This window comes from Tachypleus tridentatus, chromosome 10 (assembly GCF_004210375.1).
Source record: "Tachypleus tridentatus isolate NWPU-2018 chromosome 10, ASM421037v1, whole genome shotgun sequence".
Lineage (NCBI taxonomy): Eukaryota > Metazoa > Arthropoda > Merostomata > Xiphosura > Limulidae > Tachypleus > Tachypleus tridentatus.
This window is the reverse complement of record NC_134834.1, coordinates 40,387,822-40,810,815: the sequence shown is the minus strand read 5'-3', so window position 1 is coordinate 40,810,815 and position 422,994 is coordinate 40,387,822. Positions and strand designations below refer to the sequence as shown.

General features: G+C 32.8%; 4 protein-coding genes and 1 long non-coding RNA gene across 14 annotated transcripts; 2 read left to right on the top strand and 3 right to left on the bottom strand.

The window, feature by feature from the left end:
- Positions 1 to 6,838: 6,838 nt before the first annotated feature.
- Positions 6,839 to 80,103, bottom strand: LOC143229123 (mushroom body large-type Kenyon cell-specific protein 1-like). Of its 3 annotated transcripts, none has more exons than XM_076460979.1 (7): positions 79,992 to 80,103; positions 61,372 to 61,440; positions 46,208 to 46,287; positions 38,184 to 38,262; positions 25,940 to 26,150; positions 16,182 to 16,671; positions 6,839 to 14,178 (listed from the first exon to the last, which is right to left on the bottom strand). In XM_076460979.1, the coding sequence occupies exons 1-7, from the start codon at positions 80,083 to 80,085 to the stop codon at positions 13,009 to 13,011; spliced, it is 2,193 nt and encodes a 730-aa protein (XP_076317094.1). In that variant the 5' UTR covers positions 80,086 to 80,103; the 3' UTR covers positions 6,839 to 13,008. The 3 variants fall into 3 exon arrangements, with proteins under 3 accessions (XP_076317094.1, XP_076317095.1, XP_076317096.1); XM_076460980.1 differs by lacking the exon at positions 79,992 to 80,103 and adding an exon at positions 79,710 to 79,960; XM_076460981.1 differs by lacking the exon at positions 79,992 to 80,103 and adding an exon at positions 75,755 to 76,308.
- Positions 80,104 to 81,830: 1,727 nt separating this feature from the next.
- Fnta (farnesyl transferase alpha) lies at positions 81,831 to 114,626 on the top strand. 3 transcript variants are annotated; one of them, XM_076460985.1, is made up of 8 exons: positions 81,831 to 82,140; positions 90,148 to 90,262; positions 100,677 to 100,781; positions 102,585 to 102,695; positions 104,737 to 104,904; positions 106,643 to 106,705; positions 109,435 to 109,606; positions 111,865 to 114,626. In XM_076460985.1, the coding sequence occupies exons 1-8, from the start codon at positions 82,008 to 82,010 to the stop codon at positions 111,973 to 111,975; spliced, it is 978 nt and encodes a 325-aa protein (XP_076317100.1). In that variant the 5' UTR covers positions 81,831 to 82,007; the 3' UTR covers positions 111,976 to 114,626. The 3 variants fall into 3 exon arrangements, with proteins under 3 accessions (XP_076317100.1, XP_076317101.1, XP_076317102.1); XM_076460987.1 differs by lacking the exon at positions 81,831 to 82,140 and adding an exon at positions 87,665 to 87,709; XM_076460986.1 differs by lacking the exon at positions 106,643 to 106,705 and having other exon boundaries at positions 81,834 to 82,140.
- A 17,428-nt stretch (positions 114,627 to 132,054) lies between these two features.
- mbc (dedicator of cytokinesis protein myoblast city) lies at positions 132,055 to 371,764 on the bottom strand. 5 transcript variants are annotated; one of them, XM_076460973.1, is made up of 42 exons: positions 371,562 to 371,764; positions 360,596 to 360,679; positions 354,362 to 354,458; positions 342,014 to 342,110; positions 336,176 to 336,265; positions 327,975 to 328,030; positions 319,376 to 319,505; positions 318,829 to 318,974; positions 307,049 to 307,130; positions 300,053 to 300,116; positions 295,316 to 295,408; positions 289,710 to 289,785; positions 287,227 to 287,438; positions 281,084 to 281,208; positions 269,749 to 269,847; positions 268,440 to 268,512; positions 263,050 to 263,153; positions 261,696 to 261,912; positions 245,384 to 245,481; positions 244,577 to 244,666; positions 230,192 to 230,292; positions 226,178 to 226,306; positions 215,729 to 215,908; positions 210,379 to 210,485; positions 205,489 to 205,721; positions 203,575 to 203,768; positions 199,303 to 199,375; positions 195,855 to 195,955; positions 194,810 to 194,868; positions 186,734 to 186,939; positions 181,352 to 181,437; positions 179,430 to 179,586; positions 177,503 to 178,522; positions 175,337 to 175,426; positions 172,411 to 172,542; positions 171,979 to 172,100; positions 170,604 to 170,630; positions 164,857 to 164,913; positions 163,597 to 163,843; positions 144,837 to 144,933; positions 142,890 to 143,074; positions 132,055 to 134,340 (listed from the first exon to the last, which is right to left on the bottom strand). In XM_076460973.1, the coding sequence occupies exons 1-42, from the start codon at positions 371,620 to 371,622 to the stop codon at positions 134,197 to 134,199; spliced, it is 5,841 nt and encodes a 1,946-aa protein (XP_076317088.1). In that variant the 5' UTR covers positions 371,623 to 371,764; the 3' UTR covers positions 132,055 to 134,196. The 5 variants fall into 5 exon arrangements, with proteins under 5 accessions (XP_076317088.1, XP_076317091.1, XP_076317089.1 ...); XM_076460976.1 differs by lacking the exon at positions 371,562 to 371,764 and adding an exon at positions 361,286 to 361,354; XM_076460974.1 differs by lacking the exon at positions 164,857 to 164,913.
- On the top strand, positions 146,181 to 148,127 carry LOC143229122 (uncharacterized). The gene is made up of 2 exons (XR_013015675.1): positions 146,181 to 147,613; positions 147,675 to 148,127. It is a non-coding gene; the product is annotated as an uncharacterized LOC143229122 (long non-coding RNA).
- A 9,476-nt stretch (positions 371,765 to 381,240) lies between the features above and the next one.
- LOC143229120 (uncharacterized) lies at positions 381,241 to 415,627 on the bottom strand. Of its 2 annotated transcripts, none has more exons than XM_076460972.1 (2): positions 415,468 to 415,627; positions 381,241 to 383,788 (listed from the first exon to the last, which is right to left on the bottom strand). In XM_076460972.1, the coding sequence occupies exon 2, from the start codon at positions 383,560 to 383,562 to the stop codon at positions 381,733 to 381,735; it is 1,830 nt and encodes a 609-aa protein (XP_076317087.1). In that variant the 5' UTR covers positions 383,563 to 383,788; positions 415,468 to 415,627; the 3' UTR covers positions 381,241 to 381,732. The 2 variants fall into 2 exon arrangements, with proteins under 2 accessions (XP_076317087.1, XP_076317086.1); XM_076460971.1 differs by lacking the exon at positions 415,468 to 415,627 and adding an exon at positions 404,851 to 405,172.
- Positions 415,628 to 422,994: the final 7,367 nt, after the last annotated feature.

Here is a 422,994-nt window from a genome sequence, read left to right as displayed (position 1 = left end):
TAAAACCCCAGGCTTGACAGAAACATACCATAATCACGGTGGACTAACTAGTCCCGCTATTTGGATTAGTATCACAGTGCACGTCTATACAAACAAGCCAAATTCGCCTTTGTACTCCCACTTGTGTAAGTCCAAATGGAATAAATGCAAAGTATTGTAATATTGTTAAGCATAGGTGCTGTATAGAACACACCAAAGTTAAGAAAAACATACGACATCAATACCTATAAAAATTAAATTTAAAACCTTTTTAAGGCCTCAAGGTTAAACCCATGAATTTAAAACTTTTTAACAGCTTTAACAAATACACGATCCATTTAAGACATTTTAAGGATTGCTGATTGCTAAGAACTCTGTTAAGAAAAAGTCAAGAGTTTGAAATTTGGCATAACATGCGAATTTCAATCATTTAGTATTTGTTTTGTTTGTTTGTTTTTGAATTTCGCACAAAGCTACTCGAGGGCTATCTGTGCTAGTCGTCCCTAATTTTGCAGTGTAAGACTAGAGGGAAGGCAGCTAGTCATCACCACCCACCGCCAACTCTTGGGCTTCTCTTTTACCAACGAATAGTTGGATTGACCGTCACATTATAACACCCCCACGGCTGAAAGGGCAAGCATGTTTGGCGCGACGGGGATGCGAACCCGCGACCCTCAGATTACGAGTCGCACGCTTTAATACGCTTGGCCATGCCGGGCCGCCAATCATTTAGTAAAAGTAGGAAAATATGCAGGCTACAGCATAGTTTAAACATTTAGCCGACGATCAAAATTAAAGTACTGTATTTTCAGCAGTTCTATGCTGCAATTACCAGGAGTAAAAGCTTCTCAAGAGGGTAGTTTTATAAAGGACATATTAAGCTCACTGCAATTTATGAGGGTAGTACAAGTATCATACATAAGAAGTCAATATTTCTTTCTAGAACTGTGCCTCCTCATCGGCTAAACCTTCATCTCTATCTAACAAACAATTATTAAAGTGACAATGCCAAATTTTTATTGATTATCTAATATTCATGAAAGGTTTGTTTTTTTCCTTTTTCAATTTGTAAGGATTGTGAACTCTTAAAGGAAGGGAGAGAATGAGAGGAAATTCGAAGAGAGGTATGAAAATTGGCTGGTGGTTAGAATTTAAGAAAACTGTGTAACCTTTGTTAGAAAAATCAACTGGATAGTCATCATTATTGTTGTGCAATATGTCTATTATCCCGTGTTTCTTACTTTATCCTTCCGTTAACCACTTCTCTTAAAACTAGTTAAACTGGTGATTGTGTCATTACAGCTTGTTATTAATGTTCATACCACGATTATCAAATTACACTGATAGAATTAGTTTATTCCTTAATGTTCGAACTTTGTAAACAAAATGTTATGTTTTATCAAGCGTCTTTATTTTCATTATGAGGATTTAGCATATTTTCACTATATTTTTTACCTTTATGTTTATTAGAACGATATTCCCAATTACGTTTAATTTGATTAATATATTTCTCTTGCAATCCCATCTATTTTTACATATATAACCTTTTGATCCCCCAAAATAAAATTATTTTTGAATTTCGCGCAAAGCTACACGAGGGCTATTTGCACTAGGCGTCCCTGATTCAGCAGTGCAAGATTAGAGGGAAAGCAGCTGCTCATCACCACCCACCACCAAGTTGGGTAACTCTTGTATCAACGTATAGCGTCACCACGGCTGAAAGGGCGAGCATATTTGGTGCGAAGGGGATTCGAATCCACGACCCTCAGACTACGAGTTGAACTCCTTAACCACTCGACCTTATCCTTAGTACTATGAAATATAATAATATGAACTTTAATATTATTACATACTTAAAAATAGGAATATCATCGTGTTTGCTGAATACAACGGTGAATTTAACTTGTTACATCTTAGACACAGTTTAATAAATATTGATTTTATAAATTTTTTTTTATAATACGTTCAATGATTTCAACCTTTTATCCTCTATCATTGGTTATGCCTTCTACACAATTCAATTCGTTTTTTTCATATTTGTAGAATCAAAACAAATTTTAAATTTTCTTTCAGTATAAATATGAAAAATGAGTGGTCTTTGATGTGGTGATATAGGGACTGAATATCGTTTCCAATAAACAGTTGTGAAAATAGTTCCATTACTGTTTTTCTTAAATACATTAAAAAAGATAAATATATTTCTTATTCAGTCTCATATGTAAACTGCATAGATTGAAAAGAACTAACATTATGTTATCAGTTTTTTAACTCGATTTTATTACGTCGCCAAACCAAGAATGTGACATCCACAAATCTTGTCCAACAATAAGGTTTAAAAGAAGCGTTATCAAGAGTCGTAAGACAGATAAAATCCATGGCTAATCCAATATTTTGCTCACATTACTTTTCACTACGCATTTTTAACATACACTCTAGATAAATAATGTCAACAATTTGGAAAAGTTGCTGTAATTTAATGTAGTTTCGTTGTTTATTTCAATAAATTTTATATATTTATGTAAGTCTCTTTAAATTGTGGCCCGGCATGGCCTAGCGCGTAAGGCGTGCGACTCGTAATCCGAGGGTCGCGGGTTCGCGCCCGCTAAACATGCTCGCCCTCCCAGCCGTGGGGGTGTATAATGTGACGGTCAATCCCACTATTCGTTGTTAAAGAGTAGCCCAAGAGTTGGCGGTGGGTGGTGATGACTAGCTGCCTTCCCTCTAGTCTTACACTGCTAAATTAGGGACGGCTAGCACAGATAGCCCTCGAGTAGCTTTGTGCGAAATTTCCAAACAAACAAACTCTTTAAATTGTAATAAATAAATAATAATAAAGTCAATAATTTGGAAAAATTACAGCAACTTATTTATTCTTACTGTTCAAACACCACTGAGCAATATACTTTGAACATACTGAAACGAAATGTCTTGCTGGATACAATAAGTCTAAAACTAATGGATAAAATTTAGAGAGACTTGTATAAATATATAAAACTTATTAAAATACCCAACGATCAACGTTGTATAATACAGAATTAAAATTTTATTTACAAACTGACAACGGTCGTAAAAAGGCATTGCATATTTCGGCCTCAGGAGTGTGAAAAACAAATGCTGCGCACCGTATAAATATAAAAAAGGAATAGTCATGCATAAGTTGATATAAAAACAAAACAAAAAAAACACGCATCATCTACTTACTTCTTGATTTTGTTGACCTTCATCCTCATTTATGATTAATTTTACCGTGTTTTATTATTTCCATGGTTTCTCTAATATTTCTAGCTATTTTATTATCAGGTGGAGCCAAAATAACTTTTTTTTTAGCCAATCCTATAACACGACCAGCGTAATTTGCAGTTCTCACTTTTGATTTTACGTGCCTTTTTACGACCGTTGATCAGTTATTTAAATAGAATTTTAATTGTATGTTATATAACGTTAATCATTCAATATTTTAATATAGTCTACGGCTAGTGTTTAAGTCAATAAACTTATAAAAACGGGATAGTTCAAAATAGGAACTTTTTCAGAGTTCAGGCAACAAATTTATACAATGGTCAACATTTTTAAAACCAAATCACGAAATTTTGTTCTTGGATTTCTAAAAGAAACATACGAACCAAAAATAACTTTCATAAAATAACAGATACAAGTTGGTCATGTTTGAAAAGAAACTAGAACCCATTGAAATATCCTTATTTGCTTATGTACTTCTATTTTAATCCAGCAAGTGTATGATAAAAAATCTGGCATTTCGATGTGTGCAAATTTCTTTGAACATGGCCAACTTATTTTGTTCTATGAAATTTCATTTTTAAATTGGTATTAATCTGTGTATGTATATTTTTCCTTATGTAGATTATTTAATCTTTATCAATAACATGAATTTTAATTCAAAATTAATTTATCCAAAAGAGCTTATAACAGAAAGAAGCAATAACAGTGACACTCAACAACACTACTTAAATATTAATTTTATAGAAGGCAAAGTACAGATGGTCATTTCTTTACTGTGACTTGGCAGCTCATAGATGTTGTGTTTTTGTTTTCTGAAGTGGAAATCTTTAGCCCACAGCATCATCTCTTGACCAAGTTGAGGTCTAATTACAGTTGCAGCTATTGAGAATTCCCTATTGTTGGTAAAAGAAGGGAATTTGATTTTCCCATCCTTGATTTACCTACCCTTAACAGCGTTGTTACATTTATACCACTAAAAAAAATTATTATCTCTGAATTAGAGATTTTTAACAATGGTATTTTTTTTATAGATAATGTTCAATTATTCTTAAATTCAAAATTAATTCTTATAACGACTGGCACGAAAATGTTTCTACGTCTTTATAATAAATGAAAAAATTATATTAAAAAGTAAACTCTTGATTACAGAAACTACTTTGTGGAGAACTAAGTGGCCATTACTCAAGATCATCCTTGGCTTATAAGTAACTAACTAAATATATTTAGGTATTTTGTTCAGTATACTACAGCAGAAAGACCAACTTCAGGTAGCTAGACTTGTCTCAGCTCATTTCGGTTGTACTTGAACAAATTAGGGTAATGGTTTTATTTCTGTTTAATATTATTTTGCAGTTATTGAATAAAAGGGTGGAGGTTTGGAGTCTTGTAGAAATATAGTGTGGTTTACTTCAACTGTGACAATATTTTTGCCTTTTTGTGAATCTCATCAGTAAAAGGGTGAAGGTTGAGTTTTACATTGTAGAAATTTGTAATTTACGACTACATAAATATTAAGGATGACTGCCTCCCCAAAACTAGTAGCAGACAGCAAAAGACAGTAGGAGATGAAACATTGTAGGTCCAAATACTTGCCTCGTAGCATTTCACTGATTTTCCTTAGTTGTTGGCTAGTCTGACATCAGATCTGGATCTTGTCTGATAGATGGAATATCCCCAACATATTTGTGTGCCATGAACAGACATTATCTATTACGAATTTTAATGATGATGAGATCTAGTAAAGCAAGCTAAAATGCTGATTATTGAATCTCTTTGTAATCTTTATGATTTATGCTAATTTCATTATTATAGTGTTATAGTGCTGATTAAAAAAATTGCCTATTACTGTTTTGGTAACTAGAACTAATTTATTAAATACACAAAACAAAAACACTTTAATGAGACTACAAAAAATCTTCTTTCATTACAAGTCCTCATTGTTAAATCATTGAAAGATAATTCCTGTGGCATAGAACTCAAACATGTTGGGATATTCAGAGTATCACAAAAGATCCAAGAGGCATTGTTAAACAAGCTAACAACTAAAGAGAAGTAGTTAAGGGTTAGATAATGACTGCTTGAACACACAATGTCTCAATTCCTATTGCCTTTCACTATCTGCAGCCAGTTTTGGAAAAGCATTAACCCTTAATATTTAGATATAACCTAACAGTATAATTAAACCACCTTAAAGTTCTACAATATAACCCCACTCCCTACTCCTACCCCTTTTTTTATGAGATGTACAAAAACACAAAACATATTCTAATACTTTAAAAAGACCACCTTACATTTCTATAAGACTCCCAACCTCCACCCTTTTATTTAAAAGTTTAACATCACTTTGCAATTAAACTGGAAAACTTTGTATTAATAGTTCCCGAGTCCTCATTTTCCTTCCTTTGACAATTTTTTCAAGTATAAAGCAGGTGAGTTCAGGTACCCAAAGTTGGTCTTTTTATCCCTATATACTGAATAAATACCTAAATAAATATATATATAGCTGCACATAATAACAGGAATAAGGTGAAGGAGCATTTTCTTTGAGATGTTCTAACATTCCTCTATCCAATTTTTAATAACCTCAGGTTGACCAACAATGAATGGATGGAACATACCTATGAATATCAATCTGCTTACAATGAAATCCAATAATTAAGACTCATACCCTTGTACACTACAACATCAAAGAACTGAAACATATATAGATATTGTATAACATGCAGAAGTAGGAGTAATATGTCATTTTTGTAACTCACTACTGAAATAGTAATACTTTTTTGATTAATGAGATATAATGAGTACCAGTTCAGTTACTTCCTGCATAAATGAAACAAAATTGTCTTGTTACCTTATCTGTTACACATCAACATTAGTTTTTCTCTTTTTTAAAGTCAAGTGAATGTCAGTTTCTAAATTCTAAGCAAATACCTGAAGAACACGATAGATATAATTTTTCTTTGAGATAGTGTCAAGACCAATTTTTAGGAATTAGCTCAAAAAGTGTAATAATCACAATAACTGTTTCACTGGACAAAAGTGAAAAAAGTATCAAATAACATGTAAGGAGTAATGTAACATATTATTCTTTTATTCAATAATATATATATATAAGGATAGTATATTACTTTTTTAAGTACTCTCAGTTTTCCCTGAAGAAGAAAGGTACACCTTTTGAAAGCACTCAGGTTATAGTTTGTTGGGTTTTGTTTTTAACTTCATATTACTTTTTCTGAAATCTAATAGCTAGTAATGAGATACTTATTTTTTCTAATGTGCCCAACACAGATAATGTGTATATAATCAACAAAAATTAGCTGTTGTTTTTTGTACTTCTAGCCTGCGGTGTGCTATAACACCTGAACAGTTTTTTTACATGTATCATTAAAATTAATTAAATAATGTACTTCTTTATTAAGTTATGTGTAATTCTAAGATACTATGCTATTTTTCATGTACTTGTGTTAGTGTACACACAATGTGACATAAAATAGAACCTATATATTACTACGTGAGTAATGATTTTTTTGGCAAAGTTCTTTATTTCACTATATCTTTGCCACTTATAGAATGACATGAAAACCATTGGCTCTTTCTCAAAAAAAAACTAATCTTCTATAGAAATTAAATGATTACAGCATCCAAGATTCTTTTATTTTTTACATGGTGAAAACAAAACCACTGTATTCTAGTTTTCCAAGTACATATATACCCGTAGGCATAAAAAGGTTAACTGCATAAGTTTAAAATTTAATGTAAAAGTGCCATTTTAATCTATTGTTAGGATCATTTGGAAATATCAGTAAAAATAGATTAATTTGTTTATTTCATTTACTACTAGTACAAACATTCCATGTGTGCAGATGAGTTTTATGTATTTACATGAAGTCAACTCCATTTCAATAACAAGCTGAGATACAAAAGTGGAGATCGTATAACATTTCATAGGTCTCTTACACTGTAAAAGCTAGTTTTTCACATCAATAATGGACAATAGGATGATGAAGTCACTGAAATAATGGGAGGTCCCATGTAACCATTTTTACAATAAAAAATTATCGTGAATATGTTGATAAACTCGTGGAATAGATACCTTGTATGAAATTTACATTGGATAATAGCAACAAAAGATTTATATCATACTGGAAATCAATTTTCATACCGTAAGCTATGTTGTCGTTTTTCTGTGTTTTTTTTGTCAAGACACACCTGACATGGTCCTCAAACTTAATCCTTACTTTAGATACCACTCATAACCTTTTAATCTTTGTGAGAAAGAATATTATACAGTTAATTTCAAACAGTAGGGGAGGCATATTCAATTATATTAAATGAATTTGTAAATAATTTATACATTCTGAACTTCACTTAGAGAACCTTGTATAATATAAACTATCATGTCACAATGAGAAAAACTTTCTAATATCAAAAGAGCAATTGGCTTTTAATTATTTACCATGATTACCAAAAATGCAAGTACGTAAATGACACAAGTTAACTTAAAAATAATGAAAGTTTAAATGCATTTGATGTACTAATCAAACATTACACAATTTGCAAAAAGCAAGTATTTTACAATGTCTGCTTAGTATGAATTATTACCCAAAAATATTCAGTTTAGTTTCTAGAACATGTAAATTAAATTTAAGGATTAAAAAAAAAACCTCAAATTTTTATAAAAAATAAAATTAATGTTATTTCAAAGCACTGATTCTTATCATCAAAACACACATATATACACATTGTTTTGAGATGTCATAATTCACACAACAGTTCTATATTTATATAGGAATTTTAAGCAGCATCGGTGATATTAATTTACTCTTGTAAATTATTCTGCTAGACAAGCTGTTTAAAATGTGAAGCCCAGTCTGTTATTCAGTTTACCACTACTCACCGAATTATATTGGTTTTGTTGTGAGAAGTCTATTCTTTTGACTTTCCCATGTCTAGGGTGGACAAGATGAAATTCCTGGAAAGCTGTTTAATTTAGTGACAAGTGATAAACAGAATAATATATTTGGCTGCACATTTAATTTTTAATTCTTAAAAAATGAATATACTTGAGACTAAAGTTTTTGAAATTAAATTATTATAGATACCCCTGTTTCTTGAAATATCCTTTTTTTGATATTCTGAATGTTAAAGTAATGTAGATCTCACAATGAAAGCAGACAAATTAGTTCAAAATGGAATAGGGGGACCAAATTCAAATAATTATTGTAGAAGGGTGCCTTGGTATCTGAAATTCCCAAAGCATCAAAATTCTTAGATGCTGCTAATAAAGCACAGTGATTTTTTGTTATATAACAAAAATGTTTTGGTTGTTTTGTGTACATTTTCTTGTGGTATTTTTCACTTCTCCACTACGAAATTCCCCATCAGTAAGGGTAGTGACCAAGGCAAAAAGTAAAACAACAGAAAGAATGACTGTAGCTTTGAAGTCATTAAACAAACAAAAACTTACACCAAGAAGGTTAAGACAACTGCACATTAGTATGGGCATTCTACATGAAATAAAACCATTGGAAAAAGTCTAAATTAAATATCCAGAAGTTCTAGTAAAAAAAAAAAAAAGAGTTGCAAGTTTAAAGTAAGAAGCTGATGATATGATACTGAGATTTTGCAAGGGTAACAGAAGATCAATTCATATGACTCAATTTTCCATCAAGACATTTTTTTTTTTTATAATGGAGATTCCAAGTATGAATGAACTGATAAATAAAAGAAGTAAAAACAGTGGAAAAAAGTATAATCAATCACTTATCCAGTAAGCTCAATATGAGATAGTAACAAACAAATGAACATTCCATGGGGAAAAAAAAAAAGATAAAATATGTATCCTTGAGAAAATGGCGTGTGCTCCATGCTAAGAACCCAGAAAAACCTAAAAGAGATAGAATAATGAAAAAGGCATAGACTACAAGAAAAAAAAAAAAGCTAAATATTCATGGCAATAAAGACAATTACAGATACAGGTAGAGAAAGAGCATAATAGTTGAAGAAATATCACACTGATTGGTGACTAATGGCAAAGACTATCTAAAATAAACATATTCCATGTGTAAAACAGAAGAGAGAGCATTTTTCTTGGAAGGCAAGGGGTGAAACTTTACACTAGGGATATGTTTATTTACTCTTGTAAATTATTCTGCTAGACAAGCTGTTTAAAATGTGAAGCCCAGTCTGTTATTCAGTTTACCACTACTCACCGAATTATATTGGTTTTGTTGTGAGAAGTCTATTCTTTTGACTTTCCCATGTACAGGTTGGACAAGATGAAATTCCTGGAAAGCTGTTTAATTTAGTGACAAGTGATAAACAGAATAAGATATTTGGCTGCACATTTAATTTTTAATTCTTAAAAAATGAATATACTTGAGACTAAAGTTTTTGAAATTAAATTATTATAGATACCCCATCAGTAAGGGTAGTGACCAAGGCAAAAAGTAAAACGACAGAAAGAATGACTGTAGCTTTGAAGTCATTAAACAAACAAAAACTTACACCAAGAAGGTTAAGACAGCTGCACATTAGTATGGGCATTCTACATGAAATAAAACCATTGGAAAAAGTCTAAATTAAATATCCAGAAGTTCTAGTAAAAAAAAAAAAGAGTTGCAAGTTTAAAGTAAGAAGCTGATGATATGATACTGAGATTTTGCAAGGGTAACAGAAGATCAATTCATATGACTCAATTTTCCATCAAGACATTTTTTTTTTTATAATGGAGATTCCAAGTATGAATGAACTGATAAATAAAAGAAGTAAAAACAGTGGAAAAAAGTATAATCAATCACTTATCCAGTAAGCTCAATATGAGATAGTAACAAACAAATGGACATTCCATGGGGAAAAAAAAAAAAGATAAAATATGTATCCTTGAGAAAATGGCGTGTGCTCCATGCTAAGAACCCAGAAAAACCGAAAAGAGATAGAATAATGAAAAAGGCATAGTCTACAAGAAAAAAAAAAAGCTAAATATTCATGGCAATAAAGACAATTACAGATACAGGTAGAGAAAGAGCATAATAGTTGAAGAAATATCACACTGATTGGTGACTAATGGCAAAGACTATCTAAAATAAACCTATTCCATGTGTAAAACAGATGAGAGAGCATTTTTCTTGGAAGGCAAGGGGTGAAACTTTACACTAGGAAGACAGAGCCAAGGCTATGTTGGTTTAAAAGAAGGGTACCAAACAAAAATATAATTTTTGTAAATCAGTGAGAACCCTTAATAAACAGATAGAAAAATAAATATATAATGGTGAAATATGAAAAAAATATGTTTAAAATGACTCATATTGAGAAACCATAAGTGTGGTATCAGAAACTGAAATAGGGAAATTATGACTGTGGCATTTTGAAAGGGATTACTAAAGAAGTCTCCATGGTACCTAAAATTCAAAATTTGTGATAATCTATTTTGTTTGTTTTGTTATGCACAAAGCTACACAAAGGGATACCTGTGCTCTGTCCACCACGAGTATCAAAACCCAGTTTCTACCTGTGCAAGTCCTCAGAGGTGATAATCTAATCTCAATATGAGAAATCCATGAAACCTAGCTTAAAAACATCTCCAAATGAAGTGAAAGGTTCTGTACTCAAAAAGAAAAAAATCTAGCATTTGAAAATAGAGAACACTGAATAAATATTTTTCAAATATTAAAAGTACATAATGACAAGAAAATTATCAAGATTATTAAGATGAACACCACTTAAAAAAAAAAAAAAAGAGTGTACCAAACATGAAAAAGACTACCTAAAATCACATCTGCTGCAAAAGTAATGAAAGAAAGTTAAAGCATCATTCTGGAATTGAGTCTTTAAATGATAGATTTTAGTTTCAGAGGTAAACACACTATATGACACATCCTTTACTGACACAATGAAATAAGAATAAATGGAATTTAACATCCTCAAAGACACAGAATGTACTGAGCAAAACCTGAGGAATGAAAGAGTCTTATCAACAGAAAACACAGAGGGAAATACTTGAGAGGGAGGAGCTTCCAATCAATCACAAAAAGAAGTTCACAAAATGTCCTAAAGGAAAAGTCAAGCACTAAAAAGGAATTAAAAAAAACAACCAAAGCCAACACCAACAGTAGTTCTATGAAGTATTTCATCAGACCTAATGTCTCCTCCTGACAATGCCAAAGAGAGGGACACATCTCTGTAAAGTGGGAATGAAAATACAGAATATTAATTCAAGCTCCAATACCCAAAATAATAATTTCAACTGTCAATCTTTGGCCAATATCAAAATGGAGCAGATTATGTAACAGACAAAACCTGTTCTTAAAAAGGTTTAAGAATTGAACCGACTTAAAGAAGACACCCAAAACCAATGTAAATAGTAACAATAATCATGGTTAAATCAGTGAGAAGAAAACATTTTAATTCTTTGAAACAATGAAGCATGAATGTCAGAAATATATGCATGAGGAGCAAAAAGAAACTGAAGGAGAAGATTCTGTAAAAAGCTATTACTAATGATTCTTGGGAGCTCAATTATAATCACCAGATATACAAGCTAACAATCATGTGAATGCCTTAACACAAACATTTGAGTAAAGTTTAGGATTTAATAGGAAGAAAAAACCATTATCAGAAAACAGACAAAAATATAGGATGAAGGAAAAATTAAATATGCTCTTCCATTCCCAAATGTAAATATCAAAGGAAAGCATATGCATAAGAATGGATCAAATGATTCAAACATGACACAGGAAGTTCCCTTCAAGAGCTTAAACCCAAGTCTCTTCTGCAGGGCATCAAAATCAAAAACAATATGCAGGTTAGTCAAAAAGAAACAAAAAAATTCAACTAAAAATTCAACAAAAACGAATATGTTAGTTGTGATGAAGTCCATGTAGTTTGCTACAAACATTAATGCTAGCAACATAAACCAAAGTATTATTCAGAAAAGGGGACTATAGGAATGCAATCCAAGCACATGTGATCTGCAACAAGAAAAAAATAGGCACAAACAGACCACAAAAGAAAAGAATGTACAAAGCAATAAGACTGGTAAACAGCACTTTCAGAAACAGAATGGAGGTGTGAGGAGTTACAAATACATGACAAGTTTGTGAACTTGTTTGGGTGAAGTGTCATGAAGAAAAATGTGGATATTATATAATAAAGTGATATATTGGAAAGATGGAGGACAGGCTTTGTATAACAACAATCAAAACATCAGAAAAAGGTACTTCATTACAAAGATGTGAGTTTATGCATTTAAAATATAGTTTACTTATTCTGAAGTTCAGCCAAATATTAGAATGAATATACTTTTAGAAAATCTATTTTTTTTCAAACTGGAATGCTAAATAACTTTTGGAATGATCACACAAAAGGAAATATCTGTGGAATGATTTTACTATAAAGAATGGGAATAACTTTAAAACCAAAATCAATATCACAGTTAAAGTTGATTAATAAAAGTCTTGCCAATGCTGTTTGCTAGAATAACAATAATAATAAAAATAATAAGAATAAACTTAGCAATTTAAAATTCATAAAAAAAAGCAACAGTAATGTGAAAATCCACATGATTATAGATTACAATAAAGTAAATAACTTTTACTTCCATCACAGCTGAGACTAGGTTGATCTTCAAATGGTAAATAAGACAAGACAACTAAAAAGGCACCAAGTGCACCACTTACACACACACAGACAACAGAAGATAAACATTTACAAAGGATTCTACTTCACATTAGAGTGCTTCAGCACTGCTTCCACAATATGACTGGGAAAAAGAAGATAAATTAAGTTATACTATTTTCTCTTTATATTTGTATCACTTTCTTTAGTACTAGAAAAGATCAAAGATGAGGTGCTTTTCTCTTCCAAAGAAACTGACTTTTCAAGAGTCTTCTTAATCAGGTTTTCCAGAATGCCTACTTCTTGCTGTTGTTCTCCTCTATCCCCTTCCTGCCTTTGAGCATTAGCCTGCAATTTGCGCATCATCTGTGAGGCAAAAAAGTTACCAGAGCTAGAATTCAGCCCAGGAAAGTCCACAGAAAAAAATGGCATAGTTTGCCAAAGTGAAATTTGGGACGGTAAGGAAATCTGCTGTGAAGGTGAATCTTCTAACTTACCTGGAGACACTGTTAGCTCATTTCCTTTTGCATTTGTCCCTCCAGAAAGTTTCTTTAAACTCTGGTTGCTGTCACTATTCTTAGGAGACGTCCAACTTTCTGAAGATTTTTGAGGATAGTTTATTTTCTTCTTGGTACGTAATAGATGTCGCTCTTTAACTTTATATTCTAATGTGGAGTGGGGTACACCATAGTAAGTTCCAGCACGATGAACACTCATTTCACCACTCTGTACTGCACGCACAGCCAATGTTAAGCTATTATGATCATAATTCCTATAACGTCCACGTTTAGGACGTATTTGTTTTCTTTCTTTTTTAGGCAATTCACCAACTTGAGAAGAGTTTGGACAGGAGTCTTGACTAGCAGATTTTAATATCAACCTACTTTTCAAGTTGTTCCAGACTTTCTCTTCTTTTCCTACCACCTGACTGTTAATTAAGGTGTCTTCCTTACTTACGCACACATCAGATTTTCCAACCCTCTGGGTAATACTTTTAGCAATCAGTTCTTTCAAAGACACAGATATACCTTTACTTCCCAGATGACTAGATGACAGAGCACTAGTTGTGCCACTTTTGTTCAGGTTTGTCTGAGAGCCTGGTCTAAAGGACGGAACTTTAAGTATCACATTGGATAAGCACTCAGACATTTCGTTCTCTTGTTTACTTGTTCCTTCATTAAGCTGTTTACTTCGATCACATTCAACAAGGAGTCGCTCTTCTGCAAGATGATGAATGAGGTGTGGCAGTACTGGTAGCTGGCTAATGTCTGTCAGGGATTGATCTAGCATGCTGTGACCACAAGTTGGTTTCTTTAAAGCTAAGGCTTCTATTCCTGCTAACATCTTTTATAAAAGAAAGTAAGATCATTACATCAACACACAGTTTATTACAAAATTTTAGTAATATAACATTTTTATTTAATAATCTACAAAGAGGCATCTAAGAGTCTTTACTACATTATTAAACTTGTATAAATTGTTTGAAATTAAAATACAATAACAGCCACTAACAGAAAAATGCATGTTGTTGATAACCTTCATTACATACACACACTTCCAAAGTGAATAACAGTAAAAATGTAACACCTCATAAATACATTTCAAAAATTTTTCAGTAAAATTTGATAGTTTATCTGTTATTTTCTCCAACCTAAGTCAAAAGTGTATCACTAAATCTGACTGACCTTGTAACCCCCCCAAAATAAACCTAAATATATATCATTTTTCTTTCTATAATGACTTCATATTCTAATGTAAAACCACATTCATTTATCTTAATTAGCTTTAAGTTCATAATTGTACACATCTATTTATAATTAAGTTTTATTGTTGTAATGCCCTTTGAACCATGACTAACTACTGTCCATATGCTTATAAGTTGTAAATCACTGGGGAAAGTGCAGCCCATGTTACGCTATCCAATTATATTACCCACGAGTTACTAGAATTAGTACAAGCAGCTCACATTTGTGTGCCTTGTGAAACAATTTTAATTTTATTATTATTCATTTTACTTAATCTAATCTTAACTAACCTAAAAATATTGTTTTTACATTTTAGTTGCTTTTATAATTATACATAAAGAATAAACATGAAAAACAAGAAATAAAATATCATTAACTCTAATTTCTTATACTACTCATAGTATTGTAATTAATAATTTTTATCTAATTAAATAATGGTCCAAACAATATAGACTAATGGCATACAAAAAGTTGACAAATAACTTTACCTCTCAAACATTTTCTGGCTCTCTAGCTATGTGACAACAGCCATTACAAATTCATCCCAGCTAGTCATTAATTTTCTCATGGGAACAATGTTCATATTCTGAGTGAAATTTACATTTAACCATTCACAACATAACGTTATACAACAAGTCATTTGATAGCTAAAACCACTGAGTTTCTACTGGTTCTAAGTAATATATAATTAAGCATAAGAGAGGATGTGACAGGATGAGTCTGATTTTTCTATTTGATAGCTCTGTAACCAAACAAAGCTAAAAACCATAATAAATGTGGTTTATCTGATCAATGACAATTTTGTAGTAAGTAATTTACATTTAATTTCATACTTTTTCAAGGAGTGATGGACAAACTATGGATGATGACTGCTAAGAGAAAATGTGTCATACGTCTTTGGAGAAATTTAGAATTTTTTAAAATATTGTCTTGTAGAATTAAGAACTTATACACTATTAAAATATGGATTATATGCTTAAATTTTATGTTATATTAATTGGTATTACATAAACAAAAAGTTGTCTGTACACTAAAACTGTATCACGCATAGTACAAATACCTGGGTGGATAAAGTGAATCAATAATGTAAGGATATTCTGTTAACAGCCTATAAGTTAATCAAAGAAAGATAAATATTTTACAGATTCATGCTTGTGAACTTACAACTGACTCCTTGCTGTTACTATTTATTAACAAGACTCACAATCTAATCCTGGTTCCTGCCATCACATAAATTACCAGGGCTTCACTGAAGGTGGCACTAGACTAACAGTCAAAATGCAGGATAAAAACTAATTAGTAACTAAAATTAAATCTAATTAAAAATAATTAATATTTAGAGTTGGGTGATGACAAGAATAGAAATATTAAAATACTTAAAAACAAAATCTGAATTATGTACAGTTAAGTCTTAACATAAATCAAATATTATGATCAAAACAAAAGAATAAGAAATATTTATAGAAATAACAGAAGAAACAGTGAATAAAAAGTAAATTAAAAACTGTTAGAAAAGACATAAAATTGTGAAATAAAGAAAATCAAGCAAAAGATAAGTATATTTTATGAGATCATATCACACATGAGGGTTTAGTTACTCACCTGAGATATGAGGGGAGCAACAGCATGGCTGTACTCAAGACTATTTACTAAACGATGAATGCTTAGATGATCACTTGTGTAGAAATCAGGACTAATAAATGGCCACATATTTGAAGGTTCACTTATTTTATTCTGTTCACTTGGTGAGATTGTTTTGGTCTTCTGTGTCTTGTGTGTTATGGTCATCTTTAACAACTGTCGCAGAGATTCACTCCCAACATCTGAGCTGTCATCTTCTGTCTTTTTTGGCTGAATGTCATCAATAAAAGATTGCTTAATTTTGTCAGCTTTTAGAGAAGTTCCTTTATGTTTATTTTTTCTTTCCAGTGTCAATTTATAAACTTTATTCCTTAATGTTGATCGTGGAATACCATAAATAACAGCTGCACGACGTGTACCTAACTTTCCCGTCTGAATATCTCGTAGTGCTGCTTGTAGTTCATCTTCAGTATAGGCTCGCTTGTAACCAGTGTCAAGTCGACGCTTTTGCCTGAGGAGGAATATACAGTTATTTATGAATATAAATTTATTATAAGTCATTCTAATAAAATTCAAAGAATATAAACAAGGACATACATCTAATATCTAACTATAGATAAAAAGCTTTTATATGTCTTTACTAAGCATATAAAACAGTATAAAAAGTTATTTGCACTCTAAAGGTGTTGGCAACAACTTGGAATCCAACTGGTCATACAGGTGAGAAATAGTGGTCAGATGAATCATAAAAACAGAGTTCATTACATAATCATACAAGACATATTTGAATATAGACATATCTAACAACAATAACAATGTGAATGAATCATAATTTAACCTTTCTCCTGTACAATTTGATTTTCCCAAATTCGTACCTCTCAAAATATGCCCTAATAGAGAAAAGGGTATTGAGAAAGTAAAATGATTTTGATAGGATTTTATATAATTATCATATAAAGTCCAGTCTTTCAAGAAATGAGCAGTAAGCTATAAATGAGTGACAAGTACAAAGGCTTTACTTTAATGAATACATCCAATTATACAGGAGACTAAAGTTTATCTTGAAAGATACAAACAGTCAGGAACCACTAAAATCAAACCCCTACAAAAGAACTGAAAAGTATTGCAATCTCAGACCATCTTATTAAAATCTCCCTAAACTGTATGGAATATCCAGAGATCATAAATCTGACACCCCTCTAAGTCACATAGTCTGCATAAGCAACACTGTTAGCATCTGAATTACACACAGAAACTACTTAACTCTCTCCTCAACAAAAACCCTTCACAAAAAATAGCACCAATTTCAACTCTGTCCTATCACTCCTGAAGTTGTTTCTATATATGTAGAAGTATAAGCTTGGTTACAAATCTTATTAGATCAGCTACCCTTTCTACTACCTATGATACCACCATAAAACTCAGTGAAATTTTTGTCAAATTTTTCTTTAACAATTTATTTTAAATTCAATTCAGCTCTCTGTATGCAAACCAAAGTATCACTATTGGCAACAATATTGTTGTCATTTTAGCCTTTATTTTTATGCATTTCTTGAAATTATCAGCTTTTACTCAGTGGATGTTTGAAATATAACAGTTAGGTGGTACATATATCCCAACGAAATTTTCAGTATATGGAATCATGAGCTATATTCTCTTTTCAAACTTGTTGAATTCCTCAATAATCAACACATAGACATAAAACTTAAACTTACTCATACTGATAATAGCTAGAATTTTGTACCTTTTCTTAATGCCATGGTCATGACTGAAAACAGCAAACTTATAACTACCATACATTCCAAACCATGTGTTAAATTAATTATTCTACACTCAAACTCCCACCAGCCACCATACGGAGTGTCATTATAAGTCAATTAAGTTTAAAAATCTGCAACATCACAGGTAGTAAGAAAAACTATGATGAAACTCCCAAAGCTACTGTTGTCTAATGGCTATCTATAAAGTTACATTACTAAGGCATTCCACAATACTGACTCACCAAGTTTTAACAAACAAGAGTAAAATAAGAAACTATCACCTCAAAATTTTGTTTCATGTATTATGCCCTTTATGGATAAATGTTTCATCACTCCTCTTCATCAAGTAAATAAAAAAATCTGGTTTGGATATCATAAGAAAAGTAAAAAACTAAAGGATATACTTACTTATTCAGCCTTCAATAACAACAATCTATGTAAGTCTAAATAATACTTTGCTGTAACCAATGGTTTAGAAAAATCCTGAATAGTTAAAGACACCTTTAGTGAAATAGTGTACACAGTGTTCAGCTATATATGTACTGGTGTAAGATTGTTTAACCTTATTGCAACAGATTATGGGTCAAATTCCATGTCATCTTCACAGTTGACATGCACTCAAAATGTTATTGAATTACTATTTTATTACGTTAATAAACTGGGTATTGAACTGTAGATTATAATTAAGATTTTAGTAATATACAGTATTCAAGTTCCTAATTTAAAAGTAATATTAATAAAACTTAAACACCAATTTTTGTGTGTCAAGTGGTATGTTAAATGCCACATTGGTTCAAATTAGATTTTTGTGAAGTCAGAGTACAAAGTCTCTAGTTTTGTATGAATTGGAAACTCAAATTAGTGATATTAACAAGCTAGAAATAAGAACCTCCTATCTTCTATATTTGCTGAGATATTGCTCATGTACTGAATCAAACAGTGGATACCCACATCTGCCCATTTTTTTTAAATGATCCTTATATCCGTATATGACATGTGAATAACTAATCAAAAGCTCAGAGTATATCTATTCCTTGTGGCTTTCTCAGCCATTTTCATGTGTTGTTTCAAAATAAGATTTCAAGGAGGTAGAATGTGCTTTTTTGTCTTCCCAAAATTTCCTTGCTCAGCATTGGAATTAGAAAGACGTGGTCCCTAAATCCCATGTTAGTGTTTAAGGCATTTGGGCCACAAAACATATACATACAAGTAGATTTTGACCTATAGCTACTGAGTGCTGTGTTAAAAGCAACTGAAATCATGAGTAGGTAATTAAAATGAAGCAGACAAATCCTCTTCTCAACTTAAAGAAACAACCCATCTGGTTTGGAATTATAAGCTCTTATACTTACTCCACAACTGTGGGCAAGAAGCAAACCATGCTCAAAAAAGGACCAAGTATAAGACTGCTATGTATTCAGAATTACAAGGACACAATGGATCTTCTTCCATGAAAAGTATACTGAACCAATATTGATAAAAAAAGGGAAAAACTCAACCCAACTTGATAGACAAATAATAATTTTGAACCTGTATTACAAGTAAACCCCCCATGAAGGTTGGTGCTTCTCCTACCAACATCTGGGAGAAAAAAAAAATTCAAGATCCCAAATAGGAAATCCCCTGACTTTGCTCTTTTCTCCAAGAGAGGAGGAAAGTCACTTAAACACTTTGGAAATATAACCTGTCCACCATCTCAGTGACTGGAAAATGTGTGTGATAAGGACTACCTAGATTCACTAGTAGAATATGGGAGAGGTAATGCATGTTGAGGAGTCCTGAGGAACAAAACTCTGGAAGAAGTGAACCAAGTTTACTACATATTTAAAAGCAAACTGACCCCAATTTATTCAACCCAATGATTGGCAAGAACCAGCAGACTAACCTTATACTTTAGTCATAATAGTCTAGAAGTGGTGGTGCAGCACAGTACAGTAATATCATTCAATCTGCCTCTAGATGGTCTTATGGAACATCTAATTTCTACAGTGCCTGTTGCAACCTAGAAAAGGTATACTGAGTTGATTATTGCGAGTGCAAAACTGGTTGGATAAAAGCACAGCTGCCAGACAATACTCTCTTAAAAAGAGGTAAGGGGCCTGGAAAGTGGAAAAGGAACATTATTAGTAAATAAAATACTTACACCTACTTATAATTTAGTGGATGTTGCTAAGAGACAGCTATGGGGAGTAGTCATAAACCCTCAGTCATAAACATCATACAAATAATGTGAGATAAAAGTATTGGAGGAAGTCCACATACAAACCAACAGAATGTCCTCCAATGGGTAATTCAATCAAGCTTTGTTGGACATAGAAATGTGACAAACTTCATGAAATGTGGCTTGCAGAGTTTCCTGAACTCAAAATAAAGTTCAGAATAAGTGATAGGATCAGGTTTTGTACCCATCTTGACAAAGAAACCATGGATAAATCTCAGAAATTTCAAGGATTCCAAAGTATAAAAAGTTATTTGCACTCTAAAGGTGTTGGCAACATAATATTTCAAGGCCCTTACTGACAACAACTTGGAATCCAACTGGTCATACAGGTGAGAAATAGTGGTCAGATGAATCAGTGAAAAGGATTTATCCTCTTCTCTGGGTGCCAGTCTCTTAGGTAAGAATGGCCTGTCTGGGTATGGGAGGATGCAGGTAGAATGATAGAGAATCCTGTGTAAACAGAGCACAAACAAATTCAACAACATCCACAGGCCAGCAGCAACAAAAAAAACAAACCTTAAGGGAAAGGGCTTAAGTGATTGTTTAGAAAGAGCATGTACTACCCTTTTAATAGCCCAGTTAGATAACTGAGATAGTCAATTAGGATTATAAATACAAAATAACTTAAGGAGGATGAAGATGGCTGAACCCAATCTAAAGCTGACCAAAAAAAATGAAGTAAGGTACAGAAAAGAGGAAACTTTTTCTCCTGAATGTTCAGGATCTTCCATAATTCCAGCTTCAAAATCCCTGGAAAAATACCACTGGGGTGAATATTTGTCTCTATCTCACTCTGAATAAGATAACAGACAGCCTCAGTGAAAGTCCAAGAATTTGATAAGCCTGAAGGGCTACAAACATTTCCAGAATGTCATATTTCTAGCTAAATAATGGTCAAATAGTGTAAATTAATATCAAATAGTTATGTGTATATATATATATATATATATATATATTTATTTTTAAATCTTAAATGTAGCTTTTCAAAAATAAACCATTAACCTTCTTACTTCAGGTTTTCTTATGGTGAAGGGTGAAAGGGCACATCATCATGTTTATATTCAAATATACATCAAACGACAATTTTATGAATGTATGCCAATAAGTTGGTATCACAATGTAAATTATAATTCATATTTTAGTATTATACAATAATTAATTTCTTAATTTAAAATTAAACAAAAATAAAATTCTTAAATATCAATTTTTTTTGTGTCACATGGTGTGTTGAATGCAGCTTTGCTTTAAATTAGATGCTTGTGATGTTCATGTACATTGTGTGAGTCAAAGACTATGAGCCCCATTCCACCTCTTTACTTTTTGGAAATAGTTACTTACATAATCTACTTCTTCCTAGAACATGTGAATGACCAACTAGTAGCTCAGAATGTCTCCATTTGTGATATTCACATCCTCTAGAAAAAAAGGGGTAAGTGAAAATGTCCAAAAAATAGACATTTTTTACTAAATTACAGTTTAGCTAGTAAGCTTGATAAGTTAGAGGAATTCTGGAACACTGATAAAGTAATTTATAATAGTTAGTTATTTCAAAACACATAAATAATACCTAAAAACTTACTTTGTTCTATATTCTCCACTTGTGATATTTGATAAGTTGTAGCAAATTATGGCAAGTCGGCAAATTAATATGAAATTTGTAAATGGAAAAACAAATAATTGTTTTCTGTATTGCTTTATTTACTATTCTATGTTTTAATAAAAATAATTTACAAACTTATTTGTAAACAGTAATAATATACAGTAAAACCTGTCTTAGGTGGAATTGTACGTGACCAAGTAAAACTTCTGGCTTAAGCAGGTTTTCTGGCTTAAACACTGTGAACATGCATATCCTTAATTACATATAATTTTTGAGTGAAACATTATACTTGCTTAACTCAAGGGAATTAACACATTTGTGAATAAAGGTATTATACTGTTTATGCTATATTTATTAGAATAAGAACAAAAACTGACATTCAAAATATATATAAGTACACAAAATCTTAATCAAATGTATTTAAAGAAAGTGTCCAATTTCAACTGTTTCATTTTTTTTTTAATGAGCTTTCTCATGCGATTAAAAGAGAATGCCAATTCTACGGCCTTTTCATGAAGTTCATTTTCTCCCTCCATTTTTGCATACAATTTGATAGCATTAATATAACTTAACACTTGTGATGAAGTAGCAATTTCTATTTCCTCCCTATCTTTTCCATTTTGTTCACCTTCTGAATCTCTCACAATGTTACCATCTTGCAATACTATTATAGATTTTAAATCAATTTTATCAGTTTCTGTTAAAACATTCTTGTCAACATTCAAGCAAGACTTTCCGCATTCACAGAATCATCTGTACCAATCTTCTCAATCAGAGTTTGAATTTCACTAGAATTGTCATAACAAACAACTTCTCCATAATATCTGCCATTATCAAGAATAAATCCACAGTTTCAAAGCACTTTCTTACATATTCATGTTTTACGCATTTGATTGAATGACTTAAAAATGCAATAGAATCTAACACATCAATTTTCGTGGTCTTTTCAGATGCTCTCTTACAATCATCCATGTTTGCAATAATATGCTGAAGCATCAGTTTTCTGTATTTATATATAATTTTATACACTGTATGATTCCATTATCTAGTGGCTGTAGATCTGATGTTGTACATGGAGGTAGAAAGAATAAACGAACATTTGAAAGTTGAATTTTTGGGTGACAAGTTGCATTATCTAGGAAAAGTAGGATATTCCTGTTTTCTTGTTCCATTCTTTTGTTTAATTTGTTCAAAAATTCCTCGAATATAGCACTTGTCATCCATGCTTTATTATTCGGTTTCCATTCCACAGGAAGTTGATTCTTCCTTAAAGTTTTGAAACAGTGCAGATTTTCACTTTTACCTATTGCCCATGGTTTTTCTAGTTTTCCATCACCAAATGCAACCAAAAGTACAGTCAATCGTTCTGTCGAATAGCGACCTCCAGAACACTTTTCTCCTTTCATCTGCAATGTTTTATTGGAAAGAGCTCTGAAAAACAAAGCTGTTTCATCTGCATTTGCAATATCTTTTGGGCTGTAATGACGAATAATTTCTTTTAACTTTTCGTGCCAGTTTTCCACTGCATTTTTGTCAACATCATCTGCTTCCCCACAAGAAACATTAAATGTAATTCCATGTCTTCTCTTAAAACATTCCAACCAACCATTTGATGCAGAGAAGCCATCTAAATGAAGGATCTCTGCAGTTTCCTTTGCTTTTTCTTGCAGAATTGGACCAGATATATGGAAGTTCTTTGCTTTTGCAGCTGAAAACCACTCAAACACAATGCGATTTAGCTCATGATACTTAGTATCTTTTTCTCTTCTTTTTCCCTAATCGATTTTGTTGCTCGTTAAATATTTTTCCATTATTTTATTCTTTTCCTTAATAATGTTGTAAATCTGTGTCTTTCCACATTTGAAATGAGCAATGACTTCTCGAATGCTCTTTTTTTCCTCACAGGCCATTTTAATGGCATAAAACTTTTCCTTGAGATTTAAGATTTTGAATTTCTTCTCCCTGGGCCTGAAAAATAAAACATATTCAAAATAAAACCACTACTTCATTTATTATTATTTTCTTTTTTCCTACTTTTACCAGCAGCCTATTATTAAAATTAGAATTATAAATTTTAGGGGCAAGGAACCTAGTACCCTCATTTTCTAAAATTCTACTAAATACCCTAATTTTTTATTACAATTCTACTAAATTCCCTATTTTTTTTAAAAAAAAAGTTACTAAATGCCCTCATTTTATTTAAAATACCCTACTAAATACCTCATTTTTATAAATACATGCTTAAGTCCTATGTTTTATATAAAAATTAATTCACGACTTATATTTATTCCAAAGTAATCCTTTAATGAAATAAAAATAATTTGAATATCCAACATAATTTATCAAAAGCTTTATCCAATTGAATATCAAACCCCCCTAATCCTAAATTCATTAAAAGACTACATGCATATTTAATAGATTTTTTTTTTTAAAAAGGGTATTGAGACGCTTTTTTTTAAAAATGAGGGTATTAAGTAAATTTCCCTAAATTTTTAAAATTAGAGAAGATAGGAATTTATTTTTTCATGAGAATTATTTAAAGAGTAGAATTTTGTACTTAAAAGATAAATATATTCCTACAAATCATAAATCTAATTTAATTGCAGAAATAAAGATGGCAGAAAAAATAGAATATATTTAACCAATACTTAACTGTAACAAAATATCTGAGGATTTATTAATATTTAAAGAAATTATTAATTAAACAAGAATTTATTAATATTTAAATAAATTATTAATTAAATAAGAAATTAATATTTAATCAAAAACATTTTTTCTGCCTTACTCAGGTTCTAATCCTACTTGTTGATAGATGAGGTAGGTGAAAGATAGTTTTCTGTCCGCATTATGCAGGTTCCGCCATATAGAGGGCCTTTTATAAAAGAAATCTTATGATAATGTTGCAAAATTTTGATATTTCCAGCTTGTACAGGTTTCCACCCTATGCAGTTTCCGGCTAAGACAGGTTTTACTGTATATACATATGCAATGTGTGACAGTATTTTACAAAACACTGATTTCCCTAGGACAAACTGAAGACTGGTCACTTTGTAAAGTCAAGTTTTTAATACTATCTATGGTAGCAGAAGTGCATGTGCAAAACATTATTGCAACTCCTGTAATGTTAGCTAGACATGGCTGAAAGGTCAATAAAATAATATAAATATATATATAGTGAACTTAAATAATTACATTTAAATGAGGTTAAATAAGTAAACAAAACCATAAGGAAGAACTGCATTAAAAACAGCAAATCCCAACCTATGATTAATTATAACCATAAATTTTTAAGCAAAAACAAAAAATGTAAAAATTGAACAAAATATGCTGCATTTTTTATAAAATGATTCTAGGGTACAAGCTACATTGTGGGATTATAACATGTATCCTAGGTTTTGGAGGTAACCTGTATTGTACGTCCCACATTGCAGTGGCGATACACCGACTATCAGCCTTAACCACAAATGTGTAAGCCTCATATAAGACAATTAGAAATCAGGAGAGCGAAAATTGGGTGCTAAAGCTCACAAAGTCACACATCTATATCACCCTTCACTGCCTGCAGACAGTTGAGGGAAGATGACTGCTCTCTCTCTCTATGTGTGTGTGTGTGTGTGTGTGTGAATATATAATGTTATGAGATTTAAGCTATTTAGACTAAACATTTGTTGTTTCCAGTTGTAATCTGTAGTCATTCTAGAATGAGAAAAAGAGTAATTTAAACGTATTTCCTAACTTTTTATGCTCGTTATGAGGTTGGTCAAATTGAATAAACCTATACAGAGATACAATAGTGACAATAACAGATAAAATATAAAGTCTGTTCTGAAAAAACCTTTAGAACCTTACAATTCATCATGAAATATATGTTAATGCTCCACTATTTATGGTATTTAATACAGACTTTACAATATTTAAACATACGACCAGTGCTTGCCTACTATTAAAAATTAGTGATCAAGTGACTAGTCACTTAATGTTATTTGCCCAACTTGCCAACCCATGAACAACAAATTATGGTCATGATGATATCACTGAATTGTAATTAGTTCAGCCCAGTAATTATGGAAACACAGTATTACAGTTACCATGAAGAAACCTAAGAGGTAAAAAGAAATACTTAAGAGAACTGTGATTACTTATAATTTATCAGGTGATTGTTAAAAAAAACATAAGTTTATTCATTATTTAAACTTACCCAAGCTTTGATGATGGAAGTGGAACTTTCAAAACAGAACTGGCTGAATTGCTATCTTCTTCTTCTTCCTTTTCTGTTGTTTTAAATATCCTATTGGAGTGCACACTTAAATCAAGTGGTTCCTCCCCACACGGCGATGGAGATCGAGATCCACCAACAGAGCCATCAGACCAGCAATGCATATGAAAGTTGTTTGTTTGACACAAATTTCCTGTAAAATATATTAGGTTGAGGAATAATTCGTGAGCGTTTTTAAATAATTTCATTCAAGCATTACATGCAAGACTATACAATACTTCAATGCATGAACACATTACACCCAAAACATTTATTATGATACTTTATTTCATGTAATACCTAGGTATATAGTGTGCATTGTTTTAAACGAAATTGCAAGAAATTAAATGCGAAAAGCAGATGGTGTCGAAAATGCTCGATTTTGTCCATTTGACGGTCCATTTAATGAGCTGAAAATGAAAGCAAAAATTAAAGACATATGAAAATCAAACACACCGTCTATTAGAGCAAAAAATTATCTACCAAATGACATGAAATATTTTGCGAAAGCGTTTCATTTATGAATATATTTGTGTAACTTGAGAAAACGCTCACGAATTATTCCTCAACCCAATACAACATTTAAGACATTTTTAAAAATCAAAAGAAATTAGTTCTTAACCAATTCTACCCAAAAATGCTGATTTAAATATTGAAATGTTCCTTACCATAAAAACTCATGTACTTGCTGTAAAGCTGTAAATTGTAATAAAAGAAAACACTGTTACAAGTGAAAGACAAGAAGGAACAGATTATTCCAACTCTGATATAAGGAATTCCCTGCCAGTGAGAATATATTTTGAACTGGGACCTAGTAGAACAAAAGAAGATAATATATACAAAAGAAATTTATATTTCATATGGTTTTACAACTCACCCCCCATTGTAACCCAATCATAATGTGTTTTTTAAATATTTTGTTTCACTGAACTAAAGTTCATTTTACTTGTCAATCATTTCAGTATTCAGACAAAGTGTACTACTTGTTTCCTTGGAAATACCCTTATTAACCTCAAAATATTTGCTTGTATGATGCATTCTGTTTCATTAAAAAATGTGCCAGCCTCTAAAAAACTGCATTTTCAATAGCAGCACATACTTCTTCACATTATATCAAAATTATTACTCTCCAAAACAACATTATTTCAGATGATGTTAACAAGCAAATGTTATGTGTCACAGTACAAAATGCCAAAACATTGTATGGGGATAGCAGTATAATGAATATTGAATATCTCAAAGTTACATGTTAAGCTTGTGCATTGTTGAATATTTAGAAACAATGAAAGATTTATTACAAAAAACAAAATAACTGTAAGTATTTATTATTAACATTCCTCTTAATTAGTCTAATGTAATTCAAAATCAGGTGCTGTATGTGTGATAAAAATTTTTCAGATCTTTTCATTCAATACCAAATCACAACAGTTGGAATGGATGTTAGGATATGAAAGATTCTCTGAAATGCTGTTTATATATGCCAGTAGAATAACCACAGGAAGCAAACACTCCTGAAACTGAAGATAAAGAAAGAAACTAAAGGTAAGATAGCAAAACAAGATGTAGATTCATCCCCATGGCAGTCTGAAAGGTGTCTGCTAAATGGAACAGTAAGAGAGCAGAAGTGTCCACCTCTCAGTGCCTGTCTCATGTAGAAAGGTTTTGTCAGGACACAAGTAAAGCCTTCTAGAAATATATATATATATAAAAAATTATCAATGACAAAAATGTTGATTATTTCCTCCCAGAAGTTACTACAAAATGTGTCTTCAGGGAGAGATAGTGGAGTGAAGAAATTGCAAATGAAAAGTTAAGTTGCTTAAGAACAGGCTTAAATTCTAATAAAGACAATGCCTTGGTACTCATATGTTGATTGTTTAGTGTTTTATGGTGCATGCCACTAGGCTATCAGCACAAAACAACCAATAAAAAACATAGAAGCAAAATTATTGTACAAACAAACAAAGTTGAAATGATGTTTATAATTTAGATAAGTTTGCCAATTACACTGTCCAACATTAAAGGTTAACCCCCAGAAAAAACATGTCTAAAATGGTGCTATCATAATGATACCACAACAGTAAAACAGATAAAAGAAAATAATCAGTTAAAAATCTGTAACCAATGCATATGCATGCCCTAACTAAGACAATTTCCTCCTTCCAATCATTACAGAAACAAGATGGCCAAAAAACAACAGAAGGTTGATCTGGAAAAGCTTGTTATGGTTGTGCTCACTCCAAGTTGACTGCCAACCTGCACAAAGGCCAAGCCATCAATACAGTACTGTTGTCCATACATTGGATAAGCACGGCTGTGATGGCAACAGAGCAGGAGGAATTAGCTGTAGTGTTAGCAAACTTGTTCCTGCAAATACCGATGTGGCCAGGTATCCAGAAAAACTGGATACAAATAGAAGATAAAGAAAAATTGACCAGTCATTCACAGATATCAATGAGAACAAGGTGAGAGCTAACACTATGCAATTTCAGGGCCAGTAGAGAACTAACTGTGTTAACAGCACAATCTGTGTACTGCATAGCTTCTACATGATCCAAGGAAAGAGAAATGGCATACAAGTCAGCAAATGAACACAGAAACTCTAGAAGGGATCCTGTGAGCAACCACAAAGTGACAACAAACCATGGAAGATCACACGTAATCATCTGACTTTGTATCATCCATACAAACTGGTATGGAAGAATGGTTAAAAAATATTCAGCAAAGAAAAGACGGTACTTCTAACTGGGAGTATTTGCCTTCCTCAGATGACCCAAAGGGAGGTCACAGGTGAGTACAGTAATAAGCCATGGCAGAATGGGCTGATCAATGAGAACAGCAATGTCATCCAGTGACACACATAACTGTGTTTGGATACTAGGGCCAAAGGGAACAATGGCAGACCATCTACTCCAAAAGAGCATATCCCACTAAGGAAGAAAGACAAAGCCCCACACGAGACGTTGTGGTAAGGATTGGAGTTTAATGACATACAGCAAAGAAAGCTGCAAATAGTGGAGCTGAAGAGGGAGTTCAATTGAAGAAGTGTAGAAAGCCCCAAGCAGACTCAAAGCCCCAGGTGGTGAATGGAATCCGACATTTTCAAAACTGAGGTCCTGGCAGAACCATAGACCTGAAGCCCATAGTCCACTTTGAAGTGAATAAGGGCATGGTAAGTCCTGAGCATGGAATAGCAATCTGCTCCTGAAGAGGTGGAGGAGAGAACATGGAGAATGTTCAGTGCCCTCATATAATTGACACATAACTATTTGATGCGACAAATAAAAGTCAGCTTATTATCAAAGATAAGTCCCAAGAATGCTGCCTAAGGGACCACAAGAAGAACATCACCAAGATGGAGCATGTGATCAGGGTTTATAACCCTTTGACAACAAAAGTACACATAGGTGGTTTTGGAGAAAGAAAATGTAAAACAATTTGCTTTGATCCATTTGATTGAGGGTAATCTGAAGCTGCTGCTCAATAAACCTAACGTTTGATGACCAACACAAGATATAGAAGTCATCAACACAGAGCCTGTTTGCAACAACAGGAGAAAGTTGTGCAGTGATAGGATTAATTTTGATACTGAAAAGTATGAAGAAAAACATTCTCCTGTCAGACCCAGTTAGAAACAGCCACAAGAATAGTAAAAGAGACAGAAGAGAGATGGTGCGACATCTCATAGTGAACATCATAAGGTCTGACTCGTACTGCCAGACTGATGAAGACCATGCTTTATTTCCACCAGAGTAAAGAGGAAATTACAGTCATAGAGATAATTGATCTAAAAGAAAAGAGGCAATCTCTCTGCCTGAGACTTGATGGCCATAAAGGCAGAAAATGAAACAGAATCTTTGCATATAATAATGGAAAAATATACAAAACTGGAAGATGTAGAGAAAAAAAAAAAAGGAAAACACAACAGAAAATTTACAATGGATTATACTAGAAATTCTAATGAACAGTAAGTTGGAGGACAGAATCCATAAATAAGCACAATCCATGTGAGTTGTCACATCATAAAGAGAAGCCATTATTGTTCTCAAATTAAAAAGGATGTGTTTGAATAACGGAGAAGTACATTTAGCTACAACTCAAGGAAGAGCAAAGCCAAGAGAGACCATTGAATAGTTCACAGGATAATGTTTTTAAATCTCAGATGATATTGAGCAGAAATAAAGCAAGATTTGGACTCATGAACAATCCATCCTAAAGAAAAAGTAAATTGTGAGATCTATTTCAGTTTAATGCAAACAAAGAGTGAGAATCCACTAAACATCAATGTAATGATTACAACTGATATTAAGATAATGTAAAATGTGATCAAATGATTTGACTACAAAAACAGATCAACAAAGAGATGGAAACTGATCAACCACCCCACAATGTAAAAAACGATGTAGATAAAAAGATGGTAAAATTGAAAGTTATAAATAAACATATATTTTTAAAATAATATATATGTAATACATCAGCTGGATAAGATAGTGTGAAAGGTGAACTTATCAAAAGAACATGAGGCACGTCGAAGTAGAAACAATATCAATGAGGCTTAAAAAGACAAAGATAGGAGAGACCCTAATTAAAAATAACTCCTAATAATGATGCAAAATGGTTTCTCAAAACAAGATCAATCATAGCATACAAGGCAACAGACTTATGAAGGATCAAAGTAAAAACCACATGGAAGACCCTCACTCACCCAATTACCACGCTGAGGGTCAAAAACTAGAGAACAGCAAGTTAAATGAAAATATGAAATGTATGAATATGAACTAGTTTTAATACATCTTCAACTTCAATGTCAGCAGAAGGTGAGGAAATTAGAAGATTCAAATGCTAAAATCATTTCATCTGTTACAAATTGTAATGGAAATAGATTCAATATTGGAAATACACCTTGAAGGAAAAAATGAGAAGAACAGCAGAGATGTTCTAGAGTTAGCAATTCAGCAAATAAATCCAGCTCTGAAAGCAATTAGTGCATCAAAAACAAAAACAATTGTCTATTAACCCTTTTGCAACAGGCTTGGTATAATATGCACAGGTTCACATACACATTTGCACTCATTAAGTATTTACCCTATAACTTTTGATACAGTACGTGTACCTTCACAAAATTTGGCACTTAGTAAATATTACAAGTTTTCTGTATATAGAAATTCAGATATTGTAATGAAATATTTTTACTAAACATTTGTTTGTGAATATAGTCTGTTTTGTTTCTAGTATGAATATGAAATGATCTCATGTTATGATTGAAAACTATTCTTCATCCCAAAAATCTCAAATACTATTTTTGAATCTCTAAAACCTCCTAAATACATTTCAAATGTTTGTTTCAGAGAGACATTATTTTTTAGGTTATTTTTTATACTCTAGCTATACCCTATGTGGGATTTGTCAAGTGACCAACCATGTAACTATCATAAAAATATTAGGAAATAAATATAAATTGTTTTCTTTTCATGCTATAATGACTACATATTATAACACAAAAATACAAATCTTTAGTCTAAGTAGCTTAAGTCTCATAAAGTTATAAATTCATTATATTGACCTTCTAATTGTGCCTAGCTACCATTACGTAACTCACACTGATGAGGTGCATGTCCATTCATGCTACCATATTCATTAATATAAAAATTATTCAGTCTTGGCAGAGTTTTAGTGGACTAGTATTTTGTACTATACAGCAACATTTAAATTATTATACATCATATAGGTATACAGATTATTACTATTTAGAAATAAGTTATGAAACTTATTTTCTGAAAATATAGAACAATAAATAAAGAAGTGAAGAAAACAATTATCTCTTCTAGCTGTGGCCAATGAACACAGTTGCTGTTGCACATAGTTTGCTAAGCCTTTTAAAATTTTGCACATGGAAGATATAAATTTTTTTTTTAGGTTTATATATACAGTTGAGTAACCAAAAAATCATAAATAACTATACTGATACCACAAAATTCTACTATAATTTATTAAGCTTAGGAACTATGTTTATTTATATTTTAAAAAATATGAAACCGTGAGGAGACTAAAGACACAACCTACCTCCTTGAAAACTTGGATCAAAAGAATGTGGTAGCCTTTTCACAAATTAAAATGGCTGAAAAAACCACTCTGGAGACATTCTAAACTGTTGATTGGTTATTCACATGTCACATATTGAAATAAAAGTATATAAGGGACCATTTCTAAAAATGGAAAGAAGTGAACAGGGCCACTGAGTTTGGTTCAGTATATAAACCATATCTTGGCAAAATAAAAAGATGTGAGGTTCTTATTTTATATTCTAGCCTATCAATATTAGTAATTTAAGTTCATAATTTGTAGAAAATTACAGAATTAGTATTTTGACATCACAAACATCTAATTTTAACCAGTGTTGCATTCAACATATGACGTGACTTACTAAAATCTATATTTAGGTGGGTTCTTTTAATATTTACTTTTAAATTAAGAAATTATTTCATGTATGATATTAAAGTTTGAATTATAATCTACAGTTTGATTCCAAACTTATTGACATAAATTAAAAAAATATTAGTTCAATAAAATTATGAACACAAATCAACAAACATGATGACATGCCTTTTTACCCATAACCCATCAAAAAAGGGCTAAGCAAATTAAGCATACACATAATCATGACACTCACTGGGAATACCAGTATACAATATAAAAAACAAATACACTGAATAATTACAGATGACAATGCTCAAAGAATTTTACCCTGTATACTACAGACAAATTGTAGAACTAAGGCCTCCAAATTATGTAAATTACTCTGACACTTGCACAATAACTTACAAGGAAGATGGGAAAATGAAGAATTATGGGTAAGTAGTTCATGCCCTGCATTGCTTTGGAAAATTTTGAGTCTTATGTTTGGTCTACAACATAAGTTCAAACCAGGAAGGGAAGAATTTGTGTTCAGAAGACACTAAAGAGGTAGCCAGATCTGACAAGACTTAACTGCCACATAGGTCTTTTACTTGAGAAAGTGTAATAAGTTACTATGAGACCTAATTGAAAGATCAGACTGTGCAAACCAGGAAATGAGCAAACACTTCTTTAATGCTGGGTTTTTCCATGATAGTCCACAGAAAGTATAGTCAGAAATAGTCAATTAAACATACAAACATATTAAACACATAAAAACAAAGTTAGAACACCCTCAGGTGAAAGAGGGACATCTGAGGTTGTAACTAATGGTATACAGACAGAAAGAAATGAGAGTACTCCTAATAAGGGTATTCATAGCCAGAGGAGCTGGATAAGATATTGGGAACCAGAAGAGCAGATTGGAAATGAGAAAAGTGACCAAAGTATTAATCATTTACATGCTCAGTGGGAAATGGATCCAAACAAAGATTTGAAGATGATGTAACCAGACAGGATTCTTCCAAAGGAGTGGCTACACCAGCTTCAAAAGAAAGAGAAAGAATCTGCCACTATGTTCAAAGCCTCAAGAAGATTATAGGCAGCTAAATGAACCCAAAACAGAAAGTCCAACATGCAGGAGCAATGTCTCTGGCACAATGACAAATGATATGGGAGACAGCTGTAAAACCAAGTGTATCACAGTAAAGTGATCAAGTCATGGTAGGAAATAAGAACATGCCTGATGGGCAGCCAAAAGTTTTAAAGCACTGATGTGGAAAGTATACTCTACATGAGACCAAACACCTTGAGGCCATGAAACTGTCAAGAGACATATCCCAAGTCATAAGAGATGTGTCAATGAAAAATTTAAGATTTAAATGTGGGGATAGCAGTGGAATGCAGACTGTTGTGTAAGCCTGATACAGACACTAGGACAAACCCTTGAAAATAGAAAGCAGTACAAGAGGATAGAGAATCATGGGGGATTTTACAGTAAATACTCAAAGTTCACTGAAGGAGGAGCTTGGCCAAGATATTCATGAGATGCAATAGTCCCTGAAAGTGCTAAATGGAACTACTTAAAAGGTTTGACCAGCCAATCCAGATTAGCAGATTTGTCACAACACTCCTCCACCAAGAAGAAAGCATCCTAAGATGAAGTAAGGATAGGCCAGTCAACCATGTAATAATTAAAATGTCTAAGACTGTGGACAAGGCAAGCAAATGCTCATAACTATATAGAAGATATAAAAGAGCCAAAGGACAGAGCCTGAAACTGGTACACCTAATTCAGTGAAGAAATCAAAGAAAACTGTTGGGAGGATTTTACTACCAAATATATATACAGAAAGACACCTGAGACATTAACATTGGTCATCCCATGTCGGGGAAGGGGGGGGAGTAATAACAAATAGAAAAAAACCTCCAATTTTCAACTGAAGGATCACTAGCAAATGGATGGGAGAAGAAACATTGATGGTGGCACAACAGTACCTATATTTTGGGGGACAGCATAAAGATGAGAATACAATCTTGGAGAGAGCCGTCTTGACCAAAGGATTCAATACCACAGCTTCAAGAGGCAGAAGAATATGATAATTGGAAGAAGAAAGAGAAGGAATTTTTATAATTGAATTAAAAAAAATGGAAATACACTCTCAGTGTAGAAACAGGAAGATAAGGTAATGAAAACATTAATGAACAAAAAGCATGTTGAACAATGGCAGGAATGTCCTCCACAGCTAATGATCTTCCACCAGCCACAGACGAAGTAGGATTAGTGTTAGCTACATTGCAGAACCCCATAAAGTAGTAGTAGTCACTGTCACTCAAGAATTCATTGCAATTAAAAACATTCTACAGATCTTTCTTAATCATATGCAGTAACTTTCAGTTATGTACATTGAAATCAAACCAAATAAAATGGACAAATGTTAGCACTAGAATAAAGGTTGTACAAGTCTCACTTCAACGAACAAAGTTTAAGCTTCATGAAATATGTTCATTCACAATAGTTCTGATTAAAAGAATGAAGCTAATTTCTATTGTAATTGTTAATGGAAATCTACTATATATAGTAGTTACATCCTCCTCCTATTCGTGGAGAGTTATGTTGTTGTTGCATTTTTATTACATTACACAGTAATGCAGTTCACAATAAAAAATGTCTTAAGTGTGAAATAGGTCAAGGCAAAATCTTGAAGGCAGATGCTAAAAGTGTAACTAATGTGTGCAGAAGGTACAGATATCATTTTAGAATCTTTCAATACTGATATGTTATATTTTTCAAGGATTTTGCTTTTTATAAAAATTATGGAAAAAAATGGTCTTGGTGTACATATATTTTCCAAAAGTTTTTGATATAGTGCCAGATAAAAGGGAGCTAAACAATCACATCAGTAGGAAATGGAAAAAGAATAGTTATTCAGAATGTAGAGTTGCTGGATTTTACTGATGGAGAGCCTCAGGGGTGGTTCATGCTTTGGTCTTTGCCTTTTCTCATTTAAATTATTGCTACTGATGGAAGTAATGTTTGCTGATAACATTAAACTTTTCGGTATTTCTAGCTTTATTGAGAATACTGATATGTTACAGAGTGATTTGAAACAGTTTGTAAATTGAACAAATATTTGGTAAATAACATTTAATTAAAGTGAGTTCAAAGTTATATATTTGGATTATCATCAGTTGAATCACACATTTTATTAGATGGTAGCCCACTCCTTGTCTGGCAGAAGAAAAAGATCTTGTCACAGTGGTGTGGGTGAGCCACTCAATCTACAGTTCACTCTTACTAGTAGTAAACTTAGAATATTTGGGTGTATTTATAGACATATTGATTACAAAGTATGAACAGGATTTTACCTCTTGAAAGAAGAATCCTGTCTGGTTCTAGAAACAGAACCTACCACCATTTTCAAAGTCCCAGTGAGAGGACAGGCAACTAAATGAACCCAAAACAAAAAGTCCAACATGCAAAAGCAAAAGTGCTTGGAATGCGTCCCACAGTAATAATTGATACAGGAAACAGCTGTAAAATTGTCTGAGTAAAAAATAACCAAGTGATCCATAAGTCAAGGCAGGAAATAAGAACATGCCTGATGGATGGCCAAGAGTTCCAAAACATGATGTGGAAAATATACTCCACATGACACCAAACCCCCTGATGTCTTGAAACTGCCAAGAAACACAACCCATTTTACAAAAGATGCAACAATGAAGAAATAAAGATTTACATATAGGAATGGCACTGGAATGCATATTGTTATCTAATCATAAAATAGACACCTAGACAGTATAGGTAGGGAGCCTTTTTTTTTATACTACAAAAATAGGGTAGATAAGTAGGTGGGGTATTGGGCTGATTGGATTTTGTTGTTGTATCCTTTGCTTTAATTGGTACTTTTAATTTCTGCAGGGCATTTTAGTTTAAGCTTTGTGAAATTCAATACATTTGGCACTGATTTTGTCTTCTAATTACTCTATCTTACCATTGAAGCATCACCCAATTCAACATGTGTTGATATCTATTCATAATCATAATTAAAATCTAGATTAGATGGTATAACCTGTATACGTCTTTGACTGTTCTAGTAAACTGTTACATGTCTTTTCTCTTGTTTTAAGCTAACATGTGGGCATATATTAAAGACAACAGCCAATATTCTATCTACTAGAATGAAATGCTATACACTTGCCTGAATGGAAGTTCAACCATAACTGGCTGAAAGCATTAACACATCACACCAACTAACAAATCATACACATGGTTTCTTATGGCCTTTGACTTGCAAAATATGGTAGTAGACTGATACAATAATTTAATGGAAGAGATTTAGAGGGGAGATACTAGGATAATTCAGGAGTTGTAAGGGTTCTTTTAAAGAGAGAAATTAACACAACTTATTTTGTCTTTGGAAAAAAAGGTAATAAGTGATCTTATTGAAGTTTGTGAAATAACTGAAAGATTGATAAGATAAATTCATTTTGTTTCTTTTTGCTATATTCTGAAAATGATAAGACATAAAGACACAAAGTTAACTTTCTACTAAGATCAATAAAAGAACATAAAACAATAAAAAGCACAGCTAATTAAAAATACTGTTCTTACACTCTTAGTACAAAGATTAGAATGTATTATTTCATTAACTGTATACCCTCATTGGTAATTACATTACTGGCTGTAAACCCAATGATATATCATGAAGTTTAACCAGCATAGAAAGTCAACATCAGTCCTAAATCCATATACTAACACAGCAATATACACTAATCTCTGTAATACAAGATAACAATATGCTAAACATTCTAATCAATGTGTTAATGAAATAAAACATTCAACAAAGAACAGAGTATACCTAACTTATTGATTGCATATTTATTGCTTGTTGGCTTTAAGTACTGAAAACTGACTTTCAAATTTAGTTAGGTGTTGGAAAATGATACTATTTTTCATGTTTTAAATCACAAATATATTGTTTTGACATTTTAACTAGCTGTACAAATAAAGAAAAGGTTGATTTTTTTTTACATATGAACTAATTTTTTAAAACAAAAATGAACATTTTGCTCTAATTTGAAAAGGAATGATGAACCAATAAAAAAATGTGTTCTTCTAACCTCATATTCAGTCCAAAAGCTACCTAGCTGCAAATACAGCTTCTCAGATCAACAATATTTTATTATGTATCAATTCTGCATTAGATACAGGCCTTTGTTAAAAAGCATATGCTTTACATGAATCATAATTTTTTAAAATTCCTATCACAGTATTACCAATTGGACCTATTTCAATTTCTCGTATTTAGAACCATCATTGTTTCATTTACATTTGATGCAAAAGTGGATCTTTTTACGATACATTTTTCAAATGAACATAAATTTCACAAGTTCTTACTTCAACTATTTCACCCTTTACTTTGAAAATACTGATCTAACCTGAAAAGATTAAGCACAAAACTGGCAACTTTAGCACACAAAGGTTTATTTTTCTTCTTATTCTTTACAGTTTCTCCATCAATATTGCGATTTTTATCTCAGGAACACACATGATGAGAGGTACAAAGTTTCCTAGATTTAAATCTTTGCGAGTTAAAATATTTAGCTACAAAATTAATGCTGTTATTATTTCAAGTTCAGAGGTATTTCCAAAGTTTAGCCACTGAAGTTACATACCTAAGCCAAACCCATTACTCATAATTCATGTAACCTTATTAAGGTCATAATTCAATGACAGCAAAAATTACATACACAAAAATAAGAAAGATAGAAAAAAAAAATTATAAATTACCTTTCTCAAGGTCACTTTTAAGGGTGCCTTTTTCTTCCTTACTTGCTTCTATTGAATGAACTATACCATCAGCTGGATCCTGAAGTGATAGGATTTCATAAATCAAAGAAAGCAACATTTCAATGTAACATCATAAAATTACATCTCTAATGCAATTAACCAAGATACTTTTATTTTTCATTGTCATCCAAATTTACTGAGTATTTTTTTAATGTTAACATTTTCAATATATACCAGAGTTTATTAAAGAATTTTCTACAAATAAGCATCATTCAAAGTACAACATGTATACATGCTAGTACAAGCTCAGCTATAGTAAATGAAATGTCTTTGTAAAGCAACACTGGTTCATAACTACTAAATAGTCAATATATCCACTTTGCACACACATGCACTTCATAGGTAATATGGGAAAATTAATGGACTTTAAAGTTTATTTGTCAGTTGGCTGCTGTAATTCTTGTTCAGTCCTACCTGAAAAAACTAATTCAGTATTTTAATTTATAAAATGCATTTTATAAAATATCCTACATGAACTGATGCTAAGTACAAGTCACCAAACATTTAATGTGATCTAAAGACCTAAATGGTGGTAAGTGGGTTTTTGAAAGTAAAGAGAGCATAGAAATATAAAATATGTCATAATATAGTTACAATCAGTATCCATTAAGAAGCTTTCTTCTGCTTATAATAATTTGTAACAACACACTGAAGATGAAAGAAAAAAAAGAGAATACAATAAATAATTTTATCTAATGTTTCTATTAAGAATATTCTTCATCATATTCCCATGAGTCAATTTTCCACAATGTCTTTTATTTAACACTCTTCTAATTCTTCTTTATGATTGCTAATGAATACATTTATGCCAAGCCACCAATCTTTATTACACCATCATCTATCATACATATGAAGGAAGTTTAATTTGCACCAACAATTGCTATTTTATCGTTAGGCATTACTAAATTTAAAGTTATTTTCAAATGTACAATTGCCACACAATTACCTGAAACTAAGAACAAGATATATGTATGTGATAATTTGTTACAAGCAAAAACCCTAATTTTCAAGCAACCAGATTTTTAGAATTAAAATGAATTTGAAACTGGTACTGACTTCTTCAATACAAAAAGCCTTTTCTGTTGCTTTCATGTAGTCAAACCATATGACTTGAAGTTCTGAGTGTTTTTTACATTTTGTAACACTTACTTACAATTCAGCTCTCACTCACCTTCTGTGAGATTTATTGTGCATGTGTTACATCTTACATAAGCTCTGCATTCACATCATAATTCAGATTTTTTTGTAAATTGTAGTTGTGATGGAAAACCATATACATTGTTATGATATAAGTGCCTTTTTGAAGCTGGCAAAACATGATTATAGTAAATTTACTTGTCTTCAAATATTAGTATTAGTCCTATTTTATTTATAACTCTGTATTGTTCTTTATCCAATCCCTTGGGATTTTGAAGAATCAGAGGAGTGTAGGATAAATCTTGAAAGTCCTTAAGGAATTTGTGCCATTGATAGTTTTGTGCTGTTTTTTTTATGAAAACTCTCAATTTCTTATCATGACAAGACCTTCCTACCAAAATACTGGGCTGTGAGAGAAACTAATAAGTAATTTTCATCAATTTTGTTACTTATTCTGACTGATCCACTTAGTCATTCTGAGAAATATTTTCTATGCCCTATCATGGCAGTATGTTGCTATAATGCTCAAACAGAATCTTTTAAAAGGACTCAAAATAAGCTGTTTGTACTTTATGATCAATTGCAATCTACAGATGTTGCTCCAATCACATTAATAATTTAGTAAGAACAGCATTCACTTCACTTGTTTTCAAAATAATATATATATATATATTTGGAACCTTGTTAAACATATGTACAACAAATTATTTACACTTCATAGGTTAAAGGAATATCATAAAGGCAAAGTACTTTTCTTCTTGCAAGAAGTCCACTTAGGCATATTCAATAGCTTTAAAATGTGTTTGACAAGCCAAACTATTTTTTTCTGTTATTATTACCAAACTATCCAAATATAGTCCACTCACTTCAAGACTTAATTACCACAGTTGTAATCTATATTTTTGAAATTGTCTACTCCTATTTCTTCTTTTGTATTTCCAAGAATTGTCTGTCTGTTAAAGTTCACTGAGGTTAGTTCAATCAGGTTAGAAGTCTCTTTGATGAAATAAGCTATTCATCTTATCTGTTTTTTTTTCCACTGTTATTAACATTAAGCCTTCTCCTCCTAAGTCAGTTAACTTTACATTGGCCGAGATCCTTCTTGTAACTTCATTTTCTCATCTACTCTGTCTTTGTACATCTTTTCCCCACTCATCTCATACTATTCATATGTTTATTATTTAACCATCTCTTCAACATATTCTCAACATCAATTCCTTACAAATATATCTCCCAATAATCATCTGCTTTTAATTCTCTTATAATAAAAAATAAACAAACTATACAACCATAAATAATTTATTTACAAAATAAACTGATTAATAAGCCTACACTAAACAGTCTATTGTATCATGGCAAAGGTGGAGTATAAGAAAAAAGTAGGAGAACACAAAACTCCATGAACTGTAAAGCAAGGAAACAACAGAAAGTTATTTGCAAACTGTTTATCCAAATTTCCAAATGCACAAGATATTGACAATAAAAAGCTGAGACTTGGCCTCTTCATTACATTATTATCTATCATACATCAATTGATTCTTTCAGACCATCATATATTAAAAACTGAAAACATAATCTCACAAAGAATACATTACAAAAGGATTTCCAATGCTAACAAATGCAATTTTATTGTTAGGCATTACATGAAGGGTGAAGAAAGTAACAAGAAAAAGAAGCTAAAGAAGAAGTGGGCAATACAGAAGTATAGCTAGTATTGAAAAATAAGATAACAACCAGAAGGAATGTGAAAAGTCAGAACCCTAGTGACTTTCTGCTGACAAATAAATTAGGAATATGATAAGTGGGTGAATGAGTAGTATGTGTCAACTGAAGGGATGACTGAACAAGGATAAACCAGTTGTCCATGTGATGATGAAAATATAAGGGGCTGAAGCTGGAACAAAAGTGGCAGTCCTGGATTGAGAAACCATTATCCTACAGTGAAAGCAAACTTCACCGATAAAAGCAGATGAATCAGTGAAGTAAATAAACCTTTAAAATAATTATTTTCATTATTTGAAAACCAAGATGAAAGAATTTATGCAAGTCTCTTATGTTTTCCATCTTGAATGGTGTAATGTCCAGATGATAACTGGTATAGGAAAGAACTATTATCTGACACCAACTTTGTTTTCTTTGGCACTGTAAAAAGACAAAAATAAAAACACGAAAACTAAACCCCTCAAAATTAACAGAAACATACAGCAAAGCAATCAGAAATGTTATGTCATTTTAGGATAAATCACAAGTACAATGATGAAAAGAATGACTTTATAAGAAAACAAAATTCATACAATTTCTTTTCCTTTAATACAAATTTTTCATTTCTTAATTTTAAGAGGATGCTTGCCTTGTATCCTGCTTATGTATTAGATGAATCTTTCAGTAAAAGAATCTCTTTATAATGGGCAATACATTAGCTGCAGTATTATCTTCATTAATAAAGTCATGTCTTCTTTTTTTTTTTCAGCCATGCATATTATGTCATTATATCAATGACTGAACAGTGTAGATTAGTTCAACAACCCATTTCTGTGATGGGTTTAAACATAACAGATCCAGAATGTGAATACAGGCTTGACAGAAAAGACCATTCAGATCTGACTGAAAGTAAGAATGGCAAGAAATAAAATGATACAAAGAATATTCTACATGAGCCCTTAAAGTGTAAATTTGTAAAATTGATAAAAAAAAAAAAGATGTTAAGCCAAAACACACAGACTAGATTTGTACTGGCTAAAAAGAAACAATTAGAAAGTTCTGACCCAGCATAACCTGGATGATCAAAATCGCCTTGGGAACGAAAAAAACTAAAATTACAAATTGGATCTAATTCTGTCTGACCATCTCAATGCCAGGTCAAGTGGATAATGAGCTGAAAACCAAAAACAAAATGTAACTTGGAATCAAGAAAGGAGATGTACACTTACATGGAGGAGTCCACTCCATGGAAAGTACAACCACCAAAAATTTGAGGACTGAGAAGTCACTTCTTGGGGGAAAATATGTTGGGACTGACTGTAAAGGCAATTTGCAATAAGTATAAAGCATCTGAAACATAACACAACAGGAGACATACATCAAATGTGTGGGTTAAAAAGAGGAAAAACTGCTGTTTACTAAGAAGGTAATAATAATGAGTGTCTCCTTGGCAAGTGATACAAGCCACCACCATCAAATAGTTAGATTGAAATATAATTAGTCAAATACAGACAAGAAGAAAGTGAACTAAAGCATATCGGACTGCCAGAAGAGCCACAGGGTTAATATATAACACTTTTCATGCAGTGTCTAATGAAAATATCATATGCCAGCTTCAAAAGGAGAAGTGCTTCCATAGAAGCCAGATCCTCCAAAAGCATTAAAATCTTACTACCAGTAAGACAGTGAAACATAATGGTATGGATAACAGAAAGCTCCACGAATGCATTTGAAGAAGAGAAGGGATGGATCTGAAAGAGATGGATGTTTAAAAAGACACTTCCTAAATAGCCAAGATTGTTCAGTAAGTAACAACAAAAAACTTAACCAACTGGAAAATCCAACCACTCAAGCTGTTTATGTAAGAAGCAGACAAGTATATTATGACCAACCACATTCGGAAGGAACTAACCAAAGCCAGACAACCATATCAAGCATTAGTAATATCCCCTAAAATGTGAAAGTTTGATTAAATACAAACCACCAGACAAAGGTTGTAGAGAACCAAAACAAGTTCAAAGGACAAGGCATGAAACTACTACTGAATCACATAGTGAAAAAAACCCTGAGCTAGCATCCCAAGAAAAGAAAAACAGGAATTTTTATCATGAGCAGTCCTGTAGAAATTTCTCTCCTGACTGTGATCAAAAACTACATATAACTACACATTAAAAAGAGGAACGAATCATGAAATGATTGAAGCAGAAACAATTTATATTTAAAATTTTATTACATTATTTTATATCTATCAGAATAACACATATTCATAGCTAATAATCCATATTTTAATAGCATACAAGATCTTAATTTTGTAAAACAGTATTTAAGAATCCTGAACTTACCCTCATTTGAGGAATGTTGCACATTTTCTCCAGGCATCTCCTACTCTATTTTATTTACCACTCTTCCAACATGTACAAAATTTAATGTAAATCATCATACAATTATAATTGTTCAGACAAACCATAATTTTTATAGCCTTCAATTTTGTTTGATTACAGAGTTATCAATAGAGAAAATCAGACCCCTCTTGCCACACCCACCTGTCACATCTTCTCTTTTAGGATTTGTTAATAGTTCTCTTTTATATTTAATTCTATATTATCTACAACCAATAGAAAGTCAAAGTTTCCATCTATCAAAATATCTATTACACTGTGATGTTTTTGTACCAGATAATTTTCATTGTTAGTACAAGCTTCATTCACATGGAAGAGTTAATAATTAGCTTAAATTTGTAACAGCTCTTGTCATGTAATCAGATAGTGAGAAAAACTGTAATAATTAGGGAAAATTGTCTACTTTGCACATTATTATTCTATTTTTTGGTGAATTATTTATTTGAATAAAAAATTATTTAGTGCATTATAACCAATGCTATTAAAAATTAGGGTTAAATGTCATTGACAGATAAAAAAGAAGAAAGCCTGGGTAAATACTTTACTTGTTTTTCATGTTTATTCTTTATTATCATAAAAATTAATTAAAATGTAAAAACAGGGATCTCTTTAGGTTAGTTACAGTTAGATTAGGTAAAATAAATAATAATATAATAAAAAGGTTTCTTGAGTCATGCATGTGAACAACTCATGGGTAAAAAACACACTTCAGTAGCAGAGCATTAGGTTCATGTTCCCCGAATAATTTACAACTTATAATGGCGTGAATTTAGGCAGACATAGTTCAAAGGGCAATAAAGTAATAAAAATTATATATATATACACATACATACTATTATAAGTTTAAAGTTACTTAGGATAAATGGGTGTAGTTTCATATTACAATTTGAAAACAGACTAGAAAATAAAAAAGTAATTTAGATTTATTTTGATTTTTTGTGTCTTTGGTGACAAGGGTTAAATTTGAGATTTTTAAAATGAAGAAAACTATTTTCAATCTTAACATGAAAAACATTTTCTAACAGACTATTCAAAACAAATACTCAGTATATCCATGGAAATATTTTTTTTTAGTTTAATGAAAGTCTGCCAAATCTTGTGAAAATATGCACACCATATTAAACATTAGTAGTATCAAAATTATAGACTTTAATTGAGTACAAAGACATGTGGTTGGTCAAATTGGCCAAACCCTTGTTAATAGAGTTAAACTACTTTATTATCTTTGTATAAAAATAAACTTGGCACTCAAACATTGACGAAAGATCAAATTTTAATGATATATATATATATATAATTTCGTAACTTTATAAGGAAATATTCTAAAAATCATTAATTTCCCTTAATATGAGAATTTATATTTGATCTGTAAATCTTCCTTCTTTTCCAATTTACTTACCACCTCTCTGAGAAGTACAAAATTTAAAATAAATTGCTCATTATAATTGCTTCACTCAGGCAAGGCACAATTTTTATAGCCTTCAATCTTACATATTTATGCAGCCATAAACTAGAAAATCAGATTAACTTGCCACATCTACCTGTCACATTTTATTTTTCATAAATTACCAATGATTCTCTCAAGTTTCATATTATATCATTCATACCCAATAGAAAGACAAAGCTTTAACCAATTGAATAGAATATAATGCTATGTTGTTTTTCGTAAAGAATATTAAGTATTCACCTTCTGTTTGTAAGATTATTTTGCAGTATCTAGATTGAGTTGCTAAGTCAAGTGAGTTACAGCTTGTATTGCAAGTTTATTAGTTAGGCATTGCTCAAAGAGAAATAAAGTAATAAGATTAAGTAGAGACAAATGAAGACTGATATAAACCTTTATGTTATTTAAGATAAACAACTGTAGTTTTTGTTATATTCTAGAAACAAAAAAGGGGGTAACTTAGTTCATATTTTTATGGTGATTACAATGTTGGTAAAATCAGCCCAGTCCTTATAAAGTTAAGGTTAAAAAAAACACAAAATATAAAGTTTTAATAAAAAATTGATATTTATATATAAGGTTTTACAGGTTAAGCAAATGAAGTTTGAAAATTTTCAAATAAAAAAAAGTATTTTTTCCTAGGATAAATATTATCTTGCATTTACAGTAGTCAACATTCAAATCCATTTATTTACAGACACACTTTTATTAAAAATTCCCAATCTGTTGTGCATAAAATACTTGTAATGTTTACTGAAAGCGTGTGAAATTTTGTAAAGATAAATATACTACAGTAAAAGTTATAGTATAGAAACTCTAAAGATTAATTTGTGATTACATGGCAAGTCCATAAACAAACCTCACACAAAAAGAATTAATGTACAGGTTGGAATAACTTCACATTTAAAAATCATAATTCAGTAAAAATTTAAATCTATAGTTTCTGTGGACAATATAATGTATATGAATGTACTTTTAGTAACCATATGTTTTTCTGATAAAAGCAACAAGACAAAATTTAAATGCCAAAACCATGCATCAAACTATTCATACAAAGCTTAATATATATGGCTCATTAATGTAGAATAAAACAAAAAACAGGATGTTCCCACAGTGTGAAAAAAATATATATGGAACTGCAATTGTATTCTATTCATTTCCTTTGAATACATAATTCAACTATTTTCCACTGAATATTTTGGCATAAGGATTGAAGTCTATGGCTATGCCAAAAAAGAAAAAAAGAGTGCTTACACATGTTTCTCAGAAAACTGTATACTTACATACGGTGGTTGCTTCTTTGCACAACAAAAACAACACATCTCTTCTGGTGACCAATCTTCAGGATTAGTGTTCTCTAAGTCTTAAAAATACAATGATGACATTGAATGAGAGACATTCGTATTCATAAGTTTATGTACCAAAATATTTACTTTCCCATTAAGCCATTTTACAAAAATACTACAAATAAACTTCACTATATGTAATTAATTGGTTCATTAAATGTTTCACTACATGATTTTCTCAGCTGCAAAACTTGACTAAATTTTAAATTTAGAACTTTTGACCAAGTTAAAACTTTTGACATTAAAACATGTGACATTATATATGTGTAAAGTTTGTCACATGTCAAAAATTACTCTACAAAACTTCAAAACAACATATTTTTGGCACACACAGACTGCAAATACTTCTTTAGAACTGAAAATTATTAATAACAAATGTAATGTGATTTTGCAAAGAGGAAACATGAAACTTGGAAGATTGTAGAAAATGAACAAATTAAAGCTTTCATGCTTGTAACACTTTTTTATACCACTGCTGTGCTGCATTCAGGTTTATAACATTTCAAAAAAATAATTGTGCAAACTTATTCAATGAATTAATTTATTAGTAATGTCATTACAAGTAATATGATATAATCATTCTAATATTATTAAATAACTGACTCATAAATGTAAATTCTATATGTGTAAATACATATATTTATATGAATTACACAATAGGTGTAAAAGATTACATTCCTGAGAATCAGAGTCACCTAAAGATACTTTATGAACTCTACAGGTACAGTATGATACATCTTAAAATGTAATATACTTATCACAAGCGAGTCTATCTAATTATAAAGTACAACCACTTATTTGAGAGTTTGTTGACTTCTAATCTGATGAAGCCTGGTATGAATCAGCACCAATCACCAACATCACTCCTCTTAAATGTGCCAAGTGTAAGAAAACAAAATTTATTTTAGTGTACAAGATATTTTCAACCCAGTTAGTATTTTCTTCTTTATATGAGACTGAAAATGTCATGAGGTTGTGGGAAGTTATTTCAATACCAAGAATCTTAAAAATATCCTATACTGCTATGGAAGATGTACTGGTTGTGGAAAGCATGCAAGTATCAGAAAGTTATAACATCATTACTCAGCATTTTTATTAAAACTATATGTAAAGCTACTACAAATCATGTCTCACACATTTGTAAAACTGGTATCCAAAAACTCCAAAATACTTTGGGCAAAAAGAAAAACTGGCTTGCTTATTAAATAGGAACAATGTTAACAAAGTTTGGATTTTGTTTTCTTTGTTCAATGAAGATAGTTATGCTAACTGAAAAAGAGCACATTTTTATCAAGTTTTAAACAAAATGCCTTTTCTTAAATGAAAAATAAAAAAAATTGAACTTTTGCCTTGCTTATACAAACCCTAAATTCACTTGGTAACTATATAAATTATGCTCAAACCATGATGAAATTAAAAAGCAACTATCAGAAATTGTATTTTGTGCCAACTTTTATAATGGATATTTTTTTTGCAGATTGGATCTCTTTTTTTTTTATCTGAAATCCACAAGAATAAAAAGATATTGCTAATACAGAATACAGAAATTCTTTCTCACAGAATCCCATTCTAGTAAATTTTGACTAAACAAGTTTTGTGGACATTTCATGTCTGAACTTGAGGATAAAAAGGAGTTCAAATCCTATAATTATAATGAATATCATAAGGTGGGATGTCTTATCAAACTCAAAAAAGACATTGTTAGTAGTAAAAATTAATTTGAATGTAATTAGGAATTTTTTGCAATATCAAACAAATAGCAGTAAAGAATCACCATGGAAGAGTTAATAACAGTAAGTATGTAAACACAAAATAAAATACATTCCTGCCTTAAAGGCTGATATTTATACATAAAAACTAAAAAACTCAGGTATCACGAAGCCTACAAGTATAACATATTATGAAACTTTTTTTCAAACACGAAACATAATATTCAACTTCAAAAAGTCTTTAAACTTACATCAGCTGATAAAAATAAGTGTTATTTTAATTGTTTTAAAGGGAACCTTATTATGGAAGAAAAAATTATTAAAGTACTGATAATGTAGTTGGCATTGCTTTTTTGTAATGAGAGTTGAAGAAAAATTCCAAGTTAAACAATTCTTTTACAAGTGTTTAAGATTTTTTTAAAATTTTATTTACATTGGAAAATTAGCTGTTCTGGAGAAGCTACTACAGGCAAACCACTACTGGCTTTAATTGGAATGAAAAAAGTTTCACAAAGAGTTAATGAAACCTTTATTTAATTAGAGTAATATCGTGATGTTGTATTCATCTTTTATATTTTTTGTTAATTTTATTGTGTACTCGCATTTTTTGTTGAATTTGTTTACACATTATACCAGATCTAATCTCACTAGAATTAACACAATAAAACAAAATGGCTAACAGTGGGCTTTGCCAAGGTTTTATCATAAAATAGGTTAGTATTATTGGAAATAAATTTTCAATTTAGGAAAATGTTAACATACAATATCCAGAACATACTTATGCTTACCATTTGCCAATACTATAGCTCGAATCCCACACTGAGAAGGTAGAGGGGCTGGTGAGGGTTTCATAATATGAAAGACTATTTAATATAGATATTATTTCATTCTGTGAATGAACAGCCGACAATATGGCTGCCGGCCATGTACTGAACAAGTCTCAGTATCTCAACGAGCTCACTCAGACATCATCTATTTCACTTCGCTCGAAAACATTTTCTCAGATGCAAACTACACAAGTTACCTATTCAGACAAGTCATCCGTAACAGACAAGCTATCTACCATCTCTCAAGCTATTCAAACTAGATTGCCCAGAAGAAATAAATTTTCTCAGACATTTGAGGAATACCCGGAAAACTTACCTATACAAGTTCAGACACTACACCCACTGAAACCAAGATCATCACAAGCCTGTGCAATTGATCAAGACTACAATTCAATATGTGAAGCATTACAACAGACCCCTATGGCAAAAATGGTTCGTTCGAGACTTGCCGAGATAGAAAGATTAGAGAACCAAAGATGCTTGCTGGTACTGAGAAAGTTATCTTCTAGGCTCCAACAAGCACAGTCTCTCTCCAATGAAAATTGGCCATATCTAACCCCTTCATAATTACTTGATGTAAATTCCCAAGCTATCCAGGGCATGGTCAGGGTAGATTATTCTGTGCCCTAATGATGAAAGTGGGTTTTCTCGGGGTACTCCTGTTTCCCCCACAGCAAAATTTTGGGTATTTCTTTACCCAGGCCCTGAAAAGGTGATCCGTTACCCTGTGCCTTCTCTTAATTTCAAGCAGAATCTAAGTTTATACATTTCCCTACTCTACCCTACCTACCTACCCCTGCTTGTTACATTAGTTTTGTTATTTTTTCCTTACTTCAAGTTAGCTCTCTCCTCCGACTTTCTGGCCTTCATTACAACTACACCCTAATGACCCCAAGTCAACCAGGAAAAATCTACCAAGTCGCTGAGCCACCAAGTGTTTATCCTACAATTCCTGATGACTTTAAACTTCTTTCATGTGCAGGGCTGAAAAGAAACATAAACTTCTGAGTGCCCCAGGTTTGCCTTTGAGATCTCCCCAAAGGTCTTTAAAACCTAAACGCCTACCCAGTTTAAAATAAATTCTGTGAATGAATATTTTATGATTGTTTTTATCATAAGGAGTTAAAAGCAAATGATTATTGGAAGTTGTGTTTGTAACTTACTGACATTAAGAATGTAGCAAGCAGATGATTTAGTAATAAACACATAAATAGTACGAGATGAGTGGAAAATGGCAGCCAGACAGACAATAGCAGAAAAGATTCACAGCCAAAGAAAAAGTTTGATGTGAAGTTAACTTCAATAAAAGTGACAGGTCTAACAATTAACATAGGCCTTTAGTTCAATATGTTAAGAGTAAGACTAACAGTAGGTAAAGAGAAAAAAAGAATAATAATTTATCTGCCAAAGCATGATTCCAAAGTAACTGAATTAACTTAAGTACAATCTGACAAAAGGAACAGAAGATATTCTAACAATTACTACCAGAGCAGTATACAGCTGAGGTAGCTCATGATACAATTGTGAATATTAATGTGATAGAAACAGTGAAAAGTAGCTCAGCTTGTCAACTGAATAGGTCTAAGTGGACTTTTTACAAGAAGAGAATTATAGTGTTTATGATATCTTTATGATTGCTACAGAGGAAAGAATTTGTTGCACATACATTTAATTAGATTCAATTGTGTGTATATATATATATGCTCACACACACACTATTTTTGAAAAAAAGTGGACTGCATGCTGTTCATTTATCATTGAATTTATTGCCAACAAGTCACAGACACCTACTGTAGGAGAAGCTTAAGCTCAACAACAGCATGATACATATTTATCCTATAAAGATGTACAAGTAAAGACCTACAAGTGACAATTGGCAAACACAACTTCAACATCTGATAGAGGGCATTACCCATACAGAAAGCATCTGCACAACATCCAAAACAAGTATGCTCTTCACTTAGAGCACAGATGTTGCATCAAGGATGGAAACAGAATATGAGTGATTATCACTACAGGCCACCTTAACCAGATAGCCAAGGTTCCACTACTCAGGGTTGGAATTAAAGTATCTTGGTCAAAAATGAAAAAAAAAAAATCTATAAATAAGTTATCATGGTGAAATCCTACTGAAAACCCACTGTAGCAAAATAATAGTTAACTTTATAGGAAAAACATCATTTTAATCCAATCACAATGGGCATCCTTTATTGCACATCATAATGGTTTTAGTGGCTTACGTTCAAAATTTATTATTAATCTATTTTTTATGTTATATTAATTGGTAAAACATAAATCTTAGCTTATAATCCATATTTTAATAAAAGTTTTAAGTTCACAATTTTATAAGGAAAAAATAAAATACTGAATTTCCCCAAGTGTGACACATTTTTTCTTGACATCTGTTTTTCTCTATTTTATCCCCCACCTCTCCAATATGTACAAAATCCAATGTAAATTAGTATAAAATCATCATTGCTCAGACAAACTAATTTTTATAATCTTCAATTTTGTTTGATTACACAGCCACAAAGTAGAAAATCAGACCCCTCTTGTCATACCCATCTGTCATGTGCTTTCTTTCAGGATTTATTAATAGTTTTCTCACTACATTTACTTCTATATTACCTTAAACTAATAGAAAACTAAGGTCTTCATTTATCAAATGATGTATTGAATAATATTTTCTGTATAAACTAGTCACTTTTTCTGTTAGTATAAGCTTCATTCCCAGGGAAAAAATAACAGCTAGCTTGGATGACTTCGTAGCGGTTCCTATCGCATAATAAGAAAGCCAGAAAAATTTTATGAGTTAGGGGAAATTGTCTACTTTTCACACATTATTATTCTACATTCTCTGGTGCATTGTTTGATTAAAGAAAAAAACATTTAATGTATTACTACCATTAGTTTTTAAAATGTAGGATTAAGTGTCATCAACAATCGACAGGAAGAAAATATTTGGATAAGCACTATACAGTTATGACAGAAAGTGTTCGTACCCCTGCATTGTGAGTAGTTTTTTCCTCATAACTTAAAAAGTATCATGATTAGGATAATGAAAGTAAATTATATTATACATATCATATCAACACACATCTACATAAATTTTTAAGTAAATTGAACAACAAATACACTGTTTATAAACAAATAACCAAACATAGGAGGGGCAGAAAGTGTTTGTACATCTACTTTAATGGTCAGTTGTGTAGCCTTTCAGGTGAATTACTTTGCACAATCTCCACTCATAGCCCTCCATGATCATTTGACAGTACTCAATTGGTATTTTCTTCCATTCTTCTTTACAGAAGGCCTCCAACTCTTGCAAGTTTTACGAATGACGCTGATGAAACCTGGTCTTTAACTCATGCCAAACTTTTTCAATTGGGTTGAGATCAGGTGACTCCAATGGTCACTTCAGTTTGCTTATATGGTTCCTCTGCAGCCAGGATTGCACTTATTTCTGTGTGTGCTTAGGGTCATTGTCGTGCTATACCAACTTACTCTTCTTTTTTCATTATTCCATTGATGCAGTGAATGCTGCCTACAGCAGAAGAGCTGAAGGAACCCCATACCATGATCGAGCCACCTCTGTGTTTAACTATAGGGACGGTGTTCTTTGGAACATTTCATTCTCTCTTCTTACAGAAAATGTAGCAAACAGCTTTGTGGCCGAAAAGCTCAATTTTAGTCTCGTCTGACCAAAGAATACTCTTCCAAAAGGTAAAAGGTTTATCTACATGCTTCTAAATCGTGCTTCTAAATGAACAGGATTTAAGTATGGAGTTCTACGAGGACGGCATGCTTTGAATCCAGAAGATCGTAACATGTTTGTAACTGTAGAGGTGCTTACTTCAACCCCAGTTTCCCTTACCAGTTTCTGTATGTCATTACGTGTTAAATGAGGGTTCCTACTAACTTCTCTGAGAACTTTCTTCTTGGTTCTCTCTGGAATTTTGGTGGGGCGTCCGGAATGAGAGAGGTTAGCAGTTGATCCTATAAGCTTAAACTTGGCAATTATGCTTTGAACAGTAGATTTTGGCACATTAAGTTGTGTAGCAATACCGGAAAAAGACAAACAAGACTCGTATTTTACAATAATTCGGTTTTTTGAATCACTGGACAGTTGTTTCCTATTTGCCATGATGACCAAGCAGATAATGACGGAGACGGCATTAAATTGCCAGAAGTAATTTTTTGCTGGCTAAATTCCAATAATTATGAGACCAGTGTCTAGTTCTGGAATGGTATAATGTAGTTTTTTTCACCAAACTAAACAAGATGTTTATGGAAATATCAGTTTTTTTCACATGTTCTGAACTGTATGAACACTTTCTGCTCCTCCTATTTTTGGTTATTTGTTTATAAACAGTTTACTTATCCCTTACTTTACATAAAAATTTGTAGATGTGTGTTAGTACAAATTTTATAACATATAATATACTTCTAGTAGCCTACTAGTGATAATTTTTACATTATGAGCAAAAAACCACTCAGGAAGCAGGGGTACGAACACTTTTTGTTGTAACTGTATTTTTTGTTTTTAATGTTTATTCTTCATTCATTATCCTAAAGGTAATTAAAGTGTAAAAACATGAATCTCTTTAGGTTCAATTACTTAAAGAATATTAATAACAATGTCAAAATGTTTCATGGGGTATGCACATTGTAAGTGATTTACAATTTATTACAGTGAGAATAGTGATTAAACATGGTTGAAAGGGCAATAAAACAATAACATAAATTTAATTATAAACAGATGTACACTTTAAAAGTTCAAAGCTATTTAGGATAAAGAAATGTAGTTTTATGTTACAGTCTGGGATCATTCAAGAAAGAAAAAGGGCAATTTCAATTTTGTTTTTCTTAGTGGTTACAAAGTTGGTCAAACTAACCAACCTTGTATAGAATTAGGGTTTAGAAAATAACAGAGAAAATATAAAGTTTTTAGTAAAACAATCACTTGAAATGTATTTAGATTTTAGAAATCACACAATTAAAATCTGAGATTCAAAAGATGGAGAAAAGTATTTTTAATCTTAATATGAAAATCATTCTGAACATGAACAAACTGAAACAAATACTTGATATATTCATAAACAATATTTTTTATTCAGAATACTTCAAAAAAATACAATTTTTTTGTATGTGAAAGACTTATAATGTCAACTAAAAGACTGCCAAATCTTGTGAAAATATACACACTATATTAAAAGCTATAGCATTAAATCGATAAAGATTTATACGAGTACAAAGAGAACACATTTTTGGTGAAACTGGCCAAGCCTGTATTGAAAGAGTTAATAAGATCAAATAAAATAATACATTTAACTATTTTGTAGCAACAAAAATCCAGTTATAGAATATTTTAATGTTTTTTGTATATTATTAAGTTGCTTTCAAAATTTAATAAAACAATTTTACTATGTGTTTTAATGAAATTACTATTATCATCAAATATGTTATTATTCAAATTTTGGTATACCTATGTGTACACTTTCATTTTGAAACAGGATAAAATGAATTGTTTGCTCAAGTTGTATGTTGTGTCTGACAAGTTTCTTAGTTTGGTAAGACATGTTGCATTTATGTTTTACATTTATATTTTAATTAATTATGTATTATTTGTGTTTTGAAATGCTTATTTGAAAGGTTTAATGATTTTTTTATACATTTAATTTGTTATATCTTGGATTGTGAAAGTTTAAAAAAAGATGGCAACATGTGCTTGTGTGAGTATTAGATAAAAAGTCTGTGCACAGTAGTAGCCATATAATACTAATGAAGTCCCATGAGGAACAATTTACATATCAGCACACATCACAAAAGACAAAGAACTGAAAAGGAAAATTCAAAATTAACTACAAGTTAAAAGATAGACATGAAATCTTGCAAATAAGAAAAAAAAAAAAAAGACTATTCTAGATTTCTACAAAGAGTTGCTATTGATCTTAAACAATTCATTGCACTGTACAATGATAATAGATAGGTTTAGTGATGAAGTAGAGAAAATGGAAAGTAAAATATAAATATTTATCTCAAATAAACTTTTGGTATTCATTTACAAGGTTCAAGAAATTATGCAAATTAAGTGTGAAAACTATAAGATAATAAGATAGATAGATAGATACTATAAGATAGTAATTTTATACCTAAAATGAAAAATAACATGTAAGGGAACTATTCTGTGTCCAAGTGAAATAACTACATTAAATAATGAATTTTTTATTAAAAATAACATTAAATTAAAACACTATTTGTCTGAAACTACATACTTTTCAGAACATTAAAATCAAATTTCAAACAATTTCATCCACTAATTTGATTTGTATAAAGTTTCACCGTAGTTACATAACATACTTGCAAACAAGTAGGTCATCATCATAGGGGGTAAATTAAATCTGCTTCATATTCAAAAAATAAATGAAAACATGAAGAGGGCACATCCGAAAAATGTCTGCACTTGATCACCAACTTATGGGAAGTAAAAGTTTGGTAGAACCAAACAAAGTGAGTAATGTGCATTAGGAGGGTGGATATGTTGCACTCCAACTGGCGGAGAGTTGTCATATGATGTTTCTTGTGAACACACTGATCTTGGAATATACAAGTTCAAGATTTATAGTATGTGAAAAAAATCACACATACTGAGAAACAATCAACAAAAATAGCATCATACTGAAAACTCAAATGCAAAAATATTAAATGAAAATTTCCTGTGATACTTAATTTTTATAGCTATCAAACAATCATTCAACACAATTATGGAGTGTTTGTAACTTGACTGTTTGTTTTCAAAAACTGTATAACTACGATAAATGGACTTTCACATACTTTGAGGTGGTCTAAGTGCAACTGTAAAGCAAGAAAACTAAATAAACCCAGATTTCAAAACTCTATAAGCTTTATCTGTAAGAATAAACACTGCATTCATTCTCAAATTTAAATGAAAGATGTAATTTAGATCTATTTTGTATTTTTCAACTTTTCATTTTACCATAAATAGCTGACTTCACCACAGTTAGTGTTTGGATTAAGAAAGTAACAGATGAAATATCCATTTTTTTTAAAAAAAGAAAAGAAAAAAAAGACATCATATTCATTTAGTAGGTTTTAGTTATTTATGGAGACAGTGATGGGAGTTTTGTGAACTCAAGGTTGTCATTTCAGAAAATTAGAAAATAATCTCTTACAGCAATTAGTAGACCAATCAACTAAAAGTAATGAGTTTTTGATACTTTAATACATGTAGGTAAAAGTATGAATGCCACAATATTTTACAGAGGTATATTCTAAATTTAATTAAACTACTTTATCATCATTGTATACAAATAAAATTGCAATGTAAACAGTTTATAAAATCAGGTTTTAACACTATATAAATTTTAAGATTTGAATTTTATAATGAAATATCTTAAAAATCCTCAATCTACTTTGTATGAGAATTGTGACATTTGATATCTAGGTCTTCCCTCATCTCTAATTTTCTTTTACCACCCCTCCTTATAGTATAAATATTACTCAGGCAAAGCATAATTTTTATAGTCTTCAATCTCGTTTGTCTACAGAGCCATAAACTAGAAAAATATATACACTTGCCTTGCCCACCTGTCACATCCTCTCTTTGAAAATTTGCCAATAGTTCTCTCTGACATTTTATATTGCATTATTTATAATCATTAGCAACCCAACATTTCAATCTATCATATAACATATTATATTACATTGTCTTCTATATAAAAAACTGTCTATTAATCAACCAAATAACATATTACATTACACTATCTTCTATACAAAGAACTATTTAACTTCCAGTTCAAAATTTGTTTTCATGGAGTTTTCATTAAAATAATTCAAAATAATAAGCTGAATTTTTGAAGGCTTTTATTGGATAGTTAGAACACTAAATTATGATAGTTACAGAACACTGTTTGCTTTGTGTATGGTATGAATTTTTAGTGTAGTAGTACCATTAGTATCAAAACATAAGCTTAGGTTCCACAGCTGACATCAAAAGAATAAGAGGACCCAAATACAGTGAAACCCCTCTAAGTAGCCACCCCTCAGATTCGGTCACCTCTTGAAAGTGGTCATTCAACCACAGTCCCTTTTTTTGTTTACATAATCCCTAATTATGTACAGTGGAACCCCTCTAATAAGAACAGTTTGTCTCAGTCCTGAAGGTGGCTGCTTCAGAGGGGTTCCACTGTAAGCATTATATTTCTAGCTTTTCTAGCTTTTAATATTACTGAAGTTGCTAAAATATAAAAATTAAAAACTGATCAGGCTAGACAGGATTAGATTAAGTAAGGTTATGTGAAATAAAAATAAAAACTTTTCACAAGGTATGTTCATGAGCAGCTCATGAATTATATAATTTGATATACAGTAAAGCCAGAAATATCAAAATTTTGCAGCATTATCTTAAGACTTCTTGTATAAAAGGCCCTTGTAGAACCTGCGTAACGGGAACAGAAAACTATCTTTCACCTACCTCATTTATCAACAAGTAGGATTAGAACCCGAGTAAGTCGGAAAAAATGTTTTTAATTAAATATTAATAAATTCTTCTTTAATTAATAATTTGTTTAAATAGTAATAAATTCAGACATTTTGTTACAGTAAATATTGGTTAAATATATTCTGTTCTTTTTTCCACTGTCATTATTCAAGAGGTTGCTTTCAAAGGAATGACTGATTGTACTTTTGGTTACTTTTGCTGATGAAAAACCAGAGAAACCATGGGTAATAAGTAAAAGTGAAAATCCACACAGTTTCAAAACAAAAAATAAACTTCTTGTGGAATGGAAAGTGAATAATAAAGTGTGGATGACAAGTGCTATATTCGAGGAATTTTTGAACAAATTAAATAAGAATGGAACAGGAAAATAGGAATATTCTACTTTAACTAGATAATGCAACTTGTCACCTAAAAGTTCAACTTTCAAATGCTCATTTAGTCTTTCTACCTCCATGTACAACATCAGTTCTACAGCCACTAGATAATGAAATCATGCAGTGTATAAAACTGAAATACAGAAAATTGATGCTTCAGCATATTATTGTAAATATGGACGACTGTAAGAGAGCATCTGAAATGACCATGAAAACTGATGTGTTAGATGCATTTGCATTTTTAAGTCATTCAATCAAATGCGTAAAAGATGAATGCGTAATAAAGCGCTTACAAAACTGTAGATTTATTCTTGATAATGGCAGAGATTGTGGAGAAGTTGTTTGTTATGACAATTCTAGTGAAATCCAAGCTCTGATTGAGGAGATTGATGCAGATGATTCTGTGAATGCAGAAAGTTTTGTGAATGTTGACAAGAATGTTTTAACAGAAACTGATGAAATTGATTTAAAATCTATAATAGTATTGCAAGATGGTAACATTGTGAGAGATTCAGAAGGTGAACAAAATGGAAAAGATAGTGAGGAAATAGAAATTCCTACTTCATCGCAAGTACTAAGTTATATTAACACTATTAAACTGTATGCAAAGGTGAAGGGGAAAAATTAACTTTATGAAAAGGCCGTAGAATTGACATTCTCTTTTAACTGCATGAGAAAGCCCATAAAAAAATGGAACAGTTGAAATTGGACACTTACTTCAAATAAAATTTATTTGATTAAGATTTTGCATTGTTATGTATAGTTTGAATATATATTTTTGTTCTTATTCTAATAAATATAGCATAAACAGTATAATAACTTTATTCACAAATGTCTTACTTCCCTTGTGTCAAAAATGTATAATCTTCCAGTCAAACATTATATACATAATTAAAAAAATGCATATTCACTGTCTAAGCTGGAAAACCTGCTTAAGCCTGAAATTTTACTCGTTTTTTATGTGATTCTGCTTTAGAAATTACTGTAGTAATGTGAGTTGCATGTTTGCCACATGATTTACAATTTGTGCAATGAGTTTCTTTATTATATATAGTTCAGACAGCAATAAAACAATAAAATGATAAGCTATTAGGTTGTTAAAAAATAATGGTAGGTTTTAAATTTTAACTTTAATAAGAAATAAAAAAATTCAACTGCAACTTTATTAACTAAAATAGAAACCTAGTAAATCTATACACTTTTGCCAACAAGAAACAAGATTACTTATGCCATTCTATGCTACTGCTCTGTTGTCGAATCTTTTGTCCTGTAAAAAGTTGTCCAAATGCTTGAAAAAGCAGCAGTCAGTGGACTACTGGTCTGGGGTGTAAGGAGGATAAAGTGTCATTTGAGCAAAGTATGGCTGACCATTATCATGAAGCAAGATTGGTCCTCTTTATTTTATGCTGGCATTTTTTTATGTAACTTTGTATGCATTACTTCCAATTCTTGGTAATAAATCTCTGCAGTGATTTTACAGTCCTGGTTGAGCAAGCTGTAGTGGATAATACAGACCACAGACCACCCTAAGTAACTACAATCTTCTGTTGGTGAAACATTGGCTTTGGGAAGTGTTTTAAAGCCTTGTTACAACTGAGCCATTGCAAAGATCACTTTCTGTTGTTATAAAGGATTCACTTTTTGTCGTAGGTGACAATTCCATCTAGAAATGGGCCATTTCTTTTGTGCAAAATTATCATAGAGTACAGTTCAAAATGATTTTTCTTATTCTCACTGAGCTAGTGTGAGACCAATTTATGGAGCTTTCTCACTTTTTCACTTTGCTTGAGATGGTCCAAAATTGTGAAATGCCAATACCCAATTCTTGAGCCATTTCTCAAACAGTTTGGCACAGGTTTCTTTCCATTAATGCTGTCAACTGTTTTTTTCAACAGCAGAAAGACTTTCTCTGCCCTCCCTATCTTCAAGACTCACATCTCAATTACAAAACTTTTGGAACCAACATTGTATTGTACTTTAGGTGGTGGTTCTTTCACCCCACGCTTGGTTAATATTGTGAGCTGTTTGTGATGCATTATGATCAAGTTTGAATTCATGCAAAAAATAAATGATGCACAACTTTTTTTCCCCATCATTAATTGTAAGGGTCTGAAATATTGGAAATAAAGTTTTGGAAATGAATAAAAGCATTAACAAATAGAAGAAAGCTTTAGTTTTTCAATGGTATATATGAAGTCGTAACAAAATATAGGTTTCTTACTCTATAAATGACTAAAACTTCACTGTAAAACTCCATTATATTTGAACAACCTAATATTTAGTTTCAGGTGAAAATTTTTCATCATTCTAAAAAGAAAAAGAGGTAATTTAGAATTATTTCCCAATTTTTAATGGCTGATACAAGGCCAGTCAAAGTGATTGATCCCACATAAAGAGTTACGGTAGAGAGAAAAATGTATTATGTATAACACATTGAAGGTTTCAAAAACTGGTCAAATGAAATTTTACAATTCTCAAGAGAAGTATTTTTAATTTAACCCTTTTGTGTTGGACTCTGTATAAAATACAAATGTTCATATACACATTTGCACACATTAAGTATTTACACAATAAATATAAATCATGCTTTCTTCATCCTAAAATGACTACAAAAGTACAAATGTTTAGTCTAAATAGCTTAAATCACAAAACATTGTACATTCATATATATTTATACTTTTTTCATACTGACCTTTCCAGCCAAGCCTGGATAACACTACATAAGTTTCAATGATGTGGTGTGCTTACATTATGTTACAATATTCAAGTACAAAAACTATCCTTTACAAAGTAATCTGTGTTGGCTGTACTTTAATGGACTAGTATTTTCTAAAATACAGTCACATTTCAGTTGTATATGTACATACATCATTACTATTTACAAATAAGTTGCTTAACTTATTAGAGTTGATGGCTGATACTTCCAACCAGTTGCTTTCCCCCTCAAGTCAGCATTTCAGAATTAGTTACAGTGGCAGTTAATTATTTTTATAACAATCAATTTCATCATAACTTCAAATGATTTATTAAAATCATCAAAAATTAATAACTGAAAACATTAATTTAGATTAGATAACTATTTTTGTGACATAAATTGACTTAATAATCTTTTCAATTAACTGATTAATTTAAAATGACACTAGTGAAACTAATTGATGTAATCACTATGTAGACAACTGATTAACTTGCCCATCCATATGTTCAATTGTATTTTATTTGGACTTTTGTAACTAGTTGTTGGAATTTTGTGTGTTAACCATTCTTGTTTTTGTTGAAACACTAATGTTTATATGTCTTCTTGCTGGTAAAGGATTTAGCATCATCCTACTCATTAAGATCTATAATTTAATGATAATTAACATTACAAGCTGGAAAATACATGTTAATAATGTAGAGGTGGGAGTTTCATTCACAGCTGAGCACATGCTAAAAAGTCTTTCTGCAGTAGCATGAGGTAACAGCTGTCTGTCCTGTGAAGAACTGAGTACAATTTATAAAAAGTTATGAGATTAGAGGTGAAGTGAATATTTCCAAATGTACTTGAGTCCAACTCCTTACACTTTTGGGCATATTTTAGTCTTTTATTAGTATACATAAATACATATACACACACACACACAGTAACGTAAAGTGCAAGTATGAAAAACACAAGATAGTCATAAAAAATTACCATTAAATGGAGTCATCAGTTTCCTCCAGTTCTCATGGCCTACAATCTCTTCAGCTATTCTTTCCAAGCCTATAAAAAACAAATTAATGACATTTATTTTTCAAACCTCTCAAACATGCTGGAATTTTGAAAACATAGCAATGTTTCCACAAAATACATATACCTACTTCTCTGGTGCAAAAGTGTTTTATTCAAAACAAAAATACATATAAATTGTCACATATAACATGGTTCAAAATTTTTTATTTAAAGCTGGACATGTCCAATAAAAACTCAAGTTTGACCAGCACTTTCCCATCTATCACCAGACATCGTGACCAGTGGTCATATTCCTAACATATCAGACACAAATACATCACCCTCAAAAATAAGTGAGGCAAAAGCTGTGCATGCACAGCCCAAAGATTTTGCTTAAAAGTATATTCTATAATGAGTGAAAATAACTTGCAAAATTTAAGATTTAATTTAAGACAAAAAAAAAGGAAATTTTAAAAAACGGTCCTGAACACTCACAAAATGTGCTTTTTAGATCGACTTATTCGTGCTGTCCTGGATAGTCACGTAACTGCCAAACATTCACGACGATCTGACCATGGCGTTCGATAATAAGAAAATGGGAAAGTCTCATGATCTATTTCAGTTTGGCTTCACAAGCAAGACTAATGAATCAGAAGACAATACTATGGAACCCCGAGTAAATAAACCCCAAGCTTGTTGACCCAAGCCCAAGTGTTAAAGCAAAAACTGTTACTGCTAGTACTGGTGCTAAGCCTACTCATCATTTCCAGGATGAATGGAATAAAGGCCGACCATGGCTGGAGTATAATAATGCTACTGGATTGATGTTTTGCTCAATTTGTCAGGAATATGACCAAAGTGGTGGAAGGTAGAAGAACACCTTCATAACAGGATCTTCCAACCTGAGAGCAAGTGCTGTTAAGGAGCATGAAAACAGTTGTGCCCACAGTCTAAGTTGTCAAGCTAAGACAGCAAAAGAAACACCTGATTTAACTCCCATGATGAAAGAATTGAGCAAACTTAACCAAACTGAGAAAGATCATTTGCTTGTGCTGTTCAGGACTGCCCTTTATATGGCTTTGAAAGCCAAACCATTCAGCGATTTTCAAGAGCTTCTGTTGCTGCAGGAGCACAACTTTGGTATGAACTTAACAAAACATTATGCCATTGATAAACAAGCAGTTATCTTTATGAAGTATATTGCAGAAACAATTAAAATTAATGTCAGATCTTGTCTGCACACCTCATTATTCTTTGGCATTAAGACTGACGGCTCAATAGACACTGCCAACTTTGAGCAGGAGATAGTCTGTGTAAGATACTTAGACAGTGACTGTTACCCAATAACCCACTTACTGTGTCTGCAATCAGTTGAGAAGGCTGATTCTGAACATTTGCTACAGGACTTAGTTCAGGTAAAGGTTTCTTAATGACCTGGTATGAGAATTTTCTGGATTTATCCTGAATTCCTAATTAAGAAAAATTAAAATGGACAATATTTCATGTACATTTGTGTTTTATTTCAGGTTTACATAGTCATTCCATTATTAATATACATCAGTAAAAACTAAAGCATTTTTCAATTGATTTAAACCAAGAAGAACCATGTATTGACCACTGACAGAATTGGAGTTTTGACCTAGTACAACTAGCGTAATAGATAATGGAGCAACTGAATTTTCCAAAGTACAAATTTACATTTTTTTTTTTTTTTTTTTACAGAAAGTAACTAATATCGGGTACTAATTTTTTGTACTTGCAGCATTGTCCATATATAGCAAGTTTCCCGACTGGCTTGAATCAATTGTATGACTGACAGCTGATGAGGCAGCTGTCAATTTTGGCACAAATAAAGGACTTGTAAACAGATTGAAGGCACAAAAACCTTAGTTGATAGGGATCCACTGTGTTAGTCATAGATTGGAACTTGCAATTAAGAAGACCATCAAGGACATCCCTTACCTTGATAGTATCCAAATCTTTTTAGAAAACCTATGGAAGTTTTACAGCAATTTGCCACAGAACTGGGCTGGCCTCAAAGAAGCTGATAAAGCCAACAAAAGGGACAAGAACCCAATGGGTGGCCTACAAAGAGCATGCTCTGGCATCAGTTTCTCATAACTGACCAGCTTTAGCAGAGCATTTGTATCAAGTAAAGCTGCATGACAAATAGGAACGTGGACAGAAAGCTGCAGGATTATACAATACTTTGACAAGCCTTAAATTCATCCTGTACATGGACATACTCTGACAGTTCTGCCTGTTTTGATATCTCTTAGTCTCAAAATGCAAGACAATTCTGCTACTGTGAACATCATTTCTGACAAACTCGCTGTTTGCAAAGAGAAGCTGGACAATCTGAATCATGTTGAGAGATCCCAGAAAATTGTTAAAGAGCTCACAACATGTGAACAAACTGGCAAGAGATTACAGAGAGAAAAGGTGATTGCTATTAGTGGTCAGACAAGGGCCAGAGGCTCAAAAAGTGCCACAAAAGAGACAGTTGCTCAATCCATGGCTGAAGAAAATGCCATCTGCATAGGTAAAATTGTCACATATCTGAATGAGAGATTTGAAAAATTTGATAACAATTTTATTGGCACCTTTTAAATTTTTGAACCAAGCAACTAGCCTAAAAGCAAGGAAGCATTGTCATCTTATGGCCATAATGAACTCCAGACAATACTGGACCACTTTGGTGCTCTGTTAGAAGCTAAGGGTTTCAACATTGCAGCCGATATTTGCCAAGATGAGTTACACGAGACACTGCTCAAAGCCACAAGACTTGCCAAATCAGATGAGTCCCTGGCTAGCAGTACAAGTGGATTGTGGCCCCACATGTTAAATCAAATTACTGTTAAGGACAGTAAACCATTCCCTGAATCAACAGTGTTGGCCTTGGTATGCCTCACGCAGGAGATTTCCGTGTCATCTGCTGAACCAGAACATGGATTTTCCCAGATGGCAGTTATTAAGGATGATTTGTGGTCCAAACTAATAAATGATTCTCTTAATGACTTGATGACAATAAAATTAGCTAAGAATAAGACCTGTGATCTTGCAAGCACAGAATTACTGTGCAAGTCAGTAGAATCCTGGTAGAAGGACAGTAAAAGAACCAGACGATTTGCGAGTCCACATAGAACTCACACATGTAGAGACAATAGAGATACTGAGTCTACATCAGCTGATGTCTTAGTGCTGGATGACTAAATCTACCAGTTTGATTGATGTGTCATTTTTAATGGATACAAGGCTTGTTGCCACTTGCTTTGAAATAATGTTTCAGTCCCATAAATAAAATGATTCTGTTTTATATAATAATTGTCTCTACTTGATTTCCTGTTTTTGGTAATGTCCAGTGACAATTTTGAGGTGTCCTGCTAAAATTTCAAATGCCCGGCAAGTTTCACTGTCCAGCAGGACACGTGTCCTGCTGAAAATTTAGAATATTTCTACCCCTGTATAATAATTGCCAACAACAATTGTCATTTAAGATGATGTTCAACAAAAATACTCAAAGATCGATTAGGCCAGTCATCCAAGATGAAACTTCCTCTGAATAGACCATTTATTCAAAACAGCATTTCAGTCTATTGTACATTCATCTATGCCCACATTACAAACATGTTGACTCCAATCCTCAATCAAAATTATTGGTAAATTCTGTGTAATGCACAAATTTGAACCACCACAAAAATATCTTTTGATCTATTTTTTGTTAAAAAAAATTGTACTTTGTACAAAAGAAATGTTAGTACAATCCAGTAAAAAGGGCTGGAAACATTAAGAAAAGTCTGCTTTTGTGAATGGCTAATAATAATGCTTTAGTTGCTAAACTTTCTATTGTGAACAAGCTGCATCTCTGTGCTGTTTTATGCATGTGAAGTTTACATGGAGTTTGACCGAGTTTTAACCCTTAACCAGCAGGAATGTTGTAGATAGCAGCATCAACTGACTATGGCTGCCATTTAAGGGTTAAAGATTGTGTGTAGTAATCCAGTACAGTTTATATAGCTCAGGGTGGGAATTTGCAATGAAAATTAAAGTGAAAACAGAAACATTTAATAAGATTAATTTCCAGTATAGATGCTTATGACAACAAAATTAACACTGTTCCAATAAAACTTTGGTAAGAAATAAAGTTATCAAACTTATAAAATAAAACACAGTTTTCTTTGTTAACATTACAGTTGAAACACAGATTCCTTTCAATTATGTACGTACAGGCCTAAGGTTAATGTTAGACAAACATGAACAATTAAGTCTAGGAAAAACACAAGGCCTAGCTACCATAAGAAAAGCAGTCAAATCTGTTAAACAGAACACAATAATGATAACTGCAAGCAAAATTTCATGAAAGTTGATCAGTGCAAAGCAGAATAACAGTAAATTATATAAGGTTTGTTTTGCCTCTTTCCAGGCCAATATAAACTACAAATATGAACAACAATACATTTCAATGATGTGTGTGTACACATATAGCACTCAGACATTGTGTATGTATTACGGTATAGCAGCATGGGGGAGAGTTCCAATGTAAACCGTGTCTTACTACAGGCTGTACTTTGCTATATTTGGCAGACAGGCCAAGTTTGTTAGAATGAAAACACTAAATATCATTAGACAAGATCACTGTTATGTTTGAGTTTTACAGTTCAATGACTTATTTGCTTCCTTAAAATACTATGCAACATTAGCATGGCTCAGACTTATCTTTTCCCAATGTAAGAAAACTTCCAGGAAATAAAGCATCAAAATTTGTTCAATAAAGATGCAAAATTGCCAACTAAACCTTAATTGTGCTTTTTGAAATATATACACACACACACACACACACACATACTCATCAAAATTCTTGTAATTAAGTGTTGTTTTTTTTAGTCTTTGTATATCAATATTGTCATAAGTGGATCTTTTTTTGAAAGTCTATGTTTTTGGTGTTATTTTGTTTTTTCTACACAGTCAGGTTGACCAAAATATAACCTAGAATTTTACTCGATATCAAGCCATCATACTGAATATAAATAAAATAGTCTTTTAATAACTATTATAATAAAGATATATACAACTGAATTTGTCTTCTCATTCATTTTTACTCTAATTTAAACATTCATCTCTTTCTGTCAAATGTTAAGATTGTCAAAATATCATATCGTAGTAATATATATGTCAGAAGATATAGTGTACATATATCCAACATTCAAAAACCAACATCCTCAACTGCCTTATACCATTTGACCTTTAAGATTGAAATGAGTCTACGAGTTAAATATTTCTATTGAAATATAATTTGCAACTATTGAACCCTATCATTAGAAAATAATACAAACATGGAATAGAGGGTTTCAACAGTCTAAAAGTAACAACAAAAACAAACAAAAAAAAAGATCCATTTAATCATTTAAAAGGATAAAATTTGATCAAGACCAATCAAGCACCATACACAAGAGGTCAGTAAACTGAGAAGTATAGTGTAGAATGTGATCAATCAGACCATACAGTGCATCTTTCACCTCAATTCAACTGGACAAGGTCATATTGTAAAAGAAGGACATACAAAATGCTTCAGAGCAACCTGCACTACAAAGACAGTGTTATCACTGCCTTACTCCCAACCAGCAAGGAACTCTCAAAGGTACACCACCCTAGTGGCTATAAATTTGTAAATGCCAAGAATCTCCTATGCTCCACTTGAAGTAGGAAAGGTGAATTTGTGGTGAGGAAACCTGAAGAAATGACCAGACTGCACTGAATGTTTGCTAGAAAGGGTGTTTGTTTTTGGTTTTTTTACTGGAGACAATGCAATGGGTGACTAGGAAACCTTACTTTTAAAAGATAACAAATATAAGTCAAAAGACACATCCCTTGGTTAGTTTTTCCATGGCAATCCATAGCATGGTACAGTCTTAATGGGGCAATTATGTTATTTAATACCACGAATATACTTATAGTGATCTTGCAAAACCCTATATCAACAATTGGCACTGGTAGATCCAGAACAGATGAGTTGAGCACTTTCCACTAATGCTGGCCTGATTTTGGGAAATAAGCATACCCTGGGAAAGAACACTAGCCATCTCACAAGATCCTGTAAAAAAAAAAAAAAATGTATATACCCTTATCAGAGATATCATTTAGTTTGATTAAAGATCAGCAACTGAAAGGAGTCTAAATCTCTCAGAATCTTAAAATACCAAATGATGAAATAATTGGTGACAAATGTGTGTAGATTCATCCATATGCCAGCCTGAAGGATCCTGTTCAAAGGTCAGTGAAAGTGTAAGACAGAGTAAGACAGCTGACGAATCTGATGCAACAAAAAGTGAAAGAATGATCACATTCCTAAGCAGCCATAATTTAATAAAAAAGGCCTAATCTGAATAGAGAAGGAAGTATAGTGAAAGAGTGCAGAAAACATTAATGAAATAGAAAACCAAACTATAGTGACTACTAGGGAGAAGGAAACGAAAATATAGAGAAAGAAGGTATAATGAACATGAAGACAGCAGCTCAAACAGAGCATGATGTGTGAAACAATGTGAAAACCCTAATCAAGCATGAAAATAAGACAAGAGGTTTAGTGAAGAAAAAGGATTGACACAAAGTAACCAGATTGGCAAAATGTAATTGATAAGGCCATATGAGAAACAGCAATTGTGAAAACCAAAATCCATGGTCAAATGACCATGTGAAAAGGAGCAAAAAGTAGGTCACAAAAGTATGGCCAAGGAGAGGCCAACAGACCAACATAAAAACCCACCACTTTTGTTTAAAGATCAACAAAATTGAAAGATGAAAGGAATGTAATAAGAAAAAGGCTTCATAATCAGGGATCCAACCCTTTAACAAATGAATTGAACAAATCCTCCTTGTGAAGATGAAAGGATAAGGAGTAGTTGAAGTAAGAGTGTGTGGAAATGGGGCAGAGGTAGCCCAAACATCAACTGGCAAAGGAGATGAAATCATAGTTGTGCTGGCCAAAGAGCCACTAACAACAGGGCCTGAAAAAAGAGTGTCACAAGGGAGAAGAAGAACAAGAGGAAAGGCATACATAAAAATTTAAAACCAGGCCTGTCTGAGAGTATCAATTGCTAGACTGAAGAATGAAGAGCTGGGTACCCAAAGCAGAGAAGGCTTGTGTTAAATCAATGAAAGACTAGCCCAACTAAGTAAACCCAACAAAATAACCTGAGGGTGAACAGACTATTTTGTGGTCACAAGCCTGTGCAACCAAAAGAGACAATCCAATACAAAGTTCAGAGCCACTAGCATATAACAGTTTGTAAGACGACTGAGAATAAGCTCAAAATAGATGGTCCAATGTAAGGAAGTAGAGAGTCCTAGAACAGGTATCCACCTAAAGATTAACTCTTTTTGCCACAGGTATCCTTTACTATGCATGACAAAAAGTGTTAGTGTATTACATTCAAAATTCATATTCTAACTGTATATAAGTCATGTATCTAGTTCAACTGGGCAATATTTTTAAAAAATCTGAACTTCTCCTAGTGTGACACATCTAAAGTTTTCTCTAGACATCTTGTTTTCACTATTTTATCCACTACCCCTTTAAAAAGGAAGAAGTTAAAACATAAATTACTCACTAAAAATTGTTATTGCTCAGGCAAACCATAATTTGTATAGCCTTCAATTTTGTTTGGTTATATGGCTATCAAATAAAAAAATTACTGTTCCTGATACACCCACCTGTCACATCCTCTTCTTTCAAGTTTTGTTAAATCTCTTACATTCAATTATATATTACATAAAACCAACAAAAAGTCAAGGTTTTTACATGTCAAATGATGTATTTCATAATGCTTCATCCTGAACACATAACAATCCATTTCATTGAGAGTACAAGCAATGTTCTAGTGAGAAACTTAAGAACTAGCTTGGATGATTTTATAATGACTATTGTCACATAGTTAAAAAGCCAAAAAAACTGTGAAAGTTAGGGTAATTGTCTACTTTTTACACGTTATTTGTCCATGTTCTTTGATGCATTAATTAAATAAAAATGATTTAGTACATTACTACTAATATAAAAAGTAGACTTAAATTTCTCAATGATCAACGACAAGAAAAAGAAGATTGTACAAATACTTTATTTCTTGTTTTTTGTGCTTATTCTTTATTTATTATCATAGAGGTAATTAATATGTAATAATATGGATATTTTTAGGCAAGTTAAGATTAGATTAGGTCAAATAAATGGTATAATAAAAATTTTACTAGGCAAGTATATGTGTAATGTAATTTAATTGTGTAACATGAGCTACACATGCACCGAGAGATTACAACATATAAAGGAATGGATAGTATTTAGACAAGTTCAAAGAACAATAAAATTTAAACTGATATACAATGTTATGAGCTTAAAGCTACTTAAGATAAGCAAATGTAGTTTCATGTTACAATTTGAAGTCATTCTAGAAAGAAGTAAAGTTAAGATTTATTTATCTCTCTCTTTTTTTCTTTTTTTTTTTTTGTCACAAGGTAAGTCAAATTTACCAATCTCATTTTTAGTTAGGGCAGAGAAAATAACAGATAAAATATAAAGTTTTAATGAAAAACTGAAATGTATGTAGAACATTTTAGGGATTACACAAAGCAAACTTGAGATTACTGAAATAAGGGAAAGTATTTTTAATCTTACCATTATAATCCCTTTACACATTGGCTATTCAAAACAGATACTCAATATACTGATGAGCAAATCTTTATTTTAGTCTATTAAAAGTACTTTACTAAAAAAATATGATTTTTTGTGTATGTGAAAGACTTATGTTAACTGAAAAGCTACCAAATTTTGTGAAGATATACACACTACATTGAAAGTTGGAAGTATTAAATTTATAAACACTTCAAACAAGTTCAAAGAAGTCATGTAGTTGGTCAAATTAACTATGCCTGTGTTGAAAGAGTTAATGTACAAAATTTCTGTAGAATTATTAGAGTATATCATAGCTAACCAAACTTCAAAAAGAAAATATCTGATGGGTAGAAAGATGTTCTATGATACTGAAATGCAGGAAACGAGTCCCTATGCCCAAAGTCAGGTAGCTGTTCAGCTCAAGAGAGTCATCTGTGAAAAGATGAAGATGTGGTTAAGGATGGCAAATGGATGCCCATCATGGTGTTGACATGGTTAAGACAAATCCTTGAAAAGAAGGGAGACACACATTTGAGGAAGACAGACCTCATAAAAAACGTTAATGGTTCCACACTGTCAACAAGAAGAAACTCAATGAGTGATTCATATGAAGATAGATGTCAAGAAAAAAAACCTTTTAGCAGTAAAAGACTAGAAGGAAGACAGCTAGTCATTACCACCCACTGCCAACTCTTGGGTTACTCTTTTACCACCAAATAGTTGGATTAACTGTCACATTATAATGGCCCCACAACTGAAAAGGTAAGCACGTTTGGTGGAACAGGAATTCAAAGCTGCAACAAATTAAGCACCCTAACCTCCAGCCATGCCAGGCCATGAGGTGAAAAGAAAGACCAAATTTACTAAATATAGGGGTAATTCAAGAAAATATGTGAAGGCTTGATAAACTAGTCCAGCTGAGATGCTACTTACATAAAAATGCAGGTTTGAGGGAAGGAGCCTTCTCAGGAAAGAGTGAAAATAAGCCAATCATCCATATAATAATGGAATTTCAGCCCCAGTAAAAAGACCTACCTGAGAGAAAAGAAATCCTTCATACAAAACTAGAAGATGATAAAGAAACAGTTGAAAGACAACAAGTCAGTAACAGGATGCAAGACTCCAAGCTTCTTGGAAGAGACCACAAAAGGACCAGAGTAATAATCAGTTGTAGAGGGTAAATACCCCCCTCAGTGGGCAAGAGATCCAAGACCACATCCTTTAGACATTGAAAATAAAGAGCAACAGAGGGAGGAGGAAAGAAAACAGACAAGGGGATAAGGTAAAAAAAAGGTGGAAAGACAGTCTGTGTAAGAACCTGAAGAAATTTTCTGTCAAACAAAAATGGAAAACAAAAGCTGGTGAAGAGAGACAGACTGACGAGATAAGTGACAACCTTGACATCAGGAAGTAGGAGGTTGGAAAGTATAAAAAGAAACTGGATTCTGCAGGCTTAAGAACAGAATGGCAAAGTTTGGAAAGATGAGAAACCACAGTAAAGAATAAGGACTGATGCCAAGCTGTCCCAATATGGGTCTCCAGCAAGTCATGAACACCCCTGAACACCAATGAAGAGATTAAACCCAATAAAAGTCAGGGAAATGAGCATAAGAAAGGCATACATTAGCTAGGAAAGCATCCCATTCCAATACGTTACAACACTGGAGAAACTAAATAAGAAGTATGAGCCAGTGTATGAAAAAATAATGCAGGAGGTTGGTAAGACAGAAACAAAAAACATGAAAATTGGGCACTAGAAAGGGAAATAAAAGCTTAGGGTAACCCATCCATCCAAAAAGAAAAAAAGAGAGAGAGAAATGAGATTCCAAAAACTAGGAATTTCAGAAACAAATAGAAAGATGACAGTACGCCAGGACAAAAAGAGTTGAACAGATAAGGTGTACAAGGCATGTTAGTACAGGAGTAAAGGTGTTTAAAAAAAGTAGTCTACATAGATTAGGTGAAGGAAAGAAAACAAAGTTATCTAGAGTATGGGTTTCATGTAGTAAAGCAAAAGACAAAGATAAAACAGAAAGAATATACTTGCAAAATCAAGAAAGTAAAAGTGTTAAGAATTTTTCTCAACAGATAAAGCTGTACTAGGGCAAACCATGCCATTATCCCAGTCATGTTCAAATGGAAAGAAGGAACAGAATGGATGAGAAGAGGAAGCCAGTGTGCATGAAGGAACCTATAACATGTCATGTCATCCTTAGACAATAAGCCCCAGTAGTCAAAATAATCACAGAATATTGTCACTATCACACCATTAGAAACAGTTTCACTTTTGTACGGTGAAGCAGAATTTGTCCATAATTTGAGAATTCATAATAGATAAGAAGGAAAAAAATATGGCTTTCCTTAGTTATAAAAGAAAGCTGTGAAACCTGGACAAAACTTAACTTCTATAAACTACTGGAAATTTCATGCAAGTGATTAAGAATTTTAAAAACACATCTGTTTTAGACAATGTTGATAAAAAGAGTGAAAATATTTTAAGCATAAGTGCTTAAGGAGAGTTACTGTGCAAAGAAGTCATGTAACCCTCTTACTGATAAAGGGCTATCATCACACGATAATGTCATCATACAAATCCTGTATGCCAATTCATAAGAGATCAAGCTGTTTTGTATGTGGAGGTGAGGTATTGTCTTGAAAATGTAATTGCTCTCCATTTTTGATAATAAATTTAACAGGCATTAAAACACAGTTTACAATTTCCATGAAAATACTTTATATTACAAATAATAAAACACCTATAAACAAGGGTGGTGTGTTTCATTTTACAGATACAGCATGCATATTCTTCAACCCCTCAGCAGGGGTAGGTCAAAGTGTACTACTTTTAACTACTTCAATACAGGTTCAGTCTTATGGACTGACCTCACAATCATTTTGTGCTCATTATAGTTTTCATGTTATAACTTCTAAATAAGTAAATGTATCATCACAAAATGTGACAGATTATCAGTAAACTTTACAAGGCTTTTGTATGCAAATATAAGATTTTTTTTTAAATTAAGTTTCAAGATTTTAAGATTAAGAATACTTTTATGCATCAAAAACTTTTCAAATTTCACACTGAAATATTTATATTATTCAGATACTTATCAAACATTTATTGTAAAAAACTTTATATTTTACATTTACTTACATTATCACTTCTCTGTACAAATTTGGTTAATTTGACTAATCTTGTAACCACCATAAAAAATTAGGAAATAATTATAAATTATGAGCTTTTTTCTGAGGTGCACATGCACTCATGAATGTACAAATGTCCTTTACAAAGTTATCTCTATTGGCTGTGTTTTAGTGGACTAGCATTTTGTAAAATACAGTCACATTTCTGTTATATTGCATATGCATACATATTATTACTATTTCCAACTAAATTTATAAAAACTTATTTTTCTTAAAACACAGAAATGTAAATAAAAAATATAGCATAAAATTACCTCTTTGTACTCATTTGCTACTTGCTGTAGGTTGCTAAACCTTAACAAATTTTGCACTTGGAGGTATGAACCAAAAGAATTTCCTTAGGTTTTATATTTACATTTTGAAACAACCAAAAATAACACATATCAACACTACAGAGTTCCACTATAATTTATCAAGCTAAATATTGGTGTAAAATAGATAAAATTTTAAAATCACTAGTCTTGCTTCACCAACTTAGAATCTCACATAAAAAGAACAAATTTGAGGCCTAAGTGTTTCAAATATGCTGAGAAAGCCACTAGGGGAATGCTGAGCTTTTGATTGGTTATCCATACATCATAGACAGAAGATGTATGTAAGCATGTCTTTTTCAAAAATAAAAAAAGAGATGAGTGAAGACACCGTGTTTGATTCAGTATACGTAGCAGTACCTCAACAAACAGAAAATAGGAGGTTCTTAGTTTATATTCTACCATGTAATCACCAGTAACTTGAGTTTCTAATTCCTAGAAACTACAAACTTTGTATTTGAACCAATTGCAGCATTCAACATACCATGTGATACACAAAAATCAATATTCAGGTGTATATTTTTAATATTTACTTTTAAATTAAGAAATTAACTAATGTACAACACTAAAATTTAAATTATAACCTACAATTTGATACCAAGCTTACCAGCAGAAATACATAACATAGTAGTTGAATACATTTTCAAATGCAAGTTAACAATTTCAACTACATGGCCTTTGACCAGTGTGAACGAAATTAAAGAGTGACATTTAAAATTTAAACTACTTTATTATTGATGTATAGCAATACATTTTCCATTGAATCTTATAGTTCAAATATTATACAAGTTTCTTTACTGTAAAAGAAAATTTTTAAATAAATACTCAATTTCTTCATTTCCTCTACCATGTAACACTTCTTCAATCCAAACTAAATATTTCCAAATCTTCCACTAGATCTATATGGCCTTATAACTTTCTGTGGAAATTCCCACTCGAACTATACAGATTGCCTAGCTAAACCATCTAGTTATAGAGAGAAAATAGTTTGCTTTATGGAGGCATTTTGGTATCATTTTCCTTGTGTGCCACTGTTAGACTGCTTGACCAGGTATGGAAATCATTCTAAACCATTTCTAGCATAGTTGGATAACCAAATAAGTAATACAAGTTTTAAGATCTTCTATCCTATATGTGTGGGAACATTTTATATTCTGAACTGGATATTTGAATTTTTAAAAAATATATTTTTGAGATCACATTATCATTACTTTGAATCAAATTTTTGCTTTAGTGTCAACTTGGATCATACTAGAATAAAATGTTGAAGAACATAAGATTTAAGATTAAATATTAAATTTTTCTTTCATTTTCAATTATAAAATTTATTAAAATGCTAAAACCAGAAAAATTATATTAAATAATTTTAAATGAAATAAACAAAATACTCTTCACAAATAACAGAATGACATCTGCATGCTCAGTTGTGCAATTCAACATGCTTGCTGGTAACTGGATCAATGTTCACACATAAGCTGTTTAGCATAATAAATAGCTATCAACATAGTTTGAGAGGATCAAAGTTCAACTGTAAATAAAAACTAAAGAAAAACTATTGGCTTAGGTTGTGAAAAATACTGTGTACAACTGTCTGTTACAATGTGCAGACATTCCAGAATGAAATAAAAAGGATAATTTAGGATGTGTTTATATATATAGTGATTAAGTACAGAAAGTAACAAAATAGTTTTACAGATAAAAAACATCTGATTTTAATTTTGAAGTTCTATAAGTTAGGCAAATTAAATTTGAAAACACAAGAGGAAAAAAGTGTTTTTAATCTTAATATTAAAATCACTTTGTACTTTTGCTTTAATCAGACAATCATAGACAAATCTTCAGTAAAACCAAAAAAAAATTGATTTTTTTCTGTATACAATACTTGAAATGTTTATTGAAAATTTTACAAATTTGGTATACATACACTTACTACATCAGAAGTTATATGTACACTTTCATGTCATTTGTTGGTTACATGACAGGCACAAAATTGGTCATTTTGACTGATGACATATCAATATGGTTAATTACTGTCATGGTTTGTAGCCAAAAGAATAACTTAATTTACAGCTAATAATTAATAATGTTTACACACACACACACACACACACACACATATATATATATATATATATGTGTATGTATGTGTATAACTAGAAACTAGTTACTAACTACTATTATTTTCTCCTACATTTCAGCAATAATCTGGTGCTGTCTTCAAAGAAGTCTTGTTAGTAGGTGGCATTCAATCCTAATTTTTCTTGACAGAAGTTTGGCACATTATTCACTCAATTGGGGTCTCCCCCATTAGAAGATGAATCAAATACTTAAATGTTTGGAAGAGAGGTTTCAAAATCAACAACAAAATATTGGTACATGAGCTGTTAATTGATAATTGAATGTTACATAATAATCTCTAAAAAATCCTTCATCTTGTACTACTTTAGAACTTCATCTTGTTAAAGTGTAATTACTGTCCATTTGGTTACAAGTAAATTGAATGACATTTGCCATTCATTTGACCAGTTTACCAAATGATGCAAATTATTTTTTAAAATGCATTGGAAGAGCAGATTCTCCTCTCTATAATGCCTATTATAGTTGTTTCAATATATTTATATGTATAATGTTTAGAATAATTTCTTTGTCTGTGATAACTGTTATCTTATTTCAAACAGGTAGTAGAATTTCTTAATCTATTACTAGGTTAGTTAAAAAGCTAAATATTGTTCAAAGCAAACAGGTGTGAAAGATTAACAGTGTAAATTATGAAGGTAAGTAATATGAATATCTTGAGAAAATTAGCCGATGCAATTAAAGAAGGTAAAAGGTATTATTCATTTTATTTCATAATTTAAAACTTTTCAGTATATTTAAATCATGATTGTAAGAAAACAAATTAAAAAAAAAAATCAGCTGAGGACAAAAATACTAAACCATATAACTCTTTCAAAAAATGGATCTTTTTTCATCAGGAGCAAAATTGGAGTTCTTGGGTTGCAGGTTATATATTTTCACTACAGTTAATGTAAGGGTGGATAAAAGCAGATGAATATATATTTATTTTTAATGAAAAATATGGTATGCATTTAGGAGACCTTAAGGATTATATTAAGAAAATGAAAAACTGTGAGGTTAAAATAAATGTATTAATTATGAATATGAAAATTACCTTTTATTCCATAGTCAATGAAGGTTGTGAAGATTCAAACAAATTGTCAGTAAAATTACATTATTGAAACAAATTTTTGTCTACCATGGTCTACTGAAAGCATACCAAATACCATGAAGATACACCACCTAGTAAATTAAAAAATTATTTGTATATATGAGTGTGTATATAAATGTATAAATATAGCTTCAACATTTCTGAAGTCAGTCTAGGAAACCAACTAGTATGCACATGGTTAAACCTTTTGCTATGGACTTAGCATAATATACACAAGTTTACCTACACATTTGCACACATTAAATTGTTGCACTATAAATTTTGATACAGCATGTGTATTTTCACACAATTTGGTATAGTTTTGAAAAAGATTACAAGTTTTATTATACATACAAAAATCACATTTTTAGTGAAATATTCTTACTAAACATCTGTTTGTGAAAATAGAATCTGTTTCATTACTAGTCTGAATGCAAAGTGATTTCATGTTATGATTAAGAAAACTATTCTTTGTCCCAAAAAATCTCAAATATTATTTGTGTAATCTCTACAATCTCCTAAATACATTTCAAGTGCATGTTTTCTATAAGACTTTATATTTCATGTTATTTTCTATACTCTAGCTATGTGGATGTGTCACTCAACTGACCTCACTACCATCATGAAAAAAATTAGGAAATCAAATATAAAATATGCTTTGATTGTACTAGAATGACTATATACTATAACACGAAAATACAAATAGTCTAAGTAGCTTAAGTCTCATAATGCTATATATTTCCATACAGATTTATTATTGTTTACTATATTGAACTTCTATTCATCTCTAGCTAACATTATGTAACTTGCATTGACACAGGCATGTGCACTCATGTTATGTACCCAGTAATATAAAATTGACCTTTAGTTTTCTGTCTTAGTTGTGTTTTAGGACACTAGTATTTTGTAATATGTAGTCACATTTCAATTATTATACATTATATACATATTATTACTATTTAAAAATAAATTATTAAACTTATTCTTTTTTAAATATACAACAATAAATCAAGAAGTAAAGCGAACAATTATCTCCTCTTGCTACGATCTTTGTACTCGGTTCCTGCTGGATGTAGGTTGTTACACCTTAAAATTTTGTAAGTGGAAGATATCAAAGAAATATATATATAAACATACAGTTGAATAACTAAAAACTCATAAATAACTACACTGATACCATAAATTCCACTATAATTTATTAAGCTTAGTAACTCAAGTATATTTAGATTTAACAAAATGCAAGCCTTCAAGCAGACTAAAGACATAACCTACCTCCTTGAGCTCTTAGATCAAAATAATGTGGTAGGCTTTTCACAGATAAAAATGGCTGAGAAAACCACTCTGGAGGCATTCTAAACTGTCAATTGTTCATTCATATCACATATTGAAGTAAGTGTATATAATGGACCATTTCTAAAAGTGGAAAGAAGTGAACAGGGCCACTGTGTTTGGTATAGATTTAGTATTTTGATGTCACAAACATCTAATTTTAAACAGCACTATATTCAACATAACTCAACTCACTAAAATGTATATTTAGATATATTTTAATATATACTTTTAAATTAAGGAATTAACTCATACATAATATTAAAGTTTGAATTGTAATGTACAATTTGATCTCAAACTTATTGACATCAATCGTAATATAGTACTTAATAAAAATTTGAATGCAAATCAACTAATGGGATGACATACATGATCCATTGCTAAAGGGTTAATTATGCTAAATCAGTCTTACGGCTTTCAATTAATGTGTTGTTGCTAGTGAGAATGCAGATGAGATGCTGATTTGTATCTACAGAAATATTGAATAATACTCAAAGTTATTGTATCTTTGTTACATTTCTGGTTATGTCTCATTTAGCATCTTGTGTTTAGTACTAGGCATCTTACACAGAGTTGCTGAAAAAGGCTCAAAGGAGAACTAATAGGATGATTTCTTGGATTAAATAGTTTTTCTGTGAAGATAGTTTACAATCATTAAAATTATTTTCTTTTGAGAAAAAATGGGTAAGAAGGGATCTGTTTAAAAATATAAGGAGAATAAACAGAATGATACATCTTTTCCTTGTGCGTTTCATGGTAAGAGTAGTAAGGATAGGTGACACAGTTTTAAGATTTGGCAGGATAGAGGCCATCTGCAAATTAGGCCATGTTATTTTTTGAACAGGGTGACCAGCCTTTGGAATAAGTTTCCTTCAAATACAATGGATGCAACAGCCTTGGAAGAGCACTTTATCAATAACCAGGAAATCAAGGCTAGATATAGGTAATTGGTTGTTTGATAAAGTTAATGGGACAGACCCTGAATGTTTTTATGGCAAACTTGTATAGCAGCTTAAAAACCTGATGCACAGTGGCCCTTCTACTAACATCTGACAGGAAAAATTAAGAGGAAGAGTTATGACAGTATGCCTGGAAATTATGTCATACCTTACAGGTCCATATAAATATGCTTTTCCTATTAGTTAATGTAGAAGAGATTTCCTTCGATATGTGTTATGCTCAACAATTCATAGTTGTACAATAACTAAAGTAACAATGGGCTGCAAAAAAAAAATGAAAAAAAGAATTAATAAACATAAATAAATTCTACAAGAATGAAACCATGACGATGGCAATCACCTGTTCATTTTGATCTTATGTTAAGCCCTTATTCAGTACCTTATATTACCACTAGAAAAAGTTAATAACCAAATAAAATCAGGATTATATTAGCCCATATCCTTTGGCTGTATCCTGGGCTTTGATCTTGAAGGACTCTAGCTCAAAACATTTGTATTACTATAGTCAACGATGTATGAAATTTCTGCATATAAATTTTGTTACCATAACCTCTACACTTTATTATGCTATTACTTTTACCATTATTAATATTATTCTAGTAGTCTTAGTATTATTACTATTAGCATCATAGTTACTGCTATATACCTACTAAAAAATTGTCGTCGTTCTTTTGTTTGCTGACAAACGTAAACTCCATCCTCTATGCTTCATTCACTTATTTTACTTTCACTCTTGTTTTATCATTCACTGACTGTATTTGTCAAAAGTTACTTTTAGGCTTAACGTGGGAATTTTTACTGTTTCCATCCAGCCCACTTTGTCGTTAAATTATTATTCACATTACGCTCAGTCTTATCTTGCAAGTTGGAGCAGAATGTTAAACAGCTTGAAATACTGTACATAGTAATAAAAACTAAATAGCAATACATACCGACAAGTAATAAAACATCTTTGTTCCACCTTTGAAGCTCCTTACGAAATAAAATTCGTTTCTTGGCACATTGAGACGTATAGCATTCCGCCATTTTAAAACCTTCATAAAAAAACATACAGGTATGTATATACAATATATATATATTATTTTGTAAGTGATTTTCTGTTGTTTTTTTTTACATATTACTTGGTGTCACTAGTTTTGACAGATAAAAAATTTTCCATAGTTATCAATAAAAATGTTATATTATTTAAATATAACGCTCTCTATAGTGTCTTCTATATGTGAAAGAAATCAAGTGTAGGTATGTTTTTATTACGTTAAAAACTTTAAAATACATTAACAAGTGAAGAACATTTAGAAATGAGAGTTAGCTTTCGGTGTGTGATGGCTTTTAAGCCCGAAAATTGTTTTATACAATGTTTTGGTAGGCCTCGTAGTTCTAATTTCTTTTAATTTGTTTATTGCGATGCTTGGGATTAGAGGAGAAGCATCTTGAACATTGGTATTTTGTTAAACAATAGAGTGTACTGTGTGATTTTTATATGTTTATGAAATTATGTGTCTGTGTCTGCTTCTCTAACATTCATTTGGTTTTAATGTTTAGTATATATATATATATCATATGTAATTGCACTGGGGTCAATATTCTCTTTTTGCGCCACTTCTCCCAGGTTAGAATTTACATCAAGCCCGAAAACTGACAAAACACCTTTTTCACAACAGAATCTCTTCACATCTTTTAATTATTTTTCTAAATACACTGCACAAAGTAATTGTATTGAAGCGTGTTCGTAGCAGTTTACTCATCGTCTGTAACATTCTGCTACCTGAAGGATGATGTTATTTCATAATGTGGTAAGTTACATTGCAAATTTCCCTTGGAAATGATATTGTCTTTAAGAATAAAATCAGTGTATACCTCCCATGGTGATTTCTTCTTGGCAGTTTCAACTACTTCATGTAGAACCTACAAATGTGCATGGACAAATTCCGCAGGAGTTTTCTTGAGATTTTCATGACGACTTACCCAAGAAGCTTAGTAGTTTGTCTATCCGTGAGAGACGTTTTACACAATCATCATTTCTCTTCAATATAGTGTAGTAACGAAAATTTCACCTATAGCCAGTTGTATATCTATTAGTACCCACATCTGGGTTACAAAATACTTATACTCCCCATGTCTACGGTTAAAAAAATAATGTGCTCAACATTCAACAATTAATAAGAATACATAGTAAATGCTCCTAAAACTGAAAAAAAAAGATACATATTACCATGTGTTACATACATATTGCACTGTATAAAAGTAAATTCAAATAAAATAAAAAATTAGTCAAAGCTATTTGCGACCATACTTTGATTTTGCTTATATTATTTTGTAGTGGAAGATAAAGGTTAGGTATGAAATCAGACGGCATATTTAAGTGCAGTTGTGAATATTTGCTGAGGGGTGTCTTCACTTGAAATGTGTAAAATATATTTAGTTTGTTTTGTTTTGAATTTCTCCAAAGCTACTCGAGAGCTATCTGCGTTAGCCGTCCTTAATTTAGCAGTGTAAGACCAGAAGGAAGGCAGCTAGTCATCACTACTCACCGCCAACTCTTGGGCTAGTTTTTTACCAACGAATATTGGGTTTGACCGTCACATTATAACGTCCCAACGGCTGAAAGGGCGAGCATTTGAACGAGGCGAAGGAAGATTTCTTAGTCTTTGAGCACTCCTGATGACTAATCATTCTCTCGAAATTTTTAATTTTCTTCAAAATAACTGCCAGATATTTTATTTTAGTTAATTTGGCCACGATCAAAGAAATCTTAGGCAATAAACATTTTTAGAGCGCTATTGCTGTATATTGTGGTCGGCATCATGGGATGTGTATAGTTTCTCGTTGACGCTATTACAGTGAGATTTTATCAATAATGATGAGCACAGCTCATGCCATCATTTAGTTATATTTTGTAGGCTAGCTTATTTACAATAAAATATCTGTATATAACCTCAGTATCAGTAATGAATCAAGATACCCTTTTTAGAGAAAGTAGTTGGGTATTGTACAGAGACCGACCATCATGGAAAGATATTGAGCCGCTACCACAAAATGATGGGAGTTCTGCTATTGTTCAAATAGCCTATTCTGAAAAATGTAGGCCTAACGTCCTGACATAAGTTTCGATATTAGTTTACATAGTTGTACTTAGAACTAGAAGTTAGTTAGAATCTAGCATAGTAAACTAGTATTATTATTAATTACATTCTCGTTATTAAACATTACTTTGCAGCAGTAAAGTTGGTTAAATTTAAAGGATTGATGTTGTACTAATTTTTTTTTTCTATAGATATTTCAGATTAATTCTCCAGTCCAGAGTGTAGTTTGAAGATGTTCTCATTTCCTATAGTATAAAGAAATTAGAACTCAAAGACGTGAAAATTTGAATTGTTTTCATATTTACATGTGGAAAGAGAAGACTGTTTGGTTAAAATATTTGTTACAATTCATCTTTTTGGATTTAACGGCCAAATTTAAAATGAATATTTATGAATATTGTAACTGTAAAATAAGATATATTTTTCTTAGTATTTTTCATGTTGGCCATGTAGTTGTGGGTACAAATGCAGAACAAATGAATTAAATACAGGATAATTTATTATAAAAGATCCTAGCAGTTTATCAAACAGGAGGTCTCAGAGGTTTATACATTTTGATTTTCAGGGCTGTCATATAAACTTACATTTGGTCAGTTGAACATAAATGTGTCATCAGATTTGATAAGCAATGTAGACAATCTCTTGCTATTTGCAGTTAATTACATCTAAAACAACTATTGAATATTAGGGTAAAGTTTACTTTATAGTTTCATTTATGGATAGAAGCATGCTGTAGAGAACTAATTAAATTAGAATGTTGTCAAATACACTTCTATACATCATTAATTGAAAAATGAAGTACCAAGCTGAATAGTTATTCTTGAATCCTTAATCATAAGAGTGTCAAATAACATAACCATTTAATAATTGGACCATGTTTTATCCTCAGAATGTTAATATAATTCATCCTCTCAAATTTATTCTCCCATTAACCATGTACTTGCTGTCAATCTTGATATTGTGGCTAAAAAAGAGTTAAGACTAATAAAGAGTATGGTCCAGAGTTCTCAGAATTTTCAAAAATGTAATAGTACAATAATTACTAAAGCTTTACATGAGTGGAGTAAAAATAATAACTTAAAAATAATCCTATTTAGAAATTGGGTAATTAAAATTGAAATAATCAAAGAATGCCTTATTTTCATAAAGAAATTCATTATTAACAACATTAAACATGTTATGGGTAAGAAAAAAGTTATTGTTTATTTACCTAATAAATATCTTTTATCTCCCACAGGTGTAAAGTAGTTAGTTTTTTATTTTCATTTAAGAAACGTTTTACAATTTTATATCAAGACTTAGGTTTTAATTTCAGTGAATTAAAACTTGTGTAACAAGGTTTATAAGCATGTGAAAACAGACATTAAATTTTGTAGTTTTACAAGAAGGAATTGACAGCCTATTGTTATAGTTCTGTTGCCCTTGAACCAATTTCTTGTCTTATCTCATTTCACATGGAATGTTTGCTTGATCTGAGATAGGTGATCTCTCAGGTCGTGGATGACTAAGTTAATGTTTTGAATGCTTATTTGAATATATATTATGGTTCACTTGACCATCTATTGCTTCCATTATTCATAAGTCTCAGTTGAATTTTTTAGCTTGTGGTCCTTCCTGTTGAGTAAGTTACAGCCCTCTTTTTTGTTAACCAGGTCTTGGGGGTTTTCACATAGAGGATGCTGTTACTGGGTTTGCATTTCCACTGTTGTAGGCAGTGGAATTCTTGCTTCCTTGTGGAAGACTTCTTTTAAAGTGATCTCTCTTTTTCTTTGGGAGTCATCTTGTTGATATTAGCTGGTATAACTTACCAAGTTAACATTGACCCTCACTGGATGTTTATTTTACTTGATGGTTTGTATTAGCTTGTTTGTCAGAAAGACTTAGTCATCTTATTTAAATTTTAGAAATGGAGCTTTTGGTTACAGAGTTCTCATTTCTCTTTCTTTTCTTGTGCAAAAGGTTTGGTCTCCTTGGAGAGCCTTTGCATTCTCTTCACTGAATATGTTCAGAGGACCACTGACATTTCATGTTTCTTTCTCCATCTGTTTACCTCTTTCTGTTGTGATGGGTTTATTATTCCAACATGACCTTGGACATTCCTCTTTCTTCACCTTGCCTCTACTTACAGCATTTTACAGATGCCTATTTTGGGATGCTGTTGTGTTTTTGATGCTAAAATCAGGGGTTTGATTCCCCTTGGTGGGCACAGCAGATAGCCCCATGTGGCTTTGCTATAAGAAAACATGCACATATGCTCCTTTGTTCCATGCAGGCAGTAAGATGTTCCTTATCCTCATAGCTCTTTTTAGAGGCAATCAAAATCATCTTTTCTTACCATAAAATTCCTATTTTTCATGAGGTTTATCTCCTTCCACTGGGTGAGTTAACTCACTTAACCTATTCATCCCTCCATGAGAGATCACACTTATCATCTTCCATCAAATTATTCATCTCCTGACTTTTCTTGTATGTAACTATTGATATTTTCTGAATGAAATCCTGCAGGTGGGAAAGTTGGAAGACCCAAGGTGCCTTTGCTTCAATGTTACTGAAATTACATTGTGGTTGTATTAGTCTATAGATCAGTGGTTTTTAATCTTGTTGGAAGTACTGAACCCCGGAAGTTTCATACTTGCATTCACTGAACCCTTCATAATTGGAAAAATAAAATATGATTTTTTCAGATTCAAAACATAAGTAGATATTTTATTAGTGCATAAAATGAACTATGTATCAGTTGCACACAATATCGCTTTGTTCAAAGAACAAAACCAACAAAACATGAATTTCACACAAAAACAAAAACATAACTCAATGAATATTTACTGCAAATCAATGTGACTTGCTGTTGCCTTTCAGAGACAAGTTCAGAAATGCATGGCTTTACTTTGGCAAGTGCTACTCTCATATCATTTTTGCAACAAAGTCTGTTCTTTTTCTTAGTTTTTATGTCTACCATCCTTGAAAAGAATTGCTCCCAAAGATACATTGTAACAAACAGTATGAGTATCTCAAGTGCTTTCTTAGCAAAAAGAGGGTACCCTACGATTTGTGACACCAAAACATTCAGAGCGTTGTTCTGAAAAGTTGCTGTTGAACCTGACTCTGCTGAAGTTCAATGATTTTGTTGAGGTATTCATCATTGACATCTGCTGTTGCAACACTAAACGTGAACGGCTGTCTCACTCAATCTGGGTATGACTCTCTGGCGGGGAAGTTTCCATCAAGAGATTTTGTGAGCTCATCTAAGTGCATAACAATTGCTTGCTTCAGTTCCCCGGGTACAGAAATGTCTCCGATTTCAGAGACATCTTCGATCTTACTTACAGAGTCGTCCAGCAGGGGTAAGGTTGCAAAGTTATCATTCTCTGTTTGTCGTTTTCATAACAGTAGCTTTTTTTGAAAAGCCTTCAGGTTTTCTTCTGCTTCAATGATGTTGACTCCACTGCCCTGCATCTGTTGATTGAGATAATTGAGAGCATTGAAGATATCAGCCATGTATGCCAAAATGAGAATGAACTCAAATTTTTCGAAGCAATCTGCATGACAATGTTGGTGCTCTCACAAAAACAGGGCTAATTCCACATGCATGGCAAAAACATGATTCAGCACCTTTTCCTGGGATAACCACCAAATGTTAGAATGGTACAGAAGTACCTCGAATTAAGATCCCATTTCATTACACAGCTCTTTGAAGATGCGGTGCTTCAGGATACTATTTCGCACAAAGTTCACACATTCCACTACAATTTTTAATACTTCTGCTAGTTTTGAAGGCAAGGTTTTTGTTGCCAATGCATGCCTGTGCAGAACACAGTGTGTTACAATGATGTGTGGTGCATCGGCTTTCACCAGCACACCAAAACCAGAGTTTCATCCCAGCATGACTGGAGCTCCGTCCAAACAAACTGCAGAAATCATATCCCACGAAAGATCGTTGTCTCTGAAGAAGTCATCCACAAATTTCTTCACATCGGCTGCCTTAGTTGTTGTTGTAAGAGGCTTACAAAATAAAAAATCTGCTGAATTTTGCTGGGCTTGAAATAATATCTGCAACTACGTGAGCCAAGATGTCATCGCTCATGTCATCTATTCTGCTGCTGATGGTGTCATTTGAAAGAGGAATTTGAGATAACTTATTTTCAACAGCTTTTCCCAGCATGATATTCACCATCTTCAATGCAGCTGGTTTTATGATGCTTCACCAATAATGTGTGGTTTGCTCTGCTTTGCATGTTTACAATGCTGTGAGGATTGGTTTGTCGATGGGTACAAAGCTGAGAACAGGCAAAGTAGCCTTTTCATCGAACCTGGCCCTCTTTACCTTGAATTCAGCAAGCGTTGTGTTCTTGTATTTCCCATCTCCATGCAGCTTTAGGGAGTGATCTCTTAGTTTTGCCAGTGCTAGACTAGAATTGCTCAACTTAGCATTGCAAATCGTACATTGAGGATGCTGACTCCCATCATGTTCCGTTATACATGTGAATCCATATTGTACGTATTCATCTGACCACTTTCTGTTTTTGCTCGACATAGTATGAAAGGATTGAAAGATTAGGAAAACATCACAAATTATGCATGATTACTACTGTCACAAGTTGACTGCTAAGCGCATGAAGTTCCCTACAACACAGATATTAAGGCCAAGTGGTGTGACGTGATCAGCCGCAGCCAATGATGGCCAAGTGGAGCATGATGTCACGAGTCATATGAGTGGGGTGAACGGAATGGACACACACATAGTATATTTTTTTTTTACCTCCGCTGAACCCCTGGGGTGCGATTGAACCCAGGATAAGAACCACTGCTCTAGATTTTGTTTCCATGAGTAGGTGAGATGTTCTTAAAAGGAAGGGAAAACAAACCAACAGACAAAAAAGACAGAACCTACCAAATGGTTAAATGGTTGATGATGCTTCAAAGGGAATACTTCTTTTTTTCCAAAATTCACACTGAGCTAGAGGTAAAGAAACAGCTTTAAACCATTCTTCTCTGATGTAGTGCTTACTTTTTGAAATGGGTTTCTTCAAGAATACTTCAGCAGTATATATATATAATTTATTTTTGAAGCCCTACTGTACCAATAATAAAAAAACAACAACAACTAAATAAATACTCAACAAGACAGCTATTGGTGTACGTGCTTGTGGTAATCCATTTTATTGTATTTTAGTTTGGGACCTTATGTAAATGTGATTATTTCTGTCCATTCCTTTCTCAAGTTTTCTCTCCTGTGTCACTCTCTTCCAACTGAGCAGGATAACTTTTACTTCCATAGTGCAAAGCCAAGTGGTGTCAGTAAAGAGAGTCTACCCTCATGTCTTTTCCAATTTTGTGGTATAGTCTCAAAAAGAATCTTGTCATTTTACTTCATTTTTTTCATATTTACACTGGTTTTTTCCAGTCTTTTCAATGTGAGATTTTAGCTAACTGTTCTGAAAAGGAAAAGAGGTTAATAGAATGTTCTGAAGATAACATTTTCTCTACCTTAAAATGTAATTCAGATGATTAATTTTCCACAGAACCCACCATGTCTTGCCACTTCGAGGAGGGGTATGGAATATTGAGTAAGTAGATAATGTCAGCCTCCAGTTAGAGGAGGGGTATAATCTGATATTGATTACATCATAAACTAGCACATTACATGTTAGTACGTGAATGAGTACGAAGTTTATGTTTACAGAAGTTCAGTAGCTTTATTACAATACTCTTTTGGAACCTTGTATGGGTAGGGGGACACGGAAAGCTATTAATCATATTTTCAGCTTGTTATAGGTTTTGCACCTCCCCTGTGTGTATGATACATTTTAATTTATAACATTTTAGGATTAAAGAAGTAACTTCATTCTAAATTATTGTTTTTGCAAACAGGGTCTCTTCTAGCTTTATGTATTTTTTAGTCAAATGAATTTTTTGCCACAAACTTTTAGACTCAAAGTATGTTATAATTGATATTTTATTACTTTTTTAACATTTATTTGGTGTAATGCATGAAGAAAAATGATTAAAATGTTCAAATTATCATTTCTGCGTAGCCTTCAGGAGTTTTTGTCTGCAACAAAATATCAGTTTTTAAATTTATATGTTCATTCCAAGGAATACATTTACCTTTGTCAAAAACCTATAACTTTTTGAGAGTACATTGATCACTTTTTGATTTTTTAAAAATTTTCATTTTATTTTTGTGCTTAGATTTTGTACAAATCTTGATTGTTATATTTTTATGATGTCATATCAAGTGTTTTGATCATTAAGTAATGAAACACAACTTTTTTAAGAAAATGGCTACAGTATTTGCTGATGTGTAAGATAATCCTGGATTTTGTAACCGAATAGATGTACTTCTTTAAAGTTCAGTGTATAGAAAGGCCTCTGTTGTCAAGGGAATCTATGGTATTATATTTGTATATTTTAAAACAAACAGAATGATGACAGCTTGCCAAATAGTGAATATTAAGATTGTCTTAAAAATTGTGTCAGAATGTTTTGCCAGTTTTTCTTGTGTGAGAATAATGAATTAAATCTAATTGTTTAATGAGCCTAACAATTAACTGATGAGCAAGTTCCACTAGTTGGACAGCTTTATTACCCTTTAACATACATCTAGGACAAAGTCAGTGTATTTGAAGTTAATTGAAGTAAAATGTTAATTTTAAGTAGATACTTAGCTCTAGTTATACATTGTCTCCTTTTCTGTTTATTTCCTGACTTAATTTCTTGTATCATTCTGTGTACTTGAAAATAGTTTGAAAGACAGATGGATGAGAGTCTAAAAAACAAAAATCTTTGTATGTCTCGGCAAAATGGGAACAATGTTAGTGAATTAGATAAGCTAAATATATATTTAGAATGAGGTTGAAATTAATTATTTAAAATGCTAGCTTTCTGTAACTTAAGAACCTAAAGTATTGTTTTATTGCTAATTTTTGGTAAATTAACACAAATAGTGAAAGTGTTGAGTTAAAGACTTTTATTTAAACAAAGATCATTGTAATTATGTATTTTTTTGTAGTTAAAAAAAAATTGCTAAGTCAACTAGGCCATGTACAGTGTCCTACTACTTGGATGTGCATGTCTGGTATTTCCTGGAACATCTGTGAGGAAACAAGTGTTTGCTCATCAACCCCAGAAACAAAATTATCTGAGAAGATACAATAAAATGTGTTGGAGAATGATTTCTTAAGAAAGTTTTTTTCACTTCAAACCAAAGTTTTTAACTTAGTTGAGTAGTTATAGTGATGACCATTATTGAATGATAGATATAATTGTTGCAATTGTTATTCTTTGGGGATAATATCAAACTTCCAAGATCTCTGTATCTTTAGTAAAAACAAAGCAAAAGGCTTCTCGGATCAAATTCTGTAGATTTCTGTGTTTTGTTTCAGCTTTTATAGATCTTGTGTGAATTTTAATTTGTGACCAAAATTACAGGGTTGGTCTATTTAAGTCAGAGATTTGTTATTAAGTCAGATTAAGTACTTCCAAACATGTTAAAGAAGTGCAGGTTCCTCTGTTATGTTTAAACACTGGCAATATCATCCATCAAGACTAGTAAAGATCAGTTAATTCATAAACTAAAGAGAAATTAAATCATCATACATAAAATAGCTAAATATATTTTTTAATTATTCTCTTTCATCATCAACTGGTAAAAGTCTTGCAGTTGTTACTTTGAAGAAGTGTATTGTACATGAGGCATATTTACATAAATTATCCATGTTCTTTTATTGCATTACCATTAAAATGTTATATATTATTTATTGTTAGAATAAAAGTTTTTTAACAAACAGTATCACTTATCTGAGATGTTTCTGACATATGAACTAATCAGTATTATTTATTTTCGAAAGAACAAATAATATATACATAAAAGGAATTGTCTACACATTTTAGTAAATTTTGCACAATTGGTTTCATCTGTTACAGAACAATTATGTATGATATTATCAACAGCTAGTTTTTTAAAGTATATATTCTAATTGATTAAATTATTTTGTTGTTGCAGTTAGAGATGTCTTTGACTACTTTAGAGCTGTTCTGTTCAAAGATGAAAAGAGTGAAAGATCTTTCATGTTGACTGAAGATGCCATTTCATTAAATCCTTCAAATTATACAGTCTGGTAAGAACTCACAAATTTTTAGTTTCCAAAATGGATGAAGATTTAAGATACAGACTACAATGAACTGTATGGTTCTTTGGTGCTGTCCTTTCACACACATTCTTAACAAAAAATAATAATCTAAAAAAAACCTTTTTTTTCCACAAAATAATTGGTTATTTTCTTAAACTTGTATAAATTGATTGCCTCCACTAATGCCAAATTCAACTCGTTCTATAAATTAGTGCCTCATAAATCAATAAAACTATCTAAACTGGAGCTTAGTTTGTGTTTTCCTCAAAATTATGAATACAGTACAAACAAATCAGTAGTCTTATATCAGGTCTGAATAAATATATTCAGATCTAGGACCCAGCTTAAAAACTCAGGAATCAGGTATACATAATATAACTTTGCTATTGTTTGTACTAGAAAATGGGGGCTGCACTAGTGCCTGAGTTAGCTGCGACTTGATTATCCTTGGTTATTTCTTTCCTCCAGACAATAATTTGTATGTTTTGGAGAAACTGTCACTTAGAAATTAATTTTACTTGCAAAAGTTTGGGTGTTGCATGATATCCATGGTTTTTTGCATGTATTCAAATCATGAGTTGGTCATTTAAATCCTGGTTTTGCATCTCTTTATTTTTAGCTGTTAAAACAGGGATACAAAATATTTGTAGCTTGGCTAACTTCACTTTATTATTGATTGAAATCACATTAAGATTTCTTAAAGATTTCACTCAACTTCATTTGTCATCTGTTGTACACTAGTGCCTCAATTATCAGTTTTTTTCTTTCCCCCAGAAAAGTGCAGATAATTGAAGCACCAGTGTATGTTTGTTTATTTTCACAGCAATGAGTGAATTCTCACAATCACAAGATATCAATGACCACCTGATAATATTGGCTGAACTGAAAGAAAGAATAAAAACAAAGTGGTTTGAAGTTATTAATGTGTTGTGCAACTGCAATGATTCATTCTTGAAAAAACATAAGTGCAGACTACCATTAAAATCCTAGAAACAAAGTTTGATTTGAGACTTAAAGCATGCAAAAACCAGGCAAGAGTCTAGGACTATTCTAGATTTGAGTTCTATTTGACACAGTCCTATACATGAATAAAATGAAAAAAACATCAGGTGCCATGATAAAATTTTTAGTCATTGTGCTGATATGGGTCCTGGCATTTGTTGAAGCCTGCTTTACATGATATTGTATGATTTCAAGAAATACAGAGTTTTGTTTTCTGATTATCAAATGCTGTCATTAATCTTTACTTTAAACATACCCTTATTTATAAGACAATAATTTTCATTGCCTATTTGAATTACTCACTGGGTTTGAAAAATGAAGTGCTAAATGCCTAGAAGTATAATTCTAAGTCTAAAGCTTACATATCTTCAGAATTCATCAGTTGGGGTGAATCACAAGGTTCTTGGGCATTGAATTAGAAGTAAACAAAAGTTATACCTTAAATGCTCTGATTTTGAGCCTCAGTGAAGGAATTAAGAGGAGTGTGTGTAAATTAATATAAAACTGCTTAAAACTTGTATATATTAAAAAAACCTTCTAATTAACAGTATAAAAGTTTGTTATTAAAAAAAAGTTACTTTTATTGTATGCCTGGGATTGTGAACATAGTGGTGTTGCATGTGATGCTTTTCAAGTTCTAAAAAGGATAAAATATACAGTTATAAAGTAAAAACTTTAGAGGAAAGGTAAACATTTTGATTGTTTTATAAAGAAACACCACAATGAACAGTTTTGAAATTTCAAAGCTGTAGATTCCTATACATTTTCACATGTATGGGTGATTTTATTTGCAGAAGCTACATAATCAATAGAATATTGTTTTAAATGTCAAATTATGTCATTTACATAATAAAACAATCATACAGAAGGTATTCCAAAATGCTTTAGCTGGGTGAGGTGGAGTTAAAGTACTACGTGTATGTTAACCTGTCATTGTTGTTTGTGGTCTATAACTTGGCATATGTTAACTGCATCTTGTCATTTAATATGTAGTTTTGAACTTTTTTTTTTTCCAAAACCTATTCAATATGAATAAAATATCTTTTATTACCTCAATTTTGAATATCTTTCTCTCTCTCTTTTTTTTTTTTTCCCCATAATATTAACTGGAAACATCACAATTGGAATTTTTTTTTGTTTCTTACATATTTTAAAGAGAAATTTGGAGATATTTTCCTCAATCTACTCTTCATTGTAATCTTTAATTTTTCAACTGATTTTATTTATTCAGTTAGACTTCAATCTATAGCAGTAACTTGTCTTGTAATCTGTATGGATTGTTATACGTTTATGACATTCACCAGTGTGAGTTATTTTGGTATTTCTGTAATTACTGGTTCTGTTTCATTCTTTTCTGTTTAATATTCCATTTGTCATGATTAATATTCACATATTTTTTAATTATAAGTTTCATTTCTTGTTCACTTGGCCATTTGTTTTTCAGTTTATATCAATAAAAACTTTTTTCTTTGACAAATTTTTTATTCTCGTTTTTATTTTGTTATTGATCTACATTATTGAAAATAATTATAGACCTGCCCATCTAATTTTATATTATAATTCTTTTAAACAGAATGTTTTTTTTTTTTTTAGTATTGGTGCCTTTATGTATTTTTATTGCACTTTTAAATGATTATTATGTTGAGAACAAAATATTAGAAGCACAATTTCCTATGCTTTGTTACAAACAAGCTATTTCACTTGTCAATCAGACAGCTAGTAGTGACATACAACATCCACAATGCATCTAAATTAACTGTGTCAGTGGTATTCACAAAAATGAAGGTATTCTGAATGCTGACAGATACAGGTAGATTTCATCCATTATGCCATTTCCTCAGTAATGCTTTTTATTGGGTGAAGATTTGTCTTCAAGTAAAACAATGATCATAACATACAGCAAATGTAGTGAGATGATATCTTTGACTGAAAAGAGACGAATGTAACATTCACTAAATAATCATGGCTTGGTCTGCACAGTGTTCTGATATGAACATTTGTGAAACTGTGTATGGACTTGTGTAAAAACTGAGATGTTCATAAGGTGATCAAACAACTTTTGGGAGATGTGTGGAATGTTTGAACAATATTCCACAATCATACATTAAGAAACTGTAGCAACATGGAAGTGAAGTCTAGCGTTCTGTGTAAAGCAAAGGAATTGTATTAAAGAATTGTACAATATATTCTTTTTTCATTTGTGTTTTATGGAATAATGTTTTGTATAATTAATAGATTCATCGTGTAATTATAGTTACTCATTGTTTGTGATTCATGTGTATGTAAATGTTTGTTCCCATAAATTTCTGCTGTAGTTGAGTTTTATTTGCTACTTGAGCTTGCTTCCATTAAGTTTTCAAGGTTGTTTAACTATCCAATTGTGATCCTTAAGAAACTTAAAAATTATCATTATAATAATATTAATGCTGTCTGTAGTTAGTCTATTTTAATGTCATTACTTGTTAATAAAGGTTACATTCGCTTAACTTGTATCTATTAAAAATGCATTATAGTTATTGCTGTCAAAACTAAACAATATTGCATAGCCAATATTACATTTTATCAGAATTGTTTTTTTTTCCTCTCGGTGTGGATTCCTGTACATGGTAAGGGGAGATCCCAGGGAAGGTTCTGTTTTTTAAGTTTACCTCCTCTGAGTTCTAAACATCTACCCACATGTTTGGCGTGCGTCGCGACCCATGAAGGGGAGGAGAGGATCCTGGTGGTTGAGGAGTCCAACCCTAACACACCACTTTGGCCTTGAATTCTTGTAGATGGGCAGCCTTGGGGTGGCCCCACTTGGGTCAGTTGGCTGGTCCACTTGGGCTAGGTTCAACCAAATACCAGTGTTGGATGTTCTCAACAGGTGTTGTGGACATTGTATCTGATGCTGGTGTTTTGGTATAGTGCTCACAAAACTCTGGTATTGCTGCAGTGTCCTTGTTTGACATTGTAGTGCATCCCCTCATAGGGCTTCATGGTAGTAGGGTCATTGGGCACCGAAATATTATTTTTTTTGTTTTGGATCCTCCAAATATAAATTTAAATAAAATAGTGAAAAATTAGTCCTTAGGTAAATGACCACGTCTTGAAGATTTTGAATAGCAATCTTCAACATCTGTAACACCTGTTGTACCTCACTCTTTCATCCTACGTTCTCTTTCAGACAAACCTATAGGGCAAATGTCTCCCTTTTTCATTCAGAAGGGACTAGAGTGACTTGCTGGCTCTCCAAAGTCAGTAAAGAAGCTTTGCTCTGGTGACATATTGGAGGAAACATCCACATATCAACACAGTGAACTCCTCTTGCATTCAAAGGCGATTGGGAATATACCTATTGATGTTACACCTCATACTACTTTGAATTCATCACGAGGAGTTATTGTTGAGAGGGATTTGAAGAACATCCCCAGGTCAGAGATTCTTGCTGGTTTCTCGACTCAAGGAGTTTCTGCAGTGAGGCGCATCTTCACTTGCAAAGATAGAGTTACACTGCCAACAGATATCCTCGTTTTGACATTTACATCACCATGTGTACCTGCCACTATCAAGGCAGGTTATCTAAATTGTAGGGTATGGCCATACATTCCAAACCCTCTCTGATGTTTCCAGTGTCAGCGGTTCAGTCACTCAAAGATGTCATGTTGTGGTTCCTTGGCATGTGCTCGTTGCGGTGGCAAGGACCATGATGCCTATGAGTGTGTGACGGACCCTCATTGAGTCAATTGCAATGGCTCTCACTCCTACTACTTTTGTTCTAGCCCTAAATGGTTGGGAGAGGTGCAGTATTTGAAAATGATTCATAACATTACTTATCCTGAGGCTCGAAAGTTGCTGTCCACCACTTCATTTCAGACGTATGCTGCTGCACTTCATTCCACAGCTACAGTGGGAGTGCAGACAGATCTCTCTATGCCTCCCAAAGAATTGTTCTCAAAACAAATGAATAGTCTTTTGGCCTCTATGGTTAAAAAAGCTGATGACTCAACTTCAACACCCATCTCTGTCCCTTACATATTTTCCAACAAATCCCAAGATTCACTTCCTTTGGTTCTCGGTACAACAGGCATTTCTTTGGTTGCATCTTTTTCTCCCACCCCAAGATGCAAAATGATCATTTGTTCACATCCTCATTCACTGGAATCCTCTTGCAACAGGAAAGACCTGCCCAATTGACCCAGTGCAGGACCCATGGAGTTCAATAGACCTCCCTTGAATAAGGATAGGAAGGGAAAAAGACGGGGTCATAAACAGAAGGTTTCTCCACCAAATTTTCTTACATGTAAATAAAAATGGCCACCTTGATACAATGGAATTGTCAAGGTTTACATTCTAATCTGGATGACATCAAACCACTGATTGCTTCCTACCATCCTGTATGTCTTTCCTTATAGGAAGCATTTCTGAAACCTTCCAGTACAGTCACCTTTTGGTGCTTTTCTTTGTACAGAAATGACAGGCTGTGTGATGGACAAGTGCATGGAGGGGTGGCATTGTTGGTCAGCATGTGCCCACCATGTCTTTACCACTCAACACATCTTGGAGGCTGTAGACATCCATGTTTCCTTGGGTCATACCATCACTGTTTATTTTCTCTACCTGGTGCCTGGAGAGACCTATGATCAATCAGACTTTGATGCTCTCATTGAACAGTTATTGTCTCCCCTTTTAATCCTGGGGGACTTTAACGGACATCATCCTCTCCGGGGAATTGCTGATATTGAGAGTAGGGGTTGCTGTGTAGAGCATATGCTCTTTGATCACAACCTTTCTCTTTTCAATACTGGTTTTTCTTCTTATTTTCATGCACCTAGTCAATCCTTTACTGCTGTTAATCACTCAATTTGCTCCCCTTCACTATACTCCCATTTGTTTGGAGAGTTGACAATAATCCATGAGGCAGTGATCATTTTCCTATAATTTTGAGAGAGACTGACTTTAGTCTATGCCACCCGACCCGTGTGCCCTGGTGGAAACTGGCTCGCACAAGCTGGTCCTCTTTTACTACTTTTGTAGAACTTGATCCTGCCATCTTCTGTAAGCCATCAATAGACGACTGTGTTGCAGCAGTAACTGACTGTATTATACAAGCAGCTGCTCAATGTATTCTTAAAACCTCGACAAGTTTTCCACGATGCCTTTGTCTATGGTGGAATCCTGCCTGCCACATGGCACGGAAGGCTCAAAAATGGGCTTGGGATACTTTCCATAGATATCCCACATGCTTGATGGGTAAGAAGTCAAAGCCAGAAGGAATCTTGGATTAAGTTTACAACCAGCATATCTTCAACCACCAGTTCCAAAGTCACATGGGACAAGATTTGAAAGGTCAGTGGGCAATATAATTCTCTTGATCTTGCTCTCCGATGGCCAGGAAGTAGCTGATACCCGGAGTATCACCGATAGTCGAGGTCAAAGCTTTTGCTGGGTATCTAGCATTTCTGCTTCTTCCTCCACCTTCAAGACTCGGGGAGAGCAATCACCCCTTTCCTTTCTAGCTGATTGCCTCTATGACTATAATCGTCCTTTTACACTGGTGGAACTCAAACTGGCCATTCATTGGTCTGGCAGTACATCGATTGGACCTGATGATGTATACTACAAAATGTTGCACTGTCTGTCTCATGCTTCTCTTGCTATTGTTCTGATTGTTTTTAACCAGATCTGGTAGGAGAATTCTTTTTTTGATGCCTTGTGCCAGGCTATTGTCCTACCTTTCTCTAAGCATGGGAAGGATCCCAAGATTCCTTCAAACTACTGTTCCATTGCTTTGATGAGCTGTCTTTGTAAGACCTTAGGGAAGATGGTTAATGCTTGTATTGTTTGGTTCCTTGAATCAAACAAACTCCTCTTGCCCACTCAGTGTGGGTTTCAATGACAGCTCTCCACCATAGACCACCTGATTCAACTTGAAACGTCAATCAGAGAAGCCTTTCTCAAAGGACAACGTCTTGTACCAATATTCTTTGATCTCGAGGAGGCTTAAGATACAACATGGAGCTATGGCATTTTGCGAGATCTCCATATATATGGGTTATGTGGCTGTTTGCCCATTTGTATTTAATATTTTTTTATGGACAGGAGATTCCAAGTTTATGTGGGTTTGACACTTTCCCGTTCTTTTCTACGGGAACTTGGTGTCCCTTGGGCCTGTGTTCTGAGTGTCACACTTTTCAGTATAAAGATTAATGCCATCACTGAACAACTCCCTCTCACTTTTGCAAACGGGCTCTATGTCGACGACTTTCACATCTACAGGCTGCCCTCAGTCATTTACTGAAGTGGACCACAGCAAACAGCTTCAACTTCTCTCTCTGTAAAACTGTTTGCATGCACGTTTAGTGCCAACAGGGTATTCACCCTGATCCTAAACTTTGTATTAGTGAAGTTGTGCTGCCTGTGGTCCCTGAGACAAAGTTCTTGGGGCTTATCTTTGACTGTAAGCTGACCTTTATACCACACATCAAGCAGCTACAGGTTAAATGTACAAGAGCACTGAACATTCTTTGTATCCTCTCTTTCACCACTTGGGGAGTGGATCGATGTTCTGTGCCATAGATATATTGTGCTCTTATTCGATTGAAACTCGACTATGGATCACTGGTTTATGGCTCTGCCAGAACCTCGTTCTTAAAGATGCTTCACAATTCATCATCAAAGACTTTGGCTCTGTACTGGGGTTTTCTGTACTTCCCCAGTTCAGAGCTTATACGCAGAGTCTCATGAATTTTCTTTGCACCTCTGCTGCTTGCAACTGTCTTTACTGTATGCTTCAAAACTTCGTTCCTTACCAAAGCATCCCACCTGGGATTGTGTTTTCCTCCTTGGTTGAGCCATACTTTTTCAGAATAGGTGATCTGCCATTGCTCCTTTTGGCCTTTGCATCCAGGTGCAGTTGGATGAATTGGATCTGTTCTTGGATAACATTACTGTATCTACTGGTCAACCCATTCTTTCATGGCTTCTTATAGTTCACAAATATGATCTGTCTTGAAGCCATCTGAGAAAAGCAGACACTTCTGATTGGAAATACTATCTATTATTTGCTGATGAACTTTTGAACTATCCTTCCATTCATATTTATACAGATGGTTCGAAATCAGGTGACTGTGTGGGCTCTGCCATTGTTTGTTGTGGTTTGGTGGTTGCATGCAGAGTCCCCTCTACAGCTCACTGTATTCACTGCTGAACTTTATGCCATTTCTCTTGCCCAGGATCATATAGAAGCTAAGCAGTACTCAAACTGCACTATTTATACTGACTCGCTTAGTTCTCTGGCCCTGGAATCACTTGACATTGGTTCACACCCTGTTCTCTCCAATATTCAAAACTGACTGGCCCATTTCTCTTTAACATCTACTTCTATCCAGTTTTTCTGGATACTGGGCCATGTTGCTATTTGCGGGAAGGAGCTTGCTGACACTGCAGCTAAATCTATCTGCTCTGGCATTATCACTGCTGTACCTGTCCCATACATGGACTATGGTCCTGTATTCAAGGCTTGGCTCCATGTCAGCTGGCAGTCGATTTGGAGTGAGCAACACAAAAACAAGCTTTTCCAAATATAACCCTATATTGGACTTTGACCGTCTTGTTCTCGCTATTATCGGAAAGAGGAAGTTGTTCTGACTAGACTATGCATTAGTCACAGTTTTGTAACTCATTGTTTTCTTTTATCTGGAACTGATGCACCAGTGTGTAGTTTGTGTAACACTCAGATCACAATAAGCCACATTTTACTTTCTTGTCATTGTTATGATTCACAATGACGGCACCATTTTAAGTATGTTCTGTCCCAAGGTTTGTCCATAATGTTAGACAGTGTTATTGATGATGGTGACACTGTCCACCTTGGTAATGTATTTAGTTTTTTAAAGGCCATTAATCTTTTTAATGCCATTTAATTTTTTTTAATATTTACTTTACACCTTTTTAGTGTGGCTCCCTTTTAAAAATCACAGTTCATCTAGTTCAATTTAAGTAACTCAAAACCAGATCTGAAAAGGTCAACTTCAGGTGACTAATGGTGGTTTTTGTACTTACCTGTTAGTCTTCCTGGTGAGTTATGATAGTTACAATTATGCTATAGAAAGTTCTTTACAACTTGAATTACTGTAGTTTTTCTCTTAATGTTGTAGACTAGATGTAAACATTGGTTTTATGCTATTTATGATTTTTTTAAACCTTGTTTTGTTTTTACCTTAATTATCTTTTATGAATTTTATTAAATATCCTTTACTTTTAACTTTTTACCAGATGTTTGGCACAGATAGCCTAGCTGCTTTGTGCCATAAAACACTAAATCAACCAACCAACCAATTTTTTTTTTTAAATTTATTCTTAAAACAGAGTGAAAGTAAAATTATTTTAAAGAAGTATGGAATACATAATATGGTGATTGGAAAGTGCAAATTTAGTAACTTTCATTCTGATATGATATTGAAAGATAAACATGGCCATAATCATGTAAACCTGATAAGTATGCCACCAGTGTAGCATGTCCTTAAGTGTGGATATAGATCATTTAATGGCCCCAGAAATGAGTGATTATGTTCTTTGTACAATTGTGAAGGGATGGTTAGTGCATACTTGAGTCTTGTGTATTAATGATTTAGAATTATTAGCCCATCAGGCAAATGCTGTTGTAAAATTTGAAATCAAACTAGATATTTTATGAATATGAACCTTAGATTGTATAAAAGTACTCCATGAAACTTCTACTTGAACAAAACATAGCAGTATAATGAAGATAATTATTAGACAGGTTTAATAATATTTTAAACTAATAGAATAAATAAATTGGTTCATACATCATTATATAATCTCCACTTCACCTACAATAAAAGCGAGTCTTTGGTGGTTTGTGGTTTTGTTAGTGATGTTAAAGTTATTGAAAGAGTGTCTTACTGACAAGAACTAGGGGTTTAACTGTTTAGATCAGTTTTTATAATTTCTGATGTGCAAGAAATCTTGAGTTCAAATATGGGCCAAGGAATTAATAATTGAAATTAATACAAGAAAATCTAGTACCCAGTATAAGGCTTTGTTTAGGATAGTGGAAGAATGATAGATTTAAAGAAAAGGGAGGGCTTATTAGGAATTTTGCCAGTGGACCAATTCTAAATGTGGTTATAGTGTGTGCAGCTTCAGCTTTTTATTCTTCATGTGGGAGATGCAGAAATTAATTATGGAGAAGTCTGTCTTTTAAAATTACTCTTCCTGTTAGCTTGGACAAGGATCAAGAATATTCATATCAACTTATTCTTTTGGCTAGTGAATAATTTTCAATGCTGATTAAAAGACTAAAATATCTTTCTTACATCTAGATACTCAAAATGTACTTTTAATAAAGAATTTTGGTGATACTAATGTAGTACAATAATTGTTTTTATCTTATTAGGTACTTCAGAAGGGTTCTGCTTCAAGCTCTGAAGAAGGATTTACATAAAGAATTAATCTATGTTCAGTCTGTAATTGAAGATAATCCAAAAAATTACCAAGTGTGGTAGGTGAAGTTTTTCTTAATTCTGTAGAACCATGTTTATTTACAACTTTGTTTATTGTAAACTTCTGATCTCTCCAATGCTATGGCAGTCAGTGTTCTGATATAAATAGCCAAAAATGTGTTTCTATAATTACTTATAATGTTTGTATATGAAATTGAAGTAAAACAAATCATAAACTAAGCAGTACTTGCTGCATTGTACTTTTAGGTTTATACATTTATATTTTTTCTGAAAAACAAAGCTATTGCTTTAGATATTGTCACGAAGTTTAATAGCTTTTTGTCACTATATTTAATTGACCAGCACCAGCTCCTCCATCATGTTTAATGTGAGATTCTTGGTCTTCATGCAGAGTGATAAGCAACATTTCTAAAGTTACCATTTTGCTTACTTGGAAATGTATTTTAGCTAGATTGTTAACTTTCTCGACCATATCTCACCATCCCTTTCTACCTTTTTCACTTCTGGTGCATATTATTTGCTTCATCAAGAATGAGCCTACAGTCATGCTAGTGCTCATGAGGATTACGGTGTATGGAAGTTGTGTCATTATCCTATTGGTGGGGAGCTACAGTATCATGGTAATTATGCTATAGGCTAATACATTACACATTAATATTTAGATGTGGGAATTTGTTCAATGATTGTAGTATATGCAGGAAATTCCATTACAGTTATAGCTCTTGATGATGCAGAGAGGTAAATGGCTGTAAGGAGTACATTTTCAAATAATAATTCTAAAATAATATATAAAGTATAATTAATGTGTTTTTGTTTGTTTTCTTAAGTGTAAGAAATAATGGAAAAGCAAATCAAATTATGATGGTTTTAAATCCAGTACTAGATACTATTTGTGAACTTTTACGTTTATGAAAATTGGTTAGGTGTTTTCATTGTGAGAGAGATGGAAATCAGGGGACATCACCAACTCCCACACCACCAGTCAGGACAAGGTTACAATATAAATTCATATATTTCTCTTTAAAATAGTCAGTACTACCAGTTAAAAGCCTTGAACTAATAATAAATGATAGTTGAAAGACATGTTATTTTACTTGAATTAATTGATGATTGTTGTATTTATTTCAAAGTTTTTAGCAGGTCTTGTTGTGCTATTTCAGTAACAAGCTGATGAATGTATCTTGGTTTTATTTATTGATTACTGTAAATCACTGAAGTGAAGAAAGCTGTGTACTATGTTAAGTTTTTATACTAAAAGTGTGATTGTATTTTATTGTAAGAATTATAATTTTTAATTTGGCCATATAACTGTTTAGTAAACAAGTATGGCAGTTAGGTGAGTATGTTTTAATTATTTAATTGGGGACTCTAGAATTTGAATACGCTTAAAGCTTAGGTGAAAGTTTAACAAACTGGGTTCATTTCAGAATAAATCTTTGATATTTGAAATAACCTAAATATGTAAGGTAAATACCTAAATAACTAGGACACAAAAAAGAACAAAAATATTTTTGTTGTAAAGAAATGTAAAGGATCAGATGCTTTGTAGATTTGCTTAGATAATCTTTGTATAACTTTGGACAGATATTTGAAGCAAACTGGAAATATATATCGTGTACATATTTAGTATAGTAGAAAGTGGTTAAAGCTGTATTTACATTGTGTTAGGTGCTCATTTAATTTAAAACACCATGATAATACTTGTGATATTGCTGTTTGGAATTGTTTGGTCTTAAAACTTTGTTTCTTGAAGATTGTAAAACATACCTATAAAATTAAAGTTGCATATATTTCTGCAGTAAGCTGTTGTTGAAGTAATGTTTGGAAAATATTTTTTAAAGGCATCATCGTCAAGTTATTGTTGACTGGCTACGTGACGGTAGTCAAGAGAAACAGTTGACTGAGGCTGTGTTAAAAGTAGATCCAAAGAACTATCATGCTTGGCAGCATAGGTAAGATACTGCATTTTGGTTTAAGCTGTTTTTCTGCTCTATTACTGTTAAAAAAATAATGGTTATTGTCCAGTTTTTCAGTTTTTATGCAAAAGTAAATACAATAGTTTCTGGTGAATACGACCCCTCCCAATAAAACTTCCATTCAAATATGACTTTGCTGTGTATGGAAAGATTTTATACTGATCTGCCCTCCATAAACAACATACTGACTTTAAACTTTATATTAACTTGTGAAGTTGATTTGTGTTGTTTTGAGTTTCATTTTTATGTTCAATTATTGCAGAGAAAAATGTTTGATTATCTTGTTCACTAATTGGAATAAGAAGATCTAAGAAGCTACAGTATTTGCACAACACTTTTGAGAATATGTAACTAAAATCATGCAAAGTTCAGGTGTTTAAGAAAGCCAGTGTTAAAACCAGGATTTAAGATCTCATTTGAACAGATGCCATTAAATGCATTCTAAAAACATTTTAAATATTTCCCTGTTATTTAATAAAAGATATGACAAATTAGTAACATTTTCCCAGGGGATCCACTTTTTGTTTTGTCCATCAAGCAGCCAACCTGACTGTAGTCAATTTCAAAATAACTGCTGTTAAAGTATAAAATTACCTCTTTTCAGTTTCTATATGCATATTGGTGGTAGCTGTAAGGAGTTGAAAAAAATTGCTTGTTTCAACTCTGTTTCATTCAGAGAATTTTAAAATGAACGAGTCAGAAGGTAATCTAAGCATCTTATTGTTTAGATGCACTTCTACAGTATTTAAAGTATTACTGTTGTATTATTGAAAATAAAGAGTGCCAAAATAGAGCATTTTCATAGCTCATTGGTTATGTGGCAATGTTTCTGAAGTTTTTTAAGTAGGTTTTTAAAGACTTGAAGGTTTATTTTGAGATAAGGAACCTGAAACTTTTGATAAAATTAAACCTTGAATTATAACATACATTATAATATTAATTTCTTCTGAATACATTGATATTAAAAATGTGCAGTAGAATTTTAAATGTAAGACAATGACTTAATCAAAAAGCATTTAAAGAAGATTTCATTGTGAGAGGGTCAATGTTTAAAAGCTAACACATTTATAAACAAATTTAACATGTATTTTAATCAGTGCACCTATTATATTCATACATAGTTAAAAATTAGTTTCCTGAGGATGTACACATGATGTTAATGCAAGTGAGAAATTACAGTTTTGAAATTCTCCCCTATTTTTAACATAAGGACTCTTTGTGAAGTCACTTCAAAAGATGATGGAGTTGCTTGAAAATAGTTGCTTAATTATGTTATATTTAGCCTGAAATCTAATAATACACATCTTCCATTCAGTTTAAGAACAACTGAAAATTTACTAGCAGGATTCTTAATAAAAAGTTATTAAAACAAAAAGAATGCACTTGTAATCCAAAAATATTGCTGGACCTGGACGTTTACAAATTACAAGCTTAAAACTAGGGAAAATGTTAACTCCACAAAAGAACCTGTCTTGAAGTCACACTGAAGTTCTTCTTAACAATGCAAGATAGATGAAATCTGCATGCAAGATATTGTGAGGATTAATGAATACTTTGAACGAGAATGACAGAAACCATTCTGAACTTCTTTTTTTTCATAGTTTTTGAAACACCCTTTATGATAACCAACTTTTCTGAATAAAACTTGTGATTACTAGTGTGCTTGTGGTGAAGTTTTGTTCCTAAATTATAAGTGCATTTTTAAATGTTTATGGAGTTTTTTGTATAGTCATCATGTATGCATAATTGTTTGTGTAAGTACAACTTCAGTGAAAGGAATATAACAGTTGTGCATTAAATGAAAGAGCATAACATAAAACATATTTATACCTTGGGTGATATAATTTCATATTATGTGATATGTGTTTTTTTGCTAAACTTCTCAGCAATGTTTTTCTTAATAACTGTTGTTATATAAAAAAAGAAAGATAAGAAAAAAAGCACCAACTCCTGCACAACTTACTCCTGTCTGAGTCTGATTAATATTTTATAAGGTTTCTTTGTACTTTTTCTTCAGGCAGTGGGTTTTGGAAGAATTTGGTATTTGGGAAGGTGAAATAGAATTTGTTGAACAATTATTGGAAGATGATATTCGTAACAATTCTGCATGGAATCATCGTTGGTTTTGTATTTCTCGTACTAGCTCTGGAGAGTTAATGGAAGACGTACTCATGAAAGAGTTGAGGTAAATTCTTAATAAGTAACCATTATTATTATACTTCACAAAGCTTGTTCTGGCAATAACTTCAGAAGAAAACAATATCAAACCTTGATAGATATGTATTGTATTTCTCTAAATTTACTTACATTTACTAAGCTTTCTTTAACTTATGTTCTTGGGAGGAAAGAACAAATCATTTTGTTCTGATTCAATGAACAAAAGGAAAAGGAGCTGAAATATGTTTCAACTGTAATTTAAAATTTAATAAATCTGCAGATTGAACATGTATATTGTATCATCTGGTGCTGAAAAAATAATGGTTTACAACTACATGATGTTTGGGGTACAATTTATTAAAGTACATTTTTCATATATTGAAAAATAAAACAAACTTAGTTTAAGGTACCATTAAAAGCTGTTAGCATTTAATCTCATTGAATACAACAGAAAAGCTTTTGTTGTAGTACCTTTTAATGTATAGTAGTAGTTTGGTGCTTTTATTTTTTTTGTATTTTGCAGACAATGCAAGAGAAAGTTGTGGCTTAGAAGTTAGTAATCAGTCACATGCTGCACTGCATTGTATAACAAACATGCTGCAAGTTGTTTTATTAAATTTTAAATGTAACATTGTAATAGGTCATGATGTTGGAAAGAGTTAAAATTATTTTTAAAACTCAAATCAGTGAATCACATGACAACCACAGTTAATATGACATTGCAGTGGAACACCATTTATTACAACAAGTTCACATTGTGTGCTGTTTTATGGGTAACCACTAAAACTTGACCATTTTTGGGAAGGATATGTAACACCTTTTTCCAATGCAAGATGTTCATTCATAAGATCTTAAAGATTTGTTCTGATTGTGGTATACTTTGCACTTAATGATATGGTAAAACATATGAATGTGGATGAACTTGAGGAATTAGAACCATCTATAAAGAGAATGTCCCCACCCCCACCCAAGTGGCACAGGAGTATATCTTTGAACTTGCAACACATTTAAGGAGAATATACATCTAGAAAAGCAAAACATCTGTTTACACACCTTTGATTTTGAATCTAAAATAGAGAAGGAAGTTTCAAGTTTAATATAATGTACAAAGACCTCTATTTTGGAAGTGAGCATTCTGGTACAGTATGTTTTAAGGTAATTATCTATTTAAAGCTTTCTACATTAAACTTTTGTCATTGATAACACTATATTAATAACTTTTTAGGCTCTAGAATATACATATTGGTTGTATTTCCTGACAGGGCCCGGCATGGCCAAGCGTGTTAAGGCGTGCGACTCGTAACCTGAGGGTCGTGGATTTGCATCAAACATGCTCGCCCTTTCAGCTGTGGGGGCGTTATAATGTGACAGTCAATCCCACTATTCGTTGGTAAAAGAGTAGCCCAAGAGTTGGTGGTGATGACTAGTTGCCTTCCCTCTAGTCTTACACTGCTAAATTAGGGACGGCTAGCACAGATAGCCCTCGAGTAGCTTTGTGCGAAATTCAAAAACAAATGAGTATTTCCTGACAGAGTTGTCACAGATCATGTTGTGTTTCTTTAAGCAAAAAAGTTCTGATTACTTGAAGAATAAGTCAATGAAAACTCACAATAGTATTGTTTTATATGCAGTTTTACATTCATGATTCTGCAAAGAAAATGTTTTTTTTTCAGAACATAAATTTTTCATTGTAAACTTGTGTGAGGTTTGTGAAAATTGTTGAGAGTTACCTAATATATTGTTCTTTTTTGTTTGCTTTTTAACAGATATGTAATGGATTGTATTAAAAAAGTTCCTTCCAATGAAAGTTCTTGGAATTATCTCCAGGGGTAAGAATTACTTGAAAATAATTAAAACTTTTATATCTTTTAGATTCCTTTGTGTATTGTAATCTGTATTGAAAGAAGAGCAGTTATTATTAATAAATGATTTACCATTGAACATCGATTTTCTCTTTTTTTATCATTAATATCTTGTCACAGATAGGTCAAAGAGGGCAGGTTATGACATTTTAAGAGTTACATTCAAAATTTAAGCTGTTTTGTAATCAGTGTATACAAATAAACTTGGTGTCAAAATGTAGTTAATAAATCAAATTTGAATGATATATCAGTTTCAGTTGTAAAAGAAAATATTCAAATAAATATTGTTGCCTTTGCTAGTACAATGGTAAGTCTACGAATTTACAATGCTAAAATCAGGGGTTCGATTCTCCTCATTGGGCTCAGCAGATAGCCTGATGTGACTTTACTATAAGAAAGCACAAACACATAAATCTTGTTTCCACTTGTGTGAGAATTGTAGCATTTGTTTGCTCTATCTTTCCATCTTTTACTTTGTTGTTGTGCCTCTAATGTTCCAAATTGAATGTGAATTACTCATTATAATATAGATATTACTAAGAAAAAGTAATTTTTATAGTCTTCAACAAAGTCAGATTCACTTACTGTGCCCTCACGTGTCACACACTCTATTTCACAAATTGCCAGTAATTCTTTTTAACATTTTCTATGACATCATGTATAATCACTAGAAAGACAAAGTGTTACTCTGCTGAATAATTTATAATGTCTTAGTTAGAAAGCCAATTAATTTATAACAATTAGTATGACATGCTTGCTTTTTGCACATTACTTTTTTGTCTTTTGTGCATATTTGAAATATTTAATATACTACTGCCATCATATAAAATGGCTCTCGTGTTAACATTGGAAGTCAGTATTGAGGTTTCTGTATTGAAGCATTTAACCATATTTTGCAAAAGTATGCAATTAAAATTTAAATGATGTACTAGCTTTGAACTTGCACTGAACATTTCAGGTGAAATATTTTTATTCTGTGTGATTTTGTCACAATTATTATGAACGCAATGTCATGTTTGACAGTTCTTGGATTGTGTGTTCATGTTGCTTCCCTCTTTGACCAAAATCAAATTAATATTGACAAACCTATGTAATGTATTTACTTGCAAGATGGTAAGTTTTCAAAATTGTTGTCTTAATTTTATGAAAAGAATATTATAGATGACGTTTCATGTATTTCAGTGTTCTGAATTTATAATGACTTTGTTTTAAGCATTACCTATTTCTGTTGTGAGGTGCTGTGGAACATCTAAAGCTGATTGAATCTTTCCAGTATGGTACGTTACCTCTACTCACATAAACTGCTATTCTTGTTCAGTGCTGCCTGCTATATGAAATTTGTTTTGCATACAACAGTCCTTGATCTCCCACAACTTGGTTCAACTGAGTCTCATGTGCAAATCATCATGCAACAACCTTTCACCAGTAGGAATGCAGCTCATCCTCTTGATGCATGTTTGATTCTACTGAACTATCACTTTTCACTTGGCTGTTTTTGTTTTTGCTTTCTTTCCATGTTATTCTTTTCAAATATAGGAAGTGGAGGTATTTTCAGTTTTTTCTACTTCACTCTACCTAGTTTAAAGGATAACTTACCTTTATTGCTCCTCTTTTTTTTCTTTTTTTTTACTACATGGGTCATAATGAGTTGGTTGACCTTGTTAGGGATTTAGTGCCTCACTTTTTGGGTAAGCTGACTTTGGACAAATAATCTGTTATACTGTTATAATTTGTTGAATATATTAATATCATTATTTATAGTTATGCGTTTCACTAATCTATGTTTAGATTTTTGTGTATATCTTGTAAGGGTAAAGTTTTTAAATTAATGTTTAGTGGTATCTTTTTGTACTATAACATCAGTTTAGGCCTACCTTCCATTCATCTTACAGATAAATTGCGAATTAGGTTCAATTTACTGCTTCTTCAGTAAATACCATATAGTTATGTAATTTTAAAATATGATGACATTTTCACAATTAATTTTATACTTTTTTGCAGTTAATTTCATTGCTGAGGACCTTTGTGTCCAAGGTCTGCCCAGCCTTCTGCAAATATTGTTCCCCTTCCTCTAACTGCAAAACTCATTCAGAACAATCTTTGTTTTGACGGTTTTCCTCCACCTGATTGTGAATTGATATTCCTGGGCCTATACTGCAGAACCTGATAGGCCTATCTCACCCTTTTTATACACAGTTCACAGTTGTTTTTTCCCCCCCTTTTCTAAACATTTATAGTTCCTGTTGAGCCTTTTATATCACTTTTGAAAGACAGTGCTGGCATTAGCATGCCTTGCTGTCCAGTGTAGATGACAGGATGTTTTCCAATTTGATGTTCCCTATCTGTATTGGTTTATTTATGGGGATGTTGTAGATTTGAATGAGTAGTCATAAATACAGCACTCCTTTGATTGAGAATCCCTCATCCTGTCATGGATATCGTTTTCCACTGACTGGGATTTGGTAGAATTGCATAGAGGGATTGACATGCTTCAGGAGGGTGTGTTACACAATGATTTGCATATTAGATTCAGTTGAACCAAGTTGATTTTTGGATATGTGGGGGGGCTCAAGGCATGCAAAAAAAATTGCATATAGAGGACAGTACTGAACAAAAATTGCTATTTATGGGAGAGCTGATAAGTACCTATCATAAATACATCTTGAGTATAGGAAAATTATAACTTCTTCCTGTAGTATCCTGGAAGAGAGAGGCTTGACCAAATATCCTTTTATTTGGGAATTCTGTGAAGAACTTTACTCTGAAGGATACAGATCACCTTATCTTCTGGCATTTATGGTGGACTATTTGCAGGCTAAAGGGGAAGAAAATGCTGATAGTCTTGCATCAGTTCAAAGAGCCATAGAGGTATCTATGTTTTTTGTTTTTGTATTTGTTAGTACAAAACTTGGATATATTTTATCCTTTTCTTTGTTTTTGTTTGTACAAACTTGAGGTGTTTTCATTCTGATTGAAGCAATATAAATAATATTGCATTATTAATCCTTACCCTAAATATCTGGTTTTTAGACATTTGAAATAAAGCTAATAATACAAAGAAGTCACCAATTAAACTAGTTTTGCAACATAACGTTTATTATTCATGGGAACTTTTGATATAAATAGTGACTGTCTGTGGTATCCTGGTTGGCCTGATGAGCTCTAATATTGGGCAAAAGGCATCATTGAGATCAGGTATTGCAGATGTAGTGTATTTCATGTATTATGTAATATTTTTTTGTTTTTACTTAATTTCTTGGAATGCAGAAAGTTTATTTTGTTCATTATCTTTTTTTATCATTCCAAAATGATACACCCTGTTAAAAATCGAACAAGTTATTCTCCATATTTTACCCATTTTTACACGTGTTTTTTTTTTCTGTTTAAATACAGTAAAGTTTTGTCATTGCAGGCCTCAAACACTCATCTGAAAGAGTTTGTGTATAATCTGGTGGACTCTTGAAGACCTTTTTATTTTTTTTACATTGTTTTGTTAATAGTAATTTCATAGTTTTGATGTTTCCTTTTTTACTTTAAATCAATTTGGACCATAGTAAAAGTATTTATGAACCAAAATGTCTGTTTAAATGTTGAATACATTTGATATTCCTATATTGGTGATACTAATTAATATTTATGTACTTTTGCTTCTGGAATGTAAAATATGTTTATTGTGCAAATATATCTCTTATGTAAGAGATGTTGCTTATAACATCTGATGAAAATACTTTATTTTCATCATAAAATGAATTGTATGTAACAGATATATTATAACAAAATTGAAGCACAAAAATGCATTATCCTGAGACATTCAGAGTATTAGAAGAACTTGACGTTCTTAGAAAGTAAGTGTGGGGTAATTAATATGAAATGGAAACAGAGTTTTTCAGAACTGACAAAAGGTATGTTATGAAGTTAATACAAATCAGACACAGCCATTCAGAGCAAATTGAAACAACTTGAAATTAATAGATGTTGGAATAAGTTGGCTCTTCGAGACAGGCAGAAAACATAGATTTATAGACATTCTGTATTTTTTAAGATTTGATAGTGCTGTCCCATTATTTGGTGCACAAGCATATCAGGTAATTATTAAATACAATAATTATAACTGCTTTTATTTTTAGTGTATTTGGTTCATTAGTGTTGGTACTGTACTTTTTAATTCAATTTTTTGATTTATGCAGCCATCATATACTATTTGTTATTTTTAACAATGTTAAAGACCTCTGCTTTAGTGCATTAGGATCACAATATGTGTGTAGCACACTTAGTCATTAATTTTACAAATTGTCTAATAACAAAAGGTGTATACATTTATGTATATATTAATTGATGGAAGTTGTTTGAATCATGAACTTTGGAGAATGATTTTTCCTGCCTTAAACATATTCTTTTTTACATAATTTTTAAATATAGGATATATGTGTGGTATACGTAAAGTTTATAAGTTTATTTTTTGCATTAACACTAAATAAAACAGTTTGTTAATTTTCTGTAAAATTATCTTTTCCTAAAATTGAAAGCTCTTATACAATTATCTTAAATTATTCCTATTATTTTGGAAAGAGACCCTTCTCAGCTTGCCACAAACATTCTAAATGAACTATGATTTTCTACTGTTTTGATTAGAAATTCAATGGCTTTATAGCTTAATTGAATTTTTCATTCATTAACTTTTTGAAGTTAGTTTGGTTTTGTGTTGCAGATTGTTAGTAGTGTACCATCATGTGGCATTTGACTTTTCATATTGCATAGTCTGTTTCCATTAGTTAGTGTTTGACATTTAACTTCTGTACTGATGTGCACTTATTCTTTAGGTAAATTTATCTTAATATTTATAATATCTCAAACACTGCTTAAGAGTTGAAGTACAGTTTGAAAAGTAATGTAGTGGAAATTTTAACAATATATTTCTGCTTTTGATATTAATTTTTAAGAATTGTATAATGCTTATTAAAATTATATTACATTTTATCATCTTTGAAATGTAAAGTTATTTTTAGATAGCCTTTATTGTTAGTGACAGTTAAAATTGATTTTCTGTGAACAGAATGTATGTATAATACGTTTTTATAAAGTTATGAATTTTGTAAATTAACTAACAAAAGCCTTAATTTTTGTAGATTTGTAATGCATTAGCTACACAACATGATAAGATCCGAGCAGAGTACTGGAAGTTCATGGCTCGAAAACTTGGTAAGAACCATGAAGTGAGTCCTAATTCTTGTGACTGAGTCAAGATATGTATTTCAGAAAGTACAAGTCGCATGTATGGTACTTGTTTCAGATGTACTCATAGAATTGTAATTCATTCTTACAGAGAATATAATGGTGAATAAAGTTTTTGATGAAACAGTTGTTTTTAAAACATAAAAATGAATAAGTGTGTGAAATGTTATAAAACTAAAAGATAATGTACTCAATAGATAGCAAATACCCCCCTACCTTCTTTTATACATTGCTAAGTAACATATCATAAGGTTTTGTGTGGTGTTTTCACAAGAAAATGATTGTTACTAAAACCTACAGTTTTGAAGGGGTGAGATGTAGAAAGTTTTTGCTTCACTTAGTAGTTTGTTGTATTTGTTTGTTTTAATACTGTCTCAGTGTTGTGGTGATAGGTTAACAGACCACGTATTCTCAGTTAGTGATGTGATGACTCAATTCTGTCTAATAAGTGTGGCCAACCATACCTCACTATAACACTGTGTTGATCCTTTGGACCAACCTCACATCTGGAAAATTTAATTATACTATTGTTTACAATAATTCTGAATTTACTATATGAAACTTAACTAAATAAGGCAAGTTTTTAGACAAAAAAAATTCATTTTTTTAATAAGGTTTTTGTGTTAAAGATTTGTCTGTTAAATTATAGACTTTAATGACACAGCTTCTTGACTATTCCAAGTGTAAGGTAATTTTCATGTTATGAATACAAGTACTTTTTCTTTATTTTACACTTTTCATATTTAATTTTCATAACTACGAGAAAAACACCAAAATGAAATTAATTTTATTTTTCAGTGAAACTTTATCTGTTTTTTTCACTACCCATACATTAACTTTAGAACAACCGTCATGTATGGTGAAATTAAAATTTGAAAATTATGAAATAAAGTGAACATGCCTTTTTCTTTTTTGAATAATTAATTGTTTTAATTGTTGGTAATTTTTCACATTCCTTCCTGCCCCCATTTAAATTATTATATTTTGTACCAAATGATGCATTAATTCTTCCACCCAGGGCAGCAAATCACATTGAGAAAATCATAAGTCACATATGGTAAATATCATGAGCAAAGAGTGTTGAGAGCTTTCCAAATGAAAACTATAGTATTACATCACACTTATTATTTTTTAACTAAGTTGATTTTTCAAGTTCAAATATGCATTTGATAATATAACATGTCATGCACTAGAATATAATGTCCAAAAACTTACTATAATTTAACTGGCTTATTAACCTTTTTAACTAAGCCATAAATAGGTTTAAAAAATTCCATTAGCTGCTTAGAGTTCCATAGCAACTGCCACACTTTAAGCAAAATACTATTGAAATTTTATTATAAACATGCCTATCAAGTCTGGGCATGTAATTGTGATATATTCTTTCAAAGCTAAGCCAGGCAGGTAAAGCTTCACCTGTGGGTTGAACTTACTTATTTGTATCTTAGCAGATCAAGAAGACAGGAGTTTCTAATTTTGAATTTTGATATATGTAAGTTGTTTCTTATTGGTTGCTCATGTTGGGAGGAAATTAAAGCTAAACATGACCTTTTAAAGATGTGTCAGATGATGTAGAGGTGAAGGTTGAAAGCCTTTATAATATTTCCTTTTGAAATCAAAAGTTAAAACTAAGATAATATGAAAACCTGAATTATAAACTACATTTTGATTTCAAGTTTACTGATATATATGTACAATAAAGTGAAGTTTTGAATATAACTGTAAATGATCATGACATGCACACTTTGACCAAGCCAATCACTTAAGGGTAACATATATTTTGAGCATTTTATATTTTTTGAATCTATATTGAACTCATCCTTAGATCTCAATCTTATTATGTAAATGTTTTAGGTTATAATCATTAAAGAGTATTAATTTTAAAAAACAAATAAAATCTTAAATGTTTTCTGATGGCAGATATGTTGAAGATTGTCTAGTAAGATGGCAAACACCGTTTGTTTTAATGAAAATGAAGAAAAGCACCATTTCCACACAATATTTAACAAAAATCAAACAGACCTTCAAGTAGTATATTATATTTTTAGAGGTAGGTATTTGAGATGTATGGAAGATTTTTTTTTCAGTTTGGAGGATAGTTTTTACACTACTGCAGGAGTGTGTCTTAATAAAGATTGAAGCATAATTAATAAACTTAAATTTGTATATATTTTCAAACTCTTTCAGCTGTAAGTCTTTAAGAAAGTTTTGATGTAGCTTCTTGTGTTTAAATACAAATCAAAATTAATGGGACATCTTACTACTTAAACACAGGTATGTCTATACATTCTCATTTCTAATTTAAGTTTGTCAGTTACTGCTCGTAATTTGTTAATGAAAAAGAGAGAAAAGTAAATCTAAATGGCAACAGTTATAATAGAATGAGTTTCATAAGTCTAACAGCTGTGTATGAAATAGTATACTTGCCATGTAGGAAACAACATGTCAGCTTGTAAGATTAAGTCACCCATTATTCATACAGCACCTAGTCTGGGATATTTTGACATTTACAGTCACATTATTAAATACTTCATGCTATCTTCTGCTGCTGTAGGAAAACTTGACTGTATACATTTTATTGTGATATATCTTATCAGTATGTTTTTTCGTATGTGTTCTTTTTTATTTCAGGTCTAAAATAAAATTCTTAAACCAGTTTCTGATTTATTTGTAATGATTGCACCTTGTAACTGATACACATGATGATATCTTTGACAAAAAATTATGCAGACATGTAGTTTAAAATTGTATTTAACTGTGGATAAGATTTAGTGTAAAATAAAACTTGAAGGCTGAACACAACGAAAACATTATACAACTCATGGTTTTCTCCCACACAATTTCATTCTATCATTGTTAAACATTTTTTCACTTTACTGCTGCAACAAAGGGAGTGGTCTAAATAATAGTATGATTCTGAATTTGTGCTTTGTTGACATGATGTTTGTGAAGTATGTTCAGCAGCTAATCAGGTATAATATGACTTGTTCTGTTGGCAAGTTGAAACAGTATGTTTAATAAATATCAGTTGATTTTAGTTAGCATGTCAAAAGGAGTTTTCAGCTCTGGACAAATAACAGTATTTGAGGTAAAAGACACAAGGCTGTACCACGTGTTAAACTTAAATTGGAAGCAGTTGAAGTAGACTTTTGGATTGTAAATGATGAAAATGTTTTGCTGATACTTAGTAAGCTTAGCCAGTTTTTTTGCATGTATCTCTCATCTTCACATCACAGTTCTGCCTTCAGTCTCCGATTTTCTTAGTAATTTTTTTTATAGAAGTTGTGTCCAGTCTCTAACAAAGTTAATATAAATATTTCTATTGCTTTCTCCTTGCTGTGGTGGCATCAGTTTGTTAATATAGATCTTGTTTCTAGTCTTGAAGTTAAAATAATTATTCTCATGACCTCTCTCCTGCAATAGCATTAGTTAAAGGATAGCATTAACATCTAATTCTAAATACTGATTAAAATGTATTTTTGGTTTATTTTTGACATACTTTTCCTTTTGTGATCAAGTGCCTTTAAAGCATTAGTTAATTCTGCACAATATTTTGTCATATGAATGTGTGCTATACACAAACTTTTTTTGTAACATATATTTTTCGCTTCTTGAAACATTGAAAATCCACATTTTAATATTGTTTGTTGTAAGAAGCCTCAGACAAACACTTATAGTTTATATGCTCGTGGAATAACATTTAGTTTTAAAAGAAGATTTGCACTGATACATTTGTCTAAAAAAAACCATTGCTATTACTAATCTGTTGGTAGTTCAGCTATTTTATTTTGTATTATCTAACACTTAACATGACCAAGGTTCTGGTAAGTGAAACCAGTTAGATGTTAGAACTTCATACTTTTTTGTTACAAATTTGTGAGGAAATTTGATTTGTGCAATTCATTTTCCACACTTTCATTTAAATAACAAAAATTCGTACTTGCTTTTTTTAGGTTTTTGGAGCAAACTATACAGTGTTGTCTTACATTTTTATTATTTCCATCTTTCTCTATCATTAAGATATTAATATTACTATTGTTTTGATTGTCTGTTCTTTTTAAATAATTTTCATCAAATTCTTAGCTATCCATCTCTGAAAGTCTTTATAATTTCCAATACTATTTCATCTTTCTTTGAAGAGTTGTTGTATGGGATGACACCTGGTCCAATATAACTATACCAGTTTCCCAGTATTATATATCATCACTGCTTTTGGTTTCTTTTTGCTTTGTTGTCTGTTTTGAACTCTTAAATAGTTGACTGGCTTGACGTGTGGATGGTGCATCGAGTTTTTGTTCATTTCCATTTTATGTATCATTAATTGAGCTTTGAGTTTCCTTTCTATAAATATCTATCATGCTTTCTTGATAACCTTTGAATATGTGTGCCTTTCCATTTTAACTACTACAATTTAATTCTTTTATTGTTGTAAAGTTCATGTCATGACTAACGGGACTGTTGTTCACATTCTCACCTATCCTATCCAAATGTATCATGACTGAAAGAATTTCTTGATTTCATCACTGTCAGTATATTTTGATGTCTTTATTCTGACTTATCTGCTTATAGCTGTAGTATTTATAACCAGTTCTGCATATCTGTTTCATCAATGGTAAGGTTTGTAACTTCATCATCAGCAAACAATAAATATGCTTTATAAGGAATTATGCCTTTCAATACTCTTTCTTTTCCAGTAAAGGGACATTTTTTATTCCTTGAGGAAAGTTACCCCACATTTTCCTCTTCCAACATGCATCCTTCTCCCTCATCTCTCATTTTCAGCTTCTTCGATATTCATGGCTTTTTTTTTATATACAAGATTATTTGACATTTTTGTTTTACCAAAGCTATCATCAGAAGATTTATTTGCACAAAGAGTTTTCCAGTATGAATCAAAATTCACATCATCATAGCCTGAGGCTTCAAGTATTTCATCTTCAAGATATGTCTTGGCCTTTCTTTTTTCTCTTTTAAAAAGTGCTTATCACAGTTGTTGCCAGCAAGTGATCTGTAGTGTCTTAATTGTTTATTACTATATGGTTATATGTATCTAACAGTTCTATACTGAGTCATAACATAATGTTTAAGGACAACACAAGGCCTATTGGTTCATCTATGTTTTCTCATCCTCTAAATTAAACCTATTAAAACCTCAAAGTCAATCCTTATTCAGTCATGCCATTCTCAAGCTTTATCTCAAAATCATTTAAATTTACTGTTCTCATAACATCCAAATGCAAACCACTCTATTAGAAAAATAAAAATTTTTCAGCTGAAGTTGGCTGTTACTTTGCCAGAATATGTTTTTGTGTTCATTAGTCCTACCATTCTAACTGTTAAGTACAAAAAATTACACATCAACATTATCAATTCCCTTAATAATCTAGATCTCCTCTAACTTTTCTTTTTTTCAAGAGAAAACAACTTCAGAGATTTTAACCTCTCCTTGTGTAATAACCTTTCCATTCTACGCACAATTCTAGTAGCCCTCCTCAAAACTCTTTTCAACAATTCAATATCTTTCCTTGGGTAAGGATCACTAGAGTGAACACAATACTCCAAATGTGAACTAACTAGTGACCTGTACAATGAAATTATATTCTTGTTTTGACTTGCATTCAGTATTGCTGTAGATGTGACCTAAAGTCCTAGTTATTCTACCACTAGTAACAGCACACTGATTGGATGGGCTTAAGAAACTGATCAACCATTACACCAAGATCCTTTTCTTTTACAACTCTGTTAAGGTTATTCCAATCACAACAACTTACATAAATTATAATTAAAATTTATTTGCAATGTAGTTGCCTATCCAACTAAATGATCTGAATTATTTTGTAAAGCATCAATATCCTCCTAACAGCACCCAAGACTTTGTATAAGTAGTAAATTTAAGTAATTTATTCACCATTTTCCATCTATGTCATTAATGTGAATCAAAAACAGCAAATGTCTTAACATTGGCCTTGAGGTACCCTACTTATGACATAAAGTTTGAATGAACTCCATTTATAGCAATCTTTTTTTTTCCACTCTGACACTCTTCTCTCCAATCATATAACTCATCTCCCACACCTATAAATAATGTTTACTAGCCTTTTTATGTGGCACCTTGTCAAATGCGTTCTGAAAATTCAGAAATACTAAATCTACACTTTTGCTCTCATCTACAAGCAGTAATTTTTTCAAAGAATGTCAAAAGATTTATAAAGCAAGATTTTCCCTTAGTGAACTATCCTGACTATCTAATAAAATTCTAAACTTTGTTAAATGATTTTGAAAAACTTTTTCCTTCAGTTTTTTCAAAATTGCTGTGACAATTTTTATCACTTCTTTTGACAAGAGGAGTAACATTAGCCAATATCTAATATGCTGGAATCTGCTCACTATTTAAGAACTTACAAACAAACAAACAAAAAAGCAGCAATTGACTTACAACTTACACACATAATTCTTAATCTTCTTCAAAATCCATGGGGAATATTATCTAACCCATTATGGTTTTTTAAATTTCTCATGTTTTAAGAAGCTCTGAATTTATGTAATTATCTTTTTTGATCATGTTTCAGTCTCTCAGCTATTTATGATGCTAATTGCTTAAATCTTCATTAGTAAATACTAAAAAAAAAGTAGAATTTAATAACCCAAACATGTCATAATCATCATCCTTCTGTAACATCCTTAAAAGATCTAACCCCCATCCTAATGTTTGTGTATCCTTAATGTACATAAAGAAATCCTTACTGTTAACTTTTACATTTTCAATCAAGCTTATTTCATGTATCCTTTTTGTTGTCTTAATCTCCCATTTAACTAAATTTCTTGATCTTCTATAATTTTCTAAATCTGCCATTATGTCAGTCAATTTAAATTTCTTAATGTTGTGATGCCTTTCTTTAATTTTATCCCTTATAACCCCGATGGGCCAATCTAGTTTTTATATACAGCCACTCTTTTGCTTTCTATAAAGAAAAAGTATCTTTAAAAATATGTCCACATTTGGTCAGTGTTTCCAAATAACTCAGCTGCTCAATTCACAACAGCTAATTCTTGTTGCACCCTTTCAAATTTTCCTGTTTTAAAGAAAACAAACTTGTAGTTAATGTATCATTAGACTTGATCTCCAGAGGCAGCAAAACAACAAACCTAATAGAGCAATGGTCACTAGCAAAAGAATGTTCCACAATTTACACCCTCTCAACCATTTCTATTTTAAAAATTAACAATAAATCTAAAATAGCATTGTTTCTAGGTGATATCTTCAGCAATAGGTGAATACAACGATCTTTAAAATTTGCCCGAGACCATTTTATCTTATGATTTGACTAACATTCTCTCATATATATGCCTGAATAATATAATCTATAATTATAACATAATTTACTGCAAAAATCTTAATCTCACTGTAAACGTTCTCATTAATTACTATTCTACAGTACTATCTGGTGATTTGTAAGCCTTTTCGCTTTATATCTCCTAATAGAAACCCAAATGGATTCAATCTCCTTGCATAGCCAGATGGATAGGATACTTGACTCATAATCTGTGAGTTTGAAACACCGTACCATGAAACATGCATACCTTTTTTACCTCTGCAAGCATTATAAAGTGAGGTTAGATCTCACTATTCATTGGTACCAGAATATCCCGAGTTAGTGGTGGATGGTGATGACTAGTTTCTGTTCCTCTAGCCTTTAATTGCTAAATTAGAAATGACTAGAGCAAATAGCCCTTGTGAGCTTTGTGCAAAATTCAAAACAAACCAATCTTCTTGGTTCAATCCTCAGCTTCAACAGGATGCAACCATCATTTTACATATAAAGCTACTCTTCCTCATCTGTTTAATACTTTATTCCTATAAAATAATCTCTAACCTTGTATTTCAAATAAATTTCTGTCCTGAACATTGTATAGCTTTAACCATGTTTTAGTTATTCCCATTACCTCAAAATCCTCCATTTCTACTAGCTCTCCAAAGTCACTTATAAAATTTCTTATACTTCTGGCTTTACAATAGTTACAACTAAGTCTACCTTTAGGATTATTTCTATACTCTTTTTACTATGCTGAATTTTTCTCTACATCTTATTTTTATATTTAGTTTACCCAGAACCCTTCTTACCCTCTAGTCCGAGTTTAAAACCTCCCTTACAGCTGCGTTTATAGCACTTAAAAACAAGCCAACTTCTGACTTATTTAACTGTAAAACTTATTTCCCCAAAGCTTCCTTTTCACATTCAACTGGTCCCATTAGTTTAATCTGCTAACCCTTATGTATTAACTTAAGCCTAGCATTCAACACTTATGACTTACTTGTACTTTAATCTGCACAATTAATTTTCAGCAGTAACCCAAACGTAATTAAGTCACTGCCATTTTATTTAAATGTTTTTATCAACCCCTTGTTCTTATAAATTAACTACTCTTGTCAACATTTCCCTACCTCATTAGTCCCTGCGTGCACAACAAAATGTGCATCATAGCTAGTTCCCTTTATTACATATCTTGATCTGTTAGTTATATCCTTCTCTTGTAACCCTGAGTAGCATAATCTAATTCCTTTCTCCCTATTTACCTCACAAACTGTCATATTCATATATCTTTCAAATAATCATTTTTTACTATAACCTAAAGTTTATAATTTACACCATGTTCTGTCCATTTTGTTCTCCTTCCAATTTTTTCTTGTCTACACAAGCCAAGGCCTGAAATCTGTTGCTCAGTAGAAATGCTCATGATAACTAAATTCACTACTTTTAACCCTAATAGTCATTGTTAACTGATGTATCCCTTGCATGTAAAAGCTTATACTCCTCGTGAAATCCTGCTGTCATTTTCATACACTCCACACTTTTCTTTAATCTATTGCTTCTTCTTTAATTAGAACAGCCTCAAACTTCTCCTTCAATCTGCAAACTCTACAAAATTGCATAACACAGCTAGCTTTCTTAGCAGTCCCGAATTGCTGTATAAAACCCACTCATCACAACCTAATAATCTGGGAACACTTAACTCCTACATTAGTCTCAACCACACACTTTATCTTCACACTAAAGTAAATCTATATTAACTGAATAAAACTAGTCTTTACCATAATTAATATTTGTGTAATACAACATATTTAGTCCCCTGTGATATAACATGCATTCAATATTAAATATCCAATATCGAGTGGAAAGATATGCAGAGAATAAACTTGAAAATATAACAAATACAGCAAAATTATACAAGTATGTTCTAAGAATGCAAAATCTGAGTGCCGTGCCATCCTATACTTGTTGACTCTGAGGGAAGTAGAAATTGATTTTTTTCCTTCCAGAAATACTTCAAGCAGCAGTAGTCAGACGCCCACCGGGAACAGTAAATGGGAGTGTAAAATGAAATGATTGCATGAGAAGAAATATTACTGTTGATGACAAGAATAAAAAGTAATATTCCAGGTTAATGAAATATCACGTTATTACTGGGACTAGTCAAAGACAACAAAAAATCAAAGTCTTGTCCCTCGTAGTGCAAATTATGAGTACCATAATGCAAAATATAGAGATTGTTTTTCAGTCAAAACGTAAAACTTTGAAATGAAAAAATAACACTTAAACCTCGGAGAAGAGAATATTAGAGATAGAATTATATTTCAATTGTTTTCATGTACAAGTGTAAAGACAGAATAACTACTTACTTGAGTACCCATTCACTTCTTGATTTGTTGATGACAATTGGAAAGCAGTAGTTTAGTTTACATTGCAATTAAAATAAATATATATTGACAAGGAAAGTTTAGTGAATTTTGTAGGTAGTTAAGCTGAACATTTAAAATAGGATGGGCCTGTGGTCAGATTTTTAAATTAACAGTTTGTTTGTTTTTGAATTTTGCACAAAGCTACTCAAGGGCTATCTGCACTAGCCATCCCTAATTTTGCAGTGTAAGACTAGAGGGAAGGCAGCTAGTCATCACAACCCACTGCCAATCTTGGGTTACTCTTTTACCAACGAATAGTGGAATTGACCATCACATTATAACGCCGCCACAGCTGAAAGGGTGAGCATGTTAGGTGCAACAGGATTCGAACGCCTTAACTCACCTGACAAATGGCGGGCCTAGCCAAAATGATGTAGATGTTGGCCTAATTATATTTGATATGTTGTGAAATAAAATATACACCTAGCATAAAAGTATATGTAAAATAGAAATACAAAAAAGGTATGTGTATAATGTTATGAAGTTTAAGCCATTTAGTAATAAACAATTGTGGTTTCACATTATAACTTGTTGTCACTTTAGTACAAATTAGTTCCTTATTTTTATAGTGGTTACAATGTTGGTCAAATGGACCAAATTCATACAGAGATAAAATTATGAAAATAACAGAATACAAACTTTTCTAAAAAAGTGATATTTATGTGGAAGTTATTAGGAGATTATAGAGATTTTCATGTAAAATTTGACAATTTTCTGATAAAAATATTTTTTTAAATCTAAAATCTATATTAAAAAAGAAACAAGAGAGGATCCCCAATAGTAGCAGCACGTAAAATTATTTTAGGCAGGATTAGGGTAAATTGATCAATGAGACCATTTTTTTCATTTTTATTCAATCTATTTTTATGTGCAAACAATACCAAGCATGGGGCATGCATATACCCAGTTCTATTTTATTATTCATCAGGATATTTACCATCCTATGCTCAAATGAAAATTCTTTTAGACAGAATTAAACTGAAGTAATCTATGTGACCTTTAGTTTGATCAATCTTAAAGAGTATGATCTCCTGAATCGTAAAATTGTAATTACTCAAGAGGTGGCAGAACTATGACCTACAATTTTGAACTTAAAAAGCTTGGAGCTATTCTATGAGCTATTAAAAATGCACAAGCAAAACATTAATTAAAAAATCAGACATTTTGGGTTTGAAATCTTAGTAAATTAATGTTTTCTAATAATCTGCAAAATTTCATGAATACAGATGCACATTTTATAAAGTTACAGTATATTTACTTTGGGAGGATACTTTGGTGTACTTCACCTAGATCTTAGTAAAAAGGTTAATGCAAATCTTGTAGAAAGGAATTTTTATTTAATTTTTAGTACTTTGTGACATAATCAAATGCTATTAGGTAGCAGAAGTCAAAATCATTTTCTGGATAATGAATTGAAAATGCTTGAATTTAGAGATCAACACTATACTTGGTATGTATTTGCAGGTAATATGTCCAACTGGTTGAACGTTTACACCAACAAAGCAGTAGCAGTAGTTAGAGCAAGACAACAAGATCTGGACACAGGCTGGCAAACAGAAGATTCAGTATTGGCCATGTGTTGTTGAGATTAAGAACTATGTGACAATCTCAAGAATACCAGAACTGAAGTTAATAAGTGATACACCAGATCATAATAAGGCTGTATGTTTATAAAGTGGCATGTTAATGGAAATTCAACATGAAGAAAAGTGGAATAATCATCTGCTTATGCTGTTTAGGATATTCTAACCGACATCAAGCGCGTTGCTCATACGTAAAGGCCAACTCGTGATGGTCACCAGAAAGTCTGTGAAGATGATGAAAATATCAAGAAACCTCCTAATTCAAATGTTGCTCATGATCACAGTAATTATGGTGATGATTATGTTTGAAATGATGCCACCAAATAAATCTGACGACTTGAAGAGTTTATTAAATTCAAGAGCTTATAATGATCATAATGATGCTATTATATCTCCTTCAAAACTCTATGATAATAACAATTTTGATGGTGTAAAAAGATATGCAATTCACAAGTCCATGATAATATGACAAACTCAATTGTTATAGTGATGATGACATCAAGAAATCATGTGATGATATGAAAAAAGTGATCCAAAAATCTATGATAATACAAAAACAATGCATGACTCAAAAGTGTGATAATCAGCTTTGATAAAAACATTGATAATGATGGCAAATCAAATACAACAATGATGGCCATATTGATCAACATATTCTTTCAGATATCAAGTCTGATAAAAATTATGGTAATAATAACTCAACACTATATAGTTTATGTTGGAAACCATATGACATCCCTACCAATGGTTTTCTGGTATCTTTGCAAGTAATGACTTCACTTCTCCTATGTGAATTACAAACAAAAGCAGTAAAGGTTATCCATGTGCATATCCTATTCATGATGCCAAAAAGCAAGTGTGTGTTTCTGTTAATGATGTTCCAGAAAATACTCAAAGAATACCAAAAATGGCTAGACATTAAAAATCACGTTTACTTCTCAAAAAAGAAAGGAAATTCTACCTTCATCTAAGAAGAATCTGATGGCTATGTATTGCATTTTGCTATTTAAATCACAGCACATCACAACATTGAGTCGTTGTAAGAAAACCTCACAATATTAGAGAATTGTTGCTATATGCAAATTTAACGTTTGTTACCACTATGCTTTTATTAAAGAAGAACCCCAAAGGACTTGGGTATAGTGTTTAAAGTGAAGAAAGAAGGGGTGTCTGTCACTCCAGTACTGAAGTTTATAAGTGACACACCAGAGCAAAACCCTGAACACTAAGTGGCCAAATTTTATCAAACTATGGTGCTCTTTAGTATTATTCAATACAATGCTAAGAACTTTACATTGAGTAAATAGTAGGAGAAAACATTTCAAAACCAAATATATGTTACATGTTTTGAACAAAATAAGGTCAGAATGGAAACTTGAGGAAATCTTAATACTGACAATTTTCCAGAATTGAAAATTTTACAATAAACATTCATGACTATCAACTTCCTGGGTTAATACGCTTGTTTTCCTTCCATCCTTTTGTCATTTACATGGTAAATAAATGCCTAATCAGAAATCACCACTAATGCTCCATTTACTCCAATAAAAGGAAGGATGGACATATCAGTAGCAGAGTTGTTAACAATTTTTAATATTCGTATGCTACATTTTAGATAGATTGTGTAGTGCATTGAAAGAATTAATTTCCTTTTTCACTCAAAGAGTAGAAACTGAATTTTCCTCAGCAATTCTTTAAGCAGTAAAGGGTGCATTAAAAACAACAGTATCATAACCTACCTTGACTGGACATGGTCTTTTATCAGCACAGATGATGAAAATCTTCACTAGAATATTAAAGGAGAAGCTTGAAAAAAAGAGGTCCCTTTTGTAAGACATTATCTTGCTGTTCTATTGATGTCAACTTCCCTGTCAGTAGCAAAAGTAATTTTTGAGAACATATCTTTTGTTTTAGTATCTCGAACAAAATAGAAGGAAATGAAATATTACCTGAAGCATCCACAAGAAAATATTCTTGGAACAAAATATAATATTCAACTGAGTTTTAGGAAGAAGGGTTGGACGAATCTAAGGACACAAGCTCTCCAGTGAAAATAAAGAATACTATCATCTCAAACTCATTTTGACCATAATTAAATATTTGGGTATATATTTCTTATATGTCAATGGTAGAATAGAAGTTGATGATGTAAACGTTAAAGCAATCAACTACTTTGTTGAAAACTATATTGGTGGCTGATTTTGATCTTTTCTGGTAACTTGAGAAAGTTCATTACTTGAAGTGAAATAGCAATGGCACATTTGGCAACAATGTCTTCAACTCACCTACTGGTACAATATGCAACTGGAAACACAGCAAATCTGTTCACATTTATGAAGTCACTTCTTGTAGATGAATCATTGAAGATCTGCTCTAAAACTTAGAAAGATGGTGTCTACAGTCCAACCAGATGCAACTGCACCTCTGTGGAATGTTGGTTGGACAGTTGGTTGCTAGTGCCAGTATAAAAAAGTATGAAAAGTCTGGATGTTCTTCTCTCCTCTGAAACAGGAATCCTTCATATGTTTTGAGATTTATGTGTGGCCCATCCATTCCAAGTTGTATTAAGTTCTGTGGATTCATTTCTTCAATTACATTTTGTAACGAATCTGAGTAGTCCCTTGCTCTGGTATGTCGAAGTAGCTGAGATCACAGATACTTGGTAGCTACAAGATGTGATTTTTCATTCCAAAATTGGATCACCATCTCCACCTGCTATTTTTGAAAATTGTATTCATGCCTTCATGAAATCAATCAACAAATGAGAAACATTAGAAACTGAAGCAGACTTGACAGTATCACAAGAAAATGTTTTAGAAATTAAATTGTATGGAAATATTGCAGAAAACAATTGACTGTTGTACCTAGAATCATTAAATAACACATTTTTTGACTACTTCTAAAGTCCACATAATTTCAGCTTTCAGAGCAGATTCAGAGAGAACATGACAGTTACTTGCAGGAATATTTTCTGGTACAATGTCACTACTACAGGAGTCAAAATTCCTGTATTCTCTGCTGTTGTAGAGCTGATTTTGAATGACTGAAGAAATATAATAATGGTTTGCTCTTAGTCTCTAGAGATGTTTTCTTATGTTTTGTTCCTTGCATATGGTTCTTTAAGGCAGTCACATCAATGCTGGAAACATCAAAGTTCCTGTTGCAGACTTTCCAGTGCACTGAACTACTGTAAGTTTTGAACTCATAAAACAAGTTTATAAAATTAAGGTTGATTAGTTAACTACACAGCTCTAAAAGTGCACTTTCTGGTCCCACTCATTATAACAAATTAAACAAAAACAAAACTTAAAAGTAGTCAAATGAGAAAACAACAAACACATTACTAGTAATAATAAATTTAACCTTTCAGCATTTGAATATTCATTTCCAATTTTGAAAACAGTATACCAATTTCAGTTAAAATGAATTTTTCAAGTTCAATTTAAAAACTTAATGGGTCTTATTTTCTATAAATGTAAGAAAATTCACTCAATAGTGCCTGAAAGGTGCAGATTGTCCATACATCTTTATCAGCCATCCACTACAATTTAGCAGAAGATCGTGCTACAAATTTGAAAGAATGAAGATGAATTCCCAAAATTCCAAGAGATAAAAGTTGATAAAGACATCATGGTGGGAGAATTTTTTTCCATCAAAACTGTAGGAATTTCATGACATTTTCAGCAGTGATAAAAATATTAAAAAATTCTAGGTTTTCCAGGATGCCTATAGACTTTGTACAATATAAGTGAAAATTAAGGTGGATGAATTAACTATTGCATGATGTCATATGTCTATGTCTGAACTTTGCAAACAAACAAACCTCATTTTTCTTTCAATGGAAAGGTTTATGAACATCTAGCTGCAGTTCTTTACCATTTTTGAGGATCAGAATAATGTAGAAATTCTCACTTAATATATAGCATTGTAATATTAACTTTACAGTAGAATACCATCATCATTTTCATACAACTAATGACAATGATGTTTTTTCAAGATGTGCCGTGCCATAAGCCAACCTTTATGAGACTGTTTACTCACTGTAAGGTAAACCTAATGAAAATGCTTAAATTGAGATTGCAGTATTATTAAAAATAGAGATGTGGAACTAAGAACCATTTTAAATTAGATTATCTGTATAAGAGTTCTTCCCCACTCAACCTGGTTGACAAAGTGGTAAAAACCCATATAAACAAACTTGACCATCCCATCAACAGGAACTTATAATGTATCCAAAAAGAAGCTGACCCTAGTTATCTAATCTAGGAAGTATGTTGTTCTTAATAAAAAAGAAAATCAAGAAATTAATAACATACCTTATTTCCAAATTAAATCAAAACATGTTTTGAGATCCCAATTTAAACTAAACATCTTTTCATTCAAAGACTGAATCAACTATTTACATAATTCTGTGGTTATAAACAACTGTGTATGGGATTGACAACCAGAAGACAAAGGAACAAACCAATAAGTACCTAAGATACAGAAGTGTAAACTCAACACAAAGAGCAAAACATTTACTATACTCTTAAAACAGCCCAAACAACCACCACTTCAAGATCTTTCTAAGGTCACAGAATGACAATCTTTGTGCTTTTGACATCCTCGATTAACAGTTTGGAACAAATGCTTCTAATTTTGCTAAAACTCAAAATTAGCTTTGTTGTTGGTTTCCCTCAGTGAACAAATTGCCTAGATCAAAACTAAGTTCTTTACTATCCATAAAAAAAACTTAAGAACAAAAACCAACAAGCAAACTTCTCAACACGTTATCTTATTAAATTCCCTGTTCCTTAAATAAATAACTTAAAAATTACCTTAAGCTAATAAATAGTTTAGCCATAGCAGAATAGTACTGGTGCCACTGGCCATCTAAGTTACTATAAATGTTATAAACCCATCAGTAAAGCAGATAAAAAGCAGAAGACAAAATCAGTGATGTCGAGAAACCCACTTGTTGAGAAATATATAGAAAGGTCGAAACGTTGTTCGCTCTTCTATGTAAAATATTTTCTCAACCCAAACGAGCCGTTTTTGCATATATGGAAGACAAAATAATCAACTTGTAAGAATCAGAAATGCAAAACTTTTTCAGATATTTCAGATTAAGTATCAAAAATATTTGTTCTGTCACAGAACTGCAACAGGATAATATTTAATCTCCCCACAACCATAAACACTATCAACAAATAAATATATCTGTTCAGGTGAGGTCTCAGTTGGTTCCAGGTATTAAAAAAAAAACCCCACAGCAAAGCTGGTCTATACTAGCTCTTTTGAATAGATTTTACTTTGAAAAGTAAATCTCCCATGTTTTTTTTTTATTTAGTGCATTACAAAGTTGTGCAATTAGTAATTTAATAATCAATTAAATTCACCTAATTGATTATCTTCATACAAGACTTGGATAGTTGCATTTATTGAAAACAGTTTTCATTAATTGATTACTTCTGATATTAATCAATTTAATCATAATTTTGATTCATCAGTTATATCTCTTAATTACCCAGATGTAGTGGATTACAAATTTACTCAAATAATGCTGAAATATAAACATTTACTTTCAACAGGAAATCAACAATATACACTTCTAGTGTTACAATGAGACTTTAAGTTTCAAACTGGACACTATTTACTTTAGGTCACTTTTATTTATTTATTATATGACTAAATAAAGACAATAAGGTTAGTGAAAATTTGTGACACATATTCTTTAACAAAATAATAAATATTGTTGAAAGAATACTGGGCAACCTTTTATGAATAAAAAATAAGTGAATTATAAACTACCAAATTCATATAGTGTTAGGCATGAAGTAACACTGCCTATGAGGGATGGCTTGGATTGTTTATTAAAATGGGATTTTAAATATCTCTTCAATAATTTATCAAAACTTAACAATACTACACATTGTTTCTTTTTGTAACAATACTTATATAAAATCTGAGTCACAAGTTCTGGGAATGTCTGTAAACATTGCAAAAATTTGAATTTATTCTTTTTTCTTCTGGACTTTTTTTTATTATGTGATAACTGAAAAACCAAAACAATGGTGTCAACCAATTTCAATGAGGAGAGACAGTTTCAGACTATGCACTTTTATAAGTATTATCAATTAGTAGTAATTAAAAAAAAAAGAAGAGATAATTCTGGTGTAAATGATGTTATCATTACCTCTTGAAGTTAGCTTTCTTACAGAAATTTGATGTTTCTTCAAAAAGTACATGTACAAGGTGAAATTGGAATTACCAGCCAATAATAGATAAACAATAAATATTACAGTTAGAATCTCATATGCCTGTTGAAACATACTACATTAAAAGAAAAACAAAGAAGTAAAGAAACAATTTCCAAAAAGAAAGTAAATGTAAGGATGGCTAATACGAATCCTTCAAAAATAAGGCAGTAGGGATGGCATCTGTATCATTTCTACATACTAGAATAAGCAGGAATTAACATACTGGAATATGTGTATCTATTCAATCACAGATGAGTTTAACTTCTAATTTTTGCCTGCTAACATTCTACTACACTGTGTGTTTGTGTTATTGTGTAGGGATGGTGCAAGTTCCATCACTACTATCACGTTTGCATTGTTTTTGATGGATTGATATTAGCAATCCCTACATTTACTTCTTTTTGAAATTTTTTTTCTTTATTTGTACCAATTATGACTGGCTTGTGTAATAACTTTCTATATGGTTGGTTTGTATGTACTGATCAAGAGTGAACTTACACTATGGATAAGTGTAATGATATAGTATGATTGGCCATTTAGTGTTTAAAAGTATGTACAAATAAATATCCAAACTCCAGTACATTGAATTGTTTCACTGACACATTAACAGTGAGCTGATAAGTATGTCACATTTTAAATAATTGGAAGAGTGAAAATGTAGTCATTAAACATATACAATAATCACAAAAATTAAAGGATAATGAGGTTTTAATATATATTATTTTCAAAACTAGAAGGAAAAAACAGTAAAATATCAAATATTGGCAAAATTTGCTTATTACAGGTAAACACCACCCAGCAAGTGGTCCTCCTCCATTGTATATGACTTGCTGGGGCAATATACAGTTCATTCCTGGATGAGGGCAGCTCTGAGCTCCTGGACAGTCATAGAAAATGACTGTCTCTAACTGCTCTCCATAGCAAGTTCTACATATTATCAATCAAATTTAAGTCTGATGACTTATCGGACTAGTTCAGAACCTCTATCATTTCATCCTGAAATAAACTGCAAGGTGATACATACAAGCATTATCCTGTTGATACACAAATTCATCTCTAACAGCACTAGCAAAAGGCCAAACAATGGGTAGCAAGATCTCATACACATATCTTGCTGCCAGAGATCCTCCATCTACCATGTAGAAGTCGGTATGCCTCCACATGAAAATATCACCCCAAAAGGTATCATGTCGACCACTTGTAGACACACAGAACCTGTTTTCATTTCTGAACAGTACAGGGGTCCATTGTTGAAGGGTCCAACTGACATGTTCCTAGGCTAATTCCTGCCAGGCTATTTGCTTTCTTGGGGTTTGTACAGAATTTCTAACCAGTATCCTGGATCTCAGCCCAGCCTCACGGAGACTGTTCCTGACCATTGAATATGATACACATACCCTAGTGTCTTGCAGCAGCTTTTTCCTGTAGTTTCTAGTGCTGAAGATGCAATTTATAAAGGCCAAATGCTGCAGGTATTGGTCATCTATTGCACCTGCAGCCCTTTGGTGACCCTGGTCTCCTAGTGTGGCCCAATATCTGTTTCACAATCTACTGACCAAAGATTATGACATTCCCATGGGTCACCTCAGTCTGGGTGCAGCCCTCACTCCTGTAGCAGTGTGACAGCTTTGGAAACTTTGGTTTCTAATAATGTGCATGCTCTTTGTAAAAGTCAATAACAACAAAAACAATCAACACAACTAATGTTATCTCGACAGGAAACATCTTTCTTAATCAATTCAAACTAGCTTATTGCTTTGCAGAATTTAGTTCATTTTTCATAAAGACCTATTTCATAAACAATCATTGGTGCATAAACTTGAAAGTCTAAAATAAGATTAGTGTAATCAGTAATTAATATAAAAAAGCATGCTACATTTGAAAAAAAATGATATTCTAAAAATATACAGAAGAAAACAAACCTTATTATCCTTTAACTTTTGTGAAAGATGTATATACCAAGATTCCTTATTTCATACTGTATTTGCTAAATATATACAAAATAAAAATTTTCATAAACCTGATTTTCAGAAGGAGTACAAAAGAATTGATTGTGTTTTAACAAGAACTTATAAAATATATATAGAAGAAAAATTATCACTTTAAGTTTTCCAGTTAAAAGGAATTATACATAGCTATTGCAAGTTGCAATAGTTTAAAAAAATTTCACTGGATGCTCCAATGTTTTGCTAGTTGAATGTCTTTAAATTATAACTCCAAAGTACAATTTGAAATGCTTATATTACTCATTATTATTAAATAACTTTGGAGTTAGTAAGCAAATGACCTAGTCAAAATTAAAAATTGGACCAAATATTATGGGAGACAGAAAAAGTTTTAATTGGAAACTAGGAACAACATATAAATTAAGATATCTGACAGTTCTAACACTGACATATCCTTTAACTTGTATCAACTATTGAAAACAGCTGCAAAGAACATCATCATATTGCTGCTATCAGGTACAGTTACTATTCCTTTAGCTTAGATTATTAAAAAAATTAATTTTAGTCAGCACAACACTACTATTAGGAATAGTTTATTCAGACAAAATTATGCACATACAAAAGTCTGAAATCAGCAAACATAATACACTATGATATCTGTATCAGAAGTATATGCAGTTCTGGATATTTAGAAAACAAATTATGAATGGTGATTCATGTAGATCCCAATTCTAAAATGCATACTTATAATATAAATTTAACTAATTCATACTACCATAGATAGTAGTAAATGGATTTACAATAAGTGGGGAAGGGACAAGACACGTTTATATGACACAAACAAACATTAGGATTGTTTAAAATCTGGTTTAAAAAATATTTTTGCCTGGTGAATACTAAAACATAATAATGTTCAACAGGAAAACAAAAATCCATTCTTAGCATCATTACAGGGAAGACAGTTTTAAATTTCAAACAGAACTATTTAATTAGTATAAGTTTGTGAAATAAACATTTTAGTGTAACCATATAATAAATATTGATGAAAGAAGTACATGCACATTTTTATATATAAAAAAAGAGTGAATTATAAACTACCAAATGCATACATTCTACCAGTAATAATGTTCTTGTGAAGTAATAAACTTTTTGTGCTTTTTCTTCAATTCAACTTAAGACAGTGGATTACAAGTTCTTACAGGTGTAAAAGGTAACAACAATATATAGTGCAGGATGTGTTACATATAAAAACAAAAAGACTGCTATACACATTAAAATATACAAAATGGTCCTTTATGTGTCATTAGTTACATCTTCATACACTCAACTAGATTCATTTCTCGTATAAAAATAGAACAGCTCTCATTAACTTTGATATAATATGGGTAGTCAAAACAAGTAACTTGTCTTGATTGTTTACTGTCAGAATTTTTTTCCAGCCATAATACAAGTTTTATTTCATAAACGACATTTTTATAAAATATTATTCATGGTCAAAGTCACATTTATATTTTGACAGACTGCTTCAACTGTACATGCAGGTATGCTAAATGTAACTATTATAGCATTTTTACTAATTAAAAAAACTTATGAAAAGCATAAACATTACAAACAAATAACAATTATGCATAGCTCATCTAACTTATAGTAAATATTAGTTTTCTCCTCATATTTCTAATAATGAGCTTTAATGGAAGTTCTAAAACATTTGAAGTGGATATACTTCTATCCCTTCACCTCATGCCATATTGTTATAGTATAATTTTTCCATTGTGAAACTAATTTACAAACTGTAAGGCTTAAATATGTATATCCACAAATACATTTTTGATAATGATATTAAAATTTTGGTGTAGGAGTGTCCAGAAAGTTTGAAGAAGTTTTAATAAACTTATATCTGCTTAACAAATATGTAATACCTATAATAACAAATCAACAGAAGTACAAATAACTAATGATTAATTCATGATAAGCTCACCAAAACAAATGTGAATTAAAAAAGAAAAGCTTCAGTGAATTTCATTAACATCAGAACCACAATCATCCAAAAACATTACTTAATCCATGACTAGTTGACTAATACCACGTGTTTCTAATTCAACTAAACAGTCAAATATACCAATGAACTTTGTAATACTTGACTTTTGTACAGTTTTGTATGAATCATTGCACAGACACTTTTTTCACTTGGCTTTGATTATTATATCTATATGTGAAATAAAACTACAAACTTCAGGTATTATTATTATTATAAAATAAGGGAATGTTCCCTCAATTTTTTATGTTGAAGTGTGCAAAGGTCTTGAGGCACTAAACACTTTAGTGAATCAAGTAGTTTCTGATAATATTAGTGATGAATATATTACATAGACATCAATTCTTATTACATCTAGTTCCTTGAAAGATTAGCTGTGTAAAAACAAACAAAGTATTTATAATTAAGATTATATAAAAATAGTATAAAAAAGTTACTTAATCAAGCTGGTTATATTTGTGATACTGAGACATTTCCATACTTTTCTTTATTGGAGAACAATAATATTCTGTTTTTCATTTTTTGAAATACTAAACCCTTTAAGAGTTTATCAGTCTGAAGTTCCAAATATAATATATAACATGGTTCCTTAATAAAACTATCCAAAATATAATAATTAGACATTTGAAGTTACTAAAAGTTAATGTCAAAACTTGACAGTTGAAGGCACTAAACTTAGGAATTTCAGCTTTCTGATACATCAGACACCTGTTGCAATTTTTTTGGAAGCTCAACTGTTTCAGACATTGGAGCATCAGGAAGTGGACGCTTAGGTTTTCTTGGAACTGCTGGTGGCGTTCCTGCTTTAACAGGTAGTGGTGGTGGAGGCTGTAAGATTCATATATATATATATATATGGGATTAATATCATTTGGTAACAATGTGAAATTGTAAAATTTTATTAAGCTAAAAAAAATTAGTATTCAATTTACAAATGTATATCACTAAAATGGTTCAGTGATATAACTGAATATGAACTGTTTGTTCTTTAATTTTGTCACTGCCATAGGAATACATGCCCCCCTCTACAATACTGCTGTGGGACAGTCCTTGTATACAGCACTGTTATGAGAATGTTTCTCTCTACAGTAATGCTACGGGATAGTCCTTGTATACAGCACTGTTATGTGAATATTCTATATGGTACTGTAATGTGAATGTCATATACAGCACTGCTATGTGAATGTCCTATACAGCATTGTTATGGGAATTTTTAAACTGTGTGAAACAAGGTGTTTACCTGTTTCAAGTAATGAAATATTAAAACGTATTTTTACTGTGTATTTAAAAATAAATCTGGCACTGCTATAAACATAGCAGTGAAAGAGATAACTAGTTCTAAATCTTAACACTTTAACCCTTTTGCAATGGGTCAAAACCATGTCATCATGTTTGTTGACTTGCATTCAAAATTTTATTGAACTAACCATTTTGCAATGGGTCAAAGGCCATGTCATTGTGTTTGTTTACTTGCATTCAAAATTTTATTGAACTACTATTTTATGAATTTATGTCAATAAGTTTGGAATCAAATTGTAAATTGTAATTCAATCTTTAATGCTATATACGAGTTAATTTATTAATTTGAAAGTTAATATCAAAAGAACAACCTGAATATTGGTTTCAGTTAATCACATAGTATGTTGAATGCAGCACTGTTTAGAATTACATGTTTGTGATATCAAAATACTAAGTCCATAGTTTCATAAAAATTAAAGAGTTCCAGTTGCTAATACTGATAAACTAGAATATAAAATAAGAACCTCATATCTTTTTACTTTGCTGAGATATGGCTTATGTACTGAATCAAACGTCATGGCCCCATTCAACTCTTTCCATTTTTAGAAATGGTCCCTTATATACTTTTACTTCAATATGTGACATGTGGATAACCAATCAACAGCTTAGAATGTCCCCAGAGTAGTTTTCTCAGCCATTTTAATTTGTGAAAAAACTACCACATTCTTTTGATCCAAGTTTTCAAGGAGGTAGGGTTGTATCTTTAGTCTGCTCAAGGTTTCATATTTTGTAAAATCTAAATAAACGTAGTTACTAAGCTTAATAAATTATAGTGGAATTCTATGGTATCAGTATAATTATTTAATATTTCTTGGTTATTCAACTGTGTGTGTGTACATATATATATAAGACCTAAAAAAATTTTGTGATATCCTCCACGTGTGAAATTTTAAAAGGTTTAGCAACCTATGACCAGCAACAACCAAGTACAAAGGTCCCAGCAAGTAGAGATAATTGTTTGCTTTATTTCTTGATTTATCTTTCTATATTTTAAGAAAAATAAATTTAATAATTGATTTCTAAATAGTAATAATCTATATAGACATATGTATCGTATAATAATTGAAGCGTGAATGTATATTACAAAATACTAGTCCACTAAAACACACTTAAAACCGGGAAGACTAAAGGTCAGTTTTTATATTACTGGATACGTGACCTGAGTGCATGTGCACTGCATGAATATAAGTTATGTAATGTTAGGTGACATGACTGTAAGATCAATATAATAACAAATAATAAATATATATATGTTCATATGTATCATTATGAGACTTAAGCTACTCAGACTAAACATTCGTATTTTCATGGCATATTTTCTAGCATGAAAAAAGCATAATTTATATTTCTTTCTTTTTTTCTTTGATGATGGTTATGGGGTTTGTTAAGTGACATACACAACATAGTTATAGAAAATGACATAAAATATAAAGTCTTATTGAAAACAAATGTTTGAAACGTATTTAAGAGGTTTTAGAGATTACATAAATAATAATTGAGATTTTAGGATGAAGAATAGTTTTTTTAATCATAACCTGAAATCACTTTGCACTCAGACTAAGAATAAAATAGACTCTATTTTCACAAACAAATCTTTAGTAAAAATATTTCATTAAAAAAATCTGATTTTCTGTATACAAAATATTTGTATTATTTAATAAAAGTCTACAATATTTTGTGAACATACACATAATGTGTCAAAGGTTATAGTACAAATACTTAATGCATGCAAATGTGTAGACAAATTCATTTACATTATACAAAACCTGTAGTGAAAGGTTTAATTTGTAATTCCTTTTTTTACCTTACTTGAATGTCATTAACTACAATTTCATGATATTGGGAAAACACACAAGTTCAATAAATTAATTTAACTCCAAAATACAAATCTCTGATTTATTATGATTTGTTTTTGTTTATTTTTAATTTTGTGCAAAGCTGCTTGAGACTATTTGCACTAGCCATCCTTATTTTTGAAAAGATATACTAGATGGAAGACATCTAGTCAATACCACACACACTGCTAACACTTGGGCTACTCTTTACCAATGAATAGTGGAAGCTATCACATTACAACTTTCCAATAGTGTGTTTGGAGATGGGATTTGAATCTAACACTCCCATGTTGTGAGTTCAGTGCCCTAACCACCAGGCCATGCAAGGGCAATTTGTCATGAATGATTAATTCTTAAAGAGTGCATTAGTCATTGTTTCTATATTAGGTCTAACAGTACAACAGAGCACCTTGCAAGTGTGGGGTGTTCATCAGTACACTGAATTTAAAATTTTATATAAAAATAATAACTCTATATCAACAATTTATTTGGAAAAAGTATTTTTTGAATGAATACTTTGTCATTTTGTAACATTTAGTTAGTGCAATTCTTAAAGAAAAATATGAAAAATGTTGAAATCTTGATTTATGTGCAGCTCCAAAGAGCCCAACTTGTAAACAATGTACTTGTAATTTTTTTGTACAACCCAGAGCGTAGATTTATATTTGCTAGAGAAATATCATCTTTTGAAAGTTAATATTTTCCTAAATTGAAAAAGTATTTCCTATAATACTTACCTCCATTGACACCATAGCTAGCTGTTCCTTGATCTTCTCTTTTCCCATCGAAGCATTGATTTCATTTCCTCCAATTTTTATATCCCACTTAAATAACCTTAGAAAATTTTAACTTTGTGACACTCTTCACCTACATCAATGTGTCATCTATCCTGGTTCTCTATATAAGCACCTCATTCAGATAATGTAACCACTTTTTTGAGACTTATACCATCCCAGTCACTAACACCAGCTCTTAATGAGGAAGAAGGGTGGGACAGTGTCAGTGAAGGTAACTATTATTGGAAATATATTTTCAATTTAGGAAAATGTTAACTTCCAAAATATACTTACCATCCACTGATATTTACAGAGGCCTGTGAGGGCATTACCCATACAAAAAGCATCTGCAGAGAATTGAAGTATACTAAGATAAAAGTGGTACATACCACATCCAGCTCAAGTATACTCTTCACCAAGAATTAGTTCCTGTAGCAAGGGTGGAATAGTACAAGAGTAAACATCATTATAGGGCAGCCTGAGCTTGGGTAATTGGACAGTAATATTAAATATATAGATATACTTTTGAATGAATCCCAACCTGTAGTCATAAAGTGATGTGTTCCAAACCATTAGAATCACAATGAGAAAGTAAGTAACACTGAAGTAGACAAACTTTCTCTTCCACCTGAAGAAGTCCTAAAGGCAACATCTCAGGCTCAAAATGATAGTATTGTGTATGCCTTACTCAACCAAAAGAACAGAAATCGTCTGGTGTGAAATTATAAACATTCATTCCCACTCCCTAACCAAGTGGGCAAAGAGCACCCTCAACAAAGATCCTACGATGGAATTATTCTTCGTTCAGAATTACGAGGAAATAGTGGATCTCCTTCCACAAGAAAATATAATAAATCAACATTAATAAAAAAGGAGGGCCATGCACACCCCAAACATATAACTTAAGCATCATACCTGAAGTGATATTAGGAGTAGGCTCCCACTGAGACTGGTGCTTCTCCTACTGATATCTTGGAAAATCATCCAGGGACCCAAGCAAGAAGGTCCCTAACTTTGTTCTCTTCAACAAGAGTGGAGAAATTCAATTATTTGGAGAAAAAGCCTCTATCCACTACCCCAGTGACTGGAAACTGAGCAATAAGGGAAATGTGCACTGGGGAACTCTGAGGGATACTGTAATTGGTGAATCATGTTCTCTAAATTTTTAAAAGCAAACGTGTTTCAATTTATTTAATTTGATGATTGGCAAGCATGGGCAGGATCCCATTTACATTTATTCATGATAGTCCATGAGTGGTGATAGAGTAGAATATGGAACATCTCATTTCTACATCACTAGTGTGGAATTAGGCTTAAAAAAGTACACATTTCTGGGCAACACTCACAACAGAGTCATACCCAATGAAAAAAAAAAAAGGTAAGGGACCCTAAAAAGGAAGGAGAGAAGGACAAAAATACTCATTCTTACTTTTAATCCAGAAGATATTGTTAAAACAGACACAAAGGTTAGTCAAAAACCCTCAGAAGAAGAAACTGCCAGATGCATAGAGAATGTGAGGGAAAGGTATTGGAAGAAGACCATATATAAGCCCATATGATGATGTCCAGTGGTAACTGAAATGGACTTCAAAAGACATACAAATGTGACGAATCTGATGAGACATGACTCTCATAAGTTTCTTGGCCTGTAAAGATAGTCCACAATAAGCAACATTAACATGAGCAAATCCATCTCAAAGTAATTGAGATTCCAATGAATACGAAGCCGAGTACCATCACTTTGAAAGAAGTTATTACAAATCACATACTGGCTCAGGGTTCTACCAGGACACAGCAAATTATCAATAACTGGCAAAAACACTGATGAGCAGAATGTTTCCCCTTCCCTGACTGCCAGAGATTTAAGCAGAAAGAAACTAATAGGGTAGAGCAGGACCAAAGTGAAGAGATAAAGTCCTGTACACATGTTGTTCAAACAACCCTAACCTTTGACATTCACAAGCCAACGATAACAAAAATAACCATTAAATCTTTCAACATGGGGCTGATCTTCATGACAGACCACAGGATCCTCTTTGTAAAGTTTAAAATCTTCGTAGATTTAATACTTCTAACTTTCAATATAGTGTGTATATTGTCACATAATTTGTCAGTATTTCACTTAATATTATAAGAGTTTAACACAAAAAGCCATATTTGAAATGTTTGGGTGAAGTGGAATCAAACTCCTTGTGAGGCACATACAAGTCAATTTTAGAAGTTAAATCTAAATAAACTTGGGAAAGTTTGGGTGAATAATACTGGACTGAGGTTGCTTTAACAGAGATAGCCAAAGTGGAAAAGGCAGATGTGAATCCTTCTAAAGATACTGTGGAAGACAAAACCATGGTTAGGTCCTCCAATCTGGGATTATGAACAGCTCTCAAGTTAAGAACTGAATCATAGCCAGAAGACTAAGTAACATATGAATTGAACAAAAGGTACAAAGGTGAAATCCCATCCAATCTGGACTAAATGGGAATATGTTAGAAAATCTTGCAATGAAGAACCCATTCAGTTAGAAGAATTGAATGGACCAAGACAGGTGAACTGCTATGAAATTGCAAGAAGTGGTTGATCTGAATTGGCCACATAAAAAGCTGACTTGATAAAATAAAATGCTGGAAAAATAGAGTCCATATTTCCCCAGAATGTCCTGGATTATAAAAAAAAAACAGGCTCATAATCCCCAAGAGAAACACTTCAAGGCTGAATATATGTCTCCATCTCTTAATAGAGCAAATCATGAACAAATCAACTATATGTTGAGAGATACTAGATAACAGAGGAGGAACAGGGGAAGCCTGATAAACCTCTGCACTGACAACAGTAACATGGGAAATCATGCCTGAGAGCAGTGTTAATCTTTTTTTTTTTTAAAGGATATCCACAAGGTGATGCAAAATCAGAAACCAAAACATAATGAAGCAGGTAACTTCATCAGAAAAACTGTGACCAATGATTATATGAGTGAGGTGTTTATATACAGCAAATTGAAATATGTGGAGGGTGTCACAAAATCAAAAATTGCCAAGGGTATTTAAATAAGATATCAAAGACTGGAGCAAGGAAGACCAATTCTTAGAAGGGCAGAAAGAATACTGAGAAATAGCTAGCTATGAGTGTCAGCAGAAGGTAAGTATGTTTTAAAAACATAGTTATCCATATCTTCTATCAAACATGATTTCCTTTCTCTTTAGCTGATTTTATTATTTCAGACTTTCACTTTCATCCTTTTCTAATGCCACACTAAGTGATATAAACTAATATTTTTCAACCACTAGTTAATCACAACTACCTTGCCAATCTGTGTAATTTCACAAAAACAAATAACCAAACAAGGAAGCTAATACACATAAATTGTAATTGTTTTTCAGTGTGGCTTCATAGTTTAGGAGGGCAGCAAGCTGGTCCCTCAGTTGATCAATTCAGCCTAACACCCACCACTATACTGGTATAGATATGTTGAGGATACAATTGCTGGATTCACATCTACAGAACACACAGAGTTTTTTTCAACACAATGTTAACCCCAACATTAAGTTCAACTGTGAACACGAAAAAACTAACCAAATAGCATTTCTCAACCTCAAGATCACAAGTACCAAAACACAATTCACCCATACTAGACTATACATTCCCTGAGACTGACCACATGAAACAAAACAAAAATTCAACATATTAAGAAACTGAAAAAACACTACCACAAACTATGCTCACTTGATAAAATTAATGAATAAAATCAACAAAATAAAACAACACTTCATCAACATCAACAAATTTCTTAAAAAACTGTTGAAAAAATTATACACGCACACACACACACACACCTGGATCAACAACAAACAAACAATAATAAATCCCATGAAACTACAAATCTTTACACTGCTGCATACCATATATTCCTAATATCAGCAAAAAAATAAATAACCAATATTTAAAAAAAACTTGTACCAAAACAAAACATTCCAGTAAACACCAAATTTATTTAAAAAAAAGGTACAAAACTAAAGCTCATACTATATAAAAACTACACTGATAAACACAACACCAACATAATTTATAAAATACAATGCAGCAATTGCCATGACTTCTATATTTGAGAAACAAGTAGAAAAATGGAAACTGGATTTAAAGAACATAAAAAACATCTTCACATGTTTTTGAACACTGCAAATAAAAAACATAACCATAGAAAACACCCAGATACTAAGTAGGAAAATAAATGTAAACAAACACAAAATCAAAGAAGTTCTACTTACAGAACAATTCAAACCAAAATTAATAACTTATCATACACTGCAATGCACCCTGCAATTCCATACCCATTTACACTCTTGTCCCTAAGACATGTGCCTGGCAACAGTGACTTGCAAACTCTCTTTCTTAACCTGAAGATGACCTAAGAAGATCAAAATATTGTTTTCTACTTTATTTTGATAAAAGTTTTAATACCCGTACCAGCCATCTTGAAATACATTTTTATTTCAAGTGGATTTCTCGATATCATGATTTTTTTTTTTTAAAACAAGTTTTAAGTATGGAGTTTTTCTGTTGGTACAATCATTTATTAAATATTAGAAATAATATATTTGTTAAGTAACATTTCAGTTAATTTTGTTTAATATTTTTAAGTGGTCTTAAAAGTATTTCTATTCAAAACCTACTTTTCTACTTAAACAGTGTATCTGTAATAGTACAATACTCTATTACATATCTAAAAGAAATACAAACTAGGTCAAGAAAATTATCAATTGGTTTATGATACACCACAATATACTTGATTCCAGTAAATACAAAAATGAAAAAAAAAAAACACAACAAAAACTCAATCTTTCGGATAAGAAGGAACATCAACACAAAAACTTCACCAAGGAAAACGGAATATGCTTTTGTTACTTTCACAAAGACAACTCAACTCAGAGCCTACCAACAACTAAAAACTACTATTTGACAAAAATGTAATCTATAAAGGCACAGGTTGTTATTGTTTATTACAGGGTTGGTTTTGCCACAGGGCCTTCATGCACAACTTTTGTTTACAATGTTTCATTTAAATGCTCCTGATAAACAGAAAAAAATAGGAGAATTGCATTAGAGAAGGAAACACATACAGAATTTCAAGCATGCCCAATTATGCTTTAGTAATTGACATCTTTCCTATGCAGAACAAATTTTTTATAATATCTAATATATATATAAAAAAAAAATTTTTTACTAAAATTTCAGACTAGTTAAATATAAACAAAATGAAAATAAGTCATTACTTTATTTCTTGTGAGCTGCTTGAAGAGCATTATATTTGATCTAAAACTATGTACAAAAATATTTTATTTTACACCATTCACATGCTAAAGTTTCTAAGAAATAAAGCTCTTTAACTTTACACTCATGAACCAAAATGCTGGATGTAATGCTTATTCCAATTTTCACTTCCAACTATAAATGTAATATAAAATCAGTTTACCTTATTTTTTAACCTTGCAGATGAAAAGAGTGAGCTCTTCCTGGGTGACATATGCATATCATCAGTAATATTGGTATAATCTGCATAGGCTTGTTTTTGGGGCAGAGGTGGTGGTTTATCATCTACTTCTTCTGGTGGCAAATGGGGTGACAGTGAAGAGGAACATGGAGGAGGTGTACTAAAGCCTATTGTGAAAACCAAATAAGCAATATAATATAATAAGTAAATATTATAAAAATTATGAATATTAGAAAAGGAAAATATTGACAGATCATACAGCCCTACAACCTTCAATAATCTGGCCATAAAGCCAAATAAAATTATAAAAAACTTAATTAGTAAATAAAGATATTGGTTGTAATAAACTGATATAATTTCTAACCCTTAACATAATTTTGCTACCAACATAAATATTTAGGTTTTTTTATTTACAGTTAAAAATTAGAATAACTTTTAAAATGTGTATAATATTTTCTTTGTTAAAACAGTAGAATGTTGAAAATTAACATTTTCCAAAACTAAAAATGTATTTCCAATACATACTTCCTTTCACAAAAATGTTACAGAAGAGGTGAGGATGTCACTGAAGAAACAGACTAGGGAATCACATATAGCCTCAGAGAGCCCTGATTACATTAAAAAGAGATGGTTGGGATCAGAACAATTATAAAGGTAGTAAAAGGAGGGAATAAAATGGGATTGTGAAAGAATGGGAGAGATAAATGGAAGAAGAAAACCAGATGTGTTGATATGACTTTCAGAACCCATGGATAAACCCACAAAACTGGGCACATTGAAGGAGTCCGACCCCATCAATCCCTATCCTAAAAGAGTGGTCAGGGTAAGAAAATTATGGGAATATGTATTAGGGTCTGGTACTCAATAAAAGAGAAGTGACACCAAACACTGCAAGCCTAAATAAAAGAAGATGGAATGATGATAATGAAAAGCATGACTAACTACAGTACTTGGCAGTTAAGGCATAATGATCCTTGAAAATATCTTCCCTCCAAATGACTCACATGAACCCCAGTAACTGGGAGAGGAGGAAACACTAAATAATGACCCAAAGGCTCATCACCAAAAAGAGCAGGGTTTGAACATAGGAAATGGGATGTTAGTAACAAATCAACACCTTAATTACAAATCTGTCAAGGCATATTCAGGTGAGGAAAAAAAAAACTGTCTGTATCAGAAACTAAAAAAAAATCACCAAAAACCTTGTGAAGACAATCACTGGTGTGTTCTGATTATTGCATGAAACTGGTTAACTCTTTACGTACCAGAGTTGTCATTTCATGGGTAGAAAATTGTAGTTTTGATCCATCAGACATGGTTGGTAATTCAACTGCTGCAGTAAGGGCAGTTGTAGCAATGACAACCTAAAACCATGAGTGCATAATTCCCAAAATTGTGAGAGAAGATAAATCATACCTCTCCAAGAAACAGAACAAAAATTAAAATAACAAATTAACTGCAGTACAAAAAAAAAAAAGTGTGTGTGGATAGTTTAATTAAACTGTGAGCAAAAAGCATGCCTAATCAGTAAGGCTACCAATCTCAAAGTAATTACCATGTGCATGATTAGAGAGTAAGTGTTAGTTACAATAGGGGTAGTGTTGTACATCAATTGATGGATGCTGCCACATGACCATTTGCATGTTAGTATGCAGTAAGAAGTTGAAGATGCAAGGTTAGTTGTGAGTGAAAATTTGCCCAATAGAGGTCAGTACAAGTCAATAAAGTTTTTTGTAAGATGAGGTACGATATCATAATTGGACAATGAGTTAAGATGGATTCAAAGGGTGATTATTTTGAAAAAGATACTCAAAAAGTGTTTTTTTTTACAAACCAGGGATTTAACATTTCTTTTCTTTATAAATAAACAGAATTATAGATAAAACAACAAAAAACTGAAATGTTCATGAAAATACATAGAAACCTTACCTATTTGTGATTGTGGAGTTTTAGATCTAAAGTGCCCACTGGAAGGTCGACTGAGTCTCTTGTCTGCTTCTGACCGTAGTGGACGATGAGGTGTTAACTAAAAGTGGTTTTAGTTTAAAGAATTAGAGCAGATAAACAACACTGATTAGCCTGGTTTAGTTTTTATTTATATGAATACACATATTTTTATATTTTCATTAGAGAGCAAAATTCTAAGACTGCACAGTTTTCAAATGATATATAACAATCAGGTTTTCTAAGACTGTACAGTTTTCAAATGATATATAACAATCAGGTTTTCTTCAACCCATGTATGCTACAATATTAATGCAGTTATGAAATTTCATACAGTGAAGCTTTACATGTTGTTAGTGAGTTGTCAGTAGTGTTTTACAGTCACATGGAATTATCTGTTTTCAACACAAAAGACAGTTGGATATGTCAGCTTCTCAATGCTAATCATGGTATGGGCTTTTAAATTTATATTTTATTAATATTTTTCACTTTAAAGTAATTAATTTGTTATTCACACCTGTCTTAAACCAACAATCATCAGTATTTAAAATCAGAAATATTAAGCATGTAAGGCCACAAATTCAAGCTACTCTGCTAATACATAGATTCTTCCTTCACTGTTGTCTACTGAATCTAGCACATACATTGTTTGAGAAACTGCTGGAAATCATCTTATACTATACAAAAAATTTGGAAAAACATACAAATTTATTATTTTTTTAAAATAAATAAATTAATAATGATGCCCCCCACAAACAAGCTTAAAGTTTAGTTAAAAGAAGTGTTTTCAAGTCCTGATATAAAGGTGCTTGATTGTCATTTCTTTTTAAACTAAGAATTAGATATTGATAAATATCTCAATACAACATTAGACAGTTGCAAAAACTGTATTAATTAATGCCTGATTGATACATGTAGTTGACAAATTCAAGGCAACTGACAAGTTGAGCTTTTGTTAATAGATATTGTTAAGGCAAAAATATGCATATTTCAGAAGAAATAGCAACTTTAGATGGTCTAAACTTCTTTAATGTTTTTATATTAGCTAATTTATGCAAAATCTTGCTGATTCTTATACATAAACCATTGAAGTGAGTTGAAAATGGCCATATTATTTTTCAAAACATATTGGAATAGTTTTTAATGTTTGTAAAATAGTAATAATAATTAGGTGATTAAAATTATTATATTCTATTTATGGAGAAAAAATAACCCCATTATTGTAATAATTTTTATTGCAATAAAATACAGTAATGGTTTGAAGAGTAAGACACTATGTGCTTAACTGTTCAAAGTTTTCTAGTAAACAAATGCAAAAACAACAGAAATAACCTTCTGTAGTTCATTTTATTTGAAAAAAACAACAACTTTGCTTCATCTACATTAACCACATTCAAATTCTGAAAACAGGAATGTTCTAAGCAGTCAAACTAAGAGATTAATTATGGTTTGAATTTTACACAAAGCTACACAAGGGCTATAGGCTCTAGCTGTCCCTAATTTTAGCAGTGTAAGACCAGAGGAAAGGCAGCTAATCATCACCACCTGCTGTCAACTCTTGGGCTACTCTTTTGTCAATGAACAGTGGGATTGCCTGTCACATTATAATGCCCCCACAGTTGAAAGTGCAAGCATGTTTGGTGTGATGGGAATTCGAACCCACGACCCTAAGATTATGAGTCAAGCGCTGTAATTGTTGGGCAATTAATTACATAGTTAAGGTCTAGAAGTAAATTATATAACTGCTATATGACATCAAAAAAAGAAATTTATCAGTAAACAAAGTTGTTTTAATATCTAATTAATTTTGATTTAAAAAATCAGTTGTAGCCTATTGGGTAAATGTGGAAATGAAATGTGCTACTCAGGTACACCAATATTTTACAGAAAAGTAACAAGCATCTGCAAAATGTAACTTATATAAATACTATACAGAGAACAAACATAAAGAGGAAAGAAAAAAACAGGTAACATAACTGAACAACTTGAAATTTTTATCATAATTAAATATATGTGTAAACTGTCACTTACTGAGTGGCTTTAGATTTTTAGTATAACTTTGACTGGCTCTTAGAGCAGAGTAATTTTCCATAATGCATAACAAGATGAAAACAGGGTCAAAAGAGAGACTTAGAATAAGAGAGAGAGAAAAAATCATGTGAATATCCCACTCATAAGTCAGATTAGTGTGGTTCTTCCTGAATCTTTAAATTACCTACTTCAATGATCAAAAACACACAAAAAAAAACTGAGCTCAGTAAATTTAAAATACATTAAATAAAATTTAACTGAATACAAGATTCAAATGTAGAATCATAATACAGAATCACAGCAAAACTAAGATAATGCAAAATCAAATCCATATAAATGAAATAACACAAGTGAATTGAAAACACAGACTGAACAAAACTGAATAGCAAATTTGTCACAAGAGAGAACACAAAAATACTCAAAGCTTGAAATATTTATATATATATATATTTTTTTTTACTATGCAGAATGCTTTTCCACTTATTCAAAAGCTTGCAGGTGCAAGTTCTTCCTAGGAATTTGCAGCATTTTACAGGGTGTCCAATTCAGCCATTAGTATGCCATCTTCCATAATATGGTTTGTAGCATCTTCAGGCTCTGGCTACTGGTGAGGATTCAAAGTATGATAACTAGTAGTTAAGAATCCTGTTTTCATACAGCAGAAATTAAGATTAAGAAATCTCAAGTCAGTGTAACCTGTGACAGGTCAGAAGTTAAAGTAGCAAGGTAAGGTTAAGAAATCTCAAGTCAGTGTAACCTGTGACAGGTCAGAAGTTAAAGTAGCAAGGTAAGATTAAGTGTCATAAACCAATCCTTTGCCAGACTGTAATAAATGCAATAATAAATACACTTAAAGAAGAATTTTGTTCAAATTCTAGAAAATATACAAGTAGCAACTATTGAGCAATGCACACACAATTACCTTACATAGACCCTAGGCAATGGTCTTGCTAGTCAGCAAATAGACAACCATCTCCCAAATAAGTGAGTTCTTGCACATCTCCTGTTCCATGCATTTTAGTGATGATGTTTTGATGAAATTATGGGTTTATCTCATACTGTAAGTTAATACTTGACATCAAAAATAAACCAACTATTTCACAAGCAGTAATTAAAATTTCTAATCTTGAAAGTTTCATAAAGTTCATTTTCACAACTCCAACAGGCTTACTGATACAAATTAAACATGAGGCAATCTAGCAAAAACTGACATAGAAAAGAAGTGGTTCCTTATATAATAGCTTCTAATATAAAGAAAAACCAGTGGATTTTGATAACAATGCATTTCAACAGTTGCTTTTATGGCATGTTTCTCAGCAACAAAAAATATACTAGATATACTTTTATGATAAAATGGGTTCAGAATATACACACTACCAACTTAATAATCCAAGAGAAGCTGGGTACTTTTGTTAGTTTGAAAAATAGAGGCAGTTAAAATTTGATTTCAAAAATCAATCGAGTGATACTAATGCAATAAATACAAAAATAATATTACAACACTACAACCAAAAGTAGTTAACACTATATACAACATATATAATGACTGCTGTTTTCATAAACAATATCCAGATAAAGCATTTTGTAATATTCACAAAGTTTGGTAAAAGACAAATCAAATATATTTCTCAATCAAATTGCTTCAAAAACAAATACAATTTCACCTTCAAAAACTAAGTCACATAATCTAAGAACATCTTAACTGCTTTAAGTGCAATACAAGACATTCCTTTACCAACACCAAAGAAACCAATATTACAAGCCATATAATTAATTTACCTGAAAGGTTTTGCATATGTATATACTACACATGCATGCATAATTAAATATATTCAAACCAGTTCATCTCACAAAATATTTTTTGTATGACAAGAAATTCTATGTACTACTGCATGCACACACACACACATTTAGCTCATTGTTATGTATTAATTAATGCAAATTACTGTATGCAGCACCATCATTCACTGGTTAGCCCATAGCAACTGACATCAGCATCACATGAGCTTCTCGTTTGTGGTGAAGCATATATGCAACTCCAGGCACCAATTATAGAGACAACTACTTCAACCAAATTTATGTCACAAAAGTAAAAGTAATTAAAAGACAGAAATGGTCCTTTCTGATACTGTCATCAATCCAAATACCATCATTTAGAATATACATTTCTACACAGACATTCCAACACAGTAGGGTCAGATATGTCTTTTCATTACTGCCATCTGGAGGTTCTGAATAACACTATACATCAGATGAACAACAACATGATTCTATCAATGTAAGAACCTACAAATAACTTCCAGAGTTTTTGCAAAACAGCAGGTTTTCCTCTCAGGACAATAAATATTTTATAATGGCTACATCACTGCTATACTATATCTTGATATGAATTTGGCCAGAATGTTTATCAAACATTACTTGTATTGTATGGAGTTTAGCATCCAAATAAACCATGTGCTAATAAATTTCAGAAATTTGAAAGTATGATTGTGCACTGTATGATACTTGAGTCTGTTCTTTACTGCTGTTATTTCTACAAAATCAATGTACACTATCCCAACCTACTATATGACCTTTAAACTCTATTCTCATATACAGGACCACACATTTTTCGTAGTTTCTATTTCAAGCTCATATCTTTGATGTAATGAGCTATCTTTTTTAGGATCTCAGCAATACCTGAAATGGCTGAACAGACACTAGTATGTTGTCCACATAGATGAGACATTTCTTCCACTTGCACTACTCTCAGCGGAAGCTCATTCACCTTCTCAAAAGTGGCAGGTGCATTACACAAAACAAATATGCAGAATTCATACTATCATTCACAAGTGCTGAAAGCAGTTCTTGGTATACTTTCATCACTCAGTTTATTTTGTGAATAACCAAAATACATTTTAATGAACTAATGGTAATATTCAATGTATCACAAGCAGTAAATGATTTTATTCAGTCTCTCCCATAAAGTTTTAGTGTTATGTTTTGTGAATGAGTTTCATTTTCAGGCTAAATTCAGTCAGGTAATATCACTTGACTAATAAGTAAGAGCAATAATTCACGAAAAAATTATTCATAGAAATTTTCTATAAAATTAATGAAGCACTAAAAACATTAAGTAATTTGATGTATTACATTTTCAATGTATTTACCACATCCAAAATTAGATCATGAGAACTAAATTTGCTGAAAAAGATGTTTTAGTAATTGAGGCAAATCTCTCTTTCTCTAAATTTCATGCTTACAGGTTTTATAGCTCTTGAACTCTTTAACTAATAATTAAAAACAAAAATATATTTTGCCTCATGCTTACCAGTAATGAGGCTTTTGAAACAGCAAAATTTATATGTTCATCTTTCTAATGCTAGCAAAATGAAATTAAAAGCTCCAATTATAAAACTTCTTTTATTTTAAAGATAGTATACATTGAAATAGCTGTAACTGAATTTTCACTTCAAAAATATTTTAGGTTCCTAATAAAACTAATAGAGAGATGTGCATTTTTGTTAATAATAGCCATGACAAAGAGGGGAGGCATATCAGATTTTTGTGAACCTGACTGAGTTCCAAAGTTATTAATGATAAGACCAATAGGTAATGTGATTAATTTATGTGTTAAGTGAAAATTAAAGTGACATTTTCTGCTCATGTTAATAGCAATGCCAAAAATGTGATGCAGCACAAAAAGTGTGTATACAACTATCACTTACTGAATACAAAATATTTTTCTTTAATGAAAAATTGTTCATTTATCATTACATAGAGATTTAAAAGATGTAAAGCCAAAAATGTTATTTACAGAGCTCCTGAGTATATGCAGTTTCTAAGTATTTACAGATTTTACAAATAAATATGTTAAAATAACCTTTACAAAAAATACCACAATATGATTAATTGATAAACAATGTGTTAAAATGATTTTAGAAGAATTTAGCTGCAATTTTTGATAATTATAACCAGTTAATTACAGAATGAAATAATTATTTAAGTAACGTATAATACATACATACTTACAGATGATACATAACATGATTAATATCAGTTGATTAAGAATGGACAAATTAACTGATACACGTTAATAACAGATAGTATTTGACAAAATTAATACCAGTTGAAATTGTTAAACAGAGCTAATTCTAGTTCATTAAAGAATGAAAGTACCAGTTTAGAATAAATTAATGTATGTACAAGCAATTTTATAACACTAACAAAACTAACACCAGTTAAGAATAGATTAGAAACATCAGTTAAGAAATACAGATCAACATATTCTGACAGATGATATTTAACAGAATTAATAACAGTTGATTAAAAAGTGCAAGGATTAAGTAACACAAGAATTAATGGAAGTAGTGGAAGATTTAGTTACATAACACAAATTACATTGTTACAATGGTTACTAATATTCAACTTAATACCAGTTGATCAATGAATAGAAAGATAAGTTTTAACACAAACTATTATATGTAAAGACATTTGACAAAATTATTACCAGTTGATTACAGGATGGAAGGATCAATTTTAAAAGAAATTAGTATATGTGATGACATTTTTTCAGAATTAATATCAGTTGATTAAATAATGAGAGATTCAGTTTTAATAAAAACTAATATGTGTAAAGATCATTCTATTTAATAATATTTTTCAAATTAATATCAGTTTTAACATAAACTAGTATACACACTGACATTCCATAAAATTAATACCATTTGATTAAAAGAATGGAAGGATCAGTTTTTAACACAAATTAGTATATGTAATGACCTTTTATAGGTTCACAATGTTTAACATTACTAATACCAGTTTACTGAAAAAATCAAAGGATCATTTAGTAACACTGTTAGCTACTGAAAAGTGATGAAAAAATGGAAAGAAATTAAGATATACTTACAGTTGATGACAGTTAACATTACTGACAGGACTTGTACAGAATGAAAGAAACAATTAAGTATTGCAAATAACACCTAGCAACAACTGAAGACATTTAATAGTTAATGCAGCTGATGTATTTAGACAAAACTGATAACAGGGAGGTATAAGGAAACAAAATCATTAATTAATTTCCTTGTTACAGACTCAGTCAATATGAAGAGTTCATAACCCCCAGGTGTATATTAAAATTACAAAGAATGATGTCATCCACCTGAAAAAATTTCCTCATCTCTGTGACAAAACTGAGAACTCTACTGTGCTGAATGTACATGTTGCATTGAAATCCAAATATTTGGCCAACAGTACATTGCAAACAATCTCCTTTGCTCAAAAACAAATTCAATGCAGTTTTCTTATTGAGATAAAACATGTAATGACAAAATAAAGTTGTAAATGACCTATTAAACAACAATATTGCATATATGCTCTCTTCCAAAGAAATAGACTGATTGCCACTTTATATTTATTCATTGCTATTTTTAAGAAAACTACCTCTGAATTGTTTCACTGGGCATCTGCTATAGTAGTATAGAATGTCTTAAAGACCTATTAGCAACTTGTGAAACAGAAGATGTTGCAGGTGGTTGCAAGAAGTAGGTCTGATTTTTAAGTTTATGGTTTTGTAAACAAATAAGATATGAAATTATGCTTTGCCTGAGTAATATTTATATTATAATAAATAATTTATGTTAAATTCTGTACTTCTCAGAGAGGTGGTAAATAAATTAGACATGACAGAAGACATAAAAAGCAAATATATATGTTAAAACGGCTGGTATGGGTAGAAAAAGCTCTATATAGAAGAGCAACAAATGTTTTGACCTTCTTCGGTCATTGTCAGGTTCACAAAGAAAGAAAGAGGTAACTGACCGACAGCTGACCATATATTTCAAGGCAGTTGTGTAATTGAGTGTAGGAATGTAGAGGGCATGCTTAGCTGTTTGATTATATTTATTAATATAGGTATAAAGGTGTTCCTTTGTATTGGTTTATTTTGGGCTTGAGTTGCTGTATAAGTAAGGCTTCTTTAATTTTGTGTTCGTTTATGTTTGTTTCTTTATTTAGTATTTGAGTGTTTTCTATGGTTATGTTGTGTTTATTTGACTTGCAGTGTTCGAAAATGTGTGAAGGTGACTTTTTATGTTCTTTGAATCTGGTTTCCATTTTTCTACTTGTTTCTCCAATATAGAAGTCATGGCAGTTATCACATTGTATTTTATAAATGTTGGTGTGGTGTTTGTCAGTGTAGTTTTTACATAGTATAGACCTCAGTTTTGTGCCTGGTTTTTGAATAACTTTGGTATTAACTGGAATGTCATATTTGGTTATTAGTTTTTGCCAAATGTTGGTTATTTTTCTGCTGATGTTGGGAATATATAGTATGCAGCAGTATATGGTTTCGTGATTTTTTAAATTGTTGGGTATACTTACTTTTGTTAGTTGATTTTGTTTTTTGTCTAGGTATGTGCGTATAATGTTTTCCACATATGAATCATTTAATTACAATCTTGGTAAATACATAGCATGGGCATTCTCCAAATATGTAACATCAGCTAGCTCATTCATCAAAGACTCTTTTAATTTCAAGTCCAATCTTAATCAACTTAATCATAAAGCCTCAATGGCCAGTTTCAATGTTATATCCCTCTTTACAGAAGTCCCAATGTCTGAAGCCTGCAAGATAGCCTCAGAACTCTATATCCGAGACCTTAACCCATCAATAGACATTCCCAGCAACCAATTAGCAATCCTCATAGAATTCACCCGATGAAGACAAACTTCATGTTCGAAAACCACAACTATATACAAACAAATGGCCTAAGCATGGGCAACCCAGTATCACTAGTTCTAGCCAATATTTTTATGACACAAGTTGAAACACAAGAATAACACAGCATTACATCCACCACTATACTGGTACAGATATGTAGACGACACAATTGCAGAATTCACATCTACAGAACACACACTTAATTTTTTTAATCACATTAAATCTATACATCCAAACCAATAAACACAGCCATAAAACTATGCTCACCAGATAAAATTCATGACAAATTAGACAAAATAAAACAATACTTTATCAACATCAACAAGCTTCCTCCACAAACCAAAGAAAACATTATACGCACATACCTAGACAAAAAGCAAAATCAACTAACAAAAGTAAATATACCTCACGATTTAAAAAATCACAAAAACCATATACTGCTGCATACCATATATTCCTGACATCAGCAGAAAAATAACCAACATTTGGCAAAAACTAATAACCAAATATGACATTCCAGTTAATACCAAAGTTATTCAAAAACCAGGCTCAAAACTGAGGTCTATACTATGTAAAAACTACACTGACAAACACCACACCAACATTATTTATAAAATACAATGTGATAACTGCCATGACTTCTATATTGGAGAAACAAGTAGAAAAATGGAAACCAGATTCAAAGAACATAAAAAGTCACCTTCACACGTTTTTGAACACTGCAAATCAAATAAACACAACATAACCATAGAAAACACTCAAATACTAAATAAAAAACAAACACAAACAAATGTAAAATTAAAGAAGCCTTACTTATACAACAACTCAAGCCCAAAATATACCAATAGAAAGGAACACCTTTATACTTATATTAATAAATATAATCAAACATCTAAGCATGCCCTCTACATTCCTACACTCAATTACACAACCACCTTCAAATATATGGTCAGTTACCTCTTTCTTTCTTTGTGAACCTGACGATGACCAAAGAAGGTCGAAACTTTGTTCACTCCTCTACATAGAGCTTTCTCTACCCATACCAGCCGTTTTTACATATATATTTTTCTCTACTAGTGGGCTTTCTCGTCATCATGGATAAAGAGCAAATGTCACAATTTTCACACTAAAGGAGACTGAGGATGTTTTAGAATATATCTTTATAAAATTAAGAACTTAATATTAAAATTTAATTTATTTAGAATGTTTTGGTGCCAAGTTTATTCTTATAAAATGTTAGTAAAATAGTTTAACTTTTGAATGTAACTCTCTAAAAAGTCATGAAATGTAAACTTTGACCTGCCCATAGCAAGAGTTTTACAGAAGACAAATTAACCCCTTAGCTGCAGAACATGCCATATGGTGCAACTGTAAACTGACGAGCAATTGTGGAACACACTATGTAGTGCACTTTAATTTCAAGAAACAGCCTGAGGAACAGAATTGATTACTAAATTTTGATTGGTTGATAATTTATTTCATAAAACTCTCCAACTTAGGGATTAATATATACTAAAAGTTGATGACATGTTGGAGAATTAACACCAGGTGATTATACAAAATAATAGGATAAATTCAGTTATTGTAGTTAACATACCTACTAACAGTTGATTGTGTTTGACAGAATTAATAACAACTGATTAACTCTTTCCATATGGACATCATTTTCTGCACAAATCATTACAATGTTTTACTGAATTGTATTTAAAATTTAATACACTTTATTTTATTATCATGGTATATGAATAAACTTAGCCTGAAAATGTATTTAATAATCCAAATACTAAAGTTACATAAGTTTCAAACTCTTAATTTCATAAAGCAATATTTTGAAAAATTCGTCTTAATATGAAAATTGTTACATTTGGTTCTCGGTATCCTCTCAACTCTAATTTACCACCCATTTAAGAAGTAACGATTTTAACATAAATTACTCATTATGATAATTTTATTACTCAAGTAAAGCATAATTTTAGTAGCATTCAATCTTATTTTGTTACAGAGTCATTAAATAGAAAAATCAGACCCCTCTTGCCATGCCCATCTGTCACATTCTCTCTTTCACAAATCACTAATAATTCACTGTGGTGTTTAATATTTTATTACTCATAACCAATAGAAAGCCAAAGTCTCAATATATCAAATAATGCATTATATTACTTTGTTTCCTGTACAGAGAACTGCTTGTTTCATTTCCACTTCAAAACAAATTTACTACCAAGGGAAACACATTAGCAAGTTTAGCTAAACTTCTAAAAGCTCTTATCACAGAAAGCTAGAAAAATTAAGATACTTATAGACATTGTTTGTTTTTATTTGTTTATGAGTTTTTATTCTATTAAGTTTTGCCAATAGTCAACTGCATAAAAAAAAAGAAGACCCAGGTAATCAATATTTCTTGTTTTTCCTGTGTATTCTTTACTCATTATCATAAAAGTTACTAAAATGTAAAAAACAGGTATGTTTCAGGTTAGATAACATTAGGTTAGGTAAAACATATATTAATAACAATAAAAAATTTTCCCAAAATATGCTCATGAGTACCCCATGCATTATGTAATTTGATAAGGTAACACAAGTGCGACATTTCCCAAGTGACTTGCAACTTGTGTTCACACCTAAACAGTAAAATATAAGGAGAAACAGATTACATGTTTTAAGTTATTTAGAATAAACAAATGTAGTTTCCTGTTATAATTTGAAGTAACTCTAAAAGATAAAAAAAATAATAATAAAATTTATTTTGTATCTCTTTTTTTAGTGGTTATGAGATCTGTCCCATTCACCAATTCTGTACAGAGTTAGAGGACAGAAAATAACAGGTAAATCATAAAGTTCACTGAAAAAAATGCAGCTGAAATTTAATTACGAGGTTTCATCCTGAAAAAACCAAAAACAAACAGAAAAAGGGCAGCTATCAAACATAACAGATTACAAGAAAATTGGTAACAATTTTAGATAAAATCCTATTTACTTGTTGAAATTGGATTTCTGATAAGAAGTGTGTATAATGCTCTTTCATTTAAATTTCATCGGTTGTACATCACTGCCAATAATGTCTTAATTCTGTACCAGAGCTCATCATGGAAGGTTGGTTACAGAACTGGTTAAATGGATATTTGTGCTATTTCTATACCTTATCAACAAAAGCATATAACAGGTAGTATTGCTGAAAGATATGATATATTTTTCTTACCAGAAACCCAGTCTTGCTGTATAATATTATTACATCTGTTACAAACTATGGGCCATACTTTGCCAGTTTATGCATTATACATCATAATCCAGATTATTAAAAATACAAATTTTTATTTCATTTCTCTTCTCACTCCTTGTTAAATAACAAATTCCACAAAAAGGTATCATTCTTTAAAATTTTAACGACAATTAGATTTCTCTTTGTGCATAGATTTACTGTTGAGAGTTAATCACGTTATAAGAATATTTCATATCCAGTTCTGCACTTGGAACTACTTCCTACATTGCATTTTGTGCTTAATCTGATGACTATGATTACATACAAATGTTACCACTACACTTTCCATTGTTACAGACTTAGTGAAAGGATGATGACATCACTTTCATATATTGCATCTAAACACTTTTCCACAAAGCATATTTACAACACTCAAAGGCAAGAATGTCTCTAAGAGCTGCATCAAGGACCTCGATAACAACTCTTTCAACTACCTTTCAAAAACAGTTGCTGAGTTCAAGTTCTGATTGGACGTTTATGAACTTTTAGCTTGTCAGTTTCATATATTTTGAATCCTGGTTTATAGTTTTTATTAATTGTATTTGAAAGTATGACCTATTTCTTCACAATGGTATTTTGGATTAGAGGGTTATTTTTCACAATCACAGCCTTAACTTGGTAGATGAAGGCATTGTTCAAGATTGGAAAGGAGTGTACTTTTTAAAAATGCACGGCTTTGCAAGTTTTTTTGCTTTCATGAAAAACACTAGAGTATCTTTTCTAAATAATGTCCTTTGGTTCTACATCAATTAATGACCTCACTATATAAATATTTTTCCTGATAAACACAGAGTCACCAGTCTACCTGTGGTGGTATTGTTTGTTACAAACTATGTGTGTATGAGCATGCATGCATGTATACATACAGATACGACAGAAAGTCTTCGTACCCCTGCGTTCCGAGTAGATTTTTGCTCATAACATAAAAAGTATCACATTTAGGCTAATAGACGTATATTATAAATATTAAACTAACACACATCTACATAAATTTTTATGTAAATTAAATGACAAATAAACTGTTTATAAACAAATAACCAAAAACAGGAGGAGCAGAAAGTATTCGTACATTTCAGAATGTGTGAAAAAACTGATATTCCCATAAACATTTTGTTTAGTTTGGCAAATAAACTACATTATACCATTCTAGAACGAGACACTTGGTTCATAATTATTGGAATTTAGCCAGCAAAAAATTTACTTCCTGCAATTTAGCGCCGTCTCCGTCATTATCTGCTTGGTCATCATGGCAAACAGGAAACAACTGTCCAGTGATTTAAAAAAAACAAATTATTGTAAAATATAAGTCTTGTGTGTCTCTTTCCGGCATTGCTACACAACTTATGTGCCAAAATCTACTGTTCAAAGCATAATTGCCAGGTTTAAGCTTACAGGATCAACTGCTAATCTCCCTTGCTCCGGATACCCCACCAAAATTCCAGAGAGAATCAAAAAGAAGGTTCTCAGAGAAGTTAGTAGGAACCCTCGTTTAACACGTAATGACATACAGAAACTGGTAAGGGAAACTGGGGTTGAAGTAAGCACTTCTACAGTTATGAACATGTTACGCTCTTCTGGATTCAAAGCATGCTGTCCTCGTAGAACTCCATATTTAAAGCCTGTTCATTTAGAAGCATGATTAAGGTATGCAAGAAAGCATGTAGATAAACCCTTTACCTATTGGAAGAGTATTCTTTGGCCAGACAAGACTAAAATTGAGCTTTTCCGCCACAATGATGTTTGCAACATTTTCCGTAAAAAGGGGGAACAAAATCTTCCGTCCCTACAGTTAAACATGGAGATGGCTCAATCATGCTGTGGGGTTCCTTCAGCTCTTCTAGTGTAGGCAATCTTCACTGCATCAATGGAATCATGAAAAAAGAAGAGTACGTTGATATATTAGGCACTTATATCAAGAATGATGCTCAGAACTTGCGGCTTGGGCGTCGTTGGATCTTCCAGCATGACAACGACCCTAAGCACACATTGAAATATGTGCAATCCTGGTTGCAGAGGAACCATATAAGCATTCTGGAGTGGCCATTTCAGTCACCCGATCTCAACCCAATTGAAAATATTTGGCATGAGTTGAAGACCAGGGTTCATCAGCGTCATTCGTAAAACTTGCAAGAGTTGGAGGCCTTCTGTAAAGAAGAATGGAAGAAAATACCAGTCAAGTACTGTCAAATGATCATGGATGGCTATGAGGAGAGATTGCACCAAGTAATTCACCTGAAAGGCTACACAACTGACCATTAAAGTAGATGTACAAACACTTTCTGCCCCTCCTATGTTTGGTTATTTGTTTATAAACAGTTTATTTGTCATTCAATGTACATAAAAATTTATGTAGATGTGTGTTAGTATAATATTTATAACATACTATACTTTCATTATCCTAATCATGATACTTATTGAATTATGAGGAAAAAACTACTCACGACACAGGGGTACAAACACTTTCTGTTATAACTGTAAGAGCTAAAGATGTTGCCTGGAACATCACATTTCATATCAATAATAATGTCATTGTATGCACAAACTGATTTTATAAAGTGCAATCAACCTTCTGAATTTTGCCTGTGGTGTTTTGGAAATGATTTTAGTTTAAAGGATTTTCATTTATTTTAACTTTTTCTTTTCATTGTATTCTCATAATATGAAATTAATACATGCTCAATGAGATGATTGCAATGAAAAAGCCCAATAAGTATTTTCATAGTAATATCTTGTTTAACCATTTATATATGATGGCAATTAGTTATCCTAAATAGCTCAAAACTCATAACAGTATACATTTATTTATATTTAATTTTATTGTTTTATTAACCTTTGAACTGTATCTGACTAATAATCCTACCACACAAATTGTAAATAACTCGGCACACATGCAACTCACCTAACAGTATCAAACATAATGCATATGCTGCTCATGAGTATATCTTGAAGAGTTTTTTTATTACAATTACTGATTTTAATTATCTTATCAAATATAACCTAACAAGTTCCTAATTGTTACATTTCAGCTACTTTTATAGTAATAAATAAAGTATATACATGAAAATTATAATTTTCTCATACTGAGTATGTATTTCTGAGAGGTGCATACCTCTTCTCACAGAATTAGCTATTTTTGTTCAGTGCTGCTCTGTGTATGCAAATTTTTTCCATATTTACATCATAAGTCTTCTGTTTTCCCTACTGGAGTTGAGAGATTCCAACATGTTTCTCATACAAATCATCACGCATCACTTTTTACTAATAGGAGCATGACATGCTCAGAGGATGTATTCATGACTCCCTCTGTCAAACCATCACTTTAAAACTTGGCAGTATAGAAAAATTAACACTTCTTATAGTATTTACTTCCTTTCACAAAATTAGCTAAAATCCGACATTGAACAAGAGGAAGGATAAGTGTGAAGGAATGATAGATGTATCCTTGAAAGTATCCAAAGGACACCTTTAGAAAGGAAAGAGTCATATCCAAAGATAAAATGAGGGGAACTGACTATTTCTGAACAAGGTATACTTTTAGTCCCACTATGAAATATGGAGAAGATAAAGGTGGTAAAAGAGAGGAGCACACCTACGTGGGTGAGAATAGTGTCAGGGTTGTGTTCTAAATCATATAAAATAAATATAACTTGATCCCACCAATAGAAAAGTGGGTAACACAATGGATGTGCTTTCAGGTATAGAGTGGCTAGGGCATGACAGATTGTACTTGGTAAGTCAACTACATCCAAAATCCCTGCCACTGGTAATCAACATCCACATTTCAAACCCAAAAGACCAGGGGATTGAGAATCACTCTGTATCTCAAGCATGTCATGAGGTATTGAAAGGATGTCTATCACATGCAGTCAACTTCCCCATATAAAGATGGGATGAAGGAGTCAAAAGAATAGGGCCATAACAATCACACATGCCACTTCTGTGACCCACAATACTGATGGAGTTTAAACAAATGTTCTCACCTGAAACAGTGTAATGGATGACTATGAAATTTTGAAAAGCAGACCACATCAAGCTATTCACTACAGGCATGGCAGGAATGGGCAGTTTTCCCCTTCTGCTTTAGGCATGCAGTCCATGAGCAGTACAATCTAGGATATGATATTTTGCTTTTAAACATGCACAAGTTTATTCACCTACAAGTAAATTTGTAGAATACCTTATCTCAATGGTGAGCATTGCAAAGCTGTGGAATATAAAGCACAAATTAATATGGCTGTACAGTGCAAATTTCAAGTTAAAGAATACCTGGTCAGGTACAACTTCACCAAAGAACGGGATTCATATAATAATGAATAAAGAAAAGGCCCCTGAGAAGAAAGAATGAACAGAAACTTATCAGTCAGAGTCAGATCAAAGTCTGAAAAATGGTCACATGTGGAAAACAAAATCCCCAGAAAGGAGAAACTGCAATATTATGTAGATATCACGACTGTATTGGCCATGGTCCACATGCACGATTGTAGAATTTCCTCAAATTGACGGTAAAAACAAAAAGTGAGGAAAAAAAAAGAGGCATCTCACCTGATGAGAAGGTGCCCTGAACAAATTTCAGAAGAATGGGATCTCGTATGGGTACAACTGAGAGGTACATCACCAAAAGCAATAGAGGCAAGAAGAAAATAGAGTTAAGGGTTGGAAATAGGAAAGGACTAGAAATGGTAAAGGTGTCATATGGAGTTCCATCCAAGACAAATGTGCAGCAATATTGGTAAAGGCAGATTGTTGTTGGACTAATGCCACCTGTGGCTGTAGTGCTTCTGGGATTGTGTCAAAAATGTACTGCTGCAGAAATGGGACCTCAAATAAATTCTGAAAATAAATCAATGGTAACTGAACCCAAATTAAAAATCACAGCATGACACAGAACATCCCAACAACATAGAAATCATGTGTGCAAAATCCACACCAAGACAACAAATGAGCTACTGAGAAGAAAAGAAGAGAAAAAGCATCACCAGAAAGCCACTCAGGATTTCTTTGGAGAGCCTCAGAGAAGAGGTGTACAGAAGAAGGATACCATAAAAATAGGAGCAAAGCATGTGAATTCCATTGTTTAATTGTGAGGCACATTGGTCAGCAAAAAACAAATAATAGGAGAGGGAGTAAAACCAAAAGGGGTGGGAAAATTCATCTTGGAGTGAGGAAGGACATGGCTCATAAGAAAGAGAAGAAATTGTTAAACTGGTAAATACCTGAGAAACAAAATAAAAAGACCACATTATATCTAACTAGTTCTTATGGCAAAGATGATAAAGTACAGAAAAATGATGAAGCAGAAATAGACAATCAAAGTCCTCATCAGTCTTAACAGGCTCTGCCTATTTGGAAGGAGCTAGAGCAAGGTCTAGAGACAAAGACTGTCCATTGTAACATTCAATCTCCTGGCAGATACACACAATTAAATCCAATGTCAGATCATCTGCACCTGAGGTCTGAGAAAGAACACCTGTTGATGTGATCCCCAAAGTGGTGACATGAACTTCAGAATTCATAGTGAAGAACAGTCCACTAACTTTGAGTGGTGAATAAGAATAATGCAACTGGATCTAAATGATAAAATTTTAAAGTGAAAACCTGTTTGAATGAAAATTAAATAAAGTAACCCCCCCAAAAAAAAAAAACAACACTTTATTAAGAAACTTAAACCAAATTTGAATTGTTAAATAAACAACAGCATGTCCAGATACAAGCACTGACAAATGAGAAGTGATGGTTTGGTAGAGAAATATAGAGGAAGTCACATATATCAACTGAGAATGTCATGCTTCTATTGGTAGAAAAGTGACACATGACAATTTACATGAGAGAGATGTTGGAACATTTCAATTCCAATAAAGGAAAGCAGAAAGCTTCTCGCATGTGTTTCGAAAACATTTGCACATATAAGGCAGCAATGAATGAAAATAGCTAATTTTGTAAGAAAAGATAAATACCACACTGGAAGAAGAAGAAAAAAAGTAATAACCTGGGCATTTTCTTCTTTTTTTTTTTGCTGTTGATTGTCAGTGAAACTCAAGCCTACTTTTTATACTAATTGTATTACAACACTAAACAATTTTTCAATTCATTAAAATACTGCACCTAAACACACAGAAGAATAACATGCAAAAAGCAAACAATGTCTTATAAGTATCATAATTCTTCTGGTTTTCTAACTCTGCAAAACCTCATTTAAAAACTCAGCTAAAATCACTGATGTAATTTCCATGAGAACAGACTAAAATTGAATGATGAAACAGACAATGCCCACGACATAACCTGTCATTTGATAGATGAAATTGTGGCTATCCACTGGTTATAAGTAATACAGTAGAGGGCATCAGAGAGAACTATTGAAAATTTGTGAATGAGAATGTGATAGGTGGTTGGGAGAAGTGGGTCTGATTTTCTAGTTTATGGCTCCACAAACAAATAAGATTGATTATGCTTTCCTTGAGTAATACCTATATTATAATGAATAATTTATTAATGTTAAGGTCAAAACTTCTCAGAGGGGTGATAGATAAATTAGAGAAAAAGATGATAGATAAATTAGAGAAAAAGAAAGTTCTAGACAGAAAAAGCCACAATACTCATACTGTAAATTTAGGATTTTAAAAAAATATGTTAAATTTATTCATATGAAATTAAGCAGTTTATTTAAATTTTTAATGTAATTCTGTTAAAGGTTGTGACATGCACACTTTGACCTAAATGTTGCAAAAGGGTTAAAACCAAATACTCTAAACTGAACTAACTTGTTCACTAAGCTCTATCACAGGTCCATCTGTTTTGTTCCCTGTTGTGTCGTACCAAAGGGAATGTGAATGGTTTTCAGATGGACATGTTACACTAGCACCTGAGCTTCTTCTCAAAGTTATAGTGGTACTTTCTCTATTCTTTTTTCCATGCATCTTAGTAGGAGATGGGGAACCAGGTTTCACCCACACAGACTGAGCACGACTGGTTAGAGTAGCAGCCATCTTGTTTGTGGAGCTGGCAGAGCTTAAATAAAAAATAAAAAAAATATAAAAAGGAAACTCATTAAATTCAGAAGCACCTATCTTCTATAAAACTATTTCAAACAGATTCATTATGCTATGATAACCTAAAATAAAGAACCATTTGGTAATTCAAAAATTTTCCTTGCACGCTTGTTCTCGAGAAAAGTAAAAATATACACTCATCTTTTATTTTGCAGAAACTCACTGATTCTCCTATTAAACACATATTAAGTGCGAGCTTGCATTTCTCCTGATAACAAGATTATAAATCACTCCACTAGCCAATTAACCTGTTAGAAAATTTAAATGCCTTAACTGTAGCCTAGCCTGTCTTTTTTAAACCTTTAACTTGTATTCTAACATTCTGTTGTCTTCAGAACACATCACAAAAAAATTACAAGCCTTTTTGTCAATCCCATTACAGAATCTTGCAGACCAATAAAATAACATTTTATGCTTCTTTTCTCAAGAAAAAATAAGAAGTGTTAACTATCTATCTCTGGAATCATCTTAGTAGCCTTCTTCTAGACCACTTTCCAACAAGTCAATATCCTTTCTCAGGAAAACAAAACTGTATACAATATTCCAAGTGATGCCTAAGTAGTTATTTCTTTACAGATAAATACCTTTTTTGACTTGTAATCAGTATGTCTACAAATACACCCTCAAATTCTATTAGCTTTACTACTAACTACCAACAGTGACTTATCTATCATTATGTCAAAATCTTTTTCTACCTTCACACTACTGTGTGGATTCCCACCTATATCAAACTAATTATCTAAATTATAACTAAAATGCATTAACTTGCAATCACTATAATCAGTTTATTTGCTAAATATTTAGCAAATTTTTTAAAATTAATCCAAATCATTTTTTTAAAGATGTCAGCATCATCAAAACAGATGAATTACCCAAGAACATACATTCAATAGCAAATTTTAATAATTTTCTAATTATGCCCCTAAGAATATCATTACATATGTTAGAAAAAATAAAAGTTCAAGCACTGACCCCAGAGGCACTCCATTAGAAAAAGGTGTCCAGTTTGCCTTCTCACATCCAACCAACCTATGATACAATTAAATATTCCTTCTTGAACCCTATCAATATGATTTTCTTAATCAGTCTTTTGTATGGAATTTTATCAGACAATTTCTCAACATCTAAGCATGCCAAGTTCACTCTCTCTTCATCATTCAGATAAGTGACATCCTTGAGCAAGAATAAAGATAAGAGACTAGTATGGGAAGGTTTCCCTGTGATAAACTTGTGATACCTTTCATTCATATTTGACTATAGGAATATGTACAGATATTTTTTATTAGATCCTTTAGAAGTTTCACCACTACAAAAGTAAGATAAACAAGACTGTAACTTCTTGGACAATTCTTATAAAACAGGAGTAAACTACCCAAAAGACAGGTTCTTACGTATGATCTTAAAATCATAAAAAAACTTTTGCTGGCTTTGTTACTTTATCTCTCTTAATCTTTCAGTATTTCTAATTATCAGTAAAAGATTAATATCTAAATAACCAAGGCCATTTCCAATACTTCCCATACACTGGTCAGGAATGTTGCTATTATCTTCTCTTGTACACACAGAACATTTAAAACCCCAGCTATCATATCTTTCCATTTCAGTCCTTTTAAAGACCATATCCATATTTTAATATTGGACTTACATTTAACATACTTATTATCAGTTTTAACATTATCAACCATCTGCTTATCATAAGCCTTTTGGATCTCCTAATTTCTTTTTAAACCAAAATCTTAGCTTTCCCATACTTCTGTCAATCTCCAGCTAATGTGCCAAGTTAAATCTCTTAAACTCATTCCACTTATGCTTGATTGTCTTTATAATGTCTTTAATAAGTCAATTAGGTCTGACTTTTCTGTTACTATTTTCCTCTTTTTAGGAACATGCCTCTCTTGATTCAACTTGTTTTTGAAAATTAACCATATCTTTTCCACATTATTATTAAGCACATTATTATAAATTAATAAGAATAAATATGGCCTCATATTTATAATTGGCTTGTTTAAAATTAGAAAATACAGTTGCATTTTTATCTCAACATGTAGTAAAAAATCAAACTTAATTATGCAATAATCATTGTTTCCTACATGTTCCCTCCTTTTCTTTTGCAACCATGTTCTCATTAAAATGGTTACCAATAAATTTAAAATGGTATCCCACTCTGTTGGCTCTCTGACAATTTGCTATAGAAAACTTTAATTATTATAATAAATGCAATAATAGAGTTTTATACACAATTCTTTTCAAGTGGAAAATATCAGCCAAAACTAAATATTATATATTTTTCTAATAACTAGCTGTCAGATACATAAAACTTTGGTTTTGTTGGTTGGTTGATTGATATAGTGTTTTATGGCACAAAGCAGCTAGGCTATCTGAGCCAAATATCTGGTAAAAAGGTAAAAATAAAGTAAATGTAGTAAAATTCATAAAAGGAGATGAAGGTAAAACAAAACAGCATTTAAAAACATAAATAGCATAAAACCAATGTTGACATCTAGTCTACAATGTTAATAGAGAAACTACAGTAAGAGAAGTTGTAAAGGACTTTCTGTAGCATAATAGTAATTATCATAACCTGCCAGGAAGACTAACAGGTAAGTTGTAAATGACTTTCTGTAGCATAATGGTAATTATCATAACCTGTCAGGAAGACTAAGAGGTAAGAACAAGAACCACCGTCAGTCACCAGAAGTTGGCCTTTCTTGTCCTAAATTGTGTGTCATTATGGCCATTATCAAAAAGTAAAGTAATAAAACTTTTAAAAGACATGCAGCAAAATTGTAATAATAACTTGCCAGGATGACTAATGGATAGTTTAAATGAACAGTTCAAACAGTAGCGCTAGTCACCTGAAGTTGGCCTTTCCAGTCCTAGTGTCGAGTTATTTAATGTTATGGCCATTTTCAAACAGCAGCGTTAGTCACCTGAAGTTGGCCTTTCCAGTCCTGGTGTTGAGTTATTTAATGTTACGGCCATTTTCTAATTTCAGATCAAACTAGAGAGATTGTGTTTCTTAAAAGGGAACCACAATAAAAAAGGTTTGATGAAAAAATATAAAACACTTAAATGACATTAAAAAGATTAATGGCCTTTAAAAAACTAACATCTTTATCAAGGTGGACAGTGTCACCATCACCAATAACACTGTCTAATGTTATGGACAAACCATGGGACAGAACATGTTTAAAATGGTGCCATTGTTGAGAATCATAACAATGACAAGAAAGTAAAATGTGGCATATAGTGATTTGAGTGTTAGATAGAATACAAACTGGTGCATCAGTTTTGGATAAAAGAAAACGATGAGTTAAAAAACTGTGACCAATGAGTAGTCTAGTTAGAACAACTTCCTCCTTCCAATCCTTATGGAAGCAAGACAGCCAAAGTTCAATAGAGGGTTTTATTTGGAAAAGCTCGTTTTCACGTTGCTCACTCCAAGTCAAGTGCTAGCTGGCATGGAGCCGAGCTTTGAATACAGGATCATAGACCATGTATGGAATAGGCACTGCAGTGATAGTGCCAGAGCAGATAGATTTAGCTGCTGTGTCTGCAAGCTCATTCTTGCAAATACCAACGTGGACTGGTATCCAGAAAAACTGGATAGAAGTAGATGTTAATGAGAAACGGGCCAGTCGGTTTTGAATATCAGAGAGAACAGGGTGTGAACCCATGTGAAGCGATTCCAGAACCAGTAGAGAACTAAGCGAGTCAGTATAAATAATGCAGTTGGAGTACTGCTTAGCTTCAATATGATCCAGGGCAAGAGAAACGGCATACAGTTCAGCAGTGAACACAGAAACTGCAGAGAGGGTTCTGCATGCAACTACCAAACCACAACAAACCATGGCAGAGCCCACAGAGTCACCTGATTTGGAACCATCTGTATAAATTGGAATGTAAAGATTGTTCGAAAGATGTTTAGTGAATAAAAGACGGTACTTCCAATTGGGAGTATCTGCTCTTTTCAGATGACTTAAGGAAAGGTCACATATGGGGAATGTAATAAGACATGGTGGGATGAGCTGACCAGTGGATACAGCAATGCTATCCAAGGACAGACCTAAATCATCCAACTGCACCTGGATGTGAAGACCCAAAGGAGCAATGGCAGATCGTCTGTTCTGAAAAAGTATGGCCCACCAAGGAAGGAAATCACAACCCTAGATGGGATGCTTTGGTAAGGAATGAAGTTTCGAAGAATACAGTAAAGACAGTTGCAGACGGCTATGCAAAAAAGGTTGATGAGACTCTATGTATAAGCTCTGAACTGGGGAGGTGTGGAAAGCCCCAGTGCAAGGCTGAAGTCCTTAATGATGAATGAGGTCCAGTATCTTTAAGGCCAAGAGTCTGGCAGAGCCATAGGCCAGTGATCCATAGTTGAGTTTCGATTGAATAAGAGTACGATATATCTTTAACATAGAACATCGATCTGCTCCTTAACTGGTGGTAAAGAGGACATAAAGGATGTTCAATGCTCTTGTACATTTGACCCATAGCTGCTTAATGTGTTGTATAAAGGTCAGCTTATTGTTAAAGATAAGCTCCTAGAACTTCATCTCAGGTACCACAGGCAGCAAAACTTCACTGATACAGAGTTAAGGATCAGGGTGAATACCCCCTTGGCAGCAAAAGTGCATGCAAACGGTTTTAGAGAGAGAGAAATTAAAGCCGTCTGCTATATTCCAATTCAGTATACGATCGAGGGCAGTTTGTAGTTGCCGTTCAATATACCTGATGTTCGACGACCGACATGAAATGTGAAAGTCGTCGACATAGAGCCTGTTTGAAACAGTGAGTGGGAGTTGTTCCATGACGGCATTAATCTTTATATTGAAAAGTGTGAGACTCAAAACACAGCCCTGAGGGACTCCAAGTTCCTATAAAAAAGAACGGGAAAGTGTCAAACCCACATGTACTTGGAATCTCCTGTCCATTAAAAACATTTTAATAAAAATGGGTAAATGATCATGTAACCAATATGTATGGAGGTCTCGCAAAATGCCATACCTCCATGTTGTGTTATAAGCCTTCCCAATGTCAAAGAATATTGATACCAGATATTGTCGATTAAGAAAGGCTTCTCTGATTGACGTTTCAAGTCGAATCAGGTGGTCCATGGTGGAGTGCTATCGTTGGAACCCACATTGGGTGGGTGAGATGAGGTTGTTTGATTCGAGGAACCAAACTAGACGAGCATTAAGCATCCTCTCTAAGGTCTTACAGATACAGTTCGTCAAAGCAATTGGACGGTAGTTTGAAGGAATCTTGGGATCTTTCCCAGCCTTAGAGAAAGGTAAGATAATAGCCTGGCATTAGGAAAAACATTCTCTTGCCAGCATGTCATAATGTGCATTATCTGGTCCAACAGATGTATTACCAGACCAATGAATGGCCAGTTTCAGTTCCACCAGTGTAAAGGGACGATTATAGTCACAGAGAAAGTCAGTTCAAAAGGAAAGAGGTGAATGCTCTGCCCGATTCTTGATGGTCGAGGAACAAGCAGAAGTGCTAGATACCTGGCAAAAGCTTTCACCTAGAGTATTGGCAATGCTCCAGATATCAGCTACCTCTTGGCCATCACAGAATAAGATCAAGAGGGGGACAGAATTGTAGTGCCCACTGACCTTTCAAACCCTGTCCCATATGACTTTGGAACTGGTGGTAGAAGATATGCCAGTTGTGAACTTAATCCAAGATTCCTTCTGGCTTTGATGTCTTACCCACGGCATGTGCACGGGCCTGCTGGAAAGCATTGCAATTTGACAGTGTGGGATATCTACAGAAAGTATCCCAAGCCCGTTTTTGAGCTTTACGTGCCATGTGGCAGGCAAGATTCCACCACGGACAAAGATATAGTGGAAAATGTGTTGAGGTTTTAGGAATACATTGAGCAGCTGCTTGTACAATACAATCAGTAACTGCTGCAACACAAAGCGACCCCTCCTATCAATAACAGCACTTCCCCAGAAGGGATGATGTCCATTAAAGTTCCCCAGGATTAGAAAGGGAGTCGGCAACTGTTCAATGAGAGCATCAAGGTCTGATTGATCATAGGTCTCTCCAGGTGACAAGTATAGAGAACAAACAGTGATGGTATGACCCAAGGAAACACGGATGGCTAAGGCCTCCAAGGGTGTGCTGAGTGACAAAGACAGGATGGGCACATGCTGATCAATCAACAGTGCCATCCCTCCATGTACTCGTCCATCACACAGCCTGTGACAGCCTAAGGATTAAAGTGATGGTGTTTATGGTCAGACACATTCTGTTCCTCTAGAACATGCAATTAAATACAGAAATCTGTACTGAAATGCTAAACAAGTTTTTAATTAAAGACTCATTCATAGACTAATAATAGAAAGACTTAATTACATTTCTTATATATAAGATAGGCATGTTTTTTTAAAAATATTCATAAAATTTCTTTTACTTCAGTATGAATGAAAAAAAATATGTTTATCATTTTTAAGCAGTTAAATAGTATTTCACTTCCAAACTCATGCATGCTATTTTGGTAATTATGTTTCAAAAATTTTTATAACTTTTCAGCCAAAATATGTACATTTTTCTCAAATTGATACACAGCCTGGTGATATGTTCAGTTCTCCTCAGAAGTAGAAGTAAAACTGCTTATAAATAAATATCTCTACTGCTTGGTAATTTATATTAGGTTTTTTAAATATTAAGTCATAAAGAAAAGAAACAATACATACCTAATTGATGACAGAGTCTTTCTGCTTCTATGGTTAAGGAAGAAAAAAATTAACAAAATTAAATTCTTAAAAAACAGAAGAACAATAAAAACAGCTAGTGAATCATTATGTAAAGTTTATTCATACTAACATAATAATGCTTCTCTGAATCTTGCTTAAAGCTGTTGTTCCTTCCACTTCACACAAAATCCAGGCTTTCAATCTACATAATTATTACGTTTTTAATTCTTAGAAGAAAAAGAAAGGAATTTCAGACACACACACACACATACATACATATGTATGTACGTGTCCTTGGGGTGTCCTTATTTATATGGCATAGCCTCCTTTTAAGGGGGAACCAATATGAGCAAAAATAAGTGTGGTAGATTTTAAGTATCTCTGAATCTGAGTTGAACATCAGATTTTATGTTCCTGCCTTCTTCATGTTTGAGCTATATTAGCACTTGAATCACAAGCTATTGGGATCAAACATGGCACACATGCTCAGACATCAAAACAGGTATTTTAAAAGTGCTTGTGGTACATAATCCCATTGGGAGTAGCTAAAGAAGTAAATAGGAATAATAGAGGAACTTGGTCAGTACATTTATACCTCTGTGAATCACAAGAGAATCTCTGAACCCTGCAGCAGAGCATAAATATTTTATGTCTGTTGTTTTCATTTTGCTAATTATTTACGCTTTAGATTATTTTACATTTTATGTAGAATCAATTATTCCATCTTTAAAATAAAAATTACCATAGGTTGTTCACACATACAACTTACTTTCTGAACTAAAATGGAAGATTATCATATCAATAATGCACTAACCCTTACATCCAAATGACTTCATGACAAGTTGAAGGTATTGAAGTAAACATGAATTATAATTATCTTTCCCAAAATTATTCATTGGATTCATAACATTATTTGAGAATTTCACTCTATGGAAATGACTGAGCATGGATTGAATCAAAATTATATTTTTAGTAAGCCAATGAGAAAAGAAAAATATATTTTTAGTATGTGTGTGTGTGTGTTTTCTTATAGCAAAAGCTGCATTGGGCTATCTGCTGGGTCCACTGAGGGGAATATATTTCAAGTAAGCCAATGACAAAAGAAAAATTACCTGTTAACAGAGTAAAGGGTAGAATTTTTTAAATAAAACTCTGGCTAATGGTGACTAAATACATTCTAAATCTGTTAATTACTTACACTAAGAATTACACAGGAAACTTTCAAAAATCCATCAAAATATGCTTTTGAACTTTTCCAAACAAGTGAGAACCAACATTAAAAACTGACAGTAAAAATAACATTTTTGGATTGAAACATCATACGCTCACACCTAATAAAGTGTAGAGATAAAGTATCAAAACAGAAATTACTAACGGTTCAGAAGAATTAAGACTGACATCTGATGAACGATTACTGTTAGAAGGGACCTGAGAAACTGATGGTTTCTTGCGTCTCATAGTAACAGCTATCCTCTCATGTAGTTCTGTTGGTGACGACTATAAAAAACAAATAGGGATATAAGCAATCATGTGTTTCAACACATCTTTATTTTTTGAAAATTGGAGTTTTTGTATCAAAAATACCTCAGATAAAATATTGCAAATTTTGCTGATTAAATAGCCCTATAGAAACATGTGGTTAATGTAATTTTTATCTCTTTATGGAAAATTACACAGGAGTAAATTATTAATAAAACAGTAAAGGCTTTAAAGATATACTAAAAACACAAAACTGTGTATATCAAAGTTTGTAAAGCTTGCTACTGATTGTATTACACTCCAGCACAAATTCACCAAACTGGCTTACCCGTTTTCCATATTTTTCTTCAACGTGTTTCCGTAAATTGTTGAAAGCCTCCTCCATATGGTCATGAAATGGTTGTAAACTTTCAGGGGCTTTTTGTCCATGAAGTGCTATACCAGCTTCTAACAATGGAATCTAAAAAAAATCACAAAACAATGAGAAATGTAACAATCAAGAAACAAAAGAAGCTGGAATATGAAGGAAATATTCTGATTAATGTATTATGTATAGAAAAACAAACTGGGTATTAAACGGATAAGGAAGAAGTAATGCAGAGATGAATGGGTGGTATTCATCAACAACAGGAGGTATATGAAGAGCAGGTGAGCCAGGTAGTAATACATGGTGTCAATGCCTGATTCATCAGTAATCAATGTACTGATGACTGGTAGACCTGTCTAACCTAAATGAGTATCAAAAGAAAGAACTTTGTGCTGATGAAGATATATTCCTAAAGTATAAGAGCAAGTACAAACAAACAAAAATAATTAAGTGATGAATCAGTTTTATATCTGCAAAATCTGAGAGTACATGAGAAAAAGTAATGTGTGATGAATGTGATATACACTGCTGGCCAAAATCTTAAGGCCAAAGAACATAAAGAAAAAATATGCTATTTGCTATGTTACACTCAACCACTTATTTGATTAGTTTCTAAAGATGAAAATAAGAAAAGGGAAAATAAAATAAACTTTTTTGGCATTTAATATGGAAAAATGTGAACACTATGAAATTAGCCTAAATAGAGTAATTTACAGGTGAATGAGTTACATTTGCCAAATATTACTGTATATAAAAAATACTGTAAGTATACAGAAAAATAGAAATTTATAGATTTGTGATATATATTAAACCTGAGAATATATAAAGGAAAAATAATATACTGATAAATGTGGGATAAATGCTAAATCTGAAAGTACATGGAGAAAAATAATGTTCTGATAAATGTGTGATGTATTTTAAGTTGAGTGTACCTAAAAAATATACTCTTCAAAAAAAGAAATGCAAAAGGCAAAATATGAGACAAATTGTTAACAAGTTTATTCCTGGTAGTTCTGTATGACATGTGCGAAACTTCGCACATTCACTGCTGAACATCCAATGTCTGCATGGCGAAGTCCACGCTCACTAGTTGAAGTTTAACGTCACTCAACGTCAATAACGAGTATGCCCCCCGTGAGCATCAATAACTGCTTGGCATCTCCTGCCCATGGAAGCGATGAGATGACGAATCACATCCTGTGGAATGGATGTCCACTCAGCCTGTAAAGCTGCTGCAAGCTGAAGTAGAATCTGCGGTTGAGGTTGTCGCCATCCCAGACGTCGGTCCAGCTCGTCCCAAAGATCTTCGATGGGGTTTAAATCTGGTGATCTGGAGGGCCAGGGAAGAACGTTGATGTTGTGGTGTCTCAAGAAGACAGTCGGGCTGTGTGAGGACAGGCATTGTCATGTTGAGAAACGTCGTTGACGTTCACCATGATGGGTTGCACATGGGGCCTAAGAATCTCGTCGATGGTTGCGTACGGTCTGATCAGAAATCCTACGCAGCCCTGGTATGGTTGAGGCAGTAGACGTCGCAGTGGTGGTCCTATCCCGAAGGTGACGTAACCGGATGTAACAATCTTGTGCGGGCGTAGTCACACGAGGTCTGCCAGATCGTGGATGGTCACAAGTTGATTCATGTTGTTGGTGACGATTCCATAGCCTTGTGATGGTGCTTGGGTGGACATTCACAGCTCTAGCAACATCTGATTGTGATTTGCCTGCTTCCAAGCTACCAATGGCGTTGTTGCGTTGTACTTCAGTCAGTCTTGGCGTAACTGTATTGCGTGTCGGTGACTTAACACTGAGCTATGGAAACCGAGAACCCGTCACTTTTATAGGGATTTTGCACATGTTGCACTTGCAGAACATGCAGATCTCTCAAACAAATTTATTGGACACGAATGCGTTTTGGCGAAAAATCCGTTGTTTTCCTCTGTTTTCAAAGTGCACAACTTTTATTGTCATTTTGGTCTGACAATCAGTGCCTTAACACGTGTAACATCACATACTCTGAGCTTGTATCATTATTACATATATTTCTCTTTAAAATAAAAAAAAATATCCCTTTTGCGTTTCTTTTTTTGAAGAGTATATTAACCAGAGTACATGAAGAGTGTAATGTGCAGATGTGTGATATTTACCAAATTTATGTGCATGTAAAGAAGGAGTAATGAAAGTACACTGTGAGAGTATACTGGTGAATGAAGTACGTATACATCATTAAATGAAAAGTAGCCAAATCCATGGGTAATTAAGAAACAACATTAGTTGTTTTTTACAAATCTATTTCAATCAAATTAAACCAAGATAGAGCTTCATATGTCATACTTGCTTACAGTGTTCCAAAATGCAAAATTACGGTATTGTGCACACATAATGACAGGCAGTATCATAGTTTATGCAGTCTAATACAACAGGTTCTTGAATGTCTTTCTTGTTGTGTACATTTCTACAAAGTTTACAAACTATAACTGAAAGGAAAAAAGTTTTACAACACACATACTAACACTGAGGCAGAAGAGATACACTGGACTTTTTTACTCTAAAGTGTGCTGACTCTTATGTGGTTACTTTAACATGTAAAGTTGTTCATAATGTTATTCTTTAACCTGTTGACTGCCAAGTATTTCAGCTGCTACAATACAACACTAATGCTTCTTCATTTTGTAATTTTTTCGTGACGCCATTTTGGATCGAAAGTGAAACAATTTGTAAGTAGGTCAAATGCATGTATGGTGCTGACATCTAGCGTTCAAGTTAGGTATTATTGAGAACGAATCAACTCGTCCGTGGCACTGTGTTACCAATCGGCTTGGACAAGTTATCTCGTCTACGGCACTGAACAGGTTAAACAAAATTTACACAATATTATATAAAGGATTACCTGACAAGCTATTAAGTCTTTCAATTTCTGTATTCCTTCTTTACCTCTTCTAGTTGGGTTTTTCTCCAAATATTCATCAATGAAAAATGCCTATGAAAACAAACATATTGAAAACAAAAACAGAGCTTTTTACTAGAAACATGTAAAGTTGCAGTAACTGTAATTTGGATTCACATGAAGGAAATGATTACTTTTTACATACTTCAGCAATCTGTTTTTTAATTTGAGCATGATATACTTTAGATAATATAGTACAGGTATTTACTATGTATAATTTGTATGAAAATGTATACAAGAACTCTGACAGAAAAACACTCATTTGAATAATACTAGACAACCACTTAAAACTTTCTACATTCTACATCCATGCTACCTTCCTCAAAAGTTGTTGATGATGTTTCAATTTCCCTAGAAGCTTCAGTTCTTAAATACTTTCTATTACAAAATATGCATACAGCTTCTCAAGTCTATGGAATAACTCAAGGTAGATATTAATGATTGCTCATATGAATGCAAAATGCAAAGATATTTAGTAACCAACATTTTACAAGAACCCTAACCTATGCCAAAGAGAACCAAAGCTGAAAAAGTTTAACTCTCATATTGGTTAACAATGTTACTAAAAATACACATCAATTGATAATCAAGCATCTCAGAATGGCTGGTATGGGTATTAACACTTTTACTAATACCAGCTGTTCTGAGATACAAATGATAATCAACATGATTGATGATGTGACTAACATCAGATCAAATACATAATCAAAAAAGAAACCATGCTGCTGTTCTTATGCTTTGATAATTTTGCTGTTACTTCTACTCTTCTTTTAATATATATTACAACTGCCATTACAAATGGTTTCTAAAACTTCTCAAAAATCACTATGATCCAATGCTTAATCAAGCTCATGAATATTTTGAGTCTTTGGAAGCTAGCCACTTGTTAAAAATTGGGTTCCCTTATATGTACATGGAAGAAAAAGGGAGATTCCTTATATTCTAATACAAAGCAAAAAAGGATTATATTTTTTACTTTTTTATCATTCATTACTTATTAACTGTAGTAACATCTGAACATTTTCTCCACTACATTGTTTTTCTCATGATGTGCACCTTGCTTTTCCCACCATATAGTTCTCTTCATCAGCTAGTATATAATTTTGAAGACAGATGGTGCTCATTCAAGTCACAGGTCCATAAAATGGGACAGAACATTTTGTCCAAAACATCACAGGAAACAGAATGGATGTTAGTTTTGTCAAATCAAACCAAGATGTAGAAAAATGATCTTACTTTTATTGAAAAGTATATTACAGTCAACAGCTTTAAAAGTGCAATATCAAGGTAATTTAGTCTATATAACCAGAATGCATTATAAAGTAATTTTCTTCATCCCTGATGTTAAAACTTGTGCATTTATGCATATAAAGTGAACTAATAAGAACACTATGAATTTCTTCATAATGAAAATTTTTACCACTCAAGAAAGAATAACTTTTTAAGACAAAATAGTACATAGTACCTAAGAAAAGACAATTCAATCATCATACCTACAGTTGCTAAAGACAGGACTTTCTGTTAGTTTGGAAAAAGAGAACCACTTTCACACATTACAGAAACTAATTAAGAATAAAAGAACAGAAACTCACAAAGCATTCAAACCTGGAATATTAAAAACTACAAACAATTTGTCAAAAATTATAATTTTCTTGGGGTAAATTTGGATGTTTGTAAATTTATATCACATTGACTAAAATAGCTATAGCTGTATGAATTAAGACACAAAACTCAGGGAACCATAAACATTAAAGAATCCACCCACATATGGAAATAAAACAGACCTTGTATTATAAGTCAGCAGCCAATGGATAAGATTTAAACAAAAACATAACCAACCCAACCACTGAAGTAAACGTTTCTATATTAACAGTACTTTATTTTCATGGTTCACTAATTCTTTCAACTCTAGTTACATGTGGAGAAAAATTATTATTTTGATTTATGGTAGATATTGTTAGATTACACTATAACAGAGAGACTTCAGGTGTAAATCTATAAACTAAAAACCAAAGTATAAATAGGCCTCTCACTAATATAATATTATTAGTGAAACCACAAATACTTGTAACTAATGCTTGATTTTAGAACACAAATGACTTAACTTACCTTTTCATAGTTAACAATTCCACCCATAACAGCTGCATCAACTACTCCATTTAACAACATGCTAAGAGGGTTAATAGGGAGAGCTGAATCAGCATGGTGCTGGACAATCATATCCCTAATTCGACGGTTGGTGGTTTCCATGGTCTCAATTGCATTTTCTAATGGACTGATCTCCATATCTTCAGAGTTAGTAACTGGAAACCAGCAAAGAATACCTGGTAAAGGGTAAGATGTTAATAAATAAGTTCTTTTTAGCCACATAGTGGCAAATTCGTTATCAGAATCCTTCTCTCCTCTCCGAACAGGTCGAGAATAGGTAAATTTTTGCACCTCATTCACCTTGTAGTACTTCAAGATTTGGTCATGGACAAGTTTTCCATGAAATCGATCCTGTTCATGCATTACAGGGTCAATTTTGTTGATCTGCAAGTACTGCAGTGTAGATTCTGATATTTCTTCTCCTGGAGAATCCAGTTTATTCATTATTTGTGCATTTGGAAACTGATTCAATAATCGATTGCTGAAGTCAGACAATCGTTCATATTCTTTTCCACGGTACACAAAAACTTTGTTTTGTAGAAATGCAGGAAAACCTCGTCCAAAGTAGGCTACACGAAAATATTCTGGCTCAGGCCGAACCTGTTTCATAATATTATCATAAAATGTAGCCATTTGCTTCAAAAGATCACTAAGTTGGTTGTAATCAAACATTTCATTCTCGTACTGCTGGGCCAACTCCTTGCAAAGTGTTAAACCTGCCTCCCAGAGCTTTCCTTTATCAAAATAGTTTATAATATCACAATAAAGCCGTTCTTTTAGCTCTCGATGGGTCTCACAGAAAGGGTATTCTTCATTTCTTAGAATATGAGGCAGTGGCTCATCATACCAGTTTAACAACTCAGCATGTAATTTTAAAGTAAATGCTGCTTCAATATAATTTTCACACTCCAGGTGTTGATTACACAACTTGTATAAATAACGTATATACATCTCTTTGCGGTTGATTTCATTGTAGAACTCCTAAGGGACAAAAATCAAAACAAATACAACTCAATATGTAAATATATGTGAGATATCAAGGAAATTCCAATAAAATAAACAGAATGTTAAAAAGCAAACCAAATGAAGAATAATACCACAAACACATGAAACACGTAAACATTATAATTAAAAAATAACAGCATTAAACATAGTTATTATTTTAATACTAATAAGTAACATTCCTAAAAAACCAATAGCACAGAAAAAAATAAATTAGTGTAAATCAATGGGAATAATTTATCAAAACATTTTAATGATCGAAAATAATATACTGTATATGACATGTTTTGTAATATAACCATGAACTCAAAATACATTTGACTACCCCTAAAAATATATAATTTTATTCTGGAGATAAAAATAGGAAAAGCTGGAAGAAAAATTAGTTTGAAAATGTTAGAGACATCATTTATTTACCTTGATGATTATAAGCCCACTTCCTGAAAGCACTTGCATTAATGAATTTGTTTTTTAATGTGACATCATTCATATATAATACACATTTAAATGGTTTCACAACATCCATTTTATCTTATTTTTTTCTTTGCCTTTTCCTGTGTGTTTAAATCTATAGATTCATGTTAATATGAATGGTGGGTAGAGGACAGTAAATACTTTTTTTTATTGATATAATAGAATAGACAACTGTGGTTCATTTTTCTAGTTCAAATTCAATAACAGCATCATATTAAAATAAGTATTATCTCCTTTTGTCCTGAAAAACAAAGATTTTTTTTTTCTTCTCTTATTTGTTTGTTAGTGAGCTGTTTGTCTGGTTTTGAGGACTTCACTGCCTAACAAATATAAGGTTATTTACATGAAATGTGCTTACAGATTACTATTATATTAGTTGAACAATGGAAATATTTGAGAAATATTAGGTTACCAAAAGATTGAGAATACAGATCATTCTGTTTTCTTTGTTCTCATCACTTATGACATCTCTGTACTCTAACAGTCTTTTCATCAGCCTTACAACTGTCTTCACAAACTTGATACCTTGTTCATTCATTGTTGAATGGTTCTCACAGAGCCCACCAATTCTGAAAGACAAGTATGATACATTTGAAGCACATCTAACACAAACTGTTATTGTTTTATCTCTGCATGTTTAATATATGTTATGTTTTTATCAACACAAATATTATTAAAGAGCAATGAGACAAGTATAAGAGATCATCAGCTCAATGATAAGCATAACCATGCATCATGGTGGAAATTTGTCTCAAGAAACATTTCTTTTCAAGATGACAAGAAACCCACTTGAAATAAAAATGTATCTCAGAATGGCTGGTATGGGTATTAACACTTTTATTGATACAGAGAGAACAACATTTCAACCCTCCTAGGTCATCTTTAGGTTAACAAAGAGACTTTATAAGTGACTGTTGTCAGACACATCTTAGTGACAAGTATAAACGAGTACAGAATTGTAGGTGGCATTGCAGTTGGATGTTAGGTTATTAATTAGTGTAGGTATAAAGATGTTCTTTTATATCAATTTAATTTTGGTTTTAGTTGCTGTATACGTAGGGTTTCTTTAATTTTCTGTTGTTTTTTTTTAATATTTGTTTCCCTACTTAGTATCTGGAAGTTTTCTATGACTATGTTGTGTTTATTTGATTTGCAGTGTTCAAAAATGTGTGAAGGTGTTTTTTTGTGTTCTTTGAATCTAGTTTCCATTTTTCTGCTTGTTTCTCCAATACAGAAGTCGTGGCAGTTGTTGCATTGTGTTTTGTAAATTATGTTGATGTTGTGTTTGTCAATGTAGTTTTTACATACTATGGACTTCAGTTTTGTACCTGGTTTCTGAATAAATTTGGTGTTTACTGGAATGTTGCATTTTGTTATAAGTTTTTTTTTGAAATGGTGTTTATTTTTTCGCTGATGTTGGGAACATAAGATATGCAGCAGTATAAAGTTTTGTAGTTTGTTGTATCTTGGGATTTATTGTTGTTTGTTTGTTGTTGGTCAAGGTGTGTGCATATAATTTTTTTCCATGTTTTTTGCAGATGTTGATGAAGTTTTGTTTCATTTTGTCGATTTCATTGTTAATTTTATCTGGTAAGCATGTATAGTTTTACGGCTGTGTTTATACCAATTAATAACCTAACATCCAACTGCAACACCCCCTACAATCCCATATTTGTTTATATTCTTGTCCCTAAGATTTGTCCTGCAACAATCACTTGCAAATTCTCTGTGTTAATGTGAAGATGACCTAAGAAGGTCAAAATGTTCTCTGCTTATCAATAAAAGTGTAAATCCCCACACCAGCTGTTCTGAGATACATTTCAAGATATTTTCTATACTAAAAATTTGCATTGTGTATTTGTTTTATACACAACTGCAACACCCCCTACAATCCCGTATTTGTTTATATTCTTGTCCCTAAGACTTGTCCTGCAACAATCACTTGCAAATTCTCTGTGTTAATGTGAAGATGACCTAGGAAGGTCAAAATGTTCTCTGCTTATCAATAAAAGTGTAAATCCCCACACCAGCTGTTCTGAGATACATTTCAAGATATTTTCTATACTAAAAATTTGCATTGTGTATTTGTTTTATAAAGTTTATTTTGATTTTGAATGTTCACAATAATCTGATGGTACTTTGTTTTTATTACTGAAATATATACATATTTTATAGCTTTGGAGTATGAATCTTTAATTCCTTTAAATACCCCTGAATTTTTCACATAAAAATTGTTTTCAAAATGCTCTTCATCAGTTTGCAGAAAACAGTATTATTAATTATCAAACTGTGGTAATAAACAGTCAAAACAAAAACAAAGAATTTGTTACTTACAGTTCAAAAAAAAGTTGTTTGTACTGTTCATCTCCTCTTCCTCCTCCAACAAGCATGTCCAACTTTGTAATCATTTCATTCTCAAACTGGATATAAAGAACAATCTGTTTATAGAATATCTAACTATTTTTTACATGTTATGTATTATAATTTATTTTGGATGAGTTTCCAATTTATTGTGTTATATATTATTATTCCAAATAAGCAGAAATTTGAATTTGAATTTAGAGTCATTCCAACCATATAGTGCTACAGGTGTATTAAAGAAAGAGATAGGCCATTTTTTAAATGTTTTAAGCAGGTAACTTCTTGGAATAGCTGTTCTAAGGCAAAGCAGTTCAACATCTGATCCTGAGCTCAGACAGTCTAGCTTTGTATACCCATCTATGATTTGGATGAAGGAAAACTAGAAGACTACTCTGAAGTTTTGATAATATGGAAGAGAACCCACCAAGAGTCTGGCCACTTACTTAGATAATTCACACAGTTTATGAAGAAAAGTTTTATCTGATTGTTTCAGCAGATAATGAAGACAATTTGGTAAACAAGTTCATTGGGAGATTTCTTGGCAGGAAAAATGAATCACCAGTTTTGTGATTACCATTTACTCATCTTAATAATTTATAATGTGATCAACTATAAAGTGGTAATTTCAAGCAGGTTGTAGGAGAGGAAGAAACCTAAAGTGGCAGTTGCTATGGTTATACCTCAGTAGTACCTTCCTACTAAGGTGCCTGGCATGACAAGGGTTAACCAATCATCCAAATATTAAAGAACTGTGATGCAACCACACTCGTTTGCAGTGAATGGGCAGGGTTATGTAGATCTGGCCATAGTATATGCACTACAGCCTATGCTTGGATGAATGAAGAACTTGCTTCTCATGTGATATGTGAAGTTACTGGTGACTGATTTGCCTGTACTTGGAGGAGAAGTACCAAAATTAGCAAGCCACTGATTCCAAAAGATGGTTCAGCAGATGCTGGAGAGTCAGTGACATCCATACTTTTCCAAGCAGCAGAGTAGGTAATGGCTATTGGTATGGAATGAGACATCAACAGGTCCATGGTATCTAATAGTAAGCAGCATATGTTGCTGCTACAGCTCGTTGATACAAACAAAGTTCAAGTCATGTGTAACTACTGTCCTGGGAGAGCACAGCAGCTAGTTTACACTGAAAAGTTTGGTTATCAGCTTAGCTCTTTCAAGGCTAGGTGGAACTTGGTACCTAGGAAGATACAAGGGCAACAGATTGAGTTCCTGGTTGAATTAGGTGCAGCCAAAATCTATTTCTCTAAATCAGACCACCACTGTGACCAGAAATACAGTTTGTTTTTGGCAAGTGGTGATAGCCTAGATGTTAGTGGCTTCATCTGAGAGATGTTGCTTACAGATAGAAAGTAGTAATTTCTGACCTCAGTTCTTATAAAGACATTCTTAAAGTTTGATGTACTGCAGAAATTATTGGCCATTTTTCTTGTGTCAATGGTGAATTTGATCAATAAGTAAAACATACAGTTCTTGTGCAAAATATTTTAAATAAATTAATAAAATAAAACATCAAAGTTGTTTACTTACACAATAATGTATTTATAAAGTTTAAAAACATAAGTTTAGAGAAAAACTCTACCTGTTTCACTGGAAGTAGTTCCACCATCTTATGGAAAATAAACCACAAAGTACACACAAAATTATTTGTAAACCTAATGTACGTGTATAATTAGAATATTTATTCTCCCAAAGATGGTGGAATTATTTTCACTCAAACTTGTAGTTTTAAAAGTTGTTTCTTTAACTAATATTTTTAAATGGTAAAAATTTATATTTTATGTTTTATTTTCACTAATGTATTTCTCTATGGGTTTGGTCAATTTAACCGACCTCATAATCTGTATAAAAATTAAGAAAAAGATGCTAGTCTAGTACATCCACAACATGAAATGTGGTTTTAGAATTCATGAATGAAATGAACTGTTTCCTGTCCACAAAACAAGCAGCATTAGCTCAGACAATTATTTATCTCAGAAAGAATGATGTCCTGGTGTTGTTTTGCAATTATGGAAGATGATATATCCAGTTTATAGCTAGAAGATATTGGTGTAGTACAAGAAGTGGAAGTAACTAAGGCTAAAGTTGCATCCACAATGCACCATGTCCAAAAGAAAGAACAAGGCTATAAAACACATTTGAGAGTGTTGGTTGAGGACTGTGCAAACAATCTAAACTCATCACAGGAAAAGTAACTCAGTGACATGTTGGTTGAGCATGTCGGTGTATTTGTGGAGCCAGCTGGGTAATGGGTTAGTGATTCACTATAACATAGACACAAACATATACATCAGATCAAGTCACAGCCATTCTGGCTTCCCTGGTGCATGACAAATGTATTCAGAATGTGGATGTTGAAGGTTGTAATCATTCAACCTTCTGAGAGTACTTGCTACAATTCTGTGTTAATTTTTGACAGGTAAACAGAGTAATTTGCTTTAATGCACAAACAGATAGATGTCTGGATTTGTTAGAAGGTTCCTGTTGGTCCAACAATTAACTCCTGGCAACCAGACACTCTCAATTAATGCTGAAGTTTGAAGCAGAAACCAGGAAAATCTGTGCTTATGTGCACACAGGTGGAATTCATAGGTTATATCAAAGGTAGAAATAAAGTCTTTACAGATACTGTTAAGATAACAGTAGTAAGAGACTGGCATTAGCCTGTAACAAAATGAGAGGTACACAGTTCTTTTGGACTTACATATTATTGACAGTCTGTGGCCAACACCTCTCAGATGGGAGAACCAAGTCTGCTCTCACAAACACTAAGATACACATTGAATGAAGTAAAAAATGTAAACAAACATTACAATGCCTAAACCATACTTTGGTGGAGGCTATCAAGCTGGCATGTCCATGACAAGAAAGTAAATCCCTATTAGACACTGATGCCAGCAATAAGAGAACCAGAAGAGTATTTTCACAAATACAGAATGTAGCAAAATGTATCACTGTGGAAACTAGCCATATTGTCATGACTCTTGAATATAGATACCGTAAGGTGAAGGAATAGCTAGTTACAGTTGTATTTGTAAAATACCATTGCCACTACCAATATTTTAGGTGGATATTTTTACACTTAGATCAAATTTATAATAAATTTACTACAAATATAACTATGTTTAGGTCACTTACATAATCTTTAGTTGACATAATACTTAATAAGTAATACTGGAAAGAAAAAAACAATGTCAAAGTGTATACACAAAAGAAATACTATCCAGAAATGACACACTATTTAGCCTGTTATCCATTTATATACTAGTGGTGTATTTCTCAAGGGATCTATAATTAGCAAATTTTTTTACAAAAAGCTTTATATTTTATCTTTTATTTTCACTAATGTATTTCTCTTTGGATTTGGTCAATTTGACTGACCTCGTAATCTGTATAAAAATTAAGAAAAAGATATGTTATGCTTTTCTATTCTAGAACAACTACAAATTATAACACAGAACCTCAAATATTAAATCTTATAACAATGTGCATCTATATATATATATATATATTTATTATTTTGATTTTACTAATGTTTCAGCAGTGTCCAACTAACATAATAGCAATTGCAACGAAATGGCACAAATGCACTATGTTACGTACCTAACAGTAGAGAACTGGCCTTTACAGAGTGACCTGTCTTGTCTTTGTTCTTACAAACAAGTATTTTGTAAAATACAGTCACATTTCAGTTATAATGTTATTTCATTTATTTTTCTTTATGAATAGAACAGCAAGTAAAAAAATACAGAAAACAATTTTTTCTTCTTACAAACTTTGTACTAATTTATTTTGAACATGAAAGACATGAAACAAAATGAAAACAAAACAAGTTTTTTAGGTTCTATTTATACATAGTGAAATAGCCAAATATTACAAATTACTTTATTAATATTGCAGTATTTCACTGTAATTTACCAAGTTTACTAACTAAGCTGTGTTTGTGTAAAAATAAAATACTTTTTTCATATTACATTTTCATTTACCCCATCCTTCACAATATTCAAGACAAAGAAATAATCCTGAGAGCTTACCACCTTCTTATGGCCAGAAAAACCACGACAGGTATTCAGAGCTTTTGATTGGTTATTACTATGTCATAGACAAAAATAGATGTACGGAAGCAAGTATTTCCAAAGATGTGGGCAGAGCCCACTGTGTTTGATTCAATAAATATAGTGATATCACAACAAATAGAAAAGAGATTCTCACCTTATATTCTAGCTTGTAAATATTGGTAATTTGAGTTTCATAAAAAACTACAGACCAAAGCTGCATTCAACACACCACTTGACACACAAAAATTATTTAGAAATTTTATTTAACATGTTGGTTATCAAGCCCATTTCACTGATACTTTCCAGGGTCCCATTAGTAATTTTACAGTTACTTTTTTAGGAAGAGTGTATGTTCAGCCATTGTGTCCCAGCCAATAAGTGGCCCTTTAAAGAGAAAACAGAGCACGACTCACCTGTGAGTCATGTGGGAGCCAACATATTAATATTTACTTTTAAATTAAGAAATTAATTAATGTATAATACTAAAATTTGAATTATAATTTAAATTGTGATACCAAACTTACTAGCATATGTCCATAAAATAACAAATCAATATAAATTTTAATGTAAGTCTATAAATGTAATGACTACTGATCATAGGAAAACCAGTAGCAAGAGGGTTAAAGGGCACTTTGTGTATGATTACCGAATATGTTTCAATGTTAAACATAATTTTAATGTGTTGCTGTGAAAGTTTCTTTAAACTGGTTAACAAACACACTATTTTTCTTTGTTGGAAGAGATTTTGTTTTAATGCTCATTTCATAATTTCCAGTCAACATCAATATAATGAATGTATACTTTTATCAATCTCTTGCGACTGTTTTCAATATGAATAAAGTCTTATATTAAAATACACTGATTTTCTACTTACATACAAATTTCTGATACATTTGTACTATTTTCACTGATTGTATCAAAAAATAAAGATTTTATACTGAAAATGCAAGTTCTGTGGTAAATTCGTTTTGAGTCAAAAAGAAGAATTTAAAGCTTCAAATAAGTAGCAATGATTAATGACTCGTGATTACTCATGCGATAAGTGGTAACAAATTAATCTGACTAAAAAAGGTAAATAAGACAAAAAATCAATAAACCTTGGACAGAATTTAAATGCTTTTTAACATATAGCTTACTTTAAACTAGAGGCACCACAACATCACCAAAGTTTCTCTGACTGCATAACCCATTACAGAAAGTTTAAATATGGAGAAATAAAATTATTACTTGCAAATAAACTACAATTTATGATTTTCAAATGAAAATAAAGTAATACCTCATGGAAGTTGCCTTTTATGCCACGATTATGGATATGAATGTCATCATGGTATGAAAGGGTGGTAACACGGGGCAAGTAAAACTCACACTGCATCATGTCAAAGAAAATTGGAATAGTAGCTTTTCGTAATTCTATTTCAGGAATGAGAGTCATTTCCAGAAAAGGTCCAACCATTTCAGGGACAAAACGAATCTTGTGCTGACCTATGAGTAAAAACATGCATAAAAAAATCTCTCTTTAAGAAAATTATAAAGACAAATTGATCATTTGCTATGAATTTCCTGTCCACTGGAACAAAGTTAAAAATAAAACTTAGTAATGAAAAATGACTCTTCAGCTTCCATCTTAGGAAATACAAAATATTATGTAGCTGCATATGATGAATCAATTTTTAAGGGAAAACTACATGTACCAGTTCTTGACACTATTACTAAAACTAATAACATTAGCTATAAAAAAAGAAGTATTATAATAATCCACACACAGATACATACAAAATGCCTGCTCTGCTATGTAATGTGTTATAAAAGAAATATGTAGTGTGCCACCACAGGATCTGAGCCTTGACTTTTAAATTATGAGCAGAATGAACATTCATAATTCTTCATATCAGGTTCCCAAATGAATATCAGCAAAAATGGTTGGTACTCATGGAAATTTGTCATCTTCATCCAACTTGCTATCTACAATACTGTGCAAAAGTGTTAGGATAAAGTCAAAAATTAGATTTCACACTACTTTCAAAGAACAATGGAAGGTAAATTACAGATGAAACATCAAACTTTTCTTTAACTTCATATTTAGTACAACAGAAACCAAGTTCAAGTGCTTGAGTTCAGCAAACAGTTAATATTTTGTGTGACCCCTTTTGCTTTAGTAACTGCAAAAAGTATTTAAGGCATCGATACAACATATTTATTCAAAATGTTCTTTGGGGTTTTATTCCACATGTCTCCAATACACTCCCATGAAATTTCTTTGGAAGTAACTTCTAATTTATTGTGTTTTTAATCCATCACATTTAAGATTTGCTCAATTGGGTTGAGATTGAGGCTCTGTGGAGGCCATTACATCACTTGAATGACTCCAGCAGTTTTGTTCTTAGTTAAGGAATTTATGAATACCTTGGATGAGTATTTGGGGTCATTACCAAGAAAGTATACAATGACAGATCAGTATTTGATGGTACTTGTGGTAGTCAATTATTCAAACTATTTTGCACATATCTTATGTTGCCTCAGCAGAATCTTTCTCCCAAATCATCACACTGCCAACCCCATATTCACTGTAGGTGGTATGCATTGAGGTATGTGTCTTTCATTCTTCTTCTGCTGAATGTATAGCCTACACTTTCAACCAGATATTTCAAACTTGGACTCATCGATCCACAACTCCTCTTTCCAATCACCCGTTTTTGTACTTTTTATCACATTTCAGTATGTTGATAATATTTGGAGATTGAAGTAAATCTTCTGAACTACTACATGACCAAATATTTCATTCTGATTCAGTCTTCTAGATACTGTATATCTGGACATTTTCTGTCATTTTGTACATGGTTGTTCATCTCATACTTGAGATCAGTGACAGTCTTTCTTCTGTACCGAAAGCTGCATAAACAAAGATACTTAATATCAAAATCACTGCGTTTAAGTGTTCTGCCTCTTCCTTTCCTCTTTTCAAATTTATCTGTCTTGATCTCATGATCCAGATTGTACTTTGCAGTACTTGGGGATAATTTCAAGTCTGCAACAATTGGTTGGAGAGTCCAAATAGCATCATGTAAAGCTTTTATATGAGCTCTTTGCTCTACTGACAATTCTCTATGCATTTTAGCCTTCAGCACGATAACAAAACTTAATATGTAGTGTTAAACACTGTTTTTACTGAGGTTTATTTGTGGAGTGTTATTAAGTTGAATTCTTCTACCACATACCTGTACCATATGCTAACTTCTTTCTATATAGTTAAAGCACTGCATGGGTTACCATGAGAGTTATTTCATACCTTAAATTTGACAAGTAAGTTCATTCAAGCAGAACCCTTACAACATGCCCTTGTTACACGTATATAGGAATTTAAGTGTCAACAGGAATCTAGGAAGATTTATCATAGTGTTGAAATTCATGTTCTATAATGGCATGGAAGAATTAGTCCCATAAAATGGAAAGAATGATAAAAAAATATATTCTTTTGTCATAACACTTATACACAACACTTTAGTTCCACAGGTTTTTTTAAAATGCAAAATTAAAAAAAAAAAAAACTTGAGTTTTTCCTGGTGTGAAAAATGTGCTATTTTATCTCTAAGCATCCTCTATTTAATTTATTCACAATACCTTCAATATAATTTGACAGCATAATGTGATTTAAAACTTACATTGGCACAAACAGTAGTCAGACAGTTCAGAGGGCAATAAAAGAATAAAATTTAAGAAACACATGTATACTGTTAAGAGTTTAAAGCTATATAGGATAAACAAATGTAGTTTCACTTACAACTTGAAATCATTCTAGAGAGAAAAAAGTGTTATTTAGATTTTTTTTACAGTTACAAGGTTAGTCAAATTGACCAACCTTGTACAGAGATAGGGTAAATAAAATATACAGTTTTAGTGAAAAAAAACCATTTGGAATGTATTTAAGGGCTTTTAGAAATTATGTGAATAAAATTTGATATTTCTAAGATGAAAAAGTACTTTTAATAAGAAAATCATTTTGCATTTGGACTAGTAAAAAAAGAAAAAGAAAAAAGACTAGATATATTCATGGACAAATCTATTTTGTTTCTTTACTTTATTACAAATACTTCATTAAAAATATTAAAATTTTCCTACATTGAAAATATATTTCTGACAGGTACTTACTTCTACTCACATACATAGTTACTCTTGTTCAGTGTTGGTCTCTTTTTAAAAATGTTTTTTTCACACATCACAAACCTTTCACTCATATGAACCACTTAGTTCAAGTGGTTTAACTGATTCATGTATATTATATATGTAAGTGCATCATGTGGATTGGTTCAGTTCCAAATCTAAAACTCAACTGTCAGGAACAGACATCTATGTGAGAGTAATTTAAGGGATACCTATTACACTACATGCGTGAGGACATGATGCTGATAGGTTCAGCTCTAGATCCAAGACTCAACTTCCAGAAACTGACATTCATACAGGGATAGGGTGAGGGATCCCAATCATGTCTACACCAACAGAACATCATCGCCCTATTCTCAACTGAATCGAGATATTATTGTTTATATTGTATATTTCTTATTGAGGAAGATAGTTAAATGGTTCACCACCTCAATGGCTTGGAAATGGAAAGTGGTAAGGACTCTCTTATTCACTGGAAGAATTGAGGGTAAAAAACATGGTGGAGAGTCTGATGGAATGTTTGTACTGGAGAAAGTGCAATGGGTGGCTATGAAACCTGATACAGGAAAGCAGACCAAACCCAATTTATTCAGTCTAAGGAAAAGCAAGGACGGAAAGCCATGCCCTTCTGCTTTACCTATGAACTCCATAGGTGAGTTCAATCCAGAATGGGCACATTTATGAAGTAAATTATATAACCTAAGGAACAACCTACAAATGATCTTGTGGAACATCCCATTTCTGGTACAAGGAAAAATACAGAACAGTATGCATTTAGTGTCCATGGAAGTATGCAAATTAAATCAACATGATCTTTTGTAAATTTGTGTACAAATCTAAGTGAATTAAGTATATCTGACTGGGTAACACTTCCCACAGAGCATGATCCAGATCAAAACACAGGACCATTGAAAGTCTGAAGAATAGCAAAAGGTGGAAGTTGATAACCAACAAGGAAAAAAACAGAAACATGATGCAGATGGTGAGAGATGAAAGTATGCAGAGTGGTACATGTGCCTAATTGAAGAATTTCCTTCAATGGATGATGCAGATGAGATTCCAAGGTATAGTGAGGTGCCTAATCTGATGGAAATGCACCTAGAAAATTGATGGAAAAAAGAAGACAAGGAAGAATAAGCCAATCAAATTAAAAGCTGAACCCTACTAGTATGGGGTGGAAGGAGAGAAATCATGAACATAGGATGATTGCTAAGAAATGAATAGATGAGAACACTTATGATGGAAGTAAACTGTGCAGGCAATATAACAATGAAGATTATAAATGAGACATATAGGTCAATCTGAATTAGACCAAATATGGGAAATACAAGAAAGAGAAACTGGTGAGGAGGAGGAATTACCCTCACGTGCTGCTGAATTCTTGGTAAAAAAAACTGATCAGGGTAAAAGAAAAGATGAGAGAAATGATACAGATTACATGAAATGTTAATGGCAAACAAATCCAACCAATAACATCCAGAGGAAGAGGAAATACACTTTAAGAGAAAAATGAAACATGGAACAAAAGAAAGGTTCAAACAAAGATAAAATAAGGCAATAAAGCACCACATTGACATCCCAATATGGAAGGGCTGCATGCCATGGAGAGAGATTAATCCAGAAGGAACATTACAGGAGTGACAAGGTATGGGAGAGGATACCAAAGACCCTTGATGAAATAACAAAGTAAGGAAATCCATAATAATAGGAACAGCAGGATAAAGCATGAGATGACCCCCAGCTTAAAGACCAATGGTGGAAGATGCACCACTGATGTTGATAAACCTCCATGGAAGAAAGTCAAACTGAACTTGCCAGAAATGCAGCTACTCACCATGATAAACTGGATTTCCTTGCCATGGACTGGATAAGAACCAGGCATAATGACAAAGGGAGGAATGGAAAGATAAACTACCTGAGACAAAGGCTGCTGCAGAAAGGATGAAGTGCTGAAAAGTGTTGAACAAAACATTAACATGGATAAGATAATGGATAGGAGCAAGGAGGGATTTCACAACAAAAGACATATTCTGCTGTTGCAAGCCTGAAAGGAAGAGCACGAAATTGATAAACCATGCAGTGATGAACAAACTAAAAACAGTGTCTCAAATGTTTTGATATGGGAACATAGAAATAAGCATTTAAAATGCTGACCTTGATCATTCTTAAACCTAGAGAAAAAAAACCTACATAAGAGTGAGAAACGACTCAATGGTGAAGAAGTGATTGGGGCATGAGAGATATCTCATGCAAACAGCCTGGAATTAAACCCCTAGAGAAGGGTGCACCACAGGTTCAATGGTATGCTGAGAGAGTTTATGTACAATCTTATACAAGTGCTAACACTTGGTAGGATCCACAAGTAATGAAAAGAAAATGGAAATCTGAGACAACAGAGGAGGGGAGAGGAAATGGATGACAAATCCCTCTGATAAAACCTGAAGGACCCATAGATCCCTGGTAAAATCTTGCCATAGATGAAAGATCCCTTACCAGACTAGAACCAAGGGTAGTCACCAACATTGTTGATATCATGACATTCTGCATCAAAGAAAACAATGAAAAGAAGATTCAAGTGTGGAAGGAATAGGTAAGAGGTGGGAAGGATTAGGACAGGGAACAAAAGTCTCTGAGTGAGACAAATCATCAACCAATGAGGAAGGAGTCAACTGCTCTCTCATAGATTCCACTCAAGATTTCAAAGTCACCAGACACTGACCAATGAAGAAATGAGATGAGGTATAATTCCCAAACATAAAGAAATGGCAAACAAATGTAAGACAAAACCATGTTTCTCTCTGAACAATCCCAATAACAATGTTGCCATATGTGCCAACAAGGATGTAATTAGAATCCCTCGAAAAACCCTCAGAATCACAGTGGATTACTTTGGATAGTAGATGGATGGTGAACACCTACCACAGAATAGATGTGATGGATGGTAAGATGAAGGAGAGAAAACTGGACATGGGACAAAAGAACAGGAAAATCAGGATTTGCTCCCCAAATGCACTTTATGGATTATATTTCCTGCAAATCCAAGAACAAAAAATCAGCCTGATGGTAGGGTAAAGCAAACTGGTCTGAAACCCTTAGAGGACTAAGCATCCTTGTCCTCCATGTAGCTGAGATACAGAATGCTCAGCATAAGTTCCAACATCCTGTAACAAGAAAGGTAGAAGATTGTAAGAAAGAGGAGAAATGGATAAAATAGAACATACCTACATGAAGTGGGAAATAGAATCCTGCTACTAGAAAACAAATTTTGATTGTGACGGTACACCCTTGTGCCATTTTAGCATCTTTGAAGTATGCATTAATTATTCCAGCTGCACGTATGTACCTATGAACCATTTATGTGATCTCCTGATAATAAGCACTTTATCTATGCTGAGCTACTGGAAGACAGAATTCAATGGAAAAATCAATTAATACATTTTAAATTGTTGTCAGTGTTAATAAAAAATGTAGAATGAATATGTATATATATATTTTAACAAAAATAATTACATTTCAATGAAGTTAAATAGTAAAATAAGTAAAGTCATCAGTCTCACATAAAGAAATAAAAAATAGCAATAGATACAGAATTATGTGGTAAGGTGTACATTCACATAAAGTAGTGCCAAGTTGTTAAATGACTTTATTCTTCATTAAAAATAGTTATTAGGAATTTTAAGTAACTGAAACATATAAAGACTTGTTTAGAACATGACAGTCACACTAGACTTGATGAATGGGTAGTGGTTTGTAGCTATACTAGTTTGAACAGCTGGATGGGACACTTCATGCTGGTATAGTTCATTTGTTGTGGTGTCAATTAGTGCCTTTCTACCATATTGGGGGCTGGAATGCTAACATCAAAAAGTAAGTTTTTATCTTACTTACCCCCAAATGGTAATACCTTATTTCTTTATTTTTATTTCAATTAATTCTTTACTTGGGGGAGCAGTCATCTTTCCACAACTGTCTGTAGGCAGTGAAGGGTGATATAAATGTGGGACGTTGTGGGCTTGAGCACTCACATCTCGCTCTCCTAATTTCTATTTTTATACTTCTTATGTGAGATTGGCGAATGGTGGTTAAGATTGATAGACAGTGTATCCTCACTGCTATGTGGGTCCTACTTTCACAGTCACTTCCAAAACTGAGGGTACTTTTTACAATTCCACATTGTAGCTTGTACCCTCGGATCTTTTGAGTTGATGCACCATTTTTTGTCTGTTTTGGTGTGTTTTTGACTTAAGATAACAAATAATACATATATTTATTATAAAACAGTGGAAATTATTTCATGATTGAATATGTACATTGTATTTACTATTTGTGATGTGGAAAAGCCATGGACATTCAAAAATACACTTTTTTTCATAGTTATTAATAACTGGTAGCAATTCAGTGTATAGTTTACTCTTTGGGCATAGAAATATTTTCAAACAAAATAAATTTAAAAATTCCAAGAGCTAATGCCCTTTCAAAACCTTTTCTTCATTGATATTAGTTCTTCTATGACTGCACTTGACTGGAGTTTCGATGTAGATGATGTATTAATATTTTCGCCAATATCTTCAACAGGACTTGAAGATTCATGAATACTGCAGTCATTAAAAGATTCAATACCAGTACTACCTACTTTTCCAAATCTATATTTTAAAACAAATTTATTTCTTTAAACATGTGAAACCTGTTATACCTTTACCATTTCATTACAGAGGATTATCCAGCAGTACCCATCACCAATTTTTGGGCATCTCTTTGTCTTATCAAAAACTGAGATTTGACTGTCACTCTAAAAGTACACCCACAACATAAAAGTGAGAGTCATGCTTTTGCACAAACAAGTCACAAACCATGAATTCACAGTTTAGCTATGCAAACCAACAGGCCATAACCACTCTTGAGGAATAAGAATAGTCATACTTAGGAAAATGCAGACATGTACTCTAATGATCACAAATCATGTTCATTACTAATAAATAGTAGTTTTGCTTTGGTCTATTGTGTAGCTATCATATAAAACCCTTTCTTTGAAGAGAATTAGTTAATACAAACTGACTTATTTTAAAACCAATTCACCTGCTTAAAATTAAGTATAAATGCAAGCTGAAAAAAGAAAACTTAAAACAATATTTTTGATAAAATTTATTACTATGAGAAATAAGCAAATTAAACAATACATCCTTTTTGTACTTACCAAGGTTAAACCACATTGAACGAATTTCAAATCCAGTTTCTCTTCTCATATCTTTATACCTAGTCAACAATATATCATGATACTAATAAAAAAAATGTGTACAACTAACAACAGTACATTACCAACAAGCTACTGTCAGGTGTAAGTTGCCAGTGATAATTTATTCTGACAATATTGTTAGTATAATTCACTTATGCAACAAACATTTTATAATATTTGAAAAAAATTAGCAAACTTGTATTTAAAGACAAAAATCTAAAAAGTAACAGTCATACTAAAAAGATTGGTGATCTCATAATATTTAACTAAAACATGGTATGAACACTGGCAATAGACTCATGCTGGTGAAATTGAAGTCTAATAATAAAGATGAAGGTGATGTATAAGATGAAAAATATGTTTTACTTAAAAGTTTTAAAAATGTCAGAATACACCTATTAAATCTTCAAGAAAATCAGAATATTATTACACACTTATATTTATTAGAATTCCCACGTCAACAAAAAAATTGTTTGGAACAATATTCTGGATAACTTCCATTTGCTCTCAATGAAGAAATGGGGTAAAGGAAATAGTGACATCATCAAGAGAGCAGAAGAAGTGAACCAAATCTGTATATGCTTAAAATATTTTGCCAGAATGGAAAATATATTTTGTGAAAAAGATTTATTCATGTTTTTTAAGAACAGTATTGGACACATAATAATTAATCATTTCCACCACTACTTTCCTCAATGTAAGCATCAAATTTATCTCAGAATAAAAACAAGGGGGGGGGGGTCTTATTGCACTTTCTGCTACACTGGAAGTTGTAACTTTCTTTTATTGTTCACTTGATTCATATACTGGAAAAGAATATTCAGGATATGTTCCAGATCAGCAAGTCAAGCATACTGCTGATGTTTAACAGTTTTCTTACACACTGAATATTATTTTTATAAAAGAAAATAAAGCACATTTATAATTAAATTTCACTTTGAATTTAAAGTTGTGAATGCAAATTTTAGTGCACTGAAAACTATCAAAAAAATGTAAAATAACTCACCTTGAAATTATTTTATTTCTTTTATTTGGAAAGAAATTTTCTAGCTGTAATGCATCTTGGGTTAAGAATGAGATTGCACAATGAAAGAAATTGTTCCACACCTACCAAGAGAAGAATTATAAGTTTTATCATTAAATCTAATTTAAAAGATATAAAGTTCTTACCTTGTAAAGATGAGAGCTGAAATTTAAATAATTTTAATGACCTAAAACTCATATCCAAACTCTAATGCTTTCATGATTTGAATAAAACTTTTTAAGTTGAAATTTCTGAATCAAAATGACATATCTTAAACTGCAAAATCTAGGTCAATTATCTCAAATATGACTTTAATTAAAATTTTTGCACAAGACTATTTTCTAAGATATCTTTTGTTTCTAAATGCAGAAGAATGCAACCTGTATGTGTCTAAATGAAATATGTTTCATTTATTAATGTGACATATGCAAAATCTTCACAAAAGCAGCTTATAACAAAAATCCTTTCTAGAACTAACCATGAATATGCAGCTCTTATAATACAAGATAGATTAATTCTATTATATAGTGTAATATCAAAATAAACTTTTATTTAAACTCTAAAATATACACATTATAAACATATAGATAACAAAACTAGTGTATAAGAGAGTGAGGGTATTTCCTTTGTTTTAATACAAAGTGATATAATGGGCTACCTGTAATTTGTCTGCCACAGAGAAGCAAACCCTGAGCTTTAGTATTCTAAGTCAGCAAACTTACTGCTGACCCATATGGGAAGAAATGAAATGAATACATTGTTCCTTAGCTATCTTCAACACAAGGTGGGAAGTAAGAGTATAATAAAAGAAGAAAAAAGAACTACACTACCATAGGGAGCTTAAAACACTTTTCTTTGAAACAGGATTGAAAACTGAAGAGAGAATTACTACACAGCATATAAGGAACATTGTGTTGTAATTTCAAATCAAATTAAAAACAGGAGCAGAAGAAATAAATATCACAGAACTGTATGAATAATATTATAATATCATCTCTTAATACCAGATTAAGAAAGTGAAAGGAAGAAAACTACATAACAGTAAGAAATCTATTCTCATACTTCTTAACATGAGGTTGAATTAATGCAAAAGAAAAATTACCATAAAACATGAGATATTTACTAAAATATTTATTCACACAAGCCTGAAAAAGAAATTATGATACTGTTAGTAGAGATACTAAAATACATTTTTAAACATAAGATTGACAAACAAGGATAAAGTAGAGAGAAAGACTACATATTTTACTCTCCATAGTTTGTATTTCCTACTTTAAAATGTTTCTGAGTTCTAATTCTGGAACATAATAAATCTGGTTGAGTTCAATGTGCACAACACAGCCCAACATATTACTTTCTTTAATAGGTGCAGCAGTAAAGCATTAAACATAGTTGTGTTGTATTCTTCTTTAACAGCTACTTCCCTATTACTGTGTCAATCATTCTGATTGGTCAGCTACAGAGAAGTGTTTTGTGAATACAATTCAGTTATGAAATTCTTTCTAACCTCGTAGAAGAAAAAAAAATGTTTTTATTTTGAAGGAGTCAAAACATTTGGTAAAACATTTTTACTTTTGTTCAGCCAGCTGAAAGTGTATCATTCAGTTACTTTTGATTTATCTTTACTCACAACATAATAGTCTTACAGTTCAATAATTAGCTACATTCTTCAATGAACGTGTCGTTATGTTTAGTTTAATATATTTTACATTCATCTTACAGCCACACCATATTTTCTCTTTCAATCCACCTGTGATGAATGATTACATACATCCTTTCACATACTACATTCTCAAACCTCTAGTTTTTATGGAGATCAGATTGCGAGAAAAGATGAACCTTGAGATCACTCCTCTAATTTGCTAAAGATCAGTCGGGGAATCTAATAAAGTATTTTTAAAAAAAGATTGAGAAACTGTACAGCAGAGAGTCTAACATTGTTACTATCCAAAAATGATTAATAAACTGAAACATAAAAAGTGAAAACTGCTACATTGTAGGAGGAATCCTAATATATTTACTTTTCATATAAGATATAGAAAATTAAGTATAAAAGTTTATTTGTTGAATTTTGAGGTACAGCTATTTGAGGGCTATGTGCACCAGTCATCCCTAATTTGAAAACTACAGACTAAATGGAAGGAAACTAATCAATACTGTTCACCACCAACTATTGGATTACTCTAATCAAATAGTGGCATTTAATCATCAATCTTATAAGACATCTACAATTGTAAAGTGAGGATACAAGTATTTGTTGTTGGTAACTATAGATCCACAATCCAGCATGCTTAACCATCTAGCTATGCTTTGTCCATGGAAAAAAGGAAAGTCAAAATTTAATATATTTACTTTCCATACAGAATTCAAAAACTGAAGCATGAAACAGAAAATTTTAATAGAGCATCTGGTACAGTATATTTTCCTAAAAAAAACAGAAACATGGAGCTTGAACAGGGAAAATTACTACAATACTATAGTGGGTCTGATACAAATATTGTCATTCAAGTTTTAAACTTAAAGCATGTGAAGAGAAGTGAAAATTATATAAGTATGGAAACTACTATACCCATTTCAAAACATATTTACTAATGACTAAAGAAAGTTTGACTCCAGATGTCATAAAAGTTTTTTGATAAAAGCTGTGAGGATATTAATAAACAACAAAGGTACCAACAAGGTCCAACACATGAGGAAGCAACAGAGATATTAATTAATACAGTGTATATACCTTATTTATTTTGATAACATTTTGAGCCAAAAACACTTCATTTGGTAATACCCGATAAAAGATTTAAAAGGATATTCAATTACAATGAAACTATTTTCCATACAATGTTTTACCTTCTTGAAAGAATAAGTTTGTTAGACTTTGTGTTCATCTTATTATGTATTCTATCCTTCAAATGATTCTAACAACTTCACACACAAATCAATAAAAGTTATTACATCTGTTGGAGAGTCCAAACTTTGTGCAATTATGAAAAATGCTGGGGACTTCAGCTTTTACAGCAAACACTAACAAGTTAATCAATACCTTGAAATCTACAAAGTGCAAAAAGGTGTATATTAAATAACATTTAAATGATTCCCATTGAAGTATATTATCTTTCCACATCTTTTACTAACAAATTACAATGCTCTCAGTATCATCTGAGGACAAATATTCTTTATTAATTCTTTTTAAAGGTCTGTTTAAATTTATAATTATAGTGTAAAGACATTTTTATGATGTTATTCTTATTTTACATATAAAACTTTATAAGCACTTTTGACAAACCAGAAAAATGAAGCCCCCCTAACAGGAAAAATGGGATTTGATTTATAATAAAAACTATAACAAATATGGATAAGATTAGATCTTGCACATGTATTATTTTAATGCTTTTTTACTTTTAACTGTTTACTAGTGATCTATAAATGAACTCACCTGATACTCAAATGGGTTTGTTAAATAGTCACGCAACGTGTGGGAAAAATATCTTAGAGCTTTCAAAATAATGCTGGGAAAAAAATTAAATGAGTTAATAAAAAGTTCTCTCTACAAAGGATAAAAATGCATTTTACTATTGCAATAATCCCTTGAAAACATCAAATAATTTGATGAAAATCACTTGTTACTTTAACATACTATTAATACAAAAACACAAAATTAGAATTTAATTATCACTTTTTCCTTAAATAATTCTTAAAATGTACGGAAAACCTGACCAAAAACCTACACAAATACATCTACATTTTTTATTTGGTTTAAAACATTTTACAAACAAGTTCAACCAATTGAATACATACCAGGTTAAACTTTTATGTTTATGAATTTGAGAAAACAGAATAACAATTATTGTGGGAAAAAAACTAGAAATTTATAGAAATTTAAAATGTTTTAAAATTTTATTGTTATCTAAATTGTGTCTGTCAAATTTTGCTCACTACTATTTGAAGGTTATCTGCCATAGCCTTCCCTAATTTAGTAGTAACTGATTATAAGACAACTAGTCAACATTTGGGTTATTCTTGTTTACCAACAAAAAGTGGATTTACTTTCACATTATAATGCTCCTATGGATGAAATGGTGAGCATATTTGGTCATGAAATTTAAACTCCCAACCTGCAGACTGCAGGATGCCCAAACCCCCAGGACATAAAGTCTTTACACAGTTTACAATCCTAAAAGATTATTATCAGTTCAACTAAAAGGTCCATGGTTTGTACTGAATTGCAAAGACCAATTTTAAACACTTTTCAAGGACATTCTAAGCATTTTTTTTTAGCTAAAATCAACATCAATTGGATTACACTGAAATTTTATAAAATTTCTATTTATTTGTTCAACATGTAGATTTTGAAAAAAAAAGAATTTGTTGTGTTTAACTCTACAACATGCATTAAAGTTAGATATAATGGTATATTTTTCTATTATAATATTTTCAAGTAATTTTTGTGAACACAGCCCTCCTTTTCAAGCACTTCTAGTTTTTGAAATTCCATTCTCATGAGAACTGGTAGGGAAGATAAGCTTTCATACAAAAATGTGCCTTCACTTGTGAGCATTTCCAACCCAACTAATACATGATCCACCATGAAGAAACATTCAGGAAATGGTGGGAAGGTGGAAAGCCCTGACTGGACAACATCTCAAGTCCAAATGCTGCTGGCATTGGGTACGTTTTTCCAGTCCATGAGAAGGAGGAGAATACCTGATCATACACAAGTACGAATACATGAGATGTGTCCAGCTATGACCAAAATCAAATCTGTTAGGAACCAACATTCAGCAGACAGTAAGAAGAGTGACAACAAACCTGGGATGCATCTCCAGTAGGAAGAAGGACACCTTACCTTGTAGCCAGATAACAATACATACTCTTCAAAAAAAGAAACGCAAAAGGCAAAATTTGAGACATATTGTTAACAAGTTTATTCCGGGTAGTTCTGTATGACATGTGTGAAACTTCGCACATTCACTGCTGAACACCCAAAGTCTGCATGGCGAAGTCCACGCTCACTAGTTGAAGTTTAACGTCACTCAACGTCAATAACGAGTATGCCCCCCGTGAGCATCAATAACTGCTTGGCATCTCCTGCCCATGGAAGCAATGAGATGATGAATCACATCCTGTGGAATGGATGTCCACTCAGCCTGCAAAGCTGCTGCAAGCTGAAGTAGAGTCTGCGGTTGAGGTTGTCGCCATCCCAGACGTCGGTCCAACTCGTCACAAAGATCTTCGATGGGGTTTAAATCTGGTGATCTGGAGAGCCAGGGAAGAACGTTGATGTTGTGGTGTCTCAAGAAGACAGTCGGGCTGTGTGAGGACGGGCGTTGTCATGTTGAAAAACGTCGTTGACGTTCACCATGATGGGTTGCACATGGGGCCTAAGAATCTCGTCGACGGTTGCGTACGGTCTGATCAGAAATCCTACACAGCCCTGGTATGGTTGAGGCAGTAGACATCGCAGTGGTGGTCCTATCCCGAAGGTGACGTAACCGGATGTAACAATCTTGTGCGGGCGTAGTCACACGAGGTCTGCCAGATCGTGGATGGTCACGAGTTGATTCATGTTGTTGGTGACGATTCCATAGCCTTGTGATGGTGCTTGGGTGGACATTCACAGCTCTAGCAACATCTGATTGTGATTTGCCTGCTTCCAAGCGACCAATGGCGTTGTTGCGTCGTGCTTCAGTCAGTCTTGGCGTAACTGTATTGCGTGTCGGTGGCTTAACACTGAACTATGGAAACCGAGAACCCGTCACTTTTATAGGGATTTTGCACATGTTGCACTTGCAGAACATGCAGATCTCTCAAACAAATTTATTGGACACGAATGCGTTTGGGCGAAAAATCCGATGTTTTCCTCCGTTTTCAAAGTGCACAACTTTTATTGTCATTTTGGTCTGACAATCAGTGTCTTAAAACGTGTAACATCACATACTCTGAGCTTGTAACGTTATTACATATATTTCTCTTTACAATAACAAAAATATCCCTTTTGTGTTTCTTTTTTTGAAGAGTATATTTATTTGGAACCAGACACAACCCTATTTTCACACAAGAATGTGTTGTATATTTTGGTTGTAGAAGTAAAGTTAGCAGATACAATCACTGAATAGTATCATTAATGTCATACACTATAGGGATGACAACCTCAAACTCTTTGTATGGTTACATGATGACATAATTTGCCTGCCTTCAGCTTAATGGATGAAGATGATGCCCATCTTTATCATATCAAACTAGTGAATAACTTCACTGGTAAAGAAAGAAATTGACCAAATAGTGATCTTCATGCTCACATGATTTCAAGATCATCAAGGAAGTATAAGATACTCTTAGGAAACACATTACACTCCTACAAGTTACTAGACTCTCTGGAACACAGATGTTTCAGAGTTACTCATGATGTGATCAATGCTAATGTTAGACATGCACTGTAAGTTACAGGCTGCTTTTGCTTTTTTGTGTAACAATACTGCATATTAGAGTGAAATGTCATAATCTGTAAAGAAAAAGCCATCTACACTAAATGTTAACTCATGGGTACAAGTTGAATGACCTATCATTTACATTTCACATCAAATAAGAGATCATAAGATGCTTAATTTGTGTGGAGAATTAAGTAAGGGTCTTGAGCAGTTTGTTTAGGCTTGTTTGTCTAAAACGTAAACAAAAATAACAAAATACGAGGTCTGTTCACAAAATACGCGGACTGACGTCATAAAACAAAATGTACTTTATTTAGAAGTTACAGGTCTGGGACCCCTTCAAAGTACTCTCCTCCCCAACGCACACACTTATCCCAACGGTATTTCCACTTGTTGAAACAGTCCTGGTACACTTCTTTTGTAATGTCCTCCAGCTCCTTCGTCGCATTTGCCTTAATCTCGGGAATCGTCTCAAATCTTCTTCCTTTCAAGGGTCTTTTGAGTTTGGGGAACAAGAAAAAATCGCAAGAAGCAAGGTCAGGTGAGTAGGGGGGATGGGGAAGAACAGTGATCGAGTGTTTGGCCAAAAACTCACGAGTTCTGAGGGCTGAATTTCGCAACAACGTGGTGCATCTTCAATTTTTTGGTCAAAATCTTGTAACAAGATCCAACTGATATCCCACACTCTTCAGCAAGCTCCCTAACAGTCAGGCGTCGATTTGCCCGCACCAAAATGTTGATTTTGTCGATGTGTGGGTCGTCAGTTGACGTGGAAAGATGTCCAGGACGCTCATCATCTTCAATGGACTGTCGACCATCCTTAAAACGTTCATGCCACTTGAAACATGCCGTACGCTTCATAGCAACATTACCATAAGCCGTGTTAAACATAGCAAAAGTTTCAGTTTCCAAGTTTAACACAAAATTTCACAGCAAGTCGTTGCTCCTTCAGGTCATTCATTCTGAAATCCGCCAAACGAAAAAATCGCACTTCACTTAAAACCGCGTAGCTAATACAAAAATGAAGATATCTGCAATGGCGTCGTAATTAGCTGATCTGTGCAAACCTAGCGACACCAAGCGGATTTCCCTGGAACCAACTGGAGCCATGCAATTCAAACAGTCCGTGTATTTTTTTAACAGCCCTCGTATGTTATTTTGAAGTTACACAACTTCAGACTTTGCACATATATTGTAAGTCAATAAATTTATATATTTTCTATTTAAGATGCAAAAAAAGTGGGATTGGTTACTTTATCTACCCATAGGAAAAAATGTACCTGTTTTGCAGCATGATCATTTCATTCCAGTCTTTTTGGTATACATTCTTGCTAACCAAGTCACGGAAGACAAGTAAAATTTCCATGAGGAAATCAATAAGATCTGTGCGTGTGACAAAATGGTTGATATACTGATTGTAGTGTGCTGGTGTCATCTGTCTTAGGATTGCTAGCATTACTGCTACCAAGTTACCCTGGTAAGAGAGAAAAGTGTTCAATATTTACAATTAATATTATATCTAATGCTTCATATTTAAGAAGTCATAGAACACAAATAGAAAATGAAGCATCTATACAAAATTGAATAAAACCCCTGTAGGGTTATAGAATTTTTATTCATTTCTATTAAGACTTCCTGAACCTATATGTTTTTATAACATGATTAAATGAAACACCTGTGAATGAATATTAAGTATAAGGTATGTAAATGATTATCATTACTCTAAGCATTCTATACTTGAGAAATTCAGCAGATAGTATTCAAACGTTTCAGCACTTTTAGCAATAACATTTTTAAACACAATGTGTTTTCCCTACCAGCTGGTTTTTCCGTTAATGACAAAGAATGTACTATGTCACAATAAACTTAGATCATATTTCATTTTGTCAATGTTTTAACACACTCTTATAAACTATATTTCCAGTGTTATAGTTTAGCTGTTTACTAAAAGGAGCTGCTAACCATGATGATTTAATGATCAATAACCTCTAATTTCTATTGACCAGGACACATTATTTATATATAGGAGTATTCATTTAGTGAAGTTAATGAAAATCATATTCAGTAAAGTGTTTAATACAAGAGTTTGGTTCAGTTATTCAGTGGGAATTACCTCAGATATTCAGTTACTTGATCAAATAGTTATAGAATTTTACAAATTGAAGTTTTTTAAATTAGGTGTACCATCAATGAGGATTTCTATAAAAACGTTATTTGTGAATTTAGGCTTACAACTTGTTCCAAAGTAATGTAGCATGTAGAAACATTAAAGAAAATTAGATGAAATAAACTAATTTGTTATTGTTATATGGAATGGACTTTGCATTAATTTTTTTAAATAATATAACATGCCCAATAATAGAACACATCATAAAAACATTATCAGAAGTAAAAATAAAAATGTTACACAATTTTTTTGAGCAACTGCCTTAGTTGGCAATGGTGCATATATCTCATTTATTTAATCTATAGTTGACGTATGATTACCAAAATTGTACTGAGATTTAGTAGGCAAATTTCATCCTAATGCATTGTTTTCAGATTCAATACAATAACAACTCTCTGAAAAAATGTAACTATCATTTAACTGTTAAAATAATGATTATTTATATGGCTTAATGTGTAGATCTTTTTTATTTAAAAAAAGAATGAAAACCACATTACCTCATTTTATGAGTTTGAATGCAGAAAAGCATTTAAAATCAGAAATTGTCTTTTAATTCTAAATAAACCAATCACACAATCAAAATCAATACTTTCATCATCCAATATGTATATACACCACTAACATATAGACTGCCAGAGCATAGTACAGTTAACAATAAATCTTTAAATAGAGAATGGATAAAATTCAAAAGCAACATATTAGGAAACACAACTACAAATAATTTCTGGATAATATGCAGGTTAAAAATGTTAATTATGACTACTACTAAAGCCAATTAAATGTATTCAGGAAAATAGTTCTGAGTTGTAAATACTTAGGAGTGGGGTAAAAGGTATGCTCCTTGACACTACATAAAAATTAACATACCAACTGGTCACTCTGTATAAAAGATAATTTAGAATAATATGTTAAAATCTAGGATTGATAAAAAAAAACCAAAAACAAATGCTTAGAATTACAGAAGCACTCTACCTTTTAGTTTAAAACTAAGGTTAAATTGTTACAAAAATGTGCATTTGGATCTTACAACTAATGACTGGTCCCGCTCCATTGCAATGACACTTTGAATTACTGTCCGCAGGACTGAGAGCATGAGATCAGCTATATCCTGATAAGTCTCTTCTACACCACGTTTATGTAATACTGTTAATATGTCACTCAAAATTTTGACACAAATATCTGTTTCTTCCTTCTTTTCTTGCTTTTCCAAGAGTCGACATACATGATCATTAATGATGGGCAACAGAATTTTGCGACATTCTAGAGTACATAAAACAAAACATGTACAAATACATATATATAATTTAATCAACTAACATACATGATGATTAATGATTAGCAACAGAATTTTGTGACATTATAGAGTACATAAAACAAAACATACACAAATACATATATGTGTGTGTAGGTATGTAGGTATATAGATAAAGAAGATTTATTGTTAGTTCACCTTCCAAACACACAGCTGAGCACATTATATCTAAAAAATAGAGAGAAGTTACAAAGTCCTTCTTTTAAACATTTCTCTAACTTCCTTCATCTGAAAGCAAGCTATAATATTATATTTGTTTGTGTATTAAAGTATATTTAAGTTCTAGTTTGATGTACTTTACTGATGCATTAATTAAACACGCATCTTACAAATGTTGAAAAATATCAATAAATTACAAAGATGTATAAAATCAATGGTTACAATTGCAGTACAAATCTACTTGATGAAAATTCTTGTCTCCTAATGTTATGGATTACATTTGTGGTGTTGGAAGAAACAAGTTGCTGCCAAATAATGTTTCAAAGCTAAGTTAATTAATTTGTACTGTGTCAGAAATTTTAAGTGAAATTTCCATTCAAAATAAAGCAGTGCTACAAAATAAGTTCATATTACTGGATTAAGAAAAGGTGTTAATAGAGAAGAGTATACTTGAAAGGTGTTATTAATGAATTGCATGTGTCTAAGAAGTTCCTTGAATTAGATTTTTAGCTGTTAGTATTGATCTCATTCATTTTCACAAAAACCTGCTCCAGCAGCTTGAAATGTTATCTAAAAAAACTTTCAAAACAGATGCAGACCATTAACAATGCTTTTCAAATGTATACTACTGTATGTTGTTTTAGATGGACAAACATAATTGAACTTTAATAATCCATGTCAAATACATAAGTACAAACTATCTAAAAGGTCATTATTCTAGGATTCTAGGATGTGTAGAGGATTATTTAACCAATTACTGAACCATGAGATATTGTTTGTAATTATATTCTGTATGCACATGCTACTTTACAAGAAGTTCCTTTATAGGTATTTATTTTTCTCTCCAACGTAAGAGAAAGAAAACCAAGCTTTGACATCAGTGTAACTTAAGAATGTGTTACCCTTAAATTGTTTAATCAAAGCTAGTAATTAAATGAGATTACCAATCTGTACTGTCTTGAGGTCAACTCTTTAAAACTTTATGAATAAAATGTGATTAACAAACACACAGAAAAATTAACTTATAGCAATTCTTCCCACACATAAAGAAAGCATAAGAATTATAATTGACACTTTAGACTACAAGAAAAATTAAATGTAGCATACCACCTTGTAGGGCTGAACAACAAAAAGTGTTTTCTTTACAACTAGAGTTAAGTAAATAATCTTATATATCATTAATATAACTTTTCCTTAACAATTTCATTTACTAATTAAAAATTGCATTTAAGTTTGTATTAACTGATTGCTTTTATATGTTTTTTCATGTTTGCAACATGAGCAACAGAAATTGATGGCTTTGTGTTCCAATTCAGACCAACTTTAGATGAGCAGATAAAAAAGTTTCCATTCTTTAGAATGATGTACAGTAGTTAATTCTTTCATTAATGCATCAACATTTGTACAGAAAAACCAAGTATCTTGTATGCTGTAGTGAGAAGCAAGGGAACTTTGGTAAACTGAAATTCTTGTTTCTGGAGCTAATAAATTCCACTGCTGTAAATGAAATCCAAGGAGCCTCCCATGCTGCTTTAATGGAAACAAGCCGCAATTCATATCATTTAGCTCTTGCTGTGTGATCAGGTGATACAATTCATGTTGAGTTGCTACAGAAACAGAATTGCTTGATGAAGAGGATGAAAATGACTCACTGCCATCTTCACAGGATAATTCTTCTGTTTCCCAACTTGCTGTTTCATGTCGTATTGGAAGACAATTCCCATGAGGTATTGATTTCATTGCAGATGCAATATCTGAATAATTATCCACTGTTTAGTTTTACCCAAATATTTAGAAACATTAGTCATGCAAAAATAGCAGTAAGCTAGATGATCTTTAGGCTCACACTGTATCATGGGAACTGCAAGTGGGATACTTGCTATATTTTTATTCAGCCAAAAGTGTAAACTGTACAAAAACATGTGTGGAGCTCATTGTTTCTCTTGGTCAGCAATTTTACACCAAAAATAATGGTTGTAGTAAGTTACCTTTACCTTTATGTGATGTTTTCTCATTGTGAAACTGTAATATGTTTTCCACAAACGTACCAGATATTGCTTATGTGATTTTTGCAATTTCAGACTCTACTTGAACTGGAGGTAACCGAATTTTCAAATGATTTTCTAAACAGCATAAAATAATTTATGTTTACAGAACTACATTTTTAAAGATTTAAAAACAAAGTTTTGCAGAATTTGATTATATCACAGGCATGATACGAGGAAGAAGACTGGACTTTGTACTGGTTGTGCATGGAGTCATGTGAGGTGATCGACAGGCAACTGACAGAGAGGTATCTAAAATCACTTTTATTACACTCAGTTGGGAGACTTCTTGAACATTCTAGCAAACTGAGCACACAACAGTTTTTCAATAATTCCAAAGTAAGTGTCCGAATGAAGCAAAAATGGTGCAATTTGTTACAATTATATCAACAACAAATATCATATATGAACAATACAGTCAATGTTATTAAAAATGTATGTCTTTTACCTATTAAACTGTACAAGTAAACTTAATTTCACAATACAAATCTTTTGTTGTAGATTGATTATATCATATTTCACGTATTGTTGATAAAATACTGAGATATTACAGTAACTCAACATCTAGAGGTGATAAACAATTACAGCTACATTTTTGAAATCAGCACCATCAAATTACCCTGAATCACTTGGGTTTTCTCTTGTCACAAGTGTTTTGTTGTCTATATAGTATATTTAAATCTAAACCAATTAACAAAATAAAGTATCAGCAAAATTATTAATGATTTCAAACCAAACAAATCCAACAAACTTATCCTAGAGTAGCCAATAATCTCAACTTTACGGGTTTCCTATAATACACAATTCTGAAATTTCATTATAAATACCATACCTAGTCTTTGTTACAGCTAATGTGCAAAACTTATAACTTTTAGGTTATGGATGAGAAATTTGTATATTACAATTTAAACTTTTTATGAAGTTCAACCTGATATGTAGCTGTTTACAAATATATATATTTTATCCCAAGTAAACAGATCTTCCTACTCTTGAAAATAGTTTAAGATGATCATACTTCAGCATTAATTAGTGAATATTCTCATGTCTCACAGACACACAGTAACTTTTAAATAAATTATCTATAGCGCTTACTTTTCTCAAGAAAACTGCTGCTTATCTCAGCAACTTTTAGCATAAACTCTTTTATGTGATACAATTTGTACCTTCTGTATAAAATGACATACATATATAGTTAAAATAGTAAATAATTAAACAGATCAGAATGAAAATTGGTTTAAATTTGTCATAAAAAATTTACAACCATTATTTAAAAGATTAATATTCCTATAGACACATAATTTCTGAGAAGTTAACATTTATTCTACAATATTTCTATTCTTAAAAAATTATGTTAATATCACATTGACCCTTTATTTGTTACAGAAAATCATTTCAACAAAACTCAAAAATATAATCAAAAACAATTTTCAGAACATTAACTTTCGTAAGTATATGCATAACAAATATAAGATTGCTAACTTCATAATCATATCGGCCTGGCATGGCCAAACGCGTAAGGCGTGCGACTCGTAATCCGAGGGTTGCGGGTACGAGCCCGAGTCGCGCCAAACATGCTCGCCCTCCCAGCCATGGGGGCGTTATAATGTGACGTTCAATCCCACTATTCGTTGGTAAAAGAGTAGCCCAAGAGTTGGCGGTGGGTGGTGATGACTAGCTGCCTTCCCTCTAGTCTTACACTGCAAAATTAGGGACGGCTAGCACAGATAGCCCTCGAGTAACTTTGTGCGAAATTCCAAAAAACCAAATAAACCATAATCATATTATTCAAAGTTATTTAACTTATGTACCATACAAGTAATAAAAATATTTCAGAATAAATTTACAGTTGATGACAATAAAACAAGTGCAGCATGACAGAACACTGTCAACTGTGCCCACTTGAAAATGAATGAAGAATTATCTTGAAAAATTAACAGCACACAAGTTAATCAACAAAATTACTTGAATGCACAATGCCATCAATACACTGGCTTGCTTAAGATTAAACTATCATGTTAAACCTCTTGAAATTATATTTGTATGTACATAACTGTATTTATCTATGATTTTATTTTTCTACTTCTAAATTAATTTGAGGTTTAATATAGCCAACTTCTATGTTCTTATTATCCTTACAACTTTACAGCAACAGAAATTTAACTTAGGCACTTTGATAACTGTTAGGGCTACTTTACAACTGACTAATGGTCTGATTGAACTAAGAAAGAGGTAAAATAAAGAATTATGATAAACATGTTTGATATCACACATAACGTTTTTAGTTGTTTTTCATTATTCGTTTTATGTGACAGTTTTGATTCATTATTCTTAAATTCAATTTATATAAATATATTGCTACAGTTTCATCAGCTTATGTTCATAATTTGTTAATATAACTAACCTGGAATCTTGAAAAGATCACTGAAAATGATGTCATTAACACAATTCATCTTCTGAGGGGTAAGTCGATCAAGAGCAATGTTGCTTATCAAAGATACCATAATGTAGCTATAAAAAGGAAGTAAAAATTATATAATTAAGTATATCAAAGGTGTGAGTCTAAAAATAAGCATTTATGAGTTTCAACTAACATAATTCAGTATTTTGTTTAAATTCACTACTAACTTAACATCAAAAACCAAATAAAAAATTACAATTGTTAAAGTTTCAAAGATTACAATCTTGTGATGTTTCTTCCCATTTTAGGGTAGTCATGAAACAGAATCTGAATGTTATTCAATTCTTATGCATTTTGCAAAATCTTTCAATATGATAATGTATACTTATCAAAATATTACAAAAGCCAAACTTTGTGAGTAAATAAGGAAAAGAATACTCTTTACAGATGAAAGTTTTTTAACACACCTCATATGAGCCAAAGGGGATCTTGTTATTGATCAAGTAATACTAACCTATTTGTAGCTTTTTTGTTTCTTGCTATAACTCTGTAATAATTCCAGATGTGGTCATGTAGCATTACTTTTACTGAACTGACAATTCTGTTAATGGCCATGTCAAGAAAAGTGTGGTAGGAAACAGTAAGGGATCTCTCCTGGAGTGTTTAACACAGAAATGCAAGCATCACATTGTGGAATATACTTCAAACGTAGCCATGTGGTTGTTCGTGGGAAAGATCTCTTGCAGTAAAAATATCTCAAGCATGTGGTGGGATGCAGCCAATGAATCCTCTGGTAATTCATAAATGGACACAAAAAGTAAATCAAGTTCAAGTTACTTTGTTGAGGGATTTACTCTTAGTTACTTCTACCACACAGTAAAATGTATGGCCAAAAGTAAACAGATCAATTCAAGAATGATATTACTGACATATTCAAGAAATGTCTCAAGGATGAGTGATATAAAATTGGCTTCAAAAGAATGTTTGTATAATTGTGATCTACGTATTCTAAACAATATGATATAACATCCAACATGGGGATTCATCAATGTATCATATCTCTGACAGAATAATACAAAAAACATGGTACTCTTGACATTACTTCTTCCAGAGTAATACAGCAAACTTACAGAGACACACTGGTGCCCACTGTGTATGAACTGAACTACACCATTACACCTAAAGCTGTGGCATAAAGAAGATGTTCACAATGACGATTTCCCAAGAGACAGTCAACTGAAAATGTTAGCTTTTTAAGTACAGTCACAGTAAAAGATGAAGAGACCAACAGTTATCATCCTATAGTAATTTTATTACCATGCCTATATGCTTTACTATGCACATCCACTTGGAAACAAAGTGCTATACATTTTTAAGTATTTAATTTGTGTACAAAAGTGCTGTAAGAGTTTCTTAGTTCAAAATACATATCTGCACTGGAAAATGTTTGGTAACTAACATCACCATAGTAAACAGACCACCATCTGTCAATACAACATGTGTTAATTAATTTTAAACAGCATATTTTTTTGCTGTAAAACCACAAAGTACTTCAAATCCATATACTTAACCAGGCTAAGGTTATTATTCTGCCACATGAGTTTTTCACCTAAGATTTCAGACTTCAGATTTTAAAATTAGCAAATATTCTTTGAGTCATATTTCATGCACTTCTGTTCTGTCATTACCTCAAACTACCCAAAACACTGGAAAACCTTTGATTACATTCCAAATTTGAGATTTAATAATTCTGACAAATATAATTTTTTCTGAGAAAGATCTTTAAATAGATAATGAAATCAAACAACCAAATTTCCTTTTTTGTTGGCTACAAATAGCTTCAACATATACTTCTGCAGAAAACCATACAAGTAAACTTTAACCTGTTGACTGCCAAGTATTTCATCTGCTATGGCAGCTCCTATGCTGTTTTTTTTTTTTCAGCAAGATTGAGTACTTTTTAAAACAAAGGAAATAAGCAACAAATACTATTTCTTCTTTAAGCCAAACTTATAGTAGTACACAAAATGAAGAAATATGTACAAAACATGAAAAAATAATGCATAAAATGCCATTTTTGGGTATTGAAATACATGACACATTTAAAAATTCACTTTCGTGTGAAATGTTTTGAAGCAAGGATCAACATAAAGAGCCACTTTGCAATTAGTACATTCATATCTGCTTTCCCTCCTTGTGGATTTGTCAGAGCACACTTTACACTTTCTAGTGGGGTACTTTTTCTTTTCTGTTTGAGGAATAAGTGTTGGGAAGTGATGTTCTGTGAGGCGAAGGGGGTTTTCCAAGGAAGGCTAGACTCTGGTGGATTTTGGGGGCTGGGTGTGGTAATCTTCAATCAGGGTACGGATGACACCGAGTCTAAACTCCAGGAGAGACAGGTTGTTTCCCAGTGATTTGTAAATTACCAAAGCATTGTACACTACTATATCCATCATGTGAAAAAAAACTTTTTTGTACCACTTGACAGCCTTGCACATACTCGGATAAGCATGCAACACACTGCCATATAAGTCAACCCCTCCCATATAATGATTGTAATCAATGACACATTTTATTTTTACAATAGCTGCACCAGTAGCATGGTTGATCTTTCCAGTGTTTTGCATGGTATTGTCATGTATTGTACTCAACATGAAAATGTCCCTCTTATCCTTCCAGAGAAAAACACCAATGCTGTCTTTTTGTGCCACTTCCATTTCTCCCCTTTGGATATTTGTGAAACATTTCAACATCCCAATTCGATTTTTCATTACTGTCCCACACTAATAGGTGTCACAACCAAGCAATGACTTCACTAAAATGGGACTTGTAAAAAAACATTCCAAATAGAGCTTATAATTTTGTCCAAACGATGGTTCCATCAATGTGCATACAACACGTTCACCCTGTCTGCCCTCTTTAGTGCTGTACTGTGTCGTAGCACCAGTGTAGATGAAAAAGTCCCAAACATAGCCTGTTACACTTTAACATAGCTCATAACTTTTGACTCCAAACTTAACCCTTTTAGATGGAATGTACTGTCGAAATCCCAGATACTATTCCATAGTATCAAAGATTTGTCAGTACAAACATGTTCGTTTGGTACATATGAAGTTCTAAATTTTTTCTAAATGGTCAATAATTGGCTGTATCTTGTGCTGTCGTTGATCAACAATATTTTCCTGGGTATTGTCAGCAAAGTGTAGTATCGATAGCAGCAAAAGAAACTGGTTTTTTGACATGCACTGACCAAAAATGGCAAGCAAAAGGTCAGTACTGAAGTACATAGAAATAGTTGGTTTTCTTTCTATGCCCATTAGCATCATCAGACTCATAAATTCATAAATTTCCTTCTCATTAGTTGGCTTCCATGATTTTACTCTAGAATGTTCCTTCAAATCAGCACAGGCCATCATAGTTTCTGCATATTTATGGGTCTCTGTTACAATATGATTGACAATTGTGGGAGGGAAGAACTTTTGAAAACAATGAAAGGGCTTTGAGTCTTGGCTCAAATCATCATACTGGACACCATGATTTCCTAAAAAGGGATTTATAACTGGAGCAGCAAAGGATTCAGCATTCCAATTGTTGTCATTAGGGCACTTTTTCTTGGAACTGTTCTTACCACAACTTGCAATTTTATGTTTACTACCTGGTGTTATTGCCCTTTTACCAGTGCTGGTTGATGGCCAGTTATCATCATCTTCACTAACATCTGAGCCTTGTATTTCCGTATTTTTCAAAGAATCTTCTGAATCGCCACTGCTATCTTCAACCTCTGAACCAAGTTCAAAATACAACTCTAATGTTTTTCATTTTGTAACCTTTTTTTCGTGATAACATTTTGGATCGAAAGTAAAACAATTGGTAAGTACCGTGTTTCTCCGAAAATAAGACAGGGCTTATATTAATTTTCACTCCAAAATATAACACTAGGGCTTATTTTCGGGGGATGTCTTATTTTGATATATTAAAAAAATGAAGTTACAAAGTAAAACTATTAAACTAACCATTTAAAATAAACTATTATTAAACTATTAAACTAACTGATTAATACTGAAACAAACTAATTAACTAACTATTAAACTAATTAATAAATTAATTTTTTTTATTTCTTTCCTCTTCCTGCCACTCTTAACTAGGGCTTATTTTAAGGGTAGGGCTTATATTAAAATTATCCCCAAAAATCACACTAGGTCTTATTTTATGGGTAGGTCTTATTATCGGAGAAACACGGTAGGTCAAGTGCATGTATGGTGCTGACATCTAGCGTTAAAGTTAGGTATTATTGAGAAGGAATTAACTCGTCCGTGGCACTGTGTTACCAATCAGCTTGGACGAGTTATCTCGTCTAGAGCACTGAACAGGTTAAGCTTCTTCGTAGGATATATGAAAGTTCATGAAATATTTAAACAGAAAATAAAGTAGTCAAAAGAAAACCCTCAGTTGAATATAAAAAGCTCAAATTATTGGCTGATTATATAAACAGAAAACAACTGAAAAACCCAGTTGAATATTAAAGCTGAAAAATCTAACTTAATATTAAAACTGAAAAAAAAAACCTCAGCTGAATATAAAAACTGAATCCAAAACAAATATAAAAACTTAAAACTTAAACTGAATACAAAACCTAAAAATGTTGAAAAAAAAATCCAGGAGGATGTAAAAGCTGAAATCCTCTGTATTCAGTATGAAAATAGAAAATCTTAGCTGATTTCTAAAATTCAAAACCCTAATTGAACATTAAAACTGAAAACACTAGTTTTATATGAACAATTCAACAATTCTTGTTTTTTGTCAACTTGCGTATTAAATGTTCTATTCATTCTGATAATTTAACTGATATAACTACATGAAAATATAAGCAAATAAAACCCACTAAATTTTTTTTTTTAGTAGCAAAACATCTTCTCACTATTTTCCTAGAGCAAAGAAAATTACTGTACTTTCAGAACCTATAATAATAACTACCACTGGAAGATCCAGAGAAGGGTTAAAACCCTCTCCTTTGTTAAGGTGCCTTTAGACCTAATAAAAATCCTTGGAAACCCCCTCTTTCTTATAAACTACCAAGCTGGAGCTTAGACCTAAGAAAGAAATTGAATGTTTTCAAAATATTTCATGACCTGGGGAAAGAACATTCTCCTCAACATCACAAATCCAGGATTCACCCAATTATTTTCTACTGAGTTAATTTACCTCAAAGGAAGACATTACTCTATTTCTTTTTGTCAAAAACAAAATCTTATGGTAATATTGTAACTTCAGCTAGATACTAAAATGCTGATTGTTAAGAAAAGTTTCATTTTTACACCAGAATTTAGTGCAAAGCACTACAGTAATACTTGACCTGAGTTCCTCAGCATCATACACCAGAAGCATATCTGTGATTGTGCAGGGAATGTACTTCAGACAGGCTGCTTGAACAGTTAAAGTTTTATCTGTGTCATAAGTCATCATGGCAGTAATAGATGTTAACAATTGTTGTAAAATTAGTTCAAACTGTTCCTTTCCTCTACCTTCATTGAGTCTAAAAAAAAACAACAAAAAAAACTATTATCCTTCTACTCACAAGTGAAACTGTTTACCAAAGGCTTTGAACACAATATCTAACAAGTTGATTTCTAAATCAGTGAATAACAAATTATCAAACCAAAAACAATTTTAATTGGTGTTTACATCTGATGTTACATCAAGTAACATCTGAAACAAAATTAACAGTAAACATTTTGCAATCTCTGATTACTTGCAGTGCTAAATCATCTTCTTATTTGAAGCTGACTATGCATGTACCTGCACACAAGGAAAAAAAGTTGTTTCTACTGGATTGCATTTAGCTCCACAACTTTTTTCTCTCATGACAGACTTAAGTGGAAATAAACATCGTGGTCTTAAAGTATATCTTTAGTTGAAGAGCTACAGTAGAACTCAACTAATAAAGTGCATCTAATTTCAACAAAAAAACTCTGATTCTTTGTCAACTCAACAGTCACCACATCAACTGTGGCTTCTCATAGTTTTGGTTAGTTGTAACATTCATACAACATCAACTCCATCAGAAAAGATATTATAGTCATTAATCTTTGGATTTGGATAGTATAAGATGGCTGTTCAAAAAATACATGGCTGTTTGAATTGCGCGGTTCCAGTTGGTTCCAGGGGAATCCGCTTGTTGTCGCTAGGTTCGCACAGATCAGCTGATTATGACGCCATTTCCCGATTGCAGATATCTTTATTTGTGTATTAGCTACGCGGTTTTAAGTGAAGTGCGATTTTTTCGTTTGGCGGATTTTAGAATGAATGACCTGAAGGAGCAACGACTTGCTGTGAAATTTTGTGTTAAACTTGGAACATCTGCGACTGAAACTTTTGCTATGCTTAACACGGCTTACGGTGATGTTGCTATAAAACGTACAGCATGTTTCAAGTGGCATGAACGTTTTAAGGATGGTCGACAGTCCATTGAAGATGATGAGCGTCCTGGACGTCCTTCCACGTCAACTGACGACCCACACGTCGACAAAATCAACACCCTGGTGCGGGTAAGTCAACGTCTGACTGTCAGGGAGCTTGCTGAAGAGTGTGGGATATCAGTTGGATCTTGTTACGAGATTTTAACCGAAAAATTGAAGATGCACTGCGTTGCTGCGAAATTCAGCCCTCAGAACTCGTCGCGTTTTGGCCAAACACTTGATCACTGTTCTTCCCCACCCCCCCTACTCACCTGACCTTGCTCCTTGCGATTTTTCCTTGTTCCCCAAACTCAAAAGACCCTTGAAAGGAAGAAGATTTGAGACGATTCCCGAGATTAAGGCAAATGCAACGAAGGAGCTGGAGGACATTACAAAAGAAGCGTACCAGGACTGTTTCAACAAGTGGAAACACCGTTGGGATAAGTGTGTGCGTTGGGGAGGAGAGTACTTTGAAGGGGTCCCAGACCTGTAACTTCTAAATAAAGTACATTTTGTTTTATGACGTCAGTCCGTGTATTTTTTTAGCAGCCCTCGTACATGTATGTTATTTCAATATCCTCTTAAACAGAACAAAAATTATCTATTATAAAGAACAGCAAACTCAATTACTTTCTGGATCACAATTTTATGCAAAAATTTCATTCAAGCAAAATAAATGAAAAAAAGGAACTTTTAGAAATTCATATATAACTAAAGCAGACAGCAAACATCGTTTGTCCATACATCACAATATTTCTAACTTTAATGACCATTTATCCACATATGGAACAAATTTTGACATTAAAAACTCGTATATTCTAGGAAAAGCTATCCATAATTTTGAAGTGCTGAACAAATGAAAAGCAGTCAGTTCATTGCACCTCTAGCCACAAGGGTTTTGAACAATATTATTGATTTTCATTCTTATAATGCATCTTATAAAATTGAAAGTGTGGAGTATTTTAGCAGCACTGCAGTGTGCACTTTGGAACTTCTGAACCATGACCTAGCATTATAACTGCCAGGATGTACCAGGTCAAATTATAAAGAAAAAAAAACACATCTAAAATGATTACATTATGTAACACAAATTTTGTTCCTGGGTAGTATGTGTTATTTCTTAATTACTTATGTTGTAAAAGTACAGAAAATGGCCAATATTCCCTTCAAACTTTGCTTCTGTGACCTGGATAATGAAATTTAGAAATTAACCTATTTTCTATGTAAAAATGGACAAATTTGCTCATTTTCATTCACATAAGGTCTGAATAAAATAACATATGAATCAAGATTTACATGTATTTATACTAAAGTTATACAAAAATGTTTAGAAGTGAGTAGTTTTTCGAGATTTGCGACTGTAATGTAAATCACTTTTACGTATCAGCCCCCATATATAGTCTCCCATCATGTTTTCATTATATGCTCCTTGGTAGTGGCATTCAAAGTCCAGTATATCTTAGTGGAAGTGCTCGCCTTGCTCCTCTGAGTATGCTCCCATGTTCTCTTTGAATTTATCAAGATGAGCATCAAGGATATGGACTTTCAGGGACATCCTGCAGCCCATTTTGCCATAGTTCTTCACAAGAGCCTCAACCAGTTCCACATAATTTTGGCCTTGTGATTGCCCAAGAAGCCTCAAACCACTGCAACAAAGCTGCCCAAGCTTTTTCTTTCCTTCCTACTGAACGTCTTTGGGAATTCTGTGCACTCCAGGATCTTCTTTATTTGTGGTCCAATGAAGACACCAGCTTTAACTTTGCCTCAGACAACTTAGGGAAGAAGTCTCAAAGGTACTTGAAGGCTGAAGACTCCTTATCAAGAGCTGTGATAAATTGTTTCATAAGATCCAATTTTATGTGCAATGGTGGGAACAACACCTTCTGGAGGTCCACTAGTAGCTCACATTTGACATTGTGCCCACCCACAGAGAACTCGGTTGGTTATGGCCAGTGCTTCCTTTGTAGTGCTCTGTGGTGTCCCTGCTGTCCCAAAGGCGAAGATAACAGGAAAACTTGGTAAAGCCTCCTTGGAGACCCATCAAGAATGTCACAAAGTTGAAGTCTCCAATAACCTCTCAGATATACTCATCATACTTCCAGGCTTCTAACAAGGTCTTTATGCTGTTGTATTCCTCTTTGATGTGCATTGAATGAGCCAAGGAAAGAGAAAGATACTTATTCCCATTATGGAGCAGCCCAGCTTTGAGGCTTCTGGATGAGCTATCAATCAAAAGACACCACTCGTTCAGGTTACAGGCAATTCCAATTGCCTCAATACTGAATCTATTTGGAATGTTCTGGAAAATGGGTAAATTTGAAAATTTCATTACTAAGGTCACAAAAACAAAGTTTGAAGAGAAAAATAATAGGTCTTTTCCATTTACGTTAGGCATAAGCAATTGGGAAATAACACTTGCTGCCCAGAAAATATCAGATTTTTTATATAAAGTTTTGAGAAATGGTTTACTCATGCTTCTTTTCTTGGTGAATGTTGATGTTGATTATCCAAAATGGATATATATTTTTTTAAGATTAAATATACTTTTATGTATTAGAATATTGTCAAATTTCTTATACAAAATCTCTATAACCTCCAACTAATTATTAAGCACTTTAAAAAAAACAACCTTATATTTTATTTGTTACTTTCACTACTGTATTTCTGTATGGGTTTGGTTGATTTGGCCAATTTAGTAATCAACATGAAAAATTACAAAATATATATAAATTATATGCTTTTGGCATTCTAAAATGACTACAAATTACAGCACAAAACCAAAAGTGTTTAGCTTAAATCTCACAATATTATACATCTATATATACTTATTATTTTTATTTTATTTACTTAAGCAATGCCTGACTAATATTACAGAAGTTGCAAAGAAAAGGCACACATGCACTCACGTTATCATATCCAACAGTATAAAATTGGCCTTTACAAAATGAACTGTTCTGGCTTTGTTTTACTGGACAAGAATTTTGTAAAATACAGTCACCTATTTGTTACATTACATTTGTGTGTGTGTGTATATATGTTATTTCTATTTATGAATAACTTCTTACATATTATTTATTTTTTCATAAAACATAGAAGAGTAAATAAATATTGCTTTCTGAACAACATTTTCACTTACCCCTTCCTTCTGAGTTTGAAAGTAAAACAAATAATCCTGGTAAGTTTTCATCTTCAAAATGCTGTGAAAACCACATTAGGGAAATTCTGTTCTGATTGTTTATACACATGATAGAGAGAAGTGGATTATATAAACATGAATTTCCCAAAACAGAAGATGTGGTTGGGGCCACTTTGTTTGATTTGCTGAATATAGCGATATTCCAGCAAGTAGAAAAGATAATAGGTTCTTATTTTATATTCTAGTTTGTAAATATTGGTAATTTGAATTCCTAATCATACAAAACTACAGATTTAGTATTTTGACATCACAAGCATCTAATTTGAACCATTGTTGCATTCAGCATACCATGTGAAATTATAATACTAAAATATGAATTACAAACATCAGTTAGATATAAAACTTACTGACATATATTCATAAAATACTAGTTCAATAAAAGTTTGAATACAAGTCTAAAAATGTAAAGGCATGCCCTTTTCCCTCTGACCATAGGAAAGCCATAACAACAGAGTTTAAGAAAAAAAATCCTTTAACATTAGTTTCAAAAACAAAAATGTTGAAGCTAAAGACCATTACACACTTAAAAAAATTGAACCATTTTATTATTTTCAGTATTAATTTAATTGGTTATTTCTACGCATTTATGAATTATGATGCAAATATTTATTTTAGATATATGCAAGAGGAAATAACTTTTTACTTCCATGTACATAAAAGCAATACAGTTCCACATTCGTTTTTCTACTTTTACAAACTACATCTTAAACTTAGTCCATTTTTGTGTTAACCCTTTTCACCTTTAGAAGTTTACTGTGAATTTTTAAGGATTAACTAATTTTTTTTCATCTTTTCAAGCTATGCTACAAACAAATATAAAAGGTCCAATAACCACTCATAATTAAAGCTGGTTAATTAATGGTACCTGCTAACTGAAAATCAAGAATGAGTAATATGATCCCTAGGGATGATATACTCTTACCAAAATAAAAGTTATTCTAAAACAAATCAACAAGTTGTTTTCTATAAAAAGAGAATTTTTCCAGCTGTGCAGAAATGAAAATATGAATTATTTTCTTCATAAGTTACAGGAATTGAATACCAGAAAATGACAACATATCATAATTAAACTTGTTGAAATACATGTAGAATCAATATTTCAAATTTACTATAAAATTTGTCTCAAAAGATTTTATGAAATAGCAAAAAAAATATGAAAAGTTTCAAATAGCAGTTCAATATCTTCAGTTTTCAGGTTCTTTAATGTAGTAATCCCTTGGTTCATCATTTATTCATAGATGGATAATGTATCCTCTCTAGTTTTAACTGGTTTCAATGCCTCATTGACCTTTTTTTGAGGGGGAATATTTTTTATGAATAACTAAACAGTGTTTCATTAATTCAAATGAACAGATTTGACTATCTGCTACATATCACATGTGAAAATATTCAACAGCATACATAAATCAGCCTCTTCATAGTTAACACAATGTTATGTGTTGTAACATGGCTGTTTATAACTAAATTATTTGAAGAAAGAGTATTTGACGTAGAGAGAGTACGAAAAAAAAATTGTGACAATGAAAAAAAATCTTCCTTGGAAGTATGCAATGTTATAGTCAATAGTACAGACTACTTAAAATATCCAGGACTGCCAGCCTGTAGGCTGGACTGTTACCAACATTGAAGCAATGCTCATCAACCAGTTGATAGTTAAGTAACTTTGAGGTTATGATGCAGAATGTTCACTAGTGTTTGGTTATACATTACAGAATCCTAGTACCACTGAGTGTGAGAAGAACATTGAAGGAAAGGACTCCATAAGTTGAAATGGAACACTACTAGTAGCTTCACAAGTATCTGCTAATTGCTTCTACTTCTGTGTTTGGCAAAGTATTCAAGCTTAGTACAACTTAATAAAGCAAAGTAATACCAACCACAGATCACTTGCATACCTCAAGCTACACAAAAAGTTCAGAGTAACTGTTCTAACTATAACTTGTACAAAACTATAAGTGAAACAAATTCAGTAAAATTGGTAGCTTCAAAAATTTTACTTATTTCGTTACATCATACATAAATGCAGAGATACGTCATACTTTCAGTATAGTATCAAGCTTGACACAACAGTTTTGCACTTCACTAGACGAAGTCCCAGACTTAAGAATAATTCAGTTACCCTGAACATATTCTTCAACATTAATAAAACATAAGAGGTCACCACATGTTCTTACAACGTGATATGAACTAACAGTAACACTTACTTCATTGCTGCAAACAGAAAGCAATTCCAACATCAGGTATTTCAAAACTTTCTTTATATGTTATATATATATAGACATGTGACTCTTCCAAACATGAGTCTTACCAGATATTTCACTAAAACACACTTGCTTACAAAATATTTCAACTGTGTACATTGACATATATATATCCTACTCTATGAACATCAAAAACATCATATTTTCATTCACCATAACATAACCAGGGGACATATTTCATTTAATATATAACACTACAGTGTGTGTGTATGTCTTCTTATGGCAAAGCTACATCAGACTATCTGCTGAGTCCACTGAGGGGAATCGAACCCCTAATTTTAGCATTGTAAATTTATACACCTACAGTGTGGAATGGATCAAATTTCAATGATTTGCTAGCCCATAGGAATATCACATTTACTTTTGTTCACCAACTATCTACTTAACAGGTGGACAGCAAAAGAGAGTAATAGCATTCAAACTCACAAACACAGTTTCATAATAGAATAAAAAATGATGCATTCAGGTCCAGTCAAGTAAAACTGAGGTTTCACAGTAATGTCTCAAAGTTTATATTGTATCACTTCTCAGCCTATTCAATAAAATATACATTATTAAACACACAAGCCAACACAACAAGAGTTAGTGGTGAAGCTACATTCACCAAACACAGTGGTATATCTAGCAATAACCATGGCATCCTTGTCACATTGCCATCTATGAAACAAGAGTCCCATTGCTCTTGACAACATGATAAAATTAACAAAAGCAAGAAATCTAGCAGAAAAATTAACTTCTTCACCATGATTTCAATTAACTTCAATTACCTCACATACCATTCAGAGCACAACTACTATCACTGAACAGAATATATGCAGGATATTCAAAACAAAAAAGGTATGTTCTAGCATGTGAACACGATCCCAAAACTGCTTACACAAAAGCTATTGATCAACTATTTTTATTGAATGTACAGACAGGTGTCTGATGTATAAGGTTCCTAAATTTGATTTCCAGCTACACCAGTTGTTAATAAACTAAGAACCATAACAAACATCAACAGATATTTTAGTAGTGATACCAGTTTCTCAGATGAGCTTTTGGAAATAAATCTATTAAAAAATTACACTCTATAGCTCAGAAACTCAGAACTGTGAGATTTGAAAGCCAAAAGAACTTAGCAGATTTTATCATCACTCTAACTGTTGTGACCTGGTGGTTCTCAGGTGACTTGCTCTAAGGATCATCACATAATTAAACTTTATGGCTTGAAATGCAAGGTTACTAATCTTCTTTTGATTTTCAAGCTTCCTCAGTCACACACAGCTGTAAAATATGGTTGTAGATCCATCTTAATAACTGAGGCTTAGTGAACCTCAAATGACATACAATGCCAATCCCAAACTCTACATATCAGACCACAATTTGTTTAAATTGTTTATAGGTCTGATCCAGAACTTTGATTGTCCATCTGAATATCAGTAGATTAATCTATTTTGCACTGATGCTGGATCACTGCAAGATTGCAAACAGAGACTAATGGTTACTATCTGGGTGCTACTTATTGAGGTTTCACCTAATACTAGGTGCTAATAAAAATCCATACAAACACTTGCTACATGCTCTGGATCTTCAGCAGTCCACCTATCACAGTATTTTTCAAGTGCACCAGCAGTAACGCTTTTACCATGAAATGCGTTTTAGTTCACCTTGGGGAAAAGCTCAGGTTTGTGAACAATGTCTGCATCTTTTTTTCTACAGCAGTGACTCCAGCCAGGTGTTAATCATATCCTTATCTGCACCCCCCGATATTTTTTTTCAGTAGTGACTCCAACCATCATCGGTGATAACAATTTCTTTAACTGCATTTCCTATGTTTTCTTCAGTGACAACTACAACTATCATGGGTTCTTGAGAACACTGACTGGTGAACACACGAATACACTAGAAATACCTCTCTTAGATGACCTTAGAGTACTTGAGCCAAATTTAATTTTATTTCTTATGATGTCTGAAGCTTTGTAGAAAGTTTATTAGCAGCCTAAGGATGGATTAGACCACATTTCAACTCTTTCAACAAGTGTGAAACAAGAAAATGTAAGATCTTGTTGTACTTATTGTATATTTCAACTTCAAGCTTCAAATACCTCCTAGAATTCCTGACATGGAACTAAGCAACATTAAGAACATTTGTGTCTATTCATACAAAGTGCCCAAACTTGATCACTTCCAAGAACAATTTAAAGAGGATGCCAACCAGAAACCATGTGTGAAGACACAAATACTTCCAAATTGACCATCATTTAAGATAAAGGAATCCACAAGACCATGCTTAATACAGATTGTAGCTGAAGATCTGATTCAATGGGAATTTCTAACATAGTGCAAAACACCTTCAAAACATTTCCAAGAATAAATATAAGTTTGTTATATACGTCATGAAAATGATAGAGCTATAAGGTTTGTATATCACATGTTATAATTTCCTTGCATTGTTTTTAAAGTCAAATAATATTAGCTCATGATGTATGTGGTGACAAGCAAATAAATAACTTGTTTCATTTATTCATGGTTCTTATGATGAAAATAGTATAATTTCATAAATTGATTTTGATGTTTATGAATCATAAGTGTATATTATCAAATATAAAAGTACAGATAAGAGAACTAATGGTTATACAGACACATTCTTCAGATTAACAGATTCATAAAAGTTTTCTCCAAGAGCAGCCTCTACTTACTTGTTTTGTTTCTATTCAAAATTGTGCAAAACTACAGAAAAAATATATGTACATAATTATCCATAACTTTGGACTGAAAGACTAGAAGGCAGCTAGTCAAAAGCTTCTACTGCCAACTTTTGTGTTACTGTTATCTGTTTTAATACTGGGACCTAATTATCACTCTTACTGTGCATCCATGTTTATGACAATGGGATGTAAAACTTGAATCCCAAAAACACTAACCACTAGGACATGCTCAGTTTGTATACGCAACTCTTCAAATAATGTTATTTTAAATGAAAAAAATACAGATTTTAATATAAATATCAGGTGTAAGCTATAATGACAATATATCATCTATTTTAATAATAAATATATAACATATTCAGTGTATCACCACCTTAATTACTGAAAGGGAATTTTTAAAACATAAAATGGCAAGCAAGTATGATAAAATGTCACCATGCAAGATAAAAACAAATAATATTTATAGAAAGTTTGAAATATTCTTTATCTTATAAAATAGAAAATCATGCATTCAAATAACATGTGGTCAAACTTCTTAATTCCTTAGAAAATGTATTGTGTTTGTAGGATAGTATTTAACTTTTAATACTTTTCCAGAATAGAAGTAATCAATCTTTTAAACTCTGCTTGTAGTAAATAATAAACATTGTACAGCTATTGCATGTAATAAAATAGTTTGGCTCCTTATACATTAGGGATATAATGTATGAAGCTAAAATTTACTTTCTAGTTTTAGGATAACTTTTGAAAAATATATTGCTTATGCATTCTGAAATGATAATGCTATAGCTTTTTTATTTAAACAGTCATTACATAAAGATTCCTTCAGGTGTCTACATATATGATACTGAAATGTGCACAAGCTTCTATAGCTGGGTTATTAACAGATAATGTGTAAATGGACACACATTAGACATGGCATACAACTGGTTTTTTTTTTTCTGTTGTTTTTAGAACTGCAGAATAGAAGACTTCTGGTATATTAAGGATTTTTATAGTATGTTTCAAACCTAAAACTGCAAGTCTTTAAAATCATATTTTTGTGAGTTACCGATAATATTTTTGAAGAATAAAACTACATGATATCATATAATATTCTTGCATATAATACACATTAAAATATGACAAAATACAATCAACAAATTAATTTTTCCTAAAAATTTTTGAAGAAAATTAAAAAAAAATGATAAAAATGCTTACTTTGCAAACAGTACTCTGGACCTAACAATGAACTTGAAGATGTATTCAATGGCTTTCATTGTTTCTAGTAAGAACTCCGTGGATTCCATGGCTTTATCTACATAGCTTTTCAGTACAACTGTCAGTTTACTAAATTATAAAAAAGTGTTATATAGCCATTAATAGTTTGAAATAAGAAGTACATATACCAGACATTGTACAATATTTTATTCCATTACTTAAAGTAGTAAATAACACAGGCCTGTGAAAGTTTTACTGTCTTGAAATTTTGACATGTTCTACAGCAATTCCTGTACACTGAATTCACACAGATATTTCAAAAAACATCATACGTGAATAATTTTCTTTAAAATTGGATCATATTTTGTTATGCTTAAAATGTTGACCAATCATGATGTGAAAGTCTTATGGAACATTTTAGAATACATGAAAAGTACACTGCTAGTATATAAATAGTTAATACGTTGCATGACATGTCATTTCTGGATAGTATTTATTTGTGTATGCACTTTGACATTACGTTTCTTCTTTTGAATATTACTTATTCATCACTATGGCAACAAGAGGTTGTACAGATGAGCCAAAAATATTCTAATTGTGGTAAATTTGACTCAAGTCAAATTTTTTCAAGCTTCAAAAACTCAAGCTTTTTTCTTCCTAATTTGTAAATAATCCTTACATCATAGAAATAAATGAATATTATTTTTGAAATCTGTGTAGATGAATTATGAAAAATTCATTATTAAAACAAAAATAACTTTTAAGAAACTTAAATTTGCAGGCTTCTGTTATTTTTGTGTGTTTTCAGAAAAAAATGATGTCAAGGTACAAAGTATTATGTAGCAATTTGTATGGAAAAGCAAACCACACAAATTCAGAAACTACGTATTTCAACTTTTATGTTTCTGTTCTTTGATGTTTGCATTTTACCATTTCAACAACAACAAAGTAAATAAATAAAAACATTTATTGTATCAAAAATGAAAGTACTATTATATTATTGTTAATATAATTCATTAATTATTCTGAAGGTAGTCTTTTACATTTTCTGGAGATCTTCTATGAGTTCTAGTATCAATGTAAATATCTGAGTAAACTGTTTGAGAAAAAAACTAATAGAATTTTATTTTCATATTACTTCTAGAGAAAAAAGAGTCAGTAGGCAGAAACAATTGAAAACAATTTTAAGAGATCATCCATTAAAACAATTTGGGCAAAATTTGAGGGTAGAAAGTAAAAACTGACAACAAAGCAAAGTTTATTTTACAGTTCCACCAAATGTGGCAAATTTACTTCTATTTGTTGAAACTGTACTAATATTAAGTGAATTAATGTTCATAACATTACTGTATTTTAACAAATTTTATAAAATTACTAGCAAACACTCTTTCTGGTATGAAACTTTGCTAAAATCCATTGAGATCTGAAATATAATTATATTTAAGTAATTGAGAAAGACTTTCTAGGCTAAAATACTGAGGGCTGATTTTAAAGTAGACCACTGACATCACAAAAAAATGATCATTAAAAAGTACATGAATTTTCACCTCAAAGGTATAAAAGATTAAACATACTAAAAGTGCCCCATCATGAGGATCAATTGAATTTCTTCTGAAGATTTGAAAAAAATTAAACAAACAAACCTGCATCTCCAAACCTTTTGCCAGAACTTAGTGGCATTTTTCAATTGGCTTCAAATAAATTAATGCTATCTCAAGTTATTAAATGTAATACTGAAATAAATATATTTTTAATTTTCAAAAGTTAGGAAAACTAATATATAATGGTATAAGAAGCCCCAGGAAGAAAAGGAAAATGATCCACAAAGACGAAAAATATGATGAAACACTGAACAGCCTAGAAAACAGCCAAGAGCATCCATTCAGCTTACTTTAGTTTGGTTTGTTTTAAATTTCATGCAAAGCTACTCGAGGGCTATCTGCTCTAGCTGTCCCTAATTTAGCAGTGCAAGACTAGAAGGAAGGCAGCTGGTCATTACTACTCACTCCTGGGCTACTCTCTTACCAATGAATAGTGAGATTGACAATCACATTATAATGCCCCCAGGGCTGAAAGAGCAAGCATGTTTGGTGTGAGGGTGATTCAAACTGTGACCCTCAAATTATGAGTTGAGTGCCTTAACCACCTGTCCAGATTAGTAGTAACACATATTAAGATGTAATAAACAAGAACTACACATTAACATGTAAAAAGTAAGGAAAACTAACAGTTATATATACATGGTAAAGCATATTTAACTAAGTAGTTTAATACTTGTGAAGAAGTAAGAAGCTAGATGGAAACATTACCTTTTGTGTGAACATATTAAGGAGCAATAACCAGAATGAAATATCAGTGTTAAAGAGCAACTAACTGTAACTAAACATTAATGTCTATATTTAAATGGCAATAAATAAATAAACAGGACCAATCATTAACTTTTATAGATCCATGTGAAGGAGCAAGTAACAATGATTAAAAATTATAGTCTATGTAATACAAGTTAAAGAGCATTGAACTAAATCTAAGTGACATAACGTATGTGAACATATTAAAGAGTAATAAACAATGTCTAACAATTGACCCCTGTGAGTTGTGTGCCAAATAAGAATAAACTATAATTAAATAGTAATTTCAATGTGTTATTTGATAAGGCAGAAATAACAAAGCATTAAACAGCATGAGCAAATTTAAACCCAAAGAAAATGCTGGGTATAGCACTAAGATGTCAAGGAGAAGAAAGGAAATCACAGTGAGAAGGTACATGGTAAAAAGGGCAGGTAAAGTAAAGATATTCACTAGGTGGAGAAATATTGGGTGGAAAAAGTCACCCTATTTCATTTATCTTCAAAATGTTGGGAAGATAAATGTCTGGCATGGATATAATAAGAAGGTGGCAACAAAAACCCAACCACACAGTGAATGATAGCTGTCACAATTTTAATCAAGCAAAGGACTTCATACATTTTTAGTCATTTTGAGTGATATTTGTGCTCAAGTCAGCAGAAAATGAATTCACTTTAATTTGTGAATTCATAATGAAAGGTTAAAAATACAAATTAAAGTTGCTGAAGCAATTCACTTCAGTATGTCTCAGCAAAATTAAACAAATCTTAGTACAATTATGCTAAGAAAATGAATGAAGATTTTCAAGTATGACAGGAGAAGCACTTGCTCAAGGAAATGTGTTGCACCCCTATTAATAGAGGATTTTGCTGCATCATACATCACCACACAGTTGCACAATTTTATGTTTTTATGTAAATTTTAGGTGGAAGTTTTACATGCAAGTCTCTAAGGCAGAACAGTGAGAATTCAAGAGGAAAAATAGTTTATCTTTGGATGGATGTGAGTCATAATGTTAGAATTCTTGACTAGTTCCTTAAAGTACAGATTGTTAACTGAAAGACTGATTTTTGTTGCTGACTAGCTACTTCAAGTACTGGTAATTAATTTAAGGCCTGATTTTTTTCTAACGTGTTTCTAACTCTTAAGGGGAAAAAAATTAAACTTATGGAAATCACTCTGAGAACATTTGACTGGACATGAAAATCAAGAATTCTATTACATCTCAGAAAATCTAACAGTCATGTTAAAATACACTTTTCTTGTTATTTGTATCTATATTTGTAATTAGTCTTTTCATTTTATAATAAACATTCTTTATTGAAAAATAATATATTCAACCAAACTGGCATGATGTGAATCTTTTTCTTCATAAAAATTACTAAAACGTGTCAAATACAAATTCAACTTATATAAAAGTGAGAAATACCAACCAAAAGTATCATAAAATTACACAACATTAACTTACTGAATTAAACAGGTCCACGTGTTAAAAGTGCTATGGTTTCAAATTTTTGTTTTTTAATGCACCTTCCTTGAAAATAGTAAAAAAAAATTATATAAATAGTTATACAGATATAATAAATGAGAACTGTATAGGTATTTCTTAAATTAAGAAAAGTATTTACATATTCAAAATTTACACCTATTAGAGTTTGCAAAAAATACCTATATGCTAAAGTGGCACTGAAGTTTTCTTGGATGTACATGTCTAACACTGGCCTGAAGTGTTGGTATTTTCTGTCTGATATCAATCGAATGATGAATACCTAAGATTTATAGAAATATTCATTACTATTTGCCCTATAACGATAATATCAAGTCGAAACAAACAATTCATTTTTTTTTTTTGTGTGTCAGGTAAAATTGACTAAAGTTGTCTGACCTCCAGGTTCTTCCAACAGAGATGAAACACTGTATAAAAATAAATATTATCCTATGAATAATTGCTTAAAAACTTAAAACTATTCATAACTTAACAGGATATCTCTTAAAAAGCAAGTCATATAAAATGATGATTGTTATCCTTAGCTAGTCCATCCTCTCAAAATTAATACTGCAAAGCAAAAATCTGGTGCTTTTTTAAACAAATTTTTAGCTACATATATTTTCTTCTGTTTAAACAAGAAATTGAAAACAAAGCCACAGCTATAGGGTTCAATAATTAAGACAATGCATACAATAAAATAAATCACTCAACAATGCTGGAAACAGTATATGCAAGTGAGCACAGCAGTAAAGTTTTTATCATCTCACTATGAGACAATATAGTAATTTCAATTCACTGCAATATTTTGACCTATTAATTTTAAGGTACATTTATTTAAATAAATGCACTGTCGTTCAGTTTGAACATGCTAGATATAAGTGTTAAGATACCTAATGATCTTTCTACTGATGTTACGAGATTAAATACAGCATTCACGAATACAAGTTACGTCATGGAGAAGAAATATGATATTTCAGAAGCATTGAAGCCTTTTACAATATTTGCTCCATTATCTCTTATTAAGAGGTGAATATTTTCTTTATTTAATTTCTAAACATTCATCTTGTAACGTCCATCCAACAGCATCACAAGTATCACAGTAAAAGCAATATGTTGTTAATCAGTATTCAGTGATTCCAAAGTTTCGTAAAATACTTCAACTGTTGATGTTCACCATCTAACATCTGATGTTAGAGAAATGGCAATTGCAATCCTGTATCCTTCAAAGATACATTAATGGAGATAATTATGGAAACATGCAAGCTGTGCACAGAGCCACACTATAAGATCAACTAGAGGTATAAACCATTATCACAGAAAATACAAAAGCAAATATGCTGTACAACACACTTATATTCTGTGTGTAAACCTTTCCTTTTATACAGAACATTATACTTTTCTTTTTGTGCAGCTATACTGTTTACCAATGTATACCTATGAAATATTTTTCCAGATGTCCTTATTTCTCTCCACAATTCAGCTAGATTATTTGTTTACTTTTTGCCCTTGTCAATTCTTATATAAACATAAATAATTTAAAGGATATTTATATTAGGATTTTGTACTGGCCAAGCCATTGTGTACGAGTTCCATCAACCATTTTATCATCAAGATATCATTTAACCATATTTCCTGAATATTTGTAATAATTATTTTAATGAAAGATGAATCCTCACTCAATGCGTTATATTCATAAGGAAATGGCATAACGAAATAGAATCTAACTGTACTCATAAAAAGTCATTGCACCATCAGTTTTTCATAGATTATTAACACCATTACCTGAGATGTTACCTCACACTTATAATGGTGTAATATTGACTGGGACACTGTTTTCTTCTATGCTACTGATCAAGTTTAGTTTTTTTTCAAATGCACACATTCAATACTTTGTTCACTCTACTATTTGTGGTCCAATGCTTATTTATCTCTTTTTGCCAATGATTTCTGGGCAGTTATATGTCAAGTGAAATTATTCTTTGGTAGTATGTACTTTACTGTTTAAAAAAACAAACAAAACACACCTGTATTTACAGTAAGGCCACTGGCAACAACTGTATCAGACCATCATCTAATTTGTAAAGTATACACTCGGAGACACTTAAAATCACTTTTAAAGAGATTTAATACTTTGCCTTGACCATTTGTGTTATTATCATTGACAGTTTCGTATATTTTTTTTCAGAATACTGCTTACAGTTCTTACTGAAACATGGAGTCTTACCACAGTTCTTCACATTGAGTATTTTATGACTAACAAAAACTTTGATGTCTAAATATTTGCTAGGTCGTATTTCAGTTATAAGAGCCATGAATGCATTCAAACCATTACTGCTGGACATGGTGTGATTGCTTATACTTTTATATATTTTATACTGGTGTGACATTTTGTTTGGTTGGACAGCAACCAATCATGGGGAAAACATAACTGTACTCTGACGCTTTTTATACATTTTTTTCTAATTATTTGCATAATTACTTCCAATACTAAAACTGGACAATTTTTTCACAAAAATAACTTTTCCGTGGTAATCCATAACATGGTTGTACTTTCTTAACCCAGTGAACAAACCACTCATCAGTAACAGCATTAACTTGAGTGGACATTAAAGTATATTGCACATTCTTGAAGTTTACCCAGTGTTTTTTTTTTTATTTTCAGGTGACTGTGAATTGGGGTAGTAGAAGCTGCTTTTGCTCTGTCATTATGTAAGATTACTGAAATCAGCAACTACTTGTATGTATCCATAAAGTTGTATCCACAGGACTTCATTCATAAATAAAAAAGTTTTATATTACCATATCTTACTATAATGGACATGGCAGAACACAAGTCTACATGAAAGTCACCCTCAAAATATGAACATGATTTTCACTTGAACTATAAATGATTGTTTTATCAACTCTTTACTGATGTTATTTGTAAATATAGTACTAAAAATGGAGTTCTGAGAAAAAAAAAAGTTACTTTTTTCATTATATAAAAATATTGAAGTTTATACTAACACAATCCAAACACTTTTCCCATGCAGTACTTCTTGGAAACTCTTTTTTGAAATGTTCACTTCTTAATTTTTTATTGAGGTATGAATACTACAATTAGAAATTAGCAGCACAAACAGCTACCTGTAGGGTGGCATTTCTGCAAGTTTTTATTATAATCATAAGCATATTTTCAGGTTATGCATTATTTTGTACATAGTTTCATTTGCAACACTTATTCACTGACTTGATTGATTGATTGATTGATTTAGTGTTTTATGGCACAAAGCAGCGAGGCTATCTGCGCCAGACATTCGGTAAAAACGTAAAACAAAAATAAAAAAAATAAATAAATGTAGTAATAGACATAAATGGAAATGAAGGTAGTAAAACAAAAAAGTATAAAACCAATGTTGACACCTAGTCTACAATGTTAAGATAGAAGGCAGAGTATAAAAAGTTGTAAGGTATTTACTCTAGCAAAAAGGTAATGATCATAACCCGCCAGGAAGACTAACAGGTAAGTTCAAGAATCACCGTCAGTCACCTGAAGCTGGTCTTTCCAGTCCTGGTTCCGGATTATGTGTCATAGCAACCAGTATCAAAATGTAAAAGAATAAAGTTTTAAAAGATACATAGCAAAATTGTAACAATGAGTAGCCAAATGTCCAGTAAAAAGATAAAGTCAAGTAAATGGAGTAAAATTTGTAAAAGTAAATGAAGGTAAAAACAAAACAGCAATTAAAACAGAAAATGGTGTAAAAACCAATGGTGACATCCAGTCTTCAAAGTTGTAAAATATTTTACTCTAGCAAAATGGTAATGATCATAACCCGCCAGGAAGACTAACCGGTAAGTTCAAGAACCCCCGTCAATCACCTGAAGTTGGCCTTTCCAGTCCTGGTTCCGGGTTATGAGTCAATATGGCCAGTACTAAAAAGTTAAGTAGTAAAAGTGTGAAATGATATGCAGCAAAAGTATAATAACAACTCGCCAGAACGACTAACAAGTAGTTCAAACGGATAGTTCAAACAGTAGTGTTAGTCACCTGAAGTTGGCCTTTCCAGTCCCAGTGTCGAGTTATTTAATGTTCTGGCCATTGTCCAATGTCAAATTGAAGGAGAGAGATTAAAACTGTAAAAAAGGAACCACAATTAAAAAGGTGTAATGAATAAATATGCAACACTTAAATGAGATTAAAAAGATTAATGGCCATTAAAAAATTAAAAACATTATCAAGGTGGACAGAGTCACCATCACCAATAACTCTGTCCAATGTTACAGACTGACCGTGGGAAAAAATATGTTTAAAATATTGCCGTCATTGAGAATTGTAACGATGGCAAGAAAGTGAAACGTGGCTGATAGTGCTTTGAGTGTTACACAAACTACACATTGGTGCATCAGTTCCAGATAAAAGAAAATGATGAGTTAAAAAACTGTGACCAATGTGTAGCCTAGTGAGAACAACTTCCTCCTTCCGAACTTTACGGAAGCTAGATGGCCAAAGTCCAATTTTGGGTTTGGTTTGAAAAGGTTTGTTGTCATGTTGCTTACTCCAAGTGGATTGCCAGCTGGCACGGAGCTGAGCCTTGAAGACAACACCATAGTCCATGTACAGAATAGGCATAGAAGTGATGGTGCTGAAGCAGACATATTTAGCTGCCATGTCTGCAAGCTCGTTCCCTCGAATACCAACATGGCCTGGTATCCAGAAAAACTGGATTGAAGTAGCTGCTAATGAGAAATGGGCCAGTCGGTTTCGAATATCAGCGAGAATAGAATGTGAGCTAACGTGTAGCGATTCCAAGGCAAGTATAGAACTAAGCAAATCAGTATAAATAGTGCAGTTGGAGTACTGCTCAGCTGCAATATGATCCAGGGCAAGAGATATGGCATACAGTTCAGCAGAGCCCACTGAATTACCTGATTTGGAACCATCTGTATAAATGGGAACTGAATGATTGTTTGAAAGGTATTCATTGAATAAAAGACGATACTTCCAATATGGAGTATCTGCCTTTTTTAGGTGACTGAAAGAAAGGTCACATTTGGGGGCTGTAATAAGCCATGGTGGGATGGGCCAACCTGTGGAATCTGCAATGTTATCCAAGGACAGACCCAATTCATCCAATTGCGCTCGGATGTGAAGGCCAAACGAAGCAATGACAGATCGTCTGTTCTGAAAAAGTACTGCCCACCGAGGAAGGAAAACACATTTCCAGGTGGGATGCTTTGGTAAGGAATGAAGTTTCGAAGTATATTGTAAAGATAGTTGCAAACGGCAAAGGTGTAGAGAAGGTTCATGACATTCAATGTATATACTTTGAACTGTAGAGGTACGGAAAGCCCCAGTGCAGAGTCGAAGTCGTTGGTGATGAATGGGGTCCAGCATCTTTAAGGCCGAGGGTCTGGCAGAGCCATAGACCATTGATCCATAATCGAGTTTCGATCTAATAAGAGCACGACATACCTTTAACATTGAACAGCGATCTGCCCACCAACTGATAGAAGAGAGAACACGGAGGATGTTCAGTGCTCTTGTGCATTTGACCCAAAGCTGCTTTAAGTGTGGTATAAAGGTCAGTTTACGATCAAAGATAAGCCCCAAGAACTTGGTCTCTGGGACCACTGGCAGCAAAACTTCACCGATATGAAGTTCAGGATCAGGGTGAATACCCCGTCGATGGCAAAAGTGCATGCATACAGTTTTGGAGAGAGAGAAATTAAAGCCGTTCGCCAGAGTCCACTTCCGTACACAATTGAGGGCGGTTTGTAATTGCCACTCAATATATCTCATGTTTGACGACTGACATGAGATGTGAAAGTCGTCGACATACAGCCCATTCGCAACAGTGAGAGGGAGTTGTTCAATGATAGCATTAATCTTTATACTGAAAAGTGTGACACTCAAAACTTCCTGTACAAGTTCCTGTACAAAAGAACGGGAAAGTGTCGAACCCACACGAACTTGGAATCTCCTGTCCATTAAAAAATTTTTAATAAACATGGGTAGATGGCCACGTAACCCATATGTATGGAGGTCTCGCAAAACGCCATACCTCCATGTTGTGTCGTAAGCCTTCTCTATGTCAAAGAATATTGATACAAGATGTTGGCGATTGAGAAAGGCTTCTCTGATAGATGTTTCAAGACGAATTAAATGGTCTGTGGTGGAGTGCTGTCGACGGAACCCACACTGGGTGGGCGAGAGGAGGTTGTTTGATTCAAGGAACCAAACAAGACGAGCATTAACCATCCTTTCTAATGTCTTACAGAGACAGCTCGTCAAAGCAATTGGACGGTAGTTTGAAGGAATCTTGGGATCTTTCCCTGGCTTAGAGAAAGGTAAAATAATAGCCTGGTGCCAGGCATCAGGAAAAACATTCTCCTGCCAGATCCGGTTGAAAACAATCAGAAGGACATCAAGAGAAGCAGGAGATAGATGGTGCAGCATGTCATAATGAATATCATCAGGTCCAACAGACGTACTGGCAGACCGATGAAGGGCCATTTTTAGTTCCACCAGGGTAAAGGGACAATTATAGTCAAAGAAACAGTCAGTTCGAAAGGAAAGAGGTGATTGCTCTGCCCGAGTCTTGATGGCCAGGAAGGTGGAGGAACAAGCAGAAGTGCTAGATACCCGGCAAAAGCTTTCACCTAGAGTGTTAGCGATGTTCTGAACATCAGTCACCTCCTGACCAGAGAGTAAGATCGAGAGGGGGACAGAATTGTAGTGTCCATTAACCTTTCGAATCCTGTCCCATATGATCTTGGAACTGATGGTAGAAGATATGCTGGTTGTGAACTTAATCCAAGATTCCTTCTGGCTTTGAAGTCTTACCCACCTAGCATCTGCACAGGCCCGTTGGAAAGCAACCCGGTTTGAAAGTGTGGGATATCTACGAAAAGTATCCCAGTCCCACTTTTGAGCCTTCCGTGCTAAGTGGAAAGCAGGATTCCACCACGGATGAGGATATCGTGGAAAACGTGTCGAGGTTTTAGGAATACACTGAGCAGCTGCATGTGTAATACAGTCAGTTACCGCTGCTACACAGTCGTCTATTGATGGCTGATTTACGATGGTAGGATCAAGTTCTGCGAGAGCAGTGAAAGTGGACCAGTCTGCCTGATCCAATTTCCACTGGAGAACGTGGGTAGGGTGGCATCGACCACGGCCAGTCTCTCTCAAAAGGATCGGAAAATGATCACTGCCTAGTGGATTACTGTCAACCTTCCATGAAAAATGGGAGAATAATGAAGGGGAGCAAACTGAGAGATCAATAGCGGTAAAGGACTGAATAGGTGCATGAAAGTAAGTGGAAGAAGCAGTATTGAAAAGAGAAAGATTGTGATCAGAGAGCATCCGATCTACAGATCGGCCCCTCCCATCAATAATAGCACTTCCCCAGAGGGGATGATGTCCATTAAAACCCCCTAGGATTAGAAATGGAGATGGCAATTGTTCAACGAGAGCATCAAGATCTGATTGATCATATGTCTCTCCAGGGGACAGGTACAGAGAACAAACAGTGATGGTATGACCCAAGGAAACACGGATGGCTACAGCCTCCAAGGGTGGGTTGAGTGACAAAGACAGGGTGGGCACGTGCTGATCAACCAACAGTGCCACCCCTCCATATACTCGACGATCACACAACCTGTCATTCCTGTACAGAGAAAACTGCCGAATGGAGACAGTAGCAGCAGTTTTGAGAAATGTTTCTTGTAAAGAAAGACAAACAGGATGGTAGGAAGCAATCAGCGTTTTGATATCATCCAGATTAGAACGTAAACCTCGACAGTTCCATTGTATCAAGGTGGCCATTTTTAAGAACGGGTAGGTGAAGTGGCTGGAGAACCCTTCAGTTTATGACCACATCTTTTTTCTTTACTGTCTTTAGTCGGAGGAGGTCTATCAACCTCCATGGATCCTGCTCTGGGTCGGGTGGGCAGGTTTTTGTTATTGGAAGGGGAATCCAGTGACTGAGGACGCGAACGAATATTTGTTTTGTCTCTTGTGGTGGGAGAAAAAGATGTATCAGAAGAAATGCCTGTATTTGAAACTGAAGGACGTGGATCTTGAGGTTTGTTGGAAGGTATGGGAGGAACAGAGATGGGTGTGGAAGGCGATTCATCAACCTTTTTAACCACGGAGGTCAAAAGGCTTTTCATTTGTTTTGAAAACGATTCTCTTGGAGGCACAGAGAGATCTGTCTGCACTCCCACTGTAGTTGTGGAATGAAGTGCAGCAGCATATGTCCGAGATGGAGTTGTGGACAGCAATTTCCAAGCCTCAGGATAACTAATGTTATGTGTCGTTTTCAAACGTTGCACCTCTTTTTCCTCCAACCATTTTGGGCAAGAATGAAAGTAAGAGGGGTGAGAACCATTGCAGTTTACGCAATGTGGGTTCATGTCACAGTCATAGGCATCGTGGTCCTTGCCTCCACAACGAGCACATGTCAGGGAACCACGACAAGATGTCTTTGAGTGGCCGAATCTCTGACATTGGAAACATCAAAGAGGGTTTGGTATGTATGGCCAAACCCTGCAAATGAGTTAACCTGCCTTGATGGTGGCAGGTGCACGTGATGAAGTAAATGTTAAAACGAGGGTATTTGTTGGCAGTGTAACTCCATCTTTGCGAGTGGAGATGCGCCTCACTGCAGAAACTCCTTGAGTGGAGAGACCAGCGAGAATCTCTGACTCAGGAACGTTCTTCAAATCCCTTTCAACAATAACTCCTCGTGAAGAATTCAAGGTAGCATGGGGTGTAACCTCAATAGGTATATCCCCAATTGCCTTTGAATTCAAGAGGAGTTCACTGTGTTGGGATGTGGATGTTTCAACCAATATGTCACCAGATTGAAGTTTCTTTACTGACTTTGGAGAACCAGCAAGTCCCTATAGTCCCTTTTGAATAAAAAAAGGGGACATTTGCCCTAAAGGTTTTTCGGAAAGAGAATGTAATATAAGAAAATGAGGTACATGTGTTACTGTTCTGAGTATTCAAGACGTGGTCGCTTACCCATTGACTGTTTTTTTACAATTTTATTTAAATTTTTTAGAGGATACATAGGAAAAAGAAAAAATTTCGGTACCCACTGACCCCACCCACCATGGAGCCCTACAAGGGGACGCACTACAAAGTCACGCAAGGACAATGCAGCAACGCCAGGGTTTCGTGAGCACTATACCCAAACTCCAGCATCAGGCACAATGTCCACAACACCCGTTGAGAACTTCCAACACTGGTACTTGGTTGACTCTAGCCCAAGTGGACCAGCCGATTGACCCAAGGGGGGCCCCACCCAAAGGCCGCCCGTCTACAGGAATTCGAGGCCAAAGTGGTGTGTTAGGGTTGGACCCCTCAACCACCAGGATCCTCTCCTCCCCTTCACGGGTCGCCACGCACAGCAAACACGTGGGTGGATGTTTAGATCCCAGAGAAGGTAACCAGATAGAACAGAACCTTCTCTGGGAGGTCCCCTCACCACGTACAGGAATCCACACCGAGGGGTATTCACTGACCATGAAGAGAGTTCTCAGAAAGAGTTGAAAAGAGTCTGTATCCATTTTACTGATGTTTCACAGGTATCCAATGGTTTTATTGTCTTGACATTTTTATATACATTTTACATATGTAAGTAGTTTTCACTGAAATCAGGTCACATTTTGTTATGCTTGAAATGTTGACAACCACTGTTATAGATTTTTCTAGATCAATCATAACATGAAAGTCTTATGAATCATTCTATACCCCACAAAAAACATGCTTCTAGTATAAAAATGGCTAACAGGTCACATGATATATTGTTTTTAGATATTATTTGATTGTGGATGCACTTTTACATTTTATATCTTCTTTTCAATATTATTTACTCATCACCATGGCAACAAGAAATTGTGTAAATGACCCAACACATTCTGTTCTATTTGTGTTAAATTTATTGTAAAGAAACAAAGGCAAAACATTACACAATTTGTTAAAAAACATCTTTTATAATAAAACTTGAAGACCAAGACAAATCATTGGCTTTGCACAAAGTTTACACCATCTGTGTTAAAAAACTCGAAACAATGGACCAAAAATAAGGCAAAGTATTTGCCTTTTGGAATTCCAATGGTCTGGCATAAGTCTGGAAACCATGAAGGTGACTGCTATTTTGCTCATGATTGGGAAATTGACTTTGGATAAATAGTTCGAAAGAACAACAACAAAAGTTGTAAAAGAAGTGTAGACTGAGTTTAAAAATGTTATTAACAAACTTTTAGGAAACAACAAGGACCCAAATTATGCAAATACTGTCAGTAACATGCTCAATAAATTCAAAGAGTTGGGTTAAGATGACCTTGAAAGGCCATTTTTTTACACTCATATACTATTTTTCTGAAAATCTCAGTACCATCAGCAATTAACAAGGGAAAAAGGTTTCAACAAGACATCAGAGGAATGGAAAAAAATGTATTAGGGAGGTGGAACATTAGCATGATAACTGATTACTGCTGGTCAGTAAAATGAAATGCTCCAGATGCAATATGTAAAAGAAAGACCACAACACAGTTTTGCGACTACAAGATGTGGATTTGACAAAAAAATCTGAATTTATTTTTGTAAACTAAATAAATAATTTGATCAAAGTTTTTTCCTGATATATAGATGATACTTATGTGATAGAAAACAATGAATATTATTTTTGAAACCTGCATAGGTGAATTATAAAAAATCCATTACTAAAACAACTTTTATTAAGTTTAAACTTGCCAGCTTGTGTTATCTACAATATAAACACAATATTTTACAAACATTTGTGTATTTGTCAACAAACACTCTTAACGAAATAGTCAACTGTACAACAAGTATTAAACTTTACAATGTAATTAAAGATGAATAACATGATTCTCTCTTATTCAATCAAAAATATAAAAATAAAACTACACAAGCTAATTGAGTTGTAAATGTATAGACCTGATAAACAACTAGGATATGGTGAGAACTATGGCAAAAATAGATGAGAATTACTTATGTTTTTGATGTTATTACATCATATGCATATGAGCAATGTAATGAAACTATAGTGTATTTTAATTTTGCTTGTTCAATAATATATCTAAAGTAAACTAATATTAACCTCATTTGTATATACCAGGGCCAAAGTATGCACATTATGACCTTTTACAAAGTATTATATATTTGATGTCACAGTTTTCAACATTTATTTTACCCTACACAAGCAAAAGTAGCTGTCCCCAGTTTAAAGAAAAGTTTGTTAACCTATAAATTTCAATTATTTCATGAACTTTAAAAGTTAATTGTGTTGTACTCTTGATTTTAATCAGAGCCAAAGCTCTGAGCTACTTATAGTGCTCACTGCAAAAAGTAATTGTCAAACAAAACAAAAATTGGGCTTTTAGGTTTAAATTAAAAGCATTACGGAAATGCTTCTCATCAGCAGGGACTGGGAAGCTTGTCAGGATTGAGGGGAAGAGAGATGGTGCAAAGTACAAGCAAATCCAGGAGGAGAACCTGCTTAAGTGGGTCAAGAATCTAAAACTGGGTGAAAACTTCACATTTCAGCAGGACAATGAGCTGAAGAACAAGGCCAAAGCTAACACTATAATGATTTCAAAAGAGGAAAGTGAAAGTTCTGGAGTGGGCCAGTCAAAGTTTTTACTTTAATCTAATAGAATATTTATGGCTAGACTTGAAAATTGCAGTTTATCAGCAATCCCTAATGACATTCTGAGAATTACAGCAATTTTGTCAAGAAAAATGGACAAAAATGACATCATCCTATTGTGCAAAGTTGATAGAGACCTATCCCAAAAAGACTCACAGCAGTAATTGCTGTCAAAAATGCTTCCATCAAGTACCGACTTAATGGGCTAAATACTTTATGTAGTCATTAAATTTCAATTTACATATTTTCTTTGCTGGTTTTGATAATATTCAGCTTCCTTCACACATAACAGTAAGTAAGTTTGCTCATTAGAATTCTGAATAAAAACAAGTTTATAAAAAAATTGTTTACATTATTTGTATTTCATCAAAATGTGATATTACTGGTAGGAGGTGAATACTTTTGCAAGACCAATGCATATGTGTATAGTAAGATGCCAATAAATTGGTTTGGTGATGGTAAATCAACCCACAAATTGCCTTACCACAGCAATAAAAACTAATATGTTTCATATTTATAATTAAAAAGCTTTGTATGTGAGAAGAGATAGAGATGGCTTGTATTTTTGGATGGCTGAACTGGACAGAGCACTGACCACATTAGCCAAAGGTTTTGAGTTCAAGCCCCAGTTCCTTTTTTAATGCATGCAAAAGATGTCCTCAAGAAATGTATTTATATTTCTTTGCAGTTCATATTTTTGTATGCAAGAATTATGTTTAGTTTTTGTTTTTCTGACTGTTTTAAAAAGTATGTACTGTAAAATTAAGAAAAATTAATTATAACAAAAAGTTTAGAAACTTGCATTATATAAAATTAACTTTTCCTTTATGTATGTTATAATCATAACCACACAATCTGAATGCTACACAATAAAAGTGTTGATGTTATATGTTGTGTTTGGTTGTTTATGCAACAGAGCAAAGAGTATTTTATTTATTTTCTTATTATTAAGAAAAACAAGCTCCATTTCTAACTTTAATAAGTGGAGAATACACATGAAAAACAATATAGCACTAATCAAGGTATTCTGGTTTTGCTATTGTTTTTTCCTGCTGTCAAGTGTTGATAAACCCTAATAAACTTAAACCCTAATTTTTATGCGACTGCACTAAATAATCTTTTATTTAATTAAAGAATGTACCTAAGAACTGAAACTGAAAAAATATTAATGTCCTATGACTAATATAATTTTTATGGCTTTCTAATTATGCAACAAGAGCTATTAAAAATTCAGCTGAGTCCAGCAATATATTTCCTATGGGAATAAAGTTTGAATTATAACTGAAATAAACAAATCTCTGTACAGAAAACAACATAGTATAATGTAGCATCTGATCAATTAAAGATTTGGCTTTTTTGGTTATAAATGCAATAATTTTAAATAGTGGATAGAACTATTGGCTAATGGAGAATGTGACAGATGGGTCTAATTTTCCTGTTTTGGCTGTGTAATCAAATAAGAATGAAGACTATAAAAGATATATTTTGCCTTAGTGACAACAATATTATGGTAATTTACTTTAGATTACATACTTCTCAGAAAGTTAGTAAAAGTTGGCAGATGAAAGGCTTAGCAAAGATCACAATTCTCATACTTGGGGAAATTCTTGACTTTTTTTTTAAACATTTTCTTGTAAAGTTATAAAGTCTTATAAAATTCTAAGTTTTGGATTATTTCCTATGTTTTGACTCCAAGTTTATTTGTATACCACAATAATAAAGCACTTTAATTAAATTTTAAATATATTTCAGTAATATCTTATGACATGTGCAGCAAAGGATGTGCATATGGAAAGAGATAACCAAATATGATGTTCAAAGAAAAGGTAAAAATATACTCAAGAATAGTGTTATACACAATCATTTTAGGTCTTTTGAAAAAATATAAGGGACTGTGATAATCAGACATATGGTAGCATTGCCTGTGTGGGGATGGTTTGGATTGTTCATCAAATTGTTTTTAAAATATTTTCTCAAATTGGCATAGTGAAATACTATTTATAGTACTGCACGTTGTTTCCTTTTATAACAATATATATGTAATTACTGAGTCACAAGTTCTGGGAACATCTGTAAATATTACAGCAAAAAGTTTGAATTTTTTGTTCTTTCTTCTGCTTGTTTTTATTACATGATGACTCAAGAACCAAAACAATAGTGTCAACCAATTTCACCAAAGTAAAGTAGTTTCAAACAGAGTATCTGCTTTTACAAGTATTATTAATAACTAGTAGTCATTAAAATATATATAATTCTAGTTTAAACAATGCTGTCATTAGCCCTCAAAGTTACCTTTCTCACAGAAATTTGGTATTCCTTTAAAAGTATAGGGTGAAACAGGAATTACCAGCAAATAATGAATAAATAGTGAATACTACATTTGGAACATCATTGTATTTAGAATTTAGTTATAAATACAACCTTTGTATGTCTATTAAATGAGTGCATTAATAAAAAGCAAATAATAAAAAGTTTTCAAAAACTGTACTAAATGCAGGGATGGGCAATGTTTTTCTCCAAAAATAATGCAAACAAGACAATATAGATTGTATTTGCATTATCTCTACATAATAACACATGCAAGAATTAACACTTAGCAATAAACATAACTCTTCAATCACAAGAGCATTTAATTTACCCTATTTTTGCCTGCTAATATTCTAATACACTGTATGCCTAAGCTATAATGTATGGATGATACAAATGCCATCCATACTACCTTGTTTACATTGTTTTAGAAGCATAGATATTAGCCATTCCTATAATTACTTCCTTTTTTTGAAAAAATTTTCTTTACTTGTTTATTCTAAAATGTTACAGTGTTTCTCTATGTATGTATGAGTAATAGTTGTTTAATACCAACAATTTCAATACAGTAAAATTAAAAATAACACTTACCAACGTTTCAAACACCAGGTTATCAAATAAATCAGAATCAGAGTTTTGCATCAGGATGTTAAACAAAGCATCCAAAGTATCTTGAAGAAACTACAAACAAAATCATAAAAGCATGGCTTTGCTAAATTGACTATTATAAACAGTTTGAGAAGGTTTAGCTTATACTTTCTAATCACTGAAGGCTTAAAGGTCAGTTTTCTTTTGAAATTGAAATGATGTGTATTATGAAGACACATTTAATTATAACAAAGTGAATAGAATGAAAGAGTTCAAGAACAAATACAAAATGTACTATGTATTTTTACACTAGTTATGTCATTATATACATATTTTAAAACTTTATACAACAAAATACAAAGTATGCAGCAATCTTAAGTCCAATATATATACAAGTCATCATGACATAAATATCATTCATACTAGAATACACATTCCAAACAATAAACAATGCTGTATGTTTATACTAAATGGGATTATTAAATTTTCTTGGGCAGTCATCGCTTCTACTAACAGATATTATTATTCCACTCTTCTTGAAATAAGTGTATACATTACAACATGATATAAAGAGCAAACTCTGTATTTTATAGCTAGAAAACAAAGCTTTTAACATTGTTATTTGTAGGCAAAATGAAATTTATTTACTCGCAAAGAATCAATACAACCATCATATACTTAGTTTCACTGATTTGAGAAAACTGACACATCATCTCCATGTATACATTATTTCAAATCATGTGAAATGTTTTAACTATATGTTTTGAAAGTCAGTGTTATATTAGTAGAATAGTAGAAACTTGTACTTACTTTGACTACTTCCTCTCCATCAACTTGCATCAAGGCTTTTAGATTCTTCTCCAAGTCTTCTGGTTTTGCCCACCACTTCAGTAACCCCAGAAGGTGAACTAGAAAAACACATATATATCTTTTACAATAGTTCTTTAAGTAATTTATAAACCTTTCTAGCTGGAAAATATATCTTAAATACAGAAAATTTTATTTAAGGTAATGAAATAAATTGCTCCACAAATAATCAGTCAGTGAAGGTTTTTTCTAGAGCTTCTTTTAAACATTTTTGTTACTGCATGATCTTATGTTCCATCAGTTTTGCTTGAACACAAAGTACTGCTGATGTTAAATTAGTATTAAGCTAAGTGATAATGTTATGGCTGGTCTTTCATAATATGTGTGTAAAATGTGCTCACTGTAGACCAAACATTTGTATACAGGTATAAAATTAATACACTTACTAACTGTATAATGCAAATTCATTGTTTGGTAAAAGCTTGCAATTTTGCATCATACTATAGTTTATTTTATCAGTGTATCTACTGACGAATGTATTACAAGTAGTAATAAACAGTAAGAATGTGCAGTGAACATTTATGTGAGAAATGTTATCAAAGACTACCAGCTCTTTCAGAATCTAAACTTATAAGAATGTATTTTTGTTGGGCCTCAGATTAGGAAACTGACTTCAGATAAACAGTTCAAAAGGACAATGAAGAAAGTTGAAAAAGAAGTGTGGACTGCCTTCAAAGATGCTGTTGACAAATCATTAGGAAACAACACAAATTCAAATTACGAAAATATTGTTTATAACATCCTCAATAAATTCGAACAGTTTTGTGACATGACCTTGAAAGTTTATATTTTACACTCACATACTGACTATTTTCCTGAAAATCTCAGTGTCATTAGTGACAGACAAGGAGAAAGATTTCACCACAACATTAGGGAAATGGGGAAGATGTATCAGATAATGTGCATGATGACTGGTTACTGCTGGTCATTGAAACAATATGCTACAGATGCAACACATAAAAGAAAGACCACAACACACAGTTTTGAGACTAAAAGATGGATTTCACACACAAAAAAATATTAATGAGGATTCATATTTGTTTGAAATCAATGTTCTTCTCTTTTCTTCAGTTTATATTTTTGTTATGAAACAAAATAATAAAAGATATTTATTTATCTAAGTAAAAGTTTTTCTTTCCAATTTGTAAAAAAAATCATCATATAACAAATAAAAAAATAGAATTGAAATCAGCATAGCTGAATTATAGAAAACCCATTATTAAAACCAAAACAACTTTTATGAAGTTTACACTTGCAGGCCTGTGTTATCAACCCGGTTATTTATCATACTTACTGAACTTAATTATTAATTAGAAATTCAGAATATCATTGGCTGAGATATATTATTGTCAAGCAGTAATACATGCAAAGTCATAGCATATTCACCTCATGATAAAAACTTAATTTTATATAAAGCATTCCATATTTAAGGCATATGATAATCCCTCTGATTCAGAATCGAATGTACAAGAAAATAGCATTACAAATAATTTGCATTTGAGTGGTATTACCCTTGCATACAAAGTTGGGAGTTAGTGCTCCCTTACAACCCACAAGACTACACCAATGACTACAATCATGTATAAGGTATACTTTTCATGGTGTTTTGGTTAAAAAAAACATTGAAATGTAGATAATATTGTTCATGCATTATATTTAAGTATACAGAAAAGTTTATAAATATTTTTAACAATAATAATGAGACTTGTATAATTTAAAAAATAATTAAAACATCTACATAATAAGAAACTATTTAACTGTTATACAAACTATTTTAAATATATCGATAAGTAGTACGTAGCTTCCTCCATTATGTACTATTAACAGATAGTTTGGTCTTAGTTGTAGCTATTTCCATACATTCTCTTTTTATTTTTTCAGTTTTATGAAGAACTTGTCTTAACATGATAAAATATATTTATGTATAAAATTATCACATAAACATTCTGCTGATAAGCAGAAATCATTTAAGATTATAATATACAAGCTCTCTGGTTACAAAATTGAATTTTACATGTTTGGTGATTAGGTAAAAGAAAACAATACAAGAGTGACCAAGAATTTTGGAAACATTTTTGAAAAATCATACTGGAAAACCATTTATCTATGAGCATTAATAATGTTTAGATTTTTTACAGCGTACAATCACCATAGTTCAATATATGCACCAAGAGTTACAAACAAAATGATCAGTATGTACCCCATCATCTGCCAAGTATTTTCCAACATTGCAGGAGTAATCTTTGTGAAGCTTCTTGGTATATTTTACACAGTCCATCCTTTCTCACAACCTTTATAGCATAAACCATCTCTTTTATGAAGCCACATAAAAAAAATTCCAAAAGCATAATATATGGAGAATGTAGAGGCCAACTGACTGGGTTTTATCACACAATTTAATAGACTAAACCAAGCTCACACAGAACATCTATTTTTTAAGTGCAAAAACTATATTTATTTTATAAGAACATTAAATGTAGTTTGGTATGTATGTTTTATTCATTGTTATGAAATTTTAACAAAATTACTTTAAAAAGTAAAAATTATTGTGAATAATACATTTCCAATAGATGACTCCTCCAACAAAAAGCTTAACTTATACTTCAAGCTATCAATGCAAATTTTTGCTTGTTACTAGTCTTGGTACTCCTCCTTACTTTCACATATGTTAACATGAGATATCTGCAAAAGATTATGCAACAACCCTTTACTGATAAGAGTGCAACATTACCCCTATGCTAACTAGTGCCTTATCTACCCTTTCAGATGTTTACCACTTTGAGATAGGTCAGATCACACCAAACCATACTGAAGTGAAGAGAACAGGTGAGAAATGAGAGAAGCAATACATATCTATATGAAATACATTTTCAGCTTAGAAAAAAGTCAATTTCTAAAACAATATCCTCTCACAAAAAAACTAGAATCTCATAGTAAACAGGCGAAAGGTAAGTGAGAAGATGATCCACTTCTAGGAAGAGCTAAAAAAATGATAGGGTGTGAAAATGAATTAAAAACAGCATATCAATGAGACCACATCACTTCTGAGCTAAATGTAACCTTTACCCTTCAGTAATGTGTTTTACCAAATGGTGGAACCAAAGGAGGGACCATTGTAGAGTTACAGAAATAAAGAGTACTCCTTGGCATATAGTGCAACAAACTGTAATTGAGAGTTTGACCTCAACCAACACATAGTGATACCAGGAAATTCGTGATGATGAGAAACCAACTTGAAGTAAAAATGTTTCTCAAGATGGCTGGTATGGGTATTAAAACTTTTATTAAAATAAAGTAGAGAACAATGTTTCAACCTTCTCAGGTCGTCTTCAGTTTAACAAAGAGGTCTCTACTACATTTTAATAAAATTGTAATACCCATACCAACCATTTTGAGGTATCAGGAAATATATATCTGGTCCACAGTATGAAAATGGTCCTCAATCTTACATCTCAAAACAGGTTCTGGCAGGGAAGAGACCAAGTGGGTGCTCATCTCCCTTTCAAAATCTGACAGCATTGGGAATTTTTTGTCCAGTCCTTACACATGCAGGAATTCATGCATTCCATCCAGCTAAAACCAATACCAGGTCCACTGGGAACTAGCAACCAGTCGATTATTGATTAAGCACTAACTAAGTACTGATTATGCAGTAGTTCAAATGAGAGGCATTCAAAGATGTTTCACTTGTAAAACCCCCTTGGTACTATACCTTTGCAATGATGTTTATAGCAATTTCCTTATTTTTACTAATGTACTTAACAGCTATATTGCCTGTATGCCAATCCAAAGTTACTATAACATGTGATATTCAAAACTAACTGTTACTACACATTGCATTACACATATAATTACTAGAAGACTGTATGAGCTTCATCTGGTGGATATATTTACGTAAATTGTTAGTGATTATCTCTGACATTTAACATGTACAGTAGATCTGCTGTGATCCTGTTTTGCTTGAAAGATAAAAAATTATTGACACTAAAGATTTTACTTTTACTTGTTGACATTTTTTATTTTTTATTCATTCACTAATTTTTAAAATCTTTTTCATCATGTTATTTTGAAAGAAGAGACTTTAAAACCAAGACTGTGAAGTCAACATGTAAAAGATTTGTGGAAGATGTTAATAAGTTTGTTTCATGCATTATATATATGGTAAAAAGAGCATCACACCACCTACATTGGCAGAATGCTACCACACTTCTCTCAGCAGAGTATAATTGTGTATTTTCAAGGGGACAAACCTTCATGGTCTACCAGCCTAGTAGCTAGAAACTGGTAAGTGGCCAGGACTCACTTCACTAAAAGGAGGAGGGAAAAAGTGCATTAGAGAGTCTAAAGGACTGCAGCACCAAAGATAGTGCAAAGGGTGACTGTGATGTCCAATTTTAAAAAGCAGAACAATCACATCAATGGAGTTAATCAACAAACTCCAATAAAGCAATTGACCATGGAGTATCCTTACAAGCAGTCCTACATAACATCATGTATCATCGGTGGGCATAACATGACTTCATGACAGATTAAGATATTGTATTTTCAAGCATACAAAACACATTGGCAAAGTCAATCAACCAATACCTGGTAGCATCTGAAATTGTACATCATGTACATGGTAGGAACAGCCTCAATGCCATGAATCACTTGAGATGTTATAAGAACACAGGTTGCACAGTGAAGGTTTAATACTAAGCATACCTGGCCAGGCAACACTCTCCATCTAATGGGATCCAAATATAGGAGAAAAATCTTTGCAGCTAAAAGAAATTGAATGAAGTACTTACCACTCACCAAAAAATAAAGGTGTAAAAGTATGCAGACTGGTCCATATTGGCACTGCTGATGTTACCCAAAAAAAGATGGAAGTACACAGATAGGGACGTGGTACCGTGATAAATGGGAATAAATATGAAAACAAATAACAATTATCAGGAGAAAGGGTAATGGAAGAAAGGTCATGGAAAAGGCTAGGAGTCTAGGGAATAAAGCCACAGCAATGATAACCAGACAAGGGAGAAATGCATGTTATATATTATATACCATTGGAGAGCCCTAATCTTGCAAAGGAAACAGTCAGGATTGGTTGGTTGATTTAGCATTTTATGGCACAAAGCAGCTAGGCTATCTGCACCAAACATCTGGTAAGAAGGTAAAACTAAAGTAAATGTAGTAAAATTCACAAGAGGAGATGAAGATAAAACAAAACAGCATTTAAAAACATAAATAGCATAAAACCAATGTTGATATCTAGTCTACAATGTTAAGAGAGAAACCATAGCAAGAGAAGTTGTAAAGGACTTTCTCTAGCATAATGGCAATTATTATAACCCGCCAAAAAGACTAACACGTAATCACAAGAACCATCATCAGTCACCTGAAGTTGGTCTTTCCAGTCCTGGTTCCAGGTTATGTGTCATTACGACCATTATCAAAAAGTAAAGTAATAAAAGTTTTACAAGACATGTAGCAAAATTGCAATAACAACTTGCCAAGCATCTGGTAAAAAGGTAAAAGTAAAGTAAATGTAGTAAAATTCATAAAAGGAAATGAAGGTAAAACAAAACAGTATTTAAAAACATAAATAGCATAAAACCAATGTTGACATCCAGTCTACAATGTTAAAAAAGAAACTACAGTAAGAGACGTTGTAAAGGACTTTCTGTAACATAATGGTAATTATAATAACCTGCCAGGAAGACTAACAGGTAAGTACAAGAACCACCGTCAGTCACCTGAAGTTGGCCTTTCCAATCCTGGTGTCGAGTTATTTAATGTTACGGCCTTTTCCTAATTTCAAATCAAACTAGAGAGATTGTGATTCTTAAAAGGGAACCACAATAAAAAAGGTTTAATGAAGAAATATAAAAAACTTAAATGACATTAAAAAGATTAATGGCCTTTAAAAAACTAAAAACGTTATCAAGGTGGACAATGTCATTGTCACCAATAACACTGTCTAATGTTATGGACAAACCTTGGGACAGAACATGTTTAAAATGGTGCCATTGTTGAGAATTGTAACAATGACAAGAAAGTAAAATGTGGCATATAGTGATTTGAGTGTTACATAGACTACAAACTGGTGCATCAGTTTCGGATAAAAGAAAACGATGAGTTAAAAAACTGTGACCAATGAGTAGTCTAGTTAGAACAAATTCCTCCTTCCCATCCTTACGAAAGCAAGACGGCCAAAGTCCAATATAGCGTTTTATTTGGAAAAGCTTGTTTTCACGTTGCTCACAACAAGTCAACTGCCAGCGGGCATAGAGCCATGCTTTGAATACAGAATCATAGTCCATGTATAGAATAGGCACTGTGGTGATAGTGCCAGAGCAGATAGACTTAGCTGCTGTGTCTGCAAGCTCATTCTCGCAAATACCAAGGCCTGGTATCCAGAGAAACTGGAGAGAAGTAGATGTTAATGATAAATGGCCCAGTCAGTTTTGAATATCAGAAAGAACAGGGTGTGAACCCATGTAAAGCGATTCCAGAGCCAGTAGAGAACTAAGCAAGCCAGTATAAATAGTGCAGTTGGAGTACTGCTTAGCTTCAATATGATCCAGGGCAAGAGAAATGGCATACAGTTCAGCAGTGAACACAGAAGCTGTAGAGGGGATTCTGCTTGCAACCACCATACAGCAACAAACCATGGCAGAGCCCACAAAGTCACCTGATTTGGAACCATCCATATAAATTGAAATGGAAAGATTGTTCAAAAGATGTTCAGTAAATAAAAGACGGTACTTCCAATCGGGAGTATCTGCCTTTCTCAGATGACTTAAAGAAAGGTAACATTTGGGGACTGTAATAAGACATGGTGGAATGGGCTGACCAGTGGATACTGCAATGTTATCCACGAACAGACCTAATTCATCCAACTGCGCCTGGATGCAAAGGCGAAAAGGAGCAATGGCAGATCGTCTGTTCTGAAAAAGTATGGCCCACCGAGGAAGGAAAACACAAACCCCAGGTGAGATGCTTTGGTAAGGAACGAAGTTTTGAAGAATATAGTAAAGACAGTGGCAGATGGCAAAGGTGCAAAGAAGGTTCATGAGACTCTACATATAAGCTCTAAACTGAGGAGGTGTGGAAAGCCCCAGTGCACAGCCAAAGTTCTTGATGATGAATGGAGTCCAGCATCTTTAAGGCTGAGGGTCTGGCAGAGCCATAGGCCAGTGAACCATAGTTGAGTTTCGATCGAATAAGAGTATGATATATCTTTAACATAGAACACCGATCTGCTCCCCAACTGGTGAAAGAGAGGACACGAAGGATGTTCAGTGCTCTTGTACTTTTGACCCATAGCTGCTTAATGTGTAGTATAAAGGTCAGCTTACGGTCAAAGATAAGCCTCAAGAACTTGGTCTCAGGGACCACAGGCAGCAAAACTTCACTGATATGGAGTTCGAGAACAGGGTGAATACCCCCTCGGCAGCAAAAGTGCATGCAAACGGTTTAAGAGAGAGAGAAATTAAAACCATTTGCGATGGTCCACTTCAGTACACGATCGAGGGCAGTTTGTAGTTGCCGCTCAATATACCTCATGTTCGACGACTGACATGAGATGTGAAAGTCATCAACACAGATCCCATTTGCAACAGTGAGAGGGAGTTGTTCAATGATAGCATTAATCTTTATACTGAAAAGTGTGACACTCAAAACACAGCCCTGAGGGTCTCCAAGTTCCTGTAGAAAAGAATGAGAAAGTGGCAACACACATGAACTTGGAATCTCCTGTCCATTAAAAAAGTTTTAATAAAGATGGGTAAATGGCCACGTAACCCATATATATGAAGGTCTCGCAAAATACCATACCTCCATGTTGTGTCATAGACAAGATGTTGTCATTTGAGAAGCTGAATCAGGTGGTCCATGGTGAAGTGCTGTCATTGGAACCCACACTGGGTGGGCAAGAGGAGGTTGTTTGATTTGAGGAACCAAACAAGACGAGCATTAACCATCCTCTCTAAGGTCTTACAGAGACAGCTCTTCAAAGCAATTGGACAGTAGTTTAAAGAAATCTTGGGATCTTTCCCAAGCTAAGAGAAAGGTAAGATAATAGCTTGACTCCAGGTATTAGGAAAAACATTCTCCTACCAGATCTGGTTAAAAACAATTAGAAGAATATCAAGAAAAGCAGGAAATAGATAGTGCAGCATGTCAGAGTGTACATCATCTGGTCCAACAGATATACTGCCAGACTGATGAAGGTCCAGTTTCAGTTCCACCAGTGTAAAGGGGTGATTATAGTCATAGAGACAATCAGTTCAAAAGGAAAGAGGTGATTTATCTGACTGAGTCTTGATGGCCAAGAAGGTGGAGTAACAAGGAGAAGTGCTAGATACCCAGCAAAAGCTTTCACCTAGAGTATCTAGATATCAGCTACTTCTTGGCCATCAGAGAGTAAGATCGAGAGAAGGGGTAGAAGTGTAGTGCCCACTGACCTTTCAAACCCTGTACCATATTACTTTGGAATTGATGGTAGAAGATATGCCAGATGTGAACTTAATCCAAGATTCCTTCTGGCTTTGACGTCTTATCTACCTAGCATGTTCACGGGCCCGCTGGAAAGCAATGCGGTTTGAAAGTGTGGGATATATCCCAGGCCCGTTTTTGAGCCTTCCATGCCATGTGGCAGGCAGGATTCCACCACAGACGAGGATATAGTGGAAAACGTATCAAGGTTTTAGGAATACATTAGCAGCTGCTTGTATAATACAGTCAGTTACTGCTGCCACACAGTCGTTTATTGATGATTGACAGACAATGGCAGGATCAAGTTCTGTGAGAGCAGTGAAAGTGGACCAGTCTGCCTGACCCAGCTTCCACCAGGGCACGTGGGTTAGGTGGCATTAACCAGGGCCAGTCTCTCTCAAAAGTATAGGAAAATGATCATTGCCTCGTGGATTATTGTCAACCGTCCATGAAAAATGGGAGAATAACGAAGGTAAACACAAGACATCATGATAAAAAAAAACAAGGCTGTCACGCGCATTTTTAACCAATAGGAAAACTCTTCTTTCGTCCTTACTACCCGTTTATTCATATCGAGGCACGTATCTATGAAAGCATTAGGATTTCGAAAACAAGTACAAACTTAACCCTCGTCCTATCAACTCATCTGTAAATTCCATGGCCTAGGGTTAATGCTTCAGCAAGCTCATTTTTCTTAGTAGTTGGGTTATGAGCTTTTTGTAACTCGTTCTTAGGTAAGAGTCGTGGCAAATGTACATTTCAATATATGTTGTTTGTTTTCTTGGATCAGTACAATACTTTTCTCACAGCGTTCTGTGTTTTTCATTTTCAGATCATTTTTTTTTTCACCCATTGTTATGGCTGTTTTTAAAAGAAGATAAGTGGGCTCTGATTGTCGTGCTTTCAATGAAGAATGGGGAGAAAAGTACTTCTTTGTGGAAACAAAAAACAAGAAAGTGACTTGTGTGATATACACCAAAAGTGTTGCCATTTTGAAAGAGTACAATCTTTGGCATCACTACGAAAGAAAACATCTATCAACATATTTGAAATTTTCAGGAAAGTTCCATTCTGAGAAATTTGAATCCATGAAACGTGCTTTTGAATCTCAAAAGAATCTCTTCATGAAAAAGTTTGTTGAAAATAAATCTGTCACTCGTACAGTTACAAAATAGTGCATAGGATGGCAGAGCAAAGAAAACCTTTTACTGACGGCAACTTCATCAGAGTGTATGATGGAAGCAGCAAATGAGCTGTGTCCTGAAAAAGCCAATTTCTTTGAAAGTATCAGCCTATCAGCAACTTCAGTTGTACGGAGAGCAGAAAAACTTGGAGAGAACATCACATTACAGATATGCCAAAAAGCTAGAAACTTACAATGGTATTCTCTGGCACTGGATGAGTCTACTGATCTCTCGAACATGTCACAACTTCTCGTGTTAATTCATGGAGTTAATTTAGACTTTCAGATCACGGAAGAGTTGGCATCAGTTTGCAGCATGCACGGAAGAACAACTGGAGAAGACATTTTCATGGAAGTGCACAAAACTTTGCAAGACTATAACTTCAGTGGAATCAGTTTAGAGATGTAACAGTTGATGAAGGAAAAAAACATGGCTGGAGTAAAGAAGAGTCTGGTGGGGCTGATCAGGAAACAGTAGGAAGATCTTCCACTCCCAAGCTCTCTATTCATACACTGCATCATACATCAGCAAGTACTCTGTGGAAAAGACTTAGATATTTCTTACGTACTGAAACCAGTCATTTCTGCAGCAAACTTTATTCAGGGTCATGCACTTAATCATCACCAGTTCAAGGTGTTTATTGAAGAAATTGAGTCGGATTTCTGTGACTTGCCTTATCACACGGCGGTGAGGTTGCTCAGCTACGGTAAAGTCTTGTCTTGTTTTTATAAGCTGAGAAGAGAAATAGATATATTTTTCATTGAGAAATATAGAGCCGATCCACTTCTGTCGGATCCAACCTGGTTGTCAAAGTTGTCATTCTTGGTTGACATCACATCCTACATGAATGTAGGGTGAACTTGAAACTTCAGAGGAAGAATAACCTTGTCTGTGATCTCTATAGAATCATTAAAAGATTTTGAAGAAAGCTGTCATTGTTTGAAGCACATTTGGAAGGAGGAAACCTCTCTCATTTTCAGTGTTTCAATGCTGGAATCACAGAAGATGTCAACCTGGAGTTTCAGAAAAGGATTATTGGTGATTTAAATAAGCATTTTTAGAGAGATTTTCGAATCTCGACAGAATCGAAAGTGACATTCTCCTTTTTCAGAATTCTTTTGATTGTGTCATTGATGACGTGCCAGTGGAACTTCAGCTGGAGGTCATCGATTTGCAAGGAAATGGTTTCAATTACTTGTTGAAAGCAAAACACAGAGAGGGGCAACTTAATGAATTTTACAGCTGCATACCTGAAGATGATTTTCCAAAGCTGAAGCAATTAGCATCTGGTATGGCATCAGTGTTCGGAACAACCTATGTCTGTGAACAAGCATTTTCAAAAATGAAGTATGTGAAGATGGTACATCAATCAAGGTTGACTGATGAACAATTGAAAGCAATTCTAATGATTGGATGCAGCAATTCAAAACCAAACATTGAAGATATTTTGAAAGCCAAATGCCAATTTCATAAATCTCACTAACATTTTTGCGACTTAGTGAAATTCAGATATGTACTCACTATGTGCGATGTGACAATTGTTTTTGCTAATGTCACCTTTGATAACCTTTTGGTAAATAAAAATGTTGGTTGTATTTCTGTTTGTTTTTTATTATATGTGTGTATTGCATACTACTCCCATATGGCTAATGTGGCATCCTAAACTTAGTGTTAAGTCTTTTACAGAGAGCTTTCATTCTAGCTTATGAGTATTGAACATAATGACCATGCAGCCTGTGCTTATCATTCCCCAAGTAATCTGGCTCCCTGTGAAAAAAGTTTGGTGACCCCTGGGCTGGAGAACCCTTTCATTTATGACCACGTCTTTTTTCTTTACTGTCCTCACTCGAGGGAGGTGTATTGACCTAAATGGATCCTGCCCTGGGTCGAATGGGCAGGTCTTTGTTGTTGGAAGGGGATTCCAGTGACTGAGGACACTAACGAATGACTGTTTTGCATCTTGGGGTGAGAGAAAAAGATGTATCTGAAGAAATGCCTGTACCTGGAACCAAAGGACGTGGATCTTGGGGTTTGTTGGAATGCGTGGGAGGAACAGAGATGGTTGTAGAAGTTGATTCATCAACTTTTTTAACCATGGAGATCAAAAGCCTTTTCATTTGTTTTGAGAATGATTCTCTTGGAGGCACAGAGAGATCTGTTTGCACCCCCACTGTAGTTGTGGAACAAAGTGCAACAGCATATGTCCGAGATGAAGTGGTGGACAACAATTTTCGAGTCTCAGGATAAGTAATGTTATGAGTCGTTTTTAAACGCTGCAACTCTTTTTCCTCCAACCATTTAGGACAAGAACAAAAGTAGGAAGGGTGAAAACCATTGCAATTGACACAATGTGGGTCTGTTTCACACTCATAGGCATTGTGGTCCTTGCCACCACAACGAGCGCACGGCAGGGAACCATGACATGACGTCTTTGAGTGACCGAACCTCTGACACTGGAAACATCAGAGAGGGTTTGGAATGTATGGCCATACCCTGCAATTTAGATAATCTGCCTTGATAGTGGCAGGTGCACGTGGTGATGTAAATGTTAAAACGAGGACATTTGTCGGCAGTGTAACTCTATCTTTGCAAGTGGAGATGAGCCTCACTGCAGAAACTCCTTGAGTGGAGAAACCAGCGAGAATCTCTGACTTGGGGATGTTCTTCAAATCCCTCTCAACAATAACTCCTCGTGATGAATTCAAAGTAGCATGAAGTGTAACCTCAATAGGTATATCCCCAATTGCCTTTGATTTCAAGAAGAGTTCACTGTGTTGGGATGTAGATGTTTCAACCAATATGTCTCCAGATCAAAGCTTCTTTACTGACTTTGGAGAGCCAGCAAGTCCCTCCAGTCCCTTCTGAATAAAAAAGGGGGTCATTTGCCCTAAGGTTTCTCTGAAATAGAATGTAGGATGAGAAAATGAGGTACAACTGGTGGTACAGATGTTGAAGATTGCTGATCAGTCTTCAAAACGTGGTCCTTTACCTATTGACCGTTTTATTCACTATTTTATTTAAATTTTTATTAGGAGAATACATAAGAAAAAAAAAAAATTTCGGTGCCCACTGACCCCACCCACCATGGAGCCCTGCAAGGGGATGCACTACAATGTCAAGCAAGGACACTGCAGCAACGCCAGGGTTTCGTGAGCACTATACCCAAACACCAGCATCAGACACAATGTCCACAACACATGTTGAGAACTTCCAACACTGGTACTTGTTTGACTCTAGCCCAAGTGGACTAGCCGATTCACCTAAGGGGGGCTACCCAAAAGCTGCCCGTCTACAGGAATTGAAGGCCAAACTGGTGTGTTAGGGTTGGACCCCTCAACCACCAGGATTCTCTCCTCCTCTTCACGTGTCACCCTGCACGGCAAACACGTGGGTGGATGTTTAGACCCCAGAGGAGGTAACCTAAAAGAACAGAACTTTCCCTCACCACGTACAGGAATCCACACCAATGGGGGCAGTCAGGATTGGAATGGTTAGAGAGATGGGATGTGGAAGGAAGGAAATGGATGTGAATGCAAAATTATGCTATTCAGCAGACATTGTTTGGGTATAAAGTAACAATGTGGAAAGAGAAGCATGTAGAAACTATGAAACAAAAATGCAGCAAACATTAATCATGAACACAAATGAACTAAGATGTTTACATGTCAATATGAGCAAGAAAAGGGACTTCATGGAAAATGGGTAAGAACATGCAGAATCAGGCTCAAATTTTGATAAAGGAGTGAAACACAGCAAGGAGGACTGGAAATGTAGAAAAAATAGAACAATATAACAAGATTACAGACCAAAAAACATGAATACATTTGGAAACCTAAACATAGCTGTTAAAGAAACCAAAGGGCTTCTGTCAAATAGTCCAAGTCAAAAATGGACATGAGGTGAGAAAGATGATATCCACTTCTGTGGGCAAACCACCATGGACAAAAAATGGATAACAGAGGAATTTAAGGAAACTACACAAAGAGTAAGTCAGGCCTTTCTGATGATGGACAAAAGCCACACTTAAAGAAGAAGTGCAGCAATGGATGGATGATACATGCCTGATCTGAGGCTGAAGTAGGAGTGTTGGAGAAAAAGGAAGAGGAGGGAGGGTGACACAAAAAAAGCTGCAGCAGCAATAGAAACTTCATTTGAGACAATCAAAACAGAGCTGCCAATAGAATCTGACACAGAGTGATATCAATTATAACAATGACTTGTGAGATGAGAAGAATATGCATATAGGTACCAACCTATCCAATCAAGATTTAGAGAACATACTATTCCCAGCCAATGGAGGAGGAATGGGAAATCAAAACTGGAAAAGCTGTGTACTGAAATGAGTGTCAAAAGCATTCAAATTTGGAGCATCCCATTGAGCACACAACTGTAAAAAAACTTGAGAATGTATAAACCACTTCGTGTGTAGAATTTTGTAGGAACAAGGTAACCAATCGATGACAAGATACAGGGTACCCAGAAGAAATGTGTGATGTCTGTGAGCCCAATATGGAAGATCCAATGTTTAAAAACATAGGTCCCTTGACAAAGTAAATACAACAGATTCTACATGTTATGAGACTTGAAGTAGCTAGTTGACCAAATAATGGTGGAAATGAAAGCTCCAAGTATGAATCAGATGGGCAAATGCCTAAATATCCTGGAAGAACCCAAAGAGTGCCAAGGCAAACCTGAATGGAAGCACCTGATTGTGAAACACACACACTTGATGAGCAAAGCAAACATATAAAATGAATGCATGTGATATGGAGAGAAGGAGGGGTGCATCTAACATACTGAGCTTTATTGTACAGAAACCAGGAGCAAAAACTCCAACAAAGAGCTAAAGACAACTCCATGGTGAACAACTAAAGAAATGTATCAGAGACAATAAACTGATAACTGGACACCAAGACAAAATCCAAAATAGGGACTACCTTCCATAGCATACTTACAAAGTAAGGCCTGAACTGCCTCTGAAAGGTCCTAGCATGAAATAGGATCCCTTGAATGGAATTGGATTGCCAAATCTTCTGTTATGAATCTCACAGTATCCAAAGAACCTCCAAAAATGAAACCTAACCCCCATGAGTTTTGACCTGATAACATAATCACTTACACTAAATGCTCTGAAAATGACATTAGACAGAGTACCAACAACATGTTTCCAAAAGTTTGAGAGTTAACATTTTCCTAAACTGAAAATGTATATTCAGTAATACTCACTTCTGCTGGCATTACAGCTATACTGTTAATAAATGGTATGTTTTGCAAAGATGTAACTAGAAAAGGATAAAGAAAACCACAAAATTGGAGTCCAAGCCCCCCAAATGCTGCGAGGCTAAATAACAGACATCATAATGATGATAAGCAAAAGGAAAACCAACCACAGTACATTGGGTTTAAGGCAAAATGACTTGCATGAACCCCAATATCTGGGGATGAAGGAAATGGTAAGTACTGACCCAAAGATTTGTCTCAAACAAAGGCAGTGGTGGAATTGCATCAAACAGGAAAGAAAGACAGAACACAATATATCTGAGTAACTAACTCTATAAAAGGTGAAAGAAGCTTTGGCAATTTCCCCAAAATGATGTTACTGAAAGAGGAATTTAAGATAAGGAAAGAGTATGTTTAAATCTGCTTCTTTCCAATCAATTAAGCCTTAAGCAGCTATGATGAGACAATCTTCAGTGTGTTCTGAAAGTAGCATGAAACTGATCGATTCCTGGCACACCAGAGCTGTCATTACAGAAGCCAACAACTTTGGTTCGGACCCTGTGTATGTGGTTGGGAATTCCAAAGCAGTCTTTGTCATAACCAGTTAAAACTGTGAGTGCAAAACTCTCAGAATACAAGCAGGAAAGAAACTATAAAAGAAAAAATATAATTCATATCTTTCAACCTGCATTATAAAAACATTGAATAACTAACGTAATAGATTTAGAAAATATACTGAAAGGCCTGAAAAACAAGAAAGGAAAAACTTTTGCATAAGTCAATCAGACTGAGAGTGAAAACAACATTTGTACAATAAAACTGTCAATTAAGAAGTAGTGAACAGCTGAAAGATTATACAGAGTGCAGTTATGATAGAGGTAGTGTCAAGCTCCTATTGTTGGAAGGTTGTTGCATATGTAAGGATAAGTGGGCATAAAGTCTAATGGTAAGTGAAAATTTTCATCAATATAGGCCAGTATAAGTCTAGAAAAGTTTCTTGTAAAAGTAAGCAAGATATCATATCAAGAAGAATTTTTATTCTTATCAGGAAAATTAAGGTAGCCAAATGCCTCGTTATCTAATTAGTGACACGCATGAATGGATTAACGTCCCTATCTACTATCTAGTGAAACCACAGCCAAGGGAATGGGTTTGGAGAAATCAGCTAGAAATCTTGGTGCAGTTCATAACAAAAGTGATACGTTCATCTCTCTGACACTTTAAAGATTAAAAAACCAAAAACAAAATGCTAACTCAGCACAGACAGCTTGTGACTATCCCTGAAAACCTGCTTGCAATCCTTAGGAGTCACAATCCACTGTTTAAGAAATAATGATAAATTATTATGATATCCTAGCTGATTAACATACCATTCTGTGTAAGTTTAGTGGAGCATATCAAAGTACTAATGCTGAAGCTATCTTTCATGGTGAGAGTTAATCCTCCATTTTGGTAAGTTGCAAGTACAGATTTTGGAAGGTTTCCCAAGGAGCTGCCTCCAGGCTGTACTTGAGCTCCTAGTTCTTCTTGAGTTGATGGAAGGGATAAGTAGCTAACATCAGATTCATCAAATTTCTTGTGGTCCACCTAAACATACCAATATAAATGTATACATTACATCGGTTGAAGACCAGATCTAGTGACTGACAACATGAAAACAGTTTCATTAATCACTGTGAGAAAAAAGATCATGGAAAAAAATGAGAAATTAATCATTCATAACATGTTTTAGAGCTATTTTAAATTAAGATGTTCACAGAATTTTACTTTTATAATTTAATAATCAGTATTGTGGTAATTATTTAATATCCCTCCCACTACACATGCATGCATACACACAATTATGTACACACATATTTTTGTTCTATTTAACATATTTCAAGTTTACTTGTACTTATCATACATTAAATATAAAAACAGTCATGCAATTTCAAAGGACATAAACAAACAATTACTAAAAAAAACTAAACTGTTAAAAAATTATTTATTTTATGAAAAACATTCAGAATGCTACCTAAAAACTATAAAGAAAAAGTTAAGAAAAAACATTAATTTTCTACTTTATTTTCTACTAGGATATGCCAAAAAAGCTTAAACTGACTAATTCAAAGGGATAAGATACATAATAATTGAAATTAATCACACTTTACAAAGTCAATGTTCCAGTTCTCAAGCTACTCTTGCAACAATATCTTTCATTATTAATTGTGCATAGTATAACAGCCACAATGATGAACTGCTGTCAAACTACCAAATTCCATTGTAACTTTTTACAAAGCCTCCATTGAACTTGAATGTTGGTTTTTAAGACCACATTTAAACATTCCAAGGGCACAAGAGTGACAAATACATTTCAGATGGGATTAGAATGATTCCAGTTTCTTTGGCCATTTTTATCATGAAAATAGACTGAATGGAAACTCAAGAAATTTTATTAATGTGAAATAATAGTTTATTATGTTATAAATGGTACTAAATGATATAATCAGCTTCATTGCAATGGTTGTTTGGATCATTGGTTTTGCCTTTACCAAAAGGAATTGCTGCTATCCTAACACTCTGTTGTGTAAGTTTTCTAGTTCCATGGAAGGTTATATTTTTGAAGTACTGAGTTCTAAGCTATAAATATTAATGACACACTGCTATCTCACAGAAAAGTTTACCAGTTATGTTTATGAAATCTCATAAATGGAGTGTTAATGTCTGAAACAGATAACTACTCACTTTAAATACCAGTAGTTCATGAACATTATTTTCCAAAGTAGTTCCATTTTCTTGCATAAGTTTCACAAATGACATAGCAAAGAATTTCTCTGACTTGTCTTTAGCTGTGAAAGAGAAAAGTTATAAGTTTTCTCCTATTATCTAAAATTCAAAATACCTTAGTAGTTTTACAAATGAAAGTGAATTATTTAATGACAAAAATTATTTGAAATTTGCATAATGAAGTTTAATTTTTGGATACACTATTTAAAAGATACTCACACTTTTGAAACTGAAGTACAGTATAAAAGGATCCATGGATCACAAAATACTTTAATATCACTAAGTACATGCTAACTATAAAATATTCACTGATGATATAAAGTAAAAAGAAACCTTTTTTTCAGATAATACTAAAATTCATTTCTAAGTAGTTCCTTTGTCTTGCACAAGTTTCACAAATGACAAACAAGTGATGAACGTGAAAGAAATAAGTGATATACTTTCATCGTTCACTTGAAATTAATAACTGTTTTCAGACTTCTTTTTGCTTAAATAAAGAAGATAACAAACTGTATGCAAATATGAGTTATGTAAAATGGGCTATTCAAAGCATTACTTAAAAGAGCACCTTTTTTACTAGTTGTATTTTCAATACAAGAGTGTAAGCTAAAAGATAATGAGTTCTTTTTTTCTTTGTATACACAAATAGCATAAACTGTCCTGATAGCTTAGATTTGCTGTAACTCTATATTTTGAATAACAATGAATTTCTTTTTAGCTTTAAAAATATCACCAAAGACTAGGGGGAAAAATATTTGTTATAACCTAAAAACAAGCTGAAACAAAAATAAATTAAAAGATAATAAACAAAAAATGCTGCACTAATTAAAAAGATCCCAGAATACAAGTTATAATGTGGGATATAAAATGTACCCTAGGTTTTGGAGGTGACTGAAAAAGTAGAACCTACATTGTGGTGGAGGTGCACCATCTATTGATCTTAACCTTCATTTACCAGTCTCACATAAAGAAATAAAATAGAGTAGCAACAGATACAGAAATCAAAATTAGGAGAGCGAGATGTGGGTGGTTAAGCCCACAACGTCCCACATCTATATCACCCTTCACTGCCTGCAGACAGTTGTGGGAAGATGACTGTTCTCTAAAGTAAAGAAGAAAAAAACTACAATATGGAGGTAAGTAAGTTAAAAACTTACCTCTTGAAGTTAGCATTCCAGCCCCATTATGATAGAAAGGCACTAACTGGTAGATCAGTAAATGAATTACCCTAGTATGAAGAGTCCCATCTAGTTATTTAAATAAACTAGTATAGCACCCAACCACCACCCATTTACTAAGTCTACTGTGACTATCATGCCTTGAGCAAGCCTTTATATGCAGCAAGTGTACATCCACATAAAGTAGTACCAAGTTGTTAAATGACCTCATTCATAACTAAAAATAGTTTAGAAATTTTTAGTAAAATTTTCTTAATTTTTATTTCTTTACATTTATTTAATACATTCTAACATTTGCTACAGAATAACTTAATAATTTTAATTAAAGTTTCTTTATTAAATCCATTAACTATTAATTTTTGTATTAGTATTTCAAATTACAGTATTTTATCAGTAATGTTATTACAAATTTTACAATATCTGAATAAGTGCAAAATTATAATGCTTATAATATAAGGCACATTACATTACTATTAAAAGAGGGTAAACCATAAATTGGAAAGGCAAAATACGTTCTTTTATCAAAAATATTTACACTGATCTCCTTATACATTATTTTTAATTTCTAAATTTAAATAATGTGCTTCTGTATTAGATATTGAAATATTTTCAATTTCTAATTTTGCTGAATAAATAGTGTTGATAACATTATTTATTTCAAGATTATTTATATGAATTAAATCATCTATATATCTGTAAGTTTAGGTAAAAATATCTGGATTTGTGCAGTTTTCAATAAATTCAATCAATTCAATAAATCAAGTCTCATAATAGCAAGGATATAAATTTACTATACAAGTAGAATAGTTAGCTTCCATTGGAACTCCTATAATTGGGGATTGGAATGCTAACTTCAATAGATGAGTTTTTAATGTACTTATCCCCAAATGGTTGTACCTTATTTTTCATACTTTTATTTTTCAATTAATTTTTTATTTTTTACTTGGAAAGCAGTTACCTTCCCACAACTGTCTGCAAGCAGTGAAGGGTGATATAGATGTGGGACATTGCGGGCTTGAGCACCCACATCTTGCTCTCCTTATTTCAATTTCTGTATCTAATGCTACTCCTTTATTTTACTTCTTTATGTGAGACTGGTGAATGGAGGTTAAGACTGATAGATGGTGTATCCCCACTGCAATACAGATCCTACTTCTTCAGTCACCTCCAAAACCTAGGTTACATTTTATATCTCACATTATAGTTATTACCCTGGGATCATTTTAATTTGTATAGCATTTTTTGTTTATTATTTTTTAATTTATTTTTGTTTTGGCTTGTTTTTAGGTTACAACAAACTAATGTAATTAGTCAGAAGTTTGGATTTGCTGTTTTTGATGCAGTCCTTCCTTTTTATTTTGTTTACTTAACTTTATCAGTATTAATTTCCTCTAATAAATATGTAATTTGTCATAAACAAAAACATGCTCAAACAAAAATAAAAAATGCTGCATCAATCAAAAGCATCCCCAGGATATAAGCTATAATGTGGGATATAAAATGTACCCTAGGTTTTGGTGGTGACTGCAAAAGTGGGACTCACATTGCATCAATATTTCAAGATTAATAAAAAATATTGTAATTTATTACAAATTTTACAAAATCTGGATAATTTTGAAGTTACAATGCTTACAACAGAAGAGTATGGTACATTACCAGAAAAAAAGATTAAACCACATACTGGAAAGGCAAAACATTTTATTATTACTGTTGAAATAATGATACAAAATTAACATTTAATGGATTTAATTAATAAATAAACTTTAAAAAATTATTAAAGTATTTTGTGGTAAATATAAGCATATAAAGAAAGCAAAAATTAAGGAAATTTTTGTGAAATGTTTTGATGAGTGTTTTTAGTTGTTAACAAAGTCATTTAAACAACAAGGTGCAACAGTTTTCCAGAAGAAATCCTTATTGCATATAAAGGATTGTTTAGTCTGAAAACTGGTAGTTACAGTGGACTTAAGGGGTGGTGGTTGAAAGTTATACTAGTTAGTTTAAATAACTAATTGTGTGCCTTTATACTAGTATAATTTGTCTACTGGGCTACTAATTAGTACCTTATGACCATAATGAGGCCTGGAATGCTAACTTCAGTAGGTAAGTTTATCTTATTTACACTCAACGAGTAGTACCTTATTATTATTATTTTCTTCTTCACTTTATAGAGCAGTTAGCTTCCCACAACTGTCTGCAGGCTGTGACGGGTGATATAGATGTGGGACATTGTGGGTTGGAGCACCCACATCTTGCTCTCCTAATCTTATTTCTCTTCTTTTGATTATTTTATCATTTTATTATTTATTAATTTCTTCATGTGAGACTGGAGAACAATTGTTAAAACCGATAGACTGTGTTATCTCCACCACAATGTGGGTCCCACTTCTGCAGTCACCTCCAAAATCTAGGGTACATTTCATAACCCACATTATAGCCTGTACTCTAAGGATCCTTTTGATTCATGCAGCAAATTTTATTTTTTGGAGACTTGTTTTTGTTTATTACAAGTTATTATTAGTCAGAGGTTTGGATTTGCTGTTTTTAATGCAGTCCTTTCTTTTGATTTTACTTGACTGTTCAGTATTAATATTCTATATAATGTACATTATTTCTCATAAGTTCAAAGTAAATATAAAAAACCAACACTAACACATATAAACATGATTCTGTCAAAGAATAAAACTTCTAACACCCTAAACAGTTTCACTGCTGTTAATGTGTCACTCAGTTACAAAAATGTTGCTCATGCCAAGAGATAATTACACACAGAACTGTGCTTTATAAGAATAAGAAGTTTCCTACTTCCTTATTTGTTAAGTTTTTTTGCAGTTTGTCAGTTATTCTGCTATGTGCAGTTTTTCATGATATTATGTTGCTATCATTCTAGCTATTTTTGTTCTTTCTTTCTCTAAACTGAGATAACACCTGGTCTGCCCACAGATGGTATGGCATTTAAGCAGCCCTTTCAAGTGCATAAATGTAAATAGTAGTGTCATCAAGTAGCATGTCAGGTGATGCCTCAAAGTTTTGACCTCTATGAAATTTGAAAGTGAATGACTAGATTCAGTACAAGTGACTGTCCATGTCCAAAATAAATACATACACAATGTTTAGTCTGTTTATTTCCTGCCCTGGAACTCAGTTAGTGAGGGAATTCAGGACTATTCTGTAATAAATATCTTAATTCAATTTCCAGTTGTTCTGTGGACTTATCTCATGAATCATGACAAAATAAATTCAACCTGAAAATGCTACACAACAACAACAACAAAGACACTGAAAATGAAGAGCTTAAGATGTAATAATACATGATCACAAAAATACCCAAACAGTGCTTTGGTGTGCAAAAATGAAAATGTTCCACTACAAATATTCATTTACTAAATTATAATTCATTATGTCTTTTCTACTTGGTCCAGAAATACTGCATATATTCATAGTAATTGATCATGACATTTACAAGAATTTCAAATTTACCATGTATATTCACAGTACTTCTAGTAATTCCACATTTATCACATCTTACAAACTGCAAATCATGTTGTCTGTCTGAGCATTTGTTTGTCTCCCATTTGAAAAATTGCTCAACACTTATTTTTGAAATAATGAGAGAACATGCATGACTGATGTTAAATTATACTTCACAAGCAGGGTATTCTACACTAAACTGTTAGGAATTAATCACACCATCAATCACCTTTCAAAATGTGACAAAACTTAAAGAATAAAAATGTAGGTTTACCATATGTTACTGTTAAGCAGCTCATGAACGAAATGCTCTACAATTACATTTCATACCAGATGGTATAAGTAGCTTAGAAGCTTAGTTCTGGGTGAATCCAAGAGTGTAATACAATTAACCTTACTAAAGTCCATGAAATAACTAAAACTGATAGATTAACTTAAAATTGTCCAGTCACTGGGGATAATTACTTTTGTTTGTATTCATAATAATTCATCATATCACTTCTATTAAGTACACATTTAACAAATCTATTCATAATAATTCATGACAAAACGTTTAGAAAGTCCAAACTTACTATATATATATACTTACAGTATGTTACATAACAAGATCAAAATGATCATGATAATGTATCTAAGCAAGTGTAACATGTTCTATCACAAGTTGCTAATTCAGTGTTCATAAATCAATTAACAACTTACCATCATTAGAAGATCTATGTTTGAATGTAAACTTTAGATGGGCACTGTAAAACTCCTCAATAGGAATAGCAACCTAAAAGTATAGTACAAAAATGGCAGTGTTACATGCAGAAAACAAAAGAAACTATGTGATAAAAACAACTTGTTATTTCCATGTTTTCCTGTTGACTTGCTTGAAAACATTACTTATATTAAAAGAAAATAGTATCAATTCAAAAAACTAATCATTAATCCTAAACAAGTCACACACTTCTTTAATCATCTTTTAGCATCCCATTGTGGTCTATAAAACAATGAATAACTGGGATAAAAAATTTTGAAATTTTTTCAATATTTCATAAGTATTGTAGAAACTACAATACTGTGTATTCCATTCAGAGTTATGTCTTTTATCTATATTTTATTTTACAAAGATACATTTTTATCTCACAAAAAGAAAACCTTATACAAAATTGTATGATTGTTGGTTTTGTGGTATTATTTGTAAATCCTTGCTATCTTCAAATGAATTATTATAATTAAACAATTTCCAGTACATCAGAAACCAGTGTTACTGCAGTTTCTCATGGCTTGCATCTCACCTAATTGTATTAACTTATACCACTTTAAAACAGCCATTACTTGATTCACCTATGCTTAAGTTTTATGACAAAATGTTGTTGTCCCATATTTCTCTGGTAACACTTAATATTTGTATCAGCTTACACTGGTTTATGACAAAATATTGATATTCCATATTCCTCTGCTAACACACAATATTCACTTACGTTTATTTGAAATAACTATTAATCTTTCTTGGTTAAATTCACATTTACTTACACAAATAAACAAAAAATTGTAAATATGATAAAAAAAATTAGAGCATCAACAACATCTTCTAGTGGCACTTAACAGAGTAACTAAAATCTTTATTCTACAGTTCATAAAAAAACATCATACCATTAAACATTTAGGGGTAACACTGACACAAGACTTGTCATAAGAATAAACAAGCAATAAGACTGCTCCTAAATTACATCTTTTCTTTACATGAAAAATAACTAATAACATTAAAAAAAAAACAATGTATAACTTTATATTCTCCACCATACTAGTAACTATCAAACAAAGCAATAAGTACAGTGTGACAGCAAACAACTGGGTCAGTAAACTTTATAATAAACTGGCTGTAAATCTCAGATAATTGCATCATGATAATCTATAAACTGTAAATATGTCTTTATCTTTTTAAATTTCTGATGAAACAATTACGATACTTTCAATAAAAAATGGCATTTTAGTTTTGAGAGTTTAAGGCTTAAATTCTTACCTTGAAGGTTTCCATCCATTTAGGCTTATCTTCATGGTAATATATAACACTACGATATTCATTAAGTGATGGACATCCAGCACCAATACTCAGTACATCCTAAGTGAAAGTATGCATATATGTTTCAAACCAGTTTTACATACAAGATGTTGGAAGCAATCTATAAAATATATATTACATTGAATTTAGGTAAATAACCTACCCTAATGTGTTAAAATGTCAAAATTAGGTATATTACCCATTCTGAATAATAAACAAAAGCACGTAATAATGCGATACCTTTCCACTTAAAATAAACTTTTCACTCTATAACTATCTATAACCAATGATAAGATATTTCAACTTAAAACTATTATAAAACTACCACTCCAACTAATCAACAATCCAAAAGCTAGAACAAACTCCCAGTTTGAAAACTAAGCACTGAACTCTGCTAATTTATAAGCAATCACAAAACCCCATTGAATCCTTAACTGGCATTCATCTTCAGCTCCACAATTTATTCATACTTAAAAGGTTAGCCAGCTATGAAAGACCAAAACAAAAAAAATAACCTATAAACTAATGAAGCCAATTCTATATATGTCTCTTGAAAAACCATTTTAACATCCAATAGCCATATCAAATCTTTAAACAAATGTCAAACAAAGTGAAAACTTTCAAACATACAACAGAATTGCCTTTTGGACTAACCAACAATTAATGATGATACTAGAACTATCTTAATTTTCCTACAGATTCCTTTAATTCAGAATAACATAACTGTACAGCATTTGAAGTAAAATTAAAACTAATAAATATGCTCCAAAAAAGTATAAGGTGCAAGACAAGATTCATATTTGTTTAAAAATACTCATTTATATATAAATTAGATATCAAAAAAAGATCATTATTTCAATAATCACCTACTTAGTTTTTGTTGTTTTTGTATGCAAAAATACCATACAGTGGTTATGTGCACAGTGCCCACTATAAGTATAAAATTCTTGCATTATAACTCCTCAAATTTACTGTCTGAAACTAAATATTTCAAGAAATTACGTGTATGTACCATAAACATAATACTTGTCATATAAAATCATACAAAGGCTGTAAATAAGATATAGAAAAATGAAAAATAAAATTAAGTTTTTTGATTAATAAACATTTTAATAAGTGTGGTACTAAACAGAACATTTATAACCTTGCAACTGAATATTTATTTAAGGTTGTTTCTCCTTCAGTAATCAATAAACCTTTTATATCCAAGTTGGAAAACATATTTCTAGTCATGATTTTTGTATATTTTTTTCAAAGTTGTAGTGAGTTCATTAAAATGTTCAAAAACAGGGAAACAAAACTTTATATTTTTATTAGATGAGAACTTTACAGTTATCTTTTTTCATCACAATATATGATGCAAGACATACACATTCAATCTGATAAATAAAACTATTCTTTCATAAACATTTTTTCCAAAAAGAACTACGTTTTAAAACTACAGTCAAAGAAAAAGTAATTTCCATATCTGAGATTTTAAAATAATATTCACAGTTTAGGAATGTGTTGCAAAAAACTGAAACTTTGATAATTCAACTAACATGAATGGTATTTTACCATGTTTGGTTTTAAACACAAAACCAGACAACGGGCTATTTGTGTTGTGCCAACAGACTTTAAAAACCAATTTTTAAAGACCCTAGGCTTATCACTTAACCCCTGAAAAGTTTAATTGCATAAAGATAATTGTAATTTCACACATGAATTTATTCACTAACAAACACTGATATCATTTATCATAAGCACTTTTTAGTCTAAAGGTTATGCATTCTACTATTAATGAATCCTGTTACAACTTTGTTACAACACAAAACAAGTGTCTGTTTAGAAATAGCACATTTTAATATTCATACATCCTATTACAATCTCGTTACAACATAAAGTGAGTGAATGGTCATAGGAGGAGCACATTTCATGATTCATATGTCCTGCTAAAACCTGGCTACGACATAGTAGTTGCAACTTCTAGAAATTATAAGTAGGAAAAAATGAAACAAATACAGAAAAAAAATCTTGTTACTTTTCATATATTTATCAGGCCACTTTCTTTTCATACTTCTGAACTTAAATATAAAAGTTATAATATTTTAAAGGTTATACTCTGACACATTTATGCAAGTGCTGATCATTACTGTATTTATGTAATTCAGATTACATTTCACAAGTTATTTCACCATAAAACAAAACAAAATTCTTATTAAAAATACCACATAAACTAATTACTGTGAAAATTCCTTTACCATTTAGCATATGAATAAAATTTAGAATCTGTTTGTTTACAACAGAAAATACAAAACGTAACAACATACTAGTAGATAGGGTACTGTTTGTATGATTGATTTTGTAACTACATGTGAAAGTCTTATACATGACATCAAAAAACTTTGTTTCAATCAACACTGTCATACTGGACATCAAACATTCCCTTCTAGCAACCAACAACAATCTATATTAATACAAGATCAAATAAAGCTTTAAATGTTGTCAGTGACATAAATGTCACCTTTAGTGAAAGATCAGAATTGAAATTCTGTGGCTATTCAGTTTCACAGCATATTTTCTTCTATACACACAAACAGTACTGGATACAACAACAGTAAAAGAGAAATTTGTCTTTTTTGAACCTAAGACAAATGTAAACATTTGACATCCAATATTTTACAGTAAACTAAAATAAAATGATTTTTAAATATCAAAGAAAAACCTTTGTACAAGGTGAAAATGCTTCACATAATTTATTTTTTTTTCAAAATTATTGACTTTGACATTTACTTCAAGTTACTTAACCTTTTCAGGTTCATGGTAAACCTGATATGTGTGTGTGTGTGTGTATAAACAGTTTCTTATTTTATAATACTAAGCTTGCATTGTAAATTAAACCTACTGTGTTGCAGAAATTATAATCATGATCTAATATTACAAAATTATGAAATGTAATATGATACTTAGAAGTATAATAATAATAATCTTTTCTGTGAAATTTGTTTTTACAAAAAAATATGACCATAGCAACAAATTAACAACAGGCAAAAATATAAATTATTTCAAAAGAGATAAACCATATACTTGTTGTCTAAATTACTAAAAACATATGTTGAATGTCAGATTGTATGAATTTTCAACAAGACTTTTGAATTTTTCTTTTATTAATGCCAAGTTCAAGTTTTAGTTGATGGCATTCAGTTCAGAAAAACTGTGGTTCTTTTTGTTAATAATTTAATGGATGTGGGAAAGAGTTCTCTTGGTGTTGTTTAAACTTAACGATTCAACTACATCCTGTTTCATTGTATTTGGTAAATGTTTTCTGGCAGGATGGAGTCATTATATACATAAAAAATCTTCTTTAATATAAAAGCTGTAACTTGTACAAGAATACAGACAATTTTAACTCTGGGGTACACTGTTGCTGAATAAAGCCAACTGAGTGTAATGTTTATGCTTAAGATGATTCTGACAATTAATGTTAAGCTTATAAAGATGTTAAAAACACCACCAAAAAGCATTAAAATTTTGGTAATTCATAATGAAAGTTAAGATTTTCCTAAACTGGAAATGTGTTTCTAATAATTTTTACTTCTTCTGACAATATAGCTATTATTTGACATCAACTTTGCCTATCTAAGCATTTGTCTTGCATATGCATCTTTTACACCCCACTTCAATACCCTTAACAATTTCTAATTTGCAAATTTCTCCTCCCTCATTAAGGCACCCTCTATCCCGGTCCTGAATATAATCACCTCACTTAGATTATGTAATTACATTTTTGAGACTTACACCACTTCTTAGTGGGAAGGCAGGGTGGGAGAGTGTCAGGAGAGGTAAGTATTATTGCAGTTTTAGTTTTGGAAATTCTTAATTTCCAAAACTTACTTACCATCCACTGACAAAATAGCTAGAATCCCATTTTGAGAAAGTGGAGAGGCTGGTGTGAGCATAATCTATGCAGAAAACATCTACACAGAACAGTGGTGTACCAAGATAAGTGGTACACAAGTGAGGAAACCATACTGCATCCAGAAAAGGTATGCTCCTCACCCACAACTGAGTTCCTGAATCAAGGGCAGAATATTAAATGAGCAATCATCATTACAGACCAACCCTGAACAAATAGCCAAGATCCCACAACTACAAATTGGAATTAAGAAGTCTTAGTCCCAATATCCCATGTTGGTGGCTAGGACGACTGGATTGCACTGTTACAAATATACAAACGTTTTATTGGATCCAATCCTGTAGCCATTGAGTGATGCATTTTACACCACCATAACCATGACAAGAAAGTAAACAACACCTAAGTGGACAAACTTTCTCTCCCACCTGAAGAAGTCCAAAAGATAATACCCCAGGCTCAAAATGACTGGATTGTGTATGTCATACTCAACCAAATGAACAGAACTCATCTGGTCTGCAATTATGAGCATTTGTCTTCACTCCCCAATCTTGTGGGCAAGGTGTACTCCACTTGCCCCTGGAGAGAACATGAAACCAAGCTCCCAAAATGTTTCAAAGCAAACCTACCCCAATTTATTCTAAAAATGATCGACAGGGATAAGCAGAATTCCCTTTAACTTTACTCATAATAGTGCATGAGTGTCAGCTCATGATAATATACTTACTAATACAATCTGATAAGTGCCTAGATAATTTTATGGGATGCAACAGAGCCTGTTGCAGCATAATAAAATATGTTGCTAGCACAGAATTGAATAAAAAAAAGCACATTAGTTTGGGTAACACTAGCCACAAAGTGGGATCCTGTAAAAGCAAGATATAAAGGACCCTGAAAACTAAAATAACAAGATACAAAAGTAACCTCTCCTCCTTAAAATTCCGATATTGTTTAAAGTGGCCATGGGGTAAGGAAAAACTTCCAGAAGAAAGCTGTCTGAAAATATAAAGAATGTAAGGGAAAAGCATTGAAAGAAGTCTGCAAAATCCTCCACCTGATAAATGAAATGACCAGCAAAACACAAATGTGTTCAATCTGCTGAGATGTAACTCAGAAGATAACTGACTTGTAAAGACTAAAATATGCAAATAGATATTTGGTAATCCATCTCTAAGGAAGTGGGAAATATTAAGGGAAATTTAAGAATCCCAATGAAAACTGTCAAGATAATTACCACAAAATGAGATAAAATGAGTCACATGACACTTTCAAGCCTGACAGGCTAAAACAAATTATCAGATTACAATTGATTGCAGAGGTGAGAAATAGATGGCAAAAGAATTTCAGAAATGGAAGTATACCTTCCCTGGTTTCCAGAGGTTAAGAAAGAAAGATCCTATCAGGATATAGAAGGACTGAAAGGTAGAGAGAAAGTCCTACAAACATGACAACAACTCAAACTTATGACATCAGTGTGTCAGCAGGCCCAAAAAACATAGTTCAACCAGAAGGAAGAAAACCAAGGCAAGTACAAAGACAAGATGGATACAAGGTTTATCTATCGCATCACATAATAAAACAGTAAATATTCCAGCAGGAACCAGAGAAATCAAGAGTGAGGAAAAACTAAATAGTCCCCCTCATCACAATAAAAGAGGAGTAGACTCAAAGGGGGCAAGCAGAAGCCCTACAAGCTCACAAATCCAAAAGATTAATAGAAGAAGAGAAGTAAGATACTGTAGAAACTGGAGAGGATTTCTGGCTCAGGAATGTTCCTTAAATCCCTCTCAACTATATCTCCTCTGGAGGAATTCAAAGTTGCATGGGGAGTAACCTCAACATGTGTATCCTCAATGGCCTTCAATTTTAAGAGCAGTTTGGTATGTTGTGGTGAAGATCTTTCCAACAAAATGTATCCAGAGTGTAAATTCTTTACTGACTTGGGGGGGTCAGCAAGCCCTCTAATCCCTTTTGAATAAAAAAGGGAAATATCTACCCAAAGGAGTTCCCAGATAAAGAATGTACAGATAAATATTGAGGTACATAATCTGGCTGTAATGTTGACTGTACAACAGAGTCATTCATGTGTGGTCATTTTCTGATAAGCTGTTTTGTTTTTTTCATGAATAGGGTTTATTTATCTAAAAGGTATTATATTTCAGTGTCTACTGACTCCACCCACCACAAAGTCCTACGAGGGAACACACTAGAGTGCCAAACAAGTACACTGCAGCAAAGCAAGGGTTTCATGAGCACTACATTCAACCACCAGCATCAGACACAATGTCCACAACATCTGTTGAGAACATCCAACATTTGTACTTGGTAGATCCTGGCACAAGTAGACCAGCTGACTGACCCAGGAGGTGCCACCCCAAGGCTAACCATCTACAGAAATTCAAGATCATAGTGGTGTGATACAATTGGACTCCTCAACTACCAGGATCCTCTCCTCCCCTTCACAGGTCACCATGCACAGCAAACATGTAGGTGAATGTTTAGATCCCAGAGGAGGTAAACTGAAAGTACTGAACCTTCTCTGGGAGGTCCCATCCCCATATACAGGAATCTACCTTGAAAGTGAGGTAAAGAAGAAACAATGTTAGCAATGAAGATACTCACATCTCCCTATAATCTAGCAGTGGGGTTAAAATAGCTACAGAAGATAGTTGAAAACTCTTAGAGGAAGAGACTTCCAGATAATGTAAATAATAGGAGATAAAAGAATGGGGAAGATCCATAAATCAGCCTGCACAATGTACTCTAGTGGGTGGTTCAACTAGGCCACTAAGAACACAAGAGTGAGAACATGTTTCTCAGCTCTGATAATAAAGCCTCTCTTGGTTGTTTCCAAAAGTAGAATCTGGCTGTAACATTTTGTCCTTGAAATGGTGTGTACAAAGGCCAAGGGAATGGAGGTAATGAGAAAAAACTTGTATGATTTGCCAGAACACATATGGAGCCAAAGCTAGTCCAAAGGGCAGTGCCCTGAACTGCAGCACTTGACCCTTGTGCACAAAACACATATGGTGGCAGGACGAGTCTCCAATGGTAATGTGAAGATAGGTGTAGGTGGCATCAAATGTAGTCATGCACAGTCCTGGCACAAAAATGCCAATACAGAATGAAAATGACTCCATCATGAACATTAGAGGATCTAGGAATTGATATATACGAGAAATATTGATGACTGAACACCAAACTCCTATCTTCTTGGGCACAGCAAAACAGACAGAAATAAAACCTTGGAAGAACTATGATGACTTTTTCCATGTCCCCTTGACCAACAAATCTCAGCCCTAGAACAAAGTTTTTAAATCTGAGGATTAGCAGGAGATAGGGAAACTATAGGTTGGGTGGATAATGGTAGTAAAGATGGTAATTGAATGACTAATCTCAAAACAAGGATCTCTAACATCCATGGATCTATGGTGAAGATTTTTCACATGCTCAACAACTCTCAGAGACAAGAATAAGAGCTACAGAGTGAGAGATAAGTATATTTTGGAAAAAATAATTTACATATTACTTCCAGGTACAAACAAAATAGGATCTACAATCAGAAATTCATTATACTTGTGAAAACCTTCTTAAACTCAGTTTAACATTTTTCACTGACATACCTGATCTAGCTTAATTGTAGTAGCTTCAGAAGTTTTCACCACATATAACACAGATTTAGTTCTATACATGTCAAATTATAAATAATGCCTAAATTTGCTGCCTTAGCTTTTACAATGTTTACTTACATAAAAAACAAAATTTATTATGACAACATACATTTTTAAGTTTTTTATAATGTTTTTATCATTCTTGCATTTAATTAATTTGTGTTTACTGTAGAAAGGCACTGAAACAGTTCTTCTCATGAACTAGGATTGAGAAGTTTTGTGAACTACAATTATGAAGAAGTTTACTGAGGTAGAGTACATTATATTAATTTTGGAGCCTCATTACATCATTACAATTCATGCTGCCATGTTCAATCACACTCTATCTGAAAACTGTGCAATGAAGGTTCTGTTTGAAAAACTCTTAGTATCAGGCTGTCATCTCAAAAACATGCCACTCTTAATTGGTTGCTTTCCATAAAACCAACTAATATATAAGGACACCGGTTTCCCAGTATCTGTTTCAAAATTTCAATTATAGAGAAATCCACAATCTCTGCATCTGGCAACTTAATCAGTATTATTTCCTTTAAAATAGCCTGAATACTCATTTCATGCAGCAACTGTGTACACTTGATTTGTCGCACTTTTCCAGATGTAGATCCTTCTTAATTATGTTGCATATTGTTACCTGGAACACACAGACACATTTTTCCACTGATCTCTATTTTAGTGGATTCTAATCTGCTGCAAGATGCCACACTGCATACCATAACTGGAGTATGGAGTACAACATGTTGCAGACTTCTTTCTGGATAAGCTTGATCTCCAAAGTTGATCCATGTTCCTTTGTTTTCAACTGCCATTAAGTTCAAGGAATAACCATATTTTGGTAACTCTAAGACCTAAAACTTAACACATCTGAGTGTATGAATATTTTGCATCTGAAAGGGCCATTACATAATCTTCCCAAAGATAATTATATTTAGGTGACATTATGCTACCTATGAAACATTGTCATTTCACAGCTTTATACTGTCTATGGTTATCATGACTTACTAATCCTAGATGCTTCTTCTAGGTTCCATATTTTATTTCTGTTACCTAGAAGTTACATTTAGTTTTTAAATGTAAGTGATGATAAAGTCTGAAATCTATGACTAGAATTCTCTCTTTGCATCAAAATAAAACAAAATGTTTTATTGGAACTGTTCAAATAATAAAATATTATAGTGGAAAATTTAGTAACTGGAAAGTAAATTGGATCTTTTGACAAATTATGTAATTAATTTGTTAAATATTTTCAGCCACTTCACACTGAAATGATACTCATGAATTTATCTGGCACTATGTATGATTTTAAACACATAAAATGGGAATACCATAAACTACTTTAATCAGTAATGTCTTAAGCAACACTTACTGTAATGGAGATATCAAACATACATATTAAGACAAGCTTATTTTGGTACTAGAAACAATTATGTAATTTCTAAGAATATCTTTCTTATTCTCAGCTGTTGTTGTTCTTTTAATATCAAACTTGACTACACAGTAGTCACTAATATCACTAAAAAATTTAGCAACACATACTGCTATACTACCTCAAATAAAATGCTTAATTTTTACTTTTTATGCCATTCTATTCAATGTAATTTAAATTCAAGATGACTACTATGAAAGCTTTTCCACAACATTTTTAATCCTACTTTACAATACTGAAGTACATCAACACTATCTAGTTGTTTAATAGTTACAGCTTGAACTGTCCAGAATCACAAAAATTCAAAAATACTACAGATGTTTCTAGCAATAAAATTCTTCACATTCTAACCTGGTCTTGCAGGTTTTACAAAGGTAAAAATAATAACTAACACAACTTCAAGGTTTTTCATACCACAGTTTTATGTTTAATATTAAAAGTGAGAAATCTATTCTTGAGGATAAAAAAAAGAACACTTCAACCACTTCTGTTGTAATAAAAACAAATATTTTTTACAATATAAAAATGAATCTTGTGTAAAAGAGGTCATATAATTTTGTAAGGCTATCTGCAATATATCTTACTTCCTAAATGACACGGGAAAATGGTTTTTAACTTAAAAAGGCAGTTTGTTAAAGAGATGATTTTGGGTTTGTTAAAGACATGTTTTCTTTAAAAAAATATTTGTGTTGCCAGATTTTACTAGAGAATAGGCAGGTGGTTTTGATAATACTAACTAGTCTTTTTGTAGTTTTGGCAAGCTTTGAAATAAAATATATAAATTTTTTTGTTTTACACATAAAAATGTAGACTTTTACAGCAAACCAAAATACAAAATAAAGTTATCTCACCTAGTGCATGTAACAGTCTTGGTATACAATAAAAGTAATCACTTACCCAGTATGACTCTCATTGCTTTTGAAAAAACATCATGAAAAATTGTATCAAAATCATTTACAATAACTGTGAACAGTCTTCTGTATATTAAAGAATTAAAATTTTTCTAACACTGATCAATTTAAAACAATATTTACAATATCTTGCATTCATTTCATGAAAACAATTATTACAATAATGCAACTAATTTGTTTAATATGAATCTTAAAACCTTTTGTACTTTGAAGACCAATTTTTTAAGGTATCCTGATGAAAGAAAAAAATCTTAAGCTTTCAGTTTAATCTGAAAAAAACATTAATTTTACTATGAATCTGAGATATTCAAAACAAATTAGATCATGAATTCCTCACCAGGTGATGAAATATATTTTAAAGGAAATATCTATGGATCTTATTGACCACACTTAACACCCTGGTTATATTTCTGATCAAATTTAACATCCTGAAGATAATACTGTCAAGAAGTAACATCATAGACAGTTTATTATGCTTATGATAATAAATTTTTATTATATCTTTCAGTCACTAATTACCAATAATATAAAATATATCATAAAAAACTACATAGATTATTGCCAGTTTGGTACAAACTTTTTAGATCTACTGTAATGATATGTAATGATTTGAGTCAAGGTTGCTAGTTTAATGTAACAAATTATGAAAAATTAGTAATTATACAACAGAAGTCTACTAGTTTATTAATCCTCTCATGAAGTGTTCTTTTAAATAAATTCCAGATATGGCATTATAATATGCATATACTGAAATTTCATTCAATTGTTCCCTAACACGACTGCTTTAGTTCAACATTTTGAAATTTTAATTAAATATTTATTGCACCAATCATAAATGATGTAAAAAGAAATGCCTAAGTTGTTGAAACACAGCATCTAAACTAACTGAAAGTTATTTTGAATATCTGCTGATTAAAAATAAGTTAGACAGAAAATAAAAATGTAAATCTCTTTTTAAAATTTTCCAAGAACAACAAAACTAATTAACAAGAGATAAGAAAGAAATTTCTAAATCATCAACATAAAAAATAAATTGGAGATTGATGGCATTCCCATATTGGTTATAAAGTATATGAATTAAACAGATTTTCATATTAAAGAAGTTTTCAATGTACTATTAAAATAAGGTTTGTATTATACTGAGCTGTTACATTATACAATGGCTTTCTATAATTATAATTACAAACTCCCAGTTTGCCTCTAAAGAAGAAATGTCCACCTTTCAAACATGTTTGGGTTAAAGGATTTCTATGGAGACTTCTTGAACCTACATGTCTTTCTAACATCATGAATATAATTACATGGTAATATTGTTAAAAAATATTGATAAAGCTAAATGATTAATTCACTTTCTGTAAAATCTTGAATTTTTTTTTTAACCTGCTAGTTATTTACTCACTGATATGACTTGGCCTTTTTCATTGCACACCTTCACCGTAACCTCTACATTTCTTTCTGTTGACTTAGAACCTTTAGAAAATTCTCCTTGTACAAGAGTGAGGTACAAATCATTTCGTACATCACCTGAGAGGGAATAAAGTAAAATATGAAACACTAAAAAGTAATAAAAAATCAAAACCTCAAAAAGTCTGTGTGCCTGTTTATAACTGGAAAAATGCTAAAACAATTCTTATCAAACCTCTCTGGGAGTGACGTGGTGGTTGGAATTTAAATCTGAGTCCTGCTTCCAGGGATGTATGTTAGATAGTACAAATATAGCTAGTACTCTATTAATATGGTTGAGAAGAAAATTTCCAGATTATATTATACAAATTAAAAACTTTGAAAGTTATATTAATTTTCTACATTCTTAACATAAGAATGCTAAATGTATTCTGAGATTTGTAAACATTTGGCAAAAAATAAAATTACGAGTTTTTGAAGACTACACACACACACACATAGCTATGAAAAAATAAACTAGTTGCAGAACAAATTAGGAGAATAAATGTACTTTGAGAGATATTTTCATAATTCTTAGGGTTCAAATAGTTCAATAGGATCACCAGTTTTCATAACCTATCTCATCCACTTCATAAAACTTCTTCATAACTTTTAGCTTTTTCCAACTGGCATAGTGTGTTAAACAACACTTCTACTTAGTAATTATACTGCTGTATTCATATTAGAAATTGTGCAATGGCTTTACATAACACAACGTCTGGTTCTATGACAAAGTGGAAATTATTACGTACATCTTTAGAACTGATAAAGCTAACTTCAGTATTACTGACAAAGTCCATAAAAATGAACTTCTTAAATACACTTTTCAACATCATTTATGCCACAAACTACTTACAGGCACATGACCTTACTACTTACAGGGTCTGTAATAAGGTATGGAACACATAAACGTTGAAGAAAAATATTATCGATAATATTGCATTTAATACCATTGATTGCTTATCTTTTTCTGTTGTGTTTTCATATAGAAAATAAGTGATTCCACTCAAATCCTTTGACTAGTTCTTTACACTGAGTGTTTTAAAAGGCAAAAACATAAGATTACTGAACATATTGTAAAATATGAACACCATCAACCCAATTAGTAGTGAACTGTATACAAACAGGTTAGTAATTTGAAGGTTGAAAAATAACAAATAAACACCCAAGCCTCATTCTGATGTCTGTACTACTTACACCTTGACTCTATAGTCCTAAATGAGTTATTAAATACAAAGTTATGTACTCATTTTTAATTAGTGAAGAGAGTGAAGTTAAAATTTTCCTATACTTAAAATGTATTTCCAATAAGTACTCACTACAAATCTCACATAAATAGCTATTCTCATTCAGTATATGAATGAGTATATTCATATACCCTGTATATGCAAAATTTTGTTGCATGCCACAAGCTTTGAGATCCCACATACCCTGAGATCAACATAGTTCAACTGCATCTTGCGACAACTCTCCACCAACAGAAGTGTAACACACCCTCCTGATGTATGTAACTCCCTATATTTGATACTACTGAACTATCACTTTGAGTATTGTCAGAAAACGAAAACACCAATGTCCAGTGAAGAAAAAGGGTGGGAAGTGTGAGAAGAAGTAAGTATCTATTGAAATACGTTTTCAGTATAGGAAAATTAGAGCTTCCGATACAGTACATTACCTCTGCTCACACAAATAGCTAGAATTCAATATCGAATAAATGGAGAGACTGGTTCAAGGAGAAGAAAGAAGCATCTGAAGGACCTGCTAAAAGAGTAGATCTTCACACAAATGCAAAAAAGGGATGTTGCAGACATGGGCAGAAATTGGGAGGAACACCCAAAAGAGAAAGAAAAAGTTTGGATAGAGGACTGGAACACACAATATTGGAATCAATCTGGGTGAGAGTAAAAGGATGTGGATCTAATTATAGAGTAGCTATGGCATGAAAGACCATACATAGAATCAACTATATCCAAAACCATGCAGTTGAGAACAGTCACCCAAATGAGGGTTGAATGAGGATCATACCATTGATAAGTTAACTCCAGTCCAAAACCAAGTTACCAGGGACTGACATCCACAGGGAGAGTAGGAAAGAGGATCACAGTGACTGATGGCAAGTCAACTATAATCAAAAACCCACCCATCTGGTTGGGAAGTAAAAGAGAATCATATCATCTTCAATTCATGTTCAGCAGATTGGAGGAAATCTCATACCCTCCCAATTTATGAATGGGACACATGATAGCAATATAACAAATTGTTTGAGCAATAGTATAATAACAATATATCTGTAATATAAACTATCTCACTAAAAACTAACATCACAGGAACCATCCCAAGTGCAATAACAAGTCAGTATAAAAAGTCATTGAGGGATAGTGTGACCTGCAACTGAGTGAGGAAATGGAGACACCTATATTACACGTGTGAGGACTTGTGTCGATTGGTTTAGCACTGAATCCAAGACTCAGCCACTGGGAACCGATAATTATGTGGAGGTAGGATGAGATGGGATCCCAACAAAAGTGGTGAACTGCAATTTTGACTCTTCACTTCAAAGCTACAACTTTCCCTGGGATATACTCATACAGAGATGGAATATCAGAGTGGAGGACATCTTGTTGTTTACACCAGCAGAACACCACTACCCTAGTCTCAACTGAACAGTTTTGTCATTATTTGTATCATATATCATTATCACATTCAGGAGTATGCCTTTATGATATGCCAACACCCCAACAGCTTGGAAATGGAAAATGGCAAGGACTCCCACAGTCCACTGGAAGAGAATGGAGGGGTAAAAGTGCAGTGGAAAATCAGAAAGAACATCAGCACCAAGACAGTGTAATGGGTTACCACAAAAACCATAATCTGAAAAGCAGACCATACATGATTTATTCAATCAAAACATGGCAGGAATGGGCAACTATCCCCTTCTGCTTTACCAATAAAGTTTATGAATGAGTGCAATCTGATACAGGCATACTAATGAAGCCAATATATCATAAGAAAAACCTACAAGTGATTTTATGGAACACCCTGACTCAACAGTAATCATTTAGTGGCCATGGAAAATTATAATTGTTAAGTTATCATGACCTTAAAGTATAGATTTGACTAGTTTAAGTATACCTGGACAGGTATTCTCTATCCACAGAAAGGGATCCATAAAGAAAAAAAAGGGGGGGAAATGTCAATGAAAAATAAGTATATACAGAAAGATATTTTACTCAGTCACAGTCTTATGAGAGTGAAGGATGAAGACAACTGGAAGATGATACCCCAAAAACAAAGAAACAGCAACACAAAGCAGAAAATGAGTGAAAAATGTATGAGATGTAGTCATAGTGCTCAATAAAAAAAATATCTCCAACTAACAATGAGGGTAAGATGCAGGTAACAGGAAAGTGACTAATCAGAGTAAAGATACCAGGAATTGATTATGAAAAAAAGAAGAAAAGGTCAGCTGGATCAGAAGATGAATCCAAAGGGTAAGGGAGGAAGGAAAAAGTCACAAACAAAAGACTGGTGCCAGGGAAAAAGGCAGCAGAAAAAGGAACCAACAGAAAGAAGCCCTGAAGACAATGAAGAAACCCAGAGCAGGTACAGAACCTACAAGGTTAACCAGATCTGACTGGAATTAAAGGTGAGAGGTGAAAGGAAATGAACAACAAATAAACATCTTGCCCTAAAAGCCCTTAAAGTGGAAAGTAAGAAAAATCGATCCAGATCAAAAAGGACAAATCAAGCTAATGCAGCTGAGAAACATCAGATCAGTGTCAGCCAAAATAGAACATTTATAAAGACCTGAAACAAAGTGAGTGGCAAGAATGAATGATATTATCTGGGAAAGATGACAAATGGGATGAGAAAAGATGGGTATGTATAGGTCCCAATCCTATTTGAAAGCATTAACATCTAAGATGAGGAATTGGAAACAAAGACATAAAAATCTTAAACAAACTTGAAGGGCAAGACATGAAATTAGTATCCAACCCCATGATGATTAAGTTTAAGACAGTGCCACAAGAGATGAAAAATTGGAACATGGTCATAAGTATACAAAACATCAGCTGAGGGTATCCTCAGCCCTGGAGAAAATGACTACCATAGTAATGACAAAAGACAACATAGGAAAACTAAACCAAAAAATGACTGAGGTGAGATAGATCAATCACAAAACTCTAACCTGTATCAAGAATACACAACTGATGGAGAAACTCTTAGATGTAAGACAGGTAAATGATAGGAAGATGCCAGCTACTGGAACATGAATAAGAAATGGAATGGCAAAAGAAACAAATGAACAACCAAAAAAGGAAATTCAAATGTTGCAATACAGATACCTGATGTGATGCAAAAGGTACAAGAGTAAAATTCCCTTAAAAAATAACCCAGTGGAGAAAAGATCCATCCATAAATCCCAATTAGAAGTGAAAGGAAAATGAACCTGGTACAAGAAAGTGTCCCACTTGAAAAGATCCCAAAAGCAAAAGAAAGGTCCACATATGTATGGACACTGTCAAAGACGGCAATCACCCCAACACAAAGGTAAGGAGGGGAAGGTACATCACAAAAATCTCCAAGAAATAGATGAAATGCCTAAAAAAAAAGTGCATAGCAGCCAATACCAGTAGGGAAGACAAAATGGGGAAGACAGAGGTTGAAAACCTTGGCTAGGGAGAAAAGGATAAGCTTAAAAGATTCTGACAACCATAAGGCAATACAGATTTGAAATGCAAAGTAGCAAGAAAACAAAAAACATCTGCCTGATGGTAAGCTAAGGCAAGGCATGCTAGCACCATCTCCCAAAAGAAAGACATAAAGGCTCAGCATGAACCAAAATGTATGGAAAAGGAATGTAAACATAAAACAGCTGTCAAACATGTATGAAAAGGGCTGAGGTAGGTTAGCAGACTTCACAGTAGAGGCCTGGGAAGGCCAATATAGAATCAGGTAGAGGAAAATTGTCCAAACAGATGTCATCCTGAATGAATTCAGCAATTGAAGGAGGAAGGCAAGCAATAATGAGAAGAAGATTGGAGACCCTGGACCCAAGGTTCCTCAAAACTGATATTAATTGTAAGAAGTATAAAATACAATTAATTATGAAAATGAAAAAGGCATAATACTGCAAAATTAAGTGTATATTGACAATAAAATTTAGTAGATGGCATTTGTTAAATAAACAATATATTTAACCTAATTTATGATTTATCAATAAGATGAATAACAGGTAAGCCTAAAATTATAAAAATACATGTTTAGCCTAAACTAACATTACAGTATAAAAGGATATCATTAAATGTTAATAAAAAAACCCTAAGCTTGCAAGAAGTAAGAACAAATATAACTAAACATGTGTTATTAGAATAAAAAAACTAGATATAATAATATTAGTATGAAAATATTCAAAAAGCTATAACAATATAACAGCCTATATGTCCAGAGTCAGGAAATACAAATGTGTAGGCCACCAAACTTGAAATCTGACAAAGGCCAACTCATATGATAATCAATCTCACAATGTATTTAATCTGGCACTTTATTAGCTGAGTATCCTCACCTGAAGCTTAGGTAATTGTGCTAGATATAAATTATAACATTTTCAAAGTGGAAACACAAATTTCATTGAAAATCAGAAAAAGAAGAAAGGTAGGTCATTACTTAAAACAGGTAAAGTGAAGTAGAAAAAGTAGAAACTATTTCCACTTCATAGAAAATTAAAAAAAAACAAAACATCTTGACAATAGCACTACCAAATAAGAAGTGATAGTAGTTGGTAAATTGAATAGAGGGATTCACACGTGTCAGGAGAGTGTGATGCACTTCTATTGATGGAAGTGTGTCACGTAACAATTTGTATGGGAGACATGGTTGAACCACACTGATCTTAGGGTAACTAAAAACTCGAGGCGTATGGAATGCAAAACAATATTTGCATATGGAGGGAAGTACTTGATAAGAATACCTATTTAAGTAAGTGGAGGTAGCATACCATATCAAAAAATTAGGTAACAGGGCAATATTTCATGTCTAAGATTTCAAAATTGCTGTAAGTGAATTATTGTTACTAAAAAAAAATCAGGAAGTTCTCACCAGGTAATATTATTTCAGGAAATCCCATTTTTCGAGCCACAGCAGTCGATGAGGACATAAGATGTGGATGCTCCTCACGAACCTGCTTGACATCTCCATGAAACAACTTCATACACACCCATAACCCCTGGCCCTTGTGTTCTCTCTGACTAATTTCTTTAGCAGACAACACCTTCTTAATGACATTCTCAAGAAATTCCCTTTCACTACACCTGAAAAAATATACATATAAAATAAAAGCTGCACACATAATTCTTCCCTTTTGTCATAATGTATTCACACACACACCACTATATTATTATTTTAGCAGAAGGCTTCAGTTCTTCAAGACAATTTGATGAAGATGGAAAAATATGCTGTGGTGTAGCTGGAGTGTCTGTCTTTAGAAAGGCTGGATTTCATGTTTTCTAAGTTGTTTTTCAGTATCTTCAAAGTATAGGTCACTTGAAGTAAAGAGAACTTCAGTTCACAACCAACCATATATATGTTTTTTTCTTTGTCACAATATAATATTTAAGCCAATTAGTTATGGACTATTACTTCTAAAATCAACTAAACCAGAAGAGAATTAGATATGAAGTGTTCAACATGATACTCTTAACCTTCATCAGATCAGGTGACTGGCCTGTATAAATGTTTTAGAAAGGCACAAAGTTGATTTGAGTGCCTTAAATTATTACTGAATGGCAGTTTCTCAATACTGTTATTAAATTTTATTCTTAATGCTTGTTTCCCATACAACCTTATTCTTAGCTGGAAATCTGTTACTTGTTCATTTATTTGACCTCAGTCTGATAATTCTCTTGAAGGTTTAAATGACTTTTTTTCCCAAATATGATTGCAGATAGTTAATTTACTTCACATTATAATTATGAGAAACAACAGTACTGCATAAACTTGTTGATTTAATTCTGGTATTTGATGTATTGCTTTGAATACTTTTCATTCTTAGAATTGTTTCTTTGCTAGCCAATCTAATGATTATCATCATTCTTGAGAACATATAGCAAATTCTAAATGGGAATCTGTTAACTCTCCCACTACAAGGCTGGTCAAGTCAACAAACCTTGTAACCATTCTGTACTCATTATAATTTCCATGTTTAACTGGTATTTGTACCATTATAAGTTGTAAATCACTTGACAAATGTACAATTCGCATTACTTTATCAAAGTGCATCATGCATGAGCTGTTTGTAAGCTGCTTGTGAATGTACTTCCTGAAAAATATTACTTAATTATTTATAGGACCACTGTGTTTGATTCAGTACATGAGCTATACCTCAGCAAAATGAAAAGATACGAGGTTCTTAGTTTATTTTCTAGCTTGTCAATATTAATAATTCAAGTTCCTAATTCTTTCAAAATATAGACTTAGTATTATGACGTCACAAACATCTAATCTGAACCAGTGCTGCATTCAACATGCCATGTGACTGACAAAAATCAGTCATTCAATATTCAGGTGTTTTTTAATATTTACTTTCAAATTTAGAAATTAACTTATGTATAACACTAAAATTTGAGATATAATACCAAGCTTATTAAGACAAATTCAAAAAATAGTAGTTCAATACAATTTTGAATGCACATCAACAAATAGGATGAAATGACCTTTGACCTGAGACCTGTCAAAATAAGGTTAAATGTCATACTTTTCAGAATGGTGGTGAATAAAGGAAAAGGGATGTAAAATGAGAAAAATTCTCATAATAGGGTAAATTTAGGATTTTTTAAAATATTGCTTTATAAACATAAGAACTTAAAACATAACTTTTATAAGAAAATACTGAAAACGTTTATAATTTACAAAGAATCTGTTTTGGATTATGAGCAACAATTGTAAACCTAAGTTGCCTTTTCACATAGTAACTAGTAATTAACATTTATATCTGATTTAAACTGTGTTGAAAATTTTATTCATGCTAGAGGTTTATAGCCATCTAAAGCTAAAACTTAATGATTTATTATTATCTGAATGGCTTTTTGCTATGCTAACAAAATGTTTAATTTATCCTTGTGTAATGAGCATTTTGAACATAACTGTATGTTATTATAGCAAATTCTCATCAGGCTATCTGCTGTGTCCACCAAAGGGAATCAAACCCCTAATTTTAGCAATGTAAATCTGAAAATATACAACTGTTCCATTGAGGGAGAACATAACTGTGAACATTTTCTGTGTTTTTAGCACTTTAACCATACTAATACAAAAACATCTGCATAAAACTGTATCAAAAGTATAATGCTAAAGATTAATAATGAATTTGTAAAAATTATGACATTTCTCTATGAATCACGAACATTATTCATACTTTATGTTATATTATTCAATATTTTCAGATGAAGACAAAAACCTAATTTTATTTACAGGAACACAACACATTACTTATATTTCAAGTAATGTACTGATATCAGTCAACCATCTATTTCTTATATATAGTAAATGTTCTATGGTGATTCCTATGCTAAAAAGATACTTACTGTACAAAAGGTATAAAATATTGTCTGTCTTCATCACTTTCCAATTTACCACTGATGATATCTGTTATATCCATAGCTAAAAATAAAATGATCCATTGCTACTTCAGTTTTTTCACAAAATTATGACTTTTTCAACCTTAAAAAAACTTAAAAGTTATCACAGACATATCAGTTTTGTCTTCATTACAGAAATATTGCATTACAGCCTCACTGAATAGTTCTTACTAGAAAATCATTAATGTAACCTTTCTTTATTGATGAAATTTTATTACAAAAAAACCACCTAAAAAACATTAATGCACATTCATAGTGAAGGAAGAAATAAACAATAAAAGATGCAGTAGGACTTGCGTCATTGTAATTTTAATCTTATCATTTTTTTAAAAACTTTTCAGAGTTATGAATTATATTGCTATATAATGCAGGCATTTTTAAATAAATACATGATTATTGGTATAAACATTTGTGTGAAGAGCTGCCTTTACTTCTGAATTTAACATTTTCAGTAAGAAATGGTTAAGCTATCTTTCCAATGCATCTACCTTAGAAATGTCAAAACTATTAGCCTTTAGGCACCTCCAACCTAATTTCACAATATTTCTCATGAATTGCAACCTACTTCATGTTATGTAGAGAGAGTTCTCAATCAATAAGAGAGCAATATACTTCTTTGTGCATTAACCCACTCTATGTTTTTTAACCAGTGAATCTTCATTCGCTGATAAGACAAGGTGCACTAGATGTGAAGAGGAAGGAAAATGTTAACTTCTGAGAAATACATACTTCTTCAAACAGTCAAGCTAGAAGCTAATGCTGAAGTGGTGGAGAGGCTGGAGCAAAGATTTATGTAGTGGAGTTCCTTTCAGAAAGCACCCAAAGTAAACTATTGAGTGCAACATCTGGATGTCAGGTGGTCTACTGGAACACACTTATACCAGACCACATCTCATCTCTTGCAGAGTATACTCTTAGCCCATGAAAAAGGGGGAAGAGGCAAACAGGTCCTATGTGTCACAGGTATGGGTATAGTAAGAGCATGACTACATGAGTATTCTTACAAAAGATGTTGGAGAGCAAATATATGTAGCATGGTTGGGGCACATTCAGACTGTACCTTGTGCCAATATTAAATTTATAACCAGACTACTGGATAAACAACAACTGTGAGAAAATGGTGCAGAATTCATGTCAAAGAGTTATTAAAGGCATGTGTGTGTGCATGCCTCAGTTGAACAGAAAATCACTTCAGGAAAATGGAATAAGTGTAGAATGTGCTTACCTTGATTCTACTGATCAGACATCAGCTGCAGGAAGGCAACATGGTCTATTAGTGCATGCTCCTGTCATTCAACTAAGCAGGAACAACTGCAGGAGAAGGGTACATTACCATGGTGCATGCTCACCCTGACTCTACTGGACAGTTACAAGTTGCAGAAGGAAGGTACAGTATCATGTCACGCATTTGCCTGAACTCTACTGGACAAACTAAGGTTGCAAGAGGAGAGCATAGGTTGCATGTTATAATTATAGCTATAATGAAGAGTGACCTGAACTATAATGATAGTGTCACCACTACCACAAAACTTCCCACTGATTGGTACCCCTTGTTCTGGCCTTAGTGAATATTCTCTATAGCCTGCCACCCCTGAGACTGAAAATGATAAGTGCCAAGGGTCTTCCCCTTTCTCCACTTCAAAAAAAAAAAAAGGGGGAGAAAAAATTCACAATGAGACAGTCTGAAGAAAATGCATGGATCATCATCAGTCCTTCAGTTAGAAAAGTCTTTTACTGGAGATACTGCAACAGGTAGCCAGATACCCCTATTCTGAAAAGCCAGCAAGCACAAACCAGGGAAGCAGGCAGAGCACCCTCTGGTGTTGGCTTTTTCCATATGTTTCAATTATCCTGGCTCAACATGGAATTTGTAGAAATAAATATAACCTGGGAGGCACCACCAGCATAACCACTTGGTATGATCCTATAAGGAAATGCCATAATAAAGAAAAAGGAAATGCACTGACCTATCTAAAGATGGTGTGGAGATTGTAGGATGGTGAAAAGAGGCAGATGATAACCTTCATGAGATGAGACATTCAGATGATCAAGACAGTGATCAACAAATGTGTGAATGGTAATCCACATACCAGCTTGAAGAAACTCACCCAACAGCCATTGTAAATCAGTGGTGAGTGAACAAATGAGGTGATGTGATGAATCTGATACGATGAAATCCAGAACAGTCTGCAAGCACTAATTTTCAAAAAGGAGTAGATGAAATATAATCTTGATAGACTGAAATTGTAAAAATATATGCTTTCAGAATAAAGAATAATAGAAGAATGACAGAAAGGGGTAAAGGAAGAGTCAAGAAACACACTTCTGAGCAATGTCAATCATAGGCAAAAAGTAAGAGGAAACAGGTCTTAAGAGAAAGGAAGTATAAGTTGCAGGTTGCTAATGGTTTGCAGGATGACAATAAGGTCCCAGTCAGACATGAAAACAGGATAAGAAAAGACTGAGACAAGGTCAAAGGAAATGAGGAGGAAAACATCTTGCTGTATTGAGAAAGATGAAATATTGTTGATAAGACCACATAATAACAAGCAATGGTGAGACAGAACTCTTCTGTCAAATAGCCAGGTAAAAAGAAAAGAAAGATGGTCAGTGATAGCACAATCAGAAGAATAAAAGTGGTGACCAATGTCAAAAGTCATACCACTTATACTGGTAAATGGATAAGATAAAAGAACAACAGGAATGAGAAAGGAAAAAGGCTACCCTGTTGAAAAGAAAGTCCAGTTCATCAGGCAATGGTCCAGACAAGTCCCAAACATGAAGGTGGAGGGACTAGATCCTTGATGGAATAATGATGTCTTTAATAATGATTAAAGCAAAAGAGACAATATAGTTGGTAAGGAAGAGGGGGTTGAATTTTCAGGTGGCACAGAAGATAGAACTAAGGTTAAGTCAGCCAGGCAGGTACCACTAAGAGGATATAATGAGTACTGTACTCAAATCAAAGCCATAACATGAGGTAAAAGATAGAGAGGTGAATAAGCATAACGAGAGATACAGTACTTGTTCAATCTCAAAGCATCAACAGCCAGTGTTCAGGGATAAGAAAGAAATGACCAGTAATAAAAACATCTGAAAATGAGAGGGGTGGCAAAAGCATCAATGAGTGAAGTCCCCAACAGAAAACACATGAAATGGAAAAACTGGGAGTAGAGAGATCATTCTGTGGGCAGAACATGGTGCAGCTGAGAGAGATGACCTGCAACCAGTTTCATATCACCCAATACATGGTAGATAATAGACAACCCAATGAGAACTGGCCTAATAAAGAAGATCCAGAGTATGAAGGCAAAGGGCCTTGGATTTGGATCCCCTTGAAAGTTGATATAGAAGAAAAACAGAGTTGTTGGAATGGATAATAACAAATGACATACTAGGATGGGGTAAAAAATGGGTACACACTTGATACATCACTGGAAGTTTGAGTGTGTTGATATTTGGAGAGGACTTTTTCTGGGTCCATGTGCTGATGGGAAACTCTTGTTCAGAGATAATCCCCAACTAGAGGGGGAAGCATCAATAAAGAGGTGTATAGTATGGGTGTAGGTAATTGAACACTGATAGTGATATTTGATCAGTCCAGACACCAATACAAATTCTTGAGTGTAGAAAGGGCAGGTGAGCCATTCAGGTCAAAGATTCCCATGAGTGGTTCCTCTGGTCAAACAAGATAATAATAAGAGAAAAATGGCTAAGCAGTTTCAGTGAAGCCAGTCCCCAGAAGCTAATAACTTCTCACATGGTAGTAGGGTAGACATGAATTTTGATTACTAGTAGTTCCATAGTTCAAAGGAAGATGGCAGAAAACTGAACACAGCTGAGAAATGAGCTGAAAAACACTCCCAGATAAATAAGATATTGAATGGGAGTAAGGAAAAAATTTGAACTTTGCTAACTCAAGATGTTGTAGATGGATGAGATCAAATGGAAGTGGACAAGAAACCAGATGATGGCTGAAAGGAGGAAAGGAAGAGAAAGTCTGTGGATGGAAAAGTTTGACCCCAGGTACTCAAACTGTGACAGATGGGACCTGCTTCAATATAATCATCACTAATGAACTTGACAAGTCTGACACTGGATAGAAGAATGCTGGAAAGTGAAATTTAAAAGATAGGAAACTGAGGACTAAGTTGAGGTAGTAGGGCACTGAGTTTGAGTGAAGAATGATGATGGATAGGTTCAACATGTGAATCGATCAAATTAGGAAAAACCCAAAAACTTCAGGGTAAAGAAAAGAAGACAGGTGAAGCAGTACCTGGGAAAGGAGAGTATTCTTACCATATAATTTTCAACAGCAAAAAGCCTACTGAGCAAGGAAAATTTAGAAGTGTAATGGACCACAGTGGAGAAGTGAATGGAATGAAAAGCACCAAAAAAATTCCCTGAAGCATGATGGAGTGCAACAGAATTGAGGTGTAGAGAGGAGAGATAAAGCAACATAGTAAAAATGATCAAACAAAGACAGAAGTATTGGTCACTAGAAGATGAAACTGATGCTAAATAGTCTGCCATCCCTCAACAAACTGGGAAGAAATATTACAAAGTTAGGAACTGAAAAAGGAAATTCAGTTCCTAAAATTCCTAGCTGCATAAGAAAACTTGTTACACAATTCACAATAGTCGTCACATCATTATCAGTCAGCATGCCTCCATAAGCCATTGTTTATAAACAATTTGTAAGAGGAAATTATTCACTCACACACGTAGTAGTGTTTCACAGTTTCTATGAAAAAAAAAAGAAGAGGGAAATTGAATTCCTTAAACATATCTTACAAAACTGAGAAGGAAATGGCATGTTTGATGTGTTCAATGCTCAGAAAAAAAACAAACGTATGTTATCAAAACAAGTGTAATGGACACTTACAACTTAGAATTTACATCAAAGCATCAAATACTTTGTGGTTAAAATAGCCATGTTAATAAATACCAATTATGTAGTTAAGTAAAACAGTGATCAGCATAACAACAGAAAAAATTTATCAAAATGAAATATATGGCATGTGTAATTATTGTTATTGCTTAAATAAAGTTATTCACTTCCACATTAATTTGGGCCTTTTTGTATTTTGGAAACCCCTTGAATCAATTTTCAGAACACATCTTTGTTTTTAGTCTTGTAAGATTATACTCTCAAGAATATGTTATTGCAAACTTTAAGAAATTTAGCATATGCACTCTTGCACTTCCTCAAGTGAATAACTTTCATGGTATTGGCCTAGTTTCAAAGTAGCCACTGACAAAATTTCTTCCATCACACATACAAACACAGATTTAAGGACATTTTAGAATCTTTACAGAAAAATTGCTTTAATCAGTACACACATGGGTTAGTTTAATACAGACTTGTGTTATATCTGATTGAAACCAATTCTAATAAAATTAAAATTACCTTTAGAAGCTTTATTTCAAAATCATGTTTTTTCTAGATTTTACTGGAAACAAGAAAAGAAGTAAATTATCTGTACTATTATTTGGCACTAAATGCAAATGTTTAACTACAGTGCTATTGACCAACTGTTCTATACTAATACCTGCTACACCAAATGGCCTTCTCACGCCCTCTAATGATTTTTTTGTATACTGTGAAGTTCTTTTATGGTCAACATCTTTCATTTCCATTGACCCTGAAACAACATTCAAAAAGTAACTTACAAAAAACAAGTGAAAAATATTACATATTTCATCCCTATATACTAATCATAAGTAACTATCTTTAGCACAAGCTTCATACACTCGTGCATTTGCAGATACGCATAGCACAAATGATAATATTTTTGATTCATGCTATTTATCAAGTTTTGTAAAATAAGATGAACTTTAAAAATTCTTTCTAATGTTTACATATTTTTCTTACTTAACATAATACACAAAACCTTTTCCTTTAATGCTCTAACCAAAATCTCATTAGTGTTGTACAAACTGTAAAATCAACCACACTTATTTTGTAAATAATAGGATTCATTAGAGTTGGGGACCTTGATCAATTAACTGATTATCCATGAACAGCAATAACATCCATTAGTGTCTCATAAAGTAATCAATTAATCAAAATTATAATTAACTGATTAATGTCAGAAAAACAATCAACAATTCAAAATTGTTCTGATTATTACAGTTTTTTATTACTCCAACAACTAATTAATCAAAATTATGAATAAACTAATTTCCACAGAAATAATCAACTAACTGGAATTAGGGTTTCAGGTCATTTTCTGGTTTTGATTGTTCCAAACATCCACATTTTATTTCTTGTTCAATGCAAAGCTAAATTCACCTGAAATGTTACTTTTACATGCTTCTGATTACAGTAGGCAATGAAACAAAAACAAACTTTTCTTTGCTTCAAGAAAAAATACAACTGTTCTTTGGTAACTTGATGGTGCTGATTCTAAAAATGATATTGACAATTACTGATTGCCTTTAGTTTCTGAGTTATGACAGAGGCTTCCCATGCTTCTTTGACAAAAGTAACTCATTAATCAGATCATTTAGCTCTTTGTGTTGATCAAATGTGACAGTTTATGTTGAGGTGCCACAAGAATAGAATTACTAGATGAAGAGGATGAAGATGATTCATTGTCTTCTTTACAATGATAAATCCTTTGTTTCACAATTTGCTGGTGGATTTGGCACTGGAAGACCATCCTCATTATGTAACAATTTCATTGCAGATGCAATATCTGAATAGCTATGTACTGTTTAGTTTGGCCCAAATATTCAAAAACATTAGTCATGCAAAAATAACAGTTAGATGATCTTTCGACTCATGCCTTATCATGGGAACTGCAAATGACCCACATGCTATGTTCTTATTCAGCCAGATGTGTAAACTGTACAACACATGTGGAGCCACTTGTTTCTCTTGGTTACCAATATTACACCTACACTGAAATGGTGTTTTAACTATCTTATCAATAGGTCATTTGAACTTTACCATACTATACAGTATTCTCTTTCATAACAATATATATATATGTAATGACTGAGTCACAAGTTCTGGGAATGTCTGTAAATATTATAGCAAAAAGTTTGAATTTTTTGTTCTTTTTTCTGCTTCTTTTTTACTATATGATAACTCAAAAACCAAAAATAAAGTGTCAACAAATTTCACTGAGTGACAGTTTCAAATAGAGTATCTGCTTTTGTGAGTATTATTTATAACAAATCACAATTCACGTGTAAATGATATTATCGTTCTCCTTGAAGTTATTTTTTTAACAGAAATTGGTGTTCCTTCAAAAACTTAACTACAAGAGTAAAAACGAATTACCAGCTAACAATAGATAAACAATAAATATTACAGTTAAAACCTCCCTGTATTTAAAACTTCATTATAAATTCAACTTTCCAACATTTATTGAAATACTGCATTAATAAACAAAGTAAAACAAAATTTCAAAAAAGGAAGTTAATGTAGGGATGGCTAACATCAATCCTTCAAAAAAAATGTAAATAAAGAGCAGAGATGGCATTTTAATCCCTACATAATAGTATAGGCAAGAATTAATTATTCACTGTGTACCTATGCTATTATGTATGGATGATACAAATGTCATCCCTATTATCTTCTTTGCACTGTTTTTGAAGTATTGATGTTAGCCATTCCTATATTTACTTCCTTTTTCTGAAAATTTTTTCTTGTTACTAAAATTACTAGTTGTGTAGTTACACGTCAAATAAAACAGTGAAAGCTTTGACATTTAACTTCTTTATGAACATCAATACTATTCTTCAAATACCATACACACTGTTTTTTGCACCTTTTTTTAAAGGTTTTTTCCAACAGAGAAAGAGATACTCAATAAAATTACATATGATGTAGCTCAACAGCCAAAATAAATCATTTTATAAATTATTTCACTGTTGATGTTTTTGAGGGTGATGAAGTTGATTAACTTTATACAAAACTTTGTTCAGCAGTGAAATGCTCTGATTCAATGTTTGTATTGAATTATGTAAATAAAATTTACATAAGGTAAATTTACTGTGTTTCTACACTGTGCTTTTTATAACTGCATGACTGTATTCTTTAACGTTGTATAAACACAATTAATCATATTATTTTCAAGTTATTACAGAATCTGTGCTGCTTTGAACATCTGATACACATTCATCTAAAACAGCTTTAATTATTGTACCAAAAGATAGGACTTTCTTCACCTTTTCTCATATTTTCTTCAAAAAACTTTTAGGATCATTCTCTTTGTTAATTCTATGTATTTAAGCAAATTTAATTAAAGAACATTTTAAAATAAATAACTTATCACATTCTGTGGATTACAATTGTTTTCCTGCTCATCCCAAATAATAACTTTATTTTTATTACTAAGAACGTATCACCTCTTGAAAATTTATCATCCATTTCTTAATTTGGAGCATTTATTTTATTTTTTATACAGGCTTTGGTTGAAACCTTGCTATGGTGTTACATCAAGTGATTTAGTCACTAATAAAACAAGATTTTGAAAGCAGCTATAAAGAAAGTTTAAATACGATTAGATAGAACAAGTATTAGATTATCAGGTAAACACAGTGAATACACAGGTGTTTTTTCTTATAGTTTCTGTAAACATTCCTTTTCTTACGATTTATGAGAATATTTACACATTAAATTATACATGTTTGAAAGCTACAGATGATTTCTTCAATGAATGTATATTAAATAACTTGAGATGAGGTAAGTAAGCTTATACAGTCTAGAGACATATTGAATGGGTAACAAAGAAGTCTTTATCAAATGTTTAATGCAGTAATAGATGTAAAATACTTGGAGAAGATTTTGTCATCATTGGGTTTATGTAGTTTATTTATACACAAGAATACATACACACATGCACATACATATTATGAAGTAGAGAAGTCACATGACTGGAGGTTGCTTAAGGCTTAATAAAGGTATTTTATTGATGTTTGATTCACTGTTTAAATATGTTGAATTTATTTTTTAAGAGAAACACTATGGTTTTTACTGAGTTACAGTTACAATGTCTGTAAACTTACGGTTTTTCTTATTATTTTCACTAAATAAATTAAATTGTTATCAACTCAGATAAGTTTACTGTTTTTTTCTTTGTACACTTAATTGTACAGTGATTGTATTCTTTAGTAATCACAAAATATTATGATGACTTGAATCTTTACTTAATATCATTTTTGTGTTTCATCCTCTTCAAGCAATGTACATAAATTAACTAAGTGGCTTCTTAGTTATTTGCAGTTTTAGCATATTTCAATTAAAACATTACTATCCTTATCATGAGAATAAAACTTGTTTTCATTATTTAACTAACACTTTATTTGATGTACAAAAGATCAGTGGGAAATTACTGCAAAAACAAAAAAACAATGGTAATCATGATGTTTATCTAATCAAGATTAGCAATTTATCTGTCAAGTAGGAAATATCCATAAAACATGTGGGAAAATATTTATTAAAAAATGTTCTTTGCCAATGTGCAAATAGTGATCTTTAGAACAGGTCTATTACATGAAATTAAGGGTATTAGACAATTACTTTAAAAAAAATGACAAAGAAATCAATGTAAAATAAAATAGGAAAATTAATATTACATTAGAATAATGTAGTGAATGAAAAAGTTAAGAGGATAACATACTGTTTTTCTCATTTTTGTTTGGAGGGTTGTGGGGGGCATGGTGCATTAACTGGTTAATGATTCATCAATTAACCAATAAAAAAATAAAAAAAACACAAGCATTGTACTCTTTCATTAGCCCTTCTTTACAGACCACAACATTCCATTTTTCACTAACAAAGAAATTATAGACATTCTGACAAACATTTGCAAATATGAAGTTCTTTTCATTTTTCTCTTAGTCTACATTAACTATTTGATCCCATTGTTTGAATTCAGGTTTTGCTTTCTAGTCTTTCTGGTACATGTAGCAACCCTCATTAATAACATTTCATTTAGAATCAGATTCTGAGATGTGAAAAAATAAGCTTCCATCTAATTAAAGAAAACCTATCTCTAATTAACAGAATTGTATGTTATTTATTGGGCTACTCTATCCTAATGCTATGTGATCACCTAACCAATACAATGCACACATACTTGAGATGTTTTGATTTTAACATGAGACTTCAGTAACAAAAGCCATAGTAGTGCTCCAATAAAACAAGAAAAAGAAAAGATATGAGTAATAATTTTAACAAAAACAATGGCTTAATATTACCTATTTAATGAAAACAAATTTCCTTCAAACTAAGTATGTTATTATAATTAATGAAAAACATAAGTTATGCTTACCTATCCTGATTATCTGACATACCAGATAAACTTTTTCTCTTGCTAAGTCTTTGCTCCCTAAATCCTACAAATTGTAAAAATGAAAAAGCAAATCTTAAATATTTAAATTTAACTAAGAATACTCAACGTTTTAAGATCTGTTGAAAATGTGACACAATATTCTAATATATTTCACTATAAATATAAAAGAAAAAGACAATTAGTTCAAAAAAGTGATCACTGGTTTTTGAGATACATTTTACACAGAAACACTGGAATTTACATAAAACTACTTTTTAATCACTGCTAACAAGGAACTGTTACCAAACTGACAGATGGTTCAAGCACTATTGAGTTGGCTTTTAACACACACATTTTTAATCCAGCCATAATTAGATTATTAAACAGACAATATAAAAAATGCCCTAGTAAAGGTAAAATACTTAGTCAGAAATCAAAACTTGGAAACAAAAATTACTATCATGTTGTTTCATAACTGATGAAGATCAAAAACTGGTTGGTTGGTTGGCTTGGTTTTTTATGGTGCAAAGCAACTAGACTATCTGCACCAAACATCTAGTAAAAAGTTAATATTATTAAAATTTCATAAAAGGAAATTATGGTAAAATAAAACAAAGTTTAATTTTTGAATTAAAAACATAAAAAGCATTGAATAAAATTTCTACATCTAGTCTACAACAGTACTACAAATTGTAAAGGACTTTCTGTAGCAGAATTGTAATTATCATACCTCGTCATGATGACTGACGGGAAATTCAAAAATCAGTGTTAGTCACCTGAAGTTGGCCTTTCCAGTCCTGGTTTTGATGTTATTTGACGCTATGGCCATTTTCAGAAAATAAATACAAGTTTTAAAAGACTTGTGGCAAAATTTTAATTATTATAACTTGCCAGGTTGACTAACAGGTAATTCACACAGCAGCATTAGTCACCTGAAGTTGGCCTTTCCAGTCGTGATTTCGAGTTATTTGATGTTTCGGCCACTTTCTAATTTCAAATCAAACCACCTGGATATGAAGGCCAAAAGGAGCAATGGCAGATCATCTGTTCTGAAAATGCATGGCCCACCAAGGAAGAAAACACAATAAGGTGGGACGCTTTGGTAGGGAACGAAGTTTTGAAGCATATAGTAAAGACAGTTGCAAACAGTGGAGGTACAGTAGAGGTTCACGAGACTCTGTGTATAAGATCTGAATTGGAGAAGTGGGGAAAGCCCCGGTGCAGAGCCAAAATCCCTAATGATGAATTCGGTCCAGTATCTTTAAAGCTGAGGTCTTGGCAAAGTCACAGATCAGTGATCCATAGTCTAGTTTCAATCGAATAAGAGCACGATACATCTTTAGCATAGAACATCGAACTGCTCCCCAAGTGGTGGAAGAGAGGACATAGAGAATGTTCAGTGCTTTTGTACATTTGACATGTAGCTGCTTCACGTGTGGTATAAAGGTCAACTTACAGTTAAAGATAAGCCCCAAGAGCTTTGTCTCATGGACCACAGGTAGCAGAACTTCACCAATATGTAGTTCAGGATTACAGTGAATACTCCATTGGCAGCAAAAGTCCATGCAAATGGTTTTACGGAGAGAGAAGTTAAAATCGTTTGCTGTGGTCCACACTTCAGTAAACAATTGAGGGCAGTCTGTAGCTACCACTCGATATACCTCATGTTCGATGACTGACATGAGATGTGAATGTCGACATAGAGTCCGTTTGCAACAGTAAGAGAACGTTGTTCAGTGATGCATTTATCTTTATACTTAAAAGTGTGACACTCAAAACACAGCCCTGTGGGACTCCAAGCTCCTGTAGAAAAGAACAAGAAAGTGTTGAACCCACATGAACTTGGAATATCCTGTCCATTAAAAATATTTTAAATAAAAATGGGCAAATTGCCATCTAAATGGAGGTCTCGCAAAATTGGCATAGCTACATGCAGTACAATAAGCCTCCTCAAAGTCAAAGAATATTGATACAAGATGTTGTCCTTTGAGAAAGGCTTCTCTGATGTTTCAAGTTGAATCAGGTGGTCTATGGTGGAGCGCTCTCATCGAAACCCACACTGTGTAGGCAAGAAAAGGTTGCTTCATTCTAAGAACCAAACAATACAAGCATTAACCATCCTCCCTTAGGTCGTACTGAGACAGCTCATCAAAGCAACTGGACAGTAGTTTGAAGGAATCTTGGGATATAGGTGATGCTCCAGGTGTCAGCTACTTCCTGGCCATCAGAGAGCAAGATCGAGAAGGGGACAGAATTATATTGCCCTCTGACCTTTTGAATTTTGTCTCATATGACTTTGGAACTAGTGGTAGAAGATATGCTGGTTGTGAACTTAATCCATGATCCCTTCTGGCTTGCTGGAAAGCGATGCAGTGCGAGAGTATGGGATACCTACAAAAAGTATCCCACACCCGTATTTGAGCATTCCATTCCACGTGGCAGGCAAGATTCCACCATGAACAAGGATATCATGGAAAACATGTAGAGATTTTAGGAATGCATTAAGCAGCTGCCTGTATAATACAGACAGATACTGACAGGATATCTCCTGATGGCTTACAGACAATGGCAGGATCAAGATCTGCATGAGCAGTGAAAGAGTGCCAGTTTGCTTGATCCAGCTTCCACTGGGGCATGCAGGTCAGGTGGCACCAACCATGGTCAGTCTCTCTCAAAAGTACAGGAAAATGATCATTGCCTCATGGATTATTGTCAACCCTCCATAAAAAGTGAGAGAATAATGAAGGGGAGAAAACTGAGAGATTAGGTATGCGAAAATAAGTATGAGAACCACTACTGAAAAGAGAAAGGTTGTGATCAGAGAGTATATGCTCTATGAAGTGACCCCTCTCATTAATACCAGTACCTTCTCAGAGGGAATTTATCCATTAAAGTCCCCCAGGATTAAAAATGGAAACAACAACTGTTCAATGAAAGCATCAAGGCCTGATTGATCATATGTCTCTCCAGGTGACAGGTAGAGATGACAAACACGGATTGTATGACCCAAGGAAACAAGGATGGCTATGGCCTCCAAGGGTGTGTTGAGTGGCAAAGACAGAGTGGGCACATGCTGATCAACCAACAGTGCCACTCCTCCATGCACTCATCCATCACACAGCCTGTCATTTCTATACAAAGAAAATCACCAAAAGGTGACTGTATCATCAGGTTTCAGAAATGTTTCCTGTAAGTAAAGACATACAGGATGGTAGGAAGCAATCAGTGCTTTGACATTATCCAGATTAGAACATAAATCTTGACAGTTCCATTGTATCAAGGTGGCCATTTTTATTTATTTGTTGGTAAATTGGGTGGAGAGCTCTTCTTTTCATGATCATGTCTTTTCTCTTTACTGTCTTTATTTGAGGGAGGTTTGTCAATCTCCATGGATCCTGCCCTGGGTTGATTTGGCAGGTCTTTGTTGTTAGAAAAGGATTCCAGTGATTAAGGACATGAATAAATGATCGTTTTGCATCCTGGGGTGGGAGAAGGTGTACCCAAGGAAGTGGGTCTTGGGATTTGCTGAAATGTATGTTAGGGACAGAGAGAAGTGTTGCTGATGATGAAGTGGCAGCCAGCAACTTTCTAGACTCAGAGTAAGTAATGTTTTGAATCGTCTTCAAATGCTGTACCTCTTTTGCTTCCAACCATTTAGGGCAAGAATGAAAGTAGGACGGGTGAGAGCCATTGCAACTGATGCAATGAGGGTCCATTTCACACTCACAGACATCGTGGTTCCTTGATGTGTGCTCATTGCAGTGTCCGACCAGCTAACACTGGAAACATTAGAGAGGGTTGGGAATGTATGGCTCTACCCTGTAAAAAATTCTACAACAGATGAACAAGTTGTTTTTGAAGACAAAACTCTTTGCCACTGTGCAGGAATAAAAACATGAATTTTTTTCTCTTCATAAAATGCAACTGCACTGTTTAAAACAAAAATGTATTCATTTAATAGTCACTTGTTGCAATAATATTGTGTACATTTTTCCAGATGATTTTGCTCCAAACAACTCAGTATTGTTTCACATGTTTAAGATAATGTTATGGCCCTTAAACGTTGGAATATCTATCTGAAATCCTAGGAAATGTCCATGTGTGCTGACTCTGTTCATATCCAACATTAAAACACTCACTAACCTAAAATCAAGGCAACAGTACGATGGGGAAAAGCATATATGGTGGGTGAATTCCAGTCCAAAAACAGGCAGGACCAGGTATCTTTTCATTCAATCTGAGATAGGAGTAGGGTCACTACTAACCACAAAAGTAGGATTTATTTTGTTTGGTCCTGCACCAATCCAATACTAGACTCTTTGGGACTCAATATATCACCAACAGCCCCAAAAAGACTGACATAAAGGATAAATTCATCATGTGACCAACAACCCAAAATCTCCTGAGAGTGCAATTATGCTCCCACCCCACCAGGAGTGATTTATAAACACATGTAGGTCCAAGGGAGACAGAGGAACATCTGCTTTGTTATTGGCACTTTTGACTTGCACAGAAAGAGAAAGGTGAATAGTGGAGGACAAGAGATCTAGAGCAAGGTTTTATCAACTGTGTAGAATCCACTGAAGGTAATGCAAAGGGATACGAGATCCCATGGAAGCCCAAGTCATCCAAGTAGACAGAACCTCCAGTGCAGTAATGGTAGAAGAGGATAAGGCATGGAAACCAAGCTGGGCCCTGCTGAGATGTGAATTGAAAAACACACCCAAATTAAGAAGATACTGAATGTGTGTGAAGTGAAACTTCTTCAGATTGTCCAACACAGCAGATGCACTAACTCTTGAAAGAGGAGATGAACGTGGTTGTAGGAAGGAGTCAAAAGAAATCTGTCATTCATGAAATGGTGAAACTGCAGTCCCAGGCCACAAATGTGATGAAAAAATGACTTGACTACTCAACAGAAAATGTACGGGACCAAATTAAGGCAGAAGGAGAGAGAGTGGAATTGAAATACCCAACTTGGATAAACAAACTAAAGGTAGCACCTAGAAATAGGGGAAATGGAAATTTGAAAGTAAGCACCTGACACATCAACCTTGATCATTCATTGACATAGAGCAAAAGACCGTCACAGGGTAAGAAAGAACTTGTTAATAAAATAAATAAGGTTGATAAAGCAATTGAGACTCAAAAGATTTATAATTAGACACCAATCCCCCATCATCTTGGGAACTGTGAACATGTGACCTACCAACAGCCCCAAAAGACTGATATGAAGGATAAATTCATCACATTTGTCACACACCACATTTGACAAAGTCAACATAGCAATTGAGACTCAAAAGATTTATAATTAGACACCAATCCCCAATCATCTTGGGAACTGTGAACATATGGGAATAAAACTTGTTTGATGACATCTTTCTCTATGAGATCCACACCACTTTGTATAGATACAGGCAACAAACCATATCTCATGGAAGAGGAAAAGAAAAGACAAAGCAGGAGGGGAGGAAAACAAAGAGTCGGTCCCTCTGACTAGAAGGGCCCAATAGCCAGCTGCAAACAGATGATAAAGATTTGTAAATCGACCCAACTACATCTTTACCATGTATGAACCTAAGGAATAGTCACTGACAGTACTGAAAGTGATGATAATGATAGCTTGAAGCAGCAAAACAGAAAAGTAGAACAAGGAGAGGAGAGAAAGATGGGGAACAAGAAACAATAATAGGTGCAGTATAGGTTTGTAATGGACAGGAAACGAGAGAAGAAATGAAGGAATGTTGACATACATTCTCCACGAGATTCCAGTGAACATGGTATTCCCAGAAAAACAGATTAGCAAAGGAAGGGAGCCAGGCAGAGGTCCTGGAGATAAAAAGCAGCCAATAACAACAGAGAAAGTACAGCATTCCTACTTAATAATCCCCAACAATAAAGTACCTATATATGAAAAGATGAAACATATGAAAATAAGTGCATCAAAGTAGACAAAAATCCTTTAGGTGAATTGATAAGAATCATAAGACAAAGGAGAAAATGAAAAACTGTAACCATGACAAACCATATCCAAGAAATAAATTAATGGACTGAAAAGATGCAGCAAAAAATGCTTTCTAAATCATTGTCCTTATAAATAGGATCAAAAAGTGAGAGAATATCTGTTTCTGTGTAAGAAGACCAATCAAGCTGCATGTAGGTCTCCAACTTCCAACATGTTATTTTTATCTCCTCAACAGAGAAAAAGAACCCAACACCAAGGTTGTAGTTTTTCCAACATGAATAACATCTTGTTGATTAACATACACTTAAAGAATTTGCACTAACATGAAGTGGTGAATTCATAATGTGGAAAAGAAGAAAAATAAATCAAAATTCCTACATAAACTAGGCAAAGACAATAGCAAAACAAGATGTCAGAAAATAAAGTGTAAACCAGTGCGACAAGCAAAAAACATGCATGTCTAATTATCCAAGCATTATTCAGGCAAGGAGTGGGAATCCAATACATAGAGAACAGTTGTTTTTTATTTAACACCTTGAGCCCTATATTTTTTGTAATCAGTATGTCTTAAGTATTTTATATGCTGAAAGTGAACAATTTTTCACAAATCCATCTTGCTAGTGACAAATCAATTTTCACATATCTGATTTTCTCAGCTTTACTATTAATTAATTAATTGACTGATTTAAGTATCACATCTGTTGTTGTAAAAATAGTTTTGTCTATTTTTTGTCATAAGAGAATAAGGTTCGATAAATTTAATTTTACCACTTTAAGTGAAGAAACAAGTTCAACTGAATAGTAACATAAAATAGTTTGGAACTTAAGATTTCTTCAAAGAGAGAGTATTCCCCTTCAAACTTCCCACAGCTTACAATTTCAAGCTAAAGATTAATAATGAGGTACTAAAATTGCTTTTTATCATTATTTATATAACAATATACTTGAACCTATGAGAATTATCTACAAATACGGCAGTGAAAGAGTTAAGTAGACAATTTGCCAAGAAGTTATTAAATGTGATAACCTACCGTAAAAAACACTTTTAAACTATTCAGCTGATCAAGGTCCTTTGCTAAGCCTTCTTTTGCCCACTTCACTAGGTAATTCTCACTAGTGGATTAAAAGAAATAATATTCAATAAAAATTCAGTTCTTAATTTCTTTTAACACTGTGAAAGTAAATGAAATATTTAATAGCTTGCAATACCATACAAAAGTCAAATGGTTTAATGTTTTTAGAGAATACTCAGCAAATACTTGCTTCCAGATTCCACTTCCATAAATTAATTTGACTTAGTAGCTATTATTAATGCTTTTCAACACAGAGAATGTACCAGCTCTTCCTATAGGCATATCAGTTTAATATTATTTTACACAGGCAGAAATAAAATCACTGTAAATAAAATTATAACATAAAAGTACCTAACACAGTATTTTTAAAGCAAAGAGTTAAATGTAACTTGGTGATTAGATTAATAACAGTCAGGCAAAAAAGTGAAACAATATTTAAATTATATGACTGATAACATCAGAAGATACATATCGCTCTCTTTACCAGAAGATTTAACACAATATACAGGTACACTGATAATACCTTAGAAAAATATACTTGCAACTGGACATACACCATTACAAAACAATTATACTGCTCAAAAATCTTAACAAAAACTTTAAATATGATACATATATCACTGAAAAAAACACAGTTGCTAAACTATGAACTCCCCAAGAACGTAAGGCAAACGCAAGTAAGTTAGGTATATGGGACATCCTTATAAGATTCACAGTACTTCAGGCTTAAAGCTAATGTAACATTAAAAAATATCTACTTTTTCTTCTGTGTCACAGTTAGTTTAACTAGTATTAATGCTTTATACATATAAAAGGACATTTCCAAAGTAACATTATATCAAAGAACAACTTCATATAATGTTGTAATCTTCTGCCCCATATTTCCATTCTCTTTTTCTCTGATTTCTGATTGCTTAACTTTGAAATTGAAGCTCATTTAGTTAATATTGATGAAAAACATTCTCCCAGCTGAGGTACTATACTAATTGGACTAGCAAAAAATGTTAACCAACTAAGTACCTTCTTAATTTTGAACTTTCCATACAATAAAAGATTGACAATAACCTTTCTAGACATAATGTCACACCATAGGAAACTTATATAATAATCAGTATATTCGAATAGTAGAAAATACACTAATGAACCAAATAAACAATACAAGTATTACTTCTGTTTTCTTCCTTATTACTTTATTTAGCCACTTAAATGATGAATTATATTGAAAAATTGATAAAATATTTTTGTCCATAAACATTTTTTTGAAGCATGTAGTCAAATTCATGGCAGTCTTTCTCTCATTATGGCCATCCAGCTTTGTGCTCCACTTACATCCACTAGTTTACGTTTGTTACAGCTGCATTGTAGCATGCAAATGAGCATGTAATAACTCTTCATTAGTAGCAGTTGATAAATCCTCTTAGCACAATTGACTCCCTCTATACCACAGAAAGCAAACACCAGAAGTGATAAGGATGGGTGAGTGAATCATGGTAATTAGCTATCGGAAATACATTTTCAATATAGGAAAATGTTAACTTCCAATGAAATCACTTACCTCCTCTCACAAATAGCTGGAACCCAATACTGAAAAGATGGAGGGACTGATGCAAAAGTACACTTTATAAGCACTCTTTAAATGATATCCAAAGAGAGCCCATGAAGTGTGGCATATCTATGTGGAAGAACACACTTGTGGGAGACCCAACCACATCCATAACAGGTACATTCTTCACCCATGGTGAAGATACTTCATTAAATGAAGAAGCACATTCAATAGAATGCTTATTGTGCAGCAGACCAGAATAAGTGAGTAAACCCTAATCCAAAATGAGACAGCACTGAAAATGGATCATCTGGGCTATGGTAGAAGTAGGGTTACTACCATATTCACCTCAGACCCAGAAATAAGAAGAAAAAAAAAAAAAGACTTCTGTTCCAAAAACCTAGGTCAGCACAAGTAAATGCACAAAACAACCAACACCAGCTACCCAAGAAAACTGATGTCTGGGCAACAGTAGAAAGGTGGAATGCAATGTAAAGGGTCAACTCCAATCTAAAACCATGAAGTATGGGAAATGTATCTTCCAGTCCAATGGAGGAAAAGGATATAAACTGAACCAAACTTTTGTACTTATGTTGGCCAGTCAAGCTCGTTGGGAACCAACTTCCAGGCAGTGTTAGGAAGGAGGGTTCCCACCCAGAAGGTTGATCTTGACATGAAAGAATCATTCAATTAATCCCCAATAAGTATCTGGAATTGTACATCAGGTCCACAATAGGAGGAAAGTACATGCTATCTATTCACTCTCAACTGAGCGGGATTTAGCATACTTAAGATGAAGCATCCACGGACCACCACTCCAGTGACTAGGAGCTGGTAAATGAGACAAACACTTGTGCACATTAGAGATGGAGGGACAGTGCAGTAGTGAGTTCAAAGGAACAAAATCCTGTAGAAAATGCAACCAGTAAGTGTGGAACCCTGTTTTTAAAATCCAATGTATGCAACCAGAAATGGAGGTATGAGCACTGATCTCTTTCCTGCTTTATCCATGATGGTCCATGTGTTGGTACAGTCTGGAATGGGCATATTTATGATGTAATATACTTCAAGAATGAACTTATTAGTGGTCTTGCAGAACAACCCATCTAAATGTTGGGTAGTATTGGCTTGAAGGATCAGATGGCAAACAGGACTGGAGATGACAAAAAAGGACAAAAATAAAACAGATAAGAAATGAGAGGAAGAAACCACAGCAGGAATAAGAAAAAAATTAAAGGTAGAGGGTAAGATAACCCCATACATAAAAAGTTCAATAGCAAACAGCCAAGTGAAATGTGGAATGGTGAGAAATGCAAGGTCTTGAAGGCAAATAAATATGGCACAAAGAACAATGAACCAAACAAACATCAGGTGTGAAACTGGAGTACAGGTAAGGCAGGATGAAATACTAGTAAGTACTATGGGAGGGGAAGAAACCTGGATAAAAGAATAATCAATAGAGGAAATGGCTGAAGCAGAAGACAAGCAGGGAACAAAAGTTCTGCAGGTCACAATGTAGCAATGAAAAGAATTCAACCCTAAATAGTTTGGATAAAGACAAAACTTGGAGAAGGAGACAAATAAGAAGGTATGCATATCAATCATCAGTCCAATCCCAACTGAAGACATTCATTGCCAGAGCCAAAGAATGAGGAACCAAATATCAGAATGGAGAGAGTGTAGCTTTGATAAGAGTGGCACACATAACCAGAAGAGAAACAACCCACCGGGAGTATAACCAATGAAAGATCTGCAGACCACTCCATAGGGAGAATCTTGTTAGGAAGAAATAGCCAATCTACATCAAGAATGAGAGAACCAGAGTGTGACAAGCTAGCAGGTAAATGTGCAATGTGTGGACTCACAAGAGGAAATCCAGTATTTGAAAACAAAATGAATAAGTACCCCTAGTCAATAATGAAAGAAACAATGATCAAATAGTTAAAATGGATCATGATCAACCTTCTCTGTACTAATGGTAGGAAATGATCCAACAAACAGCAACAAGTTCTTAAAAGGTGACATGGAACCATGATTTGACTGAAGACCAGTGACCACATATACCCCAACCCATGAGATCTATCCAGTTGAAAGTACAACATCAGACAGCGAGGTGGAAAATGAATGCAAACTATGGTGCTGTATCTGTAAAACCACCAGGTAAGAATGGCCTAGAGAGATGGATAGAAGATGACAACGTAATTCAAAGAATTCAAAATAAAATTCCATTGGTCATGCAATAGCCCAGAAGATCATGAAATGCTCAATGAAAGAATGGCTTCTGTGGAAGCCAAGTCCTCAAAAGTGATAGAATCACATTAGCAATGATGGAAAGAGAGGATACAGTACTGACAACCATTAGCTCTATTGAAGGCAACTAAAGAGGAGAAGGCTGGGTCCAAATGAGGTAGAAGGTAAATAGCATCTCAAGAATGATGAGATGTTGGATCAGAAAAGAGAAATTACTTCTCCAACTCTCACATGAAGCTTTCCCCAAAGAAAAAAACATGCGAGTGTGAGAAGCCTGAAGAAATAAATAGAGCCAGAGGCAGCCACTCATCCATGGAAAGAAGAAAATCACAGGCCAAATGAACATTAAGGATTGGCAAAGGTCATGACCACCTAACCAAACCAGAGGGAGTTGTAGCCAGGCCCAACAGGAAAGTGTGTAATGAAAAGACCTGACATCCCTGAAGGCAATTACTAAAGCAACCCCCAAGATCCAGGAGAAAATAGATATATGAAGGGAAATATCCAAGATGTCCACTTTGCATTTCCAAACATCCAAAGTAGAAACATTCCATGGGGCAAAAACAAAACTCCATAGCAGAATCAAAAGTCAATGAAAAATTCTAGGCTGAAGAACAATTACAAGACATCAAATTTGTTGTAATAAAAAATTACAAACAATCAGAAAAAGAACCTCAGATGAGAGAAAATGATCAGTAAGAAAGCAATCCAACTGAGAACCTTTAACAATTCTGATGGATGCAAATGAATAAAAAAGGGGATTTCAAAGGAAGAGGTAAGGAAATGGGCATGGTGGATGAGGAAAGGGAGAGCCCTATCCACCAAACCATTTATGTTGAAAACATAGATGAAATGTAGTTTGCTCCTGAAATTTGGAAAGGAAGCACTGGGAAAGAGAGAAAGGAGGAGTGCACGGCACAGAAACATGACATGAGAGGGTTGTGACTGTTGAAATAAAAAAAAAAGGCAAAATATTAGAAAGTATTACCTTGGACTTCAATGAGGTAAGAATACTTTCAAACATTGGCTGTTGTACAGCAGTAAGCGCTACAAAAGTAGTACTAGTTGTAAAAATAAGAGTTCAAATAAAAGAAACTTAAGTGGGTAAAAAAATTCAATCCACAAATTAACACAGAATAATGCAGAATGTAAAAGCAGCTAAGTCATTTGTAATAAATTAAGCAAAATATTTAACAAATAAAGTAAAAACAAAATTAAAAGATGTCTGTGTAAAGTGTGTCAAATCAAGAAGTAAAAATGGGGTTTTACAGTATAGAGGAAATCAGTTGTACAAGGAGGGTGCATCACACTCCTATTACTGGAGGGTTATCACCTGTGATAGAAGGTAAATTATAACTGGAAGATTGAAAAAATCTGTGATGCCACCCTTTAATGGGATGTTTTTTTTTACTATTACAATTTTAAATATGTACTTGCATCACCACTTTTCCTCTGTAAAAAAATAACCAAAACAAAGTAATAAGTATTAAGTAAAAAAGTGTTTTTGATACAAGCACTGCTACAGTGAATTCATGAATAAAAATTCAAAATTCAAAAGAAAAAATGATCTTATTAATTTGTTATAACCCTTCATAGAGGGCTGTATCTTGCAAAACCAGTGTAAAGCAAGTATTTTAGCAGATAAAAAGTGAAAAAGAAGGTAAAACGATATACAATAATATAAAACTTGATAAGATATGGAGATTGTGATAGAGTATCAAGAATTGAAACTGGTATGTGGTGCACTATTCTGTATATGAAAATGGAATAAAATGAAATTCAATACTACTTGTAAAAACTGTTCATATAAAAACATTGCAAAGAATAGATTTTTAAATTGACTACTAAAGTTTATGAAAAATTAGTTGTCCTCAAATGATAATTCCAAAATCTTCAAATAATGTACACAAATAAAGTAACTTATTATTATTCAATGAAAATAATTATATTTAATATAAATTTTTAGAAATTTAACAACATTAAAAATGAGAGAAAAGGTGAATCGATTTAGAAGGCTTTTTTAACCAAAACTCCAATACTATCTATGAAAATCTTTTAGTAAAACTCATGTAATTTGTTAAGTATTCCAACTATGAAATGAAACAAATTAGTGGTATTAGTAACACCATTTGAAAAGATTTAATAATTACTTCATGGCAAAAAAAACATTTTTACACAATCTGAACCAGAGTTAATAAATGTTATATAAAAATCTTGCAATACAGGTTAGTTCAATAAACACTTATGTGAAACAGATAACAACAAACCTTATTATCATGCAAAGTCAAGTAGTTTCTTTAAAGATTACTACACTACAACAGAAGGCATAAAATGAAAACTATTACTCAACTAGCAACAAAAACATCACCATCAAATAAAATGCTTCAGAGCACATTAATGTTAACAGTGAAAATATTTATCATCATTCATCATATATAAAAGAGGAAACATTTAAATTGTTATATGTTGCTTACATGTAAGACAGAAAATGTAGAAATATTTTTATGTTGGATTATAACAGATAAAACACATTAGTATAACTTGGCAATGAAGTTCATTCATTTGCTACAGGTTCAGTTGATTCAACCTAAAAATTGACTCCAAATTGAGCATTCCATACCATAGCTTCAAATATGTGTTTTGTATATTCACAAAATTCCACATGCTTTTAGTAATAATTAAGTCATTGTCAGACAAAAAAAATCAAAATTTAAAACTTTCTATATGAATATATGAAGTTAAAATGTTTAATGTTTTGAGTGTAAAAATGTTCATAAGTTAAAAATACATTTTTCTTCATCTAAAAAATATGAAATCTTACCATAATAGTTTTTAAAACCTTGTAAATAAATTGTAAACTTTCTGTCAGTAAAATTATATTTTATCTGTTATTTTTCTACCCTAACTCTACTTAGGTTTGACCAATTTGACCAACCTCATGACCATAAAAAAATCAAAATAAATCTACATTATCCTTTTTCTTCTTTTTAAAAATGACTTCAAACTGTAACATGAAACTTACATTTCTTTATTTTAAATACCTTTCAACTCTTAACAGTACACATTTGTTTAAATGTAATTGTTATTGTCTGGTAGCCATTTGAACTGTATTAACTAACAATTTAACCACAAAACTTGTATAACACTAGGAGTGTGTATCTCGTGTTACTATATTGAATTATTTAACACAACTGGTTACCGATATGATGCTCACAAGTGTATCTCATGAAAAATTTTGATTATCCTTATTCTTTATTTAACCTAATCTAACATAAAAAGCTTATTTTTTATTTCAGTTACTTTTATAATAATAAATAAAGAATACAGGAAAAACAGGAGGTATAGAAATTAGCTATATTTTCATGATGGCAAGAAACCCACATGAAGTAAAAAATGTATCTCAAAACAGCTGGTATGGGTATTAAAACTTTTATTAAATAAAGTAGAGAACTTAATTTTAATAAAAATTTTAATACCCATACCAGATGTCTTGAGATACACTTTTAGCTAGATTTTTTTTGTTGTCAACTGTTGATGAAATGTAACCCTATTTTTTCATACTAATGGTACTACTGCAGTAATTTTTTATAATACTAATAACAACAACACAAAAATGTCCTTTGATGATCATACTGCTATGGCTTTCTAACTACACAAACAGCTATATCAATCTTCTTTAATGTCCTCTGTGAAGTACTAAAACACTTTCAAACTCAGTGTACCAGTCTACATACCCCATCAATGTCATTACATTTTAAAACATATATGTACTGTGTGACTACTTTATAGTAATATTGGCACAGTTAGCTTCCTCTGCTGTTCCCACTTAATTCTCATTTTTGAGAATTGGCAGCTTTAAAAGAAGAACAGCAGTAGTAAGGATCAAGGGTGGGAAGTGTGTGAGTGGAGTTAGGTACCTACCTACAAAAAATAAGTGTAAAAACAATGTTAACTTCCTATGTGGTCTCACCTCTACTCATAGAATGTCACATTGTAAAAATAGAAGAGCAGTCTAAGACATGCAACATTGAAATGAAGTGTAAAACAACCACCCAGAATAAATGGGTGTGCTCCAAGATGAAAATGAAGCATGCTTGTGGAGTACTGCACTAATTCTGGAACAGATATACTCTTTACTCTTGAAGTAGAAAGTGAATTTGATACAGACAGAAAAAAAAATGTGCACAAGTGCAATTTCATCTGATATGTACAACCTACAGTAAAATATAAACCAAATTAGCTATGTACATACACACCCTCAATTGGATAGACGAAATTCTGTAACTCCTTCTTTGCATTAGGAGGCTGAGGATAAAAGGTAAAACAAACATATTGTAACATAAACATAGTGGTTAGGAGATGTGAGCCATGTTACACATACTATTAACCCCAACAATAAGTAAACAGAGTGCCAAACATCAAGCAACTGGAGTTATGAAGAGGAAGTTAGCTTTTTGCCAAAACCAGTCACACTCCCAGAATCATCATAGAAGCAAGAAGTACAACAAATCAACCTTGGAATTATGGGGTCAAGACATTGCCTCAACTCAACCACAAGAACAGTATTGTGAGCAAAAATCATAAATTTCCAAACTGTAAATGCAGGGAAGAGACATCCTGCACCAGAATTACGAAAAGAACATGAACATTTGCTTAAACATAGGAACAGTATATGTAAGTTCTGTTACCAGTAATGTTTTTGGCAGATGAAGTCCCCCAAACTCAAGCATAAAAACATGGAAAGAACCTACTGAAAGCAGAATTAATGAGAAGAGGGGCCTTTACTGCATACAACTGTAGAAACATGGCAGTGTCATCTCCAAACTTATGTTACAAAGAGGAAGACATGTAGGCTGGACTTGCTATAACTAACAAGAAGGAGGAAAACCATTTCTCGCTGAGTGTATGTCATGCATATGCAAGGTAAATTAAATTTTTAAACTCTCTCAGAGGGACATCTCCATGATCCACTACCTTGGCAACTGGAAACTGAAGTGGTAAAGACTCCTGTGTCCCACTGGAAGAACGAGAGAGGAAGTAAACACAGTGAAGAGTTTGGAGGAACATCACACTGGAGAAAGTGCAATTGTTGTTCATGATTTCCTATTTTGAAAAGCAACCTGACCACAATTTATTCAATCAAAGGGTCAGCAAGGATAGACAGATATCCCATTCTTCTTTACTCATGAAGTCCATGAGTGACAGTTCACCATGAAGTGAAACTTACTGATATCTAAAAATATTTATACACCACTGAGTATGACACCATTGGTTTTGCAAAACACTCCATATCTTGAGTAAGTATTATAGTGTATTCAGTAAATACTTCAGATTTGAGGCAAAGTGTACTTGACCAGGCAATACCTGCCACACAGTGCATTCCCATTATCATTACCTTTATTATTAGCAAAAGGGATGCTAAAAATAAAAACATAAATGGAAGAAATACCCCAGTCCAAAGCAAATGCATATGTACAGAATTGCCACAAGAGGGACATGATATCCACCTAATAAAGATACAACCAGATTGTGCAGATAATGAACAAAAAAGGTATTAGAAGTAGTTCATATTCTGAATTATCTCCTCCAAAGAACAGCAAAGGTGAGCAACCAAAGAAATGTTGATATGACCATTTGATGAAAAGAACCACTGTAGTGATGGCAACCTTCCATGGACAAGCCCGAATGCATCAGCCATAAGAAGTTAACAAACCTAACCAGTTAACATAAGAGGGGTTAAAAATTGGGAACATGAACCCTGAAAAAAGTCAGTAGGTGCCATTTAACACTGTAAAGAGTGAACCAGACAAAAAAGCCAATCAGAATGGGAATAAAGGTGGGATATGGAAGTTAAGGAAATGGGTGTGAAAGCCAAACCACATTCACAGGCATAGGTTAAGGGGAGGAAGGAGTGGTCAGAATATAGGATAACACAAAGGGAATGGTAGAGAATATGGATAATGTTAGCAGCATAAATACCTGGTAAATGATGTTCACAAGTAAAGAAGATCTTGAAGAAGAGATGGTACAAAGGTTCAAAGGAAAGGGTGAAGAACTTGAAAACATGAAGAATGAAACAGTGGGAATGACTGAAGCCACATTGCTTAGACCAAAGTCAGAAGTTAAATTATCACCATTGGGAAATGGACATGACAGAATGAATGATGAACCTCCAAAGGAAAGATGAAACCTGTGGAGTTAGTCCCTTGGTTGAAGCAATACACCTAACAAAAGCCATGCGTAAAGAAAAAGTGGTGTTTTTTGGATAAACAATGTTTAACCAAGGTTGACAGAGAAGAGACTGAGAAAGATATAAGGGTAAGGAAAGTTGTACAAGCAATGATCAAAGAAGGAACCATGGTTGCATTAGCCAATAAGAAGCCACAAGTAGGATTAGACACAGAGTGGTATGGATAAAGGATAGAACTCTGAAGATAAGTCATATAGAAAGGTAAGCATAGATGTGATGACACTTCCAATCTTGCTGGTGTCCCTGACAAAGACAATCTCTCAAGCTGTGTGAAAATGTGAGAGCCTAGTGGACTGCTTGCTCCATATTCCAAAGATGAAGAAAACAAGGCTAGGCTCAGTTGAGGTTGTAATTGAAGAAGACCCCAAAATGAATAAAGTATTGAGTGGAGGTAAGAATGAACATTGTACCTTTATCAGGAATCCCACCCTGCTGCTTTTTGTGAGAGCAGACAAGTGTGGTCTCTGGACATAAATGGGAAGAAAAAAGCAGGAACTAGTCCTATCAAAAAGAAAATCAGACTCCTCCTGCCATACCTAACTGTTTCATAATTTGTGAATAGTTCACTTGCTTAATTATACAATATTTGTAATCACTAGAATGTTAAGGTTTTCATCTATAGAATGATGTATTGTATAACATTATGTTCTGAATGGTTAATTGTCAATTTCACAAGAGTACAAAAATTGTTTCAGTAAAAGTTAACAACTATCTTGATGAATTTGTAATGACTCTTATCCTATAGTTAGAAAACCAGAAAAATTTTTGGAGGCAAAAGAAATATTTTGCACATTATTAGACTATATTGTTTGGTGAATTATTTAGTTAACTAAAAATTAAGGAGTGCAACACTATGATTAGTACAAACAATTAGGGTTATCTCTCATCAACAACTGAGAGCAAGAAAAAAGAAGATTGGTTAAGTATTTTATTTCTTGTTTATCATGCATATCCTTTATGTGTAATTATAAAAGTAACTAAAATTTAAAAATATGGCTCATTTTAGGTTAGTTAAGACCAGATTAAGTAAAATGAATAATAACATAATAAAAAAAATATTTTACAAGTCACGCACGTGAGCAGCTTGTAGTAGCTCATGGGTAATGCACCAGCCATAAGAAGATAACAAACCCAACCAGTTAAACAATTCTAGTTTGAGATAGGGTAGAGAAAATAACAGATAAACTATAAAGTGCTACTGGAGAAAAACGTTTTAAATGCATTTAGGAGGTTTTAGGGATTATATAAACAAAATTTGAGATTTTTGAGAGGAAGAAAAGTATTTTTTTTAAATTTTAACATGAAATTACTTTGAACATGGACTATTCAAAACAAATACTCAATATATTCATGAACAAACCTTTATTTTATTTTATCAAAAATACTTCACAAAAAATAATAATTTTTTTTGTATGTTAAAGACATAATATTAACTGAAAGACTGCCAAATTTTGTAAAGATATGTACTTCATATTGAAAGCTAGTAGTATTAAATCTAAAAAGATTTTAACTGAGTACAAAGTGGTCATGTGGTGAATGAAATTGACCAAGCTCGTATTGAGAGACTTAAGGTCTGAATTATGGTCACTTAAGAGCTTTGGGAATTATGTCAAAAAAACCTTATATTTGAAGTTACCTTTAGCAAACATTATATAAATCAGAAATGAAAAAAGCAAATACACTGTGTGACCTTGCCTGATAAACCTAGATTCTTTGGCATCATACAATGTCATCAGTAGGTCAGCATCATCTCCTACTCTACACACAAAGTTCTTGACAGTGACATACAGACTGTGGCAATAACAGTATGAAGATGTTTGGTTCTGGATATCCAGTTTTGACTGAAAGATATTGAAAAGCAGAGTTTGAAAAATAGGACAGTATTTGGCAAGTCATTCATCAAATATTGAAAATACTGTTGAAATTTTATGAAGTTTAGATTTTGGTATGTAAATCTGCAGTAAAAATTATTGTACTACTAAAACAATTTCTTTTTGCAGTTAATCAGATTTTTTTCCAGCCCTCAGAAATAGAATGGGAAGAATGAATTAATTTGTTGTCATTTCACTTTTGCTGGGCCTAATTCAAAATTTTATGTGATCATATCATTATGTTCTTAGGAAGAATTATATTCTTTATATATATATTTATTCTATGATTTTTCTAAAATTCAAGTCTAAGTAAGTTCTTGAAAACCAGTGTTAAATAAGTAAGTTGTTAAAGCTACAACTGCAAAGCTTACCACTGACATCTGCTGTTTTATCCTTCGGGTGGCAGCTTCATGAGCTCGATACAAGCTTATACTGCTGGTAGTATCAGGATTGAGGATACTACCACATTCATCTCTAACTACCAAGTCTAAGTCCAGCAACCTGTAAATAGATTTGAATCAAGTATTTTACTTCATCGACTTATTTCATTCTCTAATGAAATTGACAAAATCTTTTTATGACAGCAAAATGCAGGAAGTTTACTTTTTGCTCTTAAAATGTTACCAACAAAATTAATGCTTTTCTGTAGTGATACTAAGCATTTAATAAATATTACTAACTATAAAAACTTAAAGGAATGGTAAAATGTCAAAATAGTATGTTATTCATTTTGTTTGATGATTAACCCAATCAAAGATAAAATTTCTAGCAGGAACAGACTTACTGTAGACGACCTCTCACACATACATATGCTCTTGTGAGCACTTAGATGTAAGTAGGTTTTCATCTTTATGTGACTTATGAAACATGATTATCTTTTGTAAATATTAAATATTATATCAGTTTATGAATTTTTATTGATGGGATAATTTTATTTAAATCATGCCTGCATATCAGAAGAGCATATATAATTTTCAAAATACAAACTCAAATAGCTTTGTAAACAAAGAGCTTAAAAAAGACAAGTCACTTGAAAAGCAGGTGAAACAACACAAATTCTCTTAGTAGCAGTTTATTGTGTAAAAAAAGAAACTTAGTAGTTTGTGCAGGTGCAACAACCTTAAACCTTGAATGACTTGATGATGTTGAAGCTCAGTTGACCTGAACTTTAAGACTATCAGCCATAAAATGCTGCTGGTAGCTGCAAAAGAGCTTTATTAATGGCTTATGAGGGAGGTACAATAAAATTAGTTTTCCAAGCCATAATTAAATCTTAACACCTTTGAACCTAGATGTGTTGATTTGATGCACTTGTTGCATGGTTTATTACTTTACATTGTAACAAAAAGTACTGGATAGAACAGTTTGAAAGTTTAAACCTATTTTACAGTGTTTTAAGATCTGTGAAACATGTGAAGTACTCAGATGAATTAGTTAAAGATGTCAAAAAAGTGTATAAATTTTATAAGAATTTATCCAGAATGTTGAGGTAGTTCAAACTTGTAGCAAATGATCTTGAAAGTTCAATAATTGCATCAAATTTGCTGGGCTTCTAGTAAGTTTGGAGTTTTTATTTCTCTTGTTAAAAACTATAACATAGAAATAATTCACTTAGAGAATACAAATAATGAGAAAGAAGATGCTATTCCGACTAAAGAAAATTTTGGGAAAAAATAAAAAATTTCACATTTGCTATAACTTTGAATTATCTAACTGATTTTGTTTAATTTAAAGTAGTTTCTATAGCATTTCTGGAAAAAAAAAGAAACCTGAGATTTACATAAAAAGAGCCCTGAATAAACTCAGAACTTGCAATCTAACTCTAGGTCATATTAGGTTCTTTTTTAAAAAATACATCTACTGTGTATGGAAATTAAAACAAAATCCAGCTTTCAAACATCAATGATACAAGCTATGATTCATCAAAAAAGAAAATTATCAGTGACAAAATATTTTCAGAAATGTTTTGAAGAGCCAGAAAATTAGGTAGTAAAATCTTTGTCAGTGTGTGATACATTTACTTGGTATGAAAATAAACTTTGGGAAAGACAAAACTGAATTCTCTGTTCAGTACTTTCAAAGATATCTTTCACCATAGAAAAATATTTCATGGGATAGTAAAAAGAAATATCTTATGAATAAACAGTACAAGTTTAAAATTTTGGGATAAGGCTTAAAGATTGAAGAATTGCTTAAATGGACACTCCCAATGCAGGACAGAGTTCCTGTTCTTAACCACCTAATCACTACTGTAACAGTTTTGTCAACATCTACAGACACATGTGAACATGAGTTTAATCATATGAATATAATTAAAAGTAACTACAGAACACGTCCACAGGAATCAACCTTAAATCAACCGATTATGATTCAGCTCAGACCTGAGCTTTAAGATTATCACCCATAAAAAACTGTTGATAGATGGCTTTCTGAAACCAATATATCAAGAATCACTAAAGGGCACATGAGACAAAAGTTGCCTCAAAAAGAACATGGAGAACTATGTCTGAAGCACATCAAATTGTCATGACTTGTATCTATTAATAAATTTTTTTCATGTAATATGAGGCATATTTTTATTCCCTATCTTAACTGGCTACTAGGAAAATGTTAGGAAAATTTGCTCTCAGTGGAGCTCTGAATCCAAATATATGTACCATTCCATAAGTGCTTTAATGTTCTCAAAGAAACTAACTTTATAGTTGACAGCTAGGTTACTTATCTATGAGAAATCTCTGCAAAAGTAAAAGAAGCATAAATAAGCTTTTGAAACCATAACTGGGTCTCAACACTTGGAAACCTAAATGTGTCAGTTTGATGCACCTTTTGCATGACTTATTACAATACACTGTGACAAAAACATACTGGATAGAATAGTTTGAAACTTTAGAATTACTTTAAACAAAGTATATAGCTTCTATAAACAAAAAATAATTTTTGTGAGATACTGGAATAACTTGTGGCTTTGAAAGTCCAAACATTTTTATTGAAATATATTTTTAGGAAATAATTAAAAAATGTTTCATTTGTTTTAAACTTCAGTTACTGAATTTTAACTTCACTAGATTTAAAACATTATCACAAAGTTTTTAGTTTTGTAAAACTGACAATTTTACCTTTATTTTGATTTGATTAAAAAGACACTAGTTTCACCACTATGTTTATAATTACCAATTAGTCAAGGGGTATCACTTAATATACATACCAAGTTTTAAAAACATTTTATATTAACTTATACTGTTGTTTTTATATTTCTTTTGGTAATTTTCTTTGCCCAGTTAAGCAGTTAATTAGGTTGGTATAGCTTAATGCAAATGAGGCCTGATACACTGACCTAATCGCAAAATGAAACTTGATATAGTGAAATACAAATGATTTAACTACACCTAACCATTACTGTTCCACAAAAAAGTATTTATTTTTGTATTATGCCAAAACATTCTAAATCAAATGAAGTATCAAATGACCAAACAACCTTTTTGCAAGCCTTAAAAAAATAGGCTTGTACTTTTAGGAAAAGCTGTTCACAAGTACCTAATTCTAGCAATAAATTACCATGTTAAATTTTTATCATTCTGTTCCATCCCTTACTCAAACCACTGCCAAATAAGAAGCATTAAAGCTTTTATAATTCAAATAAATGGGGAAAAGAAAAATTCCATGACATATTTAGACCAATAGCCTATGGTTAGTCAAACCTGAAAAATAACCCATTCAACTGAGTTTTAAAAACAGTGAATAAATAAAAATGATAAAACTATACATTTCAAAGGTAAAGCAGAACTATTATGATTTTTGTCATAAAAATACAGGTACTGAATTATGTTCAGGAAATTCTCAAACACTACCTGTTTCATTGAAAACATGCCTAAATGAAAGTAAAATCAAAAATTTATTTTTAAACTCTTTTGTCTAAAATTATGTAACAAATTTTTTTATCAAACAAGTTTCAACTGTGAATTATTATATAGCTTCTGATACATGGAAAATGATAAGTTTGTTTTCTATAATCTCTCTCTTTTTCAATGGTGCAGTTTTGCTCCCAAGGGAGCCTATACCCATCAAGGCATCAGAGAGTTAATCTCCATGGTATTTTACTAACCTAAGAATTCATGATGTTAGTAAACAGTAAGTGAATATGAAAGGATTTACCCAAATTCATAATTGTCATTCAAACTACAACAATCTATAACAAACATCTGGCATACAGAAATGTAATAGACACATGGTTTTTAGTTCTGACAGTAAAATCACAAACAGTTTGTCTGCAGAAAATTATGTATTATATTCAAGTAGAGATGTTTTAATACCCTTGTTAGGGAGGTTCATGTATTACATATAATTTTACAATAATGAGGATAATAAAAAACATTTGGTATTATTTTTATAATACAGTGGAACCCCTCTAAGCAGCCACCCATCAGAATCGGTCACCCCTTGAAAGCGATCATTCAATCACAATCCCTTTTTTTGTTTACATAATCCCTAATTATGTACAGTGGAACCCCTCTAATCAGGCCAGTTTGTCTCAGTCCCGAGGTGGCTGCTTTAGAGGGGTTCCACTGTACTAGTTATGGCAGAAAAATAAAAAAACAGCAATTTTCAATTCTGTGAGGAAGACTTTTACATAAGTCAAGTTCAATATTTGTTTTGAAACTATCTAACCATTATTCTTAGCTAATACTAATCTACCAGCACAAAAACTCAACTCTATGATGATTATATACATAAGTATATCAAAATCTGTTACATTTTTTATTTATAATAATAAAAGATTTACGTGTATTTTTCTACTCTATCAAAACAAAATCTAATTCCATCTCTATAATTTAATTATATCAGTAAAACTTCAACTACCAGAATTTAACACTAACTTAGTAACATTTATTAAATTAATATCCAGATTTCCACCAAACCATAGATGAAAAATACAATTTTCACCTGTACATTAGATATATTTTTTGTTAATACTTTTACAGAAAAAAAATCTGGCTTTCAATAAATTAAAAAAAAAAAAGAGGAGGAAATGAATGATTTCATAGTGTTTGAAAAACAAATTTCATAACTAAAGATTTATCAGTTATTCAATATAGTAAATGTATAAAAGTGAACAACTTTCATTTTACTGCTAATAATCTGATGGATAATATGAGTATGATTTAAACCTTTAGAAACAGGTATATCAAAGTGCACATTTCATAATCTTTTATAAAGTTACACTGAAAATTTAATCAAGCTACTTTATTATCAACATACTTGAATACACTTGCCATCAAAATATAGCTAATAAAATAAATTTTAATATAAGTTTTATATTTTTAATTTTATAAGTTAATATTTTTTTAAAGTCCTACATTTCCTCTTGTTTGAGAATTGACATTTGCTCTCTAGGCCTTTCCTCTTCTCTCATTTACTTAACACCCCTCCAAGAAGTATGGAATTTAATTTAAATTACTTATTAAAATATAGATATTACTCAGGCAAGACATAACTTTAATAGCCTTCAGTGTCATTTTTGAAGACATAAAGCAAAAAATCAAACCTACTTGTCACATTATCTTTTTCATAAATTGCCATGAAGGATTTCTTTTGTTTTTTTCTGACACTTTATACTACATTATTCATAACTCGTGGAAAGACAAAGTTTGAATCTACTAAATAAATATATTACATAAGTTCTGTACATAGAACTGTCTATATTGCTTCCAGTACTATATTTCTTTTTCAATCAAACTGAGCAGTCAACAGTCAAGACTCCACATAACTACAAAATTTTAGTAAAATTACTTGATTAAACATTGATTTTTTGCTTACAAAACACTTTTAATGTTCATTAAAAACTTACCAAATTTTGTAAAGATACATTATCTAGTTTCAGAGTTATAGTGTGTATATATCTCCAAAATTACATGAAGGTTACAAGGTAGTGTAAAATACACAATCCAAATTGCAGCAGGGTACAAACAAATATATACAATTACAACAACAGACAGAAATTCGTGAAAGTTAACATAGGGTTTTATGAACTTGGGGAAATTAAATAAATAAATACTAATTAAACAAATAATGTATTAAAAATTATTAATATGTCACAGCTGTGTTCAGGTAAACATGATTTGTTTAAAATGTGAGTCAAGATTCAAGAAGTGAAAAAATCTATCATATGCACTACAAAATGTTATAATTTTCTTATACTGAAAACAGCTATCTCAGTGTGAGAAAGAAACTCCATGAAGAACTGAGGTAGGGAAACAAAAATGTTGAGATGAGATTAAATCAATTACTGATTGCTGATTGCATATTTTCTTGGGAACAACTAAAAGACAGGAATAAAAACCCTGGAAAAATGTGGAACAGGTTCAATATAAACCTTGCCACAATAACAATCCCCAAACTGCTTCCAACATGTGCTGGCTGATTACTAAATCTCAAGGAGTAGAAAAAGAAATGGAGTAAGGTGAAATGGGAAGTGGGGAAAGAAACTGAGCAACGAATCCTTCCTACAGAGTCCAAAGCATCCAATGATCACTGATGAAGGAACTCTCATAGTGAAAAAAACTAAAACAGCCAAACTCCCACCATGCCTGAACCCAGAGGGTTGCCACCAATAATGGTGGTGACAATTGGTGTGTCACCAAGGTAAGAGGTGAGAAGAATACCCCAAGTAGAATGGACAGGTAAGAGCAGGAAATTGTATTTGGAGGTAAATGAGGCTCTGATTGAGACAAACAGGCTATGATAATCATAATTATGGATTATTGTTGGACAGATATCACATGAGGCTCTGTAACTTCTAGAACTATATCAAAAATTTCATGTCTCAGAAATGGAGTCATACAAATCCCCAAGATATGTTGAGAGTAAATGGACCAAAGCCAATACAGCATCATGACATATAAGGTCCTAACAAGAACAACAAAAAACAAGCAGGCTAAAGCAGAGGAGAAAAGAGCAAAGATATTTCCAGGAAACCATTCAATATTTGTGTGGAGAGTCTCAGATAAAAGGTATATGGAAGAAAAATACTGTACAAAATTGGTAAGGGGAAGACATCAGCAAAAATGCTATGCAATGGTAAGACTAACATGATTCGAGCACTGCCCTCCAAAGAAGCAATAAGTATCTAACAACTGCAAGCCAAAATATGAATAGTTAGCACAATGGTAGGAAAGCAAGAATTGATGGAGAGTCCAAGAGAGGCACAGTATGTTAATCCCCTCACTTGGTTGCAAGGCAAAGTGATCAGCATGAACTCACTTATCAGGCAAAGGAGGAAAAATCAAATATGGTTGGAAAGATTACTCATGCAATGAGGAAGTATGAGGTGCATAACTAATGTGGAAAGGGGATAAAAGCCCATAAACCTGAGATACAAAAATCCATGAAGACCACATTAGACCTAACAGACAATGTCCAGGGACAGACAAAGGTTGTTCCATGTAACATTCAATATCCTGATGTATAAAAGCAGGTAAATCCACCATCAAGTTAACCAAATTTGAAGCAGAAAATAAGGTGAATAGAATTAACTGATATTAACAGAATAAACAGGTTAAGTGAAAGTGCAATAACAAAAAAGAAAAAAAAAACATTTTGTGAAGAAACAAAGTCAAGCATGAAGCATTAAACAAATAAAAAAGCATATCCAAACCCAAGCACTCTCAGAGAAGAAGTGACAGTACAATAGAGTGAGTTACGTGCATAATATGAGGTCATACTTTTACTAGCTAGAAAGTTATGCATTATAACTTGCATGAGAAATATGTTGGAATCTTCCAGTTCCAATAAGGTGAGAGTGGAAGGATTGTTTCATGTGTAAAGAAAATGTTTACATATAAAGGGCAGCACTGAATGAGAATAGTTAATCTTGTGGGAGAAGGTAAGTACCATATTGGAAAATTTTACTTCATGCAGTGAGAAATGCTACACATATCATTGAAAATATACCCATTCCTTATTATTTTGTTTCAACTGTAAACATAGTGGTGTTTAATTTCTACCTCCACATTTAGTACACATAAATAAAAGTTAAATCTGAAACAACAAATCATTTTGATTTGAATATTTAACACTCTGAAAATTGAAAGTTAAAAAGAAACAAACTTTCAAATAATTGACATACTTGAAGTGCAAAATAATTTTAAGTATATCATATTTAAGTCTTCCCCGTTGCATATTAGAATGCCTCATTTTGTTGAGTGCTTAGATTTTAACAGACTAAATAGATGCTCATCCTAACTTATCTTTGTGTGACAGTATGAATGCCAAAATAGATAAAACTTCACCAAATAGTCTCTTAGAAAATTAGGTCAGCAACAAAAATCTTTATCCAAACATTAAGTGAAATACTTACCTTGCAATATTATGTGCTACAGTACCATATATCTCCAAAATTAGAATTAATAATACTACGTAAGTTAGCAAGGTCTGAACAACAGACAACAGTCAACTTAGAGAATGATCTTTCACTATTAATTTTTGAACAAAATTAAAAATGACTTAAATAACTATATATTTACTTGTTTTATAAGATAAGAATGCAAATGTGTTATTATGATTAAGCAGTTACATGTTAAACTCAGTAATAAATTTTAACAATATTAATTTACAATTTGCTATATTGAAAAACTTAAAATTCTTTATTGTATAAAACATTTAAAAGAATTTTTTGTTAATATCTTTTATACTAAATTTCTGGCAAACTTAGATCTCAAACATTCTTACTTCACTCTATAACTGCTATTTTAAATAATTTATTATGTGTAATCCACTAAAAACAAAACTTATGCAGAAAAGCTTAATTTTACTTGTTTTGTAAATATTTATATAATGCAAAAATCACCTCCTCCTTCATAAAACAAAATTTCTGGAATATCAAACTAAAAAAGTAAGCAAAATCAATTCTCAAACTACTATTGTAAGTCTTGAGTTATGGTAATTAAAGTTAAAAGCAAAAACATCAATACTTACGCATTTCCAATGTCTATTTTCACTGTTGCTTTCTGTTTAATTTCTTTCAACTCATCCTGAAATATACATTTGACAAAACTATTATAATTCCCTTATTCTTCTTAAATATAGTGTACACACAAAGCTATCAAATAAAGAAATATTACAGTTGAAATAACTGCTATAGTTCACCCTTTGGTAGATAGTAAAGGATATAAAAATGTTAACTTGTCTGCCTTGAAACTGTGGTATCAACAGAACTTCTGCTCTTACACTCAATTCACATAGATGTGCTTTATCTTACTTGTGAAACCACAAGACAGTTAACACAGAACTTAGAAGCCAGCCAGTTTAAATGAAAGCCCCAGAAGTTGCACCTTGTCTTTAACTTGTGCTTCTTTTCTTTTGCAGTCCTTATTCACTTTAATTTCTGCCTAAGAATACCTAAATCTAATGTGCACTGTAGATATTTAATACTTTCCTGCTGGACATTAATGTCTCTCAATACCACAAACTAAGTTATCAAATTACATTTTGATTACTAGAGTTTAAAATGAAAATATTTCTTTCTATTAGACTCTCCATTTCTGAAAAGTTTACAAACTGTGTTCATGAAAGGGTGCTTTTTAAGATGATATAAAACTCACAGTGGACACTTCTGAAAAACTAGATGCTCTCTCTCCTGGAGCATAAACTTTCACCAGCCATGGTAATATTTATGCATACATTCTTGATATGTCTTTAAGGCTGCAGGCTGATGAATGGCTAGAGGTACCTCTGCTGCTAAGACTCACATTTTGAGAGTCTACAAGAAAACCTAGATACTCTCTTCTGGACCAAGAAGTATTACAGCCAATAGTAACAGTTATGCACACCTTCTTGATCTCTCTTCAGGACCACAGTCTGAGAAATGGCTAGAGGTACCCCTGCTGCTGAGTCTCAACTTCTAATGGTTACCTCCTACTTGCAGAAGCCTAGGATGGTACAAAGAAGACAGGGTAGTGATGATGAGTCTGCACATCCTGTGATTAACTGCTGTGGTTATTAAGGGACTCTTGGGTGTTCATTAACTAATCTAGGTACTGATAGATTATTAAGAGTTAAACCATGACTATAAAAAAAAATGAGATGCACATAACAGACAATGAAAGGCAATGGTATCAAATCAGAGTAGCTAGCAATAGAAATAATTTTAGAATTTGATTAACAAGGACCTGGAGGCCAATAGCTCTACTGACATGGATGAGGTGTCAACACGCAGCATTCTGAGCTTTTATTTTGGTCTAAAAACGTTTTAAACATTGAAATTTCCATCAAGAAGCAGAGGAATGAATGAAACTAATGTATTAGCATACTAAAAATACAAAACATGTTAAATTTACATTATTTGAAGGCAACTGACCAAGCAAGGTAGCTAACATAATTAAAAGTGTAAAAGTATCGCCTCAAAATTTGGAAGCAAGAAAGCTTTATGTGAAGAACAATGTGAGAAAGTATACAATAGTAGCTTGCAGACAATATATTCAAAGCTTCAAAACTGCTAATAAATACAATTTTGGACAACACTAACTTAAACATGCATCCTTTTTAAACTGCTTAAGTGAGATATAAGCCATGAACACATAGAGACAACAGATTTGCATCTTCACTTCATTATTTGACAAGCTTTATGTTCACAAACAGAAAGTTTAATTGAGTATTATTTGCCAATTGAAAATTACAGCTGGGAGCATAAAATCAAAATTAGGGTTAGAAATTGCATTTTTTTTCAATGCCTATTCTCCAGGTGAAGGAGACATATTTAATGGGTTGATTCCCAAAAAGCTTTTTTTAATATTCTGAATAAAGATTTGCAATTTTATGCTACATGGAATCTGAAATGCCCACCAGCAAAGTCTATTTACACTAGTCTTCATGCTATAAAAAAAGTAAACAAATACCCCAAAACCAAACTCCCACACAAAATATGGCAGTGTCTGCACATATTACATCTTACAAGATCTTCCTTCTCACCTCTATAAAGTTTTATTTGTGGTTTTCACAATTTCTTCTGCTGTACCCATCTTAACATGAAAACTTACTCTTTTATGCAAGAAAAGCCCCCAAAACTCTTGTGTCTACAGGGCCAAATACTATTGAGAGTCCTATGAGCAGTTAACATATCAAGCTCTTTAATGGAGAAGATATGTTTGATTCTAACTCACTGGAAACCTTGAAACTCCTCTAAAATTTACCCAAACTCCCAAATTTGGTCTCATTTATTCATAGAATGCTTCATTGCTATTTAAATAAGAAAAATGTAGTTACATATCGTATATATCCAATGTACCTAAAAATTATTTGGTTATTATTTTATGCTACATGGATAGATATTCTTTGATTACTAAGAATTGGCTGAAAAATGTTCTTCATAGGATATGCCCACAGCTACAACTGAGGTGTGTTTTTAAACCTAATTGTCCCCTTAATTCCCTTCTTTAATTTAAAGAATAAATTCCATCTTTACAATGTTATTTTGTTGTTTATAAAGGCACTTGTCTCTATTTTCTGCAACATCACATTACTTCTACCAAAAATAAAATTATTAACACATGTAAAAGAATGTGTCAACCTAAGATCAAGAGTTTAAGTCCAATATACTTAAAAGTGACCTAGGTGAATACAACGTTCCTCCCAATTCTAATCTGTTTAAGACCCTGGATAGGCTCAATGATGAACATAACCTCCAATTAGAAAAGAGTTTGTTGATTGATAACATGAGACCCATAATCAATATTTCCAGTTTTGCTAATATCCTAGTGTTAATTACTTAGCTCTATTGCCATAATCTCAGTCAAATTCACCCAAGTTCATAACCATGGAATACTCATTACAGTTTCTATACTATAACTTTTAAGACAGTACATGTATCTTCATAAAATATGACAGACTTTCAGTAAATGTTACAAATTTTTTGTACACAAAAATTCAAATTTTTAATGAAGCAGTTTTACTAAAGATTTGTCCATGGACATCTAGATTTTTTTCTTTTAGCAGGTCCAAGTGGAAACTAATTTTCATGAGGACTTAAAATAGCTCCCATTCTCTTAAAATCTCATATTTCATTTGAATAATCTCAAAAAAAAAAAAATCGCTTTTCTTTTTTTTCAGTAAAACTATTTTATCTGTTATTTTCCCTACCCTAACTAAATATTAGGTTGATCAATTTGATTAACCTCATAAATTTACTTCAATTTTTTTGTAAATGTTTATGTCCCTTTTTTGCTTTCGAGATTGCCTTCAAATTTTAACATGAAACTACATTTATTTATCCTAAACAGCTTTTAACTTATACCAGTATACATCTGTTTATACTGAAATTTCATTCTTCTATTGTTCTTTGAACTGTATCTAACTAATATTCTCACCATATAAACTATAAACCACTTAGCAAACATGCAGTTCACGTTATTCTATCAAACTATATATATAATGCACAGGCTACTCACAAGCATACCTTATGAAACTTTTTATTATTATTATTTTACCTAATCTAAATTTTCCAATTTTTACATTTTAGTTACTTTTATAATAATAGATAAAGAATGCACATGAAAAACAAGAAATATATTCCTTAATCATACTTTTTTATACTAATGGTGATATCACACCAAATATTTTTTTATTTAATATAAATATTCAAATAATGTACCGAAGAAAACAAAACAATAACATAATAAGCAGATACTAAAAATAACTCCCCAATATTTCTGGCTTTCTAACTGTGTAATATAAGGCATCAAAAAGTCATCTAAACTCATTGATGTATTTCTCACTGGAATAAAGCTTGAACTTAAAGCAAAATTGACAATTCTCTGTACATAAAAACTATAGAATATAATACATCACTTAATACTTTAAATCCTTGGCTTTCTTTTGGTCACAAATAATATAGTATTAAAAGTCAAAAAAGAACTACTGGCAATTTCCAAAACAGAAAATGTGATAGGTGAGCATGACAACTGGGGCCTGGTTTTCTACTTTCTATAACCAAATAAGATTGAAAACTATTTAAACTGTTTTGTCTGAGAGATAACAATATTATAATGAGTAATTCTCATTAAATTTTACTATATACAGAAGTTATGTAAATTCATATTTAATGAAAGGTTATTCCAGGATGTGAAAAGCTTTCTTTATAATTTTTTTAAAAATAAAAAACCCCATAAAAACAGCAAAACACAAAATGTGAAACTGTAAATTTAAATGTATCTCCTCATGAACCCAACAAACCTTCATATCAAATTTGGTGAAGATCCATCAACAGGGACAAAGTAGTGGTAAAAAAAAACCAACCCACAAACACACTTGTAAAAACCAAAAAATGCAAAATTGAAAAGTTATATATATTTTCCCACGGACCTAATGAATCTCTATGCCAATTTTGGTGAAGATCCATTCATGCACTGTGAATTTTTTACATGGACATACAACATACAGTACTATTATATTTATATAGATGGCACCAGTGCATCAGATTTGCATATAGTGTATTCATGATGTCACATATGTACCCTGAGAATGGAGAAAAATAAAGTTTTCCGTGACAGGAAACAAAGGCAAAATGGGAAAGTTGTGACCCCTATTATAAATCTACATGTACACAGAATAAATATTTTGTAAAGTTGTGGGTTGCACATTACGTAATAAAAATGTCTTCCCAGTATCATTCGAGCAAGAGTTCCATTACAGTATGATACTTCTTGGAGGGGTGGTAAGGAAATTAGAGAACAAGGGATGCCTAGAGAGAGAATGATACAACTCTCATACTAGGAGAAACTCTGAATTTTACTACCCTACTAGCTAAAGTATCTGTTTCACAGATGGTAGTTATGTAAATTCATTATTAATTAAAGGTTACCTTAGGACATGAAAAATTGCTTCCTTTATATGAAATTTAAAAAAATGCAAAAATGCCCATAAAATATGCAAAACACATATTGTGAAATCCAAAATGTGAATGCATCTCCACAGGAGCCCAACAAACCTTCATGCCAAATTTGGTGAAGATCAAACCACACCCTTCAAATTACATGGACATATAACAATAGTACAATTCATGATGTTAGAAAAGTGCTTAGGGTCAAGAAGTCTTAAAAGAAGTGAATATATAAACCTTATTACCCACATGCTTTCAAACAATTGACCTATGTACTTCAGGAGCAAACTGGGAATGACAGTAATATTATATTTAAAGAGGTAAAATTAAGAACATAAAAATTATATGCCATTAACCCTTTCAGTGTGGGCTCGGTAACTGGCACCAACCTTGTAACCACTTTGTGCTTTTTATAGTTTTCATGCCATTAATTTTAAATTATTAAGTGTATGCTCATGAAATATGGTAGATTATTGGTAAACACTGGAATGCTTGCATTTGCAAAATATCAATTTTATTTTATTATTAAGTCTTAAGGTGTGTTAAGCATTGTTTTTCTCATGCCTTTTTTATTTTACCATGTTACCTATCCAACATGCAAAGTAATTTTCATTTTAAGATTAAAAATACTTTTATGAATCAAAAAATGTTCAAATTTTACATTAAAAAACCTTATGGTGTCCAGATAGTTTTATCAAACATTTCTTAAGAAAACGTCATGTTTCATGTTATTTTCACTAACTAATCTCTTTACGAGTTGAGTCAATTTGACTGATCTCATAACCACCACATAAAATTAGAGAGTGAATATAAATTATGACTTTTCCATTCTACAATGACTATAAATTATAAAATGAAAAATAAATGTTTAGACTAAATAGCTTAATTTCTCATAACATTACATATTTATATAGACTTCTTATTTTTATTATACTGAACTTTTAGCCATGCCTCGCTAACCACACGGAAGTTACAATATGAAAATTTTAATTTTAATCAACAGTTTGATACCAAACTTATGGAGATAAATTCATACAATTGTTGTTCAATAAAATTTAAAATGCAAGTCAACAAATATAATGACATGGCCTTTGATCCTTGACCATTTGCAATAGGGCTAAAATATGCACTATTATTTACATTCTTATGCTGTATTTGTTTGCATACCATAATAAGAAAATAGTTGTATTAAATTTTGAATGTAACTCACTAAAATCTCATGATATGTGTAGAAAAAGATGTCCCTGGTAAGAAGGATAATCCCAAAAGAATATGCATACAAATAACATTTGAACATTTCAGCCATGATTTTATTTTGCAGGTGACTGAAAAGAGATGAGGCACAGTTTTTAAAAACTAGATGTTATTTTAAGCTCTTAGAAAAGAAAGGATATTGAGTTAGAAAGGGTTTGGTGACCCCAACCTCACTAATATATCCCAAAGTGCAATGTAAAAAAGGAAACAAAAAAATATCTGGAATTTGAACACATCATTCAGAACATGATTCTATCAAGTTTTGAATGCAATATTTTATAAAAAAATTCGTAATGGACATTCAATAAAGACCCATCAGTTGTGTCTCCAGACTTTTAGAGAAGGGTAGCCTTAAGTAAAACACTAGTGAGCATGTTCATACCAAACACTTGTCTACATGGTTTTACAATGGTAATAAAAAGCTTCATAGCCATCAATCTTATTTGTTTACCAAACCATGAAGTACAAAATCAGGGCATGACTTCCCCTGTCAGACCTACTTTTTCACAAATTGTCAATTTTCCCTGATGTTTTATACTATATTATTTATAACCAACAGAAAGCCGAAGTTTCAATCAAACAAATGATGTATTATACAATGTTGTTTTTTATACAGAGACTTGTCTATTTCAATTCAAGTTCAAATTTTATTCCCATAGGAAACACATCAATGAGCTTAGCTGAATTGTGAAAAGCTTTTGTCATATAGCTTGAAAACCATAAACACCATGATAGTTACAGGACATTTCTGATTTTTGTGTTATTATCCTGGGTTTTGAGGTATATTATTTAAAACAAAAATTTAACTACAGTAACAGTACCCTTAGTATAAAAAAGTAGGATTAAGTTTTAACAGTTGGCCACAAAAAACAATAAAGCACTATAATTCTTGTTTTTCACATGTATTGTTTATTTTAGCAACTAAAATGTAAACATTAGAACTTTTATGTTAGATAAGGAAAGATAACAAAAAGCAATAATAAAGATTTTCTACAAGTTATGGTCATGCACATCTCATTAAGTAACTGGATATGTTAACACAAGTTATATCTTCACCGAGAGATTTACAGTGTGGTAGGATTATTAGTAAGACACAGTTTAAAAGGCAATAAAAGAATGAAATCTAAGTAGGATATAAGATAAACAAATGCAATTTCCTGTTACAATTTGAAAGTCATTATAGAAAAAAAGAAATGTGTGTTTTCTTATAGCAAAGCCACACTGGGCTATCTGCTGTGTCCACTGAGGGGAATCAAACCCCTTACTTTAGCATTGTAAATTCAAAGACTTACTGCTGTCCCAGCAGGAGACAAAAAGAAAGGGTAAGTTAACTTTATTTTGTAATTTTTTAGCAGTTTTAAGGTAGGTCAAATTGACCTACCTTGTATAAAGTTAACAGAAAGAATATAACAAATAAAATATAAAGTTTTACTGAAAACATATGTTTGAAATTTATTTAGTAGGTTTTTACAGATTATGCAAATAAAACTTGCCAATTTTTAGATGAATAAAAGTATTTTTATTCTTAACACGATAATCATTTTGTATTTGGAGCAGCCAACACTGACTCCATATATTCATGGAGAAATTTCAAAGAAAATATCTCATGGGAAATCCTGATTTGTTTTCCACAAAAGATTTATACCATTTACTGAAAGCTTGCAAAATTTCATGAAGATATACAAAACATACAAGAAGCTATAGTAAGAAAAATCTATAGGTCAATTTAGGGTCACAAACTTCGTCCAACCTATCTAGTCCATAGCAAGAGAGTTAAAGGGGTAATCTAAGGTTCCTTAGTCAGCTTTCAGATATTTCTACTGTCTAACTGTTACTAGATAGGTTAATTTTACAACTCTGTCTTGTTTTTCATTATTAAAATAGTGTATTTAAATATTTTCAACTAATAAATTGTGAAAATGATAGAACTACTGAACTGATGCAGTTAATAAAACTCTTAAAGTAGAATTACCAATTAAAATTTAGAAAATTATATAATTTATAATGAAATAGATAAAAAAACAATGCACCATTACACATTATTACTTACTACAGGTAGTGTTCCAGACAAAATTTGACGTCTCCAGTCTATGAGTTCATACATCATATTCCTTATTGTTTCAAAGTGAGGATTGTATGTCTATGTAAAAAAAAATATATATATTTACACACACACACATATTATATAAGTAGCTTACTGACTGGTTTCTACCTGTTTTCATACAATTAATAAAACTAATATACTGTTTACACAAAGAAAATCTTATAACTATAAAACATGTACATGTTCAAACACATAACATGCAATTAATAGTTGCTAAATCTGCACCACTATTAGGTAAAAAATCTAAAACAATGAATATTAATAATTAAAGTCTATTTTCCAAATGAAAAATATTCTTTGTAGACTTTTCTTTAACATGTAATTGAAGATGAAGGTAGAACAATTACACTAACCTAATATGTCATGTTTCAATAGCAAATTGAAAAATAACCCATAACAGTTTCACATGTAAACACTATTATTTAATAAATTTCTAATCAGCAGAAATCAAGCATCACATGAATCAAATTCAAATACTTAAACTATAATTGTAACTTGTGTTTGGAATGATCAACCTGTAACACTTATACTGAGATTTATAAATATTACTTTTACATAGATTAACAGACATGACTGCACAAATATAAAGTGAAGTATACTGAGCTATGATATACCAACTACTCAAATTTGATGAGAGAATCAGTAATTAAAAATTGTGTTTAATGTCAAAAAATGTATTTCAAAATTATTTTTCAGATTACAATATTCACTATGGAATAAACACTAGAAAAAACAAAATTATAAGAGATGCATCTTGTTCAAGTTAAAATCAACCATAAAACCTGTGATGTGAATATTTTTATATCAAATTAAAAACTTGCAAAATATCAGTATACCTGCTATGTAAATCCGTATAAATTGTACAATTCATGTACTGCATAGCTTCTATGTGATCTAGGTCAAGAGAAGTGGCATACAGTTTGGCAGTGATCAGAGAAACTGTAGAGGTGATCCTGTGTGCAATCACTGAACCACAACAAACCATGACAGAGCCTGCAGAGTCACCTGGTTTAGAACCATTCATACAAATGAGAATGAAAGAATGGTTTGAAAGATGTTCGACAAATAGAAGATGGTATCTCAAATCAGAAGTATCCACCTCTTTCAGGTGACTCAAAGAAATGTCACATTTGGGGATGGTAAGAAGCCATGATGGGATGGACTGGCCAGTGGAGAGAGTAACATCTTCCAAGGACAGACCCAATTCAGCCAACTGTGCCTGCATACAAAGGCCAAAAGGGGCAACAGTTGACCATACATTCTGAAAAAACATAGCCCACTGATAAAGGAAAACACAAATTCAGGTAAGATGTTGTAGTAAGGATCAAATTTTGCCCCATATTGTAAAGACAGTTGTAAATTGCAAAGGTGTAGAGGAGATTCATGAGACTCAGTATACAAACTCTAGACTGGAGAAGTGTGGAAAGCTCCTGATGATAAACAGGGTCCAATATCATCAAAGCTGAGGTCCTGACAGAGCCATAGACCAGAAATCTATAGTTCAGTTTTGACTAAATGAGGGCACAATAGATTTCTAGCATAGAACATTGATCTGCTCCCCAGGAGGTGGAAGACAGAACACGGAAGATGTTCAATGCCCTTATACACTTGACACGTAGCTGCTTGATATGTGGAATAAATCTCAGCTTACAATCAAATATAAGCCCCAAGAACTTTGCCTTAGGGACCACAGGAAGCACAACTTATTCAAAACAGAGCTCAGGATCAGAGTGAATACTCTGCTGGCAGCAGAAGTGCATGAAAACAGTTTTAGAGCAAGAAAAGGTAAAACCATTTGCTGTGGTCCACTTCAGTAAACAACTGAGGGCAGTCTGACGCTGCTGCTCAATAAACCTCATGCTTAGCGACTGACACAAGGTGTGGAAGTTGTCGACATAGAGAATGCTTGCAACTGTAGGGGTGAGTTATCCACTGACGGCATTAATCTTTATAATGAAAAGTGTGATACTCAAGACACAGCCCTGAGGGACTTCAAGTTCCTGCAAAAAAGAACAAGAAAGTGTTGAATCAGCACAACTTGGAATCACTGGTCCATTAAAAAATATTTAATAAAAATGGGCATATGACCATACAACCCATATGTGTGGAAGTCTCACAGGATGCCATACCTTCATGTAGTATCATAAGCTTTCTCAAGGTAAACAAAATATAGAAACAAGATGTTGTTGCTTGAAAAAGGCTTTCAAATCAAATCAGGTGGTTCACAGTGGACTGCTGTTGTCAGAATCCACACTGGGTGGGCAATAGGAGGCTGTTCGATTCAATGAACCAAACAAGATAAACATTAACCATCCTCTCTAAGATCTTAGAGAAACAGCTTGTTAAAGCAATGGAACAGCAGTTTGAAGAAATCTTAGGATCCTTCCCAGACTTAGAAAAAGGGAGGATAATAGCATGATGTCAAGCATCAGGAAAATATTCTCATGCCAGATCCAGTTAAAATCAACCAGAAGAATAGCAAGAGAGACAGGAGAGAGATGGTGCAGCATCTTGTAGTGAATATCATTAGGTTCAACTGATGTGCTACAAGACCAATGAAGAGCAAGTTTGAGTTCCACCAGGGTAAAGGGGCAATTATACTCATAGAGATAATCAGCCCGAAAGGAAAGAGGTGATCACTCTGCCAATGTCTTGATTGCTAAAAAGATGGGGGATGAAGCAGAAGCACAAAAACAGCTTTTACTGATACTTTGAGCAATGCTCTGGGCATCAGCAACTTCCTGGTCACTGGAGAGCAAGATTGAAAGAGGAGCAAAGTATACTGCCCACTGACCTTCCAAATCTTGTCCCATGTGACTTTGGAACTGGTAGTAGAAAAGATGCTGGTTATATATTTAAAATTTAAGATTATATATTTAAAAATGGCTGGTATGGGTAGAGAAAGCACTAGAAGAGGAGCGAACAACATTTTGACCTTCTTCGGTCATCGTCAGGTACACAAAGAAAGAAAGAGGTAACTGACCAATAGCTGACCACATTTGAAAGGGGTCATGTAATTGAGTGTAGGAATGTAGAGGGTGTGCTTAGATGTTGAATATATTTATTAATATAGGTATAAAGGTGTTCCTTTGTATAGGTTTATTTTGGGCTTGAGTTGTTGTATAAGTAAGGCTTCTTTAACTTTGCATTTATATTTGTTTCTTTATTTAGTATTTGGGTGTTTTCTATGGTTGTGTTTATTTAATTTGTAGTGTTCAAAAATGTGTGAAGGTGACTTTTTGTGTTCCAAATTGAACCTGGTTTCCATTTTGCTACTTGTTTCTCCAATACAGAACTTGTGGCAGTTATTACATTGTATTTTATAAATAATGTTGGTGTTGTGTTTGCCAGTCTAGATTTTACATAGTAGAGACTTTAGTTTTGTGCCTGGATTTTGAATAAATTTGGTATTAACTGGTATTTGCTACTGTTTTTGCCAAATGTTGGTTATTTTTCTGATGATGTCGGGAATACATGGTATGCAACTGTATATGGTTTCATGATTTTTTAAATCGTCGGGTATATTTACTTTGTTTGTTGATTTTGATTTTGTCTAGGTGTGTGCGTATAATGTTTCCTGTGGTTTTTGGAGGAAACTTGTTGATGTTGATGAAGTATTATTTTATTTTGTGTAATTCGTCGTTAATTTTATATGGTGAGCATAGTTTCATGGCTGTGTTTATTTTGTTTCTTAATATGTTGAGTTTTTGTTTTGTTTCTTGTGCTGAGTCCCAAGGAATGTATAGTCCAGTATGGGTGATTTTTTTGGTGGATTTCTCAAGTATCCCTTATTTCAGATAATACTTCAAAAATGAAATTTTACTAACTTTTTGCACCTTCATGAGCTAAAATATAAAAAGAAAGAACTACTAATCTTTTGGCTATGGATAATGGGAATTTTGTATAAGAATTAGAATAGTCAGATAACTTTTACAGACAACAAACTGTATGTACAATAGCATTTAGGTGCTTCTGTACATCTGTACATAAGTCATTTTTAACTACTTAGAATAATGAGCTGATGTTCTGTAAAAAAACAAACATCTTCCTTCAAATATCTACTGCAAATAATCAGTTATAAGTCTTATCACTCAAGATAATACTGACAATGTTTTATTTTATTTCAGTGTTCTGTTACAGGTGTTATTTATATTATTTAACTCCAGTGACTCAGATAATTTTTACCATGATCAGTATGGTTATTGATCAGATTTTACTTCTATTAATATCTGACAAAGGTTGTCAGTAATTCAGTATCACAAGCATATTGGTTTATTTAGTGATTTATCACTTATATTGTCAGAGTTTGTACATGTCAGTATCACCTAATTTGTATTTGGTCTCAAGAAAGTACTTCAAAAATATTTATACATTTATTTACTTTTAAGTTTTTTTAATTCTCTGTATGTAAAGTTATGAAAGCCTTACCATTTTTTCTGTTCCACATTTTAATTGCAAGACTCACACCATAAACTTAAATTTCTGGGCTTATAATTGTAATTCTCATTAAATTATCTGTCTTTTCAGCCTCATCAGTGCATGTGAATTATACCTTGCACTTTTATTTTTTCTTAGAAAAGTTTTTTTTACAATCACTGTTTATTACACATAAGCATAAAACTATTTTAAACAATTCTGCCATGCTAGTAAACTGATCACTATGCAGTTTAATAACCCATTTACATAAATGTCCAGCTTCTAATTTTTATATATATGGCTTTAAACCTAGGCCATTCATTTTGTATCAAATCATGTTTGTTATATACAGGTATCACTTCAAACTCAGTGTTTTTTACAGCATCATTTTAAAGCTTGGCAGTTTATCGGTTCCATGAAAATCTACAAGGTTATTATTGGCCCAATCTGCTAGATATCAAATACAGAAGGCAGTGTTGTTTGTATAGAGAAATCTATAGATGAAATGTATAATGTTACAGAAGAAAAAACAAAAATTTCTGATGTTTATTTATGAAGTTCTAGAAATTATGCAAATAAAGTATGAAAATAAATATATTACCACTATCACAAAATTCATGTTTCAACATAACTATGGTATCAAACAAATTATGCAAATAAAGTATGAAAATAAATATATTACCACTATCACAAAATTCATGTTTCAACATAACTACGGTATCAAACAAATTAGATTTATTGTATATGACATACGTTTCACAATCACTAAGAGATTGCAAAATGGGTTTGGTCCATTACACAAAGAACACTGCTAATAGCAAATGTGATACACTCACTTTTAAACTTACAGGTGAGTAGAGACTATACAACCAATATAAAATTAAAATAAATTGCCAAGGAACAGCATAGGGAAAATAATCAAGGTTACAAACTGTTGAAAACATATGAAGTTGAAGGTGCTATTAGCAACTGTTATCAAATCTAAAATTCACAATTGATGCATTCCTTTCAAGACTTTCATAATCATAATGAATTGACAATTTGATGTATCACTACATTCTAATTGTGATTTGCTTTCTTTTTAAATACAATGCAAACATCTATGAATAAAAGTAGCTATTTTCATAGTGTGCAACTAGTAGGAACACCAATTCATATGATAGCATATTACTGATTGCACATAAATATTGGATACATTTAAAATAAAATATGACATGTATCTCTCAAAAAATTATACATATTTTATTTGGACACATTAGCTGCCTGGAACACTGTATCAGTACGTTAAAGTTATTTTATACCAATAATAGCAAACATGAATGAAAATACTGGTTCAACAAGAAGTTTGAAAATATGATTTATACATACCACATAAAGCTGCTTCCACAAAACACCCCATTCCCGTAGCACTGATGTGATTTCTTGAACTATTGGTGGTTCTTGTGGCTTGACTATCTCACTGTGACTAAGAAAATGATTTTTATATTCTGTTACATAGACATTATAGAAAAAGGCATATGTTTCTAAAAAAAAAAAAAAGTAATCTTCATATATGTATATATGTAAGAGACTATTCAACATGACATGAAAACATTTAAATTTGATTTCATCAAGTGTCTTAATGTTAACATTTTCCTTAAACTGAAAGAGTATTTCTGATAGACACATATTCTCACAAAATATTTTCTCACTACTAGCCTAGATAACCCCAATTACCCTCACATATGTTAACGAGATACCTGCACACTGACATGCATATTATTGTGCAGTAATCCTGCACTAACAGGATTGTGACACTATCTCTATCATAACTAGCACTCTCTTTAATCTTGCAGCTGTTAACCACTTCAAGATCAGTCTGATCGCACCAAATCAATACAAGTAAAAGGATGGGTGGGATATGTGAGTGGAGGTATCTTTCAGAAATACATTTTCAGTTAAAGAAAAAGTTAACTTCCAATACAATATATTATCTTCTCTCACAAAAAGCTAGAATTCCAAAGAGAACAAGTGGAGAGTTGGTGAAATGATTCACCTTCAGGAAACATCCAATGGAAAAACCATGAAGTGTGAGAATGAACTAAAAACATCCCATGTAAGACTGTACCACTTCCAAAACAGGTATAAAATTGCTCCATTAGTATGTGTCACCAACATAAGTAGGAACAAGGACTTCATGAAAAGTTGATATAATGAACGTGAAGACAAAGGTCAAAGTAGAGGATGGGTAATAGAAATAATGGGACACCTTGATGTAGGGTAGTTAGGGCACAAAAGATCATAAAAGGAATTTTGATCTCAACCAACACCTGGCAGCATCTAGAATTGTAAATCAGTTCCATAGGATGAAGAGGATCCTCTATCTTTCATTTCAAGAACAGGTACTGTCAGGGAAGAGGAGCTTCCATACTAAGAACCAGCATCTGCAGACATGCACCTCCAACACAACCAACATCAGATTCACCAGGCACTGATATCTAACAAATAGTAAGAAGGTGGTGGGTCCAAGTGGGTGTTCACCTCCAGTTCAAAACTTGACAGCATGGGGAGTTTTTCTGTCCAGTTTGCATTAAAAGAAAGGTAGTCAACCTGACACCTGTGGGAATTTATAGGTCTTATCCAGCTACAACCAACATTATGGGGAAATGGCATCCAGTGGATAGTAAGGAGGATGCTTCAAAAAAAATATATATATATGGCAGAATGCTACATCCAAAACCTGGCAGCATCCAGAATTGAAATGTCAGGTCCGTAATAGATTGGACTTTCAGTCACCTACAGTAGCTGATTGCCACTGTTCTTTTCTCAAAAGAGTGGTACTGTGCACACTTAGGAGGACAGGCCTCTATATTCCACTATCCACCAGCTAGGAAATGGCAAGTGGCAACAACTCCTATACTCCACTAGAAGAACGAAAGGAAAAATCTGTTGGATTCAATAGAGTGCATCATCAAACATCTGGCAGTGTCTGGAATTGTGCATCAGGTCTGTGGTAGGATGAACATCAAATGCCACAGATCAGCAGGGATGGGCAGCTATCCCTCCCTGTTTGTTTTACTCATGTTAGTCCATGAGTGTATGGTTCTGGATGAACATATGAAGCAAAAGACCACAAGGTATACCTATGACTGCTCTTCCAGAAAACCTCATCTCAACAGTTAGTGTAATATTTCATGGTTAAGTATTATAACCTTGTATTCTGAAAGCAAAGAGAAAATATCGATGAAGTTGATCAACCAAGTAGGAAGAGACTCAACATTATAATCCTCTAGCACAGGATATCATCACAGGTCATAAAATGCAGATTTAAGACCAAGTATACCTGGTAGGGCAAGAAAGGCTCCTGCAAAGAAAAAGAAAATAAATGAAGTACTTACCACTCTCAGAGAAACAGAGGAACACAAAATCATGGGCTGAAGCAAGGGTAACCTGGATAGTAGGGAACAGCCAAGTGATAGAGATAATAAGATTTTTAAGACCAGCACTGATGACGTCCTCTAAGGAAAGGTGGATATATGCAGCCAGGGACAGGGGTAAGGTGAAAAATGTGATGAGAAAAAACATGAAAAAGTTGGCAGCCATCAAATGAAAGGGAAGAATATGCCAGTTACATTAACTGGATATTATGTGAGGAACAGAATAATGGGAAAGGTGATAACCCTTTTAAACAGACCAACAGTGGTATACTCCAAGAAGAAAGAACAAACAGGAAAAGAAATAAAGGAAGACATGTTACAAAAGTCCAGCCCTACTGACAAGAAACCTGACAAAAATCACATGTGAAGACAGAGTGCTGGTATAGAGATGATGATACATGTCAGAGTAAGGTTGATGAATAAAGTGTCAGAGAAAAAGGAAGTGGAAAAGGAGACAGGGTAACCAATCTGTGACCAGATTCAGATCGTCTGGAGTATGACATGCCAATAAAAGGATGTGATGGCTGTGGTCCCAATACAGAAGATCCAATGTATAAAAACAGAGATCTGACAAATGAGTGTCTCCTTACTTGGTGATGTACATGACTACAATAGAACTGTTGAAATGAACCATCACCAACCAACTCTAAATAGCTCAGAGGAAGTGAAGCCCAACTAACAGCAAGAAGTTTCAAGATATTGATATGGAGAGAGGAATAAAAAAAAAAGAGTCCTAAAGCTTCCCAAGTTTCAAGATATGCCCCTAACCAATAGAGCAGAATCCATGAAGAAGTGGTATTTCAGATGAGACTGTGGAAGAGAAATACTCATGGTAGTATTATTCTGAATCAACCAAGGATAAAAAGAGTATCTAAAAGAATCTTGAACAAGGCTTCACTGATCTAACAAAATCCACTGAAGATGATGCATGTGTGTGTGACCAAGAAGAATGAGAGCTTTGAGAAAGCATGTCTCCAAAAGAGAGAGAGAGAGAATCTCTTGTGCAGTAGGAGATAGAGAGAATGAGACACTGCAAACAACGTTACATAGCTCTCAACCAAAATGAAGAAGGTTGGGCTCAATTGAAGAAACCATGATCATATATAGTACATGGGAGTTAAGGTATATTGACCCCTGGATGTAACTGCTTCCCAAAATGACTTGTTTGAACTCCAATATCTGGGAAAGAAGGAAACATTAGAAAATGACCCAAAGGCTCATCCCCAAGAAGGGAAGAGGTGGAGTCTTAAGAAAAGGAGAAAAAGAAAGAGCATACCTGATTAATCAATTCTAAAAATGGAGGAGGAAGTCTAAATAAGTTCTCAAAAATGACATACAACCAAGAGGCACATTTAGGAGGCAAAAAAGGTTGTCCAAATCACTGAAACCCTGAGTAGGTATAACAGGTCAATCACTAGCTTGTTCTGACAGTTGCATAAAATTGATCAACTTCTGTCATACCACAGCCTTCACTTACTGGGTTGAAACCATGATTATAGACCCATATAGACTTGCAGTTTCAGATGGTCACAACAACAAATGTTACTGCTGCAGCATAATTCTCAAAACAAACGAACTTGTAACTCTTCACAAAACAGAAAGAAAATAGTAAATAACAATGAAACTGAAGTGTAAAAATTAAGAAAATATAAATTTGGAAATAGTTAATCAAACTGCAAGTGAAAATATGTCTATTTGATAAGACTGCCAATCTTAAAGGGTTTAAAAGTTGCAGGTTAGAGAGAGCCCTAGTTACAATAGGAGCAATGTTGCACCCCTATTGATGGAGGATTGCTGAATAATCATTTGCATGTGAGTATGTAGATATCTCACATTACTGTACATGAGGATAAGTGGAAGTATCAAAGCTAATGGTGAGCAAAAATGTGCACCACTAAAGTATAGCACAAGTCAAGAAAGCTCATCATGAGGCACAATATTGTATTGGAACTCACTTCTGCATTTTAAGTGATACAGTATATATCTATTTTGTAACTGTTTGTCAATTTATCTGCATCTCTATTTTGAATTATGTACCTATTTTACGTTAACCAACATAATTTAATAAGAAGATGGAATATAGGGATGTATAACAAATACTGTAGTATGATAAACCAAGTTCATGTTTTGACAATAACTTTCAATAATATAGTGAATAAGCAATTTACATCAAATGTCACCAAAGTTCCTTCTTACTACTATATCTTACAACCTTTTCCAACCTTATCAAATACTTTTGATGAATACATTTTTTTTAAACTTTTAAATGTTTCAAATATCATAATATTTTTTGTGTTGGTAGGGATGAGTTTGAAAAATACATTTATTTGTTCTGTAATAGACTATATTTTCTAGTACTACATGTCTGTTATTTTACAGTGGTGAGTTGACGTCTGTCGACAAATAACTAGCTACAAGACTATGAGCTAAAAATTGGATGATTAAAAAAAAACAACTCAACTACAGGAGTTCAATTTTCCCTGTTCAGTGGTTCCTATGTAGCTGGAACTAGCTATAATTAACCTACTGACTGCAGTTTCTCTAAATATGTGGAATTTTTGCACTGTGTACAGCACTCTCACATTCAACTGTCAGAGATGGATAATATCCTATACAGAAAATAAGCAGCCAATGGGTTTGACAGGAGTCCTGTTCATGTAAATAGCTTAATAAATTAAGTGTTAAATAATGTTAAATTTTTATTCAGACCTATTAATTTCTATTTCTGACAACCATCGTAAGATACTCACCAATGAAAACGTTTTTGACCCAATAAAGAATAACAAGTATAATCTAGCTGTAACTTTTTTTTTTATTAAAGTAATCCTACCATAAATTATATTGTTCAATTTGTAATAAAGTCCTTTTGAAATCTTGTAATTGTATGCTAGTGCATAATTTATTTTTCACAAGAACTTACAAGAAAAAAAAAGAAAAGAAAATATGATTATACATTAAGTATCAAGAATAAATTTGTTTTATCAAATTATCTATAAAAAAATATTACTTTCCTTTTAAATTAAGATAAATTTTGGATTTTATTGTCACTAATTATATTCAGGTGTGTCATTTTTAAGTAAGTCCATTCTTAATACCAATTTACTGATGCACATTGTATATTGTTATTAAAACACTTGTAACTTTTACAGCAATCATGTAATCCTACAATATTAAATCCTATTAGTTTGGCACTAAACAACACAATGGCACAAACTTAAATAAATTTACTACCTTGCTCCTGAATGTATGTTTAAATTTGAATTTCAATCAAGTGCAGAAAACTTCAAAATTATTTACTTCATTTAATAACTATATATCAGACTAATTATATAGAGATCACTGAAATGTTATGTAAAAAAGTAATTAAAATACATTAATCACAAAATAAAAGCAAAGAAATCAATCTCAACAGAAATTATTTATTCCTTTCTATTGTATAACTGTTATATTTAGGCATACCTGACAAATGTTTAATTCGTAACAAGTCACACGAATGGTTAAAACCTTTTATGTTATGCTAAAGAACAGGGCTACTTTTAAACAAGGATGCTTGAAAAATGTAAAACAGTATACAAAAACAAGATATATCTGTTCAACAATTATTCTAATTGCATTTTCTCACTGAATATAAGAACTATTACTTTTAAATTCTGTTTGTTGGATTTGTATATTAGTTTTTAAAGAGAAATTGTTGTAATGGTTAATATTTGTTAGTCATGTATGGAAGAAAGTGTGATAATGTTATCAATTGCACTAGACAACCTACTCATTTTTCAATTAATAAGCTGCTTCAGACTTACTTAATTCTAATAAAAAAAAGTATAGAAGTTAACACATTATCTAATACTTTAGTAAAACTGTGCACATTGGTTTTTTTCTGGAAGTAATGAGCCACTATGTCTACTACAAAACTGAAGGCAAACTACACATTTAAATGCTATATTAAAAAAAACTGACAGCAACAATCCAAGAATTCACTACTCATTGCCACCAAAATGTTTGCTCTTTCAGCAGTATGGGCAACTTAATTCTCTCAAACAGATTTGAGCTGCATGACTGACATTATGACTTTGTACTCATTTAAAGTATTTTTAGATTTAATACTTATAACTTTCAATATACTGTGTAAATCTTCACAAAATTTGGGATTGTTACAATTAATGTAGGTCTTTAACATAGAAAAAAATCATATCTTTTGGTGAAGTATTTTTAATGAAATAAAGATTTGTCCATAAATATATGAAGTATTTGTTTTCAATACTCTATGTGCAAAGTAATTTTCATGTTAAAATCAAAAATAATTTTCCTCATCTTGAAAGTCTCGAATTATCTTCTTGTAATCCCTAAGACTACTTTACTTAAATGTATTTCAAATGTTTTTATTTTTTCCAATAACAATTTGTACTTTATCTGTTACTTTCTATACCCAATCACAAAACAGAATCATTCAATTTGAATGACCTCATAACCACAAGAAAAAAAAAGAAAGAAATCTGATTTACCCTTTTTTCCTTCTAGGATAATTTCAAATTCTAACATAAAACTACATTCATTTATCCTGTGTAGCTCTAAATTTGCAATAGTATACATCTCTTTATATTTACATTTGTTTTATTGCCCTTTCCACTTATAAATTACTGAGGACACATGCAGCTCACATTATGTTATCAAATTATATTACTCACATGCTACTACAAGTAGTAAAAGCTACTTGCATGTGTGCCTTGCAAAACATTTTTATTATGTTATTGTTATTATTTCTTTTATTTAATCTAATTTAATAACTCACAAAGTTACCAATTTTTACACTTTAGTTACTTTTATGATTATACATAAAGAATACACATGCAAAACAAGAAATAAAATACTTATCTGATCTTCTTTTTTCTTGCTCTCGATTGTCACAGAGTGAGTTAACCCCATCTTTTTTTTATACTACTCATGGTATCATACATAATAATTTTTCTTAATTAAAAATTGCACAAAATAATACAGACTAATAACATGCAAAAAATTCCTCTTGCTTCTCAAAATTTTTCTAGCTTTCTAACTATGCAACAAAAGTCATTATAAATTCATCCAAGCTAGTTGTTAACTTTCTTATGAAAATGATGTTGGTACTCTGGGTGAAACTGACATTTATACATTCAAAACAAAAATTATACATCATGTAATTTAATAAATCAAACCTTGACTTTTTGTTGGTTATATAGGTAATATATAATTAAACATAAGAGAGAACTATTAACTAAGAGAGGATGTGATAGATGAGTGTGGCAGGAGGGGTTTGATTTTCTATTTAATAGCTCCATAGCCAAACATAAATTGAAGACCACAATAAATGTGATTTGTTTGAACAATGATGAGTGTATAGAGTAATTTACATTTAATTTCATACTCTTTTGAGGGATGGTGGATAAAACAGGGATAATGACATGGTAAGAGCAAATGTGTCAGGATTTTTTTAAATATTGCCTTTTCGAATTAAGAACATAAAAATTATATACTACTAAAATATGGATTATTAGCTAAGATTCTATGCATTTCTAAACTAATATAACATAAACAAAGAGTAGTTTAATAAAATATTGAATGTAAAACACAAAACTCTGCATCATGTGCAGTAAAGAATACCTGTTGTGATGGTTTCTAAATACTACATTCTTTACCTTGTCACTTTAGGGATTTTCAAGAATTAAAACAGTGTGTGAATAAGAATATTCCAATTGCACTATAGTAGACATATCCACTGCAGACAATGTGTTTCATTCAATCCAGAACTCTTAAGACAAGATGGGATACAATAAAGCACAGCAGTAGCCATTTGATACAAGAACAGTTGTCATGGTATGTACGCCTGTTACAAGCTAGCAAATAAATTATTACAACTATACTTGTCATAAAACATTGGTATCAGGCCCATTATACTTCTAAGCATTATATTCTTTATCTAGTGCTTCAGGAATTTAAGAAATAGAAGAGTTTATAATAATTTCAAATGTTCAAGTACCTGGTGTTCGCATCAATATAAAAATGTGCTTTTATACTTTACAGTATGCTCAGTTTCTTTACTTGATTCTCACAAGCTCAGGCATTCAAAGAAACTCAATATTATTCTGTAAGTTGCTATTTCCCAAAACTGAAAATGCATTTCCAATAATACTTTCCTCTGCCGACACTGACAGCTGTTCCTATAACATCAGGTTTTCAATTTTTCCCATCTAAGCACAGACCTGGCTTGCTCCAATCTTTTATACCTCACTTAAATACCCTTGGCATTATTTCTCTGATGATACAAAACCATCTCACTCACATAATGTTACCACTTTTCACTTTTTCAAGACTTACATCATCCCAGTTACTAACATCAGTTCTTAGCGGTGACAGAGGGTGGCAGCAGAGGTAAGCATTATTGGCAATGCATTTTCACTAACCTCCACTGACACTAACAGCTAGAATCTCATGCTGAGAAGATAGAGTAGCTGGTAAAAGGATTATTCACACAAAAAGCATCTGCAGAGATCATATGTATACCAAGATGAGATTGAAACCCGAGTAGAGGAACTGCATTATTTTCAAAACTTAACTTTCATAACTTAAGTCTAGACAAAAAGGTGGAATATTATAAGTCGTCATTACTATCGGCCAGCCTTAACCAAACAGCTGAGATTCCACTCCTCAGGGTTGGAATTAATGGGTCATGACACATATATCACACATTGTTGACTAGGACAACTGGACCTCAACATTAGATAAAAAGATTATAAAATGAATCCCAACCTGTAGCTAAATTGATGCATTCCAAACCACTGAAATTACTATAAGAAAGTAAGCAACACTCAAGTGGATAAACTTTCTCCACCACCTGAAGATGATCAAAAGGCAGCACTGCAGATCGAAATGGCAGGATCATATCCAACCAAAGGAACATAACTCCTTTGTGCATTCCAAACCACTGAACCTTCTATGAGAAAGTAAGCAACACTAAAGTGCACAAACTTTCTCCACCACCTGAAGAAGGTCAAAAGGCAACACCGCAGACTCGAAATGGCAGGACCATATCCAACCAAAGGAACATAACTCCTCTGGTCTGGAGTTATGAATATGCATCTTCACTCCCAACTGAATGTGCAAGGAGCATTCCATTTGTCCTTGGAATTATGAGAAAGATGTGGAATCACTGTGCTCATTTGAGGACCCAGGATGGAATCACACTGCATTTGGAATTATGAGGACATAGTGGATTTTCATCCATAAACAATAAAGTGAACAGAAATTGTTTAAAAAGAGATAACCAGGTACACCTCAATTAGATAGCAAAGCATCAAATCTGAACCAGTATTACAAGTAAATTCCTGCATAGGCTGGTGAATCTTCTACTTATAACTGGGGAAAACATCCAGGGACCTAGATAGGAGAACCCTCAACTTTTCCCTCTTCCTCAAGAAGAGTGAAGGAATTCACTTGAACACTCTGGAGAAAAACCTCTGTCACCACTACAGTGACTGATAGACCACAAGTGGCTGTCTAGCATAGAATAGTAATACCACCTGGTGAGCTCTTAGGTGGCATTATGGAACACCTCATTCTTACAGAGCCTGTTGCAACTGGGAATAATAATAATAGTGAAATGGTGGTTACTAGTGCAGAAGTATAATGAGAAAAGCATATCTTCCTGGACAACACTCACCACAGAATGGGATCCAATGTAAAAAAGATAAGGAACCCTAGTAAAAAAATACAAGCAGAAAGGAAGAGAAAAAGAAAAACTCACCCTTCATTATAATCTAGTAGAAGTCATCAACACAGCCACTGGAGGTAGGCAAAAAACACTAAAAAGAAACTGCCAGATCATCTAAATAATGGTAGAAAAATTACTGTGAGAAGTCCATAATACCAGCCTATACAATGTTCTCCTGCATACAATTCACATGGACAACTAGCAAAATATAAATATGATGAATCTGATGAGATATGGCTTGCAGCATATTCTTCACCTGTAAAGACAAGGCAGAATAAGCAATATTTATCAGTTTGTGAAGCCACCTTGTAAAGGTAAAAGAAAATAAATTGTATGGAAACAGAAGAATCCCAATGAATAAAGTTCTTTTTGAGCCCCACATAAAGAGCTAGCATGAGCCACACAACACCTGAGGACTCAGACAGAGCATAACAAACAATCAGAAACCAAGCAGTAAGAAATAACCCATAAGTGAATTGGCGAGAAAGATTTATCCTCTTCCCTGACTGGCAGAGTCTTAGAAAGGAAGGTTCTACCTAGATTAAACAGGGAATATGCAGAATGGTAGAGTACCATGCACACAGTGCAAACAAGCCAGACCTATGATGTCTTTGTACCTATAATAACAAAATATACACATCAAGAGAAAAGTGATATACAGAGCATGATGCTAAAGGCTCAAAGAGATGATGAGGCAAAGCATGCAATACCATCTTCCCATCCCAGTTAGACAAAAAAAGCCTTTTGAGATGAAGAATGTGAAAATATTTACGTAAGCAGGATAAGAGTCTCCCAACTTCACCCAACTGCTTCCACGATATCCTGTTTTTTGACTTGGCTTATTGAAAAAGATGTTATTTCATGTGTCATCTCATTATATAAGGCAGTCTTGATGACTCTTTCTTGGGTTTTAATTTCCTGTTGAGACACAACTAGCAATAAGTGTGCCATATACATTAATAAATGGTCATTGTGAATCTATAGAGAGATTGAACCAAATACAAAGTAACTCTATATTTGGTCATGCAAAGAACTGCATAACGTCCAGGCATAAAATTTAAGTTTCTGTATGTATTGGTGTGTAAAGTCAGATAAAGGTTGTCAGAACAAAGGTGGCAAAACATTCATGATCTGTCAATACACCTTGGAATTCCTGATCATTGGTATACACCCCTATCCCTAAAGTCTGGCATCCATAAAAAAGTTTAACCTAGGACAAGAGTGTGGGAAAGGAACACTGACAGTAGTGTGGTTCTGATTCAACCACCACTCAAGATGTAACATGTTGCTCCTGAGTAAGGATGTTGGATGATACATTTGATCAAAGGTCACGTCCCATTTGTTTCACAATGGGCACTGAAGAGACTGCATGTCTGCCCATGTCTCCAAGAAAGAGAGCTATTCACACAGCAGGAAAAGGAAACATGAATAAAAGTCTGACTGCTCCCAAACACCTTACAAAACCAAGTGATTAACTGAAGAAAAGGAGCAGGAGGTGGTTAATCCAAACTGATTTTGTGAGAAACCAACATAGTAAAGGAAAGTGGCAGAAAAACCAAATTCAAATTCTCCCCAGAATGTCCTGTATCATCATGAAAAGCAGTCTCAGAAACCCAATGCCAAATATTTGTCTCCATCTCATAAAGAATCAAATTATGGACAAAATCAACTAAAAGCAGTCCCCCCAACTGTTCAGAGATGCTGGATAACACAGATGGAATAGGGGAGGTTTGATCAGATTCTAACCTGGCAACAGTAGCATGGGAATTGAAGTCCAAAAATAGTGAGTCATTTTTTTATTTTTTTTTTAAGGAAATTGGAGTTGTACAGAAATCTACAATCAATAACATAACCAAGCATGGTACTGCATCAGAGAAAACCAGGACCAAACAATCTGTTGAGAAAAGTGATTCCATGATCTCAGTGAGGTGCTTATATACAGTACCAGCTCAGAGGGCACACTGATGTAGATGGGGGAATATCACAAGACAAATATCATCAAGAACAATTAATTGAAGTATAAAAGACTGGAGCAGTTCTTAGGTGGGCAAAGTTGAAAACCTGAATGTTGAGGAATAGCTGCTAGTATCAGCAAAGGTACATTTAGGAACAGACATTTTGTTGGATCTTTTGTTACTAAACAAACCTATCTCACTACCCTAAGAATAATCAGTTTTACCAGAACATACCACAACAACATATAGCTGTGAATAGTATCAAATGTAACTGCTGAAATTCAATAAATTGATTTTATATTCCTTAAAGTCTTTACCTGTATATCTGAGCTGACTTTAGGTTGAAGTTATGTAACAACAGAATAACTAAAAATATAATAACATTAAAGAGACAGGTCATGCCATACAGTGCTTTAAATAGTATATTTTAGATCTACAATAGTGAAACTTACATGCAAAAACACTACTAAAAGTGAAAAGTTGAGCTACTTAAACATTCATAGATAAAACACTGATAGCATCATAATAATAATAATACAGTCAAATCTGAAACCCATATTGCTTTATACATCATTTGTAAAAGAGTAATCTCAAATAATCATACCCTGCTCTGTCAATGAAACTTTCCTTAGTAGAAACAAATGCTTTTGGAAAGGATCCTCTCTGTGATTGGTTTCTGACCAAACACCCAAAGTACCAGTCTATAAAAAAGAAATAGTAACAGATATATGATACAAATGCAAATAACACAAACAGATAAGCTACTTTTTAAGATATAATATGCACATATGTATACATGTTGAACCTTTTACTTGTGATGAAAACAAAATCAGTCTATTTGCAATATAAATTTAATTGTTTACCTATAGCCTTTAATATTATCATTTTTTGCACAAGCTAATATCAAGTCAGATAACTAAATTGACTAAGCAAATTGTTAATAATGCATCAGTTTCAATTCAACAAGACGTATATTAGTGTTATAATCATAGAGAAATAAATAAGACCAAATCATTTAGCTATGCTTTATTCCATGTTTGATCTCATATTAAAGAACAAAACATAATGACATATTTTCTCCAGAAACAGAAGCATGTGGAACACTTTTTGAAATCTTACTGTCTGTATGATTTGTTCTTCCATTCTAATGTTAACCTCTGATTTATATAAGAGATGACATTTTCTTTTGTTATACCAGGATTATTAATTTGCCCATATTGTATAACAATTTGCAAATTCTTATAAGTGATAATATGAAAAGGAAATATTTACTTCAGTATGACTGCATAGATATTTTCTATTCATTTACATTGAAGTCATTTCAAAACAGGAAATTATCAAAAAATACCTGTGAGAGTAATAGTCCTTAAATTTTAATCAGACCATTTAGCTAATTCACACATGTATCAATTACCTTAAATAATTTTCCCTGCTTTCCATGACCCACATAACAACATAAAACAGAAGTGGAACAAGTTAAACACACACACACACACACACACAAATCTACAGAATCTAACAAGAGCATGAAGAAGTGTCTCAGATAAAAGGTTGAATTAGGAAAGGGAATACAGAAGGGTAAAGAGAAAAATGTGAAAATGGTAAAATTGAAATGAAAGAGAAAATAAGGGAGCATGAACCTCAAAATGTCCGAATCAAGTGTACAAATTAGGACAAAATAAGACATGAAAATGAGGGATGAGCCATTTGGATGTAAGAAAAAGAGTTATTAAAGAAAGAAAATGATATAAAACCTACTAACAAGTATGAAGAAAATGACAATGTAAAACCTACAACTTAACATATGAATGATGCACAAAAACCAAACAAAAATACAATCAATGCAATTAATCCCATTAACTACAACTGGAGTTCACTATGTATTTTACATGTACATGAAAAATGAGAGATTGCACCCAATTTTTTGGTCATTTCCTCAGTTCCAGCATTGTAATAAGCAACAATATAAAATTACTCAATATGTGGATCCCAACTATTCTAAACAGTAAAAAAGCAAGACAATAATTTTAAATATAACATTTTACTTACCTTAAAGTGTATTTCTAATAGATACTAAACTATTTACACAGAAAGCAATTATCTCCATGCATCTGCCTTAGAGATTTGCATGCCATTAGCCTTATGTAAGTCGCATCTAAACTCAAACTTTCATGTGATTTGCACAACTGTATAATAACATTATTATGCAGCAAAAGCCTTCCACTGATAGGAGAGTGACACAACCTCCTTCCATGCTTTTGCACTTATGACATTTATTCCATGATAAGGCAAGAAATGTGAAGTTGCACCAAAAGTGGAGAGGAAAGTGATATGTATGCAAGAGGTGAGTATCTATTGAAAACACATCTTCAAGTAAGGAAAATGTTAATTTCGGAGGTGATACATACCTCTTCATACAGAAAGCTAGAATCTCATGTTGATATGGTGGAGGGACTAGTGTAAAGGTGACCTAGGTTAGTTTCTTTCAGAAGGTGCCTGAAAGAAACACATTGGGTGTCACACCCAATGGCAGGGGCTACAAAGGGACACATTTGCAGAAGACTGCATCTTATCTCTTCCACAGTATATTCTTTGTTCAGCTTGGAAGTGAGGAAGAGGCAAACAAGCCCCCAGTGTCATGAGTGTAGGCAGAATAAGAACATGGTACATGTATGCAAGAAGTTGAAAAGCCAATATGTGTAACATGGTTGAGGTGTGTTCAAACCATACCAGACGCTCACCTCAACTCTACCATCAGTCTTCTTGAATCAACACCAACTATGGGACAAGAACATAAAAAATATCAATGTGTGTTGTTCTCAATTCTACCCACAGACATTTGGACCAACACCAGTTTCAGAGGCAGTGTGCAGAATTCATGCCTTAGACTGCATACAGTTAGTTTGAGCATTGCAGTGCTGCAGGATGAAAGCACAATTTATGAGCAACTGCTAACCTTAATTGAACAGCAGATAAGCCATGAAGGTATTCAATGGATCAACTCCAGTCTAGAAGCAGAAAGCATTGAGTATGTGTTTTCCAGTCCATGGTATGAGGATCCCAATAGTCTTCACCACATGATCAGGAAGCAGTAGGGTAAAGCAACTTCCATTCTGATAATTCAGGAAGAACCCATGTGTGCAGGCCCAGTACACAAAAAACACAGGCTGTCTGGTAACCTAACATCTGGACAGTAATAGTATGAGGGATACTGAAATGTTATGAATATAACTATAAGAAGCATGATCTAAACTACAATGAAAGTTACTAATATCCTATTTCCCATCAACTGACACCATTTGTTCAACCCCTGGCTATTAGGTCCCAGTCAATAACGGTTGTCCATGGTCAACCATCTCAGCAGCTAGGAACTAGTTAGGGTCTCCCATATTCCATTCAAAGAGAAAAGGGGGAGGAATTCATAGTGGGAAGACTCGGGAAAAATGTCTGGATCTCCATCAAACATTCGATGGAAAGCCAGCAAGCACAAGCCAGGGAGATGGGCAAATCACCTTATCCACGGAATACGTATAGTCTGGATTGGACAGTTTAATGATATCAGAATATACCACAGGAATACTTCAAGAGGTTTTTACAAACACCCACCTCAACAATGGGCATATATGGAGTCAAGAAGAATGGTAGGAGCACTTTCTCTTATCCTGGCTCAATGCAGTCTAGGAGGCACTCTGAGTCATCTGCTGAGGTCCTGGAAACAGATGCTATAAACCTGTCTTTAGACAACTTAGCATACTGTAGGATGGCAAACAGAGGCAAGCAGTAATCACAAGGATACCAGACAGCCAGATGATCAATGAAGTGATACAAAGTAATCCATGTTTTAGCATGAATATATTTATCTAGTAGTGGAAGGAAACAAGTGGTGATAGAATGAGAGATGAGATTAATGTGATGGGAGGAAATGCAAACCACCTGCAAGTAACAACCTCTAAAGAGGAGGAGGCCAAACAAATAATGTGGTGACCTGGAAAAACAAAAGCAGAGGGATATTTGTCCCTGGAGGAAAAGAAATTCCACAAAATGAAGAGTAAAACAAAGGGAGGAAGCATCCAAATAGGGAAAAAATGACAATGGAAAGGGTATGGGATGAATTACTAGCATAAAAATGAGAACAACTGCAATCACAAGTGAGAAGGAAAAAGAATATGTCTAAATAGAAGGTAGAAACTGCATGATGTTAATGGCTACAATGAGAATGGGGAAATGTGTACACTATCACAGTGAAGATCCAGATGAGCACGTGAACAGGGCAAGTGTGGTTGTGGATAAGGAAGGACCTAAACAAGATGGAGAGAACAGAGTAGGAGGGATTTTGTGGTATTAAGCAGGCAAAATGGTTAATACCTATGCCCAATAATTAGTAAAAATGTAGATAGATGAACCATGTATACAGTCTGATAAAAGGGAACAGGGAAGTCAGGCAGAAGAATTGGGAGTAAAGTGTTGACAGATGGGCCAATAATGAAAGTCACAGCCCTACACATAAGCAGAAAAACCAGGTAGAATGATGTCTGTAGAGACAAAGGATTACCAAATGGTAAAGTCTAGTTCCACAGGTAAAGCGAGGACCAGACCAAACCAAACAAGAAGATGAAAAGACAAGATCCAGTGATGAAGATAAGAAAAAGGTATAAGTAACAGAATGTTTACTTGGCAGAAAAAGAGGGAGATAGGTTGACACATGGCAAAGAACCAAGTTTAAGTCAGCCAGAGTGTACCACAAAGAGAAAATGACAACAAGTGTCTCTAATCAAGGCCAGGACCCAAGGTAAAGACTAAAAATATGGGAGAGAATTATGGCAAGTGAAAAACTAAAAGAAACAGAGCAGCAATAACCAGTAACAAGGGAAGTAGACATGTTATATAACAAGAGAAATCATGAAAGCAAAATGGTTGGCCAAGCAATGATGAGTACGGTCATCAAGAAATAACAGCCTAAAGAAATTGGGGAAAGAAATAACATACTGTGGGCAGAACACAGTCTAGTCAAGAGAAGCAGTCTGGTCATAATACCCAGTACATGGCACACAAGAAAACCAATCCATTGAGAAGTGGCCCAAAAAGGAAGGTTCAGTGCTCAAGAGCAAGAGATTCTAGATCAGATTCCCCTATGGTAGTTAATTAAAAACAAGAAAGAAAAACAAAGTTGTTGGAATGGACCATAAAATTATCCACTAAAAATGGTAATAATAGTACCATGCCCAACAATGTACTTCAAATTCAAGCATGTGGGCATGGAGAGAACACATCTTGGGTCCATGTACCAGATGTAAAAATAATAATAATAATGATAAAATTAAAAAGACAAGGATATAAGAAAGAAGAAGAGGTATAATGGCAAAGGATAAAGTTGGAGACAATATGAAAACAAATAATTAAAGCATGGATGGATGAGGAGCAGCCTCAGCCAATGATTCAACCAAATCAGGAATATCTTTAAAATTCAGGACAAAGAAAGGGCTAGGGAAAAGGCTCAAACATATGAAAGAAGCCCAACTTGAGACAGGAGAGTGCCCCTACACAACAATCTCCAGTAACAAGGGGGTGAGTGAGCAGGAAGAGTAAAGGGGCCACAGTGAAGAGGTGAAAGGAAATAGAATCCCCTATAATATACTCTCGGGCATGGCATAGTACCTTAGATTTTAGGTGTAGAGAGGGAAGATAAAAAAATATGATAAAAATGATTGAGACAGAACTACTGATATTAAAGGGTGAAATAAACTGCAAAATTTCCCCTCACACACACAAATGCAGGCACACACAAAAAGTAAGTGCATTCCCAAGCATAAGAATTTCAAAAGGGAATGTTATAAAATTAAGGAAATAAGAATGAGATGAACAGGATGGGAGAGACTTAATATCACAGAAACTGAGGTGATCCAGGAATGGTAAAAATACAAGTTAGAGTTAGGATTAAAAAGTAGGAAACAACCAGAAAAAAATCACACAGAGTAATGAAAAAAGAATGGAGTATACCAAATAAATCAAGGCTGAAGAATTCAAGAAAGTTTGAAGTTCTCTTCAACAGCAAGAGAAAATTCCTAAAATCTAAACAGATGATGAAACAATCAAATTCATCCTTCTCTTTGATCCCAAAAATGAGGGAAAGGAACACCTGGCAATGGGATTTGATCTGAAATAATTGGCAGCATAAGGGAACCCAATATCCTATTCACAAAGGCTGACTCATCATCCCCAGAGAATGTGCCACCATGAAGCATCATTACACAATCCCTGTGAGGAAATCAGTCACTCAGACAAGTAGTAAAAAACAGTAAATACTTAAAAGAAAGTTAAGTTCCCTCAACAAGAAAAAACATGACCGAGGTGTTCAGTGCCAAGGAATAGAATGATGATCATTAGTGCAAAATCACAGAGGGAGCAATTGTGCATGGAGGTTGTGTGACCCTCCTGTTGGTGAAGGGCTTTTACTGCACAAATACATCATTATATAGTAGAGAAAACTGCAAGAAATCTTACGAGTTCAGATGGGAGTTGCCTAACTGCTAGTGGAATGCAAATCTACAAGGCAGATGCATGAAAAGATACTTTTCTGTGTGAAAAAGGGTGTATCACCTTAAAAATTAAATTTCTTAATGCCTAAATCTTAACAAGCGAAGGTGGTACATCTTGATATTTATCAATATTTCGGCTGATCCTTTTTAATTAGTAAAAATTACCATCAAGCCTTTTTCTTAAAAAATCATAAAAAACATTTGAAGGCACAGTACACAAAAACAAGACATACTTATTTCTATGCAAACTCTCCTCCACTAAACTAACCTAAAAGTCTTCATATGCCCCTTCATAAACTTACCTCCATTTTCATCAAAAATATAAACAGTATCTCCAACATTCAGTCTTAGAGAATGATGATTGTTTTCCAAATAGTTACTAATAACTGAAAAATAAAAATTTATATCAAACAGTTTACTAAATTCAATATTATACATGTATAGTTAAAATAATTCAAGCAAAAATAATAAATAACAAACACCTTTTATAGCAATTGATACTAGATAGAGCAAATATAGTGTCCTTGATGTTATCTTTTTCTTTACTTCTAATCAATTACTAAAAACAACCTGTATTAGATACGAGCCCAAAATGAAGTAATCTTCTTTAGTATGATGAATATCAGTTAAAAATATTATCAATATATTTATTACTTATTACTACATTATAAAGTTTTGAATTTATTTTTCATCTTCAAAAATATTGAAAACTTTAAATTTCAAAACACAGCCACATAAACACACCACTTTAACATTTAAGAAAAATCATTTTAGTTCTTTTTATTTACAGTGAAATGGAACAGAATTCTACTCATTTCATGACTGTGGGTTTATAAACAAAATATTAGTTTCCACTGCAATAGGCTGCTAAACATAATAGACAACTTTAATTACCAGATCTTTTGTCTAGAACTCTATGATGCATTAATTTGATTTTTTTTTTTTTTTGCTTTTACTGTTATTAGAAATATACAACTTTTTATATCACTCACCTTTTCAGCTATAATTATATTCAAGCACAATCACAAAAAATGTTTCCACACACTAGTTCAAGTTAACTCACACAGTATGGACCCAGCCAATTTGAACAACCATATGACCTGACTGCACTTGTTCAAAGTCTTCATAGATTTTATATTACTAACTTCTAATATAGTATGTATATCTTCACAAAATTTAGCAGTCTCTCAGTGAACATTTAAAATTTTTCACATATAAGAAATCATATTTTTTAATAAAGTATTTTGTAATAAATTTAAAAAATTGGACTGTACATATATCAAGAATTTCATGATGACGAGAAACCCACTTGAAGTAAAAATGTATCTCATGATGGCTGGTGTGGGTATTAAAACATTTATTAAAATAAAGAACAATGTTTTGACCTTCTTAGGTCATCATCAGGTTAACAAAGAGAGTTGGAGTTGGTCTGATTTTCTATTTGATGGCTCTGTAAACAAATAAAATGAAAGCTATAAAAATTATGGTTTATCTGAGCTACAACAATTTTATAGTGAGTAATTTATGTTGAATTTTGTACTTATTAGAGGGGTGGTGAATAAAATAAAGAACATGGGAAACCAACAGAATCTGTTACCGTTCTCACACAAGAGAAAATTCAGAATTTTTTTTTAAATATTGCTTTATCAATTGCATATAATCATCTCATCCCAATAAGATAATAACTCTTTTGAAACACAAAACACTTCTTTTAGTGAGAAGATAAAGTGTTAGATTATCAGTGGAAGTAAGTATTATTGGAAATATATTTTCAGTTTAAGAAAATGTTTGCTTCCAAAACAAACTTACCATTTGCTGATACTGGAGCTAGAACCCAACATTATTCATACAGAAAGCATCTGCATAGAAGAGGAATGTATCAAGAGAAAAAACCGTACACAAATGAGGAAACTGCACTACATACAGAACAGGTATGCTCATCACCTAAAACTTAATTTCTATATCAAAGATGAAATAAAATATGAGTAATCATCAACATAAGCCAGCCCCAACTAAATAGCTGAGGTTCCACAACTTGGAGTTAGAATTAAGAGATCATGGTACCTACATTCCATGTTGGTGGATACGGCTTTTGGATATATATACACATACAGACACATACGTTGATTGGAGGCCACCAACCTTTAACCACAGAGTAATAAATTTCATGTCACAGGAATCACAATGAGAAAATAAGCAACAACTAAGTGTACAAACTTTCTCTTCCACCTGAAGAAATACAAAATGCAACATCTAAGACTTAGAATGATGAGATCGTTTGCCATACTCAACCAAAGGTAAAGAACTCATTTGTCTGAAATTATGAACATTCATCCTTACTTTCCAACAAAGTGGACAAGAAATATTTCACTTTCCCTTGGAAGTATGAAGAGAGCACAGAACCTGTTCTTCACCAAGAACCTAGGATAGAACCACTTTATGTTCAGGATTATGTGAGATAGTGGACCACCTTTCATAACCAATATACTAAACCAATCCAAACACTATTCGCAATTGGCAAAGTTGCTCTGAGTAATAAAGCAGGATGATCCAAATTACTGGAATGCACTATCCTTTGGTTGCACAATGATCACTGAAGAGACCTCATATGTGCTTGTCCCAAATGAATGATAGGCTCAAGGGATGACCACATTCCCTACAGAGAGAGAAGGACCATCCACTCAGTATGAGGAGACATAAGTAAAAGCCTGATGGTTCTTTCAATGGCTTGAAGCCTGAAAGGGGCTGGTTGAGCATGGATGAGATATTGCACAGGCAACAAAATAGATTTCTCCAATCTCGTAAGTAAACTAATTTTTGTGGCTTCTGTTGTTCTGCTAACTGATGGGATAGAGCCAGTCCTCCATATAATGATGTGTGCATAGGTCCAAGAAATGCAGGTGATGAGAAAAAGCCTGAACAACTCCACGAAAGACATAAGGTGTTAATGCAAGACCAAAAGGAAGAAACCAGAACTATAGCACCTGACCCTTATGTACAAACCTTTGAAACTCCTGGGAAAATTTTACTATAAAAATATAAAGGTATGTTTCAGTAACATTAAACTTGGTCATTCTGAGCCCTGGTGCAAAGTGCCATTACATAATGAGAAAAAATTCCCCTATTAAAATAAGAAGGATCTAAAAAATTGGTTGAGTTGAAATAGATTGATGATTGAATCCCAATCTCCTGTCTTCTTGGGTACCATGAATAAATGGGAATAAAATTCCAAAAGAGTGGGACTGATTCTCTATACTACTTTTTTTACTAACAACTCTCTTATGGACTGGGAATGGAGCTCCACTTGCAATAGATCTGTTGGAGATGAAACTGCAACAGGATGAGCAGACAATAATGGAGGTGATGTAAACTGAATGACCAACCCTAAAGCCAGAACTTGAAGTATCCATGAATCCCTGGTGAAAAAGCTCCAAACATCTAGGAAGTAAAGTAATTGTGCTCCTGCTGCTTCCATGCACCTGGGACAGTCACTGAAAGCATTGTTGTTAGTCCACCCAAGCCAAAGATAGTCAAGAATATGAATGGACCATATTATGGGAATTGAAAAAGGAAGTCAGGAAACACTAAGGGCCAATATTCGTAAGTTAGAGCCAGAAAGACAAGAAGCCAAGAATGGTAAAAATGAATGTAAACAGGCAGTATTAATTCAAAATTTTAACATTTTTGGAACTCCAGCAAATAATGAGACAGACAAAATAAGCTTCTTGTATCTCCCTGAGATAAAAAAGGTGATAAATGAGCCCTTTCTAACAAAGTGTCCCTGCCCAAAACTTTTAGTCACAATAGCCCACATTTTCCTGGCCTTCCATCATTATGACTATGAGCAACGGCAGTATTTTAGACATTTTTTTTAACACTGGTTCATCCCTGATGTTGGACAGTGTCATTAGTAATGGTGACACTATACACCTTAGTAACATTTTTATATTTTTAAAGGTCATTGGCCTTTTTAACTCTAAGTTTTTATCAGCTATTTCATGTTTATTTAGTTTTATATTGATTTATTTTTACATTTTATAAAGATTTTACTTTTATTTTATTTTTTACCAGTTGTTTGATGCAGATAGCCTAGTAGCTTTGTGCCAATAAATGTCAAACAGCCAACCAACCAACCCAATAAATCCCAACAACAGAACAGCCAGGAAACCAAATAAAGAGCAGCACAATCCCCTAATCATCCTCTATTTGCTGAAAAGAATGTTAAGCTTTTGATAAAAGCTGGACTATAGATAAATACCTCAGGACAGTCATGAAGGTAAGAAAAATAAAAGAAAAATGTGATCTGCTTAAAATAATCACAGGCTCCAATCTAGACTCCCACAAGTCCAAAAGGGAGATCCATATGTTTAGAATATAAACAAACCTCCTCCTCATGGAGATAAGCCAGCGTATGCTGATCCAATAAATGTGGAGGACAAAACATAGCTATCCGTCACAAAACTGAGTTGAAAATCCCAGCATGAGCAGCAATATCAGGAGGATTGTTTGATTGGTTGGTTTGGTGTTTTATGGTGCAAAGCAACTAGGCTATCTGTGCCAAACATCTGGTAAAAAGTTAGAGTAAAATTAGTAAAATTTGTAAAAAGCCATCAAGGTAAAACAAAGTTTAATATTTGAATTAAAAACATAAATAGCATTAAATCCAATTTTTATATCAAGTTTACATCAGTAAGAGAGAAGCTACAGTAATACAAGTTGTAAAGGACTTTCTGTAGCTTAATTTTAATTATCATATCTCACCAGGATGACTAACAGGTAAATTCAAACATCAGCATCAGTCACCTGAAGTTGGCCTTTCCAGTCTTGCTTTTGAGTTATTTGATGTCACAGTTGTTTTCAGAAAGTTAAGCAATATAAGTTTTAAAGGGCTTTCTGTAGCATAATGTTAATTATCATAACTCACCAGGATGACTAATGGGTAAGTTCAAACATTATACACCTAAAGATTGCCTTTCCCGTCCTGGTTTTGGGTTATTTGACATTATAGCCATATTCTACTTTCATACAGAACTAGTTGTACTTTAATTCTTAAAAAGGAATTATATTAAAAAAGGTATAATTTATAAATTAAAAACTTAAATAGCATTAAAAATGTTAATGGCCTTTAAATAACTGAAAACATTTGTTAAGTGGAAAGTGTCATCATCACCAATGACACTGTCCAACATTATGGATAAACCATGGAACAAAACGTTTAAAATGGTGCTGTCACTGGGAATTGTAATGATGGAAAGACAGTAAAATGTGGCTTATTGTGACCTGAGTATCACACAGACAACACACTGGTGCATCAGTTCCAGATAAAAGAAAATGATGAGTTAAAAAACTGTGACCCATGTGTAGTCTAGTTAGAACAGCTTCCTCTTCCTGATCCTTATGGAAGCCGGATGGCCAAAGTCCAATAAAGGGTTTTATTCGGAAAAGCTTGTTTTCACATTGCTCACTCCAAGTCGATTGCTGACTGGCACAAAGCCAAGCCTTGAATACAGGACTATAATCCATGTATGGAACAGGCACAGCAGTGAATCCGCATATGGAACAGGCAAAGCAGTGATAGCACAAGATCACACTTGTCCATTAAAATTTTTTAATAAAAATAGGCAAATGACCATGTAACCAATATAAGTGAAGGTCTCACAAAATGCCATACCTCCATGTAGTATCATAAGCTTTTTCAAGGTCAAAGAATATTGACACAAGATGTGGGAGCACTGTCACAGGAACATACACTGGGTGGGTGAGAGGATGTTCTTTGATTCAAGGAACTAAACAAGATGAGCATTAACCAACCTCCCTTAGGTTGAGACAGCTCATCAAAGCAACTGGATGGTAGTTTGAAGAAATCTTGGGATCCTTCCCAGGCTTAGAGAAAGGCAGAACAACAGCCTGGCACCAGGCATCAGAAAAAACATTCTCCTACCAGATCTGGTTAAAAACAATCAGAAGAACAGTAAGAGAAGCAGGAGATAGATGGCATAGAATTTTATAATATACATCATCAGGTTCAACCAATGTACTGCCACACTGATGAAGGGCCAGTTTGAGTTCCACCAGTATAAAGGGACAACTATAGTCATAGAGACAATCAGCTTGAAAGGAAAGAATTGATCGCTCTGTCCAAGTCTAAATGGCTAAGAAAATGGAAGATGAAGCAGAAGCATTAGATACCCAGAAAAAGTTTTCACCTCCAGTATCAGTAATGCTCTGGGTTTCAGCTATTTCCTGGCCATCAGAAAGCAAGATCAAGAAGGGGACAGATTTATATTGCCCACTGACCTTTTGAATCTTGTACCATACAACTTTGGAACTAGTGTTAGAAGAGATACTGATTGTGAACTTATTCAAAGATTTCTCCTGGCTTTGACATCTTACTCGCCAAGCTTGTGCATGGGCCTACTGAAAAGCAATGTGGTTCAAGAGAATGGGATACCTACAAAAAGTATTCAAGGCCATTTTTGAGCCTTCTGTGCCATGTGGCAGGCAGGATTCCACCACAGATGAGGATATCCTGGAAAATGTGTCAAGGTTTTAGGAATACATTGAGCAGCTGCCTATATAATTCAGTCAGCCACTGCTGCCACGCAGTTATCTATTGATGACTGACAGATGATGGCAGAATCAGGTTCTGCAAGAGCAGTGAAATTGGGTCAGCTTCCACCATGGTCGGGTAGCATCAACCATAGTCAGTATCTCTCAAATTATAGGAAAATTATCACTGCCTCATGAATTATTGTCAACCTTCCATGAAAAGTAGGAGAATAGTGAAGGGGAGCAAAATGAAAGATCAATAGCAGTAAAGGACTGACTAGGTGCATGAAAACATGTATAAGAACCAGTACTTAAAAGAGAAAGGTTGTGATCTGAGAGTATCAGTACCTTCCCAGAGGGAATTACGTCCATTAAAGTCCCCAGGAATAAAAAGGGAGATGGCAACTGTTCAATGAGAGCATTAAGGTCTGACTGATCATAGGTCTCTTCAGTAGACAGGTAGAGAAAACAAACAGTGATGGTACGATCCAAAGAAACACTGATGACTACAGCCTCAAAGGGTGTGTCAAGTGGCAAAGACAGGGTGGGCACATGCTGATCAACCTCCATGCACTCATCCATCATACAACCTATCATTTCTATACAAATAAAACTGCCATAAGGTGACTGTACTGGCAGGTTTCAGAAATGTTTCCTGAAAGGAAAGACATACAGGTTGGTAAAAAGCATGTAGTGCTTTGATGTCATCCAGATTAAAATGTAAACCTCGACAGTTCTATTGTATCAAATTGGCCATTTTTTTATTTATATGTAGGTGAACTGGGTAGAGAGCCATTCTGCTTTTGACCATGTCTTTTTTCTTTATTTTCTTTATTTCAGGGAGGTCTGTCAACCTCCATGAATCCTGCCCTGTGTCAATTGGGCAAGTCTTTGTTGTTGGAAGAGGATTCAAACAATTGAGGACATGAAACAGATAATTGTTTTGCATCTTAGGGTGGGAGAAGATGTACCTGAGGAAATGCCCATACCTGGAACCAAAGAAAGTGGATCTATGGTTTTGCTGGAATGAATGTTTGGAACAGAGATGGGTGTTGATGTTGATTTACCAACTTTTTTACCTATGGTGGTCAAAAGACTTTTCATTTGGTTTGAAAACAATTCTTTTGGAGACACAGAGAGATCCATCTGCACTTCCACTGAAGTAGTGAAACGAGTTGCAGCAGCACATGTCCGAGATGAAGTGGCAAACAGCAACGTTCGAGCCTCAGGGTAAGTAATGTTTGAATCATCTTCAAACACTGCTCCTCTTTTTCTTCCAACCATTTAGACCAAGAATGAAAGTAGGACAGATGATGGGTGATGCGCAGCTGCACATGTCTGAGATGAAGTGGCGAACAGCAACTTTCGAGCCTCAGGGTAAGTAATGTTTTGAATCATCTTCAAACGCTGCTCCTCTTTTTCTTCCAACCATTTAGGGCAAGAATGAAAGTAGGACAGGTGATGGGTGAGAGCCATTGCAATTAATGCAATGATGGTCTGTTTCACACTCATAGGCATCATGGTCCTTACCACCACAATGAGCACATGTCAAGGAACCACGATATGATGTCTTCAAGTGCCTGAACTGCTGACACTGGAAACATCTGAAAGGGTTTGGAATGTATGGCCATACCTTGCAATTAAGAAAACCTGCCTTGATGATGGCGGGTGAATGTGGTGATATGAATGTCAAAATGAGGACACTGGTCTGCATTATAATTCCATCCTTGCAAGTGGACATACATCTCACTGTAGATGTATCCTTTGATGTAGAAACCAGTGAGAATATCTAACTCTGGGAAGTTCATCAAATCCCTCTCAACAATATCTCCTTGTGCTGAAATCAAAGTAGCATGAAACATAACCTCAATAGGAATATCCCCAATCATCTTTGAATGCAAGTGGAGTTCACTGTGTTGAGATGTGGATGTTTCCAATAATATGTCACCAGAACGAAACATTTTCATTGACTTTAGAGAGTCAGCAAGTCCCTTTAGTCCCTTCTGAATGAAAGAGGGAATCATCTGTCCTAAAGGTTTGTCTGAAAGAGAATGTAGTCTAAGAAAATGAGGTACAGATGTTGAAGATTGCTGCTCAGAATCTTCAAGACATGGTTGTTTACCTATGGACTGTTTTTCACTATTTTATTTAAGTTTTTATTTGGAGATCCATAATTAAAAAAAAAGAATGTTTTGGCACCCACTGGCCCCACCAACCCTGGAGCCCTGCAAGGGGATACACTACAATGCCAAACAAGGATACTATAGCAATGCCAGGGTTTCTTTAACACTATACCCAAACACCAGCATCAGATACAGTGTCCACAACACCTGTTAAGAACATCCAACATTGGTACTTGGTTGACCCTAGCCCAAGTGGACCAGCCAAATGATCTTGGAGGGGCCACCCCAAGGCCACCCATGTACAGGAATTGAAGGCCAAAGTGGTATGTTAGGGTTGGACCCCTAAACCACCAGGACCCTCTCTTTCTCTTTACAGGTCACAACACATAGGTGGATGTTTAGATCCCAGAAGAGGTAAACTGAAAGAACAGAGCATTACCTTTGTGAAAAGTGATTACATTATTGGAATGATATATTATATACAGTTTCTAGATAGAGGACACATTGAAATTAGTGTGGAAATTTGCAAATTATAATTTGACTAAGGCATTTAAGTGGAATATAAGACTAGAGCAAGCATTCTCAAAGTTTAGATGGGCAAAGAAGGGAAACCCTAGACCGAAGAATAGTTATAATGTCAGCAGATGGTAAGTTTTGGAAAAAGTATTTTCTAAGCATATAAATCATAAATATAGTTAACCTGGCTTTTCAAGCAATGTCAAACAATATTTAGAACCAGTATGGACTCACAAAACATTTGCTGAAGTTTTCATGTCCATTGCTCTATCATTTTCATGCATGGCATGTGAGCTACACCTTCTCACAGGTATCATGTGTTAGATCCATAAATACCAGTTTGTTTGAAAAAAATATGTGTTCACACAAACTAACTAATGTAGAAATAACTTCACTTACTAAAAACTAATTGTAAACAATAAAGCAATGGTATTTATAATAGTGTACAGAGTATGCAACTGTTATGAACATTCAAGTTTGTGATTTCTTCCTGGGTTTTTCACAATTTAGGAGTTGAAATAAAGAATCTAAAAAATGAAACATTACTCCAATGTATTTCAATCAATTTCCATAGGATTTGGTCCAATGATATCATTTTACACGTCCCTTACGTATACATACAAAATATAGGATATGGTCATTTTAGGGGAAAAGAGATCAAAATGTTAAGTAAGCCCGTAATTGTATTGGCTCTGATGAATTACTTAACTTTGCTTTAACCAATTTACATGGAATTTGATACAATGATTCTTTTCTTCAAGCAGTGATATAAACAGTTTGTGATTTCTTCCTGGGTTTTTCACAATTTTTCTGTTGTAAAAATTGGACATGTTCAGATTGCATGGTAGAATGGTGCATTCATCTGTAAATGTTGGCCTGTTATAACACTGTTTGTAATAATAAATGTAAAAATACTGCACTAAAAATAGAAACAATTGGTCACTAGTACCAGATAAAGTTTTCTTCAAGCTTTTATCTGACATAAAAATAATAATGACCAGTTTCATATATTCACTATTTAAACATTTAGCTACTGATCTTTTTTTAATCTATAACACTTATTCATGAATTATTTATTGACCATTAGTACAACCATTCGAGTACCTTATAAATAATTCTGCTACAAAAACCATTTAACACTATATTCCACTCAGATGTGTCATGTCTTTAACATCACATTTAGTAACACTCAAAATTATAACTTATCTGGAAATTATTACTGGCATAAAGTAAAATTAGTGGAATTTTTATTGGTTGCCTTACTACTACATGACATTACACCACTGATCAAAGATTAGTATGTTAAAATTAGTCCACCAGTTTATCAAAAAACATCTGTATGTCATTAAATGTGGTATTATTTGCATATCTGTTATTCCTCTTTGAAAGTAGTGCACTTCCAGTTGCACATGCTTAACGATACTACTCAAATTTGCAGCCAAAAAGTATGAAACAAGTTATGTACTATAAAAACCTTTACTAAAAACTAGTATTTCAATGAATCTGATAAAACATTATACCTACAATATAAAATTGCAAGTTTATCCATAATGTACTGTGTTCCCATTTACAAGAAATTGCATGTATCTACCCTGATCAAGAGGCAAAAATTCCAAAAATAAGAATTATATCAGTATGTGCAACTTTTGCAAAAGATACTGACTTAATAGAAATGGTTCTAAGAAGGTCCACCAGTACTACCAGTGTTAGAAGTAGAATAATTTGAGGGATTGAAGGATTGCCTTACAGACTACAGGAATAGATTAACATATCTCCTAACTTATTTTACCTTGAGAAGAAAAAGGGTGAATTTAAATATTTCTCCAAGGCAGGGTTCAATTACAACTTTGTTAAACAAGAATCAAATGGTCCCTACTTTTGTGCGTTATTGTGTTAAACAATAAACAACGTTAGTACTTATTAAAACAAGTTTAAATCAAGTTAACGCACGCGGCGTACACAACGCTATTAAAAAGTATCAAGGTATTACTAATATTCATTATTATGCACAGTATCAGAAGTGCTGCTACTAGTAATAGTATAAGTTTAATACTATTACTACAATTCTGTTTTGACTTACCAACGCCGTATTTTATTCTATCGGGTGAAGGCATGTGTTTCGCCATACTCCTTTGAAACATTCATTCAAGAATTTATTATATTTCAGAATATTAAATACTTCGTGATTTTTCTATAAATACGAAATTAACAAAAACAAAAGAAACTCATTGCACTTATTTGTCCCAAAACCTAATCCATGCAATCGCCATAATGATTTCTCAATTCTCGTACGTTCGCGTCAAACTTCCGCTTCCTCATGACTGTTGGTTGTCATACGAATTTCTACAATAATATATTTGTCACAGTAATCAAGTGATTAAGCTCGGACAATATAACATTTACAGCCATGCTTCTAATTATTCTTGCTGTTTTGGGTGAACTACCGTTGAATGTTTATGCTCGTCAGGTTTTCATTTTTATCCCTTTATGTGTGCAAATGTTAGTAATTTATCACAGAGAACACTATTAACATATACACATATGACAATGAGATTTCACGACCAAGCCTGATATACGTAAGCTTAATTTCCAAATGTGTATTTTAAAATTATTCAATTCCAATCTATATTGCAGTTTTGAGTGTGTGTGTGTTTTTTTCTTATAGCAAAGCCACATAGGGCTATCTGCTCAGCCCACCGAGGGTAATCGAACCCCTGATTTTAGCGTTGTAAATCCGGAGACATACCGCTGTACTAGCGTGGGGCTGCAGTTTTGAAAGGTCCTTTGAAGTTTATACCTTTTGTATTTTCCTGAGAAATGATAAAATTTTTGTTCTTATGCCTATGTTGATAGCGCTACGATGGGTCATTATTTATTTTTATTTAGACACTTTTTCTCCTACACATTATATTTTGAGTTATGAAAAGCATTTTCAAAGTTTATTTTAAATTTCGCTTTTTAATTTTTGTTTTTATATTTTTCATCATGGTTATTTACTGTTTAATTCTTCAATATACTTTTATGTAATTTATTCATCTTTATTTACATGTATGTAAAGAGAGATTGACCAGAGAGAGAGATTTGTTTTTGTACTTAAGTAAAATCTATACAATGAGATATTTGTGCTGTGCCTACCTCAAGTATAAAAATCAAGTTTTTAACATTACAAGTTCGCATGCTTATCACTTCCCCAATGAGGGATATATATGCAAATTATGTATAATCAGTGATGACGAGAACACCCACTTGTAGAGAAAAGTTTCGATCCATTACGACCAGTAATGTCCGCATATGAATCGTTTAATTACAATCTTGGTAAATACATAGCACGGGCATTTTCCAAATATGTAACATCAGCCAGCTCATTCATCAAAGACTCTTTTTAATTTCAAGTCTAATCTAAATCAACTTAATCATAAAGCCTTAATGGCCAGTTTCAATGTTATATCCCTCTTTACAGAAATTCCAACCACTGAAGCCTGCAAGATAGCCTTAGAACTCTATATACGAGACCCTAACCTAACTATAGACGTTCCCAACAATCAATTAGCAATCCTCATAGAATTCACCACGATGAAGACAACTTCATGTTCAACAACCACAACTATATACAAACAAATGGCCTAAGCATGGGCAACTCAGTATCACCAGTTCTAGCCAATATTTTTATGACACAAGTTGAAACACAAGAATTAACACAGCATTACATCCACCACTATACTGATACAGATATGTAGACGACACGATTGCGGGATTCATATCTACAGAACACACACTTAATTTTTTTCAATCACATTAACTCTATACATCCCAACATTAACTTCACATGTGAACAGGAAGAAAGCAATCAAATACCATTTCTTATCCTTAACATTACAAGAATCTATACACAATTTAAAACAGAAATCCACCGAATATTCACTCATACTGGACTATACATTCCTTGGGACTCAGCACATGAAACAAAATAAACACTCAACAAACTATGAAACCAAATAAACACAGCCATAAAACTATGCTCACCAGATGTAATTAACTATGAATTAGACAAAATAAAACAATAGTTTATCAACATCAATAAGTTTACTCCGCAAACCATAGAAAACATTATACGCATGCACCTAGACAAAAAGCAAAATCAACTTGCAAAAGTAAATATACCCCACGAATTAAAAACCACGAAACCATATGTTGCTGCATACCATATATTCCCGACATCAGCAGAAAATAACCAACATTTGGCAAAAACTAGTAACAAAATATGACATTCCAGTTAATACCAAATTCATTCAAAAAACAGGCACAAAACTGAGGTCTATACTATGCAAAAACTACACTGATGAACACAACACAACATTATTTATAAAATACAATGTGATAACTGCCACACTTCTATATTGGAGAAAGAAGTAGTAAAATGGAAACCAGATTCAAAGAACACAAAATGTCACCTTCACACGTTTTCGAATACTGCAAGTCAATTAAACACAACGTAACCATAGAAAACCCCAAAATATTAAATAAAGAAACAAACATAAACAGACGCAAAATTAAAGAAGCCTTACTTATACAACAACTCAAGCCCAAAATAAACCAATACAAAGGAACACCTTTATACCTATATTAATAAATATAATCAAACATCTAAGCATGCCCTCTACATTCCGACACTCAGTTACACAACCCCTTCCAAACATGTGGTCAGCTTCCGGTCAGTTACTTCTTTCTTTCTTTGTGAACCTGACGATGACCGTAGAAGGTCGAATTATTGTTCGCTCCTCTACATAAAAAATGTTCTCAACCCAAACCAGCCGTTTTTACATATAAATTATGTATGTATGTGTGTGTGTATATATATATATACATGATGTTCTAAAACATGTAGGTCCAAGAAGTCTTGATAAAAAAATGAAATAGAAACCCTATAACTCGATCGCTTTCGAAAGTGGACCTTTTCTCTTCAGAAGCAAACAGGGGGATTCTATTAATTATACCTGAATTGAGAGGAGGCCTCCATATTCGAAACTTCTGTTTATTTTTGTAACCAGTTTCCTCAATTGTGTAGCAAAGAATTTGACCAATATCGCTTCTGACGACAAAATGATGATTTACAAGACACTATTAACGACCTCAATTGACTAAAATTAGAAACGTTTTGATTTGGAGAAAGGCAGATGTGATAATGACAAAATACTAGCTTTCCTTCAAACTATGTACGATTTGAAGTTCTATCAGAATTTACTACCAGAAGACTTTCGAAACATCATCCTTTACACTTATGTTTCTAAATCAGGCAGTTGCCGTTCATCTGACCTAGTTTCATGAAGTCTAAAAGAGGATACAATTTCATTGTATAGGTTACTGGTTAGGCTCATTTGGAATATTGTATTTAGTCTTACGCTTCTTACCTTAAGAAGGACATTCTATTGGTGGAAAGTACTCAGAGAAGGATTAGAATGGTTCCTGGGTGGAGGAGTTGTCATGCAAGGAAAGATTAAAATCTCTGAAATTTTCTCTTGGGAAAAGGAAGAGCTAGAAGGGATCTCATTGAGGTATCAAGATTGTAAATAGAATTTGTAGAGTTGATGTATCATATTTGTTCCTATTTAACGGTGAGACTAGGACTAAAATACACAAGTATAAATTTTTGCAAGCTATCAGTGATATTCAGTTAAGACAAATCAATTTTTCTAGCAAAGTAGTTAACTCTCCAACAATTTGCTCCAGACTTGAATTGTTCCTCTTAGACTGGCAAATGTACCCTAAATCGTGAGGCCATGATAGATAAATTTAAAATACAGTAATCTTCAAAAGTTCTAGGACAAAGTCAAAAAAATTATTTCAGGCTAATTTTAAAGCACAATGGAAGGTAAATCACAGGTGAAACATCAAAATTTTACTAATCTTTGTATTTAGTACAACAGAAAGTCAGTGACAGTGCTTGATTGCAGCAAACAGATAATATTTTGTGTGTTCCCCTTTTGCTTTAATAACTGCAGACAGTCTTGCAAGCACTGTTGCAACATATTTAATCAATGTTTCCTTTGGGATTTTACTCCAAATGTTTTTAATATATTCCCATAACGTTTCTTTGAAAGTGACTTTTGATTTGTCATATTGTTTAATTATCTAATACTACATCTGCCGAACTGGGTTGAGATAGGAGTTTTGTGGGGCCATTGCATCACTTGAATGACTCTAGCAGCTTCTTTTTTAGCTAGGTAACTTATACATAGTTTAAATGAGTTTTGGGGGTCAATAACTTCTTAGTAGTAAAATCTTTTATCAATAATACGGAAATCACTGGATATACCTTGATGTATCAGTATTTGATGGTAATTGCACTGGTCCGTTATTCAGTTATTTTGCAAATCTCTCCTGTTGCTTCAGCTGACATCATCCCCAAACCATCACACTGCCTACCCTATACTTCTTGGTAAGTGTTATGTGTTGGGATAAGTATTTTTATCCTTTTTACGCTGGCCGCACAACCTACGCTTTAAACTAAACATTTCAAAGTTGTTCTCATTCGTCCATAACACCCTTTTCCTCTAATTAATAACCCAGTTTTGTACTTTTTAGTAAATTTCAGTCTCTTAACAATATCTGGAGGTCGAAGTAAAGGATTTTTAACGGCTACATAACAAAATATTCCATTCTTGTCTTCTTGTTTGAGATAAGTGGCAGTCTTTTTTTTCTGTCCCAAAGGCCGCATAATTGAAGGTACTTAATATCAGTATAATTAAGGTGTTATTCCTCTTCATTTCCTTTTAAATTTTAACTGTCTTGGTTTCACGATATAGTGTGTGCTGGAGAGTGTTGGGGGAGCATTTTAAATCTGTAGTAATTTGTCAAAGTGTCCAGCCAGCGTCACGTAAGGTTTCTTTGCTCTATTGACAATTCTTTACGCTTCTTTTCAAGCCATGACATGACAACGTAATCTAATATATATAGAGTTAAACAATGTATTCTAAAGACGGTTGGTATGGGTTTTAAAACTTTAATTCAAATAAAGTACAGAACAACGTTTCGACCTTCTTAGGTCATCTTCAGATTAAAAAACAACAAGAGAGTTACCAAAATGTAAAAACATAGTCAAGGATATAGCTAAAATTTTTCGGTTAAGGTTGTGCCACAAAAATCATTTTTCGTAATATATTAAGGTATGGATAATGTTAATTTGTCAATCTAGCGATTTCATAATGTAAACAAAACTAAGCAAGCCCTTTTCTTCACATCTAAAGTTAAGCATTGTTTATTCGTTTTGAATTTCGCCCAAAGCTACTCGAGGGCTACCTGCGCTAGCCGTCCCTTATTTTGTAGTGTAAGACTAGAAGGAAGGCACCTGGTCATCACCACCCACCGCCAACGCTTGGGCGACTCTTTTACCAAAGAATAGTGGGATTGACCGTCACATTATAACGCCTTCACGGCTGAAAGGGCGAGCATGTTTGGTGCGACCGGGATTCGAACCCACGCCCCTCGGATTACGAGTCGAACTCTTTAACACACTTGGCCATGCCAGGGCGTAAGTTAAATATAAATACCTGATAATGATAGCAAAGATCTTTATTACGTCACTAGGCCGAACTGTTCAAATCAGTTTCATTTCAGTCTCAGTTCGACCACATTCCAGTATATTCTCTGCACTGCCGAATTTCTTCCCATTTATTTTTGAAACATTTGTATGTATAGTATACCTGTGTTTACAAATCCATTTAACAGTAATCCTAGTGGTACTTATTGAACTATAAACGTTGTTTTTTTGTTTTTTTTGTCGAATAGAAGTAAATTAATTTATGTATCTTGCTCTACTTGTTGGATATGTATAGTCTAAGATAAACAAAAACCATTAAAAACCACAAGGTAATGTTTGCATCAATAAACAAGTAATTACAACTTATACACTTGTATTTAATCAGGTATAACGTAAAAACCATAATAACAAAAGTTGTCTATAGTAAACGTAAATATCATCACCCGAAGATTATAGTTGGTGTTTGTTTTCAATGGATGATTAATAAAAGTTTATATCTATACAGCATCCTTTCCTTTTTTTTCTCTCTAATTTCGAAACAGATTCTTAATCATTGTATAAATTGAACATTTTGATTTAAAATAATATTTCATGTATCAATACGAGCGATATATTAAAATTATCAATTTTTAATTTTACATTAATTTTAACGAAAGTGCAAATGCTATTTTTAAATAACCACTTTTACTTCAACCGAATTGCATAACGAAGGACTTGACTTTTATTCATCTCGGGAATGTCGATACACTATTCATATGGTCAGCATTCGAACATCACGTCTCTGATTCGGTAACTTTATTTAATACCTAAAAAAAAAAAAAATCACTTTTAATAAAGTTTCACTATTTTACGTTCAAAAAGACCCTTAGATTACGAGTCGATTGTCTTAACCACCTGGCCATGCCGGGCTTCCCTTGCAGAACACATATGCACTTAACATATATAAGTCCTCTTGGTCATGGTTTTTCAAACTATGCTCTGCGGAGCCCCAGGGCATCGCGAGGAAATTTTAGAATGTTAATATTTTTTTTCCTAAAACTATAAAATTGAATCAGAATATGCTGTACAAAAAAAGTAAAACATATCTTTAAAATAACACGTGTATCGAGTATTGGACCTTTTAATATTTTATTCTCCCTAACGCCAGACGATTTTATTCAGCTTAGGGGGAAGTTCTTGCGGTGAAAGTGTTAGTACAATTTTATTTAACTTCGACAGTGGCACCACTGGTTGCTAGTAGACATAGCACCATCTAAAGATCTCATGCGTCATTGGAGATGCCAGATAGGCTAGTAATTTTCGTTTGAAACATCGGTCAAACCTGGGTAGTGATGCTAACTGTCTTTTAAAAGCCAGATGTGAATTAGCGGCTAAGTCTCGAACGAAATGAAACATCCTGTCATAGCTGAAACTTGTCCAAATTTGAAACATTGTGATGCAATTAAATGCACTATCAATTGTTTCAATTTCAAAGTATATTTATTTATATGAAGTATAATTATATTTATGACAATTATAATTAGTAATTGTTAGGTTAGGTTAGATTCGTTGTAGTTTAATTAGACAAATTTGGTACCAATGAGCTCTACGATGTCATACGCCCGCATGACGTCATGTTTCATTTCATCCCAGATTTAGAAGCACGTCAGATTTAGCTTAATATTTTGTTATTTGGGTTAAAATTTCTGTTAAAAAAAATATAAAAATAATTGGTTATCCTTTTCCTTTAGAAAAACATATTATTCAAAGAGCCTAGCCTTTCTACCACAAATCTTTATTTCTGACTTCGTTATGGAAACACTGATATCAGGTCAGCATGTCATTGTGTGATGATAAAACTGAAGTGTTTGAACGAATTTTCATCAAGAAGCTATTTTGTGTTTGTGAAAATATTTTTTGAAGTGCCATAGATAAAATACCTGGTATGACTAGGTGGTAAGGCACTCGTCTCCTAATCTTAGAGTATCAGGTTTGAATCCCCATCACACCAAACATTCTCGCTATTTCAGCCGTGTTAGTGTTATAATGTGATGGTCAATCCCACTATTCATTGGCAGAAGAGTAGCCTAAGAGTTGGCGGTTAAGACTAATTGCCTTCGCTCTAGTCTTTCGCTGTTAAACTAGGGAGGGCTAGCGCGGATATCCCTCGTGAAACTTTGCGCGAAATTCCAAAGATATAAGAATACGTTTTTAGACAAATTAACTAGTTGTCACCCTTACAATGGATAAGTGGCTGAATATCAGTAATAAATCTGATACGAGTAAAAATCTGCCTAGGCCTGACACAACATATCTTTGTGAGCAAACATTTTCACAGTATACAGATACAATGACCAAAATTATAAACATGCTAAATATTGAAGATGATTTGCTCTTACAGGTAACAACCATACCTGCAAATATTGAACTACTTTGTGAACAAAAGCAAGCACATCCGAGCCACTGTACTTTTACTGATATAAATTTTGCAATCAGAAATTTTTGAATAAGCAGATTCAAAATTTTTTCTTTAAATATTGATATTTTTAATAAATTTATATTCTATAAGCTTGAAGTAAACTTTATCTGGTGCTACTGACCAATTGTTTGTATTTTTAGTTTTTTTTTATTAAAGCTCCGGAATGTTTTTCTTTCGGATATGAAGCTCCACAGATCTAAACAGTTTGGGAAACCCTGCTCTAGATGGCGCCACAAAAAACTTAAAAAATAACAATTCACTTCGTACATTTAATAGATGTATTTGACGTCGAATCTCTGCGATGGCAAATATTTGATAATCCATTAATAACTGCTAACGGCAAAACAAGTAACTTTTTGATGCAATATATGTTTAGTACTTTATTACGGAACTAAATCTGATTTATTAGTTGAGCTTTCAAAATCTGTGCTCTTTAAATATCTATTGTCAATCACATTGTACAAGCATAAATGAATATTAAGTAATGACACAGTATATTACTTCAAAAGTTCATCGCACTTCGAAAATGTTCTATAATCGAATTAAATCAACGAGATAACATATACTATTCACACTCTCAGCTGACTTTCCAGCCAGGTGAAAATGAAACTGTAGATTTACTTACGTTCTTTAAAAATGGCATACTCACAATCTTGTTTCTATTCTACATAAAAGCGGGTTTAACCGTAACGCTTCTTTATGAAACTGTGTAATGTTAAATATCACATATATAAACACAATTTCACTGTGCGTCTTTAAATATATTGTTATTATTAAAACAAATATCATCTGAGAATTATCTTGATCAAATTGTATTAATTTTCTTTTGCAATTTCTGTTGGATGTGGATAGAGAATAACGAATTATAATTTTAAGTTACTGTATTTGTACCATAGTTTATTAACGTTTATAAAATGTTCTAAGTACAATTTATATTTAACTCATTAGAATCCATTCTGCCAACAATATACCAAAAATAAATTGGTAATAGTAATTTTATTTGCTTAATATAAATTTGTAAAGCTTTATAGTTTAGTGATTGTTTATATTCAGTTTTCTCCCCAATCACTATACCTGAGAGCCAACAGACAAACATACTCGAATACAACTTGATAACGTGGAACCAGTTTTTTGTAAAATGGAAGTTTAGAGACAGATTGATTGGGTAATTGAAAACCTTTATTATAAATATACGACATTTCGACAAGATGTTGTCGTCATCAGGTACTTGAGGTCTCAAAACTCTTGTATTCAAATATACGTCAACCAATTTCTCTCAGACGATAAGAATTTCATGAATATTCAAGAAGTCTGATTGTAAAAACATACCATGACAACATATTTACACTTCTTTTATTCATTACCAGTGGGAAAAAATCTAGTCTTATGTAGCTTTAATTTTATGTAATACGTCTTAAATCTATTTACAGTTATTTTTGGTTTATTACATGGTAACTCCTACTTTTTCAAGGCATATTAATATATGTAAGTATTTAACATGTAGGAAGAAAATTGTAATCACTTTTTATTTTCTATTCCTATTACACAAACATATTACGTATGTGTTACCAGTTGTATAAACGCACGTTTACTTCCTGATTTTAATTTTAATAAATTATCTTTTTAGTTGTCCTATATTAAAAACAATATTTTAAATGGCGCTATAACTTTCCCGAAACTATCCATTCTGTAGATGGTTTGTGCTACTTATGATGTGATTTATGTCAAGTGTTCATATATTTAAACACGAAAAGGTACTCATTCTTGGATATGGAACTCTCGTTTAATAAATAAACGTAACATCAAAAAACTCAGAAAGAATTACAAATATTTTACACATTATTTACAGTACTGTCTGTGTAAAACTCAACCACGTCAAAGTACTTCACCCACAACATTACGATGGAAGAGCTGCATAACAATTTACAATGAAACCATTAAAAAAAAGGGCACGCATGTGATCTATTCTGGAAACTTTAGTCAACTGGTGCAACACATTCCTTCTCTACTAATAATACTCACTCACTTGGTTCACTAGCTTTATTATATTCATGACTGCCCAATCTGTTTTCCAAAACGTAAACACTTCAAAATAAAATCTGATCTATATTTGTTTACATATACCCTGTTAAAAGTAACACCTTACTGTATTCTTGTACAACAGCGTAAATAGAAAACTATTTTTTTTTAAGTATGAATGTTTCATAGTCTGATATAATTGTCGTCCTAAGAAACGTAGCTTAATGCTTGTAGTTCCTATTGCACTGGAAGAAGAGGCCCAACTTCAGACGGTGGGAGACGAGAGTCAGACACACACTGGTGAGCCTCCAGAGTAGCCTGGCGAATCGCTTCCCTGTAAGGACCCCTTTCCTTTTTATTATAACGCGCCTTGAAGTCGTCTATGAAGGGGGTCAATTGATTACAGGGCATAAAGGACGAAGTGGGTGACCCAAACCAAGATACGTGAGCTTGCTGACTTATAGTTACTCCATTGTCTCTCTGTGATACTGTGAGAGCCAATACTTTTCCAGGCCACCATGGGAAACCATGGATTTTACCCCAAACAATGTCTCCTATCATCATTTCTCTACCACTTTCTAGTACGCACTTATTTACGCTATGAGTACTAATCCTCATCATTAATGGTTTAAGATGGTCCATTTTACGAAAAGGAGACGTCGCATGCTTTGGGAAGTCCGGGACATCTCCATTCTCACTTCCTGAACCAGACCATGCAGCATTTCCTCCAGCGCTACCATTTGAATCTTCGTCAGGCGCCTCACAGTATTTGGGACTACATCGCATATAAGCCTTAGCATTTAGGCGTTTTAGGCTAATGGATAACTTCTGTCTTAAACACTGATTTTTAACATCTTCATAGTAAATACCCGGGGGTTCTGGATCCGATTTTAAAATGTGACTTTGGTTATGGAAGGACCGATTGGTCAGTTTTTTTCTAATATCATCTTCAATGACACCATGATAATTCATAACACCATTTTCGTTAATATATTCATTCTCTTCACCTTTATCATTGGTGTGCAACAAGTCTTTGTGCCTTCGTTTTCTTTTTAATTTATGCTTATGATGATGCCCACTTCTGTGTTTGTGAAGATTAGAGTCACCAATGTAAGTATTAGGACTTAAAGAAGGGAAGTTTGCTTTACGTTGAGCTTCTTTTTTCGCTTTTTTTAAAGCTTTTCTAGCAGCCTTGGTACTAGCATCATCCTTTAAGGAAAGCATTTTGCGGTCAGGACTGTCCTTGCTTGCCCAACTACCTTCAGTATCACTTCCAGCTTCTGCAACAGGAGTGGAAGGTGGTCGAGCAGGAATTTTGAGCACCATGTCTTTTCCTTGGGGATTAGCAAAAGAAATTTTTATGACAGGGCTTGTTTTAGCTAAAGATGATTTCAGTTTTATAGCAACATCACAATTCTCTACGTTACTTGAGTTACTTGTAGTACCCATTTCGTCTTTACTGGCCAATATACCTTCAGCATCAACTTCTTCTACACGGCGATGTTTCTTACCACCTCTGTGAATCTCAGGGTCCTCACTGTTTTCTATTCCATCACCGGACTTTCTTTTTCGCAAAATCATGCGACCAGACAGGTCTGTGGAAGCAACAGCTTGGTACTGAAACTCAGAGGTTGAAATTGCGGTATCGTCGTCCCGCCATGTTAGATTTTGATTTGTCTCTAATGTATGTTTACACTCGCTGAATGATGTAGACGCCCTTGAAATGTTTAATTTTACGCTATCTATATTTTTCACCTGACCCCCGTCGTTTTTAAGAACAGTTCTGTTTGATAAACGACCCCTTCCAGCACTACTAAATTCATTGCTATTGTGAGGGTTGAAATTCACCACAGCCTTACCAATATTGTATGTAGAAACAGTGCTACGTTTGTGAGTATTAGGGCTAGGTAAGACATTAGAAGTATTTATTCCACTATTGGAGGTCACCACATTAGATTTATTAGCTTCTGGCAACCTTCCCCTACCATTCTGTACATTTTCCGAATTTTCATTGCATATTGAGCGGCAGTGAGAACAAAGTACTTGACGAGGACGAAGCCTTCTCATGCGAACGTGCTGATCTCGTCCACTTCGTGCAAGCGGGTGCCTCGACTTAGATGAAGTAAATCCAGTGTGCAAGTCTAACGAGCTGCCATACTGTTGGAAATACGTGTGTCTCTGTCTTAAAGCGTGCAATTTATCAGTCTGTTCGTCTGTTCCTTGAGCTTTCTCTTGCTGCTTCTCTGTCACTGAATCCCATACTCTCAAACCAGGAACATCAAAAGGGCAGTTTCTGATAAATGTAAAAAAAGAAAAGTAAATTATCCGCTCTTAAAAAAATTTTGGGATACAAGTGCAGAATATAATAAAATCAATAAATACTAAGTACATACTAAATTGCATTTAAACGTGTAAATCAGATGTTTCATACTATAATGTATATTTTTCATGTAACAAACTAAGAAACATAATAAGAAGTTACATATCAATTACTTTGAGATGTGAAAGAAGAACCAGAATTAAATAAGAGTTAAAAGAAAGATGTATAAATCTGCTTTAAACAAATGCATCTTATTAGAAGCATTACATATAAATGTGTGTTCAGACAAACATTTTTGCATTATATATTTCATGCACAGGAAGGCACTTCTACATAAGAAAAACAGCAGAATCCATTAAGTGTATTATAAAAACTTCTGTAGCAATCTCCACATTTCCTGAGAAGAAAAACATTAATCTATGAAGGGAAAATATGACTGAACACTTGTTGAACAAGTTACATTTTATGTGTTTTTCTATGCACTACACACACACTTGCACAAAACATAAAAATTAATAATGCTCATATTTCATTTGAATATACAGATGAAGATGTATCAATGCAATTATCCCCACCTAATCAAGAATTCATAGACAAAAAATGTGTTTCATGAACACATGTTAAAGAACATGTACTTGACATGTACTACTGCACAAAAGACAAAGAAGTTATCAGGAGAAACTAGTAAAGTGCATATAAAGGTATATTCTATATTGCCCTTAATTAAATAAGTAGAACGAGAACAGTAATAAGAATTAGGTATTATTATACCAAAGAAAACACTACTATCTTATACTAAATAATAAAGCATAGAAAGATTGCAAACTGACTAGATATACATTAACACTTGCATGATAACATACATTATCCTTGTAAAACCTTTCAGATACCTTGTAAAGACAGAACTTTATGTAAATATGAACACTGATGAAACCTATATTAGCTGTTCTTTGTCAAAATTTCTTTTTCATTCTCAAATTGTTTCAATAAAGTTGTCCACTATAATGGAAACAACAAGCAAATAATGAAATTCTGCCAACAGAAAGTGTAACAGCTCCCTCGAGTCACTGTATTGAGGCAATAACAAAAAGAAGTTTTCAATTAACAACTAGTAAGCTTTGCTTGTAGTATATGGATGTATGCAGAATACAATTAAGATAGAACTTTAAATTTTGGAGGAAACATTTTTAAAATCATAATTTAAGCACTTAAGAAATTTAAACCAAATTTAACCAGATATATTCACATTCAGTAACACTGTCACATTTATTAAAAGACTCTTGTTGTATTTCCAATGTTCAGGCTAACTGATGTTTGGTATGAAACAGAACAAGTTTAATAAAATAGTAACTAATTAACTGGAGTACTCATCCCCTGAATAAAAAGTTATATAAATTCATGATTAATCAAAAGGTTATCTTAGGATGTGGAAAAGTTGCTTGCCTTATGTGTAATTGTAAAAAAATGCAAAAATGTTTATAAAAACTGCAAAACACAAAATTGAATATCTGTATGTACCTCTGTATGGCCCTAATAAACCTTCATATCAAATTTGGTGAAGATCCTTCAACATCTTCGAAGTAGTTACATGGATATATAACAGACAGTAGTACTATATTTATATAGATATTACTTTAACTTTTAAGAACTAGAACGTTTTTGGTTTTTTTTCAGAAAAGAAATTCAATAGAAAAGTATAATCTAATTTCCAAAGAATGTTTTCATATTTCCTTACTATCTACTAAATTACATGATTGAACCCTAAGTATCTACAGTCATGTCATACACAGCTGTTAGTAATACATTACACAGCTCCAAGATTAATTGATTATATAACTACCGCATTTTTTGTACAATTTACACAACTACATAATTAGTCTGAATTTCTAGACTTAAAGTTTATTTTGGGCCATCATTCCAGATTTATAACTTTTGACTCATTTCTTGTTACTGGACAAATGATGCCTGTTGACCAGTCTGATTAATGACCTGTCTAAAGACTTCTAAACTTTAGAAGTGTATTTGTTTGTCTTAGTGAATGTAAAATGAGTGTTAAACTGCTGTTGATAAAGGAAGTGCATAAATTATATTATTCTTTTAAAAGTTTTTGTTTCTATCTATTTTGTTTTTTTCTTTAGGTAATGGTTACACAATTAAAAAATTTCCACATAATAAATGCATATTAATTATTTTTTTATGTGTTAGTAAGTTTTAAGAAACATACTTTCAAATTGTTGTCAATAATATTTACATTTCATTTTGCCAACAAAACATGAGGGTCTGACATTATTATAGTTAATTATGCACACACATTTCCAGATATTCTGGTTTGTTCAATGAAATGCAAAAGGCTACAGAATGGGCTAGCTGTACTCTACCACTGAGGGTAATGAAACCCAGATTTTAGCATTAAAACACCCACTGATTTACTACTGAGCTACTGGTGGGCCACAAATGACAGGTAAAGAAAGGTTTAGCTACATTATATAAATAAAACAAAATACACATTATTATTATAGAACCAATATGCACACATATTTTAGTTGCTCTCTAAAAACAAATTTAAGTTAGGTAAATAGAAATAATGTTATCATATGATTATTTTTCATGCTACTGCTGTTCGACAGCATAAATACAACAAAGTAGATGGATGTGTTAAACCAAAGATCTTAATAAAAAAAAACTCTTAAAGATTTTGATAGTTCTGCAACCCTGAACTAACCCAAAACAGATGTATCTCAAATGCACTCCACATCTTTTGAACTACCATAGCATGCAATCCATAATTTGTTCAGTAGAAAAACAAAAAGAAAAAAAAGGGGGAGTAAATATAGAGGTGTGATAGTTTAAAATTATTTTGTTTACTCATTTGTTGAGGTTGTTAGAGTTGTATTTGCCCCCAAGCTACATTTGATACCAGTATCACTGTGTACCATTACTGTAAATAACTTGTTTTTATAAATATCCCTACATAGTTTCATACTTGTGTCTGAAGTGTGATATGGGGTGAGATCAAATGCATTTAATGTGAAAGTGACATTACAATGATATGGAATGGCAGAGCTTAAATATACACAATAAAAATTTATTTGTAGAAAACTCTTACAAACAACAAAAGTAAAATACAATCAAGACACTACTGTAGTTAGTACCTTCTACATCCTTGTAATTGTTACATAGTAGTTCTATGTTTTCCTTCAACAATACCTTGATTTAAGCCCATTATATTATAGGTCAAACGTAATATTATTCAGCACAGTTATTTTTTCTTAGCTGTTTGCACAACACCACACAAGCCAGGTTTTCAAACTAAATTGTACCAAATAGTTTTCCATGATACACTGTGAAAATTACTCAAAAGGCATCATACAAGATAGGTACAGTATATACAGTTATACTAATCACACCACCTTTGAAAATGTGCCAACAGGATTTAAGTTCTACTGAGACTTAATTACAGATAAAAATCAAAATTTGTTTTACAAGCCATTTGAATGAGAGAAAGGTGTTTACTCAAATTTCTCTACATATATTCCCATTTTTAGTACATAGCTGTAGATATTATCATAATGTAACGTCATATGTTTTCACTAAAAGCGGAGCACATTAGCCATATACCATGTTACATATGTACTGTAAAAAAAAAAAAAAAAATCATTATCCATATTGGGAGATGGACATTTACAAGTTTGGGATATGCAGTAATACTATGCATTTTCTACCTGCTAATTTTAATGTTGAAGTTTCAATATTTTTCATTTATTTTAATTCTGTACAGTTTTTGCATAATATGCAGTCAAACAAGTCTTGTTGATTTCATTCTAGCTACCTTTGTTCCTAATCATTCTATTGAGGTCACATTACTTTTCCCTCTAACAGCCATGGCTGTGATATCACATGTGCAAGAATGTTTACAGCAGGTACCTTCCAATGGTAGGCCAGGTAATATTTCAAGATTACAGCTTTCCTTATGTTTGAATGAAAATGACCAGTCATGTGGGTGTTGCCATTTGGTACAAGTAGTTTAGTATTACAGCTATGAGCTAACAGAAAAATGTAACAAAGATATGTAAAACAAAAAAAAGTGCCATCTTACTATACACCCAACTAGTGTAAAATTAACCATTAGTATTGGATGACCTTATTCTATGGAATTAATTTAGGATTTCTTCTTAAGATTAATATTGGTGTGCATGCAATAAAACAATCATTTTCACACTACCTTGTCAAAATACACTAGCTAAACACTGCCAAAATCTCAAAAACAAAATAAATATGAAAATCTAAAATACCCCCAAAAAAACACAAATGACTAAGAAATAAAGTTCAAATGGACAGCACTTATCGTTACTTAGCAATGCAGGATATAAAAAAGGTTGAACCTGATATCTTGAAGGGTAAAACTATTTTAGCAGTAACCAATTGATTTTTACTAGCTGCAACTACATCAAAAAGTTATGAAATGACATATAATACAAGTATCATTTTCAGAAAAATCCAAATAATGGCAAGCTTGTTTGTTTTTTCAAACACTGACAATGTTTATTTGGTCTAAATAATTTTAGGACTCTCTAAACCACTGTGTCCTCCTTATGTTACTAATGGACTTAGATTTGATTGCTAAAAATATGCTAAAATACATTACCAAAATATGATTTTATTTCAAGTAATAAAACTTTTCTCACAGGATGTTTACTAGTTGACAGTACCTATCGTGTTTTAAGTTTGTTACAGAGGATATGTCTGAAAATATTCTTAGTCACCCACCTACAGAAAGGCTCAAATTTAGGTTTTTAATTTATGGATTTGGAAAACAAGTGAATACCCCTTTCAATTATGTTTTTAGTTTATTATTTAATGTCTACACTGCTCAGAGCCAATCCCAAGTGAAATGTCTCTTTCATCTCAAAACCACTGATTGCAAAGATCATATTTTAAAACCAAATGCATTTTTAATAACTTGTAATTTTATATGGCATATTTTAATCTGTAAAGTAAGTAAACTTCATGCACAGTGACCATTTCAATTTGGATGGCAGTAGCATCATGTAATTCTGAGTTGGCTAAGAAAAAAATTGAGAAGTTTAAAAAATGATAATGCTCCTGGGCCAGATAATACTTCTCCAAGGGTTTTGAAGGAGATTAAAGGCTGGATATGTGAACCACTTACTACTATTATTTTGTCAGTCCTTGAATAGTGAACAGATATCAGATGATTGAAAGTTAGCTAATGTAACTCCTCTTTTAAAGGGAAGTGATAAAAATTGTTCCAATAATTACATACACATTAGTCTCACATCAGTTCTGAAAAATGTTTTTGAAAGTATGTTAAAATATGCTTTGCAAAATCATTTAACAACATTTAGAATTTTATTGGGTAGTCAACATGCTTCCACTAAGTAAAGAATCTTGCCTTATAAATCTTTTGACATTCTCTGAAAAGGTTACTGTTTATGAAGATGAGGGTAAGGGTGTAGGATTTGATTTATGTGAATTTTCAAAACGCATTTGACAAGGTACCACATAAAAGACTCAAAAAAATTGTCTCAAAAGTGTTAGCAAACTGGATAAAAAGAGTGGTTGGATGGATGAAAGCAGAGGGTTGTTACAAATAGAGTTCAGTAAAATTAGGTTAATGTCACAAGTGGAATACCTCATGGCTCAGTCTTAGAACTTTTGCTCTTTTTGATTTATGTAAATGACACAGATGAAGGAATAGTCAATAATTTACTTAAATTTGTAGATGATATTAAGGTCATGCGTGTTGCTAGCTATGAATATGCTGCTACTAATTTACAATAGGATTTCGATCATTTATTGAGTTGGGCAAATAAATGGCAGATGAATTTTAATTATAACAAATGCAAGATAATGCATGTGGGTTACCATAATTTGAATTGTAAATTAGATGGGAATAACCTTAACAGTATCACAAAGCAAAGGGATCTTGGTGTAATAGATGTTCAGTCTCTAAAGCCATCTAAGTAATGTGTAGATGCTAGAAGTAAAGCAAATGTGATTTTAGACTATATCTACAGTAATACTGAATACAAGTCTAAAGCAGTTATAATTTCATTCTACAGGTCACTGATTTGGCTACATTTGGAATATTGTGTTCAGGTATTCAGTCCTGGGCTCCTCACCTTAGGAAATACGATGGAAAGAGTTCATAGAAGGGCTATTAAAATGGTGCCTGGAATGGTGGGACTGTCATGAGAAGAGGCTAAAATATCTCAAATTGTTTTCTCTTGAAAAAGAAACAAATTAGGGGGGGGATTTGATTGAGGTGTTTAACATTGTAAAAGGAATTGATAGTGTTGATGCATCATTTTTCATATTCAGCAGTGACAACAGTAGCACTAAGGGACACAAGTACAAATTTTGGCAGGGTAGGAGTAATCTTCAACTAAGACAGTTTTATTTTTGTAACATGGTGGTTGGCCTTTGGAATAGGTTGCCTTCTGATGCTGTAGGGGCAGTAATTTAAAAGAGTTTAATAAAAAGCTTGATGAATATATGAATGATAAGGGCTGGATTTAAGTGTTGTTGTTTTTTTAAGTTAATTTAGTTAAGAATGTGGAACAGCTGAGATGGACCAATAGGTCCCATGTTGTCCCAAACTTTTATATGCATGTACTCTTTCATTGTGTTTCATATTTAGGTTATTAGAAAAACTGAATCCCTAACAATCTTTACCAACTCACTTTAACCACACTAATACAGATTAACTTAATAGAAAATACTATGATACATTCTTCAATAGTTTGGTTCGTAAAAAATACTTGCACTACCTTAACGCTGAGGTCCTTTATCTGATATAGTCAGGTAAAAAAGAATTAACCTCAGAGTAATGAGAAAGATCTACTTAATAACAAGAGGTTCAACAAGATATTTATTATGAAGTAGTATTGAAATTCTTAGAAACTGAATCTGTAAGAACAAACTAAAAATACTAGACAAGGTATAACAAACAAATGAACAATCTTTATCACATCTCATGCAAAACACAAACAACTATTTCCTTTTATAGATACAAAATAGTTGCTTGCACTACATTGGACAAAAACATCTACTACATTGTTTAAATACAACATCCTTACATTACAGGATCCATCCAAAATGGCTTGCACTACCCATGTGACTATTCACTGTTAGTCATGCATTGGGGAACCAATAATTACAAGATACCACATAACCTACCATTGAAAGACACTGTCAACATCTTTGCATAATGCATAGTATTCAAAACAAGTGTGACCTCAAAAGAATGACAAGGCAACTACAGTGGTATTAACTTTACAACTTTCTTCATCACATTGTATGAAGACTAGACAAACTCACAAATAATTAATAAATTTAAAATAGTATATTTCTACCTTCTTACTTTAATATAGTATACACATACCACACTTTTCTCTCCCTTCTACTTCAAGCTTGTATTCAAGCTAATAATTTTAACTTTAAAATCAATGAAACTAAAGCTCATACCCTAATCAAGAAGTGTGTGTAATGTTTTCTCAACTCTTTAAACAGTTACTCACAATGTGAATGACATAACCTTTACATAAAAAACAAAACCACATAAACACACAAATCTTTTTAACAAAGAAGTAGTTTCATATGGAAATACTCTTTAACATACATAACAAAACAATTCAATTAATGACCCTTTAATTATGATTACAATGTATGATCAAGTATCCTTTAACTATAAATACGCAGTAGTTTAATTTAGCATTTTGGGAAAAATACATATAATTCTAAATGTACTTAGTGTGTTTTAAGAAATTTGGCAAGATTTTACCAATCAGTCAGAGTGAAAGGTGATTTTTGTGCTAAGAATAAAAATACTTCTTTTTATCTTAGAGTTTCATATTTCATTTGCACAACTTCTAGAAAAACCCTTATATGAATATCAAGTTGTTCTTTTTTGGTAAAACTTCATATTTTATCTCCTATTTTCTCTACCCTACTACTAATTACACATAATTCATTAATTTACAGTGAAATAAGAAGTTGAAAAGGATGAAATGAAATAAGTAATACTACTTTTTTTTACCCTGTATTAACTTCAGTATTGATCACAAAATTCCAAATTACTTATCTTAATAGTTTCAAACTATTAACCATTTTACATGTTTCCTTTTAATTATACAATATACAACAGTTAACCCATACCCATTGGAGCAGTATTCTTCCATCAAAATCAACAAATCACAGCATGATAGGCCTACTACAAACAGCAATGTGAAGTACACACTTGTATGCACAAGCTCAATCCTGAAATTTTAGCTGTTTTATTTTACTTAAATGTAGAAATTTCTGTTTAGCCAAATGAAATTTAACACTTCAGGTAAGTCAAAATTATCAAGAAATCAGTCTTAAATAGTGAAAGTCCATATCAAAAACAAAAGATCAGGTGAATTCCAATTATTCAGGTCAGTCAAACACATAGGTTGAAAAAGAAGGTTATGAGTACTCAGTTATAATCATTAGTGTTTTCTAAAAATTATCCTTAAAAGAGAGTAATTTATAGATTACTTTGGTCAAGCAATAATTTCTACAGGTTTCACATGTACTCAGTCCTATTTGCTCACAGAAGATATATCTGGGAACTTCTTGGTCCCTAGGTATCATTACATAACTACTTGACCAATAACTATATCTATGCTCCCTTTGTTATCATTCCTGTGACAACAATGAAAACAGCATGTCCTTCAGCTCATGGCCATTTTAATTAAACATTTTAGTTCAATTAGTTGTAAAACACAATGATTAAGTGTTATTAAACCAGGTAATGCATTTCATTTTCTGTGACATTTAAGTTTTTTCCTTTTTTTTCACAACTGTTTCAGGTCTAGAAATTAATTTTTTAAGGTTTTCCAGAATACATAGAATCCTTAATTCTGAATATTTATGCATATTTACTGCAGCCTGTACTGAAACAATGTTAAGAAAATAATTATAAAACTTTTTTTACTGAACAATTGAAAATATATCATCAAAACAATATAAAACTCTTGGTACCCAAGGTTTACATTTGTTGTGAAATTGTAGCTTGCACTGCAAATTTACCACCAATAAATTCACTTATTCATGAATATTTCAATTCAACTCAATTTAAACATTTTACACTACTCTTACTAATAAACAAATAATAACATGTTTTCTCTCTACTACTTTTATCCTTCCATGAAAAATAACCAACCTGTCAAATATTTCCAAGTCCAATATTAATGGAAATAACAGGTATACTGTACCTTCAAATAATATCTCACAAGTCAGTCAATACAATTAACCTAATATTACAAATTCTTAAATACAGATCAAATCCTTTTCCCCCCATTCATGTCATGCTTAATAAATGTTCTTTGTGTAGTTAATTCATTAATGCTATACATCACTTATGAATGAATGACTTTTTCATATGGACACAAAAACCTCAAACATTTATTTATACAAATGTATCATCACACTAGCTGGAGTACCAATCCCCTGGACAGAAGTTATGTAAATTCATAATTAATAAAAGGTTACCTTAGAACATGAAAAGTTGCTTCCCTTATATGTAATTTTAAAAATGCCCATAATTTTGCAAAACAAAAAATGTAAAACTGCAAATCTGCATGTATCTGTAAATGGACCAAACAAACCTTCCTGCCAAATTTGAAAATCCATTAACAGAGGATATAGCAATTGTAAAAACAACAAAACGGAATTTGTATGCATCTTCTTGTGAACCTCCATATCAAATTTGATGAAAATCCATCCATAGGAGGTGAGGTAGTGATAAAAAAAATGCAAAGGCACCCACAAAAACTAGAAAAAGCAAAACAGAAACTTTGCATACATATCCCCATGGACCTCCATTCCATATCTGGTGAAGATCCATTTACAGGGGGTGAAGTAGTGGTAAAAAACTTAAACTTTGTATGTATATAAGTTGATAGCTTTGATGGTAAAGATCACCACCTGCTTTACGAAACTGACTTTTCAATGAAATGACTACCATAGTTGATGTTTGGTTGTAGCTTACAAAAACATGATCGCTTGAGATCAACAAACTTACAACCATAAACTTAACAGTTTACATTATCCTCTTTACCAAATCATCAGACTAGGAGTGATAAAACAAAGTGTTCATCACTAACACCAAACAACTAAGAGAATAACATTAGATTCATGACCACTGTGAAGTCTCTTGAAGAGTTCCAAACCAAGCAACCTAGTGCTTCAAGAATTTATCAGCCCTAGTCTGCTTTAAGAAGTAGTCAATGACTACAATTGTATACAAGTGATTTCATTACATCTCTAGGAATAGACCAGCAATATCCATGGCTATTTTCTGTATTTGGGAAGCAACAACTCTATGTCTCATTTAGGTTAACTTTTTCTTTAAGTACTACAAACTATAGTGTTAACACAAGTACTAAACATCTTAACTGGAATGCATTCAAATGTTAAAACAGGTACAGGTGACATATTGGTCTATAAAGTCAGAAAAACCTTATGCTTTAGAGTTCTAAGAACCATTAGCTAAAACAAAGACTGAGAACCATATCTCAGTAGTTGCCCCATAGTTCACTTACTTTACCTCTCAGTGCCAGTAAATTAACCTGCTGTGAGATAGCATCTACTGGCATATATCATCTATAAATGGTACCCATAGTTTCTCTCTGATGTTTTTTGGGCTGCTGAGATCAGACTCGGGGTTGAGTTATGCTAACTGATAAAAATATGGAAGTCTTAAACAAATTGCTCCACTCACTCTCAGACACATCAGAGGTCACAGCAGTGTGACTATTCATAGTCTTCCATGATTCCCTCAAAATGAGATCGATCCTCAACCAAATGACGAACATGAACACCCATTCTGAATGTATCAGACCTTGGAGATTCTTCTTCCTGGATGACTGGCTGCCACAAGATGAAAATCATGGACCTTCACACCATTGGCAGAAGTCCCATGTCCAGGAAAAAATTATCCTAGACTCACCAACTCTCTTTTACAACCATCTCCTCTTTATCACAAGAGCTTCTAGTAGTGAAAAATGTAATTTTTGTAACTTCAGAGCCAACTTAAACTTATATAAAATATGAGAAGTGAAAAACAAATGTCACGAGGAAAAAAAAAGCAAATTCCACAATAAGATATCCTGTGGTTATGGAATCAAAACTTTCTAGTAGCTACACACTTTATATTGAAATAAAACTGATGTTAACCTTCAAGCAATGACACAGGACTAATGAGAATAAAATGAAAACATTGGAAACAATGTAATGAACAAATGAACAATCTTTCTTATATGTAAAACACAAACACATGCATGTACATAAAATGTACCCAAAGCAATTAGTGTTACATATGAGCAATCATTCTGATTCAACTAGATGAGAAGCTTTAACCAAGAGATACTACTTGGTCTCCTTAAAAGGCACTGATGTCTACTTTCTTGCACATACGGCATAACACCTATTCACTGTAGCTATGACCTTAATAAAATGACTACAAATAAATGTATCTAGCATGAAATTAATATTCTTAACCAAATGTTATGCAAAAAACTGCAGAGATTCAGAAATAAATCACAAACAATACTATATTAAAATATGAAGGCAGAAATGCATATGTTTATATATATACTACAACTAAATAATCACTCTCATATCTCTTTTCAAACATATTATGTGGTCTGATCCAGAACTGTTTACATGATATTTTGTGTCATAAATTTCAGAGGTCACTAAGTAAATTTCCAAAGAACAATTTTATTAGCTTTATCACATTCTTTGAATTATTTCATGCTGACAGCTGTATATTACCTGTGCCCATCCAACTTCATAAAATTGGTGTATTATAATAAATGTATTCAAGGAACTAAATCTTGGTATTTCTCTTAATACATACTTTCAATCTCTACAATTTAAATTTATCTACTTCCTAAACTTACACAGGTGTCTCAAAAGGTCTATATCAACAATGTTTTACGAATCTTTGATTAGTGTTTTTTTTAACCTTACTTTTCTCTTTTGATAGTACGTGCTATTTCCATCATCTGATCTATACCCAAGTAATTTTACTTATATTTCAACTCTTTAACTTTTCCCTCCTTTCAACAGTTAACTATTACCTTCAACTCGGTCATCTACATCTGAGCTACATGTAGTAATCATACTCTGTGTCTTATTCTTTTACTTGCTAATACTTGTTCCTATCATTAGTTCTCTCTTCCACTAATAATTCTTTTTTCAATCCATTTAGCCTACTCACCACTGTGTTTTTATGTTTCATCTAATCACACTTTTGAACAAAGTGTAGTATTTAACTTCTAATTTTCTATTTTATGAAGTATTCATAGCAAAACTTTATAGAAAATCAAGCCTACATTACTATGTAAAATTACACCTACTTGAAACCCTAATGTACACAAAGGTACAGCCATATGAAAAATTGAGTGTCTACTTTTTTCAAATGCTTTGTTTTATTATTCTTATCTAAACAGGTAACTAAGAGCACTGTTCTTTACAGATGTGAAGCGTCATTCATTTTACCATTATCCACAAATGTCAACAGTTCTTAGTTTTCATCTTATCAGAAGTTTATGTCAATTAGCAGCCTGGACAAATGGTCATTCTCACCAGTGCCCACAGATGTATATATATTCATGTAGATATTTATATGTAGAATTTTCACAGATCATTGACCTATAATAAATTTATTATGAGCATGTGATCAAGACTGTAGTTCTACCTACATTAACAAGTAAGCTCATGAAACCAATCTAGCTCACTTACATACGTGTACATCTAATACATTATTAACCAACTGTACTGGCTTGATAACACTGTTTGGCTTGGGAATCGAGTGTTTTTGTTACTGTCTACAAACATTGTGTGTATCCATTAGAACTTCTGCTGATGAAGGAAATACATATAAAACTATACACTAAAAAACAATTAAATAGTAATTATATTATTTTCATGAATAATCACACTTTGCACTTTCTGGTCTAAGATATCCTAAAACTTGTATTCTACACAGCACACAATAAATCTAGAACCACAGGTGATTTGCAGATCTTTTTAATTTGAGAAAAATTATTGATTATGGCACTGTCAAAGTTTGAGATTGCTGTCAAACCTAATGCATGTGTGTACAAACAGAAAATAGAGGATGCCAAACATTTAAAACTATGAACCTGTAATGAATGTTGGATCATTGAAAATAATACAAATATGCTTTACAGCGCTCAAAGAGAATGTGAATACCATCTCCAAATTTGTTTCAAATTACAGAAATAGCATGTGGAACACATTCTGTGAAACCTGATAAAGTGCTTATGGTTCCAGACTTTTATAACATCCTAATACAGATATACTACATAGTGCTACCTTCTGAATTTTATGATTGTAAAATGAATTGGTGAAATCCTGCCAGTACTCAGGATACAACTTCTACATTGACTGATGTTGTGGAAAATAATAAACTAACCAAAATCAGTGTTTCTGATTATTCCTACTATCCAAATCACAGGAAAAATAAATGATTAGTTGAATATAATCTACTATCAAATTGAACTAATTGCCCAGCCCAGCTAGAGTTTTTGTATTTCCACAACTATATGTATGTTATACCTGTATAGTAATTCTCAGTTGTACCCACTTATTTGTGAATAACAAGCACTATTTCTGAGCTCATTTCACAGTTTTAGACTATATAACCTAGAAAAGTGGGGTTGTACACTCATATACATATACAGAGAGAAAAGTAGAAAAATGTGACAGAAATAACACTTTACAATCTGAGTTTGGCAAAATTAATAAAGATAAAATTAAATGTTATTTCAATGTTTCTGCAAATAAAATTAAATACCAAATAAACAAAAAAAGGAACAAAAAATACGAGTCAGCTCTTCAGTGTTTGTGTAAAACAATCAACTGAAACAAGCTACAAAATCTAAAATATCAAACAAAGAATGACACATAAAAGCTTACTTCAGTCTGTCTAAAACAGACTAATAAAACTTTAAATTGTGCTTGGACCAACTGCACTTCCTGAACTGTGTTTGGAAATGCTGCTCAATGATTTTTCTATTTTTAAAGATTTTTATTTTTTATGTTTATATTACTCCAATTGAACTTTATTCACTTTCAGAAGGTTCAGGCTTTGTCATGTGAAACAGGAACATGCTTGGCTATGTATCAGTGACAACATGGCTCTTATATCTACCTTGTCCATACCACCCAGGTCAAAAAGTTTTAAAAATATCTTGAGTTAATAGTTAAATAACATCAAATAACACAAGTCTCTTCTTTGAAATAATATAGTCTTACCTGGACAAAAAGGAACTGATTAATTAGTGACACTGTTGTGTGAAGCAAACTTTTTATTTTTTTATATAAGCAGCAGAATATGTACATTTTTAAACTTCAGAATGGTGAATTTGACAAGAGATTTAAATACACATTTTTTTGTTCTATGAATGGCTCAAAAGCAAATATTACATTCTTAACCTTGTTTTTCAAAGTTTCAGTGAAACTTTGTAACTGTAAAGCCTGACTTTATAATGAGTCTGTTCTTAGGGCAACTTAGTCATGGGTTTGATTTAACAGTTGAATACTTATAGTATTAGACTGGTAGGCAAGGAGGGTTTGAAAGAAAAAGATTGTGTTTATCTTTTAAAAGGAGCTCTCACAGCCATGAATCCATATCACACTATCACCTGGAACATACTGCATTATAAAAATTGTGGTATAACAATGTCATCAGTAACTACAACCAATGCATCCATATGGGACACTATTATTATTAACAACAGAGGTTCCATGTTCTCATCATATATATTGCTATCAGTATTTAGGTTAAACACCTTACATTTCATTTAAAAAAACAAATTCTTCATTAAGCTTCCTAGGTGTCTATAGTACTTTAATTTGTGATAAAAATCAATAAATTTCTTATTTATATTTATGCTGAAATTGGAAATTAAACTATAATACTTCTGTCCATGTGTTACACAGTGGTAAAGGCCAATAGACTGACCACAGAAAATGTTCTATTTTACAGTGTTGCTCTCCAGGGGTACAGCAAAATGTCTGCAGGTTTACAATGCTAGAAATAAGGTTTTGGCACCTGTGGTAGATACAACACATATATCCCATTGCATTGCCCTGTGCTTAACTTAAAGAAACAAACTTACATTTTTAATGATGTCTTTGAGCATCCAGATTTTATCATGCTGTAGCTGTATTTTTTTATCATTGGTTTTACCCTCATACACATTAATGTGCATACTCTTTAGTGATACTTAATTTATATCAAAAAGTATTGTACCCATACATCAAAACTGGAATTTATGAAGGCTGTAAAAATAAGCTAGCAATTATATTCCAATATATCAGATAAATGCAAAACCTTTAATCCTATGATCCAGTCAAGATGGATTCTTTATCATGTGACAACAAAATCAGAAGTATGTTCATAACTCATGTGACAAGTATAAAAAAGGAAGTTTATAAAGACAAATACGGACCAATATATACAAACCTAGCTAGCTACAGTACTATAGAAAGTTTTAATGCAACAAAAAGTAAAAACTACAAAAACTAAGTTACTTAAAATTTAAAACTTTTATTTAACTCTGGTTTTGTAGTTTTGACTTTCTTGTTTTAATATATTTTCACATTAGAACTTTATATAGTACTATAGCTAACTAGGTTAGGTATATATCGATTCCTACTTGTCATTGTAAAAAAAAAAAATTTTTAATACTTTGTAACCTTCTTATTCGCTACATTTTTGTGCGGTCAGCAATACAAAATGTGGGGCGTACATACACCCAATACGATTTTAATACTCATATCTTTACCTACCTACTCCCCCTCAACTTTGTACGTTAAATATACACACACACAAAGCATCCTTTTCGGTATAAGAAAAAAATAACAGGGATCTTAGACAGAAGAGTTCTATTAAAAAATTAGAGTGATAAGGTTTGCCCTTTTATCTGTAAAAACAACTTACATAGATGAAAATTCGTTGAAACAGTGAAATTTTGATTCATCGATAAATAATTTGTAGTGATTTAGGCGGCTTTATGAGAACAATTAGCTTTAGTTTTACTAAGCAAATACTGTGAAATAGCAATCGTTAATATTCAGACATTTTAAAGGTGGTTCAAAACGATAGATTTTTATAACCGCCATTTTATTTCATCATCATCATTCCTACTACGAGGTACTACCGTACTTAATGATAATCATTTAGCTATAGATACACGCCGGTTATCAGTCTTTCTACTTCAATTTGTAATATACCCATACATATATGTAGTTCCAAGTTTTTCAAGTACAAACTTTCTGCTCAGCTCCGTCATCCCTTGACCAATTTCAAATATAATTACAACTTTAAACTCAGGATGTCAAACCCTTTCAACTGATGTATTTGGTCTCATGATTAATCTATTCTAATCCTGTCTAAAAGAATTTCGATTTCAGACTAGGCTGGTAAAAATCCTAATATAACCAGTATAACAGCCAGTGTGTTTCACGTCACGTCGGGCTTCATTTCTCGAAATAGGAGTCATAAAAGCCAAACGCATTATCCATATTGTATAGTTCGATTACTGCCTTCCCATTAAGATTTTATTAACGGGAGCCATGAAAATTTTTAAGTGTAATGAGTGTTGGTATAGTAAGCCTGAAGTAAAGATGTCATGTGGAATCACCTAGTCTTGAACCAGGTACACAAGATTTATCATGAAAGTAACAAAACTTACTTACTTTTAAACTTAAATATTTTCTTAATTAAGCTATTTCCTGTTATATCCCCCACTTTTTAAATGACAAGCAAACCTATTTATACAATGGAGACTAAATTAACAAATCAACAAATATTTTTTTCCAGTTTTGTTGTTTATACATTTCATTTTCAGTACACAGACTAGCAACAATATTAAGTTATACTTTTCTTGCTAAGCGACATAACATAAACGCCATTATTGGAACATTGTGTTAACATAACGCTCCGTGTCTTTTCTACCTATTAGAAGTCATAAATCTGACTGATTTTTACCAACACTTACTGATTGGCTCAGAAAGAAATTTTATGACATGTGACTGCTCAGACTGCACTTTTCTTCTCTTTGTTGATTTGTATGGAAACCCGTTTTTTAGCGGCGCGAGTTCGCAGACAATCCGCTATACCACTAGATCAAGCTTGATTTTGCAACATTTATTGATTTCAATTAGCTATCAAATACAAGGTTATGATACACTGGGAAGGTAATACTTTATCCGTCATTTCTGATAGGCTATACGCTTGTGAGTAATAAAATCGAATCGGGTACACACGTACCCCATACTAACGTACAAAAGTCTACTTTATAAAAAGGAAAGGAGGGGGGAAAGGACTCAGATTAATTTACTTTAATCCTGCCTAAAACAATTTCAAATGCCGCGGCTATTGAGGATTCTTTCTTGTTTTCACTTAGTTTGGTGTATTATTTAAGAGTACTGAGCACCACCCTCCACTTTAGTATACGTTATACTGTACCACTTTTTATGAATTACACAAACAAGTTCAAATAAAAAGTTAACACACTGATATTCCACAAAGAACATAACGTTTTTAAACTAATTTTGTAGAAAAACTGCTAGAAAGTGGTAAGACTAGTGGGAAGGCAACTAGTCATCACCACCCACCGCCAACTCTTGGGCTACTCTTTTACCAACGAATAGCGGGATTGACCAACACATTATAATACCCTCACGGCTGAAAGGGCGAGCAATGTTTGATGCAACGGGGATTCGAACCCGCGACCCTCGGATTACGAGTCGAGGCTGAAAAGTGGTTATCAAGAATAACTATTTTCTTACGATGCAGATAGTTCACACAAGAGACCCACGTGTGAATACCTTTCCCGCTTTGAGAAGCACCTTTTCATTACTAATCCTCGAGATGAAAAATACAAATGAAAAAACAACAACACTGAAATACATAAAATGTTAAGTGTAAATATTACACGCGATTAACATATTATATACAAATATGAAAAATTTGCGTCTATGTCGAGTCTGTACGCAGAATATTTTAAAGGGAATACTAATTTACGAGATCAAAAGCCAATAGCTAATACTACGGTATTCTAGGGGTTACTTTAATCCAAAAAATGTTAATACTTCAACAAGAGAATGCACACTATGTAGAAAACGTTAAATACCATACGCTGCGTTATAACTGTATAAACTTTTTTTTTTAATTACAAAAACAGAGTTCGGCCGATCTCCCCCGCCGATACATGTGTTTTTTTTTTCTTTATGATACCAAAACTACAAGTATGCAACTCTGTTGCACATAGCAATACACATTCTGTTGGGTGGATGTTTTTACGGTAATTCGCTAAACGATTCATACGTCATTGCATCGTAGCAAAGAAATCCTACTAGTGAATGTATACACGCTGTATTGAACGCTAAACCTCCCCTTGTTATATACTTTAAAAGTCATTGACTTCATTTTGTGTCGCCGTGAAAGAGGGGGGAATTCTCAAATAGGTGTTTCATAACATATTTTTTTGTCTAGACTGAACTGGCTGTCTTAACAAATATATGCTAGAAAAAAAATAATCAACAACAACAGATCTTAGTTTTTAACGTGCTCAATTTGTGCGAAAAACAACATAATAAACAGAAGAAATATTAACCCAAGTTGACCAGTGGTTCCAAACATATGCTGTAGGTTTATCACTACTATACAACATGAGGTGTATAACCAGACTAGACACACATACACCATTACTGGACGTGTTTAGGCAATGTTGTTTTACACATCCCATGAGATAAAAAGACAAATCACAGACTAAATCTTTGCCTCTACTAAGAAAAATTTATATAGTAGAAAACTACAAGGGCTACATATTATAAATACAATTTGACAAATGTATGTCAACTACATTTTTCAATTGTTCCCTTGATAATAAACTGTATCATACAATGCATCTTAAAAATATATCTCCAGAAAACTATATTTCTCAAAAACAGATATAGAAATACCAATAGTTTTGTTAACTTTCACATGCTAGGTTTATTTTAAAAAATTCATATATGAAATGTGTCATCCATGTGTGTGAACAACAAAAGGTTTCATACAATTGATGACTGAAATATGCTGGTAAAAAGCAGATTCTGTGAAGCTTATAAAATTTGGATAATTTTTAAGTGTGACCAACTTCTTGAAAATTACTTCAATGTTGATAAAATGTTATGCATTTGTTACAGTAATTTGGAAGAGACTAATTTCTTGTACCAAAGAAACAGTTATTGTGAGGAGAAAGATGTAAAACTTCAAATGTTATTGTACTCATGAAAAATTGTCAGATATATTTAGGTAATAGAATTTTAAAGATTTGTATGTATTTATCGATATGTTGACCTTGTGGCTTAAAAGAATTTTTTAACTATATCTAAAAACTCTTGTCAGGTATATTTAGAATAATGTCTACTTCAGGAAAAATACCAACATGTTGAAAGAAAAGTGCACAGAAAGCCTGATTACAATGATACCTGGATTAAGGAACTGAAAATTTCTACAAGTATAAAATAAGATTTAATAATCTTTGGAAGATCAGGTTTATTCTTTGTAGAATTACTAGTTTGTAACATTTACAAACTTAAGCAATAGTTTGCTGACAAAATTACCTGCATGTTACTTAAAGTGATTTTAAAATTTTGCTTGATGGGCATATAGACAGAAACAGAAGCATTCAGATTTAAGTTGATGCTGTTTTTACTGGGTTGAGTAGTGCCTTTAGTAAAATAAAGTTTTTTTGTCAACTTCCATGTTTTAATCTAGTATTAATAATTTGTCAATATAAGGGCCTGCCTACAGCTTTTAATATGAAACTTAAGATCAAAACTGTAATCACTGTTAGTTTTGGAAATTGAAATACAAAATTTATTATTACCATAATAGGTTGATATCTGAATTCTACAAATTTATAGTTCAAAATGTATATATTTTGTTCCTATTTAATGATTAATTTATAAGTATGTTTTAAGAGGCTAAAAATAGTATGCCACTTTTCCCACCTGGTATGTCAAATGGTGGAAACTGTAATAATGTAGCTGTGGAAGTGGTGTATCAACGAGCTGTTTAAGGTTTAATAAGCTGATGTAAGAACAAAACTGTTCAATTTACAACATATGATTCTTTGAATGTGTTGTAGGAAGTAACGGTTAATGTTATATTCAAGAAGGTTCTTGTTGTTGCGTTCGCCTGCCCGAAAATGAGAAATATCGACACTTTACTTGTAAGTAGCTTCAGAACCCACAGTACTAACGTTTGGCGTTAATATTTTAAATTTATAATAATGTAACTCGCTGTTCATTTGATTAATGACCATGAAGTGTAACTTTAAAGAACGATGTTTCAGTGTAACTGTAATCAAAATACATAATAATGCAAAGTACATTATATTCAGATTTCAACATCTGATATTAGCAGTAAGCTTGCACAGTACAATTGGAATTAAGTCAAAATTAAACAAAAACAGATGGTAATACTCGTCAAATTAGTAACAACGAAACGTTTAACACTAATATTGTAACGTAACTTAAATATCTTTAATAAAATCAAGGTCGTTGTTAGCATTTGTATGTACTAGTAAAGTCATACCAATGTCCTGTCGTTTGTAACGGATAAGTAATTTGTTAAAATTAGATAACTGTGTAAAAAAGTATAAGCTTATAAAGATCTGGTTAATAAACGACAAACGATGGGTGTGAATCACTGATGTTTTCAATAGGTAACACATCTAAAGTCATAATACTACAAGTATAATCCTAGATGTACGATGTTGATTGTGTTATCAACTGCTTTATTTTAATGTGTATAAATACGTAAAAACAAAAAATATCAAGAAAGAGTTACTGCTTTAAAGAAATTCAGTGCAACAGGGTGACAATCTGGCTTATGACCTCAAAAAATGAGACAAACAGTTCACGAGTTTTGTGAAACTTCCGTAACATTTACTCACTTCTTGTTCACTTCTAGTAAGGCTCCTTGAAATACTTTTCCTCCAAAATGAAAGGACACAACCAGAACATCAATTATAGCTTCCTCTACAGTAACTGAAATTTTGGCCCCCTTCAATAGTGTCACATCACTTTCCGAAGGCAACGCCATGGCCGTTAGTATCTCCGAACTTCCATCGAGCAGCCTGGTGCAAGCTGCAGCAGAGACCCTACAGGGCATGCGCAAGCGTTAATACGTGAAATTTTTCTACCAATTTTTTGTTGTTTTACATTAGATAGGTGTAATTAGTTTTATGAAATACATTCATTCTCATTATATAATGTCTGTTAGCTTTTTATTACATTCCCCTACACAATGTGGAAACTACATGCTCGAAAACGAGACGCAATATCAGAACAACATGAATTTCTCTTTTCATTCATGTTAGTCACAGAACGCCATTTCAAACAACAGTATTTATTAAAATCAAAAACAGTTCTTTACTTCCAAGTGGCCAGCCATGCTGATGCTGAAGCGTTATTAGTATAAATTTTTAAATAAAATCAAGCTAAAGTGTAGTATGTTAACTATGTATACTGAATAACAAATGTAGGTAGCATAGAACTATCAACAACAACCTATCAGCACCAAACAGAACGTAACGATCGCGCAACACTCTTTAAGTATATACGGCAGCCATATTGGCTTCCCCAACTACCTGATGTTGTCACGTAGAATGAATGTGATAAAATTATTGACTGGGCTGTATATTTTAATATGCTTTCCTTAAATAATATTATTACCTATAATATATTGAGTTATGAGTAAATGTTCTGAAATATGACCTTACTAGTTGCTATAAAAACGGTATAGTTTCAAAACGCTTTTTGTTTGTGGATTTTTCCAAGTGATAAAAAACAACAACAGAAACATATTTATGTGTTAAATATTTTAGTAAATTGCAACTCTGTTTACATTTGTTTGTAAATTTATACTTTAAACGGAGGCCTGATTGATTGCAGTTTTCAACTTGAATGCTTGGAATAATTCAAGGCTAAGCAAAAGTAGAAAAAAAAAAAAGGACTGAAGGTCATTGACATATAATCAGTTACTGATCAGGAAGATAGTTGAATCTTATGATAAAGTAACTCATTCGTGTTTTAATTAATTATGAACGACGAAAATAAAATAAAAAAAACTTGTTATATAGGCAGTCCCACGGTGAAGTTAAAATTAAATCATTCTTGATGACGAGAAATTCACTTGAAGTAAAAATGTATTTCAGAGCGGCTGGTATGAGTATTAACACTTTTATTGATAAGGAAAGAACAACGTTTCAACCTTCCTAGGTAAAAGTGTTAATACCCATACCAACCGTTCTGAGATACATTTAAAATTAAATCACTTAATAGTTTACAAACGTATTTGTCTATTTCAGTCACAAGGAATTTAAAACCTCCACAAGCTGTTTGCAAGAGATTTATTTTAAGGCTATTATCTGCCATACAAAATGTCCAAAATACGGTATATAGTAAATGTTTAATTACATACGGCCACCATTTTAAAGTGTGAACTTCTTTAAAATCAGTACAAGTAAGGTTGACTTAACTTCGATCTATACGTTTTATCTTTTATTACCGACATTATTCAGGTTTCTACTCTTAGTTAAGACCATACATTCTGTTAAAATATTTAATAAATTTGTATTTCTGATCAATATCAAATTTTATCTTGTAATGTGTGTGCGTTTCCTTATAGCAAAGCCAATAGGACTATCTGCTGTGTCTATCGAGGGGAATCAAACACTGATTTTAACGTCGTAAATCCGAAGACTTATCCCTGTTACTGTTTGGGAGACCTAAAAACAATATCAACTTAAAGGTTTGGTATACCTTTACTGCTCAAGCTAGTTTGTATAGAAATAATTTTGCCATCATAATGTTTTTATTTTCTAAATTTAAGAAATCTCAAGTTAGCACAATACTCATTCTTTTCACTTACTTTTTTAGAACTATTCTAAAGCTTTTCATTTATTGTTCTTTCTACTTAAGATTTAAGAAAGTTTGAAAAATATGTAAAAATCTTAAGTGACAAAGTCTGTAATAAGTAACTTTATATGCGTACTTTACGTACATGATGCGAGATATTAATTTTTTTACTTATTTAAAAATTAACTTTTACAGATCTCCTATAGCAATGGTATTTAATATCCTTTGTTGTGTACTCATTTGCATTAAATATGATTATATTACATTTTATAACTTTTAAAAGGATATCAGTAAAAATACTTATTTTATAGAAATGATTTGGTTTGTTTGTTTCGAATTAAGCACAAAACTACAGAATGGGCTATTTGTGTTCTGACCACCACGAGTATCAAAAACCGGTTTGTAGCGGTATATCTGAAGACTTAAACAGAAAAGGAAAGTATAACTAAATTCATAAGCAATGTATGCTATTTTATTTATTTTGTATCCACAGTATGTCAGTTTAATTCGTTTATTGTCACATTATCTTGCTAACCTTATGTTTTACACAAATGGGCTGAAGTAAGCTAGATATTTGAGAGTTATCTTCTTGCCGCTTCATTGAGTCTTTGCTATTACTGACACATATATACTCAACAGTTTACAAAAAAAGATTATTCACACAGTTTAATATTTATAAGAATTGGAAACGCACATCAGTGAAAATAAATACCAATAAAGTATGGACATGTGGAATCTGAAATATTAGGCTTGCTTTTAAATTTAATTACGATTTAAATTAAATGTAAATTAACATATCTTATTTATTTGTTCAATTAATTAAAAGGAGATATCGCATTCAGATGAAACACATAATTTGTTAAATCTAGTACTGTTCGGATTTTCAACAGAAGGATTATCTTTAATACAAAGCAAACACGACTTAAAATAAAATGTGATGCAAGTTATTTATGTGTGGGTTCAAAATGTAGTTTAATAATTTATAATTATTTAAAATCTATTACAGGTCTTCCAGGTGTTGAAAATATGATCGACAACTGGTGTATATAGTCGAAACTTTTAAACCTGTAAGAGAAGCATTTGTTTACCAATTGTTGAATAGATTATACATTTCAAAATCTTTCCCAAAGACAAAGTAACAAAGATTGCCGTCTAAGCTGGCGTAGAAACTAATCTTTTTTTCTTTTCTTTTTTCTGTTTCCTAAACTCATACACAGCAGTGCAGTGACATGAAGAGGCACATTTGCCAGATGTCATAACTCGATGACTTATGCTTTGCTACAAGTTTCTTATTCCATATATTGTGTTTGTATGTACATGGAAGAAATTTGTTCATAATACCATTAATACCTTTTAGGACTGAGCTCTCTGAACTCATGTACCTTAATACACTCATGCACTTTATAAAAGGTTTTTTTTTCTTTTATCCTCTTATCTAAAGTTATACGTGGTAGTCTTCTAAAATACAATATTGATTTTAAAATCAGTGTTTTTCCAAGAAACCGCGAGATTTTCATGTAAAATAGGTAAGCATTAGATTACATTCAATTAATACTACGTTTTATCTTAGAGACACCTGAGTATATTTTTTGTTCTTTTACTTGGTGTAGACAATATTATGCTTAAAATATTTTATTGAATAATATAAAAACGTTCGATAAAAAAAAACAACAATTAACTGTAGTCCCTTTCATGCAATATGTTTCGTAAACGGTTGGTTGTTTTTGGAATTTCGCACAAAGCTACTCGAGGGCTATCTGTGCTAGCCGTCCCTAATTTAGCAGTGTAAGACTAGAGGGAAGGCAGCTGGTCATCACCACCAACCGCCAACTCTTGGGCTACTCTTTTACCAGCGAAAAGTGGGATTGACCGTAACATTATAACGCCATCACGGCTGGGAGGGCGAGCATGTTTGGCACGACGCGGGCGCGAACCCGCGACCCTCAGATTACGAATCGCACGTTTTACGCGCTTGGCCATGCCGGGCCGGTTTCGTAAACGACTCACACAAATAACATGAACCTTCCCAAGTAAGGATTTTGCAAGACAACTGGAGCAACTACGTTTTATATTTATCCCCCCCCTCTCGTCATTCAGTTAGAATATAATTAAAATGTTGAGAAACAAAAATATAAAAAACAAAGATCTCTTACAATTAAATTTATCAGTATTGATAATTTCTAAGATGACATTCGTTGCGTTATTTACACACATACTCCTCGGCTTCTGATTATTATAACATTTTTCATCATTTAAGCTACGACAAACAGAAATACTTTAAATGTTTTGGGCTTTTGCCACTTCCACTATCTTACTTTTCTTTTTGCGGCCACCCAGTGGCTCAGTGGTAAATCTGAGAGGTTATAACGATAAAAATCAGGTTTCGATACCCACGGTGGACAAGGCACAAACATTATAATATGCAGTTTTGTGTTTAACAATAATTTTGTTTGCTTGTTTTGAAATTTCGCACAAAGCTACTCGAGGGCTATCTGTGCTAGCCGTCCCTAATTTAGCAGTGTAAGACTAGAGGGAAGGCAGCTAGTCGTCACCACCCACCGCCAACTCTTGGGCTACTCTTTTACCAACGAATAGTGGGAGTGACCGTAACATTATAACGCCCCCACGGCTGGGAGGGCGAGCATGTTTGGCGCGACTCGGGCGCGAACCCGCGACCCTCAGATTACGAAGTGCATGCCTTAACGCGCTAGGCCATGCCAGGCCCTTTTTAACAATAAAGGAATCATTTTTTCTTCAAATTTTTAGTTTAATCTAAATAATTATTTTGCACAGAGCATTCTTTTCCGTTGGCATTACCACTTGATATGATTGTGCTTTTGAAAAAGGAAACAACAACATCTCATATTCAGTTTTGTTTTTTTTTCTGAAAGTATTGTTAGAAAACACTGTTGAACATGATCCTACAGATGAAGCTTCACTTGAGATTTGAGCATCAATGGCTGTAGACACTTTCACTTAAATATTTTTCTTTTATACCCTGCTTAAATAAAAAACACATTTTTTCTCACTTTTTCGTTCTTTGAACGGCCATTAATCAGATTATAACATAATTTAATAATATTTTATAGACTGACTTTCAAACACTACCACCTAGGATGAACTACAGTTATTTCTGTTCCAAATAATTTCTAATCATTACAATTATTCATCTTTTTTTTTTTTTTGGATTACTTGAAAAAATACAGGTAGTGGTGTTTACATATTTGTTTTGGGAGGGAGGTGTAAAAGAATTAGTTTTATGGGCTACACAAAAATTAACACTTTTATGTCAGTGGGAGTCGTAGTTGAGAAAGAATTTTAAAATTCTAAAAAACTAAATCTTGATATCTTAAATGGGGTCGGTCTACGTCTGAGTAGAGCTTTATAATGGAAGCCTGTTCCCCACTACTTTTGTAATTAATATTTAAACCTAAATATTTCAATTGTACTCAGGACAGATTACAAAAATTGTTACGACCTATTAAAGAAAAAGCTATTGGGTCATTAGATTTTTAAAATCTTTATGAGTATAATGAAAACAGAATATTTTTACTTTTCAGATGTTTCAACTATAAAAATTGTTAGTACAAATTATAGATTTAGGAACCCATTATAGTTTTATACCTTTAAATTACTTACAAAGTATTGTTTTTTTTTTATTTCGCGCAAAGCTACTCGAGGGCTATCTGCGCTAGCCGTCCCTAAATTAGCAGTGTAAGACTAAAGGGAAGGAAGCTAGTCATCACCACCCACCGCCAACTCTTGGACTATCCTTTTACCAACGAATAGTGGGAGTGATTGTCACATTATACCGCCCCCACGACTAAAAGGGTGAGCATTTTTGGTGTGACGGGGATCCGAACCCCTTATAAAGTAAAATCTTGCACCTAAGAAGTGTTCTCATTTTTTTGTATCTACTAAGAAAACTATTTCGATCTCCTGTCATCATGGAAGGCAAAACTTTCATTCATTTATACACCATCTGTTACTAAGATTTGGTAGTTTATTAAATCGAAGGCTTAGTCTTCATGCCATTATATAGGAAACAAATGTACTCAAAATCGATAAATTACAAATATCTGATAGATTTACTACAAATATATAGGTTATTCATAAAAATGATCTATCAAAGACTATGAACAAATTATATACTTTACTATCTTTATTCAAAATATGCTTTATCGTCAACGTTTATCACAACAAAAATAAATTGATTTTACATCACTTCAACTCTGAAAATAGAAATAAAACTCGTTGATCCATGTACAGGCAACGAATGATGTCGAGATTTAATTCGAACCTCTATAAACCTGAATAAAAATGGCTTTTATAAATTTGTTGTATAATATTTGAACGAAATAATTTTGTTTGTTTGTTTGTTTTTGAATTTTGCGCAAAGCTACTCGAGGGCTATCTGCGCTATCCGTCCCTAATTTAGCAGTGTAAGACTAGAGGGAAGGCAGCTAGTCATCACCATCCATCGCAAACTCTTGGGCTACTCTTTTACCAACGAATAGTGAGATTGACCGTCACATTATAACGCCCCCACGGCTGAAAGGGTGAGCATGTTTGACGCGACGGGGATGCGAACCCGTGACCCTCAGATTACGAGTCGCACGCCTGAACGCGCTTGGCCATGCCGGGCCTGAACAAAATAATAATCAGTGATTACGAGAAAACCCACTTATAGAGAAAAATATATATGTAAAAACAGCTGGTTTGGCTTGAGAAAACTTTTATTTAGAGGAGCGATCAACGTTTCGGCCTTCTTCGGTCATAGTCAGGTTCACAAAGAAAGAAAAAGGTAACTGACCGATAGCCGACCAAATGTTTGAAGCGGGTTGTGAAACTGAGTGTAGGAATGTAGAGGGCGTGCTTAGATGTTTGATTATGTTTATTAATATAGGTATAAAGGTGTTCCTTTGTATTGGTTTATTTTGGCCTCGAGTTGTTGTATAAGTAAGGCTTCCTTAATTTTGCGTTTTTTTATGTTTGTTTCTTTATTTAGTATTTGGGTGTTTTCTATGGTTATGTTGTGTTTATTTGATTTGCAGTGTTCGAAAACGTGTGAAGGTGACATTTTGTGTTCTTTGAATATGGTTTCCATTTTTCTACTTGTTTCTCCAACATAAAAGTCGTGGAAGTTATTAATAGACATTCCCAGCAACCAAATAGCAACCCTCATAGAACTCACCACGATGAAGACAAACTTCATGTTCAACAACCACAACTATATACAAACAAATGGCCTGAGCATGGGCAAAGCAGTATCACCAGTTCTAGTCAATATTTTTTATGACACAAGCAATTAACACAGCATTACATCCACCACTATACTTGCACAGATATGTAGACGACACGATTGCGGATCCATATTTACAGAACACACACTTAATTTTTTTCAATCACATTAACTCTATACATCCCAACATTAACTTCACATGTGAAGAAGAAGAAAGCAATCAAATATCATTTTTTAATCTCAAAATTACAAGAACTGATACACAATTTAAAACAGAAATCCACCGAAAAATCACCCATACTGGACTATACATTCCTTGGGACTCAGCACATGAAACAAAACAAAAACTCAACATACTAAGAAACCAAATAAACACAACCATAAAACTATGCTCACCAGATAAAATTAACGACGAATTAGACAAAATAAAACAATACTTCATCGACATCAGTAAGTTTCCTCCACAAACCGTGGAAAACATTATACGCACAGACCTTGACAGAAAGCAAAATCAACCAACAAAAGTTGGTTGATATCTCACGAATCAAAAAATCACGAAACCATATACTGCTGCATACCATATGTTCCCGGCATCAACAGAAAGATAACCAACATTTGGCAAAAAGTAGCAACAAAATATGACATTCCAGTTAATACCAAATTTATTCAAAAACCAGGCACAAAACTAAGGTCTATACTATGTAAAAACTACACTGACGAGCCCAACACCGACATTATTTATAAAATGCAATGTGATAACTGCCACGACTTCTATATTGGAGAAAGAAGTAGAAAAATGGAAACCAGATTAAAAAAAACACAAAAAATCACCTTCACACGTTTTCGATTACTGCAAGTCAAATAAACACAACATAACCATAGAAAACACTCAAATACTAAATAAAGAAACAAACGCAAAATTAAAGAAGCCTTACTTATACAACAATTCAAGCCCAAAATAAACCAATAAAAGGAACACCTTTATACCTATATTAATAAATATATCCTACATCTAAGCATGCCTTCTACATTCCTACACTCAATTACACAACCGCCTTCAAACATGTGGTCAGCTATCGGTCAGTAACCTCTTTCTTTCTTTGTGAACCTGACTATGACCGAAGAAGGACGAAACGTTGATCGCTCTTCTTCAAAAAAATTTTCTCAACTCAAACCAGCCGTTTTTATATAAATATTTAAACGTTTCATAAATAAAGCAATTGACTAGTTGAACCAGTGGGTACATAATTCAAAAATATTAAACAAAAGACATCCAACTGGAACAATTCTAATGAGTAATGGAAATTATTTTTAACAACACAAAAGAGGAAAAAAAAAACAACTGGTTCTAATGACCAATAATTTTCTTTATTTTAAATATTTATATTGTTTTTCAATTGGCAATAAATGCTTGTTTTTTTTTCTCTTTCATAATTTGTGTTAACAATCAAATTAAACAAAAATGTAACAATAATCCAGTAAAACGTTTCATTATACTAAACGATCCATAAAGAAAGTTCAAAGTATTTTTTCTGGATAAAAATAAATTAATTAAAGTCGTCCAGAATAATTTATTTTATAACGATGTTGGTTACATTAGCGTAATGACTGTTAGCTGTCTTAAGCATAAGACTGTATTATGTGTTAAGTTAACTATATTAGCTTGTCGTTATTATTTGTAAAGATTAATATTCATGCAACTTGACTAAAATATATAGAACGTTAAAAGAGGGCTGCTGAGTAATTATCTGAAAACAGAAATAATTGATACATAAGTATATACTTGTTTTCTAGTGTCTAAAGTTTGGAGATTAAGTAAACTTATAACAATTCGCATTGTGGTGGTTAAATTCCATAAAATATATTAGAGCACGTAATTTAATAGTGAAAATAAAAACTTGAAGAGAAACAAGTCACAATTATTCAGTTTTGAAAATTAGAACAAAGACTTTAGAGTCTACTTGGATATCTAAGGGGGAAGGGTGTCAAATGATTAGCTATGCATCATAATCAAATAGAAGAAAGAAGCCATATAAATTAATCATAAGGTATTTTTTGACAACAGTTAACTGAATACTAGCTTTGATTAATTACACAGGCCTGTGATGGCTTTATTTTCTTGGAATTGTTACATGTTCTACATTAATTCCTTTATACGTCATATGTACTTTTACATAAATGAATAATTTTCATTGAAATCAGATCACATTTTGTTATGCTTAAAATTTTGACAGTCTCTGGTTGTATATTTCTATAGACCAATCGCGACTTATCGATCGTTCTAGAACCCACTAGAAACACCCATCCAGTATATAAACGGTTGCCAGGTCACATGACGCATCATTTCTGGATATTATTTGTTTGTGCTTGCACTTTATATTGTTATTTTTTAAAAAAATTTTTTCGTTTTTGTGTCAACAAGAGATATGTGTAAATGATCCAAAACACATTCTGTGTTAGACGTATTTTGGAATAAAGCCTGGGGATCATAGTAAATTGGCTGCTCTTTTACAAACGAATAGTGGGATTGACTATAACATTATATCGCCCCCACGACTAAAAGAGCGAGCATATTTGGTGTGACGGGATTAGAACCTGCGACCCTCAGAGAACGAGTGAAGTGTCTTAACCATTTGGCCATGCCGTGTTTTTTTTTTTATAGTAAATCAACATCACTGCATCTCAAGGTTTAGTTGTTTTGTTTTTCTGTCAAAGAAAAGGAGTTCAACTGTGATGAAAATTTTGTGATTTATATTATACTTAACTGAGCTGTCTAACTTCTACTCTTGTGATTGTATTGATCACCTCAGAACGCAGGTTAGCATAGTTTAAAAATGACTTTAAGAATTTCTTCACAAATTAATTTTGTAAGGCTCCGACATTAAATTCAGTAAAATTGTTACATTTCTAGGTATAACGTTTAACAATTCATTAAATTAGACTGACCACTTCGAAAACGTTAGTAAATCAGTTAGTCAACAAATCACATTCCTCAAGAGAATTGAGGTATTCACAAAAGCTGTGTGCCTGACACCATATTAGCTACTTATAAATCATACATTAGACTGCCTATTGGATACGTATTCATGGTTACATGTAACATGTGCACTAATCTAATCGGGAAAATCGAAGCTATAAAAAATATCAAGGAAAACGAATAGTTTTCGGCCTACCAAAGTACACCCCAGATTTACCTGTGTATTCATTAAATATCGTACCTATCCTCAAATAAGGAATTCAAATATTAACTAAAGGTACCACCGAACACCCAGCACAAGAAACTCTAACACAACAATTTTCAACGTCAGCAACAATATCTGATATATGGCACACCCACCAGTCTCTATATTATATTAGTATCATCAGTAATCTGATCATATAAATTGTTTATTTCTCGATTCTTACTCACAGCTCAGACGCTCACTACCCGGATAGAATATTCGGCGTCTAGTAGTTTAAGTCATTTCTCCTCGGGGCACTCCCGTTTCCTTGCTATTACAAAATTCTTAGTATAGGATCTATCGATCCCCATTCGTTGGTTTGATGCTACTTCTCATCCGCGAGCGTGTGGCGCTTTTTATTGTTTCTGCTTTTTGCTGGTTCTAAAAGTCGAGAGAAGAAAGTATTAATAGCATTAGTACGCTTGCTGCTATTATTCATGCATCAGTGTTAAATAACATCTAGTCCAGTGTGGGGTCGAAGAAAAATCATTTTCTGGTTGTCCCCAATTACGTTCAAACCTAAACTTTTTCTTTGGGACGAACGTTTACAATCAAAATTACTGTCAAGTTTTTTTTCAGTTTTTAGTTTTTCTTTACAACAGTAATGCTACAGATTTGTTTGACAAATAAATAACATCCTATACACCAAACCTCAAAGAAATACACTTAATTTGCCAAAATATCCAGGGTGGTGTTACACACCAGAAAATACGGTAATTTAATGTCCTCCTGTTATACTTACGCAACTAGGTTTCATTACCCTGTTAAATATAAGAGATATCACCCTCTCTAATAGATTATTACAGATTTTTATCTTATGTCGGATATTACTGCAATGTTACTGTATTCATCAAGAAGAAATCGACTGAAATTTATTAGTCAAGAATCAGTTTTTATGCTTTTATAATATACATGAAGGTTATATTTCCACCCCTGTGTGATGTCGATTGTTCGATGTAATGTTTGTTTGTTTGGTTTTGTTTGAATTTCACGCAAAACTACTCGAGGGCTATCTGCGCTAGCCGTTCCTAATTTAGTAGTGTAAGACTAAAGGGAAGGCAGCTAGTCATCACCACTCACCGTCAACTCTTAGGCTACTCTTTTACCAACGAATAGTGGGATTGACCGTAACATTATAACGCCCACCCCGGCTGAAAGGGTGAGCATGTTTGGTGTGACGGGGATTCGAACCCGCGACCCTCAGATTGCCAGTCGAGTGCCTTAACCACCTGGCCATGTCGGGCCACGATGTAAGGGAGGTAGGTATTAAATGTACGAAAAATTCTTATTTATTTTAAGTTCAATGTATTAAGTTCATTCACAAGTGTTAAACAGTACAAATTAAAAACTTTTAATTAATTAACCGGCACCCACTAGTACAGCAGTAAGTCTACGGATTTACAACGCTAAAATCAGGGGTTTGATTCCCCTCGGTGGGCTCAGGAGATGGCCTGCTGTGGGTTTGCTGTAAGAAAAGCACACACACATTATTAACTTGCAAGATAAATTATGAACACAATGAGTTAAATATTAATTTTACGCAACACTTACATGTAAAATAATTATTAATTGTATATATATATATACATGTGAAATTTTGTATCTGGATTGTTTATTTTCACTGAATATAGACGAGGAAAAAACTTTGGAGTTGGATGGAGGATCCCAAAAACAGGGGATCAAGGTTGCCGTTGGTTGTTTTGTGTGTGTTTTTATTTATTATTTTTTTGGGGGGGAGAGATCTCTGTTTTGACTGAAACATTTCATTTGAAAAATTGTATTTAACATATAAGGGATCGTTGCAATAAATTTTTATGTTTAGAGTTTAAAATTTTCATACTGGAGCCCTATGAAAAGAAAGAAAAATTTGTTTCAGGAGCTTTCAGGACTGTTTTTGTGGTCGTGTTAAAAAACTGAAAAGAACTTATAAATTATCGCTTAAAACAAAGAATGCATATTCTCTCGTGTAATTTATTTCTCGTGAAATATAAAGCGTAACCTACTAGAAAGAATAACAATATACAAAGAGCTTATTACAGTCAAACACGTGTTCTGAATTTTGTAGTTGTGGTACACTATAAGAATGACGGTCAAACTCCATTATTCGCTCACATAAAAGCAGCCCGATAGCTGGCGTTGGGCGATGTTGATTATATATACCTTTCTGTTAGTTTATTAGTTCAGAATTAGGAATGACTATCAGTATCACCAGGTAGTACTAGGTTCTTTGTGTATCTTTAAGTGTGAATTCTGAAACAAAAACGTGTAGAGAAATACAGATGACATTTATATGTATATTCTCAGCATGTTTTTGAAATTGTATATTATTATAATATATACATAAATATATGAACTAGATATTGTTTTGTTCGTTTTTGAATTTTACGCAAAGCTACAAGGGCTATCTGCGCTAGCCGTCGCTAATTTTGCAGTGTAGGACTAGAGGGAAGGCAGCTAGCCATCACCACCTACCGCCAACTCTTGGACTACACTTTTACCAGCGAATAGGGGGATTGACCGTCACATTATAAAGCCCCCATGCCTGAAAGGGAGCGCATATTTGATGTGACGGGGATTCGAATCCGCGACCCTCAGAACTAGGTATTACTTGTTGGTTTTTCTTACAGAATCACGGAAGGTCAGTTTCGTTCTTTTGTACAAAATTTTGTACAGAAAGTATTTCAAAATATGTCCGCAGATGTAATTTATTTTTTGAAAAAAACAACCTCAATCTTCTGAATACTCTATCGTTATTAAAGCCTAATATTAAAACATAGTTTTATAAAGTATCATCAGGAAGTTGAATTTCACAGGCTACTATATTCTCGCCCTCACATATTTTTATCTATTGACTATGTTATATAATATATACAGTGAACCAAATAATTAATAAGCTATTATCAGAAACGGAATTATTTATTTGTTTTTTAATGTATTTACATTTTAAATGTACTTGTACCTTGAATGTTATACTTCATCCTATCTCACTATTAGTTGTAAAGAAATGAATCCATTATCCTGCAAATACTTGTTTCAAAACTTCATATTATTTATAAGTTAGAACAGTGGTTAAATTGGTTATGACGTGAGAGGAGGAGATTGCCACCAGACTGGACAATGAAATATTTACACAAGATAATATAAAACAACTCGCAAAAAGCCAGTTAGTCGAGAAAATGAGTTAAAGTATCACTACTATTTCATTTAGAGAATAAAGAAATAATATTTATAGACAGATCTGGTGTTTAATTTTACTTCAAACTGATAGTACGACTTCGTTCATTTACAGCGTTTATCGTTTTTAATGTCGCAAATAATGTCCATGATGTGTTTCTGGTATTGTTAATATATCATAGATTTAGAGTTTCTCGAACCGGATACAGGGAAATACCCATTAGATCAGTTATGTAATCCTGAGGTCGCGAGTGAAAGCTGACTCACAATTTTATGTCAGAGGGAGCGCTGCTCCCATACTTCAGTCAAGTTACTTTTCTAGTTGTTTTCTTGTATTCGAATATGGATCGATAGAATTGTAAGCTTTTATTTTGAGCTCCATGTTTTCTGACCTAGTATATACTGCTGCTTTAGAATAATATATATTAAGCAATGATTGTCTAAATGTTTAATTAACTAGAAAATATAATAACCATATTCAACAACCATTTTGATCATTTTACTACGAGGAGGGATCGTCGCTCTTGCCACATCTAATGGCCCGGTATGGTCAGGTGGTTAGGGCGCTCGACTCGTAATCTGAGGGTCGCGGGTTCAAATCTCCTTCACACCAAACATACTCATCATTTCAGCTGTGGAGGCGTTATAATGTGACAGTCAATCTCGCTATTCGTTGGTAAAAGAGTAGCCCAAGAGTTGGCGGTGGGTGGCGATGATTAGCTGCTTTCCTTCTAGTCTTACACTGCTAAATTAGGGACGGATAGCGCAGATAACTCTCGTGTAGCTTTGCGCAAAATTCAAAACAAACATACCACCTCTAGTATGACATCATTGCTTCAATGCGAAGCAGGACCAATAAATCCAGGTGTTGGGATATCGCATTTAGAATAATATACCGTTATGAACATATTAATATTTTATAGAATCAAGTGACATAATATTGACTGAGACGAAGTCGACGAGATTCACTATCATGTATATAGATTGCAAAATAAAATAATTTTGGTAAACAGAAATAAACCCAAATCAAAGTCAATAATTGCAACGATATGAGCCAGTTTACACATGAGAGTCAAAGTGAACTAGCTATATACTTTATGATTTAGGTAGCAGAAAACAATTATACGACATTATTATCCCAAGCATCTGTTCAGTCTATTTTAAATAGCATCAAGCATCACTATAACAGATGCAGTCACAATCGTGTTGAACCGTAATTGGTCAAAAGAAAGGTTGTCACTTATCTGTGGCCCCCCGCTAGTACAGCGATAAGTCCATGGATTTACAACGCCAAAATCAGGGGTTAGATTTCACTCGGTGAACTTAGCAGATAGCCCAATGTGGCTTTGCTATACAAAAACACACACTTATCTGTGACAAAACAACGTGAGAGTACAGGAAAGTATTAACTCTTTAGTAGAACATCATCCTTAAGCAAATTATATTTTTTATTTGCTGAATATACTAGTTAATCCGTAGTAACTATATAAATAATAATACATAATGTATATTATGAATGTTTATCATGTCTTTTGCTTATTTGATTCTAGTGGATTTGAAGTTAATTCAACAATTTTAAATATTTTAACAACTACGTTTTTTTATGATTTGAAAATAAACTGTTGTTACTATATAGAAATTCTTGGTTTACCGAGTACTATTACTGGGAATGTTTTCATCCTTGCTGAGCCTTTGCTAGGGACTGCTAGTTCTCGTGTAGCTTTACGTAAAATTCTAAACAAACCAAACTCAGTCATGATACTGGGATTTAAACTGTTGGGAGTCCAAACTCTTGGGATTGCATTCCTTACGTAAGACGCTACACTAAAACAGATATTTACAAAGAGCTAGCAGACAAAGAAAACGATAGAAGCTAAACAATAACATTGTCGACTTGTTTTTTATACGACTTGCTGGGGTGCATTATATTATGTTTTAGTCTCTTACAGCACCCAGTGATAATACCTGACTAAAAACTGAAAAGGGGGGCTGAACATTAATTGATGGGGCTATTGGAATATTGATAGCATTTAGTTGTTTGTTTGTTGTTGTTATTTTAGCGTTGTTGTTGTTGTATGACTCGTATGTGGTAATTAATTCCAGAATCAATATTCATGAACTCATAAGGTATTTAGAAACGTGTATCTTAATTTAAAAAGTCGATGGCTGTAAGTATTTGTATTTATGGTATAGCAAAAGTACTAAAGCTATCTGCCGTCGTCATTAATTTGGACCTCCCAGTGACACAATGATATACCTGCGGACTTACAACGCTAAAATCCGGGTTTCAATACCCGTGGTAGGCAGAGCGGAGATAGCCCATCGTGTAGCTTTATGCTTAACTTCAAACAAACAAGCGCTAATTTAGAACTACCAACCAGAAGAAAGGCAGCCAATCAGCGTCACTCTACCATCCACCATTCTCGCTGATGGATTTACTGCCACTTACAGTTTTGGCTAAAATATTTGTATACTGTTCTATATCGATGTTATTGTTCATATCCATGGAGTGATTACTGAGTAAATGCTCACGTAGTAACAGAAAAGGTACCGTATGATCGGACAAACACATACGAGTTATTATTCTGGTTTGTTATAAGTAGTTTTGAGCATTTGTTTGTCAAAGCGCACATACACACTTGTTTTGTATAAAAGGGTGTTCTTTTAGTGTAATCCTTTTTAAAACGGATCAACGCTTTGTTCAGAGAGTTTCTCTGTTCTCTCATGCTAGAAGTTGTAGGGCATAAAATTGTTCGACTACCTAGAAATGGTATGAAGCAAATGTTGCTGCTTGTTATTAAACACAAAGCTGTACAAAGGGATATCTGTGTTCTGTCCACCACGAGTATCGAAACCCGGTTAGCAGTATAAGTCCACAGACTGTGCTACTGGAGGGCGAAACAAGCGGTATGAACAGTATGTAATGTATTATGATCCAGAAACGTCATTGGATTACAGTAAACATTGTTCCAGCAAAGTATAATGATAGACTCCCAGAAGAAACAACAAAAAAACTACTGCCTGAGATAATCGCTCAAGTAAGAGATAGTTCAACCAAGTAATATCGAAACAGGTATCCGGTATAGCCATACTACATGTGAAGAAAGGAAAATAAATCAATATACGCAATCGTTTGATAAAAGCGTCTAAATGAAAACATTGAATATATAACTTATAACACTGCTGTTTTCCTGTATTGTGATATTCCTTGAAAACCTTAATACACAAATAAAATAATACAACACTGAGCTCTCCGTCTATCAAATCTTTATTTCGTGGTTTTCTTTTTCGAGAGCCACAATATGCAAATGAGACTGTTACTTACTATAACTTGCTAGGGGCATTTTCACTTGACAAGTGGTCGAACGACTTCACTGGTGGCTGTATCCTTGATGATTCTCTGCAAGTGGTCTCTAGAGTCTTCCGCAGGTTGATTTTCACAAGCTACTTCTCTGAAATTACTCAACTCGCCATTCTGTCACAATCATACTTCCAAAGACGACCGCGGTGGATAAGCTTTGGCATGGATATTTTGGATTATGTAAATCACATCTTTGATTAGTTTCAGTACGACATATGTCCCTTTCCAACATCTGCTTAACTTTGGAGTTTGTCCTTACTTGCAGCAGGGATTGTACATTCATACCATGTCATCTCAATGAAATCAACTCTTATCAGCATTATAATCATAGGAGTTTTTATATTTTATCACGAGCTAAACTCAGTGGTATTTCCAAGTTTCTCTGCATATTCTGTGTAAGACTTTTCTGAGAGACCGTTCTCAAGATGCGAGTACACAAGTTTCGATGGTACTTTATGTTCTCTACTAAACATCAGCGATGAAATTGTAACTTCATGTACTGCTGTTTAGTAACTCATGAGCTGTTGCATAATATATCTTGATTCTACGTTTCTGGTGCTCATCCACATAAACGTCTCACTGTCTTTAAAATGTAGAGTTGTATCTCTCCACAGTACCATTAGAATATGAATGAATGAAGATAAGCTATTCTGAACTTGATTCTAGGGATCTGAGAATTTCCACAAATAAGGCTGATTCAAAGTTTCATGCCTATTCTTAGTGAAGTTCCATAAACTCTCCAAATCTTGAAACGAATTTCTTTACTAGAATTTCTGCTCATGATTAAGAATGACACATGCTTCTGTAAATTTGGTGAAATCGTGATGTGTTTATCTCCACTGCTACTTTTTGGCAGAGGAGCAAGTACATTTAATAGAAACTCTATCAAGTGGTGCTGCAACACAATATTGCTCCATTCTGTTTCTTCATCACCCTTTTCGCTCATAGCATAACTTACATTATTTAAACCAACTCTCTACAAATTCCTGATACACATCCTAATAGAAATGCTCATTTTACTTTCATTAGTATTTTATTAAAGCTTTAACTGTTGGGAGGTTGTGGAGATGATAAGTGCTTTAAGATGTAGCGACTGTGGAAATAACAGCTGTGAACATTATTTTTATTCACTGGTATCTTCTCATTTCTGACATTATAAACCCTTTTGTAGGCAAAATGT

Excerpts from the sequence above, each read along its gene's own strand:
- LOC143229123 (XM_076460979.1), bottom strand. The coding sequence starts at position 80,085 with ATGGCGGAATGCTATACGTCTCAATGTGCCAAGAAACGAATTTTATTT. Across the intron at positions 26,151-38,183 it reads TAAAAGTGACCTTGAGAAAG|GAAATTTGTGTCAAACAAAC; the intron begins GTAATTTATAAT and ends TATATTTTACAG. Across the intron at positions 14,179-16,181 it reads TTGCTCCCCTCATATCTCAG|ATGTTAGCAGGAATAGAAGC; the intron begins GTGAGTAACTAA and ends CTTTTATAAAAG.
- Fnta (XM_076460985.1), top strand. The coding sequence starts at position 82,008 with ATGAATCAAGATACCCTTTTTAGAGAAAGTAGTTGGGTATTGTACAGA. Across the intron at positions 90,263-100,676 it reads CCTTCAAATTATACAGTCTG|GTACTTCAGAAGGGTTCTGC; the intron begins GTAAGAACTCAC and ends TTATCTTATTAG. Across the intron at positions 100,782-102,584 it reads CCAAAAAATTACCAAGTGTG|GCATCATCGTCAAGTTATTG; the intron begins GTAGGTGAAGTT and ends TATTTTTTAAAG.
- mbc (XM_076460973.1), bottom strand. The coding sequence starts at position 371,622 with ATGTTTCAAAGGAGTATGGCGAAACACATGCCTTCACCCGATAGAATA. Across the intron at positions 318,975-319,375 it reads TAAAACAGCAGATGTCAGTG|TCAAAACTGGATATCCAGAA; the intron begins GTAAGCTTTGCA and ends AATATCTTTCAG. Across the intron at positions 263,154-268,439 it reads ACATAGATCTTCTAATGATG|CTAAAGACAAGTCAGAGAAA; the intron begins GTAAGTTGTTAA and ends TCTCTTTCACAG.
- LOC143229120 (XM_076460971.1), bottom strand. The coding sequence starts at position 405,068 with ATGCCCTGTAGGGTCTCTGCTGCAGCTTGCACCAGGCTGCTCGATGGA. Across the intron at positions 383,789-404,850 it reads TTACTAGAAGTGAACAAGAA|AAACTGCCCTTTTGATGTTC; the intron begins GTGAGTAAATGT and ends TACATTTATCAG.